The sequence below is a fragment of the Carcharodon carcharias genome, chromosome 3 (assembly GCF_017639515.1).
Source record: "Carcharodon carcharias isolate sCarCar2 chromosome 3, sCarCar2.pri, whole genome shotgun sequence".
NCBI classification, from domain to species: Eukaryota; Metazoa; Chordata; class Chondrichthyes; order Lamniformes; family Lamnidae; genus Carcharodon; species Carcharodon carcharias.
Genome location: NC_054469.1, coordinates 162,575,263 through 163,151,978, shown reverse-complemented (window position 1 = coordinate 163,151,978; position 576,716 = coordinate 162,575,263). Strand labels below are relative to the sequence as shown.

At 44.1% G+C, this 576,716-nt stretch overlaps 1 protein-coding gene and 1 non-coding gene across 2 annotated transcripts; both read left to right on the top strand.

The window, feature by feature from the left end:
- The first annotated feature begins 200,367 nt into the window (after nt 1-200,367).
- Nucleotides 200,368-200,472, top strand: LOC121276619. The gene has a single exon (XR_005942701.1). It is a non-coding gene; the product is annotated as a U6 spliceosomal RNA (small nuclear RNA).
- A 7,338-nt stretch (nt 200,473-207,810) lies between these two features.
- LOC121276052 (A disintegrin and metalloproteinase with thrombospondin motifs 16) lies at nt 207,811-540,475 on the top strand. Its single transcript, XM_041183997.1, has 22 exons — nt 207,811-207,817; nt 208,797-209,122; nt 285,962-286,247; nt 299,694-299,893; nt 303,424-303,507; nt 307,140-307,299; nt 316,796-316,901; nt 324,318-324,455; nt 331,854-332,007; nt 337,316-337,411; nt 362,387-362,535; nt 375,438-375,610; nt 388,352-388,482; nt 391,619-391,742; nt 392,577-392,821; nt 408,284-408,422; nt 463,428-463,554; nt 508,497-508,701; nt 519,583-519,777; nt 523,147-523,371; nt 534,825-534,972; nt 539,169-540,475. The coding sequence occupies exons 1-22, from the start codon at nt 207,811-207,813 to the stop codon at nt 539,282-539,284; spliced, it is 3,534 nt and encodes a 1,177-aa protein (XP_041039931.1). The 3' UTR covers nt 539,285-540,475.
- The last annotated feature ends 36,241 nt before the right edge of the window (nt 540,476-576,716 follow it).

Here is a 576,716-nt window from a genome sequence, read left to right as displayed (position 1 = left end):
TGAAAAGTCCTGGAACATTTAGTGGCACCTTTATGCTTTTGTGTTGCCTGAGTGGGCAGAAATGTTTCAGAGGCCGGACTCCAAGCATGTCAATGGAGCTGCTGCTGAATGATCTCAGCTGTGGAAGAATTGAACATTTGAACATCAGAGCTGTTGTGAAACAAATAAGCAGAATGCTGAAGTTCACTCACATGCATCAGCAAGGGTTTCCAGATGAACGTGCATTTGTTCTGCAACTTTGCACAGATCATTCTGACTGGCTCCATTCTGGCAACAGCCATGGCACATTCATCCTGCACAAGTCAGCATACCCGCTACCTTTGAGTCACCACAACAAACCAGAGGCAGGCTGCTTGGTGACAAAGATTAAATGCTTTAAACCTGGCTCACGAATTCCCTCTTCCATCCAATCACTTGTGGACAACGAGATTCATGCTGCCACGAGGAATCTTGTGGAGCAAATCATCAATATTCTGAAACAATGGTTCTGCCGCCTGAACTGCTTAGGAGCAGTTCTCCAGTACTCGCTGAAGGAAGTTTCCAAGTACATGGTGGTCTGCTACATCTTCCACAGCCCCACTCTCATGAGGGCACAGTACTTACCACCAAGCCTCAGGAGGAAGGGGAAAAAGAAGGGATGACACATTTGGGACCCCTTCAATTCTGACGGGCTGCCCATGCCTGGCTATTCAAACTCTGATTCCCCTGAGATCTTATCCCTATAATCACAGATGCTCCACAATTCCCCACCTTTCTCTCTATTGCAAACCATTGCAACTACACTCCTGGCCAAAATCCTGAAATAAAAGACACCACAAAAAAATTCCATATCCAATAATGGATCCAATAATATGGACAAGGCTGAACTATTCACACTTCTGCATTCCACTAATATTTGTTATACGAGTGCCTTTTATGTCCTGGTGCTCGTACACAATACTACCACAGCTGTTGCATCATGGCTGGTGGAAGACTATTAGCTTTCAAAGGTGGAGACCACAGATGCTCTTACAGGATACTCAAGCAGCTGAGGGCTTTGAGGACCCAGCTTCCAACTGCATCACTTTGCAATGGGTGACAGCAGTCTGTGTGTTGGCTGACTGAAAGGCAACTACAAGGGAATTGATGGAGTGGCAGTAGTGGGAGCACACAGAGCTACTGCACTACCATGAAGCACAAATTCTGTCCTCTGAGAGAGAAGTAGGACAGCAGATGTGTGCACCGCAGAGCCACTGCCACTCCCATGATGCAACACCTCTGTAACCCTAGTAATCTGGGGCACAGGTTGCTGGACTGCTGTGAGAGCCTGTATGCCCCTTTGAATACTGGTATCATGGAAGTATCATGAGACTGCATGGTACTGAGCTGGGCTTGCATGGCAACAAGCATGGATCACATGACCTTAGACTGAACTTCCACTGCAGCACTGAGATGTTGAGTTGCTTATGCCTGTGCTGCAGTGAAAGCTGAGACATCAGCCAACGGACACAGCATCATAGCTGAGGCTGCAAGTGGCGTCAGAGAGTTGGCCACCACTTCCAAACTGGAAAGAATAGGGTTCAAGTTCCGCACAAAGTCCTGTGCCGAGTGGGAGCTGGACACCATGCTCCTTGACAGTGATAACAGGATCATGTCAGGCCAGTCAATGCGCCAAACATCTGTGTGTGCATACCCTTCAGTGTTACCTATCAAAGTTCTCATCTTAGTTCTCTGCAGCAGAACTCATCTGTGACCAGTCTCTCCATTGAACTGGCATGTGTTCCCATTTCCTGCTGCCCTGGCCGTAGCCCATTCATGCCAGGTGATTCACCACATGCTGATCCCAAATCTATATAACCCTCTAACATATGTGTAGTGCCAGTATCTGAACTGATGACTGTGATTTTCAGGTCACATGATGGTACTTCTTCATCTGAGGTCTGCTGTTGCTAGTGCCCTTCATTGTAAGGCTGCACTGACCGGCAGCCATCCTTGGTGGAAAGCAAAGATGGTGAGGGAACAGAGTGGGGTGCAAAGCAAGAGTTCCATGGTCACACCATCTGAAACTTGCACTTTGTGCTCAATAGCAGAATGAGGATGAAGTGGGACTTGAGAAGGCACATAAGGCAGAAACACACCATCATCCTGCATGCTCTTGGTCAGACCAGATGCAATAGCTTCAGGGACTGCTAGTCCAATAATGCAGAGCACCTTTTCCTCCTCAGGGCTCAAAAGATGCAGACATGCCTTTTCCCCTGACAGTTATCTGCTGTTCCTTGCAGTTATATGTGATCTAGTCCTTCAAGAGATTTGTATGGAATGGGCAGAAATTTAACTGCCAAGGGGCAGAGAGTTCTGATGTGAGCAGGGGGTTTAAATTCCTGAAAAATGCCGGTGTTGTGGAAATGCAACATGATCCTGTCCACTTCTGAATTTCACCATGGTGCGTTCCGAGATGAGTGGGAAAACTCCCATGGAGCTTTCAGGTCAGGCATTTATGTTGTAAGTTTGTTTGGTACCTCAGTAAGAAGTCTGGAGGCTTGTGTAGTTGAACATATACTGTTTATTGTTAACACGCAACTACATATCTCCAAACTATAGCCCTGTCTAGGTGCTATCTTCATGCTGACTTCTCTTAGATTCTCTCTACACACAATCTACCATCATGTGACTCTGTACATCATAATGTGGGTGATACTGCTTTCCCAGTCCCACCTTAACCTTTACTAACCTGAACACCCTTATACTACAATTTAAATATTTAAATAGTCAATGAATTGACTCTGTCACCAAGTATTCTGGCTTTAACAGCCAGTGCACAGGTTTCCTGGGCTGTGTGGAATTCGCCAGGGTCAACAAGGCAAGAGCACAGTGAGGAGTCATTGTTCAATGATAGTGACAGAATGGAAAGCCTTTAAACAGTGAAACTGCATAGCTGCTGAGCTGCCTATGTGAAAGACTTGGGCTCACAACTCTTGTTCTGAGTGCCTGATTTCACTGCTTTGAAGGCAATTTCCAACTTTTTTGGAAGTCATTTAACCTACTCTGGACTTTGCACACCTTGGTTTGAACTTCCCTGCTGTCAGCCTATATTGCAGCATGGAAGCAGCTTATGCAGCTTTACCTTGGATCTCTGAAGAGGACCAAGAGAAGCAGCCACACCAATGCCAACAACACCAGGAGCAGTAACAGCAGCCTTCTTCTCCTCAGTCACATGCCACTCCACAGGACAGAAGGTATGGATACAGTGCTCCTGCTAAAAAGAGTCACTAAATCCAAGCAGAGGGTGTACATACAGAGGATCAGCTTCCTCGACAACCTGCACTTATGTCTACCAGATTTTTATTCAATGCAATTTACTTTTGGGAACCTCAGTTTAATTTTAAGTTAATCCTGTTTGATTTAATTAATGACTTTAATTATTTCTAAATTTACTGTTGATTTTGGTTTTAAATTACATAGCATTTTCTTCTCCGCAGTGAATTCTCGTTGTCGCCCTGCTTAGAAAGCCAATGTGTTTAGCAGGTTCACCCGACTCTCTCAGCTCGGTGCTCATAGCGCACAAACAGGCCTGACTCCAGTTTCAGATTTTAATCAAGTTTACTATTCCCTTCCCCTATCCAAGAACAGAGGCCACCAGCTTAACTTGGCAATGACCCCTGCTGAGTTCAGATAAAGAGTTGACATGGTAGCAAGAAGTGTGAATGATCACTGGAATGTCACACTGTCTTTCATTGTCTCCAGCACCTGGTTCATACAACTCATCTGAAATCTAATTTATACCTGTCAGCTCCCCTGTCTTGTGAACTTAACTCCTTGATAGCTCGGTTTCACCAAGGTTCCAATGCGGCAACATAGCCTGAAATGTGACAGAGATATTACTTTCTCCCACGATTAGTTACATGCAGAATTGAGGAAGAAAAGATTTAAATTGAGCTGATGGTTTCTGCAAATCACAATTATCTGTGCGTTTATTTCGAGTTTGTCCCCAAAGAAGTTTTTATATAACAAATGTGTGTTATGCATCCTTCCATCTGAGAGATGGTGGACATGAAGCAAACAATCCGTTTAGGTGGGGAGTCTTCATTTGGTGCACCTTTGCTGATGGCTGTGAAGTCTGAGCCTCAACAGGCAGATTCTGCCACAAGTGCCACGCATGAAGTGACATTGTGGGCTGCTGTTTACGGAATCGGTGCTTGTTACCAAGCTGCGGTAGCCACTGGTCACCATGGTAGTCCATGCCAGCCCACGGGATGTGTCACCATTTCCATCTTTCACCAGCTAGTGACTGACAAGTGTGATAATCAGTGAGTGGAATTTTCCAGCCCTGGTGCGGCAGGGTGGGCCTGAAAAATCCATTCAAAAGCCCATTCACTTTGGCAGGACCGAAAGATCCTGTCGGTGGGAAGAGCCAGAAAATTCCACCCAATGTTTAGGGCCTTCATCACGCTTGCAAGCAACCTTGAAGGTGAACCTTGGGTGACCCACTTATTGTCTGGTTCTGGCTCCCTCCCCATGAAACTGTCTTCCATCCTGTGGGCATTCCCGATCTACCGAAGCCACTTCTGATTAATTGGTGCTAATGCATTTGGAAACTCTGCCTCTGAAAGTTCTGCCACGTTTATGATTTTGTCCTGCCAGGATATACCTGTAATGGCTGTATAACAAATAAGCAGCTGAATATCATACTTTGTACAAGATGCAGTGCAATAGCTCAGAAAGGCTCCTTTGACGGCACTTCCAAACCCACGACCTCAACTGCCTAGAAGAACAGTGGATGCATGTGAACCCCATCATCTACAAGTTCCCCTCCAAGTTACACACCATCCTTAAATGGATCTATATTCTTGTTCCTTCACTAGGGCTGGAACACAAACCTGTAACTCCCTTCCTAACAGTGCTGTGGGTCTACCTGCACCACAAGGACTACAGTTCAAGAAGGCAGATCACCACCACTTTCTCAAGGGCAATTAGGGATGGGCAATAATGTTGACATTCCTTGAATGAATTTTAAAAAAAACTATTTTCTAAAACGCATTTTGCTCTAAGAAGCTTTCTCGGTCATGCCTGTTTGTTGTCTAACGTGAAGGTTTACATTCTATAATATTGCTTTCTTGAGATAAAAAGTTAGATTGTCTTCTGTGCTCCTTCTTGAATGTGGCAGGGAATGAGGCAAACTGAGGCTGTGAGGTTGTACTCCACCTCAGCCAGTCAACCTCAATTTCCATTCCCTGTCTCCTCCAGGATCACTCTTGGCTATCTTCTCCTCACCAATTACACGCAAATACTGACATGGTGCCAACCCTCTCATCTCATCTTAGAAATCAGGAATAAGCCCCTTTCACAGTGCATGACATCATTTGAACTCCTTGATCAGGTTACTGTCCCAGTAATTACTGCCAGGTGTCCATTATCCTTTATATACACACACATGCATGTAAAACATTTCTTCATAAACCACAGCTATCCACCAACAGGAGAATGGGACTGTCATTAGGCATAAGGTAGCTTTATGAGAGATTTCTTGGCCTTGTCCACTTGACTTGATACCATGAGTGCTAAATTATCATTGAAGTTATTGATAGTTTGACAACAAACAAAGGTAGATAAATAAATAGTGAAGATCAAGTTTCACTTGACTATATGGATTAGTATAAGGGAAGTGTACTCAAGCAGTATTAAATGGAAATCTGGATTGAAAAGAGATAGGCAGACCTTGTAAAATGAGTTTCCACTTACAGCAGAATGATTAAGAGCCACGATAAGCTCATAATCGCATAAATTATCAAAGCATAAAAATGAAAGATTGCAAACCTTTGTAAGTGGTACACAGTTTTGTAATTCTTTGTCATTGTTACCTGCTTTATGTGACAGCTGCTGATCGATCTTGTTTGTTTTGATTTTAGAGATAGAGCTTTGTAACACAGAAAGAGACCCTTTGGCCCATCGTGTCTGCTTTGGTCATCAAGCCACTGTCTACTCTCATCCCATTTTCCAGCACATGGCCTGTAGCACTATGGTGTTTCATTTGTTCTGACCATAATGTGCAAAGGTGTGAACTTGCTTATTAAATTGTTGGCACAAAGCATTAATGCACACACTGTACTTTGAGACTGCTAGTTTGAATTTGACCAAGTGATTGAGATCCAGACGCAAAGTTGTTCTGTCCTGATGTATTGGGTGACCAGGCATCCCGGTTTTTTATTAAATGTCAAGGTGTCCCAGCAATTTTGTCAACATTGCTGAAATGTCCCAGTCTTCAGCTTTTCTCTTTGCATGGACCATGGATTTCCATCAACACTTCACCTTTTTTGAACAGCATCAGTGTCTCTTCACTCCCTCTCCTCTCCCACTTACCAAGCGCTCTATTTACTGTTGGAAAACTCAAATAACACCTCTCACGCTGTCACGCCTTGGGAATTACACACCCACCCACTCGCTGGCCATTGAACGCCTGTCCTGGGAAGCTTTTGCATGCAGAGAAATCCTTCTCACCTCTGATATACTGATCTTCCTCTCTCTAGGGATCAGTGGGGATTTGTTTACTGTCCATCTCTACTTACCTCGAGCTGCTGAATCTTCCTCCTCAGGCTGGGTTCTTTTGGGAAAGGGAGGCCCGGGGAGGGGAGGGGAGGGCAGTCAGCTCCTCACCCCCTGCCACCATGCTCCCCCCTCCCCCACACACCCTTCCCCCTCCCATTCCTCCATCCTCCTCCCCCTGCAAACCCTCCTCATCCCCCGCACCTCCTCACCCCCGCACACCCCTCCCCTTCCTCTCCTCCCCCTGCATCCCCCTCCTTGCCCACCACCCCCACTCCCCCCTTCTTGCCCTGCCTCTCCTCTACTCCCCACCGCACACCACATACTCGCCCCCCCCACCCCGTGCCCCCCTCCTCTTCCTCGCCTCCCTCCTCCTCGCACCCCCACTCACCACCTCCTCGCACCCCCAATTACCTCCTCCTCGCCCTCCTCGCCCCCACTTCCACCCATCTCGTCGTCCTCCTTGCCACTCCATGACCCCTCCTCCTCTCAAGTCTCAAATAATCCAATTGAAATCCAGATTCCTGGTGTGCTCCTTTTAAGGAGGAGAAATTTCTTAAACCTCAACCCTGTCGGGCCAATAAAGCAGATTTGGGTTTGGAGTAGATGATTTAACTTGCTGCAGGTCAGCTGGCAAAACTCCAGAGCCCTGCTCGGTCAGCGCTAGTTTTTCATTGAAAGTGAAGTGTTAATGAAATAAGCAGGGGCAAATTTTGGAAGCTCCGGGTTTAATTTATAGTAGGTCATGGGGTAATTTATACAAGTTACTGGGGTGGGGGGGAGTCAGCCTCTGGTTGACGACAGAAGATTGACAGTGGTGTCCACCAACTGCAAGCTATAATTGAAGGGATAGTCAGGTGGCACCCATCAGCAGGGCACCAATCAGTACTGAGAAAGGGAGCAGGCAAGTTCAGTTTAACTGTGGCACATCCAACCAAACTCCACATTGGAAGATCCCATGCACTCCTGCTTGCAGCTCTGGGTGCAAACAAAATTGCCCTTACTTGAGATACTTTCGCTAGTTTAAATTCCAGATTCTGACTGAAAACATCTGTTGTTAGAACCCAGTATGCAGATGAATATAAACAAGGCTTCTAAATGGAAATTGGTCTTAGCCATAGTGCACTGCACAGTAAAGTTGGAATAGAATAGAGGATTCTGCGATCTTGTGACAAACAAAGCCTTGGATCAGTTTTTTTTTTAAATAAGGCAGGAGTGTCATTCAAACAATAGTCTGCTATCTACAGTAATTGGGGAGTCATAATAGGGTTGCCAACTCTAGCTGGACATGATCTAGGAACTGCCCTTCCCCTAAACCCCTGCCATTGCTCACTGTAGAAATTATGGTTTTGCTAAATGTTGGACTGTACCTTTAAGAATAGTCCTGTGATGTAAGATCACATAATCTGTATAAACCAATATGATAGTAGCATGGGCTACCTTCACAGTCAGTGTAGAGATAGAGATGGAGTTGAAAGCACATTTGTAGTTGCTGCTGGCTGTATTGTAAATAAACCCGCTGCTTCCACTTATAAAGTTATCTGCAGATCAACTTTATTATGAATAGGTGACATGGCCACACTACAACAAATTGGCGACAAGGATAAATCAGGATAGATCAAGATAAATCAGAATCGGTATTGTACCTCGCCCAGCAATTGTGAATATCTATGTCCATTTAAAATAACAGAAGGCATATGCACACAAAATGCCACAATTTGGTAGAATCGATCCCTTTGACCCAGCCACAGTCTCAGTATATAACACCTCATGCTCTTCTTTCAAGCAAACAAAATCATGGAGGAAGAGAAGAGGCGAGCGATCCTCCTGAGTACTTGTGGGAGCAAAACCAACAATTGATTTGAAGTTTGACAGCACCCAGTGTCCCAGATTTGAAGAATTTTGGAGAATTGGTGGACCTCGTGAAGGGACATTTTCAACCAAGCCCTCAGTCATGATGCAAAGGTTTTGGTTCAATTTGCGAAATAGAGCCCCACGACTTGACAGGGTAGATGCAGGAAAGATGTTCCCGATGGTGGGGGAGTCCAGAACCAGGTGTCACACTCTGAGGATACGGGGTAGACCATTTAGGACTGAGATGAGGAGAAATATCTTCACCCAGCGAGTGGTGAGCCTATGGAATTCGCTGACAATTGCTAGCTACGTGGTGAATTTGAAGCATTGTGAGTTCGGTGAGACTCTGAACAACATGCTCAAAAATCATTCAGTGTGTGGTTTGAAGGAAGACACTATTCAGAGAAGATTGCTGGCTGAAGCGAATCTGGATTTTAAACATAAAAACATAGAAAATAGGAACAGGAATAGGCCATTCAGCCCTTGGCGCCTGCTCTGCCATTCATTATTATCATGGCTGATCATTCAACTCAATAGCCTGCTCCTGCTTTCTCCCCATATCCTTTGATCCCTTTCGCCCCAAGAGCTATATCTAACGCCTTCTTCAAAACATACAATATTTTGGCCTCTACTACTTTCTGTGGTAGCAAATTCCACAGGCTCACCACTCGCTGGGTGAAGAAATTTCTCCTCATCTCGGTCCTAAATTGTCTACCCCGTATCCTCAGAGTGTGACACCTGGTTCTGGACTCCCCCACTATCGGGAACATCTTTCCTGCATCTATCCTGTCAAGTCGTGTTAGAATTTGATAGTTTTCTATGAGATCCCCCTTCATTCTTCTGAACTCCAGTGAATATAATCCTAACCGACTGAATCTCTCCTCATATGTCAGTCCCGCCATCCCAGGAATCAGTCTGGTAAATCTTCGCTGCACTCCCTCTATAGCAAGAACATCCTTCCTCAGGTAAGGAGAACAAAACTGCACATAATTGCCCAGGTGTGGTCTCACCAAGGCCCTGTATAATTGCAGCAAGACATCCCTGCTCCTGTACTCGAATCCTCTCACTATGAAGGCCAACATACGATTTGGCTTATTTGCTGCCTGCTGCACCTGCATGCTTACCTTCAGCGACTGGTACACGAGGACACCCAGGTCTCGTTAAACATTCCCCTGTCTCAATTTATAGCCATTCAGATAATAATCTGCCGCCTTGTTTTTGCTACCAAAGTGGATAACCTCACATTTATCCACATTATACTGCATTTGCCATGCATTTTCCCACTCACTCAGCTTGTCCAAATCACACTGAAGCATCTCTGCATCCTCCTCACAGCTCACCCTCCCACCCAGCTTTGTGTCATCTGCAAATTTGGAGATATTACATTTAGTTCCCTCATTTGAATGATTAATATATATTGTGAGTAGCTGGGGTCTTAGCACCTATCCCTGCGGAACCCCACTAGTCACTGCCTGCCATTCAGAAAAAGACTTGTTTATTCCTACTCTCTGTTTCCTGTCTGTCAACGAGTTTTCTATCCATCTCAATACACTACCCATAATCCCATGCACTTTAATCTTACGTGCTAATCTCTTAGGCGGGACATTGTCAAAAGCCTTCTGAACATCCAAATAAACCACATCCACTGGCTCCCCCTCATCAACTCTACTAGTTACATCCTCAAAAAATTCCAGTAGATTTGTCAAGCATGATTTCCCTTTCGTAAATCCATGCTAACTCTGTCCAATTCTGCCACTGTTTTCCAAGTGCTCAGTTATTAAATCTTTTATAATGGATTCTAGAATTTTCCCCACTACCAACGTCAGGCTGACTGGTCTATAATTCCCTGTTTTCTCTCTATCTCCCTTTTTAAACAGTGGGGTTACATTAGCTACCCCCCAATCTGTAGGAACTGTTAGAATCTCGGAAGATGACCAAAAATGCATCCACTATTTCTAGGGCCACTTCCTTAAGTACTCTGGGATGGAGATTATCAGGCCCAAGGGATTTATCGGCCTTCAATCCCACCAATTTCCCCAACACCATTTCCCTACTAATACTGATTTCTTTCAGTTCCTCCCATTCACTAAATCCTGTGTTCCCAAACATTTCTAGTAGGTTATTTGTGTCCTCCTTTGTGAAGACAAAACCAAAGTATGTATTTAGTTGGTCAGCCACTTCTTTGTTCCCTATTATAAATTCCCCTGTTTCGGACTGTAAGGGACCTAAATTTGTCTTCACCAATTTGTTGCTCTTCACGTACCTATAGAAACTTTTACAGTCAGTTTTTATGTTCCCCGCAAGCTTACTCTCATACTCTATTTTCCCCTTCTTAATCAATCCTTTGGCCCTCCTTTGCTGAATTCTAAACTGCTCCCAATCCTCAGGCCTGTTGTTTTTTTCTGGCCAATTTGTATGCCTTTTCCTTGGATCTAATACTATCTCTAATTTCCCTTGTGTGCCATGGTTTGGCTACCTTTCCTGTTTTACTTCTACGCACGACAGGAATTAACAATTGTTGCAGTTCACCCATGCACACTTTGAATGTTTGCCATTGCTTATCCACCATCACCCCTTTAAGTAATGTTTTCCCAATCCATCATAACTAACTCGTGCCTCATACCATCATAGTTTAAGAAGGCGTTAGAAATAGTGCTGGCCATGGAAAGCGCTGTAAGAGATTCACAAGCAATGTAAGGGGCACAAAATGGTGCCGTACTCCAAATCGGGCGGGAACAGTCAGCTGAAAATGGCGCAATAAAGAGAGACTCCACCGCGAAGCGGGAACAGGCCCCCACCAACCGAAAAAAAGGAAGAAATAATTTAGCAGCTAAATTGAAGAACAACATTAACCAATGTGGAAACAGTCAGTCTTTTAGCAATTGGCAGTTAAAAAATGTAGAATATTATTTTTGTCACAGAAGTGGACACAAAATGAGACAGTGCAAAGAGAAATTTAAACAGGCTTGCAAACAACAGAAGAAGCCGAATGAAATCTACAGTGTAGATGAGCCTGAAACAACAAATTCTACATTTATTCATTGTTTAACATGGAAATTGGGAAGACAGAGCCGGTATTTGTTACCATGCAAGTGAATGGTAAACCATTAAAAATGGAAATAGCCACAGGAGCTTCCACTGTTGTAATTGGAGTACACACTTGCAGATATTTAAAAATGGTGAACATCAATTACATTTGGAACAAACATCTGTCAAGTTGAAAACATACCCAGGTGAAGAAATCCAAGTAAAAGGTAACTGCCCATTATAGAAGCCAATCGGCTACCCGTGATGGTGGTAGTAGGTGAAGGGCCAGGCCTTCTTGGGTGAGATTGGTTAGAGGAAATTAAATTAAACTGGTTTGAAATCTTCCAGGTGAGGGCAAAAGTATACCACCGTCAAGGATGAACTGGGAAAAATCCAAGGCCTGCAGGCCAAGAGTTACGTGGATCCAGAAGCAACCCTGCATTTCATGAGAGCAAGACCGGTGCCATTCACCTTGAGAGAGAATGTTGATGCTGAGTTGAACCGGCTAGGGAGGTTGGGTATCATAAAAGTGGTTAAGTTCTCATAGTGGGCAGCGTCCATAGTCCCTGTCCTTAAACCAGACCAAAGCATCTGAATTTGTGGGGACTATAAACTAACAGTCAACAGAATAGTCAAACTAGACGGGTATCCCATTCCAAAAATCGAAGACCTATATGCCAAGCTAACAGGAGGGACAATGTATACAAAGCTTGACATGAGTCACGCATATCAGCAATTAGAGGGGGATGACACCTCCCGGGAATTTGTCACAATTAATACCCACAAGGGTTGTACCAATGTACACGCTTGCCTTTCAGTGTTTCCACAGCCTGTGTCGTCTTTCAGAGAACATTGAAAAGCTTGCTGCAGGGACTACCCCAGATTTTAGTCTACTTAGACGATGTGTTGATAACTATATTCACTGAAAAGGAACATTTGGCTAAGCTAAAGGAAGTCCTAAAACGCTTTTTACAGACAGGAATGCGACTGAAAAAAGGTAAAAAGCACTTTTCAAGCAAAGGAAGTTATCTGTTGGGCCACCAGGTAGATTCTCAGGTGTTACACCTGGTTGAAGAGGAGATTAAAGCAATAAGAGAAGCACCTGCACTCAAGCATGTCTCTGAACTTCAATCATTTTTAGGAATGATAAATTATTATGGACTATTTTTACCTAATTTATCTACAGTTCTGGCCCCTCTGCATTCATTGCTAAGAAAGAACCAATGTTGGTCGTGGGAGGCATCCCAAAAATAAGCTTTCATGAAAGTGAAACAGCTGTTACAGTCATCCAACCTGTTAGTGCATTATGACCAGACGAAAGACTTGGTGCTTACATGGAGTGGGAGCAGTACTATCTCATGGAATGGACAATGGCACAGAGCTGCCGATAGGCTATGTATCTAGGACAGCTGAAAAAGGATATTTTCAGATTGAAAAGGAACGTCTGTTGATCATTTTTGGTGTTAAAAAATTTCAGCAATAGGTGCACGGCCGGCATTTCATGATTGTATCAGACCACAAACCACTATTAGCTTTGTTTAGCGAAGAAAAGGCTATACCGCCCATAGCCTCAGCAAGGAAACAATGCTAGGCCCTAATTTTGGCGGCTTATGAATACACCTTTGTACATAGGCCTGGCATTCACATTGCATATACCGATGCCCTGATTTGCCTGCCCTTACAAGAGAATGACGACCACATCCTGATTCCACAGGAACTCGTTTTACTGTTAAATTTTCTAGATTCCTTGCCAGTGTGTGCCTGACAGATCCAAGCCAGGACAGGTTGGGACCCAGTCCTATCTCGAGCGCTTGACCAAGCTTGACCAAGTGTTACACGTTTGGTCCCAGAAATGAAACCATTCTTCAACTGACGACACGAGATGAGCAGTCAAGATGGCATTCTATTGTGGGGTGCATGGGTAATAATACCTCCGAAGGGAAGGGAGCCACTTTTAGTCGAACTACGCAATGCCCACCCAGGGATCTTCCGATAGAAGATCATAGTGCGCAGCTACCTATGGCGGCTGGGGATGGATGGTGATATTGAAAATGCAGTGAAGCACTGCATGCAATGTCATCAGCTGCAAACATTGCTGATGGCAGCTCCATTGCACCCATGGGAGTGGCCTGGTAGATGCTGGGTGCAGCTACACATCGACTACGTCGGACCCTTCCTTGGAACCATGTTTCTATTGATTACAGATGCCCATTCCAGCTGGTTAGATGTTTATGAGGTGAAGTTCACCAATGTTGGCCGCTACAATAAAGAAACTACGCCAGAGCTTTGCCATCCAGGGACTGCCAGAAGTAGTCATATCCGATAACGCAACTGCATTCACGAGTGCTGAGTTCCAACGATTTATCAGCCTCATTGGTATCACCCATGTGAAGACCGCACCATATCATCCATCATCAAACAGACTGGCAGAAAGGGCAGTTCAAACTTTTAAGATGGGCATGAAGAAGTTAATAGGTGATTTATTGGAGACCAAGCTTGCACACTTTGTTTTTCACTGCAGAACGACCCCCCACACGACAACAGGAGCAACACCTGCAGAATTGTTGATGAGATGCCGTCTCGGGACAAGGCTGAGCTTAATTTTTCCAAATTTGGAGGGGAAGGTGGAGAAGAGTCAAGGAAACCAAAAAGCTGCACATGACTTGCATAGCTGAGAGAGACAATTTCCTGTTGGAGAAACAGTATATGTGAAAAATTTCAGTGGAGGACCGAAGTGGTTACCGAGTAAAGTAAGTTCAGTGGCCGGACCATTACCATACCACATGGAAGTGGAAGACCGGATCACCTGGAAGAATGTGGATCATTTAAACAAAGAGAGATACCACAACAAGATATGGTTCCACCTGTAACCAGTATTGAACCAGTGTTTCCTGTTGAACATGCTCAACCAAGGACAAATATGCCCACTGTCTCTATCAGAGTGGAAGACACTGAACTGCAAGTGCCTAATGAGGCACCTGATGTCCATGCAGTTCCAGAAAATGGTTCCTGAAAAAGAATCTGAAGTCATGGAGCTGTTCCAGATGAATCAAGAAACCACCTGAAAGGCTGAGCTTGTAAATTTCATGGCCTTTGTTAATATTATAATGTCATGAGATAACTATACTTGTAAATACAATATGTACAGCAACAAAGGGGGAGGAAAGTAGTAATTATGGTTTTGTTAAATGTTGACTGTACCTTTAACTCCTGTGATGTAAGATCACATGATCTGTGTAAACCAATGTGTTAGCAGCATGGGCTACCTTCACAGTCAGTGTAAAGATAGAGATGGAGCTGAAAGCACACGTGTAGTAGCTGCTGGCTGGACTGTAAATAAACCTAATGTTTCCACTTAGAAAGCTGTCTGCAGATCAACTCTATTACAAATAGGCGACTCGGCCATTCTACAACAGTCACCCAACATACTCTTAATCATAGAGCCCTACCTTTTCAATATGTCCTGGTTTTGACTTTCGGAAGTCTAGTCACCTGCACAGAATGACACCTGAATTGGAAGATTATCTCAGTGCAGGACTCATGCTTTATAGGCCAGGTTTTCATCCCAGAGGCAGGTAGCAGGAGTTGGTAAATTTCCCGGCTGGCCAGAATTGGGTCCCAGCCGCCATTTTTAAAGGTCCGTGGAATCTCTCTGAATTCACAAAAATCCAGCCCGTTATGTTTCATGGAAGGAAGTAGATCAGGAACATAGGAACAGGAGTTGATCATTTAGCCCTTCAAGCGTGTTCCACCATTCAATGATGTTATGGCTGTTCTGCAACCTGACTCCATATGCCCACTCCCCCGCACCACCCTCCCCACCACAGTTTTTCCCCATATCCCTTAATATCTTTGGCTAACAAAGATCTATTAATCTCAGGTTTAAAATAAACAATTGATCGAGCATCAAGTGCCATTTGCAGGAGAATTTCCAAACTTCTACCATCGTTTACACACAGAAGTGTTTCCTAATTTCAATCTTGAAAGATTTGCCTCTATTTTTTTTAGATATATGCTCCCTTTTCCTAGACTCTCCAACCAGTGAAAATGGTTTAGCTCCCTATCTATTCCCTTTAGTATCTTGGCAACTCTGACCAAATCACTCCTTAATCTCCTAAGTTCCAGGAAAGACAAAGTTATCTTGTGTAATCTCTCCACATAATTTAACCTTTGATGTTTAGGTATCATTCTGGTAAATCTACACTGCACTCCCTTCAAGGGCAATATACCCTTCCTAAGGTGTGGTGCCAAGAATTGCTTACAGTATTCCAGGTGTGGTAGTAACAGAGGGCGAAATTGTCTATGCTCACTGGTGTAGGGCGTACTCAGTGGAAGGGCTAAGCAGGGGTGGAGTCTGGAGGTCAGGGGAGGACCAAGTTGGGGGTGGGGGGAGTCCGGGTGGGGAGAAGGAGTTCCAAGGGAGGGGGAGGGGTTCTAATGGGGGAAGCAATTCCAAGGGGGGAAGGGATCTGGAGAGTGGAAGGGATTCCAAGTGGGGGATGTCCAGGTGAACATGCAAGGGGGGGGCTCTAATGAGTCCATGCCTGCCTCCTGGGGAGAGAATTGAGGGTTGGCTTGGTACTAGGGAATGGTGAGAATAACCAAGGGCCGGGTGAGTCTGTAGAGTGGGAGGGAGAGGATTCGACAGTAGCGGTAGTAGAGATGGCAAGGTTGGTTGGTGGGAACTCGGGGGCAGACACAGACCCTGGGGGTGCAACGGAGGAGGTCGGGGAGTTGAATATGGTGGGTGAGATTAAATGCTACATCGGAGTGCGATCATTGGGTGGGTAGAGATGCAGGTCAGCTTAGATAGACAACTGAAAGCAAACCCCAGCGGGCAACATTCAAACTGTTCAAGACATTGAGGTCGGTATGATACGTGAAGGATCCGTGTGCGTGAGAGAGTACTTGCATGAGGCTCCAAAAGGCCTTGCCACACACACACACACTTCTCCCTCTAGAATCAATCGTTGGCCAGCCCTTTGTGATGACAGAGGATGAGGTTAAAGGGCTCACAGGCAAAAGGGACTCAGAGGGAGAGTATGGCCATTGATATTCCTGATTGGATGACCCAGGGGTGTCGCTTCTCCTCCCTTCAGGTGCCCGGGGGCCCTGGTCTGATTCCTTGAGGGGAAGAAGCACCTGAACGGACATAGAGGTGCCCCGTTTCCCTTTCGCGTTGCCACTGCAGTAACTCACCCAAGGTTCCCACGATGGAGTGCAGATCTGCACACATCTCCGTGTGCTGCTGGACCAGGGTCTCCATGGCATCTGCCATCCCCCCATGGAGGCCTCCGTACACATACATATGAGCACCACTTCATCAGAGAGCAGGTGAACGCACCCCTGTGACTCACATACCACCCTGTTGAGGGCTTCCAACAGTTCCACGTGATATTCCCATGCCTTCTGCTGAATCTCCAGGATGAGTTGGAAGGCTGAATCCAAAGGCTCGTCATCTGACTCAGACCTCATAGATGCTGATCCCCAGCAGTCCTCCAAGTGCCCGGGACCTCGCACAAGCCTGCCTCCTCCTGCTGCTGACATGTGTCTGTGCGATGACCACCAGATTGTGAACCCAGCCTGCTCTAGATCTAGGTCCCACCCAGGTGTGTGTCTCTGTGCTGGTGCAGGGTGTGGGTAAACATTATAACGGGTTTTCCAGGCTCTTTATTTCCAGCTCTTAAAGCTAAGAGGCGTCGTCTTCGCTGGAGATGAGGACGTGGATGGAGCTGAGGGACTGTCTGGCTGAGGGTGTCAGTCACTTGGCTGTGCTCCTTGTGAACCAAAGTAGAGATAATCAGTGCATGGCAGCAGAATCAAAAAGGAGGAGAGAGAGCACCCACGGTTGCATTGAGAGAGGGATGATGTGATGCAGGATCCTCATGAGGGTGTTCGCTGCTGACAACACCGTCATCACAGGCAGGGTCTACATCCTCATCAGTCAGCGCGGTGGCTCACTCCTCAAAGTGAGTGAGGGGCCTAATGTAGGCTACTCCACCCCCGGCCTGGAACCCCTCCCTGCTGATGTGAGCAGGCTTCTCCTGCATGAGAACAGATGGAAAGAGTGTGAGCAGGACACATGGCACTGTGTGGAATGTTTGTGTGGTGAGCGGAGCCATGGACGGGATGAAGATGCGAGCTCGAGAGGGTATGAGCCTGATGGAAATGTGAGGGTGTGTGTGAGAGTTAGTGGTGTTGTCCCTTGAGGTGTGAAGTCCTTATGGATGTGTGATGGGTTTGTGAGTGTGTGAGTTGAAAGTGATGAGGAGAGTGAGTTACCCTGGTAGAATAGATGAGGCCATTCATCTGTTGCGGCACTGGGTGGCTGTCCATTTTTGCAGGGCATTGACGCTGACCACCGCTGTCATTGCCTCCTATGCTGGACTGGTGATGCAGCTGCCCGTCCTGCAGCTAATAGAGGACATCACGGCGGGCCTGCGGCATTCAAAAGGTGAACGAGGGACACGTCACTGAAGCAGGGGGCTGCAGTCTTTTTTCCTTTCAGGACCATCCTGTCTTTGTGTAGTAGTCCTGGGCTGGAAACACTGAGAGGTGTGCACACAGCTGCACTTTAAATGTGGCAGCCAGCATGATGAAGCGGAGAGGTGATGGCGCGGCAGGCAAATTAGAGCCCGCCCACCATGGAAATGGCATATTTCTTGGGAATGCATAATTAATGACGCAGGTTTGGGATGGTACAGCATGAGAAGCTGCCATTAAGTCGTTTTAGCTACCCACTACCACTTTAAGTGAAAATATGGGACGATTCCGCCCAGAATTTTATTTAGCTCTAGCATAGCTTCTACCCCTATATATTCTCATCCTCTAGATATAAAGGCCAGCATTCCATTAGCCTTTTTGATAATTTTCTGTACTAGTCATGACATTTTTATGATCTATGTACCTGAACTCTCAACTATCTTTGGACCTCCACTGTTTCTTGCTTTTCACCATTCAGAAAGTACTTTGTTTAAGCATGACCTCACATTTGCCTACAATGAAATCCATTGTCACACCTTTGTCCATTCATGTAATCTATCAAAATCTCTTTGTAATTTTATGTTTCCATCTATGCTGCTACAATGCCACCTATAGTTGTGTCATCAGTAAACTTGGATATGTGGCTTTCAAGTTACCCCAACTTGGCTACCCATTTTCCCGACCCACGTACCTTTCCTTGCCTCTCCACTGGTCAATTCTACCTCTTCCCTGGTCACCAGTTCCCCCAGATCAAGGCCTAATTGCACATCCCCTCAACCCCTTTCTCACTTACCTGAGGATGACTGCAGCATCAGCTCCATTGAAATGAGACCTGAAGACAATAACTGCAATATCTCAGGCCTCAACACCCAAGTGCAGGGATTGTGCTGGTGTGACTTTCATCCATGCTTTCTTATCTCCAGAGTCAATTGTTCCAACACTCACCTTGCTACCATCACATCCATCACATCTTTCACCCTTCATAAACATGGGCTCATCCAAAACTGTGCTGCCTATGCACTAACCCACACCAAGTATAGTTCCCATCACCTTTTGCTCACTGACTTGCATTTGCCCTTAGTCCACTAGTGCCTCAAATTAAAAATTCTCAAACTTAAGATCAAATTCTTCCATGGCTTTTCCATCTCCATAACCCCCTCAAGCCCTAAAGCCTTCCAAGTATGCTTACATTTTTTCCAATCCTGGCCTCTTGTGCATTCCTTAGCTTCCTTTGCACCACATTTTTAGCCATGCCTACAGATCTCAAGGCCTTTTAGTATTCCCTTAGTAATCTCCTCTGCATCTCCATCTCCTTAAAGATATTTCTTAAAATCTACCTCAACCAAACTTTTGGTCACCCATCCTAATATCTCCTCCTTTGGCTCTGTGTTAATTTAACATACTGAACATGAACACTTGTATAACGTATTGAATGATATTTGGCACAGGTCGAAAAGGAAGTTAAATTCATAAAGAGGAGGGGAGTTTTGTTTTTATTTAGGAGTCTTCCTGTTTTGATGCCAGGGTAAATGGGAGAGGATTGACTATTGGTTTTAGTAATGAATACGTTCTCTCCTTTTTCACCAAACTGCAGGTCCCATATTGTCACTTCCGGGGTTCTCTAGAGGTCATGGGCTATCCCCGAATGAAAGAAACAAGTGGTTCATCTTGATCTCACAGATTGAAGTCAGTCACAAATCAGATGTTAGAATCAAAGGACTCAGATCTGATGCTGTGCTCCAAAATTTTGTTTTAATCCCTGGGATTATATTCTGTCCTCTGTTGAGATTCAGGTCTTGACCTTTGATTCTCTAACATAAAACTGATTACCTAAGGCTTAGTTTGTTGTAACGGATGAGAGAAAAATTGAGTTTGTTAAATTGTAGGGCTCTTCACATCCAGTTGTTTTAGTAAATTTCTGAGGATTTTTTAAGCTTTTAACAAAAAGTTGAAAGTTAAGAGCACAATTTTCAACATGAGGTATACTTGGAGGAAAGCGAATAGAAATTCTGCAAGAGCTGTTCAGATTAATTCTTTTTCAATGCATTAACTTAAATAAAGCCTCAAAGATTTCTTTTTTTAAGGCCGCTTGTTAGAACTACACTTTCTATGATCTCTAGTGCCTTGGATTGTACAAATTATATGCAACTGAATCTCCATTCTGAGAGTATCTACAAAATACTACTTAACTATTAAGCAGCCACAACTTCAATGCAGGAGTGGATTAAACATATGGGAAATCAAGTATTATCAAAACCAGCAACCCCCCACTATTTTTACTTTGAGAATCTCAAAGGATCCCACACCATTTCAGGGGAGGAAAGTTGCATCTGTTAACAGCAAACTGCAGATTTGTACAGAACTGGAGTTTATAGTTTATGTGGAAGTGAAGGAATGGCATAGATATTACAAACTATGGTTTTCTAAGTCTGTTGTTAAGACTTCCTTAATAATAGACTCCAGTTCTTTCTCGATGACTTATATCGGACTAACTAGCTGTAGTACCCTGTTCTCTCTCTCTCTCTTCCTTGCTGTTGAAAACAAACAGAAAAGAACATTGAATGTAACGTAAAGACATGTCTTATGTAAATAATTCCATCATGGCCCAGTGCCAGGTCTGCAATCAGGGGACATTATAATTGTGCCTAGACCCATGGTCAGAAATGAAATGTTACTCCTGACAGCAACTAATGATGTTGCTGTCATTAAGATGGATGGAATTCTCACCAAAGTGATTCAAAAGGCTAATGCTCCCTAGCTCTTTTATCTGGAGCTAGGCATGTAAAACTTTTCTTAAACGACAATTGAAATCTTCATGGATGGAGAGATGGCTGGGTTAAACCAGATGGGAAGGAAAGAAATTGCAGCATGTATTGCAACATACTCTGTGTGCTGCCCATGCAAAGGGGTGGAACTTGGGCATGGCAGAGAGCTCACAGCTGGATACGAATGGGAATCTGGACCCTACTACCAGCCAGTGGCACTCCTGCTTCACCTTAATTAAGATCAATTATCAAGTGCATATCTCTACTCCAGAATATACTGCAGTTCTGTAGACCAGGAATATAAAAAATGTAATTATCAACTTCAGCAAGGTCTGAAAAGGCAGTACATATTATGAATTTGGCCTTGTGCTTGAGCTACAGCTAAACACCCCTGGAAATTGAGGTTTCACTCTAAAAGAGCAATTTTATAAAGCTGCCCCTATATTCTTGATTGACTCTCCAGCGGAGTACTGAGGAAGTGGAGTGCTGTTGGCGAAGCTGACCTTTAGATGAGACTTCAAACCAAGTCATTCTCCTTAATCCAAAGATGCAAATAGATGTCAAAGTTTCCCAGGAATATCTCAAAGAAGAGCCAAGAATTGTCCTGGTCAACAATCCAACTCAAGTATCATCACAAAGAAAACAGACTAATTGATTGGTCATTGAGTGACTGTAGGAGAGGAGGAAATTCTCTCAACTCAGCAACCATTGCCTCACCCATACCCAGACGGTCAGGGAAGGCCTGTAAGCCTGCCTGGAGCCCTGACCCCGGCCTACCACTGGCTGGCTGCCTTCAGGCAGTTAAGCTACTCCCCATCATGTTGGGAAACTGGAGGCAGACTGAAGAATCCCAGTCAGCCTCCTTTAACTGTAGTTAACAAGGCTCTTAATGAGCCTAATTTGCTATCCGCCTGAAGGAGGAGGGGTTAGCCCTGCCAGTCTCAAACCCAACTCGGCAAACAAATGTTGGCACTGGGAATGGAGTCAGGAAACATTTATGCTGGGATTTTTGGCTCCCACATTGTTCCCAAACTCAATGGGACCACACAATTCCACCTGTTATCTCACTCTTTCTCTGACAAAGTCTCAGTTTCAGCCTCCAAGTCCACCTCCAATCTAATATCAGTCACTGAATGGTAACTGCACTCTAAAAGTAAATTGACTGTATAAAGCACTTTGGGATGTTTCTGATAGATGATAAGGCATTATTTCAGTGCACGTCTTTCGTATCTTCCACAGAAACTAGATAATGACGCAGCCTAGTTAATTTTAAAATTCCTATTCTTCATTGGTGAACATGAATTAAAGCTGAAGAAAGCTAGGCTTAAACTCCACCAGTTATTAGCCACAAAGCCAGGCAGAAAGTGAGCCTAGATATTTAAACATTGCACAATTGTACATGCGCACTGCAAGCCTGAATCAAATGCAGGCAGTGATTTAGCCAGAATTGAAAATATTGAAAATAACTTATAGGTAAGGATATGGCACAGGTGAACAAACCACATGCGTGGAGAGAAATACAACCTATGTTATATTTTTAATTTCTTCCCTAGCTTTCAATTAATATTGAGAAATAAGGACACTTAAGGGTGGATTTTACAGGGATGGATAACCTGCCCATCAACCTGAAAAGTCTGTCAGTACCACATTGGTCAGAAATCCAGCTGTTCCACAGGAATTAAACACAGCAATAAATCAATCTTAATTGATTTAGAGTGGGACTTCCACCCTGATCTGGGAAAAAGTCCCGCCCTAGAGAGCTGCCAGACAATCAGATTGGCTGACAGCTCTGTGGTCCCAGAAGTGCCAGGATCAAGCACTGGCCACTACCGGGACTGCAATCAGTCCCTGGGGAAGAAGTGCCATGGATGCTGGACTTCAGGTTAGTCTGCCTGGCAGACCTGCACTGAGGAGGCGGGAGGGGATGGGGGACCATGTTTTAGGGTCTGGGGAGGGTAGACCTAAAGGTGGAGTGTGATTTTGCAGGGGAGTGGGGATGACTCTGATGGGATCAGAGGACACCCCCAAAAGAGGTATTCACCTTGCTGCCTGCCAGCTGCCCCCAAGCAGCAAAAACTACATGTGTGCCTGCCTTCTCCTGCCACACCTATTGTAGTGGCAGAGGTGAAATGAGGCTCCTAAGTGACCATTAATTGGCCACTTATGGGCCTCAATAGACCTAAGTTCGAGACGGCTGCCTGATGCCTTACCCGCCCATCGTAAAATGGGAGTGGGCAGAAATGCAGTGGGTAGGCCACCCCTTTTATTTTACGAGCCTCGCCCTTCTTCAACTATACCAATGTGGTCTTGAAGAATCACTCTTTAGTTGTTTTACCTTAATTAAGAAATTAATAAGTATAGGTTGGAATTTTTGGGATAGAATTTCCAGTTACTCCAGGAATTGAAAAAAAATCTATTGGTAATTGGAGAGAGGACTTTTCTTTTGATAAAGAAAATCTTTATCATCTCAGAAAGAAGCCTGTGTGGTTTTAAATATGCTATAAATAATCCAGGCACATACAGGTTTTGAGACTGGGAGGGTCGAGAACTAGGCAACTATATAATCACACGTGCCAACATTTCCATGGGAAAGTTAGTACAACCCCCCTCTAGGGGTCTGGAAGAGGTCAAGGAGCTTGATCCACTGGAAAAAAATTACAATTTGACAAAAATATATGCATTTCCCTGTTTTCTGAATGAATATTTTCCTTGAGGAAATTAATTCACCACAACATTATCCATTGTCCATTATAAGGCATGGCATTTATTTTGAGAAAGTGGAAAATTCTGTTGGGCAGATGTCATTTCAAAGCAAGCATGCTATCATGAGAATTGTAGTTTTTGTTCACCAAATTTCAGGAAGCAGGATAGGAAAATAATATAGAAACTTGTTAAGGAGTGAAGGCATCAAGGGGTGAAAGGCCAGAGCTGTGCAGTGTTGTTCATTCCTATACGAGCACTAATGTTATGATATTGCTTCCTCAGGTTGGGTAAATGGTATGAAAATCAGATGGGTTCTGCAAAGGGTGAGTAATCCTTTGCCAGATTATCACTCAGGTAGAGAAAACAAAAATATCGTTCCAGAAGCTCTAAAATAAAAACGTGATGAAAACATGTTTGGCAAACCTTTCCTCACTTGCTTGCTTTATCCTTATTTTGCACTGGTTGGTTTGTGCTGCAACATCATCTATTGATTAAAGAATATTTCAGCTGCTTGGCTGTTCTAGCAAAATCAGAATCATGCTGTAACGGGACATATTGCTACAAAGAATTATGTAGAATTTGCAGCACAGATTCAGACAATTCACTCCAATTATTCTCTGCTGATATTCAAAAACTTACCCCAATTACCAGCCTGCCCTTGTATCCCCCTATTCCTTTCTCGCTCATATATGCATAAAACCTTCCCGTGAAACACATACATTTTATCAACTTCAGCCACTCCATGTGGCAAAAACTTTCAGGCAAAAACAACTCATTCTGTAAAGAAATTCCTCCTAAATGCTATATTTAAATTCCAACTTTGCTAGAAAGACTGAAAAGAGGAAACTTTCATAAATGCAACAATGAAGTTGTTGAACATAACGATTAGAGGAATTCTAAACCCATTATCTAATAATAAAAATCAGCTTGATACATAACATTGGATTTATGATGAAAGTGACTCTGCTGGTTCCTCTCCCAATAAAAAAGTCAGAAAAACATTTTTCATGAAGGAATGACTTCAACAATATGTAATTTCAGAAGAACAACAAAATAACAGTATCTCTTGAAAACAATATATTATTTTAAAAGTCCAGAAAGCTTTGTTGAACTTTAACACAGTTCTAACTCGCCAAAGTCCACGACAATAAGGACCTCGTGTTCTGATTTTTCTCATGGCATGAGCACCGTACTAGACATTAACTGTGCTATGTGTGCAAAAGGACAAGTTCACTCATGTTTCCATCTTATTTGCAAAGTCCAAGTGTTCTCCTAGCCAAGACCTTGCAGAAACCTTATGATGAGACCAGAGCTAAAGACTGATTGTGTGGCTATCAAGGCATTCTGACTGCTACTGCTGCTGGAGAGCAACAGTCAGTAGACTCCACAGATCAAACTAGGAGCGAGATAATTTAGTGATACTGCATTTCTGACACCAAGCATCACAAATCTCACAACTGGCCTTTTTGAAGCACGTCTCCATTGAGCATCCATGGGTGCATTCAGAAGAAAATGAGGCAGGAGGGCCTGGAATTCCCACTCTCAATTCATTGGCATGCTTACACCTGGTCTCTACTTACTGAGAAATCATAGAACAATTTTATGAGGGCGGAGGGTGAAAGCAATAAATCACCACCCCTGTTTTCTCTTTGCTGCAGCTTGACACAGAGTTTTCCCCAGGTGCAATGATCACCTATATCTACCTAGCTGCATTTATAGGATTTACCAGCAAAACACTTAAAGGATTGTTCACAGCAAATCAGAGATAGTCTATTAGAAGAATTGATACCAGGCTATGCAGTGAGGGAGAGGACCACTTCACCAGTGAAACAAAAAATGGAAAAATGTTTCCACAGACACTGATTGAAGTGTTATTTTTTATTGGTTGTTGGAAAGTAAGTATCTAGGGTCCAAAATCTTGATATTGATACAGCCATTCATTGTACATTGCTCTCAATTTTAATTTCGATTGACTTCATTTGTTTGATCTGATATCAACGATTTTGCACTATAATCCAAAGTTAACATTGCCTACATTGTTGGAGCAGGGAAGGAGGAGCTTCAATCTATATCAAACCATCTATCCCTGAATGGGGAACACTGAATGCTAACACTGGATGCTTGAAATGCAAGTTGTTGTATTTCCCACTTCGATGAGGAGTGAAAATAAACTATTTACAGGTACTCCTGAAAAGGTAAATTACTGAATAAGTTCAGCTTTATTTTGAAGATATGAAGACAGATTTTCTTCTGCCCTGTTACTGGAGAATTTGTGTTCTTCAGGGAAGCCCATGTTTCAACAGAATCACCACAATTGGATTATTAGCACCTCTGGACTATGAAAAGTTTAAAAATGCTCAGATTTCCTGCCCTTGACCGGTATCCAATGACCCTGCCCACTGAAAGATCACAGACCTGAAGTGTGAACTCTGTTTCTCTCTCCACAAATGCTGCCACACCTGCTGAGTATTTCCAGCATTTCCTGCTTTTATTTCAGATTTCCAGCATCCACATTATTTTCTTTTTGATACAGGAGAGTATCCCCACAAGGCTTGATGTTGCTCTCATGTGTCTGTTCTAGACACTAGTGCTGTAAGTGGATATTTACAAGATAGTAAAACAGACAAACACATTTGACAATGTGGTTTGGAATCCCAAATGGATTTCCAAAGTATAGCGCTTCAGGAGGGGCAAACTGGTGTGATTCATTGTTTCACTCAGTTTTGATTACAACTGTGCTGCTGCAAGATAGTAAATAGACACTACCTGTCGGCTTGTAGGAAAATTCAGAATCAGAAGAAGCAGCTATTCTGGGTTACATTGTGTGCCTCCTAGCAAACAGATCAGGGAGATATTTGCACATGCCTGGGAACAGGTTTGTCACTCACAATCACAGCTGCAGGAGGATCGAGGGAGGCCAGGAACCTAAAAGACAAAATAACAAATAATAAGACTTTTTTGTACTTGGGAGTTTATGCTATTTACTCAATAACTATGATTTGTCCAGCCAAAGCAATTAAGTACCTTTCCAGGGATATGTTGAGTCATTCAATGGAATGTTTTAGCAACTTAATTGAAAATAAAGCTCTTGACCTTTAACACATCTGACTTGTCTTATTGGCAATGCTATTAGACTGAAATAGTTCACAGCAATTCATATGTGACAGACTTGAGACTAAGCATTTTTTCTACCTAGGTAAGGCGTTAAGCTCCACTTCACCTCTATGAGGATAACTTGGTAAGAGATTTTGATGGTTGTGGAAACATGGAAAAAGGATAAAGCTAAGTTTAACTCCTTCCACCTGGCAGGGAGTGACTGGAGTGGGAGTTAAAATTCAAGCGGTACACTTACAGCCCATTTTCTGCCTCATGGCCAATTAAACATTGCTGCTTTCTTAAGCAGTTGAGGTACCTGCATGTCCAGACAGGAGACTTGTGACTACATGTAAACCAAGTCCTAAGAATAGGACTGCAAAGTTATTTTAATGGCCTACTGAGTAGAACGCCCTCATCTGTAGATGCTCCCATTTATAAGATCAGGTGGGAGGACATGACAAATAAGTATAAAAATTATATTTCTGGGGCTAGGAGTAGCAGGAATGCTCCTTTGGGACCTCACAAAGAAATTTTGAGCCACTGCTCTCCTGGGTTTACCTCTACTACATCAGCAAAACCCTCCCACATTGACTTTCCCACCCCTTCTCACCCACTGGCAATCTTCCTGAGTGCCAGCCGAGTGATGCCACATACATAATATTTATTAGCCAGAGCCCAGAAAGATAACTCTAACCACCAGTACAAGCCCACGTGTGTTACCAGTGTCATAAAACTATAATAATTTTCATAACATTATTGTGGGTTATTGTAAAGTAGGTATATAGGGGTGACTATAATAGTCCTGTCTGTGTGTGATTTAATTAAATTAAGCTCAGCTAGACTGCAAGCTTGAAATAATCAAGAAGAGTTATGTGTAGAAGGCATTTGAAATGCTAATGAATAAACATGGAGGTCTTAGCATGTAAGGTGTGAAGGAAATTTGCATTTTAGATAATTGGAGTTGTTTGGATTTGAAAGGGATGGCAGCATGTTTACAACTGGCAAGATAAGCAAGGCCAAGCAGTGTGCTTATTTTTCCCAAAAGGAAAGAGGTCATACTGGCAACATGAAAGATTTTTATATTATGGGAAAAATAAATTTGCAGAGACATATAGAACAATAGAGCTTACAAATTAAAGATAGAGAAACATGTATAAAGAGGAATGAAAGGCTATGTTGAAAGGCCATGTAAGATCTAACAGGAGTGTGTGAAACAGCCTTGAAGAAGCCTCCAGCCATCTTTGAAAAAATCTCTGTCCAGTAACTAAAGTTGAAGGAAAGTCTTGGGAATTCCAAATCAAGTGGGTGCTGTGGTAACTTGCTGGCTTGAATTTTAAATTTAAAATCTATTTTGGACGGTTGCCTTAAATGTGGTATCTAGTTGGAAGTTAGGTTAATTTAAAATTTTAGGATTTGTTACAGTATTAAGTAACTGTAATCTTATGTAAGTGCCTGAAATCTTTTCTTTTGTTATTAAATACTTTAATTTAATTTTTTATAATTTATCAAGATCTTAGTGGGCACATTAGTTCTGAATTCAATGCGCATGTCTTGTAATAAATACAAATTGCAAAACTGTTGTGATAGCGTGGCCAAGTTCTCCTTGTGGATTTGTTTCGCCTGGCACACATCACCTGTCATGTCATAACAAATATTGGGGGCTCTTTGCAGGACATTTGAAATTCCTTGATTGGTTTGAAGTTGGTAAATCTTAAAGCTATGAGTACGAGAAGAACATTGAACTCAGGAGTTGGTGTTGAGGGATTTTAACATGGTGAGGCTGCAAAAATGGCTTTATCCATAGCTAAAACTTTTCTGGGTGTAGAAGACATAAGTCTGATTGGTCTACAAAAAGTATCTAAGGGTAAGTTAGCAGAATTGGTGGCTAAGTTGCAGTTGAGGTTAACTGAAGGGGCAAAGAAATTGAAGTGATAGCAAAACATTTGAAATTGAAAGGGATACCTGAATCTAGTGAGTCACAGCTGAAGGTCATGAGACTTAAGTTACAAATGAAGAAGCTTGGACATGATCAAACAATGGAAATGAAAAAACTGGAATTGGAAGCAAAAGAAAAAGAAAGGGCATTTCAAAGGGAGCAAGCAGAAAGGCCGGAGGGAGAAAGGACACAGGAAAGTGAATTGGCACTGGAGAAATTAGCAAGAGAGGACAGAGAGAAGGAGGAGAGAGAATATCAGCTTAAAATTTTAGAAGTTAAGGAAGAGATCTCAGAGGCTGAGGGAGGTTCTGAGGATGAAATGATCACTTCCAACATAAAGCCCAATAGGGAGATGTTTAAATTTATATAAATTCTTCCAAAGTTTGAAGAAAGGGATATTAAAGCATTCTTTATTTCATTTGAGAAGATAGTTGAACAGATGAAATGGTTACAAGAAATCTGGACGTTGCTTTTAGAATCAATGTTGGTAGATAGAGCTCATGAGGTATAGGCTTCACTTTCAGAAGAAGTATCGGTGGATTATGATACAGTAAAAAAGGTTATTTTGAGTGCATATGAGTTGGTTCCTGAGGCGTGCAGCCAGAAATTTAGGAATGTAAGGAAACATCAGGTCAAACTTATATTGTGTTTGAGAGATTAAAACAAAGTCATTTTGACAAGTGGATATGGCCATTAAAGGTAGAGACAACATATGCAGCTTTTAGAGAAGTAATTCTTCTGGAAGAATTTAAAGATTCAATTCCTTCAGTAGTGAGAACTCATCTGGAGGAACAGAAGGTTCATAAATGTAAACCTTTTCTTTGTCACCCTTTTAAATCTGAGAAGGATATAAAGTGGAAAGGTGAAAGTAAGATAGGTAGTCAGGGAAGAGGAGGAGCAGTTGGAAATTCTCAGGGAAATTTGTCTCAGACCAGAAAAGAAGGTGCTGAGGATGAAAGTGACACTTGAAAACTGAGGTGTTTTCATTGTAATAAATTTGAGCCCACAAATTCAATGTGTTGGAGGTTACAGGAAAAATCTATTGCAGTAGTCGGAATGCAGAAAAGTTCTGGAATTAAGAGTACTGTGGGTTCTGAGTATTAATGTTTATAATATTGCTGGAATATTTTTCTTAAAATAGAGGTTCAGTCTATGGGTGTGTCTTAATTGGATTACAGCCAACTAGTCTGGGTGCTTTGAGGTATATTAGTTTTGAGATGTAAACAGAGGAGTAGAGATACATTTGTATTTTGCTGAACAGAACATTTAAGAAGAGGAGTAAAATCTGGCACCTAGCTACCAGAGAGCAAGCAATGTTTATATTACTAATAAAATTAGTACTATGAAAGGGGTTTTATTATTAGAAGAGGTGGATTTCAAAGGGGTGGGTGATATAATGAGAATTTATATTCAATGAGATGTGCTGCGTATAACAGACAGCGGTTTTACGTGTGCTGAGTAGAGGCACGTAATATCAACGCCTGTAAGCCTACCACTGTATCTGCAAAGGAACCAAAGTGAAAGGAGCCTCATTTTGAACTTATAAGGTGAAAATGCTTTGCCTGGTGTCTGCTTAAAGCCCATTGGGTTGCTGTTGCCTTAATGAAGATTAGTTTGGGAATTTGTTAAAAGTTATGATAGTTGTAATTTGTAGTTTGATATAAAAACATGTTGATATCTGGTGGTCTGATTCCTGAATTTAGAGCTGCATCACAAAAATACCACTTAAAAATATAGGTTATGACAGTTGTTTAAAGTTTCCCTCTAGGATTTCTAATTCTTTGATTGGTTTGGAATTGGTGAACCTTAAGCTTATGTGTATGAGAAGCACTTTGAATTCAGGAGTTGATGAGGTAGTTTAGAAGTAGTGAGACTGTAAGATGTTGTATGGGAGGAGAAGATATAACTCTGATTGGATTGGAAAAAATAACCAAAATTAAGTTAACAGAGTTGGCAGATAAGTTAAAATTGGGGTTGCCTGAGGATACTAGGAAATCAGTTATAATTAAATCATCTATAGTTGGAAATGAAACCTGAAAATAGTGTGTCACAGCTGGAGGTGGTGAGACTTCAGTTACAAGTGAAGACGTTTGAATTTGAACAGGACAAAGGAACTGAAGAAACTTGAATTAGAAACAAAGGACAGAGAAATTGCTCTTAAAAGGGAGTTAGAAATTGTGAAGATAGAGAAGGAGGAACGAGAAAGGGAGAGAGAGAGACAATTCCAGCTGAAAATGTTGGCAGTTTAGAAAAAAGGTGCCAGTAGGTGAGGAAGGACTTATCTCCAAAGTAGAAACCAGTGGGAAGATGTTTAAGTTTGTACAAGCTCTTCCAAATTTTGAAGAAAAAGATATTGAAGCATTCTTTATCTCATTTGAGAAGCTAGCTAAACAGATGAAATGGCCACAGAAAATCTGGACATTATTATTACAGTCTAAGTCATTAGGTAGGGTGCATGAAGTATATGCTTTGCTATCAGAAGAAATTTTGGTGAATTATGTTGTGGTGAGAAAGGCTATTTTGAGTGCACATGAGTTGGTTCCTGAAGCATACAGGCACAAATTTAGGAATATGAGAAAACAGCCTGGGAAAACTTATATTGAGTTTGAAAGAGTAAAACAAAGTAATTTTGACCAGTGGACATGACCATTAAAAATATAAACAACATGTGCAGCTCTTAGGGAAGTTTAGGAAACTGTTTTGGAAGAATTTAAAGATTCAATCTCTTCAGTAGTGAGGAACAAAGGGTTGATTCTGTAAGACAAGCATCAGAGATAGCTGATGACTATGAGTTAGTTCATAGAGCTAAACCTTTTTTTTTATCACTCTTTCAAATTGGAAAAGGATAAAAAGTGGGAAGGTAAAAGGAAGGTAGGCACTCAGGAAAGAGGAGTAGCTGGAAGTTCCCAGGAAGTTTTTTTCTCAGAATAAAAAGGAAGGTGTTGAAAGTAGAAGTGACATTTGAAAATTAAGATGTTTTCATTGTAATAAAGTAGGGCACACGAAATCAGTGTGTTGGAGATTGCAGGAAAAATCTGATGGAAATTTTAGGGTACAGAAAAGCTCTGGAAGTAAAAGTACTGTGGGCTCTGAGGTTCAGGCAAAAGGGAAACCAATGGTTTGTGTACAGGTGAAACAGGGAGAATGAATGAAACGTGAAGAAGTGGGAATGATTTCACAATTTACTCAAGAGAATTCTGAGGAGCAGGTTGCAGAAATGTTTAAAGCCTTTGTGTGTGAAGGGAAAGTACTTCCATGTGTACAGGGTGGACTCGGTAAAGATGTTAAAACTTTAAAGAGGCCCAGGGACCACATAATCCTTAATGTTGCGGGATAGTGATATTTGTTGTTCAACGGGAGTATTGCAGGAGCAGGTAATAATAGATGGGGTTCATGGAGATGCTAACTCTATTCCATCGTGGAAGGTAAACTTAAAGAGCAAATAGAAGACAGGTGACGTTATAGTTGGAGTGGTGGAAAAATTGCCCATTGCAGGGGTTCAATTTATTCTGGGTAATGATATAGCTGGATCCCAAATGCAGTGATGCCTGTGGTAGTTGAGCAGCCTGTGGAAGTGTGTTCAACAGAGGAGTTACAGAAGGAACATCTTGGGTTGTTTCCTGATTGTGTTGTAATGAAATCAAAAACTCATAGGGAAGGACTAGACAAATGAGACAGGCAGGCAGTTCAAAGGCAAGAAGAAGGTGTCAAAACCCAATTAACTGGCACTGTGCTTGATAATACTGTTCAGGAGGAAGGAATATAGGAAAATTCATCTGAAATGTTGAACTCAAAGAGGCTAGTGGGGTTACAGAAAAATGATTTGCAAGTAAAACAGTTACATCAGAAAGTTTATTCAGAAACAGAAGCAAAATGTATTCCAGTATGTTATTATGGTCAAGGAAATATTTTAATGAGAAAGTGGTGGTCGGAGCATGTCTCAGCAAATGAAAGCTGGAGGGAGGTACATCAGATTGTTATCCCATTAGGGATGAAATTCTGAGGATTGCTCATGAAATCCCAATAGGGAACATTTAGGAATTAGGAAAACACAGGAAAAGATATGGAGGTTTTTTTTTGGCCAGGATAGCATAGGGATGTAGTCAAATTCTGTAGAATCTGTCATACATGTCAAATAACAGGAAAACCACAAGTAGTGATTAAGCTGGTGTTGTTAATCCTAATATTAGCATTTGAAGAACCTTTTACCAGGGTCATGATTGATTGTGTAGGACCTCTCCCTAAGACTAAAATTGGAAATCAGTATTTACTGATAATAATGGATGTGTCTATCAGGTTTCCTAAAGTGATGCATTTGAAGAATATTACAACTAGGAAGATTACAGAGGAGTTATTTCATTTTTTTTACAAGATATTGTTTACCTAAAGAAATGCAACCAGATCAGGGGTCAAATTGTATGCCAACGTTGTTCAATGAAGTAATGAACATCTTGGGGACAAAACAGTTTACGTCAACAGCTTATCATCTGGAGCCATAAGGAGCTTTGGAAAGATGGCATCAAACTTAAAATACTGTGATGAGAGCATACTGGCAGGATTATACACAGAATTGAGTTACAGGAATTCCATTTTTGTTATTTGCTATTAGAGACACGCCTAATGCTTTGACTGGTTTTAGCCTTTTGAACTAATTTATGGTCATGAGGTAAGGGGACCACTGAAATTGATTCATGAGGAATTGGTACATCAAAATTCTGAAACTATTCTCCTGGATTATCTATCAAATTTCAGGGAAAGATTGAACAGAGCATGTGAGTTAGCTAGGGAACATTTAAAGACATCACAGAAGGTAATGAAAGTGAAAGCAGATAAGAAAGCTAAAACTTGCAGTTTTGCTTCTGGAGAGAGAGTATTAGTTTTGTTACCAGTATTAGGTGATTCATTAAATGCAAGATTTAGTGGGCCTTATATAATTGAAAAGAAATTGAGCAAAATAAATTATTTAATAAACACTCCAGATAGAAGAAAGAAGCAGAGGGTGTGTCATGTAAATATGCATTAAAAACACTTTGAGAGGGAAGAGGAACAAAAGGAAGTATTCATGATGGTGGATGATGAGAAAGAGGTTGAAGTTCAGGACTCTGAAATTGACTTTCCTCTAATCAAATTGGATAATTGGGGGGGGGGGGGGGGGACGGTGGTGGTTTCTTGAAAATTTAAATTGATAGTTGAGTTTCATTCCTAGAAAGTGTTAAAGTGATTTAGAAAAGCTATTGCAGTCACACAAAATTATTTGTGGAAATAAGTTGGGAAAGACACATTTAGCTACACACAATGTAGGTATAGAAATTTCATCTTCAATAAGGCAACATCCTTATAGATTAAATCCAGCAAATTATCACAAGTACAAAAAGAAATTGATTTCATGGTTCAAAATGATATCATTAAGTCTAGTTGAATAACTGGAGTTCGCCTATTGTACTGGTACCAAGACCGGATGGAACACAAAGGCTGTGAGTGGACTATCGAAAGGTGAATGCAGTGACAAACGGATTCATATCCCATACCACTGTTGGAAGATTGCATTGAGAAAGTGGGACAATCAAAATTTATCACAAAAATTGACTTGCTAAAAGAATATTGGCAGGTATCTTTGCTGGAGAGAGCAAAGGAGATATCAGCTTTTGTAATGCCAAGTGAACTATATCAGTTTAAAGTCATGCCCTTTGGTATGAAGAATGTAACTGCGACATTTAAAAGACTGACAAGTAAAGTAATTGCAGGGCTAAGTAATTGTACTGTTTATATTGTACTGTTTATATTGATGATATAATCATTTTCAGTCAGATGTGGGAGGAGCATTTACAACATCTGGAAGAATTATTTGCTGGACTACAAGAAGCCAATTTGGTGATGAACTTGGCTAAAAGTGAACTTACAAAAGTGCAAGTTAAATATGTCGGCCATACCATTGGACATGGGAAGGTGGATCTGAAAGATATTAAAGTCAAGGCTTTCGTGGATTTGCCAGTGCATATAAAAAAACAAGAAGTTTTGAGATTCCTGGGCATGAGTGGGTTTTACTGGAAATTTGTACCAATTTTTAGCCAAGTGGTTGCTCCACTGACTGAACTATTAAGAAAGAACAATAAGTTTCAATGGGTACTGGCATGTCAGAAGTCATTCAATAGTTTGAAAACTGTATTAACTAGGACATGAGTTTTGGCAGCACCCAATTATGCCAAGCAATTCAAGTTGGCCGTTGACGTAAGCAATATAAGCATTGGAGCTGTACTGTTACAAGAAGATGACACTGGAATTGAAAAGCCGATAGGGTATTTTTCACGGAAGCTGAATGTACAACAGAGAAGATTTTCAATGATTGAAAAAGAAGCCTTGTGTTTGGTGTTAGCATTACAACATTTTGAAATTTACGTGGCAAACAATTGATCAGAAGCAATTGTTTATACAGACCATAATCCTTTGAAATTTTTTGGACAAATTTTGAGACAGAATTGCAAGATTCTTCAGATTAAGTCTATTATTACAACCATTTAATCTATGGATTGTACATGTTGCTGGAAAAGAAAACCTGTTCCCAGCTACGCTATCAAGAGTTTGAAGCTTAAAGGAAAATTGGACATTTTAAAAGCTGGACACTGAACTGGAGTAATTTCTGTTGATACCAAGGACTTGTGTATACATATTGTTATGTTAATGCATGCATCTGGTAATGTAATAGTGTAATAAGTATAGGAGATAGTGTGAACTGGGTTATTAAAAAATGAAGCCGTGCTTTAGAATTATGACGGTTCATTTTTCAATAGGGAGGAGAATGACACGAAACTATTAATGGATATAATGTTGTTGGATTTTTTTAAAATAGAGGTTTAGTCTGTGGGTGTGTCTTAATTAGATTAAAGCCAGCTAGCCTGGGTGCTTTGATGCATACTTGTTTTGAGATGTAAACAGAGAAGTAGAGGTACATTTGCATTTTGTTGAATAGAGCATTCAGGAAGGGGAGTGAAATCTGTCACCTAGCTAGCAGAGAGCAAGCAATGTTTCTATTACTAATAAAATTGGTACCAAGAATGGGGTTTTATTGTTAAAAGAGCTGGAGTTCAATCCCCCAACTGCCGCTACTCTCCTCCGTCTGGCTGAACTTGTTCTTTCACTAAACAATTTCTCCTTAAACTCCTCTCATTTCTTCCAAATAAAAGGTGTGACTATGGGTACCTGCATGGGCCCCAGTTATGCCTGTCTCTTTATGGGGTATATGGAACAATCCTTGTTCCAGTCTTACTCTGGCCCCCTCCCACAACTCTTTCTCCGGCACATTGATGATTGCTCTGGTGCTGCTTCATGCTCTCATCTGGACCTGGAAAAATGTATTAATTTTGCTTCCAATTTCCACCCCTCCAATATTGTCACATGGTCCATCTCTGACACTTCCCTTCCTTGACCTCTTTGTCTCAATTTCTGGTCATAGACCATCCACCAATATCCATTACAAGCTTACCGACTCCCACAGCTACCTCAACTACAGCTCCTCACACCCCGCTTCCTGTAAGGACTCCATCCCATTCTCTCAGTTCCTTCACTTCCGTCACATCTGTTCTGATGATGCCACTTTCAAAAACAGTTCCTCTAACATGTCTTCCTTCTCCCTTAACCAAGGTTTTCCACCCACAGTAGTTGACAAGGCCCTCAACCGTGTCTGGCCCATCACCCGCGCATCCACCCTCACACCTTCCTCTCCCTCGCTGAATCATGATAGGTTCCCCCTTGTCCTCACTTATCAACCCACCAGCCTCCGCATTCAAAGGATCATCCTCCGCCATTTCTGCTAACTCCAGCATGATGCCACCACCAAACACATCTTCCCTTCACCCCCACCCCCGGCAGCATTCTGCAGGGATTATTCCCTCCAGGACACCCTGGTCCACTCCTTCATCACCCCCTACACCTCAACCCCTTCCCTCGGCACCTTCCCATGCAACCGCAGAAGGTGCAACACCTGCCCCTTTACTTCCCCTCTCCTCACCGTCCAAGGGCCCACACAATCCTTTCAAGTAAAGCAGCATTTCACTTGCACTTCCCTCAATTTAGTCTACTGCATTCGCTGCTCCTAATGCGGTTTCCTCTACATTGGAGAGACCAAACGCATACTGGGTGATTGCTTTGCGGAACACCTTCGGTCTGTCCGCAAGCATGACCCAGACCTCCCTGTCGCTTGCCATTTCAACACTCCACCCTGCTCTCATGCCCACATGTCTGTCCTTGGCCTGCTGCATTGTTCCAGTGAAGCTCAATGCAAACTGGAGGAACAGCACCTCATCTTTCGACTAGGCACGTTACAGCCTTCCGGACTGAATATTGATTTCAACAATTTTAGATCATGAACTCTCTCCTCCATCCCCACCCCCTTTCCGATCCCCCCTTTTTTATTTTTCCCCAATAATTTATATAGATTGTTCTTTTGCCACCCATTTCCATTATTTTTAAATGTATTTCCATCCATTGTTTTATCTCTACCTTTTAGCCTATTTCTATCCCTTCCCCCACCCCACCCCCACTAGGGCTATCTGTACCTTGCTTGTCCTACTTTCTACCCTTAATGTCACTTATTAGCACATTGCTTAGATAATATCACCATCTTCCACACCTCTTTGTCCTTTTGTCTATGACATCTTTTGGCTATCTCCACCTATCACTGGCCCTCTATCCAGCTCTACCTGTCCCACCCACCACCACCCCCCCACCCCCTTAAACCAGCTTATTTTTAATCTCTTTTCTATTTTTACTTAGTTCTGTTAAAGAGTCATACGGACTCGAAACATTAACTGTGTTCCTCTCCGCAGATGCTGCCAGACCTGCTGAGTTTTTCCAGGTATTTTTATTTTTGTTTTGGGGTTCAAAGGGGCTGGTGATACAATGAGAATTTACGTTCAACGAGATGTGCTGGGTATAACATATAGCAGTTTTGTCTGTGCAGAGTAGAGGCATGTGACATAAAACAGCACCTCATCTTCCGACTAGGCACTTTGCAGCCTTCCGGACTGAATACTGAGTTCAACAACTTTAGATCATGAACTCTCTCCTCCAACCCCACCCCCTTTCTGATCCCCCTTTTTCCAATCATTTATAAATATTTTTCTTTTCCCACCTATTTCCCATTATTTTTAAATGTATTTCCATTCACTATTTTATCTCTACCTTTAAGCCTATTTCACTCACTTCCCCCCACCCCACCCCCACTGGGGCCATCTATACGTTGCTTGTCCTGCTTTCTACCCTTAATGTCAACATTAGCACATTTCTTAGCTAATATCACCACCGTCAACACCTCTTTGTCCTTTTGTCTAGGACATTTTTTGGCAATCTCCACCTATCACTGGCCCTCTATCCAGCTCTACCTGCCCCCCACCCCCCCCACCCCACCCCCCCGCCACCCCTTAAACCAGCTAAAATTTCATCTCTTTTCTATTTTTCCTTAGTTCTGGTGAAAAGTCTTACGGATTCAAAGCATTAACTGTGTTCCTGTCCACAGATGCTGTCAGACCTGCTGAGCTATTCCAGGTATTTTTGTTTTTGTTTCGGATTTCCAGTATCCGCAGTCTTTTGCTTTTAACTTAAAAGCCTGTAAGCCAACCACTGTGTCTGCAAAGGGACCAAAGTGAAAGGAACCTCATTTTGAATTTGTACGGTAAAAATGCTTTGCCTGGTGTCTGCTCAATATCTATGGCCAGGATTTTTCCTATGGTGGGTGGGCTGGGCGGGAGCAGATGCAGAGCCGATCACCACCCATGATCGGCTCCGCCCCGCCATTTTACACCGGTGGGCCAATTAAAGCCCGCCCAGCGTAAATTGCGGCTCCTGAGATCAACGAGAAAGGGTGAGCGGCGGCGGGAGGCCAACGTCCACCGGGTCCAGTGGCAACCCGGTGACCTATTCAAAAACGGTGCAGGCAGCCGTCCTAAGGCTGCCACTGATGTCAGCCAGAAGAGCAGGCCAGGCGGGAGGGCAGGCCAGCGGAGCAGTTGACCCTGAGGTTCTCGGATGAGTGCCTCGTTGCCTTACCTCGAGGAGGTGGCAACATGCCGTGGGATCCAGGTGCCAAGGGACGAGAGAAGGAGGCCCCTTCACATAACAAAACATGCCTTGGAGCAGGAGGCAGAACGTGTCAGCTCCCACAATGTGGTGAGACACACCTGAGTGCAGGGCCGCAAGCGGTTTAATGACCTCTTGCGATTGGGTCTTTTAGCACAGCAGTTAGGTTGCCCCCCCAACCCCCTGTGCACCCACCACCTCCCCCACCGCCCCCCACACCTAAATCAGAATTTTGTTTTCATTCATTCACATGATGTGGGCTTTGCTGGCTGGGCCAGCATTTATTGCCCATCCCTAGTTGCCTATGGGACAGCGGTGGAAAGCTGCCTTCTGGATCCACTGCATGTGGTGCAGGAACACACACAATGCTGCTTGGGGGTGAGTTCCAGGGTTTGGACCTAGTGACAGTGGGGGAGCGGTGAAACATTTCCAAGTCAGGATGATGAGTGACTCGGAGGGGTAATTCCCATGGTGGTGGTGTTCCAATCTATCTGCTGCCCTTATCCTTCTAGGTAGTGTTCATGGGTTTGGAAGGTCTTAGAGAGTGAGTGGCAAATGTGGTGGAGGCAGCATCTGGGCAAGAGGGTTAGCCCTGGCTGCTTGGGATGAGTGTATGGCAGCTCCAGTGTCACAATTCGGATGAGACCTGTAAGGTTTTCCTCAGGTGGGGGTGGCAAGGCTGCAGTGGTAATGCAGGTACAGGGAGGGCTAATCAATGCTCCTCTCTCCTTTCAGGAGAAGACAGCGCACAATAATGCTGAGCGGCTGCGGACTGGTGGAGGGCAGCCCCACCTTCTCATCATCACCAGACACGAGCAGGAGGCACTGGAGCTGGAGAGGCACCATGCACCCAGGTCGACTGGCCGCAGTGAGGTTGGGGTGCCACTGGAAGGTAACAATGCCATTCACTGAGTATCACAATATCTGTCAGTGCAAACGTTCCACTGTTGGCTGTATATTGATTTCAGCCTCCAACATGGAATCTCCATTGATAATGGAAGGAGGAGTGCATTCTGATCCAGATGCTGGGCATGCAAATTAACAGTATAATGACTTCAGCCTCACCAGAGCACACCTGGACTCAAGAGGCAGAGGGACCGCTGCTGACCCCTGAGGGCACAGAAGACATTAACGCACCAGCACCAGACGCTCTCAGCCAGGCAGGCACGAACACAGGTATCAGCACCTCAGTGGGAATAAGGCTAGTATCTCGGTGCACAGCGGTGAGGACACTTCACTCTCGCTTGAGGTGCAGGTGGAGGCAGAGAGGCCCAGGGTGCTGGCAGTCGGAGAAATGCTGGGGACCAGGAACCTGCTCAGTCGGTGGCTGATGATGTGCCCCTGGAGTGGTCCCTGAGGCAGCAGATGCTGGAAGTCCAGCAGGGTGTGAAGGAGGATCTGGCGGAGATGCATGAGGGAATGCGTGCCATGGTCTCCGTGATGGAGGAGTCCATGCGGAGCATAAGCAATGCAATGACCCTCATGGCCGAGTGCATTGCCTCCTCCCTGGAGAGAGTGACGACTCTCATGGAGAGGTTTCTCCAAGAAAACAATCAGGGGACCATGGGGATGCATTCAGACCTGCAAGCCCTCACAGCGGCAATGGCCTCAGGTGGTCAGTTTCAGTGTGGGAGATGGATTGGGCATGCAGTATCTCAGCTAGTTTCCCATCCATCAATTCTGAGCACAGGGGTCCAAAGCGACCTCACGTTGGCACACAAGCTGCCTGTCAAATCTGCGGGCTCCTCTCAGGGTGCTCTGGATGACAGCAGCAGCTCCTCCGCCCCTCTGCTCATGACCATGGCATCTGGTGAGGCTGCGGCAACTGGGGAGATGCCATCCCTGCCACTGGTCATTCCCTCCCAGGAGGTGCCAGCACAGGCCCCATGGGCCAGAGGACACCTGCCAAGGTCATCAAGGCCAACAGGACTGCAGAGTGAGCAGGCTTTCTTAAATGCCAGTGCCAGCAAGGAAGCAGCGCCTAGACGTAGCACCCACAAACGTAGCGTAAATCACCATAAGCACAAGATGGGCTTATCACTGGTGGTTTTCTTTTTCCCCAGGTTTAAGTTGCTTTTAAGTTGGTGTGCTGTTCAACACCTTTTAATTTACTTTGATTTCTGTCTGCAAGTTGCCAATCATTAAATGTTTTGGTTCTCAACAAGCCTCTGGGTGCTTCATTCGTTCTGCAGGTAAAGGGGAACCCATGATGTTATGAGTGACTTGTTTGTCATTGAGCTTTATTGATAAGTCACAAAGTTCATGTTGTTCACCAAGCAAACGTTTCTGTCAGGTATCGAGTATGGAGCCTGAAGCTGTGGCATGTGTTGTTGGGTCATCTTTAGTAGGGCGGCTGAAGGAGTGTTAGATCAAAGCCTCCCAGGTGTCCCTGCCTCCCTGGAGGTTGCCCAGTCAGCGTTTACCCCCTCAGCATTTTCCTGAGCATGCTCATTCTCCGACTCACTACTGGACTCATCTGCAGCCAGAGCAGCTGCGCCTACATCTTCTTCCTCCACAGAGCCTCCCCTTTTCCAGCACCAGACCATGGAGAGCGCAGTATGGAACCACTATCAATGACACACTATCTGGGGGTTACTGGAGTGGGCTCGCTGAATGGTCCATGCATTGGAAGCGCATCCTGAGAAGACCAATGGTTCTCTCTACCACAGCCCTTGTGGTGACATGGCTCCAATTGTACCGCTGCTCAGCTTTGTTCTTGGATGGCAGAGAGGCATCATGAGCCACCTTCTGAGGGGATAGTCCTTGTCACCCAGCAGCCATCCATTAAGCTGGGCTGGAACACTGAAGAGACCCGGCATCTGGGAGTGTCTGAGGACGTAGGTGTTGTGGGAGCTTCCTGGGTACCTTGCACAGACTTGTAGAATCAGCATCCTGTGATCACACACTATCTGCACGTTCATGGAGTGGAAGGCCTTCCTGTTGACGAATGCACCGGGCTCACCCGCTGGCACCTTGATAGCCACATATGTGCAGTATATTGCACCCTGGACACGGGGGAACCTAGCAATCGTGGCAAAGCCTCTGGCTCACTCAGCCTGATCGGACTCATCCAAGCGGCAATGAATGAAAGTCAATGCATGGGTGAACAGATCATCTGTCACCAGCTTGACACAACTGTGGACAGCTGACTGGGAGACTCCACAAAAATCACCCACCGACCCCTGGAAAGAGCCGGAGGTATAGAAGTTGAGGGCCACTGTGACCTTCAGCATCACTGGCATGGGGTGTCCACCCACACAGTTGGATCTGACCTCAAGGCCGATTTTCTGACAGATGGAGGTCACTGTCTCCCTTGAGAGGCAGAGCCTCCTTCAGCATTGCACCTCAGGCATATTGAGGTAGCTACATCATCGCCTGTAAACCCTGGCAGCAGGATGGTGGCATCTTCTGCGGGCCCTTCTGCCTTGGACTTCCTGTTGGCCCTGCGCCTCTTGTGCCTGTGCCTGTCCTCCCACAGGTGGCTCCCCTGGAGGCTGAATATGGGCTCCTGGCCTCCTCCCCCTTCTGGCCCACTCTTCCTCCTCAGAGCGGGTGCCACCAGCAGAGACCACAATCCCCATTCCTAGGTAAGGGAAGGCTGTCTGATACCTGTAACGCCCCAAGTGTTATGATTCCTGCAGAGTCCTCAAATGAAGCCTATTCTTTCTGTCAAAGCAGTTCTGAAGAGAATTGAAGTTGTCCTGTTCACACAAACAAGTAGCAGTAAGTAAAACCTAAAGTTATAACTCCTTGAATTAGTGAGCCCACTCACCCCTCTTATCACATCTGTGGATGGGCTTTTTTAAAATGGGGCCTAGCTGCCTGCCCACTGCGCCTGTGTGACGCACTGAAAATCACACGGGCTTTGAAAAATCATCTTCAATTGCTGCCTCAAGGGACTTAACTTGCCTGTTGGTTAATGGCAGGCGCGCCTCAGAACTCATACTGTGCCTGCTTTCCAAAATATTGCAATGGCACACAGTGACATTGGGACGCACGCCCGATGTCATTGTGCCTCATTTTACACATCAGCATGTGGGTCTCGCCCCCACACACTGACCGGAAAGCTCTGCCCTATGGGTTGCTGTTGCCTTAATGGAGATTAGTTTAGAAATTTGTTAAAACTTATGATAGTAGTAATTTGTAGCCATGCGTATATATTTAACTTGTGTAAATTAATAAATGCCTCATGTAGTTTGATATAAAAATGTCTCGAGAACTGGTGGCCTGATTCCTGAATTTAGAGCTGCATCTCAAACATACCATTTAAAAATATAGGTTATAACAGCTGGTAAAGTTTCCCCTCTGGGATTGTTAAATAACTCAGCTTTATCAACTGCTGTGTCATAACACTGAGGTCCAGGAGCAGGGAAAATCAATAGTTTGCGTCTAGGTAAAGCAGGAAGAATCAGTGATAGGTAAAGAAGTGGGAATGTGTTCACAATTTACCCAAAGGGAGCGCTGAAGGGCAGGTTACAGAAATGTTTGAAGATTTTGTATGTGAAGGAAAAGTCTTTCCATTTGTACAGGGTGGAGCAGGCAAAGGTATTAAAGTTTTAAGAGACACAGGGGCTAGTCAATCCTTGTGTTATGGGTTAGTGATATTTGTTGTTTTGAGGGAGTATTGCAGGAAAAAGTGATAATAAATGGGATTCATGGACATTTAGGAACTAAGAAGACTCAGGCAAAAGTAGCAAAACATTTCTATTGACCTAGATTGCCTAGAGATGTAGTCAAATTCTATAGAACATGTCACACGTGTCAGGTGATGGGAGAACCTCAAGTAGTGATTAAACCAGCACTTTAATTCTGATTCAATCATTTGAGGAACCTTTTACTAGGGCCCTGGATTATTGTGTAGGGCCCCTTCCCAAGACTAAAAGTGGAAATCAGTACTGCTGACAATAGTGGGTGTGTCTACATCGTTTCCGGAAGTGATACCTTTGTGAAATATTATAGCAAGCATAATTGTGGAAGATTTGACTGAATTTTTTTACAAGACATGGCTTGCCAAAAGAAATACAATTGGATCAAGGTTCATATTTCATGTCATAGCTGTTTAAGGAAGTTATGAACAACTTGGGGATAAAACATTTTAAGTCATCAGTCTATCATCCTGAATCGCAAGGTGCTTTGGAATGATGGCATCAACCTTTAAAACCCATCAGAGCTTATAATCAAGACTTTCCTAATGCATCAACAAGATTCAGTCCTTTTAAATTAGTCTATGGTCATGAGGTAAAGGGACCACTGAAGTTGATTCATGAGAAATTAGTGGATCATAATTCAGAAGCTACTGGATTATGTGACAAACTTCAGAGAAAGATTGAATAGAGCATGTGAGATAGCTAAGGAACATTTAAAGACATCATAGCAGGTGATGAATGCAAAAGCAGATAAGGGAGCCAAAGCTCGTAATTTTGTTGTTGGGGAAAAATTGCTAGTTTTATTACCAGTATTGGTTGAACTGTTAAAGGCAAAGTTTAGTGGGCCTTACAGGATTGTAAAGAAGATGAATTAAGTAAATTATTAATAAATACTCCAGATAGAAGAAAAAAGCAGTTGGTGTGTCATGTAAATATGCTTTAAAAGTACTTTGACGGGGAAGATGACAAAAAGGAAGTATTAGTGATGGTAGATAAGGAGAAAGAGGTAGAAATGAAGGATTCTGAAATTGATTTTCTTTTAATCAAATTGGATAATGAGGGGGTATTCAAACATTTTAATATAATATTGAGTTACCTTCCAGATAAATGCCAAAGTGATTTGGAGAAGCTATTGCAGTCACACAATGCTATTTGTGGGAATAAGCTGGAAAGATCAAATTTAGCTACACATGATGTAAATGTGGAGGGTTCCATTTCAATAAGGCAACATCCTTATAGATTAAATCCAGCAAAATTATCACAAGTGCAGAAAGAAACCGAATTTATGCTTTAAAATGACACCATTGAGTTTAGTTGCAGTAACTGGAGTTCACCTATTGTGATGGTACTGAAGCCGAATGGAACTCAAAGACTTTGTGTGGACTATTGAAAAGTGAATGCAGTTACAAAAGTGGATTCATATCCTATTCCACGTTTGGAAGATTGCATTGAGAAAGTGGGACAATCAAAGATTATCACAAAGACTGACTTGCTGAAAGGATATTAGCAACTATTGTTATCAGAGAGAACAAAGGGTATATTGGCTTTTATAATGCCAGATGGACTATATCATTTTAAAGTTATGCCGCTTGGTATGAAAAATGCACCAGCAACATTTCAAAGACTGACAAACAAAGTAATTGTAGGACTGAGCAATTGTGCTGTTTATATTGATAACTTGATAGTTTTCAGTCAAACGTGGGAGGAGCATTTACAACATCTGAAAGAACTACAAATTGCAAAACCATTGTGATAGCGTGGCCAAGTTTCCCCTGTGGATTTAGTCCACCTGGCATACATTACCTGCCATGTCATAACATTGACAACCATTCATAAGTTAAAATTTCACCTGATGTCCCCATCCCAAAACTTTTCAAAATAACCAGAGTAAGCCTAGTAAGAGAACTTCTCTTTGGTGATATTTCCCAGAGAATGGTCCTTCCTTCACTAATCAGAATGTTCTGTAGGGCAGAGATTAAGAATGCTGTTTTCTCATGTGTGCATGTTAAATTTGATTTTAGCCATTATCAAAGAATATTAAAAGTTGTGCATGGAGAATAGGAAAAATGAGTGTGTGCTTTTCATGCCTCTATATTAACCTCTACATCTCTATGATTTGTTTCTCAGTCAGAAGTGGGGAAGGATAATTCCATTTATAGATATAACCCTCAAGGCGTGTAGTTTTGTTTAGCGCTGTTCCTTGAATGACCTTCTAGAAGGATTTTCCTTCCAATTTTTGGTTTCCCTGTCAAAGCAGTCAGTCTTTTGAGAAATTCCAAAACAAGAATATCAATAAATTCCACAACTTGAATTTGGTTCTGTGATGTGGAATCTAATATTCCAGCACTGAGTTAATATGGTCTACAAATTCTTGCTACAGTATAACATACTTTAAAAAAAAGTGCTAACTAATTTTTACAAAGGATATAATACACTTTAAGGTGAGGGTGTGTGTGAGAGAGTGAGTGGTGATGTCCCATGAGCTGGCAGCGACTGAGATGCCAGTGAATGTGTGATGGACTTGAATGTGTGAGTTTAAAATAATGAGATGACCCTGGCAGCATGGCTAAGATTATTCATCCTCTTTCTGCATTGGATGGCCAATCTCTTCTGTGCAGCATTGGCACTGATCACCACTGCCATCACCTACCAAGCTGGGGTGGTGAGATTGATGGACTTTCTGCAGCCATAATGGGGGATAGCGAACAACACAATGGGCCTCCACGGTGTCCAAAAGGCGCTCCAGGGACGCATCACTGGACCGGGGGTCTGCAGTCTTCTTGCCCTTCCTATCTCCTGTGCAGCCGTTCTGGGCTGGAAACACTGAGGGGTGTGCCACAGCTGCACTTCACATATGGCACCTGGCATGAGGAAGTGGCAAGGTGACAACATAGCTGGGTAATGAGAGTCCACCAGCTATCAAAAGGGCATGTTTCCCAGGAATGCATGATTAATGAGGCAGGATTGGGATGATATGGTGTAAAACGCTGCCATTGCGGCCAGCGGGTAAAAACTATTTTTCTTACCCGCTACCGCACTTAGTACAAAGCTGGGACAATTCCACACTAAAAATTAATTTAAGGATACTCCACTGATCCAGCCTTCAAGAAACTAAACTTCAAAATGATGAAATAATGTGTTGCTTTTATTCTGTGGAATTACACAGGAGACCTGCAATGTTAAAGGAATGAAATTTATCTAACTAGAAGATAGACCTAAATCCCTTAACCGGCCTAATTTCAAGGTATAATACACGTATAGTTTCACATACAGTTTGATTTGGAGTGTTTCCTTTTTAAGTGGTCAAGAGAGACAAAGAGACAAGCTTATAGCTCATCCTGCACTTTCAAGGCATGATTTATTTCGGTGGACATTTGTAGTCAACCATTCTCCTCGCTTGTGACCTGCAGAGACTCCCTGGGTCTCTGTTGTCAGTGGAGAAGGAAAGGTGAAATGTATCCCTTTGCAAAAGGTGAGTAGACCCTTGATTCAATATTCTGAGGAAAAAGAAGACAGCACAGATCAACATTAAGCTATTTAGCATCATGCACAGCAAACATGATCTCATTCTGGTGATGGTTTTATGGCCTTGATGGACTCCAATATGTTCCCTGAAATTTAGAAGGTTAGGGGGTGGTATAATTAAGGATTTCAAGATAATATGGGGTGCAGATAGGGTAGATAGAGAGAAACTATTTATGCTGGTTGAGGCATCTATAAAAATTAGAGTTCGACGTTTCAGGAGTAAAATTAGGAAATATTTCAACATGCAGAGAGTGGTATAAGTTTGGAACAATCTTTCACACAAAACAATTGATACTAGATCAGTTGTTAATTTTAAATCTGAGATTGATAAACTTTTGTTGGCCAAAAATATTAAGAAAAATGGGGCAAGTGTATGGAGTTAGTTCACAGATTAACCATGATCTCATCGAATGACGGAAAATTCTTGAAGGACTAAATGCTGGCCCTACTCCCGTTTCCATGTTCCTTTGAAATGTCCAGTGCTGCATCAAATGTATAACAGCTCAATTCAAAATTTATCCTTCTTTGTTAGAACAACCTACATGCCTGAACTATATCTGTGCTTAAGTGGGCTTACTTTTGATGTGATGTGATCAATTTAGCAAGACCTTAGTGACCCCAGAATTCTTTTGGATTATTTTTATCTGCATGAGTGTTTGAATAATCAGCTCACATCCATCAAAATCCAGGGGTCATCACCAGAATACATTTTCAAAAGAACAAAAGAAAATAAACAGCACATATTTCCATTGTTATTTTACTGCTAATCTCATTTTTCTTATGAAACCTGGAGATAACCAACATTTTTTTTATCTTTAAGAATGCCTTATACCTTCTTTGTTATTTTGTGCTAAGGACCGAAAACACACCAAGGTAGGAGCACTCTGTTTGTATGCCAGCGATAATGTTTAACGTCTTTTGGTTATTCTGTCTATAAATTTTGAATGAATATAGATCAGTGTTATTGCTGAACAGAACTAAGCAGCTTCAAATGGGCCAGTAAAGATTTTTCTTTCAAAAGATTCATCCTGCCACACTGGAAATGAATTTGGTCACACCTACCTAGTCTCATAACAAATGAACAGTCCATTTTGGATACCACCCAATTTTTGTGACTTCAGTGGAAAAGAAAGTTGGATGTATTGTACAATGGACTAATGATTCGCTATGAGTCTGTTTTCCATGACAGATTGCGATGAATTTTACCCCTATTTTCCTCTCTGCATGGATAAATAAGCAGGAATTTAGAGTGAAAATTGAGTTTTCCACATCTAAATCTAAATCCAGTACAAATTAGAAGGGCACAGTGAACAGCTTGGAAACTTCTGCCAGGGTAAGGATATTACTCTGTACATATTCAAAATGCCAGTAATCTTTGCTTATTCTATAATTCTATTCCTGTATACTGTAAGTAAAGCCAATGTGAAATTATAGACTGTCTTTACTTGTTCTATTTTGCACAGAGTAGAGTTGCATTGGGAGGGTCTTGTGGTGCAGTCAGTGGCAGCATCCCTGCCCCTGAGCCAGAAGCTCTAGGCCCAATCCCACTCCAAGACTTGATGATCAAAGAAGGTGCATTCATAGGGTGGACAAACTGATTGAGTATCAACTTGTAAATCTTTCCAACATATGCCAATGGCAGGCAGTAAGAGTGGGAGAGATTCCTGGTCAGCCATGTGATGGAAAGAAATTGAAGCCTCTTCCATCACTATCCATTGCTCTAGGCTACAACATAAGAACTTAAGAAATAGGAGCTGGAGTAGGCCATTTGGCCCCTCGAGCCTGCCCTGCCATTCAATATGATCATGGCAGGCCTCAACTCCTCTTTTGTGCCAGCTCCTCATAGCCCTCAACTCACTGATATTTCAAAAATCTATCTACCTCCTCTTTAAATACTTGCAGTGGTGTAGCCTCCACAAATCTCTGGGGTAGAGAATTCTAAACTTTCACTACCCTCTGAGAAAGGAAATTCTTTCACATCTCAGTTTTTAATGAGTATCCCCTTATTCCGTAACTATGTCAACTAGTTAGCGATTCCCCCACCAGTGGAATCATCTCAACATCTACCCTGTCAAGCCCCTTCGGAATCTTGTACATTTCAATAAGATCATTCTTCTAAGCTCTAATGAATGAAGACCTAACTTGTTTAGCCATTCTTGAAAAGTCAACCCCTTCATCCTCGGAATCAGCCGAGTGAATCTGTTTTGAACTGCCTCAAATGCCAGCATATCCTTTCTTAAATACGGAGACCAAAAATGTACACAGTATTCCAGGTGCAGCCTCACCAACACCCTGTACAGTTGTAACAAGACTTCCCTATTTTTAAACCCCAACCCCCTAGTAATACAGGCCAAAATTCCATTTGCCTTCTTAATTATTTGCTGTACCTTTATGCTAACCTTTTATGATTCATGCACAAGAACACCCTGATCCCTCAGTGCTGCATTTCTTTGGAGACTCTTTCCATTTAAATAATAGTCTGCCTTTTGATTCTTCCTACCAAAGCGCATGACCTCACACTTTCCTACATTAAACTCCATCTGCCAAGTTTTTGCTCACTCACTCAATCTATCTATAATCCCCTTGTAGATTCCTTATGTCATCATCACAACATGCCCTCCCACTTATTTTTGTATCGTTAGCAAATCTGGATACATTACACTCTGCCCCCTCCTCCAAGAGATTAATATAGATGGTAAATAATTGAGGCCCTAGGACTGATCCTTGTGGCACTCCACTAGTTACGTCTTTCCAACCTGAAAAATATCCATTAACCCCGGCTCTCTGCCTTCTGTGTGTTAACCAATCCTCAATTCATGCTAATACATTGCCCCAATACTGTAAGCTCCTAACTTGTGCAATAACCTTTTATGTGACACCTTATCGAATGCCTTCTGGAAATCCAAATACGCTACATCTACCAATTCCCCTTTATCACCTCTGCTTGTTATATACTCAAAGAACTCTAGCAAAGTTGTCAAACGTAATTTCCCTTTCACCAAAACTATGTTGACTCTGTTTGATTGTGTTAAGCTTTTCTAAATGTCCTGCTATTTCTTCCCTAATAATGGACTCTAGCATTTTCCCAACGACAGATGTTAGGCTGACTGGCCTATAGTTTTCTGCATTTTGTCTCCCTCCCTTCTTGAACAGGGGCATCACATTAGCAGTTTTCCAATCTGTTGGGACCCTCCTGGGATCCAGTGAGTTCTGGAACATTTTGACCAATGCCTTCACTATCTCTGCAGCCACTTCCTTTAAAACCCTTGGATGCAGGCCATTAGGTCCTGGTGACTTGTCTGCCTTTAGTCCCATTGGTTTGTTAAATACTTTGTCACTCGTGATAGAGACGGTTACAAGATCTTTCCTCCTATTAGTTCCTTGCATATCTGATATCTTTGGGATCCTTATAGTGTCCTTTTACATGCATGTAAAAGTGTATGTTGCCACAGAAACACAAACTCCTTTGGGGGGCTCGTTGGGTCTATTGGCTGGTTGGCTGGATGGCCGGTGTGGATCAGATTGGTACCAACAACATGGGCTTCGATATCTCTGTTCAGGCTGGGGTGGATTCGGGACCTGCCTCCTTACCTGACCATTAGTGGAGATCACAGTGCCGTGAGTCAGACCTGCCTTTGGTAGAGAACTGGAGAAGAAAGTTGCATTGAGACACCTGTCACTCTGACAACCACTTCTTCACATTATTACCCTTACCCCCATCACTCCTATTGCCCTATCTATTGCTCCTCCCAAACTGTTAGCTATGTGGGGAGAGGGGTTCAAATTTATTTCTACCTTCACCTTCATACTTATTTGCATGTCCTCTTCATTCTCACAACCATTAACAGCAGAAGCATCCTCCCAATGTTCCCTAGGTTACAATAATGATACACTTCGAAAGCATTTCATGGGCTGTGGGACTTCCTGAGGTCATGAAGGGTGTTATATAAATGCAAGTTTTTCTTTGTTGATCAGGCAACCTGGATGCCAAGACTTCCTTCTTCACACTGATAATGGATTGAAAATCATGCCTGCTGGCAGAAACAACGCAAATGCATGAGCTCAAAGAGAGTGTTTGCTTTAGAATGAACCATTGCTGCCTGCGTGGGATCCTTGATTGTGCCAAATGCAGCTGTTTTCTCTCATGTTGGGATAAATTTAAAGTGTCAAAGAGAAATTGGCAATAGATTGTGCTCCTCCCATGATGAATGGATATGTGAATTCTGCAGAAGATGAAAATTGCTCACCAGCTCCTTGACTGACAATTACTTTTCACCCCAACTTTTTCTAATAGTGTTGTTTTACAGCATAAATATACTAGTGTCCATTAATTAGATCACAGTGCCATAGCTGGAAGTGAAAGTATTCAATCAGTTTTACAGAAGTCAACTAACAAGGCCATCTTTCTACCTAGTAAAGTTGTGGTTAAAATCACCCAGAAATTCTTCTAAAAAGCGCCATGGCATTCGGGCCTATTAATTGAGTCTGTAGTTTATCAGCAGAGGAATAACCACCAAGTGCATTGCTACCTTTTAGAAATTCCAGTTATCAGAAGCTTTCATTCTTCCGAACGTCATATTAGCACAAACCATGACAGTAATTTGCTGTGTGGCTTTTTTCCCACTTGAGCATTCTTAGTGATGAAAACGAACGTTCTGCTTGAATGCAGCTTGTAAAAAGGTCAGTTCCATCATGATTAAAGATGTCTCAAGCTCAAAACGATTTACAATTTCAGAAATTTTATCAGGCATCCAACTGGCAACATTTTCAATGGGAACACCTCCTACATCCCCAGGTGTGGACTTGGAATTGAATATATGGCAGTATTTGAAGCAACTAAACCAGAAAGCAAAAACAGGATCAGTCCCAACCCTTTGGCAGATTCATTCCCCATTTACAGCAAGACAATGTCAGATGGCCCAGAAGAATTGGTTCCTCTAGTCTTCATGAACCAGCTCAGCCAAGCTGATATAATAGTGAAATAAACTAAGGGTGGAATCGTCCCAGGTTTGCACTAAGTGCGGTAGCGAGTGGGAATAAGGACGTCATACCCATTGGCCATAATGGTTGGTTTTCACGCCATATCATCCCAATCCTGCCTCATTAATCATGCATACTTGGGAAACACGCTGTTTTGCTAGCAAGTGGCCTCCGATTCACCCACCACGCCATCATCTTGCTGCTTCGTCACGTCAGGCACCATATTTAAAGTGCAGCCATGCTTACACTTCTTAGTGCTCCCAGCCCAGGACTGCTGCACAGAAGACGCGGCCCCAAAGGACAAGAAGACTGCAGCCCCCCCACCCCCGATTCAGTGGCGCATCCCTGGAACACCTTTTGGACGCCATGGAGGCCACCATGATGTCCTCTACCCACACTCTGGCTGCAGGATGGGCAGCTACATCCCCGATCCAACTCAGGAGGTGGTGATAGCGATGGCCAGTGCCCAAACTGCCCACAAGAGGTTAGCCATCCAGCGTAAAAAGAGGATGAACAATCTTATCCATTTTGCCAAGGCAAGTCAACCATCTCACCACTCTAATTTCGCACACTCACAATCCCATCACACATTCACTGACATCTCACTCACTGCCAGCTCAAGGGACATCACCACTCACTCTTTCACACATATCCTCACATCTCCATCGGGCCTCATCTCCTCTGGGCACTGCCTCCTCATCCTGACCATTACTCCACTCAGCACGTATGCACACATACCTGGCACCCAACTCATTTGGGCAGGCATGTGCCTTGCTCACAATCTTTCCATCTGTCTTTAGGCAGGATAAGATCGTGCACAATCAATGGGCGAGGCCCCAAACCAGGGGTAGAATACCAGACATCAAGATCCTCACTCACGTCAAAGACTACACATTACAGCTGGCCGGAGAAGACGTGAACCGTTCCTACGGTGAATGCGAGGTTGGCACCAAGCATCCAAGTGAGGATCATGCACCACATCATCCCTCTGGCAACCCAACTGTGAATCCACTGTTCCATGTACCGCAGCTGCCATGCACTAATAACCTCCACTTTCTCTTATAGGCACAGATGCTAAGTCGCCCTCAGGCAACCTTGGCCCTGACTCCAGCACTGACAGCACTTTGAATGAGGACCCAGAGAACAGCACCCTCGAAAACCCATCACAGCACTCACCTGCACCCTCCACCAGCACAACGGCACACACCTCGGTGGAACCCACATATACAGCAGGCTCAGATTCACTATCTGGTGAGCACAGCAGGTGGAGGCAGGGACACCCAAAGTCACCGGCACCCGGAGGACGGCTGGAGGCAAGGAATCTGCTGAGTGCAAGTCAGATGATAAGTCTATGGACTCGGTCCTCAATCAGTTGTTGGAACTGCAGTGACAAACAGGGGAACATCAGGAAGGGATGACAGCTGCACTCCTCAGATTGCAAGGGACGATGGAGAAGTCCATCCACCTTCAGTCTGCGGTGATCATGCTGTCATCCTAACACACCAAGATCAACATTTGCAGGATAGCGGCCACCATGGAGACCTTGGTTGAGGACATCGGTCCTACATTGCAGCATGGAATGAACTCCATCGCTGATGCCATATTTGACCTCCAACAGTGTCAATGCGAGATCTCACTCCAGCTTCCCCTTCTCCTCAAGGAGTCAGCCAGGGGTCATAGGCACCCATAGGGAGGAGGATCAGAAGGCGCACACCTTGGGGCCATCCACCCAGGTGACTCAGGGCATGTCAGGCCCATCCGGATCCCCTGTTCATGTGACCCCAGTAGCTTCAGCTCCACAGGCCGAGGAGGGTGCCACTGCCACACAGCAAGACCTAGAAAGCAGGCCGGGGCTCTCCAAGTCTCGGCCCTCCAGTGGACGTCCGCCAAGGTCTTCACAGTCACAGTCAGCAGGCTGCCTCCACCTCCACTGTGGATGTCCAAGGAGCACCAAGAAGTAGCGGCAAACTTAGGTAGGATAAGAAGACTTAGTTGCAGTTTGGGCATGGGTGTTAATCATTGTACATAATGTTCACTATTGTTAATAAACTTTCAAGAATGTCTCCCTGTCTATGGCTCATTGTTCTGACGAACAGTGTTCATGTCAGATGTGAAACCTTGGTTCCTGCACAAGATAAAGGCAGGTGTCTCAGTCCTGGGCCTCTGCCCTGTGCTTTGTGCAACCTTCCCTGTGCACCTTCACTGTCACTGGGCACATCAGTCAAGTCTGCACTTCGATGATGCTTACCATTGCTGCCAGAATGTCCTGGGCCGATGGCACAAAGTTCTGTCATTCTCTCTGTGTGCTCTCAGCACCTTTGAGGTGCAGCTGGCCCCCATCTCATTAGCATCTGTGTCTGGTGACAGTGTGAAGGGTTCAGCTCACAAAGGATGCCATAGGATCAGGAGAAGTTAAAGTTTCCCCACTGCATCCCCATGATATGACCCTGCTCATAGAGCGCAAGTTAGCTGCCCTCGGCCATACAGGAGTAGGACATTCACATAAGCTATATGAGGATCTATGGAGTGTCCCCACTGCATGTCATATCATTCTCCTGAAATGTAGGGACTATGGGCATCTGCTGCATCTCCATGGCAGGAGCCTTATCACAGAGGGTATATGTGCTGCCAGCAGCCAGACAGGAGTCAAACATTCACAGATGCAATGTGAAGATCTTTGGTGTCTCCTCACTGCATGTCGTTATCATCCTCTATGCATCTAGCAGCTATAAGGGCCTGCCGAGCACTCCTGCCTCATCTATCCAGTGCAATGGCCTCATCGTCTTCATCCCCGCCTTCAAGGATCTCCTCCTCCTCAGCCCTGTCGAAACCCTGCTCGTCGGAGGAGACGTGCAGCTCCCCCATCTCCTCCTCAGCCAGCTCCTCTCCCCATTTCCATACCAGGTTGTAAAGGGCACAGCAGGCATCAAAGATGCGTGACACCCTCTGTGGACTGTATTGCAGAGCTCCACCAGACCAGTCCATGCATCAGAACCTCATTTTCAACACTGCGATGGTTTGCTCCACCAAAGTGCAAGTTGCAGCATGAGTCTCATCATACCTTCTCTCTGCTGCAGGCTAAGACTGTCGGATGGGCATCATCAGCCATGTCCTCTGCAGGTAGCCCTTGTCCCCAAGTAGCCAACCCTGCAGCATCTCTGGACTCTGGAGCTGTGACCTGAGAATGTAGGTGTCATGGACACTCACTGGGAACTGTGTGCAGACTTGTAGGATGCATTTGTGGTGATCGCACCAGCTGAAAATTCATTGAGTGGAAACACTTGCGGGACATAGTTGACCGCTTGTTGCTACGGAGATCTGAGCGCATGTGAGTGCAGTCGATGGCAGACTGCACCTGCAGGAAATCTGAGATTTGGGCAACTCCCAGCGCTCTTGTTTCCTGGCTTTTCTGATTCCGGGCAAAATGCACAAAGTTCTGTGCCTTCGCCAAGATAGCATCTGTGACATGGATACATCTGCAGGTGGAAGGGAGGCTTGTGATATCCCACAGAGGTCACCTGTGGAGCCTTGAAAGGAGCCGCAGGCATAATAATTGAGCCATGGTCACCTTCACGGCCACTGGCAGTGGATGCTCTTCATGTCCCCCTGGCACCAAACCCTGCAGTAGTCAGCAGGTGTGACCGACCAGTTCCCCGGACATGCACAATCTTCAGCGACGCTGGTTCTCAGTGATCTGCAGGAATGGCAAGTGTCATATAGACCCTGGGTCCAGATAGGTGCTGACTAGTGACAGCTCATTGTGGCTCTTCAGTGGCATGCGCAAAAACCCCAGCCGCCCCTTCTTCTTGAGGGTGCTGTTCTTCCCTCTGTCCAGCCAGGCACGTCCACCACTTTCCTCTCTTGTCATCTGAAGTCCCTGTCAGCCATGAGACATACAGCTAGGCCACCACGCTCCATGCTCTTGATGTATTCCCCTTGCAGTATGAAAGGGAGAGGCATGTGGGTTAGCATGGGTGTACTAAGCACCTCTCTTGGTTAAATCTAAAGGCCCCTTAATGCATCCCAGAGAGTGCTGACAGCCACTAGCATGGCCAGAGTTTTCTGCACCGCATGGCTGTCCGAAAACCCACCCACTTCTGCCTCACTCTACCTGACCATTTGGCAGCAGCTTTGCCCACTGGACTGCATGCTGTGCTCTCAGCTCATGCGCAGGCATTCTCCTAACCCACACTGCAAGGCTGCACTGTTAGCTTGAACCATGGAGGAGACTGGTCCAAATCGGGATGATGACATTGCAAGAGGCTGTGAGCACCTCCACCAGTGACTGCTCCATGGCTAGCTTTAGCAAGGAGATTGTACAATGCACGCAGTCATCCAACTGATCTGCAGTCTACTAAAATGCTCATTAGTTTGCTACCTGTGCCCAAAGCTTTGGAACACTTGGTGAAACTTTCATACCTCTGCATTGCTTCAGTGGGCTGATAAGATAGAGGCCCGACTCCAAGCATGTCAATGCGGTTGCACTTGAACTGTCTCAGCTGTGGAGGGATGGTCACTTTATACAAGGTTTCCCTAATGCATGGCCGCTTCCCTCCTCCCATCCCCGCATATGATTGTGCACTACCTTGCCCCCCAACTCACCTCAAACGCAGTGCAGCCCTTGCCCCCCACCAGCTTGTCTCACAACGTGCTGCCTTGCCTTCCCAACTTGCCCCAATCACAGTGGAACCCTTGCCCCGGCACCGCACTGTCAGCCAACTGGGAAAAGTGACTTGCCTGTGCCCCTGCCTGAATGTGCGGCACCTGAACCTTGAAGTCGAATGGGCAACCCTCACGAGCGCTGTGCAATGTTACTGTGCACTGACCTCCAAATACTCCTCTAAGTGCAGCTCGCCAGGTGCATGCCTTAGAAATAGTGTTGTGAAACATATCGCTGTCCAATCACACTGACGTGCTTGGATGATCCTGCGTCGGTGGGTGGTTCCGGAATGCAGGACTTATAATGATATGCAGATGTATTAAAATAACTTTCCCAACGTCTGGCGGCAGGAACGCATCTCGGCCATTGACAGGCGGAGTGGACAATCGCAAACTGATTTTGCGATGGCATGAAACCGATTTTTGGCTTTCCCACCATATGGTCCACTCACACCGCCGAACACACCCATCCTTTTGCTTTTGCTGCAAAGCATCTACTTGTAATGTGTGGTGCTTCTCTCCTTGATGTTCAGGTACCTGGCAGCAGTGCTTAATTTTGTGTACTCCACCTTTCTTCATTTCATTTCGATATTTATGCCACGGCAGTTATGACAGCCAAACAAGAGGAATACAATGAGGCATTATATGTTGCCTCGTCCAATTTGAAAAGAAAACCTATTAATCACTGATACAGAGTGTGTACGGCTCCTATTACAGTCTCTAGGTATACCTCCCTAAATTATATCATTAATCAGGCAGCTTTATGCCTACACAAGCAGTTGGGTTCATATTGGCAGGAATCTCTCTCTGACTACTGAGTTCAGGGCCAGAAAATGGTCAGGGCTGTGTTCTTACCCAAACCTTATCCTTGACAGATGACAGATGTTCACTAAATCAATAACAAAAAATTGTGGGTCTCTGCCCAGACCAGACAATGACAATATGGCTGCAAAGTCTGGCACCGCAGAATGATACCTGGGCCTGAATCTTGCGTTCTGATGTTGGGTGCACACCCGACCCGCCCATACGTAAAATGGCGTGACACGATGTCAGGTGTGTGTCCCGACATCATCGCGCTGGTACGCAACATTGCGAGAGCCAGAAGCACACCCACTAACAATTAAGTGGACAATTAAGCCTATTAAGGAGGTAATTGTCAGTGATTTTACAAGGCCTGTCCACTTTTATGGTTGGCGGTCTGGCCAAACGGCCAAGCAGCCTTCACACTTTCACTACAAACTCCATCCAGGGCAGGATGAAATGTCCAGGGGTAAATAAAGTAAAAAAAAGACATTTGAGAGATGAACTGCTGTCTGCTGCCAGGTGCTTGCATTTACAAAATTGTCACAGTTTGCAGCAGTTTATTGAGCTCATTTCATTTTTAAGCTACTGCATCTCCCTGAGGCAGCTCCACAGCAGTCGTCAGCCTTCAGGGAGCACAAACCCACACCTTCCCTTCTCTTGGCACCTGCCTTCTTCCCACCCCCCTGGCAGCACTGAGCCTTTCTCAGCATGTGTTTCACGCTGGCTGGCCGTTAATTGGCGTGAAATTGCATTCAGGGACTGATCGCTGGTGGAAGTGCGTTTTGCATCCACTTTTGGGCCCACCAATCATGCGTGCCCAATGAACGCAAGTTTTAGGCCCTGGATTCCAAGGGTTAAATTAGGAGGTGAGGTTACACCAACTAGAGTTATAGTTCCTGGTATTTGAAAGGTTAAGGGGTTATTTGAGCTAAATTTTCTTGATATTAAATGGAACACATAGGATAGATAGAGAGAAACTGTTTCTTGCTATTTGGAGAGCCTAGGACCAGGGAGCAAGACCTTTCAGGGGTAAAATTAAGAAACACATTTTGCAAAGATTGGGAAAAGTTTGGAACTCTCTTCCTCAAATGGCAAGTGTTGCTAGATCAATTGTAAATTTAAATTAGAGATTGACAAATTTTTTTGTTAGCCAAAGGTATTAAAGGATATAGTGAAAAGGTGAGGGGTCAGGTCACGTTTCAAAGATGATCTGCTTGAATGATGAAACATGCAAGTGTGTACGGGTGTAGGGTGGGTGAGGTAAGGGGTAGAGTGGGTAATGTAAGAGGGTAAGGGTGTAGGGTGGGTAATGTAAGGAGGTAACGGGGTAGGGTGGGTAAGGAAGTGGGTAAGGAGGTGGTGTTGATGTGGTAAGTGGGTAAGGAGGTAGGGTGGGTGAGGTAAGTGGGTAAGGGAGTATGATGGTAGATGGGTAGCATGGCAAAGTGGAGTCTGGGTAGTGCGATATGTGTGTAGGTTGACAGGTGAATAGTGTGGAATGTGGGTAGAGTGGCAGGTAGGTGAGTGGGTAGGTGGGTTGGGGGATAATCGGGTCAGCTCAGGGGGAGTTGTCAGGTCAGGGGCTAGTCAGGTCTGGTTGGGGGGCGTTGGAGGGTCAGGGGGAGTTATTCAGGTCATGTTGGGGGAGGGGTCAGGAGGAGAGTTGCGGTGGGTTGGGTCAGATTGGGTCAGTGGGGTGTCGAGATCAGGGGTGGAGACAAGGGTTTGGGGGTCTAGTTGGGTGGTGGGAGGACTAATCTGGTCCAGTAGGGAGGACTTGAGGAGTCAGAGGGGAGTTGGGGGGTGTTGAGAAGGAACTTTGGTGGTTGGATCAGGGAAGGGAGTTGGGGGCTGGTCATGGGGGAGTGCGGGATTAGTGGAGGAGTCGAGGGGGTGCTGAGGGAGGAGTCTGGGAGTTAGTTGTATAGTTACCCAGGAGTTAGACTAGGATTTTTCAGTGTGACATTTCCTGGGTAACTATCCAGGTAAGTAAGTCAGAACTGTCAAAAATCTTGGACTCTAGCTCAAAGCTGGAGACTTTTTCGGAGAGTCCCAGAAAGTAGGGGGTTTGTCCATCGGAAGTTCAAACTACCCAGGCAATTCCACTAGAGTCCCTGAATTGGGGCTTCTGAGGGGTCCTCCAGTGCATCTTCTGGGATGCATCCAGCCTCCGATGATCTGGCGACCAGAAGATCTAGGCCACGTTTCCAAAAATAAATGCAGAAAACCAGAAAAAAGTGATGATTAACAACAACCATCCCCGTTTCAATGAAACCCCCCTGGGAGTTTACATGTAATTTCTCTTTCATGTCTCTGCCAGGAAAGAAAGGAAATGAACAAGCCATGACCTCCTTCAAAGGTGTAAATACCAACATAGACCCATTCTAGATCAGACGACAAGTACCCCGCAACATAGTTCAGAGGCAAGAGGCACAGTGGGGAGAAATTGTTCACGTATCTCCTTACCCACACACATGTCGATTCAGCTTGCTGCTACCTGCATTGGCTGCACAGTGTTCTTCAATCATATTAATAAAGTACATCGTGCAAGGCCCAGAGGTAGCATCCCACAGCTCTGTCTGCGCTTGGGGAATCAGCATAAGCCTGCATATCTGCATAGTGGAGTTATGTGAATGAATTTCTACTCCATGTTTCCTCCATAGGGCAGATGTTTCTCCCAATAGTGCAACACATTCCGCTGCCCCCCCCGCCCCCCACCCCCTACCCACCCACCCCCAGAAGCCAGTTACAACAAGGCCTAATTTGCAACATAAAGTTGAGAGTCTATCACAAGACTATTAACAGACCCAGGAGACTTTTTGCTGATCTTTTTTTCCTCATGTATTTGCACAGATGTCACAGTAGTAGCCATTCACAGAACTTGTGTTTTTGTATTAGGCTGTGATGATACAAACCGGAAACAGATGTACTTGAAATTCTGCAACATGTTTAAACGGGCAACCATTCAACAATAAGATGGATGATGTACCGTCAGTAAGTGTCACAAAAAAGAAATCCAGTTTAGATTAATGAAAGAATGAAGCAATCATATTCTAAGCAGGTAAACATTTCGAGTTGGTGAATGAGCGTCTCCTACTATGTTATAATAGCAGTCTAGCCTGTTCTGTGTGGTCCCTAGTGAGTAACCTTTACAACTGTTGATTTTTTTTCCATAAGGTGAGAGTGCAAGCTTGTTAAGCGACTGTGATTAAACATGTACACACTCGTTACAACTGAAGTTAACTTCCTTGATCTTGATTCTCTTTATCCAGAAATTTTTGAGCAAGCTTGTGAGACTAAACAATTTTGTCCAGCAAAGTATTTCAACTGGTCAGTCATAATTGACAAATTCCACCATAAGTGGTGAACATTATGGTTCTACGTTTTCCTCTGGGCAGGCAGAGTGGGAACACTGGCAATAAAAATTGTTAAATGTACCTCAACAATATTTTCCTCTGCCAATGAGAGTAATGAGAAATCATGTCTTTGAGGTAACACATGAAACAGACAATTCTGATGTTGAGAATGATGGTGATGACTGGCCTGGACAAATTGTATCGCTTACTGGGAACTTGAGTCTAGCAATGAGTGTTTTGGTCACTGATTCATTCAACTGTGTAGTGTTGGATAGCGGTTGCAATTCTACAATGTGTGAGGTAGATTTGTTTAATTGCTATCTGGAATCTCTTGACAAGGAAGATCGGCATATTGTTAGAGTATGAAAGCTCTACATGCTTTAGGTTTAGAGACAACAACACACTAAAGTCTTTCAAAAGAGTGATCATCCCATGCAAGATAGCTGGGATAAGTCTCTTCATTAGTTCTGATGTGGTCTCCAGTGAGAGACCTTTATTGTTGAGCAAGTCTTTAATGAAAAAAGTGCAGATCAAACTAGATATGGAAAATGACAAAGTACTTGTGTTCAGGAAAACCGTAGATTTACATTTCACTCGATCAGGGCATTATTTCCATTGAGGAAACCAGATATTTCTCGTCAAAGTTCAGGATGTATTGTTGACTTCAGGGGATAAGAGTTTGGTTGACAAGAAAAGAAATATTTAGAAATTATATAGTTGGTAGGGAATATGAAACTCTTATTAAGCAAGTTACAACTCAGTGTGCCATTTGTGTCAAATACCAAAGGACACCAACCATGTCCTGCTGTAAGTCTTCCACTAACGTAGTGGCAATGGTCCCAAAGGTATGGGACAAGGGTAGAGGAATTTTTTTGTTACACTTTGTGGATATGGTGACTGGATTTAGCCTATCTACGATGATAAATGGCAAAAACTAACAGGCCATTGTAGCTAAGGTCATGAAAAATGGGTTGGTACTGGACTAGGAATGCCAACGAAATTTTTGACGGGTAATGGGGGCGAATTCGCAAATGATGTATTCCAGGCTTTTGTGAGAATTTGAATAGTACAGTCATGAACACTGCGGCTGACAGCCCGTGCAGAAATGGTTTATGTGAGAGGAGTCAAGTAGTAATTGACGAAATGTTATGTAAGATACTGGCCAACCAACCAGATTGCAAGTTGCAAACTGCACTGGCATGGTCAGTACATGTTAAAAATTCTTTGCAAATGTTTGGAGGGTATAGCCCATACCAACTGGTATGTGGAAGGGATCTGAAATTGCCTTTGGTGCTGTCGAATGCTCCCCCACTTCAGAAGGTATGACGATTAACTTTATTTTCCCTGCCCATTTGAATGCCTTACATGCAGGCAACAAAGCTTTTAGCAAGACTGAGGTTTCGGGAAGAATTCAGGGTGTTGCAACATCGCTTAAGACCATCTGAGGTAGGCTTTATTTCCGGTGATCAGATTTATTACAAGAAAGACGGGGGTATAGAGAATGGAAAGACCCAGGGAAAGTTATAGGACGCGAGAGGAAAACTGTAATTGTCCAACATGAGAATCAAATGATAAAAGCCCATTCCTCATAGGTCATCAGAATGAATTATCAATTTTCAGAAACCATGTGCATCGCGTACTCATATATTTGCAGGGCAGAGCTGAAGGGACAAGATATGATAGATCAGGAGGTAGATACTGGTAGAAAAGCAGATTGTAATGAACAAGAAAGGGCTATTTTTTTCTAGAGTCAGCTGCCCAAAGGGAGTTCTTGGAAATTGTATCATCCAGAAGGATTGAATAACTGGAAGGATGCGACAATAGTGGGAAAGGCAGGGAAATCTACTGGAAAATATAAGAATTGCTTGAATGTCCAGGACTATGGACAAGCTATGAAGACCAAGGACTGGGAGAATGGAGTATGAGAAGCCAACTGGAAAATTCAGCCCTTGGTTTCCCAAGCCAAGGGGGGGCAACATTTCCCATTTTACCCCATTGAGAATATTATAAAACCTGCTGCCCTTTAAAACTCATCAGAAAGGTTTGCATGAGATGTGTCACTAAAAACAATTTTATATTCTTAGGATTACCCAAAGATGAAAACTCCAGCACACATTTCTCCATCTTGAACTTTTTTAGTGTTTTGCTCACCCATAAAATGTCCTGCAGCTTGGGATATTTCATTATCGTACTCAGTTCTATGACATCAAAATTTGCATCCACCTTTGTATGTGTGCCCAGCCAGTTCAATTGTCCAAGAAGACTTTGCAGTTGCTTTGTCTCATCTTTGGAAGCATCTGCATCTTTTTTTGAGGATATAGCCCAATTGACTATGTTAGAGATAATGTTTTCGAAATAAGATTGTTTATGTAAAGTAACATCAGATCCTTACTTTTCATTTCCAACGCAATATATTTAAAGGCCTCAGAAGAATGGCTCCTAACCTTAAATTCAGATCTAATCCTTACAATAACATTGTTTTGAAACTCACTAGTACCTCCCCACAGGAAGTCATCAACATGCATCATAAAGATGCCCAAGGGTTTCCTGCCATTTAACCAATAAAACTTTGCAGGATCTGCCCTCTGTTGGAGACAACTCAACTTTAACAATACTGATCTAACTGAAAAGTACCATACTCTGGAAGCATCGTTCAAACCATAGACACACTATTTAATTTCCAACATCTTCTTTCTACATCTGGTGGCTCCTTAGGAGGCTTGAGAAACACTTCCCTCTGAAGGTGATCCCCCTGCAGAAATGTAGCTTTTATGCCTATTGACTTACGCTCTCAAGAAAACATCACCAAATAGGCCAAAAAATAAACAAATGTCTGAATTTAATATCAGAAGTAAAGAAACTTAGAAAATGACAATGGTGTTCCAATTCAAAGAAAATCATAAAGACCTCATCTCAGGCCAACACAAAAGCACCAGTGATAAATCTGTGATGTGCCTAAGGTGCCTTATGTTTACATTTCTGGGTGCTACGTCTTGTTGCTGACCCATCGCTGGGAGTTGCATCTGAGACAGCCTGCTCACTCTGCTGTCCTGTTGGCCTCGATGACCTTGGTGGGCGTCCTCTGACCCATGGGGCCTGTGCTGGCCCCGCCTGGGAGGGAGCTGCCAGTTCCAGAGCTGGAGTCTCCCCAGTCATCACAGCCTCACCAAAATGATATGATCACTGATAGAGGGCGGAGGAGCTGTCTCCCTCTTCTGGAGCACCCTGAGAGGTGCCCGCAGAGATGACAGGCAGCTGCTGCAGCAACATGATGTCACTTTGTACCTCCCTGCTCACTGTAGATAGATGGGCACCGAGCTGGAAAAGTTGATGCCCAGACCATCTCCCAAACTGGCACTGACCAACTGAGGTCAATGCTGATGTGAGGGCTTGCTGGTTAGAGCGCATCCCCAGGAAGTCCTGACTGGTCTCCTGGAATAGCCTCTCCACGAGAGTCACTGCTCTCTTCATGGGGGACGCATGGTTCTCGGGCATGTGGCTCATTGCTTCGGCTATAGTCTGCGTAGACTCCTCCACCACGGAGACCAAGCCAAGCACAGCCTCATGTATCTCCCCCAGATGCTCCCGCACACCCAGCAGCATTTCCTGCAGCTGCTGCATCACGGAGACTCCAGAGGCACATCATCAGGCACCGACTGAGCATGTGCCTGGTCCCCTGCGGTCCTCCGACTGCTGGTGCCATGGGCACCCTCTGTCTCTTCCAGCTCCTCCAGCGACTGTGAAGTGCCCTCATTGCTGTGCCCTGGGACACTAGCTGATGTTCTAACTCCCGCCAAGGTGCTAGTATCTGCGCTGATGCCTCACTGACACCAGCGGACCTGGGCACATGACACCCCTCCAAATCCAGGGCCTCCTGCTCAAACCGGCAGAGAATGGTTAACTGCGCCTGGCTGCTGCCAGTCCTCACACGCTCTGCTGTGTTATGAGCATTCTTGTCCTGAAAATGAGAGACGAGCATTGATTTGTGCAAATTGTACATGGATTCTATTCGTGCACGGCCCACCCCAACCAGAGTGGGACATGTCAGGGCTCCAGAGCGTCCTCACCCAACTGCTGCCGAACACTCACACAAAGGTGCTCAGCCTGTTCCCCAACCCCACTCCACCCCTTGGCCACATGCTGCCTACATCACGTTAGGCACCACACGGTATATCCTTCCATAGCAAGGAAGCGCAAGCACATGGAGTGCAGAGGGCAGCAGATGGTTTGTTGCCATGCCACCTTGAAGCTCCTCTCCCAGCATGTCATCACCCTGACTTGGCCATGTTCTTGAGTTCAAGCACAGCGCCTAGGTGCAGCTCCTCCAGGTTGCCCCCAAAATAGTCATGGGGGTCTCAGTGTAACACACCCTGTGAGCGCAGAACCCATCTCATCACCACCATCTCAAGGTAACCTCAGCATGGGCAATATCTACTGGCCCACCCAGCAAAGGACACATGCCTTCAATGATTCAATGCAGTCACTACACTCAGACTTTGGGGTTGGGGAGGGCAGCAGGGGGGAAAGCTGACCCGCTGGGTTAAGTGACCAATGCCAACATTGTCCTCACCCACTAGAGCACAACAGGTCATTGAAGTGCTTGTGACACTGGATCCATGTCGTGGGAGCTCACCACCTCCGCCACCTCCTCCCAGGTACATTTTGTCATGTGGGGGGGCTGCCTCCTCTCATCCTGGGGAACCAGCACCTCCTGTCTTGCTGCCACGTCCTCGGAGGCCAGCAAGGCAGTCATCTGAAAAATGAGGGGCACAATGCCCCCCTGCCCTACCCTTCGGCCTGGCCTGCCCACGTAAAATGGTGGTACGGACCCGATTGCGAGCGGCAATCAGGTCCGCGCCCGCCTGCTCCAGTTCCGCTACCCCCCCTTGCTCCCTGCCATCCAGAAAATGGTGCCCCAAGAAAATAAGGAGAACAGTAAAAAAAAAGTACCCTGGCTGCCGATGTTCTTGCACTTGTTGAGACAATTGAGATGGCATTATTTTTACCAGAGTTATTAGGGGAAATTCTGAATGAGGGAAATTTTGAAGAAAATGTACCAATAGAATGTTATATAGACTACTGTTCCCTTTGGCATAACGTGCACCCCACAAAGTAAATGAAAAGGTTAAGAAGTGATATTGCAAATCTCAAACAAATGTGTAGATGCAAGTCATCAGTTATCAGATTGCTTTAGGAAAGCTTCTCGTGAGAGATTATTGGGAATATTAGAAGGATGTGAGTCTTGAATGTGTGATTTTATTTCTCATCAGTTTTTTTTGTCTGAAAATAAAAATGCACTTGTTTTTTTTTTATTTTAAGAGAGAAAGGACTCTATTAACTTTGGGGTCCTGTTGCGTTGAGTTCAAGCTTTAGTTTGTAAGTGACAGCAGCTGTTATTAATTGGGGAAAGATTAGGGAATTATTCTTAAGCATATAAGAACTGGTTTACACCAGTGTAGGGGAGGAAAAGGGGAGTCTGTGCCTGTGCCTGTGCCCGTGCCTGTGCCCGTGCCCATGCCTGTGCTCTGTGGTTTTGGTAATATACCTGTGTTAAGGATAGGACTGGCTCCAGATTTGTCCTTTCCTCAAGGCATGAACAATGAGCTTAGCAGTTGGTAGGTGGATTGCACCATTACCCATCTGCTGGTGCTGCCGTAAGGCTTGACAATGTTAAGCTCAAGGCTTCACTTGCTTTGACCCAGAAAGTCGTGCAAGGAAAATGACACTCTGATGCAGCTCACTGGTTGGAATCACTCCCATTCCTCTTGGCCCCACAAGAATGTAGCATGATTCTGTAGTCCCTTTAAGCACACCCAGTTTCGCCATACAACCAGCACACTACACCACTTTGTATGTCAAAATTGCAGTTGGAATCCGATGTTTGTCACCTGCATGAAAATGATGGGAACCCCAGCCCCCCCGCTCCCCACCCCCGCCCTCTACCCCCAGCTCCAACCACCCCAACCCCATTTAAAGAATCACACTATGATGGCAGAGTACAGCATAAAAATAGTACTGAGTGATCCAAAGATATTAGTGCTGTTACCACCCCATTTACATTGAGCAGCCTTGGTTAAAATTGTCTTCTTGGGTTGACCATTCAGAGGTATTTCTTTAGCCAATAGGTTCTTTTTAATTTAATTGTTTCATCTTTCCACAGACCAGGAGGCAGAAAGAATGATAAAAGCAATGATATGTGAATGGATTCTGAATAACTGAAAAAAATGAAACTGGCTTTAACCATGTAATAGTTTGTAAGATCTGGCTATCAGTCATAATAACAGGATATTATATAAATTATACGGAATGTTAATTTAATCTTTATTGATTATTATAAGGCTTGACTGATTTTTGGATATTTATTTGGTTTAATCACCCATTAACAATAGTTAATAATTCATGAAGTTCTACCAAGGTGAAGTGTTTTATCATGTTTTATAGAATGGGTTATGCACATTTGCATCCCTGATATGCTAAACTCTGCATTAAGAGCACAGATTGGTAAACTTAACCCTTTTATATGCTGAGTTCTGTAAAGCTATACAAGATTTTTAAAAATCACAAAGGCGTGAATAATTAGCCAGTTTTGAAAAGTAGAATTAAATGAAGTGCAAAATACACAAATTGAACTTGTACTACATTAATAGGGTAAAGTATTTTTCACAATTGGGCGACTAGTATTTTTCTATTGTTTTCTCCCTGGTGCTTAATCATAACTGATCAGTTTCTAGACACATTGTGAAAAATCAACCGTCCCTTCCTGATCTTTCTACATCTATGAGAGTTATTGATCCTGCTCTCTCCTCTGGGCTCAAATGGAATCTCTCATCCATTTCTAAAGCTTTTCAAGAAGGTTATTTTCAGCTCTCCTTCATGCAAAGCGTCACTTTTGCCTTTAGAAAGTTTTAACTCCAGTCCATCCAAGAATTGAATATTGCTGTCATATCTAGAGAAGCTCATCCACCACTTCTCTTTTAACTCTTGGCTAGCATACGAGGAAAGCTAGCTGCCTGAAAAAATAATTCGTCTCTCCTCACTAAGGGCCAATAATCCTAGATTTAGTACCTAAATATTACCTAAAAGTGGTGTTTTTAATAAGGAAATAGGATGTTAATCCTTTGTCACCATTCAGCACCTCAATAGCATTTCCCCTGAACTTCCTGTTAGTCTTTCAGGTGGCTGCACTTGACTACACCTGAAGGGGGTGTAGTAAAGTAAGTTAGAGACAAAACAATATCAGATGGCTCGGCATATAGGTTTCCTGTAACAGTGGCGGCAACAAATCAAAAGCAAACTGACCCTATTAAAACCCAGAGGTCACGCTTATAAATTATACAAAGGTAAAACTTGGTTTGATGTTAGACAGCTGTTTGGTTCACAGAGAACAGTAGGAAGCATTGTGCCAGCTTGTGATGTGAGCACTGATTTTCTGAGGAGAATTTTTCATCCCATAGGTGGGCGTGCGCCCGACCCCGAACGGGGGTGAAATAGTGAGCGATGATGACGGCTGTGCGTCCCGGCTACACTGCACACTCCTGCGACCTTTCGGTCGGCGGATGCACAGGAGAGGCGGCAGCACGCTCACTGACAATTAAGTGGCCTATTAAGGCCCTTAAGCAATTAATAAAGTTGCATTTTTTTTGCTGCCTGCTCAACCGTTCTGTTGGCGGGCAAATAGGCATTTTTTACAAAACCTCATCCACGGGTGGGATGAGGTTTCCAACCGTTACTAAAAAACAGTAAAAATTTTTAACATTGTTCTTTACATGTCCCTCTTCATGTGACTGAGTCACATGTGGGAACATGTTAATATAATTTGTGAAAAGTTTATTTTTGTATTTAAAATTCTCCAGCTCCGAGTCGGCTCTGTGCCTTCAGGGAGATTTTAATGCGTGCTCTCCCGCACTTGCGCAGACTTCAGCGCTCGTGCTCCTCCCAACCCCACCCCAGCAACGCTGAGAGTCTTAGCTCATGTTTCACACTGGCTGGCTGTTAATTGGCCAACCAGCGTGAATTCGCAGTCAGAGCCTGATCACGGGCGGCCTCACAGCCATCCCTGGGCCCACCTGCCATGCCCACCCAACTAGAGGAAAATCCTGTCCTCAGTGTATATAAGAACATAAGAAATAGGACTAGGAGCTGGCCATATGGCCCCTCAAGCCTGTTCCATCATTAATAAGATCAAGATTGAACTTCTACATTAACTCTATTTTCCTGTCCTATCTCCACCTCCCTTGATTAATGCCCAAAAACCTATCAATCCCAGTATTGAATATACTCAATGACTGAGTATCCACAACCCTCTGGGGTGGAGAATTCTAAAGATTCACAACCTTCTGAGTGAAGAAATCCCTCCTCATTGCAGACCTACATGACTGGTCTTTTACCGTGAGGCAATCTTTTTATGTGAATCTTTGCTTCTCCAAAAAGATTACATGGAACAAAGTGGGTAAGGGATGATGCAGTTCAAAGCATAAGGCATTACAACTGATGAACCAGCTGATCTTTCCTTATTCAGCGATTTATGTATGGAAATGTATGTCTGTAAAATCTGCCACCGCTGCTACCAGAACTGGTACTGTACTGCTCTCTGTCTTAATAGTATTGCCAAGAATGGGCTTTATTTTGGCTTTTTGAATTAAAAATAGTTTTCAAAACTTCTGTACGTGTTTCATAACGTTGCTGGCCTTTAGAGTTATGGAGCCATTTATAGCATAGAAGGAGATCAGTCAGCCCATCAAATCCATGCCAGCTGTCTGTGGAGAAATCCAGCCAGTTCTGCTCCCTGTTTGGTCTCTGTAGCCCTGCAAGTTTATTTCCTTCAAGTGCCCATCGAACCATTGATTGTTTCCGAACCCACCACCATCCTAAGACTTAGTGACGATAATGATGAAAGTTTTGGTCAGCCACACTTCAATCACTTCAACCACTAACAAATGGTTACCTACTACAGCTTAGGAACTCCCCTCTCCCCCAACCTTACCAGTGATCCATGGCACCTTAATACAATGAGAAGCTGCACAGTCAAGCAGAGGCCATTCTACATTATGATCCTTCATACCTACGTGTGTTTGCTATCCATGTACTCTTTGGCACACTGGTGGTACAAAGTTTGCCATTCACTCAAGGAAAGACTGGCAGAGGTGTTAGACTAAAAACAAAAAAACTGCGGATGCTGGAAATCCAAAACAAAAACAGAATTACCTGGAAAAACTCAGCAGGTCTGGCAGCATCGGTGGAGAAGAAAAGAGTTGACGTTTCGAGTCCTCATGACCCTTCGACAGAGCTTGTTGAAGTTCTGTCGAAGGGTCATGAGGACTCGAAACGTCAACTCTTTTCTTCTCCAGAGGTGTTTGACTGTTGTTTGGGATGCTGTTACCATTTTACCACAAACTCATTCACAGGGGATGAGCCTTTAAGTTAACATGAAGACTACTGGATTGCAAATCACAGGTATTAATTAACTTATAAACCTGCCATGGTTCTTCAGGAATTGGCACTGTAAACTCCTGCCCCACAGTCTTTAAAAGCTGAAGAATGTCTGGATCCTTTGTGAGGCTTCCAATTAACCTGTCCCTTTAACATTGCTGCTGTCTCAGGCATCATTCATTATTTTCATTGCATCTAAAAGACTTCTTCCGGTAGTAGATAAAGTGTGTCCTATATATGTTAGTGGGAAGCTGCTGGAAAGTCACAATCGCGTTTCATCTCAGTGCCCCGGCATAACATATTTCCAGTTTCTCCTGGACAACACCTGTCCAGGAAAATTGGCTCTCTGATATCTAACCTTTTCCCTTCACTTTTAATTTTGCTTATCCTTTTCTATTTTATCAATGTAGCCATGAACATTGCAAAGTGAACTGTCCTCTCTTTTCTCTCCTTAAGTTCTCTATTTAACATTCTATACATTCTTCTAATTCATTTTTCAATTCAATCCTAACATTAATCTTTTTGTTTAATTGTTGTGTTCATTTAACAATTATTTAGTTAAAAGTTATTTAGAGAAAATGATAAATTGAACAGGAACATGTAGAATTATGGCATAATTAAAATATTTGATGTTATGATAAATTCTTTCATTCCCATATTAATAAATAACACTAAACAAAATACACAGTTCATTTCACACAGTTGATATGAGTAAAAGGATTTTTTTCTAAGAATCAGTGAAGCATGTTGGAGAGAATTAAGTCAAGTCTTAATGGGCTGTGAACAGATTAGTTCTATTTAAAGCAAATATTGTACCTTTTACTGGTAGTCATTTAATAATAGTCAGGCTATTATATCTGTATTCAATCAAATGTTTATAAATCAGCCCTCGGATGTGCATTTGATATGGAGTAAAATATACTATAAGCCATCAGGCAAGCAAACATGATATTGCTTTAATGATAACACGGATTAGAACAGGCACGGGCAATAATAAACTACAGTACGTATTCATTGAAACCCTTATTGTAACTTTCTATTAAAATAGAATAAACTGTACTGCTAAATTTGACTGAAGATTTTTAAAATTTGTACAACACTTTGGAGGAAGAGAGCAGCATTTTTGAATTTAAGGGGGAAAAAAATTGCATTTCCATAGGATTTTCTAGACCACCGGACCTCTCAAAGCACTTTATACCTGATTAAGTTTTAACGTAGGAAACACGAAAGCCAATTTGCACACAGCAAACTTCCATAAACAGCAATGTAATAATGACCAGACAACCTATATTTTTATAATGTTGATTTAGGAACATAGGCCCACACACCAGGGATAACTCCCCATACTCCTCTTCAAAATAGTGCCATGGGATCTTTTACATCCACCCAAGCTGGGAGATTCCCCTAAGTTTAATATCTTGAGCAAAAATGACAGCTTTGACCATGCAGAACTCACTCAGTACAACGATGGGGAGTGTCAGCCTCGATTTGTAACTCATGCACTACAGTGGGACTTGTGATGAAAGTATAATAATTTTCATATTTTTTCTGGTTTATTGTGAAGTCAGTTTATGGGGGTAGGTATAGTTGGGTCTGTGTGTGATTTAATTACATTTTGTCGTCCAGTAGACTGCATGTGTGAAATCATCAAAAGAAGCTAGGTGCTTGACAAGTAATGAGTAAACATACTTGCTGGCTTTGCATGTAAAGTGTGAAGGGAGTTTACATTTTTAGATAAATGGGCACAGAATTTTAACGGCACAGAAGGAGGCCATATGGCCCATCGTGTCTGCACCGGCTCTCCAAATGAGCATTATGGCCTAGTGCCATTGCCCTGCCTTTTTCCTGTACCCTTGCGCATTGTTTCTATTCAAATAATCATCTAGCGCCCTCTTGAATGCCTTAATTGAGCCTGCCTCCACCACAATTCCAGGCAGTGCATTCCAGACCCCAACCATTTGCTGTGTGAAAAAGTCTTTTCTCACATCACATTTGCTTCTTTTGCAAATCATTTTAAATCTGTGTCCTCTCGTACTTGATCCTTTTACGAGTGGGAACAGCTTCTCCCTATCTACGCTTTCCAGCCCCCTCATGATTTTGAACATCTCTGTCAAATCTCCTCTCCAAGGAGAACAGTCCCAGCCTCTCCAGTCTATCTTCATTGCTGAAGTTTGTCATCCGTGGATCTTAAAAGGGTTAAAGGGATTTTAATTTGTTTACAACTAGCCAGATAAGCAAGGCTAAAGAATGTGTTTATTTTTCCCATTACTGACAATATATAGTGGCAACATGCAAGTTTTTACATTATAAGGAACGTACAGATTCAAAGACATATGAAACAATAGAGTTTATATATTAAAAAGAGAGAAACATATATAAAGGAGAATGAAAGGCTATGTGTCAGAAGGCCACGTAAGAGGTAACAAGAGCATGTGATATAGCCTTAAGGAAGCCTCTAGCATTTGTGCATGAGTACTATGCAACAAAACAGAAGTTGGGGAAAAGCCATTTGGAATTCTACTATCAGGTGGGTATTTGTTAACTTGCTGGGCCTGTTTAAAATCTAAAATCTATTTGGGACCTTTGCCTTAAAGGGAGTGTAACTGGGATTCAAGTTAATTTGGAATTTTAGGAGTTATCATAGTAGTAAGTAATTGTAGTCTTAAGTATGTGCTTAAAATCTTTTATATTTTGTTAATAAATATCTTAATTTAATTTTTGAAATCACCACAAGTCTTGGTGGACTTATTATTCTGAATTCAGTGCACACAACCCACAATAAATACAAATTGCAAACTATTGTGAAAGTGTGACCGAATTTCCCTTGTGGATTTGGTCTGCCTGGCATACATCATCTGCCACATCATAACAGACTTGAACCCAAACCCAATGACTCAGAGGTTAGAGTGCTACCAATTGAGGCACAGCTTAAATAAAGTTCAATTATCCGCCATCGCTGACAAATTCCAAGTGAGAGCATAGGTTTTATGAAAAGTTATACACTAACACTTCAAATAGATTGATTGGAACTAAGCTTTCAAAACAGCAAAAGGAAAAGCTCTTTTGATCCAGCTGAATATTTTGATGTCTAAGACAATAATATTGTTCATGGGGATAAGGTAAGAATGTAAGAAATAATCAGGAGTAGGCCATTCGGCCCCTTGAGCCTGCTCTGCCACTCAATAAGATTATGGCTGATCTTATTGTGGCCTCAATTCCACTTTCCTGCCAGCCCGTTGACCTTAACTCCTTGTTGATGAAAAATCTGCCTAACTCAGCTATCAATGACCCAGTCTCCACAGCTCTCTGGGGTAGAGAATTACAAAGATTAATCACCCTCAGAGAACAAATTCCTCTTCATTTCTGTATTAAATAGGAGACCCCTTATCCTGTAGTTGTGCCCCCTAGTTCTTGATTGCCCCAATGAGGGGGGCATCTGGCCTGCCAAGCCCCCTCAGAATCATTCCTGCCAGAGTAATTCTGACATGCCTGGCCTGGAATTCAAACTGAGATCCATTTCTCTAGATCCATGCTTGACTCGTTCAGGGCACTCTTTTCTGGAAGGCCTTTAACGTTGGCTTAAAATTCCCTCAAACAAAATGTGTGAAAGCTTCATTCAAAAGCTTAATTTCAAGTTAATGAGGATCACATAAAACCTTGCAGCTATCCCAATCTTCTCACTAAGGGTGGAATTAATTTGCCCATGCCAATAGGTTACAAGCAGTGTGTGAGGAGTTGTGCAGAATCGGGATGAGATGTGAAAACCCAATGGCACAATGTTGGGCTGCATTCTAGCAGCAGCAGGCACCTCCAAGGCAGCGCTGCTGCTACATCACAGCGGGAAGCCAATTGTGCTAATGTGCAAGTAATTAACTCTCATTTAAATGTGACTGAATGCAATTTGATGCAGCATTCCGAATTCAATGAGCAGAGCATGGGGATCACGGGCCATCAGATCCTAATTCATTAATGCTGGTGGCACCCAGGGCCTAATGTGGTTTGCTTGGAGAGGTCAGTCATATTGAAGTTGATTTCAGTGTGCTTTGGATTGCCCAGAAGGAAAAAGCAGTAAAAACTGGGAAATAAGAGTGCTGGTCCGAACGTTTTTTTTTTCCTTCCTGAGGGACGGAGGGGTGGAAGGGGATGGTGTGGGGAGATAGCCATTGCCACAGTGAGGTAGAAGACCTTGAACTGAGGGACAAGAGTCTGTGGGTCAGCTCTGAGTACCTGAGGTAGCAGATTGTGGTTATGGCCTCTCAGCAGGGCAAGTAGAGAGGTGCACTGCCACACGGTCAAGGGAGAGTAATGAGGTCTGGGACACAGGATAATTATCCTGCAAGGACAGTGCATGGTAAAGTGAGAGATCAGCGCAGCCAAGGGACTCATTCATCCAACACTTCTGGACCCGCGCGGAGGAGGAGTGACAAAGAGGGAGGGAGGACCATGTGCCAGAGGCAAGAGCAGCAGCATCCAGCTGGGCAAGTTGCAGAGTGGCCAGGGAGCAGGAGGCTGCATCAAGATTGGCCCAACCTTAGCCCAGAGTCCTGTAGTCTTGCCTGAAGTACCTCCAGATGCCAGAGGGTCATTGCAAACAAAGACTTTGACTGGCAAAGGACACCTTCTCCGATCTGTGCTCAATGGTAAAATAGAACTGCCACAATATGTTCCAGCGAGAGTCTCCTGGATCATTGTGACCTGCAGTGCTCTGCCCAACCTCATAGTGTGGGAGGAGTGGAGGGTGGGGGTTGGGTGGGGGTGATCTTGCATCCAGGGGATTTAGATGAGTGTCACTTCTTATCTGATGAGGAGGTGGAGGAAGGGGTGGAACAGGCAGAATTGGATGATGAGTCCCTTGTACTGGAGGCCAGAGCAATTGAGAGACACTCAAGAGGGGCTCGGGAGTCTAATGTGCACACACTCCCTGCAATCATGATACCCTTCTGAATGCCTGCCTAAGAAAGCCTCCAGCCCATATTGGCATCCAACTCCTTCCACTTGTTACTCACTATTGTGTGGCACCCAGCCTTTCCATGCTCACTGCCATATCTGAGGTGATGTGGAGACTCCGTCTGCCCTCACACGGGCATGCAACTGAAAGCGCAAGGACATGTCTTCCATCTGACAAGACACCAATCACTGCATCAGTGACCCACATCTCAATACACAACAGCAATTTACTTGAAACAATACTATGAATCCTTAAAATGTGCAAACACCTGGTGCATCTGGGTAATTTTCTTAATGCACTTACGAGTGCTTCTACAAAGTGTGATCTCTGCACTTGCAGCTGGAGTGAAGGCAGGCAGCTAGGAGCTGTCCCATGGTCTGGGATGACCTTGGAAACCATCTCCTGGCTGCCTGAGGCTTGCAGGACCCCAGCATGCTGAGAGGCCCTTGCACAAGTGCACACCCTTATTTGTCGCCATGTCTGCAGCCTGGGGCTCAGCATATGCCTGTTCTCCAACTGTCCTCCAATTGTCAGTGGTCTTGGTTGTCTCAGCTACACTGGCATGGCTGTGATCTCCTCACCAGCTTATGATCCTGAGTCTGCTTGTGAATGCATTCCCACTGATGGGAAAGTATCCACACTGATCGAGGGTGCAGGAGGATGACGTGATGCTGCACCCTTGGAGGATCCCTTCTCCTGCTCAGTGGAAGACAACAGGGCCCCAGTTCCTGCGACTGCCTGACCTTCCAGAGAGCGGAGGCCTGCTTGAGAGAACACAAACAGTTAGGAGTAAGGTCTGCACTGTTCCACCTCCCATCCATGCCTGCTGTGAATTTCCACTTGATCAGTGGTGAGCACATGAGTTTGAAGCCTCCTCACTCGAAACTGGAGTTTTGTCAGTCTTGAACATCCTACACTCCTGACAATTCGAGGGCCTCCTCTGCAGGCATCAGCGCATGGATATCGACCACTCAAACACTGGTCTTGGCCCTCCCCTTGGTTTTGTGGGCCTGTTTCTCCTGCAGGCAGCAACACTGAGCCTCCATGCAAAGAGAGCCACAAATTTTGCTGACATTCTTCTGGCCAATTATGGGGACTCTGGGATGTTTTCCCCTTATGTCACATCTTGTGTAGGAGGTTGTGAAAGATAGACAGATACCTGTTGCCCAGATGTGGCCATGCATCACCAGCTGTTGCCAGAGCCCACCTGATCAATCCCTTCCCATGTGTTGATCTATCCTGTGTTACTAATTGCAAGCCTCAATGACTGGAGAAATAATTAAGACTCACCCTGGCACAGTGGAGCAGCTTATTAAGCCATTTGTGGCACTGGACCCAGGTTGTTTTCTGTACCCCACTGCTGTTGACCGCCCCTCCTATCTATGCCCAGGCTTCCTTGTTCAGGCAGAAGGGTCATCTCTTACTATCTTTTGGGAAGAATTCCTCCAATCTTTCCCTTGCAGCCCAAAGGAAAACCTGCAGGGAGGTATTGCTAAACTGTGCGGCCACCTGGTATCTTGCCTCTGACATGTTGGCAGCAGCCTCCTGTTTCATTCCTTGGGTTTTCAGCTCAGCCATTGGTCCAGATGTCTGGATAGATCAGGTGGCACTCTCCAATATGTACCTGAGAAAGTGTCACTTATGGTTGTGGTTTGCTGTGCACAGCACAACCTGGCTCCATAGAGAGGGGAGGACCTGTCAGAATATGAATTGATGGAGACAGCCTGGTCCTCTGATGGCGAGTCCGAGGAAGAGGAGGGTGAGCTGCATCAGGCAACTGTGCAAGCCAGTCCGTAGGATGCACGTGAGAACAGAGATACTCTGAAACTTAGAAAATTCCAGCTCAATAGCATCTTCCTGACCTTGACACCTTCTCCTGTTGACCTGTCATGGCCAGGGCTGCTTAAGGGCAATTAGAGTCACCAAGCAATGTGAAGGAGAGGGACCCAAAGGAACACAGGCTCTCATAACAATAGCTAAACAATCAGATTCAAATCTATCATGTCACACAGAGCTAACAGACCAAGCAACCGGAGAATCATGTGATAAGAAAACTCATTTAATGTTCACAATAAATCAAAATGATCAAACGTCATAAAAGCAATGTGCACCACATGTGACAACCCGTGGGTTTTCATGATGCTTTTACGGGTTTTGCAGCATGGAGCTGCAGCAATGGAGACCGGTTGCTGACGCTAATGCTCGCTTCTTTGGGATGATTTTAGCAGCAGTCCTCTGGTTGCTTGAGGCCACGAGGGCCCCAAAGTGCTGGGAATCTCCTGCACAGTGGCAGGAGGCTCAGCTGTCACCGTGACACTCAGAAGAATGTGTGTCAATGGCAGAAGGGAGATTGACGGTGTTTCCGATGGGGATGGCCTCTCCGAGTTTCCCCCAAAGGCATCAGCATTTGATCAGCCACCACCGTAAGGTTCTTTCAGCTCTCTCTCTACTTTCCTGAGAGGCACCAAGACTTGAATGTGACTCCAGGTTCCTTGTCCTTCTCTCTCCTGGTTCTGGGCCCCACAGATCAGAGACAAGGTGATGGAGTGCAGGTTGGAATGCTTACGTATCCCATCAGTCCTACAACAGTGAAGAAGTTGGACACCGTCCAGGGCAAATCAGCCCACTTGATTGTCACCCCATCCACAAACATTTACTCCCTCCAACACCGATGCACAGTAACAGCAGTGTGTACCATCTACAAGATTCACAAAGGCTCCTTCAGCAGCACCTTCCAAACCCATGACCACTACCATCTAGAAGGACAAGGACAGCAGACACATGGGAGTACCACCACATGCATGTTCCCCTCCAAACCACTCACCATCCTAACTTGGAAATATATCACTGTTCCTTCACTGTCGCTGGGTCAAAAGCCTGGAACTCCCTTCCTAACAGCATTGTGGGAGTACCTACACCTCATGGGGTGCCAATCAAGTGGGCCGCTTTATCCTGGGCAGTGTCCAGCTTCTTCAGTGTTGTAGGACTGATGGGATTCATAGGCGTTCTGAACTGCATTCCATCACCTTGTCTCCAATCTATGGGGCCCAGAGCCTGGAGGTAGAGAGGGACAAGGAGCCTGGAGTCATATCCAGGTCTTGGTGCCTCTCAGGAAAGTAGAGAAGGCTAAATGGATCTTGCAGTGGTTCAAGAAGGCAGCTAACCACCACCTTCTCAACTGCAACTAGAGATGGGCAACAAATGCTGGCCCAGCTGGCGAGGCCCACATCTGATGAATGAATTTTTTAAAAGTGAGCTGTTGGGTTTAGCCCTCCATGACAATCGTCAGTCCGTCAATGAAGGAAACAATGTTCTGTTGAGCGGGTGATTGCAGTGCTCATGGCCTGGATGGACTTCTCCAGTGTCTATGCCAGGACACACAATGCCCCTGGTAATCCCTATGACATTTCCATGAATCTCGTGCTGGGTGTCCAGCATCTGCCCCTGACAAACATCTCGTCATCAGCCTGGGGCTCAGGATCTAGGTCACTTCCAGCACTTCTCCAAGTTTCTGAGGCCTGCTCCACCTCAGTCTCCAACAGCTGGTCTTGCAACTATGATGTGCCCTCACCAATGTGTGGACCCCTTACGACCAAATCTCACATGCCCACCAAGGTGTATATTTCTGCACTGGTGCTGGGTGCAGAGTACAGATATGACGCTGCACCCCCTAAGGCTTCCTCTTCTCTCTGAGGTTACAGGTGATCCCTTGGGGCTTTAGCCTGCAGCTGCCGATGTTGCCCCTGTGGGGAAACAAAAAAGAAAGAGACTTAGGGACATCTTCGTCTTTTGAGGTGGGTTTGCAGAGACACACTTCCTCATTGCAAACCATTGGGAGACATTAGCCAATGTTCAAACACTAGACCCTTCAGCATAGAGGCACACCTTCCTCCAAGAATTCTACAAGCCTCCGAAGTCACAAACCATCAATGTTACCTCTTGGCAACTTCCCCAATTTCTAACACCCTCCCCTCCCCAGCCACTTCAGCACTGTTTGCAAGATTTATAAATGTGTGCCCTTGGAATCTCACCCCGGGGTCTTCCTTGAATCTCACCTCAACATATGGCCCAGCTTCAATTGTTCGCAGCCAACTCCAGGATCTCCTCCTCAATGGCTGTCCAAATGGCTGTGTTTGGTACATCACCTCCAGTCCTGCTCCTCTCTCTGGCATTGTGAGCCCTATTCTCTTGTAAATAAAGAGGGAAATTGTAATGAAGATGCTGTGCTACCATCAGGCCATTGTGTACTTTGTCGGCAGCAGATTTTCTTATTGCTCTTTGCCAATCAACAGATGTTGCAGTGCCCCCACCCACTGCCACCCTCTTTCCCATACCCCCCATTGCCATTCAGAGTGGCATGTCTGCATCATGCCACCTTACACACTTGAGCAACGCACATGACAATTCCAGAATTGACCCACATCACACCCTTCCATATATGGTGACACACTGGCCCTTGCAGTTCTCATTGAGCCTTTCCTGGAACTGAAGCCAGGTTTGCTGGATGGCCTTAAGGCTGCTGACCTCTAATGTAACCTCCATTCAAGCTCCTTTTATCTGGCTGGGAGGTCTCCTCATCCTGTCAGCAGGCATGAGGAGCACCCACCAATCATTTACAGATTGGAGGAGGGAGTCATTGTCCTTAGTCTGGGGGCCCTCTGCAGCTCCTGGCTCCATTTTCTCGGCCATCTGTTCATCTCCCTAAACACTTGCTATTCATCAGGGAAATGGGTCAGCTGCATTCCAAAGTTATTTCTTCCCTGGCAAAGATCCTGAATGCTTCCAAACTAACAGAATAGCCATCCATTTTTAAAACCTCACCTCTTACCTACTGCAAGAGTTCACTGCAATTTATTTTCTTCCACACAAAAACTTGCACATCCAAAGAATGCTTTCTGGCTGGTGCAACTGCCACAGTCCCGTGTCACCCTTTAAATGGGCAGCTGAGACCAACTTCTGGTTCACAGCCTGCCCCCTCTGTTCCTCCACCACCGAATGGGGTGCACTGCCCACACTTCCTGCACGTAGTTTTCCAGCTTCCCACTGGGCGGCCATGAAGTGGTCTCCACACACATGATACAATGGGCTGAATCTCCCCAGAATTGCACTAAGTGCGGTGACAGGTGGGTAAAATGGAGTCCTACCCGCCGATGAAAATAGTGAGTTTTCACGCCAGATCTTCCCAAGCCCGCTTCATTATATATTCACTCCCTCGAAACACGCCGTTTCCATGGCGGGTGGACTCTCATTCACCCACACGCCATAACACTGTTGTTGCATCATGCTGGCTGCCATCTTTAAAAGGCAGCCGCCAGCAGAGCGCTCACTGCCACCAGCTCATCGCCGCTGCCCAGGAGACATGGCCGGCAAAGAAAATAACATGGCAGCCCCCTGCTTCAAGCGGCTGCTGGGCTCGATGGAGGCCTGCCAGGATGTGCTCTACTCCTGCTCTGGCTGCAGGATGGGCAGCAATGTCACCAACTGGCTTGGGAGGCGGTGGCAGCGGTGGTCAGTGCAAATGCCCTGCAGAGGAGGACAGCACCTAGTGCCGCAAAAAGATGAATGACCTCCTCAGTTCCGCCAGGGTAAGTCATTCTTTTCATCACTCCCAACTTACACACTCACAAACCCAACACACATCCACAGGGCCCTCACTCACTGCGAGTGCAAGGGACATCACCATTCACTCCTTCACACACACCATTGTTGTCCTCACCCTGTCCATGGGACCACTCACCACCAACACAGGCTAAGCATACTTATCATCTAGCTTGGCATGTGTCCTGATACACACTCCCCATCTCCATCCATGCAGGACATGCTGGCTCACAACAGGAGTGATAGGTTGCAAACAGGTGGAGTGATGCCAGAATTCAAAGTTCTCACAGAATTTGAAAACAGAGCCATCCAGCTGGCCGGCGATGACTGGGATCGGTGAGGTTGGCGCTGCTCTACTAAGTGATGATTCAACAGTGCAACATCCATCAGACAACCATGCTGTGTGTGATGTGTTCTCTTTCACATGCCACCGCCATGCACTAATTATCCCCCCTTGTTTTTGCAGACACATCAGGGAGGCAGCCGACAGAGTCCCGACCCAGAGCCTCCAAGCAAGCTCCAGAGAAACTTCTGAAGAGGAATCTAAAGGCAGCCTCCCTGAAGTCCCGTCACAGTGCACACCCACAGCCTCCACCAGCACAGAGACACACACCTCGGTGGGACCTCGTTTTAGAGTAACCTTGGGATCACAATCTGGTGAGCACATCGTACTTTCTGATCCACAGCAGGCGGAGGCAGGGACTTCCTAGGTCCCCAGTACTCAAAGAGGTGCTGGAGGCCAAAATGTTGCTGAGTCTGAGTCAGATGACGGGCCTCTGGACTCAGTCATGTCTCGGTTGCTGGAGCTGCAAAGGCACTAGGGAACTTCAGGAAGGGATGGTTGCTGTACTCCTCAGATTGCAAGGCACAATGGAAGAGTCCGTCTGTTTTCAGGCTGAGGTGATAGTGCCGGCACTGCAATGCTCCGAGGTCAACAATGGCAGGATTGCGGCTGCCATGGAGACATTAGTCCAGGACCTTACTTCTGCACTGCTGCGTGGGCTTAACTCAGTCGCTGATGTCATAGTTGGCCTCCAACATTGTGTACATGAGAAGGGTGCAGCTTGATCTCACTCCAGCTACCCCTTCTGCTCATGGAGGCAGCCAGGGGCCCTTGGGCATCCATAAGGAGGAGGATCAGCAGATGTACACTCCAGGGCCATCCACCCAGGTGACTGTGAGTGACCGGTCCATCTGACTCCCCTCTTCCTGCAACCTCTGGAGATCCAGCTTCACAGGCCGAGGAGGCTGCCACTGCCACACAGCAGGGCCCCTAAAGCAGGCCGGGGCCCTCCAAGTCTCTGCCCTCCAGAGGGCACCGGCCAAAGCCATCACAGACAGAGTGAGTCAGCAGGCTGCCTCCAGCTCCACTGTGGATATCTGGGGAGCACCAAGGTGTAGCGGGCATGTTAGGAAAGGTCAGGAGAATTAGTTGCACAGCCTGGGCATGGAAGTTAATTATTTATACATTGAGGAAAATTTTCTGCCTACGGGGCAGGCGGGCCCCGCCGGAGAAGCAGGCCCCGCTGCCATTTTAAGTGGGCGGGCCAATTAAGGCCCACCCAGTGTGACGCCCGGCGGGAAGCGCTGTGCGCTTCCTGTGCGGGCGGTGGGCGGGGGGCGTTCCCTAAAAACGAGAGTATGCTCTTTCGCGCATGCACATGAAAGAGCGCACATCTCCCTGAGACTAAGTGCTGCCTCAGGAAGATCGCTGACAGTTGTATAAACATTAAAAATAGAAAAAAAAAATCCTTAACATGTTCCCCTCATGTGACAATGTCACACATGATCGGACATGTCAATAAATTTCACTAAAACTTTATTAAATTTTTAAAATCCCTACATGAAACCTCATCCTGCTGGATTATGTTAATTATGTTAATGATCCTGTCAATGACCTCAATTTGCCATTGACAGGTCGGCAGGCCCACAGCTGATTTTGCTGTGTCTCCGCTTTCCTGAAAATTTAAATAGCGTGGAATGATGTCGGGGGTTCTTCCTGATGTCATCCTGTGTCATTTTGCGCATTGGCAAGCGGGCCTCGCCCCCTGCTCGCCGACAGCAAAGTTCAGCCCATAATGTTCACCATTTTCAATAAACTCCCAAGAATGTCACCTTGCCTATGGTTCCTTGTTCTGATGAGCAGTGTTCTTGTCACTCAGATGTGAAAACTTTCTGCACAAGATAAAGGCAGGTGTCTCAGACCAGGGCCTCTTCCCTGTGCTTTGTGCAGCCTTCAGACCACAGTGATGGTCCAGCCTCACAGTCCCTGGAAACATTACTGATGCCTGCACCTTGACGGTGCTGGTCATTGCACCAGAATGTAGTGGGCAGGCCCCACAGAGTTCTTTCATACTCTCTGTGTGCTCTCAGCACCTTTTAAGGTGGGGCTGGCCCCCATCACACCCACCAGCATCTGCAGCCAGTGATGCTGTGCACCAGCTCCTGAAGGGCTGAGGCGCTGAAAGTGGACACAGCATCAGATGCATCCAAAGTTTCATGGCTGCATCTCTGAGATGGCCCTGGTCACAGGGTGCAAGCGAGCTGCCCTCAGCCAGACAGGAGTCAGACATTCTCAAAGGCCATGTTAAGATCAATGTGTCCTCATTGCATTTTACCATCATCCTCCTGCGATCGAGCGACTATTAGGGCCTCCACTGCATCTCCATGACAGGAGTATTATCACAGAGGTATTGGTGCTGCCATAAGTCAGACTGGAGCCAAACGTTCACAACTGCGATATGAGGGTCTATGGCAACACCTCACTGCATGTCGTCATCATCCTCCACAAATCTGGCAGCTATGAGGGCATCCCAAGTTCGCCTGCCTTGTCTAGCCCCATGTCTACAGAACTTATATGAAATGTCTGAGGACAACTGCTTTCATCGGTTTAGCCACATTAGGGAATTAGTAATAGGGATGTGCAAGCCGCTGGAATCTGGCTTACAGGCAAACTTTGCATGGTAGTGGTATGGTGAATGACAGTCAATGTCACCACAACCCTGAATTCTTATGTCTCAGATACTGAATTATCACTCACCAACAATGTTCAATCCTCTTTATGTAGATATGCCAAGTTGCTTCCTAACAAAAAATCAACACCTTCAGCGGGTAATGTAGGAATGCCACCCACAGTAACACAACCAGAGACTAAGGCACGTTTAAAATTAATCTTAGTCAAAGGAATAGTAAACAATTTCCATCAATACCACAAGTCAATACCTTTTCAATCAGCAAACATTTTTGGAGAGACCGTCATGCCACTTGCCAACATCAGTGACTGTGCTGCTCGCATATCTTTAAGGATATTATTTGACTTCCCTGCCTTACCTGTTGAACATAGGGCACTTTACCCTTGAGCAATAAATCCCTACAGCTTTCCATCTCACGGTTCACCTACTCCCCGGCTGTGGGAAGACTTTGTACTTGTAATAAACCTTACCGCTGAGGAAATTATCACCTGGGAAATCACATTGACTGGACAGATGTGACAGGCTTGGATTTTAACCACCAGCGTCAGCCTTCACATGGCCTTTCTTGTGACAAAAGTAGCATATCAGTCCAGTTGAAGTAAACCTGTCCTGTAAGCCTTCACTTCTACTCACCCAAAAGGAGCCTGGATCTTTACCTTTTCCACCTTTCTCAACAGGGCCTCAGCTCATCATCAACTTTCCTCTCATTCCAGTTTCTCTGGTTCCAAAGTGGGCCCTGTCACTAATCATCTTATGGCCAGAATTTTACATCTTGCAGGCAGGAGCATGCCCAACCTGAACGTAGGTGAAATAGCACAAAGCAAGCGTCCAACTATCATCCCAGGGGAGGTGGTGGTGTGGTGGTATTGCCACTGGACTAGTATTCCAGAGACCCAGGGTATTGCTCTGAGGACCAGATTTGACTCCCCCCATGGCAAATAGTGAAATTTGAATTCAATAAAAATCTGGAATTAAGAACCTGATGACCATTAAACCATTGCTGATTGTTATAAAAACTCTTTTGATTCATTAATGCCCTTTAGGAAAAGAATCTGCTGGTCTGGCCTACATGTGACTCCACACCCACAGCAATGTGGTTGACTCTTAAATACCCCCTGAACAAGGACAATTAGGGATGGGCAGTAAATGCTGGCCTAGCCAGAGATGCCCACATCCCATGACTGAATAAATAGAATTTTAAAATCCTGCACGCGAGCAATCTTCAGGTCAGCGGATGTGCACGGGTGTCAGAGCCACACCCACCAACAATTAAAGAACCACTTAAGACCATTAAAAAGGCAATTGATCCCAATTTTACATTTCCCATGCAATTTCATGCTCGTCACATGGGCAAAATGGGCAAGCGCGCAGCAAACTTCTTGCAAAACCTCAACCAACAATGGGATAAAAAGGGTCAGCAGTATTGCCATTGTGAGTAGTTTAGGTGATAATTTGTTGCTGGCTGCTTATTTGAAATTGACAGCTTCATCTCTGTTCTAAGCTTCAGTCTTAGCATTTCTAGGCTTTATTTCAGGAGTCATTTGTGTTTCCAAGTTCCCTGGAGGAGTTTGACTGTGTGGACCCTTCCAGGCACCAGTCAGACTTCAGTTACCTTGGTAATGGGGATTGTGCTCTCTGCTGGTAGCACTTCCTCTGAGGAGGAAGAGAGGGGCAGAAGGGAGAGGAGGCCAGGTGTCATAATGCAGCTTCCAGGGGAGGAGAGGCACAGTCACAGGGGGCACAGGGCCAGCAGGTAGTCCAAGATGGAAGGGGCCACAGAAGACACCAATATCCTGCTGCCAGGATTTACAGGCAGTGATGCAGCTACCTCAATACGTCTGAGATGCAGTGCCAAAGGAGGCTCCGCCCCTCCAGAAAGACTGTGACTTCCATTTGTCAGATCATTAGGCTTGAGATCAGCTCCAACTGTGCAGGTGGACACCCCATGCCAATGGCTCTGAAGGTTACTGTGGCCCTCAACTTCTATGCCTCCAGCTTTTTCCAGGGGTCAAAGGGGGATCTTTGTAGAGTGTCCCAATCAGCTGTCCAGACTTGCATCAAGCTGGTTTACAGAAGTTCTGTTCAGGCGGGTACTGACATTTATTCATTTCCATATGGATGAGGCCAACCAGGCTGAGCAAGCCAGCGGGTTTGCAGCGATTGCTGGGTTCCCCTGCATCCAGGGTGCAAACAATTGCACACATGTAGCCATCAAGTCGCCAACGGGTCAGCCGGCTGCCTTTGTCAACAGGAAGGGATTCCACTCGATAAACGTCCAGATAGTTTGTGACCACAAGATGCAAATTCTGCAAGTATGTGCAAGGTACCCTGTTAGCTCCAATGACACTTACATCCTCAGACACTCCCAGATGCCAAGGCTGTTCACAGCTCCAGCTCGACTGGGTGGATGGCTGCTGGGTGTCAAGAGCTATCCATTGAAAAGGTGGCTTATGATGCCTCTCCACCACCCAAGAACAGAAGCAGAGCAGTGTTACAATAAGAGTCATACCTCTTCAAGGGCTGTGGTAAAGAGAAACATAAGTCTTCTCAAGATGCACTTCCGATGCCTGGACCTTTCAGAGGGAGCACTACGATAACCCCCAGAGCAGGTGTCACTGATAGTGATTGCATGCTGCGTTCTCCACAATCTCACTCTGGCAAAGGGGGGATCCACTGGAGGAAGAGGATCTTGACGCAGTTCCATAGGCCACAGAGGATGAATTTAATGGTGAGTCAGAAGAGGAGCATGGTGAGGAGCACAGACAGGACATGAAGACAGATGTCTGGATCCTTCAGGAAGGAAGGGTTACCAGGGGCACTTTGATCCAACGCTCCTTCAGCAAGGCTGTCAAATATCTGCTTCCACCTCATGCCAGGTGTGGATGTTTGAAATGACCCTTTCCTTTGAACTCAAAGTCCAGTCAGTGCCTGTTCAATAAAGAGCCACTCACGTCTAGCATGAGATACTGGAGTACCCTGCGCCTACAAAAGTTATGGACCATACTCAGGCCATTAAGGAAAAAGCAAAATTTATATCATGTTGACACTCACATCAAACGAACATAGCAATATCTGGCGTTAATGGTCACACCAGTAAACATCTTAACAAAACATAGCAGAACAGAAGATCACCCATGAACAGTCCCTCTTGTGCTCATCATACCTTAAACTTAGGTTTGTGAGTGCTGCATCTTGGTGACCACCCCCCTCGCTGGCAGTGTCATTGGAGACAGCCTGCTGACTCCAGTGTCTTGTTGACCTTGATGACCTTGGCGGCATCCTCTGGCCAGTGGAGCCTGTACTGGCCCCGCCTGGGAGGGAGCGGCCAGTGCCACGGCTGGCATCTCCCCAGTCATTGCAGCCTCATCAGATGCCATGGTTACTGGCAGAGGGGCAGAGAAGCTGCTGCTGCCATCATTCATGGAGCCCTGAGAGGAGCCCACAGGGACAAGCAGCTCGTGCGCCAAACTGGGGTCACTCTGGACCTCCCTGCCTGTTATCAGTGGACGGGCACCTAGCTGGGACACTGGGTGCCTGGTCCATCTCCCACACAGACACAGTCCTCTTGAGGCCATCACTTGTGTGAGGGCTTTCAGGTACAATCGTAATCCTAGGAACCTTTGATTCTGTCCCAGGAGCTGCCTCTCCATGAGATTTGCCACTCTCTCAATGGAGGAGGCAGTGTGCTCGGCCATGAGGGTCAATGCAGTGCTCATGTTCCGCATGGACTCCTCCATAACGGATACCATGGCATGCAAACACTCATGGATCTCCGCCAAATCCTCCGACACATCCTGCTGCACATCCTACATCTGCCGCCTAATGGAAGACTCCAGAGACTCATCATCTGCCTTCAAGTCAGCATCGTCCTGGTCTCCAGCAGTCCGCCGACTGCCGGCACCCTGGGCAATCTCTGCCTCCGCCTGCTCCTCAAGCAAGTGTGAAGTGCCCTCATCAATGTGCACCAACATTCTAGCCGATGATCTAATATCCACCGAGGTGCTGGTATTTGCGCTGGTGCCTGGTGCAGAGAGGGGGTGTGACACAGGTGCATCTAAAGGCCAGTGGTCCTCTGGCATCAAGGGTGGCTCTTCAGGGTTCTGCATTCATGGGAGTGCAACGACATGTCATTAGTTTAAGCCATCACACTGTCACTATGTATGCCAGGCACCCTGGTGAGACCATAAAGACCTGCATCATGATGCCGTTGTCTTTCAATGATCAATGGGGACTCCAGGTTTGAGGCTCCCATCAATGATGCAACTACACAAGGACGTTTACACAATCCAACACTCTCGCCTCTGTGCACTGCACTATTGCCTTCGTCTGACACCCCTGCCTCTCCACGACCAGCTGACCGAAGTGGGTAGCGGCTCTCCAGCTCCAGGGCACCCTGCCCGTACCTCATCAGAATGAGGAGGTTTGGGGGGCCTTCTCCGGCCTTAGTTCTTTTGTTGGTGTTATGGCTTCTCTTCTGAAATGACAGAGAAGCATTGATTAGTCCACCCTCTACCTGCAGCACCATTGCAGCTTGGCAAATCCCCTTCCCCCCCACCCCCCCCCCCGACACCTTGCAGGATACATCTGAGTCATGGCCCTCGATCTGCAAGGCAATCAGGCCAAGCAGCCAGGGCTCACCCCCTTGGCTGGCGCCGGTGTCAGTGACAAGCTCTAGCACTCCTGAGCTCTATGGGGGAGGATGCCCAGCCCTTAACACTTCTCCATACCAATCAATACCAACTCAGCACACATCATTGCTGAGCACAGCAGACGTTGAACCTTTTGCGGCACTGCACCCACGTGTGCCACACAATGTCGTGGCCACTGACCTCAGCTGCCACCTCCTCCCAGGTTTTTTTGGTCAGATTCAGTGGCCTCCTCCTGCCATCCCTGGTTACTCGAGTGTCCCGGCTGACACCAACCCCATGTACAAGGACTGCGAGAAACTCTTCTGAGAAACGGGGTTCCGAGCGCCCACCCGACTTGCCCTCCCACCTGACATCTTCAGCTGCTGGTGAGGCCATTATTTGAATGAAATGGTTTCCTGGACTCCAAGGCCAAAAATGTGCTTCTGAAGTCAGGCATGCACCTGACCTGAACAAACGTAAACTTGTGTGAAAGGACACTAAACTTGCATCCCTACATCATCGCGCACACATGCAATATTGAGGTCGTTAAGTGCGCATGGGGGTTTGAGCAGTGCCCCCCAATTAAAGTCATTTAAAAAGCCAAATGGCAGTGATTTTACATTGCCCATGCAATTTTTAGCTCATCACACGGCAAAACAGGTGGGCGGAATTCATGTTTTAATCATCTCCTCATCTATGGGTGGGATAAGAGGCCCCTGGAGCAGCAACACTTTCTCTGTCATTGCAGTCCTTTGCTGTGTGAGTACAGAGCTGTCCCAGAGTTTCTTGGCATCTCGTTTGATGGTTGAACCTACCTTTCAGCCTCTCAGGTCCTCATCTTCCCTGGAAGATTCCCCTGAGTATTGCAGCAAGGTGCTCCTTCATTTTCAAGGCACTGCTCCTCTGCATCCCATCTAATAGGGATAGTGTATTCCACTGGTGGAACCTCCTCTGAAGAGGAAGAGAGGGGCAGGAGGGAGAGGAGGCCAGGTGGGCACAGGAAGCATCTCAGGGACAGACCTTTAAATGGAGAGGCACGGGTTCACTTGCTGCAGGACCAGCAGGGAGGCCAAGGTGGGAGGGCACACCGAAGACGCCAGTACCCAGCAGCTAGAGTGTTCAGGCAGCGCTCCAACTACCTCCAGCTGTCCGAGGTCCAGAGCCGCATGAGACTCTGCCTCTCCAGGGACACAGTAACAGCAATATTTCAAACAATAGGCCTGGAAATTGCCTCCAACTGTGTGGGTGGACACCCCATGTCAGTGTCTTTGAACGTCACAGTGGCCCTCAACTTCCATGCCTCTGGCTCTTTCAGGGCTCAGTGGGGGAGCTGTGTGGCATTTCTCAATCAGCTGAGCACAGTTGTGTCAAGCTCATGGCTGATGCTATCTTTAGACATGTCCACATTTTCATCCACTTCTGGACAGGTGAGGCGAGACAGGTGGGGAGAGCATGAGGCTTCGCTGTGATGCCTGGGTTCCCTCGTGTCCAGGCTGTAATAGATTGCACTCACATGGCCATCAACACACCAGCAGGTGAGCCTGGAGTTTTCATAAACAGAAAGGGGTTCCAATCAATGCAAGTTCAGATTTCCTGTGACCACAGGACACAGATTCTCCAAGCTTGTACCCATTACCCTGGGAACTCACACGATGGCTTATGGTATGTGGTACTCACAGGTACCAAAGCTGTTCATGACTCCTGAAAGAGTGGATGGATAGCTCCTGGCTGACAAGGGCTGTGCCTTGGAGAGGTGGCTGATGACCCCACTCTGTCATCCAAGAACTGAGGCCGAGGAAAGATACAACAGGAGTCATGCCTCCACAAGGATGGTGGTGGAGAGGACCATCAGGCTGCTGAAAATGCGCTTCAAATGCCTGGATCGGTCAGGAGGAGCATTGCAGTATCCTCCAGAGCATGTCTCCCTCATAGTCGTTGCAAGCTGCGCCCTGGACAACCTGGCTCTGTCAAGAGAAGACCCATTGAAGGCTGAGGAAAGCGAGGCAGCTCCACAGGCCATGGAGGATGACTCAAGGGACGGCTCAGAGGAAGAGCCAGGGGAGACTTAGGGTGAGGACCTTAAGGCAGAAGACGGGAGCCCTCATGGAGGCAGGGACACCAGGGATGCTTTGATGCTAGACACCTCAGGCATCAATCCCTCGTCAAGCCAATGGCACTGTCTCCTTTGCTCACAATCAATAAATGAGAACCTAACCTAGTGTGCCAGCACCACACAACAACATATTTTTACAAGCCTGTGCTGCTTCTGGCACCTATTCATACCATCCAGCCAACCTCAGCCCAGTTAAGTCAAGTAAATGTTTATGGTACTTAACATGAACAAACAAAGTGTCCATCTGTTGGATCCAATGCCCTTGGTCTGTTGGGGCTAAAGGATCCAGGTTGCATGCTTGTCTGGGGTAACCGAGTCGGTACGGAGACAGAGAATATCAGGAGATTGTTGTTAGAATAAACACAAGCTGTTTATTTACAAACTAAACTCAGCAGCTACACTTGTGCGCTCACAACTTAAAACTCTGTCTTCACTCATCAATGTCTAACTCAAGACTCTCCCACAGAGGTAGCCCACACTACTCTGCTATTGGGTATTAATATCATGTGACCTTACATTACAATACTTGCCTTAAAGGTATATTACTTATCAGAATATAACATCATTCCCCCTTTACTGAAAAATGCTTTTTACAATTTTTCAATATGTCAAGTTACTTACACAGATCAATTATTTACAAAGTCAGTCTCTCTGGGGCTTTCCTTATGCATGTAGAATGTCTCATCTTTACAGCTTCTGAAGTTTGCTTAGAAAACTCCCTTAATGAAGTTGCCTGAGCATCAGGGTTCTACAGTAGGTACCTGTAAATCTGTTTCTTCGACTCTTTCAGGTACAGTCGGCCCTTCAGACACATTTGTACTCAGTTGAGTTCTTTCAACAGGAGATGTTGATTCAGTCTCGAACTCTGGTGGAATCACTTCTGGATATTTGGTTTCTCCTCTTCTTATGTGATCCATATGTCTTCAGATTATTTGATCTCCAACTTTCACATGGTAGGAAAGAGGTCCCATTACTGCACTTTTTTCACTGAACAACCATGCTGGTCCTTCTCTAAAATTTTCCACAAATACCTTCCCTCCTACATTAAATGTTCTGTATCGACTGTGACAATCATGTCCCATTTTCTGACTTTCCTGCCTTCTTCCTATAAGTTTAAAATGATTAGGTGCAGTCTTTTTCAGAGAAGGCACTTCATCAATAATTCTGCAGGTGTGACACCTGTTGTCAAATGAGGGGTGTTTCTATAATGGAAAAGAAAATGTGCTAATTTAGTCGCTATTGAATCTCCAGATCATTTCCTCATACCAGATTTGAACGTCTGAACCGATGTCTCAGCGAGTCCATTTGAAGAAGGATGATATGGAGATGTTTTCATATGAACAATACCATTGAGGCTTGTAAATCACTTAAATTCAGAACTTGTGAATATTGTTCCATTGTCTGATACTAGCACTTCAGGTAGTCCATTTATAATGAAGCTTTGTCATAACTTGTCTATTGTGGGAGACCTCACTTCGTATATGTCCATCCATTTTGAATGAACGTCTACGATAAGTAGAAACATTGTTCCCATAATAGGCCACACATCGTCGATGTGTACTTATACCCATGGTCTTCCTGGCTATTCCCAGAGATGTAATGGGGCTGTTGCAAGTAATTTTTGCACTTGTTGACGCTGCATATAACTTCTCACCAAGTTTTCTATTTCTCCATCCATTCCCGGCCACCACATACAGCTGTGTGCTATTGCCTTCATTTTGGAAATTCTAGGATGTGCACTATGAAGTTCAGATAACAATGGCTTTCGTCCTTTTGGAGGAGCAATCACTGGAGCTCCCCACAATAAAATACCTTCTTGTCTGGTTATCTCATATCTTCTCTGAAAATATGATTTAATTTAATCAGATTCTTGCTTTTGTGACCAATCATGAAGAACTCGGTTTTGCACTTTGGATAAGACTAGGTCTCAGCTTGTCCAATCTTTAATTTGTTTAATTTGTTTTGGAATCGGTGATGAGTCCAGGAAGTTCAATAACAAAAAGAATTCCTGAGGAATGGGAACATCATCATCTTTTTCTTCCAAGGATAAAAGATTGAGTGCATCTGTATTTGCAATTTGACTTCTGGGTCTATGAATGAAAGTATACTCATACGCTGCCAAGATCAACGCTCATCTTTGTACTCTTGCTGAGGCTATAGTGGGTATAGCTTTGTCTTCACCGAATTCTAATAAAGGCTTGTGGTTCATTATGATAGTAAAATGATGACCATGTACATATTGATGAAACTTCTTAACACCAAAAATGATTGCCTGGCCTTCTTTTTCAAATTGTGAGTATTTTTCTCTTCAGTACTGAGTGTTCTCGACATAGACAGGCTTCATTCTTCCTACCTTTAAATTATATAACAAATAGATATCAGAACATATTACTGCAGACTTTTCAACACTGTTTATCTCCTTAAGTTTTTGCTTTTGTCTGAAAATCTACCTGATTCTATCTTTACAATGTCTCATGAGTGTCCATTTCGATAGCAGAAGAAACATTCAATCTTTTTAAACTGTGATTCAGTGCAAGGTTGTCTGCTTCCACCTCTGTTACTATTATGTCATGATTTTGCTGCTAAGTTATCCCTTTTAATTTGGCTGCTAGCGGTGGCTGCTTCCTGCTTCCAAACAAAACACTTTAGCGCTCTTTTTGGTTGAAGCCCCCCTTCCAACATGAAGGACAGTGCCATTTTGAGTTCTTTGTATGACTTCTGAGCCTCGCACTGCACCTGCCATTGCCAGAGTGATTTCCAATGCTTTCTGAAAATCTACGTTTGTTTCAGCCAGTAATCTCTCCTGAATCGCATTTTTGTTTAAACCACACACCAAACAATCCCTAAGCATGCCATTGATAGATGTACCAAACCTGCGATATTCAGTTAATTGCTTCAGACTTGCCACATAATAAATGACTGTCTCCCCCTAACACAAGAGTCAAAATAATTCATGCAAAAAATGTCACCTGTGGCACGTCCCTGCTGTGCTCAAGGTGCTTTCAGCTTACGTCAGCAGATGCTGCGTCTTAGTGCCCACCCCTCGCTGACAGTGGCATTGGGGGCAGTCTGCTGAATCTGCTGTCCGGGTGGCCCTGATGACCTTGGCGGTCGCCCTCTGGTTGCCGGAGCCTAAGGAGGCTCCGCTTGGGAGGGTGCATCCAGCCCCATAGCAGATGCAGCAGTGACTGACAGAGGGGTGGTGGAGCTATTGCCCTCATCCCGACCACCCTGAGAGAAGCCCATAGAGATGACAGGCAGCTGGTCTGCAGCATGAGGTGCATTTGCACCTTCCTGCTCACCATTGATGGACGGAGACCTAGCAAGGAGACTAGGTGCCTCATCCATCTCTCACACTGGCAGTGACCTCCTGGGGTCATTGCCTGTATGAGGACTTGCAGGTCCAAGCGCAACCCCAGGAACCCCTGAGCCTGCTCCTGAAGCTGCCCCTCCATGAGAGTAGCCACTCTCTCAATGGAGGAAGCTGTACGCTCGGTGTTCAGGATCAACGCAGAACTCATGCTCCACATGGACTCCTCCATGCCAGAGATCATGACACAAAGACTCTCATGGCTCTCCGCCAGATCTCCCTGCACATCCCACTGGTCACCTAACATCTGCCATCTGACTGAAGACTCCAGAGGCTCGTCATCTGCCTCGGACACAGCATGGTCCTGGTCTCCAGCTGTGCCCTCACTGTCAGCTTCCTGGGACCTCTCTGCCTCTGCCAGCTCCTCATGTGAGTGTGCTGTGCCCTCACCGCTGTGCATTACTTGCAGAGCCGAAGACTTAATGCCCACCAACGTGTGAGTACCTGCACCAGTGCCTGGTTCAGCGGGACGATGTGACACAGGTGCAGGTGTGCTCAGAGCTCAATGGGAAGTACTCAGGGTCGCTGGTGGCTCCTGCGAATGGTGCATCTGTGGAAGGAAGGCAAAGGATCAGTACATTCAATCATCATAATCACTATGGATGCCAGGCGGGTTGAGGAGAGTGTGGAGACCTGCTGTATGTTGCCATCTGCATTGGAGCTTCAATGGGCTCTCTGGCTATGATAGTTCACTTTCTGATGAGAGGAGCCCGTTATGTTTACAGTACACACCACACAAGCATCTGTCACCTGCACTCTTACCTTCATCCGAGACCCCCATCTCACCGCGACCAGAGGAGACAGCTGGCCGGTGGCATTTAAGCTCCAGTGTATTGCTCTCATGCTTACTGAGGAAGCACAGATTTGGCACTCCTCCAGCTGTTCTGCGGTGCTCCGCAATATTATGACTCCTCCTGCCCCGATAGGGAAAAATAGCCTCATTATTGCTCCATCTCCCTGAAGGTCCTTTCCTGGTTCCCATCCATCCTCCTACACAGGTATTAGGCGGACTGTGTCACATGTCACCCTGCAATGCACTGAGGCCAGTCATGCTGACATCCAAGCCTTGGCCTGGACAGAGATCGCTGCCCAGGTCAGTGGGCATGATGTGGTGCACCGCACATGGATTCAGTGCTCAAAAAGATTCAATGATCTGCCGCAGTTGGCAAGGTAAGTGTAGAAATGGTGCAAAAGTGCACGGACATGGCAGGGGAGGCTTAAATGCCACACTTTCAGACCCCTGAACACTCTGAGAAGTGGGCACCCTACTAAAGTTCTCCGCACATGTCCGTGCACTTTTGCACCATTTCTACACTTACCTTGCCAACTGCAGCAGATCATTGAATCTTTTGGAGCACTGAATCCATGCGCGGTGCCCCACGTCATGCCCACTGACCTGGGCAGCGATCTCTGTCCAGGCCTTCTTGGTTAGGTGGAGTGGCCTTCTCTTGCCGTCCCTGGGCAGTAAGATATGCCGCCTGGTTTTGACCTCCCCGACCAGCACTCTGAGGCACTCATCTGAGAAACAGGGGCAGAGTGCCCATCCAACTTGCCCTCCCACCTTCCATGACCACCAGGTGCTAAGGCCATGATGGTACACCAGGACACTTATTGAACAACTTCCAAGCAGCCCCCTCAGCCTCCCCCACAATTCCTGGCAGCCTTCAAGGAGCTGCCTCTTCCATTTTTGAATACTCTGCAGGGTCCCCATTGGACCCGGTACCTGACGCGCTCCCGCACATGGAAAATGCATCCAGCAGCTGCATTTCATGCTGCACAAGTCTTAATTGACCAACCAGCGTAAGATCACATTCACAGTGCGATCTCACCTGGGGACAGATTTTACATCCACTTTGGGTCGCACCAGCTTCGGGCGTACCCCAAGGGTAAAATTCAGGCCCAAAGATTCTCCCCAGCAGCCCTCAGGGAGATACCTCTGCTGGTTTTAAGGTGCCTGCCAGGTTGCCACTTGACCCGGCACCCAACAGACACCCGTCCCTGCCCGGCCCTTCCTGACCATTGAGAAGATGCGTTTCACATTGGCCGGACCTTAATTAGCCATACAGTGCAAAATCACGTTTGCAACGCGACCACTGCTGGGAGCGGATTCCACATCCGCTTTCATTCCCGCCAACTTGGCACACATGCCAAGCCTGAAATTTAGGCCTATAGCTTAGTCATGATTGTCTGCCATTGCTGAGGCTTCCCTGATTGTGTGATCTTTGTGGTCTTCCAGGTGAGTCCTTAATCCTGAAGAGACAGTTTTTGTATTTGTCCACTAACATCATCTCCCTAAGGTTATTGAAGTTTTGTGAAACCTTCATCGACCTATAACACCTCTTGATCTCCACTTCCTTCTCCCATGGAAAATTTTATGTAGGTCTGGCCTGTTCTTATTCTCAATTGTTAAGTACAGTAGTTTTTACTTCCTTGTAATCACGAGTGCTCTGCTGAAAGAGATCAGTACACCTCCAAAGCCTTGCCTACCAAGATACTTTGTAGGACCATAGAGCCCATTGAATTTACACATGAAGTAAAATGTCTTCATTAAATCACAATTAAGGGGAATTCTCTTTGAGTCAGCTTCACTTCTCCTTGTCAACCCAAGTTCACAGAATCGGAACTCATTCTCCAATTCTGAGGGTCTTTTTTAACTTTCTCTTTATCTCTTTCCTCTCTTCCCTATTTCTTTCCTTATCTTTTTCTTCTCTTGCTAATTTCTCACTTTCTAAACAAATCTTTTTTAGTTCTTTTTCAATTCTGGCCAGTTATACTCGATCACAACAGAACTGGTCCTTTCTTTCTCAAATACAGGTGCCTGGCCAATTCTTCAAGGATCCCATCCCTCTTAGCTTTTGATCTTATGTTAATCCCCATGTGCTCTGCTACAGCCTATAAATCATCTTTTCTCAATTGTTTCAAGCCTCTGAGAGTTGGATCCTCTCTTTTGACAAAAGCTTTACCATCAAAGGCACTCGTGTTGATTTCCCAATAGAATATACCAAAAGCAAACATGAAACCTTGTTTGTTTAAATGCTGAAAACTTCCAGTGAACCAGTTTCAGTCTTTGGCTTTGGATCATCCTGGACCTGAGCCCTCAATTTTGTTATGATCCCAGTAGGGAGACCATAAACCAAAACAGCCAAATTTGCCAAACAACCCCCAAATGAAAAATTGCCACCAAGATTTCACCTTTTGTAGCTTTTCATTTAGTATGAATCAGAATCAGCACAAATTAAACACAAATTAAACATGAATTAACAGGCAAATGATACTTCATAAAAAAAGGTAAGTTTCACTTTAATTAGTCAATACAACATAGATGCATCTTACGTAACCATAGGCATTCATATCACTCCCTGAAGACATGCAGTTCCAAAGTTGTCTACTTTGATCTTTGGTGTGTAGGATCTCTCACTTTCCCACTCAATTGATTTGACCTTCAAGTTGCATTCACCAGCAGCCATATTCCCCCATTGTTTATCTCCCTCTGGACATATCGGCCAGAATTTTCCAGCCCCTCCTGTGGCAGGTTCACACGCAACGGGGCAGGAGAGCCATTGGAATCTCCATTCACATCAGTGGGACCAGAAGATCTCACCAGCACAAGGGCCTGGAAAATTCTGGCCATCATTCTTACTCTTTAACAAAAAATCTTGGGTTTGCATTTACTCCATGAAAGATTTGGCATCAGGAAATGACTTCTTCTCCAATACACTTTTATTCAGAATATGTAAAATTGCTCTTAAAGAACTGAAACAGGAAATCTAGGGTACAGAACCTTGATCTGATTAGGAGTAATTTCCTTTATGCATAATATATAAATGTTGATGAACTAAAATAAAAGATCTGATCAAATGAGCCAAAATACATTTATTCACAAGTGATACAGGATGTTATCGATATTCATCTAAAGAGCATATAGAGGCATATAGATCAGTAATCAGCATGGGTTTCAAAGCGGTAGGTCACACTTCACAAATCAATTAGAATTTTTTGAGGAGGCAATGGGCACAGCCCTGAACATGTGCTTCATATGAATTTTCAAAAGGCTTTTGAAGAAGGGTGATTCCAAGGCTTAGATTTTAGAGTGAAATTAATAAAATTACCTTTATTCTCAGTGGAGGAAAATTGATGACAGGAAGAGGTGTGAGGGGTGTGGGTGGATAAGGAAATTATCCAGGTCCTTGAAATTCTGAAAGGCATTGACAATGTGGACAGAAAATAATTGAGCTGTGCTTGCAAACTTTAGGACGTATGAGCTTAAAAGTGGCAACCTCAAAACAAAATGTAGATTAGAACATTTCCCCCAGACAAAAGCAAATAATATTAAGGTGATTACTCTTTTGACCTGAAAATCAAATTATGGTTTCATATGTTGTTTCTCTGACACCCATCAGTTCAAATTTGAGTAAATCCCTTTCAGCAAGAAACAAGTTTACTATGATTTCTAGATCCCTCGTTCAGTTGCACTCTCCTGTGCTTTCAATCAAAGATAAATTACAACTGTCTTCCAAGAGATGATGGATAACCACAGAGTCATGATTTGCTGTTTCCGAGTTTGAGAATGAAATGGATCTTAGCAATATCCAAAAGATTCAGTCAATTCAATGCACCATCACACATCCACTATCTGATTGGTCAGGGAACCTGGAAGCTGGATGTCACGGCAGTACATTATAACCCCAAATTACTTATGGGCATGTTGAACATTTTAAGGAACACGTGTTTTTTTTTAAAAAGACATGCAAGCAAAGACACTGAGCAAAAGATGGCTGAGAATGTAAAGTAACCACTTACTGGAAAATTCCTATGTGTATTATACTTGACTGACTAATCCTGAGAGAACATGGAATATTGTCCCTAAAAAGGTATCAAGGCCTACTTCAGACAGAGACACTTGAAAGGAAGAGACAAAATGCAACTTTAATCTCCTGTGGTTGCAGAGACAATGGAGACATCCCGACAGACATCCAAAACCATCTCCTGTTGAATTATATCTCAGAATGTGGAAATGATATGAATTGAAAGAAAACAAACTCTGCATGTAAGGCATGGTTGTTTTTTTTTCCCCTTCCAGGGATGCACAAAGAAATGGATTAAAAATCTAGCTTCCAACCTGATCTGTATGTGCTAGTATTCTGTTATGCTAGTGTAAGAAATTGGGGTCTTGATAAATAAAAAAGAACTCTCACCTAAGTGGGTATCTTCTGCATTTTATAGGATCTTCTAAGCAGCATTGATTGCCTCTCTTTCTAAATACTTTAATCCCTGAACAACCTTAATTCAGGCTACTATGTTGACATTCCTGAGTTGTTATATGGCGTCCTATGCACGGGGGAGAAGGGATCCCTTTTAAATTAACCTTGTTGCGACCAATCGAGGGGGCTGAATAAAGAAGGGGAGCCGGCACATTCCTCCTCTCCTGGGAGCATAACATAATTGGGGCCCTGTTCAGGCAGTTAGCAAAATGGAGGACCTCGCCCGGGGACCAATCATAACAGGGAGGTTAATGCTGTGTCTGAGCGCAACTATCAACAGGTTCATGACCCACCACAGGCCCTGCCATTTCAGCTGGGATTGCAGTTAAAAATTCTACACAAGATAAAATATTTTTAGCAGGCTTCTAAAGGTAGGAAAGAAAGCAAAGTGCTTGAGAAAGATAGTTTCACAGAGCAGAGGCTTAATGATTGAAGGCTGGAGGATTTGCCTCCACTGGTGGATTGGATAGGATGAAGAACAAACATGGGAAAACACAAGAAAAGGCATGGAGTGGAACAAGTTACATTGACTCTTACAGAAAGCCAGCACAAGCATGATGAACTGAATGACCTCCTTCCACATGGTAAACATTCTATTGTTCTTCTGTGAAGAATGCAAAATTGAGGATGACTTTCAAGGGACAATAATAATAATATATAATTACATTGTGGTCCACATGCAAAAGAATATCTCAAAGTACTTTACAAGAGAAGCATAATCTAGATTTAAAAGAGGTTTTTTCATGAGTTTGCAAAATGGCTAGTAATCACTGAGATAGGATGGCATTAGACTGTGAGGCACTTAAAACCAAAATTATGATCTTGATATTAATTTTCTGGGGCATAGGGAGCCAGTGGAGCTTGGAAAGTGCTGGAGTGCTGAACCTTGAGTGGAATATTGGAAGGTTGGCAAAGAATACATTTCACAGGGTGTCAAACACATGGATTATAATTTTGTCAGTAGTGGAGAAGAGGTAGTGGGAGAATGGGTTTGGTGTTCAATTGGATGTGAAATAAAATGTTCAACAAGATGCAGTGTGCACATCTTCACATAGGCATAAGTTGGCAAATGAGAAGGATTGCTGCAGTTGAGAAGCAAAGGAACATAAATGCAAAAAAAGTCAAAACAAATGTTCATGTTATCAACACTGAGCTGAAGAAAATTTTGGATTGTCCAAGACTGAGGGTGGAATTGTCCCAGATTTGCATAAAGTGCAGTGGCGGGCAAGAAAAAAGATATTTTACCTGTCGGTTGCAATGGTGGATTTTTGTACTGCATCATCCCCTTTCTGGCATATCCAGCCTCATTAATACTGCATTCACAGGAAACAGGCCAGATCTCTGCCAGCGAGCTCGGGTTTGCCCTTCCCACCGTGATCTCAGCACTTCCTCGTTCCGAGCGCCATATTTAAAGTGTACCAGAGCGCAACCTACATCATGTTTACAGGCCAGGACTTCTCCAGGCAGTCCCAAAAGCAAAGAAGATGGCAGCCCCAAATTTAGTAAAGCCTCTCTGGTGCGCCCATTGGATCCAATGGAAGGCCGCCGCGATCTCCTCTGCTCCCACTCTGGCTGCAGGAGGTCCACCAGAGTCACCAATCCAGCCTGGGAGGCTGTCAGCACCACTGGATCACAGAGGAGGTCAGACATCCAGTGCAGGAAGAGGATGAATGGTCTCATCCATTCTGCCCGGGTAAGTCAACCACCTCATCACTCTCAACTCACAAACCCATCCCTCATTCACAGGGATCTCATACCTCAAGGGACAACACCACTAACTCTTACACACACCCTCACATCTCCATCAGGCTCATATCCTCTCGAGCTAGCGTCCTCATCCCGTCCATGGCTCCGTTCATTACACAAACATTCCACCCAGTGCCATGTGTCCTGCTCACACTCTCTCCATCTGTTTTCATGCAGGAGAAGCTGGGTCACATTAGCAGGGAGAAGTCCCAGACCAGGGAGGGGGGCGGAGTGGCTGACATTAGACCCCTCACTCATTTTGAGGAGTGTGCCATCACGCTAACTGGTGAGGACATGGACCGTGCCTGCGGTGGCGATGAGGTCAGCAGTGAACACCATCATGAGGATACTGCACCACATTATCCCTCTCTCAACACAAATGTGAGTGCTCTCTCTCCTGCTTTTGGCTCTGCTGCCATGCACTGAATATTTCAACCTTGGCTCCCAGGGAGCTCTGCCAAACGACTGATGCCCTAAGTGAGCCAGTCCCTCAGCTCCATCCAGGTTCTCACCTCCAGCCAAGAGAAAACCTCCTCCATCGAAGAGCTAGAAATAAGCAGCCTGGAAGACCCATCACAGCGCTTACCCACACCGTCCACCAGCACAGATACACTCCCCTTGGTGGGACCTAGACCTAGAGCAGTCTCGGGTTCACAATCTGGTGGTCACCGCATGGACATGTATCCTTACGGGGAGGAGGCAGGTTCAGCTGAGCTCCCCGGCACTCAGAGGACTGCTGGGGAAGAGGCATCTGTGAGATCCGGGTCAGATGACAAGCCCCTGGATTTGGCCTTCCAACTGATCCTGGAGAGTCAGCAGAAGGCAGGAGAACATCACACAGAGCTATTGGAAGCCCTCAACAGAGTGGCATGCAAGTTGGAGGAGTGCGTCTGCCTGCTCCATGATGAAGTGGTGCCCACATGTGTGCTTATGGAGACCTCCATGGGAAGGATAGCGGATGCCATGGAGACCCTGGTCCAGTGGAACGAAGAGATGTGCGCAGACCAGCACTCCATCATGGTGGTCATGGTTGAGTTCCTGCAGTGGCAACGTGAGAGGGAAACGGGGCACCTTGATGTCCCTCCAGGTGCTCCTTCTCCTCAAGGAGTCAGGCCAGGCCCTTTGGCACCCAAAGGGAGGATGAGGGGTAGCTGGACACCCTTGGGTCATCCACTCAGGAATCTCAGAGGCTGCCCTCTCCCTCTGAGCCCCCTTTGCCTGTGAGCCCCTCAACTTCGTCCTCTGTCACCGCAGAGGGAATAGCTGGCCCACAGGAGGACAGCTAAAGTGAACCGGGGCCAAGGTCTCAGCTCTCCAGAGGATGCACACCAAAGTCATCAGAGGCAACAGGGCCAAATATTGCACAGGCCATCTCCACCCCTGCTATGGATGTCAGGACAACACCTAGTGGAATTGTTAAGCCTGGAAAAGTTAAGAAATTCTGATCACAAGTGGTTGCACAAGTGAACACATTTTGTGAAATTATAACTTGGAAATATGTTCACTTTCACTGGATAATGTGTAATGTTGTCTTTCAGCTTCATTGACAGGCTTCGCAAATCCTCCCATTGTATTCCCCCCCCCCACCCCCAAACCCCCGCCTCTCCTGCCACTAGCAGTTCAGCTGCACGCAACTAGGCAATGAGTGATTCTGAAGGGAAAAGTGTGTGTGAGGCAAGGCCTTTCAGAGCCTCATGTTGGCACTCTTCCACACACGTGGGGCCTTCATTAATCACATTTATCTCACTCCCCTGAACATTTTCAATGCTGCCTGTTTGGGTCCTCTCTCCGTTGTCAACCTGAACTGACCTGCATCTCCCCCCACCCATTGATTGCACTCCCATGCAGCCTCCAAGCCCGTCCACTCATTTTCGATTTTGACAACGATGGTCATATCAGAGTTTTGCTCTGCTCTCCCATCCTTTCCCCTCCCCCTTACACTCATGTCCTTTCCCCCAATCACTGTTGACCCCCAGGCATCACCATCCACCTTCCAGCCATCAGCTATCAACACAAACCCTTTTCTTTCCAGGTCCAGGTGAACGTGCACTTCCATACCTTCCTGATAGTCCCACCCTCATCCACATTGACCTCCCCAACCTCCTCCTTCTCACCCCCAGGATCCATGTCTGCCTCCGAATCCCTACCAACCATCCTCGCCGTCCCTTTTACTGGTCCCCACGCACCATCACCCTCCCACCCTACTGGCTCCCTCTGTGCCCCCTCATTCTCACCATTCCCTCCTTCCATGCCCACCCTCAGTTCGCCTCCCAGGAGGCAGCCCTTGAGGTCACAGACCCCTCCCTGGCAAGTTCACCTGGACATCACCCCCCGCTTACACCCTCCTCCACCCTTACTCCCTCCTCCCCCTGGACACCTTCCTCCCTCCGGACTCTATTCCCACCTCAGAATTCCTTCCGCCTTCCAAATTCCTTCCCCCCCATGAACTCCTTACCCCCTCCGAACTCCCTTATTCTCCCCCCACCTAGCAGCCCATGGCCAAGACTGTGATGTTCCAAAGCAGACCCAAGACATCAATGGAGACCTCTCACCTTCACGACGGAGTCACATCCACAAGAATCCACCCAACGTGCGATTCTTGTGTTCCTCCAGTGTCTGGTAGCTTTGGGCTCCAGCATCTTCTGCTCCACAGATATCTGCCATTTGAGCAAGGCCCTAACAGTAAGTCCCAACTTATGTGTGTCACACTTACCCAAAAGTGTTCTGGGCCGCGTTTTTTCCTGCCAGCGTACCAGTAAATTTGGCACAGAGGGACAATTCCAGTCAGGCCTTACTTTGCATCCCATTAACAGGTTCATGCCAGTCTCCAGCGGGATTGGCCACATCACTGGATGATCTCGGTGTGCTTTCATGCTTGTGTGAAACCGATTTTTGGCCTTGTCGCTATATTGTTCCAGCACCAAGCCCCCGCCCCCAACGCCGGACCATCATGACACCCAATGCCAACGGGGCTGCAAAATTCCGGCCCTAGTGTTAGAAAGGCTGCCTGATTATAGAGCAGCAGCCCACAAGCCCAGAGTGTTGGTAGGGAACTACTTCTGAAAATAATATTTTGGGGTACAGTTTAGTGTAACTTGGGAAATAACATTTGATAAGTGCAACAGGCTTAGGAAGAAAATAATGATTGTGACCAATGAATCACCATTATGGGCATTTGTCCACTCATTGATGACGAATATCTTCTTTAATGTGATTAATCAGCAACTATATATTGTTGTGTTCTGTATTATATTTTATACCTGGATGGTAGAAGGAGAACATAAAGGATCTTGGTCTTTCTTTAGTTTTTTCCATATTCCTACATTTTCCTAGGATAGATCTGAAAATTATTATACACTTTAAAGCTTACTCCTTAGTTGTACAAATGTAGGTAGGAATTAGTTGGTGAATGAGTGAGTGGCAATATGGAAAAATGTACCTGGCTATGTGACTCCAAGTATGACTGCAAGACAGTATGGACATATGATGTCTGAATGTTTGCATAGCTGTCTGTCTATAATGCTTTATAGCTCTGTACTGGGGTGGGGATGTGAGAGTTAGGTTGAAAAATATTTGAATATATTTTAAATTTTGTTTGTTGGACTCAAGTCTGTGGGACAAGAGGATGTAATAATGCATGCAAATTAAACTTACACATCAATGTAAAACATCAGTTGTGACTTGAGGATTAGGACAGCAGTAAGGAGTCTCATACATACATGGAGACAACTTTTAAAATAAAATTGTACAGGGCACAATTTCAAAATTTGTGGATGATATTTTTAGAAGTATTGTGAACTGTGAGATGACAGTATAGAACTTCAAAAGGACATTAGTTGAATAAGCAGACAAGTGGCAGATGAAATTTAATGCAGAAAAGTGTGAAGTTATTCACCTTGGTGGAAGGGACATGGAGAAACAATATAAAATAAAGGATACGATTCTAAATGGGTTGCAGGAGTAGAGGCACCTGGGCGTAAATGCACATAAATCAATAATGGTGGCAGGAGAGAGAGGTTAATAAAGCATACAGAATCATAGCAGCATAGAGTACAAAAGGAAGGAAGTTATGTTAAACCTGGATAAAATGCTGGTTCAGCCTCAGCTGAAGTATTGTGCTCAGTTCTGGGCATCATACTTAAGGAAGGATGTGAACACGTTGTAGAGGATGCCGAAAAAATTCACGGGAATGGTTCGGAGAAATGAGGGACTTCAGTTATGCAAATGAATTGGAGACATTGGGACTATTTCCTTAGAGAAGAGAAGCTTGAAAGAATCAAGAACTAGGGAACACAGATTTAAGGTAATTGGCAAAAGAAGCAAGGGTAACATGAAGAAAAACCTTTTCGCGCAGTAAGTGATCAGTATCTGGAATGCAATGCCTGAGAGTGTAGTGGAGGCAGGTTCAGCAGAGGAATTCAAGGGGGAGTCAGATTATTACCTGAAAAAAGAAGAATGTGCAGGGCTATGAGGAGAAGGCAAGGGAAAGGCACTAGGTGAATTGCTCCTTCAGCAAGCCAGCAGAGACACGACAGGTCAAATGGCCTCCTTCTGTGCTGTAACCATTCTATGATTCTTTGAAACATATATTTGCTTGTGCGTAAAGCCCTTCCTTTCCATGAATTTGTTGTGGGTGATCACATTGCCATCACAGTTTTGACATTGGCATAGCTAAGAGGTGATAACACCTTTCCCTATACTTTTCACCCCTTGCCCCTCTCACTCCTTCATCTGTCTCCCTACTCCTCTGGCAACATCTCCTGTTTTGACCATCTTACTTTGTTCCACCCTTCACACTTCTCATTTGAAATCCTTATTCTATACCACCTACTCAAATGTCACTCCAAGTTTCTCACTGAGATATCATCTCCATTTTCTTCACTATGCACCATGTAACTTTTCATTCTGTTATTTTAACATTCCCTCTTCTTTGAGTTTACTGCCCTCCTTTCATCCGTAAATCTCTCCCTCCATTAAATTGCTCCTTATTGTGGCTGTGTTGATCCTGAGATGAATTTCTGACCACATATCTGCACTATCACCAAGGCTACTTACTTCCACCTGCATAACATTACCTGACTCCAATCTTGCTTCAACTCCCCTGTCTCTAAAACTCTCATCTATGCTTTGTTATCTCCAGACTTGATCTTCCAATGCGTTCCTAACTAGTCTTCCATCTTCCACCCTACCTATATTTGTGCTCATCCAAAACTCTGCTTCCCATATTCCAACTCTCTCCAAATTTCATTCACCCATATGTTTAGTGGCCTTCCTTAGCTCCCATTACAATTTCAAAATCCTCATCCTTGTTTTCAAATCTCTCCACGGTTTCCCCTCCCTATCTCTGTGATGTCCTTCAGCTTTATAAGCTTTTGACAGCCCTGCACTCTTCCAGTTCAAGCCTCTTGCACATTCCCAAGAATAATCACCTCACCATTGATGGCCATGCTTTCACCAGCCTTATCCCTAAGATCTGGGATAACCTGCAGACAACATCAAAAATAGGAATAGGTATGTCACTTCCAATAGAGGGATATGGCTGGATCATGAAGCTTTCCTACTATTGCACTTTTGCAATCCACCAAGGGAGACATTGACTGTATCAGGCAGTTTGCAGGTATGCATTAAAGAAAAGCAAACAATATAACTGGAAAGTACAACACCCTCAAACACGTTTCTGAAGAAAAAGGGGAATGTCTGGCATATTTTTTATAGGGTAAAAGGGTTTCCTTGAAACATCCATGATGAGTGGTTGTGCTGCATTTCCATGATGCCCCATCATTTACGAGAGAGGAAAAATTGGATGGAGGATTTCCAGGAACAAATAGTTATTTTCTACATCTATAGTTTCTGACCCCACCACCACTACCCCTGACTAACAACCTTAAAACAACAGTGGAACACCTCAGGCTGGTCATACGCCATCTGTTTGCTCCCCTTCAGGTCCCATGTTTCTTCTTCATTCATCCGCAGGATGTAATTGCTTGCATTTATTTCCCATTCCAATTGTCCGTGAGAAGGTGGTGGTGAGTTGCCTTCTTGAACCACTGCAGTCCATGTGATGAAAGTATCCCACAGTATTGTAAGGGAGGAAGTTGCAGGATTTTGACTCAGTGAAGGAACAGTGATATATGCCCAAGTCAGGATGTGGTGTTTCCATGTGCCTGCTGCTTTTCTCCTTCTAAGTGGCAAAGGTCATAGTTTGGGAGGTGCTGTCAAAAAACCTTTGGTGAGTTGCTGCAGCACATCTGGTAGATTCTACATAATGTAGCCTGATATGCTGGTGGTGGAGATAGTGAATACTTAAGGCGGGGTGCAGGAGGTGCCAATCAAGCAGGCTGCTTTGTCCTGGATGGTGTCAAGCACCTTGTGTAGTTTTGGAGCTACACTTGTGCCTTGTAGATGGTGGACAGGCTTTGGGAAGTTAGGGGGTGAGTTCCACTTCGCAGACTACTAATCTTCTGACCAGTTTTTGCCAACAGTATTCACACAGCTGGTCCAATTCAGTTTCTGGTCAATGGTGATCCCCAGGATGTTCTTTGTTGGGAACTTGATGATGATAAAGTCATTGACTATCATATGGGTGTCTCTTGTTAGAGATGCTCATTGCCTGGAATTAGAATGGTGTGGATGTTACCACTTATCAACCCAAGCTTAAATGTTGTCCAGATCTTGTTGCATGCAGGTACAAACTGCTTCATTTTCTGAGAGATTGCAAATTGTACTGAACTTTGTGCAATCGCCAAGTATCCCCACTTCTGACCTTGTGATGGCGAGAAGGACATTGATGAAACAGCTGAAGTTGTTTGGGCTTAGGACACTATCCTGAGGAACTCCTGCAGTGATGCCCTGGGGCTGAGATGATTGGCTTCCAACAACCAAAACCATCATCCTTTGTTCCAGGTATGACTCCAGTGAGTGAAAAGTTTTCACCCTGATTTCCACTGACTCAATTTTACTAGGGCGCCTTGGAGCCACACTTGGTCAAATGCTGCCTTGATGTCAAAGGCAGTCACTCTCAGCTCACTAAAATAAAAGCAAAATTCTGCAGATATTGGAGGTCTAAAATAAAAACAGAAAATGCTGGAAGAACTCAGCAGGTCTGGCAGCATCTGTGGAGAGAGAAACAGGGTTAATGTGTCAAGTCCAATGTGACTCTTCTTCAGTTCTGGTTTCTGTTTTTATTTCATTCTCACCTCACCTCTGGAATTCAACTCTTTTTTCCATATTTGGACACAGGCTGAAATGAGGTCTGGACCAGAGTGGCCCTGGCAGAAGCCAAACTGAACAACAGTGAGCAGGTTATTGCTAAGTAAGCGCAGCTTGACAGAACTGTCGATGACACCTTCCACTTTGTTGATGGTTAAGAGTCGACTGATGAGACAGTAATTGGCCCGATTGGATTTGGCCTGCCTTTTGTGGACTAGACACAACTAGCCAATTTTCCATATTGTTGAGTAGATGCCAGTACTGGAACAGCTTGGCTAGAGGCACAGCTGGCTCTGGAGCATGATTCTTCAACACTAAAGCCAGAATATCATTGGTACTCATAGCCTTTGCTGTATTCGGTTAGCTCAACCATTTCTTGATGAATGAATAAAATTGGCTGATAATTGTCTCCTGTCATGGCGGAAACCTAGGAAGAGACCAAGATGAATCTTTCACCCAGCACCGATGGCTGAAGATGGTCATAAACACTCCTGTCTTGTATTTTTCACTCAGGTGCTGGGCTCTGCCATCATTGAAGATGGGGATGTTCATTGAAGATCCTTCTCCCGTTAGTTGTTTAATTGCCCACAACCATTCACAGTTTGATGTGGCAGGACTACGGATCTCTGATTTTATCCATTGGTTGTAAAGTTGCTTAGCTCTGTCTATAACATACTGCTTCCACTGTCTAGCATGTACCTATTCGTGTCTTGTGTTGTAACTATATTTGGGTTGATGCCATCTTTAGATACACATAGTGCTGCTCCTGGCATGCTCTAATACATTCCTCATTGAACCAAAGGAAAATTTACCATGCAGCTCAGAGACAGTGAATGACTGGATGTGCAAAATAGTGATTGTTGTACACACAGCTTCGAATTATATCTGATGTTGCAGGAGTTCCCAAGTTACATTTGTATCATTCTGATATGCCCCATAAATGTAAGCAAAAATGAGGAGAACTATTACTTTTCTTATCTCCTGGAAGTAACAAAGCTTTTCCTCATTTAGGGTTAGATACAAAGGACTTGGATGACCATATTGACTCAGTCAGCATGGCCAGACCCATCCTTCGCCACACCAGGGACAGGTAGAACCTCAGCATGTAATGACACTTGGTGTTTGCGTACCAAGAGTCTACCGATCTTGATGAAGCCACATGCAAAGGTGGCCATCAGGATGAGGGCAATATTGGGCACATTTTCTCCCCCTTTATCTAGAGGTTTGTACATTGTGTCCCAGGGAACACAATCCATTATCGACCTCCAGATAAAGCGAAAGATGGCTCAGGTGATCGCCACAGCACAGGAATGAGGAATGGGCCAAACCTGTACCATGCACATCAGCATCAAGCGTGCCTCACACCTTATGACCAAGTTCTTACCGGCAATGGAGAGGGAGCATCATTCCCACATGCCCAGTTTTTTCTTTGCCATAGCCACTTGCTCCTTCCAGTTTCTAACGCATGCCTGGTTCCTCCGAACCATATACCCAGCACCTTCAGGCAGTTTGATCTGACGGCGAAGGGGATAAAGGATGGGTCAACCCAGTTCCCAAAGAACATGGCCTCGCTCTTGCCACAATTTACCTTGTCTCCTGAGGCCAGTTCAAACTGGTCACAGATGTTGATAAGTCTGCACACTGACAGGGGATCCGAGCAGAAGACAGTGACATTATCCATGTACAGGAAAGCTTGGATCTGAGTGCCTCCACTGCCTGGGACTGTCACTCCTCTTAAGCCTGTATCTTTCCTGATGGACTCAGCAAAAGGTTTTATGCAACACACAAACAGGACAGGGGAGAAAAGGCAGCCCTGCCTGACTCCAGATTTAATTGGAAAGCTGTCTGATTCCCACCCATTGATTGATACTGTGCTACAGATGTTTGTGTAGAGCAGTTGGATCCATTTGTGGATTCCCTCCCCAAACCCCATTTTGGAGAGCACATCCACCATGTAGGTGTGTGATATTCTGCCAAAGACCTTCTCCTGGTCCAGGCTGATGAGGGAGGGACACCCCTGTGTCCTAGGCAATCGGATCCCTGAGTAGCGCGAGGCTGTCAGAGATCTTCCTGCCGGATACAGCACAGGACTGGTCAGGGTGGATCAGCAGCTCCAGAGCAGACCTGACCTGATTGGAGATGACCTTGGGCAGAATCTTATAGTCCACATTCAACAGTGAGATGGATCGCCAATTTCTAATTTCATCTCTTTCTCCCTTCTGCTAGTAGATGAGGGTGAGTAGATGAACCTTTTCTTGTGGATTCTGACATGCTACCAGCCAGGAGCATATTCTCATGCACTTCTAGCAGGTCTGGGCCAATCCAGTCCCACAGAGCCGAATACAACTCAGCCAGTAAGCCGTTGCTTCCGGGAGTCTTACTCTTCTCGAAGGACTCAAGGGCCTTAGTCAGCCCATCAGGAGTTAGCGGTTTGTCCAGGCTCTCTCGTGTACTGTCGTCTAAGACCTCAGTGACAGAGGACAGGAAGGATTGGGAGGCCGTGCTGTCTGTGGGCTTCACATCATACAATCTGGCATAAAGGGATTTGCCGATCCTGAAAATGTCGGATTGCGATGACTTTACTGAGCCATTTTCTTCCTTCAGGCTGCTGATCACAGAGCTCTCTCTGTGTATCTTTTGGAAGAAGAAACATGAACACATCTCAACCTGTTCCAGGGAGCTGACTTTGGACTGGAAGATGATCTTGGAGGCCTCCGAGGCAAAGAGCGAGTCTTGCTGGCTCTTCACCTCTTGGACTTCCTCCTTGACATCGACCCCATCAACTGCAGCTAGAGCAGGTTCTGCATGTTTTTCTGGAGTTGGGACATTTCCATCTGTTTCTGGTCTTCTGGACATTTTTGAAGATGAGAAACCTCTTGATGTCTTCTTTGATCACTTCCCACCAGTGTATCAGGGACTCAAAGAGGGGTTTCATGGTTCTCTAAGCTTTGTAATCCCTCTTGAGTTCCTCAATGTTCTCTGGGGTCAGCAGTTGCACGTTCAGCTTCCATGTCCCCCTGGCAACCCTCTGGTCTTCCTTTAAGTGACAGTCAACCAGTAGGAAGCAGTGGTCAAAGAAGAACACCAGCTTGACATCGGTGGGTCTGACTGCGAGTGCTCGGGACACAAACAGCAAGTCTACCTTGGAATGGCTGGCGCGCAGGTGTATCTATGCTGCACTCCAACTGCAGGGTTGCTGAAGGCAATGTGCAGCTTGGCATCCTTTACTGTTTCCATCAGGAGTCTGGACATGGTATCCAGTCTGCTGGCGGCCCTGCCAGATCATCTAGCTGCATTGTTGATGCAGTTGAAGTCACCAGCCACTGGCAGTGGATGCCCTCCATGTCCTCTTGGCACCAAGTCCTGCAGTAAGTGGCCATGGCCAGCAACAGTGGGAGCTGCTGAAGGACTGCCAGCCGCTCACTGTTTTGAGCCGGGGTGTATACTTTAATTAACTGGAGCAGAGCATTCTTGTACAATACATCTGCTACAAGGAGGTGCCCGCCCACCGCTTCCTTAGCCTCGGAGATGGTGAAGTTTCCTCCCCACAACAGCAATGCAGGAATATGAGTCGTTTCCTCCCAACCAGGTCAATGGCCCATGGGGCTATTATCATGACCATTGCCTGCTGGAGCTGAGGTGCAGTATCTCACACTCTTGCAAAAATAGCAGATCAGCTTTGACCTTGGCAAGGTAGTACAGAACATGCCACTCTGATTTGAAAATGTGACACAGCGTGCTTCTAAATGGACAACACTGACAAGTTTGCACCATAGGCCAGCTCAACCTCTTTTATATCATTATTAGAAAACCAGGGGGTGGAATTCTCAATGCCTGTTGCTTTTCGCCATGCTCAGTGGTGTGATGGAGAAAATGGTGAGAAGGCCAGAAACTGGTTTCACAACGTTGGAAACCAGCTTGCAATCATCCGCTCAGCCCTCTAAGCCTGATTTCCCACCATTGGACAAAGAACAAAGAAAAGAACAAAGAAAAATACAGCACAGGAACAGGCCCTTCGGCCCTCCAAGCCTGCGCTGATCATATTGCCCGTCATCTAAAACATTTTGCACTTCTGGGATCCGTATCCCTCCATTCCCATCCTATTCATGTATTTGTCAAGCTGCCTCTTAAACACCACTATCGTACCTGCTTCCACCACCTCCTCTGGCAGCAAATTCCAGACACTCACTACCCTCTGCATAAAAAACTTGCCCGCACATCTCCTCTATAGTTTTCTCCTCTCACCTTGAATCTATGCCCCTTAGTAATTGACTCTTCCAGCCTGGGGAAAAACTTCTGACTATCTACTCTGTCCATGCCACTTATTATTCTGTAAACTTCTATCAAGTCGCCCCTCAATCTCCGTCGATCTAGTGAGAACAATCCGAGTTTCTCCAACCTCTCCTCATAGATAATAACCTCCAGACCAGGCAGCATCCTGGTAAACCTCCTCTGCACCCTCTCCAACGCCTCCATAACCTTCTGGTAATGTGGCGACCAGAATTGCATGTAATATTCCAAGTGTGGCCTAACCAAGGTTCTATATAGCTGCAGCATGACTTCCCAGCTTTTATACTCAATACCCCTGGCAATGAAGGCAAGCATGTCATATGCCTTCCTGACTACCTTATCCACCTGTGTTGCCACTTTCAGTGACCTGTGGACCTGTACACCCAGATCCCTCTGCCCGTCAATGCACTTAAGTGTTCTGCCATTTACTGTATAATTTCTGCCTGTATTAGACCTTCCAAAATGCATTACCTCACATTTGTCCAGATTAAATTCCATCTGCCATTTCTCCGCCCAAGTCTCCAACCGATCTATATCCCGTTGTATCCTTTGACAATCCTCTTCACTATCTGCAACTTCTCCAACCTTAGTGTCATCTGCAAACTTACTAATTATCCCAGTTACATTTTCCTCCAAATCATTTATGTATACTACAAACAGAAAAGGTCCCAGCACTGATCCCCACGGAACTCCACTAGTCACAGCTCTCCATTCAGAAAAGCACCCTTCTACTGCTACCCTCTGTCTTCAATGACCAATCCAATTCTGTATCCATTTTGCCAGCTCACCTCTGATCCCGTGCGACTTTATCTTCTGTACCAGTCTGCCATGAGGGACCTTGTCAAAGGCCTTACTGAAATCCATGTATATAACATCCACTACCTTTACATCATCAATCATCTTTGTCACTTCCTCGAAAAACTTGATCAAGTTAGTGAGCCATGACCTCCCATTCACAAAACCATGCTGCCCCTCACTAATACGCCCATTTGCTTCCAAATGGTAGTAAATCCTGTCATGAAGAATCTTCTCCAATCATTTCCCTACCACTGACATGAGGCTCACCGGTCTGTAATTTCCTGGATTATCCCTGCTACCCTTCTTAAACAATGGAACAACATTGGCCATTCTCCAGTCCTCTGGGACCTCACCCGTAGCCAGTGAGAATGCAAAGATTTCGTCAAGGCCTCAGCAATCTCCTCCCTTGGCTCCCTCAGTACTCTCGGGTAGATCCCATCTGGCCCAGGGGATTTATCCACCTTAATATTCTTTAAGATGCCTAACACTTCTTTTTTTTGATCTCAACATGATCCAGGCTATCTACTCTTCCCTAGACAAACTGACTGCTAAGTCCTTCTTTTTGGTGAATACTGATAAGAAGTACTCATTTAGTATCCCTCCCATTTCTTCCGGCTCCACACACAGATTCCCACCTCTGTCCCTGAGTGGGCCTACCCTTTCCCTGGCTACCCTCTTGCCTTTTACATATGTATAAAAGGACGTTGGGAACCTCATTGTAATACATCTGCATATCATTATAAGGCCAGCCCACTGGAATCAATCCACCTCCAGCTGCACACTGGCTCCCTGGCACCACCCCACCCCCCGGCACCACCCCCACCCACTGGGTTAACCACCCACGTCAGATCACCCAGCTGCATCAATGCTGCAGTTGAAGCCACCGCCCAACGTGTTTCACAACAGCATATATAAGGCGTGCACCTGGTGGGCTGCACTTTGAGGGGAACTGGGAGGCGAGTGCTTAGTAACTTGGTGCAGCACTCACACAGGTCATCTATTGGACTTCAAGGTTGAGGCGCATTGGAGGAGTGGAGGTAAGGGCTGTCCTGCAATTAAGGCACATTGTGTGGGGTGGGCAAGGGCTGCTCTGCGGTGAGGCATGTTTGGGGCATGGGCTGCCCTGCAGTTGATGTGCATTGGGTTGGGAGTGCACCAGGTTTGCCCTGCAGTTGATAGTAATGCACAAGAACTTGTGATGTGGGTAGTAGGGAAGTGCATTAGGGTAACCTTGTACAAAGTAACCATTCCCCTGCAGCTGAGACAGTTCAGGCACAGCCACATTGACATGCTTGGAGTTGGGCCTAAAGCTTATCTGCCCACTCAAGCAATGCAGAGGCACAAAATTACCACCAAGTGCTCCAAAGATTTTCAACACGTGAGGAAAGAAAGCAAACCAATGAGCATTTCAGTGGACTGTAGGACAACTTGGCGCATTGTATAATCTCCTTGCTAAAGCTGGCCATGGAGCAGTCACTGGTGTAGGTGCTCATAGCCCCGTGCAAAGTCATCATCCCTATTTGAACCAGTTACCCCATGGTCCAAGCTAACAGTGCAGCCTTGCAGTGCAGGTTAGGAGAATGCCTGCGCCTGACCTGACACCACAGCATGTAATCCAGTGGGCAAAGCTGCCACCAATCGGTCAGGTGGAGTGTGGTGGAAGTGGTGGGGTTTTGGGCAGCCATGTAGCACACTAAACTCTGGCCATCTAAGTGATGGCCAGTACTCTCTGGGATGCGTTAAGGGGCCTTCTGACTTAACTAAGAGAGGTTCTTAGTACACCCAAACTAACCATGTTTCTCTCTCTCTTTCATCCTGCAGGAGAAGTACAGCAGGATCATGGAGCCTGGTGAACTAGCTGTAGGCCGTACAGACAGTGAAGATGACAGAGAAGAGAGTGACAGAGGCTCCTGGCTGTGCAGAGGTAGGAGCAGCATCCTCAGAAAGAAGGGCAACTGGGGCTTCTACACACACCGCCAAAGAGCCACAGCGAGCCATCACTGGTCAGCGCTTAGCGACACCCAGGGTCTATGGATACTATCTTTCATTCCTGCAGATGACCGAGAACCAGTATCACAGAAGACTGTCCTTGTCCAGGGAGCTGGTCAGTCACACCTGCCACTTACTGCAGGACTTGGTGCCAAGAGGACGTGGAGGGCATCCACTGCCAGTGGCTGTGAAAGTGACCGCGGCGCTCAATTTCTATGCCAGTGGCTCCTTTCAGACCTCCATAGGTGACCTCTGTGGGATCTCTCGACTCTCCACCCACAAATGCATCAATGAGGTAATAGATGCAATCTTTGCGAGGGCACACAAATTAGAGCATTTCACACAGGACCAGGAGGGCCAGGATGCAAGAGCAAGTGGATTTGCCCAGATCTCAGGTTTCCCACAGGTGCAGGGTGCGATCGACTGCACTCATGTGGTGCTCAGATCTCCGTCACAACACACAGTCAATTAGGTCAACCACAAGGGATTCCTTTCACTGAATGTGCAGCCGGTGTGCGGATACCTCAAATGCATCCTGCAAGTCTGCTCATGGTTTCCAGGGAGTGTGCAGGACTCCTACATTCTCAGTACATCTCAGATGCCTGAAATCTTCCAGGATCCACAGAGGCTGCAGGGATGGCTCCTAGGGGACAAGAGCTAGCTGCAAAGGCCGTGGCTGATGACACCCGTGCAGCGGCCTCAGACTGCAGCAGAGCGACGCTATAATGAGACTCATACTGCAACTTGCAACTCGGTGTAGCAGACGATCTGAAAATGAGGTTCCGGTGTCTGGTGGAGCCCTGCACAACATACACAGAGAGAATCAGGCATCATCGTCACCTGCTGAGCCCTTTACAACCTGGAGCTGCAACGGGGAGATGAGCTGGCTGAGGAGGAGATGCAGGAGCTGAAGGTCTCCTCCAATGAGGGTTAATGGTGATGAGGGTGAGAAGGTCCTCAAAGGCGACGATGCCAGTGATGAGGCCTTTGCATTGGCTGGATGAGGCAGGTGCACTCAGGAGGCCCTCATAGCTGTTAGATTTGTGGAGGATGACTATGATATGCAGTGAGGAGACACCATAGATCCTCACATTGCATCTGTGAACATTTGACTCAGTCTGGTTTATGGCAGCACACATACCTTCTGTGATAAGGATCCTGTCATGGAGATGCAGTGAATACCCTAATAGTTGCTCAACCGCAGGAGGATGATGGCAACATACAGTGCGGACACGCCATAGATCTTCACATAGCCTCTGAAAATGTCTGACTCCTGTCTGGGCGAGGGCAGCTCACTTGCATTCCATGATCAGCACCATAATGCTTTAAAAGCATCTGATCCTTTGTCCACCATCAGCGCCTGACCCCTTCAGGAGTACAGTGTCACTGGTCACAGATGCTAAAGAGATGGGGGCCAGCCCCACTTTAAAGGTGCTGAGAGCACACAGAGAGAATGACAGAACTCTGTGACACCTGCCCACTATATTCTGGCAGCAATGACAAGCACCATCGAAGTGCAGGCATCAATATTGTTTCCAGGGAGTGTGAGGCTGGGCCATCACTTTGGTCTGAAGGCTGCACAAAGCACAGGGAAGAGGCCCTGGACTGAGACGTTTGCCTTTATCTTGTGCAGAAAGTTTTCACATCTGAGTAACACAAACACTGCTCATCAGAACAAAGAGCCATAGGCAGGGAGACATTCTTGGGAGTTGATTTACAATAGTGAACAGTATGTACAAGTGATTAACACCCATGCCCAGGCTGTGCAACTATATCTTCTTAACCTTCCTAACCCTGCCCCTATATCTTGTGCTCCCTGGATATTCACAGCGGAGGTGGAGGCAGCCTGCTGACTGCAATGCCCTGTTTGTGATGACTTTGATAGGCATCCTCTGGGGGGCCAAGACCTGGAGGGCCCAGGCCTGCTTTTGGTGTCCTGCTGTTTGGCAGTGGCACCTTCCTTGAGCTCTGGAGCTGCAGCTGCTGGGGTCGCAGGAAGGGGGATTCGGATGGGCTAGACACTCCCAGAGTAACCTGGGTGGATGGCCGCAAGGTGAGCACCTGCTGATCCTCCTCCTTATGGGTGCCCAAGGGCCACTGCTGACTCCCTGAGAAGGAGAAGGGGTAGCTGGAGAAGGGGTAGCTGAACTGCCGCACCCCTTCTTGCGTACACAATATTGGAAACCAACTATGGCTTCAGCGATTGAGTTCAGCCCAAGCAGCAGCGCAGGAGCGACATCCTGGACCCAGGTCTCCATGGCGGCCGCCATCCTACCAGTGTTGACCTCGGTGCATTGGCATGCCGGCACTATCACCTCAGACTGAAGGCAGACAGACTCCCCCATTGTGCCTTGCAATCTGAGGAGTACAGCGGACATCCCTTCCTGATGTTCCCATGCTTACCAGGGGCTCGTCATCTGACTCAGACTCAGCAAATTTCTGGCCTCCAGCAGTCCTCTGTGTGCCAGAGACCTGGGAAGTCCCTGCCTCCACCTGCTGTGGATCAGACAGTGCGATGTGCTCACCAGATTGTGATCCCAAGGCTGCTCTAAAGCTAGATCCCACTGAGGTGTGTGTCTCTGTACTGGTGGAGAGTGTGGGTGTGATGGGACTTCAAGAATTCTACGAGGGTGCCTGCAGATTCCTCTTCAGAAGTTTCTTCAGGGCTTCATTGGACTCCATTGTCTGTTTCCATATGTGCCTGAGGAAGCAAGGGGAGGTAATTAGTACATGGCAGTGCCCTGTGAAAGAGGACACATCACTCACGGCATTGTTGTCTGCTGGATGTTGCACTGCAGGATCCTCACTTGGTAGAGCAGCGCCGACCTCACCGGCAGCACAGGAATCATCCAGATCCTCACTGGCCAGCTAGATAGCTCCTTCAAAGCCTGTGAGGACCGTGATTTCAGGCATTCCTCCACCAGTCTGTGACCTCTCCCTCTTGTTGTGTGCCAGCTTGCCCTGCATGAGTAGAGATAGAGTGGGGGTAAGCAGGATGCCTGTCAGACCAGGTTATAAATATGCCTGTCATGTGTCGGTGGTGAGTGGTCCTATGTCTTCCATGCAGCGGGCATGGGCTGGAAGCACTGAGATGCGTGCATGTGGCTGCACCTTAAATGTGGTGCCCGGCATGATGATGCAGCGAGATGATGGTGTGGCAGGCGAATGAGAGCCCGCCCGCCATCGAAACGGTGCGGTTCCAGGGAATACATAAGTAATGCAGTATGTTTGGTACGATACGGCATGAGAAGCTGCCATTGCAGCCAGCTGTTAAAACATCGGAAAGAATTTTCAGGTCGGTGAGTGGGGGCAGGGCCCAATCGCCAACACTTAAAATAACACACGGTGACATTGGGCGTGCGTCCCTACATCACCATGCATCATTTGGATTTTCAGTTCGGTGGGTGCACAGCCAAGTCAGCTGCACACCTGCCAAACTATTACAGGCCTATTATGGTCATTAAGAAAATAATTAAAGTTGTTAAGAATGCTGCCCGTCCAACCTTAAGGTTGGTGGGCAGGCGAAGAGCCCAAGCGGCCTTCACATTTTTCATGAAACCTCATCCACAGGCCGGATGAGGTTTCATAAGGGTTTATTCATTAAATTAAAATTTTTGAAAAAATTAATGGACACATCCCAGCTCATGTGACAGTTTCACATGAGGGGACATGTCCTTAAACTTTTTTTAACCTTTCTTCAATGTTTCATAATTGAAAGTAATCTCCCTGAGGCACGAATGTGCCTCAGGGATATTTCTGTGCTCTTTCGCACACATGCACATGAAAGAGAGCAGGCCCCGACACAGGGAATCCCCCCCCACCACCTGCACAGGGAGCGCTTAGCATTTCCAGATGTGCATCATGCTGGGCGGGCCTTAATTGGCCCATACACGCAAAATGGCAGCATGACCCTGATTGGTTCGCGCCCGCCCGCGCCTGTCCCCTCACAACCCGTCTGATGGAGAGATATTTCTGCCCGTCAGTTTCCCCGCCTGCTACCACACTTACTACAAATCTGGGCGATTCCACCCCAGGGCTTTGTAGTTACTATTTCATGACTTCTTTGAATTATGAATTTTAAAATTGTCTGTTGCCAAGTGGAGAATGATTTTCTTTTTGATTCCATTCCTTTCTTTCCTTGCACAACAGCCAAAATTCTAAGCACCCAAAGCAATACTAATGATTTGCATTGCATTGCTTTATTGCATGCCATGTTTCTAATAAACCGTTCGTCACAGCATATCAAGTTCCTGTTGTTTCAGCAAAATGGTGATTAAATATGTACAATATGGACAAACAGGAATGTTGCACAAATGGACACTCTTATAATATTAAAATTAAGCACAGTAAACATTGCCAGTATTTCATTGTTGATCGTTTTTTCCCGTTATTTTATTGTAACCAGCAAAGACAAGCTCCAAAGTGAATCTGAGACTTCCCTGACAGTAGCCGGCACTGCTTTGAAGGGTTTATGGTCACTTTGGATCATCATGTGTGACCCTATTGTTGGATTAAACACATAGCTAGCAGAGTAATTTTAAACTTTTATTGCTGAGAGAATAATGGGTGAGTCAGATTTATACCTTGAACAACCTACTGTTCCATTGAAGCCGAGGTGTGAAACAGGCTGCTGATTTACAATCACCCATTTTTCACCCCATGATAAAAGTTAAAATTATCCCCATGGAAACTTGAACTATCACATAAAGGCTTGGTATAGATAAAATAGAGAATGAACAACTCTGAGATGGAATGACAAAACCTATCACTTATGCACACCATGAAGTTTATTACTGCTTAAGTCCACAAGAGCTTATTCTGCATTTTATTTATATCAGGGGCTTATGTTGATAGTTCAAGTTTCCCATGTGTTTTATGCCACAGTCGGACATTGCCAGGGATTGCTTTGAAATGAAGCAAATTATGTTGTGATGAATAAATAAGCACAAATAAAAAAAGCTAAACAAGACAGCAAAAACAAAAGGCAAGGTGAGATCAACTCAAATTCAAAACGATTCTTGAATGATTATACCCAGGAGTATTTTACAAGACTGAGACACTCAATTGCTGTATGCTGTCTTAATGATTTTTTTTCAGCTGATAGTGAGTCATTTTAACGAACTTGGAACTTACAGAGTCTTCTTCATGTGTCAGATGAAAATAGTTTTCCACAACCATCTATTGAATATCCTTTACGTTATCTCATGGACTATAAAAATACCAACAATGTACACAGAATAATTACTTATTATGTGAATTTGTGACCGTAAATGAAGAAGATAAATTTATTTTAAGATGTGCTGTAAAACAATCATTTTAGTGTGGTAGAACAGTGTGAATAAGTTACAAACACACAGTGGATGAACTCCTGCTGTGAGCGTGTCAGATCATTGAGAGGGTAGGGAATAGGCTGGGTCTGAAGGGCTGAGACCTGTCAAGTTCCAGAGGATGAGAGGTTCAGGTCTGTCAGGAACCCTCCAAAATATAGAATGCAGATAAGAAGTTTGTTAAGAAAGAAAAGTGTTTTTCTGTTAATTTCTTTTTGTGTCCTGTATCATGAAGCCCAGCTTCTTAAAATATTTGTTGATGTTTCATAATCAAAAGTGAAAACATCAGCTGCACCATATTGGATTTTATGAGCAGTTTCTATGCATGATTTCTGCCCGTTAAGATTAATGGTAAGAAATAATGAATAGCATGTGCTTGACTTTCTAATATGCTGTCGGCAAATATGGCCTTCTATTAAATGCACTCAGAACGAAAGTCAGGATTTAGTTCTCTGTCCCATTCACTTGTGGACATGCAAAAGCAGCAAGCCTAAGGATAACAAAAAGGTACTACAATCTATATTTATCAACATGTATCACATTTGGCTGACCATCAAAGAGCCAAGGGAACATCTTATGCCCCATTGGAAATCAATATGTTGATCATCTGCAGTAACAGATTGTATACTCTCAAGCACATCCAAGGTATAAAAGTAGTTGCGTACAGCAGTTTTCCTTTTCGTCTCTCTGCAACACTAATGGGAGAGTTAACAGATCTGGTAAATCACATTGAGTGCAAGAATGTTCAGTGGAAAAGTTGAAGTTCCCCTATTCTAAAATTATTCTTTGTTCAGTGATTGACCCATTTAAATGTATAATTAACTTGATAGATTAACATGATGCCAGACGTGTTAAGTGATGTGTATATCATGAATGCGATAGATTTTTGAAAGAGCGGTTTCATTGTGCATAAATAGATACACTTTGTGCCTCTACTTCGGCCTCTATTATTTGAACTTTTATCTAACTAGTTTAATTATTTGATTATACTGCCAGAAGGAGATCATAAGTTATATGATATTATATCCTCACCAGGATGCAACTAAACAAAAATCACTTTCCCTATCACTTTATTTTTCACTCCTGTTCCAGATAATCAAGTTTTCAATTCGTTACAATTCAGTTAGGGACCAGTAACTTATTGTTTAAAGTAGACAAAGTTTGAAGTCCCAGGTAAGCACTAAAAGAATAAAGCCACAAGATCCCATGGTTTTAAACAAACAAAATAAACTTTATTATACAAACTCAGAAAAGTAAAGCAATTTACAATATTTACTTTATACTCTAACATTCAGAATTAACATGAGATGAATATGAATTAACAGGCAAACTATGGTCAAACACACCAAATTGCAAAATAAATGTCAGATGCAACCGAGACAGATCCCATGGATTTCTCAGCACCCTACAGTGTCATGAAGACTCTGTCTCCCTCAAGAGGGATTGCAAGTCACCATTTTCGAAGATATAGGGCAGGACTTTACGTCCCGTGGTGTGCGTTCAACCCAATCGAGCGTAAAATAGTGCATGATGATGTTGGGTGAGCATCCCAACATCATTGCGCACTCGCGCAATATTTCGGTCAGCGGGTGCACGAGATAGTCGGAGGCGCACCCGCCGACAATTAAGAGGCTTCTTAAGGCCATTAATCAAATAATTAAAAGCTCTTTTTCGCTGCCCGTCCAACTTTACGGTTGGCGGGCAGGTGAATCGGCCAGACGGCCTTTGGATTTTTTGGGAAACCTCATCCACGGGTGGGAGAAGGCTTCCAACATTAATTTAAAAAACAATATTTTGACATAATTTTTATTACATTTATGTTCATGTGAGTGAGTCCTATGTGGGGACATATTTTTTTCGCATTTTCAAAATCTTTATTTTTGTTTTTACAATTCTTCAGCTCCCTGAAGCAGCTCCCTACCTTCAGGGAGCTTTCAGTGTGCATTGCCCCGCACATGCTCAGACTTCTGCGCTTGTGCTCTTCCTTTCCCCACCCTGGCAGTACTGAGCTTCTCAGCATGCCTTTCACGCTAGCTAGCTGTTAATTGACCAGCCAGCATGAAATCGTGGCCAGGAGCCAATCATGGGCAACGGGCCATTTCCCAGCCATTCCCAGGCCTTCCCAATGGCCAGAAAATCCTGCCCATAAGCCTCTGAATTCCCTCAAAAGACACTCTGACTCAGACTGCCTCAATGACTTCACACCCCTGGCAGTTCAATCTCTTCTCCTAAGATTGCCTTCCATGGGTTTCTCAAAGCTGCATTCCAGCATCTAATCACTGGCACAAGTTCAACTCTTCAACAGACCACTAGCTTCACTGAGCTAGCACTGACCCATGTTTCTCCCAACTCCCATCTCCAGTCTACTCCAAGCTATAAATAGCATTTTTGCTCCTTGGAGCCTCTCCTTCTGCCTCCAGTCACATGGGTTTACATTTTCCCACTACCATGGGTCCCGTGGTCAGGTTTCCATGCCACCATTACCGCGCAGGCATCCTGGTGATTCTGCCAGAGCCCCGAAAAACTCAGAAAGCTGGGCCAAGCATGCGCAGCCTGTCACCCTGCTGTTGGAATTCTTGGGCCTGCCAGAAAATGGAGCCCTCAGCCTTCACCCAGAACAAAAGTTCACATTTCTTAACAAATTTGAAAAGTATTCGTATTGTGCAGTTGGAAAAAAAAACTCCTGAAAGATAAGTATCAAGGGATTTTCCAAGATGACAGTCACTATTTCTTCAGCATGCCTTTCAGACAGAAGTCAAACTTTCTCTAAGGTTCATCCAGGTTCAGTCCAGAGAACAGAATGATGAGAAAGATTAAAATGGTAACTATGTTTTTAATGGCAAGCTTCCAGCAGTAATGCACCAAGATGAAATACAACTAGCATCAGGTGCTGAATAAGGCAAAGAAAAGCTGCCACTCAACTGAGCAAACTTCTTCAGTAGAGATTAGTGATCCGCATGCAGAACTGAACATGATCTGTTTAAGTAAACTTCAAAGGAAAAGGTCATAATTCAACTTGAAAAATCCAAGGTAACTGAAGTTGCTGCACTGAACTGTTTAAAGTTCATTATATAGGTAAGAGCTTTCATTTGAATAGTACCTTTCACAACTTTAGGATATTCCAAAGCACATTACAGCCAATTTATTCCTTTTTGAAGGATTGTCACTGTTGTAGTGCTGAAAATACAGTAGCCAATTGCACACAACAGAGGTGCAAAACAACAATGAGAAAATGACCAGACAATTTGTTTTAATGATACTGATTGAGGGATAAACATTGGCCAGGATCCCAGGGAGCACTCTTATACTCTTCTTCAAATAGTACCAAGTGTTCATTCCCCATCACCTGAGAGGAAAGATGGAGCTTGGTTTAGCATTGATCCTAAAGAATTTCCTCAAGACTGCACTGGAGGAGATCTTATGGTGCAGTAGTAGCATCCCGGTCACTGAACCAGAGGTTATGGATTTAAATCTCACTCCAGGACTTGATGGCCAAAGGAAGGTACACTCGTAACATGCCCAAACAGGCTGGGTATCAACTTGTAAATCCTTCCAATATATGCCAATGGCAGGTGGTAAGAGCAGGAGAGATTCTTCTGCAGCCATATGATGGAAAAAATTGGAGGCTCTATCATCACCGTCCATAGCTCCAGGCTACAACACGCATGTAAAAGTTGTATGTTGCCATAACAAATTGGATTCCTTGGGGGTGCAGTTGGCAGGACATCAGTGTGGATCACACAGTGTACGTTCCATCCCTGTTTTGGCTGGGCGGGATTCTAGACTTGCCTTCTTGCACTACCGTTTTTTAAAAATTCTTTCACAAGATGTAGGCATTGCTGGCTAGTCCAGCAGTTATTGCTCTTCCCTAATTGCTCTTGAGAAGGTGGTAGTGAGCCACCTTCTTGAATTGCTGCAGTCCATGTGGTGTAGGTATACCCATGGTGCTGGTAGAAAGGGAGTTCTAAGATTTTGATCCAGTGACAGTGAAGGAATGGTAATATATTTCCAAGTCCGGATGGTTTGTGGCCTGGAGGTGAACTTGCAGGTGGTGGTGTTCCCACTCATCTGCTGCCCTTGTTCTTCTTGGTGGTAGAGGTTGAGGGTTTGGAAGGTACTGTCTAAGGAGCCTTGGTGAAGTTCTACAGTGAATCTTGTAGATGGTCCACACTGGTGCCACTGTGCATCATTGAGGGAGGGAGTGAACGTTTGAGGTGGTGGATGGGGTGCCAATCAAGTGTGTTGCATTGTCGTGGATGGCACTGAACTTCTTGAGTGCTTCTGGAGTTGTACTCATCCAGGCAAGTGGAGCGTATTCAATCACAATCCTGGCTTGTGCCTTGTAGGTGGTGGACAGATTTTGCTCGCTCAGAATTCCCAGGCTCAGACCTGCTCTTAGCCACAGTATTTATATGGCTAGTCCAGTTCAGATTCTGGTCAATGGTAACCCCAGGATGTTGATTGTGGGAAATTCATCAATAGTAATGTCAAGGGGAGATGGGTAGATTCTCTCTTGTTGGAGATAGTCATTGCTTAGTACTTGTGTGGCGCAAATAATACTTGTTTGTCCTTGATGGAGATCACAGCACTGTAGGTCGGATCTGCACTCGGGCAGAGAACTCAAGAAGAAAGTTGCACTGATGGGTCAACCTGGATTATGCGCTGAAGTGTCTGAAAAGGGATTTGAAACCATAAATTTCTGACTTGGGTGTCTTCAATCTATAGCCTAAGTAAATTGAGTTTATTGAAGATGAAAGTACAAAATGAATTTCAAGTATTTTTCTAGAGCATTTCTAGAATAAATGAAAACATTCCTAACTTAATTAATAACAATTTAAAACAAGGAAGATAAATCCCAGCGACACATTTACTTGCACACTGCATTTTTTTTAAACGTGTTTAATCGTTAATCGGGCTACCAGGTAGACCAATATAATATATGGAGGTATTTACCCTTTATGAACTTGAGGTCATCCAGAACTCTGCTACCTGTGTCTTAACTTACACGAAGTCCTTATCCGCTATCACCTCTGTGCTCGCTTACCTACATTGGTTCTCTCTCAAGCAATGCCTTGATTTTAAAACTCTCACCTTGTTTTCAAATCCCTCTATGGTCTTCCCCCTCAGTATCTCTGTAATCTCCTCCAGCCCCACTATTTTAATCGATGCATCTTTGGTCGCTATGCCTTCAATTGCCTAGTCACTAAACTCTGGAATTCCCTCCCTGCACCTCTCTGCCTCTCTACCTTGTGTTCCTCCTTTAAGACACTCCTTAAAACCTGCCTCTTTGACCAAGCTTTTGCTCATTGGACCTAATATCTCCTTATGTGGCTCGGTGTCTTACTTTGTTTTACATTGTTTCTCTGAAATGCCTTGAGCTATTTTATTACATTAAAGGTGCTATATAAATATAAGCTTTTCTTTTTATTATTGTATTCTATTAGGAAGTAATAAATTCTCTGAAAAAGAGTCATACAGACTCGAAATGGGTTAACTCTGTTTCTCTCTCCACAGATGCTGTCAGACCTGCTGAGTTTTTTCAGCATTTTCTGTTTTTATTTCAGATTTCCAGTATCCGCAATATTCTGTTTTTATTTTGCTTTTATATTATTATAGTAATGGAATCACATTGGGTGCAGAGGAGAGGAATTGATATTGTCCATTCACACACACTGTTGGTTTATCACCTGTTTACTAAAAATAGAAATAAAAATAGAAAATATTGACATAGCCATGGACTATAGTTTTCAAGTTTTTGATACAAATTTTATTTTTTGTTGATTTTTTATTGCAGGGCATTACGACCACAAATTTGGACTCCTGAAAGGTCCAAGGAATACTCTGGCACAAAATTTCAATGCTCGGAGTCCAGATGCAATATTCAAGTGGTTTCTTTATTACGCATGCGGGGAGCAAATGCTGGGCAATCCAAGCGTTTCTCCACCGAGGTTCAAATGAGCACAGTTTATTTATTTTTACTATCAGTTACAACTTAATGGTATTAGTTAGACAAAGGCCACAGAACAATAATTAATAATTGTGTTCTTGTGCAGTAATTGCAGTGCACAGACTAAGTATTGTCCTTTTGGGAGATAGCAAAGAATGCATATTTGTTCTATATAAACAGTTTACAGGGGCTGACTGGATGTGGTTCGAGGCCATCAGATGCTGTAAAATGGCCTTCCCATTTCTTGATCGAGTTATCCCGTGTCCCTGCCCGTGTGTGTCTCCCATTTCCTAATTGCAAATTTACAGTTGAGCACTTTGTACAAGTTTTTAGCTTTCATATAAGGCTGTGATTGCCTGTGTATGCTTTGGCACACTAGCTGCTGGTCCTGGCTGGCACTTTAAAATAAATCCAAATTTTCTGCATCTTCACTCCGTTGTGCTTTCACTGAAGCACTGAGACTTTGCATGGTGTCTACCTTGGATGCAGTGGAAGCTGAGAAAGTGGCCCAGAAACTGAATCATGGGTGGGTCTGTTAGTACTGCTATCAAGTTAGCTACTCCTTCCGTGATGGAAAGGATGGGCTCCAAGTCCTGCACGGTGCCCTCTGCCATGGTACAGCTGGAATTCTCTGTGCAGTTTTGGATGAGACATTAAAGCATCTGCCCTCGGTGTAAGAGATCCCAAGGCATTATTTCAAAGAAGAGTTAGGGAGCCATTCCTGCAGGCCTGGCCAATATTTATCCCTCAACCAACATCACTGAAACAGATTATTTGATCATTACCATGTTGCTGTTTGTGGAAGCTTGCAGCGCACAAATTGGTTGCCTCATTCCCTACCTTTCAACAGCGACTACAGTGCAAAAGCATTTAATTGGTTGTAAGATGCTTTGAGATGTCTGGTGGTCATGAAAGGTGCTGTATAAATGCAAGCATTTCTTTTTTTTTTCTTCTTGACTGAAGTCTGTCTGGTAGGTCTACCAATGCATCTTGGTGTGCATGGTCTTCAGAGTTTTCCTGTGTGCTGCCTCATCAAATATCTCCTCTTGAGTCTCATGTAGCACAACTCAGCTGAGACCTCAACTTCTGGGGAATTGGTACATGAGCCATCTTTTCCCCCAGCCTGTCTGAAGTGCAGTCATTCCCAGTGTCTCACAATGCGCAGATTCCAGTCTCTGAAGTTTGCAGTGCCAATACCTCAGCTGGTGGCTATGAGTAATGGGTCATGTGATGGTGCTTCTTCCTCAGAGATCTGTGGCAGAATCTTGTTGAGGCATTGGGTATCTCACCTGCTGGCTAGAGAACAGGCCAGAGACCAGTGCTGCCAAAAGTTCTGCTGAACCACATGCCAAACAGGCAGTGGCGAGGTCAGCTGCGGGCCTTCTCCTGAACTCAGGTCCCTAGGGCTGAAGTCTCACCTAGTGAGAACTGCCAACCAATCAGAGGCTGACAGCTCTTGCGTTCAGCAGCGCAACAAAGGAGGGGGGTGGGGGATCATGAGGAGAGATGGGCAGGGGGTTTCAGAAGAAAGGGCAGGGGCATGTTTTAACTGCGCCCCCACCCCCACCATTCAATGTCAAGTTCCTCGATCAGGCACTGAATGCCTTTGATCAAGGGACAACACTCCCCATCTCAAGGTTACAAGGCTGTCATTCATGCCACATGGTGACTAGCTCACCTACAGCTAGGTTAATACCAGCAGCGGAAGGGTGGGGCCCTTAAGTGTCCTTACTTGGCCACTTAAGGGCCTCAATTGGCTGTGGGGTGGGAAGGTTGACCATGGGCCCTGCCACCCAGAGCTTAATTCGGGCAGATGCAAGAAAGCAGTAGGGTTCAAGTACAGCACCATTCCACCTCTAGGCTCATTGGTGGTCAATGACAGCACAAGATTCCAGCAATTGTGTTACTTTCTCTCCCTCTTCCTCCTAGGGCTACTGTGGTTAGGCAAAAGGCAGTTCTTGAGTGTCCAAAAGCTAAAATTAGAAGGGGAGAGTTGGAGTGAGGAAAGGGGGTGGGGTCTGAAGCAAGAGGTCCATGATTACACCGTCTGTAGCTTGTACTTCATACCAAATAGTGGGATGAAGGTGAGATGGGAGTTGAGAAGGGGTGTAAGACAGTGAGATACAGTCATCCTCAATGGTCCCAGTGCTCAGAGGCTCAGGCTAATGCTCTGAGAACATGGGTTCAAATCCCATCACGGTGGAATTTGAATTCAATTGATAAATCTGGAATAGAAAGCTAGTCTCAGTAATGGTGACCATGAAACTATTGTCAATTGTCATAAAAACTCATCTGGTTCACTAATGTCCTTCAGGGAAGGAAATCTGCCGTCCTTACCTGGTCGGGCCTACATGTCACTTCAGACCTACAGCAATGTGGTTGATTCTTAGCCGCCTTCTGAAATGGCCAAGCAAGCCACTCAGTTCAAGATCAATTTAGAAATGGGCAACAAATGCTGGCCTTGTGAGTCACACCATGTTCCATGAAAGAATAATTTTTTTTTGAAAAATGCTGCAGGTTTTGTTGTAACCAACCACATGATGCAGAGCACCATCTCCTCCAGCTCAGGGAATGACAGCGTTTCTGGCCCCCACTGGTTCTCTACTGCTTCCCTGTATTTCATACCATCTTGTGCTGCAAGAGAAGGCAGAATATCTGTGAATGTGCTGCAATGCTTTTGAGTGATGCGTCTGCCACAGCTGAATGACTGTAACTCTGTGAAGGCAGCGATAAGCAGCTGCAATGCAGGCAGCATTGGAATGTGTGTGAGGGTGAGGCAGAGGATGTTAGGCAGAACTCCTGAGTGTTAGTGAGTGCTGTTGTGTGAGTGATGGGAGTGCGGTGCAATGAGTAGCATGAGAAGTTAGTGTTGTGGTGGGCAGGGGATGCATTCACTGACCTTGACAACAGCGCTGCCAGGTCCTCAGGACCAGAATCTGGGCATTGAAAACACTGGCCAGCTGCTTCCATTCCCTTGTGAGAGCAGATCTTGAGGGCCTGCTTGCTCCCCATAACAATGTATTGTCTCTCCTCCTGTTCATCTCCAAGACTAAAGCTCTCCAATGCTGCATCTGTGAACAATGGTCACCTCTCTCTGCCCTGATGCTCTATTTTCATTCTCTCCATCTGAAACAGTGACTGTCAGCAGCAGCTTCGTGTCAGAGTAGCTTCTCTTTAATGGAGACAGACTTTAAGAGCTGGAGGATAACTGGAACATGTGCTAGCCTTGTACACTGTTAAGCCTCCTGTTGTGCATGCAGCCAGCCAGGCAGAGTGGGTCATGCTGGGTTGCACATGGAAAGGCAGTACTAAGTTTGAGGACTGCATGCTTCAAAGAGAACAGCACAGGGAGATCGCGAATCACAGCCCCATATCTGGAAACAAGCCTGAACAAATTTTGGCCCCTACATATTCAGGTCATACAGAGCAACATAGGAGCATAGGACGTAGCAGCAGGAATAGGCCATTTGGCCCCTCGAGCCTGTTCTGCCTTTAAATAAGATCATGGCTGACCTGATTCTGGTCTCAAATCCACTTTCCCCACATTTCCTTTCACTCCCATGCCTATCAAAAATCTAACTCAGCCTTGAATAAATCCAATGACCCAGCCTCTACTGCTTTCTGTGGGAGAGAATTCCACAGACTAATGACCCTCTGAGAGAAAATATTTTCCTCATCTCCGTCTTAAAAAGGAGACCTCTTATTTTTAGACTATGTCCCCTGGTTCTAGTCACATAATCACAAAATTGTTACAGCGCAGAAGGAGATCATTTGGTCCATCCTGTCTGCACTGACAGACTCTGCCAGAAGAGGAACCATCTGCCCAGTGTCCACACTATCAAGTCCCCTCAGGATCTTACCTCAGATATTGTCTCAGTAACAACAATGCTAGTCTCTCCTGTAAGTGGTCTAAGTATCTGACATTTATAATTGCATAACCCTGATATCAATGGACCCCCTCCCTTCTTAATGTCCTTGAGGGCATCCTGCCTCCCGGGGACCATCTCTCTTTGTGCTCACTTCTACCAGTCACGGTTCCGGCATCACATCTGTCACCCAGGAACCCTCTCTCTACCCTCGTGATCCATTTTCCATCTTTTAGATTCCAGCGATATTATCCATGTATTTTCCCTTTCAGAAGAATGCTGGTGGCACCATGTTCACTCAGCACAACACCTTTCATCCCCCTGCTGCGATCAGAGGAAGTCGACAATGGCAGAGGAAACCAAAAGTGAGGAACATGCTCAGCTCCACACTATAATTCTGGGAATGAGGTGGGAGCACCAGGTTTGTGTGTTTCCAACCTACAACTAAACCAGCACAACCCCCATGCCCAAACAAAATGGCAGACAAGTTTTTAGCCAAAGGTCTCAATCTGTCAATGTGGAGTACAGACACTTTCCCAGCAGCGACATATGCTATTTAACTGACTTCAGCAAGCTCAGGTGTAGGTTAGCAGGGATAGATAGCTTGAAGACCACGGATACAGAGGATTGGATAAGGGAAAAAAAGCAGGCTTATGGCAGATACAGAGGGCTGAAAACAGCAGATGCCCTAGAGGAGTATACAAAGTGTAGGAGGTTACTTAAAAAAGTAAAATAAAAGCAAACAAGGGTGGGGGGTGGGGGGAGGGAATGGTGGTGGGTAAAAGGTTGAAAATAGGATAAAAGGTGGGGATAAACAATGAATAAAAATGAAAATAAATAAAAATAAACCTAAGTGGATAAAAAATAAAAAATGAAAATGAATATTGACAAAAGGGGATAAAAAAGGGGTGAGGATGGAGGAGAGAGTTCATGATCTGAAGTTGTTGAAATCAATGTTAAGTCCGGAAGGCCTAATCGGAAGATGAAGTGTTATTCCTCCAGTTTGCATTGGGCTTCACTGGAACATCACAACAGGCCAAGGAGGACATGTGGGCATGAGAGCAGGGTGGTGTGTTGAAATGGCAAGCAACAGGAAGGTCTGGGTCATGCTTGCAGACAGGCCGAAGGTGTTCCGCATAATTGTCACCCAGTCTGCATTTGGTCTCTCCAATGTAGAGGAGATTGCATTAGGAGCAGCAAATGCAGTAGACCAAATTGAAGGAGGTGCAAGTGAAGCGCTGCTTTACCTGAAAGGAGTGTTCAGGCCCTTGGACGGTGGGGAGGGAGGAGGTAAAGGGGCAGGTGTTGCACCTCCTGCGATTGTATGGGAAGGTGCCGTGGTGGGGGGAATGAGGTGTTGGGGGTGAAGGAGGAATGGAGTAGGGTATCCCGGACAGAACGGTCCCTATGGAATGCTGATGGTAGGGGTGAAGGGAAGAAGTGTTTGGTGGTGGCATCAATTACTTTAAAAAGTAATTAGGAGAGTGAAGAGGGGGCATGAAAAAACACTGGCGGGCAAGATAAAGGAAAGTCCCAAGGCATTTTAAAAATATGTTGAGAGTAAGAGGATAATCAGGGAAAGATTGGGCCCTTTAGGGACCAAAGCAGCAATCTGCGCATGGAGCAGGAGGACATAGGTGAGGTTTTAAATGAATACTTTTCATCTGTGTTCACTATGAAGAAGGATGATGTAGGTGTAGAAAGCAGGGAGGGAGACAGTGAAATATTTGAACAAATTAGCATTGAAAGGGAGGAGGTATTAACAGTTTTAGCAGGCTTAAAAGTGGAGAAATCCTCAGGCCCAGATGAGATGTATCCCTGGTTGCTATGTGAGGCAAGGGAGGAGATTGCAGGGGCTCTGATTTTAATTTTCAAATCCCCTCTGGCCACAGGAGAGGTGCCAGAGGACTGGAGGACGGCGAATGTGGTACCATTATTCAAGAAGGATAGTAATGATAAACCAAGCAATTACAGGCCAGTGAGTCTAACATCAGTGGTAGGGAAACTATTTGAAAAAATTCTGCGGCACAGAATTAATCTCCGCATAATCAGGGATAGTCAGCATGGCCTTGTCAGGGGGAGATCTTGTCTAACAAATTTGATTGGATTTTTTGAGGAGGTGACTAGTTGTGTAGATGAGGTCTACATGGACTTCAGTAAGGTCCCGCATGCGAGAATGGCCAAAAAGGTAAGAGCCCATGGGATCAAGGGCAATTTGGCAAATTGGATCCAAAATGGCTTGATGGCAGGACGCAGAGAGTGATGGTTGAACGTTGTTTTTGTGTTTGGAAGCCTGTGACGAGTGGAGGGATCGGTGCTGGGACCCTTGCTGTTTGTATTGTACATTAATGATTTAGACATGAATATAGGAGGTATGATCAATAAGTTCGCAAATGACACAAAAATTATTGGTGTCATAAATAGTGAGGAGGGAAGCCTTAGGTACTGGACGATATAGATGGGCAGGTAAGATGGCAGAGCAGTGGCAAGTGGAATTTAATCCTGAGAAGTGTGAGGTGATGCATATTGGGAGGATTAACATGGCAAGGGAATGCACAATGAATGGTAGGACCCTAGGAAGTACAGAGAATCAGAGAGACCTTGGTGTACATATCCATAGATCCCTGAGGGCAGCAGCACAGGTAGATAAAGTGGTTAATAAGGCACATGGGATACTTGCCTTTAGTAGCCGAGGCATAGAATATAAGTGCAGGGAGGTTATGTTGGGGCTGTATGAAATGCTAATTAGGCCACAACTGGAGTACTGTGTGCAGTTCTGGTCACCACACCATAGGAAGGATGTGATTGCACTGGAGAGGGTGCAGCAGAGATTCACCAGGATGTTGCCTGGGCTGGAGTGTTTCAGCTATGAAGAGAGACTGGATAGGCTAGGGTTGTTTTCCTAAGAGCAGAGAAGGCTGCAGGGAGGGTGGCCTGTGGTGGAAGGGAGGGGTGGCCCATGTTGGGGGAGGTGTGTCCCGTGTGGGCAGGTGTCCCTCATGTGGAAGGGTGTCCCTTGTGTGGGGGTCGGGTGTGGTGGGGGTGGGGGGGTTTGGTGGTGTCCCATTTTGGGGTGGGGGTGTATCCTGTGTGTGTGTGTGTTGGGGGGGGCGGGGGGGGGGAGGTTGGGAGGTTGTGTCGCGTATGTAAGGAGTGTGTGGTGTCCTGTACAGAATTATGAGGGGCATAGATAGGGTAGATAGGAAGAAACTTTTCCCCTTAGCAAAGATGTCAATAACCAGAGGGCATAGATTTAAGGTAAGGGGCAGGACATTTAGAGATGATTTGAGGAAAAAAATTTTCACCCAGTAGGTGGTTGGAATCTGGAACACACTACCTGAGGGGGTGGTAGAGGCAGGAACCCTAATGGAACTCTAAATGGAACAATATTTAGATGAGCACTTGAAATGCCAAAGCATACAGGGCTATGGGCCAAGTGCTGGAAAATCGCATTAGAACACATAGGTGTTTGATGGCCAGCATAGACACGATGGACCAAAGGGCTTATTTCTGTGCTGTATAACTCTATGACTCGATGACTTGATGAATCTATGACCTGCAGGTAATAGTGCTGGAGTTTAAATAGGTGAAACCCTGCAACTTTATAGCACAGAGCACTGATCAGCTTTATTCTTTTCAAGCAAGGACCAATCTACTCAACAGACTTTAACTTGTGAGATTATCCGAGACAAGTGTGAAGAATCCCAATTCCCCCAACTTGTCACTTCCATAAGTGATAGGTCTCCTCCTTTCACCAAAGTGTCTGTGCTAAGTGATTGTTCTAGTTATTATTGCCCTCCTTCACATATCCTAGATTTACACTCCCAAAGTGCTAATACTTTAGGAAGTTAGAGGAGCTGCCTGATGTTGGCTGGTGGTTGGAGTCAGAATTGTTGCCAAACTCTACATTTGTAAATGCTGCCAGATGCAGACAATCGTGTTTTGTGACTGTGGGAGTAATAAGCCACAAAGCAGCCCTGCAGACAGCATTAGTATGTGCATTCTTGAAATTTACTGTGGCAGCTACTGCCCAGCTGGAGTCAACTTTGTGTTTCAATGAGTTTCTTATCAGATAATTAATATCCATATCAGACATACTTTACTGATTATTTTCCCAGCCTCTGCTTGTAAGTTGATTGGCCATGGAATTTTTTTTCTACATCTGGGACAAGGAATTTATTCTATTTTATAACATCTTTTGTCCTCCCTTTTTACTGACATAAAGCTCTGAAAATAACCACAGGTTTTTTTTAAATGAGCTTGCGCACTGACTTATGAGAAGTAGAAAAGATGGAAGATGAGGCGAATAAAAGTTAGAAATCTATTTAGAAATGCAAACATAAGAAAACCTGAAGCAAGAAGGACTGGGAAGTATGGAACTATGAAATGTCCATATTGGTTGCTGAAGGGACATAGGAGCTGATAAGAGTCACAAATAGATTGGTTTCTTTTTCCTTGTCCCTATTGGGTACTGTGTGGAGTTTCATATTGGTTATGTAAGTACAGATTTGGCTAACATAATCTGTTGAATTATTTTACATTGGGTCAAAATATCCCTTGCATCTCCATCAAATGATAAATTTCCAATTTGTTGTAGATTACTTCGAATTACATAGAATGTCAGAGTCATAGGATTGGATTTTCAATTGCCTATTTGGGTGGGAACGGGTGTGGGTGCAATTTGCAAATCGCATTGCAGAGGGCAGAACTGGATCCCGTTGTCAGCGGAGATGAGATTTTCAAAGGGGGGATGAAAGGAGAGATTTGGACACCTGCATCCCTCTAATTAAGTGTTTGTTGAACTCATTAATGAGTTCATTAACAAGCCTCAAAGGAGCAGCTTCAAATTTTCATTTGGTCGGCATGGGGAACATACAGGAAGGAATCTTTCAGTTGGCGATGGGACAGGAAGTGAGTGACAATTCTGCTTGGGGTGGTTAAGCTAGCCACATGGAATAACATGGCGGCCAGCCAACTAGCTATTCATTTGCAAGGAGCGGAGTGAATCATGCGGCAAGGGCAGGGAGGAAGTTGCCACCCCCACCATTACCCAGGGGCAGGGGGAAAAACCATAGGCCCCAGTACTTCTCCTGTTTCTGGGCCCCTTATTCCCCCACCGCCCACACCACCCACACTTTAATCCTCCCCCTAAATCATCCATGATATCTTTTCCCCTTTTAAGATTCACCAAACAATTACAGAAAGGCAGAAAGGTCCTAGTAAGATGACCTTTGGTTACAAATATTGCCCAATACATACTTAGCATGGGTCATTAATTTAAGAGCAGCAACGGCATAATAGTGTTAGTTTGTGTGCACAGCAAGATGATCCTGCCACAACTATTAAACAAATCAGCATTGTGCATTATTGTTAATTTGACAGGAAAATATCCTACTGGTTATTTATAACAATGTGCAGACCATGACACTGATTTTGGTGAATGTGTCAGCTCTCATTAACATGTTCTGCACATTGCACCACATGGACATGGTGACAGTAAATTCATATTTAGGGGTAATTTCAATATTTGCAATCCAGATAAACTGCACAAGATCTTTTCCATTCTGTAAAAGTAGAAAACTTTCTCCTGTTTATGTGCAAGATATAAATCAATATAATTATTTCATACAAGGGATGTAATTGGATTCTATTTCATTAGTAATCTGACAGGGTAGAAAAATCAAATGACTCCTGAGCAACAAAATGGAATGATTGAACAACATAGGTCTTCACTGTCAGTGAGAAGTACTGGACCCCTCAGGTGTCTCTGTGCAAAATATCTTTTAAGAGGCCAAGGGCAAAGACTGAGTGGTTCAGAATTGTATGTGTTTTCTTGATCAGCAAGTCTGAAGAATTTGCTGATTGCTGTTTCGCATTACAATATATTCTCAATATCTACTATGTAACACAACTTTATCACAATATTTCAATACCTCAAAAAACTCATAAAAAACACCAAGATAGCATGGGATAACAGGTAAATAGACAAAATGACAAGATCAATGTCAATGAAAAAGACTCTTGAGAATCATATGCAATGTAAAACAGGTTACTGGTTCACTATAAGCCCATTATGCACGCTGGTCCTGGCAATCTCCCCAAAGCCTGCTCACAAAAACTTTTCATTAACAACAAAATAAACAAAACTCCAGCCATGATCACACCCTGTTTGCAAGATAATTATAAATGACAAAGGCCATCTAGCCCAATTCATCTCATCCATCCCAGAATGACATACATAGATATTAGAAACAGGACCTACTCTGCCATTTGATAACATTGCCGACATTGTACCAGTGACTACAACTCCAAAGTATTTAATTGGCTGTAAATAGATTTGGGACATGGTGAAAGGTGCTATATAAATGTAGGTTTTGTGTTTCTTTCATTACATCTGCATGAATTAGGCAGAGTGACTGTAGCAGTGGTGAAATTGGAGGCCCAATGCTGATTCTCTAAGGATGATTAATCACAAAGAAATCAATTGATGTTAGGAAAGGGGCTACAAAGAAATCACTACATTTACAAAACAATTCAACTCTATAGCTAACCACGATCAAACCCCTCCACCTCCTCCCCCAATCCCCCTCCAGCAACCCTCATCCTCAAACCCCCATAAACTCACCCTGACCCCCCAACCACCCCAGAACACCATCAAGCCTCCCCCCAACATCCTCTAAGCTCCCCACAACTTCTCCCAAACCCCCCTCTAAGCTCCACCCAACCTCTCCACCAAACCTCCCAACACACCAACCTCTCCACCAGAACCCCCAACCTCCAACCGCCCCTCAAACAGCAGACTCCCCCCCCCACCAACCTGATTTCCTGACTTGGAAACATATCGCCGTTCCTTCAATGTTACTGGGTCAAAATCCTGGAATTCCCTCCCTAACAGCACTGTGGGTATACCTACACCCCATGGACTGCAGTGATTCATGAAGGTGGCTCACGACCACCTTCTCAAGGGCAATTAGGGATGGCCAATAAATGCTGGCCTAGCCAGCGATGCTCACATCCCATGAATGAATAAAAAATAAACCTCTTGTCCAACCTCCCCAAACCCCCCCCCCCAAGATAATTCTAATCTCCGCTCAACACCCCTAAACACCCTCCAACCTCCCCCAAACCCATCCAAACTCCCTACAATACCCTATCTAACTTCCCCCCAAACCCTTCTCCAACCCCATGACAACCTCCCCCCCAAACCCTCCTCTAACCTTCCCCAAATCACCAAACCCCATCCAACCTCACCCCCATGCCCTCTCCAACCTTCCCCAAAACCCCCTCTAACCTCTCCTCCAACCTCCTCAACACCTACTCCAAACCCCCCCTCTAACCTCCCCCCAAATGCCCCTCTAATGTACCACCAACACCCCAAATCTCCCCCAACTCCCCTCTAAACCCCCTCAAAACTCCCCCCAAACCCACCACCAACTTCCAAAATGCCCCTCCAAACTCCCCTCTAACCTCACCCCCAACCTTCCCAACACCCCCTCCAAACGCCCGCTCTAACCTCCCCACCAAGTCCCCCTCTAAACTACCCCCAAGCCCCAAACCTCCCCAACCTCCCTCCAAACCCCTCAAAACTCCCTCCAAGCCGACCTCTAATTTCCCCCAAACCCCTCCAGACCCCCCTCTAACCTCCCTCCAACCCCATCTAAACTCCTCCTGCTTAGACCCCACTAACCACCCCCCAAATCCTTCTTTACCCTCCCCCCAAACTATGCTCTAACCTCTCCTCCAATCACCCCCACCTCCCCACATCCCCAACCCCAATCCCTCCATATGCACACATGCACATACAGCACCCAAGTGGTTATAACATTTCAGGGATTTGACGTACCATTTTTCAAGCAAGTGCACTCTCAGTTGCTGTGCTGCAGCGATTGACCTTCAACAGCTTTGTGGTTTTCTGGTGGGCTTTTCAAAAAAAATTGGGACCACGAAGCTCCTCGAAAGTTGAAACAGTGGAGCAACTCAGTGGAATTGACCTGACACTGGCGGAGCAGCTTTAAAAAGATCCAAACTCTCAGCCCGACAGATCCGTTTTTTTATAATCCCGTCTTTCAGGTCCGCAGTTCCGGCTGCTCAGTCTGGACGACAAGAAACTCCATTTAAAACACCAAGCCTGGACCTCCCCACCCCATCTGCCTGTCTGCAGGAGAAAACTGCTCATAATTGCCAGGAAAGATCAAAGATTGGAGGAGCTGTTCCCAATATTAGAATTCTGACCATTCGGGAAAGAGGCTGCAGAACTTGCCAGGAAGGTCTGGGACTGAGCCTGCAGCTTTGCAGGATGCCATCAGCAGGCCAGAGCCCTTTAGGCCTCAGACCACCACAGGACACCCACCAAGGTTATCTCAGTCAACTGAGCATAGCAGTCAGCAGGCAATCTCCACCTTGGCTGTGGATGTCGGGGCTGCACCTAGACGTAGTAATAGAAAAAGAAAGATTAAGAAATTATTTGGGCATAAAGGTGGCACAGGTGTCCAGTTACTGTGTAAATGAAACACACATTATGGATGTATTTTCTTTATGCTGTTAGTTGCTGCAATGGTTGTATGCATTTAATGGCATTGTACTTCGTTTCTGATCGGTCTTGGATGATGTGGGCCTATGGATACACCAGTTATTGCATCACATTGCCAGTAGTGGCATCTCTGAGTATCTTGATATGTGTCAGTTTAGACATTGGCATCATTTGTAAAGTTGCAGAATTGGGACAAATCTGGTTACCCATCAGTTACTGTTCACCCAGTTATCATCCCCCTGAGGCTGCTGTCTGAGTGTTGGCAGCCGATTCATTGCATGTCTTGCTGCTGTTCCCATTTGGAGAATGTGTCAGTGAGACATGTGTGACTTCCTGCCAAATTAAGAGTGAGTGTGCCTTCCAATGTAGCTCACATGTGGGCTTGCATGTGCCAAGGGCCAGCAGCATTTTCCCTTCCAGGTGCCAGTGGCTGCAGGAATGTACAGTGTTATACAGATTAGTGCTGCACTCCTGTTGACACTGAGGCTGCAATGTTGTCTAAGCAGCACCTCTAGCACCAGTAGGATGTGTCTTATTTCAGATTGGCACATACACAGGATCACAATATCAGCAATGTTAAGGTAAAAATGTCAACTTTAACGCAACCAGCAAAACAAAAGTGCAAGGTAATGAAACAATGATGTCCACACCCATGAGAGAACCTCACCAGCTACCAAGGATGATGACATACAGTGGCATAGAGATGTTGCTGCCCCTCACTTAGTCTGGAATCTGTAGGCGATAAGATTGTCACAGGCCTGTCTGGTGTGTTGCACTATTGCCCTGGCTTCTCCCAATGCATTCGCACAATCCACTCCCTATTCAGCAGCATTACCTTGTCCTTCCTCCTCATGAAAGGAGACATCTAGTTTCTCCAATTCCTCCTCTGCAAATTCCTCTCCCATTTGTTGAGTGAGTTTGTGCAGGGCACAGCAGACCACAATGATCCCAGACACTCTTTCTGGTGAGTGCAGCTGTGCTCTGCCTAAGTGGTCCAAGCATTGTTAACAGTCCAATAGTCAGCTCTGTTGTTGCCTTGTTGAGGCAAGGGCAGCATTGTACTTCTCCTCAGTGGCATACTGTGGATTTTGCACTGGCATCATCAGCCAGGTCCCTTGTGGGTATCCCTGTCACCAAGAAGCCAACTTGCAGTCGATGAGATGGAGCAAAGTCTTGTGGCACCTGCTGGTTGTTCACATATGTGCAGTTAATTGTCTGTGGCACTTTTGAAAATCCTGTGATTGCAGCAAATCCCACTGCTCTGGCTCTCGGGATCTGTACCGCATTTTACAAACTTATCTGCTCTTCTGAAGAGGGCATCTTCTCCTCCCAGATGTTTTTGTGCATGGCAGACAGGGATATTCCACACATGTCTCCAGTGAATCCCTGGAAAGAGCCGTTAGTGAAGAAGTTCAATGCCGCTGTCACTTTGATCGCTACCGGCTTTGGATTGCCTCCCACTCCTCGTGGACACAGGTCTTCATGGAGCAGCTGGCATATGTGAGTTACCACATCCCGTGACATCCTAAGCTGCCTCTGGCATTGCCTCTCAGACATCTGCAGGTAGCTTACACCACCTTCAGCATATACGTTTATGTGCCAATGCTCGACATTGCACTGGCCCCTGGTTACCAGCATTCAGCACTACTTGACTCTCCACTGCCCCTCTCTGTTGACATTCTGGCAACTGTTGTGCATGGCCTTGGGCATCACCCAGTGGTTCCTCCACAGCTACAACATAGCTATCAGCAGTGCTGTGTTGACTTGACCCCTCATCATGTCTGCCTAAGGTTACCTGTGAACAAATTGCTGGGACTGATCTGGTCAACATATTCTTTGAGGCCCCCTTCTTGTCCTGCCCATTTCTGCACAATGGGAAGGCATCGGGCAAACACTGCACTCCATCCATGCCACCGTGATCAATCTCATCCTGGGGATCAATGCTGAGATCTGTCCTTGTTGTTGCAGCCATGTGTACAGAGACTGGAGGATTGACACTGGAATTGGTAGCCACGACTGTGCACCCTCCTATCACTGCTGACCTTTTCTCCATCATACTTGAGCCACAGTCCTTAGCAGTGACCGTAGTTAAGCTTCACCCACTCCCTTTTCAGCTATGACCAACCACCAGCGACCATTGAGCTACCCAACTAGCACTGTGACACCCTTTAACTCTCAATCTGCCATTCATCATCCCATGCACTCCCTCTATCATCCTTGAGCTTCCCTCAGTTACCTTCGAGTCTCAGGACCTAATATGTGCCTTACCCCTCCCACAGTGATTCTGGACCTGCGGAGCAAACTTCCAACATCATGGTTCTCTGCATAGTCCAGTAAACTCCCATTATCCCACCCAAGAGCTCATGGTGTGCTGCCATCACCTTCCTCCCTTATTCCTGCCTCGGTCAGCAGGAGCTGATCATCAGTGCATGTTCTCCCTTAGGCCCCTTGGAGAATGAAGCTGGGAAAATAATAATGGAGAACAAGGAAATGGCAGAGGAGCTGAATAAATACTTCGCATCAGTCTTCATGGTAAAAGTCAGTAACAGCAGCCCAAAAATACAAAAAAATTAAGGAGTCAAAGGGATGGAGGCTGGTGAGGAAATACATACAATAACTATCACTAGAGGAAAAAGTACTAGGGAAACCAATTGTGCTAAAGGCCAATAAGTTCTCAGGACCTGATGGGTTGCATCCTAGGATATTAAAGGAAGTAGCTACAAAGATAGTAGATGTACTGGTCATGATCTTCCAAGAATCCTTAGATTCTAGAAAAGTCCCAGAGGATTGGAAAATTGCCAATGTAATGCCCTTGTTCAAAAAGGGAGGGAGATAAAAAAAACAGGTAATTATAGGCCAGTTAGCTTAACACCTGCCATTGGGAAAATGTTAGAGTCTATTTTAAAGGATGTAATAGCAAAGCATTTAGAAGTACATAATTCATTCAAGCAGGGTTAGCATGGCTTCATGGAAGGGAAATCATGCCTGACAAATTTATTAGAATTCTTTGAGGAGATAACAAGCAGGATAGATAAAGGGGAACCAGTAGATGTAATATATTTGGATTTCCAAAAGGCGTTCAATAAGGTACCGCATATAAGTCTACTTAATAAGATAAGAGCCCATGGTGTTGGGAGTAGTATATTGGCATAGATAGATGATTGGCTAACTAATAGAAGATAGAGAGTTGGCACTTTCAGGATGACAACTTGTAACTAGTGGTTAACCACAGGCATCAGTGCTGGGGCCACAATTATTTATAATATATATTAATGACTTGGATGAGGGAAGTGAATGTGCTATCGCCAAGTGGTGAGGATGACACAAAGAGTCTACAGAGGGAGTTAGAAATGTTAAGTGAGTGGACAAAAACTTGGCAGATGGAATATAATGTGAAAAAATGTGAGGTTATGCACTTTGGCTGGAAGAATAGAGTTGCTGAATGGTATTTAAATGGAGAAAGACTGCAGAAAGCTGCAGTACAGAGGGATTTTGGGGGTCTTCATGCATGAATCACAAAAAGCTAGCATACAAGTTCAGCAGGTAATAGGGAAGGCAACATTTCATTATTATTTCAAATGGAATGGAATATAAAATTAGGGAAGTCTTGCTAAAACTATACAAGGCACTAGTTGGACCACACATAGAATATTGTGAACAGTTTTAGTCCCTTTATCGAAGGAAAGATATATTGGCATTGGAGGCAGTCTAGATTGATCCTGGTTATGGTGGGATTTTCTTATGAGGAGAAGATCAGTAGGTTAGGCCTGTACTCACTGGAGTTTAGAAGAATGAAACATTTAAGATTCTTAGGGAGCTTGACAGGGTAGATGTTGAGAGGTTGCTTCCCTTTGTGGGAGAATCTAGGACCAGAGGGATAATCTCAGGGTAAGTAGTCACCAATTTAAGACAGAGATGAGGAGGAATTTCTTGTCTCAGAGGGCAGTGAATCTATGGAATTCTTTACTGCAGAGGGCTGTAGAGGCTGGGTCATTAAGTATATTCAAGGCTCAGATGGACATATTTTGAATCAGTAAAGGAGTCAAGGGTTATGGGGGAAAGGCAGGAAAGTGGAATTGAGGATTATCAGATCAGCCATGATCTCACTGAATGGCAGAGCAGACTCGATGGGCTGAACGGCCTACTACTGCTCTTATGTCTTATGGTCTTATAGCTCCACACCATCCTGTGATCTCGCTGGAAGGAGACCCATGGGTTAACCATCTATTCTACAGTGTTCGGAGGGTGACCATACAGGAGAGAACATGCCTGAGCACGGGTAGCATCAGTTGACTCATGATTTTTAGGATGTCCCTTTAGTTGGCCAACTCCATTAACTCTGCCCACCTGAAAAGACCCTCCTCCCACTTCAAGGATTCACACATACAGAGAAATTGTGTTGTGAAGAAGAGCCTTGAGAAAATGGTGTGTGTAACTTTCCAGATCCGCTCTACCATCTTCCTCCTGTTGCCCACCAACGCCCCTGCATCACCCTTGACCCACCCAATAAAACCATTCCTCCCCCCTCTGTTACCCTTGAACCTCCTGTCACTACCCTTGACCCTATAAACATCACCCACACATGCCTTCTCTTGCCTCTGAGCCTACACCCATTACCATCCCAAGCCCACCCTCACCCTGACCCCTGCCATTATCCATGCAACCTGCTTTGCCCATTTCCATCAGCCCCCACTATGAGACCATCCGCTACCTGACCATGACCCTGGACCTGCCACAATACCACATCCAACTCCCCTCTCTCATTGTCATTGTTCCTGCTACCCAGTACCCTCAGTTCAACTCTCAGGGCCCCACTGTAGACTGCACTGACCGCTCTCTTTCTCTCTCTCCCATCCCCTCTCTCCCATCATCCCTGCATTGAATCCACCCCCCAACTACTCAGAGGACACTCATTTCCAAGATACAAGGCCCTTCCACTTCCCTACACAGTCGCCTTCCTTCCCTGCCCCAGACCCCTTCCCTCCCTTCCTCCCTCTGGTCCAGACAGCCTGCCTCTCTCCCTCCCTCATCCAGTCTCCCTGCCCTTTGCTCCTTCAACTTTCACCACCCTATCATCACATCATTCCACTCCCGAAGGAGGTAAAAAATAGTAGCTGCTCACTCCAACTCCAGCAAGTACATTACCTCGCCTGCTACACATCCCCTATATGCAGTTGTAAACCTGAAGCCGCGTGTTGCTCTGCTCGTGGATAACTGAATTGGGAAGGGGAAGTTAATTCTGGCGTGATGGCCTTTTAATGAGCATGCATGACATTCAGATGAATGCAGAAGTCTTCTCAACGATTGCCATTAGTAAGCTTGATATGCCTTCAAGCTTTTCTGAATTTTATAGTTTAGTTGCATCCTGCTGTTGGGAGTCTGATTTTTAGCCTCCTGTTCAATTCATTTCCCTCACTTACCTTACTTTCCTCTCCTGGGAGCAGCACAAGATTCTGCTCGTACTGTCTGGGGCATGTCAGGGTGCAGCAGATGTGCACACAGCAGGGAGCCATGCGGCCTAACGGATACATTGCTCAGCTCATTTAAAAAAGAGAAAAATGCACAGCTATACGACTGGTGGCACAGAGTTGGCATCGCTGGTGCTGAGAGGCTTACATTTGTTAACAGTGAAAGGTTGAAATCCTGAGGGTGACATCAGGCTGCTGGCAGCACTTGGGCAGCAGAGGTTGGCAACGTAAGCCCTGGTGAACGAATAAGCACCAGCTGAGGGAGTTGAGATGGGAGCAGGCTCCTCTGACATTGGGCAGAACAGTGTGGAGGAGTTTCTCCTGGTTAGGAGGAGGCTGGGGGAACACAACAAGAGGCTGTGAGGGGAAGAAAGCATTACCCAAGTCATTGGGTGTACCGCCCATGAGTCAGCTACCCACAGATGACAGAGCATCAGTGCTGTAAGTAGCTGCATCTATCCAGGCAGTTGGTCTCAAACATTTGTGCTCTGATCAACAATGATCTGATGCCTCAAGGCCCCCAAGGCAGTCCTTGACCTGCAGGTACCAGGGTCATCATAGTGGTGAATTTTTATGCATCCGGGTCCAGGGGTGGGCAGTGGAACTGGGTGGAATTTCACAGTTATCAGCTTATCAAGAAGGTCACAGATGCTCCATCCTAGAGAGCAGGAAATTATATCCAGATGGGCCAGCCCAGACCCAGGGGGCATTGGGATTTGCTGCCATCGATGGATTCTCTCAGTTCCAGGGGGTCATCAAGTTGTACCAACATGGCTATCAAGGCACCAACTGACAATTCAACCAGATGCCTGAACAAAGGCTTCCACTCAATGAATGTCAAGCTGGTCTGTGACCACAAGAAGCACATTTTGCAGGTCTGCTCTCAAACCAAAGGCAGCTGTCATGATACCTTCATCCTTCAAGAGTCACAGGTACTCCCTTTAGGCTGATGCCCAGATTCTGTGGGTGGTGTCTTAGGCCCATCCAGGACCCAGTTAATGTTTAACAGCTTTTGGATCTCCAACAATAATTAAAATCTGAAGGAATAAGACACTATTCTTATAATAGTGAATGTTCAGTGCCAGAGAGCTTGTTTGGCAATAATTATGGCTTATCACACCATTAAAACTTTTTCTGGCACATTTATTAGTTACTGAGTGACTAGGTACCATATTTTCATGTCCAGTTATTTTAAAGCTGTGAGTGAGGTATCAATGTAACGAAACTTCTGGGACAGGAGGGCAGCTTGGTCAGCAAATTCCTTAACTGCACACGTGCAGACACCAGAAATTGCTGTCCAATTTACCCTTTAATAACAGTGACTTCTGTTCACTGCATCATCATTCTGAATAAAAATTGCTGGCTGTTAGTTTTCTGCCTCCTAATTCATTCTTCTATAATAATTCTAGATATCATTTTGCATAAGAAAAAGAAACCTTCGTTTAATTCTGGCTATCACACACTGGGGTACATTTTTATCTTTGCTGCCTGGGCATTAATAATTTCCTAGGCAAAACAGAAAATCGAAAATCTGCCCTGGGGAATCAGCTGTCAGTAACAGAACCCACCTAACTTTGCTTTCATTGAAATACATAGATGAGATATCTGGCAGGTTCTGTAAGGGTTCTGATGATGTCTGACAGTGCTCTGTGAACAGCATGGCTGCAATTTTACCATCAATAAATAGACGGCAGTGGAGGCAGCAGTGGGGAGGGGGTGGGGCACATGGGGAGGCAGTGTAAAATGGCACAAATGCTGTTGAGTCGGGCCCCTGATGTCATGTCGGTCATCTGGATGCCATTTTACTTGAGATGGACAGCGAACCAGGTGGGAATCCACTCGCCAACTGGGAATTAATGGGCAATGAAAAGTAATTGACAAAACAATTGAAATGGATTTTACATGTCCTGAAGCATTTTACAAGGTAAACGTGGGCCACACGGGGTGGTAGCATGGGTGCTACCTCAGCAGCCTCAGCAGCTTTAATAGGATTCCAACAGGGCAGCAGCTGCAAATGCCTGCTGAACTCGGGCAACTGTAACTGGGGTATTTCATTAATTGAACAGACAAGGACAAAGATAGATATCTGTATTGGATTCAGGACCCCTTGAGCCACTGGTCCTCCTGGTAGGGCCACCTCCTGAAATGGTGACTAAGAGGGAGGTGGATTCTATGGCTTCTCAGCATCCGATGGAAGGGTGCCTTTGTTATATCATCGACACATAGGTGGTATGGGCATTGTGCATTCCAGTAGAGGCTCCTCCTGTGAGCAGTCTTGCTGGAGATCATGCCTGTCTTGATAGATGGCTCTGTGCAAGATGATGGCGGTGGAGGTGAGCTCCAATTGCATTTGTGGACATCCGATGCCAGTGATTCCCAAGGTCACTGTGGCCCTGAATTTCTACACCTCAGGCTCTTTCCAGGAGCCCACTGGAGACCTGTGTAGCATCTCCCAATCATCCATATATCACTGTGTCAAGGTTGTGACAGATGTCCTCTACAGGAGAGCCAGTACATAAATGACCAAACTGATATGCACAGTCAGACTGAGAGAGACAGAAGCTTCTGCACCATTGCTGGATTTCCCCAGGTACAAGGTCTCAAAGACTGCATGCATATGGCCATCAGGCTTCCAACAGGCCAGTCAGGAGCCTTCAACAACATGATAGGATTTTATTCTCTTAATGTCCAATTAGTCTGTGACCACCCCCAGTTGGTCCTACAGGCATAGATTGGACCGGGTGCCTTGCAGCTTGAGGGCCACGACTCAGATGTGCCCTGCCAGGTGTTCCTCAGCTGGGGTTGGCCAGGCTGCAATGGCATTGCAGGTAGAGAGTGGGCTAATCAATGCTCCTCTGTCCTTTCAGGAGAAGATGAGCCATAATCAAGCAGACAGGGCACATACGTGCGGGGGCCCACCTAACCTGCCACTGCTCAGCAGGTTCGAGCAGGATGTCCTAGATCTCAAGAGCCAGCACACTCCACATGCAACCAGGTGTGGAGAGGCGTGGGTGCCAGACAAAGGTGCCAGCACAGTGCGCAGAGGTGAGAGTTTCAGATTGTGCAACCATTCCAGGACAATCTCTCCATCGATGGGAGCCTCGAACTTGGAGTTCCCATTGGTCATTGAAAGATGATGGCACCGTGGTGCAGGTCTCCACTGTGCATGCCAGACACCCTGGTGAGACAGTGACAGTGTAGTGACTTCAATTAATGACATGTCCTTGTTCTCCCTTTTAGATTCACCAGCATGCTCCCTGGAACGTAAAGGGCCACCCCTGATGCCGGAGGACCACTGGGCTTCATTTGCACCTGCATCATACTCCCTCTCTAAAACAGGCACCGGCGCAGATACCAGCACCTCGGTGGGCATTAGATCGGCACCTGAATGTCAGTGCGCATTGTTTAGGGCACTTCACACTCGCTTGAGGTGCAGGTGGAGGCAGAGAGCGCCCAGGGCGCCAGCAGTCGGAGGACTGCTGGGAACCAGGACGATGCTCAGTCAAAGGCAGATGATGAGCCTCTGGAGTCATCCATTAGGTGGCTGATGCTAGATGTCCAGCGGGATGTACGGGAGGATCTGGTGGAGATCCATAAGGATATTCCTGCCATGGTCTCTGTTGTGGAGGAGTCCATGTGGAGCATGAGCACTGCGTTGACCCTCATGGTCAAGTGCACTGCCATCTCCATTGAGAGAGTGGCAACTCCCATGGAGAGGAAGCTCCACGGACAGAACCAGGGGTTCCTAGGATTGTGCTCAGACCTGCAAGCCCTCACACAAGCAATGATCTTAGATGGTCAGTGCCAGTGTGCGAGATGGATGAGACGCCCTGTATCCCAGCTAGGTGCCCCTCCATCAATGGCGAGCAGAGAGATCCAGAGTGTCCTCATGTTGGCACATGAGCTGCTTGTCATCTCTGCGGTCCAGGCATCAGAAGCGCATTTGAGAAGACCTATGGTTCTATCACCGCCGTTGTGGAGGCATGACTTGTATTGTAACGCTGCCCTGCCTCTGTTCTTGGGTGGTGGAGAAGCGTCATGAGCCATCTTTTCAAGGGTTCCTTTCACAGCCTTGCAGAGTCTGCATCCTGTGGTCACACCTATCTACACGTTAATGGAGTGCAATCCCTTCTTTTTGATGAAGGCACCCGGCTGATCCGCTGGCGCCTTGATGGCCACATATGTGCAGTTGATGGCACTCTGGACATGGGGGAAGCCAGCAATCACTGCAAAGCCTCTGGCTCACTCAGCCTGGCTGGCCTCGACCGCATGGTAAAGAATAAAGCTCAGTACCTGCCTGAACAGAGCTCCTGTCACCAGCTTGACGCAACTGTGGACAGCTGATTGGGAGATTCCACACAAATCCCCCACTGACCCCTGGAAAGAGCTAGAGGCATAGAAGTTGAGGGCCACTGTGACCTGCAGAGCCACTGCCATGGCATGTCCACCCACACAGTCAGAGCTGATCTCAGGCCCAACCATCTGACAAATGGGGGCCACTGTCTCCCCTGGATTGGGACACCTGGCCTCCTCTCCCTTCTGCCCTTCTCTTCCTTCTCAGAGGAGGTGCCACCAGCAGAGACCACAACCCCCACTGTCAGGGTAACAGAAGGCTGTCTGATACCTGGAAGTGTCCACATGGTCTGAATCCTCCAGGGGCCTTGGGGACACCAAGGAGTCCTGAAATGAAGCCTGGAAATGTTCAGAATGAAGCCCCAAACAGAGATGAAGCTGTCAAGTACCAACAAATCACCAGCAGCAAACTATGTACCAAACTCCCCACTACTGACACCAGCAATGCTGCTGACCCTTTTTATCCCCCCACCTCTGTGGATGAGGTTTTTGAAATTGTCGGCTGGCAACCTGCCTGTTTTGCCCATGCGACGAGTGCGAAATCGTGCAGGCAATGTAAACTTGGCATCAATTGTTTTTTTAATGGTCTTAAGTGGCTTATTAATTAATGGTGGACAAGGCTCTGGCACCGCTCATACCCGCCAACTGAAATATCACTTGAGTGCTCGATGACGCTGGGACACACCTGACGTCATCGCGTTATTTTACACTCGAGCATGTTGGGCGCACGTCCGCAGGCGCAGACCGAGCAAAAATTCTCCCCCATGTTACATGGAGTTACCTCAATGCTGATTGATCAGCTTCATATCAACCATCATTTTTGGATTTAGTGGATGCCTTCCTGCAGTTAATCCTCTTCATTTATCCAGGCTGCAGAGCACCACCATTATATAAGCTGGCTTGCCTGCATCAGTGGCTTGGTTCTTTTGTAGGCATCAAGTCCTGAAGCTGGGGCCTTCTGGCTTAGAGGCAGGAGAGCTATCCGCTGGGCCACTCCAGCTCCATCACTGGTGCATTGGTCAATATTGAGTCACTAAAATAGATTATCTGGTCATTATCATATTCCTGTTTTTGGGAGCTTGCCATGTGAAAATTGTGTTTTCTATATTACAATAGTAACCACACTTCAAAAGTGTTTCATTGGCTGTAAAATGCTTTAGGGTGTTGTGAAGGATGCTAATTAAGTATTTCTTTCTTTAACTATTCTAGGTCAAGTAAATAAAGTGACTTCTCAGGGCTCTTTTTCTTTCTTGGTTAGAATACAAAACAATTTCACAACCTAAAATGGCACAAAATAGTATTAAATGCCCCATTCTCATCACTGCTATCCAAATCCTGTTCTGAATTATTCTATGGCACAAAGTAGATGGATTTTTTTTGTTCCCTGTTTTTTAGTAGTAAAAAAATCTATGAAGAAACTCAGGTATTATGTTTTTTGATAGCTATGTGCAACGCGCAGGTGTGTTACTGGTTTACACCAGTGATTAGCTGAAATATGGGGCATAGGGAATAGTGCTTTTGTTAATGCCAGCAATATTGGTGAGTATTCAAATTTCAACCAGTGTTCAGTTCTGAAACAGTTCTGAAACAGCTGAATGCCTTATTTGCACTGTGATAATTTTTGGAGTTGTTACAAACCATCTGGAGACAGCCTTAAAAAAATTGGAAATCTGTAGTTTAACTTTGTGAGTGCTGCATAACATTTGGGTGCATATAAATCAATGTAACTCATTTGACTACTGGAAACTTGACAGTGTAGTTAAAGCAAGTTACTCACAGAATACTTCTTCAATGACATTCACTAGTGTTGTATTTAAATTATAAAAAGGTCCGACTCAAATACATTAAGTCATACCCTTCACATTGTTTGGATGCAAAAATAAAGCACCTAACCATAGTGGTTTAACAACCTGCACCCAAATACCTTAACACAGCCCTTAATGTCAATCAAAACAAATAGAACTATTTACATTTTAGGAGAATTGTTTTATGACAGTGTGTGTGCAATTATAATCCAAGACTTCGATGATTGAGTGTTCACCAAAAACTTGAAAAGAACCAAGAATCTCTCTGCCACAAGATGGATGGTCAATCTTTTTCTTGCCAATTTAATCTTTATCCCTCCTTAAGGCATTGATTTCTTGCATGTTATCATGAACCCAGTTCCTCTCTAGTACCTTGCCCAAGATGCTATTGTTTCTATTTATGCCTTGAGGATCAGCTCAAGGGTCAAATACAGTGGGCATCATGGTACAAACAGAAGACTAATCTACTTTTTAATTACTTTACATTTTAATTTGCATAACAACATTTACTCCTCCTCTAAAGGCTGCTGAACAGCTTGTGGGATTGTTTAAAGAATTGGGCCTTGATAAAGATGTGTTGCATCCACAGTTACAGAAAGTAGTTCTTAATGGTTGAGGCCCTGCATGGAGTCACAGTCACTAGTGGAGTCCCACAGGGATCAACTTATGTCTGTTGCTTTTCACCCTCATTATATGAAGAAATTGGGGAAAAATACTTAAGGTTTTGTAGGTGATACTAGCCATGAATAAAAATGAGAACAAAAGAATATAAGAGAAAGGAGCATAAGGCCGCTCGAGCCTGCTCCGCTGTTCAATACAATCACCACAACCCTTCACTGGCCTATAGTTCAAAAAATCTGTCTAACTCAACCTTGAACATATTCAATATCCCAGTCTCCACTGCTCTCTGGAATCGAGAATTCCAAAGATTCACGGCCCTCAGAGAGAAGAAATTCCTCCTCATCTCAGTCTTAAATGGGCAACACCTTATTCTGAAACTATCCGCTAATGAATATTCCCTGAGTTCATAATGCAAGTATATCCCTCCTTAAATGAAAAGACCAAAATTGTATGTAGTGCTCTAGATGTGGTGTCACTAATGTTCTGTACAGTTGTAACAAAACTTCCCTACTTTTATATTATATCCTTTTTGTGACAAAGGTCAACATATTATTTGTCTTCCTTTGCCTGCATGCTAACTTGTTGTGTTTCATGTGCAATGTCACCCAGTTCCCTCTGTACTGCAGAGTTCTGTGGTTTCTTTCCATTTAAATAGTATTTTGCTCTCCTATTCTTCATACCGAAGTGGATAACCTCATATTCACCCACAATAAATTGTGATGATCTTAGATCTGCAAGCAGTGCAGTAAGGAAAATTTGTGATTTCTTTAAAATGTCTATGGCATCTAATTTTTAAAAATAATGTTTGAAATGGAATTTTAAGAGTTTGCATCAATTGTATAGGGGTCAATTGTAATTTTCTTGGATAATAAGGGCTGATCCATGTGACCTTGTGATCCTTGGCCCGGAAGCAGTACCAACAAGAAGAAAGTTAACATATGAAAGTTTTGTGGCCAGAGAGAAAACAGGGGAGAAAAGAGAAAGCACATTTACCAGGTGCTGTGTATGTGTAATCCAGTTAAATAGGACAGAAAGCCAAAGACAGGGTTAGAGCAGGATTTGTAAATAGAACAATTTTACTGCTGCTCAGTTTTGCTACAGCTGACCGGATCGTTAAACAGGATATATTTAAAGGATTAGATAAAGGAGTCTCTGCAGAATCTATACCATCAACACTGTCATAAACCTAGCTAAGGAGGTTCTGCAGGAGTGTATAGTTAAAGTGATGACCATCTCCGTGGACCTTGGGTGGAATACAACTGCCAGTGAACATTACTTGAGGCCGAATCGATTGAGTAGGCACGTGAAAGATTTTATATACCAGAGGCTGAGTTGGAGAACTTTGGAACTGTACATGTGCCATGTGTTTACGGTAGGTAAATCATGTGCTTGTGGTTGTGTAAGACATATCTTTGTTGTATCAACTATTTAAAGTGAAATGCGCCTTGTTATTTGTTTGTTAATTCATATTTAATTTGTTTTGGTTCTGACTCATGTTAAAGTAAAAGTTACAAGAAGTGAAATATTGTTGGCAAATCCTTTACTTGGGGATCATTTAGTAAATTTGATTATTTTGGTTTATGTTTCCCCCAAGGGGATCATGACAAAATTCCATTGCCAATATTTCTCACTCACTTAACCTATCTATATGCCTTTGCAGACTCTTTATATCCTCCTCACAACTTGCTTTTACACCCATCTTTGTATTGTCAGCAAATTTAATGACAACATATTCTGTTTCTTCAGCCAAGTCATGAATGTAGAATGTAAATAGTTGAGGCCCCAGCACTGATTTCTATAGCACCCCACTAGTTACTGTTTGCCAACCTGAAAAGTAACTCATTTATCCTGACTCTCTGTTTCCTGTTAGCTAGCCAATCCTCTGTCCATGCTCTTGCCGCCAAACCATGGTTTCTTATCTTGTGCTGTAACCTTTTATGTGACACCTTATTTGTTGTAAATCCAAATATGTGACATCTACTGGTTCTCCTTTATCCGCCCTGTTACATCCTTAAAGAACTTCAATAAATTTGTCAAAATACAATTTCCCTTTCGTAAAACCAAATTAATTTTACTTGATTGTATTGTGATTTTCTAAATATCTTGATACTACTTCCTGAAATTCAGTTTTAGACCTAAAAGGTGAACTAGAAATCTGCGGTTTATGCTGAGGTATTTCCAGGAGAAGTGTGGAGAACAGAAGATTACCCTGAACATTACTTTTCTGGATCAAACTAAGGCATTATTGGGTTATGAGGACTCGAAATGTCAACTCTTTTCTTCTCCGCCGATGCTGCCAGACCTGCTGAGTTTTTCCAGGTAATTCTGTTTTTGTTAAGGCATTCAATACACTTAGCCAGGATAGACTTCAAAAGATATTATCTAGATTGGGGTGCTACCCAAGGTTCCTCCCATTCTCTGTCAACTGCACAAAGGCCAGAATGATCAAGTCAAACAGATTGAATCCCTCTCAAAGAGCTTGTCTATCTCTAATGATGTTAAACAAGGGTGCATTCTGGCACAAACCCTTTTCTCTATTTTCTTCAGTATGATGATTCAAGAGGCAACAGCAGACTTGACAGAGGTCATCTGCTTCTGAGCATACAGCAATCTCTTGAACATGCTATGACTACTGGCACATCCAAAGACCACAGAAGAGTTTATCATGAAGCTTCTATTTGCTGATGATTGTGTCCTTCTGACACATACAGAGGAGGCAATGCAGCTTATTGCAAACTGCTTCTCTGAGACATCAAATACCTTTGCGTTTAGTTTTAGCCTAAAGAAAACAGAAGTGCTGTACCAACCATGGCTCTGAAGAAAAAACAATGCACTGCAGAGCAGTATTGACATCAGCTATCACAATGCAGTAGAACAGTTACTTATTGAGGTAGCAATATCTCAAAGAATGGCAAAAGGTCAAAGATAATTGACTGCCCCAGGCCAACAGTTGTTTTGGCCACCTATTGAGACCATACACTGCTCAGCTCTATCAAACTCAAGTATACAGTGCGGTAATCATCACCATCCTTCTGTATGAGATAAAATCGTGGGTGCTGTGTAGTAAATAAATGCTACTACTGGAGCACTTCTATCAATGCTGTCTTCGATCTATCATAAACATCGGATTGCAGGACAAACATCGCAAACAATGAAGTTCTCAACAGACCCAATCAGCCCAGCATTGAATACATTCTCTTGCAACGCCATTTGTACTGATTGGGACATGTGTCACATATGGAGGATTCCAGAATGCCAAAGGTAGTGACTCGTGGTAAATGGTGCTCCTGTAAGTGAAACGCTGCAAATGTTTCAAAGACCAGCAGAAAAAACAACTCTCTTTGGCTGACGTTTGTAAGAAATGGAACCCTTAATAAATGACATTTTTCAGAACAAGTATAGAATTCTTATCGAATTAGTAGGCATAGCTTAAGGCCATCTAGGCAGCAAAACTATTTTCTTTCTTTCTTTGGAAAAACACATAAACAGTGTCTAGAAATGTCGAGGTCTCCTTATTCAGGCTTTCATGTTGCCATCCCTAAGTCGATAGGATGGCTGCTTGTGCACCCTTTTATCTATACAAGTGTCTGGTAAATGCTAACAAATGACCCTCAACATGAGGTAAACTAAAACGTGACCTCAAGCTAAAGTGATGGACAAAGGGTGAGATGACACCCTGACATCTTGGGTATTTGTCCTGTATTCATTGGTTAGAAAGGTTTAAGAAAGTGACCCACATAGTGTAAACTATCAGTCCCTGGAAATAAAGTATATTGACAAGTGTTTGGAGGCAGGGGGCAGTTCTCATCAGGCAGCTGCCTTCTTCAGATGGAGGAAGACCAGAGAAAGAGTTTCCTAAAACTTCAGCTAGAGAGCAGAATGCTGCCATCACAAGCTACTGAGATCAACACACCATGCCAACTGTCCATTCATCCTTTGCGATGTATGCTTTTACTATCTATTTAGCTTATGCATGATATCTAAACTGTTGCTTCTCAATTAACTTAATAAACTACATTTTAACCACTTAAGTATACTCAACTGCCTATCTGGGCTAATCTGTGGTTCTCATACAGTAAATCTTACAATTGACCAATGGATCTGTGAGCAGGAGAATGTTGACAGACAGTTAGCTCATAATAACCAGGAAAGCAACCTACAAGTTTGAAACAAACAAATGGGAGGCTGCTGAAGAAAGATGCTGACAACACAAGGAGGTTGCTTAAAACAGAGCCCCTCCAAACCAGGAATTCCTGTGCCCCAGTTTCTCAAGAGCCTGCAGATCAAGAATTGGCCTCTTCAGTCACCAATGATCATGCCAACTACCACAGAGACAAGCCTTCCCACAATCTTCACCTACTAAGAATCTGACATTGTCACCATTATTACTTCCTTAATAATGAATTCCAACATTTTCCCAATGACATGTTAAGCTAACTGGCCTATAGTTTCCTGATTTCTGTCTCTCTCCTTTCTTGAACAGAAGTGTTACATTTACTGGGACCTTTCCAGAATCTAGGGAATTTTGGAAGATTACAACCAATGCATCCACCAATTCTGCAATCACTTCCATTTTAAAACCCTAGAATGCAGGGCATCAGGTCCAGCGGGTTTGTCAGCTTTAGTCCCATTAATCTGCCTAGTACTTTTTCTCAAGTGATTGTGATTGTTTTAAGTTTCTACCTCCTTTTAGCCCCTGATTTTCTACTATTATTGGGATGCCTTTGGTGGCTACTATCATGAAGAGAGATTCAAAATATTTGTTCAAAGTCTCTGTCATTTCCTTGTTTCTCATTATTCCCCAGTCTCATCCTCAAGGGATTGACTTTTACTTTAACTTTTGGCTTCCTTTTGATATCCTTGTAGAGGCTCTTACCATCTGTTTTTATACTCCCTGCTATTTTACTCTCATAATCTATTTTTTTTTAAGTCATCTTTTGTTTGCTTCTAAAATGTTCCCAATTTTCTAGCCAATCACTAATCTTTGCAACAATGTATGCCTTGTCTTTCAATTTGAAACCATTCTTAACTTGCTTAGTTAGCCACTCTTGATTCATCCCTCTTGTAGAGTCTTCCTTTCTCAATGCAATATATATTTGTTATGATTGTGAAATGTATCCTAAAGACAGTATTTGGGCCAGTATGCACCTGCCCGGATGTAATGAAGGAACAGCAGCAGAGTAGTAATGTTACTAGACTGACAATCTAGGGGCCTAAGCTAATGCTCTGGAGACATGATTCCAAATCCCACCAAGGCAGCTCAATTTAAATTCCATAATTAAATATTTTTTTAAATTCTTTAATGGGATGTATGTGTCACTGGCAAGGACAGCATTTGTTGCCCATTCCTAATTGTCCTAGAACTGATTTCAGAGAACAGTTAAGAGTCAACCACATTGTTGTAGATCTGGACAGTGTGACAGTATCACTATGCCGCTATCTCTCCTATCTGGGCCAAAAAGCTCGTCTCAGTAATGATGACCATGGATCCATCAGATTGTTGTAAAACAACACACATCTGGTTCACTTATATACTATAAGGAAGGAAATCTGCCATCCTTACCCGGTCTGGTCTACAAGTGTCTCCAGACCCCAGGCAATGTAGTTGACTTTGAACTGCTTCCTGAAATGGCCCTGGGAGCTATTCAGTTGAATCAAAATGCTACATAAAAATGGAATAAGAATAAAACAAGACAGCTCACCTGGCATCAAGCTGGACACCAGGTACAACAAAGACACACCTTGCCCAGTCCACCCTGCAAAGTTATTACTAACATATGGGGATAATGTCAAAATTGAAGGAACTGTCCCAGACTAGTCAAGCAACAGCCTGATATGGTTATATTCACAGAATCATACCTCACAGGCAATTTCCCAGACATGTTTCACCATCCCATCGATAGGATAGATCCACCAGAGGTAGAGACACAGCGGTATACAGTCAGGAGGGAGTGGCATTGGGAGCCCTTAATATTAATGTTTTACTCCACAAAGTCTCATAGAACCATATCAAACATGGGTGAGAAAACCTCCTGCTGATTACAATCTACTACCCTCCCTCAGCTGATAAATCAGTACTCCACGTTGAAAACCAAGTGGAAGATGTAATGAGGGTAGAAAAGGCACAGAATATATGTCAATCATCAAGAGGGGCTTGGTAGCACCACTACTGATCGAACTGGCAGATTTGGCCAATAGCAGGTGGCAACAGAAACAACACAAGGCTTGACCTCGCCTTCACCAAACTACCTGTCACAGATGCATCCATCCATGACAGCTTTTGTAAGAGTGATCACTGCAGAGTCCCTGTGGAGACAAAGTTCCGTCTTCACACTGGACAACCTCCATTGTGTTGTGTGGCACTACCACCATGCTAAATGGGATAGATTCAGAACAGATCTAACAACTCAAAATGCAGCATCTATGAAGGGTTGTGTGACATCAGCAGCAACAGAGCAGTATTCCACAACAATCTGTAACCTCTTGGTGCAGCATATTCCTCATTCTACCATTAGTATCCAGGCAGGGGATCAATCCTGGTTCAATGTCAAATGTAGGAGAGCATGCAAGGAGCAGCATCAGATACATTTATAAATGAGTTGTCAACCTGGTGAAGCTACAGCACAGGACTACGTTCAGGACAAACAACAGTCGCAGTGTGCAATAGACGGAGCAAAGTGATCTCACAACTAACAGATCAAGTCAAAGCTCTGCACTCCTGCCACATCCAGTCATGAATGTTGGTGGATAATTAAACTCCCTATTCTCAATGGTATCAGAGCACAACATGTCAGTACAAACAAAAAACAAGGCAGATGCATTTGCAACCATCTTCAGCCAGTATGACAGTGGATGATCCACCTCGGCCTCCTCCTGAGGTCCCCAGCACCACACCAGGGCATCAGTCAATTCAATTCATTCCACCTGATATCAAGAAATGGCTGAGCACATTGCATAAAGCTAATGGTATCGTCCCCAACAATATCTTGGTTGTAATGCTGAAGACATGTGCTCCAGAACTAACCATGCCCTGAGCCAAGCTGTTAGTACAGCTACAACACAGGCATCTGCTCGAGAATATGGAAAATTGCCCAGGTATGTCCTGTTCATATGAAGCAGGACAAACCTAATGCAGCCGGTTACCACCCCAAAGCCTTTTATTTATTGCTTCATTCTTGGAACATTAACGTCACTGCCTAGACCAGCATTGATTGCCCATCCTATTGCTCCTATTGAAGTGAGCCGCCTTATTGAACTGCTGCAGTCCAGGTGGTGTACGAACAGCCACACTGCTGTTAGGGAGCGGGTTCCAGGATTTTGACTCAGCGACAATGAAGGAACAGCAATGTATTTCCAAGTCAGGGTGGTGTTTGGCTTGGAAGGCAAATTGAAGGCAGTGGTGTCCCCACACACCTGATGATCTTGTCCTGCTAGGTGGTAGAGATCGCAAGTTTGGAAGTCTACTCTTGATCATTAGCAAAGTGATGGATGGTGTCATTGACATTGCTATAAAGTGGCACTTACACAGCAGTAACCTGCTCACTGATGCTTAGTTTTGCTTCCACCAGGGCTAATTGGCTCAAACTTCATTACAGCCTTGGTCCAAACATGGAAAAAAGATATGTATTCAAAAGGTGAGGTGAGAGTGCCTGCCCTTGACATCAGGCAGCATTAATGTTTCCTCACTTAAGGAAGGATATTCTTTCATTGGAACAAATTAAAAGAAGGTTCACTACGCTAATTCCTGGGATGAATGGGTTGTCTTATGAAGAAAGGCTGAGGAAGTTGGGCCTACATTCATTGCAAGGAATGAAACCTGACAGACCACCCAGCATCGAGCTAGGCACCAGAAATGGCAATGGTAAATTCAGCCATGTCAACCCTGCAAAATCCTCCTTACTAACATCTGGGGGCTAGTGCCAAAATTGGGAGAGCTGTCTCACAGGCTAGTCAAGCAATAGCCTGACAGAGTCAGACTCACAAAATCATATCTTACAGATAATGTCCTAGACACCACCATCATCATCCCTGGGTGTGTCCTGCCCCACCAGCAGGACAGACCCAGCAGAGGTGGCTGCACAGTGGGATACAGTTGGGAGGGAGTTGCCCTGGGAGTCTTCAACATTGACACCAGACCCCATGAAGTCTCATGACATCAGGTCAAACATGAGCAAGGAAACCTCCTGCTGATTACCATGCACTGCCCCTCAGCTGATGAATCAGTGCTCCTCCATGTTGAATACCATTTGAAGAAAGCACAATGTACTCTGGGTGGGACACTTCAATGTCCATCACCAAGAGTGGCGAGGTAGCACCACTACTGACCAAACTGGCCTAGTCCTAAATGACATAGCTGCTAGACTGGGTCTGCGGCCGTGGTGAGGGAACCAACAAGAGGGAAAAACATACTTGATTTCATCCTCACCAACCTGCCTTGTGTAGTTGCATTTGTGCATGACAGCATCTGTGGGAGTGATCACCACACAGTCATTGTGGAGATGAAGTCCCATCTTCACAATGAAGATACCTTCCAACGTGTTCCGTGGCACTACCACCACGCTAAATGGGATAGATTTCGAACAGATCTAGCAACTCACAACTGGGCACCCATGAGGCACTGTGGGCCATCAGCAGCAGCAGAATTGTACTCGAACACAATCTGTAACCTCATGGCCCAGCTTATCCCCCACTCTACCATTACCATCAAGCCAGGGGATCAACCTTAGTTCAACGAAGTGTGCAGGAGAACATGCCAGGAGCAGCACCAGGCATACTTAAAAATGAAGTGTTAACCTGGTGAAGCTATAACACAGGACTATTGCATGCCAAACAGCATAAGCAGCAAGTGACAGACAGAGGTAAGCGGTCCCACAGCCGACGCATCAGATCCAAATTCTGCAGTCCTGCCACATCCAATCATGAATGGTGGTAGACAATTAAACAACTCACTGGAGGAGGAGGCACCACAAATATCCCCATCCTCAATGATGGGGGAGCCCAGGACATCAGTGCAAAAGATAAGGCTGAAGCACTTGCTACAAACTTCAGCCAGAAGTGCCAAGTGAGTGATCCATCTAGGCATCCTCTGGAGGTCCTCAGTATCACAGATGCCAGTCTTCAGCCAATTCAATTCACTCCACATGATATCAAGAAATGGCTGAAAACACTGGATACTGCAAAGGCTATGGGCCCTGACAATATTCCTGCAATAGTACTGAAGGCTTGTGCTCCAGAAATTGCTGCATCCCTAGCGATGCTATTTCAGTACAGCTACAACACTGGCATCTACCCGGCTCTGTGGAAAATTGCCCAGGTATGTTCTGTACACAAAAAGCAGGACAAATCCAACTCAGCCAATTACTGCCCCATCAGTCTACTCTCAATCATTAGTAAAATGATTGAAGGGGTCATCAACAGTGCTATCAAGTGGCACTTACTTAGCAATAACCTGCTCTGTGATGCACAGTTTGGGTTCTGCCAGGGCCACTCAGCTCCTGGCCTCATTACAGCCTTGGTTCAAACATGGACAAAAGAGCTGAACTCCCGAGCTGAGGTGAGAGTGGCTGCCCTTGACATCAAGGCAACATTTGACCGAGTGTGGCATCAAGGAGCCCTAGAAAAACTGGAGACAATGGGAATCAAGGGGAAAATTCTCCACTGGTTGGAGTCATACCTAGCACAAAGGAAGATGGTTGTGATTGTTGGAGATCAGTCAACTCAATTCCAGGACATCACTGCAGGAATTCCTTAGGGTAGTGTCCTCAGCCTAACCATCTTCAGCTGCTTCATCAATGACCTTCCTTCCATCTTAAGGTCAGAAGTGGGGATGGTCGCTGATGTTCATTGATGATTGCACAATGTTCAGCACCATTCGCGACTCTTCAGATGCTGAAGCAGTCCATGTCCAAATGCAGCAAGACCTGGACAATATCCAGGCTTGGGCTGACAAGTGCCAAGTAACATTTGCACCACACAAGTGCCAGGCAATGGCAATCTCCAACAAGAGAGAATCTAACCATCGCCCCTTGATGTTCAATGGCATTACCACCACTGAGCCCCCAACTGTCAACATCCTGGGGGTTACCATTAACCAGAAACTGAACTGAACTAGCCCTATAAATACAGTGGCGACAAGAGCAGGTCAGACGCTAGGAGTCTTGTGATGAGTAACTCACGAGTAACACACTCGAGAAGCTTGACACCATCCAGGACAAAGCAGTCAGCTTGATCGGCATCTCTTCCACAAACATTCACTCCCTCCATCACTGATGCACAGTAGCAGCAGTGTGTACCATCTAAAGGTGCACTGCAGGAATTCACCAAGGCTCCTTTGACAGCACCTTCCAAACCCACGACCACCACCACCTAGAAGGACAAGGGCAGCAGATAGATGGGAACATCACCACCTGGAAGTTCCCCTCCACATCACTTATCATCCTGACTTGGAAATATATCACCGTTCCTTCACTTTGCTGGGTCAAAATCCTGGAGCTCCCTTCCTAACAGCACATGGACTGCAGCGGTTTAAGAAGGCAGCTCACCACCACCTTCTTTAGGGCAACTAGGGATGGGCAATAAATGAAAAAAAAATGTAGAAGGATGACAGGTGATCTTATTGAAACATGTAAAATTCTGAGCAGGTTGACAGGGTAGATGCTGAGAAGATGATACCCCTTAGGGGAATCTAGAATGAGGGGACACAGTTTCAAAATAAGGGGTCTCCCATTTAAGACAGAGATGAGGAGGAATTTCTTCACTCAGAGGGACATTAGTCTTCCACAGAGAGCAGTGGAGGCTGAGTCATTGATTATATTCACGGCTGAATTAGAGAGATTTTTGATCTACAAGGGAGTCAAAAGTTATGGGGGGCAGGCAGAAACGTGGAACTAAGGTCATAATCAGAACAGCCATGACCTTATTGAATGGTACAGCAGGCTCAGTGGGCCAACTGGCCTTTGCCTCCTCCTATTTCTTATAATCTTGTGTTCTCTCAAGATTTAATTTTTTGTTGTTGGCGATTTTCTCGTTGCAAATGAGGCAGGCAGAGAGGCCAGCTGAATTCAGGATGAATGCAAATGAATCAGCCCATTGATCTTGAAATTCTCGATTTTCCTATTCAATTGTTCTCTTCTGTGTAACCATGCCCAAAGCAGCCTCAAAACAAGGGCTAGAGTAAGTATGCTCCTTCAATGATTTATTAGCGTGTTTGCACGCTCACCAACACAGCCTCAACAGTGCCAGGCTGATCTGCCAACTCACTGTCAGATCTCATGTTTGTTCAATATTGGCAAAGCATTCAGAAAATATCAAGTGCTCCAAAGAGCAAACAAACTTTTAAATTATGTTTTAATTTAATTGTCATAATGGTTGAATTAGGCTAAAAGAGAAAGCTTTGCATTTATATTGTCTGTTATGACCTGAGGTTGTCCCAAAGTACTCTATAGCCAATTAAGCACTTTAAAGTGTAGTCACTGTTATATTGCAAGAAAACTGGCAGCCAATTTCCACAAAACAAGCTCACACAAACAGCAATGTGGTAATAACCAGATGATCTGTTTAAATGATGTTGATCAAGGGATAACTATTAACCAGGGGTGTGGCCTAAACAGTTTAAGTGGCAGCATTGCAGAATAAATGCAAAAGATTATGAACTACTTAAATATAGTGGAGATATTATTGTGTCTTCACCTGCACTGCTGGAATAGAATGTCTATTCTTTTAAAGCATCTGTAGAATAAAGATCTGCTTAGTGACATGGAGTCTTTTACATTCACCTGAGAAGCAATCAGAGGCTCTTGTTGTCTCTGGAGTGGGACCTGAAGCCACAGCTTTAAGATTCAAGGATGAACACTCCTGGGCATTTTAAAACATGTTGGTCTGGATTTTGTAGTCAGCAGCGAGCGAATGGCACTCACTCGTCATTGCACTTACAAATGCCACTGGCTTTGAGGGGATTTTGAGTGGCAACTTCTAGGGCTGGATTTTCTGCTTCCCACCAGTGGATGGCCTTCCCTCCACCTACCAACCTGCCCCCAAACTGTCTGAAATTTTATGGAGTGCTGAGAGGTGTTGTTTCGCCCTGGGTCTATTGATGACATTAAATGGACAATTAATAGCCACTTAAGGGCCTCATCCCATCCCTGCCAGTATTTTACCTGCAGCAGGGGAGAGGCCCATGCCTAGCAGCTTCCTGCCGCCTTCGAGAGCAGGACTTCTTCCCAAGATAGAGATGGAGGTCTCACCTTTAAGCAATTAACGGTGCTCCTAGCATTAAATTGCTGTGGGGCAGCCATTGGGATTATGATATTTTTGCTGTGGGGGTTGCTGGTGGGGACTGCAGTGCTCCATAAAATTCAACCCCATGGTGAATAGGTATCTGAAACAGCATGGCACCTTCTAGTGGATATTTGGGTCTTGCATGGACAGGATATGCAATGAAGGACAAGATTTCCCCATGGGTTTCAGGACCCTGACTTCTTGACCAAATGGGATCCTGAGCCAACAGGGGGCTGGCACAGTGACAGTTCTGAAGGCAGCCTCCTAAATGGCTTCCTCCAATCTTACCGTCCAATTAAGGATGGTGAGAAGATCTCTGACAATGCTAGCCCAATCAGAGTGAAGGTAACTCTGAAGCCTCAGCAGCCTCACAAGGAGAGTTGTGCACTGCTGAGGCAGTTAGGCGATCAAGAGGGTAAGTTTGAAATAAAATTGCAGAGGGACCAAACAGGTTGGCTCATGGCCCCTTCTCTTGAGGATGGAGCCTGCGGCCCTTATGGATCCCTTGGCTGCCACAGAAAGGCCATCTCCATTAAGCTGGTGTCTCCTGTATGTGGTGGGAGAATGGCTCCAACAAAATGCCAACCCCTAACTGGGGCCCTAATTGCATACATTGCCTGTCCATTGCTTTGCAGTGAGCTGCCAATCGCTTGCTGGCCTGTCCCGGGAAACCTCCCCAGCAATGGAAATGCATCAGGGAATCTACCCCAATGTGGCTCCCCGCTATTTTTCTGCACACCCACAACCCGCCCTACAAGTAGAAAGAGATGAGCTCCTAGAGGCAGGTTTCAGGAAGCTAGGGAAGAAATTATAAAGTAGGATCCAAAGGTAATAATCACTGAATAACTCCAGATTTTAGGCACTAGTGAGTACAGAACTAGGAGGATAGTGCAGTTGAATGCATGGCTGGAAATATGGTGCAGGAGGGAGGACTTTAGATTCTTGGGGGAAATGAGAGCTGTACAGGCCAGACGGATGCACCTCAACAGGTCTGAAACCAATATCTTGGTAGGGAAGTGGGGTTTGCTAGTGCTGTTCAGGAGAGTTAAACTAACTTGGCAGGGGAGATGGGAACCTGAGTGTAGATTCAGAAAGAAAAGAAGCAAATCTGGAAATAGAAAACAGGAAATTAGTAAGTGAGTACAGAAGGCTGAGAAAACAAAGGCTAGAAAATAGACAACAAAGGGGCTGTTCAGTGATTAATGGTATGTACTTCAATGCAAGGAGTCTAGTGTAGAAGGTAAATGAGCTGAAGGCACAAATAGACACTTGGAAGTATGATATTATAACTAAGACTGAAACATGGCTTAAAGAAGGACAGGAATGGCAGTGGCACATTTCTGGTTACAAGATTTTCAGATGAGATAGAGAGGGTGATAAATGAGAAGGGCGGTGTCAAAGTATTGGTTAAAGAAACAATCGTGGTTGCGGACCAAGATATTTTATTAGAAGGAGCATCAAATGAGGCCACATGATTTGAACTGTGGAACAAAAATGTGTCAACCACTCTGCTGGAGTATACCATAGACCCACAAAATGTCAAAGGGAGATACAAGAGTAAATAGGCAAATTGCTGAGAAATAGAGAAACAACGGATGAACCTTTGCATCAAGAATAAATGCAGGTTTAGACCCCAATGTTGTCGGCTGGCCACATGGCATTGCAATCTTACAGGAGGCAGCCAATTAAAAGGCAGCCTCTACGTTCAGCATCCATTAAGGATGAATGCCTCGAGCCAGTTCCTGAGGCGGCTGGGTCAATCAGAGGACCTGGTGCTCTGGACAGAAGCAACCCCACCAGGAGAGGTGGGTGCTGTCAAGGCAGGCAGAAGACCATGAGTGCCTCAAAAAGAAGGTGTCCTCTGCAGCATTCTAAAAACTTAAAACTCAGTCAGGGCCACAACTGTCAGGCCATCAATGTGGAGAGAAAATACTTCTACAGGATGACTTGTGGCCACAGCTTTGGCCTTCTCATCTAAAATAGCTCAGTGCTGTGGTGACAAAGAGAAGGCACCGATGGCTCCCTGGCCTGCCACCAGGAAGCCACCTGTGATGTACTTGCACTTGCGATGCCATGGCACACAAGGATATGGACCTACTGCTGGAAAATGGGAGTTGAATAGTTAGGTACTTGTTTGACCGGTGCAGACTTGATGGGCTGAAGGGCCTTTTTCTGTGCTGTAGACCTCTATGACTCTATGATCTCCAGGTATCTGCCGCACAGTAGTCTCACTGGGGAGCCTGTTCACCATTAGGAAGATCCCGCCATAAATATGCCCCCAGTTAGTCCCTATCCACTGCAGCCAGGCAGGGAGCTACTGACTTGTTGACCCCACCTCCAGCAAGATTGCCTGGAGCAACCTGACATTTTGATTCCCATGTTTCCTCTTGGTCCTGCCTCCTTGGTCCTTGGGAGAATTCTACCCAAAAGGGCATTAAAAATAGAGAATTTCAACTACCTTAATATTAACTGGGGTAAATTCGGTGTGACAGGTATAGATAACATAGATTTCTTAAAATGCTTTCAGAAGAACATTCTTAGCCAGTAGCAAGACCAACAAGAGAAGGCTTAGTTCTGGATTTAGTTTCAGGGAACAAACCTGGGTATGTGATAGGTTATCAGTGGGAGAGCAATTTCATGGCAGTGATCATAATTCAATTAGATTTAAAGTAGTTGTGGGAAAGGATAAAGATAAACCAGGAATAAAAGTTTTAAATTGGGGAAGGACCTATCTGTTGTAGAGTGGCTGAGTCACCTATTTGTAACAGAGTTGATCTGCAGACAACTTTCTAAGTGGAAACATTAGGTTTATTTGCCAGCAGCAACTACACGTGTGCTTTCAACTCCATCTCTACCTCTACACTGTGGAGGTAGCCCGCACTGCTAACACATTGGTTTACACAGATCGTGTGATCTTACATCACAGGACTATTCTTAAAGGTGCAGTCCAATATTTAACAAAACCATAATTACTACACTATCTTACCAAGCTGAGATGTGATTTGGCTAAAATGGACTGGAAACAGCTCCTTGAAGGTGGATCACTGTCATAGCAGTGGGAGGCATTCATGGAGCAAGTAAAGAGGGTTCAGAACAAATATGTTCCCACAAAGAAAAAGGGTGGGACTCCTAAAACTAGATCCCACTGAATGTCAAACAGCATACAAAGTTGGATATGACAAAAATAGAAAGATTCAGTCAGATGCCAAAAGCTCAATGCTGCAGGAAGCCTAGAGGAATATAGAAATCACTGGGGTGAAATTAAAAAGGGAATTAGGAAAGCAAAGAGAAGGCATGAAATTATATTGTCAAGTAAAATCAAGGAAAAGCCAGAGATGTTTTATAAATACATAAAGTGCAAAAGGATAACTAAGGAAAGAATAGGGGCAATCAGAGACGAAAAATGTAATGAAAAGGGAGGGAAGGATAGCCCCAGTAATTACAGAGCAATCAGCCTAACCTTGGTAGTGGGAAAATTACTGGAAAAACCTCTGAGAGATGCTTTAAATCATCATTTAAAAGGTCATGGATTAATCAAGGGAAATCAGTATGGATTTATTAAGAGAATGTCCTGTCTGACTAACCTGATTGATTTTTTTTTGAGGAGGTAATAAGGAGGTTCGAAGAGGGTAGTGTGTTTGATGTAGTCTACATGGATTTCAGCAAGGCTTTTGACAAGGTTTCAGATGGAGACTGGCCAGAAAAGTAAAAACTCATGGCATCTAATAGAAAGTGGCATGTTCAAACCAAAATTGGTTCAGTGGCGGGAAGTAAAAGATTATGGTCGACTATTGTTTTTGTGACTGGAAGGCAAGGCTCAGTACTGGGTTCCTTGCTGCTCTTGTTACATGTCAATGATTAGACATAAATGAAAGGGGTGCAATTAAGAAGTTTTCAGATGATACAAAAATTGATTATTGACAGCAAGGAAGAAAGCTGTAGACAGAAGCAAAATATCAATAGGTTGGTCAAGTGGGCAGAAAAATGGCAATTAGAATCCAATCCGGAGAAGTGTGAGATAATGCGTTTGGAGAAGACAAACAAGGCAGGAGAATACGCAATAAGTGGGAGGATTCTGAGATGTGTAGAAGAATAGAGGAAACTTGGAGCGCAAGTCCACAGATTCCTGAAGGTAAAAGAACAGGAAGATAAGATGGTCATGAAGGAAAAGGAGATACCTTTCTTTATTGGCTGAGGTCTACAGTATAAGAGCAGGGAGATTATACTAGAACTGTATAAAATACTAGTTAGAACACAGCTAGAGTTGATGATGTGCAGTTCTGCCCACCACATGACAGAAAGGACACCATAGAGAGGATAGAATGGAGATTTATTAGGATTTTTCCAGGAATAGAGAATTTTAGCTATGAGGAAAGATTGGATTTGGAATAAAGGAGGCTGAGGAAAGATTTAACTGAAGTGTTTAAAATCATGAGGTGCCTAGGTTGAGTTAGTAGGGAGGACCTATTTCTGTTAGCAGAGAGGTCAGCAATCAGTAGCATAGATTTGAAGTAACTGTAGAGGGTAGTTGAGTGGTGACGGTTTGCAACTCACTGCCTGAAAGGATGGTGGAGGCAGGAATCCTTATTTCATTTAAAAGACACTTGGAAATGCACTTGAGGTGCCGTAATCTACAGGGCTGCAGGGCAAGATATGGAAGGTGGGGTTGGGCGCCATAGCTCTTCTTGGCCGGCAGACTACGATGGGCCAAATGGCCCCTTTCTGCTCTGTAAATCTTTCTATGTTTCAAAGGGGGCAACAGCAGAAAGGTGAGAAGCGGCAGAGGGGTGCAGTTCGCAGGAGGCTCTACAGGTGACACAGGATGTACAGGCAGAGCGTGCTATGTCCTAACAGCAGGTCAGAGCCAGCGCATGGGTTTGCAGCTCTGGCTGTCTTCATAAAGGTATAGGGTGTCACTGACTTCATCAATGTGCAGCTTCTGTGCAACCACAAAATGATATTTCTGCAAGAGTGCGCAAGGTGACTAAGAAGCTGCCATAATGCTTTCATCCCGTGACAGTCCAAGCTTCCTGACATCTTCAGACCTGCAAGAAGACTTACTGGGTGGCTGCTCTGAGACAGGATACCCACTTCAAACTTGGCTGATGACACTTGTCAGAGACCTGATAAATGAAGCCCAACAGAATTACAATGAATTGTACATGACCAGCAAGTGTGTGATCAAACAAGCCATCAGCATGCTGAAAATACGCATCAGGTGCCTAGACAGCTGTGGAAATGCCTTTCAATATGCAGCAGCTAGGCTGTCCAGAATGGTCACAGCATTGCACAACAATGAGGTTTGGTCCCATAAGAGAAAAAGGTGTATGAAGCCTCACTGGACAATTCTGAGAAGTAGGAGATGAGGCTGCATGCTGGATATTGACTGAGGGGGAAGGAAAAAGGCATGGTGTTTTGAGTGGAATCTCCACTTCCAAGTCCCATTTTGCCATCATCCATCTCATGGCCCAACCAAATTTCACTGCTTCAAATCTAGAGGTGAGCACTTTTGTGCACGTCAGTGTGACACTATAAGGCAAAGGTTAAGGTATCTATCAACATGGCAGACATGGTATCATTCAAAGTCTGCGTGGTCGTGATCAAGGATTGCATGGACTAAATTGATTGTAGTGTTTGATGCTTCACAGAGTTGGCCACTCTATCCATGGGAGATGACATCCATAGGAGATCACATCATTGCTGTGCCTGCAATATCAACACAACACATGCTTGTGGTGGGTGCTCTACTTCAGTCCCTGCTGTTATATTCCACTAAGCCAGGTGATGAAGAATAAAAATAAAGCCAATATTCACACAGTTTTATAAGCATTTATTTACAGAGATGTATATTGTAAACATACACCTCTTCACCTAACAACCACAATTTCATTATATTTCTTTTTATAGGGTTGTAATGAATCCCCATTTAATGTCCATGTCTGCATACAATTAAATACAATTAACATACAATTCACATCTGCCACTGCCATTCACTCTTGCTCAATTATGATGTGTGAGTCACCAGGTGAAAACCCAGCTATCTTCCTTACTGGTCCCTACTGAAGGGACCATCTGAGGTGGTGTATGGTATGTATGAATTCTGTGACGGTGCATCCTCAGCAGAATTCAGCTCCTCAAAGGAATCATTATCCATGACTTCCGTGGACTTCTGCTGCATGCATGATGCTGAGTCAGATATAAAAGATATGTTGCAGGTTATCATTATGATGAGATCATATCTTTCTCACTGTTGAAATTAATTCAGCAACACTGAACACTGGGTGACTTGCAGATTGCTGAGATTTAATTATGTCACCAGGTAGCTGGGAGCCCCTGGGAGTTCCTCATCCCTGATTGCCAGGGACGAGTAAACATCATTAAATACTAGGGCTTCCTCCTCTCTATTTATAAACTAAGAAGGAGGGCCAACTTCAATTCTTCCCATCTCCCTAGTATCCTATGTTCTCTTCTACAATGAAGGAAGGGACAGATCTATGAAAAAATGTAATGGCATGTCATTAACCAATGGATATAGTGTATTTGGTGAGGTGATTATGAGGAAGCAGCATAAAACCATATAAAGATAAAGGTGAGTGGCAGTGGTGAGTGCATAGATGTGGGTTTGAGAAAGTATATAGAAAGATAAGTATGGCTGCAGCAGATAAGGAACTGGCACACAAGATGGTTAATGTGGGACTGAATACAACACCACCCGCACAGTGATGTAAGAGAGCACATGACCTGCACCCAGGGTCAGCCGATTGTTGGACAGAGCCATGTGTACCAGCAAGTATGAGATGACTCCCAGCTTGTACTCTTTACTGTAGTCACTCTTAGAGCTATTTACAAGTATAAAGATTTACAGTTAACCTACATAGAACTATGAAAACTTCTTCAGACCTACTCAGCTGTATCCAACACAGTACAACACATGCAAGATAAATTAGTGTGAGGACCGATGTGATGGAGAAGGCTTTAATTGGTAGAGTGAGGGGAAGATGTTTGGTGGTGGCATCATGCTGGAGTTAGCGGAAATGGCGGAGGATGATCCTTTGAACGTGGAGGCTGGTAGGGTGTAAAGTGAGGATGAGGGAGACCCTATCATGGTTCTGGGAGAAAGGGAATGGAAGATGTGAGGGCAGAGGTGCGGGAGATGGGTCAGACATGCTTGAGGGTCCTGTCAACCACAGTGGGTGGGGGAGAGGTGGGTTTGGGTTTGGGGGCTGTGTGGTGGCAGGCTGGAAAATTCCGGCCATTGATCTTTCTTCCGGTTTCCTACGTGGTATCAAATCACCTCACTCCCAATGTGTCCACTGTTAATATTTGGCAGCAAAGTTTAAGGCAAAATTTGTAAGGTAGTATATTTAGTTTCATGTAAAATCATGTACAGAGCTGTTTTTCAAAATAGACATTTGCTGGACCGATAAAAAAATAGCTGCAGCTGCTCACATGCTGGTTTCTGGAAGATTCTAAACTGTCCTAATGAGCAAAGGCTACCTGTCATTCTACAATGTGACTTGTAATTTATAAACATTCTAGCCAAGCCAACACAAAGGATTTGTAGATGATAAGTCTGCAGCAGCCAGCTATAGACAAAGGTAGAGCTTTTTGTGACTTTTAAGCTCCAATGTTGTGCTATCTGCTCTAAAACACAATGGGTTTCAACCACACATATTGTTAGCTGAATAGCTTGACCCAAAACTACCCTGCCACATAACTGAGCCTTGAACTGTTTGAATTCCTTTAATTATACAGCTCTTGAATTTTATCTTCAGTCCCTGTTTGAGCTCAGAAGAGAAGCAGGACTCCAGGCAAGCAGCCTGCCTCTGTCTACCATTTTACCATCCAACAGGTAGCAGCAGAAAGACCTCTGTCCAGATCAATGGCCTGGCTCTCATCTACAATATGGACTACTGGAACCTTGGAATGTCTGTATCTGCATCCTCAAGACTAATTCATCTCCAGGTTCCTTCTTCCATCATGGAAGTCCTCACTTCTGGAAAGTCAAACACCCTGCAACAGTTTCAGCCTGCTAACCTCTGAAGGGATATGAAACTGGGCTTTTGATTCTGGACTCTCGACTCACGTGAAACCATATCTCTTATTTTTTATCATGGTCTTGCTGTGTACCCCTTTCTTTCCCTGATCCTTCTTTCATTGTATGAGCACAGAAAGGGGTGAACATTGCAAAACCCCTTTCCCACATTTTGTGTGTGTAAATAAATCAACCCTCTTATTTTATCTTATCTCAAGTTTGCTTTGGGGTGATTAAAAGAAAATTGGCTTACTCCAAAACTGAAGGGTTGGGGAAAATATGACACCAAGGTGGAAATCAAAAATCAATACCACCTTTCTGTTTATGGACAGGTAGTGAGAGGAGAATTAATCCCCCCTCAGATCCATAACAAATGACTGTCATTTTTCTTTTGCCTCCTCCTTCTTTCTGATTCTGTTTAGCAGAGCCAGTTTTTAAACTCCTGTTCAATTCAATTAGCATGTCATGCATTCATTGTTGCAGAATTAATCCCATCTTTTGATTTTAGTGTCTCTGAAACTTTTGACACATTTCAAGATATAAATCAATGGGAGGTGGGGGTTATTTCATCCTTCACGGGGGTTTTGAATGCCTGATGAGTATCTGGCTGGTTATCTGTTCCCATTGTCTTGATAGCAGTACAAATGATCAAAGTCCAACACTTTGCATTTTTAATGCCCTCTTTTCAAGAAGGTCCCTGTTTGAAGTGGATATTGACACCCCTAGGTGTGAAATTACTTGTAACAGCTCTGCAGTGCAATTCATATAGAAACTTTCCAGAGATGTGGTCAACTTTTCAGTATCAGCCATCAGGTAACCTGTGGCAGCCATTTCTTTACCAGTGTCTTTTCTTATACTTTTTAAAAACAGGTCTCTTTAAACAGTTCAATATGTCTGTGGTTAGCTGGTGAAGTTGTAGGTAGCTCCCACTCAGTCACAGTTTCCTGTCATCATGACAGTACTTCTTTGAGTGAAGCAATTTCTCCTCATCTCAGCCCCAAATGGGCGATCTCTCTTCTTGAGATGGTGACCCCCTAGTTCTAAACTTTGAGATAGGGGAAACATCCTCCCAGCATCAACCCCATCAAGTCCATTATTTTTTTCATGCTTCAATGAGATCACCTCTCATTCTTCTATATTTCTGGGAATATAGTCCCAGTCTATTCAATCTCTTCCTTGCATTCTCTCCAAGGTAATTATGCCCTTCCTTAGATGAGGTGATGAGAAATTACACACACTACTCCAGATGTGATCTCAGCCGGGCTCTACAGTACACAATTGCCAAAAGACTTTTTTGCTCTTGTACTCCAATCCCTTTTTAATAAAGACTGACATAGCATTTGCTTTCTGCTAACATTTTGTAATTCATGATACAAGGGCACCCAGGTCCTTCTGAATAGCAACATTTTCCAGTGTCTCACCACTTAAAAAATACTCTGCTTTTTATTTTTTCCTTCCATTGTAGATTTCACATCTCCCACAACCACACACACACACACACACACCCCTCCCCCCAAACCTCCACCCCTGACCCCCAACACGTAACATTTCATCTGCCACCTTCTTGGCCATTGACTTAACCTGTCCTTATTCGTTTGCAGCTGCTTTGCATTCCTTTCACCCCTAAGGGCAGAATACTACACTCGGTGTGCAGGCACGTGCCTGACATGGCTGAGCGTAAAATGATGCACGATGACGTCAGATGTATGTCCCAACATCATCACGCACTCGCACAATATTTCATTCGGTGGGCATGCGCTGGAGTCTGCTGCGCGCCCACCAAGAATTAAAAGGCCTTTTAAGCCCATTAACAATCTAATTAAATTAAAATTTACGCTGCCTGTCCAACCTCACACCTGACGGGCAGGCAAAAAGGCCAAGTGGCCTTTACATTTTTTAGGAAACCTCATCCAGGAGTGGGATGAGGTTTCCTAAAGCAAATAAACACTAAATAAAAAACCTTTATTTGGAATTAAAAACATGTCCCATCTCATGTGACAGAGTCACAGGAGGGAACATATTTTATTAAATTTTTAATGTCTTCATTAATTTTTTAACAGCACTTCAATCTCCCTGAAGCAACTCCGTGCCTCAGGGAGACTGAAGCACTCTTTCTAGCGCGTGCATGAACTACGTGCAAGGCCAGCTCGCCTTCTCTCATGCCCGTACAGGCAGCACTTAGCGTGATCCACGCAGGGCGGGCCTTAATTGGCCTGCCTGCATGAAATCTCGGTGCAGAACTGATCACGGGCAGAGGTTGGCTTCCCGACCGCCTCCACCGAGCACCCCCGCCAAGGGCAAAATCCTGCCCTAAGTTTTTCTTACCTCTTTCCTACCTAAGTTTTTATCATCAGAAAACTTTGATACATTATTCAGTACCCTTATCAAAGATCCCATCCTGATTTTCTAAGTTTAAAAGTTGGGATCTAAGTTTAAAATTGTCAAATGTTGAAGAAAGTGATATCCACATTGATAAAGTTATATCCACACAAGAACTCTCTGCCAAATCTTTGCCAAGGGGAACTGAGACAACAGCTGTAATATGCGGTGCTTTATTCATATGGGACAATGACAAGTTTGCATACCCACTTGAACTGATACTCAAACCCACCTTTGTTTCCCTGGTCAGTTTCCAGGGGCCCGAGAAACCTGTGCTGCTGAAATAAAATTTGAAATTAATAGTGTCAATAATTGCCATGCATCCAATTTGAACATCCTCAATTTCAATGAGTGCCTCTGTCGCTGGCATCCAAATACTCCTGGCCACTAAACCCAAATGGAGCCAGGTTTTGCTCTAAAAATAAGAGAAGTCCCCTCCCTTTTCCCAACCCATTTATTCTTTGGGGTTTAAACCTCTCTGTGAGTTTTTTGAAGCTTCTGCAGTAATGGCTAAGCAACTGAGATACCCAAAACTGAAATTCTTCAATGCCTCCACTGGCGGGAGGATGAAATTACAGCATGATGTGTTTACACTGCTAGTTATTGTTATAAATATGCGTGTATATTTTACAGAAGAAAAGTTGACAAAAACCATGTGTTATGAATGTGACAGTGGGAAATAAGGTTTCGTGCACAGGAAGTGCAGTTAATATGTGATTTTTTTTGTGTATTATAGATGTAGCAATAACCTTACGTATTGTATCATTTCCAATACATGTAATTTGCTTTCAATGTAGGAATTTTCCAATACTACCACACATATTTAAAGTAACAATATTTTGTTAAAATTTCACACACCCAACAAAGTAACTTAACTCTGATTCTATTTTTCTTTGGTTGAGCCGTAAAAATACATTGCCTGAAGCATCTGTGTCTATGTACAAATGTCCGTGACACTGAGACTGGGTCTGTAAGTTTTAAAAAAAGAGTGTTTAATAAATTTAAACTTGATTTAATTTAGTTGCATGCAACCTAATTAGTGGATCCCAAATTAACCCTTTAAATCGTTTGAGTTTGACAGAGATATAATCATCAGGCAAAGATTTAGACAATGAATTAGCAAATAATTTCAAGGTTTATTGAACATAAGCAAAATAAAACAAAGATACACTTATCAATTAATTAAAAACTTAATAATTAGCTAATTAAAAAAAATATATACTTATCAACCATACCCTACAGACTTGACTCATGTGCTGACAGAAAACTTCCTCTGTCCCTGAGGTTATCAATTATCTCAACTTTTCGCACTGACTCTGCCTCCGAAAGAAACTGCACTATCCAGGGTTCACGTCAATAGGGATTCCGCCTCTATCCCTGGCCCCAGTGCTACACTCACGATCTCCACACTGACAGGAATTCCCACCTCTGTCCCAAAGATCAAACCAGTTTTCCCTTCACAACAAAAACAAAAACAGAATTACCTGGAAAAACTCAGCAGGTCTGGCAGCATCGGCGGAGAAGAAAAGAGTTGACGTTTCGAGTCCTAATGACCTTTCGACAGAACTTGAGATCAAGTCCAAGAAAGAGTTGAAATATAAGCTGGTTTAAGATGTGTGTTTGGGGGGTGGAGAGAGAGAGAGAGAGAGAGAGGTGGAGTGGGGGTGTGGTTGTAGGGACTAACAAGCAGTGATAGAAGCAGATCATCAAAAGATGTCAACAACAATAATACAAAAGAAAACATAGGTGTTAAAGTTAAAGTTGGTGATATTATCTAAACGAATGTGCTTATTAAGAATGGATGGTAGGGCACTCAAGGTATAGCTCTATTGGGGGTGGGGAGAGCATAAAAGATGTAAAAAAATAAATAAATAAATAAATAAATATTTTTTTTTTCTTTTTCTCTTTTTATAATGGAAATAGGTGGGAAAAGGAAAATTATATAATTTATTGGAAAAAAAAAAGAAAAGGAAGGGGGAAACAGAAAGGGGGTGGGGATGGGGGAGGGAGCTCACGACCTAAAGTTGTTGAATTCAATATTCAGTCCGGATGGCTGTAAAGTGCCTAGTTGGAAGATGAGGTGTTGTTCCTCCAGTTTGCGTTGGGCTTCACTGGAACAATGCAGCAAGCCAAGGACGGACATGTGGGCAAGAGAGCAGGGTGGAGTGTTAAAATGGCAAGCGACAGGGAGGTTTGGGTCGTTCTTGCGGACAGACCACAGGTGTTCTGCAAAGTGGTTGCCCAGTTTATGTTTGGTCTCTCCAATGTAGAGGAGACCACATTGGGAGCAACGAATGCAGTAGACTAAGTTGGGGGAAATGCAAGTGAAATGCTGCTTCACTTGAAAGGAGTGTTTGGGTCCTTGGACGGTGAGGAGAGAGGAAGTGAAGGTGCAGGTATTGCATCTTTTGCGTGGGCATGGGGTGGTGCCATAGGAGGGGGTTGAGGAGTGGACCAGGGTGTCCCGGAGGGAGCGATCCCTACGGAATGCCGATAGGGGGGGTGAAGGGAAGATGTGTTTGGTGGTGGCATCATGCTGGAGTTGGCGGAAATGGCGGAGGATGATCCTTTGAATGCGGAGGCTGGTGGGGTGATAAGTGAGGACAAGGGGGACCCTATCATGTTTCTGGGAGGGAGGAGAAGGCTTGAGGGCGGATGCGCGGGAGATGGGCCGGACACGGTTGAGGGCCCTGTCAACGACCGTGGGTGGAAAACCTCGGTTAAGGAAGAAGGAGGACATGTCAGAGGAACTGTTTTTGAAGGTAGCATCATCGGAACAGATGCGACGGAGGTGAAGGAACTGAGAGAATGGGATGGAGTCCTTACAGGAAGCGGGGTGGAGGAGCTGTAGTCGAGATAGCTGTGGGAGTCGGTGGGTTTGTAATGGATATTGGTGGACAGTCTATCACCAGAGATTGAGACAGAGAGGTCAAGGAAGGGAAGGGAAGTGTCAGAGATGGACCACGTGAAAATGATGGAGGGGTGGAGATTGGAAGCAAAATTAATAAATTTTTCCAAGTCCCGATGAGACCATGAAGGGGCACCAAAGTAATCATCGATGTACCGGAGAAAGAGTTGTGGAAGGGGGCCGGAGTAGGACTGGAACAAGGAATGTTCCACATACCTCATAAAGAGACAGGCATAGCTGGGGCCCATGCAGGTACCCATAGCCACACCTTTTATTTGGAGGAAGTGAGAGGAGTTGAAGGAGAAATTGTTCAGCGTGAGAACAAGTTCAGCCAGACGGAGGAGAGTAGTGGTGGATGGGGATTCTTCGGGCCTCTGTTCGAGGAAGAAGCTATGGGCCCTCAGACCATCCTGGTGGGGGATGGAGGTGTAGAGGGATTGGACGTCCATGGTGAAGAGGAAGCGGTTGGGGCCAGGGAACTGGAAATTGTTGATGTGACGTAAGGTGTCAGAGGAATCACGGATGTAGGTGGGAAGGGACTGGACAAGGGGAGAGAGAAGGGAGTCAAGATAACGAGAATGAATTCTGTGGGGCAGGAGCAAGTTGAGACGATCGGTCTACCGGGGCAGTTCTGTTTGTGGATTTTGGGTAGGAGATAGAAGCGGGCCGTCCGATGTTGGGCGACTGTCAGGTTGGAAGCTGTGGGAGGATGATCCCCAGAGGAGATGAGGTCAGTGACAGCCCTGGAAACAATGGCTTGATGTTCAGTGGTGGGGTCATGGTCCAGGGAGAGGTAGGAGGAAGTGTCTGCGAGTTGAAGCTCAGCCTCCGCGAGGTAGAGGTCAGTGCGCCAGACAACAACAGCACCACCCTTGTCAGCGGGTTTGATGACAATGTCAGGGTTGGACCTGAGAGAATGGAGTGCAGTAAGTTCAGAGAGAGACAGGTTAGAATGGGTGAGAGAAGCAGAGAAATTGAGACGACTAATGTCGCGCCGACAGTTCTCAATGAAAAGATCAAGAGAAGGTAAGAATCCAGAGGGCAGGGTCCAGGTGGAGGGAGAATATTGGAGATGGGTAAAAGGATCCGTTGAACTGGGAGAGGACTCCTGCCCAAAGAAGTGAGCCCGGAGACGAAGAAGGCGGAAGAAGAGTTCAGCATCATGCCGAGCCCGAAATTCATTGAGGCGAGGGCGTAAGGGTATGAAACTAAGTCCTTTGCTGAGCACTGAACGTTCAGCATCGGAGAGGGGAAGGTCAGGGGGTATAGTGAATACACGGCTGGGGTTGGGATTGGAAGATGGGGTGGGGACAGAGGGACAGGCTGGGGTGGAGGGTCCTAGATGGGTGTTGGTGTCGATGAGTTGTTGGAGCTTGCGTTCCTTAGCACTTGAGAGAAAGAGAAAAAGTTTCTTGTTGAGGCGTCGGATGATCCGAAGGATAAAATGAAACTGGGGGCACACACAGCTTTGAAAAAGGGTACGGCGGTGCTGCTGGAGGGAGAGGTCGAGTGTGTTCATATGGCGGCGCATGGCACTGAGCGTGGATCTCAGAATGCGACGGGAACAGCAGTCCGAAAAACATTTTATGTCCCGGAGATACCTGTAATCCTGGGTGGGTTCGAAACATGAGGGGTGGAATTTCAGTTGAAATCCACGTGGGGTAAGTCGGAGATGGAGACAGTCACTGAGAAAGGAGATGTGGCTGTGAAAGCGGGTTTTAGTAAACACCTTGTCAAACACCAGGAGGGAAATGGAAAGCAAGGAAGGTGAGCAAGGCAAAAGAGAGATACGGAAATCTTGTCGCAGAGAGGAACAGAACTTCTTCAAGGAGGTAGGCATTTCTTGAAGAGCAGTGGCAGTCAATTAAACACAGAGATAAAAACAAAAAAACTGCGGATGCTGGAAATCCAAAACAAAAACAGAATTACCTGGAAAAACTCAGCAGTCTGGCAGCATCGGCGGAGAAGAAAAGAGTTGACGTTTCGAGTCCTCATGACCCTTCGACAGAACTTGAGTTCGAGTCCAAGAAAGAGTTGAAATATAAGCTGGTTTAAGGTGTGTGTGTGGGGGGCGGAGAGATAGAGAGAGAGAGAGGTGGAGGGGGGGGTGTGTGGTTGTAGGGACAAACAAGCAGTGATAGAAGCAGATCATCGAAAGATGTCAACGACAATAGTCAAACTCCAGGAGGGAAATGGAAAGCAAGGAAGGTGAGCAAGACAACAGAGAGATACGGAAATCTTGTCACAGAGAGGAACAGAACTTCTTCAAGGAGGTAGGCATTTCTTGAAGAGCAGTGGCAGTCAATTAAACACAGAGATAAAAACAAAAAAACTGCGGATGCTGGAAATCCAGAACAAAAACAAAAACAGAATTACCTGGAAAAACTCAGCAGGTCTGGCAGCATCGGCGGAGAAGAAAAGAGTTGACGTTTCGAGTCCTCATGACCCTTCGACAGAACTTGAGTTCGAGTCCAAGAAAGAGTTGAAATATAAACTGGTTTAAGGTGTATGTGTGGGGGCGGAGAGAGAGAGAGAGAGGTGGAGTGGGGGTGTGATTGTAGGGACAAACAAGCAGTGATAGAAGCAGATCATCAAAAGATGTCAACAAGTTTTCCCTTCACTTGGTGTGCACAAGATGAGTCACATAATTCCTATTTATACCTAAAAACATGTGTCACCCCCAGCTTAGCCGATGTTGCTGGAAATTGCTGATTGATCAATAATTTTGTAAAGGTTACTTTCATTGGTTCTGGCCATTTGCATAAATTGCCTTAAACTTAAGACAATGGCTTTTCTTCAAACTTCGTCCCTTATCTTAAGATTTCCAGGCAACTCATTGATCAGAGTAAGGCTGACTCAGTCAAGGCCAGTGTGCCCTTAACACGGTAAGATCCCCTGGAGTTCCGGCTTTCTCTTTTCCATGCTCTGTGACAGCACTTTTATTCCTTACAAAGAAATGTTAATGGAAAAATACAGAAATACAGAAATCCAACGGATTTGATTGTTAATTACTTATCCTTCGATTGCAGGGTAACTGAGGCACCTCCTTCTAATATAATCATCTGCTGCTGGTCAATGACTACTTCATAGTACTATATTAAGTTAACTTATTGTAAGAAGGTTAGGAACATCAAGATGGCTTCTTTTCTGTTCACATGTTAGTACAAAATGACCAAGTTAAGCAAGCATACCAGATCCTACTAAAATAAAATCTAAAATCTAGGCCAGCTTAAAGGTCCCATTCTCTATGATATCTTACCTGAATCATTTTTTCCAATATTACTGTGGGATACTGTGAAGAAAGCTTGTGGGGGCTGTGTGTATGTGTTGGGTGTGTGTGACTAATTTAATTGAACTGAAGACAGTCTGCCTCCAAAGTTTAAATCATCAAACAGATTAGGTGTATTAGCAGGCACTTTGAAGTGGAGATGGATGAGCTCAGACGGGTGTGAATACAATGTGAATAAGAATTTGTATTAGGAGATCGATAAGGAGTTGAATTTTTAGCTGTTGAATTTCAAAGAGACATAACAGGAAGTTTTAAAACTGGCACAGATCATAAATAAATAAAGCATTCATTAAGTTTATTTTTCCTGAAGGTGGTAGCTATAAAGACAACATGAAAGATTTTAAGGTAACTTTCAAAAGACTGTTATGAACAATGGGTAAGTAGGAAAGGGAAGAAATGTATTTAAGGAAAGATTGAAAGCTGTATGAGGAATGGACATGTGAGACCTTGGAAGGTGGGCTATGCAAAGATAGACCTGTGAACAAGCATCCGCTAGCCATGCAAGAGAAGTGCTTGCTAGTTCCAGATGCAAGGCTTTGTTACAAGCCTTGGATTTCCATTATCGAGTGAGAGGGACAGAGAAGCTTGTCAAATAACCTCCCTTATATTAACAATGGATGTTTTGCAGTAACATTACTGGATATTTCATAGATTAAGAATCTATTAGGACTGTTGCCTGAGAAAGGGCGTTTATCTGTACGTCAAGCTAAGTAGAATTTTTTGGGAAATGTTATCAGGCTAAATTTAACTATGTAACTGCAATCTTGTGTATTTAAGTTTTATCTTCTTTTGTTAATAAATGTTTAACTTAATATTTAAAATCTCCAAAAGAAGCAGTGGAATCTTTACTTCTGAATTTAGTACTTTGTCATAATAAATACAAATTGCAAAATCATTGTGACAGCCTGACCAAGTTTCCCTTTGGAATTTGGTCAGCCTGGTAAATACCACCTGTCATATCATAACAATCAATTATACATTCTGTGAAATTCAAATTTAATTTTATATTGAGAAAAAATTGAGCACTAAAAATAAGTCATCATCATAAACTTTTTCAATTACCAAAAGTTATTTTGAATCTTTTTGATAAGTTTAAAGCCTACAGCTAATTAAACTTTACCTTATATCAGCATCGGCTTTGCATTAGAAAATCAGAATTGTAATGACATCACTATGTTTGCCATAGGAAATTGCCGATGAGAGCATTATTAACTAAACAACCATATAGACTTCATTGTTGCATAACGTCAGGTTAATGGATACTAATTAATGGAAGTTTTACTATGTCCATAGTCCCCTCAATTGTTGTTACAAATCTTACATTACATTACCTTGACATGAGTTTGCCAGAGCTCATCCTGGCCATATATTTTATTGCAACATGAAAATGAAGTTGCTCTGCGATGGATGTTCTAGAGAAATAAATTATATATTTTTTAATCAAATCATTATAATAGAGACTCGGGAACACTGTCACCTCCACTGAGCTAAATTTAAATGGTACAATTTCACTTCAACGTAGAATAGGAACCCTGCACCATCAGCTCCCACACTTCAAACATGATCTACAATCACCAAGTACACCATTAGATGTGACAGTGTGTATTTTATATCTAGTATTGACCATGTGAGATCAGGGAAAGAGAATCAGATTGGTAAGATACAGTGATTGAGGCTTCCACCAACCAGCAAGTTGAACTCAAAATTTTGGATTATTGAGTGAGAGATATAACTCTTTACGTTTTGTGTTCTGTGAGGGAAAATGAGATAGTATTTAATTTACACTTCACTTGTATGTGCTCTAGTGATAAAATAATTCTTCTCAAAATAACAAGATTTGAGAAGAACTCAAACATATATTCAATTATTGATTTTGCAAAACTGAGATATTAATTGCTGAAGTCTTTAAAGTTGCTCTAGTGTGTCAATTTTGCAAAAATCACCATAGCAACCATGCCCAGACCATCATAAAAAACATTCACAAGAACACAACACAAATTGACACCCTACTGAAAATAGGTGAAAATGTAATATTCATCTTAACGCAATAACCAACACAAAATAGTTTTCAGGTTGACTATGATGTTGTACTTTGATAATTACAAACACAAAATAACCAGCACAGCTGCATCAAACATTACACTCCTTTCACAAAAGGAATTGGAGCCTCATGCTTTCCAAGAACAAATAGAAAATTCGAAAAAGTGGCATTATGTCATGCCTCTATTAATTCAAACATGATGTAACATAGCATGATGACCTTTCAAACACTCAACAATTTCAGAGAGAATTCAAATAATTTATGACCTCACAAAGAAATCTAAGGCATAGCAAAAATAAAATATCACATTTTAGTTAAAATAGGAATTTACTTTGATAAGAACATAGAAATAGGAGCAGAAGTAGGTCACTTCGCCCTTTGAGCCTGTTCCACCATTCAGTAAGGTCTTGGTTGACCTGATTGTGGCTTTGACACCACTTTCCTGCCTGCCCCCTCTCCCAACACATATGCCTCCCCCCCACTCCCGTAGCCCTTGGCTCCCTTGCAGATTGAAAATCTGTCTAACTCAGCCATTAATATATTCAATTACCCAACATCCAAGACGTTCTGTAGTAGAGAATTCCAAAGATTAACGACTCCCTGACAGAAGAAATTCCTCCTCATTTATGTCTTAAATAGGAAACCTTTTAGTTTGAAACTGTGCCCCCTAATTCTAGATTCCCCATGAGGGGGAGCATTCTTTCAACACCTACCTTGCCAAACCCCCTCAGAATATGTTTCAATAAGATCACCTCTCATTCTTCTAAACTCCAATGAGTATAGGCCCAATCTGCTCAACATTTCCTCTGCTCAACCTTTTCTCAGGTAATTCACTGGTTAATATGTTTGTAAAAACTTGGTTTGTGCTCCATTTTAACAGCATTGTTAGCCCATATAGAATACCGTATGTATTTGTGTAAGAGTTGTTTGCAAATCAAAGTCGATCCCATCGCTTTTGGCCTAACAAACCCTGGGCGGAATCGTGTGCTGCTCCCAGGAGTGGAAAGGTTGATAAGCGGGAGAACTTATTTGTGCAGGAGGCCAAAAATCATCTTCCCAACAGCAGGATGAAACTAAGGGATTAACTTCTCGGAAGTTTGAAGTTGGTGTCGAGCTTCCTGATTGCAAGCGTCAGGAAATCCTTTTGCATGCATCTGCATATCATGCATGCTCATTAAAAAGGTAACTTCGCCAGAATTAAATGCACCTTTCAAATCAAGTTCTCCGCAAGTGAGGAATACGTGCCTTCCGATTCACGACTGCATATAAGTAGCATGCAGCAAGCAAGCAGTGTTGCTGCTGGGGTTGGAGTAAGTAGCCACTGCTTTTTCCTCTTTGGGAACCGTTGTTCCATAACAGGCCACGATTGAGGTCGGGTGGTAGCAATTAAAAGGCAGCAGTGTAAGGCTGTCCTAGGCAGGAATGCAAGGAGAGAGGGGGGCTATGCGAGGCAGGGAGGGAGGAGGGCTGTCCAAGGCAAGCAGTGAGGGAGTCTGTGGTCTAAATGGAACAAGGCAGGGCTGTCTAAGAGAGGAAGGGAGGGTGGCTGCCTGAGGCAAGGAGGGAAGACAAGGTTGCAGGGACATATAGAGGATGGAAGGGCCTACCATCATGTTTGTGGTGGTCATGTTGTTGGGTGAGATAGGGGCTTTCCAGGCAGAGATAGTCTGAGAGATGGTCCCAAATGGTGGGGTTGGTGCAGTCAATGTTGGGGTTCTGGGGGTTGAACTGAGGGTATTGGGTAGCGGAGGAAACAGTCAGAGTGAGAGAAGGGGTGTGGGATGTGTTAGGGTGGAAGTTCCAGGTCATGGTCAGGTATCGGATGGTCTCATGGGGAGGGGCAAGGAATCAAATGGAATAGGTGGCATGGATAACGGGAGGGGTCAGGGTTAGGGTGGGCATGGGGATGGTAATGGAGGCCGAGGGGAGAGAAGGCATGAGGCGGGTGATTGTTGTAAGGTCAAGAGTAGTTGGGGAGAGGTTCAAGGATAACAGAGGGGAGGGATTTGTTCCATTGGATGGGTCATAGGTGATGTAGGGATGTTGGTGGGTGACAGGAGGAGGATGGAATGTGGTGGAGTGGGTCTGGAATCTGAAGTGCACCATTTGTGAAAATGCAGTCATTCTGAAAGTACGATCCTTTGAATGGGATGAAGGTTGTTGTAGGTGGATGGAGTTAATGGTGAGCATAAATGGGCAACCAAAGGGACACCCTAATAATCATGGGTTAAATGGATAGGAACCATGTGCAGGTACGTTTTCATCTCTATGAGCACAGTGGCATTGTTGCCTGATCCATGGAGCTCATTCAATCGTGTTCCCAACAAGGTTGAGTGAAGGAGGAGAGGATATGCTGAAGAACAGTTCCTGCTGTCCGAAGGAGGGAGGAAGGGAGGGAGCTGGCAGCACCATGAGCTCTCTTGGAGAATGAAGGGAGGATGCTGGACCATGCAGGGAGCTTCAACGTCAGAAGAAGATCCATAATGATTGTGGGGATACCAAGGGACATACTAAGAAGGTTATTCCTGAAGTCTTTAGACTTGAGGGTAACTGTGGGAAGTTCAAGGATGATCAAGGGAACGCCGAGGATAATGGATGGCAGGTTGAGGATTGGAGGTTGCGAGGTTATGCACTACTGTGCTGGGGGGAAGCTTGAGGGTCCCAGCTACGTGGTCATGATTGATAAAGGGATAGGTAGAATTTACCTGGGGTCAAGGCAAGGATGTTGGACTGTGGCTCGAGGATGCTGAAGGGAAGCTCAGCAGTGAAAGGAGGATGCACAGTCATGGCTTCCAATTCCAGTGTCAATGCTCCAGTCTCTATGCACATGGCTGCAACAACAAGGACAGATATCGGCATTGATCCTCCAGGATGGGATTGGTCATGGTAGCATGGGTGGAGGCCAGTGTTTGCCTGATGCTAATTATAGGCCTTCCCATTGTGCAAAAATGATCAGGACACGAGGGAGGGGCCTCAAAGAATATGCTGACCGGATCAATCCCAGCAATACGTTCATGGATAAACTCAGGCAGACATGGTGAGGAGTCAAGTGAACCCAGCGCTCCTGATAGCTCTGGTTTTGCTGTGGAGGAACCACTAGAGGGTAATCCAGGGCAATGCACAGCAGCTGGCAGAATATCATGGAAAGGCAGCAGAGAGTCAAACAGGTCAGGATGCTGACAAACAGGGGCCAGTGCAATGTCAAACATTGGTGCCCAACCAAATATACCACAGGTGGTGCAACTACCTGCAAATGTCGGATAAGCAATGTCGAAGGAGGCTGACAATGTCACAGGCTGCTATGGCTCCTCCAGTAAGACCTATATCTGTGAGGATTGGCAGGCAATCCAGTGCCTGTAGAATTGAAATTACTGCAGCATTGAACTTCAAAGCCAGTGGCTCTTTCCAGGGCTCCATCGCAGGCATGGGTGGAATATTGAAGCCTGTCACTCACAAATGCGTCAGTAAAAGGTCACAAATGCCCTGATCAGAAGAACAAGTGAATTTTTAAGATTCATAGCAGACCCAGAGTACCAAGCAGAGCTGTGGGATTCGCTGCCATCACTGGTTTTCCACAGGTGCAAGAGGCAATTGACATTGTGGTGCTGAGTGCTCCCTGGGACCAACCAGCAGCATTCATAAACTGAAAGGGATTTCACTCTCTGAATGTGCAGCTGGCCTGCGATCGCTGGAAATAAATCCTTCACGTTTGTGCGCACACACAGGGAGCTCTCATGATTCAGGAATTCTCAGTAACTCACAGCTGCCACAAGGCATTGCTCCATCTCATCGACTGCAGGTTGGCTTCTTGGTGACAGGAATGCCCACAGGGGACCTGGCTGATGATGCCAGTGCGAAACCCACAGTATGCCACCAAGGAGAGGTACAATGCTATCCTTGCCTCAACAAGGCAACAATAGAGCTGACTATTGGACTGTTAACAATGCTTGGACCGCTCGAGCAGAGCACTCCTGTACTCGCCAGACAGACCGTCCGGGATCATTGTAGTCTACTGTGCCCTGCACACCCTCACCTAGCAAACAGGGGAGGAATTTGCAAAGGGGGAGATGGATAAGCCAGATGTCTCTTCTCAGGATGAGGAAGGGGAAGACAATGCTGCTGAATAGTGGGTGGATGGTGTGAATGCAGTGTGAGAAGCCAGGGCAATAGTGCAACACTGCAGGCAGCCCGTGACACCTTCATCATCAGCAGATTCCAGGCCGAGTAAGGCACCTTACTACTATCGTTCATCAACCTCTGTTGGCTGGGAGCGTAGGGTTTTCTTGTGGATGTGGACATCTTTGTTTCATTACGTTGCACTTTTGTTTTGGTGGTTGCATTAAAGTTAATGTTTTCACTTAAACACTGCTGGGAATTGTGATACTGTGTGCCAATCTGAAATAAGAAACATCCTACTGGCGCTAGATGTGCTGCTCAGACAACATTACAGTGTCAGTGCCAGCAAGTGTGTAAACCTCCATTTACAACACTGTACATTCCTGCCACTTCTGGCACCTGGAAGGAAAAGTGCTGCTGGCCCTTGTTACAAGCAAGCCAATATGCATGCTACACCCATTCTTAACTTGGCAGGGAACTACACATCTCTCACTGACATGTTCTCCAAATGGGGGCAATGCCCTGCAAAGAACTCTGTCATGTGAACACCAGCAAGACATGCCATGGTTCGGCTGCCAATGCTCCTCAGACAGCAGCCTCAGAGGCAAGGCAACTGGGTGAATAGCACTTTATGGGTTGTCAGATGTGCTCCAAGCCCCCGAATTTAACAATGAGGCCCAAGGTTTAATCCGACACATGTCAGCACACTCAGAGATGCCACTATTGACGATAAGATGCAATAACTGGTGTATCCATACGCCCACATCATCTGAGACTGATCAGGAACGAGTGCAATGCCCTTAAATGCATACAGCCATTGCAGCAACTAGCAGCATAATGAAAATACAACATACGTGTATAAAGTGTAATTAAGCATATATTTACATGTGTGTTTCATATATAAAGTGAACACATGTGCTACCTTTGTGCCCTCATAATTTCTTATCCTTTCTTTTCCTATTACTGTGCCTAGGTGCCGGCTGACAGCTGAGGTGGAAGCAGCCTGCTGACTGCTATGCCGTGTACCTGAGATGACTTCGGCACCCGTCATCTGGTGATTCAACGCCTAGAGGGCTCCAAGAGTGCTCCAGCCTACTGAGGTCTCCTGCTCAGGTGCAGGTGCACCCTCCTGGGCCTGACCTGCTGGAAGTGATGGAGTCACTGGCAGAGGGAATGCTGAGAAGTAGGGCACGCTTGGAGTCTCCTGGGATAAAGTCCCCAGGGTATCTTGCTGGGGCTCCTTCTTCCTGTTAGTGCACGACGGCACCTCTCTGACTCCTTACGGAGTAGGAACGCCTGGAGGGAGGTCGAGGTGCCTTGCTCCCCCTCTGGCCTAGCTGCTGCTGCATTACACTGGTTGGAGTGATGGAGTGAAGGTCCAAGTGCATAACCAGCAGCCATGCATGTTCTGCTGGAACTGGCTTTCCAAGGTGATTACCACCCTTTCCATGGATGCTGCCAAGTGCTCACATGCCAGAGCCATGGCAGCAGCCAGAACTTGAACAGACTCCTCCTTTTGCTCAAGTCTGTGCATGGCCTCTAACATCTCTGCCAGATGTTCCCCTGCCTGTCTCTACATCTCTATCATGTCTGTTAGGGCCAAATTCAGAGGTTCATCATCTGAATAAGACTCAGCAGGGGCCTGGTCTCCAGCAGTCCTCTGAGTGTCAGAGACCACAGCTGTCACATCCTCCATCAGCTGCGGGCATGTGTCAGTAATGTGTTCATCAAATTGTGACCCTGAGCCTATTCTAGAATGTGTACCCACCGAGGTGAATGTCTCTGTGCTGGGGGAGGGTGCAAGAGAAAGCTCTGACAGTTTCCTCAGACGATTCAGCATTATCATCCTCAGGGGAGGATGTGGAGCTGGAGTTGGAGCTGGGGGATGACTTAAAATGGAGAACTAAAAGAATTCACTGATGGTTATACACAATCCCCTTTCTGAACAATATTTCAGGTGTTACTCCTGGAATTCCATTTGTCAACACCAGACTGGAAGCATTCTCACTGGATGGCTGAGAAACCCTGGATTCTCCATCAGTGCAGCCTTGGTCCTGGTCCTGCCCAGAAAGTTCCACAGCTCCCTCCTCAGTTGGGGTCAGAATTCTGATATCTGGGACTCCGCCTCCAGTCTTGGACCGCTCCTGTCTAGTATGAGCAGTTTTCTCCTGCTGACAGACAGATACAACAATTGAGTTTCATCCCATGCGCATGACAGCTCCTGAGCTCTTCCCAGTAAGTGTTTGATAACCACACTGTCCCACAACTGGTAAAACATTCACAGCAAGTGTTTCCCACACCCAGACATTCAGTCCACATTTGATAGAGGGGCCTGCAACCCAAACTCCTGTCTGACATCCCTTTTCACTCACACACTTACGTTGCTTGATGACCTTATGAGCGTGACTTGGCAATGACTACTTGGTGCCCCTTACCCTCGGTCGGATAGGAGGGCCTTCTGTTGTCAACCATGGGAAACAGGGCATCCCACCTTTCCTGGATGGCCTGAGGAGAACATGCTGAGAGGCAACACTGAACCACGGGGCTGTTCTTCTTTGGCTTCTCTGTGACATCAAGAAGTTAGCAGTTGAGGTTATCCGGGGTGGTGGGGGTGGGGGGGCAGTGGGGTGGGGGGGGGAAGTGTAATATTAGGGTGTGCAGGGATGAAAGGGTTAATGTGTGGGACTGAAAAAACGGTACCATCCACATGGTGACATAAGAGAGAAACCTCATGGCTTAATCTGAGTAATACCTGTTCCTTAGCTAGTCACAACCAAAATACGACATGGTGGCAGCTGTGAAGGACCCTGAAATCTCCAAAAATCATGTTTAAAAAAAGATTTGCACATCCAACCTGAAAAAAAGGCACCAAAACTGAAGACTTTGGTAAGACAGTTGAAAATCTCCAAAAGAGCCCTATTGAAGTCATGGAGACTGAAAGGCAGAGAAAAAAAAAATCAGCTGTTCAGCTTACTCAGGGGTATAGTGGCCCATGAAAAATCCTGACCCAGCAGCCGAGTCAGAGAGCATAGTGACTATCAAGCAAGGGTAAGCAAACCTCGAGAAAGGTACAATATCTTCAAATTAATGGTGTAGCAAGCAGGCAGCAATGGGCAAATTCCATTTTTAGCAAGGGCAGATTTCGATACATTTCGCAGTCTGGGTCCAATTTCAGTGCCATTACATGTGGCTACCGCATGGCAGTAATTGAAAAAATAAGGCTGCTTAAACACGATTCCCCAACAGAAGGGAAGCAGTGAACAGTGCTTAATAGTAACTTCCAGCGATTATTTTTAAAATGATGTGAAGTTTAGGAAGGATTACCAAGGAGGGTCAGTGACCACAGTGGGTATCAGGGAAAGCCTGATCATTGTGGGAAAACTCCAATACCGCAACAAAAGTTTTAAAAAGTCAAGCCAAAGCTCCTAAGAGCTTAAAACAGCTATGGATTCCCAATGTACCTTGCTAGATTCATTTGGCAATATCTGGAAGGGTCAGATCAGAATTGGGCACTATGGAGGAAGAGATTGTTAAGATTCAGAATTGCATCTGGATTGAACAATAAGTCTTAGGCTGAACAAGTCAATACATTATTGTGCTTTATTAAAGCAATTACTGATGATGTGATAGCAAGAGAAAGCATTAATGAAACATCAGACAAATTCGCAGAGGTCTTAAAAGCCTCTGATAATTACTGTAATTTACAGAGTAACAAGATATTATAAAGAGCCAAGTTCAATGAATGAGTCCAGAAAACTGGTGTACAAGTAGATATCTTTATCAGTAGGTGACCTATATCAACTGGCTGAGGGTTGTGAGTATGGCGATCTTAAAAGAATTGATACGGGACCATATTGTAGTTGGGCTTACTCTGTCTGATGTACTGGAATCCAAAAAAGGCTGAACTTTGGAGAAGGCAATACAACCAGTCAGACAATCAGATGTCCGTCAACAAAATTGAACCATACTAAGAAAGGAAGACAAACTGTGGTTCAGCAAACCCCCATTGATGGTCCAACTTATTAAAGAATGTCAAAGACACTCTGGGGGAAAAGGAAACCTTGTGGAACAAAAACACAGGACGCTATTAAACCGTGCCAGGCACAAAAAAAAACCCATAGGTGCAAACAGTCATTGCAAAAGGTTTGGGCACTTTGGAAAGATGTGCAGAACTAAAACCTCGAGATACACAGAGGAACAATGAGAGAATCTTTGTCCACAAGGCCATGAATGAAACAGAGGAATCTCAACAAGAATGATCCCTAGTTGGGATCAAAGACTCCAGATAGACATTCTGGGATGTGGATATTTGTGTCAATGGACATATTACAAAATTCAAATTGGATATAAGAGCAAGTTTAACAGTCACGTCTGACAAAGAACTGTGGTCAGTAAAACAATGCCTGAAGCCATGTACATCCCAGGCTCAGGGGGGTCAAGCTGCAGGTCAAGCAGCTTGCAACACTCCAATACAAGAACAAACAGATATAGAAAACATTGTAAGTGCTTCACAATCAGGAATTCTCTCTTCTGAGTCAAAAAGCCTGTGTCGACCTCGACCTCATTCAAAAGATGGAGGAAATCAACCAGCAAGGATCTGGGTCTGACTTCAGACAGGATTTTCCAAAACTATTCACTCGGCTTGGCGACTGAAGACTGAATAGAGCATAATGCTGAGAAAAGATGCTAAATCAGTGTGACTTTTAACACTGATGAAGAAGAAACATCATCCACTCATGAAAAAGGTTCAATTGCAACTTGACAAGAAGACAAAAATGGGAGCCATCTCCTCCATCATTAAGTTGACAAAACAGTGTTCCGGAATGGTTCCAGTTTCTAAACAAAATGGGTCCCTTTGCATCAGTGTCGAACTGACTCAACTCAACAAGACTGTGGTGAAGGAAATCCACCCAATGTCCTCAGTGGATAATAGTTTGACTAAGCTCTCCAAGAGTACAATGTTCTTGAAACTCAATGCCAACACTGGCTTTTGGCAGGAAACATTGGATGAAAAATCAAAACTGTTGACAACCTTTATTAACCCATTCAGCAGATTTTGTTTTAACCGTTTGCTGTTTGGCAAAACCTTGTCATCTGAAATTTTTCAACAAAAGTTGTCTACCATCTTGCAAGGCCTTAAAGGCATAATGTGCCACATGGATAACATCCTTGTCCATGGAGCAATTGCTGAAGAACACGATCTAAAACTTAAAACTGTCTTGAACTGTTTGCAGGAAGAAGGACTGACACTTAACAATAAGTGTGAATTCTCCAAAACATCTTTTTTGATTTTTAGGCCACATTATGAGTAGCACAGGCAAAATGTCAGACCCACAAAAAAAGGGTAATCCTTTCCAGATCTTCAACAAATCCTGGGTATGGTAAATCAGCTGGCACAATTCCTGCCCAACTTAACGTAAGTCATAGAACCCTTGAGATACCTGTTGAAGAAGTCGCAAGCATGGTGTTGGGAGCACACCAAGAGCAAGCATTCCACCAGTTTAAAGACACGCTGTTCTCACTAGGTAGCCTCCTCACTACGACCATTCCTACCGACCACTTTCACAGCTGATGTCTCATCATACAGGACTAGGGGCAGTTCTGTTTCAAGAGCAACTGAATGGGTGCTGTTGACCAGTCCATAAAGCGTCTTGAGTGCTATCTGACACAGAAACATCCCCACCGGTATGGTCTGAGTGCTCTCCAATTCTTCCTCGAACAGAGGCCCGAACAATCCTCTTCCACCACTACTCTCCTCCGTCTGGCTGAACTTGTTCTCTCACTAAGACAAAAGCAAAATACTGCGGATGCTGGAAATCTAGAACAAAAACAAAAATACCTGGAAAAAATCAGCAGGTCTGACAGCATCTGCGGAGAAGAATACAGTGGATATCACTGGCCCCCTATCGAGCTCTCCTGACCCACCCCCTTCTACCAGCTTATATTTCATCTCATTTCAATATGTCTTAGTTCTGATGAAGGGTCGTACGGATTTGAAACGTTAACTGTATCCCTCTCCGCAGATGCTGTCAGACCTGCTGAGCTTTTCCAGGTATTTCTGTTTTTGTTCTCTCACTGAATAATTTCTCCTTAAACTCGTCTCACTTCCTCCAAATAAAAGTTGTGGCTATGGGTACCTGCATGGGCCCCATATGCCTGTCTCTTTATGGGGTATGTGGAACATTCCATGTTCCAGTCCTACTCCGCCCCCTCCCAGAACTCTTTCTTCGGTACATCAATGATTACTTCAGTGCTGCTTCATGCTCTCATCGGGACCTGGAAAAATTTATTAATTTTGCTTCCAGTCTCCACCCCTCCATCATTTTCACATGGTCCATCTCTGACATTTCCCTCCCCATCCTTGACCTCTCTGTCTCAATTTCTGGTGATAGACTGTCCACCAATATTCATTGCAAGCTACCAACTCCCACAGCTACCTCGACTCCAGCTCCACATACCCCGCTTCCTGTAAGGACTCCATCCCATTCTCGCAGTTTCTTTGCCTCCATCGTATATGTTCTGATGAGACCACTTTCAAAAACAGTTCCTCTGACATGTCTTCCTTCTTCCGTAACCAAGGTTTTCCACCCACGGTGGTTGGCAGGGTCCTCAGCTGTGTCCGGCCCATCTCCCACGCATCCACCCTCACGCCTTCCTCTCCCTCCCAGAACCATGATAGGTCCCCCTTGTCCTCACTTATCACCCCACCAGCCTCCGCATTCAAAGGATCATCCTCCACCATTTCCGCCAACTCCAGATTGATGCCACCACCAAACACATCTTCCCTTCAGCCCCCCTGGTGGCATTCTGTAGGGATCGTTCCCACTGTGACACCCTGGTCCACTCCTCCACCACCCCCTACATCTCAACCTCTCCCGCGGCACCTTCCCACTTAGCCGTAGAAGATGCAACACCTGCCCCTTTATTTCCCCCCTCCTCACCGTCCAAGGGTCCAAACACTCCTTTCAAGTGAAGCAGCATTGCACTTGCACTTCCCTCAATTTAGTCTACTGCATTCACTGCTCCCAAAGTGGTCTCCTCTATATTGGAGAGACCAAACGCAGACTGGGTGACCGTTTTTCGGAACATATTCGGTCTGTCTGCAAGCGTGACTCAGATTTCCCTGTCACTTGCCATTTCAACACACCACCCTGCTCTCATGCCCGCATGTCTGTCCTTGGCCTGCTGCAATGTTCCAGTGAAGCTCAATGCAAACAGGAGGAACAGGACCTCATCTTCCAACTAGGCTCTTTGCAGCCTTCCGGACTTAACATTGAGTTCAACAATTTCAGATCGTGAATTCGCTTCCGTCCTCACCCCCTTTTTGATCCCCCTTTTTCCAATAATTTATATTTTTTAAATATATTTTTCTTTTCCCACCTATTTCCATTATTTTTAAATGTATTTCCATCCATTGTTTCATCTCTACCTTTTAGTCTATTTCGATCCCTTCCCCACACCTCACCCCCACTAGGGCCATCTGTTATTTGCTCATCCTACTCACCATTAGCACATTTCTTAGCAAATATTACCACAGTTAACACCCCTTTGTCCTTTTGTCTATGTCATCTTTGGCAATCTCTCCTTTGCTTCCACCTATCACTGGCCCTCTATCCAGCTCTATCTGTCCCACCCCCCTCAACCAGTTTATATTTCACCTAATTTCTTATTCCCTCAGTTCTGATAAAGAGTCATACGCACTCAAAATGTTAACTGTATTCCCCGCTGCAGATGCTGTCAGACCTGCTGAGTTTTTCCAGGTATTTTTGTTTTTGTTTCAGATTTCCAGCATCTGCAGTATTTTGCTTTTGTCTACAGAAATGAGGTGTGCAGTTATAGAAAAGGAAGCTTTCATGGTCTCGTGGGCTTGTGAAAAGTTCTCCAACTACATCATCGGGCTAAAAGTCATCATCAAGATGGACCACAAACCAATCATCCATCCCATTACTGAATGAAAAGGAACTTACTGGAATGCCTCCAGAAATCCAGAGATTCCAATTGCAACTAATGCACTTTGCTTAGGAGTCAGTATGTCCAGGGCAAGCTAAAAATGATGCAGACACATTGTCCAGTGCCACAGTTGACCACCAGGCAACACAGGATATTAATGTGGTCAGTGAGGTCAAGTCCTATTCCTAGTTTGTGGCAACACAATTGCCATTGAGCTCCAAAAAGCTGCAACAAATATGCCAAGAGCAGATGCAGGATGAAGACTGCAACTATACGCATCAACACCATATGCAATGTTGGCCACAGCAGCGACCCAGTGGAATTGTCATGAAAATATGCTTTGAACAATGGAAAATCTTTACCATAATTGATAATCTGCTGGTGTGCGATGTACGATTGGTAATTCCTGTCTCATTCCGACCAGAGATCCTGGAAAGAATCCACCAGGGCCACATGGGCATCACAAATTGCAGAGCACGAGCCCAGCCTGACACGTGGTAAGATCGATAAGAGAGACAATTTCATAGTGCCAGGTATGTGCAGTGCACAAGCCAGACCAAAGGGCCCATTAGCTGCACTCAGTTCCCTACCTGTTCGTGGGAACATTTGGGAATGGATCTATTTATGTACAATGGGAAACCCTTCCTTATTACCATCGACTACTTCTCCAGGTGGATCAAGGGGAAACAGGAGGGCATGCCAGAAGCAGTGCCTGGCATACCTAAAAATGAGGTGTCAATCTGGCAAAGCTACAACCCAGGACTACTTGTGTGTCAAACAGCAAAAGCAGCAAGTGATAGACAGAGCTCAGCCACAAGCAACAGATCACATCAAAGCTGCAGTCCTGCCACATCCAGTCGTGAATGGTGGTGGACAATTAAACAACTCACTGGGGGAGGAATATCAACAAATATCCCCATCTTTAATGATGGAGGATCCCAGCACAGCAGTGCAAAAGATAAGGCTGAGCATTTGCAACAATCTTCAGCCAGAAGTGCCGAGTGGATGATCCATCTCGGCCTCCTCTGGAGGTCCCCAGCATCACAGATGTCAGTCTTCAGCCAATTTGATTCACTCCACATGATATCAAGAAGTGGCTGAAAACACTGGACAGTGCAAAGGTTTTGGGTCCTGACAATATTCCGGCAATAGTACTGAAGACTTGTGCTCCAGAACTTGCCATGCACCCAGCCAAGCTGTTTCAGTACAGCTACAACACTGGCATCCACCCGGTAAAAAAATTGCCCAGGTATGTCCTGTACACAAAAAGCAGGACAAATCCGACCCAACGAATTATTGCCCCATCAGCCTACTCTCGATCATTAGTAAAATGATGGAAGGAGTCATCAACAGTGCTATCAAGTGGCTCACTGACGCTCAGTTTGGGTTCTGCAGGGGCAGTCAACTCCTGACCTCATTACAGCCTTGTTTCAAACATGAACAAAAGAGCTGGACTCCCGAGGTGAGGTGAGAGTGACTGCCCTTGACATCAAGGCAGCATTTGACCAAGTGTGGCATCAAGGAGCCTGAGCAAAACTGGAGACAAAGACCATCTCCAACAAATGAGAATCAAACTGGCTACCCTTGACATTCAATGGCCTTAACATCACTGAATCCCCCACTATCAACATCCTGGAGGCTACCATAGACCAGAAACTGAACTGGACTAGCCATATAAATACAGTGGCTACAAGAGCAGAGTCAGAGTCTGGGAATTCTGCAGCAAGTAATTCATCTCCTGAATCCCAAAGCCTGTCCACAATCTACAGGGCACAAGTCAGGAGTGTAATGGAATACTCCCCATTTGCCTGGAAGGGTGCAGCTCCAGCAACACTCAAGAAGCTCAATACCACCCAGAATAAAGTAGCCCACTTGATTAGCACTTCATCCACAAACATTCACTCCCTCCACCACCGACACTCTTATGCGCCAGGTGCGGCAACTCTTATCGAAGGACGAGCGAATCAAACCAAATAAGTCCATATGAAGGTTAACGATTTTCCAAGCCTGACAGGAACATGATTAGGGAGAGTTGTGAAACCTATTGAATCTATGACATCAGAGATTTGGGGGGGATATGAGGTAGTATGTAAAATATATTGGGACAAATGTAAAACATATTTGGACAAAGAATCAGGTTGAGATGAAGCATAAAGATGTTCAGGGCTGAAAGGGTTAATGTGTGGGACTGGAGAAACAATAACGCCCACATAGTGATGCAATAGAGACACATGACTAAGTGTTGAGAAGGAGAACGTGCATGGCTTAGACTGAGTAATACCTGTAGTCTAGTATAACTCTAAATAGTTATGTTCAACTTGTAAACCAATTAATATTCAGATATATCTATGCCTCTGTGACTGTTTCTTAGCCAGTCACAACCAACATACAACAGGAAGGATTAGAAGATCTTGCTGCAGATGTCCACTCAGTGAGGCAAGGCGATGCTCCTGGTTTGCAGGGAATGAATACCTGTCTGAGTGCCCTTTAAATATGGCGCCTGGACCATTGACCCGGTGAGGTAATGGTGAGTTCCTGCCTCCCCCAACGCATGACTCGCTGTTGCCCTCGCCATGCATAGCTAATTGGCTGGTCACTACGTGGTCCCACATGGCCAGCCATCCCACTCTCGAACAAAGTTATTGTGTACCTCCTGTCCTGCTACCGACAATCTCACCACTACCAAAAGATTTTGCCGCATCATTTTTCCTACACCTCATGTAAAAATCAGCTCCAGTTTTTCAGGGATCTAGGCCAAAAAATTTTTAGAACCAGAATATAATCATGGAGATGTTAATGGTTTGATTTCATTACAGATGAATAAATACCAATAACAATGAACACTGTAAATAAATGCTACATTTATATGTTTAAGTTTTGTTTCTATCTATTCAAATTATTAAAATGATCAGATTATGAAATATTAATTCTTTAGTTTTGGCTTCTTTCTTAATTCTATTGTGACAGTCATTTTTGGATTTCACTTGGACCCAAATCAAGTATGCATGTTAGCCCTTTCAAAACATCACCAGTGTAAAAGTCAACCCCTTGACTTTGGGCCGAAAAGTATTGATCTTGAAAGTTCTATTTTTACGTGATTACATGTGACAAGTGATTGAGCAAAGTAGGGATTTCATATGAAAATCTTAATGTATGCATTACTGGAAATATGAAACATTACAATGCCATGAGGTTTCGTCCTCCTTGAAATATTTTACATACCTGACAGTCTAAAATGCGATGCCTTCCATGATACAAAAGGGAGATGAAAGTACCATGTGTAAACAGAGAATATTTCTGCCGACAGTAGAATGTATTTTTTATACAGTTTCTGTGCCTCTGGAGTAGCTTGATGTCACTTTTGTCAACAGCACTCGTAATTGTGGAGAACTGTAGCACTCACACAGCCTTTATTTCCTTTAGCATCAAAATTTGTCCAAAGGGAAGGGAAATTGCTTTAAATTACAAAATAAAATCCTCATTTAAAAAGATTCTAAAGAATTAAAATATGCAAAATTACTACGTGAAAATACATCAGAAATAACTAGCACAGGATAAGGGGAACCAACTTCAGCTGTCAAGATTCCAGCAAACATCGTGCATGTGCATGGAATTTATCCAACACAAATACTTGGGGATCCTCCATTTAGTTCATTTTCCTTTGTTTGGTGTTTTTACATCAAATTTTAACAGACACTTTTCTCACTTTTCATTTTTGTGTTAACAATTGTGTTTTGATAGTGCATGTGTATCAAACAGAGGGAGCTTTCCACAGAGGTAATTCTGTCTTTCATTGGATGCTACTGGCTGAAATATGTGGTCAGGAAGTTAGAATGTGTACTGCAGCAGCAAGGCAATAATCAGAGAATCTAACAAAAGATCTTGTATCTCACTGATTTTATTCAAACCTCTCAATTCCACACACAACTTTGGTCAGTGAAGCTTAGCAAAAGCAGTTGCAATGAATAATGTAAAATAGTAACTGTCTGAATAGACAAAGGTTTGTGAGCTCACTATCAACATGATCCTTGTGATGCCTATGCTGTCAGTATTTGATATGTGGTTTAACCTGTACCCAGTTGTGTTTTGCTGTAAAATATGGCTGAAAATATGTGAAGGGCATGGCTTGAGCAAAGCATTATTGCATATTAGCACAAAAGGACCTGATTCAGGACTTACAGAGAGGAAGGTCTATTAGAAATCTTTGACACTCTGTCTTTCTATGGGGGCTAATAATTGCCACAGTGCCAAAACTGCAGAGTGGATAGGTGGGAGGGAGGGAGTGATTGAGATGGGGGTTGGGGGGCAGCAATGGGAGGGAGCACCATAGGACAGAACATCGGAGTGTTGGGGAGAGAATATCGCAGTGGGAAGAATTCTGGGTCAGGGCAGACGCTGCAGAAACCTAAGGCTCACAGCCTCATTAACATATTGAAATAACCCACCTCTAGAAAGCAGGTTAGTCATCCATTACCAACCTAGTTCAGTAAAAAGTGTAAACTGGATGTGCGAAGTAGTTTGAGGTTGGATTTCAGGTTTCGGAAATTTTAACAATATCCATCCACAATCCTCTCCTATCTGTCAAAGGGCATTAAAATTCTTCTCTATGTTTTGGTTATTTCATTCCTCCAAAAAATAATGTGCTTGAAACAATTTGCTTCATTGGCCTGATCAGGATGTGGGAGAGATAGGGAGTCAGTTTTGTACAAAATTAAAGTGGTCAGTAGTGAACTTGAATCCCAGAACGTGTGTTGTGAGATTCAAAAGCAGGTTGTCAAATGTTGCACTTAAAATTGTGTTGACGTTGGTTAGAGAACAACAATAAGCTAAATGAAGTGTTGCAACTAGGATGGTTCCAGTAAGGAGAGTGGGAAATGTGGGAAGTGAGACACCTATTGAGATGTTACAAATTAAGCACTGGAAACCAAATATACATGTTTTTAAACTTGAGGCAAGGAGTGTTATTTCTGTGGTGATGTGTACACACATGAGCCTAAGTGACAACAAAAGTAATATAACATCAAACCTTTGAACAAATGAACTATATTTCATACTGCTGTCATTTTATGAAAACTGAGGAACCAGCAGAAAGCTAGTGAAAAGCAGAAGATTCAATAAAGGATAAACCTCATCAATTCAGAAACATAATAAAATCATTGGAAATAGCCAATATTACTTACGGAAAGATGAATTTAGATTTCATGTTGGGAAAGGCAATGAGGAAAAGTGAAACCTATTGAAAATGATTACATAAATGATTGCATAGATTGAAGCCAGGTGGATGCAGTGAATGATTCTAGGTGTCTGAAAAATATTAGAGGTGAGTGGAGCTTTGAGAAAATTGAGCAGAATCGTAGTTTCAAATTAAGACCACAGAAAAGCTGAGTGAAGTAGTTGCCATGTGGTTCTGATACGTGTTTGATCAGTACCTGATTTGTTGATGGGAATAATAAAAGCAGGAAGGAAACACATGCTGGTGATGGATGGGAATAATTGTCTGAACATGTGTTACCATCAGAAAGCTATATCCACTGCCCATCTATATCAGGAAATACCATACATATCCAACCAGCTCCCGTGGCACAACAGCTCTCCCCTTCAATTAAGATCAACACCTGGAAAATGTGGACCATTTTATGTATCTTGGGAGCCTCCTCTCGACAAAGGTAGACATAGACAACAAAAATCATCATCGCCACCAAAGTGCCAGCTCAGCCTTTGGCCGACTGAGGAAAAGGGTATTTGAGGATTAGGATCTCAAATCCAAGACTAAGGTCATGGTTTACTAAGCAGCAGTGATCCCTGTACTCCTATATGCTTCAAAGGCTTAGACAATCTACATCAGGCATCTCAAAGCACTGGAGAAATATCACCAGAAGTACCTTCACAAGACCCTCCAAACCCAGTGGCAAGAAAAGCAGTCCAACAGCAGTGTCCTCTCCCAAACCAACCTGCCCAGCATTGAGGTGCTAATCACTTAAAAACAGTTCCACTGGGTGGCAGATGCAGTTTGCATGCCTGACACCAGACTCCTGAAGCAACCGCTCTACTCAGAGCTCAGCTGTGGCAGCACACTTCCAGGAGGCAGTGGAAACATGTTATGGATCTCCTCAAAGAGTCCATGAGGAGGTCAAAGATCACTGCAGATTCATGGGAGTTCCTTGCTTATGAGCGACCAAAATGGGAGAAAGCTCACCTGGGAAGGTACCGACCACATCAAGAGACTTCATCAGGAATGTGCAGAGGTGAAGTCGAGGCATCGGAGGGAGCGCACAAATCTCTAAACAACCCATTGACCCAACCCTTGATGTACCATCTACTTCACATGTGGCAGAGTATGCAGATCATGCATTGGACTCATTAGCCATCTCAGAACCCATCGAACTGAAGTGGAATCAAGTCATCCTCGATCATGAGGGACTGCCTAAGAATAAGAAGAAGATATCAGGAAATTGAAGGCACTCTATTCCATGAATTAATTGAACTTAGGGCTTAACGTCATGATTGCACTGAATTAAACCAAACAAAACAAAATCAAAATACTGCAGATGCTGGAAACCTGAAATAAAATATGCTGGAAACACTGAGCAGGTCAGGTGGCATCTGTGGAGAGAAACAGAGTTAATGTTTCAGGTTTAGACCGCAGCTCTATAGCAGTTTTAACAAAGGCAAACTTCCTATGCTTACTTCAGCAATGTATATACTAAAATTGGAACAATACAGAGAAGATTAGCATGGCACCTGTGCAATGGTGACATGCAAATTTGTGAAGCATGTCTTTTTTAAAACCATATAATGTTTAAATCAGATGGTTAATGCATGGTGCAGCTACCTGCAAAATGCAGGTTCTATGACTGAATTGGGGAAATCTGCTACTTTTGACTGCACTTCAGTCTGATGCTCCTGATCTTTGGCTGCCTAGTACAGAGGGAAGTGGGCAGAGCAGAGGATTGCCTTGTAGGACTGTTTCAAGGCCTGGCCAAGTGACGATTAACAAGTCCAGGCAGCGGGCAGTCGGGGTGGGGGGTGGTGGGTCGTTGGACTCAATTTTCTGCCTCTCTTTTGGGATTAGATTCATGCCTGGATGTCCCTGGTGATAGAGAATGCAGTGTCTGCCAGTACTCTTGAAGTCTCCTGTGACTGGTATACACCAGAGGGACTAGAGTGCTTCAACCATAATCAGAATAGGTTTTGATGTGCTTAGTTTTCCTTTCAACTTTTGTTAATTTATTAGTTGTGCCTCGTTAAAATAGGGGCACTGATAGCCTTTTCTTAATTGATATGTACTGGTAATTGGTTGAATCTAAGAGAATTAGACAAAGTTTCCAAGATGGCAATGTAGTCATCCGAAAAATCTGTTACGTCACAATATTATCCACTCATATTTTTCTCAGATATTACATAGGATTTCATTTTGTTTTGGGTCCTAACTTAACACACTGATTTTATCAACAGGCTTTCAGATTAGTTCTCCTGACACTGGGCTGTTAGTGAATATAAGGGTTTATCTTGGGGTTCCATCAAATGAAAGGGCAAAGAGGAAGTGGAGATAAGTTAATGAGGGAGATGAGGACAGAGAGAGAGAGAGGGAGAAAAAGAGAGAAGGAAAATTAAAAGGAATTCAGTCCCTTGCATCCTGAGATAAGGGTGCAGCCTTCTCCCACCCTAACGTCACAGTATAGTTCCATTTCCCCTTGGATAAAATGGGTAAGTAATTGAGAGTGAGTGGGTGAGTGCAAGATAATGAGTAAGTGCATGAGCTTGAGTGTGAATGAATGAATTTGAGGGTGAGAGAAAATGAAAGAATGAGTATGAGACGGAATAGCTGTGACTGTGCGAGAGAGTCAGGGAATGAAAGTAAAATGGTCGAGGGTGAGAGTGGAGAGAGCATGTGAATGAGTTTGAGTGAATAAGTAGGAACATGTGATTGTGCAAAAGATTAAGTTGGGGAATGAGAGATTGAGAATGACTGTAAGAGAGTGAGGCTGACTGAGAAAGCAAGTGTATGTATAAAAATGTATCAGTGTGAGAGGAAATAAAAACAATGTTAGAAATACTTGACAAGTCAGGCAACATCTGTGAAGAGAGAAACAAAGTTCATGTTTCAGGTCAGAGCTGCAAAAAGTTAGATATGGAATAGATTTTCAGCAAGTGAAAGATAGAGGAGGGAAAGAACAAAAGAGATGTGAGAGGATGGAGGGCATGGGGGATTCAATGACAAAAGTTTTCTATGATGCAAGGCCAAAGGGAGAGGTAATGGGACAAGGAAAGGACAAAAGATGTGTCTAGATGAGGTGTGAATGGCAGGATTCTGAATAGCTGCCATCTGAAAGTGAAGGAGAGGAAATATTGTTCCCATTGATGGAAGAATTGCGAAGCAGAGGACACTGATTTAATGTATTTGGCAAAAGAAGCAATGGCAACATGAAGAAAAACTTTACACAGCGAGTGGTTCGGTCTGGAATGCACGGCCTGTGAATGTGGTGGAGGCAGATCCGATTGTGACTTTCAAAAGGGAACTGGCTAAGTATCTAAAGAAGAAGAAAATTGCAGGGCTCTGGGGAAAAGATGGGAGAGTGGCACTAAGTGAATTGCTCTTGCCGAGAGCCAGCACAGACAGGATGGGCTGAATGGCCTCCTTCTGTGCTGTGACAATTCTTTGATTCTATGAAGAGAGAAACAAGATTGAGAAAAAAAAACAAACCGCAAAGTGAAACAAAATGGCTGCAGAGGTCACAATCTAAAAATGCTGAACTCATGTTGAGTCCAAAAGGCTGTAAAGTGCCCAGTCAAAAGACAAGGTGCTGCCCCTGAGCTTGTGTTGAGCTTCATTGGAACATTGTAGCAGGACTTGTACAGAAAGGTCAAAATGGGACAAGTGACTGGAAGCTCAGAGTCACCCTTGTAGAATGAGGTATTCTGCAAAGTCTGTGTTTGGCCTCCACAATATAGAAGAGACCAGATCATGAGCAGTGAACACAGTAAACTAAATTTGCTGTGTGAGGGGATTAGTTACTGAGGGTGGATGATTGAGAAAAACTAAGAGTATGAGTCCTTGAGCCAGTAAAGGCAATTATTGTTTGGAAATTGATTTGCACCTAATATTGCTGAGCACAACAAGAAAAACTGAGTACAGAATATGGATTTAACCCTTTCAATACTGCTCTTCATAAAGGTTTATTGGGGACAGCAATTCTAAAGGTGTGTTTCGAGAGTATGGGAACAGACACACTTGCCCACATCACCTCAATTGAGCTGAGTGTAACTCTGGTCTCAGCCTGGGACTGAGCCGCTGCCCACCCAGGACCATAGCCCCGCCCTTGGCGCGCAATGATTGACAGCTCGGTGGGCTCGCCGATTGGCCAGAGCCGCCTGTCACTCAAAGAAGCCGGTGTGTGTCAGTGAAGAGGGTGAGAGATTTACTCACAAAGCCACATGTGTGAGGCGAATCAGGACTGGGGCATTGGGGCTGCTTAGTTAGTGCAACACTGCAGACAGATACAGTCAACACATAGCAGAGGAAGAGAGATAGCAACAGCTTCAATATTCCTGCAAACTAACTGTAACCAGAGAGAGGGAGAGAGAGCCGGCTTCACCTCAGCACTGGAAGGCGACAGACAGCAAAGCGACTAAAACCTGCTCCAGGAGCCCGGCACAGAGCCAGTGTAAAGCGGGCTGGAGATACAGCTTTCAGCCGGGGCTCCCGGTGCTCTCGCTGCCAATGTACCTATCAACACAACCCGACCTCCTGACCAGCTGCAGCCCTACCAGGAAACTCATTGCATTGTGAAGCAAAACTTTTATTTATTCAACTGTTATTTTTTTCCCCAAATCACAAACTTTTCATCAGGTGTTCCAGTTAAAGGAACAGTTTTCTCTGTTAAACATTAAAAATGCAGGTTTTGGAGTATGCAATGAGCCCTTTGTTGTTTATTGACAGGGGGTCATTTTTCAGAAGAGCGTTTGCAGTCTTTCAGCTTCTCATACTGATGGGACTTCGCCTCAAGGCACGTTAGATTTGTCCATTTACGTAGCCCTGTGTCTTTCTGTAAATTGGCGTTTTTGAACAGGTCGTATTGCAAGTGCAAAAGTTTCAGATAAATTCCTTATTTCTCTGTGTGTTTATAGTTGGCTGATTTTGTCTTTCAGAGTGACTTTGCTGGTGAAGCCATTCATGTCGCAACTGCTACTGCTGGAGGTGAGAGGACAGTCCATCATCTGTCACCGTTTGGGTGGCTGGAGCTGGATGACAACAGCGGTGAGTGTAAGGAGTTTGGGTGTGTTAAACGATGCCACTACTGCCCCCACCATGCCAACATTCAGACATGCTGCATTCATGTTTACGTGGCGAAAGGAAATCACCATTTGCAACTACAAATTGAGCCGCAGGTTAGAAATACGGCGAGAGTAACCAAAACGCTAGAGGGTGCTCCAATACACAACTCGAGTTGCAAATGAAGAAGGCTCTAAGTTATACTCTTGAGTACCGAATTGAGAAGTACTTGGACGAGAACTCCAGCCATAACATTAACCATTATGGCAGAATCATTTTAATTACTTGTAAATAAAGGCATGGATTAATACTTAAACACATTTTAAATTTAACCTTAATTGTGTCTTTTATTGAAAATTCTATACCATGTGACTAATTGTCTAATAGTCGATTACAGTGATAGCAAAAAGCAAAATACTGCAGATGTTGGAAATCTGAATGCAAAAACAGAAAACACTGAAGTATCATACAGGTCAGGCAGCATCTATGTTGAGGGCAAAAATCAACATTTTGGGTATAAAACTGAACCAGACTGTTTACAACCTATGTGTCATATTTGACACAAGATGAGCTTTCAGCCACATCACGCTGTCACTTAGACCGTGTTTTTATAGCTCTTTAACATTGCCCATCTCTGTCACTGCCTCAGGTCTTCTGCTGTTAAAGCACTCATCCATGCCTTTATTATCTTTGGACTTAACTATTCTAATGCATTCCTGGTCAACCTTCTACGTTCTACCCTCCATAAACTTGAAGGAACCCAAAACTCTGCTGTGCCCATGTCCTGCCTCACATCAAATCGCATTCACCTATTATTCCGGTGCTCGCTGACCTACACTGGCTGCTGGTTAAACGACACCTTGATTTTAAAATTCTCATCCTTATTTTCACATCGCTCCATGGCCTGGCAGTTCCCTATCTCTGTAATTTCCTCCAACCCACCTTACTTCTGAGATATCTGTGCTCCTTTAACACTGGTCTCTTGAGTGTCCCTGATTTTAATCACTGCACCATTGGTGCCTGTGCCTTCAGTTGCCTAGTCCCTAAGCTGTGGAACTCCCTCCCTAAACCTCTTTGCCTCTCTACCTCCTTTGTTCCTTTAAGACATTCTTTTACCAAGCTTTTGGTCATCTGCCTTAATATCCCCTTATGTGGCTCAGTGTCATATTTTGTTTTCCAATGCCTCTGAAGTGCCTTGCATCATTTTTTGTTAAAAGTGCTATATAAGTACAAATTGCTGTTGCTGTAAGTCCTTCTTTTGTAATGACGAAGGGTTTATTGGCTAAACATGGACAATTGATTACAACAAAACTGTTTTACAATGGTAAAGGCCTGCTGTCTGTATGTTTGAATGTTAAAACTGAAACTATTTCTGCGCATGTTTGAGTATTAGTGCTAAAGCAACAAACAGTTGGTTGGTCAATTACAAAATAATACATTATATCTTGGTACTCTTAAGCAGAAGTTTATTCCAGACTTGTAAGAAATAGTATTCATTGAATCTTAAGATTTAGAGATTGTGGTGCAGAGAGTGATCCATTTTACCACAATAGCTGATATTCACAGACAATGCACTTGCTAGCAGAATCACTGGAAGGCAGTCAGGAGCAGGTAAATTGCATCTCAGTTGCATAACAGCTTGCTGGTTTCTATGCCTCTTCAAACTGTGAACGCCAAATTATTGAATTAGTTGGGTGCACAAGTAGAGGACATTAAAAAAATGATAATGCCATGGGAATTTCTCTTGCATTAAAATGTGTCAATATGTTTTTCCAACCTTTTAAACAGGTTTCTCTTTTACATGGCTGGATGCCTCAGGGGAATATTGGATTTATTTTTAAACTTCCATGTCTTCCCCTTAATCTAATGGGATTGCTTTAAATAGAAGATCATTTTTTTTAAGTTGTGTTGACCATGAGTTGTTGAAAGTTTTGGATAAATTATGTTTTCAAGTAAAAAAGCAGCACTTTTTTTAAAAAAAGTAAAACAGCTGTGTAGAATGGTGGTCTTGGTTAACTTGTAGCCATTGTAATTTTAAAGCGAAGAAAGGTTGGAATGCTGCACCCTCAGGTTTGAAATGCTGTACTAATGCTCTGGAAATGAACTCACTTTGTCAGGTTTCAAGAGTTTGGGTGTTCAAATGTCATGTCCATCACTAAATGCATGCTTAATTCATGAAGTAATCCTTTTTAGTGTATATGTTCAGCATCATTACATAGAATAATGAATGGGATTATTTTCCTCCATAATTAGTCATTAAGTAGATTATGTATCCAAGGAAACTTGAGTTTTGATTTACATGTAAGCTAAATTACACAATAAAAGCACAATCACAAATCAAATAGCTGAACATGTTATGGCACTAGCCCTGGTTTTTGAATCAATTGTCCAATTCGGCATCTACTGTTCTAATTATTTTTTCAGTTCAAAAATCACCTAAGAGCACCTACACTCTTGTATGTGAGATATTACATCTGCTTTCCTTCCGGAATATTATATATGTTAGAACACAGGTGATAATGATCAATGAGCCATTTAAGGTATTGCTTACATTGTGTAGGGGGGATTCTCATAAACACTGAAGTTACTGAAAATATCCTCTTCCCTGTCTATAACCTCAATATTCAGTATTTATATAAAATAACCCAACAGCTGGATGTTATTTCCTTATCTACGCTATGTGCCATTTGTATAGACACACTTAATCGCCACAAAAAAAACATGAAATCGCTTGTTCATCTCGATTCATGTAATAATTCCTGTTTTCAGCAACTTGATTCAGATGCAGATTTACTGGTCACCTGGAGAGGAAAAAAATTTGGATAACTTTTGGCAAATAAACACTATTCCTAGACATTACGATATATGATGTATTGCTTAGATGCTCTTTTAAATTCTGCTGATTCCTTCAACACATTGCATTTACATAGTGCCTTTAATGTAGTAAAATGCCCCAGGGAGCTTCGCAGGGGCACGGTCAGACAATTTCTATCCAAGCTTTCTCACCTGGTTCAGGTTTAAGCACATAAAAAGTTATCTAAGGCACAACAGTTTAAAAACCAGTGTTGCAGTCAGACTCCATGGGGCAAGATTTGGCACTTTATAGTGTTATGGGGGCCATAAAGATCAAAACTTCCATGTTTGATTCTTTTGTTTGCACTGAGTAAGCTGATCTCCATTAAAACAGCAGTTATGGTGCTGTAGCTGCCCTTGGGTAGGGAAGGGAAGAACCAAGCAATTTACCTGCTCCTGACTGCCGTCCAGTGATCCTGCAATCAAGTGCATTGTGTGTGATTATCGGTGAGGACAACACTGTGCTTGGCTATGCTGTCATACTTAGTTAAATAGTTGTTAATACATGCAGTCTGGACTCCTAAAGAAGAATGGCCTCTTGATTAAGATATTCATGGTCTAGGTAGAGTCAGTAGCTCCAAGAGGTTGGGAGGAAAAGAAAATGTTATTCTTTAACCAAAGTAGCAGTTGTACAGTTATGTTTCTTCCACATAAGATAAAGCACAAACTGAAATCAATTATGAAGGAGTGATCCATCACAATATAAACCACAAAAGTGAAACTCATGCACCTTATCAATAGTATCTCAGTTTCATATTTTTAAAGATTTGTGATGCAAAGCTTACATGAATGATTTTTGTGTTTCTTGATGCCTCGCTTTTGTTATGTGATTTATTTTTCCATGAATGACTTAAACTAAAGAGTTGCATTAAAGGAAAGCCAATGACCTTTTATTGTTCATTCTAGACAAAAAGCATTGTCAGATTCTGCTTCAACTTGTTTTAAAGAACTGAGCCATGGAGAGGCAGGATGCAGCTTCATGGTTCTGATTTTCTTACATGGAAAGTTTGTATTTCAGTTGAGCCCAGAGGGACTTGCTAAGAAGGATTGACAGATGCAACTCCTCAGGAAAGAAAGGCAGAATCCAAGGTCCCCTCACCATTTGTCACCACTCCACCACCCCCCCCCCCCTCCCCACAACTCCCCCAAGCTCTTAGATTTGGCAAAGGCCTAGGACAGGTTATCAGCAGTCGTAATTTCAAAATATTTTGTGAACAGGATGAGAAAGTGCAGTGGGTCAGGTCATAGAGGGAAGTTATGTCATTAATCTTTCATTTGCTTCTTGGTTTTCTTAAATACCAATGTATTTGAGTCCTAGATTCATGCTCCTGTAAAGGTCTTCAGTGTTCCTTCAATTTTCAATTTCACTTGCATGTTTCAATAAGTACTTGATCCTATCTGCACCAGGTACCAGTAGCTATGGATTTAAATAATTTACTATCAATTTTCCATGGATACCTGCCCAATAAGTGTAGGGCTGTATAGTTAATTTTATTATGTAATTTCTTTCAGTCCATGCTGCCATTTCAACGTTACAGTTTCCTGATCTGCCAATTCTTCTTATATGTCTAGAGGCGTATTCTTGTGCTGCACATATTTGTTGTGTTTAAAGTTTTGATTCTAATATTTTCAAAGCTTTTAATGGCCTTATTGTAAATGTGATCTGCTTTCCATAGTTTTTTAAAATTGAAATGAATTTCTAAATGTATTTCACTCTGGAAAAACTCAAAGCGCACAATTATTTCTTACTACATTTCATTAACCTAAAACTTGAAGTGATTTTAAGGAACATTAAGACTTAGCACCCTAAAACTTATAAGAAGCATACAAAAAAATCAATTTTTAGCTGAATAAAGTTAAAATTGTTTTAAGATTGGAATCATTGCAAATATGTTTTTGTTTAATTAGGTGTTGACCATATGTTTTATGAGACAATATACACCTTTAAGACCAAACAGTAACAGATATTTTTATATTTTTGCAGAATACGAAATTGTGACTCCATATGAAGCTGACAGCAGTGGTGATTATATCTCTCTCTCAGTAATTCATCCGCAGAGAAAGAAGCGATCAGTTCATAGCATTGGTGATGAATCTCTATACTTCAAACTCAGTGGGCTTGGCCAGGACTTTCATTTGGAGCTAAGAACTTCTGAAGGCTTAATGCCTCCTGGATTTACAGTTCAGACATTAGGAAAACAAGGCTTAAAATCTGTAGAGCATTATCACCCAGAGGAGCTGTGCTTCTATCAAGGTGCGTTAATATCACACAACAACTCTTCAGTGGCACTTTCCACATGCAAAGGCTTGGTGAGTCAAACAAGTTATTTTTTATTTACTGAGTAATCAATGTAGGGAGGGATTTTAGAGGGGCAGCAGGTTAAGATGACTTCTAAAAGAGAACTGCTTTGCAAAATTACCAGTTTTCAATTTATGAGACAAATTGTCTGACAGCAGGCACATTCTTTGTTACTGTACAGTATTTAACAAAAATAACTTTCTAATAGAAAATGTGCACTTCCAAAATGTACGCAATAATTCTAATGTATTGAATTGCTGATGTCGATGCAAATCTGTGATTGAATTTTATTGACAAAGTAAGTGCATTGTCATGTAGCTAATTATTGCATGATGATGACATAGGCCCCTTGATATTTTACTGTTACTCCTTCCCCCAAATGGCTAGTACAAATAGTGTCAGTTTTATGTTAAGCTTTTAAACAATAGATGCTAAAAAGAACTGGTTTTGGTTAATAACATTTACACAAGTCTTGCCTGAAAAATCAAGGTCCTTAACCTGGCACATCTGGGATTTACTGGTTTTTTTTGCATGCGTTCATTCTGAGCAGTCATCAAAGAACTTGCTACAAAAATGAGATGATATTCTGGCTGTTGCCTCTGATGGCGAAGGACAAACAACGATCATGACGATTACACAAGCAGATTTAATGCTTTACTCAAAATGAGTTGAAATCATCTATCATCTTATTATGTTAACTTTGGACAACTAAAGGGTCAATTATAACTCCCAGTGGGATGCCAACTAGAACAGACAGCATTCCTACTTGGGAGTTAGAGTTGGATGCCTGACAGATTTTATTTGGAAGGCACCAGTCAGCTGCCCAGCCGTTTTGGGTGGTTAAGAGCTGACGGCTGTAAGGTAAGTCACAGGAGAAGAGTGTTCTAAGAAGCTTTTGAACTGGGTAGTGGTGGAACCTATAGGCAGCTGAAACCCAGACCTTATTTGTGAGTTTTGGTAGTCGTATATATATGGGAAGATGTGAGGTGACATGATGAGTGTATAATATAACACGTTTATCTTGAGGGAAAGCTATAGGCAAATGTATATCAAGCATCTGATTCTCATTTCCTAAAAGAATTGGATGCTTTTAACCTTTTCATTGTAACAAAATTTTAAAGAAACTGCCAAGTAGCAGGTATTTGTGCCTGTTTTACTTCGAACATTTACAAGAAGTTTGCATTTTATTAATGAATGGCCAATTGCAGTGGAGCACCATTGCTCATATGAAGGTAAATATATGATACCCCATTACATTTTTCAGGCTTTACCAGAGTTCAGGTGTGCTCTTTCCCAAAGATCAGTTAAGTAAGCAAATATGTTTTTTTATCTGTAATAGTGTAGGTTTTCTTAGTCCTTGCCCAGTAGACCTGTGGCTTTACTATGGGGCTTTGCAGCATCTGGGGAACCTTTCACTTGCAGAAACTTGGAAAACCTATTTTAAAGTCAGATAATGTAGTATTGCTCAGGAATTATAACTAAAAATGTTGTCACGGTAATTAATTCATTATGAATTGGCACAAAGCTTGACACTTGTCTTTAGATAGCATTAGAGTAAACTGTTACATGAAACTGATTTATGGTTATAGTTTAAGTAAGAGTAACAGGGAGACAGTAATGAAAAAGTAATACAGTAGATTTCACTTGATTACAGAAATTTTGACTTGTTCAACAAAGTAAAAGACACAGCACTTTGCTAACTCTAGTATTGCTGAAAAAAGAGACATGCTGTCAAAGCTTTTTAGCTTGCACTCATCAGGACAGTTCACAAGAATACCAATAGTAAAGGGAACAACAGCTTATACTGCATGAGAAGATAGTGCTCATTGCACTCCATGGAGAATGCATGAGGCAACAGTTAACTGCCAAACTTCTGTTCAAATTCAAACCAGGCAGGTCGACTCTGGTCAAGGCATTGCCATGGGGAATGAACCAAAGAATGGCTGTCCCCCAAGATTTTGTTTATTGAAAAAGGTGCAATGTGTGAATGTGCTCCTTCTCTCTGCAAAGGACAGGGCCTTGTGTGTGAATATCTGTAGCTCCTAGCACGTGTAAGTGAGCCACACTGCTAGCCTGACAATCTTAAATTGGTTATCAGTGTAATTCTTAGCACAATCAGGATTGTTTAGCAAGTGCTGTCCAATTGCAGAATCACATCTAACATTGGACACTGTTTTGAATTTCGCAAGCATGGCCTGATTGGGTAGAGTCTGTACCCTGCCTGTTGTGAACAGCTAAAGGGATGCGCTGTATGATATGTTCCAAAGTCATTGGGACGTGCAGCTTACAACCTGGCATCACACCGGTACTGAAATTCATATACGATATTACTTATTTGTGTGATAGACAGAATGTCTTTTTGGCTTGATGGCAACATCCTTTTAGTGGCGAATACCACTCGTGTTGCTGTGACTGTGTAGCCACATAGTAACTGTGTGAAACTGCTAGCTTTACCTGTTGCTCAAATTTTTGAGACACCTCGCCATTACAAGTAGACTGGGCACTTGTCAAAACAGAAAGTGATGGCCTTAGGCTCATCCATGTGTTTGCATGATACACAGCAAGCAGTGATCTGATCAGTATGGCCATTATCTAGCAGGATGGCTTTAATGTGCCCAATTTCAGCATTAAGCTTGTACAGTGAGCAAATGGTTCGGGCCCTATATTTGAGGTTGCCAATAAAGGCCTATCTTATAGCACATAGAGCTGTAGGAATCCCAATGTTTATGTTGACCAGTGAAGATAGGCTTGCTGTAGAGGGTAGTAGAGAACCCATTGGCAGATTTCTCAACTATATCGAGGAAAGGGAGCTTATTTGACTTCTCCATTTCAAAGGTGAATTTGAGTGCAGGATGGAGCCCATTAAGGTGTGTAAGGATGTTCTTACATGCAGCTGTGGATTCAAATATAGAAAATGTATCATCTACATATCAGAAATATGCAAGTTAGGTGTCGTTTCATTGAAGTTGCATTACATATCAAGCCTTTTTTTCAACTAAACAAAAGCTTGGGGACAGCCATTCCTTGGTCATTCCCCATGGCAGTGCCTTGACCAATCAGAGTCGACCTGCTTGGTTTGAATTTGAACAAAAGCTTGGCAGTTAACTATTCCCTCGTGCATTCTACGTGGCAATGCCTCTACCAATCAGAGTCCACTTGCTAACCAATCAGCTCTCTCTTCTCATGCCTTATAAATTGGTATTCCTTTTTACTTTTGGTATTCTTGCAAAGTGCCGTGATGAGTGCAGAATGAAATGCTTTGACAGCCTGTCTCTTTTTTTCAGTAATACTCAGGTTCTGTACTACCAAATGAATATTTGCTAACTTTCTTGATAGTCCTCTTGAAGTTGTGATTGAAACATAACATAAATGAAATTTCATCTACCAACATGGAGTCTCTCCAGCTGCTACCTTAATAAAGAGCTGGGAGTGCACTGCCTGGGCTGTACTCCCACCACCACCACCACCCAGTACTCATTTCAAGTACAACCTAAGATACACAAAATTGAAAGATGTCTTCCACAGATGAACAAAGCTTATAAATTCAGCTGATGGTTTTCTAAAGCATAGCTAAATGCTAGATACTAATCTATTTGTGTGTATCACCAAGCTTTTTAGCTTAAATTCACTGCTTTTAGGACAACACAAGCGGTCTGTGATAAATGATTTTCTGCTTGTTTTACAATCAAAACATATCTGTGCCTGAATAATGTCTTGTTTTCCAAGCATGAGCAACTATGAATGTCATTTGGTAGTTAGACCTACATTTCAGCCATTGCCATAAAAAAGAAAGTGATCAGCCAGATTTCTTAAACGAATATTAAATTATTTTAAGGCTGATTCCGTGATTGGGCTCAATTTCCTGACCTGTCATCTTCATGAGCACTGTCCTCTGTCGGGGGTATCTGACCTTAAAACCATCCCCTCAAAGACTTTTCTCACATTGGAATACGACAGATTTCTCTATCCATTACAATCACCGTATGTACAGGCCTGCACATCTCCAATACTGTACAATGTGGAGCAAGCTGGATTAATGTGTGTGCAGGCAGATTAACCAGTCAAGTGTACATGGCGTTATCTTGGTACTGCAAACCTACCAGATATAAGGGTTGGTTCATACTCTGAGCAAAGAAGGGTTATTTTTAATGTCCATTGTGATACTACGATGCTCAGTGAGTTCCCTGCAACACCTGCAGCTGTTGTACTAGAGCTGATGGGGCAGTAGTTCAAGGTTGAACGTCCCTATCCAACACTGTCATTGTCATATTCTCATCAAGGACCGAAATGTTTCAAGAGGAAGGCCTCCAATCACCTGGGGTAATTAGGGATGGGTCATGAACCCAGTCTTGCCATTGTTGTTAACATTCCATAATAAATTTTTTTAAATGGGCCACCTTCTTGAGCTGCTGCAATGTGCGTGGAGATGGTATCCCCACAGTGTTTTTAGGTGGGAAGAAGCAGGATTTTAAGACTGCAATGATGAAGGAACAGCAATATATTTTCAAGTCAGGATGGTGTGTGACTTAGGAAGGTTGCTTGGAGGCAGTGGCATTCTTGAGTCTGCTACCCTTGACCTTCTAGGTGGTAAAGGTTTGCGGGTTTGGGATGTGCTTTCAAAGCAGTCTTGGCCAGTTGCTGTCATGCAGCTTTGTAGGTCATACACAGCATGTTGTGCTAGTGGTGGAGGGAGTGAATAATTAAGGTGGTCAATGGGGTACTGATTAGTGGGCTGCTTTATCCTGGATGGTGTCGAGCTTCTTGAGTGTTGTTGGAGCTGCACTCATTCAGGCAACTGGGAAGTATTCCATCAGACTCCTGACCTATGCCTTGCAGTTGGTGGACAAGCTTTGTGGAGTGAGGAGATGTGTAACTTGCGACAGAATTCCCAGCTTCTGATCTATTCTTATAGCTATGGTATTTATATGGCTGCCAAGTTCAGCTTCTGGTCAATGGTGGAACCAGGACATTTGATGGTGGAGGATTTGAGGATAGTAATGCCATTAACTGTCAAGGAAAGGTAGGTAGACTCTCTTGTTGGAGATAGTCATTGCCTCACAATTGTGATGCGAATATTACTTGTTATTCTTCAGCCCAAAAGACCTGGATGTTGTCTGGATCATGCGCATGTGGGTATACTCTACTGCATTATTTGAGGAGTTACAAATAGAATTGAAAACCACAATCATCAGTGAGCATCCCCACTTCTGACCTTATGATGGAAGGAAGGTCATTGATGAAGCAGCTGAAGATGGTTGGGCCTAGGACACTACCCTGAAGAAATCCTGCAGTGATACCCTGATGCTGAGGGGATTGACCTCCAACAACCACAACAATATTCTTTTCTTTTATCCTGGATATGATTTCAGCCATTGACTTCAATTTTATCAGGTCTCCTTTTTGGTATCACTCTTGGTCAAATGGTGTCTAGGATTTAGCTCTTCTGCCTATTTTTGTGCCAAGGTTGTCGTGAGGTCTGGAGCCAAGTGATCCGAGCAAACTTAAACTGAACAGCTGTGTGCAAGGGCTATTTGACAGTACTCTCAACAACACCTATCACTTCAATGATTGGGAGTAGACAAATGGGGCAGTAATTAGTCATATTGGATTTGTCTTGATCTTTGTGGCTAGGTCATACTTGGACAATATCTTATATTGTCATATGATGCCTTAAAGTGGTAAAACTTTCCAAGGCATTTCACAGGAGTGTCATGAACCAAAGTTTGATGCTAAACTACAGAGATATTAGAGCAGGTGACCTAGAGATTGGTCAAAGTATGTTTTAAAGAATGTTTTAAAGGAAAAGAGAGGCAGATGGGTTTAGGGAGAGAATTTTGGAGGTTGAGGATAGTGCAGCTGAATGCACAGTCACCAATAGTAGAGTCGTGAAAATTGTGGATGCGCAAGAGGCGTGAATTCAAGGAGCATAGACATTTATGAGGGTTGTAGGCTGGAGGTGCTTATAGTGATTTAAAAACAAGGATGAGAATTTTTAAAATTGAGGTATTGTGAGACTGGGAGTCAATGTATGTCAGCAAACTCGATGATGGGTGTTCAGGACTTGGTGCGAATTAGGATACAGACAGAAGAGTTGCTAGCTGTATTTGTCCACCTGTGTCTCATGTGGCCAGTGCTTATCAGTAAATGGCCATGATGATCTATAACTACCACTTCCCTCCAAAGAGCTTCAATTGAAGAGCTGTGTATTGTTGCTTCTTCCCCAAAATGTCCAGCACTGCTCAGGCGAACCTCGCCTATCCTATAAACTTCCAACAAGTATTTGAAGCATTTCTGTGGGAAATATTTGGGAGAGAAAGAGAGGAGAAGATGGCTAGTTTCCTGGTGCATCATATTTGGTGCATATTATACAGTTAAATGACGTGCAATTTATACAGTGAATTAGCATTTCAGTTTTTTTGGTCGAAAAGGATACTAATAATCAGAACTGCTATCTACTAAGAAATCAAAATAAAATCCTGTTTAAATATCTGATTGGAATTAAAAGCTTTTATAAATGCACATAACTTCAGTTCCAATATAGTAGCAAGTCTGAGAAACAGGTAGACAGCACAATAAAATTAATATAGTAGATTTCACTTGGCAAATCTCTTACAAAAACATTTTCAGATTCAGATCCAGATCTGTGTTAAAGCAGCTAATCCTTTAAAAGCCTCTTTAAAGTGTCAATCAAACAGTAAACTCAGAAACCCCTGCTGAGATAATTGTAGCTTTTTAAACTCAGCCACACATTCATAATGACATAATAATAGCCCCTGGAGTTGTTTTTTTTTCTAATCTGCAGATTCTGTCAATCAGAGCAGTCCAGCAGAAGTGCATTTTAACACTCGGGACAGCTTAAGCCTGTTTTTGTTTATGTTTAAAGGGCAAAGCACTTAACTACCTTTAGATCATGGTAGTTATACAACCATATCCCCCCTTCAAGTGCATTTATATCTACTCCATCAATTTGTAACTCTCGCTCCAGTTTAAGGCCCTTACAACAGCCCAAACGGGATCTGTTTGAGCTCAGCACTGAGTTTAAATGGCCTTACTGAATTTGTATTCCCCTCCTGTGTGAATCATGCCTCACTCCCTTTCCCTTACTGACAAAAATTGGATCTGTTTGAAATGGAGCTGGCCTTTCTTCATCTGGGTCCTGCCTACAATTTTTAAAGGTCTACAGAGTTTTCCTCACTCCATGAAAATCCAGCCCTAGATGTTTCTGGTTGAAACTAAATTGAGCTGACTGGCCTTCCTCATCAAAATCACCTTGTGATCTTATTTATTTGTGGGTCGTGTGCTGGGAACCCACACCCAGAACATGCTAGTTTGAGATTGTGCAAACACATTTCCTGTGGAATGCCACAGCAAAACTGAGGACATTTCCATCTCATCAGTCAGAGTTGGACACAAACCCAGGCCTTAAAGGCAACGGGCAAGTTGTTGACACACTGCCAGTATTCAGTTGGTCTACTGGATTCTTATTTATGCATTATTTAATTCTTAAGGAATTGGATGCCGTAATAGCTGTACTTTGTTTCATATTTGAGGCCTAGGGTTTGAACCCATGCACAACATAGGAATTGACATTTTGGTACTTAGCAATGGAAATAGAACATCACTATTCTGTCCAATAATTGACTCTTTTCTGTTGCAAGTGATTCTAATTAGTGTGCAACATGTTGAAAATGTAAATAATGTTTTTTATTTGGCATGATTTCAAATTTGCTACTAGACTATTTTTTAATGACATAGATGTTCCATTGGCCTTCAATGGCAAGTTGCTTCCATTGCAACCAACATTAGCTCCAAGTGAATATAAAATTAAAATTCCCACGCAGATTTGGGATACTAAGGTGGATGGATGTCTGTGTGATTTCCATGAATCCTGGTAGTATGGTGGAATCAATGGATTAAAAAAAACTAAAACACATCAAACTTTTCAACTTTTTGGTTGGTGAGTTTTTTTTTATTGCTGTTTAAATATTGGAATGAGCCACGGAAATTTTGGTTAGGTAACAAAATATTTTGGGATTGCTTTACATCCATTTTATAATGGATCTTTTGAGTTTCATTCTATTTGAACAATTTGAAAATTCCCAGAGCAGTTTTTCTCACTATCTCCCTTGGATTTAAAAGGTAATGGTTTTGAACATATGCATATCATCTTGTCTGTTACTCACTGAGAAACATTGTCCAGTCAAGCCATAAAACTTTATGAAACAGAAACTAAAACTTATTTGAGTAAAACAGTGAATGGTTACAGTGGTGTTGATATAAAACATGGACACATATGGTTTTATCCACATAGAAAACCTGCCAAAATACATCAATAGCTTTAGTTTGTGATCTTTTAGATATTGTTCTATTAATGGCAACCATTACAGCTTTGGTGGAACAAAAGCAGAAGATGCTGGAAAAACTCAGCAGGCCTGACAGCATCTGTGGAGAGAGAAACCGAATTAATGTTTCGAGCCCCATATGACTTTTCTCCCTTCAATTCCGAAGAAGAGTCGTATGGAGCTCAAAACATTTATCATCTTCCTCTCTCCACAGATGTTGCCAGACCTGCTGAGTTTTTCCAGCATTTTCTGCTTTTATTTCAGATTTCCAGCATCCGCAGTATTTTGCCTTTATTATAGGTTTGGAGGAAGCTGTAAAACGTTGGCCCACCACAACTATTTTGAAGAACTTCTAATTTTTTTTCTGACTTGATTTTTTTTTAAATAATTTTCTGCAATATGCCCTTTATGTACTTTAAAATGTTGAGAATCAATGCTAAATAAAGCACTTTGGTTATGTGTAAATTTATGACAAATCTAAACAATCTCTAATTTTCATTGACAATGGTATTGCTGATAACGAAGGATTATTGAACAATAGCTAAAATAATGAGCTTACTAGAGATAAGAAATTATAGTTAGCATTCAATTGTTTTCTGAAGTCTGTTCTTCTCTAATGTAGGAGCATGTAAGTTTACCTTTACATCGAATGAGTGCATGACAAGCGTAGCATACCAGTCGTGTGCTGCATTCTAGAAAGAACTTGCATTTCTTTAGTGTCTTTCAAGACTTCAGAACATCCAAAAGTGCCCTGCATCCAGTGAAATACAGTTGAAATGTGGTTGTGGTTAGAATGTAGGTAATTTGATGGGCAATTTACGCACAGTAAGGTCCCACAAACAACAATGAGATAATTTGTCTTTTAATATTGCTTAGGGGATAAAAATTGGCCAGGGTACCAGGGCAAACTCCCTTATTTGAGATAATGCTGTGGAATCTTTTATATTTACCTGAGCAGAAAGATAGAGCGTCATTTTGACGCCTCATTTTGTAACTGGGATCTGATCTCTGAAAATGAATCTGAAGGCCAAGAACCTCCCCTCTCTCCTAACATGCTGGGCTTGACTTCAATATGGTTGCAGACCCAGTATTGACAACTTTGAAAACTCTAGGAAATCGTACACCAGCGCAATGGTGGTCTAAGAACGGTAGAATGATCTGACCTATCAGAATAAGCAAATATAGTCTTTTTAAGTTATTTCAGCATGTTCTCCTTTTATTACTTGGATCCATTTAATTACTTCTGTGCATCATAATGCCAGATTTGGCTGGTGGTAGCACTGTCTTCTGAGTCAGAAGGTTGTGGATCCGAGATCCACTCCAGAGATTTGAGTGCACAATCCAGGTTGGCACTTCAGTGCAGCATTGAGGGAGTTTTGCACTGTCTGAGGTACTGTCTCTTAGGTGAGATATTAAGCTGAGATCAATTCAGGTGAATATTCAAAATGCCAAAGTACTATTTGAACGAGAGCAGGAGAGTTCTCCCAGTGCTCTGATCGATATCTGTCCCTTAATGTCACTAAAACCGATTAGCTGGTTATTATCATATTGCTGTTTGTGGGCCATTGCTGTGTGCAAATTAACTCCCATATTTCCCCATGTTATCACAGTGACGACGCATTAAAGATGGCTGTAAAGCACTTTGGGATGTCCTGCAGTCATGGAAGATGTATAAATGCAAGTCCTTCTTTCTTTAATCTATGTTCATCTGAAATGGCATTGAATATTATTTTGTCCTTTCCTATAAATTGCAAAAAGGGTGACAACAAAGTATGACATAATACAACTTTTTAAATTTCATTCCCAATGTTTTTTCCCTGAATGTGCCTGCTGCTTTATTTCTTAGCTACCCTGATCCCTGCTGGAAGATGTGGTGAAATTTGCTCTTCAAAGCTCTGACCATGGTAATCAACTTACTTTGTTAACTGAACCTGACCTGTACTAAGAATGGTTGCAATGGTGGTGACAAAACACATACATGTGGTTTTATTCATGTGGACAGCTCACCTAAACACACCAGTAGCTACAGATTAAATTCTGAGATATTGGTTCTTTTAAACTTTGGCTGAATGTAACTAAGAACTATTGAGATCATTTTACATTTATAGCTATCAGATGGCTACAAGGCAGTTTGTGGTTTTAGTGCTTGCACTGGTGAGTTGACACACAATGTTGAATTTGTCTGCAAACTAATCTGCATCTGGGCTCTTCAGCAACCATTTGCTGAATTGCTTATTGACAGTAGTGTGCAGGATTTGATTTTGATTGTTTTGTAAAATGTAGCTTTGAGATTTAATTTTGCAACCTCTGTATAGCATTCTCCACCCCAAATATCCTGTATTATAGCAGTCTTTATCTTTCATTCTCATATCCCCCTTACTTACTAGACTTTAGCATAACAGAATACATTTAAATTGTCCTGATCTCTCTCTCCCTGCTTTCAATAGTGCAGTAAATGCTTTGTTTTGATAAATGCTTCAGTTTCTTTGAGATTCAACACAAAACTATTACGATGATCACCTGAAAAATTGGAACGATTATAGGAAGAGTGAAGTAGGAAAGTTATGTAATGTTGTAAATTTGAATTTTCTTTGTTTGCAACTAATATATTTTAATCATAAATAACAAAATATCACCTTTTCCAGGGGCATTACATATTCATATTCTTTATATGTCATATTTTTAACATTTATTAAACCATTTTAATATAAATTCTTGTAGGACACTGAATATTTAACAGCGTGCAAAGATTCTTTTATTTATCTTGCTACTTCTCTCTTTCTCCCCCCCCATCCCCAACTACACTACCCTATTCCCTCCCACCACCACCCCAACCAGAGCTGTTGACTCCTTGTGCCCTTTGGATTTATTGTTGCCAGTTGCAATCATAAATGGGAGTATTTTAAGCTGGAAAGAGACTTTGAGCTGGGTAGCTCAGTGTTGACCTTGGGACTCGATATTTTTTTTAACTGTTTTTTAAAATTTATATAACTGATTTGGACATATGTATAAGATGCATTGTATCAATATTTTCCATCGCAGACGAGTAGAAGAGATTGCAGCCAGACATAGCCAAGTTGAAGTGGGCAGATAGCTGGCAGGTGCAATTCAATGTAGGTCAAGTTAGAATAGTATATTTTAGGAAAAACTGGTTATATCGTAATAGGTGGTGGCATAGTACTATTGTCACTGAATTAGTATTCCAGAGACCCAAGGTAATGCTCTGGGGACCCGAGTTTGAATCCCACCACAGCGGATGGTGAAATTTGAATTCAATAAATATCTGGAATTAAAAGTCTGATGATGACCAAAAAACTATTGCTGATTGTCATAAAAACCCATGTGCAACCTCCTTCCTTACCTGGTCTGGCTTACATGTGACTCCAGACCCACAGCAATGTGGTTCACTCTTAAGTGCCCTATGAACAAGGGCAGTTAGGGATGGGCAATTAGGGATGAGCAGTGAAAGCAGGCCTAGCCAATGACGTCCACATTCCATGAACAAATATAAAAAACTGCTAAAATTATTGATTGGATGACAGAGGATCCACAAAGTTTGGACTGGAGCTGGAAATGCCCATAAAAAGGCAAGTGAAACTATGAGTCTTATTTTTTATTAAATGAAGTTTTATAATAGGGAAAAACTTGGTCATGATTTTTCTTCGTGGGTCCTGAAACAATCAAGACTGTTTGTGGGACCCACTTTCACCTCTAAGGGAAAGTAGTCATAGCCTGCGATTCTCACAGGGGCAAAATGTTAATTAGTTGGAGGGAGAGTTGGGCAGCCAATTAGTGATTGCAGGTGCAGGAATGGAGGTAGGATTGGAAGAGAGTAGGCCTGTTTTTAACCCACCATGGCAGCCATTGCTATGGCTGCAATTTCAGAGATTTACTTGCTGGATTAAACATGGAGTAGGAGAGGCAGGGGCCCAGAACCCAGGGCAAGGTTGACCCTTGGTTTGCAGGTGCTGACCTGGAGGTCCTTCTCGAACCAGTGTGGGAGAGGAGGAAGATCCTCTTCCTGAAGGGTGGCAGGAGGAGGCTACTCTCCCAGACCATACAGGCCTGGATTGAGGTCACTGAGGCAGTGAGTAGATGGAGTGTGGTCTGCAGAAACTGGGTCCAGTTCAGGAAGACGCTTAATTACCCTATTCGCTCTAGCAAGGTGAGGGCCATACCAAACTGTTAAGACAAGTCTCTGAGTATTCGGTCTCCAGCAGATCCAGCAGCTGAGGAGCCTGAGGGCACATGCTGCTCCTGAACATGGGAGTAACGTATGCCCAGGGTACTTACTGACCCTCTTTCAATCCCCTCCCTCCCCTTCACCCAGGAATGCTTGGAGTCATAGTGCTGCTGAGAACCCGCCAATGCTGAGACATGCAGCTCCTTATGTCAGTGAGGCACTCGCATTGGTTGTAGGAGCCAGCAGTGCCTTATATCTGTTTTTATTGTCCGTACTAACAGGAGAAACAAGCACATAATGCCTGCTAGAAGGGAGAAGGGGTTCCAGTCTTGCACACCACAATGAAAGAGGGAGCCTCAGAGATTGCCAGGCTCACTGACTTGAGCAAGCTGGGGAAGGCGAGATGGGCATCCCTGGTGGTTAAGGTGAACAAAGACTGCAATACATACATTAAGGACGTGTGTTAAATTTCTATCCACCTGACAGCATGCTGAAGATTCAGCTACATTGGAAAGTGTCAGCACTGCAGAAACTTCTCACCCAGGCTAGTTTTCATAATCTCTTCCTGTGCCTCCCACGGGTGCTGATGTTGAGGTGCTAGGACTGGCTCCTGTGCCCACACCTGGCAGAAGAGAGCTCAGACCAAGCACTGTCAGACCTTCCAAGCACACTCTGCACCAGTGCAGAGGCACTCATTTCAGTGGGTCCTTGCATGCGGGTATTGGGAAATGAGCATGTCACAAGTGAGCAGGCGGAGGTTAGAGAAGCAGAGGCAGGGCATTCTCCCAGGAGGAGGAAGGACAGACACAGCCTGACTCAGCTGGACACAGATGCAGAGCTTCAAGAGTAACAGGAGAGGTGGCTCTACCTAGACCAGCAGCAACAGATGTGATCCCACAGGTCAGAATGCATTGTCATGGTCTGAGAATGGAGGAGCCCATTCAGCTTGCGTGTACCACCATGGCTCGGCTTTGAGCGCATGTACTCCTCCATTGAGAGAGTGGTCAGCCACATTGAGACCTGCAGGCAGCAGCACTTGGAGTATGTCCAGGAACTGCACACTGTCCTACGCCGGATGCATTCCACATGTGGGGACAGGCTTAGTTTGGGTTGGCTAGAGTGTGGTGCTTAATAATGCTGCCAGGGTAGGCTCAATCTCCATACTGGCTGAGAACTCTTGAGGTCTGCCTCTTCTCCTTGCCCCATTGTGATATCATGGCACAGAGATGTACAGAGAGCCATGATTAGCAATCCTCGGACAACGAGAATGCTACATAGAGAGAGAAAGAGAAAGGGATGCCACTCTGTGTAACCTTGCCTGGTCAGTGGTGCCGGATTTCTGAGCTCTCAGCCAAAAATGCATAGTGAGGCTTGGTTCACGCTTGTGAACATTTGAGGTACTGCCTGAAATGCAAGCACTTCCTTCTTTAAATATGGAGACCAAAATTGGTATGTGGGAGCATGATGGGCCATAGAGGGAGGATGGGGATCATGAGGTGGCGTGGATATTGCAGGGAAGTATGTGGGTCGGTGTGGGGGGGTGGGGGGGGGGGGGGGTGGCGGCGTGTGGTGGTGGTGGTGGTGGTGGTGGTGGTGCGGTAAGGGCTAGATGGCCTTTTTTCATAACTGGGACAAATTCCCACAGCACTGAGGCGGGTCTTTTAAACAGCCCATCTTGGCACTCAATTGCCCCTGGGTTGGCTTGCCTGATTGCAGCTTTCACCTGCCCCTGCTGAATGTAAACCCTGTCTTTCCTGGCACCATCTCCTGAGGAGGTGGGCCGAGCCGGAATTTTCCTGAGTCCTCACCTGCCTTGAGACTGCAAATCCAGCCTGTAGTGAGCAGGCAGGTAGGCACAGCCAACCTCGACAAAAGGGACAGCTTTTTTGGGTTAACTGGCTTTTCCTGTATCAAAAAATTCTTATTCCCAGTTAGACTCTTAGTAGCTTGCGATCATCTTCTGTTTTCTTATTCGATGCTGACAGCCTCCTGGGAGATTAATGCAGTAGCACAGGTGTCAAAAGTTTTGGAAGAGGTCCAAGTTTCATGTGATATTTAGCTTGGAGAAAAATTATATTGTGATTATTAGGGAGAACATTCGTGGGTGGAGACTGTTAACATGCTGGAATAAATCAATAGAATTGTATATTTATAGAAGAATACAAATAATTACATTTCAAATTTACCTTAGCTAGTGCATTTGAGCATGGATTACTTTACCATCAGAATGATTGAATAACGGATCTACTGCAGGAGATAAAACTTGGGACAAATGTATTGTTTCCTTAGTCGTAACTGTAGATCATTTTAATCATGATAAAGGAAGTTAGTGAAGGGCCCAAGCTGGAACCTTTACCCTTTAGTAAGAAGCACTATGTTTTTATTCTAATATTTGTGAGTTCTTGAAAACTGGCAGTCATCAGTATCAATTGAGTGTTCAAAGGGTTAACTGAATGGGGTCACTCACCATGTTGCTGAAATACCAGTTTCCAGATGGAACTTGGCTCTTTGAAGTGCTGTAATTGAACTTCTTCAACTTCCTCCTGCTTCTTATGATCAGTCTTGAAACGTCTGGCACTTTTTCAAGTGCACTTGAACCTAATCCAGCTGCTAGCAGCTTCATACAATATGTAGACAGTGGTCAGTGCTTTGTGCTACCTAGGGTTTTATGGCCGATTAGTTGTATTTTATTATATGTTGCTTGTGTTTTAGTAATGCTGCTTTAAAAATATCTTGAGGGGATACCATTTTCACTCCTGGTAACACCCTAGTATTAGATCTTTCTGTTTGATTAATATCTGAGATCAGAATTGGAAAGCATGGTGGATTAATAATACACGTGCTATGTGTAAGATTCTGCTTCAATGGGCTGGATAGTAGCAAGAGGTGTTTCAATTAACACTTCATACCAAGTTTGATTTGAAATGAAAGTTCTTGATCTGTGACTGTAAACTTGGGTTTTGTTCTTCTGCATTATATCATGTGACAGGAATTGGAAACTTTAAATATTTTCTTATCCATCTCCCTTTAAAGGTGGTAATACTTTCTGACTAATATTCCATATTTGCCATTGAACAAGTTTCAACATATAAGTTTACAGTGACACTGCTTCTAGATATTAATCCTGAATGTGGATGTCACCAAGCAGTGTTAAGTGCATTGACTCTTATCTTTTTCCAAAAGAATTTCAACTATCATTGTCTGATTTAGTACCTGAATGGCAAACTGTCCTTCTAGGATCATGTTGTGCATATTTTTGCACATTTTGTAAGTGCATGAGACGGGGAGAATCATGGGATGGCTCAGCATTTCTAAGAGATACCTCTAAATTACTGTCAGGACATTGCAATGTGTGCAGAAAATACTTTCTCCTCTCCCCACCCCCCACAAACAAAATTGGAAACTCCAACTTGATGTAAACAGGACAAAATTCCTGGTAGTTCCAGGTTCTGCCCAAATTTTACTCTTGACCCACCATGTGGGGTTTCACACATTTCTTTATTTTTTTTCCTTTTTCTGCCCATTTCTACCCCTTCTGTTTGCTGAAGCACACTTATGTGTTCTTGTGCCTTGAACACCTCACAGGTGAGGCAAGATGGTGAGTATTCTCAGATTACTTGAAGGCACTATACCCAAGGTTTAGCCTGCCCTTACCCAGATACTGTGCAGAAACAGAACCTCTTGTCAATTATATTTTTCCTTCCTTCTCCAGCTGAGGGCTGGAACTCTGTTCCCACAACAGAGACCTGCTAAGTCTACACAGATGTAACCTGTATGGTAGAGGGTGGCCTGTTCTTTATGGCTCAACCACACTCCAGCTTAAGCATTGACCCGGGTTAAATATTTGTTGCCAAATCTGTAACCAACTGATTTTCTGCCCAGTTCTGGGAGCTGTCACAGTCTGTAGCATGTGATCTGATATACTTTTTTTGTTAAATAAATCATGTGGTAAAGAATGCTTTTTAAAAATTTTTTCTCATTATAAAGATTCCCTTCACCATTGTGAGACTCTAAAAGTGTATGCAGCCAATCTGAGATCATGATTTCAATACTCCTTCTAGAAAAGGACTTCTGTACTTGCATTGTCTACATGACACTGCTGGCACCACTCCCTGGCAAGGACTAGCATTGTTTATGTGGGCGAGTGCAGTTACTTCAGCAGTCTGTTTTGAACTCATTTTGGAACTAATCCAGCCACCTGTAAACTCGGCAACATTTTTACAGAGCTGGAGCTGCTCCAGAGTCAACTTTGTCCTTCATGCAGTGCACATGCTGGTAATGAGACACTGTATATGTGTGAGTACTGCAATGTGATGCCCCTACAGATGTCTCTCCTGATTGAAATTATCGATGTGGACTTAACGAGTTACTCTACCATTCTTTTTGTACTCGTGGTGCATTAGAATCTTAAAACATGTATATCTACAGTGCAAAAATATATTTGGATTAAAAGATTTAAAATGATAGCATTTTGGAAATTGAGAATAATTGAGGAACCATTATTTTACAATTTAGATTTGGATAAATCTGAAATTCAAGAGATAAGCCCCTATTTTTCTGAAAGAGTACAGCTCGATTTTCTGGCAGTTGATAACCAAAAGAAGGCCAGAAATGTTCTAGGGCTAGTAATGATTGAAGCACCCATCCCGAACTGTCAAATGTCATGCTGTATTCATTTGTGGGAATTTTGTTTTTGCATTCTAGTTTTCAATGTATGGGATGCCTGACACACACACTTTCATTTTTGTCTGTCCCTTATCCCTTTCCCCTTCAGTGTAGGTAACAGCGTTCAATGGGTGGACATTCCCTTTGAGGCTTTCTAAAGTATTTCACATTTTATTTCACCATTGTAACACTGCTACTTAAATTTCCCACTCCCAACACTTTGTGCTGTCTATCCCTGTCCAAATCTGTACCTGAAGCTATATTGAAGAGCTGACCACAGAAAATGCAGTTCAAATTCACGCCTGACTAAAACTCGTGAGTAGTTATTGTGGTGGCCATAATGCCAGTTTTTGAAAATTTGGCCTGTGAAGAACAAAATTATTTGCATTTATAGAGCATAATTCAGATTCCCAGCATATCCCAAAGAACCTGTTGATCAATTTTTTTTTAAGTATCGTCACTGTTGTAATGTAGGCAAACACAGCAGCCAACCTGCACACAGTAAGATCCCACAAACAGCAATTGAAGTAAATGACATGTTTCTACTAGTCTTGGGTGAGGGAGTATGTTAGCTCAGGATACTGGGTAATTTTGCCTACTTCTATTCTAAAACTGCCAAGAGATCTTCAATGTTGATTTCGAAAGGCAGATAGGACTTTGGTTTATCATCCCACTGGGGGAAAAAAATTACACTTCTGATAATGCGATACTTTGATAAAAGACTATGGTGTCAGCCTTGTTTATAAACTGTTCTGGAGTAGGGTGTGCACTCAAAACCTTGTGACTTAGAGCAGGGAGTGGAACCCAGTGAATTAACACTCAATGAACACAGTGGGGGGGAATTTTAATCCAACTCAGGAACACAATGAGATCGTGTGGAACACCAGTTTCGCACCCTGCCTAGTTGACTTCAGAGAATATAATTAGATGAGGTGTAAAACGAGAGTTGCACCCAACATCTCAGTTTACTGATGTACAGATTAGGTTAAAATTACTCCTCACCCTGGCAATCTAGACTGAACTGCAATCAAAAGCCAGATGCTATGCTTCAATTTTGGTTTGTTATATTTGTTGTGAGTTGGGTCACAGAATTGAACACTCTATTACTTTGCAGTTAAGCTGGGGGTGGAGAAGGAAAATTGGTTGAACTATCTGATTTTACACTTCCCTGTTAAAGAATAACAGTGCTGCTTGTGTATGAATTTTTCATCCTATAAAATAAATACTTTCTTTAGAATTGTATTACGATAGGAGGAAATAGCCTTTTGGCTATGGATTCTTGTGCAAAATTTTTCATCATCATTAATATGTTCCTAAAACCCTCTGTAACCTGCAATTAAAGCTATCTTAATCAGTTGACCTCAAAATTGGGTGCAGCATTGACAAACCAAGCCAGTAATGCAGAATTTTGGCAAGATATTAATCACAGAAATAAAGAGCTAAAAAATCTTTGCTATTGAAACAGGCTTTCCAAACCTTTGCACACAACTTCCTTTAGAAATATTGAGGACTTCCATTTAAATGGAAACACACAAAACCAATTACTAGGAAAATGTAAGCACTAGCATTTAAAAGCTTTTGAGTGCAACAGCGGTTGTTTTGAAGTCAAAATTAGCAGCCATTTTGGGAACAGGACTGAAGAACTGAAGAACTTCAGTTTCCCATCTCATCTGAAGAACCCACTTCGCTGTGCAGAATTCTCTCTCTACCGAGTGCAGTATCAATCTACGTTATGGCTGTTCTAGAATGGGTCTCGAACCCATAATTTTTTTGATTCAGAGGAAACAAATGCTATCAAATTAGCCCAAGGTCCTCAAAAATAATTCAAAACCTTTGCCAGACTTTTTCCTCTCCATTACCTGCAGGACTGGTCCAAAGAAAGACTTGCATTTATATAGTGCCTTCCACCACCTTAGGATATCTGAAAGCTCTTTACACACAATGAAGTACTTTTGAAGTTCAGTTACTGTTGTCATGTAGGAAGATGTTGTACGTAATCAAGCCTGCACTGTTTAGGTTCCAACTAGTTACACCTAAAATGATAATTAGGGACTTGTTTACATCCTAAGATCCTGATTTCCATATTGAAAGAAGCCTATCACCTGAAACAAGTGTGCTCAGAAGTGGCCCCCCTTTTAAAATGGCGTGGCCATGTCACCTGTGTTAATGTGGTGACAAAGCTACAGACTCCATTTTTGAGCCCATTATTAAAACCAGGCAGAGAGAGTAAAAATCGGCCCCAATATGAGATATATAAACTGAGAACCCAGCATTTCTGTCACCACTTGAGCTTCATTCTTATATTATTAAAGCACTATTATCCTACCTTGCAAAGTGGATTTTAAAAGAAAAAGCAAATTTGGCTACATAAGGAACAAATCTAGATTGAACAATGGAAATTTCATGCATAAGAGGCATAATTGGTGAACACATGAATGAAATTCAGTGAGTTATTATCTAATCAGAAATAATACTTAAATTGAAAACAGTTAAAGGAAGCATGAATTCCCTTTCTACAGGAGAACAAAGTGAATGTGTGCAGCATCTCTTGACAATGTGCACACAGTGTGTTGGCAAAACAGATCAAAGTGCATATGGGTTGGGTTAGGTATGGATGATAAGTGAGGCCTGCCTTAGCAGACTTGTCCCAGTTTCGAATTGCGCCAAAGTGCTGCACATGGGTGAACAACTCATTCAAGAACCATTTTTCCTGTGCTTCCAGCAGTAGTGCCTGGGAGTCCAATCAGAGAGTCATTCCTGCAGACTCCTGCTAAAAACACAGGGTTGGGAACCCTAATTTGCATCTTTCCTTGCTTTTGCCTTTGTGCATTGTGGTGTCTGAGGCTAGTAGAGCTACAGTTGGCCTTGCCATTACCTAATCTGGTTCATGGCTACTCAGTCTGGATTTATTGCGGCATAGGATCTTCAAAGCCCAAAGATGATTTTTTGATAGTAGTAGTGATGGGGATGACCTTTGTTGCTGCTAAGTGGAAGGATCTGTGCAAAACTGAGAAGGTTTGAGAGGGAGAGACAAACAGTGAAAGGGAAAGAAATTGGAAAGGGAGTGAGATGGAGTAAGAAACTGGGGGAGGGAGAGAGGGGGAAAGACAAACTAGGAGAGAGGGTGACAGGGAAAGACAGACTAGACAGGGAGGGGGGTGTGAGTGGGTAAAAATATAAAATGGGGGAGGGAGAAGAAGCAAAATCTATAGGGAGGGTATCAGCTTGTGATATGATCTATTATACAATGTATGAGGTAGCTTTGGCCTAAGAGTTTTTGAGCAAGTGAAAGGAGTGGGTGGGTGAAGAAAGAACAGAATAGAAAGTCTGTGATAGGGTGGAGAGTAGGAAAGATTAAATAACACAAGATTTCATGGCACAAAAGCCTAAGGGAGTGGTAAGGAGACAGCTAAGTAGAGAAACAGTCAATATGTCTAGATGAGGTGTGTACGGCTACTTTGCAGCTGTCCGAATGCAAAGTGTAGGAATATAGGAGGAAATGAGAGAAAACTGAACCAGCAAAAGTAAAACACGAAACATGAACATGGAGGTAGAGGATAAGATCTAAAATTGTTAAACTCAACATTGTGTCTATAACATTGTAGAGTGCCATGTCGAAAGATGAGGTGCTGTTTCTTGAACTAGCGTTGAGCTTCGTTGGAACATTGTAGCAGGCCAAAGACAGAAAGATCAGAAAGAGCAATGTGAAGGTAGTTACCTTCGCTATTGGTAGACCCAGAATAAAAGAGACTTTAACCAGGCTTCTTTTAATAAACTCAGAATGATTGATTTATTATCAAACAAAACTTCTTTTTTAAAACAAGTTACAAGAACTTATTAACACATAAGTGTAACTATCTATCCCTTTTAAAATTTCCCACTGTACACGCTCATGCCACACGCGAACACACGTCAAAGAAAAGGAAAAAAATTATAAAAAGGATAAAGTTTGCAGGATTTTGATGCTGTCAGTCTAGTGCTCCCTTGTACAAGGATGGTTCCAATAGATGTCTGGAGGTTCTCAGCAACGGAGCTTTAGCATGGAGGAAAATAGAGCCGAATCAATCCTTCTCATCTCAGCCTCGTGGGTTTCCAAAAACAGACACGTTCTGCTGAGATAAGGATTCCTGGCTAGGCGCTGATAACCACACTGGATTTCAAGCAAGGCACAGTGAATGTGAGCTTAGCAGCTTTTTCCCTTCTCAGCTCATTCTCAACTGAGTTCAAAATAAGAAGTTCAAAACAAAAAGCTCCTCTGTCAGGGGATTTCCAGTAAATCACCAGGCCTTTGACTTTAAGCAGTTTATTTTCCATCAATTAAAGTGACTCCAGTTCACGTAGACAAATAGCTCTCCTTCAAAATTGCAACACTGGTCACTTAGCTGCCATCATGTGATTCCTTGGAAAAGTCATGCATCCTCCAGTCCAAAATGAACTTATGACCTCTTTAAAAAAAAAATCAGGTCAGCTCCCAAGTGTCCAAATAATGCAATGTATTTCCAAATTTTATTAGAAAATATGGTTCTTGTTGATGAAGTTCTAACACCACCTATGGACAGTACTTTGTAGAATAGTGAGTACCTGCATTGTGGGATAGATGGATTGTTGGCGAAAAGGAGCAATGAGTTGATTCAGCCCTCACGCTGTGCAGTCAGTTTTTGAGTTGGACAGAAAAGCTGCAGATCTGTTGAGGTATCCTTGTGTGCAAAGGACAAAAAAAATGCATGAAATGGGAAAACAGTGCTAATGGGATGAGTGCGGTGGAAACCTGAACTGCAGCAGAAAAAGAGCAGAGAGAGAAAGAAATCAGCAGCTGCATTGCTGAATATTTCTGTGAAAGACAGAGGTTATCAAGAAGACGACCACCAAATTCATCAGCATGAATTGGAAGGCCACATATGTCCTACCCAAATTTAGGCCTTTCAAACAAAGGATGGAATTATGCTTTTCAGATTTATCTGTCGCAGAACCATATAAACAAGTTGTGAAATAAAAATGGCTTCTGAACAGTTCTAAAGAAGTTTCATATGGACTCGAAACATTAACTCTGTTGCTCTCTCCACAGACGCTGTCAGACCTGTTGAGGTTTTCCAGCATTTTCTGTTTTTATTTCCGATTTCCAGCATCTGCAGTATTTTGCTTTTATGAAATAAAGGTGGCCATTGGAATCAAGGGGCTGATAGAGCCTACATTCTGGGTCTGTCTGAGGAGGATCAGAAGGACCCTGTTAAACTGTGAAGGATCAGCTTCATGTAAAGGTGAACTTCTGAATACACTGGAGCTGATGATTTACAGACAACGGCCACAAAAATCAATTGATTAGTTTATCCGCAGGTGCCATAAGGACAAGTACTGTGATTTTTCAGAAGCTGAACTGTCTAAACAGATAATCGAGCTAGCTATAGCTTCAATGTCAATCAAAACTTTCCAAAAAGAACTTCGGAAGAAAAAGCAAGGTCATGATATTGACGCGCTGCTAAAAGATAGCATAAAATGTGAACCATTGGGGCTGGACAACAGCACCTGTAAGCATTAGATGCAGCGACCAATATTGGTATGGTAGCCAAGACACAGGGACCAAGCAAGCCATGTGAGAAATGTGGTCTCCTGCAGCACTGTGAAGCTGGATTGCATTCTAACACCTTTGCAAGGCATGAGGTGTAAGAGAACATTGGCTTGCTAATGCAGGAAATCTGGTTCCGGAGGTACGACGAGAGTTACCTTTTGTTTGGTCGTATCTTACTATATGTGCACCATGCTGGCGGCAACAACAGGGAGTGCGCCAGAGACCAACATAAGCACAAGCACGTGTATGAGGTTAGCAGCAAGGCAGACCAGGGTGGATCAGAGGGGGGAAATTTTCAACTAAAAAGAGAACAGGATTTCCACAATCTAATCAAGCAGAGTCAGCATGGCTTCATGAAGGGGAAATCATGCCTGACAGATTTATTAGAATTCTTTGAGGAGGTAACTAGCAGGATAGATAAAGGGGAACCAGTAGATGTAATATATTTGGATTTCCAAGAGGCATTCGATAAGGTACCACACATAAGGCTACTGAATAAGATAAGAGCCCATGGTGTTGGGGGTAGTATATTGGCATGGATAGAGAATTGGCTAACTAATAGAAGACAGAGAGTTGGAATAAGAGGGACATTTTCAGGATGGCAACCTGTAACTAGTGGAGTGCTACAGGGATCAGTGCTGGGACCTCAATTATTTTCAATATATATAAATGACTTAGATGAGGGAAGTGAACGTACTGTTGCTAAGTTTACGGATAATACAAAAATAGGTGGGAAGGTAAGTGGTGAGGATGACACGAGTCTATAGAGGGATACAGACAGGTTGTGAGTGGGCAAAAAAGTGGCAGATGTAATATAATGTGGGAAGATGTGAGGTTATGCACTTTGGCAGGAATAACAGAGGAGTTGAATATTATTTAAATGGAGAAAGCTGCAGCACAGAGGGATTTGGGAATCCCAGAAAGCTAATATACAAGCAAAATATGTAATAGGGAAGGCAAATGGAATGTTGGCCTTTACTTCAAAGGGAATGGAGTATAAAAATAGGGAAGCCTTGCTAAAACTATCCAAGGCACTAGTTCGACAACGCCTAGAATATTGTGAACAGTTCTGGTCCCCTTATCCAAGGAAAGATATACTGGCATTGGAGGCAGCCCAGAAAATGTTCACGAGGTTCATCCCAAGTATGGAGGGATTTTCTTGTGAGGAGAGGTTGAGTAGGTTGAGCCTGCACTTAGTGGAGTTTAGAAGAATGAGAGGTGACCTTATTGAAACATATAATATTCTTAGGGAGCTTGACAGGGTAGATGCTAAGAGGTTGTTTCCCCTTATGGGAAAGTCTAGGTCCAGAGTGCATAATCCCAGAGTAAGGGGTTGCCCATTTAAAACTGAGATGAGGAGGAATTTCTTCTGAGGGTAGTAAATCTGTGGAATTCTTTACCGCAGAGGGCTGTAGAAGCTGTTGTTGTTAAGTATATTCAAGGCAGAGATAGACAGATTTTTAATCAGTAAGGGAATCAAAGGCTATGGAGAAAAGGCAGGAAAGTGGAGTTGAGGATTGTCAGATCAGCCATGATCTCATTGAATTGCAGAGCAGACTGAATGGCCTACTTCTGTTCCTACATCTTATGGTCTTATTGTGAATATGACACATGTGGTTGAATTAACACAGTTAGAGGCTTTTGCTACTATCAGTATCATATGCCCAAAGAAAAGCAGCAAACATGCACTCATTGCCAAGTTGACACGGGTGAGTATGAATATTTTACCAGTCAGAATCCTGAAGGACATGCATCTAGACTGTATGCATCTGGGAGTCAATGATACAACTTACAACAGCCAAACTACCTGCATACAATGGGTCACCCATTCATTGCACCAATAGGTTGATACTGAAATACAGCTATACAAGTCTTTATGGAAGCTACAAGTTGGTCAAGCAGACCAGCAGTAGCAGGATTACCGGTGTATATAGACCTCAACATTGTGACCATGCACAAGATTACCAATGCACCGATTGCAGCAGAAAAAGGCTAAAAATAATCACATTGATTCAGCTCATGACCTACAGCAGATATACCTAGACAGATAGAATGCAATAAGAAATTTCAGAGGAGATGCTGTACTACAACTCGGAAGATAAAATTCCATCAATCAACCCTCCTAGAAAGTGCAGTGTGAACGTATAGGAGAAGGCTAAGCGTGAATTGGATGACATGGGACGTAATGGCATTATCCGTCGCATGCATTAGCACATCGACCATGGTGCAGCCCTTTCATATGCGTGCTGAAAAAAGATTGCACAATTCAGGTATGCTTGGACCCAGGACGTCTAAATCTTGCATTTGAGGAATTGAATCCCAATTCATTGTGCATTTTTCTCCAAGTTAGATGCCGAACACCAATATTTGTTGGTTCATTTGGCAGAGTGATCTCAATCAATCACTGCTTTCAGGTCATCTTTCAGAAGATGCTTTTTGGTTTATTCATTAGTCAGGATCTGTTCCAACAGTTTATGGACAGAATTACAGAGAATGTTCCTGGATATATATGCGTTACTGATGATTTTGCGCTGATGGGCAAATCCAAAGATGAGCATGACCAAAATTTACACTCACTTATGGCAGCATCTTGTTGTGAAGGGCTCGTCTTCAACAGCAGGAAATGCCAGGTGAATGTGGGTGAGATTAATATTTTTGGCTCTATTTATTCAAGTTCTGGGATTCATCCTGACCCAGGCAAACTTGGATTATTCAACTTTCTAGCACCATGGAATGACTAGTGGGGTACCGTAGGGATCGGTGCTGGGATCCCAGCTATTCACAATATAAATGATTTAGATGAGGGAACTAAATGTAATATCTCCAACTTTGCAGATGACACAAAGCAGGGTGGGAGGGTGAGCTGTGAAGAGGATGCAGAGATGCTTCAGTGTGATTTGGACAAGCTGAGTGAGTGGGCAAATGTATGGTAGATGCAATATAATGTGGATAAATGTGAGGTTATCCACTTTGGTAGCAAAAACAGGAAGGCAGATTATTACCTGAATGGCTATAAATTGAGAGAGGGGAACGTGCAATGAGACCTGGGTGTCCTTGTGAACCAGTCGCTGATGGTAAGCATGCAGGTGCAGCAGGCGGTAAAGAAGGCAAATGGTATGTTGGCCTTCATAGCGAGATAATTTGCATACAGGAGCAGGGATGTTTTGCTGCAAATATACAGGGCCTTGGTGAGACCACACCTGGAATACTGTGTCCAGTTTTGGTCTCCTTATCTGAGGAAGGATGTTCTTGCTATAGAGGGAGTGCAGCGAAGGTTTACCTGACTGATTCCTGGGATGGTGGGACTGACATATGAGAAGAGATTGAGTCAATTAGGATTATATTCTCTGGAGTTCAGAAGAATGAGGGGGATCTCACAGAAACCTATTAACTTCTAACAGGACTACACAGGGTAGATGCAGGAAGGATGTTCCCGATAGTGGGGCAGTCCAGAACCAGTGGTCACAGTCTGAGGATATAGGGTAGACCATTTAGGTCTGAGATGAGGCGAAATTTCTTCACCCCAGAGAGTGGTGAGCCTGTGGAATTTGCTACCATAGAAAGTAGTTGAGGCCAAAACATTGTATGTTTACAAGAAGGAGTTAGATATAGCTCTTGGAGTGAAAGGGATCAAAGGACATGGAGAGAAAGCGGGAGCAGGCTATTGAGTTGGATGATCAGCCATGATCATAGTGAATGGCGAAGCAGGCTCGCAGGGCCGAATGGCCTACTCCTCCTATTTTCTATGTTTCTATGCTTGCCAACTGCACCAATAAAGCATAGTCACCTAGAGAGCTGTTAAGGAAGGATGTTCCATATGTATAGTAGGAGGACTATCAACATGTGTTTGAGTCACTTAAACAGACATCATCGGAAGACTCGTGTTCTCCAAACTACAACCTAAGAAAGGGTGAAATTATTTTAGAGGTCGATGCATCTCAAAAAGACGTGCATTATGCAAGATAAAAAACCAATTGCATTTGGCTCCAAAAGTCTATTGCAAGTGCAATCCAATTGTTCAAACATAAAGCACGAGACACTCACTCTGCTATTCCATGTCACAAGATTCCACACGTACCTATTTGGTAAATGGGTCATTGCAGAAACTGACCATAAATCACGAGAAATGATTTGGTGCAAGCCACTGACGCATGCATCCCATATTGCAGAGATTTCTAATAAAACACAGGGATATGACTTCAAAGTCTGTTATAAACCAAGTAGTAAAATGGTTAATTCAGACACACTGAGCAGGTTACCAAATACAAAAACAAACTGCAGATGTTTTGCTAGACTTACAAGTAGACCGCATAGACATCAGAGCAGAAGATGTACTCAGTGTCGATCTGATGAGTTTTGGTCAATACAAGTACAACCAGATTCAGAAGGAAAACAGTGAATGATCCACAACTGAAGGCATTATGGAGAATCATTGTAGAAGCTTGATCTGACACGATACAAGAAGTGCCAGACACCCTGAGATATTTTCGACTCTATAGAGATGAACTAGGGATTTCAAGAGGTGTGGTTTTTCAAAGGAAAGCAGGTGCTTGTATCTGAAGCCCTTCATCAGGACATATTGTCACAATTACACCAGGAGCATATGGTCATGGAACGGATAAGGTGCCTGGCAAGGAAAGTTGTGTATTGGCCAGGGATCAATCAACATAAAGAAAAGGTAGTGAGGATATGCGGAGCATGCCAGAGTCAATGACCATACCAGCACAAAGAGCCTTTACACCCTCACGAGGTTCCATTCATCTTGGTCCAAAATTCAAATAGATTTATTCACTTTCTGTAACGATGACTTTTTCCTAGTCACTGATTATTTTTCCAAGTTTCCAGCCATCAGGTATTGAAGGAAACCTCGAGTGTGTCCATGGTGCATTCAATGAGCACAATATTTAGTCTTTTTGGTGCACCTGAAGAGATTATACCAGACAACAGGCCACAAAATACTGGCAGTCCCTTTAGGGACAAATGGGGCATAAACTATATAACAGCTTTGCCACACTATCCCAGATCCAACAGTCTGACCAAGCGAATAGTCCGCACCATAAAGGCATTAATCATGAAGTGCAGAGAAACAAAACAAGAACTCTTGTGTTGCTGTGTTACACCTGAGGGCACCTTTTAGACACAGACCTACCTTCAGCCACAGAACTCATGCTTGGGAGGCAGGTTAGGATGCCTTGCCAAGTCATTGCCTGCCCAAATTCTCAAGAACTTGTGTATGTATATTTAGTCTTATTGTAATGTAATGTTATCTTTGGAAGTAAAGGGGAATAGAACCTGCTTATAGTTTATGAATCCTGTGCGTGTGATTGATGAGTTTGTGTAAAGAAGCTGTGGGAATCTGGGGCCTCTAGTGAATATTAGTTGCTAGCCTATCCCAAGAAACGAAGACAAAGAAGGAAAGGAAGGGAGAAATCAGAGATGGACCAGGAGAAGGTTAAGGAAGGGTGGAAATTGGAAACATAGTCAATGAAGTTTTCCAGTTCAGGGTGAGAGTAGGAAGCAGTGTTGATAGTCATCGGTGTACCAGAAAAAGAGATGAGGAAAGAGGCCTGAATAGGACTGCAACAAAAATTGTACCATAGATCCCCCACAAAGGCAGGTATAGCTAGGACCCATGCGGGTACCCATAGCAACACTTTTTATTTGGAGAAATTGATTGGGGTTGAAAGAGAAATTGTTCAATGTGAGAATATGTTCAGCTAGGTGGAGGAGGGTGGTCGATGTTGGGCCTCTGTTCAAAGAAGTTGCAGAAAGTTCTCAGACTTTTACTGCTGGGGTTTGGAGGTGTAGAGATTGGACATTCATGTTGAAGGGGATGTGGTTAGGACAAGGAAACAAAACTGTTGAAGTGATATAAGGCACCTGAAGAGTCATGGATGTGGTTAGAAAGAGAGTGGACAAGGGGAGAAAAATAGAGTTGAGATAGGAAGAAATAAGTTCAGTGGGGCAGGTAGAGGCTGGAACATAGGTTGACCAGGGCCTTCCTGTTTATAGATTTTGGGAAGGTGGATCAGTGACTTAGGTTTGAATTTGGTAGTATTTATTTTTATTTTGCTATGTATTGTGGAAAATGTCATGATTTTGTATCACATGATTGTGGTATTAACAGCAATGTGTTAAATGTCACATGATTAGACCTCCAGGAATTTATCAAACCACAGTTGGCAACTCTAATGTGAGTAAGAACTGTTGTGTGTTTTGAACAGAACCCTACCAAGAATGGTCTGGCAGTGGTTTTATTTGTAGAATTTGTGCAGGGTTGGATGCATTTGAATATGGGATTCTGAACTGGTTTTCTTTCATTCCTTAGGAGGCAGAGGTAACAAGAGGCTTGTCTATGTTCTTCTGCTAGTGGTGGCCTAGGTCTTGCTCTGTTGAATTGCACAGGCTTTCTGTTTTTTTTCTACCATGGAGTACAGTGCAATGTGCTCATAGTTGCTCCGTGCAATGGACAGACAATCCCAACAAAGTAATTTCTACTGGATTTTGAGTATCCTGGAAGTGGTGTCTGATTGTAAGAAAGTACTGTCGTACAATATGAAATTTGTTGTCAATAATAACGCAAATCGTTATGTTTTACTGTAAATCTGCAGGCATGTGGTACAATGCAAATTATGTTTGGCTTGTACCTACACACAGCAACTTGCCAAACTAACAAAAGTTGGCGATTAGCTTCAAAACAGCTGTCAAACCCTTAAATAACTGAATATAAGCCCATGAGATGTAAAACAAGTAATTACAATAAAACTTCAGTGATACAGGCCATACGTATATCCAACATTCATTCACTCGTATAGTCGAAAGGAAAAAAAACAAGCGCCTGAAAGCTTTAATGGCAATGATGACCATTGAAGACATGTAATTTGTTTTATAGCATATCCCTGAGAACAAAATAATTCTAGTGCTTCACTTGGTGCTGAAACTTTCAGTATGTTGCAACCTGCAATGAATGTGGATATAACATTTAATTCATTTCAAAGGAAGGGACATTTGTTCAGTATTACAGAAACAAAGTCACTACCTGTGACTTGGTAATTAATTATTTTCTATCATGTACATTGATTTTTTTTTTTCTCCCAATAGCACAAAAATAACTTGAGCCTGAAAATCCTTAAGCCTGACATCTTGGTGTAAATAATGGCATGAAATAGCCTGCACCCTGTGGCATAGACCCTGCCAAAGTATGTGAACTCAAGGGGAGATCATCTAATCTTAATACTATGGGAAGACAACAGTACCACTTGGTGCGAGGCTTAGGCACTAGCAGAAGAGAGAATTTGCAAAACGCAGTGACATTTTTTTCCTCCCTACCACAACAACTGCATACCACCCCCTACCCCCCGTCATCACAGCCCCCCATCCCCTTTATAAGGTGGTTGAAAACATGGCTTTTTATTTTAATTTGGGGGGGTTTCAGTTTGTGTATCAGGCTTGGATCCCACTTCTGAAATATACTGCAATTCCACTTTGACGGCAGTTAATTTACTTTGGAATGGTCATACTCACGAATAGATCCCTTTGCTTGTCTCCCTTTTTAATGAGTTTCAAAAATAAAGCACCCAACTGTATTTTTAAAGCCAACAAGCTGTCAGAAATTGCAAGTATTATTTCATTAGGTACAGTGGAAGTATTGTGGTTTTTTCATATGCCCTGGTGTTTCTTCCTAATGTAGTCTGTTATGGAACAGCCCATCATCAGTACAGAATTTTTTTCCAATTCTGTACAGAGCTTAAGTTAGGTTTATATAAAGAACTGGACAATCACAAGAGTTGATAATAGAAACAATACTTAAAGACCAACATGCATTCTTTTCACTGTCAATATGACTGCCAATGACACATTTTTCTGAGTTGAATAAAAGTACAGACTATGTAAACAAAGGGGTTCAACACATTCTAACTACAGGTTACACTCAAATAAGAGTGAGATGGAGGCAGGTGCCTGAGGAAATACGAAAAGCCAGTAAATTAAAGCTCGAGGAACAGCATCTTGTCATTCGACTTGGCACTCTACTGCCTTCTGGACTCGACATCGAGTTCAACAACTGAAGATCATAACCTCTGACTTCATCTTGTTTTTTTCTCTTTATTTTTTGATTTTGCTGGATTGGCTCTGCCATGTTTCTTTCTTTATTCCTTCATATTGTATTCTGATGGCTTTTATGTAGCCCTTCATGTTTCATTTGGATGCAACCTTTGTTTCTTCATTATATCCATTACCACTCCCTTTGGCTGCTGCGTCGTGAAATCTTTAGTTATTTAATCTCCTCTCCCCTCTACCCTATCACAGAGCTTCCCTTTATGTTCGGCCAGTTTCCTCCTTCAGCTGGCATAAAAATTCTTATGGACAGAAACATCCCAGATTTGCACGAAGTGCAGTAGTGAGCGGGATAAAGGATGTTTTACCTGCCAGCCGCATGGTGGCTTCTCACACCGTATCATCTCAATCCCGCCTCATTTATCATGTATTCCCGGGAAGCATAGCATTTCCATGGTGGGCGGGCTCTCATTTGCCTGCCATGCCGTCATCTTGCTGCTTCATCATGCTGGGCGCCATATTTAAAGTGCAGCTGCGTGCACACCTCTCAGTGCTTCCAGCCCACGACTGCTACAAAGAAGACACGGTCGCGAGAGGCACGAAGACTGCAGCCCTCTGGTTTAGTGATGCGTTCCTCAAGCACGTTTTGGACACTGTGGAGGTGTGCCACAATGTCCTCTACCCGTGATCTGGCCGCAGGAGAGGCAGCAACGTCATTAACCTAGCATGGCAGGTGGTGGCAGCAGTGGTTAGTGCCAACACCCCACAAAACAGGGCTGCTGCCCAGTGCCAAATAAAGGATGAATGATCTCCTCCATTCCTCCAGGGTAAGTCTGCCTTCTCATCACTCTCAACTCTCACACTCTCAAACCCATCACACATCCAAAGGGATCTTACTCACTGCCAGTTAAAGGGACATCACCATTCACTCATAAACACCTTCATTATCCTCACTCCATCCATGGGACTACTAACCACCCACAAATGCCAGATGTACTTATTATCTGGCCTGGCAGACACGCTGCTTACACCCTCCCCAGCTCTATTCAGGCAGGACAAGCTGGCACACAACAAGAGAGAGAAGCCGCAGACTGGTGAAGGAATGACTGAAATCAAGGACCTCACGGACTTTGAAAATAAAGCCATCCAGCTGGCCGGTGACGACCTGGACCGGTCCTCTCCTGACGGTGAGGTCGGCGGTGCTCTACCAAGTGAGGATCCAGCAGTGCAACATCCATCAAACAACCATGCTGTGTGTGATGTGTCCTGTTTCGTAGTCGCCTGCACTAATTCTCTCTGTTTTCACAGGTACATCGGAGAATCAGCTGACGGAGTCCACGACCCAAGGCCTCCAATCAAGCCCTGAAGAAACCTCTGAACAGGAATCTGAAGGCACCTTCGTTGAGGACTCATCACATCGCTCACCCACACGCTCCACCAGCGCAGAGACTCACACCTTGGTGTGATCTAGCTTTAGACTAGCCTTGGGGTCACAATCTGGTGAGCACATTGCACTTTCTGACCCACAGCAGGTGGCAGCAGGGACTTTCCAAGTCTCCAGTACTCAGAAGACTGCTGGAGGGCAGAAGTCATCTGACCAGAACTCAGCAGATAAGCCTCTGGACTTGGTCATTTCGCAGTTACTGGAGCTGCAAAGGCAAGCTCAGGAACATCAGGAAGGGATATCCGCTGCACTCCTCAGATTGCAAGGCACGATGGAGGAGTCCGCCTGCCTTCAGGCTGAGGTGATAGCGCCGGCATGTCAACGTATCAAGGTCAACACTGGTAGGATGTTGGAGACCTTGGGTTTAGGACATCGATCTTGCACTGCTGCGTGGTCTGAACTCCATCTCTGTCGCCATAGATGGCCTCCAGCAATGCGTACGTGAGAAGGGGACGGTGCAGCTCGATCTCACTCCAGCTGCCCCTTCTCCTCAAGGGGTCAGCCAGGGGCCCTTGGGCACCCATAGGAAGGAAGAGCAGTAGGTGCACACCCTGGGGCCATCCACCCAGATGACTCCAGGAGTGTCTGGCTCATCCGAATCCACTCTTCTTGTGACCTCAACAGCTCCAGCTCCACAGGCTGAGGAGGGTGCCACTGCCACACAGCAGAATGCCGAAAGGAGGGTGGACCTCCAGGTCTCAGCCCTCCAGATGATGCCCACCAAGGTGGTCATAGATAGGCCATAGCAGCCAGCAGGCTGTGTCCATTTCCGCTGTGAATGTCCAGGGAGCATCAAGATGTAGGGGCAAGGTTAGGAAAGTTAAGAAGATATAGTTGTACAACCTGGGCACAGGTGTTAATCACTTATACATAATATTCACTATTGTAAATAAACTCCCAAAAATGTTTCCCTGCCTATGGCTCCTTGTCCTGATCAGCAATGTTCTTGTCACTCAGGTGTGAAACCTTGGTTTCTGCACAAGATAAAGGCAGGTGCCTCAGTCCAGGACCTCTTCCCTGTGCTTTGTGCAGCCTTCAGACCAAAGTGATGGTCTGGCTTCACACTCCCTGGAAACATCACTGATGCCTGCACCTCGATGGAGCTTGTCATAGTTGCCAGAATTTGTGGGCAGGCATCCAGAGTTCCCTCATTCTCTCTGTGTGCTCTCAGCACCTTTTAGGTGGGGCTGGCCCCCATCTCTTCAGCATCTGTGGTCGGTGATTCTGTGCTCCTGAAGGGGACAATTGCTGAAGGCTGACAAAGGATCAGGTGCAATTAAAGTTTCACAGCTGCTTCTCCATGATATGACCCTGATCACAGAGTGCAAGCGAGCTGCCCTCAGCCAGACAGGAGTCAGACGTTCACAGACATGACATGTCGTCATCATCCTCCTGGAATCGAGTGACTATTAGGGCCTCTGCTTTGTCTCCATGACAGGAGCATTCTTACAGAGGGTATGTGAGCTGCCATAAGCCAGACTGGAGTCAATGTTCCCAAATGAAATGTGAGGATCTATGTTGTCTCCTCACTGCATGTTGCCCTCATCCCCCACAAACCTAGCAGCTATGAGGGCCTCCCAACTGTACCTGCCTCATCTGGCCAGTGTGAGGACCTCATCGTCATCATTGTCACCTTTGAGGACTTTCTCACCCTCATCCCCATCAGTGTCCTCCTCATTGGAGGAGACCTCCAGCTCCTCTGTCTCCTCCTCAGCTAGCTCCTTTCCCCATTGCAGCACCAGGCTGTGAAGGATGCATCAGGTGACGATGATGCATGGCAGCCTCAGGCTACCAGACTGGTCCTGGCATCTCATTTTCAGCATCCCGATGGTCTGCTCCACCAAGCTGTGAGCTGCAGCATGAGTCACTATACCTTCACTCTGAGGCCGCCACATGAGTGTCATCAGCCACAGCCTCTGCGGGTAGCTCTTGTCCCCGAGGAGCTATCCCTGCAGCTTCTGTGGACCCTGGAAAACGTGAGGGGCCTGTGACCGACTGAGAATGTAGGAGTTATGGACAGTCCCTGGGACCCCTGCACAGACCTGCAGGATGCATTTCTGGTGGTCAAAATGAGCTAATGGAAGCCCTTGTGGTTGATATAGTCAACCGCTTGTTGCAACGGAGATCTGAGCAGCAAGTGGGTGCAGTCAGTGTTACCCTGCACATGTGGGAAACCTGAGATCTGAACAAATCCAATCGCTCTTGCATCCTGGCTGCCCTGGTCCCGGGTGAAATGCACAATGTTGTGTGCCCTCCAAGAAGAGCGTCTGTGACCTCTTGGACACATTTGTGGGTGGAGGCTTGCAATATCCCGCAGAGGTCACCTGTGGAGCCCTGAAAGGAGCCACTGGCATAGAAATTGGGTGCTGTAGTCACTTTCACAGTCACTGGCAGTGGATGCCCTCCATGTCCCTGTGGCGCCAAATCCTGCAGCAGCTGGCAGATGTGATCAACCAGTTCCTTAGACATGTGCAGTCTTCGGCGACACTGGTTCTCGGTCATCTGCAGGAGTAAAAGGTGGCGTCTATAGACCCTGGGCCTAGCCAGATGCCGACCAACAACGGTGCTCTGTGGCTCTTGGGTAGCATGTGCGGGAGCCCCAGCTGCCCCTTCTTCCTGAAGGTGCTGCTCCTCTCTCTGCCCAGCCAGGCGCCTCCATCATTTTCTTCTCCTTTGTCCCTGCTCTCTTCAAGCCATGACGCATACAGCTAGGTGGCAGGCTCCATGTTCCTAATGTAGTCCTCCTGCAGGGTGAGAGAGAGAGATGCCTGGGTTTTCTAAGAACCTCTCCTGTTTAAGCCTGAAGGCCCCTTAACGCATCCCAGAGAGTGCTGGCCACCACTTGAATAACCAGAGTTCAGTGCACTGCATGGCTGCGCGAAACCCCACTACACCTGACTGATTGGCAGCAGCTTTGCCCATTGGACTGCATGCCGTGCTATCAGCTCAGTTGCAGGCATTCTCCTAACCCGTACTGCAAGGCCGCCCTGTTAACTTGAACTATGCAGTTTTGACCAGTGTCCCCCAATGATGACATTGCAAGGGGCTGTGAGCACCTCCATCAGCAACTGCTTCATGGCCAGCTTTAGCAAGGAGATTGTACAACTTGCTCAGTGGTCCAACTGTTCTGCAGTCCACTAAAACACTCATTAGTTTGCAGTCTTAACCCAAGGAGTAACAGCTCTGGAGCACTTGATCACAATTTCATGCCTCTCACAGAATCACAGTGCAGAAGAGGCCCTTCGGCCCATCTTGTCTGCACCGACACATGAGAAACACCTGACCTACCTACGTAATCCCATTTACCACTTAAATGTTATGACATGCCAAGTGCTCACCCAGGTACTTTTTAAAGGATGTGAGGCAATCCACCTCCACCACCCTCCCAGGCAGTGCATTCAAGGCCATCATCACCCTCTGGGTAAAAAAGGTTTTCCTCACATCCCTTCTAAACCTCCTGCCCCTCACCTTGAACTTGTGTCCCCTCGTGACTGACCCTTTAACTAAGGGGAACAGCTGCTCCCTATCCACCTTGTCCATGCTCCTCATAATCTTGTACACCTCGATCAGGTCGCCCCTCAATCTTCTCTGCTTCAATGAAAGCAACCCAAGTCTATCCAACCTCTCTTCATAACTTAAATGTTTCATCCCAGGCAACATCCTGGTGAATTTTCTCTGCACCTCCACCAGTGCAATTACATCCTTCCAATAATGTGGCGACCAGAACTGCAGACAGTACTCCAACTCTGGCCTCACCAGGGTTCTATACAACTCCAACATGACCTCCCTACTTTTGTAATCTATGCCTCGATTGATAAAGGCAAGTGTCCCATATGCCTTTTTCACCACTCCACTAACATGCCCCTCCGCCTTCAGGGATCTGTGGACACACATGCCAAGGTCCCTTTGTTCCTCAGAACTTCCTTGTGTCATGCCGTTCATTGAATACCTCCTTGTCAAATTACTCCTTCCAAAGTGTATCACCTCACACTTTTCAGGGTCAAATTCCATCTGCCACTTATCTGCACATTTGACCATCCCATCTATATATTCCTGTAGCCCAAGACACTCAACCTCACTGTTTACCACCCGGCCAATCTTTGTGTCATCCACACACTTACTAATGCTACCCCCCACATAGTTTTCTATGTTGTTTATATAAATGACAAATAATAGGGGAACGAGCACAGATCCCTGTGGTACACCACGGGACACTGGCTTCCAGTCACTAAAGCAGCCTTCTGTCATCACCCTATCTCCTACAAGTAATCCAATTTTGAATCCACCTTATCAAATTACCCTGTATCCCATGTGCATTTGCCTTCTTTATAAGTCTCCCATGTGGGACCTTGTCAAAGGCTTTGCTGAAATCCATATAAACTACATCAACTGCACTACCCTCATCTACACACCTGGTCACCTCCTCAAAAATTTCAATCAAATTTGTTAGGCATGACCTCCCTCTGACAAAGCCATGCTGACTATCCCTGATCAAACCTGGCCTCTCCAAGTGGAGATAGATACTCTCCTTCAGAACTTTCTCCATAGTTTCCCTACCACTGATGTGAGACTCACTGGCCTGTAGTTCCCTGGCTTATCTCTACAACCCTTCTTAAATAGCAAAACCACATTAGCTATTCTCCAGTCCTCTGGTGCCTCCCCTGTGGCCAGAGAGGAATTAAAAATTTGGATCAGAGCCCCTGCGATCTCCCCTTTGACTCCCTCAGTAGTCTGGGGCACATCATCTGAATCTGGAGATTTCTCCACTTGTAAGCCTGCCAACATCTCCAATACCTTGTCACTCCTTATATCAATTTGCTTAAGAACCTCGCAGTCTCTCTCCCCGAGTTTGATACATTCATCCTCATGCAAGTGCTAGGAATTAAACATATTTTTCTCCCTACCACGGACATTTTTAGTTTATGTATCACTGATAGGCTAGGTATATTGTGGAGGCATTTTATTATTTAATAATTCATACTACATTGCAATTCCTTCATTCTTTCTGATCTAAAATCTTTAATCCTTGAAAAATAAATATTTGAAAAAAAACTTCTTTTGAATGCTGCAGTTGTGTAAGAGGAGAGTTAGTTTAGCCCTGAACATCCAGCTGAGCTAAATCAGGTTCAGTTGTGTTACAAGAAAATGTATAGGACTGGATGTATCACAGCTGATATTTTCAAATGGGATACAGAAAAGGCTCGCAACTAATGTGTATGCTATGGTGACATCTGATTTCTGAAATGTATTACCTGTGAACGTGAAATAAATTCTGCACTAAACGTGATCTGACATCAAAGGGTTTGGTCAGTCTGAAGATAAAAGGAAATCTAATTAGAGAGCATTTCCTCTCCTGGATTTACACTTTCACCACCTGCTCAATGTATATCATTTACCTACTTACAACTTGCTTTTTAAAGTGACTTGGTCCTTCATTTGTCTAACTTTAAAAATAAAATACCCATTACAAAAAGATAGGTTTAGGGGATCTGTGCGAATATCGGTAATGCACAAATTACAAGATTTCTATTTTCCTAATAAATATTTGCCATATCTTTTATTTGCTCTGGTTTAATTATATAATATCTATGACCAGGGATGTCCATTGCATATTCAGCATGCAGTGTAAAAGCTAATCTTTCAGCCTCTGTGCTAATATTAGTTTTTCTACTTCACCAGATCTTTGTGCCACTGCCTCCAGTTTGAATGATTATGGTTGAGTATAATGGTGACAAATATCAGGGACAGTCCTATTTGTGGATTTTAGGTAGGAGGTAGAAGTGGGCCATCCGAGGTTGGCAGACTGAGGTTGGAAGCTGTGGAAGGAAGATCTCCAGAGGAGATGAGGTCCGCCTCTATCTGTGGATCCTCTTTTTGGTCTCTTACAACGTCCTCTTACTACCTTTTTGCTGTTTATATGCCAGTAGAAAACTTTTGGATTTCCTTTCATGTTAGCTGTCAGTCTCTCTTCATAATCTCCCTTTGCTTCATTTCCTTTTTCACTTACCCTCCAAACTTTCTACATTGAGCTTGCATCTGACTTGTATTATCAATCTGACATCTGTCATATGCACCCTTTTCCTTCTTCATCTTACTCTCTATCTCTTTCGTTCTCCAGGGTTCTCTGGCTTTGTTTGCTCCACTGTTTCCCCCTTGTGGGAATGTACTTCAAATGTACACAAACTACCTCTTGAAAGACCTATCACGCTTTTGTTTTTGTTGTTATTTCAACAATTTTTGTTATCTTTATAACAAACATGTTGGATAAACTGACTTCATATTACAGTACATATAAAATTTATATTCCCAACTTGATATCTCTGGGTGATTATTAGTCGTATGTATTATACTATAAAACTTGAAGCTTACCTGACAACTCAGCAAGTCTATCCAGTGAGTAGCTGAGCCATGAAGACTAGGACATTCCCAGAGTCCAGCAGTTTTCTGATACTACGTCACCACAATTGTGCTCAGTGCCCCAGGTTAGAGAGGAAAAACAACTCCTACTCCTGATTACTATCTAACATGGTTGAAAGTGCACACGTTGACCTTAGTTGAGGACAATGTGTTCAATTGTGATGCTCGCTATGGTTAAATAGCCTGCCAATTGCTGTTGTTGAGGCTTACCCTGAATGATGGGCAATTGAGTGAGGCACTGGTGTTGACTGACACTCCTTGAGCTGTACCACAGCGCACTAGACAGCTGTGCAGGGAGGAAAAAATATATAAATTGTACCTTCAAGGATCGTTGTGTTTATGCTTCACTACTGACGTGAAGCCATGTGCTATGAAATGGCTATGCTCCAGAGTCAGATCAGGATTTTATGGTAGAACTATAGAAACTACAAAAGTGTTGTAAAACTGCACTAATATGTTGGAGTGATTTTTATACTACTGTGATCTGACTGAAATGTCAATTGTAAAACAAGGTAGCGACGCATATGCTAGATTTTATGACGTATAAGTAACCCCTTAAAATTTCTTTTTGCTAGCCTGAAATATAAAAATCTTATTGAATGTGACCGAACATTTATTAATCATATGGTCCTGACTGCATCCACAAGCAGGCCTGGCTTCAATCGTTTTGCTCTGTGCAAAGTATAACTTTATGCGAGATCTTAATTGGAATGAAAGAAAAAAATAACATTGAGGAGAACATTATTGGTTTCTACTCTTGGGTTGAGTAGCTGTCCCTTTTGAACTATATTTTCACTTGTTTGCTACTTTTGACAAGCAAGTAGATATGAATATTCAATTTGCCATTTGTTTCTTGTCCTGGTCACATTCCCCAGTTTTTTTGTGTGAAAGTGTTTGTAAAATGTGAGTGACCAGAAACTGATTTTGCTACTGTTTTGTCTTAAATAGCTGCTCAACAATATTTCACAATTGTGTGTGCCAGTTGGCTCATCCTCTTCTGCTAGCTTCCTTTATGATATCCCAGAGATTGGGTAATTAAGTGGTTGTTACACAATTCAGCGTGCTTCATTACAGCATGTCAGTAAATGCGAAGACATGATTTGCAGAATAAATTGGAACTCCAGATAGTAAAAGGGACTGTTAAAATTGGAATTTTTAGCTATTACAGTGATTCTATTTAGTAACCCGGAATAGCAAAAAAAACCTGGCAAAAATCAATTCATTGGGGTTAACAGCTTTTTGGCAAGTCATCAAAGCAGACATGGTTTTGTTTACATACATGACAACCAGATGCCACACAGTAAACAATGCTGGAACTCATTCATATTTTCTGGTGAATATTTACAATTGGAAGATTAGGAACATTAAAAGTAGGAAATAGAACACATCATCTACTCTTAAAATGGAAGGATAGGTTTTTAACTCCTAGGCAGGAAGTCAGGAGCAGGGATGATCTTTATCTTCTGAGGGGCTCATGCAGTTTTGCTGCTACGTTTTACTGGACAAGGGGATGAATCTTCTGAGGAGTGGCAATCCCCGCCAGATTATCACACACTCAACTTTGCACTGGAGCTCCATGTTTCTCACCTGGACTTCTGAACTGGGCCACCTCAGACATGTGGAGTGGAATGTACTGTCCTTGGAGTCCTTCCTCGTGGTGCAGGAGCATTGGGGGAAGCCAGGCCCTGCAATTTTGTACAAAGTGTCCATTCACGAGATGTGAATTTAGAATAATTCAAAATAATTTCATATACCACCCTTATAGTCATTAAGGAGACAATATGGGAGAAAGTGGGCTCTGTTGTATCCATTTTTGAGCCACAATACAGCCGCTAATGCTGAAATGATGCTTCAGATATGTGGGCATCGACAGAAAGTGAGCTCGTTGCCACCTGGCTAAAGGGGTGTTCGAGCATGCACCTACTGCCAGCAGCATGCTGAGCACATAGACTATGATATCAATCAGGACAAGCTGCTGGAAGAGTGAGGAGGAGGAGGGGTAGTAGGAATGTCAGCAGGTAGCATATCTACCAAGGATCTTTAGGGAGCAATTCTCTTAGAAATATAGGAATATATGACCAGGAGTGGGCTATTTAGTTATTGAGGGCATTCCTCCATTCAGTGAGACTACGGTTAATGTGTGACCTAACTCCATGTACCGGCCTTTGCCCCATATCCAATATTTTCATTTGTTTAAAAAAAAATCTATCAACCTCAGATTTAAAATTAACCATTCTAGCATCAGTTGCTATTTGTGGAAGAGAGTTCCAAACTTCTAACACCAATTGCGTGTAAGCTTGTTTCCTAATTTCCCTTTAGAAAGATCGAGCTCTGATTTTTAGATTGTGCTCCCTAGTCCTAGACTCCTGTAACCAGCAGAAGTAGTTTCCACCTACCTTCCTCTTAATATCTTGTAAACTTCAATCAAGTCATCCCATAATGTTCCAAATTCCAGAGAATACAACCAGAGCCTGTCCTTGTAAATTAATTTAACCCTTAGAGTCCATTTATCATTCTGGTATGTTGCACTTGCACCAATGCGATTATATCCTTCTGAAGATGTGTGCCCAGAATTGTTCAGAGTACTCCAGGTGTGGCCTAATTTGTGTAGCTGTAACATGACATCTACCCTCTTGAATTCTAGTCCTGTAGGTATAATGTTGTGGTAATCTGAGGTGCAATACACCTTTCAGAGAATATGAGCAGATTGACCACGTGACTGTATTACCCAAGTGCTGTGTAGCACGAGTTACACTATTAATCAGTTTAGAATAGGGTCTGTTTGGAGAAGCACACGTGTTAGTGCTCTGTGACTTTTGTTAATAAACAGCACATGCTTCATCTTGTATTGGTCTCTGTGTCTGCAGTATCTTGTTTACCAACTCACTCACCAGTAGGTGTGCAAACATGTTCGCTGAGGAAAGCGACCCGACAGAAGGAACATAACACTTGCCACTCAATTAATTTCCTAACCAGATCAATAATTTGCCTTTAATTCCATGAGTTTCAACTTTAGCCAATAGTCTCTTAACAGTGACTAAAAGAAGTCAAAATAGAAAACTTCCATAGACATTTCCTGTTCACTGTATTAATTGCCTCTTCAAAAAAAGTTCACCCAGCTTCTCCAGGTATGACCTATGCTTAACAAATCCATGCTGGCTCCTTCTGATCAGCTGAAAATGTTTAAGGTGTTCAGTCACTCTATCCTTTAATTATAGTAATTTCCCAACAACAGATGTTAGACTAACTGGTCTACAATTCCCTCCTCCCCCCCCGCCCCCCCCACTAATCTTTCTTAAAGAGTGGAGTGATGTATGTACAGTTTTTCAATCTAAAGGAACAGTTCCTGAATCAAGAGAACTTTGGAAGATTTATGATTGGAGCATCTGCAATATTCTCACCTACTTCCTTAAAACACTGGGATGGAAACCATCTGGTCTTGAGGATTTGTCACTTTGCTGAAGTTCAGGCAAGAACAGCTACCAATACTTGAGACATGTTTGTTTGTTAAAGAGGTTGTGGTTGAAATCTGCCAAATCCTGCAGCAGAGCTGCAACCTCTAAGCAGGGCAAGGACAGCATTGCCTTTGGCTGTCAAGCTGTTAGCTGGTTTTAACTTGAATGCATTTGACTCCTTCCAGGCTAATGCTGGAAGATATAGTCAAGTTTTGCAGTTTGCAGTGCACTACTGCTTAAGAAAGATCACAAAGGCTCTTGATACACAAGGAAGCTACCTCATTTCATTTGCCTTGCCAGTGATGAGCAGGCAGAGTGAGCACGAGAGTTTGCATGGATTTTTTAGGCTTCCATATGGTGCAGGGTGCTATTAACAGTGTACACATTGCCTTCCTTACATGCACTTCATTTGATCTCATCCAATTCAAGAACTGAAAGGGATTCCACTCCCGCACAGTACAGCTGTGTGACCGTAGGCAGCACTTCATGCAGGTGAATGCCCTTATTCTAGCAGTCAATCTTCTGTGCCACTATATTTAAACCGCTGTGGCAAGTCAAAGGCTGGTAACTGGGTGGTGAAGATTATCCATTCCTGACGAGGTTTGTTACCCTGGTCCACGAGCAAATCCATAGCAGGCTTACAAGAGAATCAAGCTGCCACAAAGAACATTATAGAGCACACCATCATGTCCTCAAGCATGCTCCTGCTGCCTGGACTACTCTCGAGGAGCCCTACAGCACTCAGCTATGTGGGTATCCAGATTTGTAGTAATATGCCCCATGTTGCAGAACCTGGATGATATGAGGGAACAGCCCTAGCCATCATCTATCAGACAAGAAGCTGAGCAGGAAGAGAAAGAGAGACTGCAACAAAGACAGTCATTTTCTGTTTTGGCTCTGTGATGCATTAACTAACCAGCGTTATACGCCTTCCCAGTCATCAGCAGTTCCATACTCCTTACCTTTCCTCTATCACTGACCATTGCATTCTTTTCTTTTTGACAACACGAAAACAAGAACCACTGGAAAATGCACAATGAATTTATAAATTCAGATTACAATTACGATAATACATTCAAAAATATACTAATCTCACAATGCCGTTACAGCACCCATTGGTCCGTTTCTGATATCTATCTCAGCAAAGTCCTCAACTGAATTCTTTGCAGCCAAAGTAGGGACCAGGGTCATGAAGTGGTGAAGGGGAGAGAAGAAAGTAAAAAATGTGTTTACACCGTTAAATAGCTTCTGAATCAGAAAAGATTGATGGAGGATTGGGTATGCGAGTACCTGAATGATTGATCGCTTCAGCCTGCTGGTGCTCACAGCCTTAGTGATGCCTTTCACTTAATGGCCAGTACTGTTATCTCAACTGGGGTTAAAATATATAGGTGCACTTGTCTTCTTCCAAATCCTTGTTGCTATCTGCGGATATGTGCCTCATTCTCCTGTCAGAAAGAATGAAGTGTGTCATGAGTGTCCTGTAATATGTTTGGGTGATGTAGCTGACATGGATGAGTGTGAGACTTGCAAAAGTGCAAAGTGTGTGATGATCAAGTAAGGAATATGATCAATTTTAGTCCTGAGTATTGATTGTTGGTAGATGGCTAATCGAACAGTGGATGAGGCTAGTGGTAGGATATGCCATTTGAAGATGATCTCGCTCACCTGATAAGTGAATGGGATAGTTTAACTTCCATACTGCATTGATGACCTTAGAGCTGAACTCTTGACATTGAGCTGCACTGTTACTTCTCTCTGCCTCCTGAGTCCTCAGCCTGGGCACAGTCTGAGATCTTCAATTGCCAGCGGGGTCAAGAACAGGTTGGGGCATCGTTTCAAAATTGTTGGATCCTGCTGCCTCTGGAACCCAACATAATTTTCAGTGGGGGTTGGTGGTATCCCAGCACAATGAGTTTTTGAATGACTCTTATCCCCTGCGGCCCCAATATTCCTCCACTTCAAGTGATGCAGGCTGATTTTAAGTAGTGCTAGCCACTCATGATATGGGGCCCCGTACTGACAAGTGCAATCAGTGAACGTACGGATAGCGCTTGCTGTACACAGTATTCATGTGAAGCTGCAAGCAGCACAATTTTACCTTGTGTCTGCAAGGCAATGAATGGGCACAGGTTAATTGTACACCCTGATCCCCGTACTGATTTTTCACGGCTTATCCAGTTTCTGCCCCTACGCTTTCCATCTGTCAATCCAGGTTGGACATGAACCCATGTCTCAGAGAGGAAAGACTGTTCTAACCCTGCTTAGTTCATGCATATTTAAACATTGTTTATGATTATTGCTTATATGTGTGTGAATAATTTGTGTGATTTCATGAAACAATTTGAAGTTGTGGTTTGCCTTAAGCCAATTAAAGAAATCACTCTGGCTCTTAAAGCTAATTGATTTGACCTTTTTAATAAAGTTCTATCATTCCTAGCTCCTCAATGTTACCAACTGAGCCATACAGACCAGGGGATCCCAGGTTTAGTTCCAATTTGTACTGAGCTAACTGGTCTCAGCCAGGGTGGCTTGGAATTATTACTATTGGCTTGGACATTGGTGAAACAGCATTTCCACTTCTGATCTCCATCCAGTTATCCTTGATGGAATGTGCATATGTGGATGCTGGAGAGGGAGTTGCAATATATTCAGTGTTACAGCCCCCGTGATGTAACAGCCTGGACACATTCAGTCTCTGAGCTTTTTGTGTGAAATGGCCACTTTTGCAAACTATTGAAGGGTTTTTTTCTGGAACTGCAACCTTGTGAGGGTAATTGCTTCAGGATAGGAAGGGGTCTTACATTCTTCATGTAAGATCTCTAATTTCTAAGGCTGTCAGACTGACTTTTGTAGTGCTGAAGGTATTTCTCATGTGAAAAAAGAAAGAGTCCCTTCTGATGACCATGCGTGTTTTCAGTCAGCATGATGTGGTGTTTGAGGGGAGTGCAGGCATTAAGAAATTGCCCTTTCATTTAGACTGTCACAAAGTCACTTTGTAAGTGCCAATAGTTTAAAGCTGAAATGTAAACAGCAGTAATCGGAGTTGTGTTCAGCGCCAAACTTGATCACATATATGTCAAGTGTTAACAAGGATTAGTTCAGGATTTTGGCTTTCATGAGCCCAAAAAGTAAAATGAGCTAATACAGCTGCAGTGTCTGTTTCTCTAAGTATAACCACTGCATGTTTGTTTCTGAATCATTTGGCATTTGAAATAACTTATAATTCAGGGAAGATCTGGGGCAGAATCTTCTGGCTGACGGGTAGGTGGCGGAGCTCGTTCGTTAGCACTTAAAATGTCAGCGCGCGGCATCGCGATACTTCGGTCGGTGGGCGTGCTATGCAGTGGGACACACGCCCGCCATTAATTAAAGGCCTTGTTAAGACCATTAAGTCACCAATCGACCAGGATTCTGAGGGGCCCGTGCGAACTTCAGGTCGGCGCAAGGGCCCAACGGGCAGGCGGGTAAGTGATTATTTTACAAACCTCATCCAGTGGTGGGATGAGGTTTGATATTGGAATTAAAAAATTGTAATAAAGTTTTTGTGCATTTCATTAACATATCCCATCTCGTGTGACATTTTCACGAGGGGAACATGTTAATAATTTTTAAATATTTCTATTTTTCATGTTTCACTGCCTTTCAGCGATCTCCCTGAGGCAGCACTTTGAAAATATTATTGAGAGTGCCATTATAAAAACTATGAATTAACTTTGTAAATGAAAGAAAGAGTTAAAGTGTCTTGAAGTCATGAGCAAAAAATAAAGATAACCTGCTGGAAAATTTATGGTTGTAACATTTTCAGATTCAATTTTGCCACTTGTTTTGCATATAAATTACTCAGATTACAAAGGGTTCGGTAAACTCAGTTGCCTAGCTGGCTGGTTTGTGAGGCAGAGTGCTACCAACAGCGGAGGTTCAGTTCCTGTACTGGCTGAGGTCATCCATGAAGTCTTCTGTTATAGAGTTGATTTTCCAGGCAACTTTTCTTGGTGGAAACATTGAACTTTATTTACAAGACAGCAGCAGCAGCTACATGTGTGCATCTAACTCTATAACTAAAGAAGAACTGTCCCTAGAGGTTCCCCGCATTGCAACCTCATTGATTTACACAGATCATGTGATCATATAACACGGGATTATTCTTAAAGCTAAAGCCCTATGTTTATCAGAACTATAATTACTACATTCCTCCCCCTTTAACTTTTCTGTACATTTTGTATTTACAAGGATGTTTATCTCATGACATTACAATATTTAAAGATGTCATGAAATTACAAGTTGAGCCTTTCAAATGGTTTCCTGATCCGTGTGGCATGTCGTAGCTCCACGACTTCCAATTCTTTTGCAGGAACCACATTCTCTGGAACCACATTAACACCAGGTACCTCATTAGGCACTGGCAGTTCAGTGTCATCCACTCCGGCAGAGGTATCGGGCATGTCGATCCTTGGCTGAGCAACTTCAACAGGAACCACGGACAGCAGTAGTTACAGGTGGAGCATCATTTTGTTTGGGTATCATCCTCCTCCTTAAATGATCCACATGCTTACGGGTGATCCTGGCTTTCCACTTCCATGTGGTATGACAGTGGTCTGGTCACAGAGCTTATTTTACCAGGTAACCACTTCAGTCCTCCACCGAAATTCCTTACATATACTGTTTCTACAAAAGTAAATTGTCTCTCATTACTATGCAAATCATGGAGTAGCTTTATGGTTCCCTTGACTTTTCTCCACCTCCCCTTCCAACTTGGGAAATATCAGGCTTAGGCTTGTTCAAAGACAGCACCTCATTAGTAATTCTGCATCTTCTTCCTACATGTCTTCTTCTTTTTACCACAGAATTTAGTCTTGGCCTTCTGACTTCACTGTCGGCTAGACTTCTCACAGGTGAAATCTCAACTTGTCTTAGTTCAATAGTTGAGCTACCCACGATTTCATTATCTACTCACATCTTGGAAAGTTCTATGACTTTTGCCTTCAAAGCTTCTTCAGCTTCATTTAGCTGATTCTTCAGCTCTTCTTTCTCCTTCTTGTATCTGTTGTCTTCCTCCTGGAACCTTGAGCATTGCTGCTTCTTCTCTGCCAACTGGTTCTTCAGTTTGTTCAGAGTGATGTTAAATTCTTCCTGTTTCTCTTTGTAATTTTCCAGAGGCACAAACTTTGACTTGAAGGATCCTTGTAGTGGGTGAAGGTCTTTCAACAGGTTTTCCATTGTTTTGTGAAACTCACTCGCTTCAGCTTGAATTCTGTCATTCAGCAGAGTTTCCGTGAGTTTCTCCTGCTGTTCTTCCATGTCATTGTTTAAGACAGTCTTCATTTCTTCAGGTTGCTGAATGGCTAAACATTCCTTTTTCAACCAGTTCTGGTCCTTGGACTCTCCGGGCTATTTCTAAAGCACCTTGCCTTGTTCCTTTTCCAACTCAGGAACTCTTCCTCTTTCCTTTTGAAAGCTCACTGGCCAATCAAGGTTAATTGGTTGAGGGAAATTGCGACCTAGAAGGCTTTGTCCTCTGCCTTCTAATACCATTACTGGGAGTTGTGCTGTTTGGTGTCTATAATAAATATGTACTCTGGTGATACCTTTTACCTGGATTTCTTCGTCTATGTACGTTTTCAACTTGGCAGAGGTTTGTTCCAAATTTAATTGTTGATCACCTTTATTTAAATATCTGAAAATGTGTTCTCCTATTACAGTGGTAGAAGCACCCATGTTTACTTCCATTTTTAAGGGTTTACCATTCACTTGCAGTGTGACATTAACTGGCTCTTTCTTCCCAACTTTAATGTTGATTAAGGAATAAATGTCAGAATTGGTTGTTTCTGGCTCTTCTACACTATAGACCTCATTTGACTTCGACTTTTGCCTGGAAGCCTGTTTAAATTTTGCTTTGCAATGTTTCATTATGTGTCCACTTCTGTGACAAAAATAACACTCCGCCTTTTTAAATTGCCAATCGTTTGGAGCATGATTATTTCCATGTTGATAAAAATTAGTTTTTGACTTTGCTGCTAAGCTGTTTCCTCTCAATTTTTGGGTAGCGGGGGCTGTTTCCCGTTTTGCGGCGGAGTCCTGGCGTTTCACGCAACTTTCAGCTGACCATTCCCGCCCAACTAGGGCATTATTTTGCGCACCTTGAATCGCATGTGATCCTCTTACAGTGCTTTACATCATAGGTGCTGTTTTTAACGCTTTCTTAAAGCCAAGATGCACTTTGGCCAGCAATCTTCGCTGAATAGCATCCTCTTGCACTTCACTGGCTAAACAACCCCTGATCATATCATTCAGGGTTTCACCGAAATCACTATATTGTATTCGTTGTTTTAATTTTGCCGCGTAGGTGGCAATGGTTTTCCCTGGGGCTGTATCCCATGAATTGAACCTGAACCTTTGCATTGTGACTGAGGGCTTTGATTAAAAATGTGACTTAACAAGGCCATCTAATTCACTGAAGGTCTTTTGGGGCACTGGGACTGTCAAGCTTCGCATTAAACTGTAGTTTTTGCTCTATTATGACACAGCAGTTGGTAAAGGCTGAGTTGTTTAAATCCCAGAGGAAACTTGAACAACTGTTGTAACCTAGATTTTCAATTGCTATGTTTGAGATGCAGCTTTGAATTCAGGAATAAGACTACCAAGCCTCAAGAGGTTTTTATATAAAACTAAACTAAACACATACACATGTCTACAAATTAATACCATAATAACATTTAAACAAATCTCCAAATTAATCACTCCTAGGTAAATCTCCACCAAGGCAACAGTAACCCATAGACTTTAAACTGACACTAGGCAAAGCACATTCAAAATTGAGGTTCCTTGCCATTCGGACCCTTTGCAGACACAAGTTGCAGACTTACAGGCTGGTTAGATCTCAAATGCCTCTGCCTTACACACACAAACTCCTTTCTGTTTAGACCTAGCTTTTCCTTTGAATGTAAATTTCCCATTGTATTACTAGGTTTTTAATTTTACCTCTTCTAACAATAACACCCTTTGATTCCACCACTTTTATTAGTAAACTGAGATAAAAAAACACGTTGCTTGGCGTCTTTCAGCTAGGTGCAAGATTTCTCCCACAGTCTTGAATGGTTCATTCAACAAGTGCAAATGTACCCCCTTAACACCTATGTTTCTAAACTTCCCCAATTTTATCTAATTACCATTTCAAACCTACTTCTTTCTATATATCAAAGCACCAAGACTAGCTGGCTTTAACCCAATTAAGACACACGCACACACACAAACACACACACACACACACACATATATATATATATATATATATATATATATATAGACACAAACACCACTAAACTCTATTTTAAGAACTAATTTCCAATAACATTACATTAATCTCTTTGTGACAGCTCCCACAAATACTCAGGAGAATCGCTCTCCTCTTTTCCTCCCCCATGGTTTAATTGGCTTGAAAGTAGAATGCAAAACATTCTATATATTGAAACCAGTTAACTGTGGCTGATTCAAAGGGTTCGATTCTGCCAAACTGTGGCATCTCGGATGAGTATATCTCCCTTTCTTTTTACAAATTCAAAATGAGGTTCTTTTTGCTTTGGTTCCTGTGGAGGCAGTTGTAGGCTTACAGCTGCTTTGATCTTACATTGCCTTTCCTCTGCACACACAAAAACTGCTATCGGTTAAAAGCAGCACATCTCATGAATGAAAATTCTCATTGCATCACCACTCTCTTTGAACTCCACCTCCTCTAACAATAAAACCCCTTTCAAACTACCAATTTTATTAGTAATATAAACATCTTGCTTGGTCTCTGCTAGCTCGGTGCCAGATTTCACCCCACTTATTGAATGCTGTATTCAAAAAATGCAAATGCACTCTACCTCTCTTACATCTCAAAACTAGTACGCATCAAAGCACCCAGACTCACTGGTTTTAATCCAATTAAGACACACCCACAGACTAAACCTCTATTTTAAAAGAAAAATATTTTCCATAATATTACATACATTAATAGCTTCATGACATCCCCCCATTGAAAAATGAGCTGCATTAATTCTAAAAGATGGCTTCATTTTAATAACCCATCTCACACTATCTTCTATAGTTATTACACTATTACATTAACAGATGCATGCATTAACAAGTCTTCAGTGTCAACAAAAATCACTCCAGTTCAGTGTTCAGAGTTTTAAAAATGTCCAATTTTCCATAATGCATCTGCAAACAGATTCTCTCTTCCAGCAATATGTATAATCCATAGATTGAATAGTTGTAATAATAGACTCCATCTGAAAAGCCTTGCACTCTTGTCTCAAAACTTGTTCAAAAACTTCAAAGGATTATGGTCTGTATAAACAATTGTTTCTGATGAATTGTTTGCAACAAAAATTTCAAAATGCTGCAATACCAACACCAAACTCAAAGAATTTTGCCGTCAGCGTGCAGGGGCAGGCCCGATATGCCGATGTATAAAATGTCGTGCGATGACATCGGGTGTGCGTTCTGACGTCATTGCGTGTCATCTCAATATTTTGTTCGGCGGGCATGCGCCAGAGGTGGCTGTGTGCCCGCCGAACTGTCAACGGCCTTTTAAGGCCATTAAAAAAGTACTTAAACTTTTTAAGCATGCTGCCCATACAACCTTAAGGTTGGTGGGCAGGCAAAGAGCCGAAGCGGCCTTCACGTTTTTCAGGAAACCTCATCCACAGGAAGGATGAGGTTTTCTGAAGCTTCTATAAAATAATAAATAAATTTTCCTAACTTCACAAACATGTCCCAGCTCACGTGACAGTGTCACATGGGGGGACATGTTTAAGTAAATTTTTACTTCATTTATTCAAAAGTTTTCTAATCCATTCAATTTCAGTGCCTCAGGGAGATTGCTGCGCTCTTTCACATGCATGTGCAAAAGAGCGTAGGCCCCGACTCTCCTTCCTCAACCTGCCCGCACAGGTAGCGATGAGCGCTACTGGCTGCGCGTTACGTTAGGTAGGCCTTAATTAGCTTGCCCACGTAATGGCGGCATGCAGCAGATCGTGGGTGGCGATTGGCTCCGCGTCCACCCCCGCCCAGCCCGCGTGCCATAGGAAAAATTCTCCCCAAAGTCTCTTTCACGATCATTGAATATCTCCTCTGTTGTGCATTCAGCTTCCGTGTAAAATACCCTATCAGTTTTTCGCTGGGCGAAGGACAGTACTGGATCTGATCCCATCCTCATCGCCAGTTTGTTATAAAGTTGATTTTCCAGGCAACCTTTCTTTATGGAAACATTGAACTTTATTTACAAGACAGCAGCAGCAGCTACATGTGTGCATCTAACTCTATAACTAAAGAAGAACTCCCCCCTAGAGGTTTCCCGCACAAGCTGACTCATTAGTTTACACAGATCATGCGATCTTACAACACAGGATTATTCTTAAAGCTACAGTCCTCTGTTTATCAGAACTATAATTACTGCATCTTCTCAACCTTGTCCCTCGCCTGAGGTGTGATGACCTTCAGGTTAAACTCACCACCAGTCGTCTCTCTAATGAGAGAATAGCCTATGGTCCTCTGAGACTCTGGGAACTTTCATTTCATTCACTCAGATCACTGTTGAAGGCACCTTTGCAACGGAACAGTTGGATTCTTTTGAGTAGCGGGTGCTATGGTTTTGGGGAGGTACTGCATGTCACAATAGAGTTGGTACAGGTTGAGCATCCCTTATCTTAAAACCTCGGGGCCAGTTGTGTTTTGGATTTCAGATCATTTCGATTTTCAGAAACCGCATGTAGGACTAGGCCTACTTACGTTAAAATGGCTGAAGCTTAGGCTAGCTATAGTCTAAAATAAATAAAATGGCTAGAAAAGTACTACTGAATAATAAATGCAGGGCACCTGTATTTAGTGCCCACCCGTGGTGCCATCTGCAATTCTGCTTATAGGAGAGGGTTCACAAGGTGAACAATGCAGACAAACAACTAGACCCAACGCTAATGGTCGGGTGCGGTCGGGAAGGTTCTTGTTGGCTCAGGTCAGAGATTTCCTGCGCTAAAGGTCGATGAGGTTCAAAAAAAGTATATTGTTTGGATGTGTTCGGTTTTCGGATTTACGAATAAAGGATACTCAACTTGTGTTTACATCTTGGCCTTAAAATCAAGCTGAAAGAATTTAATCTTAATCTTCTGCTTACTGCCCAAACCCTTCAATATTCCTAAAATGAGATTGTTGTTTCTAACCCCACCATGGAACCTAGCCTGACATTTCATTTCAATCTTGGGGGAATGTTGTCTTTCTGGAGGGTGTTGTCTTTCAGATAAGACATAATTTCAAGATTTCTCTGCTTGATCATAGGGATTTGAAAGATCACATGGCACTATTTTTAGAGCAGGAATTTCTCTCAATGATTAGTTGGATCTCTACGTGCACAAATTGGTTACCGCATTTTTCTGTCTACTAATGGTGACTGTGCTTGGAAAAAGTGCTTCCCTCTTTTTCAAGAAGCTGTGCAATTCCCTTCTAAAAAGCAACCATTTGTAGCAGTGGATTCCACATCCAATTGCATTGGCAAAAGTGTAAAAAGATGATTTACAAGGATGACTCCAGAACTGCGATGGCATCGCTATCACGATAGACTGAAAGATTGGGGCTCTTTTCTCTAGAGGCTGCAAGGTAACCTGAAGGAGGACTTTAAAATTATGAATGAGTTTGCTATGGTGGAAAGTAGAGGAGATTTTTCCATTTGTAGGGAGTCAAAAATCAGGGGCCATAAATATAAGATTGCAACTAGTAAATCCAATAAGGATTTGGGAGAAAGCTCTTTACTCAGAGGGTGGTCAGAACTTGCTATTACAGGGAGTGGTTGAGGCAATTTATTACAACTGCATTTAAGAGGGAGTGAAATAAGTAAAAGAGAGAGAAAGGAGTAGAATGATATATGTAAGGTGGGATGAGGCTTGTATGGAGAATAGACTGGTTGGGCCAAATGGTCTTTTCCTGGGCTGTAACGTTCTGCATAATTCTGAGGAACACTAACCACCTTCAGTGTGGAGAATTCTTTTCTAAACTCCCATTTAATTCCTTCTTGTCTTAAAATTATGCTTTATTACCACCTTGCTGGTGGTAGCGATTGAAATTCAATCACTTACTGAATTTTGGAGCAACTTAGCAGTTGGCCAAGTTAAGCATATTAAGTTCTGTATACTGATATTAAAAATTACAACAATGATAACATAATGTCAGGTATGGCTCACCTGTTGGCAGCACCCCAGAAGGAACAAAAACAGGAAAAACTGGGAAATAAGAATACTGGTCCGAACTGGTCTTGTATACTTTAAAATGGAACGCCAGTAAAACTAGGAAATAAGAGTACTGGTCTGAACTGTTTCTTCCTTCTGGGACTCTTGTCTCTGAGTCACAAGGTTCCGTGTTTAAATCCCACTCCAAAGCACAAAAATCAAGGCTGATTCCGGTGCATTACTGAGAGAGTGCTGCATTATTGAAAATGCTTCCTTTCGGATGAGATGTTAAACCGAGGCCCACCTGCCAGCTCAAATACATGTAAAAGTTCCCATGGTACTATTTGGAAAGTGTCCTGGCCAATATCGCAAGAATCAGATTAGCTGGTCATTATTACATTGCTGTTTATGGGCGCTTGCTGTCCACAAATTAGCTGCTGCATTTCCTACATTACAACAGTGATTGCACTTCAAACTGTATTTCATTATCTGTAAAGTACTTTGAGACTTACGCTGGTCATGAAAAGCACAATACAAGTGCAAGTATTTTTTAACAATTAATGTCAGTTAAAGAATTGATCAACTACTGTAGCTAAATCAAAGATTGAAGGTATTTCGACAGTGTAGGGCGGCAGTTGAAAGAAAAGTAAGATCCACCCATGGAGTATGTGTCCAAAAGTATTGCTGGCACTTAATAAAACAGTGGGGAAATCTCATTTGGAATATTGAATCCAGCTGTTAGTATTCTTCTTTTTCAAAAGTAGGATATTGAAATTATGTTTTTCAAAACGTGCCATGAAGTATACTAAAGATAATTTCAGATTTTGCTTATTGAATTATGAAAGGCCAAGGAACCTGCATCTATTTCACCTTATATGAAAAAATAAGTTTATGGGATTCAATTTTTAAACAATGAAAGACAAGATAGGAAAGGCTGAGATGTATTTTGCATAGTAGTTAAGGAAAATGTAGCTAAATGTAAATGAAACAAAAACCTACCCAATGCTTATTGATTTAAATATAGTAATTAGTACAATTAGATACTGACTCTACCAAGATTCAATGCAGAATTGAATCAATTCTCTAATTAGCAAAGACAAGATAAATCTGAACTTGGATTGGAAAATATTTATAGATTCTTCATGAAGACACTTGATTGTTTTATTTCTCATCCTAGAATTTTATATTTCGGATATTACTCAATGTATCACTTGTATATTTTTTGCGACAAATGTTATTTTAAAAGTTGTCATTCCATTTCAAATTGCAAATGCAGGAAAGATTGGGAAGGGGGAAGGGGGAAATATATCTTCTCTCTTACCCAGCCAGGCGAAAAACATCACTTGTCAAATTAATTTTGTGGCTAAAATTGCTGAGTTCAGAGACTATTCTTAGCACCATGATACATCACAGAGGAGAGAGGGTATTGGGGCAGTTTCAGAGATGGGATGGGAGGAACCTGGGCAGCAGAGGCTCAGACTTCTTTCCTTGTGGGGTTTGGTGAAGTACTTCTGTTCCTCTTCCCATTAAGGAAAGTTTTTTGCCTTACTTTAGAAGTCCTTGTTTTTTTTTTGCACTAGGACCTACTTACCTGAGGGGTGTTGCAACTCTGTCAGTGGCCCAATCATGCACTCTTCTTCGCCAATGGGCTCTAATGTCATGCCAGCTCTGTTTCAGTGAGGTCTAGGGTATTTCATATACAGGCAGTGTGATGTAGCTTATAGGGAGAGACTATTGTCTGACTCTGGTTGTTACTTCATACTGGTTTATTTACACTGTGTACTATAGTCCTTTTTACTAACATCTGGAGGCTCGTGCCAAAACAGGGAGAGCTGTCTCACAGACTAGTCAAGCAATAGCCTGACATAGTCAGACTCACAGAACCATACCTTACCTATCATGTCCCAGGCACTACCCTCACCATCACTGGGTATGTCCTGTCCCACCAGGAGGACAGACCCAGCAGGGGTGGTGGCCCAGTGGCATACAGCTGGGAGGGAGTTGCCCTGGGAGTCCTCAACATCGACTCAAGCCCCCATAAAGCCTCATAGCATCAGGTCAAAGGTGGGCAAGGAAACCTCCTGCTGATTACTGCACCCCCCCTCAGCTGATGAATCAGTGCTCCTCTATGTTGAACACCACTTGGAGGAAGCACTGAGGGTGGCATGGGCGCATAATGTACCCTGGGTGGGGTCTTCAATGTCCATCACCAAGAATGGCTCAGCAGCACCAGCACAGGCTGATCTGGCACAGCTGCCAGACTGGGTCTGCAGCAGGTGGTGAGGGAACCAACAAGAGGGAAAAACATACTTGACCTCATCCTCACCAACCTGCCGGCTGCAGATGCATTGGTAGTATTGGTATTGGTAGGAATGACCACCACACCATGGAGAAGAAGACCCACCTTCACATTGAGGATAGTCTCCATCGTTTTGTGTGGCACTACCACAGCACTAAATGGGGATCAGCCTTGGTACAATGAAGAGTGCAGGAGGGCATACCAGGAGCAGCACCAGGCTAAAAATGAGGTGTCAGCTTGGTGAAGCTACAACACAGGACTACTTACGTGCCAAACAACATAAGCAGCAAGTGATAAACTGAGCTCAGTGATACCACAATCAACAGATCAGATCTAAGCTCTGCACTCCTCCCACATCCAGTTGTGAATGGTGGTGGACAATTAAACAACTCACTGGAGGAGGAGGATCCACAAACATCCTCAATGATGGAGGGGCCCAGTACATCAGTGCAAAAGATAAGGCTGAAGCATTTGCAACAATCTTCAGCCAGAAGTGCCGAGTGGATGATCCATCTTGGCCTCCTCTGGAGGTCCCAGGCATTAACAATGCCAGTCTTCAGCCAATTTGATTCACTCTACGTGATATCAAAAAACTGCTGAAGGCACTTGATCCTGCAAAGGCTATGGACTCTGACAATATTTTGGCAATAGTACTGAAGACTTGTGCTCCAGAGCTTGCCGCTCCCCTAGCTAAGCTGTTCCAGTACAGCTACAACACTGGTCGCTACCCAGCTATGTGGAAAATTACCCAGGTATGTCCTGTACACAGAAATCAGGACAAATTCACCCCAGCCAATTACAGCCCCATCAGTCTACACTCCATCAGTAAAATAATGGAAGGGGTCATCAACAGTGCTATCAAGCAGCACTTACTTAGCAATAACCTGCTCACTGATGCTCAGTTTGGCTTCTGCCAGGGCCACTCAGCTTCTGACCTCATTATAGCCTTGGTTCAAACATGGACAAAAGAGATAAAAACAAAAAACTGCGGATGCTGGAAATCCAAAACAAAAATAGAAATACCTGGAAAAACTCAGCAGGTCTGGCAGCATCGGCGGAGAAGAGCAAAGTTGATGTTTTGAGTCCTCATGACCCTTCAACAGAACAAAATGGACAAAAGAGCTGCACTGCACAGGTGAGGTGAGAGATAATGCCCTTGACACCAAGGCAGCATTTGACCGAGTATGGTATCAAAGATCCCTAGCAAAACTGGAGTCAGTGGGACTCGAGGGGAAAAACTGTCCACTGGGTAGAGTCATACCTAGCACAATGGAAGATGGTTGTGGTTTTTAGAGGTCAATCAGCTCAGGTCCAGGACATCACTGTGGGAATTCCTTAGGGTAGCATCCTAGGTCCAACCATCTTCAGCTGCTTCATTAATGACCTTCCTTCCATCATAAGGTCAGAATTGGAAATGTTCGCTGATGATTGCACAATGTTCAGCACCATTTCTGACTCCTCAGATACTGAAGCAGTCCATGTCCAAATGCAGCTAGACCTGGACAATATCCAGGCTTGGGCTGGCAAATGGCAAGGAACATTCGCACCACACAAGTACCAGGCAATAACCATGTCCAACAAGAGAGAACCTAACCATCGCCCCTTGCCATTCAATGGCATTATCATCACTGAATCCCCAATATCAACATCCTGGGGGTTACCACTAACCAGAAACTGAATTTGACTACTCATATAAATGCTGTGTCACAACAGCAGGTCAGAAGCTTGGAATCCTGAGATGAGTAACTCACCTCCTGACACCCCAAAACCTGCCCACCATCTACAAGGCACAAATCAGGAGTGTGATGGAATACTCATTTGCCTGGATGAGTGCAGTTCCAACAACACTCAAGAAACCTGACACCATCCAGGACAAAGTAGCCTGCTTGATTGGCATCCCTTCCAATAACATTCACTCCCTCCACCACCGACACACAGTGTGTATCATCTACAAGATGCACTGCAGGAATTCACCAAGGCTCCTTAGACAACACCTTCCAAACCCACAACCGCCACCATCTAGAAGGACAAGGGCAACAATGGAATACCATCACCTGGAAGCTCCCCCTCCAAAACTCACCATTCTGACTTGGAAATATATCGCCATTCCTTCACTGTTGCTGAGTCAAAATCCTGGAGCTCCCGCCCCCCCCCCCCCCCACTAACAGCATTGGGGATGTACTCAAGCCAACCACAGGGACGGCAATGGTTCAAGAAGGCAGCTCACTACCACCTCCCCAAGGGCAATTAGGGTTGGGCAGTAAATGCCAGCCTAGCCAGCGACGCCCACATCCTGTAAATGAACTTAACAAATATACAAGGTGGGTTATTTGCGTAGGCACATCTCTCATGACTGCTGCAGGCTCTGTCTGCTGTGCAGAGTCTCTAGGATATGACTGCTGATGTCACTGTTACATCATGGCCTATACCACTCATTACTTTGGCTATTCTATTTACCCATTGTACTGCACCTCCCTCCAAGTGTGCTATCAACATTTTTAATACTGGTGTTAACTATTTCCAAACTATTTGCATTGCATTTACTTTAAACTATTTACATTGTATTGGCTCCGCCACCTGCTCCCCCCCCCCCCCCCCCACCAAAGTCCCCCAGTCAGAGGTTAAGTGTCTGTGGTGCCTTCACCTCTCCTGGACTGTGTTGTTGTAACTGCTAAGTGGACCAGGTGGTCTTCAATTGGGTCCTTGAGCAGATCAGCATCTCACAAGCTGCTTGAAGTATCCTTAGGGTCTTCATCCCACAGCGTGTGGTAATCGAAGACCTGTGTTCTCGCTGGTACCAATTAAATCACAGTCTCCTGCATCGGAAAGTATCAGATGGTGTTTGGACCAGATTTGACAGTGAGTGCTCCATTCTTTGGTGGCCCATACCTTCTGATTTATGATCCCGCATCCAAACCCTCTGGCCCAGTGTTAAGGGTGCTTGGGTCTTGGCCTTAGGTATGGAGTTGTACCACCACTGTTTCTAATGGAGGACAGTCTCCCTGTTTCTCACTGTCTGTGGTCAGCAGGGTTGGAGGTTCCTTGGCAGTAGAGGAACTTGCGTCTTCAGACATTGGCCCATGAGCAGTTCAGCTGGTGAGAAACCATTAGCTATAGGTGTAGCTCCATAGTGCAGCAGGGCTGAAAGCCAGTCAGAGTTCTTGGACATGAGGGTTTTGATGGTTCTCACCGCTTGTTCAGCCTTCCTGTCAGCTTGTGGATGGAGAGAACTGGTAACATGGGTGATCCCATTATCGTTAGCAAACTTCCTGAAGTAGCATTGGCAAATTGTGGACTGTTATCTGAGACGATTTCATCGGGAAACACAGGATGTGTAGAAGATGGTCTGTAGCACATTGATCACTGACTCAGTTATAGTGGTGTGGAGGCTGACCACTTCTAGCCATCTTAAGTAGTAACCTGCAGCAACAAGGTATGTCTTGCCCTGGCAATCAAAGATGTCGAGCCCCAGTTTCTGCCAAGGCCAACCTCGGAAGCAGGATGGTACTAGGAGTTCTGTGGGTATCTGGCTGTTAATTTTGCAGGCGTGGCTGGAGAGAACAAAATCTTGGACAGCCTGTGAAATGCCCGGTTACCCCGCAGAATGCATTGTCCGTGTCCTGTACTTAGTAATCCCTAGGTGGCAACCATAGAGTCTTTGGAGGATCTATTCCTGCTTGGACTGAGGAGAGACCGGGTAGTGATCAAAAACTAAGATGTCATCCACTATGGTTAAATGCCTGCATTACTCGTGGTATTTACAGAGGAGCTGGTCCGCAGAATTATATTTAGACCAACCTTTCAAGCAGAGTTTTCGTACTTGGACACATTCCACATCTTTTTGTGCTCTTTGGATGCCTTAGAGCTTTGTAGTGGAGATCAGCAGTAAGTTCATTATGGTCAAAGAGAGTGTTTCCACTTCTGAGACAAGTGTGAAGTTCTAGGCAATAGCTTGGTCCACTGTAGTTCTGGAGAGCGTATCAGCCACAGTTTGCGATTTTCCTGGAATGTACTCGGCCTTGTGTTGATAATGCATCAAGTGATGGCAGAATCATTGAATGCATAGGGACGTTTTAATGATCTTAGTGGAATTCAAGAGGGTAATGAACGATTTCTGATTGGTTTCTATGTGGAAGGGTAAGCCCGTTAGGTAGTCGGAGGACTGTCAATGGCTCATGTGACAGCTGTGCTTCTTTTTCAATGGTGGCCTAGCATTCCTCTGTTTCTGTCAATGCTCTGGTGGCCCAGTATATAGGCTTCCTGTTGCCATCCTTCTGGAGCTGGATAAGAACAGCGCCAAGGCCAGTTGAGGATGCATCAGAGGCTAATGTGGGTAATGTTGGATTGTAATGTGCTAGCACCTCTGAAGAGACCAACTATTCCTTAAAGCATTGAAAAGCATTGATTTGTTCAATGCCCCAGAACCATTGTTGATCTTTTCGTAGGAGACCCTTAAATGTCCTGTTATGGTGGCTAGATTTGAGATAAACTGGCCAAGCCAATTCACCATTCCTGGGAACCGCTGGACTTCTGTGAAACACTTCGGTTGGGGAAAGCTGATAATAGCTTTCATTTTTTGAGAGTCTACCAAGATACCCTGTCTTGAATGATATGCGCCAGAAGTTTGGTGGCTTTGGTGAATTTGTACTTGTCGTTTAAAATGAGACCTGTTCCTTGGAGAGGCTTAAGAACCTCCAAAACCCTGTGGTCATGCTTCTCTCTTGTGGACCCTTGGATAAGGATGACATGCATGTGACAAATGACTCCTTGTTTACTTTCTAGGATACTGGGCATGGTGCGCTGGAATATCTCTGGAACTGATGAGATGCCGAAGGGAAGGCAGTTAACACAAAACCATCCAAACGCTGTGATAAAGATTGTTAACAGCCTGGACTCCTGGTCAAGGGGTATTTGCCAAAATCCACTATTGGTGTCAAATTTGTGAACAGGACGTTGTTGGCAAATTTTACCAGGCTGTCGTCCACAGACGCCAGTGGGTGGACTTCCCTCTCGATTGCTTTGTTTAATTGCATGAGGTCAATGCACATCTTGAGTTGACGCTTTGTTTTAGGAACTGTTACCAGCCCTAAACACCACTGGGTGATATGACACCTCTGTGCTGCATGCGGTCAAGTTCCTCTTTGACTTTCAGCAGCCGAGGATGCATTGGCCTCCTGGGGGTGAATTGGCACACTGAAGAGTTGTGGGAATTCTTGGCAGGATTCCGCCTTGTTGTCTGGTTGAAGGACTTCATCCACTTTTTGTAGAATGCCTAGCTGCATGTACGCATTTCTACCAAGGAAAGAGATACTTTGTTTACACAGAGTATAGAGGTTCTCTGTGATCAGAGTAGTTGTGATCTGACCTCTCACCTGCAAATTTGTTCCTGCCTGGACCTTGAAGGTTAATGTTTGATGGTTGGACATGGTTGAGCCATGCTAAATGATCAGCCAGTATGGAAACACCAGCACCAGTATCAAGCTTAAAGTGGGTTTTACAACCTTAAACTTCTAAAGTGACAGATCAGAAATCTTGTTGATGGTCCTGTTTCTCCCTGGCAGACTGAGATGGCATTTGTTTGTTTGTGGTCCACGTTCTAGGTGAGCTGTAGGCCGTATTTATTTTGTTGTTTTCTCCCCTTATTGGAGCTTCTGAGTGAACAGAACCACTGAAAGTGCCCTGTTCTACCACTCTGCGCTCTCTATTGGACAGTGTTGCCATCTGTGTTGTTTCTTCGCGCTGCAGCGTTAGCACTTCAACATGGCTACTGTAGGGTTCCCGCCCTCCTGGCCAGTTTGATGGCCTTTTGCGTGAGCGGGGCTACCACATTTGGGCCTAAGCGACGAGTGGACATCTCCAATTCTTCTGGGTGTCAGTGGGTGAGGGGCCGATTTTGCTTATTTTGTTCGGTTTGACGTGCACCATGAAGTGGTTAATTGAGTGTGCGATTTTCTGTGAAAGACTCCTGTTTGCTGTAACTGGCTGCCATGAACGAGTTGGTATGGAGCGATTGGACAGATTCCCCTGGTTTCTGGGATCTATAGTTGAAGCGCGCTTACCCAGCACAGATGACCTGTTTTGGAGTAAAAAAACACATCAAAGGCTTTTAGAACAGATTCGAAGTCTGCGGAAGTCTCTTCTACCCCCTGTCTGAGAAGGATTTCATTGGCGATAGACCCTATGTTGTAGACAATTGAACTAACCTGGACCTTCTGAACTTTGGTAAGGAGACCCGAAGCTGTTTAGTACCTCAAGAAGTTATTTTGCCATGTCTTCCAATGTTAGCCTCTGTGCAGGCCCTTGAGACTTTTGAACAGACGGGGTAGGAGCAGTGGTTGCTTGTTGAGTGCTGCCAACGCTACCCTTCTCTGTTGGCTTCCTGCTTAGATAAACTTGTGGATTGTTGTTCCCACCAGGGTTTGTTCCAACTGTAAATGTTCCGTCAATGGCACCAAATCGTGGTTATATTGTTGTCACTAACTCTGCTAGCATGTTTCATATATAGGTGGCAAGGTGTACCTTATCTAGAGAGACTGTAGCCTGACTCAGGTAGTTACATCATAATGGTTTAGTTACACTATGTACAACATGTACAAGGTGGACCATTCAGTAGGCACATCTCTCCTGAGTGCTGCTGGCTTTGTCTGCTGTACAAAGTCTCTAGCACATGACTGCTGATGTCGCTGTTACATCATGGCCTGCATCACTCATTACAATAGCTATTCTATTAACCCACTACACTACATGTCGGTGGTTCTTTGTGCCTCACTGTTCATATGCAGGAAACATACCTGACAGTCTTGAATTTCTGGACTCATACATACTTATTGAAGGTATTTTTTTAAAAATGGCTACGAGGAGCATTTTATAAAGCATAGATATTTACCTCTACAGCATTTAGGATATTGTGACAATTCAGTAAGAGCTGTGATCCATCTTTCAAATATTATCCCATGCACTTGTGTAACTATCAAACACATTTTTGTCCTTTTGTCCATTCGTACTGTGGTAAGTGAAGTTTGATTTTACCCTTCCAAATTTCACTACATTTTAATATATTCTGTGGGATGCGCTCAAAAGTGGGTGACTCCAGAGCCATTTACACAGCTCAGCAGAGCACAGCCCTGGATCAGAATGAATGGTAGAAATTTGAATTCTTCCATCATTCCTTTGAAGGGCAAGTTTTATTTTTGTAAAATCCTGATTTTTATGAAGAAAACCTTGCCAAAACACTACCAACTGGTGTCCATTCCAATTACCTTGTTGTCACTATTTGCCATTATTATGATAAATAGCCAAGGTAAATTATTCTGATTATCAGTTAGTGCTTTGTCATCTGCCTTTCCCTGTGGGCATAGAGCTTCCTGTTGCTTGAAAAGTTTTGATAAACTAGGGCAGGTTGAACCAGGGGACTCTCTTTTTAATCTTGTTATGATAGATAACTTACCTTAATTCTGTGACACTTGTTTGGGTCAGGTAATGTCGGGCCTGAAGGGCTGGAGGAAAACTTGCTGTCAAAAGGAGATTTTTCATGCATGACAACATAATTTATTGTTTCTTGCCCTCCGTTCTACTCTAGCCCTCCCAAATCTCTGCTGAATGAGGGCTTAACTCTTTGACCTGAACACATGTAAACCTGTGACTAAAGTAGGTTTCTGGGGAACCATCATAATAGAAGGAATCGCTTTTTTTTCTGCAGGAAAGAAAGGATCGGCCACATCCTTACTGCATCTATCTTTCTTCTTTAGACATGTCTGAACAATTTTCTTAAGTTTTCATTGACTGGCTTATACCAAATTTGGATGAAAAAGTTAGTTGAAATCAGTGAACAAATGTATGCTTTTGCAAGTGAAAAATGAGTGTTCATAATCAGCAAATTTTGACATAAGCAGCAAAATTATTTTAGAAGGAACTAAAATATTTTTTATATTATTAGTGCTAAAAGATTATAATGCTAAAAGCAGTTGACATGCCTTATTAGTTGCATTCTCAGTTCAACCTCCTTCCTCATTGAATTTCATTCAGCTCCTGGACTGAAGTCTGAGGGTGCACTCTAATTCAATACTGCCTGACAGCATGTGTTGTATCAAACAAGCATAGCACCTGTAAGCCAGAATGACAGTTCTGTTGCTGTTAATGTTTCCTGGTTCTTTAGTGTTTAACCCTACTTTTGGTTTTGATCCCTAAGGGTAATTATTAAATCTGACCTTGCAAGCAGAAGACCTGGGGCAGAATTTTTAGGTCGGCGTGCAGCACGATCGGACACAAATTCATGCAAGATATTTCGGTCAGCAGGCGTGTGCGAGTGTAGGAAGCACACCCGACAGTTAAATTTGTTAAAGCTTCAATTGCCCCTGATTTTTTCCGTGGTCTGTCCAACCTTACAGTTGGTGGACGGGTGAATTGGCCAGGCAGACTTTGCATTTTTGATGAAACCTCACCCAAGGGCTGGATGAGGTTTCCGTTATTAAATGAAAGAAAAAGAAAAATCTGTGGACAGAATTTTTAACATGTATACATTCAGGTAACTGATTATGATGCTTGGGCATTTTTTCATGAGTTAAAATCTTTATTTAATTGACTTGAAGTCTTCAGCTCCCTGAGGCAGCTCCCTGCCTTCAGGAGCTTTCATTCAGCGCTCGCCTGCGCCCACGCTTACGTCCGCGCCCGCCCTCTGCCCCAGCAGTGCTGAGCATTTCAGCACGGACATCACGCTGGCTGGCTGTCAATTGGCCAGCTAGTGTGAAATCGTGGGTGGGGGCCAATCACTGTTCCCCAGCCGATTCTGGACTCACCGATCACACCTGCCCGCTAACCTAAATATTCTGCCCATGGATCCATGGTGTAGATACAAATACTTGGTCCCTAAATTCTGTTTCAGATTATCAAATTGATTCTGCAGTGAGAGGCTCTCAGTAGAGAGCAACATCTGCAGACAGCACTAACCAGAAAATGGCACACTGGCATTGTCTGGTTTTCCCTTTTCATGTAAATGGCCAGAAAACTGGGCACTGCAGACCTGTGATTCCTGTTCTCTGTTCCCTTTGAAGCTATTCTGAGTCAGATCATGGAATCAGCCCTTATATCTGTTGCACTCTGTGAAGCATTGTAGTTCATGGATTTTAGGTTTTCTTTTTGAACGTGATATTTATTTTTAATGTTATCTTTTCACTCCTTACTTGCTTTTAATTATTCATTTAGTCGTGAGATGGGTGTCTCTGGCAAGTCCAGCATTAATTGTCAATCCCTTATTGCCCTTGAAGATAGAGGGACCTGCCTTCTTGAACTGCTGTCCCTGAGTGCAAGTGCACCCATAGTGCTGTTAGACGGAGAGAACCAGTATTTTGACCCAGTACTGATCAAAGAACAGTGATAGATTTTCAAGGGCAGTGTGTGACTTGGAAGGAAACTTGCAGGTGGCAATGTTCCCATGCACCTGTTGCCCTTGATCTTCTAGGTGGGAGTGGTTGCAGGTTTGGAAGGTGCTGTCAAAGAAGCCTTAGCGAGTTGCTGCTGAGCACCTTGTAATTGGTACACACTGTAGCCACTGGACTCTGGTGGCAGAGGGAGTGTGTATTTAAGGATGTGGATGGGTTCCAATGAAGGGGAATGCTTTGTTCGTGATGGTGTCGAGCCTCTTGAATGTTGATGAAGTGCACAGCATTCCATCACAGCCCTGACTTGTGTCTTGTAAACAATGGGGCTTTGGGGAATCAGGAGGTAAGTTACTTGCCTCAGATTATTCAGCTTCTGACCTACTCTTGTAGCCATAATAGTTATGGCTGGTACAGTTAAGTTTCTGGTGATTGGTAACACCCAGGACATTGAAGGTGGGGGGATTCTGCAATGGTAATGCTGTTGAACATCAAGGGGAGCTGGTTAGATTCTCTCTTGTCACAAATGGTTGTCAACTGGCATCTGTGTGGCATGAATGTTACTTACACTTAATAATCCAAGCCTGAATGTGGTCCAGATCTTGCTGCAGCTGACAAGGACTGTTTTTTTATCTGAGGAGTTGTGAATGGTACTGCGCAATGATCAGCGATCATCCCCACTTCTGACATTATAATGCTGGGAATGTCATTGATGAAGCAGCTGAAGATGTTTGGGCCTAGCATCCTGATCTGAGGAAGTCCTGCAAAATGTCCTGGAGCTCAGATAATTGCCTTCCATAATCTGTATGCTAAATATGACTTCACCCGTGAAGAGTTTTTCACCTAATTCCAACTGACTTCAATTTTACTAGGGCTGCTTGATAACAGAATTCTAACCCACGGGGCATTGCCAACAAAGGGCACTATTGAAACTATGTGACCATTTGCTGTTTTTTTTTTCCTAACCTACGCTTGTCAAACACTGGCATACTGCCCAGACCAATGACTCTCACCTCACCTCTAGGATTCAATCACCTGAACCTTGCACTTGTTGGGCACAGGCGATCGGCGGGCCCGGAAGCGGATGCAATATGCGCTTCCGGTCGTGAGCCACCCCCAACCACGTTTTCACGTTGGCTGGCCAATTAACTGATAGCCAGTGTGAAACTCGCGCTGAGAAAGGCTCAGCGCTACTGGGGGGTGTGGGAAGAGGGTGGGCACCAAGAGAAGTGAGATTGTGGGCAGGCGCTCCCTGAAGGCTGACAGCTGCAGTGGAGCTGCCTCAGGGAGATGTGGTACTGTAAAAATGAAATGAGGTCAATAAACTGCCGCAAGCTTTGTCAATACTATAAATTCAAGCACCTGAGAGCAGACTTCATGACACCTCATCCCTCAAACGTCGTCTTTTATTTAACCCTGGACATTTTATCCCGCTCTGGATGGAGCTTGTAGTGAAAACGTGAAGGCTGCCTGGCCGATTGGCCCGTCCGCCAACCGTAAATGTGGACGGGCCACGTCAAGTCACTGATAGTTTGCTCCTTAATGAGCTTAATTGCCCACTTAATTGTCGGGCGTGCTTCCAACTCTCACATGCGTCTGCTGACCGTAATGTTGCTGGCGAGCGCAATGATGTAGGCACATGTGCCTGACACCTTCCCGTACAGGTCAGGTGTGCACCCGCATGTTCAACATAAAATTCTGGCCAATTTGTGCTTGGACCATGGCAATAATGAGAGCTGGAACCGAGTGATCCTGTTGGAATCCAAAGTGAACACTTGTGAGCAGGTTATTGGTAAGTATTGGCTCAAAGCAAAGGGCAAGACTGGGCACTCAATACCCCTGCATAGAGGGATTTAGGAAAAACAGGGAATGAATGTCAGGAAAAGGGATGGCAGCATTAATTAAGGAGAAAATCACCGACTGGAGAGAGAGGATGCCTTGGAAGGGTCAAGGGCAGAATCTATCTGGTTAGAGTTGAGAAGCAACAGAGGTACCATTACCCTATTGAGTGCATTTTATTGGCCACCAAATAGTGGGAAAAAACGGGAATAAATTTGCAGGGAAATTAGAAAGTACAGAATAGTAATAATGGGGACTTCATTAACCCTAATATAGACTGGGATAGTAATAGTGCAAAGAGCATAGAGGAGGGGCAGAGTTTCTGTGCAATGTTCAGGAGAATTTTTTTGACCAGTATGTTTCCAGCCCAACAAGGGAGGAGGCTTTTCTGGATCCGCCTTACCCGAAAATATTGACATAATATTTGTGTTCGATGTGCTCAAAGCTTATCAGCGGTCATTTGACATCAAATGTTCTAATTTGGAATGTGTTTGATTGTAGATCAGCAGTGTTTTTCCATCTTTGATATCAAATATGATCAAATGGCAAAAGGCCCTCAGAAGCATCGAGTGCGCTCAAAGCCATCCAATTCACTGAAAGCTATTCAAGGCACTCAAAACAATCAAATGTGCTCATCAACCTGCATTGAAAAATACAAGGAAATTAATTGCTTAAATAATATCTTAATTTATTCAGTTTTCTTTCATTTGGGCCAAGAAATCTTTCTACTATGCAGTACATGCTTGAGAGCACCCACCATATCCCCATCAGTTCTTAATTAATTTTAGTCTCAGGCCCTATACTAATGTCATGTGTAAAAAAGCAGTAAAAAGTCAGTCACTCATTCATAAAGTTCTGCAAAAGTGTCAATCAACTAGCCATTTAAAGTATCAATAGCCGTGCAGAGATTAATAAACTAAACTTCTAACAATTTTATACAGCAATCACTTACACACACTTGAATGTGGAAAAAACAACTCTCATTCATGAAATCTATTCAAAGCTTTTAAATCTCCTTAAAGGGTTAACCCTTATAAGAGCCAACACAATTCTTTTCTGACCCCACACCAAAGACAACTAATCCTTGAATAGCCTCTTTAAGCTGTCAAATAAGCTGTGAACTCAAAATGCCCTGTTGAGATAATTGTTGCTTTTGAAACTCAGCCAAGTTTTCATGATGACATAATTCTAGCCCTTGGGGAAATGTCAACAAAGGGCTATATTGAAAGTGCATGACCTCCCGCTACTCTTTTTCTAACCTACACTTGTCAATCAAAGCCGTCCAGCAGAGGGTATTTTTTTTAGCTCTCACTGACAGCTGCTGACTTTTTCTTTTAAAGTTTAAAGATAGAACATTTAAAAAACTTCAGATCATGACAGTTATAAAGACCTTATCCATCCTTCAAGAGCAGTTGTGTCTTCTCCATCAATTTGTGACTCCCATACTGCCCTTGCAACAGCCAAAATGGAATCTGTTTGAACCTGCTGAGTTCAGGTTTCCTGTCTGTATGAATCACACTCCACCCTGTTCCACTACCAGCATAAATTGAACCTGGCGGAACTGGGGGTGAGACTTCTGCATCTGGGCCCTGGCCACCACTTTTAAAGGTCCTTGGAGTCTTCCTGACTCCGAGAATTTGACCTGTATTTTTTGTGGTTACCAAACTACAGAATGCAGGTGTAGGTCTTAATGAAGTTGTTAATCTCCCTGCAAAAATTTGAACAATGTAACTGCTGCTTAAACAATGATTAACTATTATGGACAGAAATTGAATTGTTCAAGCTCTATGTTAATTGGTTACATGTATGTCGATCCATTGCACGCTCTTGGAGTAATGAATAAAAGTTATTAATCTAAATAGTACATTGCAAGATTTTCAAACTTCCAACATATTTTTCTCTTTTGCTTTCTCTTTCTTTTTTCCTCCCTTTTCCTCAATCTGTATAATCTTTATCTTGAGATCTGAATTGTTTCTTCATAATTCTTTTTTTTCTTTTTCCTTCAGTGTAGTTTGCGGCCTATTACTTTTCCTTGGTGTGTCCTTTTTTTTGGCTTTTCCCCTTTTCTTGTACTTTCTCTTTTCCTTTCTTAAGTTATCTTCTGGCAACTTCTGAGTGAGTAGTTTTGTGACCTTCTGCATTAACCTCTCAACAAAATTCTTCCTTCATAACCAAATCTTAAAATCTTCTGAAAAATGGCCTTCCCATATCAACTCAAGTGATTTCCAGTTGCACATATGCCAAATGATGATGATTTGTGCATCCAAAAATATTGTTAGTTAATGAGATGTAATCTGTACTGTACATTTATTAAATTTACTTTCTGTTCAATGCAGGTCAGATGTGTGGCTTCTCAAGAGCTCTAGTTGCATGCTGCTAAACTGCTGTTATGAATGCAGACCACATATACCATTTTATAATTTAAAATAAAAAAAACTAAGGGATGTGTGCCAGCACTTTTATTAACTATCAAGGGTTGCATTGTCTGCCTGAATGAAATAGAATATTTTGTCCCATTTAAGTGAAATCCTCAAACATTAGACAGCTATGTTGTATTTGAATTAGAGAGTTAGTGTAAGCTGAACCAAGGAAAACACATCCAGCAGTAACCCAGCTCTTTGAAACCCACACTCAATAGTTCAGGTGAAATACTGGCTCCTGGCTAATTTTTTCTATTTGGTGCAGGTTGTATTTGTTTTTTGAGAAAACACGTATGTCTCTTTTTGTTACGATTGTTGGGATAGAAAATAGTTAGGATTGCGGCATTTGAAGTAGTGCTGTTGTAATGACTAAATTATACACCAGAGAAAACACGACCAGATCTTTTGCAGGGTGGCACGATTGTGCTGTATATCATATCTGGCACAATGAGTAGTTATTTTTTTATCTTGAGCAATGTAACATCACAAAAGGCCTGTACTTTCAAACCAACAACAAAGTGCATACTTGCTCAAGCATGTGCAGCCTGTTGATTGAAACAGTGGATTTTAATCTGTTCAATAGTTTGCTGGTGATAGTGATGGTATATCATTTAAAGCCCATTTTACTTGACTTAATGAAACTAACTAAAATTGAGTCCAGAAATGATCTCAATCTATGTTGACAAACAAGCTTTTTTATTTAATGTGGGGCATTTGTATTGTATGCATTTGAATCCACAAGTTACAAATAATTAGCTCTGCTTTCTGTGACTTTCGGCAGTAATTGTTCTGTATTTGTAATTGTGCTTCTGAAAGATTATTTCCTTACATTTATAGTAAATCCTCTCCAGTAAATTTCCTGTCAAGCTGCTATAAAATTTACTTGAATTCATTCCATTTCATGGGCAGCGTAATTATTTTCAAGTTACAGTTTGACTATACTCTTCTGAAGTTAGTCTGTAGAGTATTTAACTGCAAGTTAGAGAAGCACCACATCTTTCCGGAGCAGCTCAGGTAAGTTAATATGCATGTGTAAACAGATGGTGGCCAGTTGGCTCAGCTGGCTAGGTGACTAGAGTGTGATGCAGAATGATGCCAGCACAGGTTCAATCCTTGTACTGGCTATGGTGATTCATGGAGGCCCTGCCTACTCACCTTGCCCCATGCTTTTGGAGTGGCATCCCTCAAGCTGTGAGTAGCTAAAATGTGTCTCTCTAATGGAGGAAGATACCTATGATCCTTTGGGACTATAGTTAGATACATGCAACAGATGCTTGACTAGATAAGTCTTCAGTTCAAAGTTGGACTTTTGTTGAAATTCATAAACTGATGGAGATTTTTTCCATGACAATCTGAATCTCTTCCTTTTAAAGTGATGTTATAGCTGCCACTACCTTCCTCCTCTCCCCAACCCCATGAAGCATCCATTATTCTGTAGATGTTCTACTCTATCATAGATCATAAACAGTGAAACGTTGTATGTTTCTGATCTTTGAAAGCCTAGACATCCAAGCATCGCTAGTAATGGACTTGAGAGTGATGGTGGTTATGTATTGGACTAGCAACCCAGCAAACATGAGCTTGAATCCCAGCATGGCAAGTTTGTGAAATAGAATTCAAATAAATCTGGTAAATTGTGGATTAGTACGAGAAAGAAAAACATACAAACAACTGCTTTGTTGTAAAAACCCAGCTGGTCCACTAACGTCCTTTATGTATAGGAATCAGCCACATGCATAACCGACCTTTGTGATTCTAATTCCACATCATGTGGCTCTTCATGTCCTCATTGCAACTAGGGATAGGTAATGTGTTGCATCCCAGGAACAAATTGAAAAACATTGATCTGTATGCTGATTCTGTACAGAAATTATTCAATTTTTCTAACCAAGCAATAATCTCCAAACTGTTGTTCCTTGAAGATCAATCATTGGAGCTTGCAAGTAATTAATTAAATTTTGCATGAGGTATTTCAGTTCAAAACATAAAACACTATTTTTAAAATTCTATTGTTTTTGTAAAATTTTGGGCCTTGATTTTCCTAATAGATTGTTGATCTTCAGTGAGAGTTTGTGGAACTCCTTGAGCAACAATGAAAACAGCCAATTTAACCATTCTCCAGGATTACGTTAATCTCTATCCCAAATTAAGGAAATAGGGAGAACTCTAATGGAAATTGAGGACATGTCTGCTTTTTTTTTTAAAAAAACTTGCTTCCCTCTGAAATATTGCAGTTCTTCAATAAAGAGTCTGTGCCTTTTTCATAAAGCATTTATCTGACTTTGAGTTTCTCTCTAGCTGCAAAAAAGAATCATAACTTTTTAGTTAGCCATTTAGTAAACCAGGGGTTTACTGTTCTGTTCTAATTTATTCCCCCAGAGTTATCGGATTTGTCAAATTCTTTAGTGCATACATGCCATTCATTTCTGATTTCTTTCTCTCGTCCCTGTGCCTAGCTCTTCAAATTTGCTAAAAAAAATGTTTTTTTTAAACACAATTAATACTATTTCAGAGGATCATGAAGTGTGCATTATTTTCCTTTCTTTTGAATGCAAACAGCTTTGAGGATAATGTTGTTTTGCTCTTTTTAGATTTTGGTTCTGAATGATGAATCATTCAAGGTGGATGCACTTATGTGAATGAGGAGAAATTTAGAAAATGGTTAGTTTCAATGCCGTACTACCAACAGTAGCTGGAAGTGATAGTACCCCAGCTGTGACCTAAATTTCCACTTGGCAGTCATCCATTTTCACTGTTGGCATGTTTCTGATTTCTTTTTAGGCACTGATGGTAGTGAACTATCACATAGATATGAAAGGGCTATGCCAATTAATAAAGAAGCAACTTGGCAGAATGACAGAACTTGTGACATTAAACTGGCATGGATTCCAGATCTTTCTTGCTATAATTCTCTTCCCTTTGCTATTTAACTGAAGGTTGTAGGCTGAACCTTTGTCTGGCACCAGGCGAACCCGATCTGCACACTTGAGTGGCTTGCAAACTGCACGCCTGACCCATGTGTGACTTCACACACCATTTTTGTGTTTTCACAAGGGCAGCGGGTTTACAGTGCATTCTGGAGCTGCTGTGGTGTGAGTGCTGGTTAGAAGACTCCTTGGTTCACTAACACAGCAGCCAAGCTCCCAACATTGTTTAAATGTCCTCTAAACCTCACCCCCTCCCCACCCACCTCCCATTGCCAGTCCAAGCCCTCCCAGATTGCCTCTCTATTCCCCCATGTACCCTCCATGCCCCTCAGATCACACATGCTACCCCATGGCACCTGTACGCCACTATGTATCCTCCTCGGCTCCCCATTTGGTTTACGTTATGTACATTTCCCGAAAGCCATCCTATAGCAATGAGAATTATTTTAAAATCATTGGAAAAATATTAAGCCCTGAATTTTTATAAAGACTGGGAGGGCCTCTGGTTTAGCCAAAATGACGCTGGAGCCCCGATTCCAGAAGTCCCACCCCCGAACCCAGCATCCACTATTTTTGCTAGGGACGAGCGGGGGTGGGTTGTAGTTTGTACATCCCTGGAAGGATTCCAATTTTTTTTTTGTCCTTGGATTTTTTTGTTCACGCCAGTGTGTTTACATTCAGGATTTTCTTAGATTGTGCAGTATAAAAGTTTAATGTTGAATATGTAAATATTTAGTCTACATCATCAGTGACGTAAGATCACATGATAATAGAGCATGGAGAGAGAGTTCCATGTGAAGCATAGTGTAAAGATTATCTTGAAAATAATTAGCATAATATCAAATGAAAGATAGAGTTTGCTAACAATATCACATCCAACCTTATCTGTATGTCCAGGACCATGACAATCATCTATTAAGTCAAAAACAACAATAACAGAGATTGTTAGAGGTTTTGGCCTGAATTTTTGCTGCCAAGTCAGAAAACCCTGAACAGTCCAATTGGAAATTCAGGGGCACGGGATGTTTGGCGTGCAGTCCCCGGAAAGGGTTTTGAGGCAGCCGCAGGGGTTGCCAGATGTGGATGTGAGCTGTGTGAAAAACAAAAAGTAGCCCTCACTCCTCACCCCCCACTTCACCTCCCACACACTCTCCATGCCCCTTCTATGCCAACCTATGCATCCACCTGCTCCCACTCACCCACCATGGCCCCTATGCCAACTTAGCACCAACTCATGCCCCCCTACCCACCACCCTTTACCCTTACACCTCCCCTGCCAACACAACCAGACCTGAGGACCCATGCTGAGATGAAATAAAATTAAGTTATAAATGTCTATTGCAGACTATTTTAAAAAACACTCATTCATAAATACCCATTTGCTACATTTACATTCTTTCAACTACATAATTCCTTATAAAAACAAACATTTCATTCAAGTGCTTAATCCCATATGAAAATAAGCATTTGTATTCATTGCTCCAGGTCAAAGATTTTATAGCCATTTGGTGCTGTCAATCAAATTGTAAACTGACAGGCACCTCACTGTGAAATCAGTTATATAATATACAAATCCTATAATGACAACCCTCAGGCTATATGAACAGTGTGAAATAGCAAGCACTTTTTTTTGAACTGTGGCATGAATTTTTTTAATTTAAAGGGTATGAAATTTAAATGCCTTGACAGCTCCAATCAGCTTAACAGTTCCCTTGACGGCTTGACAGTTCCAATGATCTTATCCACTTTTTATGCACATTCGCATCTACTTTTAACCATCCCAAAGGGCATTTGACCTTTCCCAAAAGTGTACTTGGACCTCTCCAGAAGAGTACCCTCCCTCTTCAAAGAACTTGGGCAGCTTTAGACCTTCTCCTGAAAGGCCTGAAGGCCACAAGTTATGTTTCGGACATCCCAGTTATGGAAATTGGATCTGTTTCAAGGCAGGTGCACTTTTATATGTGCAGCTGCCTTCATGAACCACGGATCTCAACAGTGTACTAAGGTGGCACATCTGCAACTTATGGCCTGTGGTTTAGGGTCAATATTACAATACAATACTCTATTGCAAAGACAATCTTCTGATGGAGAGCTTTTTACACTGCAAGTTCATAAAAAGAAACTATAGATGTACTTCCTGTGATTTTCTGCCATTTATATCTATAGATTAAAAAGTCATGGGGGAAGTGCTCATTATTGACACTCAAAGCAGTTGAGGTGTTGTATCCAAGTTGTCCCCAATGTGTACAATATGTTTGAAAATTTGACCTTTAAAAGTCCTATTTGTTATGTAACATTGTTTATTGTTAAGAAAATATTCAAACAGTAGATGGAGAAGCATAAAAAAAAATAAAAAAAAAAAACAAAAAAAACAAAAAAACTGCGGATGCTGGAAATCCAAAACAAAAACAGAATTACCTGGAAAAACTCAGCAGGTCTGGCAGCATCGGCGGAGAAGAAAAGAGTTGACGTTTCGAGTCCTCATGACCCTTCGACAGAACTTGAGTTCGAGTCCAGGAAAGAGCTGAAATATAAGCTGGTTTAAGGTGTGTGTGTGGGGGGCGGAGAGATAGAGAGACAGAGAGGTGGAGGGGGTTGGTGTGGTTGTAGCGACAAACAAGCAGTGATAGAAGCAGATCATCAAAAGATGTCAACAACAATAGTACAATAGAACACATAGGTGTTAAAGTTAAAGTTGGTGATATTATCTAAACGAATGTGCTAATTAAGAATGGATGGTAGGGCACTCAAGGTATAGCTCTAGTGGGTTTTTTTTTATTTTATATAATGGAAATAGGTGGGAAAAGGAAAATCTTTATAATTTATTGGGAAAAAAAAAAGGGGGGAAACAGAAAGGGGGTGGGGATGGAGAAGCATGTTGGTTAGATACTATAATAACATATAGATTTGCTTTATGCTTTAAAGATGAATGGCAAAAAATTGAATAATTTGAGATCTCCATAACGTAAAGCCCTGGGATGCATAGTTCCAACAACCATCTGTTTTTTTTGGCATGTGCAACTCATAATGTACCTAACTGTACTGTGAAATATTTTACTGATTTATACAGTGTTAAGTAAAATTCCTAGCACAATCTTTAAGTTAATTGCTATGCTTTGGAAAAGTGGCTAAATCAGTGATGTGGTCAATCAACTCAAAGGCTGCGGAGAGATTGAGAAGACGAGAATGGATCATAGTCACGCTTATGGGGTGAGATTTTATGGCAGTGGATTTTATGTTCCCACTGAAGTCAATGGAATTTAGAATGTCTCGCCGCATTTGACGGCCGCGTCCCTGCTGCGACAGAGCCATAAAATTCCGGCCAAACAGAATATTGTTTGTGATTCTAATTAGGATGATTTTGGCGCTATAGGAGGAGCAGAAACCTGATTGGCAGAGACTCAAAGAGGGAGATGAGAATGATGCGCATGAGTCTCTCAGGGGACAATGCATTGACACCATGGAATGGCTACAAAATGCACTGGTGGCTGGCAGCTTCAGACAGGGCTGAATGCTTTTTGTTACTCCCATATTTAACCAATATAACTGATACTTAAATGTTATTGACATCCACCCACTTGTGACTCTCAGTTCTAATGCTTTCTAGGTAGTTCTGTTTAAAAGCTTTGTGTACTTTAATTTGGCAATGCTGTAGTTGTGTGGTGCTCTGGCCAGGTTGAAAGCTTGAGTGCTATGTTCATATCCGATCAATGCTAACATCCAAGCTTCGGAAAACATATGGAGAAACACAATGGAACTGACCCCTGGTGCCAGATGACTGAATTATGAAGAAAGTTTTGAGGAAATTGAAGATAGGAGTGTTTCTTCAAGGGTGGGATTGCTGCTGGAAGTGAGTCAGGTGAGACATCTTCCCACTGATCCAACTGAACTTCACTGCAACCCAGACCTATTTTCTTGGGGTAGGGCCAGTTAGCTATGCAGTGTTAACTCCCAGTGGCATCTCTACTCTTCACTGGGATCTGGTCACTATAGAGGAGGGAAATGGTGTGGTTAGCTAGGCAAGGCCTTGGCTGCTGCTGTTGCTGTTGGGGCCAATTTTAAAGAGAACAGAAACCCTTTAAATGTGCTAACCCAAAAAAATTATTTGGCTTTAAATATACAATATATGAAAAAAAGAAAAATAGCAGTTTGAAGGATTTGGAAATGGAAGTGTGCATGTCACTGACCTTGCAGCCCAAGAAGCTCAGCCTATTTTATTCCATTCCAAAAAAGATACCATACTAAACAGTAAAAAGGGTAATAGCTGATGTGCTATAATTACACCAACGTTTTTCAGAAATCACATCGTCAAGCAATGATACATAGATTACTTTGATTCTTATTATAATACCAGAGAATGTACAACAGTTATATGCTAAGGTTTTGGATTAATGCAGATTATTACCAGATGAAAAGACTTTTTTCTGTTTTGTGTAACCTGTAGTGCATTTATTACAGGAAGTAATGATATTGTTTAAACTTGACCATATAACTGACCTTTGAAAACAAACTGGTGTTATATTTGCCACCAGTTTTGTGATTCTAGAAGTATTAATCCAATTTATCATGCTTCATCAAAGAAGATGTCCACATCTTGTTTTTGGCAGACTAGAAATTGGTTGTGCAATTTTTAAAAATTTCTTTTGTTTCTTTTTCTTTCCAGTCAGGTTTGATAAGGACAGAAGAAGCTGATTACTTTTTGACTCCTCTACCTCAGCACCTCGCACTTAAGCACAATTATACAGCACCTAAAGGGCACCATCCACATGTCCTCTTCAAGAGATCTGCAGAGCCCAAGGTGCATCTTCAAAATAATGAGGTAACCATGCACCAGAGGTCTATGGGAATTGGACATGATGATTATAAAAATCGTCATCAACACCGGCGCCGTAATGACTACAAACATGGACAGCTTCAAAAGCAGCACTACTGCGGAAGACGCAAGAAATGTATGTAAGGGAATTATTTTATTTCCTTAGTCACATTTTAGGTGTCTTTAATATATTGAATAACTAAGTAATGGCAATACCGTAATTGTATTGAAGAATTCAGATAATTCCATAACCTGAGAATGGAGGTTAGAAAGTTTGTGGTCAATCAGCTGAACCCAAGATTAGATTATTACCAAGCAGTCACTCCGAGGGCAGATTTTCCTGTTGGTGATGGGGGTCACGCTGTCTTATTTGATCGTATTAATTTTCTACTCAAGGACCTCGTTAGCTTCTGGACAGGCAGGCTGTCCGCAAGCCTTCCCACCCTGGGTTTAATCAGGTGGAGTCCGGAAAGTGGTGGGGTTCCCACCTTGCAGCCCTCCCACCCGATTAAATGTACCTGCACCTCCCCCCACCTTCAAACATGCTGGAGCTGCCTCAGGGAGCTGCAGACCTGAAAATATTCCAATAAAGTTTTAAAAAGAAAATAAATGTCGGAGCCTCACAATCAGGCACCTGAAACTATAGATGATAAAAATGCTGCCCACAGATTTTTATTTTATTTTATTTCATAACGGAAACCTCATCCCACCCTTGGATGAGGTTTCATGAAAAATGTAAAGGCCGCCTGGCCAATTCGCCCATCCGCCAACCATAAGATGGACAGGCGACAACAAAATGCAGGCAATTGCGCTGTTAATGGGCTTAATTGCCCTCTTAATTGTCGGCGGGCGTGCTTTTTGCGCACCAAGTGAAATATCGGCGAGTGTGTGATGACGTCGGGACACTCACCTGATGTCATCTCGTGCCATTTCATGCCCGATCGGGTCAGGTACACGCCCGCCCAATCAATGTAAACTTCAGCCCCATGTAACTATAGTTCTGGAAGGTTACAAGCATGACGACCTGTCAGCTTGTGCACAGAGTACATGAGATGAGTTTTGCAAAATGGCCATGCTTGCAACTAAGTAGAAGTTGATAAATAAGAGTAGATGCAGGTTGGGGTAACTAATATGGAGAAAAAAATTAATTTTAGGTTTGATACCATAAATGGTTGCATTATTCGGTTCTAGGATGATAATTCTGAGTCTTAGTCTGCATTAAAAGCATGTTGATACTGTTCTTCTACCTACTGCTTAAAGTTATCATTTTGCAAAAAAGATAGGAAGCTTTAGCTAGTTTTTCCATTCCCAGTTGACATCTGTGAGGTTGGAAGCCTTATAATCTAGTCTTTGCTTTAATTTGCAGTATTGTAGTGATGGTATATTGTATTTAATTAAATTTTATAACAACTGGTATTGGGAAATTGCACAGAAAAACCTGGTTTACACTCAAAACTATACAACTGCATTTTGAATGCTGTAAATGTGAATATCAATTATAGAATGTTTAATTTGAATAATAAAACAACATATGGAAAAGAAGATATAACAGTGATGTTAATCTTGTCAGTATTTCATCAATAACTCATTTAGTGCAGCAAATATATATTGTCATTGGAGATTAATCTAATGAATTACACTAAACCACAGCATTTAATTTATAAATAAAACCTCAGTAACCTCAGTCCTGTGTTTACAAAGCATTGAAAGGCTAAGGCAAGGCGATGACTGATTTGAGATTTAAAAAAAAGACCCTTCTTTAGGACTGAGGAGAGGTAGAAATGTGATGGACTTTAAGCTGTAATATTGGATTAAAAAAAAATCCAGGCCAACATTTTAAATTGGGATGATTCGGGAGCAATTTAAAAATGGTGGCCGTGACTCGATTCTGGGATACTGGACCCTATTCCCAGGGGTTCCAATTTTCAGGAGTGCCTTTTAAAGTTGTGAGCTGATTCTTGTCAAAGGACCGCACCCTGTACTCGCAGCATGGCTGGTTCTATTGATGGGTTAGCCATGTCCCAGTCCTCCGCAATTTTCATGGAGTTGGGTCAGGTTTTCAATGAGTTGTGGCTCGCAGCACCTCAGAAATGTTATGAACCATAGTCTCCATGAGGGACACTTTAAAAGGATAAGTTCAAAAGGCCCTCCTCAGGCCCATGCCAAGGTATGCCCTTATGGCCCTTCACGACCTTATTCCAAGCTATGGCACTCCCATGCCCACTATACATTTATGGAACCAAGAACCCTATAGTGACAGTAGAATGTGTAAAGAAAAACAATCATTCATTGACAACTTTCCACTTTCTTTAAAAAAAACATTCAATAAAAGTGCCAATCATACAGACCCTTTAAAATTTCAATTGCTGAAACTGCAAATACATGAGAGCCAAAGTTGTCAATCAAGCAATGTGCTCTCTGGGGCTCAGGTGTTTTAATGCCCTAAGAGACGCCTGGGTCTGGGCTCTCAGCCAAGAATATATACTGAGGCTTGGTTGAGAGCCCAGACATCCATTAGGTTGTTGAAACACCTAAATCCCAGAGAAAACATTGCTTGCTTGAGAGCTCGAGCTATCTGATCTCTGTTCTCAATTTCACAATGTCTATTTATACAAGATAAAGAGGTTTCAATATTTGCAGCTTTAGCTGTTAAAACTTTAAGGGTCTGGATGATTGACACTTCTATTGGGCTGCAATAAAAAGAAGTTCTTTTTGGAAGAAAGTGGGAATTATTAACGTTTTTATAGCCTTTTTCAAACAACTTACTATCACGATAGGGTTCATTGGTTCTATGGAGTGTATAGTGGGTGAATGGACATGGAAGTGCCATAGCTTGAAATGGGAGCTTGAGGGCCCTCAGGGGTTGCTTGGGGGTGCATACTTTGGAATGGGGAAATAAGGGGCTAAAGGAGGTGAATGGGGAGCATGGATTGGGAGGGGGTGTGAGGGGGTGAGGACTGGAGGGCCCTGCTGTTTTAATTTTAACTGGGACGCAGTCCCACAGAATTGACGTGGGCCTTTTAATCAGTGAGCTTTGGAGCCTGAAACCTTTGTGACTGCCCCTAAACACTTAACCGGGTCGACTGACCCAATGGCAGCCCACACCCACCGTCTCCCCCGCACCCACCGTCTCCCCCGCACCCACCGTCTCCCCCGCACCCACCGTCTCCCCCGCACCCACCGTCTCCCCCGCACCCACCGTCTCCCCCGCACCCACCGTCTCCCCCGCACCCACCGTCTCCCCCGCACCCACCGTCTCCCCCGCACCCACCGTCTCCCCCGCACCCACCGTCTCCCCCGCACCCACCGTCTCCCCACACCCACCAACAATGTAAATTCCATCCTTGTAGGCACTTTCTCCAGAGGTGGGCAGGCCGAGCTGGGAATTTTCCAGACTCCTGCTGGAGGATGAAAGTCCTGGCTGTTAACCTTATTCCTCTCTCCACAGATGCTGCCAGACCTGTTGAGATTTTCCAGCACTTTTTTTTTTATTTCAAATTTCCAGTCACCAAAGTATTTAGCTTTTATTTTAATGACTGACTTGAGTTTTTACTCTGTCAAATTGCTTTTGTTTGTACATCAACCCTGCTTTTTATTAAAGCACACTTTCTGCATATTGTGGATAAATAATACCAAATGAGCTGTTAGTTTTTCAAAAATTAAAAGAAAAGGGTCCTAGAATTTCCTCTGAGCCATTCTCATTCCAGCATCGTAACTTGGCCAGAAGTGCAGTGAAAAACAGATTTGTGACACCATTTCAAGTATTCATATATCAGGCAAGCTGGCTGAAGAATGGGAATCATCATGGAACCTTCTCCCTACTTGTCACTGTTGATAATTTCATTCTTTTCCAAACGATGTGTATATGAGTGAAGGAGTATTGCAGTTGTGTTTAGCAAGCTGTTGATAAAAGCCCATGATATCTCTGGACTCAGTATAGTGTAAAGTCATGAACGATTATTGGCACAAGGGTGCAGAGATTGATGGATCGCAAACCTGATTTCTGGGAATATATCATGGCTGGGCAATCAACTTCTGATGTTGCTTTTCCATGCCCAGTGTCACTTCAGAAGTGTTCCAGCTGCCAAACTGGTAGCTGACAGCTTCCCAGCTTCAAAGGTGCACACCTAAAGTAGATGCTAGCCGTTTGATTATGTTTGTCACGGGCCTAATATTTATTTCACGGTCCCAATGCCATAATAGGCAAAAACTGGACAGCATATGTGGCGCACATGCTCCGCCCCATTATTCCATGGTTTTGCTAGCCAAAGCAAAGGTCCTTTAAAGAGATGATTCTAAACAAGCTCAGTTTACTTATTTACTTATCTGAATGTGGAACAAGGAGGAACAGGCGTGACCCTCCCTGGCCCCACAGCACTACCCTCGCTAACAGCTCTAACACCCTGCCATTCGCCCTGCCTCTCCTCCCCATCCCAGGTCATACCTAATCGCAGCTGGCCCAAATTGGCCACCAATTCACTGAGTTACATTGAGATGCCTAATCGATGTCAGCAGTTCATCGGTTAAATGCACATGAGACCCATAATGAAGCTAGTTTAGGGCTCGCTACGGCACGATTGCTCTCCTGATAGCTACCTGATCTGGGCGCAGGTCCAATTTCTAGCTCGATGAGTTTGTACTACCCCATTCCATAGTTCGGCCTCGCAATGTGGTTGTTCTGTTTGTCTTGTGGAAGATTATATCTGCAGTAGCACATTCACAGTTGTCAGAGTTTAAACTAGATCACTACAGTTATGTCAGGAAGACTGGAGCAGCTGTTGCTCCTCTGCATTTTTTATTAGTCCAAAGAGTCCACACAAAATACTATTCTAGGTTCCTATGCCATATCTCCAAACTGTGGAAAGCTCTTCCGGGATACTGTTATCAACCAATACTGTGTTCCTTTTATGCAGAAATCAGTTATCACTTGCAAAACCAATATAGCTTGACCATGCATTAAATCAAGATGGTTAACCAGCATATTGGTCTTGTGTGGCTGAAATGTTCCCTTTGCTTTATTTAGGAGCCCTGCCCGTGCTCTGCATTCTAATGTGAGATGCAAACTGATAAGGAATGCAATCTGCCACACAAGCGGGCCAGCAGGACAGCTAAACAAAGCATGAAAAGACCAAAGAAATATGAAGCATTAGCTTGTTAATAATGCAAATTTATGTTCTGTTTATACTGAATTTGAAATCTTCCAAATCTGCAATCTCTACCACCGAGAAGGACAAGGGCAGCATATAGATGGGAACACCACCACCTGCAAGTTCCCCTCCAAGTCACACCCCATCCTGACTTGGAAATATATCACCATTCCTTCACTGTCACTGGAACAAACTCCTGAAACACTCTTCCTTACAGCGCTGTGGGTGTACATGCACCACATGAACTGCAGCGGTTCAAGAAGGCAGCTCAGCACCACCTTCTCAAGAGCAATTAGGGATGAGCAATAAGTGCTGGCCCAGCCAGCGAAGCCCACATCCTACTTAACCTGTGCAAGCCACAGTAAGTGCATTAGTCTTACTTTCTATAAACTTCTAATTTTGCCAATGCACACTGGGCAGTAATTTTGTGATTCTTAAGTACTCCAAAGCAGAAAAAGATTTAAATATTACCAATGCAGTCAATCTGAATTACAACTTCCATTTAAGACTGCTCAAGAACGAAGTGGTAATCTGGCAAAATACAGTGGTCAACATTTTCCCCCAGTCTGAGGGGGGGGGAAATGCGGGAGAGGGCGTGGGTGGGTGGCCCTCCAATCGGTGCCCCCAATTGGGGGGCGCACCGCCATTTTTCGTGGGCGGGCCAATTAAGGCCCACCCGACGTGATGTCCACACAGAAGCGCTATGCGGGGGGACTGCCAAATGCCGAAGTGCACTTCTTCAAACATGCGTACGAAGGAGCGCTCTGATCTCCCTGAGACTAAGCGCTGCCTCAGGGAGATCGGTTCTCAAAGTGAAAGTTATTCTGTCGAAAATTTCATTTACCATCCATGTCCTCTCACTTGATGTCACATGAATTGGGGCATGGACATAACTTTAAATAAAAGCGAATCTTAATTTTTTAATTTAGCCATGAAACCTCATCCTGCCTGTGGATGAAGTTTCATGCTTTTTCAGGAGGCCGCCAGCACTTCTGACCTGCTGCCCACTAATTGGTTTAATTGTTTCTTGAATGGCCTCAATAGGTCGTTGACAGGTCGGCGGATGCACAGCTGATTCGGCTGCACCCCTGCCGACCTGAAAATGCAAATGATGCGGAGTGACATCGGGAGTTCTACCCGACATCATCCCGCAACATTTTACATGTTGGCGAGCAGGCCCCACCCCTGCATGCTGGCGGGAAAATTCTTCCCAGTGTTTCATAGTGCCTGGAAAGAAAGATTGAATCATTCATTGCTTCCCAAATAAAATAGCATAATTTATACCATATCCCATATGAAGTAATACAAGAAAATTTGGATTATCAATAAACCTCCAATGAAGTTAGAGCTGCAGATGGTAATCGATGGTAGAAAACACAGCAAATTTATGATCTATCATAATGAAGTAAAGAGGAGAAAAATATGTTGTGAGAAAGGAAGCAAAAGTGATAGACAGGGAATAGGTGGAACGTCTAGTAATAGGAAGATACTTTGTGAGGGAGAGAGAAAGGGAATATATGAGTGATAGAAATAGGAATAAGACAGAAGAGAGAGGTCATGAAAGAGTACAAATTAGATTTCAAGTTAATCGTTGGAAATCAAATCAAATCAAATCAAAAGACTGGTAGCCAACATAAAGGGAAATCTAAAGTCTTCTATTGGCACATAAGTAGTAAGTGGTTGGTAAAAGGAGGGGTAGGGCCGATTAGGGACCAAAAAAGAGATTTACGCAAAAATGCAGGGGCCTTGACTTAGGTGTTAATGAATACTTTGCATCTGTCTATACCAAGGAAGCAGGTGCTACCGAGGCCGTGGTGATAGAGGAGGAAACTCTGTCACTAGAAGTGTTCAAAATTGATAAGGAGGAAGTGTTGGATAAACTGTCGATACTTAAAGTTGACATGGCTCCGGGACTGAATGAGATGCATCCAAGGATATTAAAGGAAGTAAGAGTGGAATTTGCAGTGGCACTGGCCATAATTTTTCAGTCTTCCCTAGACTCTGGGGAGGTGCCAGAGGACTGGAGAATTTCAAACTTTACGCCCTTGTTCAAAAAAGGTTGTAAGGATAAGCCTGGAAATTACATCCCAGTCAGTTTATCTTCAGTGGTGGGGAAGCTTCTAGAAACAATTATTTGGAATAGAATTAGTAGTGACATGGAAAAATGTGGGTTGATTAGGAAGAGCCAGCATGGATTTCTAAACTTGCTGGGGTTTTTTGAAGAGGTAACAGAGAGAGTAGATGTTGATGTGGTGTACATGGACTTTCAAAGGGCATTCGATAACATGCCTCATAACAGACTTGTGAAAAAAGTCATAGCTCATGGAGTAAAAGGGACAGTAGTGATGAGGATACAAAATTGCTGAGTAATAGGAAACAGTGAGTAATGGTCAATGGATATTTTTCAGACTGGAGGAAGGTTTGTAGTGGATGTTCCACAGGGGTTGGAATTGGGATAAAAGCAAAAAACTGCGGATGCTGGAAATCCAAAACAAAAATAAAAATACCTGGAAAAACTCAGCAGGTCTGGCAGCATCTGTGGAGAGGAACACAGTTAACGTTTCAAGTCCATATGACTATTCAACAGAACTAAGTAAAAATAGAAAAGAGGTGAAATATCAGCTGGTTTAAGGGGGGTGGGACAGGTAGAGCTGGATAGAGGGCCAGTGATAGGTGGAGATTGCCAAAAGATGTCACAGACAAAAGGACAAAGAGGTGTTGAAGGTAGTGATATTATCTAAGGAATGTGCTAATTAAAGGTAGATAGCAGGACAAGCAAGGTACAGATAGCCCTAGGTTGGTGGGGGGGGTGGGTGAAGGGAAGGGATTGAAATAGACTAAAAGATAGAGATAAAACAATGGATGGAAATATATTTAAAAATAATGGAAATAGGTGGGAAAAGAAAAATCTATGTAAATTATTGGGAAAACAGGGGGGATCGGAAAGGGGGTGGGGATGGAAGAGAGAGTTTATGGTCTAAAATTGTTGAACACAATTTTCAGTCCGTAAGGCTGTAAAGTGCCCAGTCGGAAGATGAGGTGCTGTTCCTCCAGTTTGCGTTGAGCTTCACTGGAACAATGCAGCAGGCCAAGGATGGACATGTGGGCATGAGAGCAGGGTGGAGTGTTAAAATGGCAAGCGACAGGGAGGTCTGGGTCATGCTTGCGGACAGACCGAAGGTGTTCTGCAAAGCGGTCACCCAGTCTGTGTTTGGTCTTTCCAATGTAGAGGAAACCGCATTGGGAGCAGTGAATGCAGTAGACTAAATTGATGGAAGTGCAAGTGAAATGCTGCTTCACTTGAAAGGAGTGTTTGTGCCCTTGGATGGTGAGAAGAGGGGAAGTAAAGGGGCAGGTGTTGCACCTTCTGTGGTTGCATGGGAAGGTGCTTGGGAGGGGGTTGAGGTGTAGGGGATGATGGAGGAGTGGACCAGGGTGTCCCAGAGGGAATGTTCCTTGCGGAATGCCACTGGGAGGGTGAAGGGAATATCTGTTTGGTGGTGGCATCATGATGGAGTTGGCAGAAATGGCGGAGGATGATCCTTTGAATGCGGAGGCTGGTGGGGTGATAAGTGAGGATAAGGGGGACCCTATCATGGTTCTGGGAGGGAGGAGAAGGTGTGAGGGCGGATCCGCGGGAGATGGGCCGGACATCGTTGAAGGCGCTGTCAACCACCGTGGGTGGAAAACCTTGGTTAAGGAAGAAGGAAGACGTGTCAGAGGAACTGTATTTGAAATGGCATCATTAGAACAGATGCGACGGAGGCGAAGGAACAGAGAGAATGGGATGGAGTCCTTACAGGAAGCGGGGTATGAGGAGCTGTATTCAAGGTAGCTGTCAGAGTCGGTAGGCTTGTAATGAATATTGGTGGACAGACCATCACCAGAAATTGAGACAGAGGTCAAGGAAGGGAAGGGAAGTGTCTGAGATGGACCATGTGAAAATGGTGGAAATTGGAAGCAAAATTAATAAATTTTTCCAGGTCTAGACAAGAGCATGAAGCAGCACCGGAGCAATCATCGATGTACCGGAGAAAGAGTTGGGGGGGGTGGGGCGTGCTGGGGCCGGGGCTGGAACCCTTGGTACCCTTGCTTTTCCTGATATATATTAATCACCTAGATCTTGGTGTGCAGGGGAAAATTTCCAAGTTTGCGGATGATACAAAGCTTGGGAGCGTTATAAACTGTGAAGAAAACAGTGTAGAACTTCAAATGGACATCGACAAGTTGGCGGAATGGACAGATAGCTGACAGGTGAAGTTCAATGCAGACACGTGAGGTGATGCATTTTGGTAGAAATGGTGGATGGACAATATAAAATAAAGGATACAGTTCTTAAGGGGGTGCAGGAGCAGAGGCACCTGGGTGTATATGTGCATAGATCATTGAAGGTGGCAGGACAGGTGGGGAAAGCAGTTAATAAAGCATACAGTACCCTCAGCTTTATTAATAAGGGCTTAGAGCACAAGAGCAGGGAGGTTATGCTGAGCTTATATAAGACACTAGTTAGACCTCAGCTGGAGTATTGTGTACAGTTCTGGGTGCCATACTGTAGAAAGGATGCAAACACATTGGAGACATTGTAGAATTGGTTTACAAAAATGGCTCCAGGGATGAGAAACTTCAGTTATGAAGATAGATTGGAGAGGTTGGATTGTTCCCCTTGAAGAGGAGAAGATTAAAAGGAGATTTGATCGAGATGTTCAAAATCATGAGTGGGTTAGATAGCGTAGATAGGGAGAAACTGGTTCCCACTTGTAAAAGGAACAAGAATGAGAGGACACAGATTTAAAGCGATTTGCAAAAGAAGCAAATGTGATGTGAGGAAAAACCTTTTCACTCAGCAAGTGGTTTGAGTTGGAATGTACTGCCTAGAAGTGTGGTGGAGGTAATTTCAATCAAGGCATTCAAGAGGGCATCAGATGATTATTTGAATAGAAACAATGTGCAAGGGCACAGGGAAAAGGCAGGCGAATGGCATGAAGTCTTAATATGCTTTTGGAGAGCCGGTGCAGATATGATGGGCCAAATGGCCTCCTTCGGCACCATAATAATTCAGTGATTCTGGGTGAAATTCAACTTGTGCGGTCATGTAAAGCAGTTGATAACTAATCATTTTGCACTCCCCCAACTCTCTTTACTGTGGCCTTCAAGAGGAGCTACTACTCAATTTTCAGCCTTAAACCCCATTTATTGGAGCTGGGTAAGCGCCAAAGAAATCCATTCTCATTGTTTAGCTCTTTATTCTATTCCTAAGCTGATGAAATTTATCTACTTATTTTTTTACTACTTGATTTTGTTTTCAAGGTAAGGGCGACAGTAAACGCAAGTCTTTCTAAGTAATAGTTTGAAATTGTTCATTAAGATATAAATCTGATAGGAGAAATAGTAATAATTCTAAGATCACCACCCCACCATTGGTGACATGGCTTAGATGGCTAAAGGCACAAAACTCTGGAATTCCTTCTCCAAACCTCTTTACCTCTCCACTTCTCTTTCTTCCTTTGAGACTCTGCTTAAAACCTACATCTTTGACAAATATTTTATCTATATAATATGGGTAAGTGTGAAATTGTCCATTTTGGCAGCAAGCCTACAAAAGAAGCATATTATCTAAATGGTGAGAGGATGCAGAGGGATCTAGGTGTCCTAGTGCATGAATCAAAAATGTTAGTATGCAGGTACAGCAAGTAATTAGGAAAGCTAATACAATGTTTATCATTTTTTGTGAGGGAATTGATACAAAAGTATGGAGGTTATGCTTCAGTTATAGATCTGGAGTGCTGTGTACAGTATTGGTCCCCTTATTTAAGGAAGGATGTAAATGCGTTAGAAGCAGTTCAGAGAAGGTTTACTAGACCAATACCTGGAATAGGCGAGTTGTCTTATGAGGAAAGGTTAGATGGGCTAGGCTTGTATTCACTGAAGTTCAGAAGAGTAAGAGGCAACTTGATTGAAACATAGAAGATCCTGAGGAGTCTTGACAGTGTAGATATGGAGAGGATGTTTCATCTTGTGGGAGAATCTAGAACTAAGGGTCGCTGTTTAAAAATAAGGTGTCACCCATTTGAGACAGAGATGAGGAGAATGTTTTTCTCTCAGGGTAGTGTGTCTTCAAGGGGTGGTGGAACCAGAGTCTTTGAAAATTTTTAAGGCAGAGGTAGATAAATTATTGATAAGCAAGGACTTGAAAGCTTATTGGGTGTAGGTGGGAGATTGCAATTAGATCAACCATGATCTTATTGCATGACAGAGCAGGCTTGAGGGGCCGAGTGGCCTGCTCTTGCTCCTAATTTGAACACTCGTTTCACTTATCCTAATGCCTCCTTCTCTGACTCAGTGACAATTTTTGTCTACTTACATTCCTATAAAGTGCCTTGAGTCATTCTACTGTGTCAAAGAAACTGTATAATTCCAGCTATTGTTGTGATAAATAATAAGTTAAAGTGGCAACTCCCATGTTCTTTTAATTATCTATGTATAAAACCTTAGTGGCTGTTTGTACAACTGGGGGCATTCATCCTGGCACACTTAACCATAGATCATTGTACGCCATTAAAAGTAGTATTTAAAACAGGAGCGCTTATATAGAGCAGGAGAGCTATCTGATTACCCTCTGCTTCACTTTCCCACCCATACCCCCACCTGCCACCACCCCCCAAGCCAGTCATAGCATCTCTGGTGCAAAATTAATTTTTTCTGGTGCCACTTCTAGTGACACTGTGAAGATCTACCTGATGTTTTATTGTGCAAAGTGCCTTTGTCAACTTCTTACGCAGCGGTGAACTGATGCGGCCAAGAGCAAAAACCTTCTCTCAACAACTTCGCCCAATCGGCATTACATCAATAACACGCAAAAAAATCAAAACAAATTATCCTTGGGCATCCAATGTCTTGCAGGTCATTTTGTTTGGCCTTCAGCTCTTTATGCAGTGTGGCTGGTAGAAAGTTGATGGCTTTAAATGGGGAAGATGGGAGATGACCTTGCAGAATGCCCTAAAGCAGGGTCTGGGTGAAGGCCGCAGCTTTGGACTGTACTACCTTGGCATGGGCGGCAGTCATCTGAGCTAGCTGACTGAGAGGTAACAGCAGGGGCTCTGACAGAGTGGCAGTGGTGGGACCATAAATGCTGGGTGAGGTACAGTATAAGGAATTTCATGATGACTCCTGAGCGTTAGGTTGTGCTGCTGGGTGAGTGACGGGAGTGTGCTTTAATGAGCAGTATAAGAGATGGGTGGTGTAGTGGGTGTGAGTTACAATGTGAAAATTCATTCACTCATCTTGACTACCTGAGTGAAGTCATTAAACTTGTTCTGTCAATGCTGCCACGTACTGTGAGCCCCATTCCAAGCATTAACCATGATTGCCATGTGCTCCTATTCCCTGTGGAGACTCAGTCTTGATGGCATCCTGACCCCTGGCAGGAACAAGGCACCCTTCCTGGCCACCACTTCTCTGACCAGTGTGCCTGGGGCAGCATCTCTGAAGCAAGAAGCCCTTTCCTTTGTCTGGTGTGCTATCCTCATTCTTCAGTGGCAAAATCAGATTATCCAGCAGTGTACTGCTGCAACTTCCCTTTTATAGGGACTACACCTTTGAAAAAGGAAGGCTACCTGATGTACGTGGTTTCTTCACAATGCTACTTGTGCCCCTGTGGTGCGCAGAGGATGCTGGCAGTTCAGTGGAGTTCAGGGCAGCATGGTGGTCGCTCATGGCTACACTGCAATCAGAGAAATGAAGTTAGTACACGAATTTTATGTGCTGCCCACCTTATTTCCAATGGATATGAGTAGGTCGCAAATTGGGGCAAATGAATTTCTAGTCCCCTGTCTCTGTACTGGTTGTGATTAGCTGATTCAACAGGAACTGGGGCACAAACCTCTATTTTCTTGGTCTTTATAGCTCAGTGTCACACCATACAGCACATTTACTTATTGATTGAGCATGTTGTTTCCTCCATATTTGTCACAGTGAAACAGAAATTTCAAAGCACTTATAGAGTGAGAGAGACAGGGCCTTGAGACCTCCTGGGGATTTGAGACATTTGTATTGTCTCTCTAGAGGGTTACAGTAAATCCCCCACCCCATCTCCGAACAGGTTGCGAGAACCTCCAAGGAGGTCCAGGAGGTGGTCACATCTCATTTTCAAGTTCTAAGTGAGCAGGAGTTAATGTTGTTAGTATATGATACTCGCCACCTAACTTGTAAAAAATAATTAGGAGGTTACCAAAGTCTGAGACTTTGGTACAAAACCAAGTAACATCTTATCATTTTTTGGCTCTGCATAAACTTTATTTTAGTTAAGCAAGTTGAATTAATGTCACTTTCTATCTAAATGGAGAGCACTTGTGACAATATACTCATGTGCATGGAAATTATTCTTTTCAAATCCTGTGCAACATTTATTAACAATACCCAATGTTCTCTTTCTGTAGATATGCCTAAACCTCCAGAAGCAGATATGTACATTCTACCAGATGAGTATGGATTCTTGCCCAGAAACAAGCGTTCCTTGTTTAAGACCCGAAAGAATGAAAAGCTCAATGTGGAAACCTTAGTCGTGGTAGACAAGAAAATGATTGAAAACCATGGCAACGAAAACATCACTACTTATGTGTTAACTATACTAAACATGGTAAGGCTGAAAAAACAAATACATTTAACTCCAATGTTTAGTGGCAAAAAAGTTGTGCAACATTATTGTCATAACATCCCTTTACAATTCGAGAATAATATCTTAAGGAAGTTGTAATGTATTTTGTAATTACATAGTAATCGTTCTAAAGTGCCTGCAAGTTCAGGCTTGGTGCACCGAACACTAATAAAAAGAGACAAAAGCAGTTCTTTTCCTTCAGTTATAGGGAGATGTTTTCACCTTTACTGCTTGGGCATTGAACTAACAGACTGGATCTAAAAACAGAAAATACTAAACATACTCAGGAGGTCAGGTAGCATTTGTGTGGAGAGAAACAAAATTCACATTTCAGGTCAATGACTTCCATCAGAACTAGAAAATATTAGAAATGTAATAGGTTTTTAAGCGAGTGAAAGGGAGGCGTGTAGAAAAACAACAGAAGAAAAGATCTGCGATAGGATGGAAGGCAGGAGTGATTAAGTGGCAAGAATGTTGGTGGTGCAGAGTTAAAGAGAGTGTAATGGGAGAAGTAAGTACACAAAAGATATATCTAGATCAGTGTTGTAGCGAGTGGCTAGAGTATTGGACGGGGGGAAGCATACACCGACGTGGTGAATTGATGCTGTTCATTTTTAGAATCATACAATGCAGCGTTGTGTTAAAGTCTTCAGTTCCTAATTGAGTGCAGAAGAATTAACCATGTTGTTGTTAGACAAAAGTCAGATGTCAGTCAGATTGTGACCATGTTTATCAGAATAAAGTTCAGGTTTCTAGTGACCTGAAAACTGAAGGTCCATTTGTTCAATGAAACAAGAAAAATAGTCTGCCATTTATTTCCTTTTCTGTTCCTGTTCTCTCTGGGTGCCTATAATGACAAAAGATTGAGATCTACGGGACTATGTTTTGAAGTGCCCGGCCTACAGAAGCACAGCGGTCTGATTGCTCTCAATTTTCTTGGGCAAACTAGCGACACAAGGATGCCAGCTGAAGAACTTCGTGTTGTTTAGCTAGTAGTTGCCAGTTTTCGCAAAACAGTTGAGGTGTGTGAGTTACAGATGGTGCTGCATGGCTGCTAAAGAGGGTTGAAATGTAAAATTTTGGCAAGCTGGGGGTGTGCAGCAATATGCAAATGTATTCAACTTTTATCTTAATTGATCTGTTGAAGCAAACTATTAAAAGGAATAGGGTGCTGTTGGCAGGGAGGGCAGTGGCCTAGTGGCAATGTCACTGACACTTGTAATCCAGAGATCCAGGCTGATGCTCTGGGGATATGGGTTCAAATCCCACCATGGCAGCTGCTGAAGTTTAAATTAATAAAATCTATAAAGAGAGATTACAGGAGGTTGGCTATGAATCAAAGGTTAAATATCTGATGCTGTGTTTGACAGTGCCAAGTGACAGAACATAAGTAAAGCAAGAGAGCTTGAACACAGAAGATCTCTCTATTCTTTTCCCTCTCCGAATATAATCACTTCTGATAAAATACAGATTGTTTACTCTTGAAGAAATTTGCTTTTTTGAAATAAACTGGGGCACACTTTCAGTTAACAGATTGTCACCGCCCTTTGTATTCAGGCTTGCTTTGTGGAACAATTGGATTCCAAAGCCCTTTGAAGCTGTTCTCTTTTCTCTGGCAGTGATTGCTGACAGTTTAAATGTCAAACATATTTTCAAAAAAGTGTTCATTTGTTTTATTAGTATTGCACATATTTTGTAACGTGGTGAATATGGTGACCTGATTGCTACAATTTTCATGAGCATCCAAATCCTATTGGACAGCACTGGTCTAGAGGAGGTGGGAATGGAAGAATGATGAACAGCTGCCACATCAGAGGCAACAACGGTGGAGAAACTGGGAGAATGGAATGGAGTCCTTACAGAAAATGGGGTGAAAGGAAGTGTAGTCAAGCTGGGGTATCAGTAGACTTACAAAAAACATTTGTTGTTAGCTTATTCCCAAAAATGGAGACAAAGAACTCAAGGACCAGACTTCACTATAAGTACATTTCTGTAACTGCATAGCTGTCCAGTGGACCATCAAATTTAATTAAAATTAATTTAATAGTGGAAGTGTTTACATTTGAATATGTGAAGGATTCAAGTTTCTCAGTGGATTACCCTGAGTTTTTGACATTGTACTTAAGTAGATCCTGCATGACCAAACGAGTACCCAGTACTTTGACCTTCTGCATAATGCCTGAGTGATTGGATCAAAACATTTCAACACTTCAATATCAGACATTCAATTTACAAAATAGCAGGATGCCTGCAGTTGTGAGATCAACTGTGGTAGTAGTGGGTCTTCTGTGATTAAAGGTGTGTTAATATACTGAAAATCCTTGGAGGAGCAAGTAACATCAAACGGTTCACTCCTTGCATCTGACACGGTGTGAAAATCTGTGGTCCTGTAACTAAAAACCTAACAATCTTTGGGCAAATCTAGGTGCAGCTTCAGTTGGAATGCTTCTACTAGCCTTCAAACATTGACAAATGATTTCCCCAAGATAATTTAAAGGTGAAAATCAACCCTATGTAAAAGAACATCTTGACTTTTGCTTCTAAGTTATTGTCTGTCTTTTATTAAATTGTTGATTTTATGTCATTTTTAAAAATCGTTCTTGAGAACTGTGCGTTGTAGTGATTTTCATACACTTTCTCTCAAGATTGAAAATAGTGGGCTGTAACTTCTGAGTTCCAGGGTGTCAAACCTGGGGGTGCCCCAAAGATGCGCTGGGGACCCCTGCCCCGCTCCCCCCCCCCTCCCCCTTCCCCAAATGCTCCTGTGAAGTGTAAACTTCCCCTGGGCAATTGCCCTGCACTGAGAATCATCTGAAAGTTGCGATTTAAATTGCAAACTTCGGATGGTTCTGACTAGGTTACATCAAAAAGTTAGAAGAATTAAACCCACTTCTACCTTCTGGGTAACTATTGTACAGACCCACACTGACCCCTTCCCCCCACCTCTCCCTAACAGGATTTCCCTCACACCTCTGAACTCCCAGGGACTCCCCCACCCCCGACTACTCCCCCCTCCACCCCACCGGACTTCCTCCAACCCTTGGCACCCCACCAGGCCCGACCCAACCAGACCCCCAACCCCCCATCATCCCCGCCTGATGGCTCCACCCGACCCAACCCACCCCATCAAATCCTATCCACTTACCTTGTACACTTACCTTGTCAAAGACCTTTAAACTTGCCTAGTTTATGACAGCTGATGCCATAGAAAGGGGAATGGCTTACTTACCTTCAACTTTGCAGCCCTCGATGCTAGGCCCTGAGGTTGCGCTGCACTGCCCAGATCCCACCCAGCCTGAGTTGGAAAGTTAGGTGAGATACGATCAGCTGGATTTTCAGGTAAGAACTTTCGAGCAGAGTGGCAATCCAACTCAATTGCCACTCCATCGGAAGTAATGGTCCACCAGTATTGCTGATGGTTTTTATACGTGCTTGTAGCTTTCCATCAATTAAGTATGTATTTTCTGATCACTAAGATATAAACCTGAAAATAATTTTTTGCCTCTTTCAAGGTGTCCACCCTGTTCAAAGATGGCACGATAGGAGGCAACATAAATATTGTAATAGTTGGGATTGTCCTGCTGGAGGAAGATCAGGTATCCATTTTAAATTAAATAACATAATGTGACATTATAGATCCTCACTACATCAATGATAATATACAATTAAATTGTACAAATTAGTTGATTATAGGGAACAATCTGAGACTAAGCCAGCCTATTTGCACCGATGGTGTCATACTTGACCCCGAGTTGAGCTTCGGACTACATATTCACACTATCACTAAGACTGCCTGTTTCTAGCTGTGTAACGTTGTTCAACCTCACTCTTGTTTCAGTTAATCTGCTTCTGAAACCCTCATTCATTCCTGTGTCACCTCTAGACTTGACTATTACAACAGAATCCTGACTGGTCTCTCACATTCTACCCCCTGTAAGTTAGAGATCATCAAAAACTTGGCTGCCCATGCCCTAAGTCACAGCAAATGCTGTTTACCCATCACTTCTGTGTTTACTGACCCACATTGATTCCCAGTCAGGCAACATCTTGATTTTAAACAAAAATACCTGGAAAAACTCAACAAGTCTGGCAGCATCTGAGGAGAGGAACACAGTTACCGTTTTGAGTCCGAATGACTCTTCAACAGATCTAAGTAAAAATAGAAGAAAGGTGAAATATAAGCTGGTTGAAGGAGGTGGGGGGGGGTGCGGTGGGACAAGTAGAGCCAGTGATAGGTGGAGATAATGTCACAGACAAAAGGACAAAGAGGTGTTGAAGGTGGTGATATTATCTAAGGGATGTGCTAATTACGGGTAGAAAGCAGGACTAGCAAGGTACAAATAGCCCTATTTGGGGGGTGGGGTGAAGAAATCGAAAAAGGCCAAAAGGTAGAGATAAAACAATGGATGGAAATACATTTAAAATAATGGAAATAGGTGGGAAAAGAAAAATCTATATAAATTCTTGGGAAAAAAAGGGGGGATCGGAAAGGGGTGGGGATGAAGGAGAGAGTTCATGGTCTAAAATTGTTGAACTCAATTTTCAGTCCGGAAGGCTGTAAAGTGCCTAGCCGGAAGATGAGGTGCTGTTCCTCCAGTTTGCGTTGAGCTTCACTGGAACAATGCAGCAGGCCAAGGATGGACATGTGGGCATGAGAGCAGGGTGGAGTGTTGAAATGGCAAGCGACAGGGAGGTGGGTAATGCTTGTGGACAGACTGAAGTTGTTCTGTAAAGCGGTCACCCAGTCTGCGTTTGTCCTCTCCAAAGTAGACTAAATTGAGGGAAGTGCATGTGAAATGCTGCTTCACTTGAAAGGAGTGTTTGGGCCCTTGGACGGTAAGGAGCTGGGAAGTGAAGGGGCAGGTGTTGCACCTTCTGTGGTTGCATGGGAAGGTGCCATGGGAGGGGGTTGAGGTGTAGGGGCTGATGGAAGAGTGGACCAGGGTGTCCTGGAGGGAACAATCCCTGCGGAATACTGCCGGGGGAGTAAAGGGAAGTTGTGTTTGGTGGTAACATCATGCTGGAGTTGACGGAAATGGCGGAGGATGATCCTTTGAATGTGGAAGCTGGTGGGGTGATAAGTGAGGACATGGGGGATCCTATCATGTTTCTGGGAGGGAGAGGAAGGTGTGAGGGCGGATGCGCAGGAGATGGGCCGGACATGGTTGAGGGCCCTGTCAACCACCTCGGTTAAGGAATAAGGAGGACATGTCAGAGGAACTGTTTTTGAAAGTGGCATCATCAGAACAAATGCGACGGAGGCGAAGGAACTGAGAGAATGGGATGGAGTCCTTACAGGAAGTGGGGTGTGAGGAGCTGTATTCGAGATAGCTGTGGGAGTCAGTAGGCTTGTAATGATATTGGTGGACAGTCTATCACCAGAAATTGAGACAGAGAGGTCAAGGAAGGGAAGGGAAATGTCAGAGATGGACCATGTGAAAATGATGGTGGAAATTGGAATCAAAATTAATAAATTTTTCCAGGTCCAGACGAGAGCATGAAGCAGCACTAAAGTTATCAGCGATGTACCGAAGAAAGAGTTGTGGGAGGGGGCCGGAGTAGGACTGGAACAAGGAATGTTCCACATACCCCATAAAGAGACAGGCATAGCTGGGGCCCATGTGGGTACCCATAGCCACACCTTTTATTTGGAGGAAGTGAGAGGAGTTTAAGGAAAAAATGTTCAGTGTGAGAACAAGTTCAGCCCGACGGAGGAGTGTAGTGGTGGATGGGGATTGTTCGGGCCTCTGTTTGAGGAAGAAGTGGAGAGCCATCAGACTATCCCAGTGGGGGATGGAGTTGTAGAGGGATTGGACTTCCATGGTGAAGAGGAGGCGGTTGGGGCCAGGGAACTGGAAATTGTTGATATGATGTCAGAGGAATCACGGATGTAGGTGGGAAGGGACTGGACAAGGGGAGAGAGAATGGAGTCAAGATACTCAAGAAATGAGTTCTGTGGGGCAGGAACAGGCTGACACAATCGGTCTGCCGGGACAGTTCTGTTTGTGGATTTTGGGTAGGAGGTAGAAGCGGGCTGTCCGCGGTTGGGAGACTGTCAAGTTGGAAGCTGTAGAAGGAAGATTTCCAGAGAAGATGAGGTCAGTGACAGTCCTGGAAACAATGGCTTGATGTTCAGTGGTGGGGTCATGGTCCGGGATGGGTTAGGAGGAAGTGTCTGCGAGTTGACGCTCAGCCCCTGCGAGGTAGAGGTCAGTGCACCAGACAGCAACAGCACCACCCTTGTCAGCGGGTTTGATGACAAAGTCAGGGTTGGACCTGAGAGAACGGAGTGCAGCAAGTTCAGACAGTGACTGGTTAGAGTAGTTGAGAGGAGCAGAGAAATTGAGACGTCTAATGTCACGCCGACAGTTCTCAATGAAAAGATCAAGATCTTGATTTTAGAATCCCCATCCTTGCTTTTAAATCCCTCCATGACCTCGCTGCCCCCATCTCTGTAATTTTCTCCAGTCCCACTTGAGATACCTGTGCTCATCTAATTCTGACGTCTTGAGTATCTCCGATTTTAACTGCTCCACCATTGGTGACCACACCTGCCGTTGCCTAGGAACTAACCTCTGGAATACCCTTCCTACACCTTTCTGCCTCTCTACCTCACTTTCCTCCTTTACCACAATTCTTAAAATCTACCTCTTTGACAAAGCTTTTGGTCGCCTGACCTAATATCGCCTACATGGCTTATTGTAATATTTTGTTTTATAATGCACCTGCAAAATGCCTTGGGAGATTTTATTATATTAAATATGCTAAAAGGATATGAGTTGTAAGCTCAGTTTTCCATTCAGATAGATCATAGTGACAGTGCTCTTATAAAATGCTCAGACCCTTGCACCTGTATTCTTCGAGTTTAATTTTTTTTGACATTCAGAAGAATGTCAGATATGCACCCACTGTCTTTTGGGCATTACCTGCTGGCAGCTGATTTAACTTTGTCTTAATTTGTTGTCTTTGCAGTTGCCATTAGGAATTTCAAGCAAGGCCAGTTTGTATAATCCAGCACTTGTCTTAAAATCACAAAATTATCAGCACATTTATCCTTTCATGAAGCACTGAACCACTCAATGAACCATAAAGGACTGTCTAGGCAGCTTGTTGCCTCTCATCATTGTTTATTTGATCTTTCGCAATGTTTTCATTAAATAGTCCAAAATGCAGAGGCCAATTTGTGATCTCCTTTGAACATTTTTCCCTTTGTCTTTTTACTCTACAGCCGGGTCTTTTAATAAATCACCATGCAGACCGCACTTTGAACAGCTTCTGTCAGTGGCAGTCGGGATTGGTGGGCAAGGATGGTAATCGTCATGATCATGCCATTCTGCTGACAGGCCTTGACATTTGTTCTTGGAAGAATGAACCTTGTGATACTTTAGGTGAACTCATTAAATGATTTTAAAACAAAAAAAATGAGAAATATTTTATGCAAAATGTGAAAACGTTATCTCTCATATGTGAAATGGAGGAAGATGAATTTATTTGTAATTCTCAATTTCAAAGAATCCAGTGTTTTGCAAATTATTGCATTATATTACATTGCAAAACCAATTTTTTCAAACTTTTTGTGTCACTTTGTATCATGTTCAGTGGATTTGGCATTGATGTGGGAAAGGCAGAACACAAGCAAGAGTAGCAGAAAGTAAAAGAGACCACAACAGGATTATAAATAAAAATCCTATCTGTGCTCAAACCATGAAAGAAATAGCTGAAACTTCAGTCTTGTCAATCATGGTGTCTTTCAATTGCATTATAACCTTATAGTCCATTTTTGTAACATTCTCACTAGTGCGACTGCACAGCAGTGAAATAAAAATATTATAGACCTGAAAATTCACACTTAATCCCCATCATTATTAAATGCATAGAGAAACTAGCAAAGCATTCCCAATTCTCTGGATTGCCACTGAAGTTACCTGCTCAGGTCTTGCATTTCTTTTCTGCAACAATAAAATTAGTTCCCCCTGTTAAATAATACAGCTGATTTGCAGAATATTAGATTGATATCTCCACATTTACTCTAGCAAAGGCATTGTAGTGTCCTTCTGTGTAAGGTGCTCATGAATTTTGAATCCTCCCCAATAAAAGTTCTGCACCACCATTCTCCATCAGTACATTCTATCGTAAGCTTTAAATGCAGAATACAAATGTTGCACTAAGTCCCATTCACTACTCCCCATCCCTTTTCTTGCTGAACTACATTGGCTCCTGGTTAAATGATGCCTTGACTTTTAAAATTCTCAACTTTGTCTTCAATCCCCTCCATGCCTGCACCCCTCCCTATCTCTGTCATCTCTTCCAGCCCCATAACCATCTCGAGATATCTGCACTGATCTGATTCTGGCCTCTTGAGCATCCTCAGTTTTAATTGCTCCAGCACTGGTGGTCTTGCAGCATATAAATACAAGTTACAAGAAATACATTATTCCTGATGCTGTGTTTAAGATCCTTACTTTGCTATTACTGTTCATAAATTACTGTTCATCAATATTAATTTGCAGTACTCATTAGAAGTAAAATAAGATTGCATTTGTCTGTTAAATGTTATAATAGAAAGCAGTTGCAGGTAAATGTAAAGGGAGCAGATAGCTCTCAATTCTGACCCTGCATTTCAGACATCAGAAATCATAGGGCTGGATTTTCCGCTGAGTGGATGGGCACGCTCGTAGAGCATAAAAAGATGCGTGGTGTCGATGGGCAAGCGTCCTGATGTCATCGCGCATTCACACAATACTTCGGTCAGTGAGCACGTGTGGGAGGCAGCAGAGCGCCCGAGCCGCTTGAGTGTAATGACGTGCGATGACGATGTGCGAATATCCCGATGTCATTGCGCAATATTTCAGTTGGCAGGCGCGTGCGGGAGTCAGCAGCGCGCAAGACGATAATTAACAGGCCGATTAAGGTCATTAAAGTATTAACTGAATTCAATTTTTCGCTGTCCAAGCTCACAGTTGACAGACAGGCAAATCGGCCAGGCGGCCTTTGGATTTTTTATGAAACCTCATCCACGGGCGGGATGAGGTTTCCAACAGGAATTTTAAGATTTTTTTAAATGTTGAAATGCCATTTATCACATGTCCCTGCTCATGTGACAGAGTCACATGAGGGGACATATTTTTAACATTTTTAAGTTTTTCATTTTTTATTTCAAAAATCTTCAACTCCCTGAGGCAGCTCTGTGCCTCAGGGAGTTTTCAATGCGCGCCCCCCCGCACATGCGCAAAGTTCTGCACTCGCCATCCTCCCTTCCCAACCCCACCCCAGCAGCGCTCAGCATTGTAGCACATGTTTCACGCTGGCTGGCCGTTAATTGGCCGGCCAGTGTGAAATTGATGTCGGGACAGGATTGTGGGCAGCAGTAGTCTTCATGACCGCTCCCGGGTCTGCCCGCCGCGCCTGGCTGATGAGGTAAAAATCCTGCCCGTAAAATAAGTTGCAGCACAGAAAGGTCCTACTCTCCCTCAGCTCTGAAGCAATCCGATCTGTCCCATTTCCCTCCCCCCTCTAGCTCCATCACCCTGCGTGTTTATTTCCTTCAAGTGACCATCCGATTTCCCTTTGAAATCATTGACCATCTTTGCTTCCACTGCCCTCATGTGCAGTGAGTTCCAGAATTGTAACTGATTAAAATAAAATGATATCACACCAATGAAGTGAGGAAAGCAAGTCGACTTGAAGGTTGAGGCAAATGTAAATACCATACGCGCGCTGTAGGCATAACATGGATTGTATTTTCCTTTGTTTGCTAATAGTATTGAAAAAAAAATGGCACAGGTATGAAGAGGAAAATCTGCATTATACTCACATTAACCTGTTTGCCGACATTTAAAAAAACCCATGTGATTGCCTAAATCTTCACCATGTTAAATGTCCTACTTTGTCCTCATTTTGGGAATGAAGTTCAGTTGTGCACAAAATCTTAATACGAATGTAGTAATTTAATATCTTAGCTTAGACAGAGATTCTAACTTTTGGCCACACTCCTAAAGTTGAACCTGGAGTGAACAGGTGTAGTGCTTGTTCATGTTTAGACTTGTCTTAATTTCATTTGCTTGGTAAGAGATTATTAAGATGCGATTAAACTAATTCTCAAAATATTTTGGGCTTGATTTCAAAGCACAAAAGGCATATATAATACTTGCCCTTAAGGAGATAACAGTACTCCATGTGATCATCAAAACACATTAAATCTCCTCCATCTCCAAGACTTCTTTCTTCACTTCAGGGCTGAATTCCATTGTTTTTATTAAACTAGGGTTTGTGCAGTGGACCAAAACTGTTCACAGTATTCTAGGTGGGCCTAACTAGTGCGAGTATAGTTTTAGCAAGACTTCCCTATTTTTATACTCCATTCGCAGTGGAAGTAATGTGAAGGTGCAAAATGCAACCTGGAAGACAGATCAGCCTATGGAACTGTGTGCAATTGAAGATAAGTATATCGGTCTGGATTTTACAGAGCCCCGAGGAGTAAGTTGGGAGATTGTGGTGGGGGTTGGGGGCTAAGACCAGGTAAGATTGTGGAGGGGTGTGTTCCTTGCTTTCCCACCTAGGCTGGTATTTTACTGGGAAGGTGGCAGACTGCCTCCTACCCTTAGGCCAACTGAGGCCCTTAACTAATGGGTGTCTTCCAGCCACTGCTGGTATTATACTAGCAGCAGGTGGGCACTTCACCACTTGTGTAGACCTCATTGTATACCCTCTTGACCTCCCTATGGGATTGGGGGGCTGAGGTGGCCTCCTGATTAGGCATTCTGAAGGCAATGGAGGGCCCGCCCGACAACAAGTGCCATCTCTGCTGAGAGACCACCCTCCCCTGCACCCCCCCCCCCCCCCCCCCCCCCCCCCCCCCGCCCCGCCCCCATTGCCCTCATGAATGAACCCCTGCCTGATTAGTACTGGAAAGTCCAACCCGACTTTCCTCCATTCCGGGGCAGCCTCCAGCCACCACTCCTGGTGGCGCTGCTGGGACTGTAAAGCTGCTGGTCCTCCCATTGGCTAGCAGCACTTGTGGGTGGGACCATGTCCCTTAAAGGGACGAAAATCCTGAAGCCAGGCAAGTAACTGCCTGCTGCACGTAACATGCAATTCGGACTTCCATGGCCAGCCAAAGCAGGCTTGCTCCCTGACTTTCTGCCAGGTGGACAGGGTGTAAAATCCAGCGTGAAGTGTCAGGGACCTAGAGGTAGCCCGAAAGATTAGTTCTCCACTCACTACAAGCACCATGACGTGGGGACCCTAGGCACGTACTAAGAGCATTAATTGCATTTCTGTGAGAATGAATCATGTAGATATTCTTCTGTTCTGTGCCTGTGAATCAACATTTAACCAGCACAGAGAAGAGGGAAAGGGGTGGAAATCAGTTACTTCCCATTGCATTGCTTGGAATTTTGTAGGACTTTGCTGCAAACAGAAAAGGGTCTGTGCCTGTCGTAGATACTTATGAGACAAAAAAGGGCATTCATGGTCTCCCACCTCATTTTATGTTGGATTCAACAGAAGAACCAATCAGAAGCTAGAACTAGTGCATGGCCCAGTATCTGATCAGAGAATGTGCAGGAATCATGCTGGCACGCTGATGCAGAGAAGGAGTCTTGGCACTTTATTTTTAACCAACCCCCCGAGACAATTTGAGGCACTTGGATCCTTCTGGTTACTGTCCTTCACTCCAAAATCTGAGCCTGAAAGTGTAGTTGCAGGAGGCTGGGTTCCAATTCCTCCTGATTTTATTTTTAGGCACTTGGCCCAAGCCGGACCAAGCTTATGTTTGCATGGTCTGCATGGAGAGAAAAATTAAGGGCAGCTGTTTCTTCACAAGGGCAGCATTCCTGATGCTTCTAATGGTCACACATCAAGGAAATTGTACCCCGTGTCTACATGTGGGAAGGCAGAGCAGTAGTATTTCACTAATGTAACAAAATTTCAATGTGTCAAAATTTCCTGTACCTGATGATAACTGAACCTCTATTAATACAACATGATTATGTGGGAACATAGGCCTTAGGAGCAGGAGTAAGCTATTCCACCCTTTGAGCCTGCTCCACCTTTCAATAAGATCATGGCTGATCTGGTTGTGGTCTCAGCTCCACTTTCCTAACTGCCCACCTCCTCCCACGCCCCCTCCCAACCTCCCAGAGCCCTTGATTCCCTGGTTTAACAAGAATCTGTCTAACTCAGCCTTGAATAAATTTAAAGACCCAGCCTCCACTACCTTCTGGGGAAGAGAATTCCACGTTCTAGTTGCACTGTGAGAGAGAAAAAATTCTTCCCACTTCTGTCTTAAAACGGAGATCTTTTAATTTTTAAACTATGTCTCCTAGTTATAGTCTCTCACACAAGAGGAAACATCCTCCTGGTATCCTCCCTATCAAATCTTCTCAAGATTTTTTTGTTTCAATAAGATCACCTCTCATTCTTCAAAACTTCAATGGGTATAGGCCTAGCATGTTCAGCCTATCTTAGAGTCATAGAGGTCTACAGCACAGAAAAAGGCTCTTCAGCCCATCGAGTCTGCGCTGGTCAAACAAGCACCTAACTATTCTAATCCCATTTTCCAGCACTAGGCCCATAGCCTTGTATGCTTTGGCATCTCAAGTGCACATCCAAATACTTGTTAAATGTTAGGAGGGTTCCTGCCTCTACCATCCTTTCAGGCAGAGAGTTCCAGATTCCCACCACCTTCTGGGTGAAAAAATTCTTCCTTACATCCTTTCTAAACCTCCTGCCCCTTACCTTAAATCTATGCCCCCAGTTATTGATCCCTCCACTGAGGGGAAAAGTCCCTTCCTATCCTTACCCTATCTATGCCCCTCATAATTTAATACACCTCAATCATGTTCCTCCTCAATCTCCTCTGCTCCAGGGAAAATAGCCCCAGTCTATCCAATCTCTCCTCATAACTAAAACTCCCCAGCTCAGGCAACATCCTGGTAAATCTCCTCTGCACTTTCTCTAGTGCAATCACATCCTTCCTATAATGTGGACTCCAGAACTGCATGCAATATTCTAGCTATGGCCTAACCAGCGTTTTATACAGTTCCGGCATTACCTCCCTGCTCTTATACTCTATGCCTTGGCTAATAAAGGCAACTATCCCATATGCCTTCTTAACCACCTTATCTACCTGTCCCGCTACATTAAGGGACCGGTGGATATGCACACCAACTTCCCTCTGATCCTCAGCACTTCTCAAGGTCCTGTGCCTTGTCTGTCCTCCCCAAGCGCATCACCTCACACTTATCCGGATTAAATTCCATTTGCCACTGATCAGCCCATCTGACCAGCCCATCTATATCCTCTTGTAATCTAAGGTTATCCTCCTCACTGTTTACCACCCCGCCAATTTTTGTTTCATCCACAAACTTACTGATCAACCCTCCTGCATTCTAGTTTAAATCATTTATATATATCATAAACAGTAAGGGACCCAATACCGATCCTTGTGGAACCCCACTGGACACAGGTATCCAGTCATAAAAACACCCTTGACCATCACCCTCTGCTTCCTGCCAATCAGCCAATTCTGGATTCAATTTGCCAAATTGCCTTGGATCCCATGGGCTCTTACCTTCATTATCAGTCTCCCATGCGGGGCCTTATCAAAAGCCTTGCTGGAGTCCAAGTAGACTATGTCAAATGTATTGCCCTCATCTTCATAAGATAAGCCCTTCATCCTGGGAATGCGTGGAGTGAACCTACTCTGAATTGCTTCTAAAGCAATATTATTTCTTTTTCAAATGAAGAGACTTATACTGTACACAGTACTCCATATGGGGGGCAGGATTTTGCCCTTGATGGGGGTGCTCGGTGGGGGCAGTCGGAAAGCGGACAGAGCCCATGATCGGCTCTGCACCATGATTTCACACGGGCAAGCCAATTAAGGCCCGCTCTGCGTGGATCACGAGCGGCAGTGCTGAGCATTGCCTGTCCGCCTGTCCGGTGGGGTGGTGGCTGGCGAGCAGGCCTAGCGCTCAGTTTGCATGTGCAAGAAAGAGCTCTTCAGTCTCCCTGAGGCACAGAGCTGCTTCGGGGAGACTGAAACGCCGTTTAAAAAAAATGAAGAGAATAAAAATTTAATAAAGCATGTCCCCTCATGTGACTCTGTCACTTGAGCTGGGACATGTTTTTAATTCAAAAATAAATTAATTTAATGTTTATTTGCTTTAGGAAACCTCATCCCACTCATGGATGAGGTTTCCTAAAAAATGTAAAGGCTGCTTGGCCTCTTTGGCTTCCCGTCAATTGTAAGGTTGGATGGGCAGCTTAAATTTGAATTTAATTATATTGATAATGGCATTAATAGGTCTTTTAATTGTCGGCGGGCCGCAGCCGACTCTGGCGCATACCCGCTGAACAAAATATTGTGAGGCTGCACGATGATGTCGGGACGCACTCCCGATGTCATCGCACGTCATTTTACACTCGAGTATGTCGGGTGCATGCCCGCACACCGAGCGTAATATTCTGCCCGTGGTCTCAGGGTCCTACCATCCAAGGCCCTGTACAGCGGCAGTAAAACTTCCCCACTTTTATATTCCATTCCTCTTGCAATAATTAACATTCCATTAGATTTTACTTGTTTGTACAGTTGAAAGATGTATGTATGAGCATGAGCACACCCGTCGTTTGAAACACTGGGCAGAATCTTGTTGAGGCAGCTCACTGGAGACCCAGCAGGAGACCCACTTTTCCAGAAGGCCTGCTGAACCATGCACCAGTCAGGTAGTGATGAGGCTACTGGTTGGCCTTCCCCTGGAATCAAGACTCCTGTGGCGAAGTCCCACAGGCGAAAGCACATGCCGGAGGCCGGCAGCTCTTGCGCTCAGCATTGCCACTGGCTGCTGCCGGAAGGACAGGCACCGGAGTGCCAGGGTCATGGAGCGGCCCAGCCAAAGCTAAATAATGTTTATGGGGTGGGTTTTGCAGAACGGGGATCACGGGAAGAGGGGGCAGGGAGTTTGAAAGCAAGGGCTGGGGTGTGACTTTCGGCAGCACACCCCTCCCCTTCCCAATGTCCAGTCCTTTGATCAGGCACTGAATGCCTTTGTTCGAGGGACAGCCCCCTTTGCCTCCCCCCCCCCCCATGGCGGAGGCGGAGGCAAGGTGATGAGCTGGCTACACAGGTTCACCTGTCGTGCAAGCCACATGGTGACAGGTCCACTTGCAGTTGGGTTAATCCTTGTGGTGGGCAGGATGAGGCCTTTAAATGGTTATTAATTGGCACTTAAGGGCCTCAATTGGTGGGTGGGGCAGCTAGATCAGCCATGGGCCTTCCCACCCAGAAATTATTTTGGTGGAGGTGGAAAGACGGCAGGATTCAGATACCCCACCACCCTGTCTAAGTAAATGCCCTTCCGACCTCCAAGCTCACCACCAGCGAGAGCATAATATTCTGCCGACTGTCTTAACTGGGGTAAATTTTTACCTTCATTGCATGAATCGTAATCTGTCAGAACGATTGGAATCAATAGAATGAATATCGAGCCAATTCTATAATGGGTAGGCAATAACTTGATGAGATACTGCTGGTACAGTGAAGATGGGTTTATAATCCCACTGTCTCTCAAGTCAGCTCAGGTGATGAGTAGCACAAAACTTGCATCTATATAACATTTATAATGTAGAAAAATGTACCAAAGGTGTGTAACCAGACAAAAAGAGTGAGCCAAGCGGTAAGAGATATTAGGGTGATGGTTGAGTAAAGAAATGGGTGACTAAAAGCTGGCAAAAGAGGGGGGTTTCAGGGATGGTTTGAAGGGAGAGTAGAGTAGAAAGACCTGGGGTTTAGGAAATGAATTCCCAAGCACTGGACCTCGACAGCTGAAAGCACAGCAGCCAATGGTGGGGCAAAGGGATTTCAGGATGCACAAGAGGTTGAAGTTGGATATGTTTAAAATTATCAGAGATTTTTAAAGTTCAGCATTTCTATTTAAAACCATCTATAAAGAGAAATATGGTAAAAGTAAGTAAATAGTAAAACTAGCCAAAAGTAAGTTCATGAAAGGGGTGGGGCGCATTATTTTAATTTTATTTTAGGAGTAAACTGTGATGAGTGAAGTGGAAGTTGTCTTGAACTTTGCTCTCTCCGTTCACTTGATGCCTGAGAAATAAAGCATCTCATCTCACCAAGAGTTTCTCAGTCTGTCTATGGGAGATGTACATGAGAACATATGATATTCAGTTCATATCACAAAGAGGTCCCAGTGTTAGACCAAATTGCCCTCGATCTGTTTTCTCCCCTGCACTGAAAATGCATTTCTAAAGAAAAAGGGGGAAAAATCGTTTATACAATTTATGCACTGAGTTATTTTACTTCTATGTAGTTTGAGCACTTGGAAAAAACCTTAAATCACAATGCTGCTGCATCTAAATTATTACTAGATATGTGATCATTTAGCATATTCCTGTCATCCTGGGCTTAACAGATTCATGAGAATAACCTTATAGCCATTACACTTGTGAAATTAGCCCAGTAATTCAGTAGCTGTGGCAGTCTCTTCAATCAGTCATGAATATGAAGTTTAAAGCTTGTCTTATGAATTGGACAGTTCCCCTGCTGTTACATTTGGGATTAGCAATATCATGTACAGTGTATAAAATGATTGTGAAACAGCACAACTGCTTAGAAATGTTTGGGAATCTTCTCTAGAAATTTAGATCATTTAGCAAATGCTGAGAAAGCAAATACAGTTTTAATAAAATCCATTTTAAAAGAATGCTAACTGGTGATCTTTGCAAAAAGGCTATTGACTTTAACATTGGCTTGCCTGATAAGTACTAGACCCTCTTTTAGTGCTCGGGTTAGAAAATAAATCAAGGAGGTTACTGCACACTAATACTGATGTAATCATTCCAGGTTGTACTTGCTTTATTCCCTAGGTTTTGCACCTATTAGTGGGATGTGTAGCAAATATCGCAGTTGTACCATCAATGAAGACACGGGATTAGGACTGGCATTTACGATCGCTCACGAGTCTGGACACAAGTAAGATCATCTTCAGAGTATTCAATGTCATATCTTTGAGTGTTTAGCTACCATACAGTAGCACTGATTTGCAAGATATCAGGAATGATGTGTAGTTTATAAAACACATTTATTTCCAAGAGCAACTATTTTAAATTATCTGGTCAATATTTTGTAAAAGAAAGTGAGACTAAAGTTTCACATTCAGTTTTTAATGGAAATTGTGAGAATATGTAGCCGTGAAATCTGACAATTTGAGATATTTCATAATGGAAAAAAGCTAGGATTCCCTTGTTCTCCCTCCAAAAAGGAACTTCACCCATGGAAGATTTTTAACTTTGATTCTTCTGCTTCTTTTCCCAAAAACTCCCAGGCAGGAAATGCTCACAATCATGCAAGAGGATATTCTGGTGCTGAATTTGTGCATGACATCCATCAGTATTGTGTCAATAGCAGTCCGAATCATAGAATAAAACAGCATAGAAGGAGGCCATTCAACCAAATGAGTCTGCACCAGTTCCTTCTAAGAGCAATGCAGTTAGCGCCAGTTCCCAATCCTTTTCCCATATCACTACGGTTATTTATCCAATTATTTATCCAATTCCCATTTGAAAATTAATATTGAATCTGTTTCCATTACCCGTTCAGTCCATTCCAAATCCAAAACACTCATTGCATTAAATGTTTTTCCTCATGTCCCTTTTTTTTTCCAGTCCACTTAAATCTGTGCCTTTTGGTTATTGAGCCTTCAGCTGTCTTTATTTACTCTATCTAAAGCTTTCACAATTTTAAACGCATCGAACTGCTAAAAGCAGAACAAACCCAACTTCTCCAGTTTATTCACTTAACTAATTCCTTATCCATGGAAACATTCTGGTGAATCCCTTCTGTCCCCCCCTCCAAAGCTTGCATATTCTTCCTAAAGTGTGGTGCCCAGAATTAGCCATGGTGCTCCAGCTGGGGACAAACTAGCATTTTATATCAATTTAGCATATCTTACTGTCTTTTGTACTCCACCCCTCAATTTAGAAAGCCTAGAATCACATATGTTTTGTTAATCCATTCTGCCACCTACAGAATCTTTTTCAATTGTACTATTTAGCTTTTATTGTGCCTCCCCATTTTTCCTAATGCATTGAATTTTAGCCATCTCTTGCTCATCATTCCACTAGCTTGTCTATGTCCTCTTGAAGAATATTACACTCTTCCTCCATCATTTAGCACACTTGCAAGCTCCAAGTCATCTGCAAGTTTCAATATTATGCTAATTAGCTAATTTTGTAACCATGCTGCTACTGCTGCCTTAATCCCATCAATTTTGCTACAAACCTATTATGTAGTTTTTTTTACCAAGCTGCATCATTTTACACTTTGGTGTATCAGGCCCACCCCTGCACGCCGACTGAAAGAGGAGGTATTTGAAATACTGGATGGGATAAAAATTGATAGAGGAGATGTTAGAGACGCTGGCTTTATTTAAAGTTGGTAGGTCATCCGGACCATGTGGGATGCATCTGAGGATGCTGGGAGAACTAAGGGTGGAAATTGCAGAGGAAATTTCCATAATCACCCAGTCCTTCTTTGGTGATACCAGAGGGTTGGAGAATTATAAACCTTACGCCCTGTTCAAAGAAGAAAGTACAGATAAACCCAACAACAGACCCGTCAGTTTAACTCAGTGGTGGGAAAGCTTTTAGAAATGATAATCCAGGATAAAATGAATGATCATTTGCACAAGTGTAAACTAATTAAGGAAAGCAAGCATGGATTTGTTAAAGGCAAATCATGTTTAACTAACTTGATTGAACTTTTTGATGTGAAAACAGAGAGACTCAATGAGGGTAATGTAGTTGATGTGATGTACTTCCAAAAGGTGTTTGATAAAGTACCACATAATAGGGTTGTCAGCAACGTTGAAGCCAATGGATTAAAAGAGACAGTGGCAGCCTGGATATGAAGTTGGCTATGTAACTGAAAACAAGAGAGTAGTGTTGAATAGTTGTTTTTCAGACTGGAAGAAAGTATATAGTGGCATTCCCTGGAAGTCATCACTAGGAATACTGTTCTTCTTCCTGTATATTAATGACTTGGGTGTTTAGGGCACACTTTCAAAATTTGCAGATGGCACAAAACCTGGAAGTATTGTGAATTGTCAGGAGCATAGTGATCGACTTCACGAGAACATAGACAAACTGATGGAGTGGGCAGACACGTTGCAGATGAAATTTAACACAGAAATGATAAGTTTTGATCGGAAGAAAGAGGAGAGGCAATATAAGCTAAAAGATACAATCTTAAAGGTGGTGTGGGAATACCTGGGAGTACATGTGGAGAAGTCATTGAAGATGGCAGGACAGGTTGAGAAAGAGCCTTTTAGTCCCATTAATTTCTCCGGTAACATTTCTTCACTCATATGAATCTCTTTAACTTCCTCATTCTCACTAGACCCTTGGTTCTCCACTATTTCCAGAATTTTTTTTGTGTGTCTTCTACCATTAAGAATATCTTTGTTAGTTCTGTATCGTTCATTATCATTTCACCTGTGTTTGTCTCTCACATACCCATGTTTACAGTTGCTACTCTCTTCCTTTTTACAAGCTGTTTTTATCTCTTATTTTACACCCATTCTCTCTTGATTTACCAATTTCTTGTTCATCTTTTAGGTTATTTGCACAATGCTAGATCCAAAATAGCCTATTCCCTAACTGGTTCTTTAGCAAACTGATCTAACAAAAAAACTATATTGAATCCATTCTATGAACTTGTCCTCCACACTTTTATTGCAAGTTTGGTTTACCCAGCCTCTATGAAGATGAAAATCTGCATGTATTACCCTTTTTACATGCACCTCTGATTTTCTGGTAAATATTCTCCCTGACATTATAACCACTGTTAGGGGCTTAGAAGCTCCGCCCACCAATGTTTCCTGCCCTTAGCTGTTCTTTAGCTCCACACAAACTGATTCTACATTTTGATTTTCTGAACTAAGATCCTCTCTCTCTACAGTCTGCATCTCTTTTTTTAATCAGAGTTACCATTCCCCATCCTTTTCTATTTTTCCCAACTCTTCAGCATCCTGGAATATTTCATTCTCAACCTTGTTCACTCTGCAACTACATCTTTATAATGACTATTAGATCAAACCCATTTATTTCTATCTGTGCCATTAATTCAACTATTTCATTATGAATACCTCAAGTATTCAGTTATGGTACATTCAGGTTTTTCTTTCTATTTTTCCTGATTGTCACTTTGGTCTCAAATGCCCTATTATCTTCACAGAACTCTCTGTCCCTGATCCACTTATTCTTATGCACATTACTGCTCTGCAGCCTTAATATTTCTCTTACAACTTTTAAATTTACCCTTTTCTTAATACTTGATTTTGCACCACTGGAGCTCAAATCCCAGTACACTAATGCATTGAACAACACCTTGCACTATGTTTTATGTGGAGAGATTTCTCTTCAACCTTTCCATATGTTCTTCTCTTTCCCTTTCTCCTCTCCTGAAGTACAGATTTTTGCTGGGATGCAGTGCGCTAGATGCAGCCATTCACTTCGTGAAGAATCACTGCCAAGCCGAATCCTGGCCTTGCCTAGCATCTCCACATACACAATTTTCAGCAACAATGGCTACATGGAGCAAAACCCCTGATCGGGGTTTCTCCTCTCTCCCTGGTAAGGGGGCACTGAGGCCAGTTATAATACACCAGTTACTTCTAAGGCTAAGATCAGCTAACTCACAACATACCAATAAATGAATTTTGGACTTACTGGTCTGTGTGCCTCAGTACTGCACCAAGGTGTGCATTTACAATTTTGTCTATTTTATTGGCAGCTAGCAGTTCAATTTTATCTATTTATCGGCCATAAAGCAATTATGGAATCATAGGCCTAGATTTTCCTCGGAGTGGGTCTTGCTTTGCTGCTGTAGCTTAGCAGGAGGTGCTGCAAACATCCTGTTTCTATGTTTCTGCTGCACTTCCAGTAATAGTGGCTCCCAGGAATTTTCTGCAATTTCTAATCATTTATTACACTGGGGCATGCTGCCCCAATTTGGGTCCATGTCCAGGATCAGCTGGACCATGATAATTATAGCACTTGGCTACATGGAGTCTATTGATCATTAAGGGCTGTTGGGAAACCGTAAAAGGATGCAGCTATTTACAAATAAGTTATTTTTATGTGGAGTAAAATTGTTGTTTTTAAAATCTTTGCCAAGAGCCCCAGCCGTTTTGAGGATTTAATTTACTTACCACTGGCGAATTATGTCAGTGCTCACTGACAGTTCATAGGTTGGGGATGGGGCAGATGTGCTTCTCCACACAGCTGAGTTAGGAGCATAACATCCTCTTGGTCTCACAAAAATACTGAAAAAATGTGTGCTTTTTCGAATCAACCCATATAAGGACTGCTGGTTAGACTGTAACACCTATTATTAATGAACAGATGTACAGGCCACCCATTTGGAACATCAAAATTACATTGGGATCCTATGTATGTTATATGACCCTGATTATTTTATTGTAATTGACACCCATGTATGTGAAGGCCCCAATAAAAGTGGCAGTTGAAGGATCAGTAGCAGGAAAAGCAAGTACTTCACTGTGATTTCCAACATCCTATTGGTCCATTTCCACTGAGTGGAAGTCTTTCACATTGGGGCTTGTATTTATTGCAGCTATTCACTTCATAACAATAGGTAGATTAAACATGAAACTGATTTAGTACTGTAATGATCCAGTTGTCAATAGCTTTTTACAGATGACACTCTAATCAATCAAAGTGCATTAATCCTCCCTCTGTTTGATAGCAACACAAAAATATTAATTGACTTTTGCCCCATTAGGTCAAAATGCGTACTTGCATACATTGCAGTAACAGCCAACAGAAAGCAGAATTAGCCCTCAGTATACTTCACCTGCACTACAGAAGCCAATTGATAATTGATTTCTATTTTTGTCACATTGCCTCTAGCTGTATATGTGGGTTAAAGAGTAACAGTAGGATGTAGGCATTGATCTTTATGTGAAATCTCACCTGGTTGGTGTCCCTCATTGCTTTTCCTCCACTTGGGGTGGGGGGGTGGTAAAAGAGGGATTTTCAGAATTTTAGGCAAATAATTAACAATTGCAGCGCAGGAAACTCCAATTGTCACAAAAAACATTTAAGACATGAGTGTGGGGAAAAAATGACAAATCTTCCAGTGTCCCATTTGAAACACAGCAAAACTTGAGTGCTGCTTGTCTTGTGCAACTCTAAATGACAAATGCTTCCGAAGAATAAAAAGTCTTCCATCTATGCAGTGTCTTTCGTGACCTCCGGATATCCCAAAATGCTTTGCAACCAATTGAGTACTTTGAAAAGGTAGGCAACATGGCAGCCCAAATTGCACACAGGATCCCATAGTAATGTGATAATAATCAGATTATCTGCATTAGAGATAAGTATTGGCCAGGACACTAAGGAGAACTCTGGGAGAACACTATGGGATTTATTACATGTAGCTGAGAGGGCAGATGGACCTTGGATTAACATGTCATCCAAAAAGACAGCACTTCCAACAGTGCGGCACTCCCTTAGAACTGCAACTTGTATTAGCCCAGATGTTGTGCTCAAGTCTCTGGAGTGTAGTTTGAATAAACAACCTTCTGATTCAGAGGTGGAGTGCCACTATTGAACCATAACTGATACCATTGCAGCACCTAACAACACAGGACACCAATTTTACATGTGCAAAATTATGATAGAGTGCATTCCTGACAGTTAAATCACATTGTCTCATGAACAACTACATGATGTGTTTTCTACACGATTGTTAAACCATAAGGAAACGTCCACCTCGTATTGACATTTGCAATTTCTGCCCTGCTCCCAGTCTGTTATCCTTCGTTCATGTTGATACAAGACACAAGATAGCTAAAAAGTGTGAAGTGTTTCTAAAATTAATAATCCTGTAAATGTAATGGTTAACCTCCCTCATGAGTGGTTTTATTGTGCTGGTCATATTTGTATATATGGGTAACTTTCATTACTTCCAGAAACATGAAGATATGTTTAGTAGTGAAAAGAAAGGGAATATAACATTTCTGTTGCTTTTGTGAAGTTCATTCTTAACAGCAAAATTAAAGCGTGTGTAGCACACAACAAAAATGAAAAATGCTGACAGACTTTTGTTATCAGGCTTTCTTTTCAAACTGGTTTTTAAAAAAGCCATTTGCCTTTTAGGAATTTTACTTTCAATCTAGAAAGAAACTAATATAATTCACTGAAATAAATTCTGACACCTGAGTAAACAGAATTGCATAACCTGTCAACATTCATTTAGAAGACTACAATCCACTGATTAAGTTCTAGTTGAAAATATGTTTTTAGAGCAAACAAGTTGATAACTTACTGCTGTTCAGAGATTGCCCTTTCAGCTCTATAACTTGTGGTGATGTTTTTTTCCAGTAAGACCCAAGAAAGAGCAAGAGAACAAAATGCTCAAAAAAGAAGTATTAGTTAATCTTGGGCAGTAACAAAACGGTGTCAGTTTACTGTTGTGCATTATGTACTAAAGCCCAAGCCTAAATTATACCTCAAACCGGCTGAAACTTAAAATCTGTTTCAGGTGTGGTAAATGTATCTAACTTCCTGTTTACAGTTAGTACTGTTCACTGTTCTTTTGCATCTATCCCGTATGTTTTTTGGGCATTGAACATAGGAAGTCCATTTTAATTTGCATTTTGTTTGAAATAAACTGTTCATGTATACGTTTGATTTAAGTACAGTAATGTGCCTCCATTATTTTCAATTCACCGCAGTTGTAATTGGATGTTTAAACTCTTCTGTTAGGAGCTAAGTGTGTGTTTTGGTGCTAAGTTTAACTAGAAGGAATAAAATAAAATCTGATACTTTACAAAGAACGCAACAATAATGCCTTTAAAAGCTGAACATTTATATCCTGTACAAAAACAGAATTACCTGGAAAAACTCAGCAGGTCTGGCAGCATCGGCGGAGAAGAAAAGAGTTGACGTTTCGAGTCCTCCTGACCCTTCGACAGTTCTGTCGAAGGGTCATGAGGACTTGAAACGTCAACTCTTTTCTTCTCCGCCGATGCTGCCAGACCTGCTGAGTTTTTCCAGGTAATTCTGTTTTTGTTTTGGATTTCCAGCATCCGCAGTTTTTTTGTTTTTATATTTATTTATATCCTGTTGTTTGTCTAAAATTGAGTGAAACTTAACCTTTGACTAAGCATTTTTGTTTCCTAATTAATATATTTTCTTCTGATATATGTTTCCTCTGAACCAAGGAGTCAATGTTGGTGTTTAGAGATTTATTCTATCTTCTTTGTATTCTTATCTGTTACATTTACTATGGATGTCCTAATGTCAAAGGTTTTGGAAAAATCTTTATTTAAATTTTAACTAAACTTCCCATTTTTCCTTCCAGTTTTGGTATGATTCATGATGGAGAAGGGAATGTATGCAAGAAGTCAGAGGGCAATATCATGTCACCAACGCTTGCAGGCCACAATGGGGTCTTCTCATGGTCAGCCTGCAGTCGGCAATATCTATATAAGTTTCTGAGGTACAGAATTGACTTATTGCATGTTTTAATACATGTAAACAGCATGTCTAGACCCTTGTATTCTACAAAGAATTAGCCTGAGTTAACTTAATCCATATGTAGATTTGCAATAATTCATTGATGGGGTAATTGTCTCACTTTGAACTGTCGCAAGGAAGCCTTGACACTTAGAGGCACATAATAGAAATTTGGAGGCATTAGCATGATTTTGAGTTAATTTCACACCTGAATTTCTGATGTACACTCCTGACTGCCAAGGATCCCTTCTGAGAGCCAAAGTCAGACCATTACCATTATGCATGAAGTAATTAGACATATTGATATGGATAGTCACTATATAAATACATACCTTGATTGCAAGTCAACTTTAATTTTTGAGTAAACCTTACTTTATAGGAACAAGAAAGTGCTCTGTGTTAAAATATGCAGTTATTACGTTGAAGCACCCACTATCTCTGGAAGTTGCCATACTTTGGACAACATTTGCTGATGGTCTGTTTATGCTGTAGTTCAAAACAAAAGCTCCCTCCATCTTGTGCTCTGTGTCTGTACATGCTGAGTAAGATGGTATCATTTTTTGTGTGTGTGCATTCTGAATAAGTGTTGATATGCGTGATTAGATGCTAGTATGTATGTTGGTTATTGAATCCGGTGTAGTATTTTTGAAAGACTTTGTATCTTTAGAATATAGAATAAAAAACAGAAAATGTTGGAAATAGTCAGCCAGTCAGCATCTGTGAAGAGAGAAAGTGAATTGACATTTCAGGTCAATGACCTTTTGTCAGAACTGGAAGAAATTGGACATTTAGTAGTTTTTAAACAAGCAGAGGCAAGTTAAGAAGTTGGGGGGTGGTTGTTGGGCAGGAGGGGCAAAAAGGAATAATGATCAGTGTTAATATAGCGCCGCTCGCTACCTTGGGACATAGCAAAGCACTTTATGGCCAATGAAGTACATTTAAAGTAGGAAACACAGTAGCAAATCTGCTCATAGCAAACTGCCACAAACAGCAGTGTGATAATTACCAGATAATGTGTTTCTTTTTTTGTAATGTTGATTGAAGGATAATTATATGCCAGGACTCTGAAGATAACTCCCCTCCCTTAGAAATAGTGCGTTAGGATCTTTTATGTCTACTTGAAAGAGCAGACATGCAGGGTCTTGATTTAATGCCTTATCCGAAATATGGCACCTCCAACAGTACCGCGCTCCCTCATTGTTGGCCTAGAGTGTCAGCCTAGATTTTTGTGTTCAATTCTCTGGAATGCAACTTGAACCTCGACTGTCTGCTTCCGAGACGAGAGTAATACCCACTGAGCCACAGCTAACACTGACACAAGGATAGTTCTGTGATAGGGTGGAAGCAGAACTGAATAAATGGCAAAAGGGATGATGGTGTAAGGCAAAAGCGATTGGTAATGCAATAAGTTCAAAGACAAAAGATGGGTGTGCAGGAGCTGTAAATGGCTATTACTAGCAGCTGCTACTTGAAAAAATGGGAGCAGTGGTTATGATCTGAAATTGATGAGTTCAGAGGCTGAAAGTTGCCTATTCGAAAGAGGTGTTGCTGTTCCTTGAGCTTCCTTTGAATTTCCTTGGAACAGTGTAGGAGATCAAGAGATCGGTGTTAGTAGTGAGGCAAAGAATTAAAATGGAAAGTGACCAGAAGCTCAGGGTCACGCTTGCAGACTGAGTGGAGATGTTCAGCAACGTGATCACCCAATCTACAGTTAGTCCACTCAATGTAGAGGAGACTGCATTGTGAGCAGTGAATATAATCCTATTAGGGACTTTTAGCATTTAAAGAGCAACCTATAGAACCAGTGATTAACAGACAGAACTATGCCACAAGATTTCACATTTTTAAATATAAAACAAACTTTTTTGCAAATAAGAATTAAACAGAGCAAGCATAATTAACTTAACACTGAAGCATATAAAGACTTATGCAATGAACTCTGTTCTACTTTTTAGTTCCCTGCCCCCAAGAATTCCCTTATACATTCTAACAATCTTGAAGGTTCATTCACTTCTATAGGAACCAATCCACAGGTCTGCCACAGCCCTCCAGAATTATCTTTAATTTTCCTCGGTGGTGCAGTGATTCACAGACTTGTTACATTTGTAGAAGGAGCCCATTTGGCCCATTGTGTCTGCACTGGCTCTCTGAATCCACTATTTACTTAGTGCCATTCCCTTGCCTTCTCTCTATAACTCTGAACATTCTTCGGTTTCAAATAACAATCTAACTCCCTTTTGAATGCCTTGATTGAATCTGCCTCCACCACACTCTCAAACAGTGCATTAAAAACCAGAAGCACTTGTTGCATGAAAAAGTTTTTCCTCATGTCGCATTTGCGTCTTTTTCCAATTACTATATAAATGTGTCCTCTTGTTCTTGGTGCTTTCATGACTGGGAACAGTTTCTGTCCAGACCCCTCATAATTCTGAATGCCTCCATCAAATCTCCTCTCAGCCTTCTCTTCTCCAAGGTAAACAACCCATCATCATAACTGAACTTCCTCATCTCTGGAACCATTCTTGTGAAACTTCTCTGCAATCTCTCCAATGTCTTCACATCTTTCCTAAAGTGAATTGACAGAACTGGATGCAATACTCCAGCTGGGGCCGAACTCACCTGGTTAGCAACTCACTTCCTGACGCCCCAAACCTGTCCAGCATTTACAAGGCACAAGTATTGGAATACTCACCATTTGCCTGGATGAGTGCAGCTCCAACAACCCTCAAGAAGTTTGACACCGTCCAGGTCAAAGCAGCCCACTTGATTGGCACCCCATCTACCACCTTAAATATTCACTCCCTCCACCATTGATGCACAATAGCAGCAGTGTGAATATCTACAAGATGTACTGCAGGAGCTCACCAAAACTCCTCTGACAGCACCTTCCAAACCTGTGACTTCTACCACCAAGAAGGACAAAGGCAGCAGGTGCATGGGAATACCACCATTTACAAGTTCCCCTCCAAGTCACACACCATCCTCACCACCTCCTGAACTTGGGTGTGGTGCCCTTCACCCTGTGCCACTGACAGCACACGCGATACATCACTCCGAGGTACTCGTATCTGTGTTGGTGGAGTGTGGTCTGGTCAGATATGACGGTTCATCCTCGGACACCACTTCCTCCTCCTGATGCTGAGGGATGAGCTGGCTCTGTGTGGCGTGGGTGAATTGCGATGGGTTCTGTTTGAGACACAACTGGAGGTATTAGTGTAGGCCATGGTCACTGTGAGCATACATGTTGCTCGAACAGCCATATTAACTGCACCCTCGGCCCGAAAACTTTCCTTCATGTTCAACCATGGACCAAGTTCCCATTCTGCTCACTCCACCTCCCCCGTGCTGAATAACCATCAACCCCACCAATGAGGCCATGCTCAAAGTTGCCAATAATACCGTGTTTAGCAGCTGCAGTGGGTGTTTGTGATCTCTGATATTGGCCTCAGAGGGCATCCATGACCCTCTCCTCAATGGCATGAATCACCCTGAGGATCACACACCCACTCCCGGGCCAGGCATTTGGATCCCTCTTCTCCTGCAAGTAAACAATACAGAGGGATATAAGGACATTGAATCTGACATCCAGGGACCAGCCTCATCAGTTTGATACTCTGTCACTTTGGGCATTCACATGCCAGCCCAGGAATGCTGGGACATACAAGAGTCCATTTTTCATCCTTGTTAGAGGGGAGGTACGTGCCAAGTGGATTCCAGTTGATGTGTCAGGCAGCTGACACCCATCACAGAGATAACTGTGTGTTTCTATCAAACAACTGACCCTGCCTGAACGCAGCAGGTCGTGAAACCGCTTGTGACACTGAATCCAAGATGGTGAATATTCCCCTGCTGTGCTGCCAATGTCCTGTCAAGCTTTCTTTGGAACAGCCAGAGGTCCCTTCTCCCTGCTGGATCAGGGTATCCCTCCAGCTGTTACAGAGAGGGTATCCCTCCCTCCAGCCATTACAAAGAGGTTATCCCTCCTTCTGGCTGTTACAAAGAGGGTATCCCTCCAGCCATCACATAGAGGACATCTCTCCCTCTGGTCTTCAACTTCATGGACCAAGAGCTCCAGATCCTGGTCATAGAACCTGGCTGCTTCCCTGTGATTCGCTTATGTTGCTTCTCTGTGACACTCTGACAGGACAATGAGCAAGGTAAGACGTTTATGGGGTTCTTCCATTAGCTTTTTTGGCTAAGCGACCCTCTAACTTTTTAAGACTTCAAGACTATGTTCTGATTGCTGGCTGATACTCCCCACAGCTTTCCAAGCTAACTCTGCTGACTGCTTTCTGCCACAGGTTTCTGTGAAGACCACTGTTGATGTCTTCCTCTAGCCACAAGCTAGGCACATCTTCCTGCTATTTTTTCCCTCATGAAATCCAAACTGAGCTTGAATCTCACCCACATTCCATGATGTGAACAAGTTCATATTTTCTCTGATTAAAGTGCTGGCCTGACTAATAATCATCTCTTCCTGGCTCTCTCCACTCCAGTGAGCTGTAGTCTACACCAAAACCAAAGACTGCAATTGCCTGTATCTGTTCCCCAATCTGAACTGCTTGCTTCTGTCAGCGGAAGTACACAGATAAATCAAACAAAGGAAGCTTCTAACCCCTATCGCCCATCTCTATAACAATGTGGCATGTTTGGAGATGTTCAAACAGAAATGCAAAGTAATTATTTTACCTTCAGTACAACTCTTTGGGCTGAATTTTACGCTGGTGTAAAAAAAACTTTAACAAAAACTTTATTTCCGGGATTTCAGGTCTTCAGCTCCCTGAGGCAGCTGTGCCTTCGGGGAGCTTTCTGTCAGCATTCGCCCGCATTGACATCATCGTCCACCCTCCTCCTGCCCCCACCCTGGCAGCACTGGGCTTTTCAGTGCACACTTCATGCTGGCTGGCTGTTAATTGGTCGTGAAATCTCGGTCGGGGTCCCATCACACCCACCCGCCGAGCTGAAAATTCAGCTTGATTCAGTAACCCAAAATGCTAATGGAGATTATGAAATGGGTCATTCATTGTTAAAGTTTATCTTCCCCACTATCAACACTGACCTTGTAAGGTAATACAAGTTAGCTTTTGTTAAAGGTTAGCATAATTCCTTGTTTTTTCTATCTATTCCTCTATAAATAAAACCAAGGACCCCATCTGCATTTTTAACATAAATAAAAGCAGAAAATTCTTCATATAATCAGTCCACATGGAGGGTCATCAACTTGAAACATCATCTCTGGGGGGAGTTTTACAGCCTCCCGCCGATGTACTTGCAGGCAGGGTCCACGTAAATTAGGATGAATGGCTTGCCCATCACTGAGCTGTTCCCCCATACTACAGTGGGTGGTTAAGGTGTCAGACAGCCCACCCACCCTTAGGCCTTTGACACCCTTAACTGGACAACCAATAGGCATTAAGGGTCTCAGTCCACTTCCGCCACCATAATATGGTGGGTGGGGAAGGAAGAATAAAGAAAGCCAGCTCGCACATTCACAACCTTAGGCTAAAGGCAGGAAGGAAGGGGAGGGGGTACCTCCACAGGAGAAGTGCCCTGTGCCCATTGAGGGAAACCCTCTTTTATGCCTTCACCCCTGATCTCCTGAACTCAACCCCCTTAAACCCCATTCCCCTCCCCACTCCCTAGGGATCCCTCCTGACCCAAAACCCATCCACCTTCTTGCTTCTCTGGACTCCTTGTAGTCCCAGCAGTGGCCACTACTGAACTCTGGCACTGCTGGGACCAGCTCCCAGCCAATCAAATCGCCCGTCACCTCTCACGGGCGGGACATCCTTTCCGTGAGGGGCAGAAGTCCCACGCTTAACTCATAATGGCTGCCCCCAGATTCATATTGCTGTGGGACAGCCCTTTTTAAAGTCGTTTGGCTCAAGGCTAACTTTTCTACCAGAGGACCGAGTAATACTCACCTCTCTTTCTCTCCACAGGTGCTGCCTGACCTGTTGAGTACTTCCAGAATTTTCTGTATTCATTTCAGATTTCCAGCATCTTTACTATTTTCATTTTGTCGTTAGAATGTAGTTTCCTTTTACAACTTTCCTAACTGATTTTATACTGGTATCTAAGTACTAGTGTGGGATTATGCAACATTCATATCAAACAGGACATTAAACACTTTATTAATCTATCATTATGCTCCGAAATTATGTGATTACTATGATTCATCTTCCAGCAATGAATTTGATGTTGTATAAATACGTGATTAAATGTAAATATATGAGTAAAATACTCAAAAATCTGAATTATTAATGCACTTCGGTTATTATATGTTCACCTCTTAACTGAGTAGTTTGTCCTTAAAACCTGAAGTGGGACTCTTGAATAAATTAATGTGAGTTTCCAAATAGTGCCAAGAATCTCCAGCTAGCTTTAACTCTGCCCCTATAGGTATGTAGTTCCCATGTACAATTGCTAAAGAAAAGATAGCACAGATGCCAAGAATCTTGGGTCCAAACCAAAGCTTGTCCATTCAAATAATCTGTTTGGCACATGTTAACCAGTGGCCTATCTCTGTATGAGGGATGTAACTACTCCAGCAGATTTGTGACATGCTGAATAATGTATTTAATCTTCTTCACTGGTTTGGAATTACAAATCATGAGACATACAAGGTGAAATCCACATTTTCTTGAATAACTTATTAAGTTGAGGTATAAAATTTGTTCTACCCCTAAGTGCTGACTGTAAAGTATCTGGCATAATTTGTTTTTGTATATGGCAATGAATGTACAGTTTGTGCATTTCACTATGCACTATAAAATTGGAACCCTTGCCATTGTACACACACATTTAAACACAGACGTGTCCATCATTGATTAAATAAGGTTGCTGGTGCTGGCATTGAGGGGTAGGATGCTTGTTGGATGACGATGCCTTAACAGTTTTTCCAGGCCTATCTTATAGTTGTCTCTAGCTGCACTATTTTATCACATCTATTATACAAAACAAAATGTTGCAAAAAGCCTTTAAAGTGGATGTAAACATTTCCCCAGTTGATTGCTTGCTAACATAATATTTAGCTTAATTTTTGGAGTAGATGAGAATCAAACTACATTTGAATTTAGTATAAACCTATTTAGAAGATTCTAATATCACAAGATTACTGTTATTGTGAATTTTATAATGAGTTAAAGTATTTTGCACAATTTAGCATTTTGGGAGTGGAGAAATTAAAACTATAACAATGGTTGTCAGTTTGATTTCTTTAAATGTTAATTCAGTGCTTCACCAAAGCATGATGATCTTGTGTCCAATTGTCACGCATTTTACTTTTTGAAACAAAGTTTTCACTGGTAAAATGTTTTTAGTGTTTTGTAAGTACTGCAGAGACTGCAGCATTTAATCTTTTTAAACCACTTGTATGCAGCACTTCCCAGGCAACTTGTCTTGTTGATGAACCAAAGCCAGCAAAGGAGTACAGATACCCGGACAAGCTGCCAGGAGAACTCTATGATGCCGATACACAATGCAAGTGGCAATTTGGGGAGAAGGCCAAACTCTGCAGGCTAGATTTTAAAAAGGCAAGAAAATGCTCTTGAATTTTAATTGTTTTGTTGGCATTGAGCAGAAACTTACCTTTTTTCTGTTAATTACCCACTGGATGATCAAGATTTAGTTTGTAATCCAGAATTAATTGGTAAGGATTATCAGTATCTTGAATGGAAAAAAAGCTTTCAAAGAAACCTCACAAACCTGAAGTGTTGTTACAGCTCATTGAATTAAACGTTGTTCCTACAGTCAATCTTTATTTTTTAATGAATTGAATGCTTCCTAATTCACAGAAACTTTTATTAAAAATACCTATTGTGATTCATAATATCAGGTTTCCTTGAGAATGTTTACCTACAATGTATGCTGTATTATGTCTAGCTCACACTCCCTGCTTGTTATATTTCTGCCATCACAATTCCATTGCAACACTTTTACTAAGTGACCCAAAATAAAATGGCAGCAAATAAGAATTGAAGAGACAGAGGACGTACAAATAAGAAAAATAGTTAGAAAACTGCTGGGGGATAAAGACTTATGAAAATAGCCAGTATGACCAGCAAAATCCACAAGCAATCTTGAATGAGGTAGAGAGCCTATCAATTAAAAAAATGTGAATCAATTAAATCATTCAAAATACTTTTTGACTAAAAAATGCCACAGCTTTACAGCACTGACTTCTGAATTTTTTAAAAAAATGAATAAAGTTGTCTTTTGTTGGCAGGTACAGGAAAAGCTAAAGAATACCAAGTTGAAAAACCTAGTTCCTGCCCTCGTCACCACCAATTTTGACAAGGGGACCTAAAATAGGCAGCCCATTTTCAGTGGCTGCTGGGGATACGCGAAAAATACGTCTGAGATTTTATGAGTGGCCTGAATGCATGTGCAGATTGGGCTCCAGGCTGTCCCAGAGCTAAGTTTGTCAATATTGTGGTTATTTTATGTCCAAGAAATGGGTGGAATGCATCCCAATTTCAACCCACGGAGTCTCTCCATTGCAAAGCTGTATGGCACATACGGGCATCCTTTTAGCCTACAGATAACTGACATTTATATTAAGCAAGCATTGAGTAAATTGATTTGTAGATCAGTTAAGAGGCTGGCAACATTTTAGGCTTTGATACGTTCTGCCTCATTCAGCTCTGACAACTCTCAGTCAAGTCCTAAAGGTTGAGTGATGCCAATTTACAAGCTAGTGCTTGTAAGAGAAGAGTGTGATGGTGCATCTTCACTTGCAGATTCTTCCCCTCCTCCACTTCTTCTGCCAATGGTCCCTGGACTTCATCAGGATCTGGAAAGAGAGAATAGAGAAAATGGTTAGTACCTAGAGGTGATAGTGTTGCAAAACAGTACTTTCTCAATGGAGCATCAGTAGATTGAGGGAGGAGGATAGTTAAGTGACAAAGGAAATGGATGGTTGCAGAGCCAACATTCTGTGGTACGAATCCTCTTGCCTTGCTCTGTACAAATGTTCCTGCTCTCCCTGTCCAGGATATCCATAGAAGCATTTTTAGCAGCTGGCAGTATTGTGAAATGAAGGAGTACCTCCTCCTGTGCAGGGGTTCTCCCTGGAATTATGTGCTAGTTTATCCTGCGAAAGGAATGTTGATTGTGTTGGTGCATGGCACATTGAAGTGAGCTGAAGATCTGTATGTGATCCTATGTAAGCTTTGTGTTGTGAAGAAACATTAGTTTTGTGCAAGGGAAGTAATTGCATAAGGAGGAACTGGTAGAGTATGGAAACAGCAGTAGGAGGAGGGCCGCTGAAGGCCGTTGCAATGATTGGATGGGACGAATGTGAAGTGGGCGGTGTCAATATTTTTGTTGATACTGTCAGAACAAACTGATGCAGGATAGCAGTAATAAATAGGAGCCTTAACTAGATAGTCTATGTCAAGCCATTGATCTCTTTTTATACTCCTTCTGGATCAGAGGGTATAATCTTCTGGCATATACATACTTCGTTAGCTCAGACAATCCTTCCATCGCTGTTTGGCAGGACACCTTTCTCACATCTGGTGGAAACATGATATCCTTCCTTCTTACTTCTCCACTAACGCTTCTAGGGCATTATTAGAGAATCTGGGTGTTCCTTCAGTCAACAGTTTTTGTCTTGCTGTAAACAAGCAGCCTTCGGTTGTACTCCACAATGAACAATTCATCTCCCTTTACGAGGTGCCAACCATTAGGAACTGGGAATTAATGTCACATCTGCCCAAAATCTCTCTGCTATGTGAGAAGTCGACTTGCAAGTCTGAGTCATGCTGATGCATCAAATAATAAAATGAGGCATGAATCTGAAAGTGATTTGTGCCTTGGGGCAACATCATTGTTCAAGCATCTAACAGCAGATTATCAAATGGTTGGCTTAAATGAAGCCTAATCTGTTAAATTACCAATCATATCTGAGCAACTAAATGTTTATTAATCAAAGCACATCCATCATCCCCCACTGCTGCAAAAAAATCCATAACCCCACATATTTGTCACCAATCTACTACTTATTGCCTACCATTTCCTTGTGTATCCTGAGCTTTAACAAATATAAAAGATGAGTCTGATATGTAGATAAAGGAATATATAATAATTAAGGAAAATTACTTATGGCTTTCATGCACTATTTTATCCCACTGGGAAATGTAATAGAATACTGTGTTATAGAAAAGATTATTCCGTTACCATAAATCAATAACTTTGATAATGGATCACATTTCATGTCACAGCTTCTCTTATTGATTCTGTATTAAAAAGTGAGTGGCCCTAACAGCCAATGATATTCCACCTATTGGTTGTGCTTTGAGGTCATGTTATCAGACTTATTAAGTACAGTAGAGCTCCAATCACATTATGTGACAGCTGTACTGTACTGTACCATTCCGAAATCCCCAAATCAGCATAGAAAATCAATGTGATTTTTGAACCAGTGGAAATGGTCCATATTCACGCTGTCAAAATCCATCAAGATTTAAAGTCTTTTTAAGTCTGCTCTTGGTCTTCTGTGCTCCATTCCGCTGTGTAGGATGTCAGATATAAATCATGCTTATATGAAATGTTCATTCAGCGATGCTAAGCAATGGTAAGTATATGCAATATTATGGAAAGGACAGAGTAGTGGTCGGGTAAATGTATTTCAGCCATTTATTACCTATTTTTCTTCCGTAAGTTTATTTTATCTTGCTGGTACTTGGCAACCCTCAAGCCTTTGTATCAATTGATGTAAACTAATTATTTGTTGTTGTTGAAAAATTGTTTTTATGTGGGAATCTTCCTATATGACATACTTGGAAGAGGGCCAAATAACTGATACCAGGCTGTTCAGATTGTAAAAGGGGTGCTCTATGATGATCTGCTAGTGCCTGTATACTTGCATTTGCGGACAGAGTTGTAGGTATGTGATTAGTGCAGACCACGCTATTCCAAATTAAGCTGGAACACCAGACCTGAAAGCAACACAAAGATCTGTGAATGCTTCACAAACTGTCTTTTTGGGGTGCCTTCTCAAGATATTTCATGTTTTCAGTGGTACTCATGAAAGAAGGCATGCCATGATGATCAACTGCCAATGTCTCCTAATTGAGTGTACTTGCCAAGATAATATCAAACAGGAAATGGCTGTGGGGACCTGTCTACAAAAGGTCTGGATCAGCACCTAGCCAGGTGCAAAAGATGCCATCTGATCCAAAGACTTCTGCAGTTACCATATAGCATAGGACTGATGTGTATATATATAGGTGAGAATTGGTACCTGTAAGAATTGTGCTATGGACTGGTGCAGATGACCACCATTCCTGCAAATCCAAGGCCAGGATTTTATGCTCCCCCACTGGCAGGATTTTAGGTGGGGGTGGGGGGGCACCGTGAAATTGAAAGGACAAGATTCCCTCCAGGTTCCCGTCTGCCCAGACCCCACAGCAAATTTACACAGGGGCGGGCAAGGCCTCAGGTGGGAAGCCTGCACTTGCCCCAGTTGAGGCCCTTAAGTGGCCAATTATTAGCCACTTCAGGGCCATTTCCTGCCGGGCCTCAATTTTTAGGCTGGCAGGAGGATTGAGCTGGCGTGGAGGAAGGCCGACAATCTACAGGACTACATCTCAGGCGGGAAGTGAGGATGAGGGGGGGGCAGAAGTCTCCTTCTTACTGGACGTGCCCCCCCCTTAAGTTTCAGTGCCCTCCAGACCTCCCACCCCTCCTGGCCTCTCCTGAAATTGTCCCATTCATGTGCCCCTGGCCCACTGTCCCTGCCCTTTCCTACCCTTCCTGCCCTGGGATCTCTTGCACTTACCTGGGCCTCAACTGTTGCTGCATGGACTGGAGAGCTGCCGGCCGATCAGATTGGCTGGCAGCTTTCTAAGGCAGGACTTCCTCCCAAGTGAGGGGCAGAAGTCTTGCCTGCAGCCAATTGATGCTCATTTAAGCATGAAATGGCTGTGGGGCACTCATGACTCTTCAGATGGTGGGAAGCGAGATCCTGCTATCCCAAAAATTCAGGCCCTGCTGTATCATCAGCTAACCTTCAGCAGCTATCAAGTTGGAGCTACCCTTGTTATTTACCTGCAAACTCGTGCCTGAAAATTGGGTCTATTTCTCTTTTATTTTTGCCTGTCTCTTATTCCCCAGATTTGGCAAAGGCTGATAATAGGACAAAATGCACCTTTAGGCTTTGCAATGGCTGTCAGGATTTTACCCTCTGTCATTGTGGTACATTACTTTTAATTCCTTTAAGTTTCATTTACATTTCTTCTTTCTCAATGCAGCTGTGCTACCAAAATCCATCCTGCATCTGCAGCTATCCTAATAAGCAGACCTTGGAAATTTAGATGCAAGCATTCTATTCTACCATTTGTTTGTGTCTGCAATCAAACAAAGGCTGTTTGGTCTAAGCTACACAGTAGCAGAAAATCTAGACGGAAGTCTTTATTATTGTCTTGAAGTTAATGTAGGATTTGCAGGGCTATGAGGGAACAGGCAGGGAGTGGGACTAGCTAAATTACTCATACAAAGTGCCCACATGGCCTTGGCTGGCCAAATGGCCTCTTTCTATGCTGCAGCCATTCTATGATCCATGTGTGCATGGATTTTAGAGACAACTGGATGCATTTCTGCATAGAAGTGACTGACGGATATAGTGACAAGATAGGAAGCTGGGGTTGATCCAGCAAAGATGGATGGCCTTAATTGGGCCAAATGGTCTTTCCCTGTTCCAAAAAATACTTGTGTTCTTTGGCTATGTTGATACTAAAATACATTTGTTATTCCTTAGCTAAAGGTTTAAAACAATAATTCACTAGCAGTGAATGTTCTCAGAAAATCTTGTAATGGAATTGATTTTCTATCCCTTAGGATATCTGTAAAGCACTATGGTGTCATAGAGTTGGCCGAAGATGTGAAACAAAATTCATGCCAGCTGCTGAGGGCACTGTTTGTGGCCTCAATAGGGTAAGGTAACCCTTTGCTCTTTTCAGTTGATAAATAGCTTCTGAATTGTACCTTTTAAAATATGTTTGTTCTTTTACTTATTACATGGTTTACAAGGAAACTGGTAAGTCAATCTTCTTTGAATTTTTATAAGTACACCTTTGTTTTTGGAAATCATTAAGAAATTTTAGATGCAGCAATATGAACAACTTTAGTTATAGCATTCAACCTACGTTTCTGGTCAAATTCAACACGGGGTGGGTGACTCAGGGAAATATATTACTACCCATGCAGGTTAATCAGAGTTGGCTGATTACATCATTTACTGTACAGAACATTGTTCACCTCTTCAGTTTACTGCAGTTGTATTAAATGGCCATGAGTTTTTTAAAAATTCTTCATGATTTCCAAACACAAAATTATTGTTTTAATGAATTTGAAGACAAGCTTGCAATTAACAGTGTAATTGAATTTGATTTTTGGAAAAAAATCATTTATAAAAGCAAAATCATTAAATTATAGGTTTTTGCTTCACGGAACATTTCCTCAATGAATTGAATACATAAAGTGAGTTTTATCTCAATGGCAGTAAATTAGTGTTGGTATGATTAGGCAATTTCTATTGGTTGAAAATAGTAGGCCCTGCTGGCATTGTAAGCTGGCTGGAGTACATATTGAAACCACACGGATATTAGTAGATGTTGTATGAATATGGCACAAGAGCAAAAATAAATACAGATAAATTTCATAATACAGAGCCTCAGTGGACAGGGAAGAGGATTGGAAAATTTGATCTGGAGAGCAGCAGGCCGGATTCTCTGACCTGCTGTAGTGTAGGGCTCTACACTTGGAGCAGTGCCTTGCAAAATTTGGTCCAGGGTGCCACAAGTGTAATTATGGAGGCCAGGGGAAACCCTGCAGCATATTTATAGCAAAGGATGCATTCATCTAGGACTTGTTTGTTTTCTCACCTCTATAGGCCTCTGCAGAACTGTTGAGGGTAAAAGTCAACTTGGCTTTTATATCCCAATATATATTGGGTGACAAACAAATTGCCATTTGTTTTGTGTCTATGTTAAAGTTAATTTTTTATCCATGTTATTTATGTGCCTGCTTAAAAATGAGAAGTGTGTTTTTTTGAAAAAAAGCCTAACTAATTAACTGATGTTAATTTGTTTGAATCCAACTTTTGTTTATGGCTGTCTTTTAAATCTATTTTAGACACTCTTGCATTGTACAATTATGGTCTGATGAAAGGTTTTTAATTAACAGCCATAATTTAAAATAAACTTTAAGGTTTCTTTATTAGTAATATATAGCCAGCACACACACATATCTACAGTAACAGGACAGCTGTTCTGTTTGTAAAACAGAGAGCATACTGGTTTTTAAAAATATGGACCCTGACCCTGCTAATCCCAATTTCTGTGTTTTCACTAACTATTGGAATATTGTGGTAATTACATATTAATTTGGTGGTTGCTGTTGTCACCCTCATGAATCAATGTCAGTGTGCTGTAATTGTCTCTTTGTAGATAATCTAGTTCTGATTTTTCAGTATCATGCCTTTTGGTCTAAAGCCCTAGGCCAGGATTTTCCAGTTGTCGGGTGAAGACAAGCCAGAGCGGCTGCAAAATGGACAGCCGCCCGTAATTGGCCCCCGACTGCAGTTTCATGCTGGCGGGCCAATTAACGGGCAGCCAGAATGAATCGCGCGCTGCAGCGCTCAGGGCTGCTGGGATGGGGGGAGGGGAAGGTGGGCAAGGCGGAAGTTCGCGTAAGTGTACAGGTGCGCGCAGTTAAAGCTCCCTGAAGCACAGGGCTGCCTTTCTGAAATGAAAAGTAAAGAATTTTAAAATGTTAAAAACATGTCCCCTCATGTGACATGAGCAGGGACATGTTAGAAATGAGTCAGTACAATTTTTATATTTTTTTATCACTGATCGAAGGCTCATCCCGCCCGTGCATGAGGTTTCGCAAAAAACCCAAAGACTGCCTGGCTGATTCACCTCCCCGCCAACCGTAAGGTTGGCTGGGCAGCAAAAAAAAATTATTTTAATTCGTTCATTAAGAGCCTTAATAGGCTGTTTAATTGTCAGCGGGCACACTGCTGACTCCCGTGCATACCCGCTGACTGAAATATCGCGCAAGTGCGCAATGACGTTGGGATACTCACCCAATGTCATTGCGGGTCATTTCGGTTGGGTCGGGCACACGCCTACCCATTGGGCGCAATATTCTGCCCCTAATGTTAGAAGAGGTTGAACCTGAGACGAGGCACCTTTAGTGGATATCTCCATTGAGTGGAACACAACCCAAATATATTTAACTGAGAATTTTGTTAAGATTAATCAACTTAGAAATAAATCATTTTTAAAAAAAGAACAGGAGTTGTTAATAATGTATTTTAATATATTTACCAAGATTCTCCTGAGAGACTGTTTAAAAGTAGATGTCATGCTTAAAAATGGTAGGCTGCCAAAACATCAAAGTGGGTGTTGCTGTGCTTGCATTACTTCTAAGAACTCTAGCAAAGAGCAGCACGATTATAATTTTTAAGTGACAGGTTAATTGTATGCAAAAGCTGCAATGATTTTTTTTGGCATGAAATGAAAGACAAATGAGCTAAATGGGTGTATAATTAGTAAGCCATCTATGCCAGATTTAAATTTTAAGCACTTTGTAAAGCCAAGTGCTTGTTGGCAGGTTATCAAAATACGACGTGTCTGTAGTCCCAGGTTTACTTGGAGGTATTTTACTCCTACAAGTACAGAAATGTTTTTTATGGTTATAGCAATGCATGAGCAGAAATTTCCTCCAGTTAAAAATTGGGAAGACTGAAGCCATTGTCCAAACTCTGGTCCCTAGCTACTGGCTCCATCCCTCCTCCTGGCAAATGTCCAGGACTAAACCAGACAGTTCGCAACTTTTTGTCATATTTGACCCTGAGATGAGCTTCCAACCACTTATTCCTGCCATCAATAAGACTGCTTATTTTCACCTCTAAATTCAACACTGCCTCAGCTTACTTGCTGCTGTAACCCTCATTTATGTCTTTGTTTCCTCTAGACTTGTTTATTCCAATGCACATCTGACTGGTCTCCCACATTCTGCCCTCCATATACTTGAGGCCATCCAAAACTTAGCTAACCACGCCCTAACTCTTACCAAGCCCCATTCACTTATTTCCCCCCTCCCCACCCCACAGTGCTTGCTGACCTACATTGGCTCCCAGTCAAGCAATATCTTGATTTTAAAGTTCTCATCCTTGTTTTTAAATACCTCCATGGCCTCATCTCTCCCTAGCCCCGCTTTATACCTTTTTGTGATATCTGCACTCCTCTAATTCTGGCCTCTTGAGCACCCATGATTTTAATCACACCACCATTGGTGGTCATGCCTTCAGTTGCCGCGACCCTAGCTCTGGAATTTCCTTCCTGCATCTCCCCTACCTTCCTCTCCTCCTTTCAGACACTTCCAAAAGCCTACAACTTTGACCGAACTGTTGGTCATTTGACCTAATGTGACTTCATGTCATATTTTGTTTTATAATGGTCCTAGGGATATTTTATTATGTTAGATGTACTATATAAATATAAGCTCTTGCTGTTATCACTCCATTCAATTTGATTTTTCTGTTTCAGCTCTATAACATATTCTGATATTCAATCAATAAGAAATTACTACCTACGCCCGCTTCTGCTCCATTCTACTGGTAACATTTTTAGCTCCTGGGTGGGCACGTGCCCGATCCAACCAAGCGTAAAATGACGCACAATGACGTCGGGCGAGTGTCCCGACATCATCGCACACTCACGCGATATTTTGGTCGGCAGGCGTGTGCTGGAGTCGGTAGTGAGCCTGCCAACAATTAGAAGGCCTATTAAGGCCATTAAAAAATTAATTTAAAGAAATTTTTCTCTGCCCATCTAAACTTATGGTTGGCGGGCAGGCGAAAAGGCCAAGCGGCCTTTGCACTTTTTTGGAAACCTCATCCATTAATAACATGTCCCTGCTCATGTGACATAGGGGATCATGTTCCATAACATTTATAAAATCTTTTCATATTTATTTTGAAATCAGTTCATCTCTCTGAGGCAGCTCCCGATTGCAGGCGGCAGTCGGCTACCTGACCACTCCCGTCTGCCCCCACCGAGCTCACATGCCAGGGGCAAAATTCTGTCCCATGTGCTTTTGTTCTTAAAGGCATGTTACTCAATGTCAATTTTAGCCATCTACATGCAGTAAAGGTTGGGGTATCTGTGAATGTCAGTGCTATCAGATTCCTGCTAAACCTTCCAGTTAGGTCTGGGGAGGGCATATGCATATCCATCTGGAACAGGCAGGGCATTGTGCCATTTTTCAGCTCACAGGCATACTGAGCACAACATTCCCAGCAAAGTTGAGTGAAACCTGGTGGAAGACATTTGGGCCAAAAAAATTTCTTTGCACTCAGGACAGCCATGCGGGGGCCCAGAGAGTGACTCTTCTATGTGACTAAATAAACCTGAGAAAAACCAAATTTCAGGCACTAGGCTTCATTATCATCGAACCTGCAAGCTGTGGATACCTAGTGGGTGTCCCTATGCAGCTTACTGGAGAAGAGACCTCCAAGATTGGGTTGCTGATAGCGGCCTTCAGCTAAGCCCTTTAAAGCGATGAAGCGACAAGGAAAGGTGTGGATGTAGTGACAGGAAGTGGTTGTTGACCAGGAGAGTGAGTGACTGGCAGGATGTGATCAGGAGGGAAGGTGGAGCTGGCAATGGAGTTGGAGACGTAGGAGAAGGGCAACATTTACAATCTGAGGGAAGGTATTAGCAATGGGAAGCAGTAATTTGTGTGGTTTGAGTGTGGATAAGAGCATAAGAAATTGAATGGCTGACTCCTGCTCCAACTCTCTGCCTCATCACTATGATCTTATTTCTCTCAACATCCAAAAGCCTATCTCTAGAATATGTTCAATGGCTGAGCACCCACAGCCCTGTGAGCTAGAGAATTCCAAAGATTTGCATGCAACTCTCTTAAGTTCAATTTCTCCTCATCTCAGTCCTAAATGGCCAACCCCTTATTCTGACACACTGATCCTGTGTCCTAAATTTCCCAAACAGGGGTAACTTAACTTCCAGCATCTACCCTATCAAGCCCTTTAAGAATTTTATGTTTTAATGAGATCACAGTCTTCTAAATTCCAGGGAACTTAGGCCTAGTGTATTCAATCTCTCCTTCTCGGGCAATTCCCTTATCCCAGCAATCATCTGAGTGAACATTTGATGCATTGCCTTCAATGGCAAGTGTATCTTTCCTTAGCTAAAGTACTCTAGGTGTAGCCTCACCAGTGTCCTTTACAATTACAGTGAGACCGCTTCACTCTTATACTCTACTCTCTTTGTAATAAAGTCTAACAAACATTTACTTTACTAATTGCTTGCTGTACCTGCATATTTACTTTGTGATTCATGTACAAGGACACCCAGATCCTTCTCAAAAGCAGCATTGCCCCATCTTTCACCATTTAAAAGATATTCTTCTTTTTTTGTTTTTCCTTCCAAAGTGGATAATTTTGCACTTTCCCATATTATATTCTATCGGTCATGTCCTTGCCCATTCATTTGACTTATCTAGATCCTTTGCAAACCCTTCACAGCTCACTTTCCCACTTAACTTTGCGTCATCAGTAATCTTGGATACATTACACTTGGTTTATGAATATCAGTTCTCTCTTCAACCAAAGTGATCATGTTATTCTTCACATTTGGTATAAAGGGTAAGCTCTGTGCATTTTGTCATATTTTTCTTGTCTATATTTTAGAAAGAAAACAACATAGAGCCAGCACAGGCACAATAGGTTGAATTGCCTCTTGTGTTGTATGATTCTATGAGCGTTACATCAGCCTGTGACATGATCTGAAATTTCTATGTTGTTTTAGCTTGGAAATTTCACATCTTGGCTTTTAACAAAATACTGTGTGAACTGATGCCTATACAGCTGATATTTGAGACATTGGGGACTATGATCAATATGTAAAGAATCTGTTGAGACCTGAAGGTTTTTCTTTGACCTGTTCTCTTCTTGCAAACTTCAGTAATAAGAAATTAGTAATATGGATTATAATATCTTTGTGTTATTATCTGTTTGGTAGAGAAGAAATAAGTATTAATTCTGGCTTCCGTTTTTATTCCAGCCTGAAGTAGGTTTGTGGTTTCCCAACCTTCCAATTGCATTTCCTAAAATACTCATGTTCTATTAGAGTTTCCAAGTGTGGAGAAACCGCTTTCTATAGAAACCCAGCATTGTGAAAAGATAATTGATAAATGCGCTAGTTTCTTGAGAGGAATAAAATTAGGTAAAGGTATAATATAATGCATAAAGTCAACAACTAAAACATGGGCCGGGATCAAGTGCTGGTGACAGGGGTCGTCGTCATCCCACCCCATTGGTCGGAGTGCTAGTGGGAGCCCCATGTCACTTCCGTGGGGGAGGCCCAATGAGATTTACATGCTCTCAGGCACTTAACTAGCCAGCGTTGGGCCTTCTATGTAATTAAGCCCTAGCAGAGTGAAAATCTTGCCCCCACGAGCTGCGCACCAATCAGATGCTGGCAGTTCTCCATGGCCGGCAGTGCAACTAAGTGCAGTGGCTTCTCTGGCCCATCCTGAGAATCGCCACTGGATCCCAGGAAACAGGTGAGTGGGGTGGGGTTTTTTTCTTAAATTCATTTTGGGATGTGGGCATCGCTGACTAGGCCAGTATCTTTTGCCCATCCCTAACTGCCCTTGAGGAGGCGGTGGTGAGCTACCGCCTTGAACCGCTGGGTTTGGGGGGTTGGGTCCAGGACGGGTGGGGGGCATGTAGCAGGAGGGTTGGGGAAAGGGGCAGGGGGTGCATTTCAGTGCTCCCCCACCGGTTCCCAATTCCGGTTATGTCTCTCAATCAGATGCTGAATGCGTGAAAGCAAGGTCCCCCCCTGCCCAACTCAACCATCACCCATCCCCACCCCAACCCTCCAATTGAGGTCTCAGGCAAATCCAACAGAGTTTGTTGAGTGGCCTTCAGAGGCATGGGAGAGCTGTGTATCCCCCATCAAATCCCTGAGCCACCACTAAATCCCAGTGAGCTCAGGATTAATTACTGTCAAGTGGCTCATTAATGAGCCAAATTGACATCCCGCTTTGGTAGGTGTATTCCTGTGTCGGGCCCTTTCCGCCCACAACTTAATGGGGGCAGTTTTCCTGACGCCTGGGGCAGAATTTTCCGTTTGACCTCCATGGAGGGGGGGGGGGGGGTGGGCGGTGCAGGGGCAGGCTCTGCACATCCACGTTAAATGATGCACAGTGACGTTGGGCAAGTGTCCCTACGCCACTGCGCGCTATCACGATATTTCACTGGGCGGGCGCGCAATGAAGTCCGACAAGCGCCCGCCATTAATTGAGGGGCAGTTAAGGCCGTTCAGTCTTCAATCGACGCTGATTTTTCGGTGCCTGTGCGATCTTTGGGTCGGCGCACGGGCGCAACAGTAAGGTTGGTAGGAGACTTTTCCATTAACCTCATCCACAGGCGGGATAAGAGGGCTCTTTGGGATCATGAATCTGCTTTGTGAAGTATTTATTGGAGAATGTATTTTAAACTTGCCTGTGTGACCTGCGGTACTTATAATGCATCCCAGCAGCTTTTTCTGGACTTTTAACCTTCAGGTCAGCACTCTGCAGTGAGGAATCGTTTCTGGGCCTAAAGCTTTCAGGAAGCCTTCCCCTAGCCTGGGTATAGGATCTGATCTGTCCACTGGAGGCAGCTCCTCTGAGGAGGAAGGAATGGCTAGAAGGAGGAGGAAGCCAGGAGTGCACATTCAGCCTCCAGGGGAGCCACCTTTGGGAGTATAGGCACAGGCACAAGGGGGTCAGGGCCAAGAAGTAGTCCACGGCTGTAGGGGCTGCAGAAGACCACTGTCCTACTGCCAAGATATACAAGCGGCGAAGCAGCTATCTCAATATGACTGAGGTGCAGTGCCGAAGGAGGTGCCGACTGTCAAGGGAGACAGTCAACTATATCTGTCAGGTGATTGGGCCTGAGATCTCCCCTAACTGTTTGGGCGGGCACCCCATGCCAGTGCCTCTGAAGGTCACAGCTGCCCTCACCTTCTATGCCTCTGGCTCATTCCAGGGCTCGGTGGGTGATCTTTGTGATGTCTCCCAATCAGCCAAACACACTTGTGTCAAGCAGGTCACAGACGCTCTGTTCAGGCGTGCATTGACCTTCATCTACTTCTGTTGAAACCAGGTAAGCCAGACACAGTGAGCCAGAGGCTTCATGGTCATTGCTGGCTTCCCCCCGCGTCCAGGGTGCAATAGACTGCACACATGTGGCCATCAAGACACCAGCAGGTGAGCCCGGTGCCTTCGTCAACAGGAAGGGCTTCCACTCCATGAACGTGCAGATAGACAGGATGCTGATTCTACAAGTCTGTGCAAGGTACCCAGGCAGCTCCCACAAGTCTACATCTTCAGACACTCCCAGATGCTGGGGTTCTTCAGTGCTCCAGCCCGGCTGGATGGATGGCTGCTGGATGACAAGGGCTATCCCCTCAGAAGGTGGCTCATGACGCATCTCCCCCATCCAAGAACAGAAGCTGAGCAGCGGTACAATAGGAGCCACGGCACCACAAGGGCTGCGGTGGAGAGAGCCATCGGTCTTCTCAAGAGGCGCTTCCAATGCCTGGACCATTCAGGGGGTGCACTCCAGTACCCCCCAGATTGTATGTTGCTGATAGTGGTTGCATGCTGTGCTCTCCACAATTTTGCGCTTGAACGGGGTGACACAGTGGATGATGAAGATGTTGACGCAGTGGCTGCAGCTGCACATGATGAGTCCAGCAGTGAGTCCGAGGATGAGCACGCACAGGGAAATGCTGAGGGGGTGGACGCTGACCCGGGCATACTCCAGGGAGGCAGGGACACCCGGGATGCTTTAGTCCAATGAACCTTCAGCTAGCACACCACAGATGGATCACTAGGGCCAGCCTTGTCTGGCGCCTTGATACTTGACACCTAAGAGCAAAATCTGCCAGGTCATCAGGAGGAACAAAGGGCCTTGTACATAAAGTTGAATGTCCAAAGAAACACCCATGACATTTTTCAAAAACATACACATGCAGAAGAAATGAGCCACCCTCAGCCATGGTCACATATCTGGCATTTAATGTGTGATTCAGAAATTCTCACAATTCTTAGACACTAGTGTAAACAATCAGAAGTAATTATAAGGACCTAATCTTGGGCCAACATAAAAGCATCAGTGAAAAACCCGTGGGGTGCCTAATGTGCCTTATGCTTTCACTTCTGGGTGCTATGTCTTGGTGCTGCCCCATCGCTGGGAGTGGCATCTGAGACAGCCTGCTGACTCTGCTGTCCTGTTGGCCTTGATGATCTTGTTGGTCGTCCTCTGGCTCATGGAGCCCGTGCTGGCCTCACCTGGGAGGGAGCTGCCAGTACCACATCTGCTATCTCCCCAGTCGCCGCTGCCTCACTGGATGATATGGTCACTGGCACAGGGGCGGAGGAGCTGGTGCCCTTGTCTGGAGTGCCTTGAGAGGAGCCTGCAGAGACGACAGGCAGCTGCTGCGCCAACGTGAGGTTGCCTAGGACCTCCCTGTTCACCATGGTTGGTTGGGCACTAGGTTGGGAAGCTTGATGACCACACCATCACCCACACTGGCAGTGACCAGCTGAGGTTAATGCCAACGTGAGGGCTTGTTGGTCAGAGCACATCCCCAGGAAGCCCTGGTGGGTCTCCTGGAGTAGGCTGTCCAGGAGATTTGCCACTCTCTCCACGGAGGACGCATGGTGCTCGGACAAATGGCTCATTGCTTCGGCAAGCATCCACGTAGACTCCTCCACCACGGAAACCAAGTCAAGCATAGCCTCATGCATCACTCCCAGATGCTCCCGCACACCTGGCCACATTCCCTGCAGCTGCTGCATCACAGACAACTCCAGAGGCACATCATCAGGCACCGACTGAGCAGCTACCTGCAATCCTTCAACTGCTGGCGCCAGGGGCACTCTCTGTCTCTGCCAGCTCCTCCAGCGACTGTGAAGTGCCCTGACCACTGTGCCTGGGGACAACTAGCCGATGTTGCAATTCCCACTGAGGTGCTCGTATCTGCGCTGGTGCCTGCCTCACAAAAATGGTGTGATGCTGGTGAGACTTCCGGTCCCTCTGATGATGCTGAAAGGAAGAACAAGGACAGTGGATCAGTTAGGGTGCACACACTGACAATCTTCATTCTTGTCTCCCCGGCTCATTACGTGCTCATCCTTCCAGAGCCAATTGACAGAAAAAATTTTGGGGTGGAAATAGGGAGGAGGATACCCTTAGATTACAGGAGGATATAGATGCGCTAGTCAGATGGGCTGATCAGTGGCAAATGGAATTTAATGCGGGTAAGTGTGAGGTGATGCACTTGGGCAGGGCAAGCAAGGCACAGGAATACACGATGAATAGTAGGACCCTGGGAAGAACCGAGGATCAGAGGAATCTTGGTGTGCATGTCCACCGGTCCCTTAATGTAGCGACATATGGGATACTTGCCTTTATTAGCCGAGGGGCTAATGCCGGAACTGTATAAAACGCTGGTTAGGCCACAGCTAGAGTGTTGAGTGCAGTTCTGGAATCTGCATTATGGGAGGGATGTGATTGCACTGGAGAGAATGCAGAGGAGATTTACCAGGACGTTGCCTGGGCTGGAAAATTTTAGTTGTGAGGAGAGATTAGATAGAATGGGGTTATTTTCCCTGGAGCAGAGGAGATAGAGGGGGGAAATTATTGAGGTGTATAAAGTTATGAGGGGAGTAGATAGGATAGACAGGGAGGAACTTTTCCCCTTAGTGGAGGGATCAATTGCCAGGGGAATAGATTTAAGGTAAGTGGCAGGAGGTTTAGAGGGGATATGAGGAAGAATTCTTTCACCCAGAGGGTGGTGGGAATCTGGAACTCACTGCCTGAAAGGGTGGTAGAGGCAGGAACCCTCCTAACATTTAACAAGTATTTGGATGTGCACTTGCGATGCCAAAGCATACAAGGCTATGGGCCTAGTGCTTGAAAATGGGATTAGAATAGTTAAGTACTTGTTTGACTGGGCCTTTTTCTGTAGACCTCTATGACTGTATGACTCTATGACCCAGCAGTGTTGCAACAGTAACTAATTTAACAATCATCAGTGCTATGTCTGTTGGGAGGACCTCACTGTTGGCCATAAATACCTGGCCATGCCACCCCAGCCTCACCGACAGCAGTATACCTGGGTGCATGGTGCCTCTCCAGCTCAAGGGCTTCCTGCTTGAACTGGGTTAATATGAAGAGGTGTGCCTGGCTGCCTTCAGTCCTCACACGCTTGGAGGCATTATGAGCATTCTTCTCCTGAGAAAGAGAGAAGACCATTCATTAGGGCAAATTGCACATGGACTCTGCTTGTGCATGCCACACCCCAACCAGAGTGGGGCATATCAGGCCTCCAGTGCCTCCTCACCCCCCTGCTGTTGATCACTCAGACAAAGATGCTAGGCCTGCTCCCCACCCCCACACACATGCTGCGTACATCACATTAGGAACCACACGGTATTTACTCCCATAGCAAGGAGGTGCAACCACGTGCAGCATAGAGGGCAGCAGATGGGTCTTTACCGTGACTCCTTGAGGCTCCCCTTCCACTATCTTATCACCCTGAATAGGACATGTCCTGAAGTTCTGAGTCTGCGCCTAGCTGCAGCTTCTCCAAGTTGCCCCCAAACCAGTCATGTGCGACTAAGAGCAACATATGGTGCGGGGGAGAACTCATCTCCTCATGTCCCTCTCAGGCTGACCTCAGCATGGGCACTGTCTGCTTGGCCACCCAGCAAAGGAAAAATGCCATCAATGATTCAATGCAATTACGACAGTAAGACTTGTGGGGGGACCTCAGAGGGTAAGGCTACCTGCTGGGTTAAATGCCCAATGCCAACACCCTGCCAGAGTGCAACAAGTCATTGAAGTGCTTACGGCACTGGATCCAGGTGCACCGCACCACGTCGCGGGAGCTCACCACCTCCTCCACCTCCTCCCAGGCACGTTTTGTCATGTGGGGGGGCCTCCTCCTCCCATGTGGGGGGGACCAACCCCTCCTGCCGTGCTGTCACCTCCTCAAGGAGGGCAGCAAGGCACTCATCAGAAAAACGAGGGGCGCATTGGCCCCCCGTTGGACTATCCTGCAGTCTGCCCTGCTCCTGTGGCCTTCCCTCCAGCCTGGTCTGCTCACCCGAACCCCTCTGGTGTGCCCTGGAGCTGGCCATTGTGAGCAGCCTACAAAAGGCTGCCGGGCCTTCCTTTAAACAGACTGCCAGGTTGTCATTGGACCCAGCGGCCTATGTACGCCCGCCGCTGCCCGCACACTCCCGCTATCCACGGGAGTTGGCAAATACGCTGGGCAGGCCTTAATTGGCTTGCTTGCGTAAAATGGCGCAGACCCAATTGCGGGCAGCGATCAGTTCCATGCCAGCTCCCACTCCCACTCTCCTCTCTCCACCACCACCACCCACCCCCACCCCCTCCCCCGCCCCTCCCCCTCCCCCAAACGGAAAATTTTGCCCCTGGAATCTGACCTGATTGACCTGGGCCCACTGCCATCATACCCACTCCAGTGGGCTCCGTTAAATTTTGCCCCATACTGTCCCACCATACATATTCTTTTGTGTAAGTAGCCAAACATATCACAAAGGAGATGAACATAAGGTAGAAACTGGACTTTGGTTAGGATTAAGGGAGATGACGGAGGTGAAGTTGAAAAGCTATTGTGACTTTCCAAATATAATACAACCCCAAATACAATACACATCCAGTCTTTCATGGACAAAAATTCAAAGTTGCCATATTACCACATATAATATGCACCTAGACTTTTACAATGCAGCGGTCAAAGTAATGCTTTTTTGACCAAAGCAGTGAGCTAAAGGGTTTGATCCCAAATGAACATTGAAAGCCTTTGTATTTTTATAAAGAGCCAGTAAAAACCTTGCTTATCCCAATTAGTCAAAATTGTCCTGCCCACTCTAACTTTCTCTTTCTCTTATTTTTATTCTTTCCTCTTTTTTCAAAAAAATTGTGCCAGAATGTGCTTCATTAAAACAGCCAATCCAGCTAGGCCAATAACAGAAAGAAACCCATTAAAGTTTTGTTTGCAATTGATTACAGTAGTAAGGCAAAATAAATTGTTAAATGAAAATATGAATACCCAATTTGTAAAATTAATGCCATTGCCTAAAGAGTCCATTCCCACCCTCGTTTGCTGAGCGACCAGCTCCTACATGTTTATCAATCAAACGAATGTAGCATGTAACACATACAAAGCAAGAATCTTTGTACTAACCATTAACATAATGGAGAAAAGAGCAAGTTACATGACAGCCGTCAAATTTAAGGTGATTGAATTTGCTGAAAACTGTGGTAACAGCATCAGCAGAGGAATTAGATGTTGACGAGGCAGAAGTTAACCTTTGGCGAAACTTGAGCTAAAGTCTCAAGGCTAGCATGCTCAGGTCTTTGGATATGGAAGAAAGGCTCAGCACCCACAGCATAACAACAAATTCTGGAATATATCCACCAACATTGAGCAAGTTGGTATCTAGTCAGCACTGTAAAAAATTGTTTGAAAACCCTTTATAAACATTTTATACCTCAAGCGCACCTTTAAAGCATTTCCAAAATATTGTGACTTCTTCACACAAAGGCATGACATACCCATACGTCAATGCACTTGAATCATGCAATCCATGCCTGATGATTTTGAATACGAGCTACCTCCGGACCAGTTTTATATCTGAAGGCTGCAAAAGCAACACCACTATACTGAATCCCATGTTGCCTATGCGGATCAGATATCCCTCTGTGGTAATCTAAGGTGCAGTACACTTTTAAGAGAATATGAGCAGATTGACCATGTGACTGTATTACCCAATTCCTGTCTAGTGCGGAATAGGGTCTGGTTTGAGAAGCACACGTGTTAGTGCTCTGTTATTTGTGTTAATAAAGAGCATGTGCTTCATCTTATATTGGCCTCTGCATCTGCAGCATATTGTTTACCAACTCACTCACCAGTAGGCGTGCAACCCTGTTCACTGAGGAAAGCGACCTGAAAGAAGGAACATAACACCCTCATATTTGACATTCCGTTCAGTTAAACCCATCAATGACTATCAATGGATAAAAATCATTTAAAAACTTCAGATCACTGGCAGTGAAAAGAATCATTTCACTGTCATGTTTGGGGCATATGAAGATGAGATAAGGATGCTGTCATATATCATCGTCAAAAGAAAAACTCCCCCAAATAATTTTAATTCATTCTGAAGCCAGTTGGTGAAGTAGGAAACCAAATGCCAAACTTTTACTTAATACTAGACTTGTTTACAGAATTTAATATTACAAATGCCTGCCTCCTCCCTAACCAACACCCACTGTCCCAAAAGTCTCTTTATTATATGTGCTCAGGCTACTTGATCAATCAATGCCCTCCACCTATATATCCTTAACCTTAATAATACCATCAACATACTATTCACAAAGAATATCACATGGCCACAAGCTGTGATTGTCCTTTAATGCATTAATATATAAAAGGTTGGATGAATAAAAGTTTGACCAAAGACTGGTTGGGTAGCATGTGAAGCAAAAGTCCTCTTAAGATCATCATGTGCTGACCCTTGACACTTTTAGGTGTCATTAAAGGTCATGCATCAAGGATATCCTATATGATGATCGCACAAATCCAGTCCTTGTTCCCTGGGCCATGATAGGCCAGTTGCAACTGGCCATTTAAAGAGCAGGCACACCAAAGGTTGAACAAAAAGCTCTACTCTAGAGCACCTGCATTTACACCATTGGCTAACCAGAAGAAACCAGACCTTTTGCTTATTGCCCAGTGGATCAAGGAAGTCTGGGATGCCATTGATCCATCCCTGATCCAGCCTGTCTTAAAGAAGAACTGGCTCACAAACACAATGGATAGTTCAGAAGATGACATCCTCCGGGATGATGATGCTTCTAAGGTGGATGATGAAAGTGAAGCTGATGTCTGTGGTGATGCCCTTTACGGTAACAACAAGAAATAGGTGTTAGAGGAACTGCATAAACTATTTATGGACATTGATGCAGAAACAGCATTTCAAGGCTTCTATATGTGTAAATAAATGCAACAATCTCAAAACTTGCCAGTGACTCCTTGATCATTTCTTTAAAACATTAAGATTATAAGTACCTCAAAACAATGTTTTGATTTGTTATCATACACACTACACATCTGAACTTCTAGATACATTTTTAAGGGAAAAATTGCATATTATATCTGGACAATTAAGGGAGGTTTCAAGATGGCTTTAAAGATGGGGAAAAAAATAAGCAACCTGGAGTTTAAGAAGAGAATTCTGCCATGTGAGGGTGTGATGCCTGAACTGGATGACCTCTTAGATGGCCAGGATTTTGAGAGCCGGTACTGTAGATATGGAAGTCAGTGTAGCTTAGAGTGGGTCATTCCAGTCAGACAAGGGTTGCGAGAAAGTTGCTGTTAATTTGCAGGACAATATGTGTATATTTTGTTTTGCCAAAAAGTGAAAATAACTACATGAATTTAAAACTGACATCAGTTTTGAGCCAACATCTAAAAGAGTGATGGTCCCTGGAGGGTCTACACGTTGACCAGATACAGTGAATTTAAATTTTACAGGGACAGGGGTGGCAGAAGGCTAAAGGCAGCAATAATTCTAAAACCTTGAAAAATCTTGAAACCTAGAGTGCAAAAAATTAAAATTTTAAACCCCTATTTACCTTAAGGAGTTAGTTAAAGAAAAAGCTTCCAAGAATTTCCAGAAAGTTGGGGAATTGGAGATTGTGAAGTTCCACCTAGTGGTGGAAGAATACAACTGCAGACGTGACTTGGAGGCAGGCTTGGATTTTCATCCATGAGGCAGGTACCAGGAGTTGGGAAAATTCTCGTCTCAGCCTGCCCGCCTCAGGAGAAAGTGCCCACAAGGATGGGATTTTCCTTTTTCAGGGGGTGGGGGTGCAGGTGTAGGCTGAAGTCAGGCCAGCTGACCCATGAAAATGTCCGAAGGCAGCAACGGGCCTGTTGGGTGCAGGGACGGGCTGTTTAAAAGGTCCATCTTGGTGCTGTGGGATTTTGCCCCAGTTAAAATAAAAACAGGCCCTCCAGCCCTCACCACTCACAACCACCCCCCCCCCACTCCCCCCCACACACACACATTCCCCTTGCCCCACCCATGCCACCTCATGTCCCCCACTCGGCCTATGGCCCTCATGCCTCCCATGTCGAACTATGGCACTTCCTTGCCAATTCACCCAATATACACTGTAGAGAACTAATGAACGCTTATACTGAAGTAGACTGTTTAAAAAATGTTTTAAAAACTAAGTTATTGATAAAAGCAAAATAATGTGGACGCTGGAAATCTGAAATAAAAACATGTTGGAAAAACTCAGTAGGTTCGGCAGCATTTGTGGAGAGAGAAACAGGATTAATGTTTCAAGCATGTATGACTCTTCATTTATTGATAACATTCCACTTTCTTTAAAAAAAATCCTTTTTATTACAGCCCAATAAAAATGTCAATCACCCACACTATTTAAAGTTTCAATAGCTGAAACTTCAAGCACTTGAAGCCTCTTTATCTTGTGTAAATAAACATTGTGAAATTGACAGCATAGATCAGAGAGCCAGAGCTGACCATCAAGCAATGTTTTCCCTGGGGCTCAGGTGTTTTAACAGGCTAATGGGTTTCTGGGCTCTCTGTCAAGCCCCATTATGTATTCTTTTATGTTTTATGAATATATTTTATTCTTAATACTATCTTTGTTCCCATAGGCAGTCTGAGAGTCTCTGCTCAGACCCTGCTTCCCATTGGTCTACCACGTTTTATCACCATGTTTTGTCCTCCATGGAGCCATTGCCAGTCTCACGGAGCAGTCCCTCAGTAATTGCAGGAATCTATTGGAGGATAGATTTTGGACTGCTCGTGAGAGTCAGCATGTCCCTTAAGCATTGAAATGCACGGCCACAATGGCAGCAGTCTGAACCTGTGAGGCAGCAAGCATAAATCTCAAGACCTCTGTCTGAGCCTCCGCAGAAATACTAAGGCTTTGGATGGATTCCATATCTGCTGCTGTGGAAGGCTGAGACATCAGCCTCCAGTCGCTGCATCATGGCTGGACCTGCAAGTACTGTCATGAAGTTGGCCACAACTTCCTGTCTGGAAAGGCTGGGCTTTAAGCTGTGTGTGATGTACTCTACCAAGTTGGGGTGCGACTCCTCTCTGCTCCTCAACAGTGACAGGAGACTCTCTGGCAAGCATACCAATGCACCCAGCATTTTGATGTGTATATCCATTTGCATTCCTCCTATATGTCGGCCCATCGAGTTCCTCATCTGAGTCCACTGCAGCAGAACTTATCTGCGACCTCACCTTCTGGTGAGCTAGCACACGAGCCACCCTTTTCACCCTGGCCTGGCTGCAGCAAATTGCTGACTGGTGACTCATCACATGTTGAACCTGACTCTCTAGCCTCTAAGGTACTTGCAATATCACTATCTCAGCTGGTGGCTGCAAATGTAAGATAAAGATGCTTCTTCATCAATGGTATGGTGTTACTCTCTCTCTTCCTGGGTTTACTGTGCCTGGGTAAGGTGGCAGTTCACGGATATCTGAAAGCAAAAAATCAGAAAGGAAAGACTGGCATAAAGGAGTGAGTGAGATGTAACTCAAGAGCTCCATGGTTTCATCCTCTGTAGTTTTCGCTTCATGCCAACTAGCAGGATGAGGGTAAGGTGGGAGTTGAGAAAGGGCATAAAGACAGTAAGATACTATCATCCTGAATGATCTCAGCAATGTTGGATGCTTCAGGCTCTGTTGTACCCAGCCACATACTGTGCAGCAGATTTCCTCCATCATGCAGATGATGACTCCGTACACACCCTCGCTGATTCTGTTCTGCTCCCTTCTAATGTGCATACCCTTGTCCTGCAAGAGGGAAGGCAGAATGCGAGTGAGTGTGCAGCACTGAGTTTGGGTGATGTGCTGAGAGCTGGAGGTATATGGAGGCAGAAAGAAGTGGGTGTGAAATTGGCAGAATTGGTTGGTGTGTGAGGGAGAGATGGAGGAGTATCTGAATGTTAGGCATGAACTCTGAGTGCTAGGAGTGTTGCTGAGTGACTGATTGAGGTGTGGTGCATTGAGCAGTGTGAGAAGTTGGTGGTGTGCTTGATATAAAATGCCCTTTGAAGATGCATTCACTGACACTGACCACCCATTTGTGATCATTGAACTTCTTGTGGCACTGGTGCTCGGGACCAGACTACAGGAGACTTTCCACCTGCTCCCATTACCTTTGGAGATCGGTCCTTGAGGATTTTCACATCCCCCTCAGCATCACAGCATCTCACCTCCATGACCAAGCCTTCCACTGTTGCATCTGTGAACCACAGAGCCTACTCTCTGCCCTGATACTTCATTTCCATTCTCTCTATTTGTGGCAATGGCTGTCAGCAGTGGCACTCTCTTTTCATTCAGTACAGCTTCCCAATCAGAGGAACAGACTGCCTTTAAGAGCTGGAGGCTAACTCGAACAGCCAAACTCAATGTCAGGTGTACTGCTGAATGTGCAGTCAGCCAGCAAAGTGGGTCATGCTGGACTGCATGTTGAAATTGTGCAAATGAAGGGGCAGCACTAAGTTTGTTTACTGTCTGCTTCAATGGGAACAAGCACAGGCAAATTGGAACCCCGGCCCTGCCTGAAAATGGATGCTAGTGAATTTTTAGCTCCTTTACTTATAGTTCTGGTTAGCGATCCACTCTGGGTGTTTCAGAAAGTCAGGCTCACCAGAACTTTCAATCTTGGCGGGGGCATAAACTGGATGATATTGGATTGGCAGATTGCTATACACCCACCCAGCTCGATTTTCCTATTCCACAGCCCCACCAAAGTTGAAAGTTCTGTCCACCATCTACATACATTGGTTGAATCGAGGATAGACAGGTAAGCCATATTGGCGAGGTGGGGGTCAGGTAAGGAATCATCCCGTGATTGGGAGATGGGCAGCCGGCTGGCGATAAAGGAAAGAAGCATCATACAGATGCGTGTATAGCTTGGACCCAACCTGGGGTGAATGGGACTTCATCCGGAGAATAGATAGATGAAAAATGAAGAGTGCATGGGTAATTCAGACAGCAAGGATGAGAAGCAATCCGCCAGATAGAAATACATAGTGAAAAAGAAAGGCCATAAGGGGCAGACATCTAGATGATAGGATAGGGGTCAAACAGAGAGGGCCAGGCATCAGAGTCATGAAGGACAAGAGGTGTTCAGCCACAGAGTTAGAGATGGTACAATGATGTAAGAAATTGGGGAATTATAGTAGGTGTTATGACTACATGAGAAGGGGTAGAAATGACTATTCTACCAATCTGGCTCTGGCCGTAACAGGGGTTTATGTAATTTAGAAGGATGAAGGTATCTACTCAATGGCCGGGATTTTTCGGCCCCGCCGTGGGGGATGCGGAGCCTCAGCCTGAAGTCCATTGACTTGTGGCGGGACCGGAAGTTCCAAGCGGTGGGCAGGTGCTGGAAATCCCGCCCTATGTCTGTGCTTAACCATTTAGGTGCTGATTGCAAAGAAACCAGTCTGACTACGGTTATTACTTTAGATAATGTCACCACCTTCAACACCTCTTTCTCCTTTTGTCTGTGACATCTTTTGGTTATCTCCACCTATCACTGGCCCTTTACCTAGCTCTTGTCCCAACCACCACCCCCCCCCGCCCTTAAACCAGCTTATATTTCACCCCTTTCCTATTTTTACTTAGTTCTGTTGAAGGGTCATGAGGACTCGAAACGTTAACTGTGCTCTTCTCCACCGATGCTGCCAGACCTGCTGAGTTTTTCCAGGTATTTTTGGATTTCCAGCATCTGCAGTTTTTTGCTTTTATCTCTGTGTTTAATTGACTGCCACTTCTCTTCAAGGAATGCCTACCTTGAAGAAGTTTTGTTCTTCTCTCCATCAGGATTTTCGTATCTCTCTTTTGCCTTGTTCACCTTCATTGCTTTCCATTTCTCTCCTGGTGTTTGACAAGGTGTTTACTAAAACCCGCTTTCACAGCCATATCTCCTTTCTCAGTGACTGTCTCCGTCTCCGACTTAGCCCACGTGGATTTCAACTGAAATTCCATCCCTCATGTTACGAACCCACCCAGGATTACAGGTATCTCCGGGACATACAATGCTCCTCGGACTGCTGTTCTCATCACATTCTGAGATCCACACTCAGTGCCATGCACTGCCATATGAACGCACTCGACCTCTCCCTCCAGCAGCACCGCTGCACCCTTTTTCAAAGCTGCGCGTGCCCCCAATTTCATTTTATTCTTCGTCTCATCTGACGCCTCAACAAGAAACTTTTTCTCTTTCTCTCAAGTGCTAAGGAACATAAGGTCCAACAACTCATCGACACTAACACCCATCCAGGACCCTCCACCCCTGCCTGTCCCTCTGTCCCCATTCCGTCTTCCAATCCCAGCCCTGGCCGTGTATTCATCATACCCGCTGACCTTCCCCTCTCCGATGCTGAACATTTAGTGCTCAGCAAAGGACTTAGTTTCATATTCTTACGCCCTCATCTCAATGAATTTCGGGCTCGGCGCGATACTGAACTCTTCTTCCTCCGTCTTCGTCTCTGTGCTCACTTCTTTGGGATTCTTTTACCCACCTTCAATATTCTCCCTCCACCTGGACCTTCCCTCTGGATTCTTACCTTCTCTTGATCTTTTCATTGAGAACTGCCGGTGTGACATTAGTCGTCTCAATTTCTCTGCTACTCTCACCCATTCTAACTTGTCTCTCTCTGAACTTGCTGCATTCCATTCTCTCAGGTCCAACCCTGACATTGTCATCAAACCCGCTGACAAGGGTGGTGTTGTTGTTGTCTGGCGCACTGACCTCTACCTCGCAGAGGCTGAATGTCAACTCGCAGACACTTCCTCCTACCTCTCCCTGGACCATGACCCCACCACTGAACATCAAGCCATTGTTTCCAGGACTGTCACTGACCTCATCTCCTCTGGAGATCTTCCTTCCACAGCTTCCAACCTGAAAGTCTCCCAACCTCAGACGGCCTGCTTCTACCTCCTACCCAAAATCCACAAACAGAACTGTCCCGGCAGTCCAATCGTTTCAGCCTGTCCCACAGAACTCATTTCTTGCTATCTTGACTCCATTCTGTCTCCCCTTGTCCAGTCCCTTCCCACCTACATCTGTGATTCCTCTGAACCCTACATCACATCAAAAATTTCCAGTTCCCTGGCCCCAACCTCCTCCTCTTCACCATGGACGCCAATCCCTCTACGCCTCCATCTCCCACCAGGATGGTCTGATGGCTCTCCGCTTCTTCCTCGAACAGGGGCTCGAGCAATCCCCATCCACCACTACTCTCCTCCGTCAGGCTGAACTTGTTCTCACACTGAACAATTTCTCCTTTAACTCCTCTCACTTCCTCCAAATAAAAGATGTAGCTATGTGTACCCGCATGGGCCCCAGCTATGCCTGTCTCTTTATGGGGTATGTGGAACATTCCTTGTTCCAGTCCTACTCCGGCCCCCTCCCACAACTCTTTCTTCGGTACATCGCTGATAACTTTAGTGCTGCTTCATGCTCTCGTCTGGACCTGGAAAAATTTATTAATTTTGCTTCCAATTTCCACCCCTCCATCATTTTCACATGGTCCATCTCTGACACTTGTCCTCACTTATCACCCCACCAGCCTCCGCATTCAAAGGATCATCCTCCGCCATTTTCGCCAACTCCAGCATGATGCCACCACCAAACATGTCTTCCCTTCATCCCCCCTGTGGTATTCCGTAGGGATCGTTCCCTCCGTGACACCCTGGTCCACTCCTCCATCACCCCCTACTCCTCAACCTCCCACGGCACCTTCCCATGCAACAACAGAAGATGCAACACCTGCCCCTTCAGTTCCTCTCTCCTCTCCGTCCAAGAGCCCAAACACTCTTTTCAAATGAAGCAGCATATCACTTGCACTTCCCTCAACTTAGTCTACTGCATTCATTGCTCCCAATGTGGTCTCCTCTACATTGGAGAGACCAAACGCAGACCAGGTGACTGCTTTGCAGAACACCTTCGGTCTGTCCGCAAGCATTACCCAGACCTCCCTGTCGCTTGCCATTTTAACACTCCACCCTACTCTCATGCCCACATGTCTTGTCCTTGGCTTGCTGCATTGTTCCAGTGAAGCTCAACGCAAACAGGAGGAACAGCACCTCATCTTCCAACTAGGCACTTTACAGCCTTCCAGACTGAATATTGAGTTCAGCAATTTTAGATCATGAACTCTCTCCTCCATCCCCACCCCCCTTTCCGTTTCTTCCCCCTCTTTGTTTTTTCCAATAATTTATATAGATTTTTATTTTCCCACCTACTTCCATTATTTTTAAATGTATTTTCATCCATTGTTTTATCTCTACCATTTAGCCCTTTTTGATTCCTTCACCCGACCCCACCCCCACCAGGGCTATCTGTACCTTGTTTGTCCTGCTTTCTACCATTAATTAGCACATTCCTTTAGATGTTATCACCACCTTCAACACCTCTTTGTCCTTTTGTCTGTGACATCTTTTGGTTATCTCCACCTATCACTGGCCCTTTACCTAGCTCTTCTTGTCCCAACCACCACCACCCACCCCCCTTAAACCAGCATATATTTCACCCCTTTCCTATTTTTACTTAGTTCTGTTGAAGGGTCATGAGGACTTGAAACGTCAACTGTGCTCTTCTCCACTGATGCTGCCAGACCTGCTGAGTTTTTCCAGGTATTTTTGTTTTTGGTTTTGCTCTGGCTATGGTTCTTGAGTTTAAACACAAAGGGGCTAGTTTTTATTGAGCTAAAAACCCACCCAATTAAAGATATAAAGATATTTCAAAAGGTAAAACCCACGTCCTGACCTTTGCAACATACATACATATACACGCACGCACACATACACCCAAAATTACAAGTTATACAGTAGGAAGTAACCTTTCGGCCAAATTTTAAAATTCAATGCTATCAGGTAAAAAAATAGCAAGTTCAGTTTGAGTCCTTCGCTGGTATCCTTGGCTGAAAAAGAATTTTTCTACAGTGGTCTTGAAATTTCAGTGGTGTTGAAGCCAGGTAAGTTGCAATTTCTGGGACAGTCTCTTTTTTTAAATGCAATCCACCTTTTCCATAAGTCGATGATTTTTGCATCTGATGTTCTTTTCAATGGAAATTCTCTATCTCTGCTAGATTTCAAACTGTAATAGAGATAGGGTGTTGAACTTGGGAGAGAGGGGCAATAAATAGTTACTGCTCCATTGGCAGCTTTCTTCCAGATTTCTGCTTAGCAGCTTGTGCATTGTAATAAAAACTGTTCAAAAATGGTTACTGCAGTTGCATGACTTCTCTCCCCACAATTATTTCAGAAGATGGTTGATTAGCTTACATCTGGATTGACTGTGGCTATTGTCCCTTTGGCCTAGGTGATTAGATAATGTAATCTCCCAGCCATTAACTCCTGAATAACCCATCATCCATCTTGATGAAATAAGAAAGCCACCTTCCAAATAGCTGTTGTTCCGGTAGACTTCCTGCCTCCAGAAAGGTAGTTTTATGGAAATGCATATGTGGGGCCAGTACAGTTTCAGTAAAAATTTTGAAACAATTCTTGACATCAGCAGGTGTGAAATTCCATAGAAAGATCTTGTAGCATATCTTAATTGGAATCCACATTGAAACCTTCCAGAAACTGGGTCACTTGTAACACAAGAGGTCAGGTGACTTGTGGCAACCATCTTAAGTCAGTGTCGTCGCTTGCATTTTAAAAGTCCCTTTTAAGCAGTTCAATATTTGTTTAATCAGCTAATGATATTAAAGATTAATATCATTCATGCGCAAGTCACATCATCATGACACATAGAGGTAGAAATATGCCAAAGGTGAGAAATGGTAAAAAAGGTGAGAGAAAATGATAGGGGAACAGATGAGGGGGGTGAGGTGCATAACTCACTGAAATACTGTTAATACACAGAAAGCTTGGCCTAGAATTTGGATTGTGCCCAAATTGGAGCATGATCCTAATGTAGCAGACGCTGCATGCTACTAATGAGGCTGATGGCAGGACCACAGCAAATTGTTCCACTGACCTCATTTCTTATTACTGGCTCGAAGTGCCAGTCACTGTCTCAGAGCCAGCTCATTGGTTCCGCGGAAGCATTGAAATCAACATGATCCGATGTCAGTCAATGTCCTTGAAAGTCAGGGGGAGGAGGACAAAATCAGGAGGCAGTGGAGGGGGGGGATTGTTTCTGCTCCTCCTGGCTCCACAACAACGTAGATTTTTTTCAACCTTATCAAACCAATCTTTCCAACCTTTAAGAATTGCTGGCTTAGCTGCCAAAAGCCTGACAAAAATTATCACTGCATGCATACGCTTGCTGTGGTGATGTGCAATCAGGTTTGCAAGGGGCAAGCCTTTGAGCAGCATCAAGTCTTTGTATATGCAAATGGGGAGCCTAAAGCCTGCTTTAGGCATGGGCCCTGGAAACAGACAGAGCAGCCCTAACCATTACAGCAGCCAAAGCATTTTCAGCCAGTATATTGGACCCATTTTACACCTGTAAAATGAACACAAGATCCAATTTCTAAGGAATCTTTTGACTTGCGTGAGGAAAGTTGCAGGAGGTTTGATAGTATATTAAATTACAGTTAGACAAGAACCTAATCCTGGAAACTATTTGCAACTAATTTTGTTTGTCAAGTTGAATATTAGCGTTATCTTATAGGTAATTCATTAATTGGCAAAACAGAAAAAAATCAATAATATGCTGATGATGTAATTATTTACCCAGTTTTCAATTCTACCTTTTTTGTGATACAGTGGTGTCGTCGTGGACAATGTGTAAAACATGGGGATTCAGGACCAAAACCTATAAATGGCCGTTGGTCAAATTGGTCAATGTGGTCACCTTGTTCGAGGACCTGTGGAGGAGGAGTAACCAACCGAGAACGTCAGTGTACAAATCCGAGGTAAAGCAGTACTCTGTATTGTCGATGTTTTTTTTCCATAGCATCTTGAGAATGTAGTGGCTTGGAAATCCCAAGTGAGTTCTCCAAGTTTTTGCTGCAAGTTAAGCAGGAGCCTCTGGAGAACCAGCACAAGTGGTTGAAAGTGAGGTTATGGCAGGAGGTTGGGAGAACCCATTAGTACAACATTGCAAAGGCTAGTGAAATCTGACAAGTGAAACATTTGTAGCTTCCAGGTGCCCACAGTCATTCACTAATGAGAAATATTTTCAGGTCTTTGATGTTTTACTTAACAAGGTAATATAGGTCTTAGACTTTAGCGAGACCAAGAGTTCAGCATGCATGTAAAATATCTTGGCAATCAAAAGAGGTATCAGAAGTGTAGTTGCCCTAATACCAGACATATAGTTACCCTAGTTTCTTAAAAATTGCAATTGAAAATCTTTTCCAGCCATTTTAGGAAATTAAGTGATTTTTAATGAATATGGACTCTATGTCTGGGTGTGATCAAAAATGCTTCAACCTGAGGAATCCAGATGTTTAAGACGAGTGAAATTCTATAAACTTTTATAAACTTAATCTGAACTCATCAGTTAAAATCTGAAACATAATTTAAACCAGTCCGTGGAATGTTATGAAGTTCAGCGGTTTTGCTGTTTACCTAGAGCAATCTAGCTTCAGTGCAGTGTCCAGTAACACTCAAAAAAATTATTGCACTAATAAATGTAGGTAATTCTGGAATTTTGTTGGAAAAATAATTGTAAGTAGATAATAAGGAAATTTCATTCACTTTATAAATTATAGCAATAATATTAATTAAAACCACTGCAGGCCCACTGACATGTTGTTCAAGCTGAGTCTGCCTTTTTTAGTTTTGTTTTTACAATCACATTCCAGTGATCCAGTATCTCAAAGTTTAATGCTTTACTTGCCTAGAAAGTTGAGAATTAGTTCTAAGGTTTCAATTTGCCTTGATCAATTTGCCTTCACAACCAGACTTTTAAGAAACGCATGTCTCTAGGTTCAGGTTTAAGTAAGCAAGTTTAAGCAGGAAACGCATTTCGGACCAATCCTGGAAAGATACGCTGGTCAGGCAGCATTCACAGCTGACACATGTGGCATGAGATAACGTGTTAAGATCCTCGAAAACTCGTACAGCCTTTCCAACTTTAGGCAGAAATCTGCTGAGCTTCAGCATTGTCTAGATGGGTGTGAAGCTGAGTGACACAGCTTCTGAAGTGACCTTCAGGCAATGTTTACCCTGCCTTAACTGCAGTCATGTACACTTCTTAACACAGCTGTCTCAAGTCCTACACCACATGTAATTCCAATTGACACTAACACTCCAGAGGAATCAAATGTGCCTGCCAAACCTTCCCACTAATATCTGGCTAGCAAATACAAAGTTTGATACAGATTTAAAAAACTCCACTTCAAACTTCTGAAGGAATTATTTGGCATCTTTTCTTCTGCCACACAAAATATTTGACAGCATATAGCTAGTTTTTTTTAAGGTGGCTACCATAGGTCTCCTCCATTACAGGCTTTTATCTTGCTTTTGATAAAAGAAAGCCAACAGCATTGTGGCATTGCCCAAAAGAGCTGCCTAGGTGAAGGCACTGTTGATTTGTCTGATGACAGCAAGCTTTACTTTGAACAACTAGAGGAGCATCCCATTTTTTAGATGGGAGAACAGAGAATGCTATTGGGATCTTCAACATTCCTGTTTTTATTCGCTCTTCTTTAGATGAGTACAATGCTTGAATTGTATCTTGTCTATAAACTCAGCACCTGAATCACACTTGTACCACGAGAAATTGGTCAAACCTTACTTTATGTTAAACTACTCTTGTCAGGATCTCAGTATGTGCTGGATATTCACTGAAACTTGCAGAGTCATTATGATCATGATTGAGAAGTGGCATGTGACATAACTGTACCTGATTCATCTGTTTCAAATAGGAGTGAGAATCTAAAGATTGCTTTCAATATAACACAAAGGCAGATGCACATGGTGTTAGGGAACCCACTGTTAGTTAAGAAAAATCTTACACGTGTAATACCCTGGACTCGGCAATGCAGTCATGACACAAAGTGATATTCCAATAGACAGGGTTTATAATTTTACTCTTGAGTAGTGACAATTCAATGTTTGAAGCCTTGGGGAAAATATTTTACATTGAATTACATAAAATTTACAGCATTGAAACAGGCCTTTTGGCCCAGCTGGCCTGTGCCATCATTTATGCTCCATGTGAGTCTTCTCCCATCTTAATTCATCTAACCCTGTCAGCATATCCTCTCTCTCTCATACTTATCTAGCTTCTCTTTAACTTGAGTGTAAATTATGCATTTTTGTTCAGCATTTTCTGTTTTTGAGAAGGTTGAATTTCTGAAGGAGCTGCAGTATTTTGACCTGGGGGAGATTATAAAAGAAAACCCAGTGTAAGGTGTTTAATCCTCGAGCTTTTGACAGAACAATATGATCAATGACATTTGATCAACAATCAGTGTATCATTCACAAGCAAATCACGAGATAAATGCAAGTGGTTGAGGGAATTTGACAGATCCTAGTTCATGAATCCAGAAATTCTATATAATTTAGTAAAGGAGGTGATGGAATTTCATTGAGTTAGCAAAGAATTAACAGAAAACATTACATTGTGTGCTGGGGCCTTGCAAAATTATTTTGAAGCGTTTCCTTTCTGACAACAGAAGTCCTTTTAACAGTGAGGATTAAGATACAAGAATCACAATTAGCAATAGAACAGTAGGTTCAGCCACAAATTTCTTCCAATTAACCTGATTCTACGCGCATATTTTTCATTTAATGGAGCCCTCGCATAAGACCTGACATTGTACATTTCACATATAACTTTCTGGCTGACAGAGGAACCCTGTAAAATCTCTTAATTTGGACTTTACCACGCTTCAAAACTTAAAATGTCACTCTGAACATCTTTTTATTTCTTTTCAGCAACAAACACAAATGCTAATTACTTCAGTTTTTTACTTGGTGAGTTAGATCTACAGAATTCTGTTAGCCTCATTGGAAGATACTCAGTCACTCACTATACTCCTGCAATAATAACCATTTAATACCTCTCAAGTGCCGTAGGAGCTAATTAAAAAGAGATGTGACAATTCAAGAATGTTAATCCAGCTCCAGGGAGCTGGAGACTGTAGGAAATTCAGAGCAGTGAACTTGTACACCCTGATTCACAGCCATGGCCATGTTAAATATTGAAACATTGCTCGGTTATAGATCCATAGTCAATGGCCAATTTCTAGTTCCATGGCATTAGAAATAAAAGTTTTTGCTTCATGTATGTCACCAATATCAGGCCTCTTTTGAGTTTTTAATGATTAATTTAAATATCTATAGTGTGAGATAGTCCATTCACCATGGGGCAGAAGGAACTACACAGCTGAGGAGTACTTCAAATTTTTCAACTTTTTAAGATGCTCAATCCCAGCACAGCTCCACTGATTAAATTGCAGTTGAATGTAGCATGGCAGACTGTTTAATCGCTTTCTCCTACCGACCTTGACATTGTGCCAATTAACATTCTGCCAACAGTTCTAGCTGCTCCATCATTCAGCTTACTTCAGCTGAACTAATGCTTACCTGTTTAAACTTCTCAACCTTATTTTCAAATCACTCTATGGCCTTGCCCCTTTTTATCTGTAATGCCTTCCAACTCTACAACTTTCCAAGGTCTCTTGAGGCATTTAAATAATGTTATTGACCTTTAACAGGCTCCAAAACATGTTTGACATTAAGTGTTTGATGGATGACAGTGATTAGGTTTGCTGTATCCTTAGTATGTGGAAAACTATTAAAATGTTAACTTTGACTGACCAGTTGTTATTCATTGTAAAATGAAAATCATCCAAGTGTAACCAGGTCAAACATATCTTCCATAGGAAAGGTTGAGATGTTTTAAAGGGGAAATTGAAATCAAAGTAAGTTTTGACTTATTTAGAGTTGGGCAGAATAGCAAGAATATTTCTCAGTTTTGCTTGTACCAGTAAGCTCTGTGTTTTTTCTCATGTAGGCGTGTAGTTTTGTATCTGCTTTCCACTAATGATGGCAATTATGGAGGGAGTATTTATGTCCTCAAGCAGCTTTGTTTATTTCAATAAGGGCTGGCATATTGAACCAATCTGGAGCTGCGCAGTGCCAGAAATATATCTGCAGTCCAAATGTGCAATTGTAGCCAGGCAGTAATGTGATGTTTCAGGGCCAGGCAACTTCTGATAAGCTGTCCAAAAGTAATGATTCCTATTGAAATCAGTGGATATTTGAAATCTTGGGTCTCAGCAGAATGATAAGTGCAGCATTATTTCAACATAGAATAGATGTGTATGTATTCTTATAATTTTTCCAGATGGAGGCATGGAGATTACTTTGAATAGAAGCTATTTCCCCTGGACTTCTTTTTTCATTTAAGTTGTAATCAGAGAGGAACTGATATTCTGTTCAGACACACACCTATGAGTTAATCATTTCCACTGCTGACCAAATAATAGTTCTTGTATTGGTTTGGTATTATTCTCACAATATCTTTAACCTGAAACTTCTTCCCTGAACAACTCAAGTCAAGGAATCTTAAATGTTAAGAAATAGTTGGAAACAATCTTGAAGCTACAAGTATTTTAATTGTAATATCTCATAACATGATCCCTCAAATCAGTATGAAGTTGATTCTGTCTGGAAGCCCACCATCACTATTATAAACTATGGCCACTCTTTTCCTGAATCTTTGCCACTCTCCCACAGAAATCTAATCAGTTTATAAAAATCTCAAAGTTATGATTCTCACCTAGACTATTCACCAGCACAGTGCAAGAAATTTGGTGGTGGAAACTCTGATTCTACATTTATTAATATATTTTACAATAGTGTTGAAATTAAGGTAGTTTGCATAAATAATTTGGTGCTAATCAGCAGATCTGCTGACACATTTTTAATTTTGTAGTTCAGATTGAGTCCTGCAAGTCACAGTGATCTCTCCTCTAAATCATTTGGTAGAATTTCAGAAATTATATTGACTAAATATTGATGGAATGGTTGCATCTCATAGCGAAGGACAGTAATTGCATTTTTATCCTCACCATTCAGATAACACTCTATTTGCTTCACAAATTGCTGGAATTGTCAAGTGATAATGGTACAGCTATGTCATTGCCGTATCTGGGAACCCATGAATGCCTTGCCCAATGGACTATCACCTTTACAAGTGAAATTTAACAATAGAAAAAGAAAAGTGAATGAAGAATGAAATTGGATAAATTAGTGTCAAATTAGATACATAAAGAGAAATAGAGAGGGATGGAAAGAAAAAGAATGAACAAAAAAAGAGAAAAGAGACAAAATGAAAAGTAGGAAAAAAATTTAAAAGAACAAGCCGAAGAAGAGGATATGGGAACCCAGTTTTTTTTGGTAATTGTTGAATTGGTCTTTGAGAATTTAATAATGAATAAATGCAATAATAGGTGTGCAATAAGGACAAACATTCAGACTCATCTATCCCAAAATGAAATCTTATTCTAAATTGCATTTCTGAGGTTCTAAACAGCTTCACATCTTAATAATTGCTGTGTTCAATACTATTGGGTGTGAATATCAAAATTGATACAAAAATATTGCTAGACAGATCAAAATAAAAATTTAAAAATCTCTAGGATCAATTCATTGCTGAATTGGGTGGATCATTTATGCCACTCTGCTGGTGCGATCTTTCCGCTAAAGTTTAATAACATGTCATTTAACTGCAAAATTTGCACTGTAAATGCAAATTAATCTCACCACTGCCAAATAAGACCTGAAACTCCACAGCTTCATTGTCTCTTTCACGGGCCTCGAGGATTGAATTTCACACAATCACACAGTGCATAGGAGGCTCTTTGGCCCATCGTGTCTGCACCAACACGTGAGAAACACCTGATATACCTATCTAATCCCATTTACCAGCACTTGGCCCGTAGCCTTTTCACGTCAGAACCTAAATCAGATCATGAATAGAGTCCATATGATACAAATTACCAGCCCTAATAATAGCATGGGGAGCAGAGAGGCCCTGAAGTTGACAGTGGGGGAACAGGGAGAAGCAGAGATGACATTGGAGGGGAGGGATCAGTGATCAAGTGTAGTCAGGAGATCATGGAGGTGAAGGGGGGCAGTGGGGGTCGGACAGATTATGCAGCGGGGTGTTTGCTGGCTTTACAAGGTTTTTTTGTTGAGCCTAGAAGAAACATCCATGCTCTTCCTACAACTAACAAGGCATTTTCCTAATGGATCCAGTCCTTCTTCATGCCTCCTGTTAACCTGTTGGTTTTCCCAGGGTCTGAGAAGCTCCCTCAACATGAGCTTAAAAATAGAAACCTTGTTAAAATGGAGATTTGCCTATGGGATTCAGGGTAATGTGGCAAACTGGATAAAAAGTTGGCTTTGTAATAGGAAACAAAGGGTAATGTTCGATGGATGCCCTTGCGAATGGAAAGTTGTCTCCTGTGGTGTTCCACAGGGTTCAGTGTTGGGGCCCTTGCTGTTTGTGTTATATATTAAAGATTTGGACGTGAACGTGGTGGGGGGGGGGCACGATTGGGAAATTTGCAGATGACACAAAGATTGGCCAACTAATAGATAGTGTAGAGGATAGCCATAATCTCCAAAACGATATAGATGTGTTGGTGGAGTGGGCGGTAAAGTGGCAGATAGATTTTAACATAGAGAAGTGTGAGGTCATCCATTTAGGGAGGTCAAACAGTTACAGGGATTACACAATAAATGGGAATATACTAAGAGAGGTAGGTGAAGTGAGAGATCTTGGCGTACAAGTACACTGGTCCCTGAAGGCAGCAGTTCAAGTAGACAAGGTTGTAAAGAAGGCATATGGAATGCTCTCCTTCATTGGCAGAAGTACAGAATATAAAAGTAAGGATATAATGTTGGAATTGCATAAAACAATTTGAGGCCACAACTGGAGTATTGTGTGCAGTTCTGGTCACCACATTACAGGAAAGATGTAATAGCTCTGGGGAGAGTGCAGAGAAGGTTTACAAGAATGTTGCCAGGGTTAGAAAAGTGTAGCTACGAGGAGAGATTGGATAGGTTAGGGGTTATTTTCCTTAAAACAAAGAAGGCTGAGAGGTGACTTGAAGAGGGGAATAGATAGAGTGGACAGGATAAAATTGTTTCCCCTGGTGGAGAATTCTAGAATCAGGGGACATAGGTTCAAGATAAGTGGCAGAAGGCATTGGGGGGACATGAGGAAGAACTTTTTTACGCAGAGGCTCGTGGGTGTCTGGAATTCGCTGCCCAAGTTGGTGGTAAAGGCAGAAACTCTAAACTCTTTTAAAAAGTACCTGAATCTGCACCTTAAGTACTGTAAGCTGCAGGGCTTTGGGCCAGGTGCAGGAAGGTAGGATTAGAAAGGGCACCTGGGTGTACTCGGGCTGGCATGGACAAGATGGGCCGAATGGCCTCCTTCTGTGCTGTAACTTTTCTATGGTTCTATGCAGCCTTTAAAGGGGTCCACTGACTGACTACAAGTGGATTGTTCACCTCTCCCTGCTCCACCCCACCTCCGTTGAAACTGGAAATGGCAGCTTGTGTTCAGATTTGAAACCTTTAGCAGTTTATCTTCTCCCCTGGACCAAACCCACTGCATTATAAAGCCAAGAATGCAATTTGACTTACTAACAACTTTCTGAGCTTATGATGCCACCTTCAAAGACTTGTGTATGTAAACCAACCACCCCCCCCGCGTACCTCCTTTAAAATTGTATCTCTCCTCATTCATCCCAACAAAATAAATCACTTCACACTGCGTTAAATTCCATCTGCCATTTGTCTTCCCATTTTTGTCTATGTCAACCTGGAGACCATTGCTATCTTCTGCATTGTACAATTATGACATGGCCTTGTATCATGAGAGAAGCCCACTGATGCACCCAATTGATTCACTGCACTTAATAAGTGAAAGGATGGAATTGTTGCTCTGATCTGAGAGATCTGTGTAAGAGAGAGGCTTTGTTGCGTTCAGCTGCACAGAGATTGGTGAGTTTACTTTAAGATACGCTGTTGACTACAGGATAGCTTAAAGTCGGTGCCACTAGTTATATGGAGGGGATAGAACCAAGACCTAGCCCAACAGCCTTTAATGCACAATGAAGATTTTTTTTCCCCTTTTAAGGGGGAAAGGGAGGGGGAGGGTGACATTGGATAGAAAGATAACTTTGTTTATTTGACTGCCAGTGCTCTTCAAGAAATGCCTTCTTTAAAGAAGTTCTGTTCGTCTCTGTGACAAGATTTCCGTATCTCTCTTTTGCCCTGCTCACCTTCATTGCTTTCCATTTCTCTCCTGGTGTTTGACAAGCTGTTTACTAAAACCCGCTTTCACAGCCATATCTCCTTTCTCAGTGACTGTCTCCGTCTCCGACTTAGCCCACGTGGATTTCAACTGAAATTCCACCCCTCATGTTTCGAACCCACCCAGGATTACAGGTATCTCAGGGACATAAAACGTTTCTTGGACTGCTGTTCCCGTCACATTCTGAGATCCACACTCAGTGCCATGCGCCGCCATATGAACACACTCGACCTCTCCCCCCAGCAGCACCGCCACACCCTTTTTCAAAGCTGAGCGTGCCCCCAGTTTCATTTTATTCTTCGTCTCATCTGACGCCTCAATGAGAAACTTTTTCTCTTTCTCTCAAGTGCTAAGGAACGCAAGCTCCAACAACTCATCGACACCAACACCCATCTAGGACCCTCCACTCCTTCCTGTCCCTCTGTCCCCACCCCATCCTCCAATCCCAGCCCCAGCCGTGTATTCACTATACCCCCTGACCTTCCCCTCTCCGCTGCTGAACATTCAGTGCTCAGCAAAGGACTTAGTTTCATACCCCTACGCCCTCACCTCAATGAATTTCGGGCTCGGCATGATGCTGAACTCTTCTTCCACCGTCTTCGTCTCCGGGCTCACTTCTTTGGGCAGGAGTCCTCTCCCCGTTCAATGGATCCTTTCACCCACGTCCAATATTCTCCCTCCACCTGGACCCCTCCCTCTGGATTCTTACCTTCTCTTGATCTTTTCATTGAGAACTGTCGGCGCGATATTAGTCGTCTCGATTTTTCTGCTCCTCTCACCCATTCTAATCTCTCTCTCTCTGAACTTACTGCACTCTATTCTCTCAGGTCCAACCCTGACATTGTCATCAAACCCGCTGACAAGGGTGGTGCTGTTGTTGTCTGACGCACTGACCTCTACCTCGCGGAGGCTGAGCGTCAACTCGCAGACACTTCCTCCTACCTCTCCCTGGACCATGACCCCACCACTGAACATCAAGCCATTGTTTCCAGGACTGTCACTGACCTCATCTCCTCTGGGGATCTTCCTCCCACAGCTTCCAACCTGATAGTCACCCAACCTCGGACGGCCCGCTTCTACCTCTTACCCAAAATCCACAAACAGAACTGTCCCGGTTGACCGATCGTGTCAGCTTGCTCCTGCCCCACAGAACTCATTTCTCGTTATCTTGACTCCCTTCTCTCTCCCCTTGTCCAGTCCCTTCCCACCTACATCCGTGATTCCTTTGACATCTTACGTCACATCATCAATTTCCAGTTCCCTGGCCCCAACCGCTTCCTCTTCACCATGGACGTCCAATCCCTCTACACCTCCATCCTCAACCAGGATGTTCTGAGGGCCCATAGCTTCTTCCTCGAACAGAGGCCCAAACAATCCCCATCCACCACTACTCTCCTCCGTCTGGCTGAACTTGTTCTCACACTGAACAATTTCTCGTTCAACTCCTCTCACTTCCTCCAAATAAAAGGTGTGGCTATGGGTACCCACATGGGCCCCAGCTATGCCTGTCTCTTTATGGGGTATGTGGAACATTCCTTGTTCCAGTCCTACTCCGGCCCCCTTCCACAATTCTTTCTCCGGTACATCGATGATTACTTCAGTGCTGCTTCATGCTCTCGTTGGGACTTGGAAAAATTTATCAATTTTGCTTCCAATCTCCACCCCTCCATCATTTTCAAGTGGTCCATCTCTGACACTTACCTTCCCTTCCTTGACCTCTCTGTCTCAATCTCTGGTGATAGACTGTCCACCAATATCCATTACAAGCCTACCGACTCCCGCAGCTACCTTGACTACCGCTCCTCACACCCCACTTCCTGTAAGGACTCCATCCCATTCTCTCAGTTCCTTCACCTCTGTTGCATCTGTTCCGATGATGCTACCTTCAAAAACAGTTCCTCTGACATGTCCTCCTTCTTCCTTAACCGAGGTTTTCCACCCACGGTCGTTGACAGGCCCTCAACCGTGTCCGGCCCATCTCCCGCGCATCCGTCCCCACACCTTCTCCTCCCTCCCAGAAACATGATAGGGTCCCCCTTGTCCTCACTTATCACCCCACCAGCCTCCGTATTCAAAGGATCATCCTCCGCCATGTCCGCCAACTCCAGCATGATGCCACCACCAAACACATCTTCCCTTCACCCCCCCCTGTCGGCATTCCGTAGGGGTCGTTCCCTCCGGGACACCCTGGTCCACTCCTTCATCACCCCCTACTCCTCAACCCCCACCGATGACACCACCCCATGCCCACGCAAAAGATGTAACACCTGCCCCTTCACTTCCTCTCTCCTCACCATCCAAGGGCCCAAACACTCCTTTCAAGCATTTCACTTGCATTTCCCCCAACTTAGTCTACTGTATTCATTGCTCCCAATGTGGTCTCCTCTACATTGGAGAGACCAAATGTAAACTGGGCGACCGCTTTGCAGAACACCTGCGGTCTGTCCGCAAGAATGACCCAAACCTCCCTGTCACTTGCCATTTTAACACTCCATCCTGCTCTCTTGCCCACATGTCTGTCCTTGTCTTGCTGCGTTGTTCCAGTGAAGCCCAACGCAAACTGGAGGAACAACACCTCATCTTCCGACTAGGCACTTTACAGCCTTCTGGACTGAATACTGAATTCAACAACTTTAGATCCTGAACTCCCTCTTCCATCCCCACCCCATTTCTGTTTCTTCTCCCTTCCTTTTGTTTTTTCCAATAAATTATATAGATTTTTCTTTTCCGACCTATTTCCATTATTTTTAAATCTTTTATGCTCCCCCCACCCCCACTAGAGCGCCCTACCATCCATTCTTAATTAGCATGTTTGTTTAGATATATATCACCAACTTCAACACCTATGTGTTCTTTTGTTCTGTTATCTGTGACATCTTTTGATGATCTGCTTCTATCACTGTTTGCTTGTCCCTACAACCACACCACCCCCCTCCACTTCTCTCCCCCCACCCAAACCCCCTCCCCCCTCCACTTCTCCCCCCCACCCAACCCCCCCCCCCCCCCCCCCCCCCCCCCCCACACACACACACACACACACACACACACACACACACACACCTTAAACCAGCTTATATTTCACCCCTTCCTTGGATTCACTCAGTTCTGTGGAAGGGTCATGAGGACTCGAAACGTCAACTCTTTTCTTTTCTGCCGATGCTCCCAGACCTGCTGAGTTTTTCCAGGTAATTCTGTTTTTGTTTTGGATAGAAAGAAGCACACTAGATTCCTTAATTATTGAATGATATAAAAAAAGGCTGTGTAATCTAGTGTTTAAAACAACTTGACTGTTTTTAAAATCACACAGTATTCTTAAAATACATGGGGAAAGGGAGCTAGGTAACATCACAAGAATGTAAGTGCTTTTTCAATTGTTTGTGAAATTGATTGATCATGGTAGGTTACGGATTCTAAGCTGAATAAGACTAGTTGCAAGATAAGTACACAGCAGGTAGTAAAAGGAAAAACTGGTGCAGGATTGTTTTTCCTGGCTTGTATAAATGCCTGGGAAGGAATGCACCTATCCACACCTGTGTAATTGATTGCTATTACAGGCCCTAATGGGCATGTATTGAAATAACAGTGCTGCTTTGTCAAATATTACGGGGGCCGGGAGCACATTCTGTGTTTATGTAGAGAGATACTTCTGTTGTAAAATAAAATGCTGAAGCCTTTTGATTGCTTGAAGTTCAGTTTTAGTCACTGTTACTAAGATATCAGATCAGGAATACAATACAGTATAATTAAAACATAATGTTAGGGCTGTGAGTTTGTTTCCTTTTGATTCTGGATTCCATTTCCAGTTCCTTAAAAAAATGAGATATATTCAGATGCATTGCAGTGTGTCAACATCTGATAAATCAGTGACTGTCTTTTTTTTAAAAATACTCTGGATTTAAATATCCTTTTACAACCTCTACAGTCCATGTGGTGTAGATACACCCACAGTGCTGTTAGAGAGTTCCAGGATTTTGACCCAGCAACAATGAAGGAACGATGATATAGTTCCAGTCAGGATGGTGTGTGGCTTGGAGGAGAGCTTGCAAGTGCTGGTGTTCCTATGCACCTGCGGCCCTTGTTCTGAGAGGTGTTCGAAGTTGAGAGTTTGGAATTTGGTGTCGAAGGAGCCTTGGTGAGTTGGTGCCACTAGTTATGTGGAGGAGATAGATCCAAAACCTAGCCCAACAGTCATTCATGGACAGTGAAAATGCTTTTCTCTTTTAAAGGGTAAAGAGAAGGGGAGACATTGGATAAAAAGGACAAAAGATTCCTTCATCATTGCATAATAAAAAGAAAGGCGTTGTATTCCAATGTTAGAAACAATTTGATGTTTTTGTAAAGTACACAGTATTATTCTTGGTTGGTATAGCCTGACCAAACTATTAGGATAACTTCTACAGATTTGGGGGATTTTATAAAGATGTTAACAGTTGGCTTTTAAGCATCTATTTCTTGATAATAATGTTAGTTCTGATGCTTTGTGACTCATAAGATTGGTGAAAAATGTATTGTTTTTTTTTCGATAGGCCACAGTATGGAGGAAAGTTCTGTGATGGCACTCATCGTATGTACAAGCTTTGCAATAATCAAAAATGCCCTAAAAATAGCATTGATTTTAGATCACAGCAGTGTGCAGAGTACAACAGCAAGCCTTTCCGAGGGTGGTACTACAACTGGAAACCATATATTCATGTTGAAGGTAATTTTTTTTTAAAAGGCTACAACATATTGATTTGCGAATTATGAACAATATTATGTGTCCTGTACAGTCAACTGCTAATATTTTGTGAATACAAAAGTAATTTTTATTTCAAAATGAGCGTTGTAATGTTTTATAAGCTTACAACAATAACAGCAATCTGCATCTGTAAAACATCTTTAACATAATAAAATGCGACAGCAGTTTCACCTGTGAGAGAATAGACAGATATTAGTAGAAGAATCAAAAGACAAAAAGCATTCTCAAAGAATATGTCTGGGCGATGTTTTCAAAGTCGGGGAGAATGGTATGAAAAAGAGGTTTAAGAATGGGATCTCAGAACGTGGGACTGGATAGGCAAGAGATACTAGGCAAGGGTGGGAGAAATGCAATCAGGCAGAGTTGAAGGATTGTAAAAATGGCCTGGAATGGAAGTCTGAAAAATTTACACGCTTAAGTTGTTGTAAGGCCATGGTCTGATTTGTAAATGAGGGCAAACATTTTGAATTTGAAACCTTGGGAGATGGGGAGCCAATGAAGGTTGATAAGGACCCTGGTTATAGGCAAGCAGGACACATGTGGAAAAGGAAGCAGGCGGCAGAATTTTGAACAAGTTGCAGTTTGTGTAGTGATGTGCTTAGGAGACTGTTGAGGAGCTTTTTGAAGAAAAGAAGTCTTGACATTACAAAAAGGTAGACATTCTGTAGCATGTGAGTGAGGTGGAGTGGAGTTCAGTAATGTTACCTAGGTGTAAGTATAAAGGCCTAAAAACTGGAATGTCTGCCCCATTTTATAGACATAAAATAGGCGCTGAAAGGCCCAATAAGACGGGCAGCTGGCAGATGGCTCCTTCATGCCGGAAATACATCGGTTGGCATATTGAAAAAGGCTCCTCTATAATTTCCTGGGGAGCATGCCAGTGGGTATTAGGCTCCTTGCAAAGGCAAAATTTGACAATGTGCATGATGCAGCCAGTTTCTTTAGGCATATGAAAGCCAAACCAGCAGACCTTAAAATAAACTATTGGAGGCTGCTACCCAGAATGTAAGTTTAGACATTTTTAGTCACCATATTTTGTAGAGTAGCTGAGAAACTACATTGCACCATAAAGCAGACAGGGCGTAAATTGGGCGTGTGACCTATTCACTACTGTCTGGTTAGATTCAAATTAGGGCTGTGCGTTTGAAGCTCAGCTTTGGATCAACAGATAATGCAGATGACTGTGTGGCTGAAGAGATGGTACAGGAGGGATGACTTTAGACCCCTGCAAACATTAGGACCAGTCCTATGGGGAGTTGCACCCTGTCCAGACAAGATAGTTACACCACAACAGTGCCAGGACCAATGTCCTCACAAGATGGTTTGCCAGTGCTATGAGCAGGTGTTTAAGCTAATTTGGCAGTGGGATGGGAACTAGGATGTTTAGCATTAGAAAGGCGAAACAAGGTGCAGAAAGGATTGAGAGACAACGAGTACTAGAGCAAGAAATAATAAGTTATTCCATGGTGTCAGACTAGAAGGGAACATGGTAAGATCTAATACAGATTTACAGTGCATTTATGTAGACATGTTGACCTGGATTTTCATGTCAGGTTTGCAAAACGTGAATCAGGCCCTTTCCCAGCTTCCGAAATGTGAAGCCAGCTTAATGCTGACTTTGGGCCTTATTTTTGTCTTTTGGAACAAGGGATAGATTCCAGATGCAGTTTGTGGTTGCGATTGAGTTCAGGGTTGGGGGCAGATGCTGGTTCTTCCCTTCCTCTGCCCAATGTAAGGGCAATAAATGGTACCAAAATTAAAAATCTGCCTGGAGAGAGCCCTCCTGCACCACTGGATGTGATCTGGGACCCTTGCGCTGTAAGTAATGTTGAGTTTTATGTTGTCTGTGTGAGCTGGCCCATTGACTGCACAACCTGAGTGAATCTATCAGCAGCTGATGTCTTCTCTGTTCCAAACCAATGTTGTCAATCCATTCTTTGAGTACCCTGCTACACCAGCCTTTTGATGCTCACTCCTGAGAGTTACTGACTTTTGAAAAAACATCATGCAGAAGTTCACACAGCTCTGCAAGTCGCCACAGCAGCACAGTTTATCTGCTGTACACTAACTCAGAACCTTTCAGCACCCAGAACACCCACTTCAATGGGTTGCAGCACACAGCACTCCCAGGCTTACACCCAGAAGCATCGCAAACCTAGCTAGGAATACTCCTGGAACCCCTCAGACCCACACTGCAGTTACAACTTGGAACACAATGCTTAGGCCACCAAGCAGTGCCAGTCAAACCTGTTCCTCCCATGCCATACATCACCTTCCCTTCTCTATCATTACATCGGATTAAGTACATGAAAAGGAAATACATGACTACCACACATGCTGATTCATGAGCTTCCTCTTCCCTATTCCAGGATGGCCGACGCACAGAGTAACCAAGAGCCCAGGGAGCGAGCATCACCCAGGTTCTTTGAACACAGCCTGGAGATACTGCTGCACCAGGTGGAGACCCAGAGGGATGTGCTGTTCCCTATAAGGCTCAGACCGTCTCCCAGGACCACCAAGGCAGCCTGGCTGAAGATCATAGAGATGGTCAGTGCCTTGGGCTGCCACCAGGGAAGTGGATCTAGTGTCATAAGTGCCTCAGTGACCTCCTTCGCCCTGGTAAGGTGACTGCGATGTTCCTATTTCCTGTGCAGCCTGCCTTGCTAGATGCAGCATGGCTGACACAGGGTGCATGATGGTCAGCAGTGCTGCAGAAGTGTGTGTCCATGGTCAAGGTGAAGCAAATAATATACATGTGACCGGAGGACATTGAGGAAATGATATTTGAGACATCTTGGAGGCATCTCCAAGTTGCATGCCTCGCTGAGCCTACACATCACCCTTTCCCTCTCCTTTCAGGAGAAGAGGGCCCACAACACCAGGGAGATGGCCAAGACAATATAAAATAAGGAGTACAATTCTTAAAGGGGTTGAGGTAGGAACAGAGGTTGTATATGTGCATGGATCATTGAAGGTGGCAGGGCAGGTGGAGAGCAGTTAATAAAGCATCTAGTATCAATAGGGGCATAGAGCACAAGAGAAAGGAGGTTATACTGAGCTTATATAAGACATCAGTCAGACCGCAGCTAGAGTATTATGTACAGTTCTGGGCACCACATTACGAGAAGGATATGATTGCATTGGAAAGAGTGCAGAAGAGAATGGTTCCAGGGATGAGAAACTTCAGTTGTGAAGGTAGATTGGAGAGGTTGGAACTGTTCCCCTTGGAGAGAAGAAGGCTAAGAGGAGGCTTGATATTGATGTTCAAAATCATGAGGGGGGTGGATAGAGTAGATAGTGAGGAACTGTTCTCGCTCGTAAAAGGATTGGGAAAGAGGACACAGATTTAAAATGATTGCAAATGAAGCAAATGTGATGTGAGAAAACACCTTTTTCAGTCAGCGAGTGGTTCGGGTCTGGAATGCGCTACCGGGAAGTGTGGTGGAGGCAGGTTCAATCGAGGCATTCAAGAGGGCATTGGATGATTATTTGAGGAGAAACAATATGAAAGGGTATGGGGAAAAGGCAGGAGAATTGCACTAAGACATAATGCCAATTTAGAGAGCCAGTGCAGGGGCAATGGGCCGAATGGCCTCCTTTTGCGGCGTTAACAATTCTGTGATTCTGGGAAGATCAGGGGCAGGACCCTAAAACTGAAAGAGGTCAGGCCTGCAATTAGAATGGTGAGTTCCCACCCCGCTTGCCACCAGGTGCCTATAGCGCTCATGCAACTGCGCCGGTGGTGGCGAGGGTTGCTGGGGAATGGTGGGGTGGATGGCAGCTGGAGGGATGGGTCATGTGGATGATATCTCAGGCACTAATGGTGATGGTTGTCTCCATGTTTTGAAGATGTTCATCTTGGGAGGCACTGATTGGCAGTAAACCCAGTCTCAGTCTGGCTTTGGAAGAAGGTGAATAAGGATGGAGATGCTGGACATGACTTCACTTCATAGCTGTCTTGTGTTTTCCTCACAGGTCTTAGAGCTGCATTCCCACCCTCCCGGAGAGGAGTCTGACCTCAGACATGAGGATGAGGCAAATGAGTCTGAGGGTGCACTGTCACCACCTTCCGATGCAGCAGGCACCATCCCAGAGACACTTTGGTGGGTTTAAGCATGGAAATAGAGTGGGGACCACTAAGTGAAGAGCAAATCACCAGCGTGCAGGAGGAGCTGTCAGAAGCAGAGTTGTCTGTACATAGTTCCCCTGCTAAGGGAGGAGGGCAGTCACAGGGATGCTTTGAGGGCCAGTGAGGCAGAACCTCAGGAATTTCTCTTTGGGACTGAATATTTGGACCTGCAGCAGCAGATAACTGGCCATTTGGCCAAGTTCCGTGAAGCATTGTAACGTCATGCACTCTGAATGGAGGAGTCCGTGGTGGTCATGACCTCAGCCATGTCTTGGGTTGGGGAGTTCATGATAAACAGCCACAAGAGAGTGGCCAACCTCATTGTGAGCCCCATGCAGTAGCACGTACAGTACAAGCAAGAGGTGTGAGATCTCCTGCTCATTGGCCTTAGCTCCATAGCAGTAGTGTGAGTAGAGTTAATGTTCATGAACAGGACTACCCTTGAGAGCATCTCAGTAACTAGAGTGGATGGCAGCTGTACGCTAACACCACACTGTATCCAGTCATCAGGGCACTGCCCCAAGGCCTGAGCAGTCAGAACAGCTGGGTGAGGAATCCATGTATTTTGAGGGAATCTCACCCTCCTCTGAGGGTGTTTCAATAGGCTAATGGATTTCTGGGCTCTCAGCCAAGCCTCATTATGTATCCATGGCTGAAAGTCAAAGCATCCATTAGAATACTAAAACACCTGAGCCCCAGAGAAAATATTACTTGATTGACAGCCATGGGCTCTCCAATCTATGCTGTCAACTTCACAATGTTTATATGCACACGACAAAGAGGTTTCAAGTGCTTGCAGTTTCAGTTATTGAAACTTCAAAGGACCTGGGTGATTGACACTTTTATTGAGCTGTAGTAAAAAGGAGTTTGTTTAAAGAAGTGAAAAGTTATCAATGAATTACTTATTTTTAAGCTTTTTTTTAAACACATCCTACTGTCACTATAGCATTCACTGGTTCAATACAGTGTATAATGAGTGAATGGATATGGAACTGCCTTAGCTGAGCATAAGGGGCCACAGGGGTTCGGGGGGCATACCTTGACATGGGGGGCATGAGGAAGACCTTTTGAACGTACCTCTGAGGTGCTGTGAACCACATCTTTTTGAAAAGCTGGCCCAACTCTGTGAAAATCGGGGAGGATTAGGACATGCCTATCCCCACAATTGAGTCGGCCAGGTGGGGAGTGCAGGGTGTGGGCTTTTGACCTAAACCAGTCTGCACCCTTTAGAGGCTCTTCCTGAAAATCAGAAACCCTGGGAATGGGGTCGGGAATCCCAGAATCGCGTCCCAGCTGCGATTTTTAAAGGGCTCCAGCGTCATCTTAACTTCAAAATTCAGCCCTTAACGTCAGATAGAGAACCTGGTAACACAAGTTAGGTCTTGGATTTGAGGATGGTGATGGTGGAGGGAGAGAGAACTGAATATTATTAGCAAATGTGTAAAATGGTCCACATCCTCAACTAAAGGACCCAAAATTCCTCGGGTCAGGATTTTACCGTACAGTGCCCCCAGCACCAGTCTCACCCTGGGGAAGTTTCCCAAGTTCCACCCAGTCCCCAGGGTTAAGTGGTTGATCTATCTAAAGATCCACATTCTAAGTGAGGCAGTGGCTGGAACTTCAGGTTGCTCTGGGGGTGACTATGCAAGGTGAGAGAAGAAATCATTGTTGGACATGTGCTGACTATATTGGAATAAGTCAGAATGAAACCAAGCATGACGAGCCCCACAAACATTAACCTCAGAGGACATGCAGTGTAGGAGATAGAAATGGTCCCCCAAATGAAGTGAAGATGTAGAGGAACATGGTGAGTGGCAAAGCACCAGAGTCACAATCATGTGATTCAGGCAGCCTCAAGGCGAATACAAATTGTTTGTATTTGGAGAAGTGAATGTGGAATTGTCTAGTAGATCATAAGACAGTAGTAGCAGTAGGTCATTCTGCCTATCGAGCCTAGTCCGTCATTCAATGATATCATGGTTGATCTGATTTTGGCTTTATGTCCACTTTCCTGCCTACCCATCATAACCCTTGGCACTGTTATTGATCAAAAATCTTCCCAGCTTAACCTTGAATATATTCAATGACCCACTCCCCACTGCGGAAGAGAATTCCACAGTATAACATTCCACTGAGAGAAGAAATTCCTCCTTGTCTCCATGCTGAATGCTAGGCCCATTACTTTTAAACTGTGTCCCCTAGTTCTAGATTCCACCACAAGGAGAAGCACTGGGCAGAATCATCCTAGATTTGCACTAAGTGTGGTAGCGGGTTGGAAAAATGACATTTTACCCACTGGCTGCAATGGCAGCTTCTCACGCTGTATCACTCCAATCCTGCTGCATTAATTATGCTTTCCTAGGAAACATTTTACTTCACTGGCGAGCGGGCTTCGATTCGCCTACCACGCCGTCACCTCATGCCGGTCACCATATTTAAAGTGCAGCTGTGTGCACACCTCTCAGTGCTCCCAGCCCAGGACTGCTGCAAAGAAGACATGGCCCAGAAAGGCAAGAAGACTGCAGCCCCCAGGTTTAGTGACGCATCCCCCAAGCATCTTTTGGACACCATTGAGGCCTCTGTGATGTCCTCTACCCCCACTCTGGTCACCAGAGGGGCAGCATCATTACCACTCTGGCTTGGTAGGCAATGGCAGTGTTGATCAGTACCAATGCTGCACCGAAGAGATTGGCCATCCAATGCAGATGAAGGATGAATGACCTCATCCATGCCACAAGGGTAAGGCAACCATCTCATCACTCACTGCCAACTCAAGGAATATCACCACCCATTCTCTCACACATACCCTCACATGTCCACCTGGCCTCATCTCCTCTGGAAACTGCCTCCTCAGCCCTCACCATCTTGAAGCCACTTGCACAGATCAACATATGCCCCCATATACGCCCTGGGATACCCCCCTTCTCCAGTACAGTCCTGCAGCCTCTTCCCTTGCCTGAGGCTGCTTCTCCCCCTTCCCCAAGCAAACCCTAGCCCTACAACCATTGAAAAGCCATCCATGCCTTATAGGTAGGTAGAGACCTGCCCATGAGCCTTTCTAAAAGTGATGTGGAGCTGTTTGCGGAGCCTGGTGCTGATAATTGCAAGTGCTGTCAGAAGCAAGGTGGGCAAGCCAACCTTGAAGTCCCAAGTGAGGTGCAGCTCACCAAGTGCACACCTTATATCTGTTATTGTGAAAAACATTGGTGTGTTTTCCTGCCGACATGCTCGGAGAATCCAGCATTTGGGGTGGGGTAGGGGGGGTGCATGTGGGGGCAGTGTTTCTGGCGAGCTGGGCTTAAAATGATATGCAGATGTATTATTACAGTGAGGTTCCAGACATCCGATGGCGGGAAATGTGGCCTGCCTTTGACGAGCACAGCGGATGATTGCAAACTGGTTTCACAACATCGTGAAACCAATTTTTGGCCTTCTCGCCATATTGTCTGCTCACGCTGCCAAACACACCCGTCGCAAGCAACACAGAAAATTCCGCCCATTGTCTTAGCATCTATCCTGCCAAGCCCCCTCAGGATCTTAAATGTTTCAATATTCTCCTAAACTCCAATGAGTGTTGGCCCAACCTGCTCAACCTTTCCTCATAAGACAAACTCTTCATCATGGGAATCAGCCTAATGAACATATGGTTAGCTGACTAGCCCAATTAAGTTTCTGGTCTATAGTTAAACCCCATGAAGTTTGTGGTGAGTTATTCAGGAATGGTAATGCTGTTGAATAGCAAGAGGAGATGGTTAGATCCTCTCCTATTGGAGATGGTCATTGCCTGGATTTGAATGACATAAATGTTGCTTGCCACTTATCAGCCCAAGCCTGAATGTTGTCCAGGTCTTACTGCGTGCAGGCATGGACTGCTTCTCTATCTGAGGATGTATTGAACATTGCAATCAACAATCCTCACCACTGACCTTACGATGAAGGGTGGTCACTAATGAATTAGCTGAAGATGTTTGGGCGAAGGACACTGCCCTGAGCATCTCCTGAAAAGATGTTCTGGAGCTGAGATAATGGCCTCCAAAAACCACAACCACCTTCCTTTGTGCTTATGTATGACTTCAGTCAGTGGAGAATTTTCACCCTGATTCCCATTGACTTCAATTTTACTCATGCTCCTTGATGCCACACTCTGTCAGACTCTGCCTTGATGTAAAGGGCAGTCACTCTCCCATCATCTCTGGAATTCAACTTTATATTCCAGGTTTGGACCAAGGTTGTAATGAAGTCTGGAGCCAAGTGGCCCTGACAAAATTCAAGCTGAGAATCGATGAGAAGGTTTATTGGTGAGTAAATTCCACTTGAAAGCTCATCGTTGACAGCTTCCATCACTTTGCTGATGATTGAGAGTATACTGATGGGACAGTAATTGGCAGGATTGGATTTGTGCTGCTTTTAGTGGACATGATATATGAGGGCAATTTTCTACATTGTTGGGTAGATGCCAGTTTGTAGCTGTACTGGAACACCTTGGTTCTGGGCATAGCTAGTTTTTGAGCACACGTCTTCAGTCCTACAGCCAGGATATATCAGGGTCTCTAGCCTTTGCTGCATCCAGTGCTTTCAGCCATTTCTTGAAATCATGTGGAGTAAATCAAATTGGCTGAAGGCTGGCATCTATGACTGCCAGAGGAGGCCAAGCTAAATCATCCGTTTGGCGGTTCTGGCTGAAGATAGTTGCAAATGCTTCAATCTTGTCTTTTACACTGATGTGGTGGGGTCTGCCATCATTGAAGATGGGAATATTTGTGGAGTCTCCTCCTCCTGTTAGTTGTTCAGTTGTCCACCGCCATTCACAACTGGATGTGTCAGGACTGTAGAACTTTGATCTAATCCGTTGGCTGTGGGATCACTTAGTTCTGTCAATAGCATACTGCTTCAATTGTTTATCATGTTTGTAGCCCTGTGTTGAAGCTTAACCAGGTCGGTAACTCATTTTTAGATATGCCTGGAGCTGTTCCTGGCATGCTTTCCTACACTCCTCGTGTTTCTTTGGTTTGATGGTAATGGTAGAGTGAGGGATATATGGGGACCATGAGATTATAGATTGTAGTTGAGTACAATTCTGCTTCTGCTGCTGCTACTGGCCCATAGTTCCTCATGGATGCCCAATATTGAACTGCCAAATCTGAATCATAATCTCTCCCATTTAGCATGGTGGCAATGTCATTCAACACAATGGTGGGTCTCCTCAGTGTGAAGACAGGACTTTGTCTCCACAAGGACCATGTTGGTGGTTACTCCTACCAATATTGTCATGGACAGATGCATCTTTGACAGGTAGATTGCTGAGGACAAAGTCAAGGAGGTTTTTCCCTCTTGTTGGTTCCCTCGCTACCTGCCACAAGCTCAATGGCAGATATGGGAAACAAAGCTCTCTAAGTGTGTTCAAATCATATGCAGATTGTCTTTCCTGGCTGGACAGAGAGTGAGTTGCAGCCTGCAGTACAACTTGGTTGTGCCAACTGCACCTTGTATTATATGTAAACCAGTATCTATAAATTAACTTCAACCTGCCATGCACCGTCAGGACTGTGGTTGTATCAGCTTCAGGTTTAGGCTTGCACTGATCACATGCCATTTCTCAATTGGGCAGTTTCTTAGCAACTGAGGCAGTACTGTAACTGTTTTTACTAAATTAGACCAAACTTGTATCAAAAATATTCTTTATAGAAAAACACTGTGGATGCTGAAATAAAACCTTAAAATGCTGGAAATACTCAGCAGGCCTGGCAGCATCTGTAGAGAGACATTTCATCAGAACTGTTTCATCAGAACTTGAAATGGCTAATTCTGTTTCTCTCTCCACAAATGGTGTCTAACTTGCTGAACATTCCTTGCTGGTTCTTTACGCAGATTTTTATAGCTTTTAAATTCATCTTCAAATGATTTTGTAAATTTTTACTGAATTCCTGTGCACATCAAAATGAGGGCTGTCAGACTTGGGAAATGGAATATTTTTCTACTTTTTTACTAACTGTCAGCATTTCGAGGCTTCTTGCCTGACAGATAGAGGCAGCAGAAATCATGGGAAAAATAATTAACCACCCTCCCCCCCCACCTTGTTGTGACTGTTTCTTTGGCCATGGCAATCTTGCCTCTGGCCTATTGCTGTGAGTTTGGGAGCTTCCCTTCCCCTCCTCCAACCCATGAAGCTACCAATCCCCAATTCAGGTGGTGAGCCCATTTAAAATCCAGATCAGGGTTCTGCAACTTGCATAGCACTACATTTGCCATCACAAGGCATGCTGCATCCAATATCAGCCAGTAGTTCAGCCAGTAGATCCCAGAGGTAAGTCAGCATTTATTGTTGTGGGACAGGAGTGGTAAGAAGGCTCTTGTGCCCCCACAAAAATACTGAGTTGCTGCTTGTCCAAGTTTGATCACCTCTCCTCCACAGTAGCGCCCCCTGCCCTTCCAGGATATACCTGTAAATGCATCTATCATCCCAGCTAGCCAACATTATTGATGCCCAAAACTAGCAAGCTGGTTTGGGCTGCCTGTTTGGTATCTGTAGCTTATCAGTTAGTTTAAAATGAGGCCCGGCCTAAAAAACACGGCATCCTCTCAGCTGCAGGAATTGGCAGTTGAGTCGTAGTCAAAACCTTCCCATAATATGTTTAACAGCCCACCCTAACATGCTGAATAAAATTAAGTGGATTATAATCCTAGCCCCTTTTTGGGACTATTCCCGATCAAATGTACTCCTCAGGTGATCACTTTCACATAAGGTTGAGAAAGACAGGCTTTACTGACACTTAAATGGGTCTGAAGAACTGATATAACTCTCACCGAAGGAATGGAACCGCCAGAGAATATTAACGTCCTCCAGAAAGCCTTTTTAACAAGTTTTAGCCAGATTAAAACAACCGGATATTATAAGAGTCCAGGCATCTCTCCTTAATAATGTACCTCTCCACCGAAGAACGTACAGAGACAGGTTTTCGAATTTGAATACAAAAGACAATATGAAACAGTATTTTTTTCTTACTTGTATAAATGTTTATTAAAGAACCGAACATACAGTCCACTTTTGATGGTAATTGCAACATTGATAATTCAGGAAAAGTAAGTATAATCTTGTTTCAATTAGTGAATCCAGGTCTTAATAATGTTACGGAGATATATTCAAGATATCTATCAATATTTAAAGTAGTATATATCTAAATACCTGAGTGAAAAGGCATAGAGTCTAACTAGCTACCTTTAGCCCAATTAAGGGGAAAACTATCATTGCTATGCTACAACAGCCATACCTTGAGAGATGCTGGAGTGAATCCAATGAATCTAAAAGGCCTACTGTGTGTTTCCAACATTTATACCATAAAAGAGCTGAACTAGCAGGAAGCATATTGTGCACACATGCTGGACAACCGCCTTCGTTTTTGTCAACATACTTCAAGCAAACAGGATACTAAGAGGTTCATATGGTGGTTACTACATTCAGTTTCCAGAATTCAGTTAACAAGTGCTTTAGGGGCATCCTTAATGTTATCTATTTTAGATTGTGGTTTCTTACAATTTATCAAAGCCTGACTAAGGGGATGTAGAGGCTAATAACTGTTTTTTCAGGAATTGCCTTGTCTTAAAGGATATACCATATGCTATGCCACATGTTAGTGTCCTTGAGATCACAATGATGCCAAGCATATTTATAAACTTGTAAACCTTTGTCCAACAGATGAACTCTGCTTTTAATTTTGAATCCTTACTCCATACAGGTAAGCTTTGTGGCCAGTACGGGGATCGAACCTGTAGCCTTGGCTCTAATCATCTGAGCTAACCAGATGATAAAAAATAGGAGCAGGAGTAGGTCATAAATGGGATTTGAACCCATGTCCCCAAAGAACTAGCCTGGGCCTCTGGATTACTAGCCCAGTGGCAATACCACTACACCACCATCCCAACTTCATTGTTTTTAATCTTGTAACTGTATTTATAGCTGGATTCCCTTATAACTTTGTATTTATAGCTGCTTTCTTTTGCAAAAAGGCTTTAATCACAATCTTATTACACTCCCTATTGCAACAGTGAGAATTGTTTTCAAGTTCTTACACTACCATTCTTATAATCTCTGAATGAGATTGCCAATTTGTGGTCATTTTTGTGCTCAGAATCATGCCTGCTGAGAGAGGTTGCCCAAGTTTATTTCACATAAGACTGTATCAAAGAGAGAGGAGCCATCGGTCTCATCAGTCTGTACTCAACTCAAAACCAGATCCCCGACCTAAAAGAAGAGGATGACTGGCAAATCCAGTGATAAGAGCTACAATCTAAATTTCAGAATCCACAACACCTGTTTACCCCTTTAATTAAATTTATTCTGAATATATCAAGCCTTAATGTACAGATTGGCACAAATCACTCATTATGGGCCACCAAAAGAATCATTGTTTCTTCAAAGGATAAATAGTATATCATGTCTTGGACATTTTAAGCTTGTACTTGTACTGCGTTTAAGACTCATCCTTCTTGCAGTGTGTTTAAGTCTTCTCTGTGACCTGCACATTTATTCCCACATTGGCACTAAATCTAATCATGTATCCATTTGTCCTTTCCAGACCATGACCTTTGCAAACTCTATTGTGCAGCAGAGGATTTTGACTTCTTTTTCGCTCTTTCAAGTAAAGTCAAAGATGGAACACCATGTTCTGAGGAAAGAGCTGATGTGTGCATAGATGGTATATGCGAGGTAAAGTGGATTGGTTATGACTATTCCCATACCCAGCCCGCCACAGATTGTATAGATTCATACCACTGTAAAATCTGTGCAACAGTGCAGCTGAAAACTATACAATATATGTGATTTAGCTTTAATGTCCTTCCTTCCAAAGCAGGAATTCAACATGTAGCATATGCAACGTCAGTTTAAAAAAATGAGATAATTTATTTATTGTGCTGCCAGTACTCCACACTAGAGTAACTAAAAGATAAGCCAGATCATAAATCCACAGCCAGTCTGACAACCCAAGGATGTGTGACTGGGGGCAGGTGGGAGGGCAAAGATTGTTAAGTATCAAACACACCTTAAACATACCAACTTGCAGTTTTAACTAAAGCAGATCTCAGATTGGGCGACTATTCTGCTCTCAAGTTGTGGATTGTTCACTGAAATCTTTTAATTTTAATCCATGGATGCCAGGTTTCCCAGGGCAAGAGAGTTAGGGCAGATAAAAGGAGGTGAAAATGACCAGACCCATATGGTAAGTGTATTTAAAACCACTGCTCGTGCGTCAGCAGGAGCAGGAGGGCTGCCTCCTGGCCCAACAAACTGTGTTTCTCTCTCTAAAGAGGCTGCCTGTTCTGCTAAGTATTTCCAGCATTTTCCGTTGTTTAAACTTAAAAACTTACCTCTTTGCAGATTCCACACAATGTTCAGGGCAAAGATTGGGGATCTACAACTCCAGCAAGGCACCGCTCCACCACCTCCACCACCTCCCCCACACCACACCACCCCCCCCACCCCACCCCCACCCCACCTCAGTAATGTCCAAATGCTCACCCTCCATCTCTGCCTCACCATTCACCCCCTACCATGCCACCATCTCTTTCTTACCTAACATTGCACCCTGGCTATTTTCCTGTCTGAGAGACTTGTCAATTTGTTTGGCTGTTGGCAGAAAACCTGTTCATATAATTTTAAAGATATCTCGTATCCAGGAATCCTCCCTCTACCATCTTCTCAGCCCTGAGTAAATATTGAGGGCTCTCTTGCCATCATACTGTTGGGAGCAGGCCTAAGGTATAAAAATTAGACTGTTTCCTGAAAGTGCCCAGCCTAATATCAGGATTTTGATGTCCTCATTACAAGGCAAGTGATGCAGGAGGAATTGGGGCCAGAAACAGACTTCCAACACTGGAAGTACCTGCATCTCTGGCTGTTGGAAGAAGCTGGCATTTTATCAATGATTTAAAGGGCACTAAAGAGTGCACCTGGGCCCCTGTGGGCCAAGCCTGAAATTCTGGCTTAGATACCCAAGGATCAGGCAAATTTCTTGCATATTTATGCAGCCTGTTTAAAAGAAGGACTGTAGAGGAAGATCTACAATTCTTCCTGAAGGACAGAAGTCCCTTATATTCACTTCCTTTTCAGCCGTTGTTGCCATATTTTGGGCCTATTTGGTAGTTGGGCTCACTAGCTGCACCGCTAAGGATGTGAGTGCCTGCCAGTGATAAGCAAATTAAAGGACCCCCACCAATCTTGTAAATACTGGCAGGGTCAATTGCTGGGCACAACCTGGCATTTACTCTAGGAGGCAACCTCTCCGTCCATGATGGAGTTTTTAACCATGAGATGTTCCATTCCAAAACGAGGAGGAAACTCCTCTAATAAAACGCCACGGCTTAAATGATGTAAAAGTACACTTATAACTAGGATTGCACTTGTTTTAAAGGATTATTCCAATTCATTATGACATACTTGCACTTTAACCATTAATGATCAGCTTATTACAATAACTTCCATTCTCAATAAGTAGGACAGTTTCAGAAATAACCTACTGGAGATAACTCTGAGTAAGGGAATGGAATTACAAAATGCTTATTTTTACACATTCATAACCCAGCGAATATTGTTTCGTTGTTACACTATGGGGATTCTGTAACTTATCTGTTGGTATCTCATTGGCAATTGACTTGGCTCTTTCAGCAGGAATTTCTTATATGGTTCTGCCCTATTTTGATAGGCATAGCAGAGGAAAATGAGGCAACATTGGATGGGAAGCCCTAGCACTACACTCTCAAACATCACCGCCACCCGCAAAATCTCTTCTCTCCAAACCCACCGCCCCCCACAACCACCAATCAGACAACTAGCTCCAGCTCATTTCCTTCCCCCAAACCATTGCCAATAATGCTTGATGCAATCACTTCATGTAAATCCCAACTGGGGAGACAGACCTAGTCCCCTGTCCCATTTGCCACCTGTCTACCACCCCTGTCACAGCTCCCGGTTGAAGGATGGCCATAGACCAGGGATAGCAGCAAGAGGGAATGGGCTGAGTAGAGGTCTCTTCTCATTCCAATTCAGGCTCCAAGCACCTACCTTTATAGACCTCTATTTCAACCAAAGCCTACCAAACTGATAGCTTACATCTTTGTAACTGTACTGTCCCTTAATGTTCCTAGCTACCTGATTAAGTGCTGCAGTGATAGTCCAAGTATAGCTCCCTCGATTCTCATTGTTGATCTAGGCAGAGAATTTTGCCAGAAACCCATCCTTTGTGCTAAGGAGCCACTGGGTGTAAGACTGTCTGTGCCCTTAGTGCCCAGCATGATCAATCTCAGCATTCCTGCTGCAATTGTTTGAATACCTTAGTCTTGTCAGCTCAATTTAAAATGAACTATTCATTAGACATTATTTGTGGTATTCAAGCAATCTCCCATTAGATAGAGTTGTTTATTTGAGCCTGTCAGTACACAACATAGAAAAAGCAGTCAAAACTACACTTATAAAGAAGTAAGTTCTCTCTCAACCCAATATAGCATTACAAAATCCTCATGCAACAGTCACCATCAAACTGCTCCATTAGTGATTTGGACTGAGTAAAGATAGATTACTCTATTAGCAGTAATTGAGACATTCCAATGTTACTAAGGCCCCCGAGTAATATGCTCAATGAGAATGATGCCTATTGTTAGGATTCTCATTGAGCATAGTTTTATAATGGTTTCTAACAATTTTTAAGTAGATTTATGTAAATAGTGTTCACAGTGATAAATTCAAACCAGAGACACCCTGCCATGTGTGTAATCCAGTCAAAATCTTGTGTAAATTATAAAGCGTAATGTCTTGCTGATGTGCTTTTATCTGTTTCCATTGCTCACAGGCAGTTGGATGTGACCGTGTACTGGGTTCTAATGCTCTGCCAGATGCATGTGGGGTCTGCAAAGGGAACAACTCAACATGTAAAATCTACAAGGGCCAATACAGCAAACAGCACTATGTCAACCGTATGTTATGATCCATGTAATGTATTGCACCTCTCAGTGTATTACTTATGACACCCATTTAATCTATGGAGCAGAAGGAATTATAAGGCATTATGGTTCCATTAGTTTCTTCGAAATATAACATATAAAATTTAAACCCATGCTCCCGTTAATTTGTTTAATTCTTTACTGCAATTGTCAGATATAAATGTTTAAATTTAGGATATAGCCTCAATTTTGGCAAGAACCCTGAATCAGCCCCTGTGCAAACCCCGAGGCCCACAAAATTACCAGGATACATCAATGAGAAAAAGAATATATAAACGCAAATAAAGTTATGTTGTGTGAAAGTCAGACCAATTGCCATGTCTCGAAATTTGCAAATGGCCTACAGGCCATAATTTTACATCTGCACTATGGACTCACCTAAAATGATAAGCATTTTATGTACTTGGGTTGATTATACATGGAATTTTCTTCTCCCTGCATGAAGATACTGAGTCATGCTTGTCACAGCTTCATGGCAGCCCTAATTTATCCAATCCGTAGAATTCATTTCCACAAAATCAGAAGCAGCTCAAATTTGGCACACAGACCTCCCGGCCGGATTTCCAAATCTCCATTCCGGTCAGGCAAGGCTTCACAGCAAGAGCAAAGTCACGCAACTTTTGCCACCTATTTTCTTTGGTTCAATACTACTCTGGAAGAATATCTGAATTGGGACCCTGAACACCGAACGTGCTATTCTATTTTTGTACATTTTGACATAGAGCTCAGAATGTTTTAAAAAAGAGTGACATATCCTAAAAATGTATACAGTGTATATTGAATTGAATTTTCCTTTCTCTCCGCCAGAGTACTACACAGTAGTTGTTATTCCTGCAGGGTCGTATAGCATTCATGTATATGAATTAAACATCTCCAACACTTACATTGCCATTCGAAACCAACAGCAGAAATACTATCTCAATGGCCATTGGACATTGGATTGGCCTGGACGGCACAGATTTTCCGGCACAGTGTTTGACTATAAAAGGCCATACAATCGACAGGAAAGCCTTTCTGCCATGGGCCCTACCAATGAAACATTAGTAATAGAGGTACGTTTGTCCATTCTCTCAGTAAAACGCAGCACATTTCTTGAGACATGGTTATACCATCATTCGGCCTTTAATAACAACCATAATGCGATATACAGTTTTACTAGCCTTCGCTGGCATGGTTTCAATAAGTATTAACTTTCAGTGCGGTGAGGCTGTCAGGGAAGGGAACAACCTACATTATCTGCAATAAATGTCCTCTGTCCACTGAAGGACAAGTTTTATTCAAGAAATTTATGACCATTTGTTTAATGTCCTGTCACCTGAAAGATGCTTATGGATATTATCAGAGGAAACAAGAGAGCTGAAAGAATAGGAGAAAAAGGTATCTTTATGAATTTAATGACAGTGGTTACTGAGTGATGATCAAAGGCAGGCTCCCTGGCTAACATTTTCCCTCGTACACTATGCCAAGAAGACTTCAGCGCAGCAATCGATACTTTATTAAGGTTAGTGCAGATCAGAAAACAAAAGGGCAACCTTTGTTGCCTGTATAATTCAGTACAAGTCCAAGCACTGAATTACCTCATGATAAAAGTGCGCTGTTCCAGAGTGCTCATAATGTAACCCACTGCCACCCCTCAACACAAAACCCCGCCTTGCTTACTCACTTGCGACCTTCTGCAGTGGTATTGGCTCTGGTTCCTATGGGCCAGAGCCTGGCCCCTTTGGGATGTACATACATGTACATCAAAGAGATAGCTTAAAACAAAAGTTTTATAATTTACAGAGCTGCTCTATGATAGTTTTGTGATGGTAGCATTTGAGCAAATTAGGGTTCAGGATTGTAACTCAATAATATGCAATGAGCACCTCATCTGATGATAAAATTGTGTTAGTTTGAATCACTCTTGAAATAATACTACTGTGCTGTGCCAATTGATTTGTGATATGAAAACCGGGGAAATAATCTTCATACCTGTGTCCATGAACATTTCTGTTACAAACCACCAGGGTAATAGACAATTCCTCCACTAACCTGAGATATTTCTCCAAGATCCCGCATGGGGCTGTTCTCAAAGCTGAACAGGCAGTGAAGGTGTTGCAGTTTAGAAATTGGTTGATTCAAATCTTGCACAATACTCCTATAAGTGCACAACTTAATGAGGGAAATATGTAATTGTCTGTTTCAAATGCCTTTAGCACACCAGGATTGAAAATTAAATAATGTATGTTTCTGCAGGATGGATGGGTGTAACGCTGAAGTATGATCTAACCTAATAATAATATTTGGACCACCTTAACTCCGTACAGAACTGAAAGATTATAATCAAGATAATATTGTTCTTGACTGAAAACATGCCGGGTCTGTAGAATCTCCTGAGACCAAGGATGTATAATATTGAAAGCAGTGGTAAATTGCCAAGTGCTATCATGAGGCAGCATTCTCAGTAACCCATAATGTGCTTAGTAACAGGCATATTAAAGAAAAGTTTAGTAGCCACATGGGACAATTATGACATATTGTGTGGTAATTTTGCACTAACGACCTTTGTGATTGCTGTCATAAGATGGAAAACGTGGTGTTGCCATAAATCCTTAGTTGTTTCCTATCCTTTAAGGGATCCTAAGATACCAAATTACTTCAAAATCCACATATCAATTTCCAATTTTATAACATTGCAGTAAAAATAAAAGTGTGAGCTTCTGTAAGAATTCTCCCAATCATACATGGTAACATTGTGGAAGAGCTGCAGAACAATGGAAAGGTAGTATAAGCAATGTTTAAGCCGTTTTTTGATGGGTATCAGAGAGAGTTGATCAGAGTAATATAATTGTTGTTACGTACATGTAATTCCAAAGGTGTTTTTATAAAGTGCCACATAATAACAGGCTTGCAGCAAAGTTGAAGCCCGTGGAATAAAAGGGACCATGGCAACATGGATATGAAGTTGACTGTGTGATAGAAAACAGAGACTAGTGGTGAATCTTTGTTTTCTGGACAGGAGGAATGTTGAGTTCCCTGGGAGCAGTACTAGGATATACTAGGCTTTCCCTGATATACATTAAGGGCCTAGACTTGGGTGTACAAGGCACAATTTCAAAGGTTGCAGGTGACATAGAAATTTGATGTGTTGTGAACTATGAGGAGGATAGTAGACTTCACGAGGTCATAGACAGGTTTGAGGAATGTGTGGACATATGACAGATGAGATTAATGCAAAACAGTGTGAAGGGATACATTTTGTTAGAAATAATGGGGGAAGGCAATATAAAATAATGGGTGCCATTCTAAATGGAGTGCAGGAGTAGAGAGACCAAGCAATGTATGTACATAAATGGTTGAAGCTGGCAGGCAGACTGAGAAAGTGGTTAAAAAAGACAAACTGGATCCTGGGCTTTATAAATAGAGGCATAGGCCGGAATTTTCCGCTCCCATTGGTGGTGGGCATCATGGCAGGTGGGGGGAGAGAATTAGGTGGGAGGGACAGAAATCGGTTTCACGCCGGCATGAAATCACAGCGGGATCACCCGATAGTGTCCATTATGGCAGATCACGAATCCCACTGCAGGCTAGCATGAACCCAATTTTCATCCCACCAATAGGATGCTAAAGAAAGCCCAGCTGGATTGTCCCCCCCTCGCCCGATTTAATGTTACGCCGGCGTGAAAACACAACCAACCTAAAGCACGCCTGGATAAGCGTGATGTATAGAAGTCGGAACTTACCTTTCGGGCCTTGCTCACATCCAAGGAGAAGCAGGCGCTGGAGCGCTACAGCTACCAGACCCTGGAGGAACATGTGCAATGCATGCTGGGTGGATCCTCATGTACATGGCAACGCCATGAAGCAGCTCTCTGAAGGTGGGAGGTCTCCACACAGCAGCTTCAACTTTGCTGAGGCTTCGGATCTTCAGGAACTTCGTCATAGGCTTCCACCATCTTCTATGGTCTCCGTTGATGCTTTGGACTTGCTTTGGAACTTCATAGACTTTGTCATGGGCTGGTATGGATGATCAGCGAAGGGAGGGTGGGGGAAGAAGGTCTAGCTGTAAGTAGGAGAAAAAGGTGTACCTGGGGTGTGGTGGTGAGGTTGGGGGGGGGTCAGGTTGGGAGGGGGAAGGAGGGTGTCCGGTGGGGGGGGGCGGATGTAACCGGGAGATTGATGCAAATGAGGAGATAGGTGTAAGAGGGGAGGAAGGTGTTCAGATGAAGGTGTCAGGGGGAAGAAGGGTGTTCGGAGGGGGAAGGTGTTTGGGGGAAGGAGGAGCTCGGCGGTGGCATGGTCTCCGGGGCAAGAGGGAGTTCAGAGGGGAGATGGTGTCCAGGGAGAGGAAGGAGTAAGGGCGGAGGAAGGGGTAAGTGGGGGTGGAATGTCCAGGTGAACATGCAAGGGAAGGGTCTGGGGAGTCAATGACTGCCTCCTGGGGAGCAAACTCAGGGTGGGTGAAGTAGGAGGGAATGGCGAGTGTAAGAGGGGGCAGAGGGAGCCGGTAGGGTGGGAGACTGAGGGTGCATTGGCATCGGTAGAAGGAGCGGTGAGAGTAGTTGGTGGGGACACGGAGGCAAACATGATCCCTGAGGGTGGGAAGGAGGAGGTCAATGTGGATAGGGGTGGGATTTTTAGGAAGGTAGGGAATGTGCATGTTCATCTAGACATCCTGGAAAGAGAAGGGTCCGGGCTGTAGGGTAAAGGTGGGGAGGTGGAAGTTGATGCCGGGGGATGGACTGTGATGAGGGAAAGGACATGGGTGACTGAGGGAGGGGTAAGGACAGGGGAGCTAACCAAAGGCTTAATGACGACCATGGCTGTCGAAATCGAAAGTGAGCAGAGCCTCATGTTGGACGGGCGCAGGTGCTACATGGGAGTATGATCAGTGGGTGGGGGGAGATGCAGGTCAGCTCAGATGGACAACTGAAAGAGAACCCCAGCAGGCAGCATTGAAAATGCTCAGGACATTGAGGTGAATATGATTGATGAAGGTTCCATGTGCGAGGGAGAGTGTTTGCATGATGCTCCGAAAGGCCCTGCCACACACACTTCTCCCTCCAGAATCACACATGATCCAGCTGTATGTATGCAGCTGAACTACTAGTGGGGGGCATGCAGTTGGAGGACTCGCAAAGCCTGTAAATGAAGCTGAAAGACAACATTACACATTATTCAGTGAAAGTGAATATATTTTCAGGTTATGAAGTGACAAAGTGTGTTCAGCCGTGCAACCACTTGCGAACAGAAATTCTTAACTTTTCTAGGCCTACCACTTCTAGGTGCTGCCCTGACATCCGCAGCAGGGATGGAGACAGCCTGTGCAATGGTTGGGCCTGTTCCCTCTGATGACTTCGTTGTGCATCCTCTGGAGTGCCAAGGCCTTGAGGGCTTTGGCTTGCTTTGGCTGTCCTCCCATTGGCCAGCTGCTCCCTCTGCATTGACAGAGGATGAGTTAAGGGGCTCACAAGCATTGAGGTCTCTGAGGGAGCAGACAGCCTCTGAGATTCCTGAGTGGGTGACCCAAGGATGTCCAGCTGCCGCTCCTCCTCCCTTTGGGTGCCCGAGAGCCTGGCCTGACTCCTTGAGGGGAAGGAGCACCTGGGGCCGAGGTGCCCTGTTTCTCTCTCGCGTTACCACTGCAGGAACTCACCCATGGCTACCACGATGGAGTGCAGATCTGCACGCATCTCCGTGTTCCACTGGACCAGAATCTCCATGGCATCCACCATCCTTCCCATGAAGACCTCTATGCGCACACACATGGGCACCACTTCATCAGAGAGCAGCCAGACACATTCCTCCGACTCGCGTGCCACTCTGTTGAGGGCTTCCAACAGCTCTGCATGATGTTCTCCTGCCTTCTGCTGACTCTCCACGATGAGTTAGAAGGCTGATTCCAGAGGCTCGTCACCTGACTCAGATCTCACAAATGCTTCTTCACCAGCAGCTCTACAAGTGCCAGGAAGCTCGGCTGAACCTGCCTTCTCCTGTTTCGGACACGTGTCCGTGTGGTGACCACAAGATTGTGAACCCAAGCCCACTGCGGTGTGAGTCTCTGCACTGGTGGAGGGTGTGGGTAAGCGCTGTGATGGGTCTTCCAGGCTGCTTATTTCCAGTTCTTCAATGGGGGAGGTATCCTCTTCGCTCGTGGTGACGACACGAATGAAGCTGAGGGACTGGCTGGCTGAGGGCATTTGTCATTTGGCAGAGCTCCCTGTGAACCAAGGTAGAGATAATTAGTGCATGGCAGCAGAGTCAAAAGCAGGAGAGAGAGCACTCACCATTGCATTGAGAGAGGGATGATGTGGTGCAGGATGCTCATGTCGGTGTTCACAGCCGACCTCAGCATCGCTGCAGCCATGGTCCACACCCTCACCAGTCAGCACGATGGCACGCTCCTCAAAGTGGGCGAGGGCCCTAATGTGGGCCACTCTTCCCTGGGCTTGGGACCTCTCCCTGCTGCTGTGAGCCAGCTTCTCCTGCATGAAAACAGTTGGAGAGATTGTGAGCAGGACGCATGCCATTGCATGGAATGTTTGTGTGGTGAGCGGAGCCAGGGGATGAGGACGGGGGCTCCAGAGGATATGAGCCTGATGGAGATGTGAGGGTGTGTGTGAGGGTTAGGGGTTGTCACTTCAGGTGTGAGACCCCTGTGGATGTGTGATGGGTTTGGGAGTGTGAGAGTTGACAGTGATGAGGTGGTCGACTTACCCTGGCAGAACAGAATGGATGAGAGCATTCATCCTGTTCCTGCACTGGATGGCTGACTTACTCTGTGCTCTCTTGGCATTGACCGCTGCTTCCCAGGCCAGTTTGGTGACTTTGATGGATTTCCTGTGGCCAGAGTTGGGGCAGAGGACACCGCGGTGGCCTTCCACTTTATCTATCAGGCACCCCAGAGAGGTGTCACTAAACACCTTTGCCTTTGGAGCTAACTGTCACCTGGAGCAGTTCTGGTCTGTAGACATGAAGTAGGCCGTGCTTTGGTGCACTTTAATTATGGCGCCCGGAGTGGAAGCGCTGAGGTTGTGGCATGGCGGGCAAATCCAAACCCACCCAGCAGTGATCCGGAATTTTTCCCATGAATGCACTATTAATGAGGCCGGGAAGGGAATGATATGGTCTGAAAATCCGCCATTGTGCCAGGGTTAAAATGTCGTATTTCATGCCCGCTACCGCACTTAGTGCAAATCTGGGATGATTCCACCCATAGAGTACAAAAGTAAGCAAGTCATGATGAGCCATTATAAAGCTCTGGTTTGGCCTCATCTGAAATATTGGGCAGAATCTTCTGCTCTTAGTATATTTGCAGCCATCAAGACCATTTCCGGGATCTGACCTCGCATGGGTCAGAGGTGAGCCAATCGGAAAATCCTCCGACGTCTGGGAGGCAGACAATTAAGAGGTCATCTCTGTTTTTGCTATCCAGTTAAGGGTGGTTCCGGATCAGGAGTGCAGTAAATCGCAATCCACCCCAATGGAGACCTCCAGCCTCCACTGTGAGACCAGAGGAAGCACTGCTGAATGGCAAGCAGATGGAATGACAGGAAGGCACTCCAACTGTCATTAATGCCTGTGAAGCAGATACAAGGTTACTCTCATATGACTATTGAAGACATCCATCCCCACAATTTCTTCATTCAATGGCAAAGCTAAGATAAGGGCAGACAACAGCCTTGCCATTTACTGCTAGTGAGTTGTTCAGCAGCCTCAAAGGTAATGAGACTGTGACCTCCCACAGTGAGGCTGCCTCCTCTTATTGCTCACAATATCTCTTGGCATTCTCTCTGTGTTACTTAACTGACATTTAATTGACACCAATTGACTATCCACTGCCACCAGGAGGTTAAAGGCTGCCGCATCAACTCCGCCTTTAGCAAGATCACTCGCCCGAGCCGACTTTGCACAAAACGTTCAAATTTTGCTCCTGATCCTGCCTCCAAACCAGCCTCCGCTGGGCCAGGAAGGTCCCGCTTGTTGTGTTGAATTCTGGGCACTGCACTTTAGGAAAGATTTGAAGGGTTTTGAGAGGGTATAGAAAAGATTTACGAGGTTGATTTCAAGATGAAGGACTTCAGTTACGTCGATAGATTGGAGAAGCTGGACAACTTCGAGAAGAGAAGATTGAGTGATTATTTGATGGAGGTTCTCAAAATCATGCGGGGGTCTAGACAGAGTAGGTAGGGAGAAATTGTTTCCATTGGTGGAAGGTTTAAGAAGAGAGTGAACTGCTCACAGCACTCCTGGCATGAGCTATCCAGGATTTTGTATAGCTGAAGCATGACTTCTACCGTCTTGCATTCTAATCCTCTAGATATAAAGGCCAGCCTTCCAGTAACCTTTTTTTGATTATTTTTTGTGTCTGCTCATGATGCTTTAATGATCAGTGTAGCTGAACCCTCAATTTTTTTTGGATCTTCAACTTTTCTACCTCTTCCCCGTTTAGAAAGTTTTTTTTATCCATTTACGGGATGCGGACTTCACTGGCTAGGTCAGCGTTTATTACCCATCCCTAAATGCCCTTGAGAAGGCGGTGGTGAGCTGCCTCCTTGAACCACTGCAGCCCCTGTGGAGTAGATACATACAGTGCTATTAGGGAGAGAGTCCCAGGATTTTGACCCAGCAACAATGAAAGAATGGCGATATATTTCCAAGTCAGGGAAGGTGAGTGGCTTGGAGGGGAACTTCCAGGTGCTGGTGCTCCCATGTTGCTGCTGCCCTTGTCCTTCTAGATGGTAGCGGTCATGGATTTGGAAGGTGCTGCCTAAGGAACCTTGGTGAATCCCTGCAGTGCATCTTGTAGATGCTACGCACTGCTGCTATTGTGCGTCAGTGGTGGAGGGAGTGAATGTTTCTGGATGATGTGGTGCCAATCATACGGGCTGCTTTGTCCTGGACGATGTCAAGCTTCATGAGTGTTGTGGGCACTGCACTCATCCAGGAAGCAGGGAGTATTCTATCACATTCTTGACTTGCGCCTTGTGGATGGTGGACAGGATTTTGGGGAGTCAGGAGGTGAGTTACCTGCTACAGGATTCCTAGCCTCTGACCTGCTCTTGTAGCCACAGTATTCACATGGCTAGTCCAGTTCAGGATTTGGTCAATGGCAACCCCCAGGATTTTAATAGTGAGGGATTTGGCTATGGTAATGCCATTGAATGTCAAGGAACGAGAGTTAGATTATCTCTTGTTGGGTATGGTCATCGCCTGGCATTTGTGTGGCTCAAATGTTACTTGCCATTTGTTAGCCCAAGCCTGGATGTTGCCTAGGTCTTACTGCATTTCGACATGGACTGCTTCAGAATCTGAGGAGGCACGAATGATGTTGCACATTGTGCAATCATCAGTTAACATCCCCACTTTTGACCTTATAGTGGAAGGAAAGTTCTTGATAAAGTAGCTGAAGATGGTTGGGCCGAGGACACTACCCTGAGGAACTCCTGCAGTAATGTCCTAGGGCTGAGATGATTGACCTCCAACAACCACAACTATCTTCCTTTATGCTAGGTATGACTCCAACCAGTGGAGTTTTCCCCCTGATTCCCATTGACTGCATGTTTTCAGGGTGTTATTTATATGGACTTCTGGAAGGGCTCCTTGATGCCATACTTGGTCGAATGTGGCCTTGATGTCAAGGGCAGTCACTCTCACCTCACCTTTTGTCCATGAGGTCAGGAGCTGAGTGACCCTGGCAGAGATCCAAACTCAGCCACAGTGAGCAGGTTATTGCTAAGCAAGTGCAACTTGATAACACTGTTGATGACCCCTTCCGTTACTTTACTGATGATGGAGAGTAGACTGATGGGGCGGTAATTGGCCGGGTTGGATTTGTCCTGTTTTTTGTGTGCAGGACATACCTGGGCAATTTTCTGCATAGCCGGGTAGATGCCAGCGTTGTAGCTGTACTGGAACAGCTTGGCTAGGGGCGCAGCAAGTTCTGGAGCACAAGCCTTCAGTATTATTGCCGGAATCTTGTCAGTGCCCATAACCTTTGCAGTATCCAGTGCCTTCAGCCGTCTCTTGATTTCACATGGAGTAAATTGAATTGGTTGAAGAGTGGCATCTATGATGTGGAGACCTCTGGAGGAGGCCGAAATGGGTCATCCACTCGGCACTTCTGGCTGAAGATTGTTACGAATGCTTCAACCTTATTTTTTGCACTGATGTGCTGGGCTCCTCCATCATTGAGGGTTGGGATATTTGTGGAGCCACCTCCCTCAGTGGGTTGTCCAATTGTCCTGTAGCCTGTTCCATAATCTATAGGTCTTCAAATTTGCCTAGTTTTAACCTATTTGCCACAGTTTTTGCCATTCGCTTAATCGATCAATATCTCTTAGTAATTTTAAGCTTCCATATTCACTGCCTACAGTGCTGCCTATCTTTGGCATCTGTAAACTTCGATACGTAACTTTCCATTCCATCATCTAAGTCATTAATAAAGACCATGATATAGTTAAGACGCCAGTACAGATCCTTGCAGGTCATCATTGATCACATTTTGTTAATTAAAGTGTCTGCACATTATCCTTGCTCTCTGTCTCCTGCTGCTCAGCCAATTTCCTTCAACTCCACGAGCTTCAACTTTAGCACACAGTCTCCTATGCGGAACTTTATCAAATGTCTTCCAGAAGTCCATATAAATAACACCCTGAAAACATTCTCCTGCCCACTCCTTTCGTATTGTTAGAGAATAGGATGTGTTTGCTTCATGTTTTCTCCAGCAAGTCTTCTCTCTTTTATGTTAGCAGAGACAGCAGTTAATTTATTCAAATGACTTAACATTCTGCTTAAAATAGAGTGAGGAATTTGACAAATGCATCATTCACATACAAGTATCACACAGCATCAATTTGAGATTCTTATTTTTAAAATAGGTGAATCAATCGACAGCTTTTTGTCATAATTGATTTACTTTTAAACATTCCATCTATCCATGTTAAATTTTTAACAAGCTTGAAGCTTTATGAGGTAAATTTGGGTGCACCTGAGTAAAGTGAGATCTCTTTGCATTTTTATTAATCTTGAGCATCCAGCCCTGCCTTAAGAAAGAATTTGCATAATTTTAAGAATGTTAAACTTGATCCAGATATACTTTAAAATAGAAAATGAAAAGACCCAAAGTAATTTTCAGTCTGATCAAGGTCCTCAGATGCTTTATTGATGCTGCATCAGCTATGCAAATGCAAGAACTAAGATTACATTTAAATTAAATTAAGGAAGATTCTAGGTTAATTCCTTAATCTATCTTGTAGCTTTGTTTACCCTTATACATGCCTTTTTGTGTTATTCCCATTAAACCATACCTTAATAATAAGATTATAATGTTAGAAATTATCATGATTTTTTTTCATTTGTTTTCATATTTTGGGGTTAATTGATAAGGGGAAGGGTGCCCACATGGGGGAATAATAATTTATTCTACTTTTCGCAGCTAATATCAGTGTTGAGCACTCCTGGTGAGGTCAAGCTCCCTCCAATATGCCTCAAATAATAGTTAGCCCTATAGCATCTGTGTGATTTTTTTTTAAATTCCTACACTATCTGTTCATACAACCTCCACAAGTGAGACTGCCATTTTGGTGTGGTGCTTATGATTGCAATCAAATAGGCTGAACCTACTAAAACTCACTTAAGACCTTTATAAACAGCAAAGAGACTTTGTGCTGGTTTCGTGTGTGAAGTAACCATGTTTCAGTTCTGACTGAGAACAGTTCATCAGCAGTATGTCATAGGAATAGGTATGGGCTGGTCAGACCTTTGAGCATGCTCTGCCATTTTGTTAGTTAGGCAGCTTCTTTTTTAATCCTAAATGTTTACCACTGTTGCATGCCTTTAAATACCCTTTCTTCCCAAGTAAATGTCTATGTCTCTTTTAAGCATCTCAGTTGTTTTTACATCTTTGGCCTGATGGGACAGCAGGTCAAATGTTCATCTTCATTGCATGAGCAGTAATCTGGCAGAGCAGACCATATGATTTTAAATTAATTGAAATTGGGCAGGTTCTACAACCAGCGAGCACTCACTCCCCCTTGCTAGATTACCACCTAGGCAAGGAAGGCAAAAATTTATCTCTGTATGAGATTCCTCCTCACAAATGTTTGTGTAAGAAGTTTTCCCTACATTTGCTTTAGATGACTTAACTTCTAACTTGAAGATTATATCCCTTTGTGATTCCCTTACTAGATGGAATAGTCACTCCTTATCTACCCTATTGAGTCTCTTCTTTTTAATTTTGAATAGCTGCTTAACATAACCTCTTGTATCTCTTTATGCCCTAGGAATGTAACTTATATTTGTCCAGTTGCTGGTTACCACTGTCTTTTCATCCTAGATATAATCCTAGTGAATTGCCTCTGAATTTTCTTCAAGGTTAATTTCCTTACTGGGGTCAATGGTCAAAACTAAATGGAATATTCCAGTTCAATTAAGGCATTCAAGAGGGCATTAAATGATTATTTCAATAGAAACAATGTACAGGGGAACAGGGAAAAGGCAGGGCAATGGCACTAAGTCATAATGCTCATGTGGAGAGTAGTCACGATAGGCCGAATAGCCTGCTTCTGTGCCGTTAGAAATCTGTGACTCTTTGACATTTGACCTACTTACTTCAACTTAGTTCCTGCAGTCCCATGCAGGACAATGGGCAGCAAGACTCTGCCGCCAGCCCCAATCCACCGCAATCTCTTTCGCTCCAGTCCAAGTGGTGCCCTGCTCTTGGAAGCCCTTCTTAAATGTACATTGCTAGGTTTTCTTTGGCCGGTTCCATCTTCTTTCATCTGGTGGTATCCATTCTATTGCCATTCTGGGGTGTATGTCTGGGAGGCGAAATACGTGTCCTGCCAGCCTCAGTTGTCTCTCTGCCTCGATGTGCTAGGGGTACCTCTGACCAATCCTATGTGCCACCACTTCATTTTTGATGCTGTCTCTCTATGTGATGCCCAGGATCTTAAGTAGGCAGCACTGGTGAAAGTCGTCTAACTTAAGTGACACCTTTGCAGTTCTCGTCAGTGCCTTGCCGGCCTAGATTGCAATTGCAATTTGATATTTGACTAGAATTCTATAAGTCCAGTAGGCACTTCTTGTCTTAATATTCTAATATGTTTCCAATGAAAACATATAAATTTGAGCTTTTTGATCAACATTGCACCCATAAATCAGCTTTTAATAACTTGAGCTGACCACTAAATTCCTTTGTTAATTCAGTGCCTTCCCATGTAGATGCAACAATGCTTGAATTTTAGTATATCTGCTGCTGGACATGATTCCCATAAACCAATCCCCCTGCCAATAATTCAAATTCCTTGGGCAGGATTTTCCTCCTTTTTCCCATTGTCATTAAGGTGAAGGTGAGAAGTTAATCTAGGGCTTTTACCACAGCATCCATGCTCATTTTTTTGGGGTTCTTCCAGTATCATTTTTGCTGCCACTAAAAAAGTCTATCCAGATACAGAGGCATATTTAAATGAGGCAGAATGATGCTGTGATATTTTGCATTCAATTTTCCATCTTCACCACCTTCCAATGTTATACAGTATGCCTGCTAACAACTGGTACCTAGGGTTGGTAAATGAAGGGTATTACACATTTAAATGTGCCCTATGGAGCTGTCCATTGATCATCCCTGTAGTGAGTACAATCAATGCAGTAGTAATCAATGGATAGAAATACATGTGCATCTTATCTTTAATGTCAAAGGCAGCAAAATTTTTACATCAAGGATATCTGCCCTTTTAAGCTACTGGGGGCATTGAAATCACAGCATTGTAATTTTCCATCCTGCCCTAGCAGTGAGTGCCTAAGCACAGGTAAAGTTACTACAAAGAGCAAAAAACAACAATATTTAATTGGGCCTATCCGTCTGAAATTCATGGGGTCAGTGGCGACTAATTTCACCAGTAATAAACCCACCCATCCACACTTTAGCTGCAAGTTGCTCGAGGGACAGAGTTATAACTTAATTTGGGATTGATCTGAAGTTGATTTTATTTTTTCCCTTTATTTTCATGATCCTTATCTTCATTTGGAAGTCTGCCTTGAGGCTGTTTTTTTTGTTTGGGGAGTTTTCCCTATAATGAAGAGGAAAATGTTTTACCCCATTCCAGTTTTTGTCATTTATTCATGGAGGAGGAAGAACAATGAACAACACAGGAAGCCAGGACCATCAGGCAGGCTGCACAGGAGATCGAGAAACTTCTACAGATTCCCAACCAGCAGCTTATATAGCCCCGGATGATCATTCTTCCATACATTAATGGAGATATCAGTCAGGAGGCCACTGGACCATGGAGTGTGTTTATGGATTCCTGGAAGAGTCACTCTCTCCAGGACGCTCTGCATTACAGAAATGGCCTCTTTGATAGTGCTATCAACATTATCATCTGCCATAATCTTTAGAGAATGCCTGATGAATGAGTTTGGGGGGATGGTTGCATTCACAGGAATGGGGATGATTTATTCATTTGTAGACACACAAGATAGTCATTGAATAGCTGGCAATGTTTTCAAGCTCCAGCCACATTCAGCAGAATGGAGAATAGTTCAAAAATCATATTGGCACTCAACTTCTGTCTTAATTTACTAATTCCTTCACAGTTTTTATAGTTCTCTAGAAATATTCACAGAGATTAACACTCCTAATATCAGATAAAAAGCCGCTATTCTGATGGATTGGCTTCACAATGAAATAAGACTGCTGTTACAAAGACTTGAGCCCATGACCTTCAGACCTCGAGATGAGAGTGCTACCATTGATCCAAGCTAGTAAAATTAGTATGTATTTAAGTTGTGGAAATCAAAGAAATGAAAAGGGCAAATCATATGCTGTTTGTCACATTAATTCATCTTCATTCCACACTTGTCTACCAAAAGAACTGCTATACGTAGCCCTATCTCTGAGGTGTAAATCTAATTCCATGTTTTTATAGCCATGTGCACTGAGGAAAAATGTAGTCAATAGGAATGAACTTTCAGATTCACATAAATTTTAAATCAAGTGTAAAATTGTCATGCTACATCAAAAGCAAAACAATGCAGATGCTATAAATCTGAAATAAAACCAAAAAATACTGGCAATACTCAGTAGGTCAGGAAATATCTGTGAAGAGATAAACAAAGTCAACATTCTGACAAAAGGCCCTTGAGCTTTTGTCAGCAGTGACTCTCATTTCTGAGTCAGAACGTTGTGGGTTCAAGTCCCATTCCAGATCTTGAGCATTAAACTCAAGGCTGACACCCCAGTGCAGCACTGATAAAGTGCTGCCAGTGTCAGAGACTGCTGTCGGCGGTGTAGTCACTGGGACCGAAAAAACATTAGAAATTAAGGCTGGAGATAGTGTGGGTGGAATTCTATGAGGTCGGAAAATGTGGCAAGCCATTCAAAAGTCTATTGACTTCGTTGGGACCAGAAAATCCCGCTGGCGAGAGTGGCAGTAAAATTCTGCCCCATGGTGATTTTGAGCATATGGTCACCCAAAGTACTTGAATAGTGGGGTTTCCCGTACAAAAAGAAATCAAGACAATGCCACATCAACTGGGAACTAAAGTGTTATCCAATTGAAGAGGAGCTGAATCCATGGATAAAACTTTGAGAAAAGCAAAGCACCATTTATATACTAGAAAGAATACTCATTTGAAATATCCAGATTTTGTCTTTATGCGTGGCAAAATAGAGAGAAGCATTTGCAGCTTCATATCAGACTACCAAAGGCTCAATTGTAGGACAGCTGCTATTACAAATATATGTCCACTACTGTGTGTTTACATATCTACTGAGAGGATATAATGTATAATAGTATTCAGTTCAAGAAAGTTTCTGACCTGACCTTTACCTCCCCTGTTGTTTCACAGCTGAGCCATGGAACTTGTGGTGTATGAAACGTTGGGGGCAGCCACTGTCTTACATTAAACATACCATTTCAAAACACAAAAGCAATGAACAAGACCACCAAGCTAACAAATAATTTTCCAGCTCTATAGAAAGCTGCGCTCCTGCATCAAACGCTGCCCTGAGCTCCATCCTTCTAAGACCTTGCAGGTTGAGGTCAGGTGCACTTTTAATGAATAAAGTTTGGCGTGGAATGGAACAAAACGAGTGAAACTGCAGTAAAATTTAGCTTTAGGATTTCTTTCAGCCCTTATTTAGGGGTGAAGGGGTATGTCACCTGAAACCCATCACCTTTGGTCAGTATTGCAAGTAACTTTTTTTATAGCACAAACTACTGAATAACATGCAAAATTAATTTTTACTCTGAAAAAATCAGAGACTGTTTCACTGAGTTGTAAAATCATAATGTAAACTATTTTGGGAAAGGTTTTGTTGTGGGTTTGCTGCATTTGGATATGTTTTAACTTAATAAAGGCCTGTTGCCCTGAGGCAAGCTTCAAAATGGTGATAAATGGAAAAAATTAATTCCAATTTTGGCGACTGTTAAATAAGGTCATTTGATTAAGCTGTAGTGCAGTCACTTTTGACATGATAGAAGATGAAGTGATGAAAACATTTTTTTACAACCTTTATTTTGTTTATCCAGATACTACTTCAGGGCAAAAATCCAGGGATCGGATGGGAATATGCCTTGCCAAAATCATCGACTGAGAACAAAACAGCTCCAAAACACAATTACACATGGGCTATTGTTCGTTCTGAATGCTCAGCTTCTTGTGGAGGAGGTAATGTTTCCTTGTACAATCACTTAACATGAATTTACAAGATTCTTAGGTGGACCTTTCCCATCATCAGTTACTGGAAGATGTGATTTGTGCATCTTCCTGTTGAAAGGAATAAGTGGGATTAGCTGTTGGCTTCAAGGCTACACAGATGAAAAGGAAAAAAGCTGAATAAACAGGGTGGGATTTCTGAATATAAGTAGGTAGCCCTAAGAACAATGGACACATGTTTCAGCTTATTCAACAATATCCTTCAAACTTTCCCTTGTTATTTTGGGTGTTTCATCTACTGCTTCCTTCCCTTGGAAATAAGCACATTTTGACTTTGTTTCACTGCATTTTAAAAAGATATGATGATTGGGTTAGATAGGTAGAGTGCAAGGCAGCTAGCCTGGAGCATAAATACTGACATAAACCAGTTGGGCCGAGTTTCTGTATTGTAAGTTCTGTGTAATCTTATGCTTTATTTATTTGTTGACATGCCCGGAACTCCTTAACATACAAAGGCTACACTCTGCTTATTAGTTCATAAGGCTGATATGCAATATCCTTATTCTGTTTTAAGATGTCTTTCAACATTGTACTACTTGTTTGCCAAACTAGTAGTTTCCCTCATCATACATTATTCCATTGCATTTTAAGAATATCACTTCAGGTTTGTCTTTTATGGGAGCAAACATGCTGTTTGTCTCTCACCCCATTCCCTAAACATACAGAATGCAATGCATCGATGAATGAGGTAAGGGATATGCACACAATCTAACTTTACTGTAGTTTGGTTGATCATTCCAATGAAAATTGTGTTGAGAATGCAGAAGGTTTTTTGTGTCCCTATAAGTAATTTAGGAATGTATCATTCCAGGAACAAGTCACAACTATGAAGGGAAAATTGTACACGTAATACTTATTTTAAGCAGTTACCTATCTTCAGAGAAAAGAATGTAATCATTTGCAAAACCAGAGGGAAGAAGTGTTTATAATACCATGAAGAAGGTATACTAATAAGCCTCCATTGCAAGGTCCACAAGACATTACAGTACTTTTACATTTGATCTGTGGAATACCTGGAGAAACCACACAAATATCGACGTTACAGCCATTGATCGGGTGAATCCCCGCAGAAATTCAATCCTTACATTTGTAGGAGTGGGGAAACAATATTTGGCCTCTGAAAAGAATTTGTGGAAATGTTTCTAACAGATCTACTGAGCAACAGTCGAGTAAGCGTTTAAACATTTTTCAAGCCAGTGCCGATTCTCCGCAAGAGCAGTTTAGCTAGCCCCATTTAACCAGCCTTTCCCTGTAGCCTTGCAAATATTTTATCTTCAGATGCTTATTCAATTTTCTATGAAAGCCACAAGTGAATCTGCCTCCACCACCTTTTCAGGCAGTGAATTCCAGAACCTAGTCACTCGTTGCTAATCACCTTAAGTCAGAGACTTCTGGTTCTTGGCCCTTCTGCCAATCGGAACAATTTCTCTCGATCTGATCTGTCTCAACTCTTCATGATTTTGGACACATCTATCAAATCTCCTCTCAACCTTCTCTAAGGAAAACAAGCCCAGTTTCTCTAAACCATCTTCCTATCTGAAGTCCCTCATCCCTGGAACTATTCTCGTAAATGTTTTCTGCATCCCCTCCAAAGCCTTCACATCCTTCCTAAAGTCGGGTGCCTGGAATGGACACAATACTTCAGTTGAGGTCGGACCAATTTTTTATAAAAACTTATCATTATTTCCTTTCCTTTGCACTCCATGCCTTTTCAAATGCCTTTTTAACCATGTTCTCAACCTGCCCTTCCACCTTCAATGATTTGTGCACGTAAACCCACATATCTTTCTGTTGCTGTATGCCTTTAGAATTGTATTGATTATTTTATGTTACCACTCCTCATCTTACCAAAATGTATCATTTCATACTTCTTTACATTAGGTTCCATCTGCCACACGTCCACCCATTCCGCCTCTTCTCTTTAAATTTATTACTATCCTCGACCCCTTAGGCTGCCCCTCAAGGTTGAGGATCACTTGCTTCCACGCTAGCTATCCTCCTCACAGTTCACAATACTTCCAAGTTTTGTGTCATCTGCAAATTCTGAAATTGTGCCTTGTACACCCAAGTCCAGGTCATGAATATATATCAAGATTAGCAGTGGCCCTGTTATCAACCCCTGGGAAAAACTACTGTATCCCTTCCTACAGTCCAAAAAACAACAGTTCACCACTACTCTGTGTTTCTTGTCTCTCAGTAAACTTTGCATCCATGATGACACGGACCTTTTTATTCCATGGGTATCAATTTTGCTGGCAAACTATTATGTGGCACTTTATCAGACGTCTTTTGGAATTCCATGTACATGACGACAACCACGTTACCCTCACCAACTCTCTCTGTTACCTCATCAGAAAACTCAATCAAGTTAGTTAAACATGAGTTTCCTTTTAACAAGTCCACACTAGCTTTTCTTAATTAATCCACACATGTCCAAATGACTATTAGTTTTGTCCCAGATTATAACAGTTTTCCTACCACTCATGTTAAACTGACTGGTGTGTAGTTGCTAGGTTTATCCACATACCCTTTTTGAACAAGGGTTTAACATTAGCAACTCTCCAATCCTCTGGCACCACCACCATAGCTAAGGAGGATTGAAATGTTAAGACCAGTGCCTCCACAATTTCCATGCTTAATTATCCCAGTATCCTTGGATTCATTCCATCTGATCTTGGTGACTTAACAACTTTAACAACAAGCCTATCTAATACCTCCACTTTGTCAATTTTTAGCCTATCCATTATTTCTCTTTCACGATGGCTTTTGGCAGCATCTTCTTCCTTTCTAAAGACAGATGCAATGTAGCCATTTAGTACCTTTGCCTCCATATGTAGATCTTTTTGGTCTCTAATCAGCCCCACCCTTTTTACACTGCTTTTTCCTATTTTTATGCTTATTTGGATTGTATGTCTATTTGACTTTTGGATTCCCTTTAATGTTAGCTAGCAGTCTCTTTTCATACAGTCTCTTTGCCTCTCTTATTTTCTACCTCACTTTGCCTCTGAACTTTCTCTTTACAGCCTGGTTCTCACTTGTATTATCAACCCAACATCTGTTTTACACACCATTTTTCAATTTCATTTTACTCTCTATTTCTTTCTTCTTCCAGACTTTGGTTGCCCTTCCTTTCTCTTTCAACTGTAAATTTTTTTTTTAATGGGCATCGCTGGCTAGGCCATCATTTATTGCCCATCCCTAATTGTGCTTGAGAACTGAGTGCCTTTTAGAGGGCATTTATAGAGTCATAAAGGTCTACAGCACAGAAAAAGGCCCTTCAGCCCATCGAGTCTGCGCCGGTCAAACAAGTACCTAACTATTCTAATCCCAATTTCCAGCACTAAGCCCATAGCCTTGTATGCCATGGCATCGGAAGTGTACATCCAAATATTTATTCAATGTTATGAGAGTTTCTGCCTCTACCACCCTTTCAAGCAGTGAGTTCCAGATTCCCACCACCCTTTGAGTGAAAAAGATCTCCCTCACACCCCCTCTAAACCTCCTGCCTCTTACCTTAAATCTAGCCCCCTGGTTATTGATCCTTCCACCATGGGCAAATGTTCCTTCCTGTCTACCCTATCTATGCCCCCCATAATTTTATACACCTCAATTATGTCCCCCCTCAATCTCCTCTGCTCCAAGGAAAATAACTGCAGTCTATCCAATCTCTCCTCATAACTAAAACTCTCCAGTCCAGGCAACACCCTGGTAAACCTTCGCTGCACTCTCTCTAGCCCAATCACATCCTTCCTATAATGTGGATTCCAGAACTGCACGTAATACTCTAGCTGTGGCCTAACCAGCATTTTATACAGTTCCAGCATAACCTCCCTGCTCTTAAATTCTGTGCCTCGGCTACTAAAGGCAAGAGTCCCACGTGCCTTCTTAACCACCTTATCTACCTGTCCCGTTACCTTAAGGGATCAGTGGACATGCACACCAAGGCCCCTCTGATCCTCAGTACTTCCCAGGGTCCTACCGTTCATCACGTATTCCCGTGCCTTGTTTGTCCTGCCCAAGCGCATCACCTCACACTTATCCAGATTAAATTCCGTTTGCCACTGATCAGCCCATCTGACAAGCCCGTCTATATCCTCCTGTAATCTAAGTCTATCCTCCTCACTATTTACCACCCCACCAATTATCGTGTCATCCACGAGCTTACTGATCAACCCTCCTACATTCAAGTCTAAATCGTTTATATATACCACAAACAGCAAGTGACCCAATACCGATCCCTGTGGAACCCCACTTGACACAGGCATCCAGTCACAAAAGCACCCCTTGACCATCACCCTCTGCTTCCTGCCACTCAGCCAATTCTGGATCCAATTTGCCAAATTGCCTTGGATTCCATGGGCTCTTACCTTTAATATCAGTCTCCCATGCGGGACCTTATCAAAAGCCCTGCTGAAGTCCAAGCAGGCTACGTCAAGTGCATTGCCCTCATCTACACACCTGGTCACCTCTTCGAAAAATTCAATCAAATTGGTCAGACATGACCTCCCCTGAACAAAATCATGCTGACTGTCCTTGATTAATCCCTGTCTCTCCAATTAATTCTGTCCCTCAGAATTGCTTCCAATAGTTTCCCCACCGCTGAGGTTAGACTGACTGGCCTGTAGTTCCCTGGTTTATCCCTTCCTCCCTTCTTGAATAACGGTACCACATTGGCTGTCCTCCAGTCCACTGGCACCTCTCCTGTGGCCAGAGAGGTATTGTAAGCTAGTGCCAGTGCCCCTTCTATCTCCTCCCTTGCCTCACTCAACATCCTGGGATACATTTCACCTGGGCCTGGAGATTTATCTACTTTTAAGCCTGCCAGACCACTTAGAACTTCTTCCCTTTCTCTGCTAATTTCTTTAATTATATCACAGTCCTCCTGCCTGATTTCCATACACACGTTGTCCCCCTCACTTGTGAACACCAACACAAAGTATTCATTTAGAACCCTACCTATGTCTTCCAGTTCTACACAAAAATTACCACTATGGTCCTTAATGGGCCCTACTCTTTCCCTAGTTATCCTCTTACTCTTGATATACTTGTAAAACAACTTTGGATTTCCTTTTATTTTACCTGCCAGTGTTTTCTCATGCCCCCTTTTTTGCTCTTCTAAGTTATTTTTTAAGTTTCCCCCTATACAATCTATACTCCTCTAGGGTTTCACCTGTTTTGAGTCCTCGGTATGTGCTATAACCCTCCCTTTTTCTCTTTATCCAATCCTGAATATCCCTCGACAACCAGTGTTCCCTGGATTTGTTGGTCCCACCCTTTGCCTTTACTGGAATATGTTGGCCCTGTACTCTCCCTATTTCCTTCTTGAATGAATACCACTGCTCTGATGCAGATTTACCTAAAAGTAGCTGCTCCCAGTCCACTATGGCCAAATCATATCTAATCTTATTAAAATCGGCCTTCCCCCAATTTAGAACTCTGATTTCTGGCCCATCCTTGTCCTTTTCTATAACAACCTTGAATCTAACAAAGTTATGATCACTATCTGCACTATCCCCCACTGATAACTTTACCACTTGCCTGGCTTCATTCCCTAAAATTAAGTCCAGGACTGACCCCTCTCTTGTAGGACATTCTATGTACTGGCTTCAAAAGCTCTCCTGGATGCATTTTAAGAATTTCGCTCCCTCTAAACCTATCCTACTATGACTAACCCAGTTAATGTTGGGGAAGTTGAAATCCCCCACTATTACTACCCTATTATTTTTACACTTGTCTGAAATTTGCCTACATATTTGCTCTTCTATTTCTCTCTGACTGCTTGGGGGCCTATGGTACACTCCCAGCAATGTGATTGCTCCTTTTTTGTTCTTCATTTCTACCCATATGGCTTCATTTGAGGAGCCTTCTAAGATGTCATCCCTCCTTACTGCTGTAATTGACTCCTTGATCAATATTGCGATACCCCCTCGTCTTTTATCTCCTTCCCTGCCTCGCCTGAAGACCCTATATCTTTGAGTATTGAGTTGCCATTCCTGCCCCCTCTCAACCATGTCTCTGTGACTGCAATGACATCATACTTCCATGTGTTTGTTTGTGCCCGTAACTCATCTGCCTTATTCATCAGACTCCTTGCATTAAAATAAATACCATCCAACCTTGCCAAACTCCCTTTGTGCCAAGAATTTCTATGCCTTCCAGACTCACTTGGTCTCTCTTCTAATTTTGGCTGTGCATCTCCCCCTGCTGAACCTCCCCTCAGGATCCCATCCTTCTGCCAAGTTAGTTGGAAACCCTCCCCAAAAGCACTAGCAAACCTCCCCACAAGGATGTTAGTCCCATTCCGGTTCAGGTGCAAGCCATCTGCCTTGTACAGGTCTCACCACCCCCAGAAATGATCCCAATGTCCCAGAAATCTAAAGCCCTCCCTCCTGCACCATCTTTGCAGCCACATATTTATCTGGACTAACCTCCTATTTCTATACTCACTAGCGCATGGCACCGGAAATAATCCAGAGATTACTATCTTTGAGATCCTGTTTTTTAATCTGTTTCCTAGCTCCCTAAATTCTGCTTGCAGGACCTCATCCGTCTTTCTACCTATATCGTTGGTACCAATATGTACCACGATCTCTGTCTGTTTGCCCTCCCCCTTTAGAATGCCCTGAAGCTGTTCAGTGACATCCTTGACCCTGGCACCAGGGAGGCAACATACTATCCTGGAGTTACATCTACGGCAACAGAAACGCCTGTCTGTTCCCCTTACTATTGAGTCTCCTACCACTATTGCTCTTCCCCTCTTTTTCCTCCCCCCTGTGCAGCTGAGCCACTTGCAGCGCCATGAGCGTGGCTGCACTCCCCAGAGGAACTGTCACACTCACCGCATTCCAACACAGAAAAACGGTTCTCGAGCGAGATGCGCCATGGCGATTTCCTAACCACCTGCCTGACACCTTTCTTCTGACTAATGGTCACCCATTCCCTCAGTCTGCACTTCCGTTAGCTGTGGGGTGACCACGTCTAAAAATGTGCTATCCACAAAACTCTCAGCCTCGCCGATGCACCTCAGTGCCTCCAGCTGCCGCTCAAGCTCCGAAACTCGGAGCTCAAGTAGCTGCAGCTGGTGGCACTTCCTGCACACGTTGGTCAGTCAGAGCGCAAGGGCGTCTAGGACTTCCTACCTTCAGAATCAACCACATTGCTGTGGGTCTGGAGTCACATGTTGGCCAGGTAAGGATGGCAAATTTCCTTCCTTAAAGGACATTAGTGATCAAGATGAGTTTTTATGACAACTGGCAGTGGTTTCCTGGTCATCATCCAGATTTTTATTGAATTCAAAAATTTCACTACCTGCCATGGTGGGATTCGAACCCAGGTCCCCAGATTATTAACCTAGACTACTAGTCCAGTGACAATACCACTAAACCATCACCTCTTCTTGAAAAACAATCTATTGTTTCATTGTAGTTTTGCCTGTCAATCTTTGATTCAATATACATGGGACAGATCCATTCTCACCCCACTGAAATTGATCCTCCTCCAATTAAGTATTTCTGCCCTAGATTGCACCTTGTACTTTTCCATTGCTAACCTAAACCTTGTGATATCATGATCACCGTCCCTTAAAGGTTCCCCTACTGGCACTTGGGGCTGAATTTCACATTCCAAAAAATGGGACTGTTTTAGTCCGGCGGAAGCGTACTATCCAAAATTGGACAACTGCCCGCCATTTTGAAATGAGCAATTAACGATCGTTTAAGCCTATTAGCAGTTTAACCAACTGCAATACTATGTCTCTGATGCTATAATACGCTGTCTGCAGGTGAAACACGCCAGGTGGGAACCTCGTTTTTTTCACTGGAGGTAGGTCTATGACTGGCTTCAGCAAGTAAGGCTGCCGATGAGCTTTTCACTTAATAATCTTTAAAGTGCATGAACCCCTGGCCAGTTTCAGGGGTATCGATCATTATAGTGTCTTCAAAGCGGTAGACACTGTACTCTAACATCACTGCAGCATTGTTGCTGGAGTCCAATATGGACATAGTTTACTCTCTTGGGGATACCTCCTTGAGGAGGAGGTGAAGGAAAAGGAGAGAGAGGAAGCCAGCAGAAAAGGACAGGAGCCATAGGAATTGGATGAAGGAGGTCAACCTGCGGAGGAAAGGGGCTGCTGAAGACAGGGAGGCACAGGCGGAGGTCATGCCCAGCCGAACATGTCCACAGGGTTTGCATGACATATCCACAAATGACTGAGAGACAGTGCCTGTGGAGATTTGGCTTTTCGCGAGCCATGGTGACATCTCTGTGCCACATGCTGGCCCCCGAGATCGCATCCAACTGTGTGGGGGGCCATCCAATGCCTGTAGCATTAAAAGTCACAGTGGCACCAAACGCTTTCTTACCAGGGTCACATCAGGCCGCCTGCAGAGACCTGAGTGGCATAACACAGCCTGCAGCACACCAGTAAGGTGGTAAGGTCTTCATAGATGACATGTTTCACCATGCCAAGCGATTCATTGCCATCACTATTGATGACAGTAATCACATAGAAAGAGCCAGAGACTTTGCGGTCATGACTAGTTTTCCGAAGCTGCAAGGAGTAATTGATTACACCCATGTCGCCACCAAGGCACCAGTAAGACAGCCAGGAACATTCATTAACTGAAAGGACTATCACTCAATCAACGCCCAGATAATCTGTGACCACCAACAGCGGGCACTGCAGGTGTGTGCACGGTACCCGGGGAGCAGTCATGATTCATACACACTCAAGCACTCCCAGGTGCCTGGCATATTTAGTGGACCTGATGCATTGGAGAGTGACAAAGAGTACCCTTTAAAGAAGCAACTCATGATGCTGGCCCAGGACTGACCCTGAGCGCCAATATAGTGATAACGATGACATGACGTGGGCCATCATCGAGTAACCATTGGTCTACACAAAATGAGATTTTTTTGACTTGACCAATCAGATCTCTGCAGTATGCACCTTGATAATGTCCCTCATGGTGGTTGTTTGTTGTGCACTCCACAACTTGACCCTGCAGAGAGGGGATTTCCTTTCGGAAGATGAGCCATGGGAGACAATTCATTCCTATTATGAGGAAATAGAGGAAGAGGGTGAACCGCCATGGCCAGATGTGGATCATCCTGCCAGGGAGCGCCTGGCTGGGTGTGAGATAATGGAGACTCTAATCCTGAGATGATTCCATAGTTCACTCCATCCAAATATCTCAGTAACTTGACCAGTGTATCCTCCTCCTCCCTCCTTCATCACAAGAAAGCCAGTTTGTTACCTCTGACAATCACAAACATCCAAACCAGTTCACTCAATCAAATACCGTCCATGGAATCCATCTCGTTGCATTATTAAATAAACCGGTGGTCTTTTTGAGGGCATCCAAACAAGACATCATTTATGTACACAGCAGCTCAGTAACATTTGCAAATAATACAAATTATAAAGCCAGCTAAGTGCACTGTAGCTTGACTACTGTTGGTGTATTTTAGTTCTTTTCCAGTGCTGCAGCATGGTGCTCCCCTCCCCACCCTCTTCACTGGTAGCTGCAGTGGAGACAGGCTGCTGCCCCTAATCGGCAATGACTTTGGCGGCTGTCCTCTGGTTGCCTGAGGCCAAGAGAGTCCCAGCCTGGTGAGTGTCTCCTGCACAGTAGCATGAGACCCATCCATCGAAGCAGTAATTGAGGGTATATGTGCCAGTGGCAAAAGGGCAGAGGTGAGGCTGTCCCCAGCAGAAGTGCCCTGAGAGGTGTCCCAGATGACATCAACTACTGTTCACCCTCTGCAATCAGATCCATTTGGCCCTCCCTGCTTTCTTGAGTGGGACCAGGAACTAGATGTGATTCCAGGCTCCTTGTCCCCCTCTTGGCCTGGCTGTGGGCCCCTAAGCTCAGAGACAAGGTGATAGAGTGCAGGTCAGCACGCATAGACACGATTGCTTCAGTAATTTGCTGGGCTCGTCCCTCCAAGACATTGTCAATGGATGAAGCCATGCATTGTGGGTGATCGCAGGGCTCATTGCTTGAACGGACTCCTCCAAATCATGCCAGAGCATGTAATCCCTCTGGTATAACCACTACATCTTCACACAGCTCACTCTGGACATTAAGTATTTGCCTCCTTACAGACGACTCCAGAAGCTCGTAATCCGACTGGGCCTCAGTATCTGACTTTCCTCCAACACTCCTCCGACTGCTAGAGGCCTCTCAGTCTCCGGCAGCTGCATGGGCAAGTGTGATGTGTCCTCACCAGTTCGTGGCTCCCTTACTTCTGAGGCGCAAGTACTTACCGATGTGCTAGTGTCCACACTGGTGCTGGGTACAGAGCAAGGATGTGACACTGCACCCTCTGAAGCTTTCCCCTTCCTCTTCAGAGGTTAGTGTGGGACCCTCTGGGGCCTGTGGCAGTAGCGGTCAATGGTGTACCTGTGCAAGAGACAAACATAGGGCGGTTAAGGCCATCTTCTCCCTTCCAGGTGAGTGCGCAGAGACAAACTTCCACATTGACAACACTGCAAGCATTTTTTTTTATATACATTGATAGCATGTGGGCTAGCTAGGTTAGCATTTATTCCCCATCCTTAATTGCCCCTGAGAAGATGGTGGTGAGCTGCCTTCTCCAACCGCTGATTGGAAAAATGCTAATATAACGGCCTTATTCAAAAAGAGGGGAAGGCAGAAAGTAGGAAACTATAGACCAGTTAGTTTAATGTCTGCCGTTGGGAAATTGTTGGAATCCATTATTAAGGAAGTAGTAATGGGGCATTTGTAAAGTCAAAATGCAATCCATCAGAGTCAGCATAGTTTTATGAAGAGTAGATCGTGTTTAACTAATTTTCTAGAGCCCTTTGAAGATGTGACAAGCAAAGTGGATAATGGGGATCCGGTAGATGTATTATATCTGGACTCCCAGAAGGCCTTTGATAAGGTGCCACACAAAAGATTAATACACAAGATAACGTCACACAGAGTTAGGGGTAATATATTATCTTGGATAGAGGATTGGCTAACCAACAGAAAGCAGAGAGTTGGGAAAAATGGGTCTTTTTCTGGATGGCAAGCTGTAACTAGTGGGGTGCCACAGGGTTTGGCCCTTGGGCCCCAACTATTTACAATCTATATTAATGACTTGGATTCAGGGAAAGAAGGTACTGTAACTAAATTTGCAGATGATACCAAAATAGGTCGGAAAGTAAGTTGCAATGAAGAAATAAGAAATTTACAAATGGATATGGACAGGTTAGGTGATTGGGCCAATATTTGGCAAATGGAGTTTAACGTGGATAAATATGAGGTTATCCATATTGGTCGGAAGAATAAAAAGGCGACTTATTATTTAAATGGAGAGAAACTTCAGAATGCTTCAGTGCAGAGGGATCTGGGTGTCTTCATGCATGAATCGCTGAAAGCTAGTATGCAGGTACAGCAGGTAATAAGGAAGGCAAAAGGAATTTTGGCACTTATTGCTAAAGGAATAGAGTATAAAAATAGGGAAATGTTGTTGCAATTATATAAGGCATTGGTGAGACCACACCTGGAATACTGTGCATAGTTTTGGTCCCCTTACTTGAGGAAGAATGGGGTTTCCTTGGAGGCAGTTCAGAGGAGGTTCACTAGATTGATTCCAGAGATATGGGGCTTGTCTTATGAGGAGAGATTGAGCAGTTAAGGCCTATACTCGCTAGAGTTTAGAAGGATGAGAGGAGATCTAACTGAGATATATAAGATGCTAAAGGGGAGAGACAAAGTAGACGTGGAGCAGATGTTTCCCCTTGTGGGACATTCTAGAATGAGAGACCATAGTTTTAGGCTAAGGGGTGGTAGATTTAAATCAGAGATAAGGGGGAATTACTTTTCTCAAAGGGTCGTGAATCTCTGGAATTCACTATTCAGAGTGCAGTGAATGTCGGGACGCTGAATAAATTTAAGGAGGAGATAGATAGATTCTTAATTAGTAATGGGTTGAAAGGTTATGGGGAGAGGGCGGGATATTGGAGTTGAGGCCGAAATGAGATCAGCCATGATCATATTGAATGGCAGGGCAGGCTCAAGGGGCTGAATTGCCTACTCCTGCTCCTAGTTCTTCTGTTCTAATGTGGTGCAGGTACACCCACAGTGCAGTTAGGAAGGGAGTTTGTCAGATTTTGAGGCCATCCTATGCCGTCTGCAACATCCATCATCTGGCTCCCCTCTGTTGGCCATCTGTGGAGAGATGCAGGGAGTTAACAGCCTGATGCTCCATATCTCCCTAAACTCATGAAATTCATTAGGGTTATGGTTGAACTGCATTCCAAAATTTGCCTTCCCTGCTAAAGGTCCTGACAGCTATCCATCTGTAAAAACAGTCACAAATAAATAATAATTTTCATTCACCTCTGGCAATGTTACTTTGTGCTATTTTCCCTCCTTCACCCCATAACCCTGTACATTTCTCTTTTGCAAGTAACAGATAAGTTCTACACTGCCCTCTCTCAGTTCATAATGCTTCTAAGTTTCATATCATCTGCAAATTTTGAAATTGTGACTTGTACACCAAGGTCTAGGTCATTAATATATATCGGGAAAAGCAAGGACCCCAATACTAACACCTGGGGAGCTCCACTACAGACCTCCCTCCAGCCCAAAAAACATCCATGAATCACTACTCGCTGTTTTCTGTAACTCAGCCAATTTCATATCCATGTTGTTACTTTTCCTTTTATTCCATGAGCTATAACTTTGCTCACAAGTCTGTCATGCGGTACTCCATCAAATGCCTTTTAGAAGTCTATGTACACCACATCAACAGCATCGCTCTCATCAACACTCGCTGTCACCTCTTCAAAAAACTCCAAGTTAATTAAAAATTATTTTCCCTTAAGAAATCCATGATGGTTTTCCCTAATTAACCCACATTTGTCCACGTGACTATCAATTTTGTCCCAAATTATTGTCTCTAGAAGTTTTCTTACCAGTGAAACCAAACTGACCAGCCTGTAATGCTGAGCTTATATTTATACCCTTTTTTTGAACAAGGGTGTAACATTTGTGATTCTCTAGCCCTCTGTCACCACTCTTGAGTCTAAAGAAGACTGAAAAATTCTGGCCAGTGCCCCCCCGATTTCCATTGGGCTGGAAATAGGCTGATCAGGTAAATTCTCCTGAACTCACTACAGAAACTCTTCCCCGTCTCTACCCTTTACACGATTACTATTCCAGTCTTTATTAGGTTAATCAAAGTCCCTCATTATCATTAATCCATGGTTTTTGCACTTTCTTTAATTTCCCTGAAAACTGCTTCTCTATTTCTAATTGGTGATGGCCTGCAATGCACCCAGTAGTGAAATGGTATTTCTGTTGTTTCTTAACTCCAATCGTATATATTCTGCCCTTGTCCCTCCAGGACCTCCTCTTTCCCCAGGATTGTAATTTCTCCTTAATCAATAGCTCCACACCTCCTATCTTGCCTTGTACCCCTTGTATACAGAAATATTTTCACCCAGCCCTGCCATTTTAGAGGCAGGTCTCCATTATCGCCACAACATGATATTCCCATATGGCCATCAGCACCTGCAGCTCACCAACCTTTTTTATTATGATTCATGTGTTCACACATGCACTGTAAACCTAATTCAAACCTTATTGTACACCCACTTAGTTTGATTCCACCAGAAACCTTACTATTTCTTATTTGTATGCCATCTGCCTCTCAGAATGCTTTGTGCATCTTATTTTAAATACCATATGCTGGTACCCATCTCCCTGCCTAATTAGTTTAAACTCTTCCCAACAGCATTAGCAAACTGCTTCAAAAGGCATTGGTCCCAGCTCTATTGAGTGCTATTGCGGAGAATAAAATGATTATCAATAACATTAATCTCCTAGGTAGGCTGCTGTTCATAAAAGAATTGTTTTTTTTCACAGGACTTTGTGCACATTAATGTGCAAACGCTGTCTAAGGTAGAATTTTATTTCCAAGCTTAAAAAAAAATTGTATGGTCGATGGTAATAAAACTTTGAAATGTAGTTGTAATGGCTTTAATCGATTTTTGCTGGATCATTTCACATCTTGTATGATTTAAAACAGCTGTTAGCATTTGTGGTCTCAGAAAAGAAATGAAGTTTAATATGAACTTTTATACAGAACTTTATTATTGTAGAGGAAGGAAAGGATTATGCTTTAATGTTTTGTTTTGTAGGAATAAGAGGAATGACAGACTTTATTATAATAGATGAGATTACAAAACATTACTTTAGGCATGACCAATCACACATTGGCTTACTTCCCAATATAAAGCATTCTTCTTTTAGTAGGTAATTGGCACAGGTTGCAGTAAATTCACTCGTGCTCAGTACTATGTTCTTTAATCTTGTCCAACACAGCAGATCAAAATAATTTTTATACACGAGCCTGTATTTTCTGATTAGTTGAAATCCCAAGAGACTCCTATAGCAGCATCACATGCAGGCCTGCATCATCCTGCTACCACTGAGGCAACTCCTGGGAGAGGCACTGGCTAGGGTTAGGAGCACATACTTCATATCTTGGCACCATATCCTGATGTCTTCCTGCCCTCTTCGGATTTCCCCAGGAGTCCCCTTGGATCTGATGGGAAAGCAATGAAGGCAATTAAGAGTCTGTCTAAGCCCGTCTATGGGAATGAATGGCTCGTTCATTCCCAGCCAGAACACTGGTTCCATGCTGTGTCTGGTTGGTGAAGTTGTGTGCACAGTAGAAACTTATAGATGTGAAACTGACTTGATACCAACATTTTAAAGGTTGAAATCCAAGGTTAGCGCTGACGGAAGCAGACCTTTCCATCCTTAATTCACTATATTAGTTGGTAACTACAACTTTGTCCAACAGCTAAAAAGTGCCTTGGGTTCCACGGAGGGTAATGTTACCTTGCCTGTGAGACTTTGCTGTTACTTGGGAATTACATATTCACCAGTTGTTTGGATATCTTAGAAAGTAGTGCAGCCTGCTGCAGCCCACCAGCTGCCGTGACAGGGGCAGCAACCCCAGCAGCATCTGCAATCTTCTCCACAGCCACGTGTAATTGCATGGAATAGAGTGGATAGGCACAGATCAGCACCTTGAAAGAGCCAATACCCCCAACACAGGACGGATCAGCTCAGGGTCAGCTTCCTCAACCTCTTTGAACCGAAGTGCCAAAGAAGGCTCAGGTCCTCATGGCAGGTAGTTGCAAACATCTGCAGCCTTTTGAAAGAAGACCTCTTCCCTTGAGGAGCAGGAAGGCTCGCATTGCCTTTGTTGTCAAGGTGACCACAGAGCTCAATGTCTTCACACCCAGGTTCTTCCAAGGATGGTGATATCTGTAGGATCTCGCAATTTGAGGCCCACAACTGCATCAGCCAGGTCAACAATGTTCTTTTTGCAAATACTTCCAACTATATTCATTTTGACACGGGTAAGGCTAGTCAAACCCTATCGGCTTTGCATCCCTCACAGGATTTCCACAGGTCCAGGGGTGATTAATTGCATTGGCAATCAAGGTGCTAACAGACCGCGAGGTGTCTTCATTAATCAAGGACTTCCACTCCTTAAAATGTAGCTGGTCCATGACCACTGCAAAAGCATAATGCTAGTCTGCAACAGGTATTCAGGGAACTGCCACAAATCTTCCTTCAGCAACCTTGGATCCGCAGGTGTTCTCTCCACCAGATAGTCTTAGCAATTAGCTCTTGGGAGACAAGGGCTACCCACCTGAGACCTGGCTAATGGCTCCAATGAGGATCTGGAAGCGTCTTTCAATGTGCCCAGAAAAGACCTCCAGGATTATTGTGTCTTCTGTGCCCTTCGTTACATGGCATGCTGAGAGAACTGGAGTTGGTGCCAAAGGAAGATGCGAGCACCCAACATCCTCAAAGGATAAGGATGTGCTGTTGGTTATCCAGCAATTGCAAATCTGCCTGTCAGAGAAGCTCATGATGGACTCACCTGGGTTCACTTCACATGAAAAGTGTGCTTGCAGAATTGCACATTTTCCATCAAGACCCATATGCAACCCTCCCTCCCTCCCTCCCTCCAGGCAGCCCCCACACCCTCAGCATCAAACCTCCTCCCTACCATCACCCAGACCTCTTCATCAAGGCTGGTCATTCCCTTTACAGGAATTAAACTGAACAAGGTAAACAGGGGATGCAACAAATTAGAGGATAAATGACAATTGGTAGTTCACATAAACTCATTCCTTCATTGAAATAAAGAGCATTAATGGAACACGAATGTTGTAATAAGCACCCAAGTGGATCCCTTTGAGGAACTAAGATGCCTTTGTCTTATGCTTTCTATTACTTCGATGCAGTGCCACCCTTGTGGCTTCAGTTGAGCTGGAGACAGACTGCACTTTCCTCCGCTCTGTTAAATAAGATGCCTATGGCAGATGTGCTCTCTGTTTGGGAGCTGCGAGGGTCCCAGCAAAGAATGCCCCACCTGCATCTGTGCAGGTGCAGACTCAATTATCGAGACGGGATCTGTCTGAGGGTAGGTGGGGAGAGCAAGAGCTGAGAAATGGGACATCTTGAGAAGAGCCTCTTTGCCATGTGCTCTTTCTCCGCCTTCCCTCTCATGACCCATTTGCACTTTTCTGCTTGCCAAGAGCAGGAGAGCACTTAGCCACATATCAGTGAGGCATTCAGCCACCACTGCAATTCCTTGCTCGATGTTGTGTAAACTGGCAGCCAGAGTGTGCAGGCCCTTGCTGAGGACTAGCAGGCACTCGATGGCCTGCCTCATCTGATTCTGAGGTTGACCACCTTTCAGTGGAGCTGGTTATCAGGCATCATGACACTCGTGTTAGAGATGGACTCCTCCCTTTCCTCTGCAAGGGTGCAGAATACTTCTGGAAATGCTGACAGCACCACACACATTTCCTTTTGCTGCTCCACAAGTACCCTTTTAGTGAGTGGCATCCTGAGGCTTAGCATCAGTGTCTAGCTGAGCAGAGCTCAGAGTGTCCTGCATCCTCTGACTGGGAATCTCCACTGTCTATCCCTGTCTCCTCCATTTGCTCCTGTGTACTTGTGATGTGCCACTAACCATGTGCCACCCTAACTGCCTGTAATTCAGGACCCACCAACATGGATATCTCTGTGGGTAGGAGTCTTATGATGGTGCATTCTTAGAGTGCCAGTCCTTCTCCGAGGACTCTGCAGGCTCCTCCCTCATTTCCTCCATCAGGACCATCAATGCATCTGTGGTAAATAAAAGATACGAGTTATGGTTGAACCTTGGTGAAATAGGGTTCCAGGTTAGCATACTGCATTTCATGACATTCAATGTATTGGTCACACAAATTCAACATCAGTAACAGTTAAATGCCAAATGGCAGTGTGATATTTAATGTTGCCATCAGATCACTGCACCACCCCATCTCTCCATTGCCAATGGCCAGTGCTGCTGCCACCCTGCCAATCCCAGGCTCTTCCATTGCTGTTAGAATGGCCATGGCTGTAGGTGCACTGAAAGTTTTCTGCCTTTTCTTGGAGTACTGGACTCTCTTGATCTTGTGGTCGTATTAAGTATTTGCATAGTAGACTAATAAAAGTTTTTGCTCTCTATAAGCTCCGTGGTTCTTTCAGCTACAAAATTTTTATTCATTTATGAAATGTGTCACTGGCTAGGCCAACATTTGTTGCCCATCCCTAATTACCCTTGAGAAGGTGGCGGTGAGCTGCCTTCTTGAATTGCTGCTGTCCCTGTGGTGTAGGTACATCCAAACTGCTGTTAGAGAGATAATTCCAGAATTTTGACCCAGCAACAATGAAGCGATTTATTTCCAAGTCAGGATGCTGAGTGGCTTGGAGGAGAATTTCCAGGTGCTGGTGTTCCCATGTATCTGCTGCCCTTGTCCTTCTAGATGGTAGTGGTTGTGGGTTTGTAAGGTAAGGAGCCTTGGCGAGCTTCTGCAGTGCATCTTGTAGATGGTACGTACTGCTGCCACTGTGTGTTGGTGGTGGAGGAGTGAATGTTTGTGGATAGGCTTCCAATCAAGTGGGCTGCTTTGCCCTGGATGGATTTAAACTTCTTGAATGTTGTTGAAGCTGCACTCATCCAGGCAAGTGGAGAGTATTCCATCATACTCCTGAGTTGTGCCTTGTAGATGGTGGACAAACGTTGTGGAGTCAGGAGGTGAGTCACTCATCGCAGGATTCCTAGCCTCTGACCTGTTGTAGCCACAGTATTTATATGGCTAGTCCAGTTCAGTTTCTGGTCAATGGAAACGCCAAGGATGTTGATAGTGGGGGATTCTGCTGTGGTAATGCCAGTGAATGTCAAGGGGAGATGGTTAGACTTTCTCTTGTTGCCTGGCATTTGTGTGGCGCGAATGTTACTTGCTGCTTGTCAGCCCACATGTGGATATTGTCCAGGTCTTGCTACATTTGGACATGGACTGCCTCAGTATCTGAGGAGTTGCAAATGATCATGATCATTATACTGAAGTTTTAGGAAGAAAAACCTTAGTGGCATGCTTCCTTTTGAATTCCCTTGTTGCTATGCGGATCTAACATAAGATACATGAAGAATAATAAATTGGACTGTGACTTATCTATTCACTTCTTGAAATCACCAGTTCTATCTGAGAATCTGCAAACTTACTGGCTGCAATTACACATTGAAGCAATTGTGGTATACTATGAACTTAAAAAAAACACTGTTCAAACAACCTGCCTTCATTGCAGTTGACTGAAGAATCAGACCTCAGCTGCAGCCAACTAGGCTTTCATTCAGTGAAGAACAAAGTGTACAGATTGAGGGAGAGAGAAAAATAGAAAAGGAAATGGCAGGATAATGAACAAAAAGCAAGAAAGAGAAAAGTAGTGAGAGTGGGGATAAGAAACAAAACAAAATGTGCTGGCCATTCAATCTAAATGGCTAAATACAGGAAATGAAACCACTAATGTTTCCTTTCTTTGCTTTGTAATAAAGATTACTTGGGTCTAATTTAAACTGCTCCGATCACCTTTCGAGGATGTTCTTCAGCTCTTGAATGAAGATCCTTTTATTGACAAAGAAAAGTTAAGTTCAGATTCATTAGTGGTTTTTTATGTTTTTCTGACCCACTAATTTATTTGTCAAGTCCCCTGGTGAGTCAGAATAAAAATAGTATCTCTGAGGAAAAAAGCCACTTATGAGTGGCTTAGCATTTAGCTGCTGCTGTTGTCCATTAGGTATTACTTGCACCTGGGGATGCCCTTCACACCCACTACAACCTTACAAATCTCTCACCATTTATGACTGTTAGCCTGGCTTTTCCATCCCTATTCATAAGGATATCATTAAGGTCATGTCGCTCTGCGGTCAGATTTGGGGAGATTTCTCATTCTTTGCAACACAAATTCAAATGAACCAGTGTTGGCTGTACTGTGTGTGTGTTTTGTTTGAAAGGTCTCTTGCATATTTACCAAAGAATAGCTTTCCCACAGGGCTCAAGTCTAGTTTTACTGCACTTCTGCTGTGACTAAGATCAGTAATGACTTCTGTGCGATACAAAAGTAGCCAGAGTAAGATGGGTTATTGATCAAGTTTATGTGCAAATTTATTCATTCATGTTTTACAGAGGTTTGGGAAGCTCATTCATCTTACAGTACACATTATTGACTGTGGGGGTGGGGTAGAGGATTTGGCTACCACCTGTCAAACAAAGAATAGTATTAAATATATATCAACTAGTCATGCAATTCAGATTTGCAAGTAAAGCCTTATTTGGATGACATGTAAGATAAGCACAAATGATGGGCAGTCAAAGTAGATTAAGTTTGATAGGAGAATGGGAACGGCTGTCAGAAAAGTGGTAATTTGCTTTAGTCCATGAAGAACTATAGGCATTGCTCTCCATTAGACAGACAATTAGTTACATAGCTTGAGGGGCACCATGCTACACCAAGCAAGGGGCAAGGCAAGGAGGCAGCCCTCCATGGAGCACCACAACTGGTACTGGGATTGAACGCATGCTGTTGGCGTCATTCTGCACACACTCTAGCCACCTATTCTGTAGAGCTAACCAATCAGGAGAAAGTAGAAGAGTTCACAATACTTTTTATTGAAGTATTCAATACTGTATGATTTCTTTTAATTGAGAAGATTGTGAGGAACTTGAAAAGGAAAATCTGTAGGGGAAAGAGCTGGGAAGTGGAACTGTTTGGATAATTCTTTCAAAGAGATGGCACAGGCACAAAGGGCCAAATGGCCTCCTCCTGTATTTTATAATAGGACCTATGCCATCAGTCTTTAATGAAAATGTGTTATTAATGATGACTATCACAACAATGGAAAAAGAGACCAAGTAGTCTGTTTTAGTCATGTTATCCAGAATACTAGAAGACTTCCTCTGCTCTTTCTCATATAGAACTATAGAATTTTTTTTACATCCAGTTAAGAAGGAAAATTACACCTCAATTTAACATCTCATCCGAAAGTTAGCACCTCTACGGATGTAGCACACCCAAATACCCACAGCTGGGTTATGTGTTCAAGATCCAGTATGGAACTTAAACCCATGGCCATCTGATTCTACCTGATCACATTATTTCCCATTATCCCTATTTTGTGGATCTGGACTTAGCTGGTGCACAATTAACACAATCATATTGATTGACATATGCTGACCGCCAATATCCTGACTCCAACTACAATCATCAAACCTAAGCCAACAAATTGAGCCAGAATTAGCTTTCATCTAAAGGGTAGATGTTCTTGGATCTGTGTTCATGTCCACTGGATCATCTGATCTCACACCTGTTAAAGAACCTAACCGAATTTCTATCCATTGCTGGACTGTCAACTCCTGACAAGGTTAAAGACAAATTCCTCATGGAATCTAGTGAGAGAGAGTAAAACCTAAAGGTCAATAATCTCTTTACACCACTTGGCATTTGAGTAATTTGTTCAATTTGTACAAAAAGGAATTTAAAATTGTAGTGTTTATTAAAATGGCCTAGGTGATTCCAATATTACAAACTACACTGTCTGAGTTTCTTTTCCTGGGATGTGAGACAGAGTGCGAGGGGCACAAATTGCTTTCCACATACCATCCATTTTGAAGTTTAGATTAGCTCACTGGAAATGTGCTAATGATGCCCTGCCTATCCCTCACACCTTGAAGGTAGAGAAATATCAATGACCTGAGTAAAAAATCAAATTATACGTCCACAGCAAAAATATAACTTACCTAAAATAAAAACAGGTGATGCAAGATACATAATTTTCAGACATGGGTATTTTTTGCTCCTATTGACAAACCAAAAATAGTTATAGGTTAACTGAGTCATTGTTGCTTCAGATGCTATTCGTTTACGTGCAATGTTACTTGTGTTCACAGCTTATCACACTCTTAAAAGTTGTGACCCTTAGTGGCTATGTCAGAAATCATTCCAATAGGTTCTGGGCTTTCGTATTTTTCTTCTAGGCAAAAGATTGTATTAGTCTAGTTGAAGAGGTGAAAAATTTTCTAAATTTGTTTAGCTCCAAAATATAAGTAGAGAGATCATAGAGAGTTGAATGTATGGCTAAAAGCTTTGTGTGGGTTTCAATTAATGGGGCACTGGCACTTGCACTGAGGAAAGAGGATATACCTTTGAGACGGTCTTCACCTGAACCTCGCTGGTACCAGTGTCCTGGAGGGTTGTGAGGCTGCAGAGAGGACATTAAACTAAATAGTGGCAGGCGAGGGGGGAGGTTCACATGTGGACAGATTTGGAAAGTTAAAAAGAAAGGAAAAGGTAAATGGTACAGGGTACCAATATAGGTAATGATAACCAGAGTGTGACAGGAAGGACAGAATATACAAACATAAAAGCGCATTAGCAAATATGGTCAGTGTAGGGAAAATTGGCTTTGAACTAATAGAAGTTGTCAGCATTAGGGGAAGGGTTCAGTAAATGGAGATTTAGAAATCCAAAGATAAATGTCGAGACAATAGAGAAGTATGTCGATGTGGGTAAAGACAAGTTGAATGGGTCAGGAAGGGACAGTATGTTTAACAATACATCAGACAGTATGGTCCATGCAGGAAATAGTAGTAAAAAAGTAAAATTGAAGTCACTTTATCTGAATGAGTGGAACATCCACACTAAGATAGATGAACTCGTGGCACAAATAGAGATAAGTGGTTTTGATCTAACCACCAGTATAGAGACATATTTCGGAATTTTACAGCTCTGTCCCAGGAGGGGTAGAGCCGTAAAATGTGGCAAGCCGTTCCAAAGTCCTTTGACTTTGGTGGGATCGTAAAATCCCACTGGCGTAAAATTCTGTTCTAAGTTACAAAGTTTGGAAAATAAATATTCCAGGGTACATAACATTTTGAAAAGGAAAAGGGCTAGCCCTGATAATAAAGGATGACATAAAGGTATTTGTGAGAAAGGATGTTAGTTCAGAAAATCAAGAAGTAGAATCAGTAGGGGTGGAGGTTAGGAATGGAAAGGGTCAGAAATCACTGGCAGGAGTAGTTTATAGACCTCAAAACAGTAGTTATACCATTGGACAGAGCATTAAACAAGAAATTATTGGAGCTTGTAACAAAAGCAATGTAATACTTGTGGAGAACTTTAACCTTTGTATAGACTGGCCCAATCAAATTGGCAAAGGTGGTCTGGAAGATGAGAATGTTTTTGTGACAGTTTCCTGGAGTATTATGTTGTGCAACTAGGCAGGAAGCTATTTTAGATCTAGTATTGTTCAATGAGGCAGGGTTAATTTATTACATCATAGTAAAAAAATCCACTGGGAAATAGTGATCATAATACAATTGAATTCCACGTTAAGTTTGAAAATGACATATTCCAATCACAAACAAAAATCTTAAAGTTAAGCAAAGTCAATTATATAGGGATGAGGGGAGAGCTGGCTCAGGTTGATTGGGTACATCGACTAAAAGATATAGTGGTAAATAAACAGTGCAAAACGTTTAAAGAAACAATTCAAAATCTTCAACAAAAATATGATCCATTGAAAAATTCAGTGAGAAAGTCCATGACTTACTAAGGAATACATGGGTCATTCTCAGGTTAGCAGACTGTGACTAGTGGGCTACTGCAAGGATCAGTGCTTAGGCCCTAGCTATTCACAGTCTGTATCCATGATTTGGATATGGGAATCAAATGTAATATTTCCAAGTTTGCCGATGGGGAATGTAAGTTGTGAGGAGGCTCCAAGGGGATTTGGATAGAAACATAGAAAATAGGAGCTGGAGTAGGCCATTTGGCCCTTTGAGCCTGCTTCGACATTCATTATGTTCATGGCTGATCATCCAACTCCTGCTTTCTCCCCATATCCTTTGACCCCTTTTGCCCCAGTGAGCTGTTTCTAACTCCTTCTTGAAAACATACAATGTTTTGGCCTCAACTACTTTCTGTGGTAATGAATTCCACAGGCTCACCACTCTCTGGATGAAGAAATTTCTCCTCATCTCAATCCTAAATGATCTACCCCGTATCCTCAGACTGTGGATAGGCTAAGTGAGTGGGCAAGAACATGGCAGATGGAATATAATTTTAAAAAAATGTGTGGTTATCCACTTTGATAGAAAAAACAAATGCAGAGTATTTCTTAAATGGTGAGAGATTGTGAAGTATTAATGTCCAAAGGGACCTGGGTGTCCTTCCTATTGAGTCACTGAAAGCAAGCAATTAGGAAGGCAAATGGTACATTGATCTTTATTGCAAGAGGATTTGAGTACAGGAGTAAAGATGTCTTGCTGCAATTGTATAGAGCCTTGGTGAGACTGCACGTGGAGTATTATGTACCATTTTGGTCACCTTCTCTAAGGAAGGATATACTTGCCGTTGAGGGAGTGCAATTAAGGTTCACCAGACTGACTCCTGGATGGCACTGTTGTCCAACGAGGAGAGTTTGAGGAGACTGGGTCTGTATTCTCTAGAGTTTAGAAGAATGAGAGGTGAGGGACTAAACTTGAGGGACTAAAATCCGAGAAATCCGCAGGACCTGATGGCCAACACCCAAGGATTCTAAGAGATAGCTGCAAAGATAGTGGATGCACTGGCAATGAATTTCCAAAATTTCCTAGATTCTGGATCAGTCCAGCAGGTTGAAAGTTAGCAAATGAATTACCACTACTCAATCAAGGAGAGAGAGAGAAAATTACAGGCCAATTAGCTTGACATCAGTCAATGAGAAAGTGCTGGGACCTATTATTAAGGAAATCTTAACAATGTGCTTAGAATAGCATAGCGGCTTGGCCTAAATAGCCAAGTGGTTATGGTACTGGGCTTGTAACCCCAAGATCAAGAGTTCAAATCTCACAATGGCAAACTATGAAACAATGTAACTTCATCTGAAACAGATGGAAACAGGTTTACTCAAAAAGAGTATCAAGAGTTCAAATCTCACAATGGCAAACTATGAAACAATGTAACTTCATCTGAAACAGATGGAAATGGGTTTGTACTCGAAGGAGTTACATTAGCTTGGCCTAAATAGCCAAGTGGTTATGGTACTGGGTTTGTAACCCCAAGATCAAGAGTTCAAATCTCACAATGGCAAACTATGAAACAATGTAACTTCATCTGAAACAGATGGAAATGGGTTTGTACTCGAAGGAGTTACATCTTCTTTAGAAGGTGTGTGGTGTTGGTGTTGCTGCTCCTCAGTGTTTCAACTGTTTCTGCTGCTGCCTTTGGGGTTGTTGCTTCTGCTGTGTGCTGCTGCTGCCCCTGCACTTGAGGGTGTTTGCTGCTGCTGCTGGACCTGCACTTGAGGGTGTTTGCTGCTGCTGCTGGACCTGCACTTGAAGGTGTTTGCTGCTGCTGCTGGACCTGCCCGTGTGGAGCAAAAGGAGAGAGAGGGAGAGAAGAAGAACAGCTTCTGTTGCTACAGGACAGGAAGGCCAGGAGGCCAGGACTGTGTCTAAAAACAACATCCTAGGTGGGTGTCCAACATTATTGTTTGTGTAAGGTGGGGGCAATAAAGGACTGTGTTTTGTAGGGGGAGGAAAGAAGACTGTAGGAAGGTTTGGGGAAGGAAGAGAGGGGGGTGTGTGGTTAAAACCACCATTCTGCTACCCCCCCGCCCCACCCAGCCCTTTCCCAGTAAGGCCAGCGGTGGCTGGTGAAGACATCGCCTCCCCCTGCAAGAAGATCATCACACCCCACCCAACATCCACCTTTCACTGGAGACACCCACCTGGACTCTTCCCTTTTCCCTCCTGTGCCTCCCTGTCCTTCACTCCTCTCCCTCCTCTCCTCTCCTGTACAAAAGGGGGAGGTTATTACTACCTCCCTCCCTAGGGAGGAACATTGTATATTTAAAAAAAATATATATATATTAAAAAATATATATAATTTAAAAAAAAAATGGCCAATCCTTCCCAGGGTGGGCGTGGCTCTGGCCTTAAAGCCAGTTCAACATCTCCTGTGGCCGGGCCCTCGAGGGCTGGTGTGGAGGCGGCTTTGTCACCGGTGGCAGGGCCTACAAAAAAGACTTATGCGGGGGTGGTTGCTTCTGCAGCTCCTGCTGCTCCCGCTGCCCTGTCGCCATTCCGTCTCCTCACCAGGGCCCTCGGGGTAAAATGCTACGCTCACCCTGAGATGACTATTGAGGCCTGCGTTAAGGCTATGGCTGGGGTTGTCGGCCCCTCAGCCATTGTCGCGGCCTCAAAGATGTATGGGAGGGCCATCTTTTTCTTGAGGTCTGAGCGTGCAGTGCGACTCGCCCTGCAGAAGGGGCTCACTGTGGGCGGGACTTTTCTGGCGGTGGATCCCCTTGAGGCCACCGCCCAGAAGATTGTTATTTCAAATGTCCCGCCCTTTATACCATGTGGGCTCCTCCTCCCCCACCTTAATAAGCTGGGGGAGGTCAGGTCAGGGGTTGCACCAGTCCCGCTTGGCCTCAAAGACTCGGCCCTCCGCCACGTGTACTCCTTCCGGCGCCAAGTTTTCGTCCGCTTGGCCCGGGAGGAGTGCCTGGAGGGGGCCTTCTCAGTTAATTTTGAGGGGACCGCCTATCGGGTCTTCTGGACCGCGGAGGGTGTGCGGTGCCATGCCTGTAAGGAGGTGGGGCACGTAAGAAAGAACTGCCCCGCCTCCAAGGCCACGAGCCCCACCCAAGCGGCCGCGGCTGGCACCGCCCTTCCTCCCCCCGCCACCACTCCATCTCCCTCCCCGCAAGGGGAAGCGACCCCGGCAGCAGCTGCCATCTCGGCTGCCGGTGAGGCGGGGGGAGAGCCCCCGCGCCGTAAGAAGGCGCGGAGGAAGACCCGAAATTTGGAGGCGGCCCCTGAAACGCCCCAAACCCCCCAAACACCTGCAAGCACCGGCTCGGGGGAAAAGACAACATCCGGCCCCGGCGTCGTGTCCGCGTGTGCTCCCGGGCCCGTGGGTGCTAAGGCGCCGAGTGCTGGGCCCGGCGTCGTCCCTGCGCGTGCTCCCGGGGCCGGCGGGGAAGGGACGCGGGACCCCGAGCCGGGGTATCTAACACCCAAAACCCAGAGGGTGGAGTGTCCGGGAGGGCTGGACAAGGAGGAGGGGGCCTCGGAAATGGAGGTCTCCCTAGCCCCCAGCCTGACCCGGAAGAGACGTCACGCTTCGGAGGAGGAGGTGGGTGATGCCCAAACTGAAGAAGTTGGGTGTGTCCCTTCCCCCGATGAAGAGGTGGTGGCGTCTCCACCAAGTAAAATCTCGCCCTGTCCTCTGGGGGAACTCAAAACCCCTGCACCGACTCCCACCACTATTACCCCTGTCAACCTGCTGCAGTCCCCTGAACAGGGCCCCTCGGGGGTCACTGAAGGCACCTCCCTTGAGGTGGTGCCCGACTCAGAGACCCTCGATACCCCCGAGGTACCTTCTGGCTCATCGGGGGACTGCAACTTTCAAAATTTAAAAAATGTCAACGGGTCATTGGGTGGCGGCGAAAAGGAAGGCCTTCCCGCTCCCTCCCAAACCTTAGCACCGGGCGTCCTAGTTTTAGGTCAGGAGCTTGTCCTGAGCTCCCCGGACGACCCGGTGCCGGGAGGAGAGCGGGCATCAGAACTGCCGCTGCCCTCTGACCCAAAACGTTTAGAGGAGACCAGAGAGGACCCCTCTGGCCTTGATCCTGGGGGTGGGATCGAGGTACAGGTGGGGCCAGCTGGCAGCTCCGAATCAGCCCCCGTACTCAATGCGGGGGAGGGGTCGGAAGCTGGAGGCGACGACCTGGAGGAGGACGGGGTGTCCGTGGTGAGCGCTGGAGATTACGCTGAGTCGCTCTCAAGCGAGGCGGTGGATCCCCTGGTGCCCTCCACTGACTCCCCCCTCATCCCCCCAAGGGAACTCCGGGACTTTTTGGCGAGTCATCGCGGTCGCCGAGACAGGGTTCAGTTGGCCTTGGACCGGTGGCATTCTTTTCCGCTGGTGTTCTGGTCCACTCGCGAGGCTCTCAAGTCTCCTGAGTTGGATAGGAACGCGCGGCGGAGGGTCCAAACGTTTCTCGCTGGGCTCCTGAAGGAGAGGAAGGACTAAAAAGTCCTCTTCTTCTTTTTAATGACTTAAGGTGAAGGTTTGATGTACCTTTGACAATGAAGACGACTATAGCCAGCCTCAACATCCGCGGCAGCAGGGCCGCACAGCGCAGGTTCCAGAACTTCTCGGTCCTCAGGGACGGGAAGTACGCGTTGTGCTTCCTGCAAGAAACCCATACCGTTCCGGGAGACGAAGCCACGTGGCTCCTGGAGTGGCGAGGGGGGGTCTACATGAGTCACCTAGCCTCCAATTCTGGCGGGGTGGCTATCTTGTTGGCCCCGCATTTTCAGCCGGAGATCTTGGGGGTCAAGGAGCCAGTGCCAGGCCGGTTGCTGCACCTGACTGTGCGTCTGGGGGGGGCGGTGCTTCACTTTGTGAACGTGTACGCTCCCCTGGGCACGCAGCAGCAAGCGAGCTTCTTTGAAGAAGTGTCCACTCATCTCGGCTCCATCGACGCTGGCGAGTGCATCGTCCTCGGGGGGGATTTCAATTGCACCCTCGGGGTCCGGGACCGTCACGGTACCCCGCACTGCACGCGAGGTGTGAGTAAGTTGCGGGACCTGGTCAGGTCCTTCGACTTAGTGGACGTCTGGCGAAATCTCCATCCTGACTCCAGCGTGTTCACCTTTGTGTCACCTGGAGTCGGAGCGTCCAGACTCAACCGCCTTTACGTTTCGAAGGCGTACGTGTCCTGCGTTCCGGCTGCTTCTATACAGCAGGTTCCGTGCACGGACCACCGTCTGGTGTGGGCGGAGCTCACTTCGTTCTGCGCTCGGACGGGGTCCGCGTACTGGCATTTTAATAACCTGTTGTTGGAAGACCAGCGGTTCCTGGACTCGTTCCGTCGCTTCTGGGCCGGCTGGAGAAGGAAGCGGGGAGGCTTCCCCTCCTTGAGGCTATGGTGGGACGTGGGCAAGACTCACGTCCGAGTTTTCTGTCAAGAGTACGCGAAGGGGTCGACAAAGAGACGCAAATCCAGGGTCGAGGAGTTGGAGAAGGAGGTGCTCGACCTGGAGGCACGTCTCCGTCAGCCCGACGCGGACCCGGCCCTGCGGTCGGTGTACGATGAGAAGAAGGGCGCGCTGCGGGACCTGCAACTGGTCGGGTCTCGGGGCGCGTTCGTGAGGTCGCGGATCTGTTTCCTTAAGGAGATGGACCGTGGCTCTCCCTTCTTCTACTCACTGGAAAAAAGGCACGGGGTCCGTAAGCAGCTCTTTACGCTGCTGGCCGACGACGGATCACTTGTCTCGGATCCGGAGGGCATCAGGGCCATTGCCCGAGATTACTACACTGCCCTTTTCTCTCCGGATCCGTCCAGTGAGGAAGCTTGCAGAGTTTTGTGGGAGGACCTGCCGCAGGTCGGCCCGGAGTGCGCCGGAAAGCTCGACTCCCCTATAAGTCTGGGGGAGCTGACCGGCGCACTCGACGGTCTTTCTAGGGGCAAAACCCCGGGACTAGACGGGCTGACCGTGGAGTTCTTCAGGGCGTTCTGGGACGTCTTGGGGAGCGACTTCGCGGGGGTCCTGGGGGAGAGCATTGCTACCGGGGAGATGCCCCTTTCGTGGCGCAGGGCCGTGATTGCCCTGCTACCGAAGAAGGGGGATCTCCGCCTTCTTAAAAACTGGCGCCCGGTCTCCCTCCTCAGCACGGACTACAAAATCTTCGCCCGAGCCATGTCTTCTCGGCTCGGCACCGTGCTGGACCACATGATCCACCCTGACCAGTCCTACACCGTCCCGGACCGAACCATTTATGATAACATCCATCTGGTCCGGGACATCATCCACCATTCCCAGAGGGCTGGTCTGTCGAGCGCCTTCCTGTCTCTCGATCAGGAGAAGGCGTTCGACAGGGTGGATCACGGATACTTACTCGGAACTCTGCGAGCTTTCGGGTTCGGGACGCATTTTGTCGCCCGGATCCGACTTCTGTACACTGCCGCGGAGTGTCTAGTGAAGGTTAACGGGTCCCTGACGGCGCCCCTTCGCTTTGGGAGAGGGGTACGTCAGGGCTGCCCCCTGTCTGGCCAGTTGTATTCTATTTGCGTGGAGCCTTTCCTGCGCCTCTTGCGGAGGAGGTTGTCGGGATTGGTTCTGTGCGGGCCGGGCATCGGGGTGGTCCTTTCGGCTTACGCCGATGACGTGCTCCTTATGTTTAGTGACCCGGCTGACCTGCGGAGGATGCGCGAGTGCCAGGAGGTCTACTCTGCCGCTTCTTCGGCCAGGATCAACTGGGGTAAGTGTTCTGGACTCCTGGTCGGTCAGTGGCAGATGGATCCCCTACCCGAGGAGCTCAGGCCTTTCACCTGGAGCAGAACCAGCCTCCTCTACCTGGGGGTCCATCTCTGCCCCGCTGAGGAATCCTGGCCTGCAAACTGGCAGGAACTGGAGACGAATGTCACCGCTCGCCTGCGGCGCTGGACAGGACTGCTCCGAGTGCTATCTTACCGGGGTCGAGTTCTGGTCATAAACCAGCTGATCGCCGCCATGTTGTGGTATCGGCTGGTCACTTTGACCCCTCCCCCAGACTTTGTCACAAGAATCCAGAGATTGTTAGTCGACTTCTTCTGGGACAAAAGATTGCACTGGGTCGCTGCCGAGGTTCTGAGTCTCCCGCTTAGGGAGGGTGGTCAGGCGCTAGTGTGCCTACGCACACAGGTGGCGACTTTCCGCCTTCAGACCCTGCAGCGATACCTCTACGTTGAGCCTCCTCCTAGATGGTGTGCCCTGATGACGTATTTCTTCCGTCAGGTGCACGGCCTGAATTATGACGTGCAGCTCCTGTTTATAGAACAGCTGGGCCTCGGTGGCTCCTTGCAGGCGTTGCCCGTCTTTTACCAGGACCTGATCAAAGTCTGGAAAGTGGTCGCCTCGCGACGCAGCTCTCCCCCGTCAGGAGTAGCGGCTATCGTCAGAGAGCCGCTGCTCAGGAATCCGCCCCTCCGTCCTTTTCAGTGGTTGGCGGAGAGGAGGGCTGTGGCCGCAGGGGTGACCAGGATCGGGGACGTGCTGGGTGGCGGAGGACTGGGCTGGATGCTCCCGCAGGAGTTGGCGCGACGCGAGTCTGTGAGTGTCCAGGTCGCAGCCGATGCCATCCAAGACCTGAGAACGGTCGTGCTCGGACCCGACGTTATTTTGGGTCTTGAGGTGGCCCAGGTGCGCGGTGGTCTTCCGTCTGAGCGTTCCCCTGTTCGGACGGAATTCCACATTGGCCCCAAGCCCCGAACCCTCCCTCGGGTGCTGGTGCCCCGCAATATGAGCCGCCTCGGGGACATGCCCTCTGTGCCTTTTGGCACAGCAAAGAGGGGCTTTTTGTATGGACTGCTGCTGCACACCTTCCATTTTCTCGCCCTTGTCCGTCGACCGGACACGCCCTGGCGTGCCTTGTTGCCGTCCGGCGGCGGAGGCCCTCGATGGGAGGCCCTCTACGGAGGTGTCCTCCCCCTTTCTATCGGGGACCTGGGTTGGAGGGTGTTGCATGCGGCAGTCCCTTATAATAAGAGGATGCATAGGTTCACGGACTCTCAGGACACATGCCCTTTTTGCGGTCTTGTGGAGTCCGTGGACCATGTATACATAGGGTGTTGTAGGCTGCACTCCCTTTTTAGTTATTTGAAAAACCTTTTATTGATGTTTTGTTTGCACTTCAGCCCCACGCTCCTGATCTATGGGCACCCGGTGCGGAAGGGGGTCGGGAAGGAGGAGGACCTCCTCGTGAACCTGCTCCTGGGCCTGGCCAAGTTGGCCATTAACAGGTCCAGGCAGCGGGCGATCGACGGGGGAGTCCCGCCCGATTGTTTGTCCCTCTTCCGCGGCTACGTTCGCTGCCGGATGTCCCTGGAGAAGGAGCACGCGGTGTCTGCTGGCACTCTCGAGGCCTTCCGTGCTCGGTGGGCCCCGCGGGGACTGGGGTGTTTTGTTGACCCCTTTAATCACATTTTGATTTAAAGTTTGTAAGTTTCCTTTAAACTTTGTTCTTGGTTTTACAGCTGACCTGAATTAGGGGCTGTGCCTGATTTATCCCAATTTTGTTGATTTGGTTTTCATTTAAAAGATTATCAAGAGTTCAAATCTCACAATGGCAAACTATGAAACAATGTAACTTCATCTGAAACGGATGGAAATGGGTTTGTACTCGAAGGAGTTACATTAGCTTGGCCTAAATAGCCAAGTGGTTATGGTACTGGGTTTGTAACCCCAAGATCAAGAGTTCAAATCTCACAATGGCAAACTATGAAACAATGTAACTTCATCTGAAACAGATGGAAATGGGTTTGTACTCGAAGGAGTTACATTAGCTTGGCCTAAATAGCCAAGTGGTTATGGTACTGGGTTTGTAACCCCAAGATCAAGAGTTCAAATCTCACAATGGCAAACTATGAAACAATGTAACTTCATCTGAAACAGATGGAAATGGGTTTGTACTCGAAGGAGTTACATTAGCTTGGCCTAAATAGCCAAGTGGTTATGGTACTGGGTTTGTAACCCCCAGATCAAGAGTTCAAATCTCACAATGGCAAACTATGAAACAATGTAACTTCATCTGAAACAGATGGAAACAGGTTTACTCAAAAGAGTATCAAGAGCTCAAATCTCACAATGGCAAACTATGAAACAATGTAACTTCATCTGAATAGGAACAGATGGAAACGTGTTTGTACTCGAAAGAGTTACATCACAATTGTTAGAAAAGCATAGCATGATTAGGATAAGTCAACATGGTTTTACAAAAGGGGAACCCTGTTGTACAAATTTATTAGAGGTTTTTTTGAGGACTTAATGAGTAGGGCAGTTAAAGGAAAAGCCAATATATAGAGGACGGAATCGTCCCAGATTTGCACTAAGTATGGTAACGGATGAGAAAAAGGACATTTTACCCACCGGCCGCAATGGTGGCTTTTCACGCCGTATCACCTCAATCCTGCATCATTAATTATGCATTCCTGGGAAACATGCCGTTTTGGTGGCAAGTGGGCTCTCATTCGCCCGCCACACCATCATCTCACCGGTTCATCATGCCGGGCACCAAATGTAGCTGTGTGAACACTACTCACTGCTTCCAGACAAGTACGTCTGCAAAAACAACATGGCACTGAAAGGCAAGAAGACTGCAGCCACCCAGTTTAATGATGCACCCCTCGAGCACTTTTTGGACATAGTAGAGGCCCACTATCGTGTTCTATTGTTCAATTGTTCTATTGTTGTTGACATCTTTTAATGATCTGCTTCTATCACTGCTTGTTTGTCCCTACAACCACACCCCTCACTCCACTTCTCTCTCTCTCTCTCTCTCCGCACCCCCCCACCCCCCCACACACACCTTAAACCAGCTTATATTTCAACTCTTTCTTGGACTCGAACTCAAGTTCTGTCGAAGGGTCATGAGGACTCGAAACGTCAACTCTTTTCTTCTCCGCCGATGCTGCCAGACCTGCTGAGTTTTTCCAGGTAATTCTGTTTTTGTTTTGGTTTTCCAGCATCCGCAGTTTTTTTGTTTTTATACTTAACATCTAGCCTGGCAGGTGTCCTGCTTACACTCTCTCCATCTCTATTCATGCAGGACAAGCTGACACAAAACAAGAGGGAGCAGTCACAGACTGGTGGAGGAATCCCTGAAATCAAGGTTCTCACGGACTTTGAAAATAAAGCCATCCAGCTGGCCGGTGAGGATCTGGACCATTCCTGTGCTGACAGTGAGGTCAGCGATGCTCTACCAAGTGAGGATCCAGCAGTGCAACATCCATCAGATACCCATTCTGTGAGTGATGTGTCCTGTTCTGCATTCCCCAGATATACACTAATTTTCCCTCCTTGCTTTCGCACACACGTCTGGGAAACAGCCAAAGGAGCCCACAGCTCAGGGCATTCAATCAATCCCCGAAGAAACCTCTGAAGAGGAATCTGAAGGCACCTTCAGTGACCATCCGTCACAGCGCTCACCCACACCCTGCACCAGCACGGAGACACAGACCTCGGAGGAACCTAACTTTAGAGTAGCTTCGGGATCAAAATCTGGTGAGCACATCGCACTGTCTGATCTACAGCAGGCAGCAGCAGGGTTCTTCCCATGTGTCCAGCACTTGGAGGACTGCTGGAGGCCAGAAATCTGCTGAGCCCGAGTCTCTTGACTCGGTCATGTCTCAGTTGCTGGAGCTGCAAAGGCAAGTGCGGGAACATCAGGGAGGGATGTCCGCTGCACTCCTCAGATTGCAAGGCACGATGGAGGAGCCCATCCACCTTCAAGCTGAGTTGATAGTGCCAGCATGCCAACGCACTGAGATCAATACTGATAGGATGGTGGCTGCCATGGAGACCTTGGTCCAGGATGTCACTCCTGCACTGCTGTCCGGGCTCAACTCCATCGCTGATGCCATAGTTGGCATCCAACAGTGTGTACGCGAGAGGGGTGCAGCGCAGCTCAATCTCACTTCAGCTATCCCTCCTCCTCAAGGAGTCAGCCTGAGGCCTGTGGGCACAAATAAGGAGGAGGATCAGCAGGTGCAGACCCCAGGGCCATCCATCCAGTTCACTGCAGGAGTATCCGGCCCATCTGAATCCTGTCTTCCTGTGAGCCATGCAGCTCCAGATCCACAGGCCAAGGAGGATGACACTGCCACACAGCAGGATCCCAAAAGCAGGCTGGGGCTCTCCAGGTCTCGGCCCTCCACAGGACACCTACCAAGGCCATCGTAGTCAGCAGGCTGCCCTCACCTATGCTTTGGATGTCGGGGGAACACCAAGATATATCGGCAGGGTTAGGAAGGTTAAGAAGATGTAGTTACACAGGCCAGGCATGAGTATCGATCACTTGTACATAATGTTCACTATTGTAAATAAACTCCCAAGAATGTCTCCCTGCCTGTGGCTCCCTGTTATGATGAGCAGTGTTCGTATCACTCAGATATGAATCCTTGGTTCCTGAACAAGATAAAGGCAGGTGCCTCAGTCCAGGGCCTCTTCCCTGTGTTTTGTGCAGCCTCCGGACCAAAGTGATGGTCCAGCCTCACACTCCCTGGAAACTTTACTGATGCCTGCACCTTGACGGTGTTTGTCATTGCTGCCAAAATGTTGTGAGCAGGTGTCACAGAGTTCCATCATTCTCTCTGTGTGCTCTCAGCACCTTTAAAATGGGGCTGGCCCCCATCTGTCAGCATCTCTGATCAGTGCCGCAGTGCTCCTGAAGGGCTCAGGTGCTGAAGGTGGACAAAGGATCAGGTGCAATTAAAGTTTCATGGCTGCGTCTCCATGATATGATCCTGATCACAAGCGAGCTGCCCTCAGCCAGACAGGAGTCAGACATTCACAGAGGCTGTGTGAAGATCTATGGAGAGTCCTCACTGCATATCATCATCCTCCTGGAATTGAGTGACTATTAGGGCCTTCGCTGCATCTCCATGGCAGGAGCATTATCACAGAGGAATGTGCATTGCCATAAGCCAGACTGGAGTCAAACGTTCATTGATGTAATGTGAGGATTTATGGTGTCTCCCCTCTGCACGTTATCGTCATCCTCCACAAATCTAGCAGCTATGATGGCCTCCCAAGTGTGCCTGCCTCATCTGGCCAGTGCTATGGTCTCATCGCAGTCATTGTCGCCTTCGAGGACCTCCTCACCTTCAACCCTGTTGCAGCACCAGGTTATAAAGGGCGTAGCAGACGACAATGATACGTGACACTCAGTGGACTGTATTGTAGGGCTCCACCAGACCGGTCCAAGCACCAGAACCTCATTTTCCGCATCCCGATGGTTTGTTCCACTAAGTTGCGAGTTACAGCTTGAGCCTCATTATACCTTTGCTCTGCTGCAGTCTGAGGTCGCTGCCCGGGTGTCATCAACCACATCCTCTGCGGGTAGCTCTTGTCCCTGAGGAGCCAACCCTGTGGCCTCTGTGGACCCTGGAAGACATCAGCGATCTGAGACCAACTGAGAACGTGGGAGTCATGCACACTCCCTGGAAACCACATGCAGGATGCAATTCTGATGATGGCACACCTGCTGAACATTCAGTGAATCTAATCCCTTGCAGATGACACAGTTGACCACTTGTTGCAACAGAGATCTGAGCACCACTTGAACACAGTCAATGGCACCCTGCACCTATTGGAAGCCTTAGATCTGGGCAAATCCGAGCACTCTTGCGTCCTGGCTTCCCTGGTCCTGGCAAAATGCACAAAGTTGTGTGCCTTCGTGAAGATGGCATCCGTGAGCTCATGGATGCATTTGTGGGTGGAGGCTGTGATATCCCACAGAGGTCACCTGTGGAGCCCTGAAAAGAGTCATTGGCATAAGAATTGAGCACTGCTGTCAATTTTGTGGCCATGGGCAGTGGATGCCTTCCATGTCCCCGTGGGTCCAAATCCTGCAGCAACTAGCAGATGTGACTGACCAGTTCCCTAGATATGGGCAGTCTTCGGTGACACTGGTACTCGATCGTCTGCAGGAATGTGTCTATAGATCTGGGCTTAGCTCAGCACCGAACAGCGACAGGTCACTGTGGCTCTTCAGCAGCATGTACGGGAGCCACAGCTGCCCCTTCTTCCAGAGTGTGCTAATCCTCCCTTTGCCCAGTCAGGCGCCTCCATTGCTCTCTTCTCCTTCATCCCCACTCTCTGTACACCATGAGGCATACAGCTAGTTCACCAGGCTCCAAGTTCCTGATATACTCCTCCTGCAGGATTAAGGAGAGAGACAAGTGGATTAACTTGTGTGTTCTAAAAACCTCTTGTATTCAAATTTAAAGGCCCTTTACATATCACAGAGAGTGCTGGTCACCATTTGAAAGCCAGAGTTTAGTGTGCTGAATGACTGCCCAAGACTCAACCCACTTCCACGCCACTTCACCTGACCGAGTGACGGCAGCTTCGCCCACTGTACTGCATGCTGTGCTCTGAGCTCAGGCGCAGGCATTCTCCTAACCCACACTGCAAAGCTGTGCTCTTAGTTTGAACCATGGGGTAGACTGGTCCAAACCTGAATGAAGACATTGTAAGGGGCTGTGAGTGCCTCCACCATCGACTGCTTGGATGATCCAGTATCGGGGGTGATTCAGGCAGGCTGGACTTATAATGATATGCAGATAAATTACAATGAGGTTCCTGATGTCCGACGGTGGGAAACGCAGACCGCCATTGACAGGCAGAGTGGACGATCGTAAAACCAGTTGTTGGCCTTCTCGCCATATTGTCCGCTCACGCCACCAAACACGCCAGCAGGCACAGAAAATTCTGCTGCACAAAAGATTAATATACAAGATAAAGCCTCCTGGAGTTGGGGGTGATATATGAGCATGGATAGGGAATTGGTTAGCTAGTAGGAAGCATAGAGCAGGGATAAATGCGGCATTTTCAAATTGGGAGGCTGTGACTAGTGGAATACCACAAGGATCAGTGCTGGGGGCTCAGCTATTTATAATCCATATTAATAACTTCGGACAAAGAGACAGAGAGTAATATATCCAAGTTTGCTGATGAAACAAAACTAGGTGGGGATGTAAGCTGTGAGGAGGACAGAAAGTCTGCAAAGAAATATAGCCAGGTTATGTGAGTGGGTAACAAATTGGCTGATAGAGTATAATGTGGAGAAGTGTGAGATTATTCACTTTGGTAGTAAGAATAGAAAATAATTTTTTTAAAGGGTGTGAAACTTATAAATGTTGATGTTCAGGGAGCCTTGGGTGTGGTTGTAGAAGGAACTCAAAGTTAGCATGAGGTACAGCAAGCAATTAAAAAATCAAATGGCAAGTTCGTCTTTACTGCAAGGGGATTGGAATAACAAAGTTGCGCTATAATTGTACAGGGCTTTCATGAGACCACACCTGGAAATTGTGTAAAATTGTGGTCTCCGTAGTTTAGCCAGGACATGACCAGAAATCAAATTGACAAGTGACAATAAATAACAGATTCCGAAAATCAGTTCAACAAACAAAGACCAACCTGGAAGCCAATTGCGGAAACGACCTTGTACCTGTAGTTTGTACCATTACCATAAAGCTGAGAAAGTTGATAAAAACAGTGACAATAAAGAGACTAGATTATGAACCATTCAATGCAGAGAGCTCAGTTAAAGAAAAATTTAAAGTGGAAATTCAAAACCGTTTTGAACAGCTTGAAGACCAAGGAAACCATTTAGTGTGGGAAATGTTCAAAGCATCAGTGGTAGAATCATCAAACAGCATCATTCCAATTAAAGAAAAGAAAAAGAAACAAAAATGGATGACAGATGAAATATTGGACCTGATGGAGCTCAGAAGGAAAGAGCAAATAGATCATCGGAGATATCAGGAATTGGATAAAAGGATCAACCAAAAATGTATTGAAGAGAAAGAAAAATGGGTAAACAAAAATATGAAGGAATAGAAAATGTAAAAACAGAGGCTCAAGAACAATGTACAAAGACATTAAAACAGTCACAGGAAAGGTTGGGTGTACATCTGACAGATGCATCGAAGGGAAACATGGGGAAGTTATCCTGGAAAGTGACCCAAGTGCTTGCAAGATAGACTGAATACATACAAGACTTATTTGAGGACAACAGGCAAGAAGAAAAGCCAATAATTAAGAAAAATATGAATGGTCCAAAGATTGTGAAAGACGAAGTAAGAACAGGAATAAATAAGGTGAGAAACAACAAGCCAAAGGCCGAGATGGGATAGTCACTGAAAAAAATTAAATGTTTAGAAGACTTTGGAATAGACAAACTGACTCTCATGTTTAATAAAGTTTATACCAAGGGAGAAATCCCAGAAGACTTAATCAATATTTACCACGCTTCCTAAAAAGCAAGGAGCAATTGAATATGAACCCTGTCGTACTATCAGTCGGATGACTCACATTACTAAGGTCCTCCTTTGAGTATTGATGAATGGGGCCAGGAGCAAAATAAAGCCAGAAATGTCAGCCCTTCAATGTGGTTTTGTGGAGGATAGAGGAACAAGAAATGCTATCTTAATGGTACGTACACTTTTGAAAAGAGCCATAGAGATGAAAAAAGATGTACTCATGTGTTTTATTGATTATAGTAAGGCATTTGATAAGATGAAACATGCCAAACTGATGAGCATGTTAGATTCCCTTGACCTTGGTGGCAAGGATCTTAAAGTAATAAGAAATCTTTATTGGGAACAAACCGCAGCTGTAAAAGTTGAGAACCATCTAAGCGATTTTGTGACGAGGGGTCAGATAAGGGTTTTTCTCCCCAGATTTATTCAACTTGTATAATGAAAATACTCTTGGAGAGATTGAAGATCTTCCTGGATTATTGGTTGGAGGTTACAACTTTAATAATATGAGCTATGCCGATGACACTGTTCTTATTGTGACCGTGAAGAGAAACTGTAAAAGGTTTTGGGTAGAGTAGTAAGTGAAAGTGAGAAGAAAGGACTGAGCATAACTTGTAAGAAAACAAAATGTCTAGTAGTGTCCAAAAAGAAAATCATACCAGAATGTAAGATCACAGTGAAGAATGAAAAGCTCACACAGGTAGACATGTTTTTTTACCTAGAAAGTATGTTAACATTAGACAGAAAGTGTGATCAAAAAATAAGACGAAGGATTGGAATGGCCAAAGGTGCATTTTAAAAAATGAAACAGATTATGATCAACTCAAAATTAGCCATGAAAATGAAGCTGAGAATCCTGGAATGCTACATTACACCAATTTTGACATATGGAAAGGAGTGTTGGACGATCAGTGAAACAATGCAGAGAAGAATTGACGCTGCAGGGTTGTGGTTTTTGAGGCAAATAATGAAGATATCTTAGACAAGCCACATCACCAATGAAGAGGTGCTAATTAATTCTGAGATCAGAAGAACTCTGCAAACCAAGATTAGGATGAGATTGTTGGAATTTCTTGGGCCTGTAATAAGAAATCATGATTTAGAAAGTCTGATGCTGATGGGAAATGCAGATGGTAAAAGAGATCCAGGTAGACAAAGAATGATCTTTCTAAAGAGCCTCGCAAACTGGATGAATGTACCACCAATGAAGGTGATCCACACCTCCAGAGCAAGAGGCCTGTGATTGCCAACACCCTCTTAGGGCACGGCACCTGAAAAGAGAGAGAGAGAGATGCTTTCAAGGAGCTTAACAAGGGTTCACTTAGATTGGTGTTTGGGGTGAGAGGGTTGTCCAATGATGAGAGACTGAGTAAACTCTGTCTATATTCTCTGGAGTTTAGAAGAATGAGAGGAGATCTCATTTAAACATTCAAGATTATGAAGGAGCTTGACAGGATAAATACTGACAGGTTGTTTCCCCAGAGTGGGGAATCGAAAACAAGGGATCACAATTTCATGATAAGGGGCTGATCATTTAGTCCTGAGATGAGAAGACATTTCTTCACTCAGAGGGTTGTGAATCTTTGTAATTCTCTACCCCAGAGTTTGTGGATACACCATTGTTGCATATATTTAAGGCAGATTTAGACAGATTTTTAGTCTCTCAGTGGAGCTGTTGGGAAAGTAAAGTTGAATGGTGGAGCAGGCTCGAAGGGCCATACGGTCTTTTTCTTAGATTCTTAAAATCAAAGGCATGGATTTTGTGGTCAGTGGAGAATGAATGCTGCTCACCACTCACTAGGGCTGTAGCTGCCCACTGACTTTTTTAAAAATTCTTTCACAGGATGTGGGCTTCACTGGCTGGTCTAGCATTTATTCCCCAACCCTAATTGCCCTTGGGAAGGTGGTGATGAGCTGCCTTCTTGAACCACTGCACTCCATGTGGTATAAGTGCACCCACAGTTCTGTTCAAAGATTTTGTTGTAGTGACAATGAAGAAATGGCAATATAGTTCCAAGTCAGGATGGTGTGTGGTTTGGAGGGGAACTTACAGTTGTGGTGTTCCTATGCATCTGTTGCCTTGTTTGGAAGGTGCTGGCAAAGGAGCCTTGGTGCATTGCTGCAGTGCATCTTGTAGATGGTACACACTGCTATCATTGTGCATCACTGGTGGAGCGAGTGAATGTTTAAGGTGGTGGACAAGGTGCTAATCAAGTGGGCTGTTTTGTCCTGGATGGTGTTGAGCTTCTTGAGTGTTGTTGGAGCTGCACTCTTTCAGGCGAGTGGAAAGTATTCCATCACATTCCAGCCTTGTTTTATGTAGCTGGTAGACAAACTTTGGTGAGTCAGGAGGTGTTACCACCAAATTCCCAGCCTCTGACCTGCTCTTGTAGCCACAGCTTTTATAAGGCTAGTCCAGTTCAGTTTCTGGTCAATGGTAATCCCCAGGATGGTCATAGTGAAGGATTCAGCAATAGTAATGCCATTGAATGTCAAGAGGCAATGGTTAGATTCTCTCTTGTGGGCAATGGTCATTGCCTGGCACTTGTGTGGCGCAAGTGTTACTTGCCACTTATCATACTAAGACTGAATGTCATCCAGGCCTCGCTGCATTTGGACATGGACTGCTTCAGTATCTGAGGAGTCACAAATAGTATAACATTGTGTAGTTATCAGTGAAGTTGCCCACTTCTGACCTGATAACGGAGGGGAAGTCATTGGGCCTAGAACACTACACTAAACAACTCCTGCAGTGATGTCCTGGTGCTGAGATAATTGGCCGCCAACAACCACAACCATCTTGCTTTGCCCTAGGCTTGTCTTCAACCAGTGGAAACTTTCCCCTCTGTTTTCCATTAATTTCAATTTTGCCAGGCTCCTTGACGCCACACTCAGTCAAATGCTGCCTTGATATCAAGAGCAGTCACTCTCACCTTTTTTCTTGAGTTTAGCTCTTTTGTCTATGTTTGGACTAAGGCTATAATGAGGTCAGGAGCTGAGTGGTCCTTGCAGGGTTGAAAAGGCTAGATGTGCCATTGTGGTTTCTGATGCTTGGGTCAACTCCCGGTGGTCCATACAATTTCTTTCTTTTCTGACTTAGTTGCGGTTTGAGACAACTGAGTGGTATGCTGGGCCATTTCAGGGGGCGTTTAAGATTCAACCACATTGTTGTGGATCTAGAGTCACATGCAGGTCAGGCCAGGTAAGGACCCTTGGTCTCCAAACTCATCATCTTCTGAGCCTCGATTTCTTGCCCCTTGAATCATTAATGCCTTCAATGTTTCCCTTCAGAGAGAAGGCAAAAGCAAATATAGATCCAAGTCTCAATGCTGCCTTTGTCAAGGTCCTAACGCAATGGAGAAATCAAAGGAGGGAGAGGTGACTCCACGCACAGCTCCAGCAGGAGGGTCATGGTCAAGCGGAGCCAGAGCATGAACAGGAGGGTCAAGAGGAGAGACCAGACAACGGGGGTGAATCGCCAGACCTGGGGTTTATCATCTAGGAGTCTCCTATTTACAAATAAGTGACAGGCAATGCCATGCACGTTTGCGCTTGTCCTGAGCTCAGGTACATCACATATGCCACATTCTTTGTGAAGACCTGATGCCACATCGAGTTGGAGGGTACCCCCTACCAGTGGCTTTGAAGGTGATTGCAGTGCTCAATTTGTTGGCCTCTGGGTCTTTCCAAGGATCAGCATTTGACAAAACACAGTCCACAAAACATTGATGCATAAAGGAGGTCATAGATGCCCTTTACAGGAAGGCCCATCGTTATGTCAGGTTTGCTCCTGATGAAGATAGCCAGGCTGCAAGAATCACCAGCTTCGCCGCCATCTCAGGCTCCACAAGAGTGCAGGGTGCAATAAACTGCACCCATGTGGCTATATGGGCTCCGTGGCAGCAGCTCCTAATGTTTATAAACTGCAGGGGCTATCATTTGATTATCATGCAACTGATGTGTGATCACCAGAAGCACAAACTGCACGTTTGTGCAAAGTACCCTGGGAGCTGCCATGACTCCTACATCCTGAGTGACTCCCAGGTGCCTGAGATTTTTGAGGGGCCATTACGTCTGCAGGGATGGCTGCTTGGGGATAAGGGGTACCCACTGAAACACTGGATGAAAGACGTGCCCTCAGAGTCCATCTGAGGAGAGGTACAACGCTGCTCACAGGTCTACACGATTCCTTATAGAGCAGACCATAGGACTTCTGAAGATGTGCTTCAGTTACTTGGACCGCTCAGGTGGCTCACTTCAATACAGGGTTTCCCACATCATTGCAATGTGTTACACCCTTCACAATCTAGCTATGCTAATAGGTGACCCCTGCCAGAGGATTACCTGGAAGAGGATGAGAGCTCATCAGATGACGACGATCTGGAGGCTCAGGAATCTCAGGAGGGTCAGTGTGAGCGTGATCGCGCCATAGCTGTGATACGCTAATTGCTGACAGGTTCCAGGAAGAGTAAAGTCAAGTGAGTGAATATGGACACATCTCTCCTAACCCTCAATGCCATTTTCTTTCAACTCAGGGGATGTCCACCCACCTGCAGCTAAAATTAGTCCCGCATTCAAACTTGCGCATTTTGGCCTCATGAATCACCAGGCCATGATCTTTGCTTTGGTCCATGGAGCCCTGTGAGTGAGCTCACTCTGGGAACTGAGAGTCCACTTAGGAACAAGATCGATGTGAGAGAAGACTTGAAGCCTTCGCCGCCATCTAATGATGTAAACACTGCTGCGACTGAGATGTGGACATGCCGAGGGATCTCCTCCTCCTGTGCTTGTCTTGTCTTCTGCCACTACCACTGAGGAGACACAAGTGCTGTTAGAATATCAATGCTGATGAGCTGCCCTCACTCAGTGGTGTTCCTTGAGGAAGAAGGGTTAGAAACGCTTACATCACACACTTCAAATAAAGATTTAACAACATCCCCCTGACATCACACAAGGGTGCAGAGACTAGTTAAACTGAAGTTGACATCACAGGAATGTGAATCTTACAGTGGAACACTATCACTGAGCGGGAGAAAGGCTAAACCTCAAAATAAGAGGATTCCAAAGTACAAAATCACAATGCCTTTAGTTGAGAGGAGAATTTACATAACTATCAAATGTATTGACCAAAGTGCATTTTCTTTACATGTATAGCACACCCGTGACCCAAAAGTGACACTAGTTTTCCTTAACTTTCCTAACTATAGCGCTATGCCTGAGTGCAGCCCCGACATATGCAGCACCTACTGACTACTTTGTCCTGATCGCTTTGATGACCTTGGCAGATGTCCTCTGGTGACCTGTGACCTGGAGGGCTCAAGCTTGAAAAGGGTCACCTGCTCAGGGGCAGAAGCGCTCTGGGCGGCCTGAGTTGCTGGAGTGGATGGGGTCACAGGCAGAGAGGGTTGTGAGCAGCTGCACACCCTTGAAGTGTTCTGAGAGGAGGCTCCCAGGCTGTCCAGCTGATGTTCATCCTCCCTGTGTGTGCCTGAGGTCCCCGCCCTGACTCCTGGGGATGGTGCAACTGGAGGGAGGTCTAGGTGCCTTGTCCCCATGTCGCCTACATCCTGATGATGCCCACCAGGGTATGTGGCCATGGAGTGCAGGGCCGAGTGCAAACCTGGCAAGACCTGCTGGACCAAGGTCTCCATTGTGGTCGCGCGCCTTTCCATGGTGACCTCGAGGCGCTCGCATGTCAGAGCCATGTCATCAGACGGAACGTGGACAGACTCCTCCATTCTCATCTGCTGAGTGACTGCTGAATCTCTGCCTGATGTTCCACTGCCTGCCATTGTATCTCCATCATAGATTTGGCCACTTCCATAGGCTTATCATCTGATTAGGACTGAGTGGGTGGCTGGACTGCAGCAGCCCTCCCAGTGCTGGAGACCTGGGCTGGCCCTGCCTCCAACTGCTGCAGGGACGTGTCAGTGAGGTGTTCTCCAGAAAGTGAGCCCAAGCCTAATCAACAGCTGTACCCCACCAACGTGTGCATCTCTGAGCTGGTGGAGGGTGGTGTGAGTGCCGTGAAGGGCCTTCTGGAGCTTTGTCCCCGGATGAGGTCTGAGGTCTCGCACCAGTGATGCTGCACTGACTTGAGGGCCTCAATGTGCTGGTGCCCAGAAAGTAGAAAAGAGAGTTTCAGTTAATGAGAAAGAGTTAGATAAGACTGCACGTGACTCACTGTGAATGTCAGGATTTGATGAGGTGATGTAGCTGTGATCTGGACTAGGTTGGTTAAAGGCTAATCTCCCCTTCCCCACAGGAGCAATTCCTGTCCTCCCCAGCCAGCTTGGCTGCAGCTTCCTCAAACTCACTGAGGGCGAGGATGTCGGACGTCCCTCCGCAGTCTGTGCTCGCTCATGTTTATTGTGTGCCAGCTTGGTCTGTATGAAGGAGAAATAAAGGCATGTGATGAGAAGGGATGGAGCAGTGGATTGGGTGAGATGCATGTCCCCTGTGTGTGGTGAGCCCTCCCCAGAAGGGCCAGAGGATGGGGTGTGAGCAACATGATAGATAGGGGTGGTAATGTGAAATTCTCAGTGCGAGAATGACTATTGATATGTGTCCCCCCAATAATGGTTGTGTGAAACCCCTGAAGAGAGTAGCCCTTTGAGTGCATGATGCCATGATGAGAGTTTGATATTGAAGGATGTTGAAGGATGACTTAGCTTGGTGGAGCAGATGAGATCATTCATCCTCTTCCTGCACTGGGTGGTGAAAGAGTAGGGCACATAAGGGACCAAGGGGGCAATCTAGGGGTGGAGCCAGAGGACATCACTGGGGCGTTGAACGAATACTTCACATCCATCTTCACCCAAGAGAATGAGGATGAAGCTATCGAATTGGGGAGAGGGACTGTAAGGTTCTTAAGCAAATTGATATAGGGAGTGACAAGGTATTGGAGGTGTTGGCAGGCTTAAAAGTGGACAAATCTCCAGATCCATAACATTTGTATCCCAGACTGCTGAGGGAGGCAAGGGAGGAGATAGGAGGGGCTCTGATCTGAATTTTTAATTCCTCTCTGGCCACGGGGGAGGTGCCAGAGGACTGGAGAACAGCTAATGTGGTTTCGCTAGTTAAGAAGGATTGTAGAGATAAACTAGGGCACTACAGGCCAGTGAGTCTTACATCAGTGTTAGGGAAGCTATTGGAGAAAATTCTGAAGGAGAGAATCTCTGTCCACTTGGAGAGGCAAGTCTTGATCGGGGATGGTCAGTATGGCTTTGTCAGAGAGAGGTCATGCCTAACAAATTTGATTGAATTTTTTGAGGAGGTGACCAGGTGTGTAGATGAGGGTAGTGCAGTTGATGTAGTTTATATGGATTTCAGCAAAGCCTTTGACAAGGTCCCACATGGGAGACTTATAAAGAAGGCAAATGCACATGGGATACAGGGTAATTTGGTAAGGTGGATTCAAAATTGGATTACTTGTAGGAGGCAGAATGTGATGACAGAAGAATGCTTTAGTGACTGGAAGCCAATGCCCAATGGCGTACCACAGGGATCTGTGCTTGGTCCCCTATTATTTGTCATTTATATCAATGACATAGATGACTATGTGGGGGGTAGGATTAGTAAGTTTGCGGATGACACAAAGGTTGGCTGGGTGGTTAACAGTGAGGTTGAGTGTCTTGGGCTACAGGAAGATATAGACAGGATAGTCAAATGTGCAGATAAGTGGCAGATGGAATTTAACTCTGAAAAGTGCGAGGTGATGCACTTTGGAAGGAGTAATTTGACAAGGAAGTATTCAATGAATGGCATGACACTAGGAAGTTCTGAAGAACAAAGGGACCTTGGCGTGCGTGCCCATAGATCTCTGAAGGTGGAGGGGTATGTTAGTGGGGTGGTGAAAAAGACATATGGGACACTTGCATTTATCAATCGAGGCATAGATTACAAAAGTAGGGAGGTCATGTTGGAGTTATATGGAACCTTGGTGAGGCCACAGCTGGAGTACTGTGTGCAGTTCTGCTCGCCATATTATAGGAAGGATGTGATTGCACTGGAGTGGGTGCAGAGGAGATTCACCAAGATGTTGCCTGGGATGAAACATTTAAGTTATGAAGCGAGGTTGGATAGACTTTGGTTGTTTTTGTTGGAGCAGAGAAGACTTAGCGGTGACCTGATTGAGGTGTACAAGATTATGAGGAGCATAGACAGGGTGGATAGGGAGCAGCTGTTCCCCTTAGTTGAAGGGTCAGTCTCAAGGGGACATAAGTTCAAGGTGAGGGGCAGGAGGTTTAGTGGGGATGTGAGGAAATACTTTTTTACCTAGAAGGTGGTGACAGTCTGAAATGTGCTGCCTGGGAGGGTGGTGGAGGCAGGTTGCCTCACATCCTTTAAAAAGTACCAGAATGAGCACTTGGCATGTCATAACATTCAAGGCTATGCGCCAAATGCTGGTAAATGGGATAAGGTAGGTTGGTCAGGTGTTTCTCACGTGTCGGTGCCGACTCGAAGAGGCCAAAGGGCCTCTTCTGCACCGAGTGATTCTGTGATTTTGGGTGCAGCTACCAGCCACACTGACCTGCTCCGTTACAGTGTCCCAGGCCCGAGAGGTGAGGCTGCTGTGCTTCCTGGTAGAGCATATGCCATTGTTTCTGCACCCCTCTGACCAAGGAGGACCTTTTGGGTAATGCGGGGTGCAGACTTCAGCCTGAGGCTCTCAGCCTTTCTCTTATGGGTTGCAGACCTCTTTGGTGAGCTGAAGAGATTGAGATTGTGTTGGACTGCTGTTTAAATATGGTGTCCTGACGTTCAAACCCACCAGCTGACGGTGGGTGGACAAATCAGCTCCCAACCTGGTGATTCAGAGCGAAAGCTCCTCTGCATAATTAATGAAGTTCCAAGCGCAGAATCGGGTGCGAGTTGCCGCCATTATGGACAGCAGGCTGGGCGCTGCCAAAACCACCATCCACCGCACTTAGTTTCATTTTGGGAAAATTCTGCCCATAGAGTCTATAGTACAGAAACAAGGCATTTCGCCTGACTGGTCTATGCCAAGATTTATGCTCTAAATGAACCTCCTTTCACTCTCTTCATTAAACCATATTCGCACATCCTTCTATTCCTTTCTCCCTCATGTGTTAATATAGTTTTCCTTTAAACCCATCTATGCTATTTCACCTCAACTAATCTTTGTGGTGGCACATTCCACATTCCAACCACTCTTTGGGTAAAGAAATTTCTCCTGAATTTCCTACTGGATTTAATCGTGACTGTCTTAGATTTATGACCTCGAGCGTTGGATTTGCCACAAGTCAAAATACTTCCTTCACTGCTGCACTGTCAACCAATTTCTTAATTATAAAAGGCTAAAAATTGGCTCTGGCTACTTCTAGGGTGGGGAGTCATGGCTCCTGACCTACCCACGCACATTGCTGTTAAGGCAGGCAGCATACAAACTTGGTACTGCCTCCTCATTTAAGTGATTGTAGTGTTAGTCCGAGCAGCTCCAGTGCTGCTGGCTGTCTGACTGCTCAGCAGGGGGTCAAGCAGCAGGTACAGATCTCGTGGTGCAGCCAGCCTCCTCATCTTAAAGGCAGACTGCTCCTTTTAAACAAGGAAACAAGCTGCTGCTGACTGCCTGTACTGACATTAGCTACATTGAAGAACTGCACAATTGGTGCACCAAATGCAGCTTTGGAGGCCTTAATGGTGGAGCTGGACAGGACAGAGGTTATGTTTTTACAACAAGGAGGGGAAAGCCAAGAAGCCCTCAAGAAGCATCCTCCAGAGGGCTTAGGAGCAGATAGTCAAAGAGGTCAACTATTTGTGTTTGGCCCCGAGGAATTGGCAGCAGTGTCACGAAATTTAATGTCCTCACTCAAATGGTCAAGGTCAGTGAATACATCGGCACATAATATCTCTGACCCATCACATTGGCAGCCTCTAACACTTCTCAGTGCACTGCACCCCATCACTCACCCATTAGCAGCCCCAGCACTCAGGACTCACACCTCACATCCAGATACTCTGCCTCACCTTCACACATGTTCCAATGATGTCAGTCCCACATGACTTCTTGTTGCCTCCACCTGGCTCCAGCTAGTCAGCTATGGCAGGCACATCACCCAATACATTATAACCCAATCACTGATATTCTTCCTTCTCTTTTGTAGGACAAAATTGCCTATAACAGAAGGAATCAGAACAGTATCAGAGGGAGGCAAGGATGCCTGCATCTTCTAAGACTTACAGAGGAGATGGTGCTCTATATCATAAGCCAGCTGAGGCAGAGCCTGTGGCAGCCAGAGAACATTGAGGTTGAATGTATTCCTGCCTTATGCCCATTCTCAACTCCTAGCTTACCCGTATCCTGCTATCTGGCAGGATGTGCAAACTGCTGATGGTGTGATCATGAGCCTTTTGTTGTCACACCTTTTCCTCACCCCAGTCTTCCTCCTTCTGATTTTCTACTTCCAGACACCCAAGAACTGCCACCTACCCAGCCATATCATACTCAGGAGGAACAGAGGGAGGAACACCCACACCCACAGATAACGAAGTACCAACATTTCGCCTGACACTCGCAGCCAGCTCAGATACTGGCACAGCATGTACCTTAGAAGCTAGATCTGCACATGGTGAGCCACCGGACAAAAGTTGCTTGCAGCCTGGCCGGGGGAAAGGATAATTTATGTGCCCACTTCTCAGGGGCTGAGGTCGCAGATGAAGGATGCAGGGAAGGATTCTGACGGGGCAACTTACAGGAAAGCAGTGATGAGGATGGACACCAAGATGCTTGGTGCATTTGCTGGCCTGCCAGTCAACCTCCTGTCACTGTTGAGGAAGATGGAGGTGTCTGGCTCCAATTTGGCAGAGGGCAGCATGCAAAGCTTCCCCCTCACTCAGCCTCCGCATCATCTCCCTGTTGTATTGCAAGCATAGCAGAATTGCAACTGCAGCCCCCATGCTGTTGAAACTTTTGTCACCAAATTCTTTGTCCTTCTTGTGAGGATGAAGCGACACTCCCTGCCAAATCTAACAACGCCTCTGAAAACACTCCACATTACATCCAGGGACTTAACAATAGCAGAGGTTAGTGTTAATTACTTTACCTGCAAGTAGGGTGGCTGACTGTTTAGGTAAAACCAGTAGTGAGTCCCTCTTGCAGATGTACATAATTTCTATGGTTTTGGTGAGTGACAAGCAAACATTGAATGGATCTGCATGGCCCACGTTTGTAGATTGTCTATCAAATCAGTGGCAGGCAAGCTGTGCTGGAAGCAGCTGGAGTGAGCGCCACTTGGAGAGCCTCCAGCTTCAGTAGTGCCTGCTCCTTCAAGATACCGATGTCAATTCCACACCCAAAGATCTTTATCAGGTCACCCCATTTTTCTTTTTCTCTCTCTGTTTTCTTTCTGTACCTGATTTGACATTGACTTCACCCAGTATAATTCAGCCTCCTTCTCTAGCCTTGTGCTATTTCTTTCACAACCCTTCAATCTTATCGGTTAAAGGGATATACAGTTCCTTCTCCTATTCACTCAGTTCCCAAGTTCCCAGTTTACCTCATTGTGATGTTTTTAGTGTGCGCTTTCGCCAACTTGCCACACAAGAAATTTAAATGCCTAAATGCCCAAGGGCAAGTTTAACTAGCAACAGATGTTGTTAGATGCCCTGCTACAGCAAAATCTTGGCCAATACGTCTGTAAGCATGTCCTATGTGCAAGACCTTAATGAGTGGTGTCCTATTCTTTTTATTATACATGTGTTGTCAACTTTATCCCATTATAAATTTCTATCCCCACCCCCCCCCCCCGCCAAAGTCCCCACCCCACCCCAACCACCCCACTTATTGCCACCACCTTTGTCTGAAACTGAGCCTGATCTTGGTTCCCTGCACAAAGAACATGTAGAACCATTATTGATTTTAAATTGGAAAGGAAATGAGTTTAGATCCTTTCATCTTTCACTGCAGTCTGCTCTTTTAAACAGACACAAACTTCATGAAAAATTTTGGAAAAGCTCTATTCTCTGCATAATAGTGGAATGGTATAAATTGCATTGAAGCATGTCATTGCACAATTCGTCAATAATGTGATGAGAATGATTCATGGCCTTCCTCTCTCCCTTGCCACAAGATAACTCTTCCTTGTGCTTTTACATGAGAATGATGCCCTTTATATTAAAAAAATCCAGTTCATCTTGAATGTTTTATGAAGCGAACAAACACACTAGCTATGTTACTATCACAATGGATATATTCATTGAAAATGTCAAACATAATTTCACCAATTAGCATGCTGAGCACAGCATATTACTAAATGGATACTATGGTGTCTGGTTTCCTGATTAATGTAATACTTTTATTTGCATACAAGATTTTGGTGCTCTCTTTCAGCTCAGTTCATCATTGTAGATCACTATATGGAGAAATATTGCATGTTCATAGAAATATTAGCAGAACTGACCTCTATGTGTTTACTAATTTCCTTTCTTCTCTATCTCTCTGTCCTTTTCTTTCTACCTTTTTGTAAATAGTTTTGTCATATCTGTTAGGATTGCCTAGTTGAGGTGGGCATCAGGATTAGTTCCAGGCTTAATGGAATCTGAATAATGATTTGTGGGTGATACATAAGATGGCATGAGTTCACTCAGCTGAGGTTTTGTCCTCACCCTAAAATTCACCAGCGGGTTCATCTGTTGAATGTAGTTTAATATTAATTGAATATTTTTAGGATTACAATGGATTAAATTTCTGATTATAGGACAAACTTTGCAAATAGTTCTGATAGAATTGTGTTTGAACAATGTTTGGAATAACCCAATCTGGTTTGAATGCATTGAGACACAGTCCTAAACAAGAACTGAACTTATTTTTTCTTGTAAAATTAGATTTAATTTATTTGTACACTTTTTTCTCAATTAATATCCAATAGTTTTTTTTTATCTTGCCATGTGATATTGAGCGGTTTATTTAATTAAGCTATTTAAAGTAAGAATACTGAAATTATTTGGCAACACTAAGGAAAAAGACTCCATTGAAAATAACTGTATGGAAAATAAAACACTTGAACAGGTAATGATTTGTGCATTTAAAAAAGGCAGAGTATATGGATATAAAAGGTTTTCTTTCCCTTATTTAAGGCATTCAGAGAAGTCTGAAATAACGGTATATCTTTCTATCAATTCAGTTTTGTATGATTCTTGGTAAGAATGCCCCAAGTTAACTATGGACTGAAATCTGCTTTAACGTGTGTTCTCTGGTGAAGGAGGTATGGAAAGAAAGAAAGTGACCTGTTATCTTAGCACATATTAGCATTGTACGTGGAAATGGCAAAATGAAACCTAAAGTTTTATCAGACCTTTTTCATGAAAACATTTCAATTGTTTTGAATAATAAAGATTTCTTAATCATTGTCTTTTTCTAACTACCATTCCTTTCAGCAACTCCAAAATCTGGAGTCCTAATTCTCTGCCTATTACCTTTCCTCAAGCTTATATCAACAACAGCTTGTATGTATATAATGGCTTTAACATAGTCCCCTCTGCAGTTTTTGGCACCTACCCTGTATGCACTGTTTTGTTCATGATGTCTGTCTTCCATTGTCTTCATCTGGTGCCTGTTTTTTCTCCCCCATCATTATCTTGCAGATAATGGGCCATAACTTTCGACCAGCGTCAGAAAGTGCTGGCCCATAGAAATTAGAAGAAATAAATACACATTTACCTGGCCTTGAAAATTGCATGGCCACTTCCGTTCGCCGGAGCTGCTTAGGACCTGCAGTGAAAGGCTCCTTGCAGGCCCCAACAAAGTGTAGATCCAGCGAATTCAAGGAGACCATGCCCTCTTTTTTACAGCATTTGCTGCCATCAAGCAGGTAGTTTAAAGGGCCAGGGAAATAGACAGGCTGGAGAAAGGTAAGTGTCTAAGGTAGGTGGATAAGATTTGTGGGTTGCGGGTGTATGGGGGTGGTCCGGGGTTCGAAAGTTTGTGGGGGGGGTCTGAGGTCAGGGAGGGTCTGAGGTCGGGTGGGAGTCCGAGGTCAGAGCGGGTGTTCGGAGGGGTGGGCAGGGTTGGGGGGGATCTGAGGTCGGGGGTTCTGAGATCAGAGGGGTCTGAGGTCGGCAGGGGGGATGGTTGTCCAAGATGGGGGGGGGTGGGATCCAAGGTCAGGAGGTGGTCCAAGATCGGTGGGGGGGTCTGAGGTCTTCAGGGTGTCCGAGCTGGGGATGGGCATCGAAGGCCTGGGGATCCGAGGTTGGGGCGGGGGTCCAAGGTCGGGGCGGGGGTCCGAGGTCAGGTGGTCCGAGGTCCGGGAGGGGTCCGAGGTCGTGGGTGTCCAAGGTTGCGGGGGTGCGGTTCCAAGGTCAGGGGTGTTTCCTGAGTTGGGGAGGGGGTGAGGGGACTCCCATGGAGGAGGGGCCAGGGGTGTGGTGTAGCCCCATGAGGTCAGCCTGGACTTTTATAGTAGTTACCCAGAAGTTAGAAGAGTTTTTAATTCTCATAACTTTTTCTGGGTAACAATTGATATAACCCCAGCAGAAACATCTGAAGTTTGTGATTTAAATCACATTTTCAGATGGTTCCCAGCGCAACGCAATTGTCCAGAGGAAGCTAGCACTTCTGGGCAATTGCCGTGCAAACTCTTACCTGGGAACTTGCCTGAGGATTCTCCAGCACATATTTGGCGTATCCCCCGCCCCCCTGCACCGCCCCACCCCGCCCCAAACCCGACACTGGGGAGCACAAAAGTTACAGGCCATTGTCTATTCTCTCCTTTATTGTCTTGGTCCTGGTACTTGTCCTCTCCCCCTTTGCTTTAATCTTACTGCCTGTCTTTTGCACATATACATTTTTCTTTAGCTTTACCCTCTGCCTGATTCTTGTTATTTGATCCCTGTAATTCCCATCTTGCTTCTACTGTTCTGTTAAAAAAAACACAATTGTGACCACTGCAGGCTGTTGTGAATATCTAGTTCATAATTCAGGTGTTTTAGAGTATAACCTTTTATTTTGGAGGTTAAAATGTTAAATGTAAGATAATTGGAACATTCTGATTGTGAATCTGGTAATAATGCTGAAGCAAATGCAATTTAAACAAGCTTGGAGTTTATTGCACTTAAAAGGTTGGGGCCATGTTGATTTAAGAGATTAACAGCTAGGTTGGTTATATATATATAAAAAAAAAAAATCATAAAACAGCAGGTGGGTTTACTTAGCTAAAGAATTGAAGACCTGATGCTTGAAGTTATCCCAGCAAAGGATATGTTGTTCATGTGGGTTCCCAGAATTAAGGAATTAACTTGGAATTAAAGGGTAGTTCATTTGCATTTCCACCTAGGGACAGGCTATGTGTGTCACATTTGCTATGGAGATAGGTGGAACTTAGTGAGATTTTTTTGCTTTGAATTATCTCTGTGAATTCAGTTAGAATATAGCCAGCAGGCAAGACTGGTTAATGTTTGGAAAAGCAGCTAAGAGACTGTCAGTTTTGGACCTGATGTAGCTTGGAGCATTTGGAAGTCAAGAGATAAAGCCAGACCTACACCTGAAATTGAGTAAGTGCTAAAACTATCCCCCATGACACAGCCTGCGAGTGAGAGCTTGTATTCAGTATCAGACAAAGTTGGAATGGTGAAAAATGACTGGAAGATTTGTTTAGCTGGAAGCTAAAAGAAGAAACTTATGGGAATCCTCAGTAAAAGACAGTTAACCTTGTTGCAGTTGGAGTACTGGAAGTTATCAGTTTGGTTAAAGTTTGAAACCACTGCCATGATTTGAAAGCTATTGGAAACCAAGGATGGAGAACTGGAAGTTATCAGTTTGGTTAAAGTTTGAAACCACTACCATGATTTGAAAGCTATTGGAAACCAAGGATGTTTTCTAATATTTTAAGCCGCTACACAGGAGTCGCAGGGAGGCCCTTGCTTTAACAGTGGAATCCAGAGTAGTGAGGTTTTAAAAGAAATTGGAAGGTGTCTTAACCAAAAGCTAATGGAAGGTACCTTGGAGAATAGCTGGAACACTAAAGAGAAATCAGAGTAAATTCCGGAGAGTGGTGATATACTTTTGGTTTGGTTCCAGAGAAGAAGCGAATGAATCTTAAAGGTTTTGTAAAATAAGAGAATTCTTGGAGGGAAGTAAAAAGTATAACTGAGTTTACAGCATAAGTCTTTATAAGTTACATGCTAAGTTAACAGTGTTTACTTTGTTCAGTTTCTCTTTATAGATACGTAATAAAGTTTGTCTTTGTTAAAAATGAGATCTTGTGATGTGGTCAGTTAACTACTGAGTGTTTGGACTTCCTCTTACCTAACAGGATCGTATATCATTATATATATAAATTGTTTACCAAAATGAGTTCAAATGATTGCTGTGAAGTCAGGAAGAATATTAATGCTTGATTCCCCTAATGTCCAACCATCTGTGCTCCTCAGCCAGGATTGCTTTCCCTCCCTTCCAATTTACCTGTACAGAGTAAGGCTTATGATGGGACCACCAGTTTTCACATTCCGTCAGCTCAGCAAGCAGCGCCAAAAGCAAAAGCAGCTCACCAAGAGAATGCTGATGAAATGCAACTAGTTCCACCGGACTTGCTCTTCCAGCTTCCTGCACATTGGAAGTAGTCTCTCTCTGGCATATTTAATATTTAGATTATATTGAGATGTTTTCAATTTTATCATCCTCTGCACATATTGCACATTGTTAAAACAGCTTTCAAAAATGTTGGAATTTAAAATCACATTAAATGCATTGATGAAACGTATGAAAATGTGCTTTTGTCACTGTAGGTCGGATGGCAACAAAAGTAGCCTGTTACCGTGATCTTCGTACACAGGTAAACCTCTCTTTCTGCAATCCAAGGAGCCGACCAGCCACTGGAGTGATCTCTTGTAATGTACTGACCTGTCCCGCAAGGTAAGAGTTTAATGTACTAGTACAGTTTATTTGCTGAAAAATTGAACTGAGTTTTGACTTTCCTTTCAAAGCAATTTAAATGTTTTCATCCTAAAATCTGCAAGTACTGGATTTCAGTAAGGCCCATGGGTAGTTGCCACTACAATGGTCCAGCCTTTCGGTGTCTGTTGGTGTGTATAGTTGAGTTTTATGATGACAATAGATATAAAATGTGACATTTCCATGATTAAAAATGTGAGCTTTTTTAATAATTGGTGAATGTAATTGAATAACTTACTGTTGAAATATGCTTTTATGGTAGATCATTATTACCAGACATTGTTGACTTTCCTATCAAATAGAGTGAAAAGAATTGTTACATGAAAGATTACAATGTGAAAATATTTAACTTTACAGTAATTACATGAATGAAATTGGGTGACGCGTAGCGCCAGCATAAGTACAATTGTCTAAGGCTATATTAGCATTTAGAACATTGGGTGGGATGGGGGCAGGAAGTACTATTGAAATACATCAATCACTTTGTTATGAGTTAATTTTAAACACACAGGGTACAAGGATTGCATGCTTTAATTCATCTTACCCCTCCCTGCCGTTCAGTGGTAGTTCAATTTGTTTCCTAAATATTTAATATATTGTAAATAATACAAGCACAGAGCAAATAGATACATTATAGTAATGTCACTAGTACAATAAAAAACCTGTTTAACAAAGGAGCAATGTTTGACATTTTGAATTATAAAATAAGCAATGTGTCATGCCAAAAGCTAATGAAGACTAGCTCACAGCATCATGTATTTAACGCTGTGACTTTCAGTAACTAACTAACTTAAGGAAAAGTGACTTGGTGTTACAAATTCAGATGCATACATATTGTTGATGATCGCAGATCTCCAATGTTTAGATTAATCATTAGAATTTTAAAAAGGGCTGTTCATTATATTTTTGGGTCCCTTTGGCATCCTTGTGGACAAATGTTTCCTCTATTTTTATGGATGGAAAAATTATAAGAATATGTTCTATTCCTTCTGTAGTCAGAAAGTACATCAAAATGTGATTTATCTGTTCCAGCCTTTAAATACGCAAGCCTGCATGTGCATAGGATATGTTCTTGACAATTTTTGCTGATTATTTTTTATCATTTGCATGTTTTTGCTCAAGAACTTTGGAGAATGGGTCACTATTTTGATTTTTGTCAGATGGTATCAGTTTGGAGCACTCCCAGGCCAAGTACAGAATAGCAATGCTACTTACTGTCTTCCTGTATGCATTTTCTCTGCTTAGAATCCAACTTCTTGTCTGTGAATCAGGAAACAAATCTGGTTTGGTGAGTGGGCTGAGGTGATAGCTTTTCAGCGTGTATTATCTTTACAGCAGGAGCCTAGCGCAAAAGTCAGCCTGATTGACAGACCTGACTTCGAGTTATACAGGGAGAACTCCAGAGCATGCTGCAGCCCTGTATAATAAGTCTGCAGCTGTTAGTGGGAGTATGGGAGGCTTCCCATGGGTTTCAATCCCAGACCTCAAAGGGGCTGTCTGATCCACAATCTGGGGGGGAAGAGGGGTTCTTTGTATGGCAAAGGGTCGAATTCAATGAAAGTGGATAAGCTTGGAGGACAGGGGAAGTACTCGTGCTCCTCCTGGCCCACAAACACTGTTGTAGAGATTTTTACCTTCTCCCCAAAGCTGTCCTCAACTCCCTTCAAATGCTGGGTTTTCTGAGGGCTGGGAAACACAGTTAGCCAGAGATAAACCTTTCAAAAAGGTTAAATCTAAGGATCCAAAACTCATTAAATATGTTAAATAGACTGTCTGCCTCCTTGAAGGGCAGGTTGGCTGCCATTCTTATCCTGCTTCTGTTAGACCAAGGTTGGGGGTCAATTTTGAGATTTTTTGAATATTAACATCACACCCCACCTCAGACATCATGTTTTGGGGAGTTAAAATTCATCCCTAAGTCTGGATTTATCATGCATCTTCTATTCCAAAGTAATGCATGCAGTATGCACATTGCTGATCTTCCCTTTATAGTTTTCAGACAAAAATTATTCTGTGTGAGGCAAGTTATTACATTCTTCTTTTTAAATCTATTTTGTAGTTTTATTGTGTTTCTGCTGTGGAGACACCTTCTGTTCATGACCCAGAGAGCAGAATCGTCCCAGATTTGCACTAAGTGTGGCAGCGTTTTACCTGCCGGCCACAATGGCGGCTTTTCACGCCATTTCATCCCAAACCCGCTGCATTATTTATGCATTCCCAGGAAATGCACCATTTCCATGGTGGGAGGGTTCTCATTCACCCTCCACACCATCACTTCGCCAAGCGCCATATTTAAAGTCCAGCTGCACACATACATCTCAGTGCTTCCAACCCATTACTGCTGCAGGGAAGATGTCCACAAAAGGCAAAAAGACTGCAGCCCCCAGGTTTATTGTCGCATCACTGGAATGCCTTTTGGACACGTGGGGGCTCGCCACGATGTCCTACACCCCTGCTCCGGCCGCAGGATGGGCAACGGCGTGACCAACCAGGCTTGGGAGGTGGTGGCAGCGGTGGTCAGTGCCAATGCCCTTCAGAAGAGGACAGCCACCCAATGCCACAAGAGGATGAACGATCTCCTCCATTCCGCCAGGGTAAGTCAGTCTTCTCATCACTCTCAACTCTCACACTCACAAACTCATCACACATCCACAGGGATCTCACTCACTGACAGCTCAAGGGACATCACCATTCACTCTCTCACACACACCTTCATTGTCCTCATCCCATCCATGGGACCACTCACCACCCACACAGGCCAGGCATATTTATCATATGGCCTGGCAGGCATCCTGCTTACACCCTCCCTATTCATGCAGAACAAGCTGGCACACAAGAGGGAGAGGTCGCAGACTGGAGAAATGCCCGATGTCCTCAGGGACTTTGAAAACAGAGCCATCCAGCTGGCTGGCGAGGATCTGGACCATTCCTGTGCTGATGGTGGCATCGGCAATGCTCTACCAAGTGAGGATCCAGCATTGCAACATCCGTCAGACAGCCTTGCTTTGAGTGATGTGTCCTGTTTCACAGCACATGCACTAATTATCTCTCCTTACTTCTAGGAAACCGCCAACAGAGCCCATGACCCAGGGCCTCCAGTCAAGCCCCGAAGAAACCTGTGAAGAGGAATCTGGAGGCACCCTCCTTGAAGTCCCATTGCAGCGCTCACCCTCACCATCCACCAGAGCAGAGACACGCACCTTAATGGGACCAGGTTTTAAAGTAGCCTCGGGACCACAATCTGGAGAGCACATCACACTGTCTGATCCACAGCAGGCGGTAGCAGAAACTTCCCAACTGTCCTGCACTTGGAGAACTGCTGGAGGCCAGAAATTTGCTGAGTCCGAGTCAGATGACGAGCCTCTGGACTCGGTCATGTCACAGTTGCTGGAGCTGCAAAGGCAAGCTCAGGAACACCAGGAAGGGATGTCCGCTGCACTTCTCAGACTGCAAGGCACGATGGAGGTGTCCGTCTCCTTCAGGCTGAGGCAATAGTGCCAGCATGCCAACGCACTGTTGTCAATACAAGTAGGATGGCGGCCACCATAGAGACTTAGGTTCAGGACATCACTGCTGCACTGCATCCTGAACTCCATCACAGACACCATAGTTAGCCTCTAACAGCGTGTACGCAAGAGAGGTGCGGGGCAGCTCAATCTCACTTCAGCTACCTCTGCTCCTCAAGAAGTCAGTCTGGGGCCCTAGGACACCCATAGGGAGGAGAATCAGTAGGTGCACACCCCAGGGCCATCCACCCAGGTGACTAGGAGCGTCTGGTCCATCCCAACCCCCTCTCCCTGTGACCTCAAAAGCTCTAGCTCCACAGGCTGAGGAGGGTGCCACTGCCACCTAGCAGGACCCTGAAAGCAGGCCGGGGCCTTCCAGGCCTTGGCCCTCCAGAGGACGCCTGCCAAGGTCATCACAGACAGGGCGTAGCAGTCAGCAGGCTGCCTCCACCTCTGCTGTGGATGACTGGGGAGCACCAAGGCAGGGTTAGGAAGGTTAAGAAGAATTAGTTGCACAGCCTAGGCATGAGTGTTAATCATTGGTACATACTGCTCACTATTGTCAATGAACTCCCAAGAATGTCTCCTTGCCTATGGCTCCTTGTTCTGATGAGCAGTGTTCTTGTCATTCAGATGTGAAACCTTTCTGCACAAGATAAAGGCAGGTGTCTCAGACCAGGGCCTCTTCCCTGTGCTTTGTGCAGCCTTCAACCAAAGTGATGGTCCAGCCTCACACTCCCTGGACACATTACTGATGCCTGCACCTCGATGGTGCTGGTCATTGCTGCCAGAATGTCATGAGCAGGGACCACAGAGTTCCACCATTATTTCTGTGTGCTCTCAGCAGCTTTAAGATGGGTCTGGCCCCCACCTCTTCAGCACCTGTGACCAGTGATGCTGTGCTCCTGGAGGGATTAGGTGCAGAAGGCAGACAAAGGATCAGATGCTTTTAAAGTTTCATGGCTGCGTCTCAAATGACCCTAATTACAGTGCTCAAGCGAGCTGTCCTCGGCCAGACAGGAATCAGACATTCTCAGCGGCTATGTGAAGATCAATGGAGTGTCCTCACTCCATGTCATCATCATCCTCCTCCACTCAAGAGACTATTAGTGCCTCCACTGACAGGAGCATTCTTACAGAGGGTATGTGCGCAGCTATAAGCCAGACTGGAGTCAAGTGTTCATAGATGCAATGTGAGGATCTATGGTGTCTCCTCATTGCATGTCGTCATCATCCTCCACAAATCTAGCAGCTGTTAGGGCCTCCCGAACGTGCCTGCCTCATCTGGCCAGTGTGAGGGCCTTATCCCATCATTGCCGCCTTCAAGAACCTCCTTCCCCTCATCCCTGTCAGCATCTTCCTCATTAGAGGAGACTTCCAGCTCCCCCAACTCCTCCTCAGCCAACTCCCCTCTCCATTACAGTGACAAGTTGTAGAGGGCGCAGCAGGCAATGACAATGTATGACTCTCTTTGTAGACTATATTGCAGGGCTCCACCGGACTGGTCCTGGCACTGGAATCTCATTTTCAGCATTTGGATGGTCTGCCCCACCAAGGTGCGAGTTGCATGATGAGCCTCGTTATACCTTCACTCTGCTGAAGTCTGAGGCCGCCGCACAGGTGTCATCAGCCACGTCCTCTGCAGGTAGCCCTTGTCCCCGAGGAGTCATCCCTGCATCCTCTGTGGACCCTGGAAGACCTGAGGGATTTGTGACCAACTGAGAATGTAGGAGCCAGGACACTCCCTGGAAATCATGCGCAGACCTGTAGGATGTATTTGTGATGGTCGCACACCAGCTGAACATTCAGTGAATGGAATCCCCTTGCAGTTGACACAGTGCACCCCTTGTTGCAATGGAGATCTGAGCACCATATGAGTGCAGTCAATGGCATCTGCACCTGTTGGAAACCTGAGATCTGGGTGAATCTAATCGCTCTTGCGTCCTGGCTGTCCTGGTCCTAGGTGAAATGCACAAAGTTGTGTGCCCTTGTGAAGATGTCATCCGTGTGCGCATGGATGCATTTGTGGATGGAGGCTTGTGATATTCCACAGAGGTCATCTGTGGAGCCCTGAAAGGAGCCACTGTTGTAGAAATTGAGTGCCGCTATCAGTATCATGGCCACTGGCAGTGGATGCCCTCCATGTCCCCGGCGCCAAATCCTGCAGTAGCTGGCAGATGTGACCGACCATTTCCCTGGACATGCGCAGTCTTTGGCGACCCTGGTTCTCGGTCATCTGCAGGAATGAAAGGCGGTGTCTATAGACCCTGGGTCTAGTCAGGCACCAACCAGCGATGGCTCACTGTGGCTCTTCAGCAGCAGGCACGAGAGCCCCAGCCGCCCCTCCTCCCAGATGGTGCTGCTCCTCTTCCTTCTCCATCGTCTTCGCTCTCTGTAAGCCACAAGGCATACAGCTGGGTCACCAGGCTCCATGCTCCTGATATACTCCTCCTGCAGGATGAAAAAGAGAGATACGTGGGTTAACATGTGTACTAAGAACCTCTCTTGGTTAAGTATGAAGGCCCCTTAACACATCCCGGAGAGTGCTAGCCACCACTTGGTTGGCCAGAGTTTAATGCACTGCATGGTCACCCGAAACCCCACCCACATCCAGCCCAATCCACTTGACTAATTGGTGGCAGCTTTGCCCATTGGACGGCATGCTGTGCTCTCAGCTCAGGGGAAAGCATTTTCTTAACCCACATTGCAAGGCTGCACTGTTAGCTTATACCATGGGAGAGACTGGTCCAAACCGGGAAGATGACATTGCAAGAGGCTATGAGCACCTCCGCCAGTGACTGCTCCTTGGCCAGCTTTAGCAAGGAGATTGTACAACGTGCCCAGACGTCCAACTGTTCTGCAGTCCACTAAAATGCTCATTAGTTTGCAGTCTGTGTCCGCGGGGTCAAAAGCTCTGGAGCACTTGATGGCACTTTGATGCCTCTGCATTGTTTGAGCAGGCAGATAAGCTAGAGGCTCAACTCCAATCATATCAGTGTGGCTGCACCAGACCTGTCTTAGCTGCAGAGGAATGGCCAATTTATACAAGGTGTCCCTAATACGAAATCACTTCACTTCCCTCCAAGCAACCCCCTGCACCCCCCCCCCAACTATCCCGCACCTGCTTGTGCGATCCCTTCAACCACTGGGCAGCCCTTTCTCCCCCCCTCCAGTTGCCTGAACCACAGGGAAGCCCTTGCCGTGCCCGCACCCCCACTAAGTCGTATCAACCTTGAAGTCCAACAGGTGTCTCTTGCAAGCACTGCACAATGTTACTGTGCACTCACCTCCAGGATCCCCTCAAAGTGCAGCCCACGAAGTGCATGCCTTTTATATGCTGTTTGAAACATGCTGGCGTGCAGTTATGCCAACGTGTGTGTGGATGATACAGCAGCGGGGCAGGTGACAGTTCTGGCAGGCTGGCCTTAGAATGATATGCTGATGTATTACAATGAGATTCTAGTCGTCCAATGGCGGGAAATACGGCCTGCGATCAGTGGGCAGAGCGGACAATCACAAACTGGTTTCATAACATCATGAAACCGATTTTTGGCCTTCCTCCATATTGTCCGCTCATGCCACTGAACATACCCTATGCCAGTGGACATGGAAAATCGCAGCCAGAATGTTTGACATTCCATGAATCGATTAATCTGAGTAAATCAATCTGTAGCTCATCCACTTAAAAGTTCTCTGCTACCTCTGGATTTGATATTAAGTTAACAGAGAGGCCATAAAGTTGAGTGCTGGAATCAGAAATTTCATTTGAATTTTGTTGACTGGAAGGTGCAATTCTAAGATTGGAGTTAAAACATGTCTTTGAGGCAAAATAGTGGGAACTTTATTCTGTCTCTACTTGTCCTAGCACAGCTTGTTTTGGAACATAAAGGGCTGGATTTCTGTGTTGGGCTCGGGAAACATGAGTCGGATCATTTCCCACCTTCAGAAACACAAACCCATCGCCTATTTATACTAGCCAAACATTTGTCTCCTGAGACCTGGGCAGGCAGGGTTCAGGTTTCCTGACCGGCAAAACAGCGTGGGAGGAGTACAAGTGCCAGGCTGGTCTGGTTAGAAGGCCTGCCAGTGTAAACCAAGACATCAGCTCAGCTCTCCAAATTGTTCTTATCTTCCACCACCAACATCATTCATACCCCCCCAAGCCATCTCCATGTCTGCTCATATTCCCCATGCCTCCTCCATTCTCCGCATATCCCCAAGCCCCTTCATATCCATATTCTCCTTATACCCTCCATGCCCACTCCATGCCTCCCATGTATCCTCAATACACATTCACCCGGTATCCACTGTGTACAGTCCTCAGGATCCACATAATAGCAAATGGGAAGTCTTTGAATGGACATGAAAAAATGAACTTCTAACAATCTAACAGAACTGTTGCTCTGAAGCACAAGCATTCATACTGAAAAAAAACTCCAGACCCAATGAAAAAAAACTTAATCCCCTCAAGTTGTCATTCAGCTGTAAAAATAAAGAAACATCTATTTCACATCTCAAAGATAGATAATCCTTTAATCTCTTTAATGCTATCATTCAAACCGTATACACAAGCCCATGCTGAGATGATTGGTTATAAAGCTTTTGATACTCAGCCAAACATTCATAATTGACTCAGCTGTCAAAACAAACCACAGTAACTGCAGAAAATTGAGCCAATTGAAACTGGAAAAAGAAATGGCTAGGTTCTTTTCTAAGCTACACTAGATGGCCTTTCAATCAAAGCAATGTAGGAGCAGATAGCTGTTTTTTTCTCCAAGTGAAAGCTGCAGACCATTTTCATTTAATTTAAAGTGCTGCGGTTATTTAACTTATTTCATATCATGACATTAGAGTTCCTAAGCACTGATTTCTTCAGTTTTGAATGCATGACAGCACTTTTCCAAATGGGCAAAGTATCCCAATGCATTTCAGTGCTGATTAATGAAGTGGGTAATTTACATTTGCAAGACAGAGCCCCATGATCAATCACTGCAGAAAAAACACATTTAACTTGTAAGATAGTATCTAATACTGACATTTGAACTTGTCAAAACATTTAACAGTTGTCAGAATGTTCCCGAAGCCTCAATAGGCATCCCCCAAGGTTCCAGAGCTCTCAAATAAGGCAGGTTTTCAAGAGCCTCCAAAACCTGCCTGACGCATTGAAAATGCTGGAGGACAGGAAAACAAATTTCCTAGCACTGTCGGTAGTGACCACAACGTCAGTGGACCTGCATGCAGAGTTGCGGCCCACCCCTAAGCCCTCTTCCCACCTATGGACCTATTTATATACTGGACATTTAAACTTACTATAAAAAATTACAAATTCCTGACCCTATTCCCAACTCCAAGAGGACACAAAAATCCAGCCCACACAGTTTAGTAGATGGCTACGATCGCTTTACTTAAAACATGTCAACACATCTCTCAAAGTGTTGTTCAAGAGATTAAGAAACAAGTGTGAAAATGGTTCAAAATAAGACAGAGAGCAACTCTTTGCCAAGGACCAGACCCCTTATGTAAGTAGAAGGGATAATAACTGAATGATGGATTAGTACTGAAGCATTGCTAATGATGGCATTGTTGGGAACAGGTTATAGAGGGAAGTTAGTACTTAATTTTCAATATTGGCTGGGCTGGCTATGCAAAGTGAAGTGGTAGCTGAAATTGAAGTTCTTTTTCTTTTTTTAAATTGCTTATTTTTCAAATGGGAAAAGCTAAACCAGACTAAGAAAAGATGCTGTATCAATCTGAAAGCTCAAGCGTGAATTGTGGGCTTTATTTAACCTTACCTACCAAGCAAAAACTGGGCAGGGGGGCCAGTTAAAAGCAAGCTGGTGTCTTAACCACCAAAAAGGAATGGGAGCCTCAAATCTTTGAGAACAATGTTCCTATTTCATCAGTCCGATCCCAATGTAGCTTTAACCAGAACCTGAGCTGAGCTGATTTACACTGGCAGAAGCAAGTCTACAAAAGTTCTTCAAATATAAGACGTTCTTCAGGAAATTCTAAAACTGCCCATTGGAGAGCCAGGAGAACCACGAATGATCCTGCAATCCCAACAAGGAAGATTGCACCCTCCCTAACCAGATTCGTTTCCCTCCCCCACCCTTCCCTCCTACGAGATAGTCCTGTAAGCTACTTTCCTTTTCAAATTTTGCTAACTTAGCTCAGCTTTTGCCTCAATATTGCTTTTGAGCCAAAAGACGTGAACATAATCTAGGTTGACAATTTGTGAATAATTATGTGCTGCATTATTAATGGTGCTATTTTTCAGATGAGGGCAAGACTTTCCGATTTAGAAATTGTTCATTAATTAATCAGGAGATTACATCCAAAATTTGCTTGAAATTGCACTGGTTAGGTTACAGTTCAGGTTTCCACTTATAATCATTCATGCAATCACAAATATAAAATCTGCTATGAACCAGCGTAATCAAACAGTTTGATGGAACATATTTTTGTTTCTTTCCTTTTAAAAAGGGTTTTTTGTTCATTCATGGATCTGAGCATCACTGGCAAGCCCAACATTTATTTCCCATCTATGACTGCCCTGGAGGAGGTGGAAATGAGCCATTGTCTTGAACCACTGCAGTTCATGTGGCGTAAGTGCACTCACGGTGCTGTTTGGAAGGGAATTCCAATATTTTGGCCCAAAAATGGGGAAGCAACAGCAATATAGTTCCAAGTCAGGATGGTGTGTGACTTGGAGGAGAACTGTAGGTGGTGGCGTTCCCATAGCCTGTTGCCCAAGTTATTCCAAGTTCTAAAGGACAGGAGTTTGGAAAGTGCTGTAGAATGAGTCTTGGTGAATATCTGCTGTCCATCTCATGCATGGCATGCACTGCTGTATTGTGTACCAGCGGTGGAGGGAGTGAATATTTAAAGAGGTGGATGTAGTGCATATCAAGTGGGTTACTTTATCCTGGATGGTGTGGAATTTCTGGAGTGTTATTGAAGCCACACACATCCAGATAAGAGAAGAATATTCCATCACCCTCCTAACTTGTACCTTGCAAATGTTGGACAGGTTTGGGTAGTCAAGAGCTGACTTACTTGCCACAGAATTCCCAGCCATTTCGGTTGCTAGGCCATTTTGGAGGCTAGTTAAGAGACAACATGACTGTTGTATGTCTAGAGCCACATATAGGCCAGACCAAGTAAGGACAACAGAGTTCCTTCTCTAAAGGACATTAATGAACCAGATGTATTTTTTACGACAATCTAGTAGTTTCATGCTGACCATTACCGATACTGGCTTTTAATCCCAGCTTTATTTAATTCAGTTTAACTTCCCCAGCTGCCCTAGTGATATTTGAACACATGACACAGGATTATTAGCCCAAGCCTCTGGATTATGAGTCAAGTAATATAACCACTCTGCTATTTTGCCCACCAAAAAAAAAAGTATATAAGGGATAAGCTGTCTACTGATATTCATTATAAGCACACCAAATCCCACAGCTACCTGAACTACAGTTCCTCACTGTAAGGGCTCCGTTCCATTCTCCCAGTTTCTCTGTCCCCATCACATCAGTCCTGATGATGCTCCCTCCACAATGGCACTTCTGGCATATCTTCCATTTTCCTCAACCAAGCATTCCACCGCCACACCTCTGCCCTTCCTCCACCCCCTCCACCAACTGCCAACTGTGGTTGAGAAGGCCCTCAACCATGTCCAACCTATTTCCCGCACTTCTGCTCTCACCCTTTCCCCTCCCTCCTGGAATGACGAAAGAGTTTCCTTTGACCTCGTTTTCCACCCCACCAGCCTCTACATTCAAAGGATCATCTTCCACAATTTCTGCAACCTCAGTGTGATGCCAACACCAAACACATCTTCCCTTCCCCTCCCCTGACAGCATTCCAAAGGAACTATTCCCTCTATGACACCCTGATCCATTCCTTTATCACTCCCTACAACCTATCCCCTTCCCATAGCACCTTCCCATGTAATCGCAGAGGTGTAAGACTTGCCCCTTTGCCTCCTCTCTCCTCTCTGTCAAAGGCCCCAAACACTCTTTATGGGTGAAGCAGCACTTTACATGTATTTCTTTCAATTTAGTTTACTATATTCACTGCCCACAATGCGGTCACCTCTGCATTGGGGTGACTGTTTTGCAAATACCTCTATGCAGTCTTCAAACATGACCCCTAGCTTCCAATTGCTTGGCAAGTTAATTCACCACCTTGCTCTCACATTCACATTTCTGTCCTTGTCCTGTTGCAATATTCCAGTGAAGCCCAACACAAGCTTGAGGAGCAGCACCTCATCTTCCAATTAGGCACCTTACAATCTTCTGGGCTGAACATTGAGTTCAAACCTTCAGACCATGAACTTTGTGCTCCATTTTGATTTTTCTTTTTTGCTAAGTGCCAGGCTGTATCTTGTTTTCTTGTTTTTGCTTTCAGGTAGACCTGTCCATTAACACTTACTCTGGACCAAAGCTTTGTTTCTTTACTACATCCATTACCACTCCCCTTGCCTTTTACATCCATGACATCTTTGTTATTTAATCTTTCCACCCTCTATTCAATCCCAGACCTTCCCATTTGGTTGAATTCCCTCTTCACCCTGGCCCATTCAACAGCATAAAATCCATCACACTTCTACCTCCCTTCAGTTCCAAGAAAGAGTCATATTGGACTCAAAACGTTAACTCTGTTTGGAACTGCTGAGTCTTTTTCCAGCACTTTCTGTTTTTATGAAAAAATATTCATTGATATATTTAAGAATAGTACCTTGATACATTTTATTAAGACGGCTTAAAATGGATTTATCACAAAAATAATCATCATCAATAAGTTAAAAACAAAAAAACTGCAGATGCTGGAAATCCAAAACAAAAACAGAATTACCTGGAAAAACTCAGCAGGTCTGGCAGCATCGGCGGAGAAGAAAAGTGTTGACGTTTTGAGTCCTCATGACCCTTCGACAGAACTTGAGTGAGTCCAAGAAAGGGGTGAAATATAAGCTGGTTTAAGGTGTGTGGGGGTGGGTGGAGGGAGTTTGGGTGGGGGGAGAGAGAGAGAAGTGGAGGGGGTTGGTGTGGTTGTCCCTACAACCACACCAACCCCCTCCACTTCTCTCTCTCTCCCCCCACCCAAACCCCCTCCACCCACCCCCACACACCTTAAACCAGCTTATATTTCACCCCTTTCTTGGACTCACTCAAGTTCTGTCGAAGGGTCATGAGGACTCAAAACGTCAACTCTTTTCTTCTCCGCCGATGCTGCCAGACCTGCTGAGTTTTTCCAGGTAATTCTATCATCAATAATTGTACAGTACACCTCCTGTGACTAATCTGATTTAAAATCACTGACAATTACTTAAAAAGCAATACTGAACCATTGGTGGCTTTCCTTGATGTAATTGATCAGTTTCTTGGTAAAATAAATGTTTTTTGATAGAAAAGCCTTTTTTTTTAAAGTATTCTAGTGTCTGTGCACTTCAAGAATGAGCATAATTTAAAGACCCTAGCCTAACCAGCACAATCAGTATAATCACTCGCAATGTCGATCTGCGGCTGTGGTCATTTTTGTGGGCCTGAGCCAAGCAAACAGAAACGTAAACCAGCAGAATCAGTCAAAGCAGCGCAAAGGATAGAGGAAGTGAGTTACACCAAAAATGCTTATAATGTTTTCCTGTATTCAATTGTAGTCTTCTGTATTAACTACAGCCCACAATTTGGTATTATCCATGAATTTTGAAATTATACATCCAATTCCTGGGTCCAAATGTTTATGGACATGGTGAATATCAGTGGTCCTACCACCAAGCCTTGTAAAACATAGCTCTCCAACAATTGCCACTAAAGTAACTCCCTTTAGTTTTATTAATTCATAGGATGTGGGCATCACTGTCTAGGGCAGCATTTATTCCCCATTTCTAATTGCCCTGGAGAAGATGGTGTTGAGCTGCCTTCTTGAACTGCTGCATTCCATGTGGTGTAGGTACACCCACAGTGCTGTTAGAGAAGGAATTCCAAGATTTTGACCCAGTGACAGTGAAGCAATATATTTCCTAGTCAGGATGGTGTGTGGATTGGAGGGAAACTTCCAGGTGGTGGTATTCCCATGTACCTGCTGCCCTTGTCCTTCTAGATGGTTGTGGTCATAGGTTTGGAAGGTGCTGTATAAGAAGCCTTGGTAAGTTCCTGCAGTGCATCTTGTAAATGGTACATATTGCTGTCACTGTGCATTGGTGGTGGAGGGAGTGAATGTTTGTGGATGGGATGCCAATCAAGCGGGCTACTTTTTCCTGGTTGGTGTCAACCTTCTTGAGTGTTTTTGGATCTGCATCCATCCAGGCAAGCGGAGAGTATTCCATCACACTCCTGACTTGTTCCTTGTAGATGGTGGACAGGCTTTAGCGAGTCAGGAGGTGAGTTACTCACCACAGAATTCCTAGCCCCTGACCTGCTCTTATAGGGACAGTATTTATATGGCAAGTCCAGTTCAGTTTCTGGTCAATGGTAGCCGCCAGGATGTTAGTGGGGAATTCAGCAATGTAATGCTATTGAATGTCAAGAGGTGATGGTTAGATTCTCTCTTGTTGGGGATGGCCATTGCCTGGTACTTGTGTGGCGTGAATATTACTTGCCACTTGTGAGCCCAGGCCTGGATATTGTCCAGGTCTTGCTGCATTTGGACATGGACTGCTTCAGTATCTGAGGAGTCATGAATGGTGCTGAACATTGTGCAATCATCAGTGAACATACCCACTTCTGACCTTATGATGGAGGGAAGGTCATTGATGAAGCAGCTGAAGATGGTTGGGCCGAGAACACTCTCACCTCACCTCTGAAATTCAGCTCTTTTGTCCATGTTTGAAGCAAGGCTGTAATGAGGTCAGGAGCTGAGTGGCCCTGGTGGAACCCAAACTGGGCATCAGTGAGAAGGTTATTGCTAAGCAAGTGCTGCTTGATAGCACTGTTGATGACCCCTTCCATTACTTTACTGATGATGGACAGTAATTGGCTGGGTTGGATTTGTCCTGCCTTTTGTGGACAGGACAAACCTGGGCAATTTTCCACATTGCCGAGTAGATGCCAGTGTTGTAGCTGTACTGGAACTGCTTGGCTAGGGGCTCAGCAAATTCTGGAGCGCAAGTCTCAGAATTATTACCAGAATATTGTCAGGGCCCAAAGCCTTTGCAGTATCCAGTGCCTTCAGCCGTTTCATGATATCACGTGGAGTGAATTGAATTGGCTGATGACTGGCATCTGTAGTGCTGGGGACCTCCGGAGGAGGCTGAAATGGGCCATCCACTTGGCACTTCAGGCTGAAGATTGTTACAAATACCTCAGCTTTATCTTTTGCACTGATGTGCTGGGCTCCCCCCTCATTGATAATGGAGATATTTTTGGAGCCTCCTCCTCCAGTGAGTTGTTTAACTTTTCACCGCCATTCACACCTGGATGTGGCAGGACTGCAGAGTTTAGATCTAATCTGTCCATTGTGGAATTGCTTAACTCTGTCTATCACTTGCTATTTATGCTGTTTGGCATGCAAGTAGGCTTGTGTTGTAGCATGCCCTTGGCATGTCCCCCAACACTCTTCACTGAATCACGGTTGATCCCTGGCTTGATGGTAATGGTAGAGTGGGGGATATGCTGGGCCATTGAGTACAATTCTGCTGCTGCTGATGGCCCACAGCTCTTCAAAGTTGCCAAGTCTTGAGTTGTTGGATCTGTTTGAAATTGGTCCCATTTAGCACGGTGTTCATGCCAACTTTAACCACAACCTTCTGTTTTACGTTTTGTAGCCAGCTTGCTAATCATCCTGCTACTTGTCCTCAGACTCCTCCACATGCTCTGACTTTAGCCATTAGTCTATCATACAATACCTATTGAAGCCTTTGGCAATCCAAATTTATTACATCTATTACATTACTCTTATCTCCACATTCATTTACTTCATCAAAGAATTCAATAAGGCTGATTGAGCATGACCTTTCCATTTGAAATCTGCGCTTGCTAATTTATTATATACTTAATTTCTAAGGCAGAATTGTCCCAGATTTGCACTGAGTGCGGTTAGTGGGCGGGAAAAAAGACCTTTTACCGCCGGCCGCAATGGCGGGTTTTCATGCTGTATCGCCCCAGTCCTGACTCATTAACCATGCACTCCCAGGAAACATGGCGTTTCGCTGGTGGGCAGCCTCCATTTCACCCACCATGCCATCACCTCACTGTTTCCTCACAATGGGTGCTTTATTTAAAATGCAACTATGCGCACACCTCTCAGTGCTTCCAGCTGAGGACTCCTCCAGTGAAGACACGGCACCAAAAGCCGAGAAGAATCCAGCCCCCTGATTCAGTGATGCATTCCTGGGACACCTTCTGGACACCATTGGAGCCTGACATAATATCCTCTATTCCTGCTCTGACCACAGGAGGCCCATTAGTCTCACCACTATGGCTTGGGAGGCAGTGGCAGAGGTGGGCAGTGCCAATGCTGTGCAAAAGATGTTTGCCATCCAGTGCAGAGGATGAATGACCTCATCTGTGCTGCCAGGGAAAGGCAATCATCTCATTACTCTAAACTCACACACTCACAAGCCCAGCACACATCCACTAGCATCTCACTCACTGCCAGCTCAAGGGACATTACCACTCACTTTCTCTCACACACCCTCACATATCCATCTGGACTCATCTCCTTTGGAAACTGCCTCCTCAGCCCTCATCCTCTTTAGGCCACTTGCACAGGTCAACCTGTGTCCCCACACACATCCTGAGACACCCACCTTCCCCAGTACAGCCCCTGCCCTGCAGTCATTTCCCTTGCCTGAGGCCACTTCTCCCCCTTCCCCAAGCAAGCCATAGCCCTGCAGCTGTTGAAAAGCCACCCCCGCCTTACGACCGGTCTCGTAAATGATGCGGTGCTGCCTGCGAAGCCTGGTGCTAATAGCCACAAGTGCTGCCCAGAGTAAGGTCGGCAAATAAGCCTCAAAGTCTCAAGTGAAGTGCATCTCACCTGGTGCACGCTGCTTATGTTCAGTTGTGAAAGGACACACTAACGTGCTCGGACTATCCAGCATGGGGGGATGATTTCGACAGGCTGGGCTTATAATGATATGCAGATATATTGCAATGAGGTTGACGACATCTGGCTTTGTGAAACGCAGCCCGCCATTGACAAGCTGAGTGGACAATTACAAACTGGTTTCATGATGTCGTGAAGCCAATTTTTGGCCTTCTTGCCATATTGTCCGCTCACACTGCCAAACATGCCACGCCAGCAGGTGTGGAAAATTCCAACTGAGAGGTTTTACTATCAGATGCACAGTACCTCAAATCCGGCTCTCCGAAAACTGGCGTTGTCTGAAAACCAGATGTTTTTTTTAAGCAAGCCATGTGAGAAAACCCCATGGAGTCAAGTGCATAATTAAAACTTTAATAATTTAAGCAATAAGCCCCCAAAAGATTTGTATTATTATGCTAGTTTTAGTTAATTAATTAAACACAATTCCACAGTAGAAGGCAAAATTTCAAATATGTCGTCCAGCTAGTAATAGAATGAAGTACAAAATAAACACTTCTATGCAGTATCGTGCACCTGTCGTTTCCCAACTCAGAGTGGTCAGAGTGACACTTGACCTCCCCCGACCCAGCTCAACCTGACCCAAACCTTAGTCACGATATGATGTCAGCCTCACTATTAGTGCCCCATTGCGGGTATCGGTTGTGAATGAAAGTACTGTACGGCAGTTTCTTCTGTTACTGACAGGTAAGCAAAACCTATAACCACCCATGGAAACTGTATCCGAGAGGACCTTTAGAATGAAAAGAAGCAACATAGCAGAGGGAAATAGTCAGCCTCTCAGGCCAAAAAAAAACACAAATGGGAGGGATAAGCAAACAGGAGCAGATATGTTGCAATATGAATGAGGCTGAAGCCAACCATCACCTTGCCTGTGAAAAACTGCAAGATCCAAAATCCAAGGACTCAGTCCTCAGGTTGCCAGTTTTGAGACACTCTACCTGTATATCTTGGTGTAAAGATTCTTTTATCTTTCCTACCACCAACATTAAGCTAATTGAACTATAGTTCCCTGGACTTGCTCTATGGCTCGTTATAAAAATGGAAATCACAATAGTTGCCCTCCAGTCCTTGAGCACTATTACCTTTTGCAATGGATTTTTTAATATATGTAACTGGGCCTCTACTATCTTTTCCCAAGCTATTTCTAATAAGCATGGATGCAATCCATCCAGCCCAAGACATTTATCCTTTAGAAATTTGATTTTCAATTACTGTCTCCCGTTTCTAGCTTAAGTACCTTTATGGGCAGAATTTTATGGTGAGTCAATGGCAGGTTTGCAAATATGAGAGGCCTGTAAAATTCCCCTGGTAGACTTCACGCTGCCTTTCCACCTGCCCCTGACCTGTGGAAATTTTACCTGGGGTGGTCAAAGCCTCGCCCCAATTGATGACCTTACAGGGCCAATTATTGAGCCCTTAAGGGCCACTTCCTACCCAGCTTCAATTTTGAGGATGACGGGAGGTGTTCAGGGGAAACCTGTCAGGTCAGCCTGCTTGGGCCTTTGGCAGGAAGGGGGATGCTTCCCTCAAGAGCCTCCTTTCCATTTTGGGTGCCACCTCCGCCCCCCCCCCCCCCCCCCCCCCCCACCCCACCGACCAGGGATGCGCTCTTCCCCCATGGACACTCAATCAAGACCTACAATCTCTTCTCCCCACACCCCTAGACCCCTGGGCCTCACCTCCCTGCACTCCTGCACCCACCCACCACCGCCGCCATAAAAGCACCTACACTTATCTGGTCCTGGACTCCAGGACTTAGAATCTGGGAACTGCATGTATTCCCAGTTTTGACCACTACTGCCACTGCCCCTGCTGGGACTACCAGCCAGAAAAAATCCTGTCCCCAGCCAATTAACACTCCTTGGAGTATTAAATGGCTGTGGGGTTGCTGTGATTGGTGGGGATGCATTCCCCATCGACTTCAGTCTGACTGGTAAATACTGAGACTGAGTAATTACTTAATATATCTGCCAGTTTGCTGCCATTACTTGTTACTTCATCAGGTCTATCTTCTAATGATCCTATCCCTATCTTATTTTTTCTTTCCTTTCATTATCTACTTGTCTGTAGAATGCGGACATACGAAATAGGAACAGAAGTAGGCCATTCGGTCCCTCAAGCCTGCTCCACCATTCATTAAGATCATGGCTGATCTATTTGTGTTCCGACTTTCACATTCCCATTTACACCCGAAAGACTTGCGTAACAGAATCTACCTACCTCTGCCTTAAAAATATTCAATTTCACCGATTCTGAGACAGAGAATCCCAAAGTCGCACAACCTTCTAAGAGAAAAAAATTCTCCTCATCTCTGTCCTAAAAGGGCAACTCCTAATTTTAAAACAGTGCCCCCTAGCTCTGGACTCACTCACAAAAAGAAACATCTTTTCCATGTCCTCCTTGTTAATACCGTTCAGGATCTTATATACTTCAATCAAGTCACCCCTCATTCTTCTAAACTCCAGCGGAAACAAGCCCAGTCTGTGCAACTTTTCCTCATAAGACAACCCACTCATTCCAGATATCAATCTAGTAAACCTCCTTTGAATCACCTCCAATGCATTTATTTCTTTCCTTAAATAAGGAGACCAAAACTGCACACAAGATTCGAGATGTGGTCTCACCATGTCCTGTATAACTGAAGTATAACATATTTACTTTTAGGTTCAATTCCTATTGTAATAATGGATAGCATCCCATTAGCCTTCTTAATTACTTGCTGTACCTGCATACTAACTTTTTGTGCCTCATGCACCAGAACACCTAGATCCCTCTTTTCTCCTAAGAATTCTGCAGTTGCTCTCCGTAATACTCTGCTTTTTTATGCTTCCTGCCAAAGTGAACAACTTCACGTTTTCCCACATTATACTCCATCTGCCAGATATTTTTCCCACTCACTCAACCTATCAATGTTTGTCTGCAACATCCTTATGTGCTCTTCACAACATACTTTCCTACCTATCTTTGTGTCATCAGCAAATTTAGCTATCTAGCTTTCACTCCTCTCATCTAAATCATTGATGTAAATTGTAAAATGTTGAGGCCCCAGCACATGTGAGACTCTACCCGTCACATCCTACCAATCAGAAAAACACATTTATGCATACTCTCTGCTTTCTGCCAGACACTCAATCTTCTAAACATGCTAATGTGCTACCCCCTACATCATGGGCTTTTAATTTCTGCAATAACCTTTGATGTGGCACTCAAACAGATGCTTTCTGGAAATCCAAGCACAGCACATCTACAGGTTCCCCTTTATCCATAGCGCATGTAATTCCTTCAAAGAACTCTAATAAATTAGTTAAACATGATTTCCTTTTCAGAGAAGCATGCTGACTCCTCCCGATTACCTTGAGGTTCTTTAAGTGCCCAGCTATAACCTCCTTAATACTTGATTCTAACACCTTCCTCACAACAGACATCTAACTAACTGACCTGTAGTCTCCTGTTTTCTGCCTCTCTCCCTTCTTGAATATTTGCTATGTTCAGCTACTTTTATCTCGCATCTGCAGCTTAACCATTTATTCTTATATTCCCTGATAACTTAGTTTTGTAGTTTATCTTTCCTTTATTTTTTTTCTTCCCTAACTTTTTTGTATTTCCTTTTGTCAACCTCTCCTTTGTTGCCTATGCACTTATTGTATGTCTTTTTCTTTAGTTTCAATTTTGCCTTTATTTGCTTATTCATCCATGGCATATCATTACTGGTTAGTTCGTCCTTGTTCTTATTTTTCATAGGATAATTTTCCCTTGGACTCCATTAATGCCATTTTGAATGTTTTCCACTGCTGTTCCAGTTCTTGTGTTCATCTGCTCTATTGTCTTTTATCAGTCTATTTTTCCCTAGTTCTATTCTCGTCCTCTTAAAATTGTTTATTTTTTCCAACTTGTACTTTGACCTTGGTCTTGCCTATCTCTTACTTCTTAGTCTTTATCTTAAACCTTATTATGTTGTGATCGCTACTACCTAGATGTTCCCCTAAGTTTATTTATCTAAATTGTTCTGGTTTATTTTCCATTACTGAATCAAACAGTGTTCCATCCCTAGTTGGGCTTTTTACATATGGATAAAAAAGAAATTCTGCACATATTGTGAAAACACCATTTTCTGAGTCTCTCTCACCACCTCTCCTTGCCAGTTTATTTGGGGTAATCCAATTTTCCCATTATTATTAATTTATGTCCTTCACTCGTTTCACATTTTTGCTTACTCCACCATCTTTTCACTATTACATAATCAGTAATATATTCCATTAGTGTGATGTATCCCTTCTTGTCTCTTATTTCAATCCATGTGGATTCAGGTTCTAACCTTATGTTAGTTATGTCATTTTTTACTGCTGCCACTGTTTTATCCCTAAGAAGTAATTATGCTACCCCGCCAACTCCACACACAGACACATACAAACTTCTTTCTCTATCCTTTCTGATTGTTATAATCTGCAGTAATTTGTTTACGTACATGATGTAGCCATAATTTTGTTACTCTCACTACCTCTGGTTCCTAAGTACATATTGCGCCGATACTTCCATGGAGTGGCAATCACCATCAGATTGCCACTCTGCTTCTTTTATTTCTCCTTGCACCAGAGACCCACATTTCTGGTCTGGACTTCCAAACCGGGCCCCTGCAGAAATGCGGAGCATACCTGTTCTAAGAGTCTTTCTTCACTGGGCAGGATCATACGGGGAAGCCAAGCCACGCTCCCCACCTCCCTTTCTATTTTGGTAAGTCTTCATTCACACAAATACTGTGAAAAGCTTTGAGACATTTAAGTAGCCTTTCACCGTGTTAGTGAATGAGTGTGATTGAGGTACGTGGGTATGGTGGGTAACATGGAAACATAGAAAATAGGAGCAGGAGTAGGTCATTCAGCACTTCAAGCCTGCTCTTTATTCAACATGATCACGATGATCCTCTATCTCAATGCTGTACTCCTGCGTTCTCCCCATACCCCTTGACACCTTTGGAGTCCAGAAATCTATCTATTTCCTTCTTAAATATATTCAATGACTTGACCTCCACAGCCTTCCATAGGGTCACCACCTTCTGAGTGAAGAAGTTTCTCCTCAACTCAGTCTTAAATGATCTACCCCCGATCCTGAGACTGTGACCCCTTGTTCTAAACCACGCCCCCCCCCACCCCCCACCACCCCCCCCAGCCAGTGGAAATCTCATCCCTGTATCCAGCCTGTCCATCTCTGTCAGAATTTTATATGCTTCAATGAGATCCCATCTCATTCTTCTAAACTCCAGTGAATACATACCTAGTTGGGTCAATCTCTCCTCATAAGACAATCCTGCCATTCCAGGAAACAATCTGGTGAACCTTCGCTGCACCCCCCTGATGGCAAGTATATCTTTTCTTAGGTAAGGAGACCAAAACTGCACACACTACTCCAGTTGTGGTCTCACCAAGGCCCTGTATAGCTGCAATGAGACATCCTTGCTCCTGTGCTCAAGTCTTCTTGCGATGAAGGCTAACATACCATTTGCTTTCTTAACTGCTTGCTGCACCTGCATACATGCCTTCAGCGATTGTTGTACAAGGACATCCAGATCCCTTTGTACATCAACATTTCCAAATCTATTGCCATTTAAATAATACACTGCCATTCTGTTTTTTTCCGACCAAAGTGGATAGCTTCACATTTATCCACATTATATTGCATCTGCCATGTATTTGCCCATTCACTCAACCTGTCTAAATCGCCTTGAAGTCTCCTTCCTGACCCTCCTCATCATTCACATTCCCACCAAGTTTAGTGTTGTCAGCAAACTGGAAATATTACTTTGGTTCCCTCATCTAAATCATTGATATATATTGTGAATAGCTGGGTGGCAGGGTTGGATGCAGGCAGGATTGATAAAGTGGGAAGTAACAGGATGGGTAGGGAGGCAGGGTCATGGGTGGTAGGGTGGCAGTTGGGTAGGCTGGTGAGGTCGGGTCAGATGGGGCCGAGGGTGGTGGAGGGGAGCCGGAGGGTTGGAAAGGAGATGGAGGGTCAGGGACAGCCAGAGGGTTGGAGGGTCAGGAAAGTTGGATGGTCAGGTGGGGAGTAGGTTGAGTCGAGGGTTCGGAGGGTTAGGGGGAAGCCAGGTTGGTGTGGGGGTCGGGGGGGGGGGGGGGGGTGGGGGGGGTGGTAGTGGAGAGGGTCAGGGAATGTTGGAGGGTCAGGAATGGGGAGTTATGGGTGGGAGGTGGTTAGTGTGAGTGATTATGTATAGCTACCCAGGAATTAGAAGTTTTTTTTCTCCCTATCTAACATTTCATTGGTAACTATCCAGGTAAGTAAGTCGGAGCTGTCCAAATTCTCTGAATCTAACACTGAGTTGGAGACTGTTTCAGAGGGTTCCAGATGCAGAGGAATTGCCCTTTGGAAGGCCAAACTTCCTGGGCAATTCCTTTGCAGACAGTGCATTGGGACTTCCAAGGGTTCCCATAGCACATCTGGAGGGATACGTCCAGGGTATGACCATAGTTCTGGGTCACAATTACCTGCAGTTCCCCCTTTTCAATTTTCAATACTGTGTACATTGTTGTACAATTCGTCTTTAATAGTTGTTATTTTTAATTATTTTTTAAAATTTGTTTATTCTTCTGCTTTATAACTGTATTTATTCCATGATAATTTATGGTACCCTTTTTTTATAAACCCGGTCTTTACTCTTATCATCTTTTTCTTTTATCTTCAGACAGTTTTGTTTTCACTGGGTCCCTTCCTCTGTCTTACTAGGTTAAAACCCTCTTAACACAGCCATTGTTATCCTTTCCTTTTGGCTGATTTAAAAGTGTCATAAATACAGAAAAATATAAAAGTACTGCTTCTCCTCACATGTTCACAGTCAGATGGAAACATTACATATGTGCTGTGACCAAAAGTAAACATTGAACAAATTCTTCAAATGCTGATAAATGTTTTCTGACAAATCAGCTCTTAATGGTGAGCTTTGTGGTGAGTGCAGCTTTTGTGGCCTACCTCTGACTGGTATATTGTGGCCAACAACACAGCTGTCTGGATCTATGGGTGTAAGGCACTGGAAATTTAAAGCACTTCATGTGTCAGATTACTCTCAAGATTCAAAGCGGTTAGACTAACCAAATCCTCTAGGCTCCAAAACGCTGCAGGGTGTTGAAGTGCTGTAGATCCGGGAGCTCCTGAAGTGTGAACACAGTTAAAAATGTATCATCAGCTGATATGAATTGCATTTCTTTGCCAGTTTTACTAACTGGCGACAGCCATTCTGGCTTATGGTGATGGCTAGTAGCCAGCAAGAATCTACCTTTCGCCCTTCGCTTACCTCACTAAGATTCATCTTAATAACCAGACTAGACAAACTGTAATGTTCTGGTCATCAGACTGGAATGTCCGATTCTCAGTGTCAAGTGTCACATTTCAGCCCTGAATACGGCAGCATCACAACGTCAGCAGATTGAGTGGTTCCCATTTCTTTTAACTGTTAGATACCATACTCCTCATCTATAAGCTTTTCAAGAACATCTAAAAAGCTTTAGCACAATGTTTTTTAATTTTTTAATGTTGCAATAATATTCTCTGTGCACATTTCATTAAAATCTTTATAAAGTAGAAACTTTTCAATAACCCCTTAGGTCCTTGTCCTTTCTGCTATCCCCATGAATTAAAAAATCATGCCTAGGCTTCTACTAATATTGCTGTGTAACTGGCTGCTTAATATGTAAAAAAAAAATCCCACCATTAGTTTTATTCTCTTGTCTTCTGCTCCTTCACTTGATAGAAAAGTGCCTGTCTCAAAAAAACTCAACCAAAACCCTGAACTGCAGGTGGGGAAGTGAGTTCCCTGATTAAATTACCCTTCTCACGCTGGAAGTGGGTCATAGAGGAACTTTAAATTCAGCCCACTACTTGGAGCCCACTGTAAACCCACCTTCCTGGGGCAGGCTCACTATCTATGCAGGGCAGGTTCCCAGTGGAATTCATGCTGCCAAGATGGGAGCCCTCCACTGCTGAGGCAGGGGCGAGGGTTAGGGTGGTGATGGTGGTAGGGAATTTCAGATAGGCTGTCGCAAAATCGCCGCTGCAGTTGTAAAGGATACCAGGCTGAATTTAAGGATACGGAAACACTCCGAATGGTGTGGAGGCCGAAGCAGGTAAAATGTTTAAATTCCAGAAAAGAAGACAATGTGCCCACTCATGGACTCCCTCACTCCAGCAAGGTCATCAGTGAGCCTTTTGCCACAGCTCCGAGAACAACGACTGTCCCAAGGTTCCACAGGATGAGTGGGGAAGGCCTGGCTGGAGCTCCTTGCCATCCACTTGTATGCAGCTAGGTGGTGAAAGGGAGACAAGTGATTTCCTGCATCAAAGGGGAATGAAAAGACTGCAGATGTCAAACTTCCTGCTTTGACTAATTTTAATATTTTCCATCAGGACTGGGCCCACATGAGAATAAATAATTGCACACAGGCAGGAAGGGGAAAGGAAGTCTGGGCATTTTTTAGGCCTTAAAGGTGGCAGTAACCTTAAAAGGGTAGGACATGGAAACCCCATGATGGAACTTTCTTATGAGGAAAAACTTGTGTTTGAACATTTTCTGATGAATTTTGACAAGTTTTTAAATCTACTTGTGTTGACCAGAAGCACATAATTGGTCTTCACATGTACTTTAATGCTTCGTCTCTTGTGAATGTATTTGTATTGCTCAGCGGCTTCTGCAGGCTGCTTTGTTGGAAGGTTTGGTGGCATGGAAGTTGTAAAAGGGCAGCACTGTGGTGCCAAGCAGTAGGTGGAGTAAAAAGGAAAATAAGAGTGAAGAATGAGGGCGTAGGAGTGGGAAGTGGGTACTGGTATGAATCTGCGGCATTTTTTATTCATGGAAGATAAATGCTGAGTGTAATTTTCCTATCTGTACAGGAAGTTTTACAGTATCTGGCATCCCTGCTTCATTGCAGATTTACAACAGATACATTTGTGTGCCTAATTTTGTAATAAGCAATAGCTTTGATTCTTTTATACTGAACATTTCCCCCGATGTCATTAGAATAGAAAATCAGCCCACTGAAGTTCAGACCTTGTTGGATCAGACTTTCCTTATTGTCTTGTGCCACTTGAATTGTGTTATTGGTGTGGGCAAAGTGTTCTGAAACCAAAACCAATTTCTAGCAAGTCAGAATTTTTTGGAGAATTTATAATGATCTTGGAAAGTGCCCAGCCATAATGAGAGCGTGATGTTATGGCACAGTGATCACCCTGACAATCCTCGCACTGGGAATGCACATATACAAGGGGAACCTAGCGTTGCTACTACTGAATATATTTTCACCACCCCATCATGCACAGTGGATTCCAAATCCTAACAACTCATCATGTGATTTTACTTTCCTCATAATGCCTCTGGTGCTTTTGCCAATAACCTCTGAGTATTGATCTTTCATCAATTGGAAACAGTTCTACATGAGTTACTCTACGCCTTTCATTCTTTTCAACAACTCTATCAAATCTCCTCTTAGCCTTCTCTGCACTAAGGAGGAAAAAACATTCACCAATCTATCCAGTTAACTATAATCTCTCATCCTTGGAACCATTTCAATAAATCTCATCCATACCCTCTCCAAAGCCTTCCCATTGATGCTAAATTGGGGTGCCCATAATTAGTCACAGTCCAGCTGAGGCTAAATTACTGTTTCTTATGGGTTTTGTATAACTTTTTGGCTTTTGTACTCTGTGCTTCAAATAGTTCATGAATTGCTTTGTTAGCCTGACCTTCAAAGATTTGTGTGCAAACACCCCCTCCACTCTCTGTTCTTGAATCCCCTTTAAAATTGCACTATTTAGCTGTATTGCCTTTCCTCATTCTTCCTACCAAATTGGATTAGCAAAAAATGTTCTACATTGAATGTCATATCACTTGTGTCTACTCCTTCCACCAGCCTATGGCCTCTTGAAATCTCTTCCTCACTGTTTGCTACACTTTCAAATTATGTATTCTGAAAATTTCACAGTAGTACCCTGTATCCCCAAGTCCAAGTCATTAGTATATATCAAAAACACCTGTGGTCCTAGTACTGAACTCGGGGCATTTCTCTCCGGTCCGAAAATAGCCTCTACTGTGTTTTCTAACACTTAGCCAATTTTGTGTATATGCAGCTACTGCCACTTTAATCCCCTGGGCTTCAATTTTCTAACAGGCCTAGTACCTCTCAAAAAATGCAATCAAGTTAGTCAATCATGACTTTTCCTTAACAAATCCGTGCTGTCTTTTCTTTCCTCATTAATCCATGCTCCGGTGGTCCAGTTAGACCACCCAGCATCGACCTAGGCAATGGGCACAACAAAGGCACACACAGGCCAGTTGACCCTGCAATGCCCTCATCACTAACATCTGGAGGCTTATGCTAGAATAGGGAAAGCTGTTCGAGAGACTAATCAAGCAACAGCCTGACATTCATACTCCCAGAATCAACCCTTTCAACTCACGTCTCAGACTCCTACATCACCATTCTTGGAAATGTCCTGTATTACCAGCAGAATAGGCCCACTAAGGTGGTCGCACTGTGGCATACAGTTGAGAGGGGGTTTCCTTGAAAGTCCTCAACATTGACTCTGGACCCCATGAAGTCTCATGGCATAGGTGAAACATAGGCAAGGGAATCTCCCTGTTGATTACCACCTACTGCCCTTCCTCAACTTGAATCAGTACTCCTCTATGTCGAAAACTACTTGGAAGAAGCATTGGGAATAGCAGAGGTTGAGAATGTACTCTTTGAGGAGGGACATTAATTTCTCTCTCCAAGAATGGCTCGGTAGCATCACTACTACTGAACTGCCAGGTCCTGAAGGACATAGCTGCAAGATTGGGCCTTTGGCAGATAGTGAAAGAACCAACACATGGGAAAAACCTACTTGACCTCATCCTCACAATCAATGGATCAGTTCAAAGCTCTGCAGTCCTGCCATATTCATTTGTGAATGGTTGTGAACAATTAAACAGCTAACAGAAGGAAGAAGCATATGAACATCCTTATCCTTGATATTGAGGAAGCCCTGCACATCAGTGCGAAAGACAAGGCTGAAGCATTTGGAACCATCTTTAACCAAAAGTGCCATGTAGATGAATCATCTCAGTCTTCTCCTGAGGTTCCCATCAACACAGATGCCAGTATTCAGCCAATGAAATTCACTCCACAAAATATTAAAAAACGGTTGAGCTAATTGGATACAGCAAATGGGGCCTGCCAACATCCCGGCTGTAGTACCGTAGATGTGCCGCAGAATTCACCACCGGCATTGGCAAGTTGTTCCATTACGACATTGGCACCTACCCAACAATGTGGAAAATTGGCCAGTTATGTCCTGTACACAAAAAGTATGATAAATTCAATCTGGACAATCACTGTTTTATCAGTCTAATCTCTATCTGTAAAGTGATGGAAGGTGTCAGCAGCACTTAGTCAGCAATAGCCTGTTCACCTCAGTTTGGGTTTCACCATGAGTACTTGTCTCCTGACCTCACTACAGCCTTGGTCCAAATATGGACAAAAAAGCTGAATTCCAGCAGTGCAGTGAGAGTGACTGTTCTTGAGATCAAGGCAGCGTTTGACCAAATGTAGCATCAAGGAGCTACAAGAAGTCAATGGGAATAAGGTTAAAAGTTCTCCATTGGTTGGAGTCATACCAAGCAAAGAGGCAAATGGCTGTGGTTGTTGAAGACCAATTATCTTCACCCCAGGGCATCACTGCAGAAGTTCCCCATGGCAGTGTCCTCGGCCTAACCATCTCCTTCAGCTTCATCCATAAGGTCGGAAGCGGGGATGTTTGCTGATGATTGCACAGTGTTCAGTTCCATTTGCAACTCCTCAGTTAATGAAGAAGTCTGTGCCCGCATGCAGCAAGACCTGGACACATTCAGACTCGGACTGATAAGTGGCAGCAATGTTTGGACCACACAAGAGTCAGGCAATGGCCAGCTCCAACAAGAGAGAATCTAACCAACTCCATTTGACATTCAACAGCATTACCATCACTGAATCCCCCACTATCAACATCCTGGGGGTGACCATTGACCAGAAACTGAACTGGACTAGCCATATAAATACTGTGGCTGCAAGAGCAGGGCAGAAGCTGGGAACTCTGTGACATGTAACTGCTGACTTCCCAAAGCTTGCTCACCATCAACAAGGCAAAGTCAGGAGTGTGATGGAATACTCTCCACTTGCCTGGATGAGTGCAGCTCTAATAACACTAGAGCAGCTCGACGCCATCCAGGACAAAGCATCCAGCTTGACTGGTGGCATCCAGAGCCATCTGTATCCATACCTTCTTGGTCTTGCTCACTGGAGCTTCTCCTACAGATGGAGGGAAGAGTACAGCTCGCCAGTCCATCCACAGTCTCGGTCAGGACCTAAAGGAAGGCTTCAGAAAAACATGGGCACTTCCAGGGTTGGTTGACCAAATCACCTGTTGCCTCTGCTCTCTCTGCTTATCCATGTATAAAAGCAGTAGCAAGCCTAGTCATGGCTGCACTTTGCCTTTCAAATTATCACCCCCATTCCTACTCCTGCCTCCTGCCCAAGTCCAGAGCCCCGAATTGGACTCCGAGCTTGCCTCTGGGAAAATTAGTGGCTGACACTTTGAAAATTGCATCACGTCATTGCTGTTGATGCAGTCTAGGGTCAGGACCCAAAAACATTCTATGTTTCGGGTTCCCAAAAATTCAGCCCATGGTTTTGAAAAGCTAAAATTGCCTGGTTTATCCTTTTTTTTTTTAACAAGTTTCCAATCTTCCAGGCCTTTGGCACCACCCCTATATATTAGGGGAACTGAAAAATCGTGGCCAGCAATTCTGCAATTTCTTCCCTTACTTTCCTCAGCAAATTGTTTTCAAAAACTTTTAAAGTGAGCCTATTAGTGCCCTTGTGCACAAATGAACCAGCTTAAGTTTTAGAGTCCCCTTGGAGGCCTGAAAACGGACATAATTAATGAAAACTTCCAATGGTGAATAATTCCTCCTGTGAGCATGGTCAGTCTTTGGGCAGGGCCATATTTTTGAAACTAGCGCAAATGATCAGAGGAACTTGATTTGCGCTGAGTATGCATTGCACTTAAAATTCCATGGGGCAGAGTTTTTGTTCCGCAGGCAGGCATACACCCAGCCTGATCAGGTGTACAATCGCACGAGGTGACGTCGGGTGAGTGTCCTGACATAATCCCGCATGCAAGCAATCTTCAGGTCGGCGGGCATGCTCGCCATCAATTAAAAGGCCACATAAGGCCATTAAAAAGACAATTGTTGACCATTTTACATTGCCCCTGCGATTTCGCGCTCGTCGCATGGGCAGGCGGGCAGCTCACTTTTAACAAAACCTCAGCCAAGGGCAGGATAAAAAGGGTCAGCAGCATTGCCATTGTGAGTAGTGAGGAGTTTAGGAGATAGTTTGTTGCTGGTTGCTTATCTGAACTTGACAGCTTTGTCTCCATGCTGAACTTCATTCTTAGCATTTCCAGGCTTCATTCCAGGACTCATTAGTGTTTCCAAGGCTTCTGAAGAATTTTGACCATGTGGACCCTTCCAGGCATTGGACAGCCTCTTATTACCCTGGCAATGGGGATTGTGGTCTCCACTGGAGGCACCTCCTCTGAGGAGGAAGAGAGGGGCAGAAGGGAGAGGAGGCCAGTTGTCCAAATGCAGCTTCCAGGGGAGCGAACTGTGGGAGGAGAGGCGCAGGGCTAGCAGGAGGTCCAAGGCATAAGGGGCCGCAGATGACCCCACTATCCTGCTGCCACGGATTACAAGCAGCGATGCAGCTACCTCAATATGTCCGAGGTGCAATGCCGAAGGAGGCTCCGCCTCTCGGGAGACATTTGTCATATGATCGGCCCTGAGATCAACTCCAACTGTGTGGATGGACACCCCATGCCGTTGGCTCTGAAGGTCACAAACTCTATGCCTCTGACTCTTTCCAGGGGTCAGTGGGGGACCTGTGTGGAGTCTCCCAATCAGCTGTCCATGCTTGTGTCAAGCTGGTGACTGAAGCTCTGTTCAGGCGGGTAATGACATTTATTCATTGCTGAATGGATGAGGCCAACCTGGCTGAGCGAGCCAGAGGGTTTACAGCATCCAGGGTGCAATTGACTGCACATGTGGCCATCCAGGCACCAATGGGTCAGCCGAGTGCCTTTGTCAACAGGAAGGGATTCCGCTCAATGAATGTTCACATGGTTTGTGACTACAGGACGCAGATTCTACAAGTCTATGCAAGGTACCCTGGCAGCTTTCATGATGTTTACATCCTCAGACACTCCCAGGTGCTGAGGCTCTTCAGCGCTCAGTGGATGGATGGCTGCTGGGTGACAAGAGCTATCCTTTGAAAAGGAGGTTTATGATGCCTCTTCACCACCTAAGAACAGCAGCGTTACAATAGGAGTCATGCCTCCAGAAGGGCAGTGATAGAGAGGACTATAGGTCTTCTGATGACGCGCTTCTGATGCCTGGACCATTCAGGGGAAGCACTACAATACCCCACAGAGCGGGTATCACTGATAGTGGTTCCATGCTGCACCCTTCACAATCTGGCACTGACAAGGGAGGATCCACTGGAGGAAGAGGATCTTGAGGCAGCTCCACAGGCCACAGAGGATGAATCCAGTGATGAGTCAAATGAGAAGCCAGGTGAAGGGAATGCTGATGGCGTGGAGACTGACCTTTATATCCTTCAGGGAGGCAGGGACACTTTGATCCAACGCTCCTTTAGCTAGGCTGCCAAAGGTCTGCTTCCACCTCATGCAAGGGTGCCAGCTGCATCCAGGATGTCTGAAATGACCCCTTCATTTGATCCCAAAGTCCACTTGGTGCCTGTGCAATTAAGTTTAGAGCCACTCACGTCCAGCATTAGATACTGGCATACTCTACACCAAAAAAAAGTGAAGCATACTCAATTAAGTATACTGCCATTAAGACAAAAGCAAAATTTATATAATTTTGACACACAACAAATGAACATTACTATATCTGGCATTGGTGCCCACACCAGTAAACATATAACCAAAACACGGCAGAACAGAAGCTCACCCGTGAACAGTCCCTCTTGTGCACATGGTGCCTTAAACTTATGTTTACGAGTGCTGCGTTTTGGTGCCCACCTCCTCCCTCGCTGGCAGAGGCATTGGAGACAGCCTGCTGACTCTGCTATCTTGTTGACCTTGGTGGGTGTCCTCTAACCAGTGGAGCCTGTGCTGGCCCTGCCTGGGAGGGAGCGGCCACTGCCACGGCTGGCATCTCCCCAGTCATCACAACCTCATCAGATGCCATGGTCACTGATAGAGGGGCAGAGGAGATGCTGCTGTCATCCAGAGCACCCTGAGAGGATCCCACAGAGATGATAAGCAGCTTGTGTGCCAACAAGCTTTGGACCTCCCTGCTCACCATTGATGGACAGGCATCTAGCAGGGATACTGGGTACCTCATTCATCTCACACACAGACACTGAGATCATTGCCTGTGTGAGGGCTTACAGGTCCGAGCGTAAATCCAGGAACCCCTGGTTCTGTTCCTGAAGCTGCATCCCCATGAGAGTCGCCGCTCTTTCAATGGAGGAGGCAGTGCGCTCGGCCATGACGGTCAGTGCAGTGTACATGTTCCACGTGGACTCCTCCACAAGAGACCATGGCACGCAGGCCCTCATGGATCTCTGCCAGATCCTCCTGCACATACTGCTGGACACCCAGCATTTGCCATCTAATAGACCACTCCAGATACTCAGCATCTTCCTGGTCTCCAGCAGTCCTCCAACTGACAGCGCTCTGGGCATTCTCTGCCTCCATCTGCTCCTCAGTCGAGTGTGAAGTGCCCTTACTGCTGTGCTCTGACATTCTAGCCAACAATCTAATGCCTACTGAGGTGCTGATATCTGCACTGGTGCTTGGCTCAAAGAGTGGGTGTGACGCAGGCACAAATGAAGCCTGGCATTCTTCAGGGTCCTGCATTAGAGTGTGTGCTAGCGAATCTAAGGGAGAACAATGACATGTCATTAGTTTAAGTCATCACATTGTCACTGTGCATGTCAGCACCCTGGTGACACAATGGATATGCATCATGGTGCCATTGTCTTTCAATTATCAATGGGACTCCAGGTTTGAGGTTCCCATTAATGACAAAACTGCACAAGAATGTTTGCATAATCCGACACTCTCCCCTCTGTGCACTGCACCCTTACCTTTGTCAGAGACCCCTGCCTCTCCAGGACCAGCTGACTGAGGTGGGTGGTGGCTCTTCAGCTCCGATGCATCCGTTTCAAACCTCGTCATGATTAGGAGGTTTGGGGGCCTCCGCCTGTACTTGACCTCTTGATGGTGTTATAGCTCCTCTTCTCCTGAAAGGACAGAGGACCATTGATTAGTCCACTCTCTACCTGCAGCGCCATTACAGCCTCGCCAACCCCACCTGAGGAACACCTTGCAGGGCACATCCGAGTCATGGCCCTCGACCCGCAAGGCACTCAGTCCAAGCAGCCCCTTGGCCAGCTCCTATGTCATTGACAGTTGGCACTCAGACTCTAACACCCCTGAGCTCAATGGAGGGACGGCCAATCCTTAACACTTCTCCACACTGATCCATGCCAACACGGTACTCACCTTTGCCGAGCATAACAGGTCATTGAACCTTTTGCGGCACTACACCCATGTGTGCCTCACAATGTTGTGGTTACTGACCTTGGCTGCCACCTCCCCCCAAGATTTTTTGGTCTGGTGTGGTAGCCTCCTCCTGCCATCCCTGGAAACAAGGGTGTCCCGCCTGACACCCACCTACTCCATGAGGACCGCAAGGCACTCATCCAAGAAACAGGAGGGCCGAGTGCCCACCCAACCTGCCCTCCCACCTAATGTTTCCTGCCACTGGTGAGGCCATTGTTCCAGTCTCTGGACCTAATAAAGATTCTCCCCTGGCAGCCTTCAGGGAGCTGCCTTTGCTGGTTTTAAAGCCAGTGGAGCCGGCACCCGAAGGGCCGACGCGCAGCCTTTACTGTCCATTCAGAAGGCGTGTTTCATGCCGGATGGGCCTTAGTTGACCAACCAGCGTGAAATCGCTGTCGGGGGCCCGTTTCGCAATCGCTCCCGTGAACGCCGACTGCGCGCACCCGACGAATGAAAAATTCAGGCCACGATCTGTTATTGGGCTGAATTGTGCCAAGAATCCAACACAACTGAGTATCCTTTCTATTCCCTTGTGGTCGATGAAACAAAAAGTGACTTGGATGTTAGAACTGAAAGTGCTGGAAACCCACAAGAGGATAATAGACATCTGAAAAGGAAGCAATTCAATATTTTGAGTGGGAAATTTGATCAGAACTTGTTCTGGAATTGCATTCAGAGCTGCCATGACTTTTTTATGCTACTTTCAGCAATATTAACACTAGTGTTGCTGATCAGACTTGTATATGTGTGGAATTTGAAGAGCCAGCTCCGTTTGGTACCAGCTATGCTCTGATTGTGTTTGGCACCAGACTCGCAGCATGACAGGTGTTTTTGTGCACGAGGGAGCAGTTTGCTGTGACACAGCTGTTAATTAAGTTCCTGCTGAAAAATGTGACCCATAATTTTACACTTTTTGCATAAACATGTCAAGTTTAACTTCCCCCTGATTGGAAGTCAGATGTTATTGTTGAAAACATGTAATAAAACTCAGTCTTCAAGAACTAATTTGCACCTCCATCATTCAACACATACAGTAATTTGGTTGGTTCTCATCAGTTTTATTTCTTGTGCTCTAACCTCCCAAATCTTCTTTGTTCTTCCCTGTACCCATGTACGAGCAGCATTAACAGATGCTAAATAGCCATCAAATTAGGGGAGAGGCTTCAGTTCAGATTTTTTTAAATATAAAAATTATTGCTCATATCCTAGCTCTTCTGCATCCCAAAAGTAGATGTCCCAAAGAAATTTAAATTCAGAAAGCATTGAACTGAGCACTGTTTAAAGCAGATGGTTTGAGTTATATAAGAAAATACTGATTCAGACCATGACCTGCCACCTACTGGAACTTACTACAGATTCCTCAACATTTCTCTCAGTGAAAAAGTGATATATAAAAACAATGGAAGCCCAGAGTACAATCCAACATCCCCTATGTTCTGTGAGGCAGCACATTTCCCATCACCACCTTAACAGCTTGTGCTTGAACCTGTTATTATATTTCACTGCCCTTATACAGGATAAAATATATACTGAATTTAAATATAAATATTGTTTATGATTGGGCGGTTTGCAGCATTGTTTAGGCTGAAGATAACTCATTATATAGTCTTCAAACTCTATTGCAGCCCTCAGATGAATAAAGTGTAGCCCCAGGTTTTCTGCCCGACTGTTCTTATGAGTGTTTAAAGGGAACAACATTCCAGCAGTTAGGAAAAGGCATGGACTTCTCTCCCAGCTTCTGTCTTGGCTCCTGCTGTTCTTTCACAAGTGTTGTCTCCTGCTGTTACTGTCCATCCCATTAATTGCTAATTCCCATAGCAACTTTCTACTGCTGAGTGCCAGTTCTAATTGTGCTCTCTCGCTCTCTCTCTCTCTCTCGTTATCTTTAATTATTTCTTTCTCTGCCTTGTACTTGCCCTCACTATTTAGTCTCTTTCTCTTTTCTCTTGAAAATATTAACTCCTGCTGCTTATTCTATTTCTGTCCTACGATGAGAACCAGCTTTCATTGCTCAGATTCTTTCTTCCTTATTACCATTATCTCTGTCTCTATTTCCTCCTCACTCCCTCTCCCCCATATACACAAGTGCTAGCTCCCAGTATTCAAGCTCTGAAAGGGTAATTTCCCAGTACCCATGCTAGTAGCACTGTATGCAAATTAGCACTTGGGTACAGCATATTTAAGAACATAAGAAATAGGAACAGGAGTAGACCATTCGGCCCCTTAAACCTGCTCCACCATTCAATAAGATCATGGCTGATAATCTTGTGCTTCGATTTCCACATTCCCTTCTAACCCCGATAACCTTTGGTTCCCTTGCCTAACAAGAATCTATCTACCTCTGCCTTAAAAATATTCAATGACCCTGCCTCCACCACCTTCTGAGGCAGAAAGTTCCAAAGTCGCACAACCCTCTGAGAGAAAGAAATTCTCCTCATCTCTGTCCTAGAAGGGCGACCCCTAATTTTAAAATAGTGCCCCCTAGTTCTGGACTCAACCACAAGAGGAAACACCCTCCTTGCCAAGGCCGTTCAAGATCTTGTATAATTCAATTAAATTACCCCTCACTCTTCTAAACTCCATTCGAAACAAGCCCAGTCTGTCCAACCTTTCCTCATAAGACAACCCACTGAATCCATATATCAATTTAGTAAACCTCCTTTGAACGTCCTCCAATGCATTTATATCCATGCTTAAATACGGAGACCAAAACTGCACATGGTATTCGAGGTGGGTCTTACCAATGCTCTGTATAACTGAAGCATAACATCCTCACTTTTATGTTCAATCTCTCTCGTAATAAAGGATAGCATTCCATTAGCCTTCGTAATTACTTGCTGTACTTGCATACTAACTTTTTGTGACTCATACTAGAACACCTAGATCCCTCTGCACCTCAGAAAGATGCAGCCCTTCTCCATTTAAATAGTACTCTGCTTTTTTTGTTCTTCCTGCCAGAGTGAACAACTTCACCTTTTCCCACATTAAACTCCATTTACCAGATCTTTGCCCACTCACTCAAACTATCTATATCCACCTGCCACCTCCTCATGTCCTCTTCACAGCATACTTTCCTATCTTTGTGTCATCTGCAAATTTAGCTACCATGTCTTCACTCCCTCATCTAAGTCATTGATGTAAACCATAAAAAGTTGAGGACTCCAGCACTGATCCCTGTTTGATTCCACTCGTCACATCCTGTCAATCTGAAAAATACCCATTTATACTTACTCTCTGCTTTCTGCCAGGCCGCCAATCTTCTAGTCAAGCTAATATGTTACCCTCTACACCATATGCTTGTATTTTCAGTAATAATCTTTGATATGGCACCTTATCAAATGCTTTCTGGAAATCTAGGCACAGTATGTCTACAGGCTCCCCTTTATCCACTGCTCATGTTACTCCTTCAAAGCAACTCCAATAAATTGGTTAAACATGATTTTCTTTTTGCGAAACCATGCTGACTCCCCCTGATTGCCTTGAGCTTTTCTAAGTGCCCAGCTATAACCTCAATGATCAATTATAATAACTTCCCCATGACATACATCAAGCTAACTGGCTGATAGTTTTCTGGATTCTGCCTCCCTTCCTTCTTGAATAGAGGGGTTATATTTGCTACTTTCCAATCTGATGGAACCTTTCCAGAATCTAATAAATTTTGGAAAATTAACACCAGCGCATTGAATACCTCATTAGCCACCTCTTTTAAGACCCTAGGATGTAGTCTATCGGGACCTAGAGACTTGCCAGCCTGCAGCTCCATTAATTTGCTCAATACTGATTCCCTAGTGATTTCAATTTCACCCACGTTCCTTTCTCCCATTAACCTCCTGATTTACAGCTATTACTGGAATGTTTTTTGTATCCTCTGTAGTGAACACAGAAGCAAAATATTTGTTCATTTCTTCTGCCATTCCCTTGTTATCTACTATTAATTTCCCACGGTCACTCTCCAGAGGACTAACACTCACTTTACTTACCCTTTTCCTTTTTAAGTCCCTGTAGAAACTCTTGCTATCCATTGTTTGCAGATTATTGCCAGCAAGATTTGCTTACCAGGTAGAAAATTCTGGATATTGGACATCTAGTGTGGAATTCATGGCTGTTTTTGTTATTTGGAATGATAACATCTGTTATGTAACCTTATAGAGGTATGCAAGGCCATAAATGATATGGTACAGATAAATCTGGAATATTAGTTTAAAATAAATTGTGGAATTCTGACAAGGGAACATAGGTTCAAACTAATAAAAGCCAACTTTAATACTTATATTGGGAAGTTTTTCACACAAGGGGAGATCAATATTGAGAATGGACTGGGTGTTGAAGCTCTTTATGCTTGGTGATGCCCATCCTCAGTTTCAAAATGCTTTATTCATCTATATTTAAAAATGTCATCTGCCCATTCCCTCACCACATATAGATCCACCTGCAATCAATTTATCTCAGCTTTGGTTCTTATGCCTACCAATATCTTTGTATCACCCATGAGCTTGCAGGCAGTCTCTCCATTGCCTTATCCTTGATAAAGATGGTGAAGACCAATGATTCTAACTTGAGGGCTTCCACTAGTAATGAGTTCTAACATAGAAGTACACGCCTGTTAATAATTGCTTTCTGTCTATGGAAATGCGACTAGTTTCTCCTTCAACCCAAAATCTAACCGCCAATTCCTTGGGACTCGAGCTTATTTTCTTGGCAATTTTAGAGCAGCTTATCAAAAGTTTTTATTTTAAAAATCAAGAAACATGGTGTCAGCTGAACTTCTTGCATCCACAGCATGTTTGTGAGACAGGACCTCCTTTACCAGAAGCCATGTTAAGATTTCCTAATGAGCACTTCTCTGTCAAGGTTGTTGGATAATCTGTCTCCAATTTTCCCTTCCAATAACTCCCTATAACCAAAGTCAAACTAATGGGTCTGTAATTTCCAAGTTTTGACTTGCATCATTGTGAGCAATTAATCACCTTTGCTGTCAACACCACAAGCAACCTTTAAAGAGCTGCTACCTCTGAGCCATTGCTGATTCACCAGACTTCACACTCCCCAGCCAACTGTAGTACAGTCCAAGATTTCTGGGCAAGCCTTCACTGTACCAGTAGCTTATTTATATAGAACAGAGGGTCTTCTGTCTGAAAATTTAGTATGGACTGGTTACCAGGGCAGTTGAGCCCTTGCCATGGGCTATAGCTAAACCTCACTTTTGCTATCATCAGAAAATCAGAGTCATTGTGCACATTGGGCTCTCAATAGGCCTTCAGCATTGCAGGGGTACAAGTAATAAAGATCATTCCACTTGTTGAAACACGCCATCACTGAGTTTCTCTGACATAGTTTAAAGTGGAAGTCCAGTCCATATTAAACCTTTGTCCCCCATCTCCATTTAGAAGCAAACATTGACAGCCTAGATCAGAAAGCATTCTCATTGTACTGTATTCAATGCAAAATAATCATTGTTATGGCTGTGGTTCAATTTTTGGGGGGGATTTCTTTTGCTGACTTGAATATCAATTTACGCATACTGTTTGAAACATTGGATGTCCTGTCTAGTACTATAATTGTGATGTGATCAATCAAGAGAGCATTAATATAATATTGATAATGAATTTTTTGTATTGTGTCCATGTTATCACAGTCTCTTCCTCTGTTGAATGTACAATAGTTGTACTTTTGTCAGTTTGTTATGACACAGCGGATGGTAAATGCTGAGATGGCCAAACCCCAGAGGGAAACTTGAAACAGCTGCCACAACTGTTTTTGCAATTTGTATTTTTATTTTGAGATGTGTGCCTTAAATTCGGTAGTAATAAAGTCCACTGAGTCTTCGAGATTTTTTACAAAACTAAACTAAACATTTATTAATAAAAGGAATAATTTTAAGCACAAAAGTCTAAGAATTACTACTATGATAACTCCTAAATCCCGTAATTAATCTAACTCCCAGTTACATCTCCATTAAGGCAACAGTAAAACAACTTAGATTTCAACAGACCCAGGCAAAGCACACAATACCCTGCACAATGATAGTTAAAATGAATTCGCTTAGCTTCGGTTCCTGGAGATAGCAACTTGGTTCATGGAGGCTGGAGGCTTGTCACACTTGTTAGCTATTAGAATTCCTTCTTCCTTACACATAACCTCATCCCCTTTATACATGTTTCTCCCTTTTTAATGTAAATCCCATTGTTCTAATATGTCTTTTGCAACTTTACTTTTTCCATAATATAAATCTTTCATAGTACTCATATTATCAGTAATATTTGGGAAAAATAAACACACTGTTTGGCTTAGCCTCTGATGGCTAGGTGTAACACCTTACCATCTCTTTGAAATTCATGACTTTGGTTTATCTAAAAATGCAAATATTCTTCACACCTCACACTCTAAAACTTCAGCCATGTTTACATATTTCGCATTTCAAACCTGGTTACCCTTCTGATACATCAAAGCACTCAGACCAGCTGTCTGTAATTCAATTAAAACACACACACATACGTCTACACACACAGAAACGAATCCAAACCCCACTATTAACCTACCTTTACAATAAATTACAATAATATTATGAAAATCATTATATCCTCATGACACATATATATATAGACTTTTGTGTATTGCGTGAAAACAGAGCAGACATCAGCAGTCAGAATAACTGCAATGTCTGCAAACAGTGCAGATATAAAAATGATTTGGTCACACGAATGAGACATCTTTATAGAAGGTGACATCACTCACATGATTTGCCTTATTAGTGATGTACACTGGCATTAAAACATTGCTTAAACTGTCCAGTAAATACCTTTTACTGCAACTGATATCTTTGACCGTTCTTAGATGTAGTCTGTGATCTTTGGCCATGAGCCAAATCTTATATATTAAGTCAGCAAAATAGAACACTTACTTCCCTAAACTTTGAATCCTAAACTTTGAATCTTAAATTTGGTTCAGTAATAAAGGTAATGTTTACCACTGGCTATGGCTGAGGAGGAAATTTTGGAAGTGTTTTCCTGACCAGGTTATGACATTTTGTTGTCTAGTTAATAAGCACTATTTATAATTGTGAGAGAATAGATCTACTTAATAACTGTGAAGGTAATGTGCACAAGTGCTGACAGATGTTTTTTTGGCTGTCTCAGTCGTGGTTTGAGTTACAGTCTGTGAGTTCTTTACTTCCATTCTCTGTTGAGCTGTGAGCCAGCCAGCTGTCATCAGCTTGCTTGCTGCGCTAGCACGAGTTGGGTAGTTGGGCACTGAATGGCTAATGCAACCTACCAATGGCCACTGGAGGCCCAAAACAAGTTCATTGATCTGCATTACAAACATTTGTCCAAACATAGTTACAAAGTGTAAATGGAAGTGATTATGAGGTCCGTTGCAACACTTTGACAAAACCTTAGTTCCATTGCATGGCACACATGTTCAGTTTACATACACTTGCAGAACCAAGTGTTCTTATTTATTTTTTTTAAAAACCCACAAGGAAACTTAAAAAGAAATTGATTGTAATTTAATCAATCTGTGTAAAGTACTCTTCTGTAACCTCTTCACCTCCAAAATAACCATAGGCCATCAATTTTGATTCGTTAATCTAATACTTAGCAAACTTTGAAATGGTTATAATACACCCCCATCACAAATATCATTTAGCTTTTTCCATAAATATTACAAATGGTGGTAGTGATGTGTCGCTTATACTTGAGGATGACCATGCGAGCATTGCATATTCATGCTAGATGGTTGAATTGATTTCTATGCAGACTACTACTTGGTGTATAAGCACATTCCTGTGGGCTCACTTCTTGATATTTCTGACATTGATGATCCTTCTATCTCATGTTTCATGCCTTCACACATGCAGGTACAGCAAGTAATTAGGAAGACACACAGAACGTTGGCTTTTATTGCAAGGGGAATGGAGCATAAAAGTAAAGAAGCCTTGCTGCAACTGTATTGTGCATTGGTGAGACTGCACTTCAAGTACTGTGCATTCCCTCTTGAATGCCTCTCTTGAATGTCCTTCCACCTCACTCTCAGGCAGCACCCTGGTGAGCCTTGCTCACTGCTCGTGCATACCAGGAAATTAAGATGTCCACAATTTTCCATGCAATGATTTTCCACTCTTAAAGCATGCACTGATGAGTATGAACACCACGGGCAGAATTTGCCCTTGATGGGCGTGCGGGCCCCACCAGCTCGGCAGCCGACGGGCAGCCGACCCCCACCACCGAAACGGGGCCCGCCGCCATTTTGAGTGGGTGGGTCAATTAAGGCCCACCCAGCGGCCTGCCCAACGGGAATCACTATGCGCTTCCTGTGCGGAGGGTGGAGGGATTCCCCATCTGTCAATGTGCTCACTGCTCCCTGAGACAAATCACTGTCTCAGGGAGATTATTGACAGTTCAGAAAACTTTAAAAATAGAAAAATTAAAAAATTATTAATATGTCCCCCTCATGTGACAATGTCACATGAGATGGGACATGTTAATAAATATCATTTAAAATGTATTAAAGTTTTTAAAAACGGACATAAAACCTCATCCCGCCAGTGGATAAAGTTTCATGTATTATCAGTCAGCCTTAAGGTTGGACGGGCAGGTCTTTAATTATCTTAATTACTCTGTCAATGGCCTCAATTGGGTTCCTCCCAACATCATTCTGCGTCATTTTCCTGTCGGCGAGCGGGCCCCGCCCCCAAATCGCCGACGGGAAAATTCAGGCCCACTTGTTCACTGTGAATTAGAAACCAGTTAATTTTGAAATATTTAAAAATCTACATATTGTTAAAGCACCATTTCAATTGTTACCTTTAAATAGAAACTGACAAATATATTTTTTTAAATTCAAGCAATGTTTTTGAAACTCCAGTACCATCCTGCTGAACATGTTTAAGTAGCTACTATTGGCAATGTTCTTGTTAGTTTAATTTGTGGTTGAAAATGCATTGGTTTGTGAATTTACAAGGAGAGTGGCTGCATGAGTGACCAACCCACATGGAGCTAATGCCTTCAGGGAGGGAGGAGAGAGAACATCCAGAAATATTTATTAGACTTATCATTAAAATGCATCTGATTATTTGGAAGTGCCATTGCCTGGTTTCAGATATTCTCAGAAAATATCTGTTCCTATTGCAGTATCCACATAAGGGAGAATTTCCACTTGTACATGGCTGATCTTTGCCTGGTGCGCTTAGCAGGAGGTTTTACATCTTCAGTCTATGATTTTCCATCCATTAGGTGCCCGGGGTGGTGGGGGCTGGGGTGGTGTTGGTTCTGGGTATGTTTCCAATATGCACTCCAGATGTGCATAAAGTGTGTCAGGGTAGTAAAGACCCTGCTCAGTTTCAGTGCTCAAAATGTTTCAACAAATGTGTGAAAGGTTTATATGATATCCACGCTCCAGAAGTTAGCTTTTACAGGCCCTACTTCCAGTTGATGACCATATGAAGATAAATGTATGCTGAACAACCCAAATTATTGTTGAATTGTAAAATACATTTTAAAATAATGTCACTGTTATAATTTTTGCCAAATCTTGCATCATGATCATATTGTGGTATCAATGTAGAATACCAAAGAAACCATATGGATTACTTAATTAAATAAATGGGAGATCAAGGTTCTTGATTTTCTCCAACCAGCACCCCCTGCAAACATCAGTGGATTAAGGTAAATTATTTGCAAAGACGACCAAGTACAGGCTTTATGAACCTCTATAATAGAAAATTGAAATGTGCATTGGAACATCTGATTGGCAAGGCACGAACTAATGCAGGTTTTTGTAAGCCACATCAATGTTAATAATCCCATCCAGTCCTCATTTGGATCACGTAGCAAACTATGGATGTCTGACTCATGGTCCAGACATTGATGTGGTTAGAGACCAAAGCTGATGTCTGAGTCTGTTACCACTGTCAATATTATTGTTTCAGATAATGCAGGACAGCATTCAATCAGTAACCACTATTTCAACCATTCTCTTCTTATTAAATAGCCAAGTCCAACATGTTTATCAAGTGCACCATCATGTCTCTTATTCATTTAGCCATCCTTCACTGTATGTCATAAAAAAATCAAGTTGCTTCTTTTACAATAATGTAATGTCTCAGATATCTCTTTATGAAAGCACTTTGCTTCACAGTTTTAGAACATGTGAGGCACTTGTAGCATTCAAATGAATACAGCAAGTAATGTCATTAAATTTATTAAATAAAAATTGGGGATATTTACAGCCATTTGACTCTGCAGTATACCATATGGACAATTGCAAAACTTTATTGCTGGTTTGATTTATGAGTGATTTTGTGCAAATTTAGTTAAAATAAAGCAAAGGCATTCAGCTTCTTACCAAGATAATCCATTGGCTCTGTTTTTGAGCATGTTTCTAATTAAACTCCAATAGCCAGATTGTGTTACCATCTGAAGGATGTTAGAGCCATTAGATTGGATTAATGCACCCACCAACAACAAAGAAGTGTTGAGCTCTGAAGCCTTTGGAATCCCCGACAGGTAGTGGGTTTTGAGCAGGTGGAAGGAAGGGCAAGGCAATTTTCAGGATTGGGATAATTTAACTCCAGATCCTCATTTAAATGCTTCCAGTCCACTTTCCACCTGAAGTGGGCATGAAGAGGCTGCAAGGTGGCAGCAGGCTGGGCAAGATTGGGTGGGCCTTGGCCACTTGCCAGTTTTGATGTAAGTGGCAGAAATGAGATTTCAGAAGTCTCAAGGGAGACAATGTGGGGCAAGAGAGAGCACAACTTTTTAGGGCCCAGAGGGAAAACGCCTCATGGCTCCACTAAGGTAAGTTTTCCAGTCACCTTGTAGGTCCTTTTCTGTGTGCAGATCAGCTTTGGCGATTTTCCGTTCAGACCTCAGTTAAAATACGATCAAGGCCCTATTGATGTTACAGGAAAATAATTTGAATAAATTAGTGAAGCTGGGCCTTAGTTCGGGGCCTCATTCACCTGCAGAATCTTGTAGGGTGAAATTGGAAACAGCACAAAAGAGTCAAGATAAGTAATTTGCTGACTTTCAACTGCACATACACCTGGTTTCCACCAGGCAATTAGGATCAAAACTGATTCCCTTTAGCAATGGAATAGTTTTTGAAACTGGGCTATTACATATCAATGCTAACTTAGTTGAATTTTCTTCATATTAATTAACTATTAACTAACTGTTGCCGCTGAAGCCTATTAAATCAACATGTGTACACAATTTTAATTTAAAAATGATCCATGTGAGCTGATCTATCCTTCTGGACAGTTGGAAAGAAGAATCTTTTATTCCATTATTGAGATCCATTTGCAACCTCTCTGCAATCTTCCAAGCTTTTGAATTAAAAAAAGAATCAGCATGAATGCTTCATTTCTTTTTGACAGACTGGTAGAACAAGAAGGTTGATTAAAGATCAAAACTTCAATATATTTTGGATGCAAACTATTGTGGCCAACAAAGGCAGGCTTACTAGAGCGTGTGGAAGAAAAGTGAGCCATGCAGATTTAATATTACTTAATTTATTCTGTCTAATGTGCTTCATTCTGTTCAAAAGCAGCATTAGTGTGGGATCAGGTAATGCTCAGAACAGACATGACCTTGCATTCCAGGTTTCTGATAACTGTCAGTTTTAATCCTCCACTTTAATATGTGCTTGTGAACTGTTTCGATGTTTCTACAGCTGGGCTGTTGGTGACTGGGGAGAATGTAGCCAAACGTGTGGAAGAGGTGAACAGTTCAGACAAGTCCACTGCACTCGAAGACTTGCCTACAATAAGCTAGAGGATGTGCATCATGCGTTGTGCTCATTCCCAATGCCGATACGAAAGCAAGCTTGCAATACTCGTAACTGTCCACCTGCGTGGAGTGTAGGAGCTTGGTCTGAGGTACGTGTCAAAATTACTGGTGGGATTATGATTATTCATTGATAATTTGAGCTTGGCCAATACTTATCTGACATTCTAACCTAGAACATAATCAATAATAGATTGCAATTGGGTAGGGATTAAAAGCTTTTGCCATTTGATTGTGAAATTAGTCATGGACTGACAATGTACAGCAGATACTGCTGGTGATGTCTGTTGATCATGTGCATCCCCAGCATCTAACGCTGTATATTCTATATATGGCATATTTTATTGCAATATTCATTTTGCAGTTCAACACACCAGTATCCCTGGTCTTGTTAAACATCGGTTTCAATTCAGAGTTAGGAAGTAAGCAATATAATATTACCCACTGCACCTCAGGCCACACATGTGGTATGATCTACTAAAACTAAATTAGAAGTGGCTACTGAGGAGATGAAAGCATAGGTAACTCAATTACTTGACCTAACTGTTAAAGTTTAGTGTACTCTTCCCCGCTCTGTTATATATCTGTTTGTAATAGCCTTATAATTTGCTGTTACTACACAAATCGGTTACTTTATCTGAGATAATAGTTCATGAAAAAGAAACATTTAAATCACCAGTTGTAAGATTTGTTGGTGCTGATCATACACAACTGCTGTTTATGAAATTAATGAAAGGTTAGCTGAGTTTTTCTGATATAGCTTTTTTGGCCTTTCATTCTATTTAAAACAGCATATTTTAATTCTAAATGTCTGGAGGTATGAATCAAATATTAAATTTTAATTTTTCACAGTCAAATCTATTTATGGTGCAGTGGCTGATTAAGCTAACCAATGTGAACATGGTTGAAGTTGATATATTCTCTACTATCAGCTAACATAGTGTATATAAACTTATTTTTCTAACACCAAATCATGTCCAAAAGGAATTGTTCTTTGATAAAAGCTCTACATTTTAGAATACATTTTAGAAGTTAGTGCTCATGCTGTGGTGTTCTGTGCCATGAGAGGGTAAATTAGACAATCGACACTGATAAGCAAGCCCAATTTGGAGTCTTCCCAGTCTTCCCAATGGGAGGACACTAAACGAATGTACTGACCTCTAGTGGCCAAAAGCCTGATTTTTCTCCATCATAGAATAATACAGCACAGGAAGAGGGAGGCCAATCAGCCCATTGTGCCTATGCTGGTTCTTCAGTAGAGCCATCCAATTAGCCCCACTCCCCTGCTCTTTTCTCAAAACCCATTTTTTTCCCTTCAAGTGTTTCAAATACTTATCCAATTCTCTTTTAAATGGTACTATTAAATCTGCTTCCACCACCCATTAAGGTTGTGCATTCCAAGTCACAACAATTCCCTGCACTAAAAAAATTTCCTCTCTCTGGTTGCCAACCCTTCTGTAACTGAAAACAGTTTCTTTCTATTTACTCTTTTTTTTAAAAAAAAAAATCATGATTTTGAACACCTCTTTGAAATCTCCTCTTAACCTTCTCTGCTCTAAGGAGTACAATATCATTTTCTTCAGTCTCTTCACATAGTCCCTCATTCTCAGTACCATTCCAATAAATCTGTTCCACACCCTCTTCCAAGGCTTTCACATCCTTCCTCTAGAGTTGAGAAAAGGACTCCAGCATGTTTTAACTGGTGTTTTACGGAGGTTTAGCATGATGTTCGAGCTTTTGTAATCCACACCTATAAATAAAACCAAGAAACCCAAATGCTTTTTCAGTAACCCTTTCAATATGTCACCACAAAGATTTAGGTACGTACATCCCCAAATCTCCATGTTTCTGCACCCTCATTAAAATTGTAAATTTTGTTGAAATTGCTTCTCATTCTTCCCACAAAAAAAAATTACTTCATACTTCTCTCCAATCTGAAAACCAACCATTCACCACTATTTTCTGTCACTTAGCCGATTTCTGACCCATGCTGCTGCTGTTTCTTTTATTCCATGGCCTTCAAGTTTATAAGTATAAATCTATATGTGGTACTTTATTAAATGCCTTTTTGAATGTCCATGTGCACAATGTCAACTGCACTACTGTCATCCATTCTCTATTATTTCATCAACGAATTCAATCAAATTAGTCAAACATAATTTGTCTTTAACAAATTTATGCTGACTTTCATATATTAGCTCATGTTTCTCTAAGTGCCAATTAATTTTGTCACATTATTGTTTGAAAGTACCCCCTCTACTGATGTTAGGCTGACTCACCTGTGGTTGGCTGGGATTATACCCCTCTGTATTTCTGGATAAAGGTGTAACATTTATAATCCACAAGTCACCTTGTACCAGCCCCATATCTAAGGAGGATTGAAAGATTGTGACCAGCAGCTTCTGCAATTTCCACCTGTACTTCTTTCAGTAATCCATCCAGACTGGGCGACCTTTCTATTTTGAGGACTGCAAAGCATTTAAGTACCTCCTGTTTATTTTTATCCTATCCAATATTGCTACTCCAGTTTTACTGCAACATTGGCAGCATCCTTGTTTTTAATAAAGACAGTACAAAGTACACATTTAATACCCATGCCCTGCGCATCCACAAGAAGATCTCCTTTTTGGTCCTTAATCAACCACACTCTCCCTTTGACACCCCTTAATTATTTACACGTTTATAAAAGACTTTTAGGTTCATTTTATGTTAGCTACTAATCTATTCTCCCAGTCTCTCTTTGCTCCTTTTATTCGCCTTTTTTTAGATTACCTCAGTGTTTTGTGCATTTACCTTTTATTCCTCACTGTAATTATGAACCTTAAATTGTCAAAAGCCTCTTTATTCTGTTGTCTTTTAACCTCTGTATCTTTAGTTATCCAGGGAGCTCTAGCTTTGGATGCCTTTCCTTTTCTTATTATTGGAATGTGCTCTATATCTGACTCACCCACTCTTTGAAGGCTTCCCATTGTTCAGTTACTGCTTTGCCCACTTTGCCCTTTACCATACATATTCTAAACCTGATATCACCATTTTCCCCAAATCTTCTCCTACTGAAACATGCTCTACTTGCCCTACTTTAGACTCCAGAACCAGATCCAGCACTGTTTCCTTCCTCATTGGGCTAGGAAGACACTGGTCCATATCTGGACATTAGTATTATCTTGCATCTTTCTGTGGTTTGCTTCCTAATTTACTTCTCTATCTTCATCCCATTCTTTGGTGGCCAATGTAAATACATCCAATTGAGTAATAGCCCCCCTATTGTTCCTTTATTGTAACCAAATAGAGACTGCCTTTGAACTCTCTACTACAATATCCCTCTCCTGTGCTATATTCAATGCTACTTTGATGCTGTTACCCCACTCTTTTTCACTCTTTTCCCTATATTTCCTAAATACATTGTAGCCAGGTATGTTAACTATCTAATTCTCTCCTTTTTGAGTCAGGTTATTGTCACCATATCATAGCCCATGTGGCAATTTATAGCTGCAGCTCACTAACCTTTTTTTTTTCCAAACCCATCTTCATATTTCCAATCTATTCTTTACTCTAGTGCTTTTTGTCTCTCTGACCCCTCTGTACACTTTATTTCTTCTGATTAATGTTTCATCCTGCCGCTAATCCCCTGCCAATTAGTTTAAACCCTCACGTACGGTACCACTTAACTTCCCTACAAGGGCGTTGGTCCCAGTTCTGTTGAGGTCCAAGCTGTTCAACTTGAGCAGGTCCCTTTGCACAGAAAAAGTCTTAGTGCCCCTTAATCTGAAACCCATCCTCCCGCACCACACAAATACCTGTTTTATCTTATTATTCTTATACTCAGTCACACATGGCTCTGCGGGTAATCCAGATAAAGGCTAACTTTGAAATCCTGTTTTTTTAAACTCTAATTGATTCTTAAACTCTAACTTGCAGGGTCACAACCCTGTTCCTTCCTATTCTTTGTTTGCCACAAGGACTTCTCGCTGTTCCCTTTCCTTCCTCAAAATATTCTGTAACCTCTCAGTGATGTCCTTTACCCTGACACCGGGGAAGCAACACACCAAGCTGGACTCACACAGTTACAGAAACGCCCTCCAACCCCTGACAATCAAATCTCCTATGACCACTGCATTTCTACACTTTACCCTGCCCTTCCCCCGCTACCAACACTGCCCCCAATCACCGCCGACCCCCCCCCCCCGCCCCCCCCCCACCCCCCGACACCCCCAATCTCCCCGCATCTCCAGATGCAGTAATTTGCACCACAGTGTTGTGGATATGCTCGATACTGTGACACTCCAAACCTCCTCATCCTCACTGGCATTCAATGATGAAAACCAGTTTGAGATTGCCACTCGTGGAGGATTGATATGCTACAACATGATCAATTACTTATTCTCCTGAGTTCTCTGCAGCTATGAGGTGATCATACCCTGTAGTGTGCACACCATGAAATTCTGAGCGTACCCCTGCAGTGTCTCCAGCCACCCCTCAAGCTCAGAAACCTTGAGCAACTAGAGACACTTACACATGTCTCCGAGACAGAGGAGCTGGAGTTCCCACGTGGCACAGGAATTGACCACTGGATTCTAGCTGCCCCATCATTTTACTTATGTTTTTAAAAATCCTTAATCTTTCTGATTATGTTTACTTACTGTTAGCCTTGCCTTAAATAAGTTAGCACCTCTGAAATGGCCCAGTAAGCCACTCAGTTGTATGAAACCGTGACAAAGTCTCAAAAAAGGAATGAAACCGGTCTGACCACCTGGCATCGACCTAGGCACCGGAAATGACAATGGCAAACTCAGCCCTGTCGACCCTGCAAAGTCCTCCTTCGTAACAACTGGGGGCTAGTCAAGCAACAACCTGACATAGTCATCCTCACCATAAGACCATAGGACATAGGAGCAGAAATTGGGCCATTCGGCCCATCGAGTCTGCTCCGCCATTCAATCATGGCTGATAAGTTTCTCAACCCCATTCTCCCGCCTTCTCCCCATAATCTTTGATCCCCTTACCAATCAAGAACCTATCTACCTCGGTCTTAAATACACTCAATGACCTGGCCTCCACAGCCTTCTGTGGCAATGAATTCCATAGATTCACCACTCTCTGGCTAAAGAAGCTTCTCCTCATCTCTGTTCTAAAAGGTCTTCCCTTTACTCTGAGGCTGTGCCCTCAGGTCCTACTCTCTCCTACTAATGGAAACATCTTCCCCACGTCCACTCTATCCAGGCCTTTCAGTATTCTGTAAGTTTCAGTCAGATCCTCCCTCATCCTTCTAAACTCCATCGAGTATAGACCCAGAGTCCTCAAACATTCCTCATATGTTAAGCCTTTCATTCCTGGGATCGTTCTCGTGAATCTCCTCTGGACCCGCTCCAAGTCCAGCACATTCTTCCTGAGATACGTGGCCCAAAAGTGCTCACAATATTCTAAATGTGGTCTGACCAGAGCCTTATAAAGCCTCAGCAGCACATCCCTGCTTTTATATTCTTGTCCTCTCTAAATAAATGCCAACATTGCATTTGCCTTCCTAACTACCGACTCAACCTGCAAGTTAACCTTAAGAGAATCCTGGACTAGGACTCCCAAGTCCCTTTGCACTCCAGATTTCTGAATTCTCTCCCGACTTAGAAAATAGTCTATGCCTCTATTCTTCCTACCAAAGTGCATGACCTCACACTTGCCCACATTGTATTCCATCTGCCACTTCTTTGCCCATTCTCCTAACCTGTCCAAATCCTTCTGCAGCCTCCCCGCCTCCTCAATACTACCTGTCCCTCCACCTATCTTTGGATCATCTTCAAAGTTAGCCAGGATAATCTCAGTTCCTTCATCTAGATCATTAATGTATAAAGTGAAAAGTTGTGGTCCCAACATTGACCCCTCCGGAACTCCACTAGTCACCGGCCGCCATCCTGAGAAGGACCACCTTATCCCCACTCTCTGCCTCTTGCCAGACAGCCAATCTTCTATCCATGCTAGTACCCTGCCTCTAACACCATGGGATCTTGTCTTACTGAGCAGCCTCCTGTGCGGCACCTTGGAAGTCCAAGTAGATAACATCCATTGGCTCTTCTTTGTCTAATCTACTCATTACCTCCTCAAAGAATTCTAACAGATTTGTCAGGCATGATCTCCCCTTGATGAAACCATGCTGACTTTGCCCGATTTTATCATGCACTTCCAAGTATTCTGAAATCTCATCCTTAATAATGGACTCTAAAATCTTACCAACGACCGAGGTCAGGCTAATCGGCCTGTAATTTCCCATCTTTTGCTTCACTCCCTTCTTAAGCAGGGGGATTACATTAGTGATTTTCCAGTCCTCTAGGACCCACCCTGACTCCAGTGATTCCTGAAGGATCATCACTAACGCCTCCACTATCTCTTCAGCTATCTCCTTCAGAACTCTGGCGTGTAATCCATCTGGTCCAGGTGATTTATCCACCTTCAGACCTTTCAGTTTTCCTAGCACCTTCTCCTTGGTAATGACCACCATACTCACCTCTGCCCCCCACCCCCCCTCCGACTCTCTTGAACTTTGGGGATGTCACTCGTGTCTTCCACTGTGAAGACTGACTCAAAGTACCTATTCAGTTCCTCCGCCATTTCTTTGTTCCCCACTACTACTTCTCCAGCGTCATTTTCCAGCCGCCCAATGTCCACTTTTGCCTCTCTCTTACCCTTTATATATCTAAAAAAAACTCTTGCAATCTTCCTTTATATTACTGGCTAGTTTACCCTCATATTTAACCTTCTCCCTCCTTATTTCTTTTTTAGTTGTCCTCTGTTGGTCTTTGTAGGTTTCCCACTGCTCTTCGCTGCATTGTATGCTTTCTCTTTAGCTTTTATGCTGTCCCTGACTTCCCTTGTCAGCCATGGTTGCCTTGTCCTCCCTTTAGTATGCTTCTTCTTCCGAGGGATGAATTTAAGCAGCAAACGATAGACAGTGCTAAGCAATCCCACAACCAACAGATCAGGCATAAGGTCTGCAGTCCTGCCACACCCAGTCGTGAATGGTGGTGGACAATTAAACAACTCACTGGAGGAGGAGGCTCCCAAATTACTCCCAGAAACTCCTGCCATTGCTGTTCCACTGTCTTTCCTGCTAGACTCATCTCCCAGTCAATTCTGGCCAGCTCCTTCCTCATGCCTCTGTAGTTACCTTTATTCAACTGTAATACCGTTACATCTGATTCCAGCTTTTTTCTCTCAAATTGCAGGGTAAATTCTATCATATTATGGTCACTTCCTCCTAAGGGTTCCTTCACCTTAAGCTCCCTTATCAAATCTGCCTCATCACACATCACTAAATCTAGAATTGCCTGTTCCCTAGTGGGCTCCATCACAGGCTGCTCCAAAAAGCCATCTCGTAGACATTCCACAAATTCCTTTTCTTGGGATCCACTACCAACCTGATTTTCCTAGTCTACCTGCATATTGAAATCCCCATGACCACTGTAACTTTGGCTTTCTTACACACCTTTTCTATCTCCTGGTGTATCTTGTGCTCCACATCCTGACTACTGTTTGGAGGCATGTACATAACTCCCATTATGGTTTTTTTACCTTTGCAGTTCCACAACTCTACCCACACAGATTCTACATCATCTGACCCTACATCATTTCTTGATATCGATTTAATTTCATTTCTTACTAACAAAGCAACCCCACCCTCTCTGCCAACCTGCCTATCTTTTCGATAGGATGTATATCCTTGGATATTTAGCTCCTAGTCCTGATCCTCACGGAATCATACCTTACAGATAATGCCCCAGGCACCACCATCACCATCCCTGGGTATGTTCTAGCAGGAGAGAACCAGCAGAGGTGGCAACATGGTGGTATACAGCCAGGAGGGAGTTGCCCTGGGAGTCTTCAACATCGACTCTGGACCCCTTGAAAGCTTATAGGGTCAAACATGGACAAGGAAACCTCCTGCTCTTTACCGTGCACCACCCTCCCTCAGCTGATGAATCAGTGCTCATCCATGTTGAACTCCAATTGGAGGAAGCACTGAGGGGGGCAAGAGCACAGAATGTATTCTGGGTGGGGTCTTCAATGTCCATCACTAAGAGTGGCTCTGTAGCACCACCACTGACTGAGCTGGCCGAGTCCTAAATGCCATAACTGCTAGACTGGGTCGGAAGCAGGTCGTAAGGGAACCAGCAAGAGGGAAAAACGTACTTGAACTCATCTTCGTCAACCTGCCTGTCGCAGATGCATCTGCCCATGACAGTATCGGTAGGAGTGACCACCTCACGATCGTTGTGGTGACAAAGTCCCAACTTCACACTGAGGATACCCTCCATCGTGTTGTGTGGCACTACCACCATGCTAAATGGGATAGATTTCAAGCAGGTCTAGGAACTCAAGACTGGACATCCATGAGGCACTGTGGGCCATCAGCAGCAGCAGGATTGTACTTTAACATAATCTGTGACCTCATGGCCCGGCATGTCCCCCACTCTACCATTACCATCAAGCCAAGGGATCAACCCTGGTTCAATGAAGATTGCAGGAGATATGCCAGGAGCAGCACCAGGCATATCTAAAACTGAGGTGAAAACCTGGTGAAGCTATAACACAGGACAACTTGTGTGCCAAACAGCATAAGCAACAAACGATAGACAGTGCTAAGCAATCCCACAACCAACAGATCAGGCATAAGCTCTACAGTCCTGCCACACCCAGTCGTGAATGGTGGTGGACAATTAAACAACTCACTGGAGGAGGAGTCCCCACAAATATCCCCATGCTCAAAATGGAGGAGCCCAGCATATTAGTGCAAAAGATATTCTGAAGCATTTGCTGCAATCTTCATCTAGAAGTGCTGAGTGGATGATCCATCTCAGCCTCCTCCGGAGGAGCCCAGCATCACAGATGCCAGTCTTCAGCCAATTCGATTTACTTCATGTGATATCAAGAAACAGCTGAAGGCTCTGGATACTGCAAAGGCTATGGGCACTGACAATAGTCCAGCAATAGTACTTGCCACGCCCCTAGCCAAGCTGTTCCAGTACAGCTACAACACTGGCATCTACCCAGCTATGTGGAAAATTGCCCAGGCATGTCCTGCACACAGAAAGCAGAAGAAATCCACCCCGGCCAATTACTGTCCCATCAGTCTACTCCCCATCATCAGTAAAGTAATGGAAGGGGCCATCCACAGTGCTATCAAATGGCACTTGCTTAGCAATAAACTGCTCACTGAGATTTGGGTTCCACCAGGGCCACTCAGCTCCTGATCTCATCACAGCCTTGGTTTAAACCTGGACGAAAGAGCTGAACTCCAGAGGTGAAGAGAGAGTGTCCTTTGCATCAAGGCAGCATTTGATCGAGTGTGGCACCAAGGAGCTCCAGCAAAACTGGCGTCAATGGGAATCAGAGTGAAAACTCTCCACTGGTTGGAGTCATACCTAGCAAAAACAAGATGGTTGTGGTTGTTGGAGGTCAGTCATTTCAGCTCCAGGATATCACTGCAGGAGTTACTCAGGGTAGTGTCCCAGGCCCAACCATCTTCAGCTACTTCATCAATAACCTTCGTTCCATCATAAGGTCAGAAGTGGGGATGTTCACTGATGATTGCACAATGTTCAGCACCACTCGCAACTCCTCAGATACTGAAGCAATCCATGTCCAAATGTAGCAAGACCAGGACAATATCTAGGCTTGGGCTGACAAGTGGCAAGTAACATTCGTGCCATATAAGTGCCAGGCAATGACCATCTCCAACAAGAGAGAGTCTAACCATCGCCCTTTGACATTCAATAGCATTACTGTCACTATCAACATCCTGGGGGTTATAACTGACCAGAAACTGAACTGGACTAGCCATATAAATACTGTGGCTACAAGAGCAGATCAGAGGCTAGGAATCCTGTGACGAGTAACTCACCTCCTGACTCCCCAAAGCCTCTCCACCACTTGCAAGGCACAAGTCAAAAGTGTAATGGAATACTCCCAATGTGCCTGGATAAGTGCAGTTCCCATAACACTCAAGAAGCTTGACACCATCCAGGACAAAGCAGCCCACTTGATTGGCACCACATCCAAAAACATTCACTCCCTCCACCACCGACTCACAGTAGCAGCAGTGTTTACAGTCTACAAGATACACACTGCAGGAATTTACCAGGACTCCTTAGACAGCACCTTCCAAACCATCTAGAACCACTACCATCTAGAAGGACAAGGGCAGCAGATAGATGGAAATACCACCACCGGGAAGTTCCCCTCCAAGTCACTTGCCATCCTGACTTGGAAATATATCGCCGTTTCTTCACTGGGTCAAAATCCTGGAACTCCCTCCCTAACAGCACTGTGGGTGTACCTATACCACATGGACTGCAGTAGTTCAAGAAGGCAGCTCACCGCCACTTTCTCAAGGGCAACTAGGGATGGGCAATAAATGCTGGCCCAGCCAGCGAAGCCCAAATCCTGTGCATGAATAAAAATAAACGACCCATACAATGTGGTTGATTCTTAACTACACTCTGAAATGGTCTAACAAGCCACTCAGTTGAGGGTCAGTTAGGGGTGGGCAAAAAATGCTGGCCCCCCTTGCCAGTGATGTCCATATCCCATGAAAGAATAAAGAAAAAAACATGGTGTTCACATTCCAGGTAGAATCTGTTTACCTGTGCTCTTCCTCAATCCCAGAAAACATGCCACAACCAGGGTTTGTAGTAAAAGTTTAAAATGAAGCCACTGTAAATCCTTGGCTATAAAATTGACTTTAAAGGATAGATTCTATGGGTGTGTCAAGAGCACAAATTCATCAAACCTACCTACAAAATTCATATTTATGATGAGTAGTTTTTTTTGACACTGAGGATGGCTGAAGCAACTTCAAACTATTTTTTTAGTAACACAATTACACTGCCAATATAACGTAGTTTATTGGAAAACAGAACTTAAGTCAGAATGGTATGATTTTTAATCTGATATAGCCAGTCGTTGAACATTTTTTGTTTCTCTAGTGTTCCCGAACATGTGGAAAAGGATGGAGGAAGAGGACTGTCATTTGCAAGAGTACGAATCCGACTCCCAGGGCTCAGATCCTACATGGTAGTGCTTGCAAGGCAGAACCAAAACCCAAAACCCAGGAAACCTGCCTGCTGAAACGCTGTCATAAACATCGAAAAATGCAATGGTTTATATCTACATGGGCTGAGGTAGAGCAACCAGTTTACTTTTACAGACAACAGAAATTTATTAATCAAAAAATAATAGAGAATAATAGATAAGCAGCAACGATAAAACAAAATGAATGCAGTATGTAAGGCCTCCAAAAATGAATTTATAATTTTAACAGGCCTTGCAGCCCCAGCAAGATCTCGCATCTTGACAGATCATATTTGAATATCACATCCAGCATGCTATAATTATCCAATATATGCTGGCTGTGTGCAAGGCTCTGCTGGCGAGTCAGGGCCTCAAAATCTTTTGGTGATGGTTGAAGTCGAGCCATGGCAGATCAGTCACTCATTATAAACCCCCTGAGCTTTCTTCCCATTGACGTCAATGAAAAGGAAAAGTGTATGAGATGTATAACAGGCGGTTGATCCACTGCCACTTATTTTCTGCCACCGCCGAAAGTTAAAATTGAACACATCGCTTCTCATTCATTGCTAACTCTATTCAGTAGAATTCACGCGCACAGGCAAGGACTCTGTCAGGTCAATGGGGGTCTCACCACTGGTCGGAGTGTCAGCGAGGACTCTCTGTTCCATAGGGGAGGAGGATGGAATCAAGTGCCCTTCAGGCACATAATTGCCACCCATGGCCCTCCCCACAATTAAGATCCCCAGTGCTAGTAGTCCCGCCCACTGAGAGCTGCTGGCCAATCAGAGACTGGCAGCCCTTCATGCTGCCAGTGCCAGCAGGAGTGTTGGCTTCTGGCGGCACTGCACCCAACCGAGGCCTAGGATCGCGAAGGGACCCCAGACGTCAAGTAAGTGAAGGCAGGATCGGGGTTACGGGATAGGAAAGAGAGAGGAGAGAGGTTGGAGGCAAGAGCAGGATGTTGGATTTCAGGAACCGCCTTCCACCCATCCCCCCCCCCCCCCAACCCTTCTTACCGATACCAGGTCCTTCGATCAGGCATAGAATGTTTAATTAGAGTGCCAAATTTTGAAGCAAATTGACATCCCACCGTCAGCGGCCAGGAAGCCTGCATCAGTCCTTTCTGTCCTCCAGCTATATCGGGAGGTGTTTTCTCACCACTGGAAGACTGACGCGGGGCCTGTCCCATGATTAAGTGGGCCCGGCTACCATGGTTCCTGCCACGACGTGCTGCATAAAATCCAGCACCGGAGAGAAAAAAATAAATAGCACCACATTACAAATACCTGATTAACCAAAAATTAGTGAAGCAACTACAAGAGCTTCAAAATAGAGGCTGGAAAATTAGATGCACAGTAAGTTAAGTGCACTGAAATCCTTATTCAGCCCTATGTTGGGACTTAAACAAAAAACAGAAATTCTGGAATTAAGCAAAACAAAATCTTTACAAACTTACACTCCTGGATTGGAACTTCATCCAACAGGATTATATATCAGGAATTGAAGCACACGCACTCCCCATGAACTTCTGGCCATTTTAATATGCACGCTCAGTGCACATGGAAAGGATGTTTCCTTGTGTGGGTGAGCCCAGAAGTAGGGGGCACTGTTTAAAATTAGGGGGTCACCCTTTTAGGACAGAGATGAGGAGAATTTCTTTCTCCAAGGGTCATGCAAATTTGGAATTCTCCGCCGCAGAAGGTGGTGGAGGCGGGGTCATGGAATATTTTTAAGGCAGGGTTAGATAGATTCTTGTTAGGCAAGGGAATCAAAGTCTATTGGGGTAGATGGGAATGTGGAATTGGAAACACAGGCAGATCAGCCGTGATCTTATTGAATGGCAGAGCCGGCTCAAGGGACCGAAAGGCCTACTTCTCCTATTTCTTATTTTCTTATGTTCATTGGGCAAAGCTCTGTGCTGTTGTGTGAATTCAAAGTTACCCACAGGGAGTTATGATAAAAGATCCTCACCCAAATGATTACTCTATTTTTTCCCTTCACAGAAACTGATGGACTTGCTCTGTACTTCCAGCATGTTCAACTTTACTTGCTAAGGAAACTATGGTGATAAAAAGCAACTTTGAAGGAGTACAAAGTGGGTAGTAGTGGATTGGTTTCCTGTAGCCCCATTTAATTTCCCTTTCTGTTGAAGCTTATGGGAAGTGACAGGAGGCAGAGTGTATCACAGGCAGCTGTTTCACTGCTGCCCAGTTTGCACTGCTGTCAAAGTTGATTTGTGCTTCAACGACATGATTCAATCTCAAATTTGTAAATTTGCCATTATCTAATCTCAAAGTTTCAGTGACAGAATGGAATCGTAGAATGATTACAGCAGAGAGAGAGGCCATTTTACCTGTCAAACCCATTCCAGTTCCTTGCAAAAGCAATTTATTTTGTCCCACTTACCTGCATTTTTTCCTCTTCGGGTGCTGACCAAATTCCTTTTGAAAGCCACAGTTGAATCTGCCACCACCAAACTCTCAGGCAGTACCTTCCAGATTCAAACCGTTCACTGAGTTAGAACATTTTTTCTCATGTTGCCTTTAATCCTTTTGCCAGTCATCTTAAATCTGTGTCATCTGGCTCTTAACACTTCTGCCAACGGAAACGGTTTCTCCCTATCTGCTCTGTCTGGACCCCATTCAATTTAAGCACCTCGATCAAATCTCCTCTCCATCTTCTTTAAGGTAAACAACCCAATCTGTCTAATCTATCTATCTAACTGAAGTCCCTCATTCTTGGAACCGTTCTCGTAAATCTTTTCTGCACCCTCTCTATAACCTTCACCTCCTTCCTAAAGTGTGGTGTCCGGAATGGGACTCAATACTCCAGTTGAGGCCAGATCAGTGTCCTATAAAGATTCATCATAACTTCCTTGCTTTTGTACTCTGTTTCTATTTACAAACCAAGGTCCCAAATGCCTTTGTAACTACTTTCTCAAACTGTCCTGTCATCTTCCCCACGTCTTTCAGTTACTGCACCCCTTTGAAATTGTACCCTTTAGGTTGTATTGCCTCAAATGTATCATTTCACACTTCTCGTTAAATTTTATCTGCCATATGTCCGTCCATTCAACCAGCCTTCCCTTGAAGTCTATCACTCTGCTCCTCACAGTTCACAATATTTCCAAATTTGTGTCATCTTCAAATTTTTAAATTGTGCCCTGTACATCCAAGTCTAAGTCATTTATATAGATCAAGAAAAACAGTCCTAGTGCCGGCCCCTGAGGAAGCCCATTATATACCTTCCATCAGCCCATAGAACAACCATTCACCACTGCTCTGTGTTTCTTGTCACTCAAACAATGTCCCTTCTATTCTGTGAGCTCCAACTTTGCTGGCAAAGTTATTATGTAACACTTTATCAAATGCCTTTGGAAATCCATATAGATCACATTAACTGCATTACCTTCATCAACTGTTTCTATTATCTCATCAAGAAAACTCAATGTTTTCCTCTCTTCTTTAAATGTTTCCCAGTGTTCTGTAAGTTGTGGTAAAGGGATTCAGAAGAGACACTTAAAATGTGCAGACAAAGACACTTCTGGAAAATATAAAGAATTTGCTTATAAAAGGTGTAATCACTTGCCAAGACCTAACCTGGAGTTGGAGAGAGCATGCATTCTAAGTGTATGTCCAAAAGCACCAAATGAAAGGACCTTCAGCAATGCATTAGCAAGCTGGTATGCCTCACCTTGGTCTCAGGTAGGGGAATGTTGCAATTATTCTATCTTAGCTTCATGTACGGTATTCCTATAACATTTGTTCAACATGTTTCAGGAATAAAGTTGAAGGATTGTATCTTCCTCCATTGGTTTTAATACCATAACTGAGATTTTATTTGTAGAATAGTTTACAGTGATTGTCAAGTAAAATCCAAATTTGAAGGGAGAATCTTCCCAGCAGTAACAATTTTAAAGTTCAGGCAAATATAACTTGGATCAACTTTAAGGTTACAGTTATATTGTACCAAATGATCTCAGATCAATAGACATAATGGCCCAGATCTTCCGATCTCCGAATCATCGAAACAACCCAAGAAGCGTATTAGGACCTCATGGAGGTCACCTCTTGTGGGAATTGCCTATAAAGTTTGAACTTCTGACAGGTATTTCCCCTGGTCCCGGCATCCTCCACGAAAGTTAGTTGGTGACTTCAGATAGTTCCGTTGTACTTACCTGTAAATGTTAGTCAGAAAAATCGTAGTCTAACTCTTGGGTAACCACAGAACTGAGACCCCCGCAATCACTCACAGTGATCCCTCTGACCCCCACGCTCAGGACCCTCAGACTACCCCAACCCAACACAACTAACCTTCCAACTACCTGACTAACCCCACGACCAGACCTGAATACCCCCACCTACCTGACCTGACTAGCCCCCTACCAGACCTGACCACCCCTCCCAACCCAACCCACCTGCCACCTCACCCACCTTCCATCTCACCCACTTGCTACCCTACCCACTTACCTCTCCCATCCACCCTACCCACTCATCGGACCTACCTATCCACCCTACCATCCTAACCATTTGCTAACGTTCATCTGTTTACCCATTCACCAACGTGCATCCGTTCACCCATTCACTAACACTCACACTGGACCTTTAAACTTAACATATGGCAGCTGGTGCCCTAACAAGAGTCTTCCCCGCAAAAGTACAGTGTTGGATGCTGTGCTTTGCATTCCTGGAGAGACCAGGCTCGAAAAACATGGCAAGAAATGCGGAGCAGCATCTGGGGGTGGAAAAGTTAGAGCGGAGTGGCAATCCAACAATGATTGCCACTTCACGGAAGATCTAAGCCAATATTCATTTACACCTGATGGTACATTGTTTATGCAATCTGACTGTATTCGGAACCATCAGACTCAGGAGACAGCTCTGCTCCTAGATTTGGAAGGCCCACTCTCTCAATACATTTAAATAAGTTATGAGTACAATTGCAAATTCCAGGGGGACCAATTAAACACATTGTAAACCAGGCTATAATCTCACTAGAGTGACATTCCAAACAGTTTCAAACCCAAGCACTGTGAGACTGCTTCTTTTGGTGAATTTGCACTGTTCCTCTGAAGCTGTCTTGCAGCAACGCTAAAGTTACATTATGAATGTACTCCAGGGCCCAGATTTTTGTGTGGGCTTGGGAAAATCTGACCAGCATACGTTTGCACCTTCTGAAATGCACATCAACCCATGTGTGACTGTTCCCGGGAATGTTGTAGTTTCACACGGGTCAGTTTCACAGTGCATTTTGCAAGCTGTGATGGAGTGCTTGAGGAGTGTTGTTGCAGAGGTGGGCCACAAAGAAGACCCACCTCAGTTCTCCAAAGCAGCACCCAACATTATGTAAAGGAGTCCTAAACCTCAACTCTCACCACCCCACCCACCCCCCTGTCACCCCATGTCCTCTCAGATTCCCCCGTTTCGCCTTCTTGCCCCCCAAGTATCCTCCATATCCACTCACCCTGTATCCACTATGTACAGCACAAGCAAAAAATGCTGGAAAAGCTCAGCAGGTCTGACAGCATCAGTGGAGAGAAAGACAGAGTTAACGTTTCGAGTCCATATGATTCTTCTTCAGAGCTAAAGGGAAGTAGAAACGTGGTGAAATATATACTGTTTAAGGGAGGGCGGAACAGGTGAAGTTGGATAGAAGGCCAGCGATAGGTGGAGGCAAAAGAAAGATTGCCAAAGATGTCATAATCAAAAGGTTAAAGTGCTGTTGATGGTGGTGATACTGGCAAAAGGAGGTGCTAATGGTGACATTAAGAGTGGAAAGCAGAATGTGATAATGGCAGGGCCAGGGTAAGCACTCTGGAAAGTGACAGATGGCCCAGTGGGGTGGGGGGATGGGACGGTGGTGGGAAAAAAAGATTGAAAAGGCTAAAAGCTGGGGATAAAACAATGAATAAAATGGAAATAATTTTTTTTAAATGATAATAATGGAAATAAGTGGGGGAAAAACATGATAAAAATTTAAAAATAAAAATGAATAAGAAAAAGGTGGGGGGGAATCAGAAAGGGGTGGGGACGGAGGAGAGAATTCATGATCTGAAGTTGTTGAACTCATGTTAAGTCCGGAAGGCTGTGAAGTGCCTAATCAGAAGATGAGGTGCTGTTCCTTCAGCTTGCATTGAGCTTCAGCGTAACATTACAGCAGGCCAAGGACAGACATGTGAGCATGAGAACAGGATGGTGTGTTGAAATGGCAAGCGACAGGAAGGTCTGGGTCATGCTTGCAGACAGAATGAAGGTGTTCCGCAAAGCGGTCAGCCAGCCTGCGTTTGGTCTCTCCAATGTAGAGGAGACCGCATTGGGAGCAGTGAATGCAGTAGACCAAATTGAGGGACACGCAAGTGAAGTGCTGCCTCACTTGAACGGAATGTTTGGGCACTTGGATGGTGAGGAGGGGGAAGTAAAGGGGCAGGTGTTGCACCTTCTACAATTGCATCGGAAGGTGCCATGGGAGGGGGTTGAGGTGTTGGGGCTGATATCCCGGAGGGCATGGTCCCTGCAGAATGCCCACGGTTGGGGATGAAGGGAAGATTTGTTTGGTGGTGGCATCATGCTGGAGTTGGCGGAAATGGCAGAAGATGATCCTTTGAATGCAGAGGCTGGTGGGGTGAAAAGTGAGGACAAGGGGGACCCTATCATGGTTCTGGGAGGGTGAGAAAGGTGTGAGGACAGAGGCAGGGGAGGTGAGTCTCCCAACTTCGGATGGCCCGCTTCTACCTCCTCCCCAAAATCCACAAGCATGACTGTCCCGGTAGACTAATCATGTCAGCCTGTTCCTGCCCCACAGAACTAATTTCTTCCTATCTTGACTCCGTTCTCTCTCCCCTTGTCCAGTCTCTTCCCACCTACATCTGCGATTCCTCTGATGCCCTACACCATATCAACAATTTCCAGTTCCCTGGCCCTAACCGCCTCCTCTTCACTATGGACATCCAATCTCTCTATACCTCCATCCCCCACCGGGATGGTCTGAGGGCTCTCCGCTTCTTCCTTGAACAGAGGCCCGTACAATTCCCATCCACCACTACTCTCCTCCGTCTGGCTGAACTTGTTCTCTCACCAAACAATTTCTCCTTAAACTTGTCTCACTTCCTCCAAATAAAAGGTGTGCAGATGGGCACCCACAGGGGCCCGAATTATGCCTGTCTCTTTATGGGGTATGTGGAACATTCCTTGTTTCAGTCCTACTCAGGCCCCTTCCCACAACTCTTTTCTCAGTACATCGATGACTGTTTCGGTGCCGCTTCATGCTCTCATCTGGACCTGGAAAAATTTATCAATTTTTCTTCCAATTTCCACCCCTCCATCACTTTCACATGGTCCATCTCCGACACTTCCCTTCCCTTCCTTGACTTCTCTGTCTCAATTTCTGGTGATAGTCTGTCCACCAATATTCATTACAAGCCCAACAACTCCTACAGCTACCTTGACTACAACTCCTTACACCCCACTTCCTGTAAGGACTCCATCCCATTCTCTCAGTTTCTTTGCCACCATCACATCTGTTCTGATGATGCCACTTTCCAAAATGGTGCTTTTGACATGTTTTCCTTCTTCCTTAACAGAGGTTCCCCACCCACTGTGGTTGACTGGGCCCTCAACCGTGTCTGACCCATCTCTGCCCTCACACCTTCCTCTCCCTCCCAGAACCATGATAGAGTCCCCCTTGTCTTCACTTTTCACCCCACCAGCCTCCGTATTCAAAGGATCATCCTCTGCCATTTCCGCCAACTCCAGCATGATGCTACCACCAAACACATCTTCCCTTCACATCCCCTGGTGGCATTCCGTAGGTACCATTCCTCTGGGAAACCCTGGTCCATTCCTCCATCACACCCTACACCTCAACCCCCTCCCATGGCACCTTACCATACAATCGCAGAAGGTGCAACACCTGCCTCTTTACTTCCCCCCCTCCTCACCATCCAAGGACCCAAACACTCCTTTCAAATGATGCAGCACTTCACTTGCACCTCCTTCAATTTGGTCTACTGCATTCACTGCTCCCAATGCGGACTCCTGTACATTGGTGAGACCAAACACAGACTTGGTAACCGCTTTGTTTGGTCTGTCAGCAAGCATGACCCAGACCTTCCAGTTGCTTGCATTTCAACACCCTACCCTGCTCTCATGCCCACATGTCCATCTGCTGCAATGTTCCAGTGAAGCTCAACGCAAACTGGAGGAACAGCACCTCATCTTCCGATTAGGCACTTTACAGCCTTCCGGACTTAGTATTGAGTTGAACAATGTCAGACCATGAGCTCTTTCTTCCATTTCAACTCCTTTCTGATTCCACCCCCACTTTCTCTTATTCATTTTTATTTTTTAATTTATATTTATGTTTTTTATTTTTTTCCCCCACTTATTTTCATCATTATTATTTTTTAATTTATTTCCATTTTTACTCATGTTTTATCCCCAGCTTTTAACCTTTTCAATCTTTTTTCCCACCACCATCTCCTCTCCCCACCCCACTGGGCCATCTGTCACTTTCCAGAGTGCTTACCCTGGCCCTGCCATTATTACATTCTGCTTTCCACTCTTAATGTCACCATTAGCACCTCCTTTTGCCAGTACCACCACCATCAACAGCACTTTGACCTTCTGATTATGACATCTTTGGCAATCTCTCCTTTACCTCCACCTATCATTGGCCTTCTATCCAACTTCACCTGTTCCGCCCCCCCTTAAACAGTATATATTTCACCACGTTTCTACTTCCCTTCAGTTCTGAAGAAGGGTCATACGGACTCGAAACGTTAACTCTGTCCTTCTCTCCACAGATGCTGTTAGACCTGCTGAGTTTTTCCAGCATTTTTTGTTTTTGTTTCAGATTTCTAGCATCTGCAGTATTTTGCTTTTATCCACTATGTACAGTCCTCTTGACCCATGAAATAGCAATGGGAATTATTTTAACATCACTGGGGGAAAAAAATTAAAGCACTAACAATCTAATAAAACCCTGAATTCAAACACGATCATTACTAGTGAAAAGAAAGAAATACTTGCTCCAGTGTAAAATCATTGTAAGCCTTTAAGTGTCTATTAGGTTTGTAAAAGAACAAGAAACCACATCAAAAGCATATTCTGTTATTCCAGCCTTTTAAAAGTATCAATCATTCTTAGATCAATGGACCACCTACTGAGCTGAAGCTGTTATCAGCTTCTGAAACCCAGGGGAGTATTTTCCCCCTGTTGGGGGTTGTGCGGGGGTGAGCCAATTAAGACTCTCGGGTCTGCGCTACCATTTTACGTGGGCGGGCCAATTAAGAGCTGGGACATGTCAATGAACTTCAATGAAAAATTTTATTTAATTTATAAACCCTTCATGAAAGCCCATCCTGCCCGTGGATGAGGTTCCATGAAAAATGTGAAGGCCACTTGGGCTCTTCGCTTGTCCGCCAACCTTAAGGTTAGACAGGCAGCTTTCCCAATAGGTTTGATTAGTTAATTAATGGCCTTAACAGGCCTTTGAGAGTTCAGCAGGCACACAGTGTGAATTTTGCACACCAGGCCTTCCTAACCTGTGAAAAGGCCCATATGAAAATGGCATGGGATCGGCAAGGCACTAACTGCAGCGTTTTACATCCTCAATTCCAGCCTGCATTTGGAAATGGAAATCCAGTCCCAGGACTTTACTTCCCCATGATTTTTGTGGATTTTTCTATCACTTCAGGGGTTTAAATCATGAGTGGTCAGCATTAATTGCATCAGGAAAAGCAGCTTAGAAGTGTTAATAAACTTGACAATGGTATTGGCCTGGACTTTATATGAATAAATACAATCAGTAACCCAAGAGATCTCATTGTGCTTGTCACCTATTAACTGCCAAAATTGAGATCGAAGAAGGCTGTTTGCCCAAACACACTGCCAGGTCTATGGCCTTGTATCATGGAAGCACATTTGGGGATCCCATGATTTTTTATCCATAGGAGAAAATTATAGGGAGCACACCTATAATTTCCCAACAGCAAAACAGCATGAGCAGATAGTGGGTTTAGAAAATCAACTTTCTACAGCTCAGCCTGTTGTGGATCCTAGCCCATGAACATAATCTGCCTGAAAGGCAGCTAATCGAAACTTCATAATTACTCATCCATTTCTGTAACTTTATTATTCAGTCCTGGCTCCCTTAACCCCAGGAACACAGAAGTCATTGGGCAGAATCTTATCAGCCACAGGGAGGTAGCTGTGGAGGCATTGGGAAGGTGGAGTTTAAGAAAGGTTGCCGATTGGGTCAATAACCTGAAGCAATTCCATCTCTGAGCAGTCTCATGAGACTGAGTCATACTCTTGCCCCCTACTGGGGCCAAAGTCCAGCAGATGCCCATGTGGTTCCCCCACCTACCGCAGCAGCATTCACCCATCCTGAAGGGGCTGCTGGAAACCCACAGCCTCGGGCACTGCAATTGGGCCTCCTGCCTACGCGGCCCACCAGCCATCCTTATTTGGATAGAGCTCCCGGAGGCAGCCTGTTAATTGGCCATCTCCAGTAAGGTCACGCAAGTGGGGTGGACCTCTTATCCAACCTGGGTCAGCATCCAGAAATCAGTTTTCAAAACCAAAGTCACTAAGAGTCAGTCCGTTGTGCCCCATGAGATATTTGATAATGACAATCATATTTATCTCTATAACCTCTAACCCTATTCACAGCCAGATATTCATCAAAAGTATTCTTAAAAGAAATTATCTCATATAAAATAAACTGTTAATTTATAGGACTGTTTGTTACAATAAGTTCACTAGTCTATAGCAAAAAGAAAAACCTATAATCTCAAGATTTGCTCACTTTAAACCTGTGTCAGTCAGAACATTGCTCACGATCTAAGTGAAATAGCTAGCTTACAGAGGAAAAGCAGAACAGCCAGAAGTTTTGGTCCATGTGGGAACCAATAACCTAAGAAGAGAAAGGTTGAGGTTCTGATGTCAGAATTTCAAGAGTTAGTAAGTAGGTTACAAAGCAGGACCCCAACCGTTGTAATCTCAGGATTACTTCCAGTACCAATATGCTAGTGAGTACAGGAATAGTAGGATATGGCAGGTTTGGCTGGAGAAATGGTGCAGGAGGAATCTGCTGAAGAAAATGGGTTTTACCTCAACAGAACTGGACCAGTGTCCTCTCTGGGAGGTTACTTGGGGAGCAGGGGAGTTGTATTGTCGCTGGACTAGTAATCCAGAGACCCGGGGTAATGCTCCAAGGCAGATGGTGAAATTTGAATTCAATAAAAATCTGGAATTAAAAATCTAGCGATGACCATGAAGCCATTGTTAGTTGTCGTAAAAATTCATCTGGTTCACTGATGTCCTTGAGGGAAGGAAATCTGTCATCCTTACCTGGTCTGGTCCACATGTGACTCAGACCCACAGCACTGTGGTTGACTCTTAAATGCTAAAAAAGTTTAAAAGGAATGGAACCAGATGGACCACCTGGCATCGATCCAATCACCAGAAACGACAACTGCAAACTCAGCCCTGTTAACCCTGCAAAGTCCTACTTACTAACATCTGAGGGCTAGTTCTAAAACTGGCAGAGCTGTCTCACAGACTAGTCAAGCAACAGCCATGTCAAGTCATACACCTAGAATCATATCTCACAGACAAGGTCCCAGGCACCACCATAACCATCCCTGAGTACGTCCTGTCCCACAGGAAGGACAGACCCAGCAGAGATGGCAGCGCAGTGGTATACAGTTGGAAGGGAGTTGCCCTAGGAGTCCTCAACATCGACACCATACTCCATGATGTCTCATGGTATCAGGTCAAGCAAGATTGTAATGAAGTCAAACAAGGAAAGCTCCTGTTGATTACCACATACCATCCCCCTTCAGCTAATGAATCAGTGCTCCTCCATGTTGAACACCACTTGGAGGAGGCACTAAGGGTGGCAAGGGCACAGAATATACTCTGAGTGGGAGACTTCAATGTCCATCACCAAGAGTGGCTCAGTAGCACCACTACTGACCAAGTCCTACAGGACATAGCAGCTAGACTGGGTCTGCGGCAGATGGTGAGGGAGCCAACAAGAGGGAAAAACACACTTGACCTCATCCTCACCAATCTGCCTGCCGCAGATGCATCTGTCCATGACAGTATCGATAAGTGATGACATTCATTTTGGAAACAAAGTCTCGTCTTCACATTGAGGACACCCTCCATCATGTTTGAGGCATTATCATCAAGCTAACTGCACCAGGAATACCTAAAAATAAGGTGTCAACCTGGTGGAGCTATAAGACAGGACTACTTGCATGCCAAACATCATAAGCAGCAAGTGATAGTCAGAGCTAAGCGATTTCACAACCAACCGATCAGAACTAAGCTCTACAGTCCTGCCACATCCAGTCGTGAATAGTGGACAATTAAATAACTCACTGGAGGAGGCGGCTGCACAAATATCCCCATCCTCAATGATGAGGGAACCCAGCACTTCAGTGCAAATGATAAGGCTGAAACATTCCCATCAATCTGCAGCCAGAAGTGTAGAGTGGATGATCCATCTCGGCCTCCTCCAGAGGTCCCCAACATCATGGATGCTAGCCTTCATCCAATTTGATTCATTCCATGCGATGTCAAGAAACAGCTGAAGGCACTGGACAGTGCAAAGGCTGTGGGCCCTGACAATATTCTGGCAATCGTCCTGAAGACTTGTGCCCCAAAACTTGCCGCGCCCCTAGCCAAGCTGTTCCAGTACAGCTGCAACGCTGGCATCTACCTGGCAATGTGGAAAATTGCCCAGGTATGTCCTGTACAAAAAAAGGACAAATACAACCCAGCCAATTAGCTCCCCATTAGTCTACTCTCAATCATCAGTAAAATGATGCAAGGGGTTATCAACAGTGCTATCAAGCAGCATTTGCTTAGCAATAACCTGCTTACTGAAGCTCAGTTTAGGTTCTGCCAGGGCCACTCAGCCCCTGACCTCGTTACAGCCTTGGTTCAAACATAGACAAAAGTGCTGAACTCCCAAGGTGAGGTGAGAGTGACTGCCCTTGACATCAAGGCAGCATTTGACTGAGTGTGCCATCAAGGCACCCTAACAAAACTAGAGTGAGAATCGGGGAGAAATCTCTCCTCTGGTTTGAGTCACATCTAGCACAAAGGAAGATGGTTCTGGTTTTTTGGAGGTCAATCATCTCAGTTCTAGGACATCACTGCAGGAGTTCCTCAGGGTAGTGTCTTCAGCCCAACCATCTTCAGCTGCTTCATCAATGAACCTTCCTTCCACCATAAGGTCAGAAGTGGGGATGTTCGCTGGTGATTACACAATGTTCAGCACTGTTCGTGACTCCTCAGATACTGAAGCAGTCCATGTCCAAATGTAGCATGACATGGACAATATCTAGGCTTGGGCTGACAAGTGGCAAGTAACATTCAGGCCACACCAGTGCCAGACGATGACCAAATCCAACAAGATTGAATCTAACCATGTCCCCTTGACATTCAATGGCATTACCAACCCTATATCCCCCACTATCAACATCCTGAGGATTACCATTGACCAGAAACTGAACTGGACTAGCCATATAAATACTGTGGCTACAAGTGCAGGTCAGAGGCTAGGAATCCTGCGGCGAGTAACTCATCTCCTGACTTGCCAAAGCCTGTTCACCATCTACAAGACACAGGCAGGAGTGTGATTGAATACTCCCCACTTGCCTGGATGAGTGCAGCTCCAACAACGCTCAAGAAGCTTGACACCATCCAGGACAAAGCAGCCCACTTGATCGGCACCCCATCCAGAAACGTTTACTCCCTCCACCACCGACAAACAGTAGCAGCGGTGTTTACGGTCTACAAGATGCACTGCAGGAACTCACCAAGGCTCCTTAGACAGCATGTTCCGAACCCACAACTGCTACCATGTAGAACGACAAGGGCAGCAGATGCATGAGAATACCACCAAATGGAAGTTCTCTTCCAAGTCACACATCATCCTGACTTGGAAATATATTGCCTTCACTGTCACTGGGTCAAAATCCTAGATCTCCCTCCCTAACAGAACTGTGGGTGTACCCACACCACATGGACTGCAGCAGTTCAAGAAGGCAGCTCACCGCCGCCTTCTCATGGGTAATGAATGCTGGCCGAGCCAGCGACACCCAAATCCCATGAATGAAGGAATAATGCATTGGGGGAGAATTTGAACTAATTTAGCAGGTGAATGTCACCAGATGAAATCTTAGAGAGAAATGAGGTGCAGAGGAATAGAGTAATGTAGAGCTAGAGTAAAGAATAGTTCAGAAATAGAAGGGATCAGACAGGAAAAATTCAAAGCAAAGCACTATATTCAGAAGTGAGGACAGTTGACATTTTTTTCATAACAAACACATTTGTTTCTATACTTGTTAAAACCTCCTTCTTCCATTCTTTCCATTTAAAAAAAAGTGCTATGCTGGATAGCTTGTGTGTAGTTATGATCTCTTTTATAAATAATATAGTTTGGTGACAGTGGTTAGGAATAGTTGATTGAAGGTTAATTCCTTTTTCAATTACACATCACTTTCCTATAAGTTTATTTTATATAGTTGCTTTCTCTAAGGAACAGTTTGCCTGTGGCAGTGGGTTTTCTGGAACACCAATGTGAATACAACAAAGGTTCACTAAATTGGTCCCCAGCATGAGAGGGTTGTCCTGTGATGAGAGGATGAGTAAATTAGGCCTATAATTCTCTGGAGATCTCATTGAAACATATAAGATTCTGAAGGGGCTTGATGAAGTGGATGCTGAGAGATGGTTTCCACTAGTCTGGGAACATAATGCATGGGGGCACAATCTCAGGATAAGAGGCCAATCATTTAGGACTGAGAGAAATTACTTCACTCAAAAGGTTGTGAAACTTTGAAATTCTCTATCCCAGAGGGTTGGGGATGATCCATCATTGAATGCATTTACGGCAGGGATAGACAGATATTTGGGATCTCTATATTTTTGGAGAATTAAGGGAAATGGGGAGCAAGCAGCAAAGTGGAGTTGAAACCCAAGAGCAACCATGATCAAAATCAATGGTGGAGCAGTCCTAATGGGCTATAGTGTCTACTCCTGCTCCTGTTCCTTGTGTTCCTGAATAACTATCACCTTTTAGGCTAACAGCAGATTGTAGCTCTGTGACTGACCTGCATTTTTAAAATGTTACCTCCTAGTGTTCTGTTAGCTGTGGTGGGGGTGTGCGAGCCCGTGCAGTGCAGTGTCTTACATACGGCAGGCCCACCTCAGGGTGCCTTCTGCATCAAAAACCTGTCACCACAGAAGCTTGCAACACCAATTTCTGTCCTCTACCTGAAAAGAAAGGTAAGCGCTCAAACAAGGTTTTGTATTAAAAAATATTTTAAGATGTGTTCCTTCTGGAAATTATGGTACAATTGTAACTATACTTTAAAAATGTCCTTTAAAATGCATAATCCTAGTAACCTACTATATCTGTCTCTCAGTTTTCTAGGACATAATTATTGACTTTGTGAAATTATGGACTGGATTTTATGTCACCGCCCTCCCTCCTGTTGATAGGTTTGAAGACTGATGTGCCCTATAAATCCAGTGGGTGGCCTGCCTGCCACCTACCCACCTGCCCCTACCCCCACTGCAATTGTACTATGCAATGGGGGTGGCATCAGGTGACCCAACAGTTGGTCAATTGAGGCCCGTAAGTGGACAATTATTTCCAACTTGAAGGCCTCGTCCTGCCATCGTCAGAATTTAACCATTGGTCTGAAGAGGCCCATGCCAAGCGGCCAGCCTGTAGGTATCCCTGCGCGGACTGGTGGTGGGCAATGTGGAGACCCTCATTAACTGGCCCCTGGGCCAATTGGAAGCCCCCCCAAGTGGCCCTCTGCACCCACCCTACCTTTGGCCTCTGGAACCTTTCCACCCGCCATGCCCCATTCGCCACAGTTTGCCAGCTGGGAACCAGGCGATGCCCCTATACACTTTGCCAAATCCTGATCCGCCGGTGTTCCCCTCAATGGGCTTTTCTTCCACCCCCGCCCCTGACATTTTAGCCAGGGCCATGGAATCTGACACCCCATAAAGTTTAGCCCCATGTTTCTATGAGGTGGCTGATCGTAACTCTGAATTACAGTCAAATCTTGAATGCAAATATTTATACCTGATAATCAATCAATCATTGGTCTATTTTTACAGTATGTTTATTATATTTTAAATCTAAATTTAATAGGAGGTAGTTACTACTCTCAATCCCTAGGGCAATACTCCTCACCCTGCTGCATCAGGTGTCTTTTGCCCATCTTTCTGGATCTGTCAATTACCTGAAAAATCTTTTCAGTGGAAATTAGGCGTTGAATTCTTTAAGTATGACAAATTCAACAAAATATGACACTCATGTCATCTTGATATCTGTTGTAAAGAAAATATGAGGTCTCAGAATGCCAGTTGCTACATTACCAGAATGAATAACTCTGGAGGAAGGGAAACTCGCAGACACTTCCTCCTAGCTCTCCCTGGACCATGACCCCACCACTGAACATCAAGCCATTGTTTCCAGGACTGTCACTGACCTCATCTCCTTTGGGGATCTTCCTCCCTCAGCTTCCAACCTGATAGTCGCCCAACCTCGGACGGCCCGCTTCTACCTCCTACCCAAAATCCACAAACAGAACTGTCCTGGTAGACCGATCGTGTCAGCTGGCTCCTGCCCCACAGAACTCATTTCTCGTTATCTTGACTCCCTTCCCTCTCCCCTTGTCCAGTCCCTTCCCACCTACATCCGTGATTCCTCTGACACCTTACGTCACATCAACAATTTCCAGTTCCCTGGCCCCAACCGCTTCCTCTTCACCATGGACATCCAATCCCTCTACACCTCCATCCCCACCAGGATGGTCTGAGGGCCCTTAGCTTCTTCCTCGAACAGAGGCCCGAACAATCCCCACCTACCACTACTCTCCTCCGTCTGGCTGAACCTGTTCTCACACTGAACAATTTCTCCTTCAACTCCTCTCACTTCCTCCAAATAAATGGTGTGGCTATGGGTACCCGCATGGGCCCCAGCTATGCCTGTCTCTTTATGGGGTATGTGGAACATTCCTTGTTCCAGTCCTACTCCGCCCCCTTTCACAACTCTTTCTCCAGTACATCGATGATTACTTCGGTGCTGCTTCATGTTCTCGTCGGGACTTGGAAAAATTTATTAATTTTGCTTCCAATCTTCACCCCTCCATCATTTTCATGTGGTCCATCTTTGATACTTCCCTTCCCTTCCTTGACCTCTCTGTCTCAATCTCTGGTGATAGACTGTCCACCGATATCCATTACAAGCCTACCAACTCCCACAGCTACCTTGACTACAGCTCCTCACATCCCCACTTCCTGTAAGGACTCCATCCCATTCTCTCAGTTCCTTCGCCTCCGTTGCATCTGTTCCGATGATGCTACCTTCAAAAACAGTTCCTCTGACATGTCCTCCTTTTTCCTTAACCGAGGTTTTCCACCCACAGTCATTGACAGGGCCCTCAACCGTGTCCGGCCCATCTCCCGCGCATCCGCCCTCACGCCTTCTCCTCCCTCCCAGAAACATGATAGGGTCCCCCTTGTTCTCACTTATCACCCCACCAGCCTCCACATTCAAAGGATCATCCTCCACCATTTCTGCCAACTCCAGGATGATGCCACCACCAAACACATCTTCCCTTCACCCCCCCATGTCGGCATTCCATAGGGATCGTTCCCTCTGGGACACCCTGGTCCACTCCTCCATCACCCCCTACTCCTCAACCCCCACTGATGGCACCACCCCATGCCCATGCAAAAGATGCAACACCTTCCCCTTCACTTCCTCTCTCCTCACCGTCCAAGGGCCCAAACACTCCTTTCAAGTGAAGCAGCATTTCACTTGCATTTCCCCCAACTTAGTCTACTGTATTCATGGCTCCCAATGCGTTCTCCTCTACATTGGAGAGACCAAACGTAAACTGGGCGACCGCTTTGCAGAACACCTGCAGTCTGTCCGCAAGAATGACCCAAACCTCCCTGTCGCTTGCCATTTTAACACTCCACCCTGCTCTCTTGCCCACATGTCTGTCCTTGGCCTGCTGCATTGTTCCAGTGAAGCCCAATGCAAACTGGAGGAACAGCACCTCATCTTCCAACTAGGCACTTGACAGCCTTCCGGACTGAATATTGAATTCAACAACTTTAGGTCTTGAGCTCCCTCCTCCATCCCCACCCCCTTTCTGTTTCTTCCCCCTTCCTTTTGTTTTTTTTCTTTTCCAATAATTTATATAGATTTTTCTTTTCCCACCTATTTCCATTATTTTTAAATCTTTTATCCTCCCCCACCCCCACTAGAGCTATACCTCGAGTGCCCTACCATCCATTCTTAATTAGCACATTGGTTTAGATAATATCACCAACTTCAACACCTCTGTGTTCTTTTGTTCTTTTGTCTGTGACATCTTTTGATGATCTGCTCCTATCTTAACACACCCCCTCCACTTCTCCCTCCACCTTAAACCAACTTATATTTCCCTCTCCTTGTAAAGAAAGATCAGTTCTGTAGAAGGGTCATGAGGACTCGAAACGTCAACTCTTTTCTTCTCCGCCGATGCAGCCAGACCTGCTGAGTTTTTCCAGGTAATTCTGTTTTTGTTTTGGATTTCCAGTGTCTGCAGTTTTTTGTTTTTATCTCTGGAGGAAGGGACCTTGGTTTGAAACCCTAGTCTAGAAATCCACTGATGCTGTTCCCATTCTGTAAGTGAAAAAGTTATTCAACATCTTGGCTGTGTGTTTAAGTCAGTGGTGCACCGCCCACCACATTAGTATCATCATCAGAAGAAATATCCAAAGCCCTGAAACAGGTATTAGGCACATTGCATATGCAAATGAAACACCTAACATTCGTTTGAGGCTCCCTGTGAAAAAATGACTTAATTGCAGTCAGTGGCAGATCAGCTGCAGTCAGGAAATTGTGGTTTCCATCTGTCCTAACTGATGGCCTTAGAGACACCATTGGAGCCACAACCAAAAGTGTGAAACTTTAAAATAAAAATACTTGAATGTTGATTGTGACTCCACATTAAAACTGGGAGGGCGACCAGTGCTTGCCCTCTTCACAGACACTTCCCCCCTCGTACTCCCCTTCGTTGCATCTCCTCTTTCTTGGCAACTGCATCCCTCCCGATTCTTGATTGCTGCCTTCCTCCCTGCTAGACCATCTACTAAAGGGAGGAAACTGAGAAAGAGATCTGTAAGAGCAGAATACTATGGATGTATTTAGGGAGAGAGATGAGGGACTATAGAATGGTGCGTGATTGTTTCGCAGACACTCACTGAAATGTTTCTGGCTTAGTGCCCCTCGGTAATTACCTTTAATATGTTTTACTTTCCCTACAAATGAGATGTGATACGAGAGGAAATGGAAGAATTTAATATCTGTCCAAGGTGTAACATTCAAAATTGTAACTATACATAAATAATATAATTCATTTTCTTCCCCTTTCCCAACTCTTCCCTCTTATGTACACACACCAAAGATGTATTTTGCAAGGATTATTTCAACTGGTGCTACCTGGTGCCCCAGCATGGTGTTTGCAGTCACAAGTTCTACGGCCAGCAGTGTTGCAAATCATGCTCCAAGTCAAATATATAGAAGAACCTATGAATGAACAAACTACATTAATTTTGATATAAGGAAGCTGCACATTGTAATTTCGGTTGCATCTGTCGATTGAAGAGGTAAAGACTATTCAGGTTCTCGCTTGTACATGAAACCTGGCAGCATTCCACCTGTCAATCAATGAAAGATAAAAGACAGCTTTCCTTGTATATTACAACCGCCAGATCAGCAAAATGTTTGCAGCACTGCCCATATTGGAATTCTTAGATTCACAAGCAACAATGAACGATGTCTGTACAATACCGAATACTTAAGTGCAAGATTGAAAAATATCACCATCTATTCAAAGGAAGAGTCAGTTTATTGACCTACAAAATCTGGGTCTATGAAATAAACTAAGCAAAGATTTTGAAAACCAGAAAGCATTTAAAATACTGTGTAAACAAGGTGGGGGAGAGGGCAAAGGAAGCTGAAGTGAATTTTCCCAACTATTTATTTTACCTCATTTAAATAAAATGATGACCATTAAATAAAACACACTGTGCTATATTAAAACTACTGTAGCTATTATGCCATTGTAGTGAGCCCTTTGACCCACTGGTTTCGAGAAACATTTAGTCTTTAAATGATCAATGGTGCTTTTTTTTAAGACAGTAAGAACATGTAACTGTTAATTATTAAATTATGCTCTCAAAACACATATTCAAGACTGCAGAAGCAGATACAAATGGACTATTTTGACAGCGAAGATGATAATTACGTCAGTACGTGACAAAAATTTGAAGGTGCTTTATTTATTTATCAAAGTGATAGGTCTTTTTAGAACTGGTGGCCATCTTTTCTGAAAATGAAGTTCCACTCTCTGCACTACAGCTAATTGTGTACCATAATAGAGATACAGAAACAAACATTATTCAATATCATCTTTAAAATATCATTCAATGTAATACTTTCACTTTATTATTGTTGAGCTTCATGGTACCACTAAATTAACAATGGTGCTTTCAAGTACAACCTTATTAGAATTTTTTTAAGGAAAACATTCTAATTTATTTACAATTATCTTGCAAATTTGCTGAAATGTTTGCCTTTTGCAAAAAAAATGCACAGTTTAAAATAATCAGAATTGTTGAAGTATCATGGTTACTTTAAACTTTATTCAATTCTGTGCAGTAATACTGTAAAAGTTTTTCACCCAGCTGTGAGAAAAATATTTATGTTTTTATGGAGTTTTGTAATAAAATTTCATTGGAAATACTGTAATCAGTTCTTCGTGTTTATTTTATACCTCTAAACTTATGAATTCTGGCCTAAAATACAAGATGGTTTTGATTATCTATGCAAGATTATCATTAATTGAGAGAGAAGATTACTTCATCTCAGAAATCATAGGGCTTTTTGAGGTGGAAAAGCTGTTCTAGTTCTAAACTTGTAGATTAGAAGGATAAGCAGTTAAGAGCTAAACTTGTAGATTAGAAGGATACGTAATGGGCTACTCAAATTTGCGAAGAATCCAAATGGTTTGGGTGGAAAACTCATCAGCACAGATCACACTTCTTGATGAGTCTAAACGTATTGTATGTAATGCCACCTAAGTATATTATCACCCATTAATATCCAATATTCAATGCAAAGGTTTCACAAAGAATTCCAGCCCTGATAACTTTGAAATTATTTTAATGGACGTCCCCTGGGTTACTGATGCTTGGGCACCCTCACTGTCTGCGATCACCATTCTCTCCCACACTTTCCTTTCTGGCAGCCAGGATGTTGCAATATTAGAAAACCAGCAAGCTGCATCTGGACTCTCACCTGACACCCTGCAACTCAGTGGACTTAAGGTTAATGAGGTTGAGGCATCAAAATCATAGCTTCCTCCACCAGTTGATTGATTAAAAATGATCACCCTGTGTGCATTGCTATTATAAAAGCTGGAAACTTGGGAGTTGCAGCACCACTGCTCTCATGTTTAAACAAGGGCACTCATAGCTCAGCTAATGGAAGAGCCAAAAAGCTAGAGGGAATTCAGAGAATGCAATTTTTGGCAGGTGACTGGCGGAAGAGGCTCCCACACCATTTTTCTTTTACAAAGGTCATTTGTCCTAATTGTATGCTACAAGCATATTGAAAACAGCATAGGATTTGATTCCATCTATATCCATCTTTTGGCGCTCTCATGAATTTACTTTTGACAACTTTGTTGTTCAGATTATTCCTGTTCGCTCGTGGGATATAAAGCAAATTCTCTGCTATATATTTTACTCAGTTTGGGAAAAGAGCTTTGTTGGCAAAACCAGGATTTATTTCCCATCCCCAGTTTTCCATCAATAGGTGATGGATGGGCTGCCTTCTTAAATTGCTGCAGTCCTTGTGGTGAAATTGCTCCCACAATGTGTTAAGTAGAGAGTTGGAGGATTTTGAGTCAGTGACGATAAAGGAATGATATATGATCATGTTGGAATGGTTTTTGACTGGGAGGGAAACTTGGAGGTGGTGGTGTTCCCTTGTACTTGCTGTCCTTGTCCTTGTGGGTGGTAGAGGTTGTGGGTTTGGGAGGCACCATTGCTGCTATGTATAGTCAAAACATTTCTCCTTTTGTAAATGTTTAAACCCACATGTTGTTAAAATTGTAATAGATTTGCATGATCATTGTTGTTTTTGAAACTCTTTCAATTGTGCTTGACTGATATACAAGAATTTCTGGCTTGCAAACTGGAGAAGCAGAATGGTGATACCTATTGAATGCATTGTTATCTTTTTGGATATGATATTGATTTACTTCAAAATGGTTGTGTTTTTTTTTATTTTACACCTCAGCAAATGCTGAATTGGTGTTAAGTGGCACAGCTGTCTAGCACATCTTCTCCCCTGTCTCAGGAGACCTGGAATCTGATCAAGCCTAGAGTTAGAAGTTAAGTTCTTGTCTTACTGACAACTGTTAGGAACAACAGTGAATCCACTTGTAGAAGTCTCTATGTATTCCCTACTGGGCAGAAGTATATAGGACATGCTGGCTGTGCTTCAGCTTCTAATTAGACTCATGTCTCAGAGATCCGGGGCGTGGAAAGTATAGAACGCAATGTAACTTTTTTTGCAGCAAAAGCTGGTGTTCTGATCTGATTTTTCTCATATATATAAAATAAGTCTTATTTCTTTTGTTTAATGCCTAATGTTGCCTGTGGTGTCATTCTGATGTCAGCCGTTTTTGAAAACCAAGTAAAGTATGTCATGTCAGATATGTCTTATATGTGTAGGTACATAAAAGACGGTCATAAATAAGCTGAAATAGATGAAAGAATTCCCAGTAGCACTTGTTAGAATATTGCATTGAAATACAATCTATGAGATGCCTGCAACTCAGCTGCCTTGGATTTTTTTTTGCATTGCATGAGTGGAGACGACAGATGCAGGGAACAATGTTTAAACTATGTACTTGGAACTGAAGCTTAACTGTTCAAAGCACCATCAGAAGCCTAAATATGGCTGTGGAGTGGAGACCCAGGTTTGCCCAGTGCTGGAATCGGTTGCACGGCTCCTTTAAATGCTTGCGTTGTTTTGCCGATGAGCATGGCCTTGAGGCGCAATTGCTGCCAGCAACAGAGCCTGCAAAATGGTAATCGTCTGATATTTTATAGTGCCAGTACCTCTGCTGTCTGAATTCTGCCCCCCACCCCCCGACACCCCAGCCTTCAGAAACAGGAAAATCTGTCCCAATAATCTGTCCTACTCGATGCTTCGTATATTTAGGATGCCTATCCCACTTATCCCTAACGCTACTCTCAATATCCTTCTTTAAGCACATTGACCTCTATACGTGTACTCATTAGAACTGCTTTTCTGAGATTCACTGCATCCAGACACAAGAATAGGAAGCACTTATTCTGTGCAAGGTTGTAAGCTGTCCCAGCATCATATTTCAGTATTATTTTTTGTCCTTTTGTGTTAATTAGATTTCCAAAAAAAAATCATTGTGCTGATGGTGCAGTGACAGCATTGACTAAATATACAGAGAATGACCTGATACGCTTCAGGTAGAATTCTGGAAAATGGCAGCAACAGAGGACTGCATTTTCAGTTCCTACTGGGGGCAGGAACAGAGGCAGGCAGGGCCCAAAAATACCAGCACCAGTTGATTTATTGACCATGTCCCAGTGCGGGCTGTTTTTGCCAAGGCCAGTTTTGGAGCCAGCAGGGCTACACGCACCCACAAGGTGGATAGCAAGCTAGGCTCTTTAAGAATCTTGCTAACAATGATTAAAGGAGCTCCTTTAATAATTTTTTAGTTGGCCTCCAGTTTTCCAAAATGGCGGATGGCAGTTTAACTGCCTGGAGGCAGGCACCTAGCAGCAGCCTGAAGTGCTTCAAGCAGGCCTACAGACCCTCCCTACCTGCCTGGGTGCGGATGCAGCCACAGGCCGCCCTGCAGAGGGATTTCCCCCCCAACCTCCCCAAAACCACTCCATAATAGTGGTCTGGTTGCTGTATCTGTTTTCTAATTTAGGATTGAAAACATTTGGTGAGAGCTTGCCTCCATCTTGAACAGCCTCCTCAGTTACTTACCATCCATTGCAGGCTGCTGCTTCTCTCAAGCTGGAAGGCTTCTGATTGCCCTCAGGCTTCAAGAGCCAGCCCGCCACATTAACTGGGCAGGATAGAGGACTGGCTAACTAATAGGTGACAGAGAGTTGGGATACGGGGGGTATTTTCAGGATGGCAACCTGTAACTAATGGAGTGCCACAGGGATCTGTGTTGGGGTCACAATTATTTACAATATATATTAATGACTTGGATGAGGGAAATGATTGTACAATCGCCAAGTTTACAGATGACACAAAAATAGGTGGGAAGGCAAATGGTGAGGATGACACAAAGAGTCTACAGAGCGATATAGACAGGTTAAGTGAGTAGGCAAAAATGTGGCAGATGGAATATAATGTGGGAAAGTGTGAGATTATACACTTTGGCAGGAAGAATAGAGGAGCTGAATGTTACTTAAATGGAGAAAGATTGAAGAAAGCTGCAGCACAGAAGAGTTTTGGGGGTCCTTGTCCATGAATCCCAAAAAGCAAGCATACAAGTTCAGCAGGTAATAGGGAAAGCAAATGGAATGTTGGCCTTTATTTCAAAGGGAATCAAGTATAAAAAAAGAGAAGTCTTGCTAAAACTATATGAGGCACTAGTTAGGCCACACCTAGATTACTGTGAACAGCTTTGGTCCCCTTATCTAAGGAAAGATATACTGGCATTGGAGGCAGCAGTCCAGAGAAGGTTCACTAGGTTGATCCCGGGGATGGAGGGATTTTCTTATGAGGAGAGGTTGAGTCGGTTGGGCCTGTACTCATTGGAGTTTAGAAGAATGAGAGGTGACCTTATTGAAACATATAAGATTCTTAGGGGGCTTGACAGGGTAGATGCTGAGAGGTTGTTTCCTTTTGTGGGAGAATCTAGGACCAGAGGGCAAACCTCAGAGTAAGGGTGCGCCCATTTGAAACAGAGATGGGAAGAATTTCTTGTTGCAAAGGGTAGTCAATCTGTGGAATTCTTTACTGCAGAGAGCTGTAGAAGCTGGGTCGTTAAGTATATTCAAGGCTGAAACAGAAGGATTTTTAATCAGTAAGGGAGTCAAGGGTTATGGGGAAAAGGCAGGAAAGTGGAGTTGAGGATTATCAGATCAGCCGTGATCTCATGGAATGGCGGAGCAGACTCGATGAGCTGAATGGCTACTTCTGCTCTTACGTCTTATGGGACCTGTTTCCATGCCCCTTAAGGGTCACTTCCATGAGCATCCTAGAGAGAGTGACTGTGTCCCCGGGGGGGGAGGGGGGGGAGGTGTGGGTTTGAGACCCAAAAACAGTCTCGATGCTTGATTCTCACCCTCAGAAGGAGCATCCAGCCCAGATAGTCAGCTTAATGAATCCTCTTTTCTACTTTACTGCTTTTTTGATATGAACTGAAACCAGTAAATGGAATAAAAGAATCAAAAATGTAGTATAAATACAAAATAAGTGTTCAACGACCTCACTCTGGGAAAAGTTTGTGATATAATTTTTGTGTAGATTTTCCTGATTTCCTAACTTTATTCTGTTAAAAAATGAGCAGAGGGCCTATCCCAAAGAAATAAAGGAAATGCCATCCAAGCTGTTATTCTCGGGTCACCACAAATCTTCTGGCAAAGGTACAGTGGGAGATCAGGAGAATCGCTGTGAAAATTCTAATCCAGTTATTACTCTGTTAACCAGCAGTAAAAGAAGGTTGAAATCACTTCACTGCTGAGTCAACCTACAAATTGCTTGAGGCCTAGCAATATTGGTAATGTGGTTGGTTAAGACAATGAATAGGTAAGTCACAGTCCAGAAAGATGTAGGTTTTGTAGTATTGGGGTGTTCAGGGCTGAAAGGGTTAATGTGTGGGACTGGAGAAACAGTACCATCCACATTGTGATGTAAGAGAGAGACAAATGACCAAGAGTCAAGAAGAAGAAAGCTCGTGGCTTAGACTGAGTAACACGTGTAGCCTTGTATATCTGTATATAGTTATGTTCATACAATATACCAGTTATTGTTCAAACACATCTCAGTCTCTGCAATCATTCCTTAGCCAGTCACAACCAACATTTTGATATTTGATGTGTGCTGAGTTAGTGGATCTCAGCCAAGGCAACAATACAGACTTTATAATTTACTTCAGTGCTCGTGATATGGGAACAGGAAGAGGTGGCTGTGGAGGAAAATTAGCCAAGGTTCCTGTTCCAGATACCTAATAGAAAATGCATGTATGTGAATATTGGTTAAAGTGCTCAGTTGTAAAGCCTTCTGCAGTCAAGTAGTCTGCCAAAATTCACCAAGAAGATGCACATATCAAGAATGGTAACTGATGAAATTATTGTGGTTAAGATAAACATGTTGATGCCCCAGTTGTCAAAACCATTTGGTTTGGAGGGGAGAAATGATAAGACTGATAACAGCAAAGTGCTCTACCAGATGATGTTTGATTCAATTAATATGACACACCTCAGAATAGTAGGACAAAGGTTCTGCCCATGTGTAGTCAGGATAGGAATATCTAATTTGTGACTCTAGGGCACACAGGGGACACTAAGCTGCGACGATCTGGCCCCACACTCTAGGAAATTCAGTCCTATTCGTGCTGATATTTATTTTTCACCAGTTAGACCTGTGTGAATTTTGTGGGCCTGGATGTTTGAAAGGGCTACTTTTGGCAATTAAACGATTAATTATGGCAATTGTGTTTTATTTACTCAGTAATTTTCACACATATACAGCATTAAATGTAAAAACATCACATTTAGTTTATTTTTACAATTACTCCTATTTACTTTATAAACCTTGACCAAAATGCCCACTGCAGTCAATGCATACTATTTGTATTTATTTGTTTCCCGGGATAATCAGCTCTGGCACTGACTGCCTTCAGGTAAACCCAAGTTGCAACTGGGATCAGAAGCAGGCATAAGGTCCCTTACTTACATGTGCAAATGGTAAACGCCTGCTTAAATTTGTGGGTAAAGGATGCCTCTTGTTTATCCTTTACCAAGATCATGTTTGGCACGATTTGCAGCAGAAGCAAGCACATGTAAACCTCAGATGCTGTTTTCGTCCACAAATGGCATTGGTAGGGTCCAAACAATGGGTACCACCGATGGGCACTACAAATACCAGTTTTGTGTCCCTTGTTTCCTGTCCATCAACCTTGCCACATTTCCTCTCCTACGATGCAGGTGAATTCTTCTAACAAGATTTTGCACAGGAAGCCAAGAGATTTCCAAGATGCCGTTGCCATTCACTGCAGAACATTGGATTTCCCGCGTTTGCTGATCTTTGCAGGCTTCACAAAATAGCAGTTGGCAGATTTGCACAAAGTATGTTTATGAATTGGCTGCGTGGGTCAGCTGTCTGCTGACTTGATTTATTCAGCTATGTAACATTGCAGGTAGTGAGGCATTTAAATTAACCGTAGTCTTGCTTTTATTTTATTTATTCGCAGGATATGGGCTTCACTGGCTGGGCCAGCATTCATTGCCCATCTCTCGTTGCCCTTGAGAAGGTCAGGGTGAACTGCCTTCTTGAACCGCTGCAGTCCATTGCTGTTTAAGGATTTGGATGGTTGTGTGGTTCCCGAGAGTTGAGCAAGTTAATTTTTTTTCAACACTTGGACCACGTGTTGAGGCTCAGAGTCGGGGAATCAGGATTCGCAACGGGTTTCGTTCAAATAGCACTTCTAACTGAATTAGTAAAGGGGCTTCTCAGGATTGGCAGCAGCCTGCAAGTTAAAAAAAATGCTCACGGACAATGGATTCTATGTGCTGAAGCTGGACTTCCAAGTTACAATCTAAGGAGTCTTCTGCAGCAATAAAATTTTGCCCTTAGCTTCCAGGCTCTTCTGTCTGGAGCTTTTACTGGCAAATTCTCTGTGTCTGCAGCTTCAGTTGGGAGCTTCTTTCATTTCTGAGTCCATTGAAGATTTTCTTGTCCTTAGTCTCTCAGCATTCTTGTGAGGTTGAGGACTATTTATCCTGCACACTGCCACCATGTTGTAATGGTGTTGGTTACAGAATGTGTCTGTTAAGGAAGCCTTCGTAGTCTTCTGTGTGCTGACAGCAAGTCTTTATTTACTACTTGTAGCTATGGGCGGAATTGTCCCAGATTTGCACAAAGTGTGGTAGCAGGTAGGAATAATGACGTTTTACCCACCGGCCACAATGGCGGATTCTCACGCTGTATCATACCAAACGCTATATGCATTCCCAGGAAACACACCGTTTCCATGACGGACAAGCTCTCATTCACCCACCACGCCATCACCTTGTTGCTTCATCACGCCAGATGCCACATTTAAAGTCCATCCATGTGCTCACCTCTCAGTACTCCCAGCCCTGGACTGCTGCACAGAAGACAGGATGGCCCCGAAAGGCAAAAAGACTGCAACCCTCAGGTTTAGTGATACATCCCTCGAGCATCTTTTGGACGCCATGGAGGCCCGGTGTGATGTCCTCTACCCCTGCTCTAGTCGCAGGAGGGGCAGCAACATTACCACTCTGGCTTGGTAGGTGATGGCAGTGATGATCAGTGCCATGGTTGCACAGAAGAGGTTGGCCAAGTAATGCAGATAGAGGATGAATGATCTCACCTGTGCAGCCAGGGTTAGGCAACCATCTCATCACACTAAACTCACACACTCAATCCCATCACACATTCACTGGCATCTCACTGCCAGCTCAAGGGACGTCACCTCCCATTCTCTCACACACCCTCACATCTCCATCTGGTCTGATCTCTTCTGGAGTCTGCCTCTTCAGCTTTCACCATTTGAGGCCACTTGCACAGAGCAACATGTGACCTCCACACACACCCTGGGATACCCCCCCTTCCCCAGTACAGCCCTTGCCCTGCAGCCTCTTCCCTTGCCTGAGGGCACGTCTCCCCCTTCCCCAAGCAAGCCCTAGCCCTGCTGTTAAAAAGCCACCCCTGCCTTACGGCTGGTCTGGTGGGTAGAGACCTGCCTGTGAGCCCCCCTAAAAGTGATGTGGTGCTGTCTGTGAAACCTGATGCTGATGACTGTGAGTGCTGCCCGAAGCAAGGTAGGCAAACAAACCTCAAAGTCCTGAGTGAAGTTCAGCTCACCAGGTGCACGTCGCTTATGCACTGTTGTGAAATGTGGGGGGATGAGTCCAGCGGGCTGGTCTTATAATGATATGCAGATCGAGGGGAGATTGAGGAGCAGATATGTCGGCAAATCTCAGAGAAGTGTAAAAATAAGAGGGTAATAATAGTGAGGGATATCAACTTCCCCAATATAAACTGGGATAGTATCAGTGTGAAAGGCTCAGAGGGGGCGGAATTCTTAAAGTGCATCCAGGAGGGCTTGTTGAGTCAGCACGTAGAAAGTCCTACAACAGAAAGGGCGGTACTGGACCTAATCTTAGGGAATGAAGCCGGACAAGTGGTAGAAGTATCAGTGGGGGAGCATTTCAGGGATAGTGACCATAACTCTGTAAGACCTAAAGTAGATATGGAAAAGGCCAAAGCTGGACTGGAAATGAAGGTCCTGAATTGGGGGGGAAGCAGATTTCAATATGATAAGACAGGACCTGGCCAAAGTGGACTGGGAGCAGCTACTTGTAGGAAAGTCTACATCAGACCAGTGGAAGTCATTCAAAAAGGAAATAGTGAGAGTTCAGGGTAAACATATTCCCATAAAGGTGAAGGGTAGGACCAACAAGTCCAGGAATGTCAAGGGATATAGAGGATTGAATAAGGTAAAAAAAAGGAGGCTTATGGCAGACACAGAGGGCTGAAAACAGCGGAAGCCCTTGAAGAGTATAGGAATTGTGGGGGTTACTTTAAAAAGTAATTTGGAGAGCAAAAAGGGGGCATGAAAAACACTGGTGGGCAAGATAAAAGAAAATTCAAAGGCATTTTATAAATATATTAGGGGCAAGAGATTAACCAAGAAAAGAGTAGGGCCCATTAGGGACCAAAGTGGCAATCCATGCGTGGAGCATCCTGACATCATCGCGTGCCATCTCGATATTTGGGAAGGTGGGCGCACAATAAGTTCGGATGCACGCCCGCTATCAATTAACGGGCCAGTTAAAGCCCTTGAGGCAGCAACTGATCTCAATTTTTTGCAGCCCGTGTGATCTTCAGGACATCGCACAGGTACAACTGGCAGGCGGGTAGGAGACATTTGTATAAACCTCATCCACGGGGGCGATAAGAGGGGTCAGTTGTGTTGCGTATGTGTTCAGTCAGATATTTATTTTTGAAAGTTACTTATACTTGCCTGTGTGAGCAGGAATACTTCAAAACTCTTACCAGCTGCTTGGACAGGAATAACAGCCTTCAGATCAGGACTCTACAATGAAGATCATTTCTGGGTCCTGCAGCTTTCAGGAAGCCTTCCCTTAGCCTGGGAATGAGAGTTGTGCTATCCACTGGAGGTACCTTCTCTGAGAAGGAAGGGTGGGCCAGAGGGGAGAGGAGGCCAAGAGTCCACATTCGACCTCCAGGGGAGCCACCTTTGGGAGAAGAGGTGCAGGCACAAGGGGCGCAGGGCCAACAGGTAGTGCAAGTGCGGAAGGGGCCACAGAAGATACCAATATCCTGCTGCCAGGGTATACAGGCGGCGAAGCAGCTATCTCAATATGTCTGATGCAGTGCTGAAGGAGGCTCCGTCTCTCCAGGGAGACAGTCACCTCCATCTGTCAGATGATAGGCCCTGAGATCTCCACAAACTGTGTGAGTGGGCACCTCATTTCAGTGGCTCTAAAGGTCACAGCTGCCCAAAACTTCTATGCCTCCGGCTCTTTCCAGGGGTCGGTCGGTGATCTCTGCAGAGTCTCCCAATCAGCTGTCCATGCTTGTCTCAAGCAGCTGAATGGATGGCTGCTGGGTGACATGGGCTATCCCCTCAGAAGGTGGCTCATGATGCCTCTCCGCCATCCAATATCAGAAGCTGCGCAGTGGTGCAATAGGAGCCATGCCTCCACAAGAATTGTGGTGGAGAGAACCATTGGTCTTCGCAAGATGCGCTTCCGATGCCTGGACCGTTCAGGGGCCACACTCCAATACCCCCCAGATTGTGTGTTGCTGACAGTGGCTGCATGCTGCACTCTCCACAATCTTGCACTGGAAAGGGGCGACGCAGTGGCCAAGGAAGGTGTAGATGCAGTTGCTCTGGATGCAGAGTCCAGCAGTGAGTCCAAGGATGAGCACGCACAGGAGAACGCTGAGGGGGTAGACGCTGACCTGGGCATACTCCAGGGAGGCAGGGACACCCAGGAGGCTTTAATCTAAAGAACCTTCAGCTAGTACACATGCCTGTGCTGCAGGCTCCATACTTGATACCTGAATGCTAAATCAGCTTGGATAGGAGCATTAACTAAGGCCCTTGTCAATAAAGTTCAATGTCAAACAACTCACTCATAACATCATGGGATCCTGTCCACCTGCAGAAGTAAGGAATCACCCTGAGGCATGGCAACATATCAAAATTTAATGAGGGAACAAATGTAACTTGGTAAAGCAAAAAAAAAAAGTCTTCCAGGAAGTGCTATGGACCAATACAGGAGCCCACGGAGACAACAGGCAGCTGCTGCACCAATGTGAGGTCACTTTGGACCTCCCTGCTCACCGTAGATGGATGGTCACCGAGCTGTGATACTTGGTGCCCAAAACATCTCCCACACAGGCAAATCACCAGCCACTGACCGAGCATGTGAGCGCCCTGGTCACTCTCTGTCTCTGTCCGCACCTCAAGCAAGTGTGAAGTGCCCTCACCGCTGTGCCCAGGGTCACTAGCCAAATATCTAATTCCTTCCAAGGCGCTAGTATCTGCGCTGGTGCCTATCTGGCAGAGATGGTGTGAAGTTGGTGAATGAATTTGCTCTAGGGCCCTCAGGTGTGAGAGGTGGGCCCTCTGCCTCCTTCTCCCAGCCCTGCTCCAGTGATGCTGAAAGGAAGAACAAGGACATTTGATTAGTTACAGTGCAGACAATGTCAATTTGCATGCTGCTCCCCCAGATCATTATGCGCTCATCCTTCCATAAGCAATGGTCAACTCATGTTGCTAACTTCAATCACTGAGCATTCAGCAGCGCCATGACTGCTGGGACACACATGGTGACCTCAGTGCTCACAAAACATACCTCCCCATGGCATCCCAGCCTCACCACCACTGGGGGACCTGGGTGCATGGTGCCTCTCCAGATCCATGTCTGCTGCTCGAAAGCCGTTAGAGTGGCCAACTGGGCCTGGCTTCCACCAGTCTGCATCTCAGCGACATTATGCACAGTCTTTTCCTGGAAAGGAAAGAGGAGCGTTGATTAGTGCAGCCGGCACCTGAATTCCCATTACATCTCTGCCAACCCAGCCAGAGTGGGACATTGCAGGACTCCAGTTCTTCGTCACCCTGCAGCTGCCACATACTCACCCAAACAAGCTAGGGCTGACCACACCCACCGCCCCATTGCCCAAATGCTGCCTCCTTCACGTGTGGCACCACAAGGTGCCACTTTGCTAAGCAAGGAGGCACAAGCACGTGGAGTGCAAAGATCAGCAGATGAATCAGTGCCCTGCCAACTGGAAGCACCCCTCCCAGCATGTTAGCACTGTCACTTTGACATGCTTCACAGTTCCAGCACTCTGCCTAGGTGCAGACTCTTGTCTTTCACCCCCATTCTGTACTCTGGGTGTCAGTGTCACACATGCTGCGGATGCAGAACACGTCCTAACTCAACCCTCTCAGGGTGAACTGGGCATGGGCAATATCTGCCGGTACACCCAGCAAGGGATACATGTCGTGAAGGATTCAACGCCATTACTGTACTCAGAGTTGCCAGGAGGGTGTTGGGGGGAAATGGTGATGGCTGCATTAAGTGACTTGAGGCAACATGGTATTCACCCTTCCCGAGCACAGGAGATCTTTGAATCTTTTTCTACCCATGTGCTTCACACCATATCATGGGAGCTCACACTCTTTGCTGCTTCCTCCCACGCATGTTTGGTCAGGTGGGGAGGCCTCCGCCTCCCGTCCCTCAGAAGCAGGGCCTCCCGCCGCGCTGCCACCTCCTCCAGGGGGGCAGCTAGGCACTCATCGGAAAAATGAGGGGCACACTGCCCCTTCCGGCTTGGCCTGCCCCAGTGGCCTATCCTCCAGCCTGGACTGCCCTGATGGCCTACCTTCCGGCCTGGACTGCCCCGTTGGCCTACCCTCCAGCCTGGCCGGCCCTGATGCCCTACCCTCCGGACTTGCATCAGGCACATTGCTCCTCTGATGTGCTCTTCTCCCAGCCATTATGAGCAGCCTTGCAAAGGCTGCCAGGCCTTGATTTAAACAGGTCACTGGGTCACCATTGGACCTGGCGGCCTGTGCATACCCACCTCAGCCGCCCTCCCACACCTGCTATCCACGGGAGTCACCCGCCTGACCTGGGGAAAATTCTCCCCTTGGAAAAAATTCAGAGGGACAGGCTTAACCTCCATTTGGAGAGGCAAGGATTCATCAGGGATGGTCAACATGGCTTTGTTAGGGGGAGATCATGGCTAACAAATTTGATTGAATTTTTTGAGGAGGTTACTACTTGTGCAGATGAGGGTAGTGTAGTAGATGTAGTCTAAATGGACTTCAGTAAGGCTTTTGACAAGGTCCCGCATGGGATAATAGTCAAGAAGGTAAGAGCCCATGGGATCCAGGGCAATTTGGCAAAATGGATCCAAAATTGGCTTAGTAGCAAGAGGCAGAGGGTGATGGTCGAAGTTTGTTTTTGAGATCAAAAGCCTGTGATGTGTGGTGTGCCGCAGGGTCGGTGATGGGACCAACTTGCTGTTTGTAATGTACATTAATGACCTAGACATGAATATAGGAAGTATGATCAGTAAGTTTGCAGATGACACAAAAATTGGTGGTGTCGTAAATAATGAGGAGGAAAGCCCTCGATTACAGGACAATATAGATTGGCTGGTAAGATGGGCAGAGCAGTTGCAAATGGAAGTTAATCCTGAGAAGTGTGAGGTGGTGCAATTTGGGAGGACTAACATGGCAAGGGTGTACATGATGAATGGTAAGACCCTAGGATGTACAGAGGGTCAGACGGACCTTGATGTACATGTGCATAGATCCCTGAAGGCAGCAGCACAGGTAGATAAGGTGGTTAAGAAGGCAAAAGGGATACTTGCCTCTTTCAGCCGAGGCATTGAATATAAGTGCAGGGAGGTTATGTTGGGGCTGTATAAAATGCTAGTTAGGCCACAGCTAGAATACTGTGTGCATTTCTGGTCATCACACTATAGGAAGGATGTGATTGCACTGGAGAGGGTGCAGCAGAGATTCACCAGGATATTGCCTGGGCTGGAGCATTTCAGCTATGAAGAGAGACTGGATAGGCAAGGGTTGTTTTCCTTAGAGCAGAGAAGGCTGAGGGGGGACCTGATAGAGGTATACAAAATTATGAGGGGCGTAGATAGGGTAGATAGGAAAAAATTCTTCCCTTAGCGGAGGTGTCAATAACCAGGGGGCATAGATCTAAGGTAAGGGGCAGCAGGTTTAGAGGGGATTTGAGGAAAACTTTTTTCACTCAGAGGGTGGTTGGAATCTGGAACACACTGCCTGAGAGGGTGGTAGAGACAGGAACTCTCACAACATTTAAGAAGTATTTAGATAAGCACTTGAAACACCATAGCATACAGGGCTATGGGCCAAGTGCTGGAAAATGGGATTAGAATAGATAGATGCTTGATGCCAGCACAGACACGATGGGCCAAAAGGCCTGTTGCTGTGCTGTATAACTCTATGACTCTATTACAACGAGGTTCCCAACATCCAATGGTGGGAAATGCGACCCGGCATCGACGGGCTGACCGGACGATCGCAAACTGATTTCACGATGTTGTGAAACTGATTTTTGGGCTTCTCACCATATTGTCCATATATGCCGCCAAACACGCCCGACGCCAGTGGGCATAGAAAATTGTGAAGAAAAGTGTGGAGCTGATTCCATCTCTAGGTCTTAACATGTTTCTGGCCAAAACCACACTGACCGTAGGTCTTGGTCATGTGCTTTCTTAAATCACTGTGTAGACGGTACTGTACTCAGTCCTACATTAACCCTGTGTATGCCAGACCTTTGTACTACAAATATCACTATTCCTCTCTCCACTGTCACCCTTGAGCCTCTCGCTGTTACCGTGGACTCTATCACGATCCACTTCCACATGCTTTCCCTCCCCCCAGAATCTATACCTGTTGACCATCCCCACACTGCCCCTCTCATTCTCCGAGCCACATGTCTTGACCCATCCAATGAGACCTTCACCTACCAGACTCTCACCCCGGACCTGCCACCCTACCGCATCCCTCTCTGCCCTCTGATTATGACTGTTCCCTCCTATAACAGTGCCCTCAGTTCTCCCACCAGGACCCCACCTTTGATACCGTTGATCTCACCCTCTAAAGCACTATACCCTTCCTCGAACATTTTCCCCACCCTTCCCTGGATACTTTCCCCATCCTTCCCCGGTAAGCCTGCCTCCCCTATCCAGCCTGTGTGCAGTGTTTGCTAATGGCACTCGAGTGAAGTTATGCAAGGTACTCAAGAAGGAGAGAGCAACATCTACAGACCTCAAAGCCATGGAAGATGTGAAGCTCACCTAGTGCATGCCACTTGTTTACAATCACAAAACTGAATGTTCCAAATTCTCATTGTTGGGGGATTTAATTTTGAGGGTGAAGTTAATCCTGGCAAGGTGCCCTTTTAATTAGCATGAATGGAATGCAAATGGGGTTCCCAACATTGTTTATTGGGTAACACACCTTTAACATGCCTTTAAATTTGGGATAACAGAATTCACACAATTTATCCCACCTTCAGTAAAAACATTTGCTTCATGCCTCACGCCAAATTAAGTGCACCCACCCGTAATGATTCCCACCACCGGCAGGAGTGGAAAATTCCGCCCAAAGTATTTGTTTACTTTCTCTGCCATTCCCTGTTCCCTTTTATAAATTCTCCTGTTATAAATATTTCAAAGTTGGGTGATGATATAAAACTGAATGGGAATGCAAGATGTGAGGAGGACACAAAGACCCGGCAAAGAGATGTAGGCAGGTTAAGGGAGTGGTCAACAAGGTGGCGCCCCAGCCAGAAGTCCATTGACTTGCAGCGGGACTAGAAGATCGTGGCACCGGGCAGGTGTAGAAAATCCTGCCGCTCATCTTGCATATTAACAGTTTGTGTGGCACCTTCCTGAAAGCCTTTTGGAAATCCAAGTATACTAAATCTGCTGACACCCCTTTATCTACCTTCCTAATTACATCCTCAAAAACTCTTAATAAGATTGTCAATCACAATTTCTCTTTTGTAAAACCATGCTGACTTTGGCGATATCATGATTTTCTAAGTGCATTGGTAAGACTTCCTTGATAAAATATTCTAGCCTTTTCCTGATTGCTGATGTCAGGCCAACTGGCCTGTAGTTCCTGCTTTCTCTCTCCCTCCTTTTGTGTATAGCAATGTTACATTTGCTAGCTTCCAGTCAACTGGGACTGTTCTAAAACTAGAGAATTTTGGAAAATCATAACCAAATCCATTATCTCTACAGCTATTTATTTGGAACTTTTGGTTGTACACCTAATTTCTTGGGAAATTATCCATTTTCAGTCCCTTAAGTTTCTCTAATACTTTCTCTCGGCTGATATTAATGACTTTAAGTTCCTCACTCTTATTAGCCCCTTGGTCACCCTCTATTTCTGGAATGTAATTTGTGGCTTTCACAGTAAAAACAGATAGAATATTTATTCCTCATCCCCTGTGATAATGTCTCCTGTTTCTGGCTCTAAAGAAACCAATGTTCATTTTAGCTACTCCCCTTTTTTTATAAATTTGTAAAAGCTCTAACAATTGTTTATTCCTTGCTAGTTTACTTTCCTATTCACTTTTAAATCATTTTTTTGCTTCTAAAAGTCTCCCAACCTCAGGCTGACCCTTACCCTTTGCAACATTTTAATCCCCTTTTTTTAATCTTATACTATTCTTAACTTCCCTGGTAAGCCATGGGTAGAACTTAATTGATGAGCTTGTTTTTAATGGAATGTATATTTGTTGAACATTTTGAATAATTTCTTTAAATATTTTCAGTTTTTTTATTTACCACAATACCTTTCGGTCTCTTCAGTGAGGAGGGCACATCAGAAGCAGAACCAGACAAAACTAAAAATAAGGCACCAACCTGATGAAGTTACAGCAGAGGACTATGTGCTGTAATATGCAAAGTGATTCCACAACCAATTGCCTAGAGCAAAGGGTGAAATTGTCTCAGATTTGCACTAAGTGCAGTAGCGGGCAAGTAAGATGATGTTTTACCCACCGGCCGCAATGACAGGTTTTCACACCATATCGTCTCAAACCCACTGCATTAGTTGTGCATTCCTGGGAAACATGCTGTTTCCATGGCGGGCGGGGTCTCACTCAACTGCCACACCATTCCCCCGCCACTTCATCATGCCAGACTCGGGAACAGCCTTCCCGTCTATCATCAATTGAGGACCTTGCATGGGCAATTAAAGTTCACTTAATGGCTTAATTCTGCAGGCATTCTGTCAGATTTGGTGCCAGTCTTCCTGAGGGGGACACACATTCAAAAGCACTCAGTGTCTGATCAAGACCCAACATTGGGAAGGGGGTGGGAGATCCACTGAGAGCTGAGAGCCACTGCCTTGCTGCCAACCCCACTTCCTATTATTCTGCGACACCCACCTGTGAACTTCATCCTATCATCACTTACCTATGGCCTTGGTTGCTTGGCGATCTGGCACCTCGGTTGGGTGCATTACCAGCAGCAACCACCGTTGCTGCTGGTACTGCCAAGTAATGCATACATGTGGGCTTCTGATTGATCAACAGCTCTTGGGGGATGGGATTTCCACCCCTGGGGTCCCTGATCCCAGGGTAGACCCACTGCTGCCTAGTTAAGTGGCTGACTGGCACTTAATTCTGCAGGTCTTCCTGAAAGGAGGCGATGCGATGCTCTCACCAGCTGTCCAGCTGATGGACAAGACCCCTCCCACCCATTAACTCTGTTTCTCGCTCCATCAATGTTGCCAGACTTTCTGATTATTTCGAGCATTTTCTGCCTTTTTTTTCAGATTTGCAGCATCCACAGTATTTTGCTTTTGGACATACTAGTTTTTTCCCCTGCACTGTTATTTTGGACTGCTTTTATTAAGGTTTCCAAGCACTGGAAAAGGCAGGTGGTAAAATACCAAGATATATAATCTTACTAGTGTTGTAAAATTAACTTTGTTACACACCATTGCCCAAACACATTTCTTTTTCCTTTCCTGTAGTTGTGTATGTAGTAGATAAAATAGAAATCATGCAACTGTCATGTCCCAAGACATGAAAGAGATCATAATCTGTTTAAATCAAATCTTGCCTTTTTGCTTATTTAAAAAGTGGACCATACCAGACCAAAGGATGGCTGCTACAGGTCACATGATTCACAAGTTGGCTACAGTTTCTGGAAATTACCAACAGCAGTTACAGAACAAATGCTTAATCCTAATCCTTGAAGAATATCACAGCTCTCACTGTGAGGACACATTATAATCAACGAAACCAGGACCGGCAGATGACCTGTATCCCCAGTCTGGTCCTACAAAAACAGGAGAGCCATGAAAACTAGTTATACCCTCAGAGGCACTAAAAACCATCATCTATCTCCTAAGGTGAACAATGGATTTTGACTAGAGGCATAGAAACTGCTTGTTAGGCTGCCACTGGGTCATTAGTGGGCAACATCAGATGACCTAAGCTTCTGGCCTTCAGAAAGTTTTAATATTACATGCCTAGACTCACAATTCAGTCTGCTGTTTAAATTCCAGCCAATAAGCATCAAAGCAGGACTGCTGGCCAACAGCCAGCATCAAGTCTAAGCCTCCTCGGTGCCTATTTCTCTGGGAGATTCCTGCCATCGCCGGCCAAACAGACCAAGTTCCTGTATACCAACATCATCTTGCTGCATCATCATCTACTTTAAAGTGTGAATCTTGCTACTGTTAGCTGAATCTACCTGAGCTGTAGCACCTCCATGAAGAAACCCACACTGGACTCTGACTTTCTGGACGCTAGCAATCGTGTGAATGGATATCCATACCTGTGATGCTTTTTCTTTTAAGCTATTCATAGTTGTAAAAACTCCTCTTTCCTATCTTCTCATTGTATGATTGTGTATGTGTGTTGGAAGTTGCGACTATTCCCCGTGTTTGAATGTTTGAATAAACTATACTTTCTGATTTAACCTTAAAGAGAGTTTGCTGCAAGTCACATTAAAAATTGATCTTACATGCAGAGGGTTTGGAGAAACACGCCACAGCCAATTAAAATAATTAAAACACCTCTGCTTATGGACAGATGGTGACAAAATAAAGGAGTTCAGATTTGCCTCTCTCCCATGTCTGTAACACAACACTATCTGCCTAGAGGATATCTAACTGATTGGAGCTACTGATAGCATTCAGCAAACAGCATTTTTTCGTGTGCGGCTAGTTGCAAGTGTCTGTGGTGACTTTGACTTGATCTTGAAGAAAGTCTCATTGAGAGATCTAGCCATTTTTGTGGCGAGATCTTTTTCTCTCTCACTGTGCAGTGCGTTGCAACATTCTTTAAAGGAGAGCTGCAGTGATGTCATCGAGCTGTCCAAGCAACTAATCATATTAAAGAATGTACACAGATAGGTAGCCAGGGAATGTACAGCACTAAAACCAAATCGCTGTTAAAAGATGTTGTATAATGAAAAACAAAAATTGGGACATACACATAGAGTGAAGGTAAAAGCTGAAATACTCTGCAATTTTTAAATTATTTTTTAAAAATGTTTAAAAATGAATCTGCTGCAAGCCCCATAACTTTGTCATTATGCGGGACCAGTTCTTACCTGGACAGTAGGTGTAAGAGGAGGAGAAATACGATCCGTGTCACTCACTATTGTTGTTCTCAGAGAATAGCTCTTGATAGTGCACTTCACCTAAACCACCTCTTCCATCCCCAGTACACCAACAGACCTACAGTCTTTATTGCCACCATGCTTTTTGTCAGCATACATTGTCTTCCATCAGTCCAGACTTATGAGCATTATCCTTACTTCACTACAAATATAATTTGCTTTATATTCTTCTACAGATGAACCCCAGTACTTTGTTTCCACTCTTTCATGGGTTTATTAACTTGCCTTGCAATTTTAGAAACTTATGCATATGTATTCCCAGGTCTCTTTATTTCTCCTAAGAAAAATTACTACCTCATACTTCACTACATAGAATTTCATTGCCATTTATCTATCCAGTCTGCAAGCCAGTTTATATCTTCCTGTCTTTTGGAGTACTCTTTCACCTTTTTGGCTGTTACTTCCCCTTCATCCCCAGAATTTGGTGCTATCTGCATATTTCAGCACCATGCCTCCAATTCCTGAGCCCAGATCATTGATGTATGTGATAAATCAAAGTTTCCCATCATGGATCCCTGCAGGACACAACTTTCTACCAGTTAAAGAAACTTCCCTAACTTCTCCCCTCCATTTTCTATCTTGTGACTGCCTTTCAAGCCATTCTGCTACCTGAGCCCTGATTCCACATGCCCTGAACTTTGTCATACATTTCTTATGTGGTACCTTGGTGGAAACCTTTGGGACCCATGCTTCTACCAGCTGCAAAAGGTGCCTGCAACTTTCCTGCACAATAGCCTGCAGAGAAGGCATGTGGTCTCATCACCCAGACTGTCAACATGCTCTTGTTTGTATAGTCCCACTTCCTAGATAATGTATGGGAATAAAGGTTGGGAGGACCAAGCAGCAAGACATGATGAAAAGCTCATCCTGACAAGTGAAGGAAAGAAAGCTAAATATAACTATAGCTACAAAAAGGGGGAACACTATAGAATTGTTTTACAATCTGAGATAAAGGGATTCTCACTCATGTAATTGCACCAAAGCTTTTTTCAATGAAGCAACAATTCACAGATATATGCCAACATAGCAACAGTTTTTTCACTTTGAAAGTAATGAATTGCCGACCATGAGTTAGTTCTCCCTGTGTGGAACCTCAATTGAAGGGCGGACAGATTGGATAATTGTAAACAGAGGTCAATGCACTGGACTTGTAGTAGGTGGAACTTAATGATTTCTGGCAGCGAGATTGGAGGCGGGGATTGGCAGGGTGGAGACCCCAACACCTTCTCTCCATCAGATTAAGTCCGCAATTAATGCCCACTTGAAGGGCTCATTCAGCCGCTGCTGGTATTCAACCAGTAGTTGCCCATAAAGCAAACCTGACATAGGCCAGGATTTTCCCCTTGGCAACTTGGGGGCGGGGCCCATTCACCGAAGGGAAAATGACGTGGGATGACATCAGGAGGAACCCCCAACCTCATCCCGGTCCCTTTAAATATTTACGAAGGCGGGCAGACAGCGAAATCAGTTGTCCACCTGCCGACCTGTCAATGGCCAATTAAGACCATTGACAGGCTAATTAACCTTATCAAACACCCTGCCCGGCCAACCTTAAGGGGCAGGCCAGGAGCCCCAGCGGGCTGCAGATTATTAATGAAACGTCATCCACTGGTGGGATGAAGTTTCATGTCCGTTTTTTAAAAATTTAATATATTTTATGTGTTTATTATTAACATGTCCCATCTCATGTGACATTGTCACATGAGGGGGACATATTAATAATTTTAATAATTATCTATTTTTAGAGTTTACTTACCTTTCACTGAACTCCCTGAGACAGGACCTTGCCTCAGGGAGCAGTGTGCACTTTGACAGATGGGGATTCCCTCCACCACCCCCCCATACAGGAAGCGCATAGCACTTCCTGTTGGGCAGGCCGCTGGGTGGGCCTTATTTGGTCCGCCCATTCAAACTGGCAGCGGGCCCCGTTTCGACAGCGGGGTTCGGCTGCCTGCCCACCGCCAAGCCAGTGGGGACCATCCACCCATCAAGGTAAGAATTCTGCCCATGGGCTTCGAGGGGAGGGATTCCTCACTTAAAGGCCGAAAGCCACCTCCCACCCTTTCTTCCAAAGTCCTCCCCATCTAACACCCCCCATCCCCCCTAACAGCCAGCAAACCCCCTCGCCAGGACCCCTATCACATCCTCATTCACCTATGGCCTGGATCCCTTGGCTATTCTAACTTCTGGTGGGTGCATTACCAACAGCTGCCACCGTTCTCCGGTGGTGCTGTCTGTAATGGAGAGCTGCAGGCTTCTGATTGGCTGACAGTTCTCAGGGGTGGGATTTCCGTCCTGGGGTCCCAAATCCCAGGGAAGACCCAATGGGCACTTAATAAGCACTTAAAACTTCCCTAAAGAGGACGATGTGGGGCTCTTGTCAGCTCTCCAGCCGGCGGGTAAGACCTCTGTTGCCTAGATTAAATTCTGTACAATGTGTGGAAAATTGGGAGGTTCACAACCAGATGAACTGACCTCTGCAGGAGATTATCTGATTTGCTCTCCTGTTGATCAAGCCTCAATGTCGAGAGCTCTTCCTTATAAAGTGGCTCCAAGATCTAAACATTATTGGACAATCAGATGAGCCCGCTCCCCCCACCCCATCCACCCACAGATTAATGATCACACGCATATCTATCTTTCACTATAAACAAAAATTTATAGCAACACAATATACAGGTGAAATAATCCAGTGAGTATATTGAATGAATACTACATTTAAGTCAGGGATAATTAACCAAGGCTAATTTCAAGAAAAATACTTTGTTAAAAATACCAATAAATATGAAATGAGAAAGCTATGAACCCAAGTAAAATTTAATAATATTTACATTATTTTAAAAATGGCAAAAGACACTTGTTTCACAATGATCTTTTAGTTTACATCAAAATTGGAAATTCTTGGCATAGCCACAGTCCCACGCACGGAGATCACAAGAACGTTCAGAATGTGTGAACTGTGCACAGCCTAAAGAGGAGGAAAAATAAAAGACGTCGACTGATTATTGACAACGATGTGACAAGGAGGCTGAGGTTTGAGCAACGCAAAAATAAAACGGTGACCACATTAAATTAATTGCAGCAGACTGAAATTTCAAATTGAAATTTTCAGTTGAGGTGTAATATCAGTTTTCAGCTAAACTGATCTTGAAGGAGTACGAGAGCACCTAGCATCATTCAGGTACAGAGAGCACATGCTATATATGTGGTAACACAATCAGATGATCGGGGCTTAGAAAACAACTTCAAAAGACTGAAGAACACTCAATGCAAACTGATGTAGCACAAAGAGGAAGCTAAGAGAAGTATTACAAGATACACAAAATAGATTCAAAGAACATGATACGTGAAAAATATGTCACTAATAAAAGATCGAGCCAAGGGTCACTTGTGTTACCCAGAATCCTATAGCATATTTTGCAAACCCCCATCCCATTCTTATCTGAAACATTAATCACTAATCTTGGACCTAGTTAATAGCTTTCTGAACATTCTATTTATAATATCAGCTGCATTTTCCTTGTCCACCCTATCAGTTATTCCTTCAAAAAGCTGTCACAAGTTTGTTAAATATTACTACACTTTATGCTGGCTGTTAAAAATTTATATTCTTTTGTGTTTCTCCTCGAGATCTTTCCAAAAGTTGTCAAATATTTCCCCAACAACAGACCTTACAGTCATTTGGCTATAGTTTGCCATCACACATTTATATAATTAAAGGTATTTTAACTATAGAAGCAAATGTTATTCATTCAAGATTTGAATTTGTGAAGTTCCCTCCATAAACCTCTCTGCTTCTCTGTTTCCCTTAAAACCTAGCTCTTCGGCAAAACACTTGGTCACCTGTCCTATTATCTCTGTATATGGCTTGGTTTGAGGTTTTGTTTTATAACACTCCTTGGGACATTTTACTGTATTAAAGCAACTGTAATTGTAAGTAGTTGCTTTTAAATCATTCTCAACTCATCCAGATCACACTGAGGATGTGAAGTTTGTTTTGACAGTTAACTCTGCTTGCTATCGCTTGTTTAGCCTCTTTTCAGTCTCCAGGAATCTCTGCTGAATTTGATTAAAGATTGACTAATTTCAGCCCACGTCTTCTATCGGACCCATTGGTGCGTGTTGACTGGAACCGTAGGGGAAAGGGTAGGATTCCTGGAGCAGAAAAATAGATATTTCCCTTAAATCTAGACTTGTATTTTCATGAGGGGCAGTCTCCTTGGCAAGCTGCAGTGGGAAGAAGTAGTTGAGCAGTTTCTTCACTAGTGAGGTCACCTTTTCAAATGAATAAGAAACTCAACAATTGCCAAGAGCTGACGCTGGACATAGTGAGTCACTATCCAACTGGAGAAAGTAGGCAGGTGGCAAACCTGAATCTGCATTTCTCCATCTTTCTCAACATGGGTTCTTCTTGCCCCCAAGTCCTGGAAGGAAGGTCATCAGCCACCCCTTCACTACGCTGCTGAATTTAAATGATGATGGAATAGATGGGGCACTGCAACCTGGCCGATTTCTCTGCTCTCTGCTGCAGGCACTCCGAATGACAGGAACCAACAGGAGAGGAGGCTCAGCAGTCTTTGAAGTAGTAGTGGAAGCCCTGCTGATGCACCTTTTAGATGGAGAGGACCCAGTATTGGACACCTTTTCCCTCTCCTTCGGTCCCAAACACTGGCCTTTATTAATTGTCAGTTTAATCCAAGTCCTATCGTTAAAATTGCTGCTAGGATTTGGGGCATTCTGTTTCCATAAATTTGGTCGCTTCTCTTTCTGGTGCTGCAGCGATGGTCTTACCACAACACAAGCTGCATTTTTTCCCCTGAAAGAGCAGCCTTCCTCTCGCCGATGGATATCCTCTCCCCCTGTATACATAAACAGCTCCAACCGCGGAAAGTGGGTCAAGGTCGTGTCCAAAGTTCTCTCCTGACTAGCCCCAAGAGTCCATTAGTGCCAGGCTTAATCCAAGTTGGGCATTCAAACCAAACCACAATTCCAGTTAGCCTAGATCCATTTCTAACAACTGCTTTGTTGAAGTGGGAAACGACACGTCAAATCTTCCATATAGTGGCAATCCCCCTTTTTACAGCACTAACTGCTATATCCCAGTAAATTTAAGTGTCCCAAGGCCACCTTGACAAGTAAGGAGAGAAGGTAAATGTACGGTAAGGAGGTGAGGGGTAGGGTGGGATACTTGAGATTGGTAGTCGGGGGTTGGGTAGTTCGTGGGTGGGGTAGTCGGGAGGGTTGGGTGGTTAGTCAGGTGGGGGGGTATAGTTGGGGATCAGTCGGGGGGGTTTGGTGGGCAGTCAAGTTGGGAGGGTACTCGGTGGGGGGGCTCCAGTGGGAAGTAGCCTGGGGGTGGGGAGTGTCGTCCGGGGTTGAGGTATTTAGTCAGGGGGATGGGAGGGCAGTGGGGGCATGGGGGATGTATTTGGGGAGTTGATAGGGTTGTTGGGGATGGGGGCGTATTGAGGTGTGGGGAGTAGTCAGTAGTTGGTGTGTGGGATTTAGTTGGTGTGGCCAGTTAGTCAGGGTATGGGGGTAGTCAAAGGCTCGGGAGGGTAGTTGGAGGTTTGGGGTGTAGTCGGGGGCTGGGGGATAGTCGAGGGGTCGGGAGGGTAGTTGGGGGTAATGGGGGTGGTTATAGGGGTGGTGGTTAGTCAGTGGGTGGGGAGGGTAGTCAGGAGGTAGCCGAGATGGTAGGGGTTTAGTCAAGGGTGGAGGGTAGTCAGGTGGTAGGGGTTTAGTCAGGGATGGGGGGTAGTCAGGAGGTAGTCGGGATGGTCGGGGTGGTTGGGGTTTAGTCAAGGGTGGGGGGTAATCGGGAGGTAGTTGCAATGGTCAGGGTGTAGTCGGGAGTGGGGATAGCTGGGGGGTCGGGAGGGTAGTTGGGGTATGGGTGTTGTAGTCGAGAGCTTGTCTATCGGGGAGTTGGGGGGCTCAGTAATACAGTTAGCCAGGAGTTAGAACTGGTTTTAATCCTTCTAATTTTCCTGGGTAACTATTCTGCTAAGTAATTTGGAACCATCCAAAGTCTCTGCCTTAAAACCAGAGTTTTGCAGGTGTCCAGGTGCAGGGTAATTGCTTAACGGAAATTGAAACTTCTATATAGTCAATGCATGGGGGCTTCCAGGGGCTCTCCCAGCACACCCTCCAGAGTACCTCTGAGCTATGACCATCCAGATCTGGGCCATTAATTCTGCCTTTGGTCACTTTACACCAGTGTTTCCCAAATTCTTCCCGGTGTGACCTCAGGCTTTGTATGACCCCAGAATGAAAATTTAGGGACTAGGAGAGTTGTTGAGTGAGGGGCGGGGGGAAAGTTCCTCCTTTTGTGCAGGATGAGGCTATAACTGTTGGGGGGAGCATGGGTGGAGTTGATGAAAAGACAGGTTTTCCACAAAAAAAAACACCCACCTTCTTACAGGTTTTGTTTTGCAGCAGCAATTGGGCCTCAGAGAGAAATCCATTAGGCCACACGCACCAACAAAAAAAACATGGTGGAGAAGTTTCAGCATGTCGGCCGTGCAGGAACGGGTGCAGCCGGGCATGGACCTGATCACTGCCCGCGATCAAGTCCTCTCCGCCATCTTACATGGGCAGGCGAACTAAGGCCCACCCAGCATATTCCTCGACTCCAGAGGATAGCAGGAATGGACAGGAGAAGTGCATAGTAGACAGGTAATGTACATCACACATGTCCGGAGGGTAGGCCATTGGGGCAGGCCAGGCCAGAGGGGAAGCCCCTCGTTTTTCTGATGACTGCCTAGCTGCCCTCCTGGAGGAGGTGGCAACGCGGTGGGAGGTCCTTCTTCCGAGGGACAGGAGGTGGAGGCTTCCCCACCTGACCAAACATGCATGAGAGGAGGTAGCCGAGAGTGTGAGTTCCCATGATGTGGTGTGAAGCACATGGGTCCAGTGCCACAAAAGATTCAATGACCTCCTGCGCTCGGGAAGGACGAGTACCATGTTGGCTCAAGTCACTTAATGCAGCTGTCACCCTTTCCCTCAGCCATCCCATCCCCCCGCAACTCTGAGTACAGTAACGGCATTGAATACTTCACGACATGTATCCCTTGCTGGGTGTACCAGCAGATGTTGTCCATGCCTTGTTCACCCTGAGAGGGTTGAGCTAGGACGTGTTCTGCATCCGCAGCATGTGTGACACTGACACCCAGTGTATAGAATGGGGTTGAAAATCAAGGGTCTGCGCCTAGGCAGAGTGCTGGAACTGCGAAGCATGTCAAAGTCACGGTGCTAATATGCTGGGGGGGGAGCTTCCAGTTGGCAGGGCACCAATCCATCTGCTGGTCTTTGCATTCCACCCGCTTGTGCCTCCTTGCTTAGCAAAGTGACACCTTGTGGTGCCACATGTGAAGGAGGCAGCATTTGGGCAATGGAGGGGCGGGGTCAGCCCCGGCCTGTTTGGGTGAGTGTGCGGCAGCTGTGGGGTGATGAACTGGAGTCCTATAATGTCCCACTCTGGCTGGGTTGGCAGGGATGCAATGGGAATCCAGGCACAGGCTGGACTAATCAATGCTCTTCTCTCCTTTTCAGGAGAAGATTGCACACAATTCCGCAGACCGGGTGTGGACTGGCAGATGCCAGGCCCAGTTGGCGATCCTGACACCTTCTGAGCAGCAGGCCATGGATCTGGAGAGATGCCATGCACCCAGGTCCACTGGTGGCAGTGAGGCTGGGGTGCCACGGGGAGATATGTTTGCCAAGCACTCAGGTCACCATATGTGTCCCAGCAGCCATGGTGCTGCTGAATGCTCAGTGATTGAAGTTAGCAACACTGGTTGACCATTGTTTATGGAAGGATGAGCGCATAATGATCCGGGGGAGCAGCATGCAAATTGACATTGTCTGTAATGTAACTAATCAAATGTCCTTGTTCTTCCTTTCAGCATCACCGGAGCAGGGCCGGGAGAAGGAGGCAGAGGGCCCATCTCTCACCCTTGAGGGCCCAGAATACATCAACTCATCAGCGTGACACCATCTCTGCCAGTCAGGCACCAGCGGAAATACTAGCGCTTGGGTGGGAATTAGACCTTCGGCTAATGTCCCGGGGCATGGTGGTGAGGACACTTCACACTCACTTGAGGTGCAGGCAGAGACAGAGAGTGCCCAGGGCGCTGGCAGTCAGAGGACTGTTAGGGACCAGATACTTGCTCGGTCGGTGGTTGGTGATGTGCCTCTGGAGTTGTCCGTGAGGCAGCAAACACGGGAACTGCAGCAGGGTATGTGGGAGGATCTGGCAGAGATACATGAGGCTATGCATGGCATGGTGCCCGTGCTTGAGGCATCCAAGCGAAACATCACCGATGCAATGAGCCTCATGGCAGAGCGCCATGCTTCCTCCATGGAGACAGTGGCAACTCTCGTGGAGAAGCTCCTCCAGGAGAACAATCAGGGCCTCCTGGGGTTGCACTCGGACCTGCAAGCCCTCACAGAGGTATTGACCTCAGCCGGTTGAGAGATGCTTTCAGTGCCAAGTATCCCAGCTCGGTGCCCATCCATCTATGGTGGGCATGAGTTCTGAAGCGACACCATGTTGGCACAGCAGCTGCCTATTTTCTCTGCGGACTCCTCTCAGGTCACTCCAGATGAGGGCAGCAGCTCCTCCACCCCTCTGCCAGTAACCATGGCATCCGATGATGCTGTGGTGACTGGGGAGATGCCAGCTGTGGAACTGGCTGCTCCCTCCCAGGCGGGGCCATCATTGGCTCCAAGGGCCAGCAGACATCCAGCAAAGTCATCGAGGCCAACAGGATAATACAGTGAGCAGGCTGTCTCAGGTGCCAATGCCAGCGAGGGGACAGCATCTAGATGTAGCACCCATAAACATAAATTTAAGGCACCCTAGGCATACCAAGGGTTTCTCACTGGTGCTTTTATATTGGTCCATAGTATTTTCTGGAAGACTTGGTGTGATGTCCAACACATTTTTTTTTTGGTTTATGAAGTCACATTTGTTCTCTCCATTATTTTGATATGTTGCCATGCCTCAAAGTGATTCCCTACTTCTGCAAGTGGACGGTGTTATGAGTGGGTTGCGTGACATTGAGCTTTATTGACAAGGGCCTTACTTAATGTTCCTATCCAGGCAGATTTAGCACTCAGTTATTGAGTATGGAGCCTGCAGCCCTGGCATGTGTTGAAGGTCCATATGTGGTGTGTTAGCTGAAGGTTCTTTGGATTAAAGCGTCCCAGGTGTCCCTGCATCCTTGGAGTATGCCCAGGTCAGCATCTATCCCCTCAGCATTCTCCTGAGTGTCCTCATCCTCGGACTCACTGATGGACTCATTGTGTGCATCCGCAGCAACTGCGTCTACATCTTCCTCGTCCACTGTGTCGCCCCTTTCCAGCACCAGATTGTGGAGAGCGCAGCATACAGCCATTATCACTGAGGCACGGTCTGGGGGATCCTGGAGTGCGGTCCCTGAGCGGTCCAGGCATCAGAAGCGCATCTTGAGAAGACCAATGGTTCTCTCCACCACATCCTTTGTGGAGGCATGACTCCTATTGTACTGCTGCTTAGCCACTGTTCTTGGATGGTGGAGAGATGTCATGAGCCATCTTCTGAGGGTATAGCCCTTGTCACCCAGCAGCCACCCATCCAACCGAGCCGGAGCACGGAAGAGCCCCAGCACCTGGGAGTGTCTAAGTACGTAAGCATTGTGGGAACTGTCTGGGTACCTTGCACAGACTTGCAGAATCTGCAGCTCATGATCACACACTATCTGCAAGTTCATAGAGTGGAATCCCTTCCTGTTGACAAAGACACCGGGCTCATCTGCTGGCGCCTTGATGGCTACATGTGTGCAGTCTATTGCACCCTGGACACGGGGGAAGCCAGCAATCGCCGCAAAGCCTCTGGCTCGCTGTGGCTGGCTGGCCTGGTCCCAGTGGTAGTGGATAAAAGTCAATGCATGCCTGAACAGAACGCCTGTAACCTGCTTGACACAAGTGTGGACAGCTGATTGGGAGACTCCGCACAGATCACCCATCGAGATCACCAACCTTGGAAAGAAGCGGAGGCATAGAAGTTGAGGGCAGCTGTGACATTCAGAGCCACTGGTATGGGTTGCCCACCCACACATTTTGCAGAGATCTCAGGGCCTATCATCTGACAGAAGGAGGTGACTGTCTCCCTTGAGAGACAGAGTCTCCTTTGGCACTGCACCACAGGCATGTTGAGGTAGCTGCTTCACCACTTGTATGCCCTGGCAGCAGGATAGTGGCATCTTCTGAGGCCCCTTCTGCTTTGCACTTCCTGTTGGCCCTACGACCCTTGTGCCTGCGCTTCTCCTGCCAAAAGTGGCTCCCCTGGAGGCTGAATATGGACTCCTGGCCTCCTCCCCCATCTGGCCCTCCTTTCCTCCTCAGAGGAGATGCCTCCAGTGGAGAGCACAATTCCCATTCCCAGGCTAAGAGAAGGCTTCCTGAAAGCTGCAGGCCCCAAAAATGATCTTCACTGTACAGTCCTGACCTGAAGGCTTTTACTCCTGTCCAGGCAGCTGGTATGAGTTTGAAGTATTCCTGCTGACACTTAAATACCTGAAAGATCACATCGTGACCCCACTCAGCCCTCTTTCCCGCCCGTGGATGAGGTTTATACAAATGTCTCCTACCTGCCTGCCCGTTGCGCCCTGAAGATCACATGGGCCCCGAAAAATTGCAGTCAATAACTGCCTCAAGGGACTTAACCTGGTGATTAATTAATGGCGGGTGCGCATCTGAGAATATTGTGCCCCTGCCCATCTAAATATCGCGAGAGCACGTGGTGATGTAGGGATGCTCGCCCGACGTCACCACGCGTCATTTTACACGTCGGCGTATGGTGCCCACCCCCCACACGCTAACGGGAAAATTCTGGCCACGGATTTAAAGGAGCCTAGGAGCTGTTAGCATTCAGTCTGAGCTCCATGTCAACCATCACTGCTTCCAAGCTCGTGACCCCAAAATCTCATCTCCTACAGCTTGGAAAGCCTCGCTTCACACATTTCCTATTTACAGTCATTTTCTTTTTGGTAGTAATGAAAATGTTAATTGTTGAATTGTTGCAGGAAACAGAAATCTCTGCTAAAATGCTAGCAACAATGCTATCAATCAAGATAAAAACAAAAAAACTGCGGATGCTGGAAATCCAAAACAAAAACAGAATTACCTGGAAAAACTCAGCAGGTCTGGCAGCATCGGCGGAGAAGAAAAGAGTTGACGTTTCGAGTCCTCATGACCCTTCGACAGAACTGTTCTGTCGAAGGGTCATGAGGACTCGAAACGTCAACTCTTTTCTTCTCCGCCGATGCTGCCAGACCTGCTGAATGCTATCAATCAAGGCTGTTCTAATTGCCTGATCCTTAGATAACACCCATTGCTTGCTCAGAATAATTGAATTCTTAGGTTTACACTAAACTAATTTAAACTGTTAGGTAATTCAATAGTCTCACATCAAGTTCACTTTATGTTGCTCACGGCATCATTGTGGACTATTGTTCAGGAAAAGCTTACCTGATAACTATTCAGCACCCTACATTGTGTCTTGTTTTGTGTTTAGCTCGTATGCACTGACCCCGCTGAATGTATCAATACCAGACAATGAGCACTATTATAAAGAAACAAATTACCACATAATTCCAACTGTTCATTCTGATGACTTATTGATCCATACATCAGAATCATGTTGAAGTAGATGAACTGCTCTTTACTTTCCGGTGAACCCTCTTCAACAATATCATCCTTTTTTTAAAAGCATTTCATTGTGATACATCTTTGGGAAGGAATCAAAGATATTATTGGAAAAGTGATGGCTGAAGCATTGTGTCAGCATAAACAGGGCGATCTGAAAATAGGTGCGATAAGGCCTTAAAAAATGAAATAATTTCAAAGGTTTAGTTGTTTCTTTCTATCTGCTGAATTAGGATTTGTAAGAAATATGGCATTTAGAAAGAGAAGAAAAAAGTCACAGTGTATTCAACATATTTAACTCCTCTGTCTGATGTCAGCCAATAAATCAAATGCCATCTGGAAACAATAACAGTGTCAGAAGCAGATTAGAGCTTTAGAATCAGACAAGTTGCTGAGGCAATGTGTACAGCCGCCTACTGGACATTCGATCTGTGCATTCAGAGTGTACGGCTGTGCCATTGTGATGTTAAGTTTGTACAAAATGGTTTGTTGACTCTTAACAAGACAGCCATTATTTATGTAAGCATTCCCAATGCAAATGTCTTCACAGAGATGATGGGCAGAATCTTGTGAGGGTGACGAGGGTCTCAGCTGCCAGCTGGAGAGCCGGCGAGAGCCCCGTGCTGCTTTTCGGGAAGCCCTGATACATCTTGACCCACTCAGGCACTTGACAGGACAGTGGTGGGCCTTACCCCATGATCAAAATCCCTGGGGACAGAAGTCCCGCCGCCGAGAGCTGCCGGCCAATCAGAGGCTGGCAGCACTATAGAACGGCATTGCCACTGGGGAGGTGGTGGCTGTTGCCAGTATGGAACCTACCCAAGTCCTAGGATTGTCGTTGGATCCCAGGTCATAGGTAAGTGATGGTGGGAGTGATGGTGGGAGTGATGGGATTGCTGGGGGGTTGTGGGGGGGGGGAGCTGTGATAAGGGTAGGGGCTGACAGAAATGGCAGGAGGGGGCACTCAGAGGCCCTGTCTTTCAGATACCGGATCCCTAAATCAGGCACTGAGTGTCTTTGAATGACAGCCTCCGCTGGTAGCCTGCAAGCAACACTGCCCAGTTTTGCATGTCATGCTGCCTGCATGGTGAGCCCCTCACTGCCCCTGGGTTACTACCAGCAGCAGTGGCATGAGGCCCTTAAGTGGGCATTGCTCACTTGAGGGCCTCAATTGGCGGCAGGGCCTTCCCGCCGTGGACTGAGCCAGGGTGGAGGCAGGGAGGTGGCAGGGTCCCCACCCACCACTCCCCACCTGATCAAATGCCTCTGCCCCCATCAACAAATTCCCCATAAGGAGAACACAAGATTTCACCCAACGTGTGGGATTTCAGATGAAGGATCTGGACCAAATGAGGAGTGTAGCTATTAAATATGAACCCATGGATTTGGACCAAACCTACAATATTCTGACTTTGCAAAACCTAGTTGCCATTATGTGATTGGAAGTTTTAAATCCAGCATTTCATCAGATTTTGATTTCAATGCATTCAGGCAGCACAAAGCCATTGAACTCCAGTTGGAATGAACGTGCCTTTGAACTGGATAGATTTGCAAAATCCCAAATAATTTCCTGCTAAGGACTGATTCCATTATTGAGAATAAGTCCAAGTGAAATTGCTGTTCAAATCCTTTTAGTTAAATTTTTGTCAAATTAATTAACTTTGCCCAAATGGCACCTTTTACTGTCACTTAATGCAGCAGCAGTTTTGTGGGTGGAGTTTGAGAGCAAACTGTCAGTATTCACTATCATTCTCTCTCTGAAAATGACTGTAACTTTAGAATGTAACGTGAAAACAGATTAATGCGGAAATCCAGAAGTTGCCGTCTGTCACTTACTGCTCTGCCACAAATTGTTCTGTAGAACCCCCACCAGAGCCCGCCAGCATTGAAATCAGTTAATGTGTTAATGAGGATGTGAGTGTCTCGAAAGAGAGGAACGGATTTACCTGTAAGGTGTGTTGGACTGGGTGTGCAGGGAAAAGCTGAGGAATTAAGAATGAGCAGGTTTGCCCTAGAAAGTGGCATGCCAGTCACCTTTCTGCCCTGATGAGATTATTAAACCTCTTGTGGTACTGTATCCAGGAATGAGGCAGCAGAATCCTGCAGATCCCCTCCTCTGCCACTTCCAGCCATGTCTGCTTGGTTAATGTAACAAGTGCTTCCCCTTTTCAGTTCTCAAATCAGTGCTAGAAATCCCATAAAAAGTTTCACTTTGTGTGCTATGTGTTGGGAAACTGGAAGCTGAAGCAGCTGATTTTCTTGAAGCATTTTAATTGAGCTATGGGATCAGCATCCTGCTTCCAGCTTTCCCAGGCAATTAGACCAGGCGGGTGTAATCACAACACACACCTGCTTGTTGAATCGTCACTATTTCAAGGGACCCTGTTAGGTTCAGAATGGGAGCTTTCTGCAATTGTCAAGAGAGAGCCAGCTACCTGAGTGACAGAGTTTCAATTGGGGAAGACAGCCCCATGGGTCTCTGATGCCTCCCTGGGCATCATGCTGGGGAATGTAAGGGCTCGTAGAGACATTCTGGCTGGAATTTTCTGGGCCCACGCAATAGGCTGAGACACAAGAAAGCTGGCAATATGGTGCAGGTAGGCATTAGGTGGGGAGTGCCCAGCATCCGTGGCATTTTGCCAGTGATGGGAAAGTTGGCATATTGGCTGCCAGCCAGGAGGCCAATTGAGCTGCTTAAGTGCCCAATTAAGGACCTTGTCTCTCTGTGGATATTTTCCTTGTATAGGGAGCACCTGCCACAATGTGAAGAGATTGCCCCATGAATCTTGGCAGCCTCCCAGAAGGGTCCAGCGGGGTGTGGTGTGGACCCTTTTTTATGGCCCATGGAGGGCCCCGCTGGTGGCAATGGCTGTTCCCACCTCTATCTTTCCACCATTACCACAGGATCGCTCTGCCACCCCCATTGTCAGAACTTCATTGCCTGGCCCTGGCTTCCCCCAAGAATCCTTACCTCTCTTTGAGGGCACTTGGCCATTGAGGCACCCTCTCCTTACAGCTGCAGCCTCAGCGATGGCCACCACTTGCAGGGGGGCTGCCAAAGCTACTGAGCTTCCCGGCCTCTGATTCAGCCGGCAGATCTTGATGATGGTGGTGGGGAGAATGCCATCCTTAATTCAAAAGCAACCCTGGCAATGGGCAGATGACAGCAAAATGCAGCCCTAGGTCTCACTGACAGCCTCCCACTTCTGGACCTGCAATGGGACTTCTGCCAGCTCCACGACATTCCAATCCTATCTTTCCAGCAGACCAGAGGAAGAAGCCTATCTCGGAGACCAAGCAGACATGGCTGCCAGTGGCAGAGGAGGTGATCTGCAACAGGCTGCCTCATTCCTGGATATAGCACTGCAAAAGGTTCAATAATCTCACCAGGGCAGGAAAGGCGAGTGGCATGCCATGTTCGAGAGAAAGTCCACTCATTCTAATTTCCTCAGCCTTTTCCTGCAAACTCAGACCAACACAGCTTACAAGTAAACCCATTCCTCTCTTTCAAGGCACTCATCCCCATTTTGACCAGCCAGCACTGGCAATTACCTTCATCTTATTGCCATGTCACGCCCATTCCTCACAGTGACCTTCCATAAATGTGTTCTTCCATCCTCCCATTCGAGTTCTCACATTCATAACTCTATTCTTTCCGTCCCATAGGCGAAGAGGGCAAAGAGCACCAGGATGAGGTGGAGAACCAGGCTTGGCCTTCCAGTCATCGTGATCCTGACTGGTGCAGAGGAGGATGCACTGGAAGTAAGCAGAGTTTCAGAATCGATGGCCATTGGCGATGATGAGATGGACATCTTCCAGATACCTGGTGACAGAATTGGGTATCACACCATCAGACAGCACACAGCACTCATTTATGTTGGGTTGGTGTTAACAGGCATTGAAATATAATGATCTACACAATGAGGATGGAGAACCCTCTCACATAGAAACATAGAAACTAGGAGCAGGAGTAGGCCATTCGGCCCTTTGAGCCTACTCTGCCATTCATTATGATCATGGCTGACCATCCAACTTAACTTGTCAATTCTAATTCATGTCATCTCCCACAGCTCCAGCAAGCATTTTCAGTAGCAGGTACTAGAGGAAAAGGAAGACTCTGCAGAAAAGATCATGCACTCTGAGGAAGCACCTTTGCATGACTCATGCACATCCTCCCCCAGCTCAGATATACACTCCTTGATGGGCCTCTGAGACAGGTTGTTGGGTTGTCACAAGGTAACAGAAATGACCGCCAATGTATTGGAAATCACTTTCAATGTAATGAAAGCACACTCCCGGGTCTATTTCTCTTAATTAAAAGGTATTGAATTCAAGTCATCTGATATTTCAATTTTTAGCTATAAAATCCCATTTTCTGTGATATTTATGTTGCTCAATTGAATTTATTGGGTAGATTAATTTTTTAGCATGGAAAAGTGCTGATTATTGGGGACTGTATTGATATACAGACTATGTAAGACTGACAGGTGGTCTCCTACTCCCCACCATTAGATGATGTAAGCGACCAATGGAAGGCATTTCAACTAATTACTAAATCATTGTGAATGGTTGGATGTAGTGAATTTGAGAACATAGAGAATGACTCTGTTGCAATCCTAGAGGGAAAATAATGAGTGTGAATTCTGTTCAGTACACAGAAATACATTTAGGTTAGACCATGTCCAGAGTTAGGATGAATTATAATAGCCATGAAAAGAAAAAGAATTCAAACCACAAAATTCATAGAAAGGAAATATCAAGCACTTCCATCATTTTCATTGATGATTTGCAGGTGTACCAGTTTGCCTTCATGGTTAAGCTGTTTGAGAAGCACATTTCATTGGTTTCACTGAAAGCTGATGACTTTTGGACAGGAAGATCATAAGTTGAAAAGCAGTATTTAGATGTCAAAGTAGACACAGTGAAGACATTGAATCATGCAACTAGGAATGTTGATGGGTCACAGTCTGGTCAAGATTGTGGTGTTTTGTCTGGAGCTGTCTGAAAACAATGTGAAATGAAGCAGATCAATGTTGTATGGACCTCTCTCTCTCTCACCCGCCTTGTCAACTAGATGTACAACTAGTCTTGTAGTGCTTGAAAGTTCATAGTAACACTTTAATCAAACAGAATGTAACAAAAGTGATTCATTTATATTATGCCATTCGCACAAAGAATCCCTATTGTCATCATCCACTTTGGTTTGAATTGAAACTCTCCTCAGATATTTATCCCATTTCTCAGCTATCAGCAG

Bases quoted from the DNA above. Each gene is read 5' to 3' on its own strand.
- LOC121276052 (XM_041183997.1), top strand. The intron at 307,300-316,795 runs GTGAACTCATTA...TTTATTCCCTAG, and splicing joins TGAACCTTGTGATACTTTAG to GTTTTGCACCTATTAGTGGG. The intron at 324,456-331,853 runs GTACAGAATTGA...ACTTGTATGCAG, and splicing joins TATCTATATAAGTTTCTGAG to CACTTCCCAGGCAACTTGTC.